This window comes from Artibeus jamaicensis, unplaced genomic scaffold (assembly GCF_021234435.1).
Source record: "Artibeus jamaicensis isolate MK-2021 breed Jamaican fruit bat unplaced genomic scaffold, CSHL_Jam_final contig_354, whole genome shotgun sequence".
In the NCBI taxonomy this organism is placed as follows: domain Eukaryota; kingdom Metazoa; phylum Chordata; class Mammalia; order Chiroptera; family Phyllostomidae; genus Artibeus; species Artibeus jamaicensis.
The window spans coordinates 35,666,054-36,238,038 of NW_026521803.1; the positions used below are offsets into that span (position 1 = coordinate 35,666,054).

Here is a 571,985-nt window from a genome sequence, read left to right on the forward strand (position 1 = left end):
ACTTTCTTGGTCCCTGGGAAGAGACTCTCAGAGCATGTCAGCTGAAGCTGCTGATAAAGGAAGTAACTCACCAGGAAGTCCTGACCCTTGTCCTCTCTGAAAGACCTGTGCCAAACGTCAGGCTGCCCGGTCAGGTCACTCACTGGAAGTATCTCTCGCACGCAACCAAGACTGACGTGAAATGTGTCGCACATGAGTCACCTGAGGGATGGCTGCTTGGTCCGGGCAGCGGCCCTGACCCCACCAGCCCTGCGATACTTTGCACTCCCAGGTGGGACTGTCCTGGTCTTGTTTAAAGCCCCCCCCCCCAAACCCCCATGCATTAATCAACACCTTTACCTTGCAAGCTGCTGCGGGAAATAATTACATTTAACAGAAACAGTCATTTCAAAAAGGGTGACAATGCTTTCCAGCTTTTGTAGTTTATCATTTCCTCTGTGTGTTGTCTGTCTGTCTGTCTGTCTGCCTGTTTTTGCTTTTCATGTTCCCAGCAACACTCCTGTGCATTTCCACAATATGGGTAGAAAGTCTGGGGTGGTTGCCAAGAAAATTAGCCCCATTTTACTGAAAATTCATTTCCTCAAATTTGCTACAAGAGCTAAGGAATACAAGATATGTTTGGAGGGAGGTGATACGGCCTGTATTCAGTTCTTTGCTGAAGCCAGTGGTCATTTAAGCTAAAGCATTTAATGCCAGTGGAAAGGCAGTCATGCCTGGGCGTTATCGTAGCCCCTGCTTGGCACTCAAGATCAACTCAGTTGGAAGGTGAGTTCTTCTCAGCCATTGTCTAGAGCAGCTCCAGAATTTTAAACATGATAGGAAGGTGCCTCTTACATGAGCCCGTCTTTGCAATACCTTAGAAGCTTCGACTGCTTTGCCCCACTTTCTTTTAAGTGGCATTTAAACTAGATACAGATGCTATAGTCCGTGTCCGCACAAATAATTTTCCAAATTCCTTCTGACTTACTACATGCTTTCCACTTCCTTTACTATTTGGTAACTTCTTTTTTTCTGACCAACACTTCAAACTTAAAAATTGGGTCTCAAGGAACATTAAAATATCAAATAACCAAGTATCTCAACTATTTTGGCTTAACATGCATGAGAAGGAAGGGGAGGTATTACTCCTGGGCACGTGATTAAAATTCACTTCTCTTCCTTTCATGTTCATGAATAGGTAATGCACAGGACTAGCCTACAGTTTTTCTTCTCTACAAGAAAGAGAGCTTAATACCCTACTATTTGTCTCTATGGAAATGTAATGGACATTACATTGAATTTGCATGAATAATATAACACCAGTTAAACCTAATTTATGTAATTAACTTAGGTATTTAATGAGTACATTTCCAAAATATCTTGTGGTCATTGTTAGTATACATACCCATATTTTCATGTAGCGGTAAGAAGTTTTTATACAGTATCTTATGCTCTATTTTCAACTCTTCTAACTTTTAGGGAAATCTTGATTTACTGCATTTTGATTGGTTACCTGTCTTCTTCCTCGATGCACTGCCAGCTCTTCGGGGCCCAAGGTGGGCCTCTTCTGCTCTGGCACCCAAAGCGCCTGCGAATTCTTCTCTTTTTTTAATCTTTGTACATTCTTTTTTTAAAAAAAATTATTGATTATGCCATTACAGTTGTTCTATTCCCCCCTTCATTTCCCTCCACCCTGCACACCCCTCCTCCCCCACCATTTCCCCCCTTTAGTTTATGACCACGTGTCTCAAGTTCTTTAGATTCTATATTTCCCTACTATTCTTGCCCCCCATCTATTTTCTACCATCTATGCTACTTATTTTCTGTACCTTCTCCCCCTTTCTCCTCCTCCCACTCCCCTGTTGCTAAGTCTCCATGAGATCTTCATTTCTATGGTTCTGCTCCTGATCTAGCTGTCCTCTTAGTTTGCTTTTGTTTTAGGTGTGGTTGTTAATACCCATGAGTTTGCTGTCCTTTCGCTGTTCATCTTTTTTATCTTCTTTTTCTTAGATAAGTCCCTTTAACATTTCATATAATAAGGGCTTGGTGATGATGAACTCCTTGAATTTGATATTATCTGAGAAGCACTTTATCTATCCTTCCATTCTAAATGAATGCTTTGCTGGATAGAGCAGTCTTGGTTGTAGGTCTTTGGATTTCATGACTTGGAATATTTCTTTCCAGCCCCTTTTCCCCTGTAAGGTCTCTTTTGAGAAATCTGCTGAAAGTCTGATGGGAACTCCTTTGTAGGTGACTGTCCCCTTATCTCTTGCTGCTTCTAGGATTCTCTCCTTCATTTTAATCTTGGCTAATATAATGATGATGTACCTTGGTGTGTTCCTTCTGGGGTCCAACTTCTTTGGGAGTCTCTGAGCTTCCTGGATTTCCTGGAAGTCTATTTCCTTTGCCAGATTGGGGAAGTTCTCCTTTATTATTTGTTCAAATAAGTTTTCCACTTGCTCTTTCCCTTCCCCTTACAGTACCCCTATAATTCTGATGTTGGAGCGTTTAAAGATGTCCTGGAGGTTCCTAAGCCTCTCCTCATTTTTCTGAATTTTTGTTTCTTCATATTTTTCTGTTTGGTCATTTTTTTCTTCCTTCTGGTCCACTCCCTTGATTTGAGTCCCAGTTTCCTTTCCATCACTATTGGTTTCCTGTGCATTTCCCTTCATTTTAATTAGTTTAGCCTTCATATGTTCCTCTAATTTGTGACTAAAATCAACTAGTTGTGTGAGCATCCTGATCACCAGTGTTTTAAACTGTGCATCTGAAAGTTTGGCTATTTCTTGGTTGCTTAGAGTTATGGGCTCTGGGGCTTTGAGTTCTTCTTGAGCCATGTTTTGGTCTGTTCACACCTGTTATGTATGAGTAAGGGAGCCTTAGGTGTTCACCAGGGCGGGGCTGCCCAGCTCGCTGGGTTGTGATGCTGTACGTGTGGGCAGGGTCAGATTAGGGCAATGGCGGTCCCCTCTGCTGCAGAATGGATGGTCGGCACCATCATACAAGGGGGGGACCCAAAACCCCAGCATTATCTTCTTGAGAGTGGGCCTTTTGTAGTACAGGCTTCCCCTGCTAGGTGAGTATTCTAGGAACTCATTTCTATCAGTGTACCATCTGGTGTTATTGTGAGAGGCTGCATTTGGCTTCAATGAAAAATTTTTTTGAAGACTCAGCACATTTGCCTATTTCATGATGGGTGATTTATGAGCGCACCTGCCCATGTGGTGCCGAGGATTCAGTAGTTTTTGACCAAAGAACAGCATGACCCCCATGCCCTACTCTCTCTGTTCACCTGATCTGGCCCCAAGCAACTTCTTCTTGTTCCCTGAGAAGAAAAAAGTCCTCAAAAGGAAACGTTCTGCTGATGTGAAAGAGGTGAAACAAAAAATGGCAGAAGCACTAAAAGACATCAAAATTGACAAATTCAAAAACTATTTTGAGCATGGAAGAAAACATCTCGATAGGTGTGCTGCATCAAATGGAAAATGCTCAGAAGGTGACTGATGTTTAAACATGTAAGAATAAATACACAATCTTTTATAAATAAATTGTAGGTTTTTTGGGGTCCCCCCTCATATTCTCAACAGTTACATGTTTTTTTTTTCTGCTATTGATTTACTTAACCATTTGCTATTGTTGAATACTTACCTATTGTTTACCTTGGTTTCCAGAAATATCTGATCAGTCACAATCCACCATTATTTCAAGGGCTTTTAAACATTTTATTTCTTTCTGATTCCTTTTATTTTGTGGGTGGCGATTCAGCCTGCTTTGCTTCCTCCTAGAACCAGTGTGCCTCCTGTGCAAGAGAAGTTTTTGCCTTCCTAGAACTAGACGTGTGTCCAGCTTCTTTGCTCCTACTGGACCAGTGGAAAAAAGTGGTGTCTGAATTCCTCCATTAAGTCACAGCAGCCTATGCTGTGGACAAGAACTATCTTTGTTTATTTTCCTAAACTGCCTAAAGAGTATGTGTATATAAACAAAATGTATGTGTGTGTGATGTTTATAGCATGTCTCTATCTGTGTAACATATAAATAATATGTGTGCATGTTAAAGTGTTTATATACTATGGATAGAGAGATGTTGAGCATAAGTAGTGTTTCCCAATTACAGAAAAGCAAGTTAAATGCAGAGAGAGAGATTTTTTCACTGATTGTCAAAGAAAAAATTCTGGTGTTACACTTCAATGACAGTGTTTAAATGCATTAGAGATATTACAGGCATTCGTTTGCTGTCGGTGAGTGTGCAAATTGTACAACTTCTTTGAGAGAAAATTTAGAAACACATAGCAAAATTTAAAAAATATGCCCCTTACACTCCTAAAATTCATGTCTAAGAATCTATCCTAGAGATGTACTTGACCACTCACACAAAGGTGAAGGTGCACAGATGTCCAGTGAAGCCTGTTTTTCACGACTGAAAACCAGAGGTAGCCTTGAAGTCCATTAACAGAGGCTACATCTATACAATCGGATAATAATCAGCCATTAAAACGGTTTATAGAGATCTCATTATGTTGTTGTTTGGAACATCTCCAAGACATGTTATTATAGAAAAATGCAAAATACAGAAGAGTGTGTTTGTGTAAATAAAATGTGTGTAGTGTTTATAGGTTGCTTCCCTTTGTGTAACATATAAATAATAAATATGTGTGGCATACTTATGAGATACATAAATAGATAAACTGGAAAGATACACAAGAAGCTGGAAAAAATCTATATCTCTATGGAGGGAGACTAATATTTAACAAACACTTTCGTATAGCTGAAATTTTTTTTACTGTGTTCTCTATAGGTTTTTAATTTCATTCCTTATATTGGTCAAAGTCCTACATATAGATAGTTTAAAAGCTCAAGTAGGTCTACAAAGTTTCTATCCACCACTTCTCACATTTTGTTCCCTAGAGACAATCATTTTTTAACTTTTAGTTAGTCCTTGTCTTATTTTTTCATATCATCAGTAACATGTTTGTGTTGCCATTTGTTGATGTTTTGCTGTCTTGGAGATTATCTAGCGACCTCCCGTTATGACTGAAGACTATTTAACTCCTCTGCACCCACACTCTCCCTGTGCGCTCCCGTCAGAGTTAGATTTCTGTGTACAGCGAAATCATATTCGGTGAGTACATTATTCTGACTATGGAAATATGGTTTGCAGCTGAGCTGTGTGGTCAGCAATGATTCCATTTCCTTGCTCAGAAAGTTTGTGGTTTGGAGTTAGTAACTGCCTTTTTTCCCCACATGTACCATGTTCCTACCATTCATTCAGTCCCCAGATTTCTCATGAAACCACAAAGCCCTCAGGATAGTCAAACACTTAATTTACCAGTTTAGCTTCCCCCCTTTTCAGGACACGCTTCCCTTCATCATCCTGAGAATTCCTTTTGTGCTGCTGCCCAATTACCAGCAATGGCTCTCCTGGCTCCGTGGCTCTGTGGCGAAGCTCCCACTCCTTGTCAGGACAGGACTTGTGCTCTTGGGGTGGCACTGTGTCCTCTCACAGTCCCTTTGGAACAGGGTTGACTAGTCCCGTGTAGTTGAAAGCTGAAGTGACAGAAAGATCATCTCTCCAATGGTTCCCGCTCACCTGCTGTCCTGTAGTTCTACACATTCCTCCAATGAATGATGTCAGGCAGTCCCCAGGAGCCAGCTTGGGGGGTCTCACTCACAGGCTCATCTGCCAAAGAGCCGGGACTGAGCACCTCTTCCCTTCCCACCCCCTAAGTACTTCCCTGATGTCACCACTGGCACCAAATAGGCCTCATCTGTCAAGAAGCACTGTCTGCTGTCAGGCACTGCCACCCCCAGGCCGCTGGAGTTTCAGAGCAATGAAACTGTCCTGGGGCTGTGGGTGATGAAAGAGAAATGTAATTACAAAAAGAGGAAAGAGTCTTGTTATTTTCCCAGTAGAGTCCAGAGCACCGACATGCGGACTCCAATAGCTTACAGCATTTTTCTAATCAAAGGACATTCCACAAGGACCAGGGGTGGAGCCAATGGGCAAGACCCCCCTGACACCCAGGACAGTGCCGTGCCCCAGACTATAGAGACTCCACAGGGCTTGTTGCTCCAATCTCCCTCGTCCCTCAGGAGGAGGACAGTCCCTTCCTTCCCAAGGTGCTTCTCACATCCCTGCGCATTGTACATTCTGACTGACTCCTTCCCCATCCACTAGCAGAAATACATGCCAGTGTTTTAAACACACTCCAAAAAATGTTTGGTTTTTTAAGGTATGATTCATTTGAAAGCCATTTTTATATCCACTTGTAATGTATTAAAAGCTAAAGAATCAACAACCCCTGATTTTGTGGCCGCTGGTCAGGAATGACTCAAATGCCTGCTGTGCTTCCCTGAGTTGCCGCATGTAAGCCCGGTTCAAGCACACGTCCGTGACTCACTGAAAATCACTTACTACCTGAAATCACTTACTACCTGAAAAGCACTACCAGTTAAATACTGTCAGGTGATTAGCCATGCCGGCTATATTAAGGAACGCTGAGTGACAGCAGGTGCGGAGCAGTGATTTACAAACTTTTTTGCAAAGCGTTTTTTTTTTTTTTAATTGAAATGCGTTAAAGCAGGAGTATCAGGTGTGAAACGCTGGCTGGAGGAGCTAATCTGTTTTGCATCAATGGTGGGACCCCCGTGGCAGGTTTATCATGAAAGGAGAGACTTTGAGGCCCTCTGCCTAATTTTGTATTTTTAATTTTGTAGTTGTTTTTATTTAAAGAGCTGGCCCTTCCACCAACTGTAGAAACTTCAAGCCCCCCAAAACCTGGCCCCACCCCTGGTAGAACCCCAGAGCTCCCTGCCCCCTTATCTCCAGGGGACCCTAGTTATCTGCAAAACAAATAAACATGTACTTGTGACGTGGTACGATTTGTGGACTATGAATCATGACACAGGCTCTGAGGCCACTAGCCATTTCTGTGCCTCATTTGGGCCATTCGACCTTTCTCAGACTTTGTTTCATTATCTGTAAAATGGGTGTGTGTGAGCAGATCACTGCGGTTCCTTTCAAAACCAATGATCTCAATCCGCAGTCCACTGGGGCCAAGTCCTCTATCCTCTCACAGACATGCCCAGACTCCCCCGCCCCCCACCCAACCAGGTGCTGGGAAACCAAGTGCTGCCCTTTTTACATCAGGGCCACGCCCAGCTCCGCCCAGGTCCACCTTCGGTAAGCAAAGACTTCAGTGGGACCGATGGGCCAGCTCTCTCTTCTCCCCACAATTCAATATGTCCCTCTGGAGGTCAGTTGAAAGAGGGAAATGAATGGCTGTAACTATATGTGTTAACTCTTCCGAGAGTATCTTCATTTTAAATACACATTAGTGTTTTGTCTCTGGTGGTGAAAATTTGAGGCAGTGGCCACAGTCAGGTCTGAGAGGAGATGCTCCTTGAGTTCTTGAAGCAGACATTTTTCTTCCAGAACCCCTCAGGGGTCACTGCCCATGGTTCTGGAGGCAAACCCAGGTTGAAGGGCACAGGAGCTGAGTCAACTTGGGTGCAGAGGAACCTTATCACACTTGGAATGTTGTTTGCACTAAAGCAATGGTTTAGGTTCATTGAAACTGTTCATTTTTGTTTGGCTCTGCCACGGCCTCCCCTGGGGCCTCTAACATCCCAGCCCAACATCCGTTCTCCACTTCCTCACTGGTTCCAGACCCAGGCATTGTCTGGGGGCAGCAACGTTCCCAGGGAAGGGACCACACAGCCCGATTCCCCGCAGCTGGAAGTGGCCGTGGGACTAAGTTCTGGACCAGGTGTAGGCACGGTGTTGGATGGGAGGTCCAGGAAGGCTCTAAAAGCCAGTCAGCGTGCTCTTCACCTTAATCTTCTCGTCGGTAAGGTGGTCCTAATGGCTGCTGAGCTGGACACCACCTTTGACCTGAGGGGACTTGGGAAATGGAAGCCATTGTGGGTGAGGATAGACCAGAAAAGTACAAGGAGCCTGTGTCCCTGATGACAGCATGGTGCGACCCCACCAGCCAAGACCGCCTCCCCCTGGATTTAATTTGTCTGAAAAAATGAAGTTTTGTGTGTTTAAGCCACTCTGGTTCAGTTCTCTCACTCAGAGCTGGATGCAGTTCTTCACTGTGGCTAAGGTGGGACTAAATGGTAAGGCTCCACCTTTTAAAGAATGAAGTCAGCAGGTAAAATATAATGTATTTTATGAGAGTAAAAAACAACCTCGAGACTCTCACCCAACCATTTATTTTACAGGAGAAACTGAGGCCTCCAGGACAGGGTGGGGCAGAGCCAAGCAAAGGGACAGTTTCAATGGCTGGGCACAGCCCAATGTCCCCTTTTAAAATACAAGTAGGTTCCGAGATCAGACGAGATCGGGCGTGTTCAGGGAAAGGGGGGAGAAGGTACACAAAATAAGTAGCATAGAGAGTAGATAGAAAATAGATAGGGGGAGGGTAAGAAGAGTATGGGAAATACAGAATCTAAAGAATTTGAGACACGTGTTCATGAACTAAAGGGGGAAATGGCGGGGGAGGGGTATGCAGGGTGGAGGGGGGAATAGAACAAATGTAATGGCATAATCAATAAAAAAGTTTTTTTTTTAAATATTTTTTTTATTTTCTTTAATTTCAGGGAAGGGAAGAGAAAAAGGGCAATAAAAAAGTTTTAAAAAAGTATAAAAAAATAAAATAAAATACAAGTAGGTGCACCTCGTTCCAATTAAATGCTTTTTAGCTACGGATAAAGTGCCGAATGACACTTTGCCACAGGTAGTGGGTAATTTGAATCCTTGTGGCTTTAAGGAAGCCAAAGTAGGTTAGTATACATCCACTTTCCTCGATAATGTTTTATGGCGATCTCAAGGAGACATTCACTGAAACCCTGAATCCCAGAAATTCAGACTGTGTATCCAAAGGAAGAAGGGAGAAGGGGGAAGCACCTTTTGAACCGCAAGGGTAGCTATTGCCCCTCCCCCGCAGGGCAGAGGAGGAACAGGTCGGTCACTTAGCACCCGCGGTACAACCTAGAGTTGTTTTGGAAGGAAGCAAGAGTCTCAAAGCTTGAGCAACGAGAACCTGAGTCCTGCTTTGGGGAAGCATGAGGTCATCTGTACGGGATGATTCACGTTCTCTTTGCTTCCAAAGGATCTGGCTCCCGAGTCCCTCCCTCAGGCCGATTTCTGTTTCGGCTGCGGTGCCTGTGCGCAATCGTTCCTGGTCTGAGACGTCACGAGCCATCTTTGGAAAGCTGGGCTCTCCCCTTCTTTGTGAAGGGGCAGGGCTGCGCCGGTTTCATCTGCGCGCGGAAGACTCCTTGAGCATGGTCTGTGTGCAAGCCCCTAGAGTAGAGCTGGGGACGCAGCAGCAATTGTTGCCGATAGGGCCAGTGCCCCCAGGGGGAGGCACATACTGTGGGAGCACCCCCTCCCCTCCCCCCACTCCTTCTTCGTAGTCACAGGAGGCTTCTTGGAGCAGGTGACCTCTGAATAGAGACCTGGAGGATGAGTAGGAGTTTCTGTCCTCTTAGTCACTAATGTCATGTGACATTTCTTTACTCCAGTTTCATAGAGTGAGGTAGGTAGCAAAGGTATTTAAAAAAATCAAATGCTGCCCTGACTGGTGTGGCTCAGCGGGTTGGGCATCATTCTGCAACGGAAAGTTCGCCGCTTCCTTTCAGGGTCAGGGCACGAACCTGGTTTGCGGGCAGGGTCCCTGGTTGGGGGCCGGTGAGACACTGCTGATTGAGGTTACCCTTGCACCTCAGCGTTTCTCTCCCTCCCTTCACCTCTTTCTAAAAAAATAAATAAATCAAATATTTAAAAAGAAAAACAAATCAAGTGCTTCTTTCTTTCTTTCCTTGAAGTTTGCAGACAGTACCATCTCGTCGGCTCTGGAAGAAGCCAGAGGCCAGGGTCCAGAGTCGGCCACGAACGTTTTCCTCCGCCAAGGATGCTGGGTCAGGAGGTGCCACCCGCGCACCTTGGCGTTCATGTCCACTGGACTGCTCTGGCAACTGTGTTCATGACCACGGGCTGTATATGTCTTTACTGAGATGTAATTTAAAAACGTAAAATTCACCCATTTAAAGTGTACAATGTAACAGTTTTTAGTATATTCATGGAGTTGTTCAGCCGTCTCCACATTCCATTTTAGAACATTTTCATCACCTCAGAAAGAAGTCCCATACCCCTCAGCTGTCACCTGCAGTTCCCCCACTGGGCTCCACCCCGGCTCCCTCTAATCTCCTTGGTCTCTCTCACTCTTCCCTATTCTGAACATTTCACGTACAAGGACTCATGTACTGGATGGTCCTCTGCGACCGGCTTCTCCACCTAGCAGAATGTTTCCCACGTTCATCCCTCTGGATTGAAGCTCACTGAGGGTGGGCCATCGTGTGGCTTTGTCCCCGGGTGGACCCCTCTACCTAACAGTGTCTGTGTCATAAATACAGAAAGCATGTGGGTCAAACATCTATGGAATGTCCTGTATAAGCAGACACTTAGAAACACTAGCTCATGCAGTCCCTAGAATAGTCCTGTGTGGAAGGTATGGTCAATTTCATTTTACCAATGAGATCAGTGAAGCTGAGACAATATAAAAATGGTAGGATTTGAAGACAGGGAAAAAGCTGGCAAGTGGAAGAGGAGGATTTTACCCTGGGCCTATTGAATTCCCAGTTCTAAGATCTTTCCACGAATACCGGGCTGCTTCTGGAATCAAGAGCACCAATCTCTTCCACTCAAGAGTTGCTAGAAAAGGCCCTGTTCACAAATGCCGGTTAAACACAGAAAAAGGGCAACAAAGCAAAAGTCTGCACTCCAAGGAAAACCTAAATCGAGAGTCGCTGAGATCCCAGCAGGACTGCGTCAGCACTGGGCCTTCCTGATCTGCGAGGCTCCTAAGAAGAACCTCCCCACTCTATCAGGTTCATTCTTATCAGCTGGCTCCAAATAAGGTCTCACAGCTCTAAACAGAGACAGAGTGTTTCCTTTGGAATTTCCTTACATTGTTTTGTTCTTGGGTGTTACCCTTTTCATTTCAGCCCAGCAAAGAACTCCACTGTCCGCTTCCTTTGGGGGAATTTCTTTTCTTTTTTTAGGAAGGCTGTAACACTACCAGGAAAAACGGGTTACCAGAACAGTGCCCGGAGGTTGGCTGCTTTTGCAGGGTTGTCCTGAAGCATTTCCACCTGAAGTTCCTCTGTCCCTTTGAGGTGGCCCCAGACCACGTGAGCTGTGAGTTGAGGCTTGTGGGTGATCTCAGGCTCTGGCCCTGGGCCAGCAGCTGCAAGTTCTGTCATCACAGTGAGGGTGGCTGACTTCTTCTTCTTCTGTTTAAATATTTTATTTATTTATTTTAGAGAGGGGAAAGGAGGGAGAAAGAGAGGGAGAGAAATATCAATGTGTGGTTGCCTCTCATGTACTTCCTACTGGGGGGGGGGGCCTGGCTCATAACCCAGGCATGTGCCCTGACTGGGAATTGAACCAGCAACCCTTTGGTTCACAGGCTAGTGGTCAATACACTGAGCCACACCAGCCAGGGTTGGAGGCTGACTTCTTGCTAACATAGGGTGTTACTAATTCTTTTTCAAACCAGGAATTCCCCAGTTTCATGTTACATGGGAAAAGGATGGTTGGTCAGGATGCCTGGCAGTAAGACACTGTCATTACTGCCCATTTAGGGGAGTGACCTCTGACTAACCAAATGGATTCCTTCTGCTACGGAGCATCCTGAGTATGTTCTGCAATCAAAACTGCTGGTCCCTGTCTGCTTCCTACAGAGATAAATTTACTAAAAAAATAATGTCCCTCTACAAAAAGCAGAGTATTATTCAGCCTTAACGAGGAAGGAGATTCTGACACATGCTTCAAAATGAGTGAATGGACCTCGAGGACAGGATGCTAAGTGAAATAAGCCAGGCACCAATGGGTGAATATTGTATGATACCACTTACAGACAGGCCCAGAGCGGTCAAATTCATGGGGACAGAGAATAGAATGGCGATTGCCAGGGGCTGGGGGAGAAGAGGCAATGAGAAGTTAGTGTTTAATAGGTGCAGAGTCTCAGTGTGGGAAGATAAGAACGTTCTGGGGATGGATGGTGCTGGTAGTTGCAAAAACAATGTGAATGCACTTAATGCCACTGAACTGCACACCTACAGTAAGGTGATAAATTTTAGGTTCTGTATATTTTACTACAATAACAAATAACGTATCTGAAGATCTTTTAAAAAATAAGTCTTGCCTATTTTTCTTCTAATTGTCCATTAGTTGCAGGCTACTAATGAACAATTATGTAGCAGGCTACCTGCTGTCTTCAGCCTTGTCACCCAGAGAGGTCCCTGGAGCAGCGACATCAGTGCCACCGAGAAGCCTGTTAGAATCATGGGCTCCCAGGCTCACCCCTCCCCTCCTGAACTGGAATCCTCTCCCAACCACTAAAGCACCAGAAGACCATCCTCTGGGGTCTGGAATCGTCACTTTTGTTCTCGAGAACATTTCAGGCAAAAATAGGAGTCTTTTTTCCTGTCCTCAAGTTGTATGGTTTGGCTGATGTGATTGATATCGTCAAGAAGGTCGGTTCTCGCTGCTGCCCTCTCATAATTCTGGTGTATTAAAAATAGATGGGACTCCTCAGTGTATTACGTGAATGTGAATGAAGGTGTGATGGACTGAAAGTGGTGTGATTGAAGATGTAAGCTCTTGAAAACATGGAGGGCAATGTAGACACTGATGGAATGACTGAAAATAGTTTGTGTCTAAATACAGTTGTATCCTTCTATAGAGAAACCCATAGACCAAAACAAACACACAAACAAATGAACAAAACCCCTCCAACAACCCAACAACAACAGTCAAATCCCCGGGAGTTACTAAACAAGTAAATCAAGGGATTTTGTTTCAGTAAACTATTCAATTTATGCATCATTTAAAGAGTACATACTTTTTGGGTATTTTAAACATAATTGCACAAGTTAAAAAGTTGCTTCATTCAGATCTCTTCAGGGACCTTCGGCTGCATGGGGAAAGGGGGTCTCTGTCACCACCATTTGGCCCAAGGTGTCCCTGGGAGTTGCTTCTTTCACCAGGGTAAGTGATAAAGAAAAAAGTTGGCTCGTGCTTTATCACCTACGTCTAGGGAGGAGCATCTTGGAGTGTCTGAGACAGCAAAGGAAGGAGCTGTACCTTTCCCCTCCACAAGTCCCAGAAAAAAAAAGCCTCCTTGAGACAAATCTAAATCTCGAAAGCAGGGGCATTTCTCATATTGACCCTGTCCCCCATTTTCTCCTTTGTCGAAAAATGTCTTATACACTCAATGATGCCTCACTTATCTTAGAAATGCTTATGTGAATTCCCTTGAGCATGTATTAAAATTTCAATTTTCTCCCATTAATCTGCTGTATGTTGTTTGGATCACTCGACCAGCCAGTAGAACTAAGAGGTGAGGGGACCATCTCTCTAAGCCCAGCAGTCACACCCTGAGGCTCTGGGTGAACATGAATCTGGGGGGTATCTTTTTCTATCATTTTACACTGGCAAAATAGAAATACTAAGAAAACAGAAGCCTGAGTCAAGTCTATCAAGTTAGATAAATGGTTGAATCAGATTAAAATATTGGGTTGGCCCAAAAGTGTGTTTAGTTTTTTCCATAAAGTAAAAGACATTTTTTTATTTTCACCAATAACTTTATTGATTTGGATATGTTGAGTATGTCAGCTATCTCCCACATGGTATAACACTGACTATTCTCAATTGATGTCTCAATTTGATCATGGTCAACTTCAACTGGTCTGCCCGACTGTGGAGCATCATCCAGCGAGAAATCTCCAGCACAAAGCTTCACAAACCACTTTTGCACATTCTATCAGTCACAGCACCTTCTCCATACATTGCACAAATCTTTTTTGTGTGTGTGTTTCAATTGTGTTTTGACCTTTCTTGAAATCATACAGCATAATTTGCCAAAAAAGTTTGTACATTTTCTTCTATATTCAGTATTAAAGTGGCTGTACAAAAATTCAGAAATTGTGATGTTTCCTTTAAATGCATGCTGATAAGATAGCTGTCACAGTACAGTATAACAAAATCATTTTGAATGATGTTAAAGACAACTAAGTACTACTGTCACAGGTGGGCACAGGTAACCAGGTTCTTGGTGATCAGGACAAAGAATTGAACCAAGCACCCAGAGTTTATAGCAGAGAACATGGGAGCAGGCCAACTCCAAGCAGAGATTGATCTCATGGGCTGGAGGGACTCTATTCTTATAGGGCAGATCCTTCTTGGCTAGTTTCAGCAGGCTTTTACTGTGACAAGTACAAGTAGTTGTATTACTTTAAAGGTATTGAACATGTGGTCTCCCATGGTTTTCCTGTGTTGGCCTGTTGGGAACCACTCTGCCTGGTTTCAGGAATTGTAACTGCCTCCCATGGCTAAGACTGAATGAGTGAGCGACCTTCAGAATGCAAGCCACTTAGGAGACAAAGTTTGTCTCTGCTTCATCCCCTGCCCCCAGTGCTTGGCTGGTTAGTCTATATCGGGTACAACCCTTCAGAGGAGGGGCAACCTAAGCCAGACATGATCACTTGGGAGGCCATCATGGAAGGACGGGGGGAGGGGGGCTGCGACAAAGAGGGAGCGATGGACCCTTGTATCCTGGTTATTCTGACATAGCCTGAGTCCTCTGTCCTCTCTTGTCCTCTGGGAGAAGTGCTTTCTGGCTCTAATCCACTAAGCCTAAAAAACTATAATGGGGAAGGTGGTGTAGCTCTGTGCTGGAAGGGGCAGGTTCCCTGGGTGATCAGGCCTAAGAAAGAATATGTAAAATCTTGTGAAACCTGCTTTGTTTAGAATGCTCTCATTTAAATGATAAGGGTCCAAGCAAGAAGTTTGTTCCTCAAACTTTTATGGCTCCTTAGCTATCTGACCCTGACTGAGAATAAGCCCTCATAGTTCTTTGAATGCTATCTATTGTTTGATCCTTACCTGTGTTCTTGTGCAAATGAACCCAATAAAAGCCCCTTGAGGAAGGGGCTCTTGGCCCTTCCCCTTTGAGGGATTGGCCACCTCTCCTTCCCAAGCAGACCATGTCTTGGTAGTGTTTACTTTCATCCATGGCAGATGGGGGGACTTTGCAGGCAAAGTTGCCTTCACATTGGCCACCAGGGAAGGGGGTCCCACAGTGTTACCTAGTTGACCCCCCCTTCTCCTGGGGTCCCCCTGTACTAGGTTTTCTTTTCCCTTTGCCACAGAATTATAGCTCTCCATGTTAGATTGGTGAAAAGGAAAGGATTTATTCAAATTATACAGACTTAAGAGTAATGACTTAATATCTTCATCAAAATCCCAAAGTCCCTTAAAACATCCACAAGCACACACAGTCCTTCTTCCCCCCTTTGCCCAGTCTGAGGTACTATATCTCAGGGAAAGAAATATAAAGCAGCGTGGTGGTTCTCTGCTAAAGCCAAATGGTGATTCTTCCTCCCACTCCAGCCAAAGCTGTGTGGTTTTCTTTGTTAAAGCTACATGGTGATTCTCTCTCACAGGGCTGTGAGAGTCCCCATTCTGGCCAAAAGCACATGGTTCCTTCTTCAATGGCTGCTGTGTCTGCATTTAAATCCCCATGCCAATCTTCCTCTGCAGCCCCATTTCCAACTCCTCCGACAATTGGCTACACTTGCCAGGACTCCCATATCCTTCCAGCTTTACTGGGCTGCCATAGTGAGTCTGGGCAGGCATGGCCCCATGGTGTGGAGCCAATCATCTCCAAGCTCTCATGCAGGTGCTGTAATGGGGACTGGGATTTGCCTCCCAGTTACATCTTGGGTGGAAGTCACTCCCTTCTCCCTGGCTCAAAGCTTGGCCACAGCTATTTAACATATCTATGAAACCAGTTAAAGGTTATAGATATGTTAAATGATCATTCAAGAGATTATCTGTGAAACTGTTGCTGTGCAAAACAACTCAATGGCCCTGCTCCATGTATCCCATCCCCCTGGTCAAACTTGTGGGGGTCAGGATATCCCATATTTTTAATATTTTCTGGAAACCCTGAGTTCTGGACCCCATTACAAATCCTTCTTTGGGGGGCGACCTGGATGCACCCTCCTAAACTACTAGAGCCATCTTATGGGGAAAAAACAAACGCACTTCTGGGCCAACCCAATAGTGGCAAGCAAGTGGTGATATGGCTAAAAGTCACATTTCAAACACAGCAGCAGACAAACCAGCATGGCCTTGTGGTGGGGTACACCAGGTCTGGAGTCTCGGGCTGGGGTTAGAATCCTGCCTCCCCACCAGTTCCCTTTGCGGGAGCGGCCTGAATGTTCTAAGCACAGGATGAAAACTATTGTTAGTTAAGATCTCAGCAGAATGTAACCCGCCAACTGGCTGGCAGTGAATCCTTTGGGGGAGGGCTTGATGTTTACACTGCTGTCCTCTCTTACTAGGGCCCCAGGGGGGACTATGGGCAGAGACTCTTTTGAAGCCTTGCCTGTTCCCTCCTGAAGCACAGGGTCTAGAACAGTCCATGGATGAGACTGTGTTGAGGTGTGACTTCAGGTGTTTTGTATGATGAAGCAAGTCCAGTTGAGTTGAGATTCACAAAAGGTACCCCCAAAATGAGGATGGAGTCTGGAGTTGGGGTGGGGAGCAAGAGGTCAGAGCAATGTGGTGGAAGCCTTGTGGCCTTTGGAGAAAAGCCCTCCTGGGTGTGAAGATGGCCATGAGACTTTCAGGACCTTAAAGTGAGGGCTGTCCATGGCTCAATATTGGGCCGTTTGCCTGTGGAGCTCTCATAAATATACCCCAGCAGGAAGGCCACTGCTTGCTCAATTTCTGGTAACAATTCTAACACCTGTATATTGTGTAATATTGGCGCAGGTGGGGTGGGGGGATGGAGGAAAAGATGTTCTGACCTGGGGAGTCATGGGGGAGCCACCAAAGGATCAATTCAACTGGACTGCAGATTGCAAGCAGAGTTGCAGGAATAGCTGCACAGTCACATCACCCCACCCTTAGTTCCAGCTAATTTCATTTGCATCTTCAAGTGTCGGGTAGCTGACTTCTCTTTTGCATGTGTGAGGAGCCCAGCACACTACCTGCAGCAAGAGTCCTTACATTCTGATTTCCAGCCTGTTTGTCATAGGTGTAGGCCTCCCAGGACTTCTATTTTGATGTAAGGAGTTATTCAAATATATATATATATATATATATATATATATATATATATATATATATATATATATATATACTGTGTACTTGCTCATTTGCAAATCAGTCTTATTCAAAGGCATTTCTTCAATGCCATTGTTTTTGCTTTTCTTTCACTCTCTCCCCTGGTTGGCTTGCTTATATTTCCAGTGATTTACCATTCTCTTCCATCCTGCCCTCAAATTTAGCCTCTCATTTCAAAGGTTTAAAAAGTGTCCATAAGTTCTTTCAATACAGGGTGCAGAGTAATCCTTCTACACACTTTACAGCGATCCAGCAGTATCTTTCAACCTCTACCAATCACCCCTGCCTCCTTACTGCTCTGCATACAATGCCCAGCCTAGTTCCTTTCTTATTTGTTAGGTAATGTAAAATCGTCAACAAGCGCTACTTTGAAATGCTTCCCTTCCCGCAGGCTGGTTGGAGCTACTGTCACCTGCCAGGTTACTGCAGACTGAGTAAATGGTGAAGGAGCAAACTAGAAGGCCAGCAAGACTGGAGACAGCAGCAAAGATGAAGTGCCAGGGAGGGGGTGTGAAGGAAGGGAAGGAAGAGAGAGAAACTGCCTAGAGTTCTTATACCCAATACCAAAATACTCAGTTGGCTGCCTTGGGACCCAGTTTCTTCATAATAAATCTCCCTTTACATGAGCTAGCAAGAACTGGTTTTAGTTAATCATACCAAATCATCCTTGAATCTGACTCTCAGAATGGGTCTTCAACAACAACAAAAAAGATTACAAATCTATTGACCATATTAAGAACTAATGTCATTCATTTTTCTCATTATTTTCTTCTCTTTAAAACAAGATGTGCACCCTGGCCGGTGTGGTTCAGTTGGTTGGAGTGTTGTCCCCTCCCGTACACCGAAAAGTTGGGGGTTTGATTCCAGATCAGGACACGTACCCAGGTTGTGGGTTCAAACCCAGTCGGGGCATATATGGGAGGCAACCAATCAATGTTTCCCTCTCATACCAATGTGTGTGTCTCTCTCTCTCTCTTTCTATCCCTTCTTCTCTCTAAAATCAATAAACATTTTTTTAAAAACATAATGTGAAATATACTGTTCTTACAAAAAATGCATAATTTATATGTTTAATGCAACCTCCGGTTACAACCACACATGTCTGTTTTATGCACTCTTCTGAGCCACATAGTAAATACTTTTGTCTCTGCAAAGCACGCGCTTCTGTTGGAACTACTTCCGCCTGCTGTTGGTGGCACTAACGCAGCTACCCGTGACTCATAATTCGTGAAGGCGGCTATGCTCTGTGGGGGCTAAAAAAATACTTTCCCTCCCACCATCTAAGTTCTTCTTGCTGGGTTAATTAATAATCAAATGAACAGTGACCGATTAAGGAGGCAATGGACAAAGTTGATTACAGATGTACATGCCAGGGGTGTTGGAAGATGGAAGACCCCCCAAAATTGGGCGGTTGTGGTTTATATGCATTGTGGGCAGAGGAGAAAGGGGGCAGATTTAGAAGACAGACAATTCACAGGTGGCTCAGGAAGAGGGAAATACAAGTGGTAGGCAAATTCTTGCGGGGCAGCCCAGAAACAGTGGGACACAGTGGGGTGGAGGGTGTGCGGAGCAACCGGACTCTGCCTGGAGCCTTCCTATTCAATACTTAGGTGAATATGTCCAGATTCCGTCCCTGGAGCATCTGTTAGGCAGGAAAGGGGGAGGGGCAAATGTTCTCTCTGAGTTTTTTTGTTTCTTAATAACCAATTTAAAATCAATAATTTAAAAAGCACAGTTTTGGCAAGGCAAAATTTTGGTCCCCTTCAGTTCCAATAAAACTTTCTTTATAACAATCAAGAGCCACTGGGCTGAATTTGGCCCATAGATCAGTTTGCCCATCCCTGATTTAAAAAAGAGTTTAAAACAAAGGTTTTCCTTGATTTGATATGGGCATCCACAAAAAGCCTACAATTAAACAGCAGCATTAAGAATGAAGTATTGAAGTTTTTTTTTTTCTTCTTATTTTGGCAATAATAAGGCAAGCGTGTTGGTTAACCTCTGAAAAGCAGAGATGGATCTAGAAGTGCAATATATTTCTTGGAGGCAATCCTTGTGAAAAATCAAGGGAGGGAACCAGACTGGGCAGAGAAAGCCACAAGCCTCAGTGTGGATCTGACTCCCAAGAAAGGAGGGAGAGCCCCAGCGCGGCACAGATCTGAGAACACCTGACCAGCCCCGTGCAGAACTCAGGCTCAGACATTTCCCCTAAAGGAGTCCCAGGCCAGCTGAGTAAGGGGAGTCCTCTGCCACCACTCTGCTCGCTCATTGGCTGGAGGAGTCCTCTACCACCACTTCACTCATTGACTGGAGGAGTCCCCTACCACTGCCCTGCTCACTCATTGGCTGGAGGAGTCCTCTACCACCGCCATGCTCACTTTTTGGCTAGGGGCTGGTCTCTAAAGCACACGGGCTCAGCTCACAACTGAAGATCTGAAGGCACCTGCAATTAGAAGCTGAGAGCTAGACACACTCGCCAAGTCCGGTTCCTTTTTGAAGGGACATCTGAGAGGCACGCCTGTATGACTGCCACAAGGAGATCCATATGGCCAGGTCTATGCACCATTGTACTGGTCTTCGTCGGGGCATAAAGAATTGGAAAATATGAAAAAATTTAGAAAAGAAGAAAGAATACTGACATTATTTGAAGGTTATACAAATATGTACATATAAAATACTGAAGTAATATAAAATAGAATTTAGAATAAGTTAAGCAAGTTTGTTGCATATGATGTCTGTTTATAAAGTTAATTGTATTCCTACTTACCATGACTTATGAAAATCAATTATGTACAAATACTATTAACTAATGATATGCAAATTAACAAATGATGTTCTCTTTATACAGAGAACTATAATACATTATTGAAAGAAACACACATGCACACAGGAAGACCTAAACATATGGAGAGTAAACGATGTTTGCAGATCCTGATAATAAATACTGTGAAAATGTCACTTCTCTCTAAAAACTCCCAGTTTTTCCCTCTATTTATTAATGAACTAATTTTAAATTTTATATAGTAATATAGAGAACCAAAAATAGCCAAGGTATTATCAAAGAGTAAGGTGGGAGAAAATACTTTATAAATTATTACCGTGTATCAAAACAATGGGAATTAGGTAGCATAATATTGGTGCAACAATAGATAATGAGATGGGGGAAGAGATTGGAGACTCCAGAAATAAACCCTGGGAATAGACATTTGATTTATCTCAAGGATGGCGCTTCAGAGGAGGAAATAATCTTTACAATAAATAGTGCTGGGAAATTGGACATTCATATAAAGAAAATAAAACTTGACCTTACTTCATACATAAACTTAATTATAGGCCCCTCATAGCTGATAGTATACATAATACCCTCATGTTTGGGGATAGGAAAAGATTACTTAAGCAGGACGTATAATGCATTAAACATCAAGAGAGTTAACCACAAAGTGGAAGAAAATATGTGTAATAATTTATAATACACATAATGAGAAAGACTTCTATTTGGAACATACAGAGAACTTCTACAACTCAATAGGAAAAAGACAATAAAGAGAAAAAATAAACAAGAGATTGGAATGTACACTTTACAAAAATTTATATCTAAATAGCTAAGAAACATGAAAATGAGTACAACTCATTAATCATAAAAGAAATGCCAATTAAAACTACATGAAAGGATGAGCCATGTGCCAGAAAGACAAAAGTTAAAATGACTAAAAAGAACACAGGTCCATTTATGCACTATTCTCTAGTTTTTGTACAACCTGAAATTAATAATGAGCAAACATTAGATAAATGCAAATTGGGAGACATTCTACAACATAATTCTTACTCTTCAAAAATGCTAATATCATGAAGGATGAACAAAAGCCAAGGAACCACCAGTTTAAAGAAAATTAAAGAGGTCAACTAAATTCATTGAATGATTCTGGATTCCATTCCAGGAAACTAAAAATTGCTATACAGGACATTTTTGAGACAATTGGTAAAATCTGAATAAGGTCCTCAAACAAGATAATGGTATTGTTTCAATATTAAAATTTGATTTTGATAATTGTTCTATGATTACATAAATGAGTGCCCTTGTTCTTAGGAAATAAACACAATCTTTTAAGATTAAAGAGCTCATGCAACTTAGTTTTAAATCTTCAAGAAAAAATATAAAACATGTAATATATACTATATGGCATGATAAAGATAGATACATAGTAAAATAAATGAGGCAAATGCTTTTCATAGACTAGATTGATCAAAGATATGGGACAAGCCATTGAAAATGTAACCTATAAATTAACATCAATTTATGCAAAACAATGCTGTGAAATTCTGTTCAGTTAAACTGGTGTCCTCAGATATATTGAGAGGAAGACAGTAGACGGTCATTCCTTCCTTAGTCAATGCCCAGATGTCTCTTCTATGGCCGGTTACCAATTGCCTTTTTAGACATTCCAGACATCCAGGAATCCCTCCCAACTCTGCCGTCTCCCTGGGGACGGCAGACAGCTCATTACCGAGGGTCCTCGAACTTTGGCTGGTGGCAGTGACATTTGTAAGCAATAAAAGAAGGTTGCTTGATCAGTTCATTATCGAGAGTATATCTGATAGCACTGTCGTGCTTTGCAAATCTGGTGTCTAGATTAAGGCTGATCATTTATCATCGTTTATCATTTATCCTACGATTAGGAGAGGCCATAGTCCACAGGAAGTTAAGTGTTAATAGTCTCTGTGCTTGGGAACTGCGACTTTTCAGCACTGACACAACCAGGTTCCCATGTTATAATACCTTCACAGTCGCACACGCCCATTCTCCCCACTTGAAGCACAAAGAATCATAGCTCAGAGTCGTGTCTGAAACTAACAGCATGTCTATTGGTGCCTGGCCCAGCACTGGTCAGTAGGCTGGCTTGTCTCTACTACTGCTAGAGATTCAAACCATATAAGGCTCACTGTAATAATTTTTTACACCCAAAGACAAGGGAAAAAACCCTGGAAGATCACTTCAAGTAGATATGGTGTTTTTAAAATGACCCACAGCTTAAAATATATATGGCCTCATAAACACCTGTATTTACCTAAAGAGATTCTGGAAGGCTGTACCTGCAATGGGTAGAAGTCATCTGTGACCTGTGAGGGCTCAGAGATGACCACTGCACAGGCAGGAGACCCCCAAAAGTTTCCGCTGGAAATCATTTCATATTTTTACATTCAGGACCTATGTGAGTTATTGAGAAAAAAGAAGAAAAATCCACAGGTATCTGGGGGGACTCAACAGAATGCATTCTTAAGGCCTGGCTTGTGTGGCTCAGTTGGCTGGAGCTTCATCCTGAGGACTGAAGGGTTTTGGGTTTGATCCCTGGTCCGGGAGCCTAGGAGGGACAACCAATCTCTCTCTCTCTCTCCTTCCTCCCTTTATAAAAGCAATGAAAAAATGTCCTCCAGTGAGGATTTAAGAAAATGCAACCTTGACTTTGGAATTGTGTAACTACAGTTTCCTGCCCCTGAATGCCTCTTTTGTTGTGCCCAGTCCATCGTACAGGTGATGTTGATAACAGGTGGCAAACAGTAAGTTGAAGTTTATGAGGTTAAGTGCAAATAAAGGACACCTGCCCTCTTTGGCAATCTTCTACCCAAAGATAAACTTAGTACACTGGAAATGAAGTTTGCGGCACCGCTCCAGAGAGTCAGGGCCAAATGCAATCTTCTCGGTGCCAAATGGAATTTTTCACCTTTAATGATTTAAAAAAATCACATGAAAGGAAACCCCAGAGTCTCTCTCTTCTTTATAAAAAATACTTATATTACTTTTCTGATTGCAAAACTGAAATATGTTGTTTAATAGAAACCCTGGAATACACAAAAATTAAAGATGAAAGTTTACAAATAAGTAAGTCAGGGTTTAGCAGAGGAGGAGTTCCACGTCTAGAACACATTTACTAGGCAGGGGATGTGTTTCCACTGTGCTGTGATAGGGTTTTGTTCTCATACGGGATGTGAAATAGCAATCTGCGTGTTGGCAGGAACCACAGACCTCTTTCAAACTGGAAATCAGTTGGTCCAGTTTATAGACATGTTGTAATCCACAATCCACGTGGAATTTTATTTGTAGTGAAAAACACGATTTTCCCAAAGAACAATATAAAAATGATGGCAAGGGTCTGAGACAGAACACAGACATCCCTGTGACCCAGAGCAACCCAGAGAATCAACAGAGCTATATATTACATGGGAAGCAAGGAGGGCAGACCTTCCCTTTGACTCAAAAGAAAAGTTCATACAAAAAATATGTTGTTGCACCGATATGATAAATCTATAGGTAATAAACTTTTATTGATAATTGACCGGAATAATTTTATTCCTTCTTATCTGTTCCATTACTGTTGGTTTTATAGGTTTTCCCTCACCTTTTCACAATTTTCATCTTGCCTTCACCATTTTTAATGTTTTCCCCATTTTTATTGTCTTTATTATTGTTAATCCTGACTTCGAATGCAAACAAGCCACCTTTAAGTCCAGTTGTTGGAATTTGAAGATTAAGAAAATCTGTCTGAGACTACATCCAATTAAAAAGCTTCTGAAAGTTATCAGAAAGTTATCACCAAATGAAAAGGCAACCTACTGAATCGGAGGAAATATTTGCAAATCATATATCTGATGGGGGGGATAACATCCAAAATATAGGAAGAATTCATACAACTCAATAGCAACACAAACAAAAACTCTGATTAAAAAATGGGCGGAGTCTGAACAGACATTTTTCCCAAGAAGAGAGGCAAGTGGTCAACAGGTGCGTGAAAAGGTGGCCGGGATCACTCGTCATCCGGGAGATGCAAATGGAAACCACGATAAGGCATCACCTCACACCTGTTAGAATGACCATTAGAAAAAGACAAGAAATAACTTCTGGGAAGAATGTGGAGAAAAGGGAACCTTAGGCACAGTTGGTGAGAATGTAAATTGGTGCAGCCACAGTGGAAAATAACATGTAGGTTGCTCAGATATTAAAAATCAAAGTACCACGGGATCCAGCAACTTCGCTTCTGGGTATTTAGCCTCAAAAAATGAAAATACAGAGATATACCCACCCCCGTTGCCTGCAGCATTATTTACATGGCCGAGGCATCACAACACCCTGAGTGTCTGCCTACAAATACATGGTGAGGAGCATGTGGCGTGTATACACAGTGGGCTATGATTTGGCCACAGAAAGACAGAAATCCTGGCACTGTGACACGTGGGTGGGCCTTGAGGGTATTATTAAGCTAAGAGAAAGACAAATACTGTGTGATCTCATTTGTAGGTAGAATGTCAAAAACAAAACAGAACAAAACAAAAAACCCAAACCCAAAAAAACTGCTCATGGATAGAACAGATTGCCAGAGCTGGGGGGAGGGGGTGGGCAAAATGAGTAGAGGGAGGGGGTCAAAAGATACAAACTTCTGGTTACAAAGTAAGTAAGTTCTCGAGGTGTGATGTAAGGCACGGTGACTGTAGTTAATAACACTGTATTGCATATTTAAAAGTTGCTAAGAGAGTAAATCTTAAAAGTTCTTATCATAAGAAACAATTTTGTAACTACATATGGTAACAGGTATTAAATAGACTTACTGTGGTTATTTCACAATGCATACAAATACTGAATCATTATGTTGTGCACCTGCAACTAATAGAATGCACAGGCAATCACACCTTAATTAAAGATCCTGGGTGTGGAGAACATCATAGGTTCTTTGCGTTTGTTTGCAGGTCTCTGAACCTTCTGGGTCTGGTGTGGTGTGAGCGGTCTCTCCTCTCAACCATGAACAGCAAATCAACAGTGTGAGCACCATGGACAAAAACAATAATAAAAATGACTGCACCGCTTACAGCTCACTGCCTCTGTTCCAGGCTCTCTGTGTAAAAGGAAAAAAAATTTTTTTTGTCTAGACCATGAGAATCACTCTCCTCAAAACAAAATCAGGGCCAACACCCACCTTAGGTAATGTACGACTTTGCTGGAGCTGCCGTACAAATGATCACAGGTGGGCAGGCTTAACATTTATTTCTCACAGCTGTGGAGGCCAGCAGGCTGGCTTCAGGGTGTGCGCAGGTGTGCGTTCTCCTGGGGCCACCCTCCTTGGCTTGCAGATGACCTCCTTTTGCCTGCACCCATCCTTGGTCTTTCTTCCTCTTTTCAAGGACACCAATCCTATTGGATGAGAGTCCCACCCAGATGACCTCCATTAACCTTATTTAGCTCCTTAAAGGCCCTTCTTTAAGTACAGCCCTATTTGGAGTTAGGGTTCAACACATAAGTGTGTGTGTTTGTGTATGCCCATTCGCAGAGGTGGCGGAACAGGTAACATAACCCTGCACCTACCTTCATCCCCACATGTCCCCACCCGAGCTGATTCAACGCCTAGCTTGGGCTGGCTCCCCTGGGAGTTTGGAACTGGGCAGAGATGCTGGCTATCTCTGCTGACTGCTTCCTAGCATGGAAGGAAAACTGGCTTGGGGCAGGCATGATTGGCAGGGACAGACAGGGTCCTTCTACCTCCCCCTCTCTGGCAATGATCACCTTTTTCTCTTTGATCCCCTACTTCCTCTGCAAGCGCATTTCGCCCTGGGAAGGGCAGGAACCAGTCTTACTGTAAGCTCCCACCTCTACAGTGCAGGGGTGCTCTGGGAGAGGAAGGGTCAGTGAGCTCCGGACTGGCAGTGGAGGGACCTGGGCTCCCTTCCCAGGGCTCCTGCCAGGGCTCCTCGCACAGGTCCCTACAACTCTCCTAGGCCATTCTTTCCTGCTTGGTAAAGCCGGATGCTAAGTTAAGATTATATAACCTGTAAAGTCGATTTCCGACCAGCATTTACAGAAAAGAAAGTCATTTCAGAAGCTGTGTTTACTCTGGGGGTTGATAAAAGAACATAAAAGGCTCTGATTGGCACTACTTAAATATTTGTTCCAGGGCTGATATTTGCATTTAGGGTGAAATGAATTGATGCGCATTGTTTATGATTAACTCTGTAGCTCAGAGGAAGGGGAACAATAAATACACTGAGTGAGACCACAGCTGATCCTGAGTAAAATAAAGCCCTTGCTCGCAGCCCTTCCTCCTATTCACTCACTATCTCTGTCTTGCTTGTATTGTACATTTTCACATGGCTTTAAAAACCTATTCTCAATGCTTGCAAAGGTTGTACAGCCCATGGGGAAAATGCATGCAGCTGAAATAGATAATAATCAGTAAACGCCAACTGCCCCCCCCGAAAGCTTTAAGAATAATCTGTAACAGATTCAATTTTGCAGCTAATATTTTCCCACTAACAGTCAATTCATTGTCAGCAGTAAGGTTCAAGGCAAATGACCTACACTCCTTTAAAGAACAAAGAATGTGATAAATGAAGTGCAAATTGCTCCTTTCTCTGTAAGCAGCAACTCTCCCAGAGTGAAATTTCAAATTGCCAATGGCTGAGACATTGGACAAGTGGGGATTTTCCTACTGAAGGACCAGAGAAGGTGACAAAGGACAAGGGCTTTTAAAAAGAAAAGGTTGGCAGCTAGGGAAATTAAACCCTTAGATCTGAGGCATGATTGTAGCTATGAAAATAGTTAGGATCTGAAAACTGTCCAGTCGTTTCTGGGTTAGCCTGGGAAGAAGTCCTCTGAATGCTTATTGCTTGTTTTAATGGGATATTGAGACCAGAATCAGATATGCTACTGGAACCAAAAATCCTGGATAAATTTAACAAAATCCACCAATCTTCCAGGGAAAGACATAAAAATCACCCCCCTTTTTTGGGCACTTTGATCTTATGAGTACTTCTGAAATGCCACCTGATTAATGATGCTAAATAACACAAACTAATTTAGTGATGTGTGCATTGAATAAATCCTATATCAAAAGGAATCCTTTAAAAAGGAGTAACTGGAATGGGAAAAGCAAAGTATCATGGAAACATTATGGAGCTAGAAACAACTGTGAGGTCCCTTTGGAACAGAGGAACCAAAATCCAGCCTTTGATCTGCAATTTCCCTTTTATTTTCTTCTGACTCATTAATTTCCTCCTTCCTACTGAATTGGTTTTTTTTGGTCATAGATTAAAAAAAAGTTGTTCTTTTCCCCCACATCCTACTCCACCTGTTTCATTTTTCTACTCTCCTTTACATCAAAACTTTGCCGAAGACCTGTGTGGGGGTTCAGAAGGAGCCACCCCAAGATGTACCTCTATGGTGTGTGGATTATTTTGAGCTGAAGACAATTTCAGCTTCAGCCTCAATCAACTTTTTCTCCACCTTTTAACTCCCTGGAAAAACTTGCCCATGAAAGAGATGATCACAATCTCTTTCTGACCCAACTATTAGGCAGGGCAAACTTTTACTTACGAGGTACCTGCTGTTACCGTCCTGCAATGACCCCGGGAAGCCCCCAAGGGACATCACCTCCTCCCTAGCTCAGGGCATCCTATACACCTCAGTCCCCTTTCTGTCTCAGAACCTCTTTTCTAGGCAGGGTCTCTGGCTGTCTCTTGCATGTGGGGTTTCCACACACATTACATTAAATTTCATTTTCTCTTGTCAACCTGTACCCTGTTGATTTGATTGTTCAGCCAGCCAAAAGCACCCAAGAGGAAATGGGAATTTCCCCCCTTCCCCACACTTGTCACACTTCTGGTCTTGCCTCCCTGACCTCCCACTCTCCCTTGTACCTACTCCATTTGGCGTCTGACTCCACCACTCTCCCCAGACGGATCTCATCAAACCCTCACCTTAGTGGCAAATCAGGAGCATTTCAACTAGTTCGCTGTCTCCTTCCTGAACCTTGCTGCAGTCTGGTTTGGTAAGGGCCAGCTTAGGTAGAGCCTTATAGACAGGCCGTAATAAAGGATTCTAGACTTTATTTGTTATATGACGAAAAAACCAGTGGTGTTTTTCACAGGACATCGACATGCTCCGACTTATGATTTCAGAAGGTTGCCATGGCTGCTTTCAGAACAGGATGGGAAGGGGGATATGAGCAAGGAGATGAATAAAAAGGCTCTTGTAAAAGTTCAGAAAAAAGATGATGGTCCAGTGAGTGAGGGAAGAAAGGAAGGCATGTGTCCAGGAGGGGAGGGGATAAGGTTCCCTCAATGTTTCAACCAACATCTGACATTCAAAAACTTGCAAATTATTTTCTTAAACCAGTAGAGCTGACACACAGGAAGCGATTCTGAGAAAAATGCTGATGAGCAACTGGGGGCTTGATGTCAGCACCCCGCTTTTTAGTGAGGAAAGAAAGTTGTAGCTGGTGCTGGTCCCAGCACTATGCTGCACAGAATGTAGGTGTCACGGGACTGTCCCTGCAGGGCCAACCAGAATGTGGTGGAATTATTTTAGGTGATTTCTGTTGGCATACAAGCCAACGGAAAGTTTAACCAAGAGTTTGTTATATAATTCCTATAATCCAAGCAATACTTAACAAAAACTTTAAAGATAAAAATTCCCTATATCTCTGTCATCCAAGCCAACCACGTGTACATTTGTATTTCTGTCCTTTAAACGTGCTATCTTTATGAGGTTGTATTTATTTTATGTGGTTGCTGTCACGTGTTATTTTCAAATTTATATCCTGCTTTAAAGAAACCAGTATAACTGAAGCAATTTCCCACATGAATTCAAATTCTTCGTTAGTATTCTTTTCAATGGTTATATCATGTTTCACTGAGTTGATTTGCCATAGTTTACTTAACCATTCTTTTTTTATGTATATTTTTTACTTAATCATTCTTTTCTTCAGATGTTCTGTATTTTTCTATATCAGGAGTAATGGCGGAATAACCATCTTTGTTCACAGAGGATTTCTTCCCAAAATATTTTAGATTATTTCCTTAGGATAGAGTCCCAGAATTATCAGGTAGAAATGCATAGATGTTTCTAAGGCGTTTCACCACATCTCTGCATGAAGGAGTGAAACACTAGATTTCGATATTTGTAAGATGGCTGTTACTAACTTATTTGAAGAGGTGTAAATTACTTCCAAGACAGCCATTGCTTGTGGATAAACTAGAATGGAAGATAAATCTTTTTCAACTGGGGGCAGAGTATTTTCAGAAACCGTCAGGCTCTCTGTCATCAAAAGAATTTAAGCCCTCTCCCCGTCTTCTGGGGCTCCTGACTGCGTGAGAAGTGACCTTTCTCCCTGGTGGAAGGGTGAGCTTTGTAAGTGCTTTCCAAAGCAGCATGCTCATCAGAACCTTTTAAAGAGCTTTGGAAAGGTTCAAACCGTAGATGAACTGTAGGTGGACTGTAGATGCTGGGGCTGCACCCCAACCCTGTCTACTTAGATCCCAACACTGGCTCTTACCATTCAGCGTGATAAAGGGACGTGAAGCTGTGGAAAGCCTTTGTGTTGGGCAATACCAGTGTAAGTCAAAAATAATTTAAATGATCTAATTGTTGTTCTAAAAGTGGTTTCAATAATACATACTTAAACAAAGGAAAATGGTAGAACCAGGGGTCCCCCACCCCTTACCCCTATACAGTGTGTGGGGAGAGATTGAGTAGTGTACATTCCTGTTACTCATTAACTGAGATTGGAGCCCAGGGCTATCAGTGCCATTTGAAGAAAAAGTTTTATGAAACACAAAAATGTCTATTACTAATCTCTTTTCTTAAAGTAGAATTTTGCGAATTCTGGGGCCATGTTTTCAATATTACCCTATTAATATTCTTTAAAAACTGTCAAATAAAATTTGTATTGATTATAGAGGGAAAATAGATGCTCTTAAAATGCAGACTTAAGATTTTTATTAGCAGAGAGTCAAGGATTTATCAAAGTTTATTCGGGAAGAGTTTGCATCTTCTTCCATTCTCAGGGTTCCTAGTTTTGAAAAAACCAGAGTTGTTTTGAAACAGGATGGGAATTAAGCAGGAAGACACCTTCTTTATAAGTTTACTTGATAGATTTTTTGTTCTCAGAATTAAGGAAAGCCCATGACTTAGTATTTGTTGAGTGAATGAAGAACTATATGGAATGAGTATGTGAATATGCATGGTGAACATATGGAAATATATGAAAAGCTTCTATGGAAATGTACTTATTCAGTGTCTGGCAGGCCTTTATGAACTTTGTGATCATTGGCAAAACGTTCACTTTTTCCTAATCTCACTTTTCACCTATGAAATGGAGATGATGGAGTGTAACCCAGAGGGCTGATATGCAGTTCAAATAAAAGTGCCTGGAACAGTGTGTAACAGGCCGGCTAAGATTAGAGGAACCAAAACCACCCCTTTGGCTTCCCATTCTATATTTTTATGGGAGAGCGGGGGGTCTAAGCTTCTATTTGTCTTTCACCAACTCTGTCACATCAACTTCTACAGCTATTGGCATGGCTGATATTTTGGTAGGAATTCTTTTTAATTCTATAATTAATGAAAATCTCATAGTAGTGCAGAACTCTTTATTATTATTATTATTATTATTTTAAAAGATTTTATTTATTTTTAGAGAGAGAGAGGAAGGAGGCAGAAAGAGAGAGAAAGATTAGTATGTGGTTGCCTCTTACATGTCCCCTAGTGGGGACCTGGCCCACAACCCAGGCATGTGTTCTGACTGGGAATTGAACTGGTAACCCTTTGGTTTGCAGGCTGGCACTCAATCCACTGAGCCACACCAGCCAGGGCTCAGAACTCTGTCTTTCTTATAGGCCTGATAAATGCTAAACACTTGATTATCTTGAGTCATGGGAGAAAGAATTGCTCCAGAATTGTGCCTCACTTTCTGTGTTGAATCAAAATTTGGGGGGTTGGGAGGAGAAGCTTGTGATTTTTTTCATAGTTCTCTGGAATTCAGAAACAGAGCTGTACTTGTAAACTCCTTGACCAGCTTTTCATTTTGCAGACAAAGACCTGGAAAGACTTCTTCAAAGATGGTCAAGGTGGAGAGCAGTTCCTTACTGATCTTTGGTCTACCAGATTCACTAGATCATTCATCCAGTTTATCATTTCAATCAAAATTTTAACCCTGTTTCTTCCAACTGAGCTACCTGACCAGGACCTTGTACTTTCTTGTGATTTTGTCCCCAAAGCTGTTGTTGACAGTCTCTGCCCAGGAGGAGAGACAATCCTCCTAGAGCTGAGGGCAGCCAGTGGTGCTGGCAAGGAGCTGGTCTCCGGGCTATATAAATTCGGCTGCTGGCTCCAGGCCCATAGTTAAATTCTATGAAAACATGTCTTCCTCTGCACATGGGCAGAGGAAGCTGGGCAAGGCCCCTCTCTCTGCCCATTCAAACAGGTGACTTTAACACTCCTGCGCCTTGGACCAACCATAGGCACTGTGACAGCTGCTGAAGACAAGGTGGCCCAGGGCTCTGGAGCCCTCACTGACTCTCCGTGTCACCTGGGGCGAGTTTTCTCCTCTATAAAATGGTGACAACTGTATCACCCACCTCTTAGGATCAAGTGGGCTAATGTTTATAATGGAGCCAGAGCAGTGCCTGCCATTTAGTAAATGGGAGGGAAGCGCTTTATTAAATCCTTTTCAAAGCACTTTCTGCCCATCTGGACAGCGTCCCTGGTGACTCTTAGAAGGACAGGGGATTAAACCCTATCAAAGCATACGCTGTTTTGAAATGTGACTTTCTTTATTGGGTCACTAAATGGTCTGCTGCTCTTCTACCCACTGAACTCCTCTCTGCCCACAGCCAAGGGGCTGCTGGTCTTCCTCTGGTGAGACAACATGGACTCAGCTTTCTTTGAGGACCCCCTAGACTGTTTAATAGACCACACCCTCCCCTTTTCGGCAGCCAGCATATAGCAAACCCTGCCTAGACTTAGAGAAACTTGACCTTTGAGTTCCTTCCTTCAACAGAGATTTTTCATATCTAACCCTTGGGTCAAGATGGCAAGAGGTGGCAATGAAGCTCACATTTTCTGTGAGTCACTCTCACTGAGTAAAGTCCTCAGTCCACAGAGAAAAGGGTCTAACTCAGGCTCTACCTCTGGAGCTAGAAAATTAATGTTTAATCAGCCCAATGCACCATTAGTTATTACATCTGACCCCTCAACTGCCATAAAGCAGTGACGACAGTAGTCATGGGGAAATGGAAATCTTAAATCATTTTTTTTACTAACTTATTACTTTAGAAAATAGTGACCACTATTCTGAAATTTGTGTTAATCATTCTCTTGCTCTTCACGATAGCTTATCATATGATATATACTGAAATATATTTTTAGTTGTCTGCATGTTTTTGAATCCTACAGATTGTTCCTGCTGCCCTTGAGTTAATGTAATAACTCTAATTTTTATGAAGACCATAGAATCCAACAAGTGACTGCACCTACCTTTCTTCCTTTGGACGTCAAATACCTCGGCATGGGGACTCTTCTTCCACTGAGGATGCTGAAAGCTGGGAAGAGCGTTGCTCTCACCCTAACAAGAAGAGAAAGCTGGGTGGGTGACAGCATCCTCACTCTTTTTGAGCACGTCACACAGCTCATGTTGCCAGACAATGAAGTAGCTGGAATTCCAAGGAGGAAAAATTTTCCCCTTCCCCCCAGGTAAAGATGGGATGCTTATTAGACACAAAAGTGGCAATGTCAGGTGGACAGTTTGATGTGAGCCTGACACTTGAGGGAAGGGGGTCTATGAGTTGGACAACAGTCAGTTTAATTTATGTATTTGTGTGTATGAAGCCCCAGGGCTAGAGGAGATGACTTAGAGAGGGAGTATAGATACAGAGAAGGAAAGCGGTGAAGACAAAAGTCCATGTAACATCAGTACTTGCAGCTGGGGAGCTGAGGGGGAACCAGTATAGGAGGAGGGGTCAGTGCAGTGGGAAGAGACCCAGGGCCTAGAAGTATTTTGAGACAAAGGAGAAGTCAACTGTGTCAACTGCTGCTGAATGATCTAGTCAGATGGAGATTGAGGACTGACTATTGCCCTTGATGTATGACATAATGATGACCTTGAGCAGTGCCATTTCACTGGAGTGGCAGACACTGAGGAAATCTAGTTGGGGCAAGTTCAAGAGCTAATATGAGCTGGGAAAGGCAGCATGCAAGAAAAGGCATAGTTGGAATGGGACTTGGAATCCAGAGAGAATATTTTCTGAAACACACAGGCTACCCCGTCATGTTTATTTGCCAGTGGGAATGATCTGGTAGAGGCTTAGATCCTTGTGGTTTGAGAGAAGGGGATGGATCATCGCAAGAGCAGAGTCCTTGGGAGCAGAAAGGCTTTAAAATCCACAACCCAGGTGGAGGGGTGGCAGGAAGGATGAGCAGGAAGCCTTCTTCATCTCTAATAGGAGTGAAGGTGAAGTTTACAGGTACAAACACAGGTCAGGTGAGAGACTTGAGGGGAGAAATGAAGCTGTTCCTTTCTGACTTGCTGCTACCTTTCTGCAAAGTACAGGGCAGGTACCACTGAAGTGGGATGAGGGAGGATGAGGCTGATCTGAAGAAGGAGGAGAGAGTATGATATGAGCACCCCAGAGGGCAGAAGGGAAGCTGTTAGGGCATTGGAGGTCAGTTGACAGGCATTCCTGGGTGCCACATGAGGGTGAGGGTCTTCACTTGTTTTAATTTATTTATTTTTAGAGAGAGAGGATGGAGAAAGAACGAAAAGGAGAGAAACATCAACTAGTTGCCTCCTGCATGCCCCCAACTGGGGACCTGGCCTGCCACCCAGGCATGGGCCCTGACTGGGAATCGAACCAGCAACCTCTCGGTTCTCAGGCCAAAGCTCAATCCACTGAGCTAACCGCCAGCAAGGCCTAAGAAAAAGCATTAAAAAGCGACACGAACCAGAGGAGAAAAAACCCCACAAAAAAAGAAGGGCCAAAGGCTTGTATTGAATCTCTCAAACAGGAACGGTGTGGGGCCTGGCAATCTCCGCCTTAACAAGTCTTTCAGGTGACTATGCCACCAGTGTGAGGGCCACGGGCTTGGGGTCGTGTGGTGAGTACCACCGACAAAATGAGGGCTCTGTTGGGAAGCAGGGAGTGGGAGAGAGGCACCTCCTGCTGTCTGCTAGACCGGAGGAGCACCTCAGAGTGCGAGTGGGCCAGCAGAGTCGGGGGTGTTTGCACAGGAGGGTGTCTAGGGGTGGGCCCTGGAGTCTCGGTCGTGTGAGAAGGGGAAGGAGGGCACAAAGGAAGGAGCGGGCGGTGCGAAAGGGAAGCCAACAAACTGAACATCTCAACGAGGCTGGAGAACTGAAATGAGCTGGTGGGTTAGACAGAGCTGTCGCCATGAGAAGTACTCAGAGACCTCCGTCCAGCTACAGGGCGTGTCGCTGAGCGAGGACTCCGCACTAACACCACGTTTACCAAGGGCTGCTCCTGGCCAAGTGACGAGTGTGGCAGAGACGGCAAGGTCGGCGCACACTTCTTAGACGGCTGACTTTGGCTCAAGGACCCTTCCCCCGCACAGCTTGGATGAACAGTCCTTAGGCAGCCTGGCAATCCCACGCTCACCCACCCAACCTTCTCTCCCCCTCTCCTCTCTCATCCGAGCCTTGGACCATGGCCTGCAGCTCTCCCGGCCTCACCAACTCCCTCCCTGTTTCTTCTCCAGTGGACACTTCCCCTCTTAGCCCCTCACTCACTCCACCCCATCTTGGCACCTGCGTCTTGGAGGACTGGACGAGTCCAGAGGGGGATGGTCCTCGGGTGGAGTTTGAAACAGATTACGCATCAGGCGTTGTGCTCTGCTTTGTCTAGGAAGTAAATGGCATGGTGCTGGGCCTGCACTGAGCCAGTGAGATCAAGATGCGTGGCTGATCCTTGCAGGCCAGCGTGGGAAGGGAGGTGCTAGGGACACCCCGGGCAGCCGCAGCCACCCTGGAATTGACTGGGGCATCCTTAGGGGTGGTGGGAAGATGGTGACACTTCCAATAGGCTGGATATGCCACCAGCTGAAAACATACCCCTCTGTTTAGTGACAGGCGTGGTGTCCAGTTGCTGGCCTCTTAGGTGTCCCCACAAACGCCTGAGTAAGTGTAGCTCAGCTCCCCACCGAATGAGCATGTTACGATCACCTGCCCTTGTTTCCCTCCAAGGTGGCCACCAGCAGATGGCTTTGTTGGCATAGAGAAGAGGGGCACATATTTAATAAAGATTTGTTAACAATCACAACAAAGTCCATATTGTCTCTCTGCTTTTCTCTAATATTTCCCTTGTGGCTGTCACCCTGCACTGGGTGCTTCTGTCCTCAGTGATCTCCCAGGTGGCTGTGAGGTTCTCAGGATAATGCTTGTGGGCTGCTCGGAAAATGGCGAGCTGCTGGAACATGTGGTGTTGACTACAGCTCCGTCTCACTTTGGCTACATGCACCTGGGGAAAGACTGAGCTTCGTTCTCAATGGGCTCCACACTCCCAGACCGAAGGCAACGCTGGCCCCTTTTGGATTCTTAACCTGAAATCCAGGGCCCATGACTGGACATTAGAGAGGTGGGCTCTCCTGGAGTTGTGTGTGCAGGTTTGCATGTGTGTGCAGTGGGGGGCATAGAAAGGGTTTGGGTCTATAGCTTTCTGTATTTCTCAAGAGTTGGTGACATCTTGCCCTAGTTGGTTGTGGTTCAGTGGGTTGAGTGCTGGCCTGGGAACCAAAGGGTCGCAGGTTCCATTCCCAGTTGGGGCACATGCCTGGGTTTTGGACCAGCCCCCCCACCCCTGCCCATAGGGGGCGTATGAGAGGCAACCACACATAGATGTTTCTCTCCCTTTCTCATTCCCTTCCCTTCTCTCTTAAATAAATAAATGAAATCTTTCTTAAGAGAAAAGGCATTACTTTTTTAAAAAGGAGTTAGACATCAAAAATATTAAGGGTGAGCAACTTCTTTTCGGATAATATTCAGGCCAAACCTTACAGGAGAAGGGTCTGGGCTGCGAGAAGCAGGCAGAAAAGTAAAGTACCTTTACAAGCAGTAAAGTACCTTTAAAGGTACTGCCTTTAAAGCAGACCTCCTGCTGGGGTTACCCACTTGTGGTTTAGAAGGAAGGCCGCTTTCACCCGTGGTAATGCAACAGACATTGTGGAACTCTGTAGGAGGATAATGAAAGGGGGTGGCTTATGGAGCAAACGGGAGTTGACTTTGCTCCTTCAAACATCCTGTACCACAAGACCACAAAACACCATCTTGGGAAACAGAACTAAAAGAAGCATCATAGCTTTTCTTTTCTTTCTTTTTTGTAGGCGGTAAATTTAAGTAGTCCTAGATGTTTTCATACTGACATGTGAAAGTTTTCATCAGCATTTATAGGTGCAAAGGATGGCTGTTGGAAATTGCGTGAAAAACTGCACTGTGTTAACAAAACAATGCCAACTATAGTAAGGGAAGTTTTCAAAGCCTGTTTGTCTGCTCTTTCCTCCCCCGCCCAACACTAGAGGGAGCTACACACCACAGAGACGGCTCCCTTCAACTGTCTGAACCCACTGTTGCAATGCTGGGCTCTCTTGTGGATATTTTGCGTTATGCCCGGAGATGAGGAAAAAAAAGAAAGAGGAGTACCTTGTTCCATCTGTGTATTTGTCATATGGGGCCCGGCAGACCCTTCCAGGTGTCTGGTCAGGTGAGGAGGCTGTTGCGGACCCCAGAGGGAGCTTTTCAGCACGCAGGGTAGGGCAGCCCGCAGGCCCTTCACCAACTGTTCTTTTTTGGAATGAAAAGCCAACCTCTCCTTTCCTTGGCAGGCGCCAGAGCTGATAGATTAATAGATAAACAAATGGAACAGTGAACATGCTAAGGAATTAATGAGCTCAATTATGATCTTATTGATAAGAGGAGGGTAATGATGTTGATGGGAGATTGACAGCAGGCTCATTCACTTCTTTTTGTTCACAAATCTCCATCACCTGCTCCAACTACAGACTGAGTGCTGATGCCGGAAGTACATCGACTTTGACGGTGGCCGCGGGGCAGTCCTTAAAGTTGGCCATCGGGCTCTTTTTTTTTTAACTTGTGGTAAAATATAAATAACAAGAGTTACCATTTTAATTACTATCACGGGCACTCAACATATTTACACGGTCGTGCAACCCTCAGCACCCTTCCAGAACTTTCTCATCCTCCCAAACTGAAGCTCCATATCTGTTTGCTCAACAACAATTCTCCCTTCCCTACTCCCCACCCCCCAACCCCAGGCCCTGGGTCACCTCTATTCTGCTTTCTGTCTGTTTGAATCTGCCCACTCCAGGGACCCCATGTAAGTGGAATCAGAATGTCCTTCATTTTTAAGGCTGAAAAATATTCCCTTTTGCCCATTTTGTGTATCCCTTTACCCACTGATGGATATTTGGGTTGTTTCCATGTTTTGGCTGTTGTGAGTAATGCTGCTGTGGACGTGGTTGTACAAATAATCCGTGTGAGTCCCTGCTTTCAGTTCCTGTGGGTACATTACCAGGAGCCGAATTGCTGGGTCACATGGTAGTTCTATGGTCACCTTTTCTGAGGAGCTGCTAGACGGTTTGTCACTGCAGGGGGGCCACTCTGCATTCCCACCAATAGTATACAAGGCTTCCATTCCACACCCTCACCAGCACCTTTTGTTTTCTGTTTTTGTCTTTTTAATCAGAGCCATCCTAATGGGTGTGAGGTGGTATCTCAATACCATGAGGTGGTTTTGACAAGCTCAGTTTATTCAGTTTTATCAGTGATTTAGAGGGAAGAAAGAAAGGGTACTTATCTGACTTGTTCATCATCAGAAGGTGGAGAGCATAGCTGATGTGTTAAATAATGGAATTGGGAACCGAAATAAAATTGATCACTCCTACCAGGGGCTGGCAAACAACAGCCCATAGGCCAGTCTGGCTTGCTGCCTGTTTTTGTAAATAAAGCTTAATTAGAGCTCAGTTGTGTCAGGTGTTTACACATTGTCTGTGGCTGCTTTGGGGCTACAGTGGCAGAGTTGATTTGTGGCCCCAGAGACTGGATGGGTTGCAAAGCCTGAAATATTTACTTTCTGGCCCCTCACAGAAATGTTGGCTGTCCTTTGGGTTATACAAAAGGGACAAATTGAACCAGAAAAGATTCCATCTGTACAAAATATTTGTACTTGATCTATTAAAAAATCAAATACACAATAAAGAATTGGGGATCCATGGCTTCAGAAAAAAAGATGTTTTTTCTCAACAGCACATTAACTGTGACTCAATATTGTGGTGACCGAGACTAGCAAAAAGTGATGGTGATATTAGGCCACATTAATAGAAACAAGCAGCTGATGGAACAGTGTCTCTTCATATTGTCAGCACCTTGGCATCACCTGGAAGCTTGCAAAATACATCGATGTCAAATTCAGAGAGAATCTGATGTTAACAGCTTGGGGTGTGGCCTGGGCAGCAGGATTGTAAAAGCTTCCCAAGCAATTCCAACGCACAGGCCAGGTTGGAGCCCCAAGACGTCCCTGTTCTGCGGGGCTCGGGCCCAGTCACACCTCCGGTTCATTCTAGCTGCCCCGTTTAAGGGAGGTAAAGACAAGCTGGTTCCTCCGCAAGGAGCAGTCAGAGTTGGGAAAGAACAATTGAGAACTTACAAACCTACAGATTCTGGAGCGATGGTAGGGAGTCTGAACTTGGTGGTCAGCGTTTGAGAGGTGTCTCCTGGAAGAGACTTCTTTTTATAGCAGGCTCCAAAAAAAGAAGCTGGGAATAGAGAATAGGAGTCACTAGCTATGGTTCTTTTGTATAAAGTAAAAAATTAAAAAAACAGCACTGCCCAAAGAGGGAGGCAAGGAGTCCCCTTTTGAGGGGCAAGCCAAGGGGTCCCCTCCACCAGATCACTGGCAGAGATGTCGCAGAGCAGATCCGGAGGGGAGGGGGGCCAGCCCTAGTCAGAGTGAAGCATCCCAGCAGGGAGCACGGACAGGTGCTTCCTGGTCCCAGGCGTTGTGCTAGGACCTGGGGCTTGTTCAGTGTGACGTGCGACCCACCAGCACCCTCATGGGTGGTCTTCCAGCCTGGGCTTCCCTGATTCTAGAACATACAGTGCGTCAACAACCAGACATAGAAGGCTAAGTTTTAGCAATAATGAGACTGTATTTAAACAAACCCTCGGGCCCTGGTTGGTGTGGCTCAGCAGATAGAGCACCTGCCTGAGAACAAAAGAGTCCCCAATTCCCAGGGTATGTCCCCGGGTTGCAGGCCAGGTCCCAGGCCAGGTCCCCAGCAGGGGGCATGTAAGAGGCAACCATACACTGATATTTCTCTCCCTCTCTTTCTCCTTCCCTCCCCTCTTCTTTAAAAATAAATTTTTAAAAAAACTTAACAAAAAATAAACAAACCATCAGGCACTGACCTAAGAAGATGAGAGGTAGTATTCATTTCATTTAGAATCCCAAATGTCAGAGCCTCAAGGAAGGTGAGAGGTGACCTAATTCCCCTTCTCCCTCCTCGATTTCAGATGAGGAAACTGAGGCCCAGACAGAGTCCCAAGGCTGGTCCTGGGTTATCCATCTAACACTCAGATCTTCTGACACCCAGAACAGCTTTCTTGCTCCATTGCCAATCAAATAGTCCCACCCTTTCTCAAAACACCGGGGCTCCCCTCCCCCCGAGGAGCTGCTTTCAGAGCCAGTGAAGTGGGCACACAGGAGGATCCGTCTCTGTATTGATACATTTTGACTGTGATTCAGAACAGCCTGACAGAGCCTATTCTTTATGCTCCAGACTTGACTCCGAATGACTCAAGACTAATTTGCAAGAATTAAATCAGCCCACAAAGAATGCATATTGCCATGACTGAAGATTTACAACGAAGGAGCTTTTGTTCCTAAATTGCTTTAAAAGTAACTTCCAGAGAAGGGCTGCCAAAGATATGCACAGCCGTGTCCGAGTTCCTGACCTGCGGCACAGCTGCTGGGAGAAGCCCTGCTGCAGAGCTGGGCAGTCCACACCACCCCCACCCCCGCCCCCAGTGCATTCTGGCAAACTGGCCACAGGTCGGCCACGCTGGCTGCCACCCACGAGACAGGCAGGCTGCGCTTTGGGAGGAGGCTGACGAGCTAGGGTGACACACTGCTGCACCCCACCTCTATACCCACCCCAGACCAGGCATCACGTCACCAATGTGAGTGTCCCTTCTGGGCAGAGGTGACTAGCAGAAAGGCATGCCTCCTCTACTCTGGCTCCTTCTCCAGCAGGCAGCTGAGCATAAATTACTCCCATGCCCCAGGGGAGGGTAGAGGCACAGGAGGGAAAGAACCTGGGTCAGAACCAGTTTGACACTTTATGCAAACAGCAAATAAACTTCTGCCCATTAAACCATTAAAATATGGAGATTCATCTGTTATAGCAGTGAGCCTGACCCTAATACAGCCACCAAACTCCCATTTCACTGAAATGTCAACATAAACCCAGAGCCTATCACAGTGCCTGGCACATCCTAGGCACTTGGTGAATGTGTACGGGGTGAAGGAATAAATGAACCTAAGGTATATGGTGAACGGTACATTTTGCCAAGAGGAAGTCAGGGAATACAATGAAGTAACTAAATGCAAAAGGCGTTTTAATGCCTGCTGAGCACAAGTTCTCGAGCTGCACATGGGAGAAGGTGAGGGGAATAGGGTGCAGTTGGCCCAGAGAAGGAGCCGGCCACATGTGGAAGGGATTTCCAAGTCAAATGAGGTTATTTTCACACACAGAGAGCTCTGCACACGGACTAGGAGCCTTTTCTCTCTAGTGAACTGAGGGTTCTTGGCTGCCTCACGGGTGTGACGTAGAGCCTCGTGTGGACACAGTGTCACCACCTAGAAATGTTGCCTCCTGGAACTGCAGAGATGGAGGTGATGAGCAGCTGGACTGTCCTTTACTTCACAGGCAAGGAAGCCACTGCCCAAGGAGGTGGACAGCTCACCCAGGGTCCCTTGGTCATCAACAGGCCTGCAACCCAAAACTGGATAGCACAGATTAGGGTTGGGCATCATAGAAGCCAACGGCCCGAATTTGACTCTTGACCCTGCTGCTTGCAAATTTCTTAACTTCCTCATGCTTCTGTTTCCTCATGTTGAGAATGGGGATAATTAGAAGAGTACCTACTGCATGGGGTCGTTATGGAGATTGGTGGGTTAATATGTTCTAAGTACTCAGGGACATGGAGCACAGTAGGTACACTAGGGAAGGGTTCCTGGTTGTTATATTATTACCGTTGAATTCAGAGCACCATCTGTCTCCGTTGTCAGTGTTCCCAGATGTTCAGAAAGAAGACATTCAAACCATGGAGAACGGAGAACCACAATCAAGCAGAGGATGCCAGATGAACACAGAGCCCAAGAAAGCAAACTCTTGTAGAATAAACAAAATGGACTGATATTTGGCACATGTGGAGTACTTCATTAAAGAAGTGGAGAAGTCAGGCCTCCTCCATGTCTCAGGAATGTGCTAAAGAGAGAGTAAATATGATTATTCTTCGGTGTGTAGAGGAAAACAAGACATAATGAGTATAAAATTAATCCTAACACAGAGAGAACGTAATATAAAAAGCAGCCCAGGAAATAAACATGGTCAAATACTACTTTTCTTTGGTTTTAATGGTGTTTTCCGAAGACATCGACTGTTATGGATGTAATATTGCAAATCATAGCATGATTTACACAGCTGCCTGAACTGGGTTAGTTCTTCATTGAACAAAGCACATTGTCTCTCAACAACCTTCATTCCAGGACGGAATTCCTTAACACATCCATGGCAGATGGTCGCCAGCTTCTGGTTGGGCGTTCAGTGATGGGAGCCCCGGGGTGGGGGGCAGCCCGTTATTCCTACCTTTATCTTCTGGTGCAAAACATAGCCAGTCTCACTGCTTTCTCCCTCTTGATGGTGGTAGAATGGAGTTAGACCTTACTAGGGAGAATGCTGGCCTTGACATTGACTTAGCTAGTAGACCTCAAATAAGTTGCTTAAGCTCTCCTTGCCTTGGTTTTTGTATCTTTAAAGGCATGCATTGACTTTCCAGAAGGTTCTTGTGAAGGTTAAAGTGAAGAAGTTTTCATGATGCTACACAAAGAGAGTGTAATGGTTTGGACAGTGGCCCCCAAAGGCTATAGCCCCGTCCTAATCCTTGGAGGTTGTGGGTATGACCTTGTTTGGAAAAAGGGTCGTGGCAGATGTAGATGAGTTAAGGGTCCTGAGGTGAGATCATCCTGGATTACCCAGGTGGTCCTTCAATGCAATGACAAGTGTTCTATGGGGGATGGGCAGAGGGCGATCTGAGACAGAAAATGTGGTGTAAAGACAGAGGTAGAGACAGGCAGGGACCCAAGGAAGCACAAGGCCTGCTGGGAGCCACAGGAGGCTAGAGGGCACAGGAAGGCTTCTCCCCTGGGACTTGCAGAGGACATGTGGCCCTGATGACACCTCGAGTCAGACTTCTGAGCTGTAGAACTGTGAGGGAAAGCGTTTGTTTTGTTTCCAGCTACCACGTGGGTGACAATTTGTTAGAGTAGCAACAGGGAACTGATACAGAAAGCACTTCCTGCCCTGGGGACTCCCTCCATTCAGAGCCCCGGGGGTCTCCACTGGGGAAGTGAACGCCTTGCAGCAATCTGACATTTCATAACCACGCTGAACGGGAGGGGAGGCTTGATGGGAAGTGAAAAAACTCAAACAGGTGCTTAAGGATTTACTCTGTCACAAGGTGCATGATGACATCTAAGTGAGCAAGAGGCATCCTGAGTTCATAACCATCATGGAGGCCGGACAGGCTCTGGGGAGCTACTGACGGGTCTGGCCTGAGGGGAGGAAATACTGCCTGAGGGACTGGCGTGGCCACCTCGGGCCCAGGGAAGAGGAAGGTGGGCAGCCGGCTGGCGTTCCCACAGGAGCAGGCGTCGTCCTGCCGCTGGCTGGGACTTTCCTGTCTGCTGGGACGAAGCATTTATCTTCTCTGGCCCTCAGCTTCCTAAAATGGGAAAAAAAACAATAATGTTCTAGCTCTAAGAATATTGCTGCGAGCTAATTTATTCATGGCGGTGACACATGCAACATTATTTTTTAAAAAATGATGTCCCTGGTGTGTTTTTAATAGGGCCAAAAATATGCACAGACAGCTCGGAGGAGCTGTCGCTCTGAGTCTGCATGTGATTGCTCCCCTGTGTCAGGATAGTCTGGGGGTGCTGCAATGACAGACAGCCCCCCAATCTCAGCAGCTTCAAACAATAGAGGTTGGTATGGGCTGGATTTTGTCACCCCCCAAAAAGAAACATTTCATATGTTGAAGTTCTAACTCTCAGGACCTCAGAATATGGCCGTATTTGGATACCAGATAGGTAAGAGGTAATTAAATTAAAATGAGGTCATCAGGATGGGCTCTACTCCGATACCACAGGTGTCCCTTACAAGAAGGGGAAATCTAGACATAGAGGGAAGACAGTAGGAAGCTCAGAGTGAAGACGGTCATCTGTGAGCCATGGACAGAGGGTCGACACAGGCTCTTCCCCCAGTGCCCTGAGCAAGAGCTGGGGCTGCTGGTGTTCGCTCCAGAACTGGGAGGAAACAATTTCTGTTGGTTAGGCCATCCACTCTGAGGTACTTTGTTATAATATTCCCAGCACACTAATCCAAAGGTTTATTTCCCACTCACATTAAGCATCCATTGGGGACTGGCGAGAAGGCTTTGCAAATGGTGGTCACTCAGGAACCCTGGCTGACTGGGCAGCCACTGTGTTGAATGTCACCGGTTGTGCCAGAAAGATAGAGAGCTAGGAGGGTATTGCACCAATCGGTAAATGCTCTGGCTCAGGAAGGCATGCGTCACTTCTGCTCTTGGCTCCTAGCCCAGAATGAGTCACGTGACCCCCGTTCAACCGCAGTCCTACCCGTGCTGGGCATATGAAGTCCCAAGTCCTGGTCCAAATGTGCAAACATGTGTCTCGTGTGCACAGACCTACCCCGAGCCCCCAGAGCCCCTGCAGGTGCTCAGCTCACCACTTCCGCCCGAGGAACAGGAACACTCTCCTTTGCTCTGCCACTGAAAGTTGCTAAAATCCTCAAAGCCTGCCTTTCTCATAAATAACTCCTAAAATGTTTCTCAAACTGGAATCCGAGTCTCCAGAGTTCTCTAGGAGAAAATATGTGTCCTCATCTTGATGATTGTCTATAAAAAATAACACGAACGCGATTTATTTCATCTGGGTTTCAAGCCATCAAACTTGGTGTGCGAAGGGCCAGACAGTAAATATTTTAGGCTTTTTGGGGCCATGTGGTTTCTATTGCAATTGCATAACTCAGCTCTGCCGTGCAAACGCAGCCGCAGACTGTAACGTAAATGACGGATGAATGGGTGAGGCTGTGCTCATAATCAAACCGTGCTTACAAAATCAGGCAGCAGGCAGGATTTGGGACTTGGGCCACAGCCCCTGGATCCCTGATCTGTGTGATTTCAGTGCCAGAATGTGCAACTGCATTTTTAATTTACTCTAGCCCAATGGGAGCTGAATGACATAAAGCTTTGATGGGTGAACGAATGTTCACTCTGTTCCAAGAGCCTAAAGTAGTGGAGGAATGGAGTCATGACAGGGCGCCCAGGATAACCCTGGCTCCGGATGATAAAGACGACATGTTGCGACAGCTGGCACCACTTTTTGACAGCAGTGTCATTGGGGGATTTGGATGGGTGGCTCTGGAGCCAGACCTGGGTGGGTTCAAATCCTAGCTCTCTCACTTCCTCTGGTCTGGCCTTGGGCCAGTTACCTACTGAACCTTCCTGTGTCTCAGCTTCCCCTCCTCAGTAAGTGAGACCAGCAGCACAGTCCCTGTTTGGAAGGGCTGTTGGGAGCTTGGTTGAGCTGATGTGCAGGAAGCACTTGGAACAGCTCCTGGTACTTATTAAGTACTAATAACAGTCCTAATCACAGGTGACATGCTTCTGCTTCGCTATGCATGCCACTCATCGAAAGAGTTCATTAGGAACAACTGTGATAGTGATGAGACAAACAAAATCCTTCTGTTCTTAGGACCGGCAGCACATGGGATAGCCAGCTACCTATTCAGTGCTGAGTTTCATGATCCAAGCTGGGCGGCCCTACGTTCGAACAAACCAGCCAATTTCACAGAGTGACCAGGAGGCTCGTGACAACAACCAGCATTTGGAATCTGCTTGTAAGGAGACTTGGTCCATGTATGTGGTCTTATATTCAAAACTAGCAGAGTCTTGGATGTACTTATACAATTCTTTATAATACATTTAAAATTTTAACAGTAGTGAGGATCAAACAGAAAAAAATTAAATGCATAGAACAGACCCCAACCTGTATTTTCTACAATGAAACCCAAAGAAAGCAATTTAATTTTAGAACACAATCATTTGTCCCATGAAGTTGTGCTGCCAATTTGAATTTGATCAATGCTATAGCTTTTCGAAAATCTGCAAATGCATTTTGGGTTTGGAGCTTGCACGCAGTTTAGATAAGAGCTAAAAGCAAACGGAGATACAGGTCACATATAAATATGTGTTTGTACATATTCAAGTTTATCTCCAACTAGAATGGAGGCTAGAGATTTCTGTCTTTTTTTGACCACTGCCTTCTCTAAGATTCCTAGAACAACATTATGTTTAGATGATTAGAAGAAATATTGGATAAATTATATTGAATTAGCATTATAATACAAATGATTAAGGTTAACTTCAGATATCTGTGATTCAGTAGTTTGTTCAAAATAATGCCTTCACATACCGTCTCTGCAGTAGTAATTCCTGGAGTGGGTGTGGCCCGCTGAACTGTGTCCTTGAGCATTGCTGGAGCTGCCTGAGGCTGTGTGCCCTGCCTGCTCTCTCGTCCTGTAGCAGGTAATCTACGCTCACCTGGAGTTTTTGAGATGTTAAGTAACAAAAGCTAAACTGAATCCAGATTAGAGAAAGGAAGGATTTTATTTTTTAAGGACTTGAACAACCAAGTCATAATAAAGGGAGGGGGTTCCTTCCAGGCCTCAGAAACGCCTACAACCAGGTGTCTGAATGCCCCAGGCACAAGCTCTCTCTCTCTCTCTTATTTCTATCTGTGCTTCCTTTTTTTTCACAACAACTTCCTTCTCTCTCTCCTACTTTCTCCTACTGCAGACTGGCTTCCTGCACACGCTGGGGCAGCCTGACTGTTGGATCTTTCTCTTAGCTCCAATTTGGAAACCCTGGAGAAACATTTTGATTGGTCCATTTTGGGGTGGGCCTCCCAGGTTGACCTGATCAACCCAGATGGCACGTGCTAGCGCAACTCCATCCCCATTAGCTGTGGTTCTGCAAGCTGGGCTCAGGGGGACAGGGCTGTACAGCGCAGGTGTGGCCATGGACAGGGAGATGAGGATCCCACCACAATTTATGTTCACACGCAGACCTTTGATTCCCTGGTCACCCATCACAGCCTAATCTCAGTAATTAACCTTGCTGTGCCTTCTGTGGATTGCTGTCAAGAAATCTCCTAAATTCCCAGAAGTGCCTGACCTGAATCCAAATCAAGTGCCTACCATAAGCTAGGCATGGTGCAGGATTGGCAAGTCCAGGGTTGGGAGAAGAGCCGTGCCATAGGCTGGCACTCAGGCCTCATACACAGTATTTAATACAAGGGTCAGAACAAGAGCCATGGGCAAGCCCCTGGGCAGGGCTGGTCCCAGGGTTCCCACATCTTCAGGTGGTCAGCCCCTGTATCTCCCTCAGGAACTTTCTCACCCTTTTCATTTGGTGCACTTATTGTGGTTGAACTCTGCAGAGCATGAGTGCATCTGTCCCCTCCCGCCTCCCGCTCGGCGCCATGAGCTCCATGAGGTTGGGTATTCTTCTTTTCTCCCTGCACGCCGGGCATCTGGCAGGTTGCCTGGCTTGGGTTAGCTACTCGGGAGAATAGCATAAATGCATGGGTGGGGGGATAAGGGCCTGGGCGAGTGAAACAGAGGAACCTACTCTAGACTCTGGGCAGGGAAGACGTCCTGGGCGCAACGCTGTGAGGCCTGGATCCGATGCTCAGGTGAGAGCAGTCTGGTAGAAAGGTGAGGACCAAAGCCCCACCTGGGGTAAGTCCTGTGGGCAGAGAAGTCACATGATGAATTAGTGCCAGAGCCAGGCCTAGAATTTGCCCCTGCGCTCCCCGGGACAGCCGGGAGAGCCCTTGGGTTTGGTTCTGTTCTGGCAGGATTATAGTAGGTCACTACATTTTTAGACCCAACATGATTAGAATAATTATCCAAACACTTGTATCGAATCAGAGGGCTCTTAATATTTAATATTCCAGTGGATCTCAAGAGGAACCTGTAATTGCCTATTAGTCATAATGCAGCTGGCACCAAATTATGAGGCACAGACAGGACACTCAACGCATGTGTGTGTGTGAGACAGAGAGACAGAGAGGAGAAGTGCATAATAAGAAAATGCAAAATAGTTCAGAAGGATTCAGAAAATAAATAAGTACAAAAGATTAGGAAAGGGGGAAAAGCATGGAGTCATTTATTTAAATTTTTTGATTGACCAGGAATGGAGTTAAAACCACAAATGGATCGAGATGATGCTCTTAAAACCCAAAGAAAACCCTTTTGCCATCTATGTTTGTTTAGAAGAGTTTGCTGCTAATCCAAACACAGTGTGAAGCTGCCTAAAACAAGTTTCAGGGCGCTTAGTGAAGCTCATGTCAGAAAGGAATAAAAAAAAATCCACCATCCACCCAAAGTTCAAGATGCTTTGCATGGCCGAAACCCTTCTTACCTGAGTGGAAACACCGACGCATTAACAAATATTTAATGGGGACTTAACGACAGGCAGGGTGCTTACAGAGATATCTCCAAAAATAGCAGCCCATTTCTGTGGCTGTCCTGGAAGATCTCTTCACGTCGAACAATTGCACCTTGGGTCCATTTGTCAATTGCAACATCACAGGGCCGGGGATTCTCCATCAAGAATTCACATCTCATCTCTCATTATTTGTCTTTCTCTTCCAACAGCCTCGAATTGAAGCATGAGCTCATGTTCTCTCTGCTTCTTTTTCCATTCCTTTCTCTTTTCTCACACCATGAGGGGTGGGTTGTGTAGGAGCTATGGCTACAGACTGTCCAGCTGTGCTGGACTCCTTCAAGAGTTGTCCTGTGACCTAGAAAATTATCCGCCTATATACAAAACTACCCCGCGGACAACAGGACCCTCTTGCCATTATAAAATGACATGCCTGGCATGCAGCAGTACTTGATGACTGAGTTCCTCTTTCTCTTCAACCCCGATGAGCTCTCCTCCTTTCTCCCCATTTTCTACACTGTGGTTCGGCCCTTAACAACAACATACTTAAGAGTGGACTGACCACTCGCTTGTAGTGATAGCGTTCAGGATGCACTACTCTAACATATGGCACCTTGGTATATGCAATATTTTAAGCTGAAGGAACTTGAAAAACAAGGGTAGGAAGGACTCTCTGATCTTCCCCCAAAGCAGGTCATCAGACCCTCACAGGAGAGGTGCCCTCCTTATGCTGGGAGGAAAGGGAAATCCTGTCTCTAAGAGTGAGAGATGCTGGAGGAATCGGGATGAACGAGCAAGCCTCCCACGCTTCCCCAGATCACCACACTGACCCTTGTTCTTCCCTATTCCCCCACGTCTGTCCACATATGTTATGTATGTAGCATAACAACACTCTGGTTTAGCCATTTCTTTGGGTCTTCCTTTCCTTACAAAAACTGTCATGTCATGTAAAACATTTAAAAAATGTGTGTGCTTTTCTCCTGTTGATCTGTCCCTATCAGTTTAATTTTCAGACCCAGCAACGAACCTAAGAGGGTCGAGGAGAATCTCTTTCTTCCCTACCTTAGTGTCATCATTCGTGGAGGCCAATATTTCAAATTGTCCTTTTGTTTGTTGCCTGGGGTGTTTTTAACTGCCCTGGGCAATGTGAGACTCTGGGTGGGCAGGCGGTGTGGCTTCGTTTGGTGCAGTGGGTGGGGGACAGTGAAGGAGCAGGTGGGAGAGGGCCCCTTGCACACACCCTGGGGCAGCCTTCCTCACTCCTGCTCTGGGCCCCCTCCCCCACTGAGAGTCAGGTCATGTTGGTCCTTCAGAAAGCAGATGCCGAGATGGAATGAGACGTGAAGAGACGTTTTGGGAACACATCCGTGAACGATAAAGAGGACAAGGAGCAGGAGTAGGTGGGAACGGCTTTCAGAGCAGGACCCTGATGGGGCAGCTGGGAGAAGACACAGGGGACGGAAGGGCTGGGCAGGGGGAGGGGCAGCCGGCAGACGGGGAACCCATGCCAAGGAACTGAAGCTAGGAGAGCCAAATTGAGAAGCTCCACGTGGCTTTTACTCTGATGGAAGACCCTGGGGCCCTCCCTCAGAACAACACACCCACTCTTACTTTAGAAACAGTCCTTCCAAGCCTGGGGGTCGGGGTTCTCAGCCCACGGCAAGGACGAGAAGGAAGATACACTTTCAGAAGCGGATTCACCAACAGCAGCAAGAAGGACAGATGTGACTGCCTAAGAGCAGAGTAAGAAATATAAACCCTCCACGGCAGGAGACAGAACTCCCAGGAGAGTGGTGTGGGCCATTTAATACCAGGGCAAACTGACCGTGGAGCCCAGTTTCCCTGAAGGCGTCATTGTATTAGAACAGCCTGGTAATTGATGTTCATAACACGCTGAGTCATCCCCCGGAGGTGAATTCTGAGCCGAGTGCACCCAAGCTGTTTCCCAGGGCAGAGTACCGGGGAGAGCTGGGCTTGCCCCACTTCAGGGTAAAAGGGGGCTGCTCCGACCAGAACCTCAATCTGTGTTTGAAAGCCTTGATGGGTTTAGTGGCTCGTAAAAGCATCGCTTTAAACCTAGAAGCGGTTTCCACTTCCTGTGAGGTGGATATTAAATTTCTCATGGGGGCAGGCTGTCCCTGTGTCAGAGACAGCCCCTCGCTGAGGGTACAGCAAGCACCGAGCTGGTGGAACACAGACTTCTTCGGGGACAAAGCCTGGACTGGCCCAATTACAGATTTCTCAGACTGAGAAGTCAAGCCTTTCTTGCCTTTGTAAATAAAGCATCTTTTTTAAAGCAGAGATATGTTCTTTTAGTAGAAGAGATTTTATATTCCTCAGCGGGGAGCGGATTGCTCTCTGTCTGTAAGATATTGCCTGTTCTTAGTTGTATATGTTCTGGAACAAGCCAGAGACCCAGATCTGAGTTTCTGGGGGAACAGGCTCTGCAGACTTATATCCGGCCTCACACAAGAGCAAAGGCTGTGCAGAGGTAGAGTGCAGGGCCACCCAAGTCTGAATACCCCAGAACACAGAGAGGCTGGGTTACCACTTCCCAGTGTGATTTCATTGGTCCCACTCTTGTGGGGGAAGAGGGACTTCCCTAGGCGGTGTGGCCACTCTCCCTGTCAATCCTCCTGGCCTGAGGCTGGGCCAAGAAATGAGAATTGGAAAGGTGAACTTCAGACAAAGGGAGGAGGAAAGTCTCTTTGTTTCTCTGCATATTTATGTTAGTTTTTCTAGACCTCTTGTACAGCAGGGCAGGAGCTGGCACTTACGTTTGGAAGTAGGTGGAGAACCAAGTGTGGTTAGGGACTCGGAGGCTAAGCCTAGGCTGGGAGCTCAGCCTGTAGCCACATCTGCTTGAAGGCATCAGTTGTTCTTTGGGCTGCATTTTGTTTCTGTCTCCTGAACAGCACTTGAGTAAAGTCTGGTTGAAAGTGATCACCTGGCCCCCGAGATGCTTTGGGGAGAATAGGGATGGGGTGGGTCCCACAGAGAAATGAAGCAGCAAAGGTGGCCACAGCAGTGCTATGATGGGGGGCCGCCAGCAGGGGGAAGAAGTGTGCAATGGAGCAGTGAGCTCTCCAAGGTGGTGACAGGCAACGGCAGTCATGGGGTGACACCCTGAGACAGAGTGGAGGCTTGGGGGACCTGCACTTGGGCAGGTGGGAAGCAGCGGCAGGACCCTCCCAGAATTCTCTGGGGGACACATTGACAGGAGTGGAGCCAGTACGACTTGAGTATTTGGTGGAAACCGTCTCTAATTAGGAACTGTTGGGCTTAAGCATTTGGGGGATGCTTGGAATCAGAAGGCCTGTGTTCAAAACCATACCCGCCTCTCACTGGCTATGTGACCAACGTCAGGCCACACACCCAAAGCCACCTGCTCTCAGTTTCCTTACAGGACAAGAGAGCACCTAATATTCATCTTCTGGGCCTCTGAAGGCATTTTGATGGATCAGAAGAGGTGGAGCTCAAATACATTTTGTAAATGGTAGAATGCTATGCAGACATAAAGTATTATTTTATCTTTGAAAGTTTTCCAGTTAAAAGTGCTGAAATATTAAAAAATTTTGCTCGTACTGATAACCTTGGTCTCTAACAAGCACTCTGGAGGATTCTATCTGGCAGGTGTGGGAAATACAGGTGGCCTCTGTTCCTGATTATTAGTTCCAGTGTCCCCTGACTCTGGGACTATCCTTAGGAGGGACATGGAGGGACAGGGAAGGAGACCGAGATGGCATACCCATTGCTGACTAACAGGAAAAATAGAATCTGCCTCTAAAGCAGATAAAGAAAATGCAGAAAAAGCAGCTCAGTGAACCATGTGCAGAAAAAAATATTTTTTTAAGTCACGAAGTGACAGTTTAAAAGGATAGTAACATTTGGCGTAAAAAGTCCTGAGGTGATGGATCCATCCATGAGGTCTTGTTTCATTAGCCTCAGGTCGATCAGCAGCCCTGACATGGCAGGGCACCATGTCAGTTCTGGGCCAAACAGATGCCCACCTCCCTCCTAGCACGCCTCTTCCCCTCCCACCTTTCCTCAGTCCTTCAATCTAGATAGGAGGCAGAAACTCTTCACCTGAGTGACATCTCAATCTGATTCCAGTCAAGATCTAAATCACATGTCCGTTCTTTATCCCTGCAGTTTCCCAGCTTCAGAGAACAACAGAAAACACGTACCTAACCACAGCCGGTTTCCCATGTTTCAAGTGCCCCGGGCCAGGGGGACTCTGCCACTACCGAGTGTCCTGTGCACAGTTAGAGACCCCTCCTCCTTAGCTACCTGGTGTGGCTGGTGGACTAATTAGAGGGAAGCCAGCCACTTTAGAATCTTTTAAGCCTCTGATGATATGTACCACGTGGTTGTTTCTTTACCACGCCTCTAACAGTGCCCGACACAGACTATGTGTCCAACAAATAGTTGTGTTGATGAGTTAGAAACCTTGTGTCTTTAGGAAAACTCAAATCCAGCCACACGAAAGCATTGAGGCTATACAGTGTTTTCATTTTTAAATGGTTAGTGATGAAAAGTTAGCCTTTTGGAGATTTGGATTTTATTCTGAAAATTGATTGATTGATTCTAACCATTTGATTTTATTTTAAAATTTTGCTTAGGCCAGAAATGACGAAGCCCCTATGTGCTGGTCGCCACGGTCCCTCCTTTCGGGCAGACCTGCTCACCCTGCAGTTCACTTGTCACCCCATCTTTCCCTAGGCGCGTCCCTGGGGCCGAGAGCTGTCTGAGTTCTCACCTCTCGGACACAAAGCCGCATGGAGAAGGGCACTGGCAACATCAGGCGTGCTCACCGCAGCAGCTCTACAAATGCCTGCAAACAGAAAACATGGAGTCCGGGGGCACTGAGGGGCCGGGTGTTCAAACACAAAACTCCCCTCCTCTTACACATTTACATCACTTTAGTCTTACACATTGGTCTTTCCAGTGTAATGGGGGGAATGAGAAAGGCTTTGAATGACTGACCCAATGAGTTTCACACAAGAATTTTTTAAAATTTTGAAACTGTAGATTTCGAACACCTTATTTTTTTGGTCAATTTACTGGCCATTCATGCATCTTTTGTGAAGCATCTGTCCCAGTCTTCTGCCATTTTTAACTGGGTTGTCTTTTTATTAACTATTAAGCATTTGCTATGTAATCTGGATACAAGTTCTTTGTCAGGTATATGTAATATGAGCGTTTCTTCACAGTCCATGGTTTGTCCATTTTCTTGATGGTATCTTTTCAAGGACTGAAATGTAAAGTAAGATGACATCTCTCTTATTATTTTTTAGTGGTTACATAGTGCTTTTTACTTTCTGTCCAAGGACTCTCTGCCCGTGCCAAGGTCATGAATTTATCGTCCTTCACTGTAGCAGTTTTGTGCCTGTGTGTCTTACATCTGGGTCTATGATCCATGTGGAATGAGCTTTTGTATATGGGGTGAGACAGGGATTGAGGATCATTTCTGCCCCACACATTTATCAGTTGTTCTGGCAATATGGTTAAAAATACTTACCTTTCCCCTTTGAATTAGAGCTAACAATTAGAAACAATCCAAATGTCATTGACAGATAGGTGAATAAATAAGTGGTGGTACATTCATACAATGGGATACGGCTCAGCAATTTAAAAAACCCAGCAAAGTGTGAAACATGCAACGACCTGAAGGAATTATTAAAAAACATTAGGCTGAACAAAAGAAGCTCAACACAAAAAGGTTCTTACTGTCCAATTCTACTGACATGACTTCTAGAACAGACAAAACAAATTCTGTGGTGACAGACAGCAAATCAGGGGTTGCCTGGCTGGGGACAGGAATGGTCTCTGTCTTGTTTGGGCTGTTGGTTCCAAGTGCATAGGCAATTGTCAAAATTCATCCATCTGAATACTGAAGGACTGTGCATTTCATTATGTTAATTATATTTCAATTTAAAACACGTTGAAGAAAAGGGAAGAATTAGAATGTGAACCTTCCATGGACTGTGGCCAAGCAACAGCAAATGTCCTCCCTCCTCAAAGACGGCTTGCTGGTGAGTGGGGGGGGGGGGGGGGGAAGCGAGCAGCCTGCAGCACACTTTATCTCTCTGTGGTCCTGAGACTGTGGGATGGATTTGTCAAAACACTGGCTTGGGCATTTGTGAAAACCAGCTGAATAAACAATGGGACTTTGGTGAGCTGTTTTTTCCCTCTTTGTGTTTGGAAATTTGAGCCTGGTGTATCTTTCTCGATCACATTTCATTTAGAAGATAATTTACACTTGCACAAAATCACGACTACAGCCCATCTGCTCAACAGTTATGTAAGATTCCACACTCGTTAGAAAGTGAAAGGCATTGATCTTGGTGAGCATTAGAACTTGAGCGTTTGGGATTCAAGTTCTTCTGAAATAATCTCCAGCTACATCCAGCTACTGGGGCCTGTCATTTGGAACATCACAGTTTACATTCAGTTTTGGGCAGTGGAATCATTGGTAGGGAATCATTGGTAGGGCTGTTTCAATTCCCACTTTCTACACCAGATTTTCTACTGTGGTTAAGTGAGATTGTGTGACCAGGGGTACAGGAGTACGAGCCAGAAGGAGCGTTGTTTGGTTTTCTATACCTGATGGTTTCATCACCAGAGATGATTTGTGAGTGAAACAGCTGGAACCGAAACACGATTCATGTCAATGTGTGTATGTAAATGGGTTAGGAATGGTGTTAACATACCTCCTGTGCTCTGGGTTTCGCTCAGAGTCAAGATGACTGGTTTATTTACAGCCTGCAGAGTGCACAGCCAGGCAGCGAGGCTGCTGCTTAGACAGTGGGCAGGGGAGGCCACATGCTGCAGACCAGCGGGTGAATGCTTACGTCACAGTGCAGCTCTTCAAAGCGGCCAGTGCTGAAGGAGCAGGCAGATGACAACGAAGCCTCCTTTTGTCTGCTAGTGTCCTTAGCCCTTCCATTCAGTCCCTTTGCTCTTATTTCACCTGCCAGAGCTTAGGAGAGGAGAGGATGGAGAGACATGGTGACGATGCAGGACCAAGGTTGCCAAGTCAGAGCCTTGTGGGAGGCAGAGACCTGGGAGGAGGCAGCCACCAGATGTGGGGCATTAGCGGGAAGCAGGAGCTGAGACCCAGTGGGAAAGTGGCCTCTGAGGTGCCTGAGCCATAGGACCAGCCAGGAGAATGGTCCACGCACGTGAGAGAATGTGAAAGCTGGCATGGGGTCAGGGAGAAGGCATGGGAAGCACCCTGCCCTCAGAGCAGAAATGATGCCAGGGAGACAGGAAGTGCCACCAATACTGAGAGGCAGTCTTGGGCCCTGGGAAAGAACAGAACTCAGTGGCAGCTCTGAGAGGCCTGTGGGGGCCACTGAGTGCCCGGCCAGCAAGCAGGCCTGGGGAGTCTTCTGTGTTTACCCCTATGTCTTCCACTCCAGTTCACCTCCCCAGGCCAAGTTCACATCCACCACTGGGGAGGCAAACCCCATGCTACCCAAGGAAAAAAGTTCCTATTGATCCCAGCCCAAGTCTGTTTCTCAGTTGTGTGTGTGTGTGTGTGTGTGTGTGTGTGTGTGTGTGTGTGCGTGTTCTGGGGAAAAGTGAGTGGCAGGAAGATGCCGGAAGTCAGAAGGATTACAGAGACACTGTCTCTGTGTGGAAGAATGCTTCCCTGAGCATCTTAGGCTGAGTCTGAAAATTAAAGTGACAATGACTGATTGACAGGAGAATAGCATGCAGATTCATTTCATGTAAATTCTACATAATGGAGGGCCCTTCATAAAAAGTGAGGACCCAAAGAAATGGTTAACTGTGAGTGGTTAACCTGAGCATACAGTCGTGGAGGAGTAGGAAAGGGCAAAGGGAATGAGGTGAGTCGTGAACTGGGGAAAATGAATGAGGCCTGTTTGGATTCCTCTCTGTGTCCCTCTGTCTTAGGAGATAAGGATGCTCCTTTTCTCATGCTACAGAAGAGCCACCTTTTGTATGAGGGTCTTATCAGAGAGGCCTCTCCAACCTGTCATTTCTCTAATTCTTTCAGCTTGTAACATTCAATATGCCAAAGCGTCACACTTTGGGGGGAGCATGTCCTGAGCCCCATCATCTCCTGTCACATGGAAACATGAAGCAAAAAGGAAAGTTTGGCTCCTTCCACTAGTGGGGTCTCAACATATGTATTTGAAGGCATGCATATTTAATTTAGATGCACTTAGTAGTAGGTTTTTAGTCTCCAAAAGGGCATCTTTGTAGCTATATGGTTCATAAATATTCATAATCTCTGTTTCTTGGGATGGGAACCATTGAGTCCTCCCTCTGAGCGATCTTGAAATGCATAAGCTTTCACCTCTTTCACAGAGTCTTGCATTTGTTTTTCATTTTTATTATCTAAGGAAGTTAACTGAATTGGAAACAGGGAGGTCTTGAAAACAAATGGTTCTTCCTACCAGTCAAATGTGAGGACAGAGGCCCTGGCTGGATTCTGAGTCTAAAGAGGTAGCTTGGGGCAGAGCCTTGGCACCCAGCACTCAGCATAGACGACTTCAGAAATGGCCTCAGTATCATGTCGGTGTTGCTTCCTTTCTCTGGCCTCCAAGTTCTGGGAGGAGCGCCTGGCCTAACCATTCCCAAGGTCCCTGCCTCGGGCGGTGACGGAGCACATTCGAGCGTGCGGCTGCTCTCTTCTCAAAGTATTTCAGTATCATTGATGCATTCCTATGACAATGTCCATTTACTGAGCATCCACTGGGTGCTGTTGGCTACAACACTGTGGGCTTTACCAATATAACCTTGTTTAGTGCTCATGCAGACCCTAGAAGCATCATCCCCATTTTCAGAGGCAGAAACTGAGACTCAGAAAGTAAGAAGCTTGCTGGAGATCAGAGTTGAAATTCATATCTAAGACCACACTATTCCAAACCCTGTTATTTTTCCTGCACACTATTCAGATTTCTCTGTCATAAAAGCTTTTTAGTTCTCAATAGTTTCCTATTAAAATTAAGTGCCCTGGAACAGTATGAACCCCTAAGAGCTAATGTCTTAGTCATGCCAACTGAAATACAGCTTGGAAGCAAATGGAGAATGAGTCTAGACAATCATCAGGGGACAGCCGAGGGACAAGTAAGTAATAATTGAGAGAGAGAAAGGAGAGAAACTGTGAATACGATTGTTTTGTTCTAATCTGCAGAAGTTCCGGAAAAGTCACAAAATAAATATGATGCTGTGGGAGTCACTTATGATTCTCCCCTGACGGTTTAGCGGCTGACCCCTCTTCTCGTCTTCTGGGTTCCTCACTTATGAGTTTGTTGGCCCAGCTTCCATCATGAAAGATATTGATATTTACTTCCCAGCCTGCCTTGCAGCTGACATTCACACGTGGCCTAGGACCTTCTGGTCAGATCAGACACTCCACCCAAAAGTTTCAACTGGGACCACTCTGAAGTGGCAGAGGTTTTGCCTTCCTGGTCCAAAGGTGGCAGTGGTCTCAAGGTACCGCTACATGCAACCTCTAGGACAGGGTGGCCAGGACAAGGTGGCCTTGATAGACCAATTCTGCAGCGAGTCCTACAGCCCTGTTCCTAAGTCTTTCACACTGAGCATGAGTCTTCAGCCCCTCCAGTAATTCTGTGAACCACCCATTTCTCTCTCTCTCTTTTTAAAATAACAACTACTACACTGAGCTAACTTTATATGCCATAAAATTCATCCTTTTAAGGTATACAGTTTGGTAATCTTTAACACAGGGGTGTGCAAAACTAGGTTTACAGTTGGTTGTGAGTACATGAAACACAGAGTTAATAAAGTTATTGTAATAATCATAATCCATACATCTTTTTCACACAAACAGCTGTGAACATGTTTTGCCCATGCCTGAATATTCTGAGTTGTGTGACCATCAAACCTATCTAATTATGGGTTTTAATAATCTCCCCCCAAATATATACCCATTAGGAGTTACTCCCCAATCCTTCCTTCCACAACCTTTGACAACCACTTCGTCTTTATGAATTTACATGTTCTGGACATTTTATATAAATGGAATCACACAATATGAGGCTTCTTATGTCTGGCTTTTTTTTAGCTAGCATGCTGTTTTCAAGGTTCATGCATGTGGTCATATGGAAATATCATGTGCAAGTTTTTGTGTGAACGTACATTTTCAGTTCTCTTGGGTATATACTTAGGAGTGGAATTGAAGAATCATGTAGTCACTCCTTAAGTTTTTGAGGAGCTGTCAGACTGTTTAACTGAGGCTGCACCATTTTGCTTTCCTATCAGCGATGCACAAGGGTTTTGGTTTGTCTACATACTTGCCAACACTTTTTATTTTCTGTCTTTTTTATTTTAGCCATCCTAGTGAGTGTGAAATTGTGGGTCTGATTTGCATTTCCCTAATAACTAATGATGCTGGGCATCTTTTCATGTACTTATTGACCATATGTATATGTTCTTTGGAAAAATGTCTGTTTAAATCCTTTGCCCATTTTTATTTTTTTAAATGTTATTGTAAGGTTTTATTAAATTTTTATCGTTCAGTTGTAAACTTTCTTTGTATTTTCTTAATACAGGTCTCTTATCAGATTTGTGTTTTGGAAATACTTATTTCCACTTTGCAGATTGTCTTTTTTTTTTTTTTTTTTACTTTCTTGATTGTATCCTTTGAAGTACAGACATTTTCTTCTTTAATTTTGATAAAGCCCAATCCATCAATTTTTTTCTTTGGTTGCTTGTGCTTTAAGGTGTCATATCTAAGAAACCATTGCTTAATCTGAGGTCACAAAGATACTATGCTTTATTCTAAACATTTTATAGTTTTATTTTTTTTTACGTTTAGGTCTATGATGTATTTTTAGTTAACTTTTGTATATGGTATGGGGGTAGTTGTCAAAATTCATTCTTTTGCTGTGGGTATCTAGTTTTCCTAGCACCATTTGTTGAAAAGCTTATTTTTTCTCCATTGACTTGTCTTTGTAACCTTTCCCAAAATCAATGAACTGTAAACATAAGGGCTTGTTTCTAGACTGTCAGTGCTATTGCTCTGATCTATGAATATATGTTTTTCTTTATTCCAGTGTCTCCCACCAAGAGTACAACAAAGTCAAGAGTCAAGCAAACAGCGGCAGAGGAATTCTTAGCAATGGGAGAACTTCATGAGTCCACCAGGAACCCCATGGAGTATCAGAAAGCATGCAAGCTTCCCATGATACCATTTCTAGACCCTAGCAGGTGCTAAAGAATTTCTGATGCATTAGTGGAAGAGGTTGGGAGACTTGGAGGGTAACAGACCGGACTTTTTTTTGTACTCCCTATTACACACCAACAAAGGGGGCAAGCAAGCATTTGTGCTCTGTGGTTAACTTGGATACATTCTTTGTGCTCCAAACAATATAGAGAGAGGTACTCTAGTTCTATACAGGATGTGTATAGAATCTGATTACAGTTTTGCTTTGACTTTGGCCACCGAATACTTCTCTGGAGATGTCCTACTCTTTATGTGCTCATTCCCTCTTTTCCCAAAAGGTCTCAGATGCTCAGTCCCAGTCTCTTCCAGGCTCCATGTTGTGCTGGAGTCCACAATGTCACTCTGCCAATAGGTGAGGGCTAATTCTTCTTGTGCCTCGGGCCCTCTCTCAGTCACCTTCAGTCTGGTATTCCCAAGTGTGTTAGTTTCCTATTGGTGCTGTAAGAAATTACCACAAACTTGGTGGCTTAAAACAACTCAGAATGATTCCCCTATAATTCTGGAGGTCAGAGGTCCAAAATCAGTTTCACTGGACTAAAGTTAAAATGTGGGTAGGGCTAGTTCCTTTGGAAGAGAATCTGTTTTCTTGCCTTTTCCACTTCTAGATGCTGCCTACATCCCTTGGCTCACATTTCCTTCCTCCGTCTTCAAAGTCAGCACCCTCTCTTCCATGGTCAAATCTCCCTCTTCTTCCCTCTTAATCATGACACTTGTGATTACATTTCGGGCCCACCCAGATGATCCAACATAATCTATCTGAAAATTCTTACCTTAGTCACATCTGGAAAATTCCTTTTACTATTGGTTAACATTTGTAGGTTCTGGGGGTAAGAATGTGGATGTCTTCAGGACACTGTTATTCCACCTACCACATCAGGTGTGACTTCTATGGGCTGCGCTGGCTGATTGGAGCTGGAGTCTGTGGCTAGTGGGGTGTCTGCCAATTGTCTATATTTGGACTATATTTTGACTCAGGCCAGTTGTCAAATATTCCAAATAGTGTCCTGTTATCAGCCCTCTTTGTTGGGGTTGATGCATAAATACGAATTGGTGGGAGGCTGAAATACACAGCTAGCAAGCTCAAAAATGTGTGGAACCGACTGGGGCCCAGCTGTAAAAAAATCAAGTGGGAGTCAAGAAAAGGAAAAGCTTCCACAAGAACATTCTAGAAACAGATCAGTGATATTAGCCTGAAATAGCAGAGACAGTTAAGAAAAAAGCCACTGGAAAATAAAGGGCAAAGTGCCTTAACCTGCTGAGCAGATAATAAACAACCTGACAGAAGGCTTTCTGGAGTTTCAACCTGACCTGGATCCCATGTAGATGGACATCCTGGGGACCCAACCATAAGGGCTTGTTTCTGTGCAAGAAAGAGGAAAATGGGGCCGACAGAAGCAACCCGAAACTGAGCATGTGGACATGGACCACTTGTTTCCCACACAGGTCCCTGAACCGGAACTGAGAGCCCTGGCCTGCTCCCATGGCAGTGGGGTGCTTCCTGGAGAGCAATCACCTGAGTAACCAGCTGCATCAGAGTCTTTGGAAAAATACTGGATCTAAACCTCTTCCCTTAATAATCAGAATTTTGGGGGACACGATCCTAAAATCTGCATTTATTTTTTTTATTTTTAAGATTTTATTTATTTATCTTTAGAGGGGAACGGAAGGAGAGAGGGAGAGAAACATCAATGTATGGTTGCCTTTCATGCGTCCCCTGCTGGGAACTGGCCTGCAGGGAACCTGCCTGCAACCCCAGTATGTGCCCTGACTGGGATCGAACCGCGATTGGTTCGCAGGCCCGCGCTCAATCCACTGAGCTACACCAGCCAGGGCCTGCATTTATTTATTAAAAAATTTTTAATTGATTTTAGAAAGGGAGAGACAGACAGGTTTGTTGTTTCACTTATTTACATATTCATTTGTTGCTTCTTGTATGTGCCTTGGCTTGGATTGAACCTGCAAATTGGTGTTTTGGGATGATGCTCTAACCAACTGGGCTATCTGGTCAGGGCTAAAATCTACGTTCTAGAAGATTCTAGAAGAGAATTAAGAAGAGATAATTCTTCAGTACTGAAGTCCCCAGGCAGGAGTATTGTGACTGGCATATTTGTTGAGGCTCAAAAATACTGTATTTTCATAGGATTTTGTACAAATTGTTTGAGTCGCCCATGAGTGTGGGATAATCATGACTTGTCATCATGGGAAAAGCCACCAGAATCATGGAAGACTAAAAGGACACATACGTTTCTACTCACTAACCAACTGGGATTGATTGGTAGTGGCTGCCTAGATCATGGTATTGAGATAAATTACATGTCCTTGCCTGGGCTTAGGGGGTGAGAAGACAACAATGATTCATTAGCAATGTCTGCCATGGCCACAGGCTGGAAGGGTTTTGAATGTGTGTCTACTACTTACCATTTTCTCCTAGAAAGATCTAGCTATCCTTTCTCATTTTATGATGAGGCCTAGTATACATACATGCAAAGATTGGATGGAAACATAGATGCACATTTTAAGGAACAAAAATAAAACACATCCTTTTAAACATTTCTCTAGATAGCAGCTTCCCAAATCTCCATGAGTAGCACGTGGCATTGTCTCACAACTTTTTAAATGTCTCATTTCAATAAATCCCTTTTGGCACAATTTAAATCCAGTCCCTTTCAGTCTACTCGCAGAAAAACAGAACAGCTGCTCCTGCTCTCCTATTCAATATGCTTCCCTATTTTTAAGAAGTCAGTCCTCCAGAAAAAAAAAATCATGAGACCCTTCTATTTTAATGAGTTACTTGTTCGGTGGATTGGCATTTTTCCTCCCCCAAACTCAAAATTCTTGGTTACACAGATGAATTAAAGTAGAACACTGAGAACAGAAGGAATTCAGATATCACCCTACTCTCACTTCTCACAGATGGCGCAAGCAGCCCAGAAAAAGGGAGGACCTGGCTTGCCCACGCAGCAGGATCACAAGTATTCTATAGCTGAGTTCAGAGTGACTTGATACGATCATTCATTCTTACCACGACAATACAATGACTGGCATGTTCTGAATTGATAGAATAATCCCAGGACTAAACATGGGTTTGAGTTCATTTTCCATACTTATCAATGGCTTTATATCCCCATTGATATAGACCCAGTGCCTGGGTCTTTTGGCTAGAGGGCTTCAGAGCCATACCTGGGGTAGACCAGAAAAACTGGAGGGTCGAATCCCCAGGAGAAAAACTTAACCACTCAGGGAAGGGGATGGGGGGTTAAATATCCTTGATTCCCCAATCCTTGCTTGAAGGGACAATTCTGAGGCATTTGTTCCCAGCATGACCAAGTACCACTTGCCCCACCAGTGACCCTCCCATTGACTTCCCCTTGCCCTCTCTCACTTTCCTACTCCCTCCTTGTGCAGTCTTCCATCCTCATACACCCAAATTCTTATCTCAAGATCTTCTTTGGGGGGAAATTTAACAAAGACATGTTTCAAGGAAATATAGTCGAGAATATTATAACAATGCATGGTGTCATGTGGGTACTAGAAATATTGGGGGGAACACTTTGTAAAGTATATGAGTGCCTAACCACTATGTGCATACCCAAAACTAATACAAAATAATACTGAATGTAAACTGTCATTTAAAAAACTCAGGACTTCCTGCCAAGATGAAGGTATAGGTAGGTATACTTTGCATCCTCACACAACCAAAAAGAAGGATAACAACAAACTTAAAAACTAAAACTAACCAGAACTGTCAGAAAATTGAACTGTATAGAAGTCTGACAACCTAGGAGTCAAAGAAGGAACATTCATCCAGACTGGTAGGAGGGGTGCCACAACGCAGTGAAGTGGATTGCCCCACCCTAGTGAACACCTAAGACTTTGCAATGTAACAGGTGCACTGAGACAAAAAATATGGCCAAAATGAAAGACTGATCAAAGCTCCAAATATAGAATTAAGTGATGAAGAGATCAAAACACTGGTAATCTGGATGCTCACAGAAATGATTGAATATGGTCGCAAAATAGAGGAAAAAATGAAGGCTATGAAAAGTGAAATAAAGAAAAATATACAGGGAACCAACAGTGATGGGAAGGAAACTGGGACTCAAATCAATGATTTGGAGCAGAAGGAAGAAATAACATTCAACCAGAACAGAATGAAGAAACAGGAATTCAAAAAAATTAGGAGAGGCTTGGGAACCTCCAAGATAACTGTCAACATTCTAACATATGAATCATGGGTGTGCCAGAAGTAGAAGAAGAAGAACAAGTAATGGAAAATTTATCTGAAAAAGTAATGAAGGAGAAGTTCCCCAATCTGGCAAAGGAAATAGACTTCCACAAAGTCCAGGAAGCTCAGATAGTCTCAAAGAAGTTGGACTCAAGGAGGAACACACCAAGGCCCATCATAATTACATTACCCCAAATGAAAGATGAGGAGAGAATATTAAAAGTAGCAAGAGAAAAGGAGATGGTTACCTGCACAGGGGGTTTCATTAGGCTATCGGCTGATTTCTTAAAAGAAAACTTGCAGGCAAGAAGGGGCTGGAAAGAAGTATTCAAAGTCATAAAAGCCAAGGACCTACATCCAAGATTACTCTATCTAGCAAAGCTATCATTTAGAATGGAAGAGCAGATAAAGTGTTTCCCAGATAAGGTCAAGTTAAAGGAGTTCATCATCACCAAACGCTTATTATATGAAATGTTAAAGGGACTTATCTAAGAAGAAGAAGATGATCAAAATCGAACATCTTCTTTATGAACAGTAAAATGACGACAAATAACAATCAACAACCGAGCCTTTAAAAAAAAAACTAAGCAAGAACTAAGGGGGGTGGAAATGGGAGGGAGGTGGGGAGCAAGGGGCAGGGGAGGCCGGGATGGGAGAAATAGACAAAAAAACTGTACTTGAAAAATAACTAAATAATAGTAATTAAAAAAACACTAAGCAAACCACTAGAACAAGAACAGAATCACAGAAATGGAGATCACATGGAGGGTTATCAGAGGTGAGAGGGAGGGGAAGAATGGGTGGAAGATACAAGGAATAAGAAGCATAAATGGCAGGTACGAAACAGACAGGGGGAGGTTAAGAACAGTATAGGAAATGGAGAAGTCAAAGAACTTATGTGTACAACCCATGCACATGAACTAAGGGGGGGAATGCTGGTAGGAGGGGTGTGGAGAGGAATAAAGGGTAGAAAAATGTGGGACAACTGTAATAGCATAATCAATAAAATATGTTTAAAAATAAAAGTTAAAAACGAATTAAACCGTACATTTTAAATAGGTGAGTGTATTGTATGTAAATTATATCTCAACAGAAATGACTTTAAAAGTTTACGAATGCTATTCTATTCTGCTTCATATTCTGCTATTCTGATCCAGCTATTCTGCTTCAGGGATCTGTTGTACAGAAACATGTGCACAACTGTGCAAGGAAGTGGGAAGTGAGGAGTTGTCAGAGCTTTATTTTAATAGCCTCTCCTTCTGCATCAAGTTTCACTAGGATCAGAGCCTTAGATAACGCCAAGCCCTTTATTTTATTCTTGTTATCTGGACTTATTTCCAGTATCTCGAGTCTCTGCACGGAGCCCCAGAGAACTGACTGCCGTGGGGTTTTCAGACTTAATTCATGGGCCTGTGAGGGCACTGGGGATGGTCTCCTTGGCCCAGGTAACCCAGGAACTGGCTGAGGTTTCGTACCAGATGTTGTCTGGAACACAAAACAAAACGCCTGTGCCACCAAACAGACCGGAGGCCTGGACAAACAGAACAAACTGACCTTTCCACCACACAAACAACATGCGGGGGAGGGGGAGGGGGTGGAGCAGAATTCATCTGGTCTCTGGACCATTCGCATTTTACATTTGTTTGAAAGGATTCTACTAGCTCAGAACCATTTAGTTTTTACAGAGTATGTATGAACCATCTTAGAACTCATCCTAGGGGCATCTGGAACAACCGTAATGAGAGAGATGGCTGTAGATAAAACTCCACATCCCCACCCCCTAAATCTAGAATTTTGCAGAGAATTTGAAAGACTGGAAGAATAAAAAGTGTCGCTGATTTTTATCTGATTTTAATAATGGAATTAAGGTGAATGAAACCTCAAATGTGTGAAAAACTCTGTAAAGATTCATTTAGTCTGGAGAATAGAGTTTCCAAAAGGCAATTCTTATAGCAATTCATTAAGAAAATTGGCCTGGTTGTAAATATTACTTATTGAATCCTTCTTCCTGTAACTCTGTTATTCACACAAAGAGTGCATTCATATTCAGAAGCTGAAGAGGAAAACAACATATGGTTGACGAAAAGCACGTACCCAGAGCAAGCTTTTTCAGAGAGCTGTTCCTCACGTCGCAAAAGCAGTTGCGAAAGCCTCACACGATAGGCGCTATCCAGGCCAGGGTCGGCAAGCCGCAGCCAGGCGCTGCACCTGCCCAGGTGCTGCAGGGTCTGGGGCCATGGACTTCTTTCCCACGTGCTCTGAAGTCTCCTCTTTCCTCCTCTGGCTCAGTTCCACTCGGGCCCCACTGACATGTCTCAAATAAGTCACTGACTATTGATCGATGCTCACGAGGGAAAAACTTCTAGCATTTGTGGTTGGAGGGGGAAGTGAATAAACCAGCAGGTGAGTGAACCTACTGAGCACATGCTAAAAATCAAGATTTTTCTGACCTCTTCTCCCATTTCCCTGCAAGGGTATGTGAAGGCGCGCGTCTAAACACAACACAGGTGTACGTACATGCGCAGAAGCGGGCCTGGAGTCAGCAGAATGCAATCTTGCTGCTTCGCTGCCACGAACTATATGATTTTGAACACCTCCACATAGCGAGACCTCGGCGTTCTCTTTTTATAAACAGAGGGCGGGCAATCAGATGCCCGCCGGGTGACCAGGATGCACCGCCCACCATCGAGAGCATAATTCCTCCAGGGGGTTGGAAACAGCCTGAACTCGGGGAGGGCCTCTGCCGTGGGGGCACCGCCAGCGCCGGTTCGGAATTCTAACCGCCCCGTGGGTGGCCTGTCACGCACCCCCCCCCCCCGCCCCATCAGAGGCCAGCCACGCGGGGAAATCGCTGTCACATTTCGCATGGCCCCTTCCTCTGCAGAGCACCTTCCCGCACTCATTCACGTGCCTGTGATTAATGGTGGAGTCGTTAGCAGATAATCACTGGCAAGGAAGGCATAGACGCAGCGCTGGAGAATGTCTTAAGGGCTGATTTAAGAGGCTGAGGCCTGCGAAGATTAGAATTATTCTCCCCGAAACTCCCCAGTCAGGGAGCCCAGGTGCCTTCCAGAGCCTTCCTGCGTGTTCTCTAGATGCCGAAAGGCAGCTCCCCGAGGAAGGAAGCCCCGCCACTTTCCCACCCAAATAAAGAGCAGCTTGGATAAAAAACAAACAAACAAACAAAAACCAAAAAAAACCCCAGGTTCCAGATAACCACTGCTGCACAATGAACTGACCCAACATGTGCTGGCTTAAAACGGGAACCATTTTATTATATTTCCCAATTACGTGGTTTCGGGATTCGGGCAGGGCATTCAAGGTTGTGTAATTCTTCCATTACAGGTGTTGTCCATGCAGGTCATTTAGTAATTGCTTCCCCGGGCTGGCGTTGAAGGGGTTCCAATGTGGCTTCTCGCTTGTCTGTTGCCTTGGCAATGATGGCTGGAGGCGGGGCTCTGCTGGGACTGGAGCACCTGTTTGAGACCTGGTGGGCACAGCCGTTTCCTTTCCGGGTAGTTAACTTCTTACTCAGCTGCTGCGGGCTCCCTCAGAGCGTTCCAGCAGGCCAGCTAGAAAGTGAGACATCTCATGAATGGGCCTCAGAGGCTCCAGAATGTCCCTTCCTCCGAGTTCTAGTAAAGGAGGAAGTCACTAAAGCCAACCCAGCTTCCTGGGGTGATGGACGCAAGCCCACCTCTCAGCAGGCAGAGCAGCAAAACATTTCAGCAGCCGTTTGAACCTACCACACTCACCCCACCCCTAAGAAGAATGTTACCTGTAGCAGGTCCAGTGGGTGTCCAGCCACCTTACAGGACTGACCGCCTCAGAGTTCACGGGCCCGGTCAAGGACACAGGGCTTTCACCTCCATGCCCACAGCGCTTAATCCAAATGATGGCGACTGAACTCTAATGGCCAAGTCCTGTGGTCTATTTCCACTCTGCTGCTCTTCCTTCTTCTCAGCATTCTTCTTCTACTTTGTGTATTAATAATAAATGTATCTGTCTTTGCCTGTTTGAGCTGCTCCAACAAATATACTAGAGACTGGGTGGCTTAAACAACAAACATTTATTTCTCAGTTTCAGAGGTTGAGAAGATCAAGATCCAAGATCAAGGCACCGGCAGACCCAGTGTTTGGTGAGGGTCTGCTTCCTACTTGTTTGTCGGCAGCTGCCTCCCTGCTGTGTCTTCAGGTGGCCGAGAGAAAGACGTCATCAAATCCCTTCTTTCAAGGGCACTCAGCCTATTCAAGGGGGCTCCACCCTCATCGCCCAATTACCTGTCAAGGCTCCACCTCCAAACACCATCACATTGGGGGTTAGGCTTCAAACATAAGAATTGGGGGGGGACCCAAGCATTTAGTCCACAGCAGCATTCTTTTAAATCACAGAGCAACACATGTTCATTGTAGAAAACATCACAATGTCACGATCTGGAGATAAGTCCAGGTAACACATCCTTCTATTCTCTCTGCTGTGCGTACATATTTATACTTGTAGTTTACGTGATTGGGATCACATTACATATAATTCATAGCTTTAAAAAAATCTTCACTTGAGGACACGTTTATTGATTTTAGAGAGAGAGGAAGAAGGGAAGAGAGAAATACTGATCAGTTGCCTCCCACCTGCATACCAACTGGGGATTGAACTAGCAACCTAGGTATGGACCCTGAACAGGGATTGAACCCACGACCTTTTGGAGCATGGGATGAGGCTCCAACCCATTGATCCACCCAGCCACAGCCATTGGTTGATTCTTGTAGGTGCCCTGACCAGGGATCTAACCCACGACATTTGGCATATTGGGACATAACCAACTGAGCTACCCAGCCAGGGCCCTCGCATCTGTTTTAATGCTCATATATGATTCTGTTACATGGAGTGCCATAATTTAGTTACAATGTCCTAATTGTAGTTTATTAGGTTATTTTTTATTTCAGTTTTGGTAAGTAATACTCTGAACGTGTTCACACACCAAACATTGTCCACATTTTTTATTTGTTTAAGGGAGATTCTGGGGAGTAGAATTCATGAATGGAACCCCCTCACCAAGAAACTCTCCCTTCCCTGGGCTTCTGCACCACTTTTCCCTTCGGGATTCCATTATCTCTAAGACAAATGGTTCTTTACATCAACCTTCATCTTTTCTTCTGGCTGTGAAAGCTATACAGAGTTTAAAATCCTAGGAAAAGAAATTAAAAGATTATTTTCAATTGGCAAAAAATAGATTCCTAATTAACCCAAAGAAGTAAATGCAAACATTAGTAAAGTTTATTCAAAAGTTCAATAAAATGTCTAGTGATAAGAAACATTTCCAAATTTTAGTGCTATGTACACAAAGAAAATATAATTAAAATAGCATAATGTTCATAAAAACAGACTAAAATATAAAATGTTCAAGAATCAGCCTGGCTGGCGTAGGTCAGTGGATTGAGCATGGGCCTGCGAAACCAAGGATTGCAGTTTGATTCCCAGTCAGGGCACATGCCTGGGTTGCAGGCCAGTTCCCAGCAGGGGACGCACGAGAGGCAACCACACATTGATATTTCTCTCCCTCTCCTTCCCTTCCCCTCTAAAGATAAATAAAATCTTTAAAAAATAAAATGTTCAAGAATCATATAATGCAATTAAAGTAAAAAATCACTATGTACCTTAAAGGAGAGAGGAAATATGATAAAAACAATAATTCTCTCCCATTGTAAATCAGACTTTTAATGCTATTCTGATTAAAATTCTAATTGCATGCTTTATAGAACAATATTTATTTGGGAAAAAAAACTAAAATTTATTTAGAAAAATAAAGAGAATATTGATAAAAGGACAGTGATAGACAATGAGTTTTACCTGAAATTTTATTTTATTAAAATAAAACAAAATTTTATTTATTAAAATACCAGTTAAAATGGTATTTGGGGGGATTTTCTCTAATACATAGACCCACAGAACAAAACAGAAATGGATTAAGTTCTACTGTATGTATACTTTTTATTTTATTTTATTGATTGATTTTTAGGGAGAGAAGAAGGAAGAGAGAGAGAGAACATCGGTCTGTTTTTCCACTTATTTATGCATTCAGTGGTTGCTTCCTGTATGTGCCCTGACCAGGGATCAAACCTGCAACCTTGGTGCATCAAGACGACACTTTGACCAACTGAGCTACCTGGCCAGGGCCTGTATAAATTTTAATATGTAAGAAATCAAACAAAACGAATTAACAGATAGTAGATCATTATTGTTCAATGGTAGCTAGATATCACTAAATAGGAAATTTAATTAAAACTGCACACTTCTCACCAGGAATATTAAAGGATTAAAAAAAAGTTAATTGTGAAGACTTACAAAAATAGGATACAGAAAGAGACTACTAAAGAAAGGGACTAATAAGTATTTTTTCAAGCAATAAAAGTACTTGCTCTCAAAGAGGACATTTTAAACAAACTCTTAGAAGAGCAAGGGAGAAGTCTATTCTATCTGTGACTTTTAAATGAGAGAATTTTTTATTTCATGATCTGGAGAGTTCTGGAAATTTTCACACCTCTAGGTCCTGGGGGTCCAGAGATGCTTACTTTCAGGGAAATGGGGGGTACACAGAAGAGTGAATTCTGCCTGTAGACCTTCCTACTGGTGGCAGGAAACCTTCGCAGCTTCAGGCAACAGCATCTGAAACAGTTTCAGTGACCAGCTTGGTGTGCAAAGCTTTCAATTCCACGATAAAGCGACTACTAGCCCAGGCAGACACCAGCGTTTCTAAGGAGCTCAGGGAGGCGGAGAGCAAGGGAGGGCTGTGTTGGTGGGTCACAGGGAGGGCTTTGGGGGAAATTTTTGGAGCTGGAATACAGGTTCAGAATGTTTCTACGTCATGCTTCGTATGGGATTCCAGCTGTGACCCTGAACCTCGGGGAGCTCTGTGGAAGAGCTCGTGATGGGAAGAGAAGTGAATTCCCACCAACTGGTACTGGCAAGGATGCTGCATGTGGTCCACTGGTTGTTATCCGGGAGAGTTTGAGGGGCGGGCAGTGCCAGCTGCACTGAGAACCAGGCTGGGTCATGTCCAAGTTGACCCCAGCAACAATTCTGTGCCAACTGGGGGGCAGAGCACTGATCTATTTCCTTTATTGTTTTGAAAAGGGAGAGAAAAGTGAAAACATATACCCTGTATCATTTCCAATCCCAATAGACATCTTTAAAAAATGTAACAGCTTCGCCTATAAAGAACAACACATATTTCAGGAATCCTATCTCTCTTTATGTATCAAATATATCAGATACAGTCTTAGCACCATGAGTTATAAGAGAGGGTGCTATTTTAAATGCACATAGGGGAGTTGACTATATAAGGGAAGCCCATGGTGAAACCATTTGTGAAGCAAATAATCACTCCCTGAAAAATCTGTCTCTAAATCTGGATTTTCATATTCTATATCAGATTTGCCTGAACGAAGTGCTCTCTACAAATTTATCTTGTGTTCAAATTAGAATTCATCTGCATCCCTGCAACCTTTAAAATATCACTTCTATAGCAAGTCACCAAGTGGATATTTTAACAGTCCGGCACCATCCACACGACTGTAGCTCATTTTTTTTTGCCTTTATCCATACATCAGAAAATATACCTATCTTGTTGAACAGAGGCATGTTCTGTTTCTTTGTAAAAATCTCAGGGCTTAATCAACAAAAGAAAGGTACAGATGGCCCTTCATATTAAGTCTCACTGTAATCAGAGAGATGTAAATGAATGTCCCCTGGACACCAGTCTCTTCCGGGTTGAAGTTCTGGGCTAGGTGACAAGTTTGAGAAGAGGGACCTCAGGGCACCCCATGCCCTTTCTTTAAAGCAGAACCATGCATAAGGACCTTAGAGGCAGACTGGAGACAGGCTCTGTCAGAACAAATGCTAAGTAGTTTTAATGTGTGAAAAGGAAATGTTATTTAGAAAAATAAAGTTCCTAGTGCTCTGAGCTATTTTTTCACAGTGGTAGGGATCAGAGTGCTGGAGAGAGCACTTTGAGGTCACAAGTCCAGCCACGTTATTAGTAATTCATTTGCTTTAGCACATGGGGGAGATAATGCATTCCCTGGCCCTGTGGTCCAGGTGGTCAGCTCCGCCAGCCATGATTTGGAAAGGCTGCTGAGCCAGAGAGCCACGTGGGCTGCTGCTGGGTGGGAGGAGGCCGCCCTCTGCAGCTGCTGGAGCAGCTGGGATGGAGGCTTCTCCTTTTGTCTGGTTGAAGCAAATTTCCAGCTTTAGCTGACAGTCGTGTATTCTGTAGCCCAGACCCACTGAATCCATATGGGAATGCTCTCAGGTGCCCCGAGAGCCCTTCTTGGTGCAAGAATACATTTTAATTTTCAACATAAGACCTGATTGAGCTCGCTTCTCATTTTAAGGTGATGTTCATGGTATCACCTAGTTCCCCAGGCACATGGTCACGGGGCCATAGGGTGTGTGTGTGTGTGTGTGTGTGTGTGTGTGTGTGGTGGGGGGAGGCCACAAGAGTCACATTTTAAAATCTAAAGAGGATACCTGTGCACTGTTAGCATATTCTGTGCCAGGTTATGAAAATGAACTCTCCACAATGGAAGACAAGAGAGCTTAGCAAATTCCCGTGAAGCGAGAATCTCACTTACCAGTCTAACTTAGATTAACTGGGTAATCTGTCCATCATCAACATTTACTCAATGTCTCTTCAATTGTCAGTCATAATGGAGGAGAGCAATGCTATGATCTACCTATTTTGGACACATAGATGTCTGCTAAATACTTTTCATTGATTAATTATTATACAAATTAGTGACTGATCCAAAAAATCACCCACTAGTCATCTGCAGAGTTGATTGTATGAAATGATGTTCGCTTGCTTTGGTGTGTCCTCCTTTTAATTATTTTACTCAGGCAGGTGCTGAAATGAGCTTGCATTTTCCAGAATGCACCAGTCAATACTACAGAGAAGCAGCCAGGGAGTGTGCCTGTGAGGAGTTGAATTTGGGACTAGATTTGTACCTTTCCTCGGGGAAGGCAGAAGCAGCTGGTTTGTGTCCCATGAAGGAATCCGCTTTGCCCACATGATGGCTGCACTTTGATTCCAACACGCAAAAAAGTCTCTCCTGCCTTCCTTTCTATCAGTTCCTCTAACAGGCAAGTGAAGCCTTTTACGTGGTTACCAATTAATGGACAAGTCAGAGACCAGTGCAATCACCCATATGGGAGGGCAGGATTTAAATCACTCTAGTCCAATTTCTAGCCAGAGGAGAGGAGAGAAGAGTCCAGAATCTTGATACGTCTACTCAGAATTCCCCAGAACCACAGTAAGTCCAAGCTCTTCCCCAGGTCATCCCTCCTCTCTGCTGCCCCCTTCTCTGCTCTCTCACCAGTACATCTTCTCTGCAACATACCAGCTGCTTTGCATCCCCTCACTGTTTGTCTTCACTCATTCATTCAGTAGCGGGCTACCCCTTGGATTGGATGGTCAGGCCTGAAAAGCAGTGATTCTGGTCTGACACCTCAAAGGTGAATGTTGCCAGTTGGGTTCCTTGAGGAACAGACTCCGGGATGGAGACTGGCACATGCAGTGCTGATTAAGAGTACACTCGGGCCCAACATCCATGAGGTGGAAAGGACGAGTAGCACTGGGCAGAAAAAGAAGTTGAGTTGGGTGCAGTCCCAACAAAGGCCCCAGTGAGCCCAAGTGAACCCCACGGGGGACTCTGTTGCTGAGATGTCCTTTCAGAGTTGCCCCAAATTAGGACAGCGGTGGCAGGCATTGAGGCCTCTGCAATAATCAGTCATTACATGGGGGCTGCTCCTAAACTGAACCATGACCTTGGGAGAGGCAGCTCTCTTTGGGGCTGACAGCTGGGGGCTGTCTGCTGACAACACTCTCAGCGGTGGGGGGAGAAACGCCTTCATTCCTGAAGAGGAATCTCAGTGGCGTGATACAACATCCACAACAATGAACACAAACATATGGGGGAAGAGCATTCCAGGTAGAAGAAACAGCAAATACAAAAGTCTTCAGGCATCAGTGTGCTGGGTGTGTGCAATCAGTGGGAAGGAGGAATAGAAATGCATTAAAGAGAATGAGGTAGAAGATGGAGTGGGAGGCAGACAGGAGCTTATGGGGCATGAGTCTTATATTTATTCCGGCAGCATTGGGAGCCATTGGAGGGTTGTGAACAGGAGAGAACTTTTAAAGGTCACTCCGGCTTCCTGGCGGAAGTGGGCTGCAGGCCTGAGTGATAGCAGGGCACAGTTAGGAACCGCTGCCTCAGGTGGGGCCACATGACAGTAAACTGGGCTGATGTCACAGCAGTGAACCTGGGGGAAGGGGTCCAATATGGGATTTGTCTTGGGCATAGAGTCAATGGGCCTTGATGCCAGAGAGGTGAGTACCTAGTGGGGTCTCAAGCCCCGAGCCAAGAGGATTCTTTGTTTGCTCAGGAAAGAGTTTAAGACATGAGTCAGACAAGAGGTTAAAGTGGAAAAGCAGGTTTTACTGAGCGGAGATAAGAAGCAGGAAAATCCACTGCGTGGACAGAGGTGGCTGACCCCCCCTTCAAGGAGAGGGAAGAGGGGCCCCAACCATGTTTAGAGATTGAGCTTAGATCTATTTGTAGTTTCTATGGGAAATAGCTGGTGTGGAGAAACAAAGTTTGGGATTAACTTTAACCTTTACAAGGTATATTTTGTGGCCTTGTTCTCCTCTTATGGTATGAGTAAATGGCAAGGCATGAATGAGTAGCTATTAATCAATCTTTGCAGGAATTTTCTTTGTCCCAGAGTCTTTTCCTGGTCTGCTGGCATCTCTAGTCAGCAGAGTTCCGTGCCAGGCAGCACGTAGCAGGATGTGACTTAACTTTTTAAAAAAAATTTTATTTGTTGATTTTTAGAGCAAGAAAAACAGGGGGAGGAGAAAAAGTGGGAGGGGGAGAGAGAGATTAATATGTATTCATTTGTTGATTCTTGCATGGGATCGGGGATTGAACTCAAAACCTTGGAGTATCGGCTGATGCTGTAAACAACTGAGCTACCTGGCCAAGGCTTAGCTTCATTTGACCTTAGTTTATTTATATAGTTCTTGTGCCCCTTTCCTGCATTAGGTCTTGCTGATCAGTGGAACATAGGATGTGAGGGGAAAAAGAGAACTAAAAGTGATGCCTAGGTTAGTAGCTTACCCAAGTGGGGAGAGTTGGAACATCAGACAGGGGAAGACAGAAATGGTTTGGGTGTGAGTTTGTGTGCATGGAAATCAGAGGGCCACAGGGGAGTTAAGAATTCTCCTGCACATGTTGAGTTTGAGATTCCTGTCTTTGCCCTGGTTTCCAAGAAACAAATTCTGAGAGAAGAATTTGAGTGTTGATCTATTCAGGAGATAAACCAAGGAAATACAAGTGGGGAGGTGCAGAAGTGAGGTAGAGAAGAGAAGGCAGCGAATAGGGTGCAATTCATCAAGCTAGCTAACTGGTCTTTCACAAAGGAAGAGGAGTATCACTGGGGAACACTGGAAAACAGTGTTGTTTTGGGGTCAGCTGCTTTGTCCTGTCAGCTTGACACAGTCTTTCCTTGGGTCCTTTGCGTGTGTTTGGTTTAACTTCACTCTTGAAAATTGTTGACAATGCTGCCCAGATAAACTCCATCCTTTTGATTCTCATTAACTCCCAGTTGGGGTCTTCAAACCGGAAGTTCATTGAGCCCTAGAAATTCATAGGGCTAAGAATTTATAGATTCGGTTTCAAGGGTTCGATGGACCATTTGAAATTACTCAAAACTTCATGTTTCTCTGCATTTAAATTTTCCAAGGTAAAGATCTTTTTACAGCTTCCCAAAGAAATAGATGACCTAAAGCAAGGCTAAAAATCACTTTTTTTCCTATTTATATTTTTAAAATAAGATTTCAAACAAAAAAAATCCTTTGTTTAATATTTTCCCCCTTAATATTAGCTCTTCAGTGTATCAGCCAGGCAGGCTATTCCCTTTCACTGAATTGTCCCAAATATTCCTTTGTCATTTGTACCTGATAGAAGGGGGAGGTAGGAATAGTCAACAGAGTATGGAATGGTGCTCCCTCACTTAGTCAACAGAAAAAGGCAGACAAAAATCACAATAACCTATCATTTCATACTTTTCAAAACTTTGATTTTGTTCTAATATCCATTTTCTCCCCCTGTCTCAGGAAATCGTGGTTTAAGGCAATCACAGTCAACAAACCATGAGGTAATGTCTGCTCTGTGTGCTGGGAAAGCTTCTTTGCTCTAAAAAAAAAAGTAATACATGAAAGTAGCAGCCCTGGAAATGTTGGGATCTCTCAGTGATGCCTGGTGCTAGGGCAGCCATCGTAGGGGTGAGTGTAGCGTGACCCTGAAGTGAAGACACTGAAGATGACAGTGACCTTGAATTGAAGATACTGAAGATGACAGAGGAGAAAGATGGAAAAAAGTCTGGTCCTTAATGACATTGTGGAGCTGATGAATTAACCAACCACAGAATGGTCGAGCCAGGTTCTGTGGAGAGACAGAGAGAAAAGAAATGGCCTCATCCCTGAACACACTTTGAGTTGGGTTTTCTGATATTTGCAGCTCACGTCACCAGCCCACGTCTCTGACACTGACCAGCAAACTACTCGAGAAAAAGATGTGTCCTGGTCATGTTTATCCTCTGCACTTAAAACACTGCTAAGCAGTTCAAAATTATTTATTGAATCAACGAGAGACTAACTAATCAGGATGGCTCTAGACACAATGGAAAAGTGAATGAATTTTTAAAACTATCTTTCTTGGTCCCCTCTTCTCTGTCATCACTCTGTACACACGTTTCCACAGTGCCTGCGAGGATTCCGCCCCCCACCCAAGTTCTTTTCATGCGAAATGGCAGGGAATAAAGTTTTTCTCTCCTTCCCCAGGCCTCTTCTCTCCATGCCTCTTAACACCCCTCTCATAGCCTCATTCCCTCCCACCCTGGAGTCCCACTCACTCCAAAGGTTAATATTCTTTACCCGTTGCAAAATGATTACTACCTTAATTCAGTGTCCTGCCCCAATCATGTGTTCATTTTTAGAGCTTTCTGCAAAACCTTTAACCAAAGAAGAAGTCAATGGCAAGAAGATGGAGCCCAAAGTGACTCAGATACTGGGAGGCAGTCAGGTATTTTCCCAGCACCTTTTAGCGCCCACCATGCGGACCATGGATAATTTTACACTGATTCCGTAGTACTCCTTGCTCAATTTTGTCAGATAACCTAATAATGTCCTTTATAGCATTTCCCCCTTCTACTACGGGGTCCAGTCTAGGGTCAGTTATTCCATCTCGTTTTTACGGTCTCTTCAGCCTCCTTTAGTGTAGAGCATTTGCGTTTTGTCTTTTATAGCATTAACATTAAAAACACACACACAGTGCCCCCCTGCCCTCCCCCACCTCTTTTTAATGGGACAGTCCTCATTTCGAGTCTGTCTGATGTCTCTTTGGAAGTGGACTGAGGTCAGACACCCTTGCCCATAACACTGCACTGACAACGTGTGTCCTCCGAGTGTCCTGTTTGGAGCTACACTGTGCCCACCTGGTCCTCATCAGTGACAGTAATTTTGATCACTCGGTCTAGGTGTTACCTGATGTTTCTGGTGTGTAATAACTTCTTGTTTCCTCCCTTGTAACACTGTCTCTGGGGAAGCAATTTAAGAGCACACAAATACTCTGCTCCTCATCAAAATGTCCCCTTAGGTTTACCATTCATTCCTAATTCTTGCCTGTTCCAGTTTTCACCAAGCTGTTTCCAAAATGATGATTTTTGGAAGATATGTTCAATTCCAACAGTCCCTTCACACTGGTCAGTTGTCCTGAGCCCTGGTAAACAAGAGAGCCTGCCCCCTTCTCTTCTGTCTGTCTGTCTATGCCTATCTATCTACTATTAGTTGTATGGATTCATGAATTCCTATTTTTTCCCAGTGGTCTATGAACTGTTATTGTGCTTACCCATTTTGTGCCAGACTGTGCCGACTTTGGCCCATAGGAGCCCCTTCAGGCTGACTCCAGTGTCCTTGTGCCGTGCCTGACACTGTTTGGAACACTTCCTAATTTTCTGGTATAAAAGAGGGTTAGCAACAGGGGAGTGGGAGGAGAAGAGGGAGAAGGTACAGAGAATAAGTAGCATAGACAGTAGGTAGAAAATAGATAGGGGGGAGGGCAAGAATAGCATGGGAAATACAGAATCTAAAGAACTTGAGACACGTGGTCATAAACTAAAAGGGGGGTAATGGGGGGGATGGGGGGTAGGGTGGAGGGGAATGAAGGGGGGAATAGAACAACTGTAATGGCGTAATCAATAAAAAAAAATAAAATTAAATTAAACAAAAATGTTTCAGGGCGGCAGCACCCGTGGACCCCAGCAAGCCCTGGGCTAGTGCCCCATGAGGCCATGTGCTGCCCTCCCGGAACTTTTCTAAGTCCTCCTCTGGCTCCTGGGATCTGCCTGAGGCCAGCAGGATCACGGGCAGGACACCGTATCTCATTTCTTCCCTTTGAGGCACTTTCCTGACCTCAGTCTCCCCTCCTCTTATTTCCTTAATGGGATCACTCAAGGTCGGGCTGCCCAGCATGGTGCTGACGTGTTGATTTGGGCTGACTCACTCTCATTCGGACACAGGATGAACTAAGAGGTCCAGGTCCACAGATGCCCTTGGACTGTAGCCCCATGTGGGCCAGAGTGTCAGCTCCCACCCACCCGTGTTCTGACCCACAGCACACAGGCCTTGCCTCTCCCTGCTGAGTGTGGTTGTGCCCTGGCACTGCAACCAGAGTCAGCCACACTGCAAGGGCTGAGGGAATAGTCCCCACCAACTACCAGTATGGAAGGTTCCCTCAGGTTTGATACTTCACCAGAAGGGCTCATAATATGCACTGAAAACTCTCATATCCGTGGTTACAGTTTATTACAGGGAAAAGAACCATGTTAAAGTCAGTGAAGGGAAGAGCATGCAGGACAGGGCCCAGGAGGGGCTCACATGCAGCGCTCTGGGGGTTCGCTCCCTGTGGAGTCACCGTCAGCAGGGCCTCCATCCAGCCATGACCTGTGACAAGGTATCTGGAGATTGCCAGCCAGGCACGCACACCTGAGCCTTTGCTGTCCAGAATTTTTATAGGAACACAATCAAATACTGTCCACATGAACGACTTTTAGTCTCTAGTCCTTCCCAGAAGTTGGGCTAATACCTCTCCTCTCTAGTTCAGTGATAGGGTGGTGTGGCTGGAAGCCTCCTTCATAGATCACATTGTTAGGCTGTCTGAGGTCAAGACTCACAGGCAAACAAAGACCCTGCCTCCAGGCAGAACATTCCAGAGGCTGGGAGGTCACCTTTCAGCAGCTGAGGGTAAAGGCTGGGCCCCCGCCTGGGTAAGTCATTTCCTCACTCCACACTCTGCTGTGTCAAGGAGCCAGTCCTTTCTACGCCACTTCTTACCTTCAGGCTGAGTCTTAACCTGTGCTCCAGGCAGGACGGACAGTTCTTGCATAAATGGTACTAACTCTTCTCACTCCTTGCATGAGGCCCTCATGTATCCTCCCTCCTGCTGGTGGTGTGTGGAGGGCAGGGGTGTGGTCAACAGAGAGCAAATTCCAGAAATGCAGCAATTAAGGATCTAAGGCGCTGAAGAGATGACATAGGTGGAAGAAATATTATTCCACATTTAGACCATAAAACTTAGAATATGAAATTTAACATATCTAGTAAACAACAAACAGGTTATATTTTCCTGCACACCTTAGGCATTGTGAGTATCATCAACAGAGCACAGTAGCAATCGCCCATTGAGTCATTGGAAATCAGCATTCATGGTCTGCTCAGTGGATGTTGCAGCATGAGAAAATGGCATTAGACAACTGCAGAGGCAAGAAAATCTGTATTCCCTGTCTGGGTAGTTGGTGAGAGCATCGTCCAGATACACCAAGGTTGTGGATCTGATCCCCAGTCAGGGCACATACAAGAATCAACTAATAAATGCACGAATAAGTGGAACAACAAATCAATGTCTCTGTCTCTCTCAAACCAATTTTTTTAAAAAAGGAAACTCTAGATTATTTCAACAAGAACAGGTTCTGAAGAGCTACCTTTTATCTCATAGTAAGAAATACAGATTTAGCCGAGGATAGGGCTTTTGACGATGAAGAACAGGAAAGATGATGCCTGGATGCCGGGAACCGCCTTCATGTATATTGTTTGAACAATTAACACGTATATAACAACCTCTTCTCTGTCAGTTTGTCTGCATGTTCATGGATCAGCCCTGTACCTTACACGGTCTCATGAATTTTGTAATACATTTTCTAATAAAAAAATTAAAACAGAGAGCTCGTGGAAGTGATTTGCCGGGTGTCCCACAGACCTAGGAGCAGCCCTGGTCCTCGCCTGTCTTGTACTTATCTTGCTGTAGCCTTGGAGTCGGTTTTTTCTTCATGGAGACAGTTTTGTGGTATCAGAGATCAAGATCTAGGTCCTAGTTAGGTGACCTCAATAAATACACAACTTTGAACTTGGGAGTTATGGTTAACAGTTTTGGTCTTTTATCAGACCCACCCTCTGTAGTGGACAATTGTCATTTTGGGAAGTCCAGCATCATTCCACCCTCTCTTCCTTCTAATAGTAACTCACCTTCCATGGGGTGTCTCTGTTGTATATAATTGATGGGTGCTGGTTACTTTATCTCTATGGAAACAAAAGGAGCAATGTGCTCCTCCTTATTCTAACAGAGCCACATGATTGCCTTCAGCCAAGGATAGCCAACCTTGATTTTGTTTCTGGAAACAATGAATACAGTCTGAATCAGTATACTATTTATTTCTGGCTCTTTTGTTGTTGTTTAGTATCAAGAAAAGTCAAATTCAGTTAAGTTCTTGCAAATAGTAATAACTGAACAGCTTGTCTTGACTCTCAGGATATACTTAAATAAAGTCCTCCAGAAGCTTGAGAGTAAAGTTATAGGAAATTTCCATTTCAAAGACAAAGCATGTAGAATATCTAAGGACAGCTCATAATCCTTAATTGGTGATTGTTTAATTTTGAAAGTGTGCATGAACAGCTTTCTTGAACATTTACAATTTTTGCCCTTCATAGAAAATACTTGCCAAATATATCTTATCACATTATGAAATATGTTCAGTGATATAAATAAGAGAACCTTAAAAACTTCATACTCATTCCTGATATGTATTTACTCAAAGTTTCAAAATGACCAAAATCATTTTGTCAACACGAGAAATGTTTAAACCTGTAAAGTATTTTTATGCATTTATTTGAGCCGAATCCTAAAAAACAAAAACAAACAAACAAACAAAGAACCCCCCACACACACACACACACATACGAACCCTGATGGAAACCTCAGCTCTGCCAGGAATTCTCTCCTCTCCTGTTTCATTTGGATTTCCCTGGGGGTCCTGCCTTCTTGAACATGAGGATGCGCCCTCCTCCGGGTACAGGGAGGGCACGCTCATCTGATGGTACCAGGACCTGCTTCAGGAGAAGGACACAGAGTCTGTCCTGCAACTGCCAGTTCTCAAATTCCTTCAGCTTAAAATATTCAGGATGCCAGCTGCCATATTTCGGTGTAGCATGTTCTGACCTCTGTTACTACAAAGCTAATGTGCTCAGCACCCTAGGAACGTGGGTGTGCTTCAGCAAAAAGCAAGCCTCTGGAGCTCTTATGCTAGACCAGCTTGAGTGACGGGGGATTTTAGCCACTTCTGCCATTATGGGAAATGAGAGTCCAGGCTTTTATTCCTGACTCTTGTGTTATGATCTCTGTTGGAGAAGCCATCTAGAAAGAGCAGAGAGTATAATTTTATCTGAGTAAGATCTGTCCCTGTGCAGCAGTAAGTTCAAGTCCATCTGCGAAATGAGGCTGTCATTCTCTGATGTTTCCTGCCATCCTAGGCTTTCCGATAAATTAGAGCTTTTAAAAACACTGGTTTGAGTTATATGTACTTTCTCTCTGCCAAAACAAAAATAAAAACAAAACAAAAAAACTTTATAGCCCTGGCCAGTGTGGCTCAGTTGATTGAAGTGTTGTCCTGTTATCAAAAGGTTGCAGGTTGGACTCCCAGTAGGAGCACATACCTGGGCTAGGGGTTCAATCGCTGGTCCAGGCACGTACAGTTCCCGATCCAGGTGCGTATGGGAGGCAACTAACTGATGCTTCTCTCTCACATTGATGTTCCTCCCTCTCCCTTCCACTATCTCTAAAAGAAATTTTAAAAGTGTTCTCAGATGAGGATAAGATAATAATAATAAAATTTATATACATATATATAGATATAGATATATATATCCTTATTCATTCAGACTAGAACTGTGTAACTGGGTAGAAATTAATCAACTCGTCTACACAGGCAGGCTGTGCTAAGGAAGCTAATTGGGTAAACAGTGCAGGGGAGGGAAGGTGGAAGAGGAGAACAGGGATTTTTAACTACTAAACAGAAGCAAACTGAAATCGTTCTCTTGAAGGCCGCCAACAACCTCTAAGGATCAAAATCAGTCCCTGTCCCACTTTGCCTGTTCACCATGACTTCCTCACCTGCCTTTTCAAAGACAGCAGGTGTTGCCTTGTGTTTCACTTTTATCTTTAGAAATTCGGCACAGATTCTGGTTGTTGTGAAGAAAATGAAAAATAGCACACAGAAAGACAATATTATCAAAAGGAAGGATTCTTGCTGGGCAGCAAAGTCAACAAATGTTCTGAACCCCCACATCTGACCAAAAAGGCAAGACTCTACGCTTCCACGTAGCACTCAGCCTTAGCTCTTATTCGTATAAGTTTGATTCAGTTTCTCCCCACCTCAGGAGTCTACACTTCAGTGACATCTGCGATGTCGCAGTAAATGGTAAAGCACACCTAGGGAAGCACCTGTGGGCAGGATGGTGCAGAGAGAGCAGGAAGTCCCGGTAGAGTTCTACCAGCGAGGATCCCAGTGAGCTGGTAACCGAACCAGTCCTCTTTCTACCATGCACCTGGTGAAATAGCTGTGTTCTCAATAAACTTGGTAGGAGTTGGCAATGGCCGCAGCAGACACCCCCAGAGCCAGGGCAAGCCAACCTGCCAGGATTCTTACAGTCAGATGGGAAAGTGGACACCAGAGCATCAGTACAGCCACAGGAGGTGGAAAGGGGTGGTGAGCTGGTCTTGGCACGGGCATCTCGGCATTCTGATGGGTGATAGTGGCAGGGCTGAGCACATGTTTGCACGAATCTTCATTGAAGAATCGTATAGGCCGGAAGCATTGGTCCTTCGCAGCTCCATACCAAATGCTAAAAATAAAGTCTTAGTTTTGAGTCGGTGCCAACAGTTTGCTGCACTGGTATGCGGGAACTTTCCCTCAGGGTGAATGTTTGCATGGAGTTTTCAGCACCACCTCATAGGGGCTGTACCAAGCATCCACTTAGTGGGTGTTTAAAGATAACAGTGTGCCCACACTCTGTCCTTTCTTTAGTGTTCACGGGTAGGAGCAAGCTGTATGGCTTCTTAAATAATACAGCAGCCTTTTATGACCTCCCCCTTCTCAGTCAGCTCTTGACACCAACTCAATTATTAACTTAGAGCTGCAAGGAACATTTCAGACATTACTGAAGTATTCATCATCCACCCCACCCCCACGAATTATATAAAAGGGAAATAACCAGACACTTAAATAATTACAATTAAAAAAACCCATAAAGTAGAACAGACAGTTTTATTTTAGACTGTAAGTGAAAGTGGATTAACGTTCTGCTCAGAAAATGTCTGTTTAAGAACTTTAGATCAGTTCCTGCTCGGCCGCCTGGTATGGGATCCTGCTTAGTTCAAACCTGTCTCTGCAGATTTACCCCTTCTTCTCCCATCACAGCCACTGCCGTGGGTCCCACCCTGTGTGTCTGTTTGCTGGACTAGATAACAAACGTCCCCAGGGAAAGTGTGAACTAGGAAACTTTAAACATCTTGCTGTCCCTCAACCATGACCATGACCGTCATGTCTGCCATGGCTGCCCCACACCATACCCATCCTGCAACACCCCACAGCTTCCCAGACTGGCCCCCCTCCATGGTCAGCCCCTGGGACTGCCCTCCATCTCTCTTCCTGTCTTTCCCATTGCCTGGGTCTTCCTTGCCAAGGTTAGTGCCAAAGATTTTGACTTCCTCAGGTGCACCTACCTCTTAAAAGTAGGATTCTTATCCAGAGGAGCAAAAGGCAACAATCCAGAAATGCATTGAATGAGAAAAGTAAAGAATCAATATGAAAACAAAAGTTAAAATGCTGAAAAGGCTCAGGAGGAAAAAGAAAACATCATCCTCCCTGCACCCGTGCCCCCTCACCCCTCCTCGGGAGGGCGACTTTTGACCACCTGCTCTTGTACCTCTCCGTAACTCTAGATATGATGTGCTCCTATTTCTTGACTTATCTATTTTTCTGACTTATCACTTTACATAGTATCTCTTGACTCTCACCGTGAAGGTGAGAAATGTACTTTGTCTTCTCCCCTTTCACCAGATTTTTATTGTATTTTTATCTTTTCATCCTTCTTTGAGTCACTGTGGAAATAAATGAAGACCAACCAAATGAGAAAAGCAAAGGCTATTTATTCTGAGCTTGCTACAGAAGGGGAGTCAGCACCATCACTTGCATTTTGGCAGGAGCTCAAAGGCAGACGGAGGAGTCGGAAAGCTTTATAGTGGAAAAAGGGAAGGCTTTGATGTGCTCTGATTGGGAGCTGTTGGCCTGGGAAGCTGCAGGGAGGCCAACTAGAAGCAGGCATCCTATGCATCTGGCTGAGGGTTTTATGTGATTGGGTAAGCATTTGGCTTACTTTTGGTCGATCTTGAGTTGGAAGTAGGGACAGACATTAGGTAAGCTGTGTGTCATTAAATCAAGCCCTGGCCTTTTGGGGCTGCTTGTGGCAGAATTTATTGTGTAGCATCCTGGATTATTACTGGAGATAACAGTCTGGCTTCCTGCAAGTCTGGCTCATAGCAGCCTGGCTTTCTGGGTTGTTTATTGTAGATAAGAGATTGGTTTCCTGGGCAGGTTGCTGTAGGTTCTCGGTCAACTGTTTCTTCTGTGGTTTGGCCGTTGTTCATTTGTATATTTAGTCACTCAGAACTTAATTACTTTCGGTAATGGAATTAAACCTCTATGTGTTCATCTTTCAACTGGAAACGGCATCTCTCCCCATTTTGTAGCTACTCCTACCATCTCCTATAGATGAATAAACCAAACATTTCAGTGCCATTGATTTATTTAAAAAATATTTTCCCGTTGCTTTGACGCGTCACATCTGTCACTTCTGTGTCAGTTTCTGTGCTTTTGATTCTGTCCCCTTGGTCCGTTTGCCTGTGCCTGCCAACATCACTCCATTGATCACTTTGGCTTGTAAACGTCTTCATTACCAGATAGGGCAGAGTATTCCATCTTGTTCTCTAGATTTGTCTCTTTCCCCCTTTTTTTTTTGGCCCTTTGCTCTTTCAAGTAAATGTTAGAGTTTGCTTGTCAGGTTCCAGACAGGACACTGATCTCTGTTGGGATTTTAAGATTAATTTGGGGAAATTGACTGAGCGACTGATTACCCTGACTGGCCGTTGCCATCCTAATATAAGTACACGTCTCCCTGTCTCGGGTAAGCTGGCTCAGGTCTTTCTACTCAGTTCCTGGGCTCCTCCTACCCAGGTGAATGGTTTCCTGCCCCAGACCATGAGGCTGGGTCATTCTTTCTGTGTAAGTGTTTTGCTTTGTTACTGAGCTTAACATATCTCGATTCCGTAATGATGGACTTGTTTCCCTTTTTCTGTCATGGCAAACCTCTGACATAAGTTGTTTAGAATGTGTTGCCATAACAACTATGCAACTCAGATTTTTCCAAGTTAACACACATACTTGCTATTCTCATTATACCAAGAGCAGCTCTGGTGAGGTCAGAATTATTAACATTATAATACCTAGGATTACGTGAAGTTTAAGTCCCAAGAGGTGTGGGAAACCTTTAGTTGTGGTATCCAACATTTTATTCACAAGTCTCAATACTTAAGAAATCTAAGTGTCCCAGTTCTACAATTTATAAACCTTACCTCACACGTCAAACTAATCTATTTATTGGTGAATAGGAGTTTCCCCCAGTATGGACTGATATGGAATGAATTCATGGCACTCTAACAATGTAGAGTAATAAATAACCCACACAATGGTTCACATTTTTTTGACTACTGAATAAATCTGGGTACTCAGTGTGCAGCCTATCTACATTATTGAATCAGGGAAAGCAGATAGGCAAGTGCTTTGTGAAACCCAGTGGCCATGAAAAGACAGTAGGAGCAACAGGCTGTTCCTCCTGATTCTCCCCAGGAAAGATCTGTCGGGAAAACCTCTTTAAGGTCCTTGAAACGCCAGTTGTCTCCTCCCTGCGCCCCTGTGTAATTTTGTTGAGCTGTTCTCCTAGTTTCCAATGCCTCTCTGTCTCCTCTGCTCTCAGCCAAATCCAACAAATTCCTTCTTGATGTCAAGTTCAAGTTTCTTCTCTTCTATGAAGTCTTCCAAGCCAATACTAGTGGGTTGGCCAAAAAGTCTGTTTAGCTTTGTCCGTCAAATGAAAGACATGTTTTTCATTTTTACCAATAACTTCATGGATTTGGATATTTTAAGTATGTTGGGTATCTCCTGTGTGGTATAATGTTGATTGTTCTCAGTTTGATCGCTGTCAACTTCAACTGGTCTACCGACTGTGGAGCATTGTCCAGCGAGAAATCTCCAGCATGAAATTGCACAAACCACTTTTGACACATTTGATCACTCACAGCACTTCCCCCATACACCACAAAAATCTTCTTTTGCATTTCAGTTGCATCTTGAAATAATAAAGCATAAAATGCCAAAAATGTTGCACATTTTCTTCCATCTTCAATATTAAAATGGCTATGCCGAAATTCAATGATTTTGGTTAAGTATTTTTTATGCTCATTAATATGACAGCTGTTCCAATGCAATCTAACAAAATCATTTTGAATGAAGTTAAAGACAAGTAAGCACTATTAGGGCCATCTTATGGAAAAAAAAAGATTTTTGGCCAACCCAATATTTTCTTTCCAATCACAGCATTTATAATTGGGGCCATATTTTTCAGTACTAGGTAAGTCCTTACAGGGCAAAGGGCTTATCATATAGGTCTTTAACTTTCATATCACAACAATAACAGATACATTCACTCAACAAATGAAGCCTCTATAGCCTGAGTTAGACACAGAATTACAAAGGTGCTGACCCAGAGGAGCTCATGGTCTGCTGGGGCAACTAGACATTGAAACAGGTAAACATGTTACAATAAATGCACAAAAGAGGGAAGGCTGCCTGTGTAGGTCTGTCTCCATCCAGCCTGCGCTCTGAGATGGGGTCTGTAGATCAAAGTGGGAACAGCATCCAGGATGTGGGCACACTGGGAAGTCGCCGGACTCGTAGCCAAGGTCTGGAAGCTAAAAGGCAAGAATGTGGTGGTTACTCAATACCAAGAGGCTAGAAGCCACAATCAGCAGGTATAGCAGGTCAGGGGAACATACCAGAAAAGGTAGGGGAAGGTAAGTGGGAGTCAGTCTGGGAAACTGCTTCTACCTGTTCTGGTTACTATGGATGTATTAAAAAATGGCCCCCGAATTTGGTGGGTTTAAACAACAGTTTTTAATTTTGTTCATGAATCTAGTTTGGATATGGCTTAACGGGGACAGCTTGTCTGTGCTCAACTCAGCATCATCTGAGAGGGCTCAAAGTGTGGGCGCTGGAATCATCTGAGGGCCCCCTTACATACCTGGTGGTTGACGCTGGCTGACACTCAAAGGGCGGGGGCAGGGGTAGCGAGGGCTCCTTGGGCTGTGTCTCTTGCTCTCTGTGGCCTTTCTGTGGGATCTCTCCAGCACAGTGACTTCAGTGTACCCAGGTGCGTTGTTACCTGTTGCGGCACAGCAGAGTACCTCAAAGTTAGTGACTTAAGCAGCATACATTAGTCTCAGGTCCTGCTGGTCAGGAGTCTGGACACGACTTCACTGGGTCCTCCACTTGAGGTCTCACAAGGCTGCAATTAAAGTGTTGGCTGGGCTGTACGCACTCTCATTTGGCAGCTCAGCTTGGGGGAAATAAGCCTGTAAACTCAGTCAAGTACTTGGCAGAATTCACGCGCTTGCGCTGTAAGACTGACAGGCGGGGCTTCTGGCAGACTGTCAGCTGGAGGCCAATGTCAGCTCCTGCCTAGGTTCAGGGGGAAGAATGCCAAGCCCGCTCCTCAGAGGAAGGAGTAGTGGTCACGTTACGAGAAAAGCATGCGGGTATGCATAGCTGTTGGGCGGCTGTCTTTATAAGATACAGTCTGTTGTTTGCCCTCTGGCCACAACAATTCCCACGCCTCCCACGTGCAAAATACACTTATTTCCTCTCCCTTTGTCTACAATTTGCTTACCAGGATATGGCATCAAGGAGGGCTGCTACACATTAAGAGCCAAATGGAAAAAAATTATGAACATAATCTGGGAAAAAATTTTTCCAACGGGACTTTTCACTGGAGCTGAATTTGGAAGTTGGACTCCGTTAGCGCTGCGTAGGAGCTTGTTAAATGAATGATATTCCCCTTAGTTTTCCATGTGTCTGTTTTATCTCGCTGACAGGACTATAAACTTTTAGTGAACAGAGACATTGCATTTCATGTCTGCTCTATTCCTTGAGTAGTGCTTGTCCCAAGGGAGGGACTTGGCTCATTCGTACAAAATGCATGAATTCCTCAGCTCTCCCAAGGACCCTGTGTATAAGCTACTGCCAATTGTAGGAAAGTCCACCCTGGAAAGGTGTCTGTGTATCAACCTAACGATCACAACCATCTTTTGCATCAGGAAACAGAGTGATTCTAAGAAGGCGGCCGGATGCCTGATAAATTTCTTCCTGGTAGGACTGTCTCCCCAGGAGTGGGAGGAAAATGGAAAGAGAGACAGGCTGCGGGGGGCAGGGGGGGAGTTGGCTGTGCTCACAGATTCGCTAGCTCTGTGGAAGGTTCGGCTTTGTAAAGTGTCTCCCGGGGTCTCCCTCCCCCCTCCCAGTCCCCAGGGGAAGCCGGTTCTAGTTGAACTGGTGAGGTGGCTTAAAGAGCATTTCTATTTCCTCCTTGTTGGGAAACACCTCTAAAAGGATGTTTTCATTCTGAGCTTTTCAAAAATTTTTTTAAATCAAAGCTAATCTTTAACAAAGCGGTAATAAAGAGGTTTTCCCCGATGCATTCCACCTTCCCATCTGTGCAGTTTTTTTCTAAACGTATCTCTCACCAGAACCATTACAAAATACTCACCTGTATTTAACCACAGGTTCTGCTTCTTCCTCTTAAATAAATACAGTCGATGGTAAGAAAATAAATTGAAATCTATCCACATGAATGTGTGAACGACTGATAATTGTTCAAAGCTAGACTCTCATACCTGACAGTGTCTACGAATCCCCCAGGCAGCTGGGTAAGTGGCAGGTCCCTGGCGCCCCCCAGGCCCCTGAATGAGAACACGTGCCCGAGGGCCCGGCATTGGCATCACTCGCTGCGGGTGCAAATTTCCTCTTCCTTTCTCCACAAACAGTGGGTGGGACAGAGGATCTTTCCTGCTCTAACCCCTATGATGCTGTTAATTATATCTGCCCACAATTCCCAAATGTTCATAGCCTCCCTGCAAGATTGAATTTTTCTCTTGAAACCAAGCTTGGCAGCCACATGTGTTCTAATTTCACAGGTTTGGTTCCCTGTGAAAACACTTCTGATTAAACCTAACTCCCAATTCAAATTAAAATTAGGGATTGAAATAAATACTAATGAGGATCCCAAATTTGCTAATTTTTCCCCCTCTTGGAGCCCTTAACATTATAGCAGCATTACTAATAGCACCCTTTCCTGCCTCATCTTGCATCCAAAGTAACACTTTGAGAGTCCATGACCTGGCCCTGGCCAGATAGCTCAGCTGGTTGGAGCATCAGCCCGATATGCCAAGGTTGCAGGTTTGATCCTGGGTCAGGAAGGCATAAAAAGATGGAACAACAAATCAATGTTTTTCTCTCTCTAAGATTAATAAATTAAAAAAACTTTAAAAAAAAAGAGTTCAGGGACCCAAACTGCCTTTTACTGCCTCTCCGGTCAACAGCTCCTGTGCCATCCCCTGGAGTCCTGACTCACAGCTCCTGAAGATTCTCGAAGACAGCACTGACCTCAGTGCGTTGTCCTGTGGTAGCAATCATCCATTTGTCCAGTCATTCATGTATTTTCATTCATTCACTGCACCAACTATTCAAAGGAGAGTGGAGGGAAGGGAAGAGGAAAAGACACGTTCTTCAGGAGTTTATATTTGTTCCATCCAGAGAGAGAGAGGGTGTGATCAGGAACCCGCTTCCTTCATAACGGGTAAAGGTGAAATTTTGCAATGGTTTCCATTTATGATATGGATTAGCACCAAAATGGACTGAGAATGCTGATCCCATCATTCTGCAGACCATGCCGCCGAGACTCAGAGAGGTGAAGTAACTTGTCCGATATCACACAGCCTGTCTCTTGTCTCCTAATCCACAATTCTTTCTGCTATAGCAACAAGCAAGCTGAGAGAAGCCACTACTCGGTTTATATAGCCAGTCCTTTTGGTCAAAATCTTCCTGTTATACAAATGGAAGGTTGGCTATTTCCTTGGTAAAAATTTCCATCATATTTTTTTGGCAAGCAATCTAGAAAAAAAATGCTATTCCTCACCAGCCAACCAACCATAAAACTTTAGAACTTTTGGGACCTTCCGGATTGACCACTCCCTTTCAAAATCTGGCTACAGGGGAGAGGCAGAGAACACTGGAATCCAGGAGTTTTTGAGTCCAAGTTCACAACCACTTCCGCTCTGCTGCCTCTCTAGAAAACTCATCTCAGTGTTGACCCAGAACATATTTAAGACTTTTGTCCCTCAATGTTGTGCTTACACCAGGACAGTGTTCTGCCTTCAGCTGCTGCATTTTGGTCCTTAGCTCTGGTACATGGTGACATGTCTCAACAGTGGGCAGGAATGATACTAGAGGAGAAATTCCCTAAAGTTGCTTTAAAAATCTCCCTAAGAGGCTATTCTATAAATGAATCTCTTAAAGATTATCGCAGAACACAAGCATGCAGCAGGTTCAACACTTGATATAATACTACAACTAGTTCAAAATCCATACCTGAGGAGCTAGAAAAAGGCGCTGCCTATGATGACGATAATGCGCTGGGGACGGCAGTGTACAGACCACACGACCATCTACAGCCTGAGAACTCATCGTGGTCACACACAACAGCTCGGCACCTCCACGAGCTTGTCAGAAATGCGAATCTCGATCTACCCCAGCCTTGCTGAATCGAATCTTCATTTTCACGAGACCCCCCAGGGACATGCAGGCAGGTGCAGTTTGAGAAGCAGCAGTCTGCAGTCCTTCATTCGTGAGCTCAGCAGCGGGCAGCAGCCAGGGCTACACGGTGGGTGGACCAGCTGGGAGGTCTTGCAGCTCAGTGCTCTATTGTTGCATGTGTGGCCTTCGCAAAAAACCTAACCTTTCTGAGGATCAGCTTCCTCTGGTATAAACCGAGGCTTTGGTTGTCATGAGCTTCTGGCAGAAAACTTCTTTTTTCCATCTAAATTTGGAAGGATAGTTTGAGTGAAGAGATTTGAGTGACACGCATGTCACACATTTGGTGTGCTCAGTGGATGCTATTAATAAAAACGCAGATCACACATCTTACTCCCTTTTACTCCTCATCTCTGGGAAGAAATTGTCTGCACTGCACAGTTCATTGACTGGAGCCGCCGAAGTCTCCTCCTCCTGAAAAAATCCTGAGAGGCAGGCCCGTATGGGCTTCGCCAGGAATCCTGAGTCAGGTTTCCAAAGCCAAAGTGTTGCCCTTGGACGTCAAGCATGTGACTTTACCATTTCCTCGCTGCATTCCTCCAGCTCCTCCCCGTCCAAAGCCTCTTTAACCTGCAGGCTTCCAGCTCCGCCTTGGCAGTTTTGACACATCGTGGATCCCAGAGTAAACACTGCCTGGGATGGTGGCAAAGTTAACATGTTCTTTGAAAGGTGACTAATCTGGGAGTTGAATGAAGTCAGAAATCAGCACCATACACACTGTGTTAACAATTCTATTATATAATAATTCTGAGAAGAATCCCTGTCTCCAGGTAGTAACTACATTATATCAGTTATTCTGGATGAGGAACGGAATCAGTGTTTGGCCAGGACCAAGGAATATTTGACTCCATCAATCAATAACTATCCTCAAACTACTATTGACCTCTGATCAGCAAATCTGATGGCAGGGAGGGGTTATGGCAACTGCATTGCTGCTAAAATGCAAACCTGCTGGTTAAACATTTGCTGGAAACCCTGCCAGTGACCTCTGATGAAAGTGAACCTAATTCGTGTTCTTGCAGAGTGTTCTGGGACATCAGGAGGAAAATAACCGGCTGACCCAACACATCCCAGCCCCTGGGGCCAGAGGTTTCTCTGGACCGAACCGACTGGCAGTGGGCACACCTCCCTCAGTTCTTCTCCCTCACTGCTGGGCCTGGATGGTGGGGTCTCTGTTAGGAGATTTTACATAGTGACAGTCATGGCTGTTACCCCTTCTGAAGACCCTCAACCTTTTTTTCTTCCCAAGTTTGCTCCCACCTCCACCCAGAGAAAGGGTACGAGCATTTTTTGTTTCTTATTCCTCAATGCCTAACATAGTGTTTTGTTAGGCACTGGATTTGTTAGGCGCCTCACTGGATACAGTGCATACTTAATAAACTTCTAAAAATTCAATTTAAAAAACTGTTGAGAGCGGTTTTAGGTTCATGGCAAAATTGAGAGGAAGGTCCAGAGATTTTCCATATACCCCTCCCCACAAACACACAGACTCCAACACTCGCCAGTGTCCCCCACCAAAGTGGAACATGTGTTATGGCCTGTGAACCTGCAGTGACACACGTTTGTAAACCGAAGTCCAGTTTACATGAGGTTCACTCTTGGTGTTGTACTTTCTATGGGTTTGGACAAGTTTATGACAACACGAATCCACTTTTATATTATCCCACTGAGTAGTTTTACTGCTCTAAAAACGCTCTGTGCTCTGCCTGTTCATCCCTCCCTCCCCACAAAACCCTGGGAAGCACTCATCTGTGTCCCGCCTCCCTGGTCTCGCCTTTTCTAGAGTGTCGTGTGTTTGGAGTCTCACAGTATGTGGCCTTTTCAGATTGGCTTCTTTCACCTAGTACTACGCATGTAAGTTTCCTCCAGGTCTTTTCAAAGCTTCGTAGCTTGCTTCTTTTTAGTGCTGCATAACATCCCATTGAACGTACCCCTTTTTATCCATTCCCCTACTGAAGGGACCTCTTGGTTCCAAATTTCGGCAAATAGGAATAAAGCTGCTATAAATATCTGTGTGCAAGTAAATACTTTAAAAGTGAATGAATTACTCTTTCCACTGTGCTCCATCTATACATTACATGATCATCTGTTTGAAATGTACCATGTTGAATTATGGGGCTTATTTGTGTCTATTTCCCTTTCAGAGCTGTAGCTCTTAAAAGAACAAGTCTGTGTCTTGCTCAGCATTTTTTCTCTGTCACTTGTAACAGGACCCAATAGTTGTAGGTTCAGCTTATCCTTCTGTTGTTTTTGGGGAAGTGGAGTGACCGATGGGGACAGATGAACCTACTTACAAATATCTTAGCGATGGATTTAACCAGCTTTTCTTTAAAAACATAAATACAATGAAACTCCAGCTATAAGAATAAGGGTCAGGATTTCCCCATAAATGGGAGATTAGGAGGTTAAGCACTTTCAGCTACATAGTAAGAGGAGAATTGGATTCCAAAATTTAAAGTGATTCCGTAGAAGCCTTGATTAATATTTTCTGTGTTCAGAGAGAGAAAACAAGCAGCTGAGACATTTGAAATAAGAAAATACCAATGATGCATTACACATCTTTAATTAGTACTAATGGGTGCTGTGTAATTAATTCAATTCACCATCCCTTTTTCATTTGAAACATCTCTCTTCCCTGCAGTTCCCAGAAGAAGCTATAAATTTCTCCTGATTTGCTGTAAATAAGATTTTTTTCTTTCCTGACATGCAAATGCTTGCAGTCTTTTCGATCTTATGATCAGATGTCCCCCGCCACCCCCGCCCCAGATTTTTCCCAGGAGCGTGGCCTGGATGATTTGGATGCTCGGGGTAGTGTGGGTTCTCTCGGGTTGGCCTAGCTCAGCAGGCGTTTCTCTGACTCCTTCTCCAAGACCCAGGACTTCGCAGGTTTAATGCCATTCCTGCTGACTTACCATCCAACTCCTTACCTGGATCTCAGCTTCTCTCTCCTGATAGACAGCAGAACGAACTTCAACTTCCTGCTGTACTTTCCTTCCATACGATCAGCAACACATTAATGTCTTTATTTCCTACCACTGATTCCTCCTGTAAGGGTTATAAACTACCTCCACCCCAATAGTTCCTCTTTCGTCATATGTCAGGTTGAGCCATTAACCACCATCTCTCATTCAGCAAAACACATGGAATATGATGTGTGAGCTGATGAAATACCAAACTGCTCTTTCAGCAGGAATTTCAGGGAACACACAGGGTCAGGGACAGTGATGATCTTTTGGATATCGTAGTCAGAGACAACAGGTTACACGCTTCAGAGTGCAAAGCAAGGCCCATATTGCCTTACATACTCCAGCAAGATGCCCGAGAAGATGAAGTTCCCTTTCCCACTCCAAAGTGTATACAGGTGGGGTGAGAAGAGAACGCAGACAGCTGAGAAAGAAGACAATTGCAGAACTCTGCATAAGGCAGAGTCTGATTAAGGACAAAAGTGGGTTTTAATCAATTTCACACGAAACAAATAATATGGCTGTGTGCTAATTATTTCTTAATAATGTGACCTTTGGCCACGTAAGGAGAAGAAAAGTCTGGAAACCTGACCTCTGCAGAAATGATGGGAAAACTGATCTGGTACCACTTTTCTTTGAGGAAGCCATTTTCTCCAAGAGAAAAGCCAGACACCCACTGTGTCACAGCCGGGCAGGGTCTCTGTGGGAATCAGAGAAATGCTCCCCTTTCCTTGGGCAGTAGCAGTGCCTCCCTGGGCACGTGTCCTCGTGAATAGAACAGCAGCTACATTTCAGCTCCTTTGCCCCTGAAATTGAGCAATGAATAAGCATCACGTTTCCTAACAACCTTACTCAATGCTCTACTTAAAGTTTTTCAGTGGTTTCTTATTGCTCTCAAGATAAGATCAAGCTTCCGTATTGTAGCCCCAGTCTCACTCTCCACTCCTGACACTCCGTGAGACCTGTTAACTCTGTCTTCTGTATCTTTTCATTTCTCATTTCTATTTCCCATCTCTCTCTGTGCTAATTTCTGCCTACTTTCTCCAGATTTGTCTTCCAGTTCACTAATTCTCTCTTTAGACATGCCTAATGTAATGATTAAGGGTCCATTGAGTTTTTATTGCAATCGTTGAATTTTTTATTTATGTAAGTTTTAGCTTTAAAATCTTTTATGTTAATTTTTCCCACCACCAGAGGAAATTATAAAATTTATGTGACTATTGTGTTAGATAGCACAACAGCAATCGTATTGCAACGTAAATGCATTAAATCAATGTGCCGTGCACCTTAATGTTATATGTTATATGTCAAGTATATCTCACTTTTTAAAACATCTGTAATTCAGCTTTTGGTATTGTTTTCTGTTCCTTGACAATATACTCAAGTGTGTCTATTTGGTTTTGATGTAGTAAGTTTGGTACTTTTAAAAATAACTTTTTGGGGGTAATTTTAACATCTGAAATTTTATAGGCCTGTTCTCCCCTCTGTTTTCACTGTTGGTTCTTGTTCATGGTATCTAGTTTACTTGAATGTACAATTCATTCATTCATTCATTCATTCATTACCGTCTAAGTCATGCATTTTCCTTAGGCATTTATTTAAAGGGATGATTTGGTACCCAGGATGGAAGTCTGATTCTCTGAGATTTATATCAGCTCCTGTCAGATTCCTGAAGACATTAACAGCCTAGGAAAATGTTAAGGTGAAGTCATAGCTTGAGCTTTACTGGTCTACCAGATAATGAGAATTTGGGCCACAAATCCATGGGAAGACTTGTTTTCTATTACAGCTTCTCTGGCCAGAGGTTTAATTCCTCCTGATATGCTGTGGTCCAAGAAGAATTTCCCTGGGGATGAGGGTAGGAGGATTAGGTTATTTCTGGTTCATTATTAGACATTAAGGGTCCCAAGGTTATTCATGGAAGGTCTTCTACTAGACTCCTGGGCTTTGTTCTTTGTGGCTCTTTATCCAAGAGGCCTCAACAACTAAAGTTCAAACTCAGAAAGCATCCTCAGTGAAAGAGCACCCTCCGTGTTCTGCTTATTTATCTGGGTTTCTGCCTTTACTTAGATTTTAGCCTGTTAGTTCTTCATCATCATGTCAACTGTTAAGTGTTTTCAAGAAGTTTTTAAAATATATACATTTATTTAGGTTGTTTTTAGGTGTTTTCTCTGGGAAAGCCAGTCAGAACCCCTCGTTAGCCTTAGCACTAGCAGGGCAAGTCTCATCTTCGTGCACAGCTTTGGGCAGGTTACTTGACCTATCTGTGCTCAGTTTGCTCCTTTGCAAATGGAGACAACAGTAGCACCTGGCTCAAAGACTGCAGTGGAACATACATAAAGTAGCAAACATATGAGGTCTGTCCAGAAAACATCCAGCCACTGTCAATGTAATGAGAATGGTTTGCACAACATCGATGTAACCTGGCAGCCATGGAGAGAGACTGGAGTGCGCATGTTTGAACACTGATGACTTCGCTGTACTAGTCAGTGGGGGTGGCAGATGCCATTGAGTGAGCACGTGTACTCTGTGGCCATTGTGTTCAAAATGACTGAGGAGAGCAACAGCTCTGTCAAATTTTGCATTAGGCTTGAACATTCCTCCATGGAAACTATTCTGATGATTCAGAAGGCCGCAGCGATGGGCAACTGGTGACCGGCAGTTCATCACCACAACCTGTCCTCTCATGCATCACATTTTGTACAGAGTTTTTGGTGAAACATCAAATCACCCAGGTGACTCAGCCCCTCTACGGCCCAGATTTGGAGCCCTGGGATGTCTGCCTTTTCTGAAAATTAAAGTCATCTTTGAAAGGGAAGAGATTTCAGACCATCAATGAGATTCAGGAAAATATGACAGGGCAGCTGATGGCAACTGGGAGAACTGTGTGAGGACCCAAAGTGCCTACTTGGAAGGGGTCTGAGGCATCACTGTCCTATGTACAGTGTCTTTTGTATCTTGTATCTTCTTCAATAAATGTCACTGTTTTTCATATGACATGGCTGAGTACCTTCTGGACAGACCTCGTATACACAGTGCTTAGAACGATGCCTGGCCTTTGGTAAGCATTCAATGCAAAGTTGACCCAGCTCTCCCAACCCCTCATAAGCCCCACCCCCATGCCCGCTACTCTCACTTCTCACTCTATATACCTTCTTGGCTTTTTGTCCCAGTTGAACTTCAGTAGTGATTTCTGCATCTATTATGTAACATCTGTCTCCCAGTTAGATGAATCTCTAGGAATCAAGGCCCATGTCTGTTTCACTCCACAGCCCTAGTTTCTTGCACATGTATGACATGACATGCATTGGGCACTTGCCAAACATTTGTGGAATGATGGGTATGTATTTCTACATTTTTAAGAGAGCACAAACAAAATGTGGACTCTCTCTAAGTGGAGAGGACTTAATGGATAATTTCTATTTCTGATTAAGCACATAAGCTCTAGAATCGAGCCAGGTATGAAGATCTTCACCTTTTGCGTTTTTCACTTTTCTTTGAAATGGGAATAACTATAGCACCTACCTTGTAGGTTACATAAAGCACTTAGTAGTGTTACAGAACAAACACAGGACTCCCCCCCCCCGCTGTGTTTGTATACTACTCCCCAAGGATGGTATACTAATATAGTCTGGACCCCCTACTGGGCTCGATTGTCCGCTGCCAATCAGAAAGGCATCTCTCAATGCCAGAGATTTGTGAAAAGGAAAGGAAATGTTTATTTAATGCTATACAGACTTAAAGTAGTGACCTAACATCTTCATTAAAATATTAGAGTCCTTTAGGATATCCACCTACGCACACAGTGCTCCCTTCTCCCCCTGCCCTTATTCAGGGTACCATAACTCAGGAAACAAAGCAAAAGTCCGGGATCCAGGCTCCTGCCACTGTCCATTGTGTCCCTGTCCAGGCAGGATCTCTAATTAATCCAAAGTCATGTGACACCTTTTCACAGTCTACTGGCAAGAGTTCTTTGTACCTATTTTCCAGGCAGAGTCTCTCCTGCTTCCCAGGCCATGTGGCCAAAGGGAGCACCCCAAAGCCACATGGTCCTCTTCTACCAGAGCTGTAGGGGTCTGCACTCTGGCCAAACCATGTGGATCTCTTTTCCTGGCCAAGCCAGAGCCAAGAGAGGGTCTTCACTCTGGCAAAGCCTCGGGGTTCTCCTACAAGAGCTGCCATGTCTGGGTTTAAATCTCCATGCCAATCCTCCTCTGTACCCCCATTTCTGACTCCTCCTACAATCAGTTACACCTGCCAGTATTCCTGTATTATTCCAAGTTTACTGGGCTGCCATCATGAATCTGGTCAGGTATGGCCCCATGGCATGGAGCCAGTTGTCTCCAAGCTCCCACGCAGGCGCAGGTGCTGTAACTTGGGGACCTGCCATCCAGTTACATCTTGGGGGGGAGTGACTTCCATCCCCAGGGCTCCAAGCATGGCCACAGCTATTTAAGCTTATATCCAAGTGACCAGCCAAAGGCTATAGATATGTTAAATGACCATGCCATGGATTAGCTGCAAGGCTGTGGCTGTACAAAACAGCCCAGCATGTTCCTGCTCCATGTGTCCCTTCCCCCAACTCACACCTGTGGGGGGAAGGGGTGAGGACATATTACTATTTCCTGGACACCTTGAGTTCCGGACCCTATTCCAAATTCCTTTTTGGGGCCCCCCTCTTGGCTGCACCCTGTATCGGTAGGAGCCCAGCACATGGTAAGAACCCCATAAATGCTAGCTATAATGATTTCTGCTGTCCTTAATTTGGGGGTGGGGGAAGGGGTATCACTCGTGAAAACAGTTCACATTCAGAAAGCCTAAACTATAAAAATGGGGCCCAGGACCATCCAGAAGGGTCGAGTACAGTGATGTTTTAGCTTCTCTTGTTTCTGAAAATGTGTGTGACACAGTGTTTTGATGAAAAGCAGAAAAGGGCTTCTCACCGTGGCTGTGCTGTTATTCTTCTCACTCTCGGGGGTGTGACTTCAGCACTTAACCAGAGAAAATGTACACACATTTACAGGAAGAGCTCAGGGCTCCTCGTACCCCATCCGCGTCCACCGCTTGATTTACATCCAGTGAAATTGAGTATAAATGTTTATAAAAGTCACCAGAGCGAAGACACAGGCATGTCCCGGGGAACCGTGGGAGGGGATCCATAGCTTAGGTTAGGAATACGTGCCTCCCGGGCCCACAGGGAAATGAAATGCAAACCCCTAGTGCAAGCTGGAAACTGATCGTTTGTGTATACGCCTTCAGACAGGTCTTATAGGCCGCCGGGGCTCGGTTTGCGTTGATTTTGGTCTGTGTGAACCTTGCCCACCACCGCTTTCAATGTTGCCATCATTATACTTGTATATTTCCACTTTGCGGTTTACATGTCACAGGGTCTGCTTCCGGGATGTTATGGAAGTGAGTTTGGTCCTTAGGTATACTGCACATCAGCTTTTCTTATCTCATGGTCTAAAGGGAAAAAAAGGAGAAATAATGTCATAAAATGGGTAATATTCTCCTAGTTTGATGCTGCAGTGCAGTGGCTATTTGAGTTGAAATAAGCTGTAACAAAGCCAAAGAAAATTGATGAAAACATGTTTTGTTCCTGCTGGAATAATGCCCCTTTCTTTGCACTGTGTCAGCCGCCTGAGGCCGAGATCCTAACTGCCAGCTGCTGTCACTCACTGCCCCAAGGAAGGCACAGCACCCTTGTGGTTATTTGCATAACTTCTTTAAAAATTTCAAATTAAGCAGCAGTATGGTCATATCCAAACTAAATGACAAGGACCTGTCCTTAAAATTAACTGGCAGTGCTGCTTCTCACCTTAGCTGTGCATCAGAATCAGCCAGGGCGTTTTTATGTTTCAATGTCCAGCCCCACCAATGATGGAATTAATTCCACATTCTGGAGGTTGGGCCTCGAGGCTGGTACTTTTTAAGTCTCCCTAGGTTATCATGACTGGCTGCCAGGGCTGAGAGCTGCTGAGCTAGTCTCCATTTATCGTGCAGTAAATCCTAATAACACTTATGCCTGACAGGTATTTTCCCAGCTGGTGGTAGGAGAGATGTTATTATCCCCAATTTACAGAGGGGGAAACCAAGGTCCGAATTATTTAAAGGTTTATTCAAAGTTTAGCTTAACCACTGCTCAAGTATCCGAACACCGTAAATGCCTTTCAGGAGAACACGCCTCCTTAACTTTTCCTTGGCCTTAAACAGAGGACCCTTGAATCGTACATTTTCAGAAGAGGGGCAGACTTCCTGTGAAGTGAGGAAAACTGGAAACCAGAGAAGGAGCACTTATCTCATGCATCTTTATGCTCCCTGTACTCCCTAGCACCAGGCACTGAACAAACATTTGATAAATTAGTTGAAACGAGGTGACCACGGTCACGCGGCCTCACACCTGGCCTGTGATCACTGGGTGAGCTTCCCCAGCTGAAGGCCGCACATCCCTGGACTCCAGGGACCATACCTCCTGCACTGTGTGGGTGAGACCAGCTCTTGAATGGTTTCTGTCCTTCTACCCAAAGTACACTTGTTTGATTTTCAAGCGTGTAATGATGTTTTTTATTTCAAAACGTGTAGTAGCTATTCACAGAACAGAAACATTTCTTACTAAGTTGTGGTTCCCCATCAGCTTCCATAATGTTACTTTTTGGGTGTGTAGGAAAAATACCTGAGGGACTTTCTCAGGCACAGGTATTTTTGTGCTTCTCTCCAGCTTTCCACACTTTCCTCCTTTCTCCCCGCCCTGTGTGTGGGCAGCAAGCCCTCATTCACACCCTTTTCTGGGCTCAAACATGGTTTCAGGCACACCTGTCGTTGCACCTAGTTTGTCCCCCAGGACGGGCGACTTGGAGGGTGGTGGGAGACTCAATGGGCCCGGGCTTTGTGACAGCACTAACCTGGGGGTCTCTGGTCTTCGGGCTGTGCAGAGGTGGAGGCTGAGAGGCGAGGTGCTGCCTGGGGTTTGGGAATGCAACACGGGGGGCTGGAACGTTCCGTGGTTGGTACTGAGTATAGGACCTTCGAGTGATGATACCACAACCAATTAGAGAAGAACCTAAAGGAAAGGAGTCACATCCCAGGTTGACAAACCCAGTCTCAGCTGGAGACCACTCGACACTAAGATGCCATTCACGGGGCTGTGTAGTGTGTCTCTCATTCTTCACCACAAAATCCCTGAGGGCAGGTGTGGGATTCGAAGGGAGAGAAGCCCAGTGAGTTATGGGGGAGGTGGGCATCTCTGAATGTAGTCACTCTACTGTGCAGACCTGGAGGCAGAACCTGCGTGGCACAGGCCGCGTAGAGGTGGTACTGGGTCAGACTTGCCTAAGTTCTCTTCCTGGCCTGACCTTGAATCAGCTCCTTAATTTCCCTGGGTCTCGGTTTCCTTTTCTGTAAAATACTACCAACTGTATACGATTGTTGTTGTTACTATTATTTTACTTAAAAACCACTCATTAAATTCCCCAGGTACAGAATTTTTAAATTTGTTACTGAGATAAATAAAAGAGACATATAAAGCAGAACAAAGTGAACTTCCTTTTCTACGTGTCCTGTTATCTGGAAGTCCATAATAGCATGGGAAGATAATTAACATTAATTATGACTCCTGAGAGTACCTTTGGATTATTGTAATAAAGGGCAATGCTATATTTAGTATAGTTTATAACTTGTTATAGTCTTCCTGAATTCTCACTTCTGGAAAATGAATAATCCGAGTATGTTCCATGATGTCTTTCTGCTTATTTGAATATTGAACTAATCTGAAAGTCAAATTTAGGAACTGTGCTGAAGACTTCATAATCTCAAATATGGCCGCACGTTCTAACTCAGCGAAAAATGAGAGTAGAAGCAAGAAATGGACTCGCAGCAGGGACACTGGTCATCTCCAAGGAGGGTCAGGAACTTGTGTGCTGTGACTCTGCGACCGACTGCGTGTGTCTGTGTGTGTTCCTTAAACCAGGATTCAGGAGACACTAATAAAATTACTTCGGAATCACTTTAGAGCCACCAAAAAAAATTTTTTTTACAAATGAGAGCTACAGTCCATAAAGGGTAGGCACAGTGGGTCAAAGTACATTTCATTTTATTTATGTGTATTATAAAACTGATAATGACATTATAAAACTTTATAATAGTTTTTATTTTATTATTTCAAAATGCACTTTACCATCATGAGCTAATTAATCTTAAAACTACCCCAACATGGCATTACATGGCATTACTAATATTATAATCAGTATTTCCTGCTGGGAGAATGGAAGATAAAGTATGAGTAAATTGTATATTTAATTGGGAACCAAGAATCTTGGATATTAATCTTCAATTATAACTAATCACTGGAACATTATTTAGGTAAAAAAAAAAACAAACCAAAACTCTTGAATAGCCTTTTTGATCAATTATTTATTTTAGAACATTCTGGCCACAAAAAAGAATGCTAGCATTTTCTTGTCTTAATAAAAAACTGTTGTCATGAAAATATTTCAGTTCTCTATGTTCTCCAATTGCCTGCATCTGAACAGGGCATGAACAGGCAGAGAGCCAACAAAGTCTTTTACGGTGGAAGTAAGGCTGGTAACAGGCCCATTCCGAGGCTTTCTGAAGTCCATTTCCAGGTTGGGGGTGAATACAAGAACCCTCCCAGGCTCAGCTGTGTGCTATTACCCTGGCTTCTTATCCTAAATGGCTTAGATCACTCCCTCCTCCTAGACCCAATACATCACATCTGTTACTGATTCCCACGCAGAAGTCTCACTTTATTTTGGTCGACTAATACAAATGAAGTTCTGTTTCCTAGAAATGCTGCAGCATCTCTCAGAGACCACCTCCCCCCAACAATGGGAATCAGTGCTGTTTTCCAGGTAGCTCAGGGAACTGCCTGCTTTTTCAATCAAACGGTTTCATTAACTGATGTGGTCATTCATTTCATTTCGACTGGGATACCTACCAGGGTCTGATTTTATATTCACAACAAAAACATTCTCCCCGTTTATCTCGATATAGAAGCTATGCATCACGTTCCGCAGATTTGTTTAAACCCAGTACAGCAAGAGCAATGGTAAGATTCATCTCAGAGTAGGAAAGCCTTATATCCATAATGAGAAAGAAGAGGGAGATGGAGGGTGTTGTCAGAATCCATGCCTGGACCGGCGCTTCGGTAACACGTCCCTCCATGTTCTTTGGACACAGCGCTCCTCCTGGCCCCTGAGCTCTAGTCGCCATGAATCTTTGTGCAAAACCAGAGAAAACAAGACATAAATTTTGTTTTGAGATTTTCGCAGCCACCGTAGAACTGGATGCTGTTCAGTGGGGTAAGCAGACTTGGCTGTTGAGGCCATGAATCTAGGACATAATCAGGCTGCTACTTACATGGTCATAGAACTTGTGTGGGAAGGAAAGATTTATTTACCTGTAGGAACACATGTACATGGGTTTACACACAGCCAGCTTAGAGGGCCTGGAGCAAAATATGGGGAGGTTATGTTTATTCTTCAAGAGAAGGACAGGGATGACTTGTCTAAACTTGCAGCATTCATAACTTACATGCTAAATTCTTCATTTAATGAGCTTTGCAATGCTCAAGTTGAAGGTCAAGAATAAATAGGTCATTATCGTGCTAGGTCACACTGGTAACAGTGGCATGTGGGGGCCATGTTGTGGGACATTGTCATTGACCTCATGGTGTAAACATCAAAAGTTCAAATGGCCAAGTGAGGTCCCCAACAGGTGGTGGCACTCAGTAAGTGTTAGCTATGATGATACAAGACCTCTCTAAATCAGTTGTCCACTGACTTGGCTAAACTGTGTCTTGAGTTTACTTTCATTCTAAGTCTTCATCACTTCTGGGTTTAAGTTTCATGTGCTTACTACCCGTGGTATAAGGTCTGAAATGACCTCTTGAAAGCTTCAGAGGGTGTTCTATAACTTGGGCATTCTGGAATTTTATGAACAGACTGAGCTCATCTCTCCTGTGTGTTCATGATTTTATAGATTTTCTTCATCTTAACCTGATCCCTCATGTTTCCAGGCCAGATGGAGACTCACCACTGTCAAGGCTTCATCTCATGTGGACGCGAAGCTATGCTGAGCTTTTACCCAAAGTCGTTATCACACTGGGGGAATGTGGTTGGACGTGTATTATAATAATCACATCCTCAAGTCTACTGAGTATTCAGAATTTATAAATACAGTTCAGTCTTCATAAATAGCATCAAATTTATTCCCAAAACCTCATTCGGGGTCAGGAAAGGGTAGGCTTATATCTATCGAAGTAGTTGCTTAAAGTCTTTTACTTCACTTTTCTCTTCCATTTCCCAACACGCCCGCCCTTCATAAGGTCCCTTAGAGCCCCTAGATCCAGCTTCCGCACTCAGCCTTCCAGGTCTCCGCTCACGCTACTTGTTCTGTCTGGAGTTTATTTTGGGAGTGGGTAAGCGGGAGGGAGGTGATAGGTTCAACTCAGGACACACTGAATTCGAGACAACCAGGGGTGGTTATGTGGTCAGTTGAGTATATACATACTCTGAGGTTTATAGCTCAGAAGAGAGGCCTGGGGCAGAGACGGAGATTTCAGAGCCTCTGGGGAAGAGACTGTAATTAAAAGCAGAGGAGAAAAGAAGACAAAATAAAAGGCAAGATAAAAAAAGACCCAGCAGTGAGGTCCTGGGAGCTCACTGGACAGATGAGAAACAGCTCGTGATAGAAAGTGAAGAGGAGAAGCCAAAAAGGTGGAAGGGAACAAGGTGACTGCGGTTTCAGTGAGCCCAGGACACGCGACGGAACATTTCCAGGGACAAAAAGAGACCTCTGTGGGGAATGCCAGGAAGAGAACAGATGCCGTCTAAAAGGCATCTGCTGGCTTAAGTGGCAAGAAGGCTCTCGCGGATGTTGATGAAAGACCTTTCAGTGGGCGTGGTGAGGGTGAGGACTAGCCTGGAGGAGTGGGGAAATGAAACTGGGAGCAGGTGCAGACATTTAACGTGAAGGGAAGTAGCACGATAAGGAGGTAATTGGGAGGACATATGAAGCCCAGAGAAGGCTTGTTCTTTATTATTATTATTATTATTATTATTATTATTATTATTATTATTATTATTATTATTTTAAGGTTGGGAGAGAATTTAAATGCTGATGGAAAGAATCCTGTGGGCAAAAGAGGGGATTACTGGGAGGCAATGGGGCCCGGGGCCTCTTGGGATGACTAATGCATAACAGGAGAATGGCCAAGGAAGGTGGAGCAGGAGGAGGGTGTGGATGAGATGTTTCTTGGTGTGCTGGTGGTGGGAGGCCTCTTTGATGGCTCCTGTTTTCTCCTAGAACCAGAATGCAAAGCCATTCATGGAGAGTGAGGGAGGAGAATGGGTGTCGGCAGCATGAGAGCACCGTTGAGGTCGGCAACTGAGTCCGCAGGGGCTGGGAACTCCTGCACTTCTTTATTTTCTTTGATGATTCTCAGTTGCCCAGATTCAGGCTGGGATAAAGCCAAAGCAGCATGGACTAGAGGGAGACATAGTCTGAGAGTAATTGCAAGAGGTGGACTGAAATGAGAGACTGGAATTTAAGCTAAACCTGCAGGAGGGTGATATTAAGATCAAGAAGTCTTGGAATTAGAAGGAAGCGGAGAGGATAATGGTCTTGATGATGTCAAAGAACATGGTATGAGATTTTAAATTGGGGTATGAGGACTTTGTGACCAGAGGGTTGGTGTTTAAATACTGATTTTTGAGGTGGAGCAGTTTGGAGATTTGAGAGAAGAGGAAAAGGCCGTTAGAAAGGAGGAGGCTGAGAACCAGGGAACCCAGGAGGGTGGATGGGACGGGTTTGCATGTGTGCATTCTAGCCCAGGAGTTGAGGTGGATGGATAATGGTGTCAGGCACCAGTCTTCACTCAGTGTAGGTATGTGGAGGGAGGGAGGAGCTGTGGGTGGCAGTAACAAGAAAAGGGGAGTCCTGGTCAGGTAGCTCAGTTGGTTAGAATGTTGTCTTGATATACCAAGGTTGCAGGTTCAAGGCCCAGGCAGGGCACATACAGGAATCACCCAATGAACGCATCCATAAGTGGTCAACAAATAGGTCTCTCTCTCTTTCTCTTCCTCTCTTCCTTTTTGTCTAAAATCAATAAGTAAAAATTTTAAAAAGAAGAAAAGGGGAATAATGACACAGACCCCAAAGAGGTCTTTTACAGCATTAAACTTAAACGTCCATGATAAATGAAAAAAATGTAGTGGGATCTATTTTTAACATGCTGTGGTTTTAACATGGGGTGGTCAATGCTATAAGACATTTCTGATTCTTTATAATGACAGTGAGTTTACATGATTATGAGAAATTTCTGTTATTAAAAAAGCATAGGAGTGTTGTTTGTTTTATGTTAATTGAAGTGGAGGCTTCACCGAGCAGATGCTGGGGACCATGCCAAGTGAGTGGCCATTAGCTCACAGGGCTTGCTGGAATTATCTATCAAAAGGTAACAAGGCCATTTCCCCAGGCTCAGTTCCAACCATGGGAAGCAGAAGATTTCTTAAGCCATGGCACAAAGACGTTTAACTTTAGGAGAACAAATAAGAGAGGAGAAATTGTTTTTTTTTGTAAAAATTTGTAAGAGTAAGAATGGCCTTTGAAGTCTCCCTGATGAAATAGGTGGGGAGGTTCAGATCACTGGGGCTTCTTAGCCATCACGGCCTTTGGATGCCCAGAAATCTTGCTTTCACGTGGATGCTTTGCCCATCTCTGCAAATGCTCAGACTGGGCAGGCAGCCTGGGTGTGCATGGCTCATGGAAGCTCTCTGCTTGCCCCAAAGTGCTTCTGAGGTCATTAGTCTCCTTCCAATAAGCAACACACACCCTTTCCTCTCAGATCTCCAGTAAGGCCGGCCCCAGAGAATTCCAGAGGCATCCAAACGGCCGCCTGGAAACAAAGGAAGAGTTCTCTGGGTGTGGAACAAAACACCAAAAGCTGACCTGGTGTTCTCATTTCATTGTTACAGCTCAGAATTCACTCTCTAAACTCATGCTTTGTTTCCAGGTAACAGGCTGCGGGTTCCCTGAACAATCTAGTAGTGAAGTGGACAAACTGGTGGACTAGAAGAGAATTACAGTGCAGTTCCAACATTAATTCAATAAATTGCTATGAGTTCCTGGATACGAAGTTTTAAGAGATGCTTACAGTTGCTTCCATCTGGTATCCCCAGAGGAGGCAGCTCACCGTGCCTTCTAGCTCATGTGCTTCATGAAATTTTGAAACCCGGACAGACTTTGAGATCATCTCTTCCCATCCTCTCATTCTTAGAGGTCTGAGCCTACCCAGGGCATCTTTTGTCCCTATGTGTTTAGCGGCGCATTTCATGTAGAGACTGTCCCCCCCTTCATGCCATACAGTCCTGGTGGGGCTGTCTGCTACCCCACTCTGTCTTCTCTCCCTCCTTGCTCAGGTTTAGACCTGTGAGCCAGGCTGGGCCTTCCTTGGTTTGTCAGAATAGCTGGGGCTGCAAGCAGTTGTCTCATTTGTGGTATGGAAAGTGGCACTGGACGGATTTCACAACACAAGCCCGGGTGACTTTGAGAGTATGTTTATTAAAGCTGTGGACAGTGAGACAAAGGAAGGCCTTAGGGGAGAAGAGGCCAGATCACAGCAACAGGACTGAGCCGAGGCAGAGCTGCCTTTGCCCTTTAGAAAGAAAGTCACCGAGGCAGAGAAGTGAGCCAGCTGGGCTGTGCGGACTGAGGAAACAAATTACAGAGGCAAAGGAGGCCCTCGGAGACAGGTTTAGGGGGTGAGCCCGGGATGAGCTGCTGCTGCCCACTGCTTCCCTGGTTGCAAGTCTCCTGGGAACCTTTAGAGCAGGGCTGTCAAACTCGTTTTCACCAGAGGCCACACCAGCCTCAAGGTTGCCTGCAGAGGGCTGAATGTAATTTTATGACTGCATAAATGTAACTACTCCTTAACTAGGGGCAAGGAGGTTGGCGCTGCTGGTGGGTAGAAACAAGGTGCCAGGAGGGATAAAACAAGGTGGAGGGCAGGATTCGGCCCACAGGCCTGGTGTTTGCCACCTGTGCTTTAGAACTGATGAGAAAGATGCACACCTGAGGACAGGGGGTGGGGAAGGCACTAGGGAGAACATGCACTGGGTCCTTTGTCTTAAGGGTTATCTGTTTTCTAAAGGTGAGAATTTTAGGGGAGGCCTCAGGGGAGGAGCACAATAGAATATTTATCAGCTTTCCAGGTGTGTCCTTTAATATACTGATTCATCAAAATAAGCATATAAGGTCAGGGTCATCCTCTGGCCAGTTTCCCCTTCGAAGAATGGCACTTGAAGAGGAACCGGGGCCTAGGTGAGTCTGCCATAGCAAGGTCTGGAATGTGTAAAGCATTTGTTCCTAATCGTCCTTGGTTGGGGAAGGTAAGACCTTGCAATTCATTAGCCTCGTTTAGCTATCTGTCTCTTGTTTCCCCATTCCACCTGCCAAGGAATTTTCCTACTGTTTTACTATCCTGCCTCAAAAGGACCAGATTGCAGAATAAAGCCAAGCTCAGATTAGCAGAGCCAAGAGACAGAGCCCAGATGATATTATCTGTACTTCTGGACTCAGGCGTGTTTTCCTGTTTGCATATAAATGGTAGCCCAGGATAAACATGGTTCTGCAATTTTTTATTTTAGTTGAACGATATATCCTTGAGATTACTCCACATAGAGAGTGTCCTCAGTTTTACAGCTACCTAGTACTTCATTGTGTGAATTTATTAATAGTCGATTTAACCTCTTCTCTGTTGATGAACATCTGAGGTCATTTCCAATCTTTTGATATTTATAACATGTTACTTCATATTTTGCCAATGCTGTTGTTTAAGAAGTGGAATTACTGGGTTACTCTACCAGTCTAATTTTTGCTAGACCTGGACAAATCCTTCCCCATAGGCGTCATTTTGCACTCACCCCGGCAAGGTGTAAAAGTCTTGTTTCTCCACTATCTCGCCAATGAAATATGACGTCAAACTGTGGGCTTTTTCCTTTCCTGTATTTGAGTCTTGTTCTCTCAAGTCTTGCCCTCCTTGGAACAGCAGGGCAGCTGCTAATCCTCATCCATAGCATCAACTTGATTAGTCTCTGGGGCATTCGCTGGGGTGATGGTCTTGAGATGCTGGTGAGCAGAATCAGTAGTAAGTGGAGACACCTGTTTGGGGGCTCAAATACTGACATGACCTGTAAGACTGAAAGGACAGCTCCTGACACTGGAAAGAGGTAGTTGTGGGGGTTGGGGGCAGGGGCGGCAGTGATCACAGTGGGGGTTCCATCTGAAGGTGAGAGACTTGTGTAGAGAAAAAACATAGATGTCTGTTCCCTGCTGTGGCTGTGAGTTTGTTTGGTTTCCTCCAAGTGCTTAACTCATAAAATGTGAAGCCTCTGGTAATTGAGGAGGATTTCCAGGATGCAAAACCACTGTTCCCTTTTCCAACCTTGTGGGAACCAGATCTTTTGGAAACTAAATAAATGAAGTAGAGATTTTTGGGGTCACCTAGATGATTATTATTTTTAAACAATCACTGAACTTGTCAAAATCATTAATTAAAGCAGGTGTTTTAACTACTACCGTAGAGTTGAAGGACATACATATTTTGCTTTTGGCAAATGAAAACGTAATGTAAGGAGGAAAAAACCAATAATTCCCCTTTCTACCAAAAAATTGGACTCAAACAATTGAGCATTGGTGACACCCGGAAAGTATGGACGGACGTTTGCCAGTGCACTGCTTGTGGTTGGCTGGAGAATGGCCTGTAAGATACCCAGGTCTCAATCACTGGAACCTGTGAACGTTACCCTAAATGGCAAGAGGTTCTTGCAAGTCGATAAACTAAGGCTGTTGAGATGGGGAGATTATCCTGGATTATCTGGGTGGGCTCTAAATGTAATTACAAGGGTCTTCCTCAGAGGGAAGCAGGGGGAGATTTTACTGCAGCTAGAAAGAAAGAAGGTGATTGGAGGGCTTCTACAAAGCGATGGAGGGAGAGGTCCCCAGTGGAGGAATGCAAGGAATGCCGCCCTGGATGCGGGCGTCCACTCTGCCCTGCAGCCTGCGGCGCGGCCTTGGAGGGAGGCACCTTGGTTTCAGCCGGGCGATGCCAACTTCAGACTTCTGGCCTCTGGAACTGTAAAGGGAGGACATTCCTGTCATTTTATGCTTCCTAGTATGTGGTGATTCGTTAGTGTCTATAGGAAGCTAATGAGTGCACTTGCCAATTTCAAGGAAATAAGAATTTGGTGTTTGATTTTTAAACTAAATGAGTTAATGGGAATTAATAAGAATCTAAAGGCATTATTTAAAAGAACACAACTGCCTCTTTTAGGGAAAAAAAAAACCCCAAAACAAAAAACAAAACTGCATTAAATTTCAAGTGCTTTCTTTGTAAATAAGGTCCACAGAGCTTTCTCTGCTAGCAAGTGGTGGTCTGGCTACTTGGGCCTCCTTGTTAAAAACTATCACAACTTTCTAAATGTATTACTAGGCCTGCAATGGAAATCAACCCCCAGAGGTCCCATGTAGTCAGCTGTGGCTGTAAAGTGCAGCCTGAATCTCAAAACCTCAGTGGCTACAACAATGAGTATTTATCTCTGGTTCACACGGCAGGTTGGCAACTGTAAGTCAGCTGATCCTGTTCCAGGTTGTAGGTCAAGTTCAGCTGTTTCTTGTTATGTCATTATGGGACCTAGGGTGTAATGTTCTCTTAGCAGAAAGCAGGAGCAGAAAAGAGGAGGCAAAGACTTGCAAAGCCTCTTAGGATCTCTGTTTTGAACTGGCCACACTGCCTCTTGTGCTTGTACAACATTGGACAATGTCACACCACATCACTGGGGCAGGAACATTCATTCCTCCTGGAGGTGAGGCAGTATTTGCTGAGTAATAAGACAATGGAGCATACCCCCCCATACCCCTCCGGTTTCAGCTTTTTCAGGACCATACACTGAAAAAGCTGAAACCAGAGAACAAAGCAATAAGCAGCAAGTAAATGCTGTATCAGCATTAAAATTGAGGGGAGACTAATTTTGGGGCTAGTGATGAACTTGAGACTTCTGTATCAAAGACAGGAAAGAATGAAGAGAGGGAATATATAAAATTGAGACATTTTAACCAAGCTGCTAAAATTATATGAAAGTTGAAGCATGAGGAGAGGCTCTATTCTTGTTCTAACTAGGCTAGAAATAAACTTTTTGAGATTTGCAGTCCTGTGTCAATGCCTGGATATATCTCGGACATCTACCAGCCCTCCAGATGACTCTCTGGTCACACCCCTACCCCCACTCCCCCAAGGACTCATGTATCCAGACCACCTGCCATTCACCACCTAGACTGCTGACATCTGACCCATAACTACCTTAGATCAGTCCTGGGGCTAAGAATGCGGGACTAAAACTTCTTAGGAATGTCCTTTGTGTACTGTAAGAACTCTCGACTTCTCTTTCTTCTTCGGAACTCTTCCAGGGTTTTGTCTAGCTGTGTTCTCAGTTTGAAAACTCTAAGACCCTTGAATAAATTTTTTATCATCTATTTCTAGCCAAAGCTATCAGACTCTTTAGTTAATTTGCCAAAACCCAGACTCTCAAATAGGGCTGACATGGTCCCTGGGTGGTAGTGGCTCATTCTTAGCTGAAGCAAACATGAATCCACTTGGGATTTTCCCAAGGCTAAGATGAACCAAATTAAATCACAACCAACGGAATTCACAACAAACACACATGGAATGAAGTCCCTATGCACAAGACTCAGCAGAAACAATGGAAGACACATCCCAAACTTTTAGACATAAGAATTAGCAAACTATAAAATTGTTAGTTATAAGATGCTTAAAGAAAAAAAAAATGGAAACACAAAATAAGAAACTAGCAGGGATGATAAGGCTGGATGCAGAGAATAAACCAATGATTGCCAGATGGGCAGGGTGAAAAAGGAATCAAGAAGTAGTTGTGAATGGGGAGTTACAAAGTAGCCACAGGGATGTAAAGCACAGGGAACACAGTCAATAGTATTGTAACACCTATGTGTGGTGCCAGGTGGGCACCAGACTTACTTTGTACATCATATAAATGACCAATCACTATATTATATGTCTGAAGTTATTATAATATTGAATGTCCACTGTAATCAACTATAATTAAAAAAAACAGGATGAGGCTGATTTGAAAAAAGTTAAATGGAATTTTTAGATATGAAACATATTGTTGAATAAAAAACTCAATTGATGGCTTATGTGGATGATTAGACGCAATGAAACAGAGTCTAACCAGAGCAGAAGACAGCTCAGAAGAGATTACTCAGAATGTAGCACAGACAGACAAGGAGGCAGAGTATGGTAAAGAGGTTGAGAGATACTGATAATAGAAGAAGTCTCCACATGATTAATATGTAAATATAGGGAATGGAGAAAGGGCAGTTTTTAAAGAGATGAGAGCTGAACATTTTTCAGAAATAATAAAAGATTAAAATCCACATGTAGAGAAAGCACAAAGTACATTAGACAGGATAAGTAAAAAGAAAGCCACATATAGAAAAATCGTAGAAAGTTTAGAATATCCAGAACAAAACACAACTAGAGGGAAGGCAAATGAGCTTCAAAGGAGCACTCCTCAAAGACCACCCATTTATCATCCACAAGAGCAGCCGGAAACCAGAGGTGTAGCATCTTCAAAGTGCTGAGAACAAGGCAGCCATTGTATCTTAGATAAGACTATTGTGTAGTTTTTCCTAAGGGTTGTCTTGTCCCCCTAAATCCCCCAAATAAATTGACTTTACAAAGCTAAGACTTTGGATGGCAAGGGTGGGGAAAAATCAGTGACACTACTCACATTAAGAACATTTATTTACGTCTTTCCACATTCCACAACAGATCTCAGTCTGCCTCTAATATATAGTTTTCACCCTCTTGCATGGATGAGGGTAGAAATCTCCTGATAAACAAACTCGGAGAGTGTCTCACCAACAGGCCTTTACTAGAGGAATTTTCAAGGGGCTGTCCCCCAGACAGCAGAAACGTGATCCCAAAGGAATGCCTGAGAAGCAACAAGGAGTCCTTAGAAACAAGACCACAAATCATAATGGTAAAGCTAAAAAAGAAAATTGTATAATATAAAAGTAGTATCTAATTTGGTGGTTTAAAAAAGGACAGAATGAAATTAGAATGTTATGGAAGTAATACCGTGGAAATAGTCAATCAGAAACTGTTTTAAATCTCCTGTACTGTTCAGATGCGGGGATTAAGATACTAACTTTTGGTCTGTTTAGTTTGGCATACATGTAGAATATCAAAGGTAAACAGTAAAAGAAGAGAAATTCAGTGATGAGCACCCCAACCAGGAGAGGGGAACAAATTCAGCAATATGAAAATAAAGAACAACAACAGAACAACTGAATAAAAAGAAAAAATATATATACAGTAAACACGTGAGAGCAAATCCAGGTGTTTTAGAAATATTAATGATTTTTTTTAAAGAAGTAGATAGCTAAAAAGACAGGCAATTTGTCATATTGGAACAAAGAAAAGAACCATGGCCGTGACTGGTGTGGCTCAGTTGGTTGGGCGTCTCCCCACAGAGCAAAAGTCACCAGTGCGATTCCTGGTCAGGGTGCATGCTGGGGTTGCAGGTTCAGTCCCCCAGTTGGGGTACCCCCCAGAAGCAACTGATCAATGTGTCTCTTTCACATTGATGTTTCTCTTACTCTCTTTCTCCCAACCTTCTCCTCTCTCTAAAAAATGAATAAATAAAAACAAAAAATATAGGAACTATGTACCTCCCTCTCAGACAATATCATCTTTAGAGTGTGCTACAATGACATTTGTGTTCCAAATGTGCTTCTTCAGGAGCATAGCTATTTTAATACAAAAAGATGAGCCATTTACAAGTCGTTCTTTGCTACCCACCTCTCTGCTTGTCAGAAGTTTGAAGCATGGTTTATTTCCTTATATAATCACAAATGCCTTCAATTTGTGAGATTTCTCTACATGCCAGTGGACACTGCTAAGTGCCAAGGTGACACCAGTTTTAACAGATACGTGGCCATCTTGGAAATGTCTGCTTCTCAAGCTTTTTTTTCAAATCAGGAGTCTCCAGCCTCTGGGCCTCAGATTGGTACTGGTCCGTGGCCTGTTCAGAACCGGGCTGTACAATGGGAGGTGAGCTGGAATGTAATGCACTTGAATTATTCCAAAATCATCCCCCCTCACCCCCTACCCCCATCCGTGGAAAAATGATCTTCCATGAAACCAGTCCCTGGTGCCAAAAAGGTTGGGGACCGGTTTTAAAAGGACACAAATTACTGAAAATTGAAGAGAAAAATCAAGTGTTATTTATGTGAAACAGGCAAATATGTGACACTCTGTATTACCAAGCTTTGGGTACTTCTCTGGCTTGACTAAGATATGGGTTGCTAAGCCAACTCAATCATTTGCAAAGAGGCTTAGCATTGAAATGTTCCCCATTTGTGATTACCCCTTGTACTTTAAAATTGTTCTTGCTAATTTTTCATTTCTGATGATGCAAGTGAAGAGCATTTACCAAACACCCACAGTATCAAATCTAATGTTAAAAGCAGCCTCCAAAGGGAACAAACAGAATAAATTCTAGAGAACAATCTACAAGTTATGTTCTCCATAATTGTTGGGTAGATGCGAAACTGATTGGAGGACAGACCGACTTCGCTTTGGATAAGGCCTCCGAATAGTTCTCCAAAGGGCTGTCCTTACTGTCCTCCTCCAAGAGACTGGACCACAGATCTGAGACTGGGAGGGAGAGGGCGGGTAGAGCTGCCCCAGGGTCATGGTCACATTAAGAATATTTGTTTACATCCCACCTCATTCCACAAAGGATTTGAGTATGCTTATCCTAGGTAACTTCCTCTAAGTTAAACACATTAAAAGAAAATCAGGAACATGGAAAATATGTAAAGAATAAGAATATAAGTCTAGGCCAGTGACACCCCCCCCCCAATTTTGCTATGCATTAGAATTACCTGCAGAGCTTGTAAAACTCCTGATGCCCGCGTGGAACCCTTGTGCCAATTAAAGCAGAGTGTATGGGGGGTGGCAGGCAGAGAGCAGCCGTTGTAAAGATCCCCAAGCACTTTGGGAATCGCTGGCCAAGGCTGCTATTCTCAGCCTCACATGCATGTTAGCATCACTGGGGAAGCTACTGAATTTCTGATGCTCGCGTCCCGACCCCGAACCAATGAAATCGTAGTCTCTGAGGCTGGCAACCAGGCCCTTAGTCATTTTAAAGCTTCCCACATGATCACAATGTGCATCCAGGGTAGAGAGCATTGCACTAGGAGGAAGCTGGCATGTAATTCCACATGGGATTTGTGTGTGTGTGTGTGGGGGGGGAGGTTCTGTATGTTTTAAGGCCATAAAATTGGTCCCGAGTTTCCTGGGCCAGAATAAACCAAGAAACACGATCAGTTGAAATAATTTTTGTCATTCATACACAAAAAGCTTATCAGTTCCTTGGAAGAAGGCAAGCTTTTCTCACAGGTCTGAGATACATGTCTTAGTTTGAGTCTTCTTAACAGGGGCCTTTGAATCATGTCATGGGTCACAAAATATACGATAAATGAGAGGTGGCAAGTTTCATAGTGTTGTTTCTCATTATCATCCGCCGGGGAAAACCCAAGACATGTCCCCCTGAGTGCAGGCCCTCACAGCCTGATGTGGTGGGGGTGTGGGGGCTGTAGTGATGTGGGGGGAGGGACAGAGGACCTCTCACAGGCCTCTCCAGTGCCCAGGTCACAGGGCCTTCCCCAAAGGTAAAGCCTGGAGCTGTGCCCCTCCAGGTGTGGGAGCTGCATCCTGTGTAAAGAGAAACTCTAATTTTCTTTTAGAAAAATTGAAAGAGCAATTGCTTTCTCCCCACATTATAGGTTGTGCAAAACTTGACAAAGGCCTGGCTGGGGAGGGCATAGAAGCAGTGATTTCTTTTGGGCCAGGAAGAATGAACACAGGCCAGTCTTTTGAAATGCTCTCAGTAAAGATCTTTTTTTCCCCTTCCATGGGGCTTTTGCGGCATGTAAGTACTGTTGATTTACCGGCTCATGATTTGTAGGTTTCTGAGTGGGGTGTTGACTGCAGGGGACTGAGTCTTGAAAGGAAACCTCTTCTATGGCACATGTTTTAAACCGCAGTAATGTCCTAGGAAAGCCAAGCAGAGCTTAAATTAGGAAGGGCGTGCCCCTTTTCTTTTGCAAACAATCTATGAGGGCATATGGCTGATCTCATGTAAAGTAGCTGGGGTCCGCCATGAGGATTCTTTAGATCACGTGAGTGCTCTTTTCTTAAGAAACTGACTTCAGTGAAAATCCTAAACGCTTCCTGTTAATACCCAAGTAGGCAACTTCGATGTGTTCGTCTCCAAGTCAAACAGCATGCTCGGCTTGTTTTCTTCTTGTACTCACAACTGCACTTCACATCTCAATTTAGGAAAGACTTCCTGAAACAGTCGAGTGCCGAATTTGTTTCACTTATTCGAAGGCGTCTCTGGCATCCCTGTAAATCTTCAGGATTAAATGAACTAACTGCTCCCTAGACAAACGCGAGTTGGGATGCGGAATGAAGCCTATGGTGGCAAATAAGATGTCTTGACGGTTTGCAATCTGCGGAGATTAACCTTAAACTTGTTACTTCACGTTGCGGCTCACAGATACACTGCCTCTTATTCAAACAACCACGCGCAGCCAGTTTTCGAGTGGGTGGGTGTGCACTCCGCACAGGCGCAGCCGCGTTGGTTTTGTTCCCGGGAAGGTGGGCACGGGCAGTGGCGACTCGCGGCCACAGTGGGGCAGCCTCGTCTCGGCTGGAGGCCGGGCCAGGCGGACCGACTCCGGGGAGCCGACGGTGCTGCCAAGTCCCGCTCGCTGAGGTTGCCCGGAATTTAAAGGGGTCTAGAAATAGCCACCTTTCCCCCTGAACAGTTACAGCGAGCTCAAGGCTCCCGATGAAAAGGCCACGCGGAAGAGGTGTTGACCGAGCGTTGCGTGTTTCTTGTGGAAAATGCCTTCAGTGTCCCCAAATGCACAACCAGCCCCCTGCCCAAAGCAGAGAGCAAGCGGGAGAAGAGGGTGGGTCAGCTGGGAGGTCCGGGCACGCGCGGACACTGCTTGGTGGACCCGCCCCTCTGCCCGGTGAGCCCGCTGAGCCCAGGGGAACCGACTCCGGAGGACTGGGGGGTGGGGTGGGCGTGGGGGCAGAACTCCTCCGTCTCCGAGCTAGTGGCCTGCCGCCCAGCCCGGCCGTGATTGGCTTGGGGGGCGCGTGTGCCCGCCCCGGAGAGGCGGGGAGGGTCCCTTCTGGGCGCCGGGTGGGCGGAGGCGGAGGAGGGGGCGGGGAGAGCAGGGCCGGGAGATAGCGAGCGAGGGGGCGGGCAGGCCGGGTTCCCGGGAGCTGAGAGCAGGCTCCGCACTGGGCGGAGAGCGGCTGCGAGCCGGGAGCGAGGGAGGCGCGGGCCGCGGAGAGGGAAAGCCGGGCAGGCTCAGCTCCACCGCCGCTGTCCGCCGCACCGGGCGCTTCGGACCTCCAGTCCGCACCGCAGCCTTCCGGGAGGAAGCAGCGCCCGCAGCCGCCGGGGCGCCAGATCGGGCTTCCTCACCTGCCTGGGGCGCGCGCAGGGCCGGGTGCGGGGCGGCCAGACCCGGAGGAGGGGCGCAGACTCGGCCGCTCGCGCCGCAGCCCAGCTGCCGGGGAGTGCCTCGACCCGAGCGGGGTGCCGGCTCCATGGCGACCGGGCTCGGGGAGCCCGTCTACGGACTTTCGGAAGACGAGGTTAGCGGCTCTCCTTTCCCTCCCAGGACTCCCTGGGGAGTTCCTGCCTGGCGCCCGTCAAGGGGTGGGGACTAGGGCGACCCCGGGGGTGTGCGTTCCCTGTGCCTGCAAGGGAACCCCCGAACACGGGCGCTTCCCCAAGCGAGTCCAGTGTGTGTGTGTTGGGGGGGGGGTGCTCGGGCCTTTGGCCCAGCGCCTGCGCCCCCTCCCCCCGCCAAGCGCATTGTTTGTAAATAAAGCAGTGCGACGCCCTTGGAGCCCGGGTTCACTCGCCGCTTTCCACCTTTAGGTGAGAGGAGGCGCGTGCGCCTCTGCCTGCGAGTTCCTGCTCTCGGAGCCGCGTCTCCCGGGCCGTTGGGCAACTTTCCGCCTTTCGCCCCTGCAGCCTGGGAGTCCATGATGTGGGCCACGTCGGGGTGGGGGCTGCAAGCCGGCAGCCCGGAGGAAACTGAATTGTCCCTCCCTTGAACTTTCTTTACAACAATTATCTCAGTGTCAGCAAGTGCTCCGATGCATGTGTGTGTGCTTGTCTCGGTGGGAGTGGGTGAGCGCGTGGAGCTGTCCTCTCTTGCAGGGTCTAAAGCCTGGAGAGTGGATTTTGGGGTCTTCTCTGTGGAGGAAGGAGGTCTAGAATGGTGGCAGGTGCTCCTGGAAACTTGGAGGAAGCTTGCAAGCCCCCCCCCCCCCCCCAAGGATGAAAGCCTCACACCTTTGGGATGGTGGAGAGACGAAAGCTCAATCAATCTCTTTTTATTAATAAAACAAATTAAATAAGCCACGCCCCGAAGGATGTCGGTTTCCCTGGAAAGGGCTTTGTTTTTACCCTTACCCTCTCCTCGCTGTTTCCCACTCCTCTTTTTTTGGTCGGTTCCTGCTAAATCACTGCTTAGCCCTCTCTCGCTCAGCCTCGCTCGGCTCTCATTGGTGTGCTGCTCTGCCAAAACGGGGGGGTGGGAGGCCTGTCGCTGGCTCGGCATGACAGGCAGGCTGGATGGAGCAGGTAGGAGGGGTTTGCCATCTGGCGGGGTACGCGCTCAGGTCTGGCGCCCCTTTCGAGAGGTGAATTTACAACCCACGAAGCATTACTCAGCGGGGAGGTATTTCCTATCCTAGCTGTGCATTTCGTGAAGAGCCGATGCCTGGAAATTCAAGGATTTCTGGATCTCTCTCTCTTCCTCTCCGCTGTTTCTTTTCTGAGGTCCCCCCCTTTCTCTGGCGATGGGGGCGGGGTTAATGAAGAGGCCATTATCTGGGACATAACCCACGTTATGGCTTCTCTCGCTCACCACCAGCTTTTGTAGTCTGGTACGGTTTGTGTGTGTGTGTGCCGTGGGGAAGTGTGTAATGGAATAGGTGACTTGGAGGGGGAGGGTGTGCCCCCCCCCATGGTACTAGGGAAAGCCTGCTGTGGTATTTTATCAAAGAATGATCACAATGCAGATAATGTGTGATTTACATTTTTTGATTATTTGGTCCATGCTGTGCTGGTTTAAAATAATTTACCGTGTTTGTGCAGGTGCCTGGGGATTGGCGGGAAGTACAGCATTGTTTCAGTGGCCCAGGCGCTTCTGTCCCTGGGTCCTTTGAGTTGCTTTCTCTTTCACTCTATACTTCTCCATTTAATCAGGAGCAGTAGAGGACAGGCGCTGAGTTTTTCGAAAGGTGCTGCGGTGCAGGCATCCCTAAACCAAGAGCGTGACATATTAGTGGAGGATGAAGAGAGTTGCATTTCATCTTAGGTCTTCCTAAAAAATTACGTGATTATTTTTGACAGTTCCCTGGAAAACAAATTTACCAGTGTTTTGGGAAATGCAACTGGATAAATGAATCACATGCCCATCACTGTTGCTGGGGCTTCGCTTACTTGTGCAGCCAGGGTCAGAGCCTGCCCAGAGTGCATCAGGCCACTTTTGTGTACATGAGTTAATACCGAAGAGCTGGTGTCTAGTGTGAAAGTGCAGGATGTGGAATAGAAGGAGAATCTGTGTGTGTGTGTGTGTGTGTGTGTGCGCACGTGCGTGCAAATGGCTGGGTTCACTGCACATTGCTGGAGGGTTATTTGGGGCTGGATGGGGAATAACAAGAAACGGTGAAGACCTTTTATTACTTGGTGACCGTGTGGCTGGCCCTTCTGTAGCTCACACACATCGTATTACTAAAGACAAGTCGCATCCGTCCTCCTTTTTCAGCTTCTCCCAGTCAAAAATCAGGCAGGGCTGTTTTGATGATTTCACATTTCTGTGGTGTTTGCTTTTTATGGGAGGTTTCAGGCTGTTAGGTTGCCCTTCGGAAAAATCAGGGAATGCCTGCCTTTGTAGAATATTAACAACAAATTGTTGAGTTTCGTATTTTGTTTCGTCTCCCCGAATTTGCCTGTGAGAGAAAACAAGTGGAAGATTTGAACAGGCCCGTAGAGCAGACTGCCCGATAGAATAGACAGGCAGGGTTGTTTTTCTAAAGCATGTGAAATGTGGGTGCACGTCGTCAGCTCACGCCCTGGGTGTGCTGCAGACTGTCACACCCGAAGACACTTGATTGCTCTGGAGAAGACTCACCTTACAAACCTCTTAGCAAAGTGGACATCCATACCTAGCAAGTTCTGTGTTTTCACTGGAGGTTGATGAAAAGCCCTGTGTGTTTGGAGTGCACTTAGTGAAACCCCACTCAGGCAGACTCTAGCTCTCAGCGCTACTGGTGGTGAAGCATTGCATTAACCCAGGAAGTAAGGGATGCTGAGACAGCGGGCATTCATTGTTGCTAGGTCCGTCCAGCTTTTAGGGTGAAAGGGATCACACGCGGTCTTTCCTCGTGAGTGCATGGGCTGTTTAGTTCTTGTGGCGCCTTTCTGGACAACGTTCCTCTGGCGAGGTATCGTTTGTCTTCACCCTGATTTAAGTCAGGTCAGTCCGGGTAACCAAATTTGAAATCTCCATCAGATGAAGTATTTTTGGTGCTGGAGGGGTTAGCAGATTAGTAAAACTTCTGATTCAGGGCCTACGATCAGATTTGGGTTGAGCTCAACGGTCTGGACTGGTTTCTGCATCTGGCTTGGTTCCTTGGTGGTTTTTTGTTTGGGTTTTTGTTTTTATGCATTTTTTGTTGGCAGTCTGTAGCACATTTTGGCCCCGTTTACTCATGAATGTTACTGTTAACCTCCTGAAAGGTATTATTGCAACATCTGAGGTTATCCTTTATTGAAAAGATTTTCTGATAGGTGAAAGTTTAAATGACAGCTTCCTTATTAGGTGTGGCATTTCAACATTTTTTAGTGGTTAGAATGGGGCAAATGGCATAGAAGCGAAGGCCAGGCTGACTGGGGTGGTACTTTGCCACTCCCTCCTTATTTTATACAAGTAAGGATAGCCAGCTAATGTTTTGTATGCTTTTTCTGCTCCCAGCACTGCATTAAGCCTTTATCCACTTGCTATCTCATTTAATTCTCATAAGAAGCCTGGGAGGTATGCTCTTATTTACAGATGAGCGCTCAGAGACGTTAAGTGATGCCCATAAGGACACACAGCAAGTAAGTCACGGAGTCAGGATTTGAACCCAGTTCTGTTGATTGTGCAGCCCTAGTTTTTAACATGCTCCCTCCCTTCCAAGTATCATGAAAGGTCTTCACGGCTAGATTAATAAGGTGTAGATATTTATCTATGTCAGGAGCTGTAAACGGAGGGCTTCTAGGCCAGAATTAATCAGGAGCCCTCCTTTGTAGTATGGTCTCCACAGTGTTTTACTGCTTGGACATTTTCCTGGAAAGCGGTAAGAGTCTGACGTCACTGGGGCTTGTCCCACTGGCAGCAGTTAGTGGTGGGTCTGAGCTGGGGCCCCTGAGGCCTGGCAGCTGGGCCTCGGTTGTCCCGACCCACTGCTCCCTGTCGTCTTAGAGGGCCTCTGCTGACGTGCCTGTAGCAAGCACTCGGCCACCAACATCCAAGGTTCACCTCCGACATTGTATCATATTTTCTTTACTTTAAGGTGCTGTCAGTTTTAAGATGCACCGTGATGTACAAAAAAAAAAGTGCTACCAAGCTATGATATACTGTTGATTGCATGCAGCATCTTTATTTCAGAGGCATTAAAATACGAAAACAAGGTTGTTTTGGAACTCATGAATTGCTCTGATCAGAACCCCGGGCTAACCCTGGGCCTTCAGTCTCCATGCCTCCAATCAGGCAACACGTTTCCGTCACCTGCGAGTCAGATGTCCGCTTCGCTGTCTGAGAAGATGCCTGGAATAAGGGCAGTGCTCCTAAGTGGGCATTCGCAGAGAAGAACAGGGCGTCTGGGTAGGTTGTTAACGTATGGAAAGCGGTTCGTGTGTGTGTTTTTGAGAGACTGCTGGAGAAACCCTGTGCGCCCTCTTCACTGCTGTGGGAAATGGCTGCAGGATCGCTTTCAGAAATTACAGTGTGGCTGCTGTTTGGATCTAAAGGTGGATGCGGAGAGTCAGGTTTCTGGAAGAAGGTGAGACCTGCCCATTCACTGCAGTTCCAAAGGCCCCAAGTCAGGCCTCACAGAGCTGTTTAGTGAGCTACCTACTCAGCCCGGGGGGGACCCCGTTACAGTCCCGGCCATGATCACTTACATTCGAGAACTAAACATTAAAAGGGCCCGGGTTTTAACTGTGGCACTTAAAAGCAAGTTTTAACATCAGCAGATAGGATGTATTGTCTTTTATGTTCTACTTTCTTTAGATTTTTATTTCCTTAAAGGATTCTGTGGAATTTGTAGAAACGGGCATTTTAATCTCTCCTGCTTATTAGAATGCTTGGATTATCTCACTACTGAGAAGTAGTTTCCTTAATTTAAGGAATAGAAATAATTTTGCTCAAAGGGGTGGGAACAGTGGCGAAGTGGGACTCCTCGGGTGACGGCAGCGTCGTGGCCAAGCAGGAAATGAAGGGGCGCCAGCGAAAGGCACTTGGCGTCTCCTCAGTGAGCTGAGGGCCCACGGCCCCAGGAAACTTCCCAAGTTGGAAAGTTGTTTTTGGATGCTGGGCACATCAGTATACTTGCTGTATATTCAGGGTAAATAGGAATCATCTCAAAGAAGAAAGGCTTTTAAAGTGTGGCATCATCACAGTGCTTGAGAGTTCCCGCTAAATTGTTTTCACATCCACTGTGAGGGGAAGAACCTTTCTGCTCATTGCTAATTTAATAACCTTTCTGAAATGTCCAGGTATTTAAATAATGTCATAAAAACGTGGTATGAGGGACTGGTGGGAGAAGCTAATTTCTCTTTGATAGACTGAGACAATGTTAACATTTTTATTTTCAGTGAAAAGATCTATTTAGATAGATTTTATTGCTGCCTTTGAATTTTGGGTCCTAGACAAGCCGTAAGAATAAAAAGAGACATTAGGTAACAGTAAAAAAAAAAATACAAAACTTTAAGAGTTTTTAAGCTTTTTGACAATATAGGTCTTTGAATAAGTGTTTTCGTCTTATTGAGCTAGTTGTTACTTGGTCATAAAGCAAACTACATATTGATCTTTTGTCAATCCATATTAAAGAGAATTAAAATAACATAACAAGTAACTATTGATAAGTATTAGGGTGATAGGATTAATGGCAGGTGTGAGAAGTGCGACAAAATGTTACTTTCTGTTTTTACATTGTTTCTCTTCCAGGTCACAGTATAAACAGATGCATTTCATTTTCTGACTATAGGTGGCAATGTTTGTACTGTTTACTGTTCCACGATGTTACTGTTGGCTGGGGAGTGGCTTACTGGTGGAATATGGAAATGAGAGCATCATTTAGAGGCAAGGGTAAAGCAACTAGGCTTAGAAAACAGTATTTTCCCACAAACTAAAAAAGAATCATTTATTTAATAAAAACCTCTAAAGTAATATTTCTCACTGTGGGCAATATCAGAAATCATCATGTTTGCCATGTCTTTTAAGGTTCTCCTTATCCAGGGCTTCTTAACATTTGGAAGAAGGAGAGGTGTTTGGATCTGGGAGAAGCCCCCACCACATAAAAACGCATAAAGTCCTTAAGAACCGCTGTCATAGCCCTTCTTGTTGGGTGGACATGGACTTGTGAATGATTCTGGTACTGCTAGTACATGCCATGCCATGATTGCTGCCATTGACTTTGAGAAGGAAGTAACAATTATCGCTGCACTCAGGTTTTCGACTGCTGGAGAGATCCTTGATTCCTCAGGTGAGACCACGGCTCAGGCTCCAGCAGAGAGAAAAGTGTGACCATGTGGGACCTCATTTCGTGAATACATGGGATCGCCTTATAGTTGCAATGTTTGGTTCTGAGCCCGAGTGGCCTGGATGCCAGCTATGACTGCAATAGGAGGTGACAAAAGCCATATTACATAAGTGTGTCTGCAGTAACCAGCTTAAATGGACACTTGAGGCGACTTTTTGTCCCTGACTCCAGAGTCCTGTGTTGAGAACTGGCCAAGTTCAATGGCGAGAGGGTATCAGATTTCCTTGCTGTCATCTACTCAGTGTCTGGTGACTTCTTGTCAGGCAAGCATCCACCAAGAGATTTCGTATTCTTTTTATACCTCCTGTTCATGAAGGGGAGAAAAGGCCACTCAAGAGTGGGTTGTTTTTTAGTGTAAAATGCTGCGATGTGAGATCCTCCCAGTGAAGATGGGACTTGGAAAAACTTGTAGGGACGGTGGCCCCGTAAAGGAGATGAACAAGCCCAAGAACTGCCCCATCGCTGGTCAGGGCGGCTTCCCAAGCGTCTGAAGTTCCGATGGATCCCTCGCGGGGCTCAGGCACGCAGCCACCTCTTGTCTTCCAGGCAGAGACTCTGTGCCCTTCTGTTTGTGACTGGGCAGCTCCAGATGAGGGAGTGGCCACCATGCTGCAGTGACAAGGGTTTGTGTTGTGCCTGCACTTCCTGGTCTTGCCTTTCACACAGTTTTCATCCTATTTCTCATTTTCAGCCTCACTCAAGGCCTGGATTTTCTTGGTCTCCCTGGATACGGTTCTGGATCATGTTTTGCGATGTGTTGTCTAGAACCTTTTGTGACGCCGGACTTCTCTTGTGGGCGCTCTGCGGTCCTGTGCAGAGGCAGAGCCATGGTTGGGAAGAGGGCCAGTGCGTTCGCACCTGGTGGGGGGCCACACTGTTTCCGTGGGGCTGAACAGCTGCATAAATGTTTGAAAGTACAAGGTGAAACCGTCTTTGTTCAGGGATCTAGATTTAAAGTTTTCTGTGTACGTTCTGGCGCCTGTGCTAGATGCCCCAACTTGAGGACGCCAGTGCGGACAGGCTTCCCAGACAACAGAGAAGGCGAGGGTTCTCTGCTGATTCTTCCTGTTGTTTAACTAAAGGTGTTTGTGTGAAATGGATTTTCTTTAACTAGGTGCTGGAAAGTCACTTTTTCAGGAAATGGAAGCAAGCCTCTGCTATTTAGAGAATCGCTTTATTTAGTAAGCACTCAGCATTAACTATTAATGAAGAAAAAAGTCGTCTGTTTATTCCTCTGTATTGAAAGCTCCCTGCACTCACAGGTCTTCCAAATACCTTCAGATTCTGAAGGATGATCTAGATCAGGATTTTTTCTTTAAAAGACTTTCAATTGCAGTTGACATTCAGTATTATTTTCTATTAGTTTCAGCTGTACAGCACAGTGGTTAGACATGTGTCTGTTCCCTGTGCTGTACTTTACATCCTGGTGACTGGGTGACTTGAGTTTTCTTTCCCAAGTTTGCACTGTTTTCTCTCTCAGCTAATAATTGATGCATCTTTGGGTGTCATCATAGTGCTGACTTCCTCTTTACCAGCTTGGTTTGGAAAGGGGAAAGAGTGTAAGGTTTCAAGGAAAAACAAAACTGAAAATCAGTTCGCTTCCTTTTATTGTTTCTTGTGCCTTTTATGTTTCATGTATTGTGGGTGATCATTGGACGCAACCAAAGGACCACGGAACAGTAAGTTAGTTTTTAAGCTTTGAACTGGCCGTATTGCTCCCTGCTTGTGAATGCCAGAGAGTACATGTGTGCGGCACTTGAACCAGGCTGTGTCTGGAGGGAAGTGAACTCTGTGTGTTGACTTTGAGCTCTCAAGTATGGTAGTTGAGAAGTCAGTCTGGGCCATGCTGCCGCCTGTCTTGGGAATGGCTGTCTTAGTTTTCAGGGAGTGTTATTAGGGAGAGAGAACACTTGAAAGTGGGGGAAGAGCTTCCTGCTTTCCTTTGAGAAAGTGAGGTAGCAAAGAGTGTTGTGCAGCCCTGGGAATGGTGGGTTGGGTGGGGAGATACTGAAGAATATTTAATAGCATGGAGACGTCAGTTACATAATATTCAGTGGAAAATGTAGGTTCGAAACAGTGAGTGTGCACTATTTCTACAAAATGGTAAAATCCTTTTGTGGTTAAAAGTGTCCACATACACACACACACACACACACACACACAAATGACTAGGAATATATCCTAGGATATTAATGGTAGTTCTGTTTGAATAGAGGGATTACAGGTAATTTTCATTATCTTTTTTGTTTACTTAGATTATCTATATTTCTATGGTGAGCTTTTTTTTCCCCTTAAGATAAAAATTTAAAAGTGAGGCAGAAGAAACCTCCCAAATGCGTGTATTTCGAGCTTCATCAGGTAAAACTTAGAGCAGTTGTTCAGTACAAATATTAATAGAGTTTATTTAGTTGAATGCATGTTTCTTGCAGGCCTGCTTTGTGCTCTGTGTCTAGCGAGGATGCCAAGGTCATTGCATTGTCACTGTTGCCTTTTAGGAGCTCACCATCTAGGTGGGAAATGGGGGGAAGGGTCAAGGGGCGAATATTTTTCAGAACAAGTGGCTGGTGAGCTGGATTCTTTTTTTTCCAGCTCAAATGATACATGTTTCATTTTCTCCACTGAAAATTTGTATTTTCACCCTTCTCTGCACTACAGTTGCATCAAAGTAATTTAAATCTTTAGTAGTGTTTCAAAATTTTTTTGGTGCATACTCTGAAAATTAGGGCGTGTGATTGCACCTAAACCTGCTTCTGTTTTTTCTTGGCTTTTGAGTTCGAGGTCGTGTTACTACCCAATTCTGGCATTGAATAGTTTTAGATGTCAAAATGACAGCCATGCATAGCTATAGTCTTTGGTACAGATACCCAAGCGAGCAGAAGCAATTCTTTGTTTTGCCTTCCGGATGACCCGTAATGTCCATCCAAGTGTCCGTTTCCTTCCCAAACAGGAGAGAGAGATAGCAAACACCATGTTATGTCTAATCTGAGACTTGTCTTTATCTGCCCCCCCAGCCTTTAAAACTTTCTTATTTTTTAATTACAGTTTACATTCAATAGTACTTTGTATTAGTTTCAGGTGTGCAGTATACTGAGTATACTGGTAGACAGCCGTATCCTTTACCAAGTAGCTCTCTCGCCCACGTGGCACGTGGATGGCTGTTACAGTGTTACCGACTGTATTCCCAATGCTGTGCTTTACATCCCTGAGACTGTTTGGTAACCACTAACTTGTACTTCTTAGTCCCTTCGCCTTTTTCACCAAGCTCCCCAATCCCCCTTCTCTCTGTCAGCCAGGAGTCTTTTCCTCTGTGTCCACGAGTCTGTCCTATTTTGTGTATTTTGTTCTTTAGTTGCCACATGTAAGTGAAATCACATGGTCTTTGTCTTTCTCTCTCTGAGGCATTTCATCTAAGTGTACTACTCCAGGTCCATTCGTGCCATCGCAAATAATAAGACTTTATTTAATTAATATATATATTTTTTGTCTGAGTAGCCTCCCGTTGTGTACATGCACCAGAGCTTTTGGATCCATCTGTCTGATGAGGAGCACTCCGGGCGCTTCCTTTGGGGTACACCCATTCTTCCGAATTAGTGTTTTGGGTTTCTTCAGGTATTTTCCCAGCGGTGGATGCGCTGGGTCATAAATCAGTTCCACTTTTAGTTTTTTGAAGAACCTCCACTTTGTTTTCCTTGGTGTTGCACCGACCTGCGTTCGGTCGACTCCCAGAGCCTTTTACTATTTCTGAAACAAGGACATGTCTTACCATTGAAACGTGTGTTTGATGCGGTGGTAGGTTCCTTGTGCTCACACCGCAGTCCCTGACTTCCCCCGTCCCTCCAAAGTTACAGATCACAGGTGACGGGAATCTGAACATTGTGGCATTTGAGTGGCCAATATCAATGTGCATGTCATGCCCTCCGTGTTGGTGGTAGATTATTGATAGTTGTCACGGAGATTCTTCCCTTATCTATTTTGTTCACTTATGATGCGTCTCTCAAGCGCCCACAGGACAGTGAGGACCTGTGCCAGCTCAGTGATGTCATCAAGGAATCCAGTTCCTTGTCTTCTCTGCCAGCAGCTGTCTGGCCCATCTCAGGGCCCTGATTGGTCTCCACGTGGCTGTCAGGGGTGGTCGGGGCTATGTTCTTTCTTTCCACTTGCAGAGGAAAGAGAATGGCTCCCCGTGGCTTTCTCTTAAGTTAAAGGAAATCTCATTCCCAGAATCATGCAGGAGACGTCTTGTCCTGTCTCCTTGGCCCACAGAGGCTCAGAACTGCCTTCCCTCCAGCAGCCAGTGAGGAGGGGGTGGAATGACCTTTTGAGCCTTAACAGTCCACCCCTAGAGCTGGGCTGAAGTCCACAGTGGCCCTCAGCCCACCCCCTGCATAATCCACTCTCAGATCTCTACTCAGATCTCCCAGACTTCAGGAAGGCACGTGGTCCCCACCCGCACCCCCCCACCCAGGCCCCGAGTATTCGTCTAAGCATTGCAAACATCTCTGGGGGTACACTGTTCCTTCTCTTACACCTGAAAGGAGGTTTTTCAAAAAATTGTTTTAGAGTTTTGGTGACTCACAGCTAAAAAGGTTATGCCCGCCGCCCTCCAAAACATCCAGTCTACAAAGGTGAAGAGGGAACAGGATGTTGCAACAAACCTCCCATTTGGGGGAGAGGGAAGAAAACTCGGGGAGGGAGCTGGCACCACGGGAATAGCCGCAGTCCTTGCCTGGCTCAACCAGTCTGGCAGCCTCCAGCTGCACTGGACTGAGTCCAGCGTGGGACTCTCCCTGGTCCCTGTCCTCTGCAGCCGCACCTGGATGGGACAGGGACTGGCAGAGTGCCTCTGGTTGGTCCTGCTTGGGGCTCAGGGTTGTTTGTCTGGGGTTGAACAGGCAAAGGCTGCAGTACCCTGAGCGGAGTGTTTGGCAGCACTGTGCCCATGCAAACTTGGGATCTGTGTTGGTTTGCTTCCAGTCAATTCCAGGGGCTGGTGCTCATATCTAGATGAAGTCTCTGCTAATGGGACGTTCTGTGTCTTAGCCACACGGCTCTCTACCCTGCTCATTCCCATTGCTTCTGCCTCAAATGAAGAGGCACACAGTTTGGGTCCGAGAGACAGCAGGGATACCCAAGCCCATGCTGCCTTTGCTCTGCTTTTTGGAAACTGGAAAAGTCAGTGTTTGTGCTTCCTGTCACCACCAGAACCAGTGAGGGACCAGTGTGCAGACAGGGACTGAATCTCTATGGGCACTTTCCTCATATGGCCAGCGATCTGAGAAGACAGGGGGTTATGTACCCTCACAGACTGTCTTACATTCCATTTTAAACCAACCCTTTTTATAAAAAGAAGAGAAGTGTAGGTAAGGGGTTTGGAATTCAGGAAAGAGATTAATCAGATAAAAGCAGCATTCCAGCCGTTTACCTAATAGCCTTTCATCAGTTGCCTGGGGCTTCTCTTTATCCGTGTCCTGGGTGGAGGACTGTCTCTCCCTGGAACACAATGGTTCTGATACCACCTTGATGGTCCCTTCTGGGGCACAAAGGTCAATGGCTTGTGGTCTCCTAGAATCAGGGTGGGCTTTACCTGCAGTTCCTGAAACAATAGCTTTTTTTTTTAGATTTTATTTATTCGTTTTTAGTCAGAGGGGAAGAGAAGGAAAAAGAGAGGGAGAGATAACTGTGCGGTCACCTCTCAAGTGCCCCCTACTGGGGCACGTGCCCTGACTGGGAACTGAACTGACCACCCTTTGGTTCTCAGCCCTCGCTTAATCTGCTGAGCTATACCAGTCAGGGCCTGAAATGATAGATTTTTAAATGCATTAACTACTAAGCTTATTAACTGTTGAGTCCCCCGTCATTTTCAGACTAGGACTGTGGTGGACTCACAAGACCCCCTCCCCCCCGTTGCTGCCCTCCAGCTCAGCCACTGCAGTTTTATTGACAGCACTTTTTGGGGGTACAAAATTGGTGATAGTTAGGGCTACTTGATTGCAAACCACAGTGACGGTTTCTGCCAAACTGAAGCAGAAAGGGAGTTAATGAAGGTGTTCTGCGTAGCACAGAAGGTCCTACGAAGCTGGAGAGCGAGGCCTGGACAGCAGACAGGCAGACCGGGAACCAGAGAAATGGCGGGAATCATCCAGTGAGGGCCCTCGGGGCCCCCAAACACTGCCCACCCAACCCGAGGCTGTGGGGTGCTGTTCCTGCTGCTGGAGCTGTATCAGCCCCCATCGTCCATCTGTGCGGTGATGGGGGGGGGGGCAACCCCGCTTACATACAGTGGCTCCATAGAAGGGCTCATAGAGCCAGAACGTGTTGTTTGCCCAGCCATGTTTATTACAGAGAAAGGAAAAGAGAGTAAATCAGCAAGAGCAAAAGTGAATTAGGAGGAAACCAGGCTCAAGTTTCCAAAAGTCCTTCCCAGAGGCATCTCACAGGGCACACTGACCTCCTCTAGTGACGGTCGTGACAGCGCGGATGAAATGTTGTCTAGGGGGAATCTCATTAGCGTCTCAGCGCCCAAGGCTGCTGTTATGTAGCCTCGTGAGTGTGAAAATTCCAGACTCCCAGAAGGAAAGCAGGTGTTCAGTAGCAGCCACATGGTTCACACACAGTCTGGGCACGCTTGTCACTTAGAAGAATGTTTTACAATATATATCAGCGCAGGGAGCTGTTTACCATTCAGGTTTTCAGAAGCCAGCCACAGAGTCAACTCAGCAAGCAAGCCTGTCTAAGGCTGGCAGTCGCCGGCCTGCTATGCAAATTCTTGCAAATTCTTCCACATTCTTTCCTGCCCTCTTCCTCTCTGAGTCCCTGGTGGGAAGGCTCAGGCAGGAGCCTCTGATTGGCCAACCACAATCATGTGCTCACAGCCCTGGCTGCTGGGGGAGGGGTGTGAGGGGCTCGCTTCCTCTCTGTTTAAACTTTTGGTTTCTGTGGTGGGAGGTGGGCCCAGCCTCCCATCCAAATGCTTGCTGTGGGGTACCCCCAAACATAGGAAGTGGTTTCCCACGCTAGGCAGCACAGCATCCCTCTCCCCCCAAGAAAACCCCTCTAAGCGTGAATCAGGCCCAACATAAATGGGGAGCGAATGGTTGTGGTGAGTGTTGGGGGGGGTGTGTTTTGACATCTGCCATCCCTGAGTCGGGGAGAGGCTGTGACGTGTGTTTACAAATTTTGTGTCCTGGCTGGGGGTGAGGCAGCGTGCACCCTGGGTGCTGGGAGGTGCAGAGGCTGTCTAGGAACCTGCAGTGTGATGGGTACAGCAGTTCAGTGGAGGCCGCGTGAGGTGTTGCCAGCTGCTCCAGGCCTGGGGACAGAACATTCCCGAGAGGAACAGCAACACAGAGGCCCTGAGACAGGAACACGCTTGAGGAGCAGGAAGAAAACTGACCTGGCTGGAGCGTGGTGGGTAGAGACAGGGACCCCACAGGCAGTGACAGAAACAGGACAGATCTCGAGGACCTTAACCGCCACCGTGGAGGGTTGGGGCTTTCTCAGCGCATGGGAAAAACCTTGGAGGGCTTCAAGCAGAGGAGTAACAGGACCTGATGTGTGACTTGAAGTGACTCTTGTGGAAAAAGGATTGTTGGGGGAAGGACCAGAATGAAAATGCAGACCAGTCAAGAAACTCTAGCTGGAGTTGGTCAGGAGGTGGGGGTCAGCTGAGATTCCAGGAGGGGCACAGTGGAGCGGATTTGGCATATTTGTTGGAGGAATCGCCCGGGACTTGCTAGAATGGATGTGGAGATGACGTGTAGGATTCTGGCGTGAACAGTTAGGGGCAGTGTCATTTGCTGGGGGGAGGACTGCAGGAGGAACTGGACTGGGTGGGGGAATGGGGAAGTCAGAAGGTCTGTTAGGTTAGGTTAAGAGCAGTATACTTACTAAGCATCCACGGGTTGGCAGCAGGCAGAGATACAAGCGTCTGGGACCCTGTAGAGCGGTCGGGGCCAGGGATGGAGCATTGGGATGCTTGGCCTGTGGTTGGCCCTGAGGCCTTGAATGAGGCCAGGGGAAATGATGACTAGGGAGAGGGCAGGGGCAGGACCTGGGCCTGCCCACCTCTCGGGGGTTGGACCACTGAGGTAGGCTGTTCTCTAGCCTCTGGTCCGGTGTGGTCTCAGGAAAGGGGACAAGGGAGTGGAACTGCCGAGATGCCTCTGGGTTGTGGGGGAGAGGGAGCGTGCTTGGGTTTGGCCAAGTGGACGCCTTGGTGATCTGGGTGAAAGGAGGGTGGGAAGGCGAGCCCTGTGGGGCGGGGGAGGAAAGAAATGGGAGACACACAGGTGACCCTTCAAAGGGGTTTTGCTGTGAATGGGAACAGAGAAGTGTGGCTTCAGCTAAGCAGGGACATGGGTCCTGGAGGAAGGATTTTCTCAAGTTGGGAGCCCCCTGAGTGTGTGTGTGTGTGTGTGTGTGTGTGGCAGAGAGGGAGAGATTGGTGTCGAAAGGGGATCTGCTCATGCCGGCAGGGTGGTGCAGATGCCGGTGACCGGCTCCTGGGTGGTTTGACATCATCTCTGATTGCGTTGGTATAAGTGGTCCTCCAGTGGGGTCATGCTAAGGAGACGAGGCAAAATGGACTTAATTCGGCAACGCTGTCCTCCACCCAGAGAAGGCAGAGAATGGAGCTGATGTCAGAACTTGACCACGGTGGTGTCACTGTACTGACCCCAGGGGACCGGCTGGGTGGCAGCCAGTGCCATGGGGGTGGAGACCCAGCTTTACGTTTCTGTAAGTGAAGTTACCGAAATATTTACGTCAGCACGGAGACTTGGGAGAATTGTTTCCCCTCTTAAACAGAATGTTCTACCTTGAGAAAAGCTGTTCTAGTTAGATGTTCCGAACCATAGTTCACTGTCTGGTGTCATCTGACCTCAGTTCTCCCACTGAAACCCTCTTAGAGTCTTACAGTTCATCAATTCTCTCGAGCAACTTCAGTCTTGTTAGGTGCGGAGGTGTCAGACTCATTTTCCCCTGGGGCCACGTCGCGGTTGCCTTCAAAGGGCTGAATGTCATTTTAAGACTGTATAAATGTAACTGCTCCTTAACAGTTAAGCGAGAGTTCGGCACTGCCGCCGGGTAGAAACAAGGTGTAGGGCTGGATTCGGCCTGCGGGCCCTGCGTTTGCTGCCTGTGTGTTGGAGCGAGGCTGGTCTTAACAGACAAAAATAAAGAAGGGAATAATTGCAGGAAGGGACAGCAGTGCCCCAGGAACGTGCAATTTTATGGATAGGATGGTGGTGGGTTGGCAAGTCCCAAGTTTCCTGATGTCCCTGTCGCTCAGGGAGGAGTAACTTCTCAGTTTGCCAGCTTGGTGGTGAATTTTAACACCTCGGTGACAGGGACTTTGTCCTTCTTCGCCAGGTGGCCTTGCCCCTGGAGTCTGCATTGGGACGGTTTCCAGCCGATGCCTGGGATAGGCAGTGGCTGTTTTCTTGCTCTTTTAAGAAACTGGAAGTCACAGGAGGAAGTGGCTGTCTGTGAACAGCCAGGTGGACCTTGGCAAGGAACCGGGACGTTTTCCTCTGAGGCCCTTTGAGATCGATCGGTGCTACTCCAATGCTCACTGTGCAGTGGGGGGAGAATGGGTGCGAGGCGGACCACGGGAGGCGGTCCCACAGCCGGCCAGGCAGAGGTGATGGCTGGTTGCAGGGGATGAGTTCAGGAGGTACGTAGGAGGCAGTGGACACTGGATTTGGTCTCTGGTTGATTAGGCGAGGAGAAGGGAGGAGTCTAGAATAAATCCCCAGGTTTCTTGTTTCAGAGAAATGGGTGGGAGGAAACATACATTTAAACATACATTTATTAAATACCTACTGCTTTGGTTCTAAACTGATGGCTCTTTTCACTCCCACCCCCACCCCCACGTTTGCAAGTGCCTGGAGACATTTTTGGTATTTTCACTGTGATGTATTTTAAGGTACAATTTCTAAATGCTGGTCAGAATGGGACTGCCCCCCTGAGAGTGACATGGGTGCTTTTGTGGGTGTGATGTCTCTGTTTTTTGGTCAAGTCTTATTTTGTTTTGCTGGCCACACTGGGCTTCCGCTGGTGCTTGGTTTTCTGGGAATGTCCGGCAAATGTGAAGTTTCCAGTACTTCCCCCATCCGACCGTCATCCTGAGAGCGTTGGACTCTGGAGTCCCTCCCAGCAGGACCTCTGCAGGAATCCTATTGGCTGCACCTTCCAATCTGATGCCAACTCTGCTAGAAAGTAGAAGCTTAGGGGAGGCTACCAAAGGGGTTCCTGTTGCGGAGTTCGATAAGCAAACGGTGGGGCCTTTCTGTTGGGTGAAGTGATGCTTTTATGTGGCACAGATTAATACAGAATCGGAGGGAAATGGGCAGAAAGGAAGACCCAGTACTTCACTGTCTGCTGCTCTCCCCTGCACGTGATGGGCATTAGCCTGGATTAGAGAACACACGTCGAACTCTATTGGGCACCCTCTTTTCAGTTCTGGGTTAGAGCCACGTGTGTGACCTGAAAGTAGCAGCAGAAGTTTTGACAGAGAAATCGAAGGGGTGGTATCAGTTACAGGAACGCCTCTAAATTCAGCCCAGTGTTGAAGAGTAAACTTAAAAATGACAATCGTTCTATTCACTGTATTAGTGCTAATATTACTCAGCACTTAACTGATTTGGCTCAGCTTTTTTTCTTTTCTTTTCCAAGATTCCCCAGTGAGGAATAACCGTATTCTAATATAGCCTGCCTTAGAAAGAACAAGTAGTCATGTGTTTTCTACAGTGGGAAGATAGCGGGCAACATAATACAATACGATGTTTTTGAAGCTTCATAAAATAGATCTCGCCTTGGCTGCTGTAGCTCACTGGGTTGAGCGCGGGCCTGCGAATCAAAGGATTGCAGTTCGATTCCCAGTCAGGGCACATGCTTGGGTTGCAGGCCAGTTCCCTAAAGGGGATGCACTAGAGGCAACCACACAGTTGATGTTTCTCTCCCTCTCTCCTTCCCTTCCCCTCTAGAGATAAATAAATAAAATCTTAAAAAAAAAAGCAGATCTCTTTAGAGAGAGCCCATCAGTGAACACTCCGCATGTTGCCTTATGTTATTTTTATTATAATGTTTTTTAAAATATATGCAAGCATAAGAGATAAACACATTTATAGTGCATATATCACCACAACGGCACTGCAAATTGATTAAAAATCTAATTTCTAACGTAATGTAATTCAAATTCACTGTATGATTTCAACGTGGCCAGTGATGCTGTTCGGTTACACTGTATTTATCTCCTGTGCTCAGGAAGTATGAGTTTTCCTTCCCTGACCTACCACGTGGCCCGGTGCTGGCCACTTACTCTGTTCCCCGTTATTTCCATCATCCAGACATCTGTTGTGTGGGGTGCTGGAGCACAAAGACATCACTGACTCAAAGTCGTGGTGGCTGGAGACACCGTAGAGCTCCTGCTGCCATCTTGGTCATGACACGAGGGCTGGTGGAAGCTCCAGAAATCCTGGGGAGTACACAGTTTTGTAAGGTGGCCACGTAGACAAGGAGAACGTGCTTCTATTAATATATCGAGATCATCGTAACCCGAGGCTTCCTGTGCCAGATGTGATGCATGCCCTCGAGTCACACCCAGCAGGAAGGGAATTCCCGTGGTGGGTGGCGGTGCCTCTCCGGAGAGCTGATCTGTGTTGCCTGTCGTTGCACAGCTGTGATGTGTCAGCGTACAGGTGACGCTCACCTGGCTGCAGGAGTGAGCCACGTTGAGATCATCAATTCGATGCCACATATCTGGTCGTTTGTTGCCATTTGATTCCGCACAGACCTTGACTTTGCTTTTTAATGACAGTTTGGTGTGCACATTTCCCCGGTGAAATAACACAATTCCTTTAGTTTCTCCCTTTTCACGCCGTAGCAACCCTTTTCCATTGTCCTCATCTTCAGATAACCTCACTGATTTCCAAGTGGAGTAAATGCTTTTGTTGTATTGTCTCAAGGCAAACAGAAGTCATTTCTTACTGGTTCTGGAGTCCCTGGGCCGGTGCAGCCCGTGCTGAGCTGGCACCCCAGCCTCACACCCCTGTTGCACTGGTTTGCTGTGTAGCTTTTGTTTTGTGGCCTTTAAATAGTTCCTTTCTCCTTTAGCCAGGGATGACAATAAAATACCTTTGGTCCTTTTTAATTTTTTTTTAATAGCAGATGTGCTGGATGTCACCCAGCTTAATGAGCTTTGCTTTTCACAGTGGTTTCTGAATGGAGTAACCGTGGGTCAGTGTATTTCTTGGTAATCCTTCCTTCCTCTGGCAAAACTGCCTTCCTTGTCAGGGTATGAACCGTGTTAGCCTCATTGCCTTCCAATAACATCTCATTAAAATGGTCTTAACTGTGTTGAACATTCATCTTAATCACCATCATTGGCTTTGAAGCTGTTCCTAGGAGAGAAATTTAACCCCCTGGAAAGTACATGTGCCCACCACGCAGGGTGTGGGGTATCAAGGGCTTCAGGGGCAACTGCTCCAGGCAGAGGGGCTGGGGAGGTGCTGAAGGGTGACTCACTGCTGCGGTGAGTGTTTAGGGCCATGGGGTGGGTGTAAGGGCATGCCGAGGTTCTTAGTGCCAGAGTGAAAAAGAATCTGTCGCATTTTTTTTTAAAAAACATTCCTATTTTGTAGAGTTAGCATCGAGAAAGAAACGTAGTACATTTTACTCTAACAAAAATAAAAGGGCAGAAATTACTGCTGGATTTTTTTAGGTAGTAGGAATATATACACATTTTTTCATTTCTTCATCGTCAGTTCAGTTGCCTATTTTCTGTTACATTTCATATTTGTTGAAGCCTTTTGTAAATCCTTTAAAATGTTTTATTTATTTATTTTTAATCCTCACCCAAGGATATGCTTATTGATTTTATTTTAAGGGAGCAGGAGGGATGAAGGGGGGAGGGAGAGAGAAAGAAACATTAATGTGTGAGAGAAACATGGATAGGTTGCCTCTGGTCAATGCCCTGACCATGGACCGAACCTGCAACCCTTTGGTTTACAGGATGGCGCTCCAACCCACTGAGCCACACCGGCCAGGGCTGTAAGTCCTTTTTTGAAGCCTCCATTTTCATAGACGTTAGGTGGCTTGGATTTTGACTTTTGACATTGACTTCCAGGCATTAGGGAATTAAATAACTGGCTGAGAGAAGTTTTTTCTCATCGAATGCTGCAACTTGATTGGGGGTGGGGCTTGTTTTTGTGGGGTTTATCAACTTAGATTCCCCCATACATACCTACAGTGTATTTCAGAATTTGTCATCTTTAGATATTTTTAAAAATATTCTTAATTTAAGGCCCATTCTTTGAAAGTGAACTTAAATGCATTTCAGCTTTTGTCAGGAAAGAGCAAGTGAGAATTTGGCACAATAAAACCCAGCTCCACAGAAGCCGCCTGACCAGGAGACTGATGCTCCCGCTGGTTCATGGTTTTGATCAGTGTGTCGTCCTCGTTTAAAACAAGTCTGCGTAAAAGTCCAAATTCATGGATCTGACTTGCAAGGATTTGAACCCAGTTTTGAGAATGTGAACTCGTATATGTGCCTAATACCTTGGTGACCTCAGGCTTTGAAGAGTGACAGTAAAAGGGATGGTGGAGTGTCTTAAGGCCACTGCTTAATATCAGCTCTCTGATACCCTCCTGCTGTTCTCACTGGAGGGGCTGGCAGGGAAGGATGGGACATGACATTTTCTGGTTAGAGGAATGGCTAGCGGGAGGCGGAGTGAACCATACAAGGACTTGTGGGGGCATACCTGACTTCTCTGGCACACCTAGTATACCCGACTAGGGGGGCCTGTGAGGGTACACCTGGCTTATACCTACCCACCTAGCTGGGGGGGTCTGTGAAGGCATACCTAGTTTATCTGGTTCACCTAGCACACCTGACCAGGGAGGCCTGCGAGGGCGCATACCTGGCTTTACTGGCACATATAACGTTCCCCCGGAGTAGGGTCTCCTGGCAACGAACGAAAGTCTGAGCTGGGAACTGCAGGAGTAGCTCTGTGGGGACTTCGCCACACCCCCGGTGCTTTGGTGGCTGCCCACCGGATTGTTCTTTCCGTGTATAATTAGCGTCCCAGTGGAGCTGCCGCGTAGAGGGAGCAGGAGAGAGAAATGTCTTGCAGTGTTAGGCAGATTGGAGGTGAGGTGAGGTGAGGGGAGGTGAAGTGAGGTGATCCGGGAAGCTGGCACTTCTCAGCCTGCCTGGAAACACAGGAATCCCAGATGACAGCTGGTGGCGGCCGCGGAGGAATGCAGGTGGTCGGCATCAAGGCAGGAAATTGACCTTGGGGACAGCCCCTGTGTTAACACGGAGCGGCAGACTTCCTAGGCACAGAGAACAGAACCCTCTCTGCCACCCTTCTCAGTCCTCATTTGTTGGTAGTCTCGGCAGACAGAGAAATTGTGGTTGCCTGCAAAGTCAGGTAAGAGTGGATATCATTCTGATAAGTGATAAAACACAAACGTGAGCAAATTCTTTTAATTATTGTCTTGTGCCTGGTCTTATGCATTGCCTTAGAATTACTCTTCAGGAGACCGATAGGAGACTCACAAGGGGGGACGTGTCCAAGTTCCCCGCCTTACCATTTCTTCTCCTTTTTTCCCATTACTCGTTGAGGAGACAGCCGGGGACCAGGCCTGGCCCTGCGGTGATGGGCATACTCTGTCGCAGCGGACAGAGCAGGGCGCAAGGGCACTGGGCTCTTTAATTCTCCTTTTGAAAAGGATGTGTTCCCCCGTGGCGCCTGGTTAGGAACTTTTATCTTGAATGGTTTATTAGAAAATGTGACTGTCTCCTTATGTCCTTCCTTAGCAAGCGTTAACAGCATGATGAACACGGTTGCAACATTTCCATTTCCACGGCTTTTCAAGTAACTGAGCTCCAGCAACGTTTGAGTCAAAACTGGGGCCGTCTCAGCAGCAAGCAGCTTTCACGTGTCGGTGTGCGAGGGCCTTTAGTGATGTGGGAAACTCATCATTGTTTTCTTTGGTGAGCTCGGTTTGGGGAAGCTCTAGGAATTCCCCTGGAAGAAAAGCTTGGCTGCACAGAGGGCAGCGGTTGGGAACTTTCCAATCTTCAGTGTCCCAGAACGTGATTGGGGGTGTCGCTGTGGTGATGGCTGAATGATGCAGGCATGCTAAGTCTTAAAGTAACTTCACGTAGATGACCCCACTCAAGTGTCATGTGAAAATACAGGGAAGGGCTCTAAGCTTCCAGAACAGCAAGTAAAGGCCCCTGAAGGTTTATTGCGCAGAAGCACCAAGAACACTGGGGATACCTGTCAGTGTTAATTTTTTCAAAACTTCAGAAAGTAGCTGAAGACTTGCAACAATCTGAGGAATATTTAGTCAAGAAAACAGTGTGATCTCAGTAGGAACAGTGACCCCGTGGCCTTTTAACTTGTGCTTACCCCACTCGCCTTCTTTGCCTCAACTCCACAGTTGGGCCTTGAACACTAACAGCCCTGCAAACATGGCAGCAGTGAAGCCCAGCAGTCTAGTAGCCACTGGACAGGCAGCACAGGACTAGAGCTTCCCAGAGGCCCACTGCAAAGACACATCACCATCTGACTAGTCTGATAGCTTGCTGAAAACTCCATTCACGAGGCATGTCTTCATCTGACCTCACTGGAGCTCACTTTGGTAAAGGGCTCCGCTCACTGAGCATTTGTTGAAAACAATCAGTTGCAATTGTTTAATCACGGTGGCCTGATTGGAGCCAAAATGTACTAAAAGCTAAAACTGGGGATGAAATGTCCAGCAGGGGCTTGTTTATCTCTATTGATTTTGGAGTAATTCTGAGATGGTTTTTCTTTTGGGCAATGGTGGGGGGTGGACTTGAAAAGCTCCCACACATTCCTGGGAACCTACAAGGCTCTGCACATGCCCAGGAAAGAGCTGAGAAGGCCCTGAGTTCTCACCTCCAGCTGACTTTGAGGCTTTCTGCACACAGAAGTGAAGACTGAGGTAGCATTATAAGCTGCCTGGAAAAGCAAGGTGTGCCCCCCCCCCCGCCCCCAACACACACACATAAGCCCTTTAAAAAGGCTGGAGGATATATTAGTTCAAGGCATTTAAGGCAATCTCTGTCCAATCACTAGGGAGCCACCGAGTAAACTAAGCATAGACTTCATTGGCCACATAGGACTGAAAAAAAACAAACCCAAAAAACAACAAAAAAAACTTTACAGATTTATTCCAGAATCAATAAAAACGAACAACAACAACAAACCCCAGCGTCCACAACAATGCTGGAATCTGGTTTCCAGAATTGACCCATTATTTAAAACTTCCAGTTTTCAACAGAAAACTACGAGACATTTGAAGAATCTGGAAAATATGGCCTGTGCAAAAGGAAATAAAAGCAGTCAATAGAAGTTGTCCTTGAGGAAGCCCAGGTGTTGGGTGGACTACACATTTGAAATCAACTCTGGTCGAGATGTTCAAAGACCCGTAGAGAACCCTGTCTAAAGAGTTGAAGTTTGGGATTAGGGTATATATCACCAAATAGAGAATGTGAATACAAAGGTAGGAATTATTTTTACAAGAACCGACTAAAAATTCTGGTGTTGAAAAGTATAGTAGTAACTGAAAGAAAAATTCCCTAGAGGGATTCAACAACAGATTTGAACTGACACAATGAATTCATGAACTTGAACGCATGTCAGTTAAGATTATTCAGTCTGAGGAACAAAAAAAAGAGAATAGACATATAATAGGACTTTAAGTATCTGTGGGGCATTATCAAGTATATCAACATACCTATAATGGTAGTCCCAGGGGAAAAAAAAAGATATAATGGGGAGGAAAGAAAGTATGCTATGAACAATTATATGCCAACAAATTAGATAACCTAGATGAAATGGGCAAATTTTTATAAAAACAAGTTACCATAGTTAAGAAGAATTAAAAAAATTGAATAGGCAATAAGAGATGGAATTAGTAATAAAAAATCCTCCCACAAAGAAAATCCCAGACCCAAATGGCTTTTTGAGTAGATTTGCTGGGTGAACTCTACCAAAATTTATGGAAGAATTAATTCAAATTATTGCCATAAACCCTTCAAAAAAGTACAGAAGAGGAGGTAACACTGTGAAGGGAGGCTCTCCCTGCAGAGTGCCCCTCCCACCCCGTCTATTACGGATGAGAATAAGTCTACCAAGACATGATCTGCTTGGGGAGGAAAGGCGGCCGATCTCTCAAAGGAGAAGGGCCAGGAGCCTTTTCCTCAATGTTTTTTTATTGGGTTCCTTTGCATGGGAATACAGGGTGTATATGTAAAACTCATCAGTCATTGTCAGGCAATAAGGATCAAACAATAGATAACATTCAAAGAACTCTGAGGGCTTATTTTGAGTCAGGGTCAGATAGCTAAAGGGCCATAAAATTTTGGGGAAACAAACTCATTTCAGGCTTGGACCCTTATTATTTAAATTGGGGGTACTAGCAAAGTAGGTTTCAAAGGATTTTATGCATTCTTAGGCATGATCACCCGCCCTTTCCAGCACAGGGCAGGCCCACCTCCAACATTGTTTCAGGCTTAAGTCAGGCAGGGGAAGTAAGGCAGCCAAGAGATTAAGAGACTTCTTGCAGACAGATTGAAGACCCAGGCTATGTCAAAGCTGAGGGGTAAGGGTCTATCATCCCCCTTTTCTGTAGCCCCCTAAGTCTGGAGGGCCCCTTTAGACTGTGCTTGTCTTAGGTTGTCTCTCCCTTGAGGAAGCTTACCCATCATTGGCTAACTGGTCATCAGTTCAAGGCCAAGCAGGGTGAAGTAAAGGGGGCAGAGGAGGTGGCCCTGCCAAGGAGATAAGCCCTGTCTTCTTAGTGGCTTAGGGTCTCAAGGTCTTTTTAGTCAGCCCTAGCCACAGGGGCCACAGCTTCTGAAACCAGGCAGGGCGGTTCCCAACATAATGCTTTCCAATTTATTTTATAAAGCTACTACTAACTGGTTACAAAAACCAAAGATGTAACAAGAACACTGCAGACCAATGTCCTTTATGAATATAGAAATTAATCCTCAATGTAATACTCGCAAATTGAACCCAGCAACATTTAAAAAGGATTGTACATCATGACCAAGTATAATTTTTCCCAGGAGTGAAAATCTTAGTTTACCATACAAAAATGTAATATACTACATTAATAAAATAAAAGGCAAAAACCACACAATCATCACAATAGATCCAGAAAAAATACTTGACAGAGTTCAATACCCTTTCATAAGACCAATCAACAAACTAGGAAAGAAGGAAGCTTCCATAATTTGCTGAAGGCTAGCTATGAAAAACTGTATCTAACCTCATATTTAATGGTGAAAACCAGGAAGCTTTCTTCTAAGAGCCTGAAGAAATGAGACCTTAAGATTGGAAAGGAAGAAGTAAAACTAGCTCTAGTCAAGATAACATGAATCTGTATATAGAAAACCATAAAACACCTACAAATAAAACAACTTGAACTGGCGGGTTCAGCAAGGCTTCAGAATGAAAAAGACATCCCACATGCATGGATTGGAAGACTTGTTAAGATGTCAGTACTCCCCCAACTGCAGCTATATATGTGGTATAATACCTAGGAAATCCCATCTGGTTTCCCCCCTGCAAGAATCACTTGGAAATGTAAGTGACTCGGACTACCTAAAGCAATCTTGAAAAAGAACGTATTTGGAGAACTCACAGTTCTCAATTTAAAAACTTAATGCAAAGCTACAGTACAATCATGTCAATCAGCAGACTAGAGAGTCCAAAAATAAACCCTGACATTTATCATCAGTTGTTTTTTTCAGTAAGCGTGCAAGGATGTGAATAATAACGAAATGTGGTCTCTCCATTACGATAGAAGATTACTTAGCTGTTACAGGTCAGATAAATTGTACAACACAGTTGAGTGTTGAAAACATTATAGTAGATGCATGAAGCTGGGCACAAACGGCCACCCATTCATTTGACATGTCCACTGTAGGGAAATTCTTAGACACAGAGGGCAGGTCAATGTTTGCTGAAGGCTGGTGGGAGGGAAGAAGAGGGTTTGACTTTAATGGGTATGGAGTTTCTTTTCAGGTGATGGAAATTTTCTGGGGTTATCGAATGGCGATAGGAGCACTGTCTAGTGGATATATTAAAAATCAATGAATTGTATCCCTTAAAAGGATGGACTTCATTGTATAGGAATTAAATCTCAGGAAAGCTGTGGTATAACAATAATATATGGGTAAGAGCAGTACAGACGCAACTAAGGTATTGGAAGACAGTGCAATAGGTTTCAGAGTCTGGCTTGTACAGACTTTGGGCATTTTGTTCCGCATGTAGACTTCTTAAATCTGCACTTCGTTTCCTTTATCCACTCTGCTGCCGCTGGTGGGCTTGTTTCCAGGTCACTGGACCGAAGAGCTGCAGCTCAGCTTGTGGGCCACTGGGACACTTCTGCCTAATGCTAGAGACTAAGCTGCCATCACTGCTGGACAGAACAGCGTTTCTCTCCATTCTCACTTCTTGTACCTTGTCATTTTGCTCTTCTCCTCCTAAAACCATGCTAAGAAAAAAATTTTTTTAAAAAGTAGCACAGTGAATTAAAAAGGCATAGAAATGATGTTGGGCAATTTGAGGCTCTCAGTACTCGCCTGCCTGAGGGAAGTGGTGTGAGACACCAAGGCTGTGCGAGTGCTTACAAAGTAAGCAAGGATGATTCAGTGTGAAGAGTAAAAACAGCCGCTTGTCCTGTGCTCCTTAACTTGACAGAAGAAATGGGCTGCCTGTTAAGACAAGGAAAGGAAGCCCAAATGACAAGGGAAGAGATGAGAGGTTACTCAGACATCCCACCAGTGTTGGCTGTTCACATTTCAATATGTAACATGCATAACAGATGATTGGCTCAGAGTAAGAGGATGCTGGAAAGACCAAAGGGGGAGGTGGGCAGAGAGGGAGGGAGCCCTCTCTAGGCAAAGCATTGGACTGCAGAGCAGTCGTTAAGACAAAATAATCAACCTGTTTACACTTCAAATGCTTTCTGTTATGGACTCATCTTACCTGTCCTCCCCTTGCTGGGTAGTATGCCTTGCACAGACCTGGTCTGTGGTGCGGTTTCAGGACCAGAGAGCCTTGTAGTAGCAGGGACTTCCTATCCCGGAGAGCAAAAGGGAAGCGTAAAAGATATGTGATTCCAGGGGGTAGGTTTCAGAACGTTTTCATTTTTGGAGGTAGCTGGAGATCCCGTCTTCTGTTACTGATTTTCCTCGGCCTCGCTGCACGAAGCAGTTGTTGGGTTGGCACAAGCACTGTGGAAAGTGACCGTCGCTGACATCGAGACTCCATCATGCTGTTTGATGAGCACAGTGCCCTCAGTTACTAAAGAGCATTTTCCTTGAAACATTACCTGTCCACTTTTTGTGGTCAGGATTTTTTAATAAGCCGAGAAGCCCACAAGTATGCTAGCTGAAGGTGTACTTTGGGATGAAGCCAGACTGGCAGGGTGTTAGTAATTTGAGTTGTATAAACTGCAATGTTCGGAGGCCGAGCTGGTGGCTAAGTGTCTTGTGAAAAAACCCTTAAACTTTCCTTCTTAATAGGGCACGGTCTTTTCTAAAATTAGACACAGTAAAGGATTTAAAAAAAAAGACTTTAGTAGCCTGTGAAAATAACTCTGCCCCAGTCTTGGGAGTATTAACAGGAAAAACTAAAATAAAATTAGGCAAGGTGGTACATTTTGTTTTATTTTCATGGAATAGTAGGATATAGGGCACAGGTTGCAGGGCCATGGAGGGAAAAGGGCAGAGGTCGACTTTTTGGTTTTTTTAATCCTGTTTGAGGTTTGGATTTGTTTCCTTGACTTTTCTTGAATTTCCTTGGCTTACTACGTAATGGGCAGCTGTCCCCACCCTTCAGCCAGGAGAGGAGCTGGGTCCCTTTTGTCTCGCTAGTTCTTTCAATCCTGCTGATCGTCGGAAGGGCTCTAGCATTTTATTACGAAAACTTCCAGTCTGCGGAGGCCTTGGGTGAATGTGCAGCCAACACCTGGATTGCTGCTGCCTTGATTCTGCAGTGGGCATTTATTTCACTGTTCTTGCCTTATTATTTACCGATCCCCTCCGTCCACCCAGCTTATCTCTGGATCTGTTTCAGAGTACGTGATAGACATCAGGACATTTCAGTCCTACACAGTGTGTGTGTCACTCACTATAGCCCAGCGTTTGCTTATGGATCACTGCCAGGAACTGTTTTGAAGATTAATTTCCCAGGTACCATTGTAGAGCTTCTGATTTAGAAGGGTAGGGACCGGCCAGGAACCTGCACTTCAAAAAGTCCCCAGGTGCTTCTGGTGACCCAGGCATGGGGGCCCTGGCTCCTGGGAGGGCTTCACAGTTATTCATGGCTCACTCTCACCAGACAATCCCCGGTTATTGCCGGGAGCCTGACCAGACCTTGACCTCGGTGCTCTGTCTTTGGCTTTCCGGGGCTCTTATGCTGAAAATGGTGGTTCTCCACTGGGGCCTTTTGGTTGTCACACCTGGGAGGGGGGAGTGGAGGGGTGGGGGGGGGCAGCACTGTCATTTCCTGGGCAGAGGCCAGGCAGGTTGCCATACACTCGTCTTATGCACAACAGCATCTACATTTAGGGGGTTATATGGACCAAAATGTCAGTAGTGCTGAGGTTAAGACACTGCTTTGATCCTAAAAAAGACATTAAACCACAAAATGGATTTTCATAGTTGGGTGGGACCATTAGAGATTGTATCATATTATCTCAATATCGGCCTGGTCTCTGCCAAATACAGATTTATGCTCCAGAAAATTCCTAATTTAAAATAAGCTGATTTCCAAAAGCTTGTTAAAAGGTCAGTTCTCTGAAACTTTGAGTGAATTTGACAGAAGAGGTTGTGTTGCCTGTGGCCTTTTAGTTTCTTTTTTTAAAAAATGTATTAAAGATACTTTATAGCAGAGAAAAATAGAAAACAGTGCTTTGGGGTTGCAGTAACTAATGTGAAGCAAGACTGTCCTGCAGGTGGGCAGGGATGGGGTGGGGGTGAAGGGAGGCTGGGTGCAGGGAGGGCATCTGTGTCAGAGGTTGATGGGCCTGCTGTTCTTTACCCAGTTCAACTTGACTCCACAATGAATGGGTTTCCTGGCTCATGAGAGACACATTTCTAGTATTGCCCTGACTACTTACCTGCGTCTTACTGATCTTTAAGGAAACAAAATGTTCAATGGAACAGAACGCTAGAAAAAAAAATCAGGAGGGTGGGGAATCTATTTTTTGATGTGAGAACAGTGGGAGCAGGTGGGAGATGGGGTTTGCACCCGGCCTGCAGAGCAGGAGGAAGATGAAGGGGAAGAATCAAGACTGGGTCAGATCACTTTCGGCTCGGTTGCTTCCAGGTGCCAGAGACCACGAGGTGGGAATAAAGAGATGGCTGGGTTGGCGTGGGCGAGGCTGGCCTTGGTCTCAGGATGGGTCGGTTCATTTCAGCACTTCGCATCCCCCAATGAGGATGAACAGTACATTCCGTGGCCGTTGGAAGATTCGGTGAGACTGTGCCCGGGGAGGTGTTGGTAAACCGACTGCAGTCCCCTGGGCTGGAAGGTGTTCTTGTGACTTCAGGGACATGGGGGAACAGTTGGTGCTGGGCACACAGTGTGCCAGGACTGGCGTAATGGCGAGTGTGCGTTAGGTGTACCCGCACATTGCGGGACGCAGAACTTGCCAGTTATGCTGCGGGTAATGCTGATGAAGTCATCTCCATGGGAGTCTTGGCTCAGCCCTTGGGTTTGATTATAATGTGTCCTTGGGCAAGTTGCTTAATGTCTGTCATCTTCACTTCCTTCACGATCCTAGGGGCCATTCATCTTTAGTGATCTCCTGGCATCAGGCTTCCTGGAAGCAACAGAAAGGCTTCTGGGAATGGAATGGAATGGCAGTAATAATGATAAGGATGGGGATAGAAGGCAGTGCGAACACACTTTGTCATTGAGTTCACCCCTGAGGAGCACTTCCGGGGTCCCAGGCCCTGTCCTGACTTTACAAATCAGCCGTCTTAATCTCCACGACACCCCGTAATATAGGCACTGCACTGTCGCCCCACTGCAGAATCTAGGAAACTGAGGCTCTGAGAAGTTTGGGGTACGCCCCCATCCCAGCTGGAAGGTGGCAGACCTTGGGACCAACGACGCAGGGGGTCTGCCTCTGGGACCTTCCTCACTTAGCCACCTCCCCTGCCTGAGGTCCTGGAGAAGGCTGCAGAGGGCCCCATGGGGCTGCGGAGTTGGGGCCCTGGTGAGCTTCTGGGCAGAGGGTTGGTGGGAGGAGCCATTCTGCTGTGGGTGGGGTTATGGAAGGTACTGTTTTTTTTTCTGTTTTAAACTGGCGGAGGGGTGAGTGTATAAACACTGAGAGATGTGACAGTGAAGAGGCGGGGGGGGGGCAGTGAGGGGGGCCCTGGGGAGGTGGGAGGGGTGGTATCCGTTAGATGGGGCATCCACCCGGATGCCGGGCTGTAGCCTGTGCGCGGCCGTTTCACGTTCTCCACTCCTGCTTCTGAGTCCTGGTAAAAGCTTCGGGTTTCACACGTGACCCTCGAGGTTTCTGCTTTTTGCTACGTTGGATGAACTGAAGCTTAAGGGTTTGATGTGGAGAGTAATCTGGGGTTATTTCTGTTAGCTATCCCTATTCCCCTAGAGACATTTTGGTCTAGAAAGGTGAGAAGCTATGTACTCATTCGTTTAACCCACCTCATGGATAATTTGTGGGAGAAAAACCCATTACGGGGTGACCACTTGTCCCAGAGCCACTGCCTATTTGGAAAGTGGCCCCATGGACTGATAGGAGGGGCCACACTTGGTTGCTATAAATAGAGAGGATTAAAAAGATTGTTTGTGTGTTTGTTTTTTTGAAACACCAAGTATAAAGTAAGAAAAGGAAAAAGAAAAACAGCCATTCCCTAAGGGATGGAGTGAGCATTGGAGCTTGGAGCCGCCCTGGGCTGGCTAACCCGTGTTCTGCTGGTGGCCGGCCGGCCAACCGGCCCTGTGGGTGGAGGCCAGAGGCAACCGTGTTTTCCCTGCCCCTGCCCTACTCTGCCAGGAAGAGAGAGTAACAGTCCCACAGAAGAGTCACCCGAGTTTTTAAAGAAAATAAAAAGTGTCTTGGAGGTGGGGGCGCCCTCGTCAGACGAAGGTGAGCAACCAAACTCCTCAGTGTCAGGACTCCAGGAGTGAAAAGCTGTCTGGGCCTTTACAGCTCGGGGTGAGAATCGGTGTCACCGGGGCACGTTCCCAGCTGCTCTGTGAGTGAAAACCTCGTGGGGCTTCGGCTATGCAGTGAGTTAAACAGGCGGCTGTGGACCAGCTTTGGAAAGTCTCGTGTCTGCGAGTAACTAGAGGCCAACTTTCAGATAACTCGCTCACAGAGGAAATATGGGAACACAACTCATGTTTTTAAGCAGGGGATTTATTGTTATTCGTACAAAAGGATGTGTGAGCATGTGTGGAAACCTGGATGCTGGAATGAACTAAGTCAAAAGAAAAACAAAAACCGTCCTACCTTCCTCTGCTCTGAGGCGAACTACCAGCCTCGTTATTTCCATTTTCCTCTCTGACCATGGAGCCTGTGCCTACGGACAAAACCTGGTACTTGCCTCAGGGGACTCAGCTGATGTATTAGAGAAGCAGGCACCAGCTGGCCAACACCATCTGCAACGGCTGTGTCTTCCATGTAGTTTCTCCCCAGCCACCGTGTTTCGCATCGGATTCCAATCGCCTCCCCCCCCCCCATGCCATCTTCCTTCCAGTCTGCAGCAGCAGCTACCTCATCTACTAATCTGTCCCAGGGTGTGTCGGGCTGTTGAGACTTCAGAGCGAAATAGCACGCGGAGTTCATTTTCAAAAGGGATGGTTGGGAAGGTGGTCGCAGCCCAGGACTCAATATTATGCAACTTGAAATCCCCGCTGTTATCTGGGCTTTGAAGAATGGTTTTCACTTTAGCACAGGAAATCCACTGCATTCATAACTTAGTGATTTCCTTCCTTGTCTTGGCATGGCACATGCCATTGTTCGGTTTGTTCCTGGACGTTCTGCTTTTCTTACTTTTTGGGTCATGTTTTTTCTGGTACTTGGTGGCATGTCATTTGGGGGACATAGGGCTTTTCCAGGAGTTGGTAGTGTGAGCTGAGCTGTAGGTGGAAGAGGCGAGAGACACTTTGTGAAATACCTGGTGGTGTTTTCATAGAGCCTGGAACTGAGGCTCACGTCTGCAAGCCCTTAACAGTGGTGGTTATCTGTCAGAGTTTAAGAATTGGTCACCAATGTGTTATTATAGTGTACATAGTAAGTACCAATTAGGTGTATATAATAATTATTTAGTAGCAGTGTGTGCAAAGGATGTGGGAAGTGTGATGATTCTTGCCTTCAGGGAACATACCGGAGAACCTCTGGGCCGTTTTAGTGTGAAATATTGGTACTCGGAAAGTGCATGAAAAAAACCCATCTAGCTCAGTGTGCTATGGCGGCCCCTGGGCATTCTTTATCCACCCTCCCATTGATTCTTCTTTCCTAAGCTTTCAGACTTTAGTAGAAACTCCAACTCTTAAACATTCTGTTTTATGATATTCCTATTTGGTGATACACCAGTTGAATGATACTCCAGTTCCCTCACTGTTATGGTTGCCACTTGAAAGACCATGTCAACTTCATTATTGCCTTTTTGTATAAATATGGTAGAAACATTGCTTGTTCCTAAGTGTTCATTTTATAATTTCTTAGAAGTGTTTCTCCCAGAAAGTGTAAGCAAATGGTCGGTTCCCATTGTCATGCTGGAGGCGAGGAAGCTGAAAGTGAAGTTCATTCCAGGGTGGCAGTCATGGTGAGCTACCAACCTCCATATTTCTGTTCTTTTTGACCTTTTGCTATGAGGTGCTCCAACTTATTTGTGGAGATTAAAGCCAGGTACTCCTGAATGCAACAACTATTATTCGATTGTATATTTGCTGGACTCTGTCCCCTGTGCTGTGGATACAGAAGGGTGCAGAGGAGACGGCTCATACGCTAGTAATAGGAACATTAACCTTTGCTCCAGGCTGTGAAAGATTTGGCCTCAGAGAAAGCCTAATTCACGTATATTACCTTCTTGCCTATTCACGTTTTATTCCAGGATCCCATCGTTTGTTCATAGGGGGAAACAGCAGGAGAAAATGTGACTAATAGGAACCACTGGTTTGGGCACAGGGAGGGAAGGTTCCCGACCCTCTGAGTACAGCACAGTGGACAGAGCTTGGGCTTTGGGGTGTCTTCGATTCTGAGTTCATTTGCATACCTTTATCCTTAAGCAAATTATTGAACTTTCTTGGGCCTTCACTTCCTGTTGTATAGAATGAAGATGATAATGAAAGTGAAGATGGTACAGTTTGTGTCCGTTACCTGATGGGGGCAGGCGTGCGGTGGGTGCCCCGTGGAGAATGACCGACCACCAACACCTGCTCCTTTCATTGGTTGCTCATCTGTATCACTCGCTCTTGCCCAGGGCTCGACGTGAATGTGCTCATTTAATCTTTACTCAGGCCAAGAGTGCAAGTATTATTTATCCCCATTTTGCAAAAAAAGGCATTTGAGTCTCCAAGAGGTTATATAACTTGCCCATGCTCAGGTAGCTAGTAAAAAGGAGGAACCAGGGATTTCAGTTTTGGTGGAATTTAAGAATTCACAGATTAAAAGAGATTCTCTCCCTTATAACAAAGGGAAAAAATCCACATATTCTGTCTTTTGAATGCAATTTCAGTAACCTGTGGATAGACTTTTTGTTAAGGTAAATGGCCAGGTGTTTATAATAGGAGTGTCACTTAGGCAAAAGGACATTTCAGTGAAGTGGAGATGGCTGTAGGTTCCTTTAGAGCAGGGGTGTCAAACTCATGTTCACCGGGGGGCCATGTCAGCCTCGAGGTTGCCTTCAGAGGGCCGAATACAATTTCAACTCCTGAACAGTTAAGGAGTAGTTACATTTATGCAGTGCCCTCAGTAAAAATGAGTTTAACACCCCTGCTTTATAGGTTGTGAGCGCTCAGGAATGTGGATTTTGCTGAAATAGTGATTTTTTAAATTTCATTTTATCTAGCATGGTGCTTTCACATTTTTCAAGAAGTGTTCATTTCATAGTGATCTTCGATCACAGCAAGACATTCGGTGAGAAGTACATACATCATGTACTTGTTCTTACTCAGCTTTCCAATCTGTCATAGTTGGTTAATAATAACATGTCATAATTATTCTTGTCCCTTGTATTACTCAGTATTGCAGCTAAGCAGGTTTCCCCTGAAAAGCAGGAACAGCACAGTCAAGTTATCTCTAGGCTGGGAAAAAGTACCCTACCACCCCACCCAGCAGGAGGCCGGTGCCCTCAAGTCACTGTGGCGCACGCATGTCCACCTGGAGAAACGTTCTCATGTGAGAAAGTGTGACGTGATTGGTGACCCTGCCCTCCTCCAGCATGTGCTTTTGTGTTGTCTGGCACTGGAACTCAGAGACCAAACACTGCCCAACTTTTACTGAAAGAGAAATTTCCCCCTCTGCTCTCCAAACATAAAAACTTCTTTGACATATAGGAAAGAGTCTGAGTTTTATGGAAGAGTGATGATAGACAAGACCTAAAGCAGGTTAAAATTGGAGGCATCAGCCCTGGCTGGTGTAGCTCAGTGGATTGAGCACATGAGAGGCAGCCACTCGTTGATGTTTCTCTCCCTCTCTTTCTCCTTCCCTTCCTCTGTCTCTAATAAACCATAGCATCTCAGGATTCTTACTTCAATTGCAAATAAGAAAGAAAACAAAAGAGGAAGCGAATGTACGATGACTGTTTTATTCCCAAGACTTAGGACATCTCTGTGGCGTTTTATTATGATGGGAAGGAAATGAGACCATTCTAACTACTATCTGAAATAATAGTTTGGTGTCAGCCGGGCAGTAACTGCTATTTAGGCTGCAGAGATTGCCACTGATGCCTGGCCCAGGTCACAGTTTGCAGCCTGCAAAAACAGGCTGTTGTACGCAGGACCCATTCCAAGTGGGGGAAACATTCTCTTCCCACGGTAAGTAAACAGAGAATCCAAAGCAAACCATTCAGTCGAACTAGTGCATAATGCAGCCCCAAGGCCAAGTGCTCTACTTTTAATTGGTGAAGGGTGTCGGAAACAAAAGGCTGCTTCCAGCACAATAGCAGAAACCCTCAGGTCTTTATGCTCCAAATAAAGACCCGAGGTGAGGCTCAGAAGATGACGCTTCACAGTCCGCGCATTTGGAATCCTACCAAGTCATAGCTGGCAGCCTTAGTCCCCTACATGTGCAGGGGGAATGGTGACACCTTCCCCAGCCGGCAAGGTTTCCTTAGTGCCAAACCACAGTGTAAGCAGGTGTTGGGAGCAAGCTGCTGTCAGGTAGGTAACTTGTCCTCATGGTGATCGATCTCTGTTCCACTCCTCCATTGGCACATGCGCAACGGTGGAGTCAGGAGAACTTGCACATTGGGATTGTTTTGGACTCCCTGGGCCCTATTTTTGTCCAAATTCCAGAGACTTTTGACTTTATTCTGCCCCAGTAGCTCATATAAGGAGGCTTCCTCATGGCCAGCACCCGTGTGGTCTCTGTCATCTTTATGTCCCTGCTAGTGCCTAGCACAGTGCATTGCTTGTAATAGGCATTCAGCATGTGTTTTCTGAGTGCAGGTCAGAAAGGTCTTCAGGGACAGTCCAACCCAGGCAAGAATGGTCATATTCCATTTCTGTTGCATGATAAGCTGCCTGCTAATCAGAGACAATTTATAGTCAATCTCCAGGCCCAATAAAATGGGAATGATTGACAGAACCAGGAAGGAAGGGATAAAAAAACGGATTTCGGGTATCTTTGAGTCTCCTGGCAGCCGGGACAAAGAGCAGCTTGCTGGGGTGATAAATTCTCCGGGCAGGTGAAGAAAGGAAACACCCTCCTCTTCTTGCATCTGCTGTGGACTCTTGGGAGTAGACCCCGGAGTGTGTCACCAGCCTGGGATAGGGGCATCTGGCAGGGGCAGGGTGGAGAGGGGCACTTCCTTGGGCTGGCAGCACGTTAAAGCCCCCTTTGCATCCTGGTTGATTGGGAAGCTGAGGATTGTGGAGCTGACTGTTGCCTCCTGAGGCCAGAGGAGAGACTCGGGGCAGTGAAAGTGACCTAGCACCTGCGGGGAAGGGGGGGCGCGAACTGGCAGTTAAGGGACTTTCCCAAGGGGATATCTTCTGCCTTACGGGAATAGGACAGTTGCTGTGCCCTTTGCACCTCCAGCCTGCAAGCCTAACCTCAGGGTTTATGGGTTAGCCCTTCCCACAATGAGAATGTTGTCCACTAAGCGTTCTGCTCCTGAGTCCCTGCCCAGGCACGTGGCAGCTTAGCCAAAATGTTCCACAGCTCCCCACTGCAGGGGAGAGAGTTCGACTCTTGTAAACTAGATTCTTCCTGGTGGTGGGAAAAGCCTAAAATGAGAACTTTGTTTTTCCGGCTTACTTTTCTCATGGGAACCTGGGGAAAGTACTTCCCTCCTCTTCACATTGCTGATCCAGGATTTTATGGAAGTGGATGTTGGAGTATGAAGCTTCTTTGGGGTGCACCAGAGAAACTATCTGGTTTTAGATGTAGCAAGTTTAGCAGTAGCTTCCAAAACTGCCAGCAGGGAGAGCCTATCTGAATTCCTGGAGGGGAAATTCCAATTCCGACGGGACAGAGCGGACCAGGAGGGGGAACAATATTGCGGAGAAAGACAAGCGGATTGAACATCACGGTGGTGAAAGCAGCTCGTGGAGCGCAGCCCCCGAGGCCTGTCCTGGGCCATGTCCTCCTTCGGGTGTGTGCTTGGCTGGACCGAGAGCAAGGCTCCTGCCAGCTGTGCCTTCTGAATCCGGTTTTTGTTCTGTCGGCCTCATTTGCATTTGGTGTCTGGAGTGCCTGGTCCTGGGAAGAGCCGAGGCTTTGTCTGGGGCCATTGAGGGCTGGGGTTTCAGATGCTTGTCTCCCGGGTCACCCCATGTCAAGTGTCACTTGAGTCAGAAGTGACCATGTTGCTCGTCTCACGGAGGACCCGCAAGCTTCCCTTCGCCAATGAGATGTTTGTACCCCCCAGATCAGGAGATCCCAGAGTGACGTGAAGGAAGGAGAAGGCTGTTCACAAACGACGAGCCTGCCCCTCGGATGTGCAGTTCAGCTCTAGCACAGGCGCCTTTTGACTCTTCAGTGCTTGGCTCTGCCCTGGCCAGTTACTTTATAGCAGGCATCTGTGGGCAACCGAGAGAAAGGGAGGGGGTGTAGAAGACTTGTGTTCTGTTTAATCCCGTCGTCTTGGGTGCTTCTTGCAAAGTGGGCGAATTAATTATTCATGGTGAAATGAATGGGGGTATTATTTCAAATTAGTATAGAAGCCGGGTTGACGGCCCATTTACTAAGCTGCTTATGTTGCTCTGGCTTCCAGGGGGCTTCAGACTGTCAGAGCCTGCCTTTCGCGTTCCTTGGTTGGCCGGTTTTTACATATTGACTTAATTCCAAGTCTAATTTTATCCTTTTTCTCTCCCCCCCCCCCAAGATTTCAATAATTCATTTTGAAATAAGGTCTGGTATCTAGGTCCCTGTTCTCCCCTGTCACTACCAAAAGGAGAAAACCCAGCTATGGTCACAGTTGGCCTTCCCGTAATGTCCTGCTTTGTAACCCGCACGTTGAAGGCACGATCAGAACCAGAAAGTAACCAAAACTGGTCCTTGACGGAGTATATGACAGAAATTCTGTACGGTCAGTATTACCCACTTTCCTCTTACAAAAGTCTTACGCAGGGTCCTGCCGTGGGGCCAATTTGACATCATTTTGTTTTTCCTTCTAAAAATGTGCGATGTTGCCCTGGCCAGGTGGCTCAGTGGGTTGCAGCGTTGTCCTACACCCTGGAAAAGGTTGTGGGTTCGATTTCCGGTCCGGGCATGTACCTACGTTGTGGGTTCAATCCCCAGTTGGGGTGCATATGGAAGGCGGCTGATCACCAATCAATGTTTCTCTCTCTCCCCCCACCAAAAAAAAAAAAATCAATAAACATATAATTGGGTAAGGATTAAAAAAATAAATAGAAACCAAAATAATATATACATAAAAAAATAAAACTGTACTGTAAAATAGAATATGTCACATGCAGCCATGATATTGAAAGCTTGATCCTTTCCTTACGGCAGTTGGTGTCCCAGGCTGCTCTTCCTCGTCTCATGCTCAGAAGCAGCTGGTGATTGGCTGCTCTTCTTCGTCCAAATACTCAGAACAGCTGGTGATTGGCCGGCTAAGGTCCTAGCGAGTGAGAGGCTGAGGCTGGTCCCAGTGAGGGTGGGGCTGGGCTTTCACACAGTGGACACAGGGGGCGCTCGAGAACCAGAGTGCCAGCCGAATCAGGGAGCAGTGGAGCTGATGGAGGCAGACTCTGGTCTAGGTCAAGGGGATTTTTGTTTTCAGATGTGGTTTCCAGAGGAGTCAGCTGTGGGGAAAAGGCAAGAGAGAAAAGGGCTTTTTGTGTGGTGGGAAGAGCGTCGTCAGCATGCCACAACCTAGGATGAGCAGATCCATCCGGGGAGCAGCTGGCCATTTGTTTGGTTAGAGCTTGGGTGAAGTAGAAGAAGTGCTGAGTACTGGGTGATGCATGTTAGCCTTGATAGGCACTGGAGTCGTTTACTGAGCAGATGTTGACGGAGCACCTAATGTACGAGGCACCGATTGCAGCATAGTGTCAGGGAGAGAGAATCTGGGTCTCACTCAAGATCCCCCAAAAGTAGCTTCTGACTACAGAATTGGTGTGGTCACAGAGAAGCAGATTATGTAAATTTTCTCAAGTTAAATTTTTTAAGTCTGCCTTAATTTTATCACTACCAAATGTTACTCTGTTTATCACCAAACTGTGGAGAAGTAAAGATGGAATTTAGAAGCGATGCTGTCTGGGTTTCAATGTTGGCCTTGTTACTTTTTAGCCCTTTCAGACTCATCACACGGCATGAATTAGCAGAGCCTCAGTTTTCTCAGCCCTGCAAAGGGGGTGATCACTCATGTCTCCTCAGGGTGGCAGAGAGTTTGCGTGTGGTAACGTATGCTTCTTGGATTCTATCAGGAGTGCTCGCCATAGGGAAGACACAGAGCCAGACTCCAAGAAGGTGGGGTGTTGAAAGATGATATAGTTAGGCAAATTAGCGGCCTTTTAAAAATATTTAAAAAAAAAATAAAGGCAAAGAAATTAGCAACGACCTTTGGATTCGTCCTTTCATTGAAGAACAACAAAAGAGAACCAGCCAGTGGTAGATCACTAGAGATTATCCAGACAAGACCCCTGGGCTCCACAAGAGGCCGTGTGGGGAAGACCAGGAGGGAGGGGGTGATGCATGCTGGCCACCAGGTGTGCTCATGTTGCCAGGCAGGTGTGGGTGAGGGCTGCTTTAGGAGAGGGGCTTTGGGCAGGAAGAATTTCACAGGGGAGCCACCTCTTGTATTAAAATCTGAGTTCTTGGGGGAGAGTCTTCGCCCAGAGAAGCGTGGAAAAGTTGTTTCAGACGGGTGTAACTGCAGGCGCAGAAGTCTAGCAGAATTGGAGGGGGCATGGCATGTTGGAAAATAGCAGTTTGGGGATCAGTATAACATGGGGGGGATGGTGAGTGGAAAAAGACGAGACTAGGCATGAAAGGGGGCGGCTCACATAGCAATGAGGAGCTGCCATGAGATTTGAAGTTGGGAAGTGACATGATGATAGTTGCATCTGAGGATGACTAGATCAGTAGTGGCATGGAGGAGGATTTGGAGATGGGCAGAGTAGAGACGAGGAAGAGTTTTAGATTGATTTTGGGATGATCCCGATGAGCCTGAGGTCCTGGACTTGGCCTTGCAGGAGCCTGGAGAGGAGGACGGACGGATCGCAGAACTGTCGATGGTGCTTTGTGTCAGGGTGGATGTGGCTGTGGTGAGGAGGATGCCGAGTGTCTGGCTTGACTCTGGTGGATAATGGAGTCATTCATACAGAGGCTGGGGGAGGGGGTGGAGGCCAGCAGATGCTGTGATCTTAGATCGGTTGTGTCTGGGGATAGTACACGTCCTTCTGAAAGGACAGTAAATGCAAAGCATCTCTCTCTCTTAGGGGCTTGGCCCTGAGCATCCTAGAGCTCTCGATTTGGTTCTGGGGTAGTAGTTCCAATTGCTCACAAATGTTTGGACCTTTCTTCTAAAGGATAGATATTGGAATTAGTTCACCCTGTGCCACTGAGCTCAGGGGCGTTCATGTGACCACCTGTGATTAATTAGAAAGTGAAGCAACAAGGCTCCTTTTGATTCTGAGCCAACGTGAGACATCATCTGAGCACGCTCAGCCACGATGCCTGAGTATGTTCCAGAGGCAGCTCAGCTGTGCTGTGGGCCTGGGTCCCCGAGTGAGCGCAGTGCCCACATGGACCAGGCCCAGTGAACCCGCAATGCACCTGCACCGAGAGAGAAGCCTTTGTTTTTTGGCTTTTGCAGTGATGTCAAGATGTAGTGGCAGTGTTCCATCGTCGTTTTGCCCCTCCTGACCGAAGTTATCCTTTAAGAGGCCGAACCTCGCTAGTTTTCCCTTTCTAGACCACACGCCAGTTCTAATTTTCCTTTTCTAAACTACAAGTCAGTTTTGAGCTACTTTTTACCCAGGCATGTGGGTGAGTACATGCACAGGTAGATGAACATAGCTGCAACTGAAAACACACCTCTCGTCACTGTTATCCTTTCCTCACAGGTATTTTTAAGTTAATTAAATGCCAGAAACTCACGTGCTTTCTTTTTTAAAACAACTTTATGGGGATATAATTGCCATACCATACACGTCACCAATTTAAAATATACAACTCGGTGGCTGTTAGTACATCTGTAGATTTGCACGGCCACCATCACGATTCACCACCACAAAACATGTCATTACCCCCGAAAGAAACCCTGCTCCCCAGTCCTGCCCCATACCCGCTCTCTAGCCACAGGCAACTTCTGATCTACTTCCTGTGTCTGATCCACTTCCTGTGTCTGATCCACTTCCTGCGTCTGATCCACTTCCTGCGTCTCTTCTGGGCAGTTTGTCTCAATTGACCCTGCAGCATGCGGCCCTTTGGGACTGGTGTCGGGCCCACCGAGCACAGTGTTTGTGGGGCTGTTTGTGCTGTCACACGTGTCAGCACCTAGTTCTGTTTGCTCACTAACATCCCATCGTACGAACACAGTGTATTCCGTGTGGTTCCTAAAGTAAAACCATGCGATTTTCAAAGATGGAAGCAGGGCTCACCCTGCAGAATCGCGTGTTCGTCATCAGTCGATGGGTGTTGGGTTGTCTCCACTTTTTTGACTGTCCTGAATCACGCGGCTGCAAACATCCATGTACCTTCCTGCGCAGTCTTGTGCAAGTTATTCTGTGAACACGATTCATTTCTCTTTATATCTAGGAGTGGAATTGCTGGGTCATCTAATTCCGTGTTTAACTGTTTGAAGGTCTGCCAGATTCTTAGGCACAGCAGCCATACCATTTTCCACTCTTACCAGCAGCATGTGTGCTTTCCAAATTCTCCATGTGCCAACACTTGTTATTGTCTGTCTTTGATTATAGCCATGCCAGTAGGTGATACATGTTACCTTACGTCATTTAACACAGAACTTAGATCTCACAGCTCTGCTTTCCTGTCTTTGTGCATGAGCCTCGTTTCACTTGCAGCTCATGCTTTTATTGCTTTGTATTGACTCACTCGTGGCTGCTCACAAGGAATGGTCTGTGTCGACATGTGTATTTTGCAGGGAGGTGCTTACCTTCCATTACCAGACCCACATTTTAAAGTGTGATAATTTGTTCAGTGTTAGCTTCTTCAGCTTTATCAACTGGCAGGTCCTGTGGCTTTTGTTTGAAAAAACTTTGGAGCTTAAACTGAAATGAGAGTTAATCGTGTTTTAGCACAAAAATCACATCCTATTGCTTCACTTAACTGAGGAACGTTGGTGGGGGTTCCCATTTGTCTTTATTCTTCCTTCAGTTTGCAGTGGGTGAAGTCCGATGCATCACTAGTGTGTAGGCTTGCATATTCACGTTGGAAAGCCACATGGTCTCTAAAGATGGGTGCGATTCCAAAGACGGGCACCCTATGGAGTTCGTGTAGTCAGTCAACAGTCCTCACAGAGGGACCAGTCTGTGTTTGGTGTTCAACCGGGTCCCTGCTTGGGGGACAGACCTTAAAGGAACAAAGGCATATGGAGTTACAAGCTGTAACAGGGCTGTGGACATCACAGGTTCTTTCCTGGGAAGGATCGGGGCTCCCAAGTTTTACTTCCTTTTGGTGGAGGGATGTGTCAGGAAAGGCCTCTGTGAGAAAGTGATACTTCAGCTGAGACCCAATGGAAGGGGAAGGGCTTGCTGGGGAGGTGGAGGGACACTGTGTTGGTGGGACAGGGTTTCTGAGGGAAGGAAGCTCTGGCAGGTTAGAGGAACTGAAGTAAGTCAGTGTGGTTGGAGTGTGGGGACTCTGGGAGGACTGGAGGCCAAGGTCAAGGCCAGACTGGGCAGGGCCTTGTGGACATGCTAGTATTGGGTTGGCCAGTTTCTTTTCTTCTTTTTTTTTCTGTAAGATGGTTCTAGTAGCGCTTAGTTGTCTTTAACTTCATTCAAAACAATTTTTTAGATTGTATTGTGACAGCTGTCATATCCACGTGCATTCAAAAAAACTTATCAAAGTTGGTGAGTTTTTGTGTAGCCATTTTAATATTGAAGATGGAAGAAAATATGCAACTTTTTTGGCATATTACACTTTATTATTTCAAGAAAGGCAGAAACACAACTGTAATGTCAGAAAAGACATGTGCAGTGTATGGAGAAGGTGCTGTGACTGATCGAATGTGTCAAAAGTGGTTTGCGAAGTTTTGTGCTGGAGATTTCTCACTGGACGATGCTCCACAGTTGGGTAGAACCACAGAAGTCAATCGTGATCAAGTTGAGACTTCAATCAGTGTAATACCATGTGGCAGATAGCTGACATACTCAAAATCTCCAAATCAATGAAGTTATGGGTGAAAACGAGAAACCTGTCCTTTATTTTATGGAGAAAAAAAAACCCATATGGACTTTTCAGCCAACCCAGTACTTTGAACGTATTCAGGATGTGGTGAGAGACTGTACGAGATAACAGATGTTAACTCTGTTGTTTCGTGGTGGTCACTTCACAGTGTGTAACGTGTGAAGTCATTATGTTGTGTACCTGATACTAACCTGTGTCCATTACTTCTCAATAAAAAAGTACAAATTAATCATCAAAAAGATGCTGATTGAAGAGTTGTTTTTTTCTTCTTCTTTTAGAGAGAGGGCAAGGGAGGGAGGGGCAGAGGCAGAGCAACATCAGTGTGAGAGAGAAACACGAATCAGTTGCCTCTTGCACGCACCCAACCGGGGATCACGCCTGCAACACAGGCATGAGCCCAGAGTGGGAATCGAACCAGCGACCTTTCACTTTGCGGGACAACACCCAGCCAGCTGAGCCAGGCTGGTCAGAGCAATAGATGGTCTGAAAGCCGTCATAGGGGGATGGAATTCATTACCTGCTTAGGTGCAGCATTTTCGTGAAGGCTAGTTTATTTAGGAAGTGTAAAGGGTTACCTTGTGTTTTTTCTCATTGATGTGGGACATTAAAATTCCACAGAGGTAGTCCAGGAACTTTCTTAAGATTAGTTTAAAGGTTTGTCGCAGTTTGGGCAGTTCTTGAGAAACAATCGGACTCTAATTTCCAGTGCTTGGGTCGGGGAGGGGCTCCCACACAGTCGTAATGGAGGAAGCAGGACCAGCATTTAAGACGTCTGGAAGAACCACGGACGCCTCCACTGTTGTTTCTGCGTAGCAGCTCCCTGAGTGGAGGGTGTGTGTCCTGGACACGGCGTGTCACTCGGCAGTGGTGGCGGTGGGGACATGAGTCAAACACCGATAAATGGGAGCATGGCCATGACTGTTACTAGTACTGAGCTAGTAAGTTTTGCTTTAACTTCACCTTTCGTGCTGGGACGTTACAGACCCTGGAAGAGGACTCCTTGTCCCCCGCTGTGAGGGTAGCAGTGCCACTGCAGGGTGTCTGTGTGGCAGGCCCCGGGCAGCAGCTGCATTTGTTGCCTTCCCTCCGGTGAGGTTGGGGACTGGCGTTGCTGCCAAACCTGGCACGTGTTGAGACCTGGTGAGTTTTAGGTAGCTCGATCGCACCCAGCACTGCCAAGTGTTCGCCCAGTCCGCCGTGTCCCTCTGGTCTCCGTGCGTGTGTGGGGACAGCACCCTCCGGAATGTGCTGCTCTTGGCTGTGGGTGACTCAGGCTTGGAGCGGAATCCCGCCCTCCACCTGGTTTTATGCTGCCCAGCACCTTGTCTCTACCCCGCTGCAGCGCTGACCTCTTTGCCCCTAGTTAAGGAGTAGTTACATTTACATTGTCCTAAAATTACATTCGGTCCTTTGAAGACAACCTAGAGGCTGACATGGCCCCCTGTGAAAATGAATTTGACACCCCTGCTCTAGAAGGAAGTTCCAGGGGCAAGAAGGAGGCACTGTCCAGCCCCCAGTGCCTACGAGAGGTCAAGTGCCTAGTTAATAGGCACTTGAGGAATGAACAAAGAATTAAAATACTTAGATTTTTCTAGTCCCAGATGTTTGCAGAACTGCCTCGTCCTTCCTTGAGTGCCGTGTTTTTTCCCAGATACATTCACGGTCATGGGTTTAGATGCTAATTTAAATCAGCACATATATTAGTATTAGGGATGGAGGAATATATTGAGGCCCATTTTGCTTTTGAGCAGGAGAAACAGTTTATGTTTATTACCATCTAGAATAAATGGTGTTCAAGATAATGTGTAATCAGTTTATTTTTTATCACGGTCCAATTTGATTTATGTACAGTTTTGAGTTTGGATGTTCGTCTTTATTTACGGGGAGGCGGTCAGCCATTTTTCGCTCTTTGCTTGGGGAGCCATGTCGGAGTGGAGACGCTGAAATTGTAAGCTAATGAGACGGGTCTGTAAGTACGAAAGATCGTTCTTGTTGCTTTACAGTTAGCTGTGCACGTGTTTGAAACGATGCCATCGTGGTTCCAGTTGCCCTAACGCCCTCGCCTGTGACATGCACAGAATGTCCCCGCTCTCTTTCGTTGCTGCTCTCAGTAGCAGCCTTTCCTCTCCAACCTGTGGAGGAAGGCTGCCTCTCCTGCACTCAGGTCTTTTTCTCTTAGTTTGTTATTATTTTTTTAGAGCAGCTGCTGCAAACTTGGAAACCGTGAAGGACGGCCCAGCAGAACACTGCCCTTGGTGCTCGAGGGTGCGCGAACCTGCTCCCCTTTGTACCTTGGCCCAGTCACTCATGAAATATTCCCCGATGCCCGTCAGGATTACAGAAAGTTCCAGTAAACCTGAATCTTGATAACGATTCATCATTCACATCTGCTCCGCTAGTGGACACAGATTTGTTCGTGAACATCCTGTCTCCGGTGTGCACGTCCCTTTTGCACTGGACGCCGCAGGGGGTTCACCGGGTTTCCAGGTGCCGCCGTCCGAGAAGTGATGTGCAGCTTAGACCGAGTGAGCGAAGCCACCGTGGGGCTCTCCTTGCTTTCACATCCCGTCTACTGCTATAATAGGAAGTTCTGCCTCGTCAGTGATCGTGTTAAAACAGTTTATAATTAGAAAGTGGCTTTTTCTTTTTTTTTTAATAATTTTTTAAAAAATATTTTATTTATTTATTTTTCGAGAGAGGGGAGGGGAAGGAGAAAGAGTGGGAGAGACATATCAATGTATGGTTGCTTCTCATTCATCCCCTGCTGGGAACTGGACCCTGCTGGGAACTGGCCTGCAACCCAGGCATGTGCCCTGACTGGGAATCAAACCGCGATACTCTGGTTCGCAGGCCCGCGCTCAATCCACTGAGCTATGCCAGCCAGGGCAGAAAGTGGCTTTTTCTTGTTATGACAGACTAATTTTAAGTCTTCTCACCCTTCGATTAAAAAACCAAAAACAAGGACGGTCCTCTCCAGGCTTGTTTACCATTCCGGCAACTTGTGTGTCTTCTTCTGTTTTGTTATGTCATTGTTTCTTGGCCAAACAATCTCTTGCACCAAATCCTTCCAGGTGTCCTGAAGTACTTCTGAGCGGTTTGCGCCGTTAGGGCTGGTCGGGGGGCCTCTCTGGTTTCCTCATTTCCCAGACGAGGAAGCCGCTGCTGGGTCCACCTGGTGGGACTGTCACCCCCGGGTGGGGCTCTCTCTCGAGCTCCGGTGAAGCTTCCTCCGCCCACGCTCAGCACACTGAGTTTCTTGTTTTCCTGTGCTGGTTGTAGATCAGCCCCAAGACTGAGCTGGGGTTTCTTTAGAAGATCCTGACCTTGGCTGAGCCCACCCGATACCCAGTCTCTCAGGTCCACAGTCTGTACCCCTCCCTCCGCTCCATCCTTTACCATGCTCCCATGGCCCTGTGGATGGGTGTTTAATACACTGTCCTCATAATTCCTCATGGAAATAAATCCAACAGTACGCATTTCCCTTCAGTCCAAGCCACCCCCTCCACTGAAAATGTTTTTGCTTTACCCCCAAGCTCTTTACTTTTGGGGCGTTGCGTCTCTGTGCGTCACCCTTCAGCCTTCCACGCCGCCTCTGCCAGTGGTCTCAGTGGGGCAGGGGTGCCAGAAACCCTGGGAGGCCCGCCCAAGTACCAGAATAATGGGGGATGCAGAGGGACAGCGTGTTGCTCATATGCTTCCATGCGGTGACAGGTATCCAGGCCACTCTGACGCTCCTGCCGGCCTCCGGCCTGGCTCCTCCATCAGCTGCTGTATTCTGACCTTACTCACCTCCGTGTTCACCCTGGACTCCTTTATCAGCTTCTGCCTTTGTGCCCACTGTACACTCTCCTACCCCTGACCCACTGACCTGCTGTGTTGTTCTCTGTGCTCCTGGCTGCAGAAAACTTCTGCTCAGTGTCCCTATGCTGAGGCGTGTGGCTTTGTATCGAGTGCACGCTGCCAGCTTCAGCTGGGCGATTCCCCCAAGAGTTTGTGGTCCTGCCCCCTGTGCCTTGTGACTGCCTGATTTCAGTCCTTCTGGCTCTTGGTCTGCCCAGTGGTTCTCTATTCTGGCCGCACAGTAGCGTCGCCTGGGGGAGGTTTGACACTCGACGAATGCCCAGGGGCCATGCCCAGACCTCCTGATTGCACTGGTCTGGGGCAGGCAGGCCTGGACATTGGTGGGAGTGTTTCTAAGCTGCACAGGTTATTGGAAGCAGCAGCCAGATTGGGGAACCAAGGTCTGTTCTCCCCAGTCAGCCCTCAGTCTCAGCATCTACTATTGCTTCACGGAACTGGGCATCTGGTCATCCTTCTTAAGCACCTTTGCAGGACTTCTCTACCTACTAATTGTCTGGGGAAGAGAGACTCTTCTTGCCAAGATGCAACCCCCTCTTACTTCTGGGTCACTCCCTCACCTGCTGTCTTTGGCATCTGGGCCCCTGATCCATCTCTCTGATGTTTGGCTGCAATGGAAAACCCAAATGAAAGTGTCAGAATCTTGTGTAAGGCAGACAGCAGGGCAGAGAGGGGCAGGCGATGGGATGAGGTGCCGCCAATGCCGCGAAGTATCATCTGACCTGCGTGCCAGGGGCTGTGGTTGGAGAAGGTGTGGGGTGGGGGTAGACCGCTGCTCTGCCACTCCCAGGCCAGCTGGGCTTCCCTTCCACAAGGAAGTTCATCAGTTACTGTGGCCGATCTTGTGAGGGTGGCGTCCGTGACAGCCTCGACTGCTGTTAGCACAATGCCCAGCCTGGCGGGCGTGCTCAGCAAGTGTTTGCCCCTTAGAAAGGACCTTGTGGTCTTCAAATTCAGGGAAATTTTCCGTGGTCCAACAGATGCAATATTTTGGCCCCTGCTGAGTCCGTTGTACTTGGGTATTGCGCTTATGCTGTCTTAATAAACTGCAGGTATTGGGTGGGCCAAAGAGTCCATTCAGTTTTTTCCGTAAAATAAGACACATTTTTCATTTCCATCAATAACTTTATTGATTTGGATATTTTATGTTGGCTGTCTGCCGCATGGTATAACATTGATTCTTCTCAATTAATGTCTAATTTTGATCCCTATCAGCTTCAATTGGATTACCCAACTGCGGCGCATCATCCATTGAGAAATATCCAGCATGAAGCTTCGCAAACCCCTTTTGACACAATTTGCACGGTCACAGCACCTTGTCCATACACGGCACAAATCATTTTTTGCGTTTCACTTGTGTTTTTACCTGTCTTGAAATAACGAAGCATAATATGCTGAAAATGTCGCATGTTTCCTTCCGTCTTCAATATTAAAATGGCTGCACAAAACTTCATTAATTTCAGTAAGTTTTGTTTTTAAATGCATGCTGATATGACAGCTGTTATAATACAGTCCAACAAAAACTGTTTCAAACAAAGTTGACTACTACCCATGTTATAGAAAAAAATCAAATGAACTTTTTGGCCAACCCAACAATCTGAAGATGAGGAACTAGGTAGGTTTTTAGTGTCCCTAGTCTCCGATGGAATGGTTCTGATCTTTTCCTTCAAGTAGTGGAGATACCAACCAATATTTCTTTTTTTTATCCTCATCCAAGGACATTTTTTTTTTTTGCTTTCAGTGAGAGAGGAAGGTGGTAGGGAGAGAGAAAGAAAGATAGAAAGAGAGAGAGAGAAAAAAACATCAATTGCTTGCCTTCTCATAAGTGCTCTCCCAACCCCCAACCAGGGATCAAACCTGTAACCTCGGTATGTGCCTTGACTGGGAATTGAACCCACAACCTTTTGGTCTATGGGATGATATTCCAATCCACTGAGCCACATCAGCCAGGGCTCAACCAATATTTTTAAAAGTTAAATTTAATCACCTGAAAACATGCGATTTCAGGTACACAATCTCTCAGTTTTTCTTTTTTGAGGGGGATCCGTTAGGGTGTGGAGAGAACGGAGGTGAGACTGATTGCTACTGGAAAAGATAACGGAGAACTGATAACGGAACTGATAATGGAACACTAAATGCTGGTGTTTTAAGAGGACGGAACCAAAGACTTCGTGTATATATTAGGGTTCCGGGAGACAGGTGGGTGTCATTTTAAGTTTTTCCCTGTTACTTGAGCACATGACTGAACCTTCTGTGGCCTCATTTCCTTTCAAGACAAAGCACAGACTTCGGTGAGGTGAGTTCAGGTCCCGCCTGAACGGTCTGTCCAGAGTCGATCCCAGTGAGTAGTGTCTTGTGTGAGTTTGTCCCTTGGTGAAGTTTCGTTCCCCGCAACACGTTTTCTGTCTGTCATCTTCTCTGTCTGTTCATGCACTTTAAAGTTGTGCAGACGACATGTGGGTGCAGCATCCTGGAGGAATAATGCTCAACCGCAGGCAGAGCGGAAATTGAAACTGAGCCGCCTGGCGTGTTGCCCGACCCCTTTCCATCTTAACCTTTGCCAGAGTTGAGTCTGCGTTAACCAGACCGTTTTGTCATAACCATACGCGTGGCTTTTCTGTATTTTTTGTAACATTCCACCTTCAGAAATGAACCAAGTGAACTTTGAATTTGAGAGACATTCCAACCAGGGTCAGCTCCTGTTGGAGCTTTGTTTTATTAGATTAGTGCCTGGCGGTTGCAGAAGCCTTGGGGCTGTGTCGCCCTCTAGTGGTGGCTGGCTTTGCTTTTTAGTGCCGCGGTCCCGCTGTAGGGCCGGCGTCCTCCTGATGGTGGGAACCGAAAGCTGATGGGCAGGGCTGAGTGTATTCAGTTGGAAAGTGTCTAAAACATCCTTGAGTGAGCTCTGGAGTTGATGTCGCCCTCATACCTCCAGCTTGCCCTTTCTTAGAGACACAAAATTTGCGGTAGCTTTTCCAGTGAGGCATGCGTGGCCTCATTTTGAGGAACTCCTCATTCATGAGTAATTAAGCTATACCTGAATGATTGATTGTTTACCACCAAACCAACTTGAAAGCGGTGGCCATCCATGACAGTGACCCGAACATGGGCGGCACCATTCTTTCCCCTATTCCCTCGGGGTCCTCTGCCTGTCACCAGCCTGTCCTCTGTCTCTAGAATATCCCATTGCCTCTTTGCTCTCACAAAACCCGACAGGCTGTCCCCAGAGGGCACCACTTTCCTTCCAGGCTCCTCAAAGGTTAGTTTTTCCCTAGTGCCGTTTTCTCCTAACCTGTCTCTGCCTCCGCTGAAGCTTATGCCCTCAGTGGCAGCTACCCTTCACCCCGTTGCTCTGTCATCACCTCTGGTCACTGGCCTGCAGCCACAGATGACTTCCGCCCTGGCCCCCAGCCTCTGCTCACCATTGGTGGAAACTCAACGTTCACATGGGTGATCTACCCACTGAGCATCCTGGACCCCCAGTTCTTGACCTCCCCCACTCCAACTGCGTCTCTCCCCCTCATCTGAGCGACCCCCTCTTCAGACCTTGTCCTGATCAATCTCCAGGCTCCCAAGGAGGCCACCTCACTCTGTGGTCTTTCCTTCCCATCTCTCCTGCTTGAGACGGGCTCTTCAAAACTGAGTCTGCAGACCTGCGGACCCCGCCACCGCCTCACCACCCATCACTCTCCTTGTGCCCTGAGGTGACATCTCTCTGCAGTCTCGACTTCTCGGTTCCTTCTGGTGAACAGCCAGCCTGCCTTGCTCCATCTGATGAAGCTCCAGCCGATCTCCATTAGACCCTCCACCTGGTTACACTTGTCTTTCCAGCTATTCCAAACCTGCGCACCTGTGCCCGACAGCTGTGCCCACCTGCCTCAGATGGGCATCCCTCAGACATATCATCGCACGATTTGAGTAATTTCACCAGTTGCAAGAAAACTATTCTGTACCCTCTGACTTCATCAACTGTCCTGAACCTCCCTCCCCTTTTCTTAGCTGATGATTTTGCTTCTTGTTTCACTGAGAAAAAGGAGCCATTTGACCACATGGCCTCTTCTTATCATCACTTCTGTCTCTTTACCTCTGCCCGTGCCCTGCAGCAGCCGAAGCACCGGCTGGTTCTTGGGCATGACCAGGCCTCCCTCTCCGAGGAACCTTCTCCCACCTTCTGCAGGCAGTGCTGGTTTATTACACACAGGTATGCGGCTGCATCTTCTCCATTGACTCATCAATTCATTTCAACAAGCCTGTGTAAAAATTCTCCTTATCCTAGGAGACTTCACAGGTGAAAGACCCTCTCTCTGCAGTGGTTTAACATGGGGGTGAACAGGAGTTGATTTGCCCAGTGGCCTCTGAGTAAATAACCCTGACAAGGTCTCAGCATCCTGAAGTTTTGAGCCCCGAAACGATAGATTCCATAATATCAACAGCAAAGTGCCACCTAAACCACGTTCTGTCTCCCCGGCCCCTTGGACACCCCTAGCTTCGTTCTCTCCAGTGACCACTGGCCCACAGATTGCTGCAGGAGACCTGCTGTGCCCTGCCTAGGTTTTTAAGGCAGGTGTGTGTGGACGGTACTTGCTGTGAACCTTATGTGATGTTGGGTTTCAGCGAATTAAACTCTTCCCTGCTCCACACACTGTGAGTGAACAGCCCGTTGAAATGCCTGGAGCGTGGGGATGTCGGGGGCGGGGGATGCTCTTGTTTTTCTTGGCTGAGTGTGGCCTTTGGATTACTGAGAGCGGTGTCACTGTACTCAGTTAACGATTTCCCACCTACAGTAACCTGCCTTGCTGCGTGCATTCAACGTCATGCAGTTAGTTCCAAGCTATGAAGCACCTGTCATGCGTGTTCAAGATTTCTCTTATTAAAAGAGTGGGCTTGGCAGGGGGCTACGGTTTCTAGCATTTGGTTTCAAAACAGTAAAGAAAAACAAACCCAAACCTAGATTATACATGTGAGATTTTAAAAAAGAAAATAGCTTCGTGCTTTATCATTTCCTCGAACATGCACACAGGCCGTTGGTTCGGCCCAGATTGCTGATAGAGAATGGCCCAGAAAGTGCACTGGCCGGTCGCTTGTGCTTCTTTCTTGACACAAAGTCCAGCCAAGGGGATCGGGATCAGCCTTGGCTGCCCTGCCTTCTCGGGTGTTGTCCTGTCTCGGTTCTCAACAGAAATAGTGGGACAGAATGGTCCATTCAGAAAGAACAACGAAGTCATCTCCACTGGGCTTCACTACATGTGCTTCTCTGAAATTTGAGGACAGCCTCCTGCACGGTGTCCGGGGACCAGGCGAAGGAACAGAAGCACATAGTGGGTGCACCTAGCTCACTCTTCTGCTGGGCCCTCTTCTCCTCTGTTCTGGAAGCTTCTCCACTAAAATAGAGCACCCCACTTAGTGCCTACGTTCTTTCTGGCCCATCTGAGTTGGAGGCATTAAATGTCATAGTTTTAAAACTGTTGCGACCAGTGGGACTGAGGATCAACGAATGGTTTCATTAAAACTGTATGGGGCCCCAATTGGTGTGGCTCAGTTGGTTGGAGCGCCGTCCCATGAACTGAAGAGTCACAGGTTCGATTCTTGGTCAGGACACATGCCCTAGGTTGTAGATTTGGAACCTGGTTGGGGTGCATGCAGAAGGCAACCAATTAATTTTCTCACTCCCCCTCCTCCCTCCTCTCTCTCTCCCTTTCTCTCTCTGGAATAAAAACAGACAGACCTGCGTATGTGTGTTGTTAATATAACTCTTGGAAAATTTGCCACAGACAGACCCAGATAGGGGTCTTGCAACCCCAATACCCCCAGATTCACCTGTGCACCTTTACTGCATTTCAGTTGGTTGGTTGGTTGGTTGGTGGGGAGTGGAACTGTGGAGAGCGCCCAGCGTATCTGATGCTTTTCACCATCTGTGCTCCATGGACCCTTGTTTCGGGTCATTTTACATCCAGATGCTTCTTGGGCTCTGGTGTTGCCGTGCCCTCAGGAAGTTGTGGGAAGAGCGGTTTAGAAGTTGATCCTGTTTCTCAAGAACCTTGATTATCATTTGAGTTGTTCTTCTGTAAATCTAGTCTGAAACAGTGGGAGAAAACAGCCACTTTCTGTCCTAAAACAGGCCTCCGTCCTTCTTCCCTCTGCCAGCAGGACCCTGCCTCCGCGCTGGCTGGGCCTGGTTCCAGCTTCCTCCCCTCATTTCTGGGGCAGAGGAACGGAGCACCAGGTTGCCCCGCGGAGCTGGAGACCCCAGAGCCATGGCTGATCCACTCGGTCCCCATATTCTGTTCTCTCCCCTACTGGGTGTTCTAAAGCCTTTTAACTGCATCCTGGCTGGCATTATCTTACCCCTTAAAATGTTTTTGTTCTGTTCTTTTCTTTTGCCATCCACTGGCAAGGGATCAGAGAGGAAGCCCTGTGGAGCGGGTGAATTACATGTGGGGTGGCCACCTAGGACGACGGGCCCGAGGGTGCTGTCGTTACGTGGTTATTTTGCAGCTGTGCATTAGCTCTAGTGCATGGCACTGCCACAGAGTGACCCTTTCTCTGTTGGGTTCCGGTGCTACAGAGGGCACTTCTGTAATTTAGGGGCTTTGCTTTTGAACCCTCCACTGTCGCAGGAAGGTTACCCTGTTGCAAAATGCTTGATCAAGGTCATTAATCAGTCAGGTTCTCCAGTTTGCTCATCTGCAAGATGGCAAAGCAGTACGGCTTAGAGCTGTCAGAAGTTCAAGGGCAAGTGAGTGCACCGCGGTTGCTGAGAGCAGGGGCTGCCGCTGACCCCAGGCGCCTTTCTGAGCCCAGAGGGCCAAGCCGTCAGCATCCTTCTGTCTTTCCTTTTTTTCTTTGCTGTGGTTGTTTGTTTTTAAAATTTTGTTTTGATTTGATTTGTTCCTTGACCGTGATTACAGCATCTGTGACTCGAACTCATGAGAACTAAAACTTTTGTGAAAATGTCGAGGTCGACAGGCAGTCCCCGAGAAGGGATTTTAATGGCTGTGGTAGCCGTTAAACTGAAGCAGCAAGTGTGAGCTCATGTTTGGGAGGTCAGTATTGGCTTTAAAAACCACAGTGTGCGCCCTGGCTGGGAGGCTGAGTGAGTGGAAGCGTTGTCCCCCTGCACCAAAAGGCCGCAGGTTTCATCCCCAGTCCGGGCACGTATCTAGGTTGCAGGTTCGATCCCCAGCTGGGGTGCATGCAGGAGGCAACCTGTAGATGTTTCTCCCTCTCCTCCCCTCCTTCCTCTCTCTCTCTTTCTCTCTCAAACCAAATCAATAAGCATATCCTTCTGTGAGGATTTAAAAAAATTGTAGCGCGCCTTCCGAAACCAGACGGAGCGTCTGCTTTTCCGCTGCAAACCTTGGTTGTACGTGGTCGTGAACTGTGGCTTCCTTCCCTTATGTGTCTGGTACGGAACCTGAGTGGCAGCTGAGAGTTGGGTGTCTTTTCTGATTTGTTTGGGAGGCCCTGTGCTTTTGACCCTAATGGAATTCTTAGGTTTTATGTGCTTACAGGTTACTGTTAGCATTTTGAAGCTTCAGGGGAAGGGGTAATTAGCAGAACAAGGCCCTACAATTTCTGTGCCTGTAATTTTCCCTTCTCTGTGCTTGCCCAGCTCCAGGGTTTACCAAGGGTCTCCTAAAGTCCCCCTTGGATCTTGCCTTGGGGAGAAAGATGTCACCACCCTTTGGTAGGTGGCAGCTGGGCTCAGAGGAATCTGAAGAAGCTTTTTCACAGCCGTTGTGCCAGGTCAAGGGGCTGGGCCACGACTTGAACTCAAATCTTTTCACTTTAGATCATGTGCTTTTAGCATTAATGAGTGTGTGTGTATGTATTGCACGGGGGGGGGGGAGAGTGTATATATTTAAATGAGAAGCTAAACTCCTGAACAGTGAGTTGATTTTTTTCTTGATACACTACTCATACGAAGCAAAAGTCACATTTTTTCCCAGTGTTTCATGTGTGTTAATCGTGCCGATGATTAAAAACCGGTGCACTAAACTCTGTGCCCTTCCATGTTCTAAGTACTCTTTACAAGCAGAGTATGAGCTCATTTGACAGGAGATAGGGATTGGCCGTATCCTGGTTTTGGGGATGAGGTTGTAAGGTACGGAGAATTAAGCTTGATAGTCTTTCTTCCTTTTTTTCAAGCTTCCTATTCTTAATTTCATTGTTATGTGTCACCCAAATCAACCAAGGCCACTTCATTTCTCAGGTGAAATTCCAGAATGGCCTTTCCTTTCGGAACGAGGGCTGCTGTGACGGGGCCTCGTGCTTCCTGCCCTCACACGGGGCCTCCGTGCTTTATCTCCTCTCCTCGCAGGCAGTGGCCAGCCTTAGCCGTAGTCATTTAATAGGAGCCCTGGCCCTGACCTCTGCGCAGCGGGAGCCTCAGACCGTCATGATGAATGAATGCAGGGAAGTGAGTGAATGAATGAGTGAGGGACGAAGGCAGTGTGGAGCCTTCTGGAAGGAGGAGGGGCGGGATGCTGATGGGAGGTGAGGGCCACCCAGCACCTGAGCACTGCAGGGAGTCTGGCCCCAGGCTGCGTCTACTGACCTTCTCTCTGATGCCCGCGGGGTCTTTTTCCACCTGCAGAGCCTCCTCCTTGGGACGTCAGGTGTCTTCCCAGAGAGCCGGGGTCAGCGGTGCTTGGTGGCGCTTTCTTTTTCGTTTGCCCTTCTATCCGACTGTCGATTAACATTGAGAGGGAGGCCATCCGACCTTGACGTGAGAGATAAAAATCGCTTTCTTCTCTTCCAGAAGCTGTGTTAGTGCAGACTGGGGCATTCCGAGCTCTGGTCTCCGGCATCCTGCAGAAACTGACCTTTGGCCCACTTGGCGGCAGCCGGCCTCTTTCTAGTAAATTTCCCACTGGCTCTTGGCTTTTCTTGTGGAGTGAGCACATTGACAAAGTTTTCTTCGTTGGTATTCCTGGTGCACGGCCTCGAATGTCCTTCCTCTCTTGATGTGTGGGTTTGTTCTGTTGTCTCTGGGTCTCACTTAATGGGAGAGAAGCCAGCTCGAGTGTGGGAAGGATGGAAGCCCAATTTGTGTAGGGAGATCCCATGTTATTCAGACAGTGGTTGCCCAAGTTTCTTGAAGAAAACTTGCGATTTTCATTTTGTGCATTGACGTGAATACCCCTAGAATAGTTGGCTGGGTCCCTGAACGCTTGTTCCCTCCTGCGACCAAACCCAGGGGTCACTTACGCACTCACTGGGAAACCAGTCAAAGGGGGATAAAAATGCAAACTCAGTTTGAAACTTTGTGTCTTTGCAGTAAAGCAAGTAAATGGTGAAGCAAATTGTTCACCTGCCGAGGGTGTTTCATGTGTTTTTATTGTGGAGTTAGTAACAATTTTGGCTCTCTGTGGGAAGCGGTTTCCTATGTTTAATCAGTTGGCAAAGAAAGTACTTCAGGGATGTGTGTTCTGCGTGAGTAGAGAAAGTGGGGTTTCACTAAGAACCTTACCCCATGTTGTTAAACAAGAATTTTAACTTCCGTGCTGAAAGTCTTTTTAAAAGAATAAAAGAAAGCGTTTGTTATGCTCTTGCTGGTGAGAGAGAGAGAGGGAAAAGAAGTCTAGATTCGGGGCATGGAGTCTGAGTCACCAGGTGGGAAAGGCAGCAAGCTCATGGTCTTGGAGGCTGTAAGCGTTTTCATACATAAAGTAGAGGGGGTCGGGGGGAAAGATGTAAATCATCAGAAAGAATTGACGTGAGCGACAGACAAAGGGTGCCCCTGGCCACCCTGGGAATAGGTGCATAGTCCCCAAACCCAGCGTCCGCTCCTGTGGAGTGGCCCCGGGCAGCTGCTGGGGGAGCCCGCATGTAACCAGAAGCAGAGGCTGCTGGAGTCCCGTGGTGCCCGGCTGAAATAATCTGCGGAAATAGCCACCTGGAAATGGATCCGAACTTCCAACAGACGTAGAAGGCAAGTGAGCAGTCTTGTAGCTGACCCACAGCCGGTAACAGACTGACTGACGTGCCTCTTTCCCTCTCTCTCCCGGCACTGTAACTTAATGTAGAATATTCTCCTCATCCGTCTCCTGCTGTGGGCACAGCTCAGCTCTTCCTGGCTAAGCACCTGAAAAAGTGGTTCGAACAACGAATTGTCTGTTTGTTGGCGGCCTGGCCCAAACTTCTTTTTTTACTAAGCACCCTCTCTCCGCACAGTTAAGATGGATTTGGGGGGAGGCAAGGATGTCTTTGGGCCAGTTATGTTAGCAGGAGAAGGAATGGGTGGGAACCTGGGAGCTCCTGACGGTGAGTACAATGGACTTTCACAGAAGGGGGTGTTAGTGTGTTTTTAAGAGGTAAAGGAAAGGTTTATGGAATATAGGAGCATTAAGTAAACTTTTCAGGTTTAAGGTAGATGGAAAGTACAGGATCAAGAACATTCCAGAAGGACCCAGAAAAGCCAAGGGAATAAGACAGTGATATGTTGGGGCTGTGGGAAGAGCTCCTTCCAGATCCTGCGCCATTCTGGTATTTTCCTTTGAACCCGTTTTTAAGTTCCATTGGCTTCCTCAAAGTGTACGTCCCCGAACTGAACACGTTTCTCCCCACACAGTCCAGCCAATGCCATGGGCACTGGGGGACAGATTTGGCCACTGAACTAGAACCATAGCCCGATTTTCTTAATTCACAGAGGGGAAAAGAGAAAAATCAAGAAATGATGAGATTAAAAAAATAAAAAAGTTTCTCCTGTGTCCTTTTCTGAAATGTTTGATATTCACGATTGTATATTTGCATTGAGTTGAAGGATCTGGCAGAAACGTCATTATTTTGAGTGTGATCGGAAAACACTTAGTGTTTTCGGAAGAGCAGAGAGACCCCGTGACAGTTCCCTCAGGCCGGGCTCTGGGCTCATGCTGTTGACAGCAGTGCATCTCATATGGTTTATGGGTCGTCTTGTGCATATTTAATGCTTATTTGTTACAAAAAATCAAATTTAAAAACAGTAGAAAGTGGAAAACCCCTAAATCTGGTGGTGGCTAGGAACAGATTAAGTGTCCGCGATGTCTTCCGAGCGTATTACTTGGTAATCGGTGCAGTCACTCTCCACTCTGGCAGAGCTCTGTGGACCTGGCCGCGTCTCACAGCCGGGTCCACACAGCCGCCTCCTTGCTGACCTCCAGTGGGGGAATCCTATGAAACAACTCCAGAGCCCCCCTCCCCACCAGAGTAGAGTGAGGGGCGGGAGGAGAGGAGAGAGGGCTGAGGTTGGCCCGTTATGCAGGTGGGGGTCGGGGCTCTGTAGCTGGTTCTGGCCCTTGCAGCAGGAGTTTCCCGTGGGTGTTGATGGCAGGTTTTTACTTTGGTTCCATTGCCCTGGTTCGGTCTTTATTGTACTGACAGAGGTCAAGAGCAGAGGCCCAGACACACATTAGGAGCTGTCCGGGGCATCTGGGTGAGAGATGTTGGTGGCTTGGACCAGGATGGAAGCACCCAGAGGTGGGTGGAGTGCCCGGTGCTGCAGACACCTGGTCTCAGAGGGCCGTGGCGAGTAAAGGACGGGAGTGTAGATAGCCGGCGGCGACCGCCCAGATGAAGTGTGGAGGGCAACAGAGAGGTTCGGTTGCAGAGGCGAAGGAGTGTCTCAAGTTTCCGTCCGTGAATTTTTTTACTTGATTAAAATCATAGTACCCAAAGCTAATAAAAGCCCACTGTTTGCCCCACAAAGGGCCACCAGGATGAGGAAATAGACAGTGTGTTCCCTTGTCATGTTACAAAAATGTAGATTGGTGCTTTGTGCTCTAAAAATTCCAATCAGATTGGCTTCTTTGTATAGTAATCAATGGATTCTTTTGTCCGTTTCTGAGCAAAGACTTCCTGTCCAATTTTGGTGGGGTATTTTAAGTGTCATTCTCAGAGGCATGCCTTCCTTCGTAACCCGTCCATTCCCCTTTTCGCAGCAAAGTTCTGCCCGTGAATGAACCTTTTGTGCAACCCGAGCCCCTCGAACGTCTGCACTGGACACAGAGCAGGTGGAGATGCCTTTGCTCTGAGTCCCTCGTTTACTTTCCTGAGATCAGGGGAAGCCTCAGGAGTGTTGAGGATGTCACCGTGCTCCCGATGACCACCAGCCTGGCGATGCCTGGTTCTGGTGGGAGCACCGTGGGGGAAGAACGTGGGCTTTGTGGACTCTCTGGCCCAGGCCCCCTTCTCCACCCTGAGCTGACCTTGGGCTTCTGGCTTCTTTCCTTCAGGCCTGTTTCCTCCTGTGTGGGAGGGGAACAATGAGACTTTCCTGATTGGCCGTCTGGGGAGATGGCTTTGGCCGGGCGTGTCTCATCACGGGTGTCCGGGTGCTCTGGTTAGTGTTCATCAGCACCAGGAAGGGCCGTCAGCAGATTCGGGATTTCCTCTCTCTCCTGCTGGGGACGTCGACAGGGCAGCGTGTTTTAAAAGCACTTTTGATGGTCTCTCCACCATAAAGCTATGGGAGAGAACACCATACATTATTCAGGTTAGAGAAAATGTGAACTTGTGTACAGTACTATCACAGAGAGACAAGTATGGTTTGCCAGGATGGCTTGAAATAAGTAATTTTGAGTTACATGGTAAAAATAAAATAAATTTTCTCTAATGCATCAGGTGTGGGATAGAAATGAGGCAAAACATTGCCTCTTTATTTGAAAGAATTGAGCTACAGTGTATTATTTCTTTTTCTTTTTTTGTTTACCTTTAAGTGCTAGTGCCCTCCTTTGATGATAGTTTTTACTCTGGTTCCGTGACTGTGTGTGCCAGTCACTGTGGTTCATATGAAGAAGTTCTGTTTTCCCCTCTGTCTGGACTAGTGTCATAAATGTGTCATGCTGCCAGAGTTAATACATATGTGTTTATGTATATATTCATTTGTTTAGATTGAGTGTAGCTCATAGGAGTGCTGGAAAAATTTCCCTCACCTGTTCCTGACTTTCAATGTCAAACAAAATAAAAATTAAAAACAGAGCAAAACAAGACTGAAATAATCTTAGAACCCGGGCCTGCGGTCAGTAACCTGGTGGGGGTCTTGCATAGCGGGCCACCCTCTGACTGAGCGCGCAGGGGCCGGGGAAACAGCACTGCCCCGTTTTGTGAAAGCAAGTCTGAAGTCTTGGTCATGGCCGATTTCAGGTAAGTAAGACACTAGCAGGAAGCCGTGTCATCGTCTCTGCCCTCCACCCGATTCCTAATTGAGTTTGAACCACCCTCCCAGTACATTCTGGTGCTAATTTCATGTCTGCCGTTTTGTCCCCTTTTCAGAAGGAATATTTCCTGTCTCCTGGTGGGGTGTCTGGGGAGCCAATGTGGACCGGCTCCCCTGCCCGACAGGTGGCAGCCTGGCCAAGGGGCTCAGACGCGTCGCACACCTGGGAGGGTGTCCGAGTGGCAGAGTTTACAGCTCATGCTCAGTTAAAGGAGTTGTGGGAGTCAGACCTCGTACTCCATTTTGTAGAAACACCCGCATTTAATGTAGTTCTCATTACTGGCGTGACCAAGCCTGGGTGCTCGGGGAAAAGATTTTCCCACTTACCATCTTAATGCCAGACCTCTAAGGAACGTTGAGACCTGGATAATGGAGACTCTGGAAATGAGAATTTAATTTCACGTCTCCTGTGCAGCAGGAAAGCAGCTTGAAATGACAAACCTCACCTTTCATTATTTGTTTCTAATTATTTTATCTCTATTTAAGAAGACCCTTGCCCTGGCTGGTGTGGCTCAGTGGATTGAGCGTGGGCCTGTGAACCAAACAGCCACGGTTCGATTCCCAGTCAGGGCACATACCCGGGTTGCAGGCCAGTTCCCAGCAGGGGGCGCATGAGAGTCAGCCATACGTTGCTATTTCTCTCTCTTTCTACTTCCCTTCCCCTCTAAAGATAAATAAATAAAATCTTAAAAAAAAAGACCCTTAATCTCAGGTGTTTATTGATTATCAATAGACTGATAGGATTGGATCAGGGCCCACCGCTACAGCCTCATTTTAACTTAATCGCCCCTTCGCTGACCTTGTCTCCAAAGATACTGTATCCACCCTCTGCTGCGAACAGGCTCACGGCCCACACAGATGCATGGGAGGTGGGTAGGGTTGGCACACAGTCCAGCCCCTAACACCGAGCTGATTTTGTGCCTTTTGTGAGAACAGGTGAACTCTGCGCTCGGTTTCTGGATCTTTCTTGGAAGAAAGGTCAATCCATATTTTTGGTGTTTTCAGATTTCATTATTTGTTGCCAGAGGGGAGAGGGGTGTGGGGAGACTGGGCGGAAAAGGTGAAGGGATGAAGAAGTACAGGTCGGCTGATATACAGTAGTCCCGGGGATGTGAAGTACAGGGTGGGGAGTGTGGCCGGCTGTACCGTGTTGTGTGTGGTGCCAGGTGGGCCCTGGAAATACCCGGTGGGGGCGGGATGCTCCGTGAAGTGCGTGCTTATCTAACCGCCATGCAGTCCGCCCGAAACAAACACAGCGTCATCTCGAATGTAAACTGTAATTAAAAAAGTTAAAACGGATTTCGTTACTGGATTGCTATAAGAAGCTGTTGAGAATTCAAATGTCTCTGGACAAAAAGGTACTCTATAAATGGCCTGGCAGATCCAAGCTTCGTGTATTTGTTTTGATTCAGTGAAATGGCGCAAATTCTTTCTGAGAAACCTTACCACCAGCTGTAGAATTGCATCAACTGAAAGTGGCGGAAGAGGAAGTATTCGCTCAAGGACAAGCTGAACTATTGAAAGGGCCCCTTGAACCCAGGGTGCACCTGTAAACATTTACCGAGGGCGGAGGGACGCTGACAACGAGGTGACCTCAGGGGGAGTTTTCTGGGCCTCCCGCACTCCCTTTCCCCAAGAGGCGCCTGCAGGGCTCCCGGGAACCTGGCGGTGAGGTCCAGGTGGCCGGCTCCTTAGGCACCTGTGGGTAAAGTCAGCTGAGAGAACACCTGAGTCCCACTGTGCTGGGAGTGCAGGTAAGGTGCTCACCTTTCCCCTCCTCACCTGCCAGTGGAAAGTTACCACTGGTGGCTGCCAGGACTTCCGCGTGCTTTCCAGAAATGCCCCTGGGTTTTCCATCTTTATCTCCCTTTCACGGGTAGTGTATACTGCCCCAAACGACGCCTTGCAGCTAAGGAGTTAATGCCACTTGATAAGACTTTTCTTGGTGGGGGGGGGGGAGGAGGTTTTACTTTCCTGGGGCATTTAAAAACTCTGCTAATTCATCTGTAGTTGTTTTACTAATTCACCTTGAGCTAGTAATTCCTCTCTAACATAGTTGACCTTCTTTCTGGAAGGATTAAGCTCAAACCTCTGGGTTGTGAACTTTTATTTAGAAGCGAGTCTGTATGAACCTGATTGGTTGTCTTCAGTGAAGGTGTTGCTTTGGGGGCGGTGGGGGGAGGGGGGAGTGAATGGTAAAAAAGACATGAATGCTCTGAAAGCTGTGAATTTGTTTTCTCAAAGGAAAAATAAATGACATCTGTGACTGTTTTTCTTAAATTGCATAGTGAGAAAGGAAGCTTCACTGGAGAAGTAATTTATTTCTATGCAGCTTACCTGAGTCGGGCTTTTCCTCTGTGTTAAATATTGAGTAGAATCGCTAGCTTATGTTTTGGAAGAAAGGTGGACTTTTTTTAGGTTTCACATTGTCCCACCGTTTGCCTGTCTGAGGAGTTTGGTGACGACTTGCATGTCGACAGCTGAGGGACCCCTGGCCCGTGGCTCGGACCTGCATGGTTCCGATGTGTTCCGACTGCTGGTTCGAAACCTTTGTTGCTAGTGCTGAAAGGGAGAAAATGAAAAGCACCACCAATTATTCAGGCCAACAAAATGCATTTTGGACCCTTGGTTCCTAGGTTGCCTTGAAACTTTTTAAGGAGCAGAGGGAAAGGGCGTGGACAGCACTTTTTCTGAGAAGGGGGTGGGTGTTCCTGCAGGGAAGTGGCCCCTTGGTGAGCAGGCCTGCCGTGCCCGCTTGCTGTCACTGTGTGGTGGCTGGAGCTGGCTGCAGGAGGCCAGGGCCCTGGTTTCCAGACGGGGGGCCTTGGTGCAGTGGTGGCGGGGAGGGTGGCCCCAGGGATCTTGCTCACTCCCCTCCTCTGCCCCAGGTAAGTCAGTGTCCATCCCCTTGCCTCCGGTTACAAAAGAACTTTGACCTTGGTTAGAGATTCAAGCCCCACCCCACCCAGGCAGGGAGAGTGGAATCTCACCTACTCTTTAAAACCCTCCACAGGGGATTTCGTAACTTGCCTGAGTGTCATTTTTCTGGTGACTAACAACGTTGACTTTTTGAAGTCTTTCCTTTGAAGGATCATTTTAGGAGAGCACAGGAGAGATGCCAGACGTGCCAAATGCTCTCTCTTGGGGTGATTCTGCAAGTTAGGCCCAAACGCACAGACCCCAGGGCAGGGGGACAGAAATGACTGCTTCTGCTCCAAAGGAATGAGCAGGGGGAGAAACTGAGGCCTGCCCTCCAGGGTTGGGGTCGGCCTCGCCCAGCTTGTTTTCTCCTGTTGCTTTCTCCTGGGAGGTTGTGCAGGCCCCCGAACTTCTACTCCTTATCACTTGATGTTTCCTGCCTCCTGGTTTGCTTCCAAAGTTCAGGGGTGAGTTTTGGTAATTCAGCATTTAGATTCCTGGTGCGTGGTCAGCGTGCAAGTGAGGGTTGCTAAACGACAACCCAGACACAGCAGAAAATTATATTCAAAGCAGAGCTATTCCCTGCTCCACTAGTGTGTGTCTGCCCCATAAGGTGGCCCCTGGTAGGAGTGACTGGGAAACCGTGAGGCTCCGGAGCAGAGGGACTGAGATGAACACTAAGGTCTATGCAGGTTTCGGTGTGTGATCTACCCCCTGGTCCTGGAGGAGGGGGTAAGGGGGGTTTGTGGAGAGAGAGATTGAAACTCAGGGCTGGGACCTCCACAGGAAGGGTGTTAGGGTTGCAGTTGCAGACCTGGGGTCCCCTGCAGGTGAAAATGTTGTGGTTGTTCCTCATACTTTTCCATCCAGGTGTTCCCTGGGGAGAGGGCACTGAGGTGGTCTCTGCAGATGAGTCTGGAGCAGCCTGGCTGTAAGTGGGAAGTCTTAAAACACTGGTGCAAACGGCCAGCCAGTTTACTCTTCGATACTCTCGTTTGTTGTAGTGAAACATTGTTTCTCATGCTTTATTGTGATACTCCCTTGTCTACTGTTACATTGTTCCTCAAACTTCGGGGTGCTTCAGAATCACCTGCAACCTTGTAGACACAACTCTCTGGACCACTACCCCAGAAAGTCTGATTCCGGGGGGGTCTGGACAGGACCTGAGAATTAGCCTTTCTTCCAAGTTGCTAGATGCTGCAGGTGCTCATGGTCAGGGCCTCATTCTTGGAGAGCCACTGTCTCATCAAGACTTCCAGAAACAGTGCTCCAAGATGCTCCATGCCGGTCCTGTGGCTTCTTAGCACATCTTCCTGCACAGAATCTTGCAGAAAACTGGCACCTGTCCAGGGTGGGTGGGAAATGCGTGGACTGCAGGACAGGTAGCAACGTTCCATGACTGGGAACGGCCAGTTGGGGGGCAGGGGCTGAAATGAGCAGATCTAGGTTGTGGAAGACGTCTGTCCAGCCCCCCTTGGGGTCGGATGGTGATCTCATGAGCTTCATCATCCTGTGGATGAATCCTTGGTTCCCATCTTTCTGTAATCTCTCATTTGATAAGAATTTTTTTAAACATTATTCTCATAAAGGTAATAGGCTCTTTATAGATGGGCCTGCAGAATAACAGAGGTTTTATGAAAGGTACAGAGTGTCCCAGGGCCTGTAACTGAGGAGATTTCAGTGGGAAGGGGGCAGAGTTTGACATCAGTGCCTCCTAGGACTCATGTTGGGAGAGCCAAAGGAAGAGCAAGTCACTACACCTGGCTACACATCAACCGTCAAAACCAAGTGCAAAGTGCTTGACATTGAAGTCAAGCAGAATTTGAAGTTATAGAAAGAAGTAGCATTCAATAGAGGTTGATCAATAAAAGAAAAACAAATAGTCTACAAAAACCTCTTTACAATAAAGTAAAAAATGGACATGGGATGTGGGCCTTAAAAATGGCTGTGAGTCTAAGAAAAAGTTCCCAGAAATGGACACCATGCGTACGCAGCCCTGTTCTGTACGGTTCTGTGCTACCTGGGCGTGGGTCCATGCAACGTGGGACTGCCTGTCTGTGTCCTGGATGGCCTGGAGCCTTCTGCGGCTCTGGGTTTCAGACGGGGAGCTGTGTGGAGGCGCAGAGTGAGGTGGCAGTCACAGCCTGGGGTGACACTGCTCAGTCCTAACCCCCCGCATCTGGAAGCTGCAGGTGGTTTCTCCCAACTGCCCACAGGCTGCTGTCTGGGCAGGGTCGGTGAAGCCCAAATATTACTCACAGTATCCAGTTATTCATCTGATATTTATGAGGGCCCCCGATGTTTCAGATGCGCTCGGGGTCTGTGAAAACTGTGCAGGTGTTGGTAGAAAAACAAAAGCCGTTCTGACGGTTTCCTTTGTTATGGAATCTCTCCCGCCCATATGACGTGACTCTATAGTATGGCAATTCAAAAATAATCTTACTGGGAAGGGAATAGTGACAAGTGTATCCCCCGAGGTCTTCCAGGGAACTAGCGTATTGATACTATAGCATCCTGCACCCGTCTTAAAAAAGAATGAATGCCCTAACATTCTCCTTTCTTGTTCCTCCCCCTCCAAAAATATTCCATTGGAAGGAACACACCATGTGTGATTTTACTTCTGATACTATTTAGTTATAAATATCTTTTGAAGCCGAGCACACCCACATAATAAGATTATTTTGTCGTTTCCAAAAAAGCTAGAAAACTTGATTTGATAGTTTTAAATAAAAAAAAAATTAAACCCTGTATTTGTGTGTCTGTCTTCAACGAAGAGGCTGAAAAGTAATTTAACCAATTTCCATTTTGCTTTTTTAAGGAACTCACACAAAACCCAAGGCAAAATTCCAATAAGCCAGGAAACCAAGTGTTCCAGAGTTGCTGTCTTGTTAATGAGTTGTTGATGAGTTATGGCTTTGTAATGAAATGGTGTTGCCGGGTAATGGGGCTCAGCCGAAGTGTTGACGCTGGTAAAGCACATTTGCACATTTTAAGGAAGTAAAGCTATAGGAGCAGCGATTCGGTCCAAGATCAACGCATCTAGCACGCTTAGCTCCTTTCCAGTGTGGAGCCGGTGACCGTGACCATGATCTGCCCTGACACTTGGCAGATGAGTTAGAAGTGGACACCCCTCACACTTTGCCACCGGCACGGAGCCAGAGAAGACGAGAGGGGAGGGAGGAATTGGGAAGAGGTTCTGAGGAAGAGGCTGTTGCTCTGTGGGCCCCCGGCCATGAGTGGGTGTCCCGGTCTCATTATCCTCGTCTCCCCGAAGACCTGCTGTCCGGGGGTTGATGTTGGCTGCTTTCCCAGGTTTGTGGCACTGGGTGCTGTGGCTTCTTGAAGGTTCTGTTCTGTTTGCCATTGTTCCCTTGGGGAGGTTTGCCTTCATTCTTTGGTTCCAGCTGGCGGTTTTGCTTGTCTTTGATTCAGCTGAGTGTGCAGCACGCAAGCCGTAACTGCAGCCCCTCCTTGAACCAGCGACCACTTGCACTTCCTCATGTAATCCTTCCCTTGTGCTGTTCCTTACAGTGATTCTAAGGACCAGCCCATCGTAGAGGAAGTGCTACTATTCTTCACAAGAGGGAGTTGAAGCATCTCAGATGGAGCCAGTTAGTGACCATAAATCCTTTATGGAATAAGATGTGGGATAAGAATAATAACAAACAGACTCCCCCCCAGTACTGTTTATAAATGCTTTTTATTTCATTTCTCTTGGTTATTTCATTCATGATGTTTAAAACTGGCTGCAAATAAGGAAGCATTCTGACTTGTGAATAGTCTTTTGTGCTTCACGGAGAGGTAAACAGGGATTGTAATTTTTACTCCTGGGTTTTGTCTTAGAGAAGTCACATGATAGACATGATGAGGGAGTGTGATCTTATACAGATCATCCTAGACTGAGTTCTTGGCTCCACCGGTGCAGCATCATCTAAAATCACAGCATCTCCGAATTGGGAAGGACATCAGGGACCATCTGGTTCGTTTTCCTGCCCCTGGTGAGATCCCTGGCAGGTGGCAGGCTCTTGCTGTCACTCCAGTTCTAACCGGCAGCTCTCTCTCTCTGCCTCAGGAGGCCGCCTGCTTTGTGTTCAGCCGGCATTGACAACTGGAACTTTCTTCCCCTCAGGAAGGCCCTTCTGCCTCCCTGGGGCTTTCACTCCTTGGGTCCAGCCTTGCCCTCTGCAGCCTCAGGCCAGAAGATGGCTTCGCTTCAGCTGCCCCGCCGCCCCTCCTGCAGAAGGCATCTGGCCTCCTTTGTTGTTGTTTTAAACACAAACCAGGTCAAACATGCCGAAGTCTCCAAGTGATGTCAGTTTGTCTATTAACTATCCTGTTACTTAAAAACAAGTGTTTTGAGTTAATACATTTCAGTGGTTTTACATTAAAAGCCCAAAGAAGGCTGTGCAGTGTGGCATCTCAGTGAGTGTGTGTGTGTGTGTGTGTGTGTGTGTGTCTGCCTGTCTCTCTCACACCTCCGACCCAAGCCCACTAGTCCCTGTCCCCAGTCAGCCACCGATCCGGTTTCCTTTACACACATGCAAACAAATATTTTTCTGTGGCCACACACACATCTCCTTCCTTGTCCTTTGTGTACAGAGGATGGTGACGTACCCTGAGGGACATTCTCCACCAAGCCTCCTCACATGATTGTACACCTTGGATTTTCAAACCTGTACTGAGAGAGAACATCCTCATTTTTTTGGATGGTTGCTTGGTGTTCTGTTGTTTGGATTTTGTCCTATTGGCTTACAAAACAGAGCAAAACAGCCACCTCCGTCCTAAGTCATGCCACTTGGGTTGGAACACAGTGCCAGGCCAGGGCACCGTGTGATGTCACCCCTGCCCTGGATGCTGAATGGGGCTGCTGGTTGAATGTGTTGAGTCATATTGAGCTTGAGAGAAATTACAAGCCCAAAGGCCCTCCCCTGCCTTTTCATGCTTCCCCATCCGGCTCTTATGCACGGGCTCCAGCAGCTGAGGGTGCGTCCCCCCCCAGGAAAGCCCATCTTGTGAGATTTGGCCCATCACCCATTACGAGGAAATCTTTTTGATTCTGTTTCAGTCCTGTGACATTTTTATCCAGTCGAGTGCATTAATGACCAACTGGACTCTTAGCCTGCCATCCGCATCCCCACCCAAGTGTTCCTGGCTCACTCTGCTGCCCTGGACGGAGCTAGCCGCAGAGCCCCCTGGCCTGCACAGCCCCCCGAAACCTCCCTGGAGGTTACACTTCAGAGCCGGCAAGTGGGTACCACTGTGTCCTGCCGAATTTTAGTGTCAGTTCACCCCCATGTCATTGCTTTGTCTAGAGCAGTGATTTTCAACCCGTGCACCACAAAAATTTGTAAAACATGCAACACCTGACTCTTCAGTCAGGGGCACTGACCTCTTTCCCCTTAGATTGCCAAATTAAAAAATGACAACAGCCAACACAACAATAGCCATTCCAGTGTGAATGAATCAAAATCATACCTATTTTTTTGTCAGGTTGGCAAAAATACGTTTTTTGGTGTGCTGCGGAATTGTCGTAATTAGCTTAGGTGTGCCACAAGATGAAGAAGGTTGAGCGCCACTGGTCTGGAAGAACAAACCGTGGTTTGGCCAAGCTACGTGCGCTCCTGTGTGGCGCGCCCTGGAGTTCTCAGAGAAGGAAGCCAGCTTACCCGCCTCGCTCTGCGGCAGACCTCAGCTGCAGAGCGTTCTCCATTTCTAAACGCTCACAAAGTGTTTCGTGATTCACTCTCAAGTGTCGCCTTGCATTGATGTCATTTAGGCACTCAGACCTGCACTCCCCCACGATGTTTGAGTGCCCTGCGTTTGCTAGAGGCTGGGGAAATGGCACTGGGTCTGGGAGAGATTGCTCTGTGGTTCTCAGCCTGGAGCAGTTGCATGGGGCTTTTAATCTTTTTTTAAAATATATTTTATTGATTATGCTATTACAGTTGTCCCATTTCTCCCCTTCACCCTGCACACCCTCTCCTACCCACATCCCCCTCTTTAGTTCATGTCCACGTGTCATAAGTTCTTTAGCTTCTACATTTCCCACACTATTCTAGCCCTCCCCCTGTCTATTTTCTACCCACTGTCTATGCTACTTATGGGACCATTAATCTTGTCACCGCCTGGGATCCGTCTGGTCCCTGTCCTCTGACAGCTTCCTCCGGGGGCCCTGGAGTCAAGGTGAAAAGCAGCAGTACAGGGCAGGTGGAGAAATACAGGGTACTGTGGGGGCTGAGTGCAGGGGGAAGTGACTAGTCTGGGAGGCCTGGAAAGGTGTCTTTAGAAAACGCAATGTTTAAGTTTAACCCCTAAAGGACAAGTAGGAGATTTGAGCAAGAAAATTGAGCCGACTGGTTTTGGTAGAAGGAAAAATTGCCATTAGCCCGATCTGCATGCTTTATGTGATGATGTGCAACTTCTTTTCTTTCAGAGTTGGGACATTTTTCCATCTGGGGCATCTTCAGTCCCTCTGAGTTCTCTGGCAGGGGCTCTGAGCCACTGAGGGGTGGGATTTGGTCGAACAAGTTGCGGAGCCTGGCTGTCCCCGGCTGCGTCCCCGCACCTGTGTTTCTGGGCTGGGTTCTCATTGTCTTCACCCTCCAGAGACTTGTGCACTCGAGTGTAGTCGGTGGTGCCGGAAGGTGCAGAGCCGTGGCCCACGAGTGGACAGTCATTTCACATGCTCTTCAGACCTATACAGGAATTGGCGATAGTTACCTTCGGAGAAGGAAGTCAGTAGCGAACAGGGGGTTCGTGGGAGCACACCAGGAAATCATCTGCAGCTGGGTGGCTGAAGAGTTCCAGAACATGCCCAGGTCCAGTGCGGGGGACTTGGGGGCGATGTTCAAGAGGCAGGGTTGGGATTCATTCGGGTGCAGTCTGTGAAAGGAAACCTGTCGGCTGTGGTGCACTGTTAGGTCAGAGCTCGGGAATGGAGGGGGATCGGGCAGTCTGGACTGCGGGGAATAGACTCCGGGCGAGGTTTCTGTGTGGTGCTTGCTGTTCCTTGAACTTGGGAAGCAGTGATAGGAGTCATCCTGTTGCGGAGATGAGCACAGCCCTTGCTCAAAGGATCAAACCAAGCCCCTGCTCCGAGTGCTCGCTCACCAGGCAGCCTTCCCACTGATGATAATTTGCGCGCATTCAACTTGCCCGTGGAGGAAAGGTGCCGGTTTTTGATCCTGAGCCTTGGGGCCACGTACAAGCCATTTTCTCATCCCCAAAAGCTAAAGCTTCACAGGGAATCAGTTACCGGCTTTGCTCCCATATGCCTTCTCTAAGGTGCTGGGAGCCCTTGAAAGGCCCCCTCAGGTGAGCCGAGCTTCTGGTCCCACTTGGTGAAGTTCAGAGTCGGGACCCCAGATCTAGGCCCCCAGATCCAGGCGCCCAGGGAACACCTTCCTGAGGGCCCTTGGCCTCCGCTGGCTCCTGAAACTCAGTTCTCCTCCAGCTCCTTCTAGTCAGATGATGTTGCATTTGACCCAGAAACCCAGGCTTGAGTTTATTGTAAGAGGTCAACGTTAGGAGTGCCATGAAAAATATAAAATTTTAGATCTTGCGCTATGATTTTTGGCTTCCAACAAAGTGCCATTGTTTGCTACGATCATTTTTAGAACTATGAATGCAGGGTAATTCCTGTCTTAGTGATCATGGAGGAATTTAAAAATGTTCCCTGTCTTATGATTAAAGGTTTGAAACAAAGGGACCATTGATAAATGGATTCTTTGAAGACCTTTTACATGGAGTTTTACCAACTCTCCTGGTAAAAAGAGAGTTTTTAATTAATGGAAGAGAGTGACCGTGTCCCCTGAGCTGGGGCTCTTGCCAGCGCATCCATTCCATGGACGCCATTCAATGGCACTTCCCCCTCCCCCTGGCCCCTCTGTAGTCACGGAATGACTGTGCATTCCTGGCATTCGAAGATTTAACAGTTTTAATTGAGAGCCACTCTAAAAAATCTATCTACACGGGGAAGAATCTGCATTCTTGCGTGTTAGGTGTGAGGCCAGTGGGGTTCTCATGTCACATGGCACGTGACTGACTGTAGACCCCACTGGCACCCCCGTTCCTCCTTCAGAGGTAGACTTTCCAGGTGAAATAACATGGAATGGCGGTGACACCTGCAAAGTGCTCAGAACGGCCACCTGGGATGCCATGACTCTCCTTTATTCAGACTCAGCAGCAAACACCTCTCACGTGCCAATGAAAGAAAGAAATGTACAACTAACTCTTGGAAGGCGTGGTCCAAATAGTATGTCATCTTAGGGGTGGGGCGGAGGGTGCGGCAGACACTCGCACGGTTCCCCGCCAGCCACTCGGATTGGGCGCCCACATCCTCCCTGAAGTCATTGCAGGTTCCTGAAACTGCCGTGTAATGAAAGCTCACACAGCCAGTGTGTCCGCAGGCTAACTGATGGAGCCGCAGGCTAACTGATGGAGCCGAGAGCTGGGTTCCTAGCACTTGCCTCCACCGTTCCAGTGAACGGTCTCATTCGAGGACCTGCTGTGTTAGAACCCCCAGGGGCTTGGCTGCCATCCTGTTGGCGTTCACTGAACGTGCAGCAGCCTCGCCGTTCTGCAGCAGGGAAAGGTAGCTGTGGCTGGTCTGCCCCAGTGTCATGGTCAGAAGAGCTTCCTCAAGTTGGCTTTCAGTCGTCCTTTGGGCCTGGCCTGTCTTCGCGGGGGGCCCCCACTAGGTAGATTTCCAGATGGCTGGCCACTCCCATTTCTCAACTGTTCTCGCTTCTCCGAGTTTAGTTTCCTTCCCTGCCAGCCCTTTCCCTCCAGGTGGTATTCTGTTTTGTCAGTAATTCTTTCAAAGGGATGGAAAACAAACCGGATCGGGAATGTAGTTCTTTTCTTGCCTCCTGAATACTTTTTCTGTGAACACTGTGCAGGATTCGGTGACCTGGTCACGCTGTTGGCCCGAGCTGGGCTTCGCTAACACGCCCTGGTCTTTGCCCTCTCTGCGCAGCCGCCATCACCGCTCTTGTTCCCCTTTCTGTGTGATGCGTTTTAAAATGTCTCAGAGCAGGAAGACTGTACTACTCCGGACAGTGCGTGCTTAATTCAATTTTACGGCTATCACTGTATTTTGCCGTGTATAATGTGCACTCATGTTTTTGGTCCAAACTTTCAAAGGAAAAAATTTTTTTGTTTTCAGTTTTTAAATCAATTATTTATTTACATGTAGAAACAAAACTGATTACCATATTTCAGGGTATTATTTTGCATGTGGATATTGTCATTGCTTTCAAGAGTTACACTTCTGACACATAAAGATGAAGAAGTAAAAACATTTATGTAGATACAGAATCAGTACTACCCATGTATAACGTGCATCCTTGTTTTTCCCTCAAAAATTCGGGCAAAAAAGTACATATTATACACAGCAAACTATGGATTTATAGGCACTTCATTTGCACGCCTGCCAGTCTTTGATATTTCAGAGGAAACCTTGACTCCGGAACCTGTGGTTACAGTAAAACCGCTCTCATTGCCAGGTAGCTGACTTTCGAAATTGAACTCTTCTAAGTTCTCGCTGGGTCAAGAACAGGAGTCCTGTCCTTCCTCCCCCCATTCCTTTCACAGGAGGTGATTCAAATTTGGCTGCATTCTTACATCAAGTTAGTGGCCTTGGACCAGCATGCTCCAGTAGAACTTTCTGGAAATGTCCTCTGTCTGCACTGACCTATACAGTAGCCACCGGACACAGGTGGCTGTGGAACACCGGAATGTGGCTAGTTTCTCAGGAACCGAGTTCCTGACTTTAAACATTTAAATTAAATTTAACTTAGCCTTGTGTAGCTATAGGCTACCCCATCGGACAGGGCAGGCATCAAGTTCAGTTTGCGAATGTTAAGACTTCCCTACAAGGAAGGAAGGCTGCGGTGATTTACCACTTGAGTGCCTGAGTAACGGTCGGTCTGAAGGAAGGCCCAAAGGAAGGCGCCGGGCCTCCTGCGCTGGGCGCCCATCTCTGACCTCCGCACCGAGCTCTGGTTTCTGACGTCCAGCTGCCCTTGGGCATCTCTCCCCGCACAGGGGGAAAATAACCTCTGATCGAGAAAGCCAGGCTCTTGGATCTCCCTCTGCCTCAGACCCACTCTCCTTCCTGTATTTTCCATTGTCTGCTGGCATCAGCCCCCACTGACACCGAAACCAGAAACTGGAGTTGATGTCTTCTTCTCTGTGCCTTGCAGAGCAGGGCCTGTCTGTCACCGCGCCATGCTGTCCCCCAGCAATGGCTTTGGAACCAGGCCCATGGCCTCCATCTACCAGACGGGGAGCAGACCATGTAATCAATGTCCCTGCCCTCCTCTGTCTGGACTTGACCCCCTTCAGCCTCCTCTCTGCACTTGTCATGCAGGGAGCCTGTTGCTCACCTGCTTAAGCGTGTTTGCCCTGCGCAGCACAGGATGAGGCCAGGCCTGGGTGACTCGTCCCCTTCCCCGCCTCCTAGCTCCCTGACCGGGTCCCCTGTGCCACGCGCTCCCATGCTTCTTCCTTCGTCTTAAAGGCTGTTCCTCCCTTTTCCTCCTTTTTCCAGGCCGGGTGCAAATGCTTACTCATCTGGTGCTTTCCTCAACCCTCTGGCCTAGTTCCCCTCTCCACATGCCCCTTGCAGGTACATTAATGTCTTCCTCGTCTGAGTTCCTGCAGAGTCCACCCATTGATTGCTGTTATCAACCCGTGTGTGTGTGTGTGTGTGCACGTGTGCGCATGAGTGTGCGCACGCACTTTCTCCCGGGACACAGAAAGGAACTTCCTATGGCACTGTACTGCGTGGACCGGAGCGGCCCATCGGCCTGAATAGGTGCTGGACGGGAAAGTACAGGGAAGAGGGGACTTGAGTCGTCGTGAAGAGCACAGGTGGTTGGGAATGAAGCAGGTCGTGGTGAACCATCAGTGCCAGGCCAAGGAGCTTCAGTCTGATCCACTGGTCCACGGGGAGGTCCCACTGGAGCAGTGGAGAAGAGACGCTTGGGAAGGTTGGACAGGTGAGGTGGCAGGAGAAGGAGGAGGAAGAGAAGCTGCCACCCACAAATGGCAGCTACGTGGCGGGCTGCAGGACAGGTGCTCAGGGGCTTCTGAAGGAAGGAGCAGTGGAGGCCACGCTCAGCAGTGTCGGGCTGTCCCACCGTTAGTGGGAGCGTGCGTGAGGCCGGGAAGGAAGGAGGGGTGAATTAGGGTTGCTTCAAGGGAAATGTGGGTTTCACAGCTACTCTCTAATGTTATCATCATTGTTTCTGGAGTTTAAAAACTTAGACTTAAGGTCATTTACCCTAAATTTGCTGGAGTTGCTTCATTTTCAAATGCTGACTGTACTTAAACATCATGAGATGCCAAATTTCTTAAAAACAATACAGCCCCTGCACTTATATCAAGCAGGTTACCATGTTCTGTTAGTTCTGCCTGTAAAACGCCGTGCTTCTTACATGATGTGACTCACCGGTGTCTTTTCCTCACAGTGAACCATGGTCCCTAACACCTAGGGACGTCTCAACTTGGCAAAGAGCGAAGGCAGATTACAGCTCCTGCCTTGGGTCTTGCATGTGCGTTAGTTAGCCACTGCTGTAAGTAAATGATTGCCACACGTAGTGGCCTAAAACAGCAAACATGCATTATCGCAAAAATGGCTCAGCCGGGCGGCCCTGACACCTGCCTTGCATTGTTCCGGGAAGACAGCAGGGTGGGTCTCTCAGGAGGTTACAGTCACGACACGAGCCATCAAGGGCCACCATCATCCCAGGCCTGACTGGGTGTAGAGGACCCACTCCCAAGAGGATTTGCTCACATGGCTATTGGTGAGAGGCCTCAGTTCCTCCCAACATTGACCTCTCTTCTCACAGAGCTGCTTAAGAATCCTCACTACAAGGTAGCAGCTGGCGTACCCCAGAGGGAGAGATTGAAAAGAGAGTGAGCACATACGGGAGCAAGAGAGAGAACCAGAAGGCCTTTTATGACCCAATCTTCAAAGTCCCACCCCCTCACCTCCTCCACATTCTGTTTATTAGAAAGATGTTCCTAAGTCCCAGGTGAGGGGGGAAAGTTAAGCTCCACCTTTCGAAGAGAGGAGTGTCCATTGTAGACATATCTTCAAACCACACAATAAAATTTCTGAAACTGAGTCCCCTCGACCGTGTAAAATATGATTCTGTTCTCAGGGGTCACCTTTTACTTCTTCCCATTTGCTAACTTTTCCATTTGGTACAGTCATAGCCATGATCTAGTCAGGGTAGGGAAGCGTAGGTTGTGTAGAATCCTATGTTCCCAGGACTGCTTCTGGAATGAGCATCTTTGGGACTTCCTTGCTGGGGGCGTGCGCTGGGCTGGCAGGTGGTGAGCAGCCGCCGTGGAGGGTTCTGTGGACCAGGCTGTTTGCTGTCACCGGTATTAGCTGAGCCTGAGCCCGGCGTGTTTTCCGTCCTGTGCCCTTTGTTCTCAGCACACACATCTACGTCCCTGTCCCACCTCTGTGCGGTAGGTGTATTTTAGGTATGTGGAGGCCCCTCAGGGGCAGAGAAGAATGTGCCCTGTTGAGTTTGGTGCCCCTCCTTTCTGCAGGCAGTGTCTTGAATGTCATAGTCACTCAGCACATTTTTGTTGAATGTGTAATTAGAAGGCCAGGAGTACTAAGAGAGAGAGAAAGTGGGAGAGGGGTCAGCAGGGTAGAGTTGGGGAACCCATCAGGAGAGTGAAGAGGGGTGAGGTTCTGGCAGGGGTGCCACATGGTGGCCCACAGGCCACATGCAACCCAGGATGGCTAGGAATATGGCCCAATGCCAAATTGTAAATTTACTTAAAATTTTGAGATTTTCTTGTCTTCATTAGTGTTTGTGTATTTAATGTGTGGCCCAAGACAACTCTTTTTCTTCTAGTGTGGCCCAGAGGTGCCAAACGGTTGGGCATCCCAGAGTGCAGGAATTGGGGTGGAAAGGCAGAAGGTGAAGAGGACAGGATGCCACAAGAGTTGGCACCCTGACTGGTGCGGCTTAGTGGGTTGGGCATCGTCCTGCAAACCAAAGGGTCACAGGTTGGATTCTGGGCCTGAGTTGCGAGCCAGGTCTCCATTTGGGGGCATAGGAGAGGCAACCGATAGATTGATGTTTCTCTCCTCCTCTTGGTCCCTCCCTTCTTTCCCTTCTTCTCTCTCTAAAAATAAATAAATACAATTGTTAAAAAGAAGAGTTGGCAATGATTAGAATGTGGGTAGAGGTTGGGAAGGGGTTAGGATAGTGGGGGAGATTTTTTTAATGTATTTATATAATAGGATCTTCTCTCCAAATCGGGGTAAGAGCAGGTAGGAACGGGAAGATTAATGTCTTACTTGTAGCAGGCACAGTGCAAACACTTCCCATATAGGTGACCTTGTTTTCCAAAGCAACTGAAGTCAGTCAGTGTATATGTAACTCAGATATTTCAGTGGTATAAGACATAGTGATCACCTCTTTAAACCCGGGGAGTGTTTCCTGAGAGCCTGCAAGTGTTGTGGGTCATAGCTAGAAGTATAAATATGAGGTGGAACATGGAAAGTAAACACATAAATTGATTTAGGGGGAGAATGAGCAAGATGTGCAAGTCCCTGGCTCAGGACTTCCTTGTCCACATGGACAGCTGGTGTCTGTGACACCTGGGGTCACAGTGGATCCCTGCGTGGAGAGAACACTACCTCCCAGCTCAGATGCACCTTTTCTAGGGGGTGGGGAGATCAGCTGCCATAGTGAAGAATAAGGGATCAGATATAAAAGCTGCCTTCTCAAGGCAGATCCATTGGAGAAAAGGTAAATTCTAGTATCTTGTTTTGCATTGGAACTTGAGGTTTATTTTCCCGTAGGAATGAGTTTGATAGATTACATAATAGGCTTCGTGGGTGGGCATGGGAGTTTGGTAACCACTTATACGGCATTCGTATTACATGAGCAGGCCGTTACAAATGAGCCTTCAGAATACCACCTATTGATACGTTGGGGCTTCCTCTGTGCCCCTCATTTATGGCTTGGCCACCTTGCCTTGTTCTGTGTCTTGATGAAGAATTGGAAAACTCAGTGGGAAAGAAAAACACATGTCAGGCAACATAGGATTGTCGCTGTTCCTCGGTGACAATGCAGAGCAGATGAAGAGGGGCAGGAGGAGAGAGCACCCGTGGCTCTCCGGCCTCACCTCTCGGGTGCCTTGTGCTTTCTCTCCATTGCACACTCTCTCTGAACAAAGTTTTCACTGCCATAAGCCACCTTAGTTAAATATTTAATTTTCCTGGAGTCATAACCAGGGACCAAAATGTCATGCATCCATTTTATGAAAGCAATAAAATCCTTCACAAAGTACAGTTGCTCATCTTGGGGCGCATACCAATCAGACACACACCTGGTCATGTGTCCCCTTACAGAGTGACGGTGACCGCTTATCTGTGTGCAAGGTCGTTATTTGGAGGAAACAAAGATAAGTTTTTGCTGTATGTTCAAACTCCATCTGTAAAGACCATTTTTATAGAGTAACATTCTCTTTCCTGCTCCTGGCCCCTGACTTCATGGAGAGGTAGATTTCCTGCCACAGCTGCTTGTACACAGTAAGTGCTCAACAAAGCCTCTGTCTCCCACTCATCTCCCAGCTATTGCCTACGTATTATGTAAGAGAATCTTTGTCACGTCTTCCAAATATACAGCTGTCTACCTTTGTGAGTTGGCTGTTATGTAACTCGTAGGTGTGTTTTTTCTTATGACAAGTCGTATTCGTGTTAGAAACACAGAAGCCTGAATTTCTAAATATGTGATCATAAAGTTTTCTTTGTTTTCTCCTGTATTTTCTGAAGTTTCTACAAAAATATAGTTTCCAAACAGAAAGAATGTTTCAAAGGGAAAAGAGCAGATAAGCAAAAAGAAGTTATCTATAATCCACAGGTAGTCACTATTAACATCCTTTCTATATCTTTTCCTGTGCGTATGACTGGTATTTATTTAAAAATGAGATAACGTTATATATGATAAGCTTCAGCGTTCAGTGGGAATAGACAGGACGAGTCTATTTCCGGCTCACTGTCTGGGCAGGGTCAGTAGGTGATGGTGGGGAGGGCGGGGAATGGGTGGGGTAAAGCTCTGTGCCACTGGCTCCTTTCTTGGAGTCTCCCCCTTCCTGGCCTTCAGGGTCTTCTTCATTGAACAGGAGGGTGGGGAGAGAATCCAGGCTGGTGAGTGGAAGGGTGGATGGGCCCCCATCTGGGAAATGCTGACATCATTTCTGCCCCTGTTCCATTGGCCAGAACCTGGTCACATGACTGTACCTGGTCACGTGGCAAGGAATGCTGTGGATTGTAGTCTAGTTGTGGGTCCAGGTTGAAAAGAGACATGTTGAAAAACTTGTTCATCCCTAACTCATTTGTATAAACCATTTGAAACCTTTGTTTTAACCAGATAGCTTACTTCAGTCATCTTTTGTGTCCTAAATCTGGTCTCCTCCCCACTTCTATCCTGTGCAAAGCCACACCACCTCTTGCTAGGTCTTCTGATTGGTCTCCATCCTCTGTTCTTGTTTGTGAAGATTCTCCTTCAAAACCAAAGTGGTCTTTTAAAAACTTAGGTCAGTTTTTGTCTCCTCTGCTTGAAACTTTCCAAAGGAGTTTAGAGTAATGCCCACCCTCTATTATGGGAGGCTGGCCTCGCAGGTCTCTGGCCCCACTGTGCCTCACTGGCCTCTCCCTGTAATGCCAGGCTTTTGTCCCCCCAGCCCTTGGGACTTGGCTATCACCCCTGCAGGACCTGCCATCCCCCGTCACCACCCTCTGTCTCCTTCGGATTTCAGCTCAAATGTCTCCTCTCCAGAGAGGCCTTTCCCGAACACCAGTCATAAATATCCTCCCCTTTCCCTCTCCTTGTATTTAACCGTCGTCTTGTCATCAAAACCCTTAACTGCCCTCAGAAGTCATCGAGCTTGCTCGTTCACATGGTGTATTTATAGTCTACCTTTCTTCTGGACTGTGGGTTCCTTGAGGCTGGAGTTCACTCCCATCCGTAGCCCCGGATCCTGCACCTGGCACATGGTGGTGGGAACCTACCACGTACTTGTGGAATGAACGAAGATCGTTGCAGATTCACGCATTTTTAATGGCCACATTGTAGCCCATTGCGCAGAATGGCTATAAACATTTAGCTGTGTACTTTTGAGGAACTTTTAGATTTCTTTCAATGAAAAAAAATGCTTTGGGGACTGTCCTTTTAGCTAGTTGTTTTGGTTTGATTTGTGTACCACAAATGATTATTTTCTTAGGACTGATTCTTAAGTAAAAATTTGTTTAGTGAGAGGGTGTGTGTACAAAAGGTAAAGTGCCCGATAAAGCACTTAAAATCATTGCCATCACGCATTTCCATTTGCCCTGCAGACGCTCCTGATTTGTTCGCCCGTCTAACTGGAGCTCTTACGTAATGCACTCCCAGTAACAGTGGAACAGGACCGGCAGGGTGGGGTGGGCAGTTTCCTCTGCGTCCTTGCAGCCCCGGATCCTAGAACAGGAATAAATCAATTTCCATACAAATTTTAGTTGTCCCTTTACAGAAGTTTATTTTTATTCATTTATTCATATAAAGGTTTACTGACTTTAAACTGCATGCCTTTGGAAAGTAGGTCCATCCACCTAATGGAAGAACATTCACTCAACGTTTGTCTAAATCTGCGGGAGCGAGGCATTAGCTGGGCTTTTCCTCTGATTCCAGGCGAGGTTCCGTGGTGTCCCCGTCAAGTTGGTGGGAAGCGAAGGACACTGCCCGGGATTTCTGAGAATTCCAGGGGCTACAAGACAGGGGAATCTTGTTTTCTGCCGTGACCGATGACTGTGTCTTGGTTTCCATCCCACACACGCTCCCTCTTTTATCTGCCCCAAACCAGGCCCAAGTGCAAGGCTAGGTGTGGAAGTAGACTCCCCGTTCTGCCTGCGTCCGATATCCGAGGAGTTGCGGCTTGGCAGGGAGATGTCCTCCTTGTCTTCTCCGAGTGCCTCCTCACTGCATCTCAAGTAGTGTCTTTAACCCGTATCCTGGCGGGCACGGGTTTTGTTTTAACCCATTGTTGTCAGTCTGTGTGCTCTGGCAGTAGCGGACTGTCAGCTCTGCCCAGGTGCACGTGGAACTACACGGGCGGGTTGCCACGCTGTGACCGATGTGTAACAAATACTTTCACTGTGACATTCCTTGAGCTGACTTGGCCCTGGGAGATGTCAAATGATGACATTGAGGGACAGCCTGCTGTGAGAGACAGAACAGAGCCTTAACTTAGATGACAGCTGCGCTGAGGAAAACCCTTGGCAAGGGCCTGTGAGGTGAGTGTCAGAGAAAGGCCAGGACAGTCAACTGCGCACTTACAGGCCCTTCCCAATGGAAGGGCCCAGAACCTGGCACTTTGCTGAGCTCTCGGGCTCACTATTAGGCGTAGTAGTTAACTCCTGACTTGTCTTAACCTTCCCATGAACTTGAGTTCAGGCCCCGTTTGAGAGTGATGGTAAGTCCACACAAGTTGAGAGGCCTCTTCATAACCACACTGTGTTCGTGTGTGAGTGGCCTCGTGTCAGGGCTGGGTGGCTGGACCGACGGCTGGGTGGGTGGGAGAGCCCTGGAAGGGGAATGACCTCAGGCGTGGGCTCCGATCCTCCGCTGTTTGGCTGGTCACTCCGTGGCTCGTGGGCAAAGCTTCAGCACCCAGGTCTGTCTGTGCTTGATGTCTCCCTGCCTTTATCTCCCTCGACATGACACAATCTACATGACATTTTAGCCTTTCTTTCCCTCACCTAGGTTTTGACTAAACGTGGGGTGGAAGAGGTGCATAGTGCATCTCTCTCCCTCCTCAGGGCCCGTGTCCCGAGGGCTTCATCCCTGCCCGGTGCTCCCTTTTCTCTCCTTTTGGATGACTCTCCAAAGGAGTTAATGACCTCTGGTTGTAACTACTGACTCTGCATGGCTAACTCCCAAGTCTAACCCGGACTAGACAGCTCTCTCATTTATCAATTTAACCATTCATTTTTTTCCACCTGGTTGTTTCGTAGGCTCCTCGGATTGAAATTCAGTTTAATTCTCTATTTTATGTTAATACTTAGTGACCCAAACTGTCAGCCAGACAGTGATCCTGGGCTTCTGCCTGCCATCTCCCCTGAGCCGTCTGATCCACCCTGAAAGTCTTATTAGCCTCAGGTACTTCTCCAACCCTTTGGCATGGCGCCCTCACGGGTTCCTGTGCTGTCGGTCTGCTTGTCGCTCTGAGCAGACCACAAGCATATTCATGTCTGTGCTGCAGGGTCTAGCTCCATGCCCACTGTGCAGGAGCTGCTTAGACAATATTGGGATGAATGAATGAATCAGTTAGTGAGCCGATGAATGAATGAGTGAGCCGGTGAATGAACGAATGATTTCTGGGGCGATTTGGGATGATTTCCATTCAGTGTGGCTATTTTAGTTCTTTTTACTGGAACTGAGGAACTGTGTTTGGTGGTCAGCACTGACATTGAAAGCACAGAGTTGAAGAAATATTTTCCCGCGTGGAGTCCCTGTCTGTCTGTCTGTCTATCTCAGGGCTCCTCGTTGCACTTGGGCCTTTATGCAGGTGTGTGGTTGTGTTCTTGGCACAGCCGGGGAATGTTTCCTATCAGCAGCAGAGATAATTGATCTGCACAACCTAATTTGAGTTAACTTTGTGCTCAGTTCACCGGGAAGCTCTGAATTTCTAGGGCCAATGTCATTTTGAGCCGGAATGCAGTTTTTTGAACTTGGGTCTAGGCACTGTTATCTGCGCTTGAATTATTTTGTTCTGTAGGTTCGTTCTGGCCCCCAAGAGAAATCACTGCCTCTGCCTATTGGGTGAAAGTGGGAGCCATCGAAGGTCCGTTTTTAAAATAACTTTTTTTCCCCCTCCAACAGGGAGAGTCCCGTATTCTGAGAGTGAAGGTTGTTTCCGGAATTGATCTCGCCAAAAAAGACATCTTTGGAGCCAGGTAAGTTTTTACCTCTTTCCATAGTCTTTTGTGGGTTACCGTAGGCCCGCCAAACTCAAGCACTGTTCCGGTGGAGGCCTTCTCGGAGCAGGGATGGCTGGGCCCCTCCCCAGTTTCTGACCGAGATGGCGATGCTGAAGCGGCCGGTCTGCGGACACACTTTGCGCCAGGGCCTAGACCTTGTACCGCAGCCGTGGTCAGCAGGCCGGTCCTTCCTGGGGGTTGGTTTCCTGAGGAAATCGGTTCCGATGCTTCCGTTTTCTCCAGGGGGAAGATATAGTTCGGGCAGTAAGTCTGTGCTCATTTTAGTGTATTTCTTTTTTCAAATTCCCAGTTTAGAGAAGGATAAATGTGTCATTTTGTTCCTAAGAAAACTTCTTATTCCTTGGCATATACAATCTGAATTAAGAGATTTGGTAGTTTGGACGCATGGGGTGATTTCGAGCAAGAGAGCTCGAAGTGTTTTAGCTTTTCTATTTTGGGTATTGTACCCGATATTCAAGCAGCGCCTTCAGCTCCGCCCTCTCGTTCCCGTTCACTCTCCGCAATGTGCGGGGTCGCCACGTGGGGTCGCCACGTGCCGGACCGGCAGCAGAGCGAGGGCAGAGCCACTGGGAACAGAATTCGAACCAGATTTTGAATGAGGACCTTTTGAACGTCAGACATGCGGTCGACACGGCATAAAGTCCAGAAAGGATACGGCTCGCCCAGGTCACACACGCCGGTGGTGCCAGAACTGTGACTGTAACAGGCCTCCTGTCCCCTGCCCAGGGTCCTTGCCACGTTGGGTGTGTTGTGGGGTTTAACCACAAGGGCCATGGTGGCTGCTACTGGAGTCACCTCATCATGACCCTGGGTCATCCCGCGAGTCCCCTGCAATGTCCCTTGTAGTGACCCCCTGGTGTCAGGGCCTCAGCCTGACGCAGGAGACCCTCAGTCACGAGGCCTCCTTCTGTCTAGCTGACCTCTTCTTTCTGGGAACCCAGAAGAACCTCATTATTATCTGTCCTCCGGTCGCACAGAGTTTCAGTTTCGTCCATCAAAAAAATCGGTGGGTTTTCTTACCGATACTCCAATAGCACCTAGAAAGATGACCACAAAGAGAAAAAACGGATGTGAGTTAAATATCGGTGACATCTTTTAAAAAATTTCCATACTTACGTGTGGCCCAAGTGTCTGTCAGAAGGTTAGCTGTCCAACTTGTGTCACAGCAAACCTCACGCACCGACGTCGTGAGCTGCTGGTGACGGGCGAGGAGAGCATCCCACTGGCAGGTCCTTCCCCATTTGACCGTGAAGTTACCCCGGCTGGTCGACCATGTGCCTGGGCTGCTTCGCTGACATTTCCCTGGTCTCTCACCGGATCAGAAATTCATTCAGCCCAGGGACTGTGCGGTTTGGTCTTGCTTGTTTGGTCTTTCTCGTACGGAGTACCGAGGACAAGACTGGGCAAATCAGGTTTTTAATTTTTTAATTGAGACGTTTGCATGCTGACTGGTAGCCGTGCTCTTACGTCAAAAATGCCTGTTTCTTACCCTTACTCTTCTCAGTACATTTTATAGTTTTGCAGGAAGAAATGATTTAGAAAATTTCTGTAATTTAAAAATTTTTAATTTTGATTGTTTTTCTTCCAACTCCTTCTATTAAAAAAAAAAAGAAATGGATTCAGGTTGTATTTATGGTCAGAAGGTGGGAGGTTGAAATTGGTAGTGGAATTAGGATCCAAATTTTAGGAGACAAGCAGATTGGAGCCTTGAATTTTACTGTTTTTATGAAAAGAGGCAGGGTCATTTCTGAAGGACAGGGTAGAAAGGATTATAGATAAGGCTTCAAGGTGATAATTAGAAAGATAAATAGTGTGTCTTAATGGAGCAAGTACCAGATAATTAGCTCTAAATCTCAGTTCTGCCCTAAATTTTCTTAGTTTGGAAGATACTGACAAAACTGTAACCTGCCGGCCTGCCTCCTCCCCTTCCTCTCCACCTCTCAGATGCCAGCTTGCTCAGAAGTGCCTTTGTTCTGTGAGGACCCGTTTGCCAGTGAGCGAGCCAAACTAGGAGGGGTGGGGGATGGTGCTGGTTCAGGCCCTGTGGGCAAGTCCCTCTAGGGTCGCATCATTTACCACCTGGATCTTTTGCCCAGTGACCTGCATTCTCCTCCATGTAATCATGGCAAATCCCTTCAAGTCACCTGGTCACTGGCGTGTTGGGATCAGAAGACAGCCTGGCCGCCTGGCAGGTCTCACGTGTGTTCGAGGGAGCAGTTCCCACATGGGAGGTTTGGGGGTGTGTGCTCTCTGCTCTCCGAAGGAGTGGGACCCTCTCCTCTGTGTGCTTCAGACCCCGGGCCAGCAAGCACCCCGTCTCCCCGGCCTGTCCCTGTGTATTTCCTCCACCTCTGTCCTTCATCCTCCCTTCACAGGAAAAGGGCTGAGCGGGATCCGGGCCAGGGGAAGGGCATGGACGGAGAAGGGAGGCCACTCTTCTCGTGAGAGCTTGCCTGCAGCTTCCAAGGGGCAGAAATCATGCCGAACAGACTTGGATGTGTTGACAGACAGGATTTAGAGTCTCTGGGGCTCCTCTCCTTTGTCTCCAGGGAGGTTGCCTGGGGTTGCTTGGCCTGAGGTGGGACAGGGTCGCAGGGGGGGAGGGGAAGGAGAGGCGGGATGTGCTGGTTGGCCCAGGGGCGGTGGCGATGGGGGAAGGAGCACAGCACTCCCTGTCGCCCCGTGGGCCCCTTGCCCCAGGAGGCTGCATAAGGCTGCCAGTGAGAGGACTGGAGTCTGTGGGCCCGGCCTCCGAGCTGGGTGGGGGTGGCGCTGACCTCCCAGCGGCCTGCACCCGAAATGCCCTTCTCCTCTTCCGCTGCCTGCGCCCTGGCCGGCTCTGACAACACCAGCTCGAGTTCCAGCCTCCTCCCAGCAGAGGCTGGCGTCGTTAAGGGAGCCTTTGTTGAAAGAAGATTTGATAGTGGCGCTGCTGCTCTGCCTGTGCACTCGGGCGGTTGGTCTGTGTGGACACGGCAGCCGAAGAGAAAGACGCTTTCTCTCGGACCGTGCTTTCAGGTTGCAGGAGGGCGGTCATACAACCTGCCGTCTGAACAGGGATGCTTTTGTCTGGGACCAGTGCTAAACCATATGGGATGTCAGGACCTAGGACATAAGTGCAGACTGGCCACCCCCGGTCAGGGACATCTGAGCCTTGTGGTCCATACTTTGAAAAAAAATGCTTTGTGATGACTTTAAAAAGTTGCTTTTTTTAAGAAGCCAAGCAAAAAGAAAATCTCTTTCTAACAGTAAATCGTGTGTAAAATGCCAATAAAACATCAAAACGGGAGTAAAACCGTGTTGAAACACTACGTATATTGGGTGCCCACTTCCTTTTTGGAAATGGGTGCCTCTTCTTAGTGAGCTAAGGCCTGGTGTGGGGGTGAGGCTAGGAGACCACCTTTACCTGGGACGTTCTCTTATACCTGAGGGTGCTCCTTCTTCGCCCCAGCCCCCTCTCAGTGTGTGGGGGTGGCTTGTCGTCACTTAGCCTCCTAAAGTGGTGCACCAGCATCCCCACCCCTCACTCTCCGCCCCACCACCGTGGTTTTGCTAAGACCTGGTGCACGCACATGCTGCCCCCCCCACCACGCCCACCAGCTACTTCGTCCTGCGTCGGCCTGTGGAGCACATCCTGGCCTCCCGGTGAGGCGCAGGGTCTCAGTCCCTGTGGCCCTAGGTAAGCTGAGCCGCCCCTCCCCCCCCCCGCCCCCATCCTGTCCTCCATGTGCCCCCTGCTGCAGCCTGCCTCTCCAGGGCGGCTGGTGCTCCTCTCCCCTGCACAAGCACACCCTCCTTTTCCTCTGTCTGGACTCCTGCAGCCCCCTCCCTGCAGAATGCATCCCCCCCCCCACCAAAATCCGGGCGATTCCTGCCCCTCCTTGAACACTCAGCCAGCTTAGTTGTCATCTCCTCTGGCACCCAGGGCCACCTCTCAGTAGCTCGGCAGATCGCTTCCTGTCTTCTGTGTACCCTGACACCTGGAAATACTATATATAGCTCTATCGTCAGAACTGTTTCTCCCAAAATACATTTTGAGCTTCTGATGGCTAGCATTCTGTTCTGCAGGCCAAGCACATAACAGGTTCTCAGTGTTTGTTGGTAAAGTGACTGGGTTGGGTTCTGATCCAGCTCATCTGTCCCTCCTCCCATCCTCTCCCTGAGCCTTCCCCAGAAACTAGCTGGTCCTTAACTGGGCCAGGACATGTGCAGGTTCCTGCCTTTGCCTATGTGTTTCCCTCGGTGCGGCATCTGCTCACCTTTTTTCTGTCTCTACTCACCCCTGGTCCAGCCCCGGTGGCAGGCAGCACCTGTCCCGAGCTCCCCACCCCGGTTCCCCATCCACCCCAGCCCAAGAGGACAAAACAGCTCTTGTCCCTGGGCTGCGGTGGCTCCGTGAGCTTCCTCCCCACTCCAGCCCCCACCCCAGCAGAGCTGGTGGTCAGTTTAGAGGCTGTAGCCTGTCTTATCTCTGTGTGTGAGCCCAGAGATCTTGGCACCTGGCGGTTGCCCAGGAAGTGAGTCAAACTCAGTAAGCAGAATCTAATTACCGTGCACCGTGGCCCCGGGTAGCCTGCTGGAGGGAAGGCCGCTGTTCTCTAATCCTCACAGGGGTGCCATTCCTTCATCAGGCTTCTCCCTTGTGCCCACCTGGCCACCCCAGGCAGGTACTTTCTGTAAGTCTCACAAAGGCTCCTTGTAGTCCAGGGAAGGAGGCCTGCCTAGGACTCTAATAAAGGTGTCCTAGCATGGAAGAGAGGAGGTTACTGCTTCAGACCCCACCGAATGAGTGCGCTCTCTCATGTTGGTGGAATCAGGAGCTTCACCTTGGGGTCCTAGCTGTGGCCACAGGGGGAGGTCAAGACCACTGTCAGCTTGGCTGTCATTGTACACAGGAGATTGGGGAGGCATCGGCTCAGGGGCCTCACCAGCCACATGGGTGGGGATCAGCGGGACAACCGTGGACTTAGGAGGGAGCCTTTCAGGCACTTTCTGATGGGGCTGAGTCCTGGGGTTTGGCCACCGAGAGGTGTACAGTTAGAGATAAGTGAATCATACTTTTTCCTTTTACAACTTTCAGTTACAATTGGCATACAATATTATACCAGTTTCAGATATATAACATAGTGATAAGACATTCATGTACCTTACAGAGCGACCACTCCAGTCAGTCCAGTGCCCACCTGGCACCATAAACAGTTATGACAATGTTATTGACTGTACTTCATGTGCTGGACTCGACACCCCTGTGACCACATTGTAACTGTCAGTGTGTGCGTCCCAGTCTCTGCACCTGTTTTCACCCAGCTCCCCTCTGGCAGCCATCAATTTGTTTTCTATATCTATGAGTTATTTTGTTCTTTAGACTCCACATATACATGAAATCATATGGTAGTTGTCTGTGTCTGCCTGTTAGCATAATACCCTCTAGGTCTATCCATGTTGTTGCAGATGACAAGATTTCATTGTTTTTTATGGCCAAATAATATTCCATTGTGTACATGTACCAGATATTCTTTACCCATTTATCTTTCCATCAATACTTGGGTGGCATCCGTATCTTGGTTACCATAAATAATGCTGCAATAAACATAGGGGCACGTGTATCTTTTCAAATTAATGTTTTGGATTTTTTTTTTCGGATAAACACCCAGAGGTGGAATTGCTGGGTCATCAGGTAGTTCTATGTTTAATTTTTTAAGGAAACTCTATACCGTTTCCCATAGCATATGCTTTCTTAAAATGGGGCGTAAGGAAGGAGAGCAGAGAATCCCGGCCGCCTGTGTTTATCACGCGTGTCTCTGTGCCAAGAGCGGTTTGCCACTGCCGCTCCTTCGACTCTCCCGGCCGTTTCATGCAGCAGGCACCACCGTTCACTCCGTTTCGCCCGTAAGGAAACTGGGGTGCGAAAGGCGACATCAGTAGTGAAGTCTGTACCTCTAGTAAGTTACAGAGCTGTGAACCTTGCGGGGCATTCCTGTTATTTGGGGACTGCTTTGGGGGCTCACAGGAGAGTCGGCCCAGTGAGGGAATGCGGCTCACAGTGAGGGATCAGATTCGAGCAGGTTTTACAAAGGGAATCCTCACCTCCATTTTTTAGGTGGGAATATTGAGGTTTGGGGCGATAGTCATCAGCCCAAGAAGAGACAACTCCGTAGTGAGTGCTGGAACCAGAAGAGTCCAGATTTATCTTGCTTCAGGGCTCTTTCCAGTGGTAGGTGAACACCCTTCTTCAGTGACCAGGTCCAGCCGCTGGGTGGGCCACGGGACTCCGCGACTCTGAGGGTCCTAAAAACCAGAGATTGGATGGCTAGGTATCTTTTTAAAAGCAGATTTAAAGAACTGGCTATTGTATTTGATGGCAGCTGACCAAGTTCTTAGCATTTTATCATCAAGTGTTACATTTAGAATAGATATTCTTTGCTAAGCGAGATTTGAAAGTTTTTTAAAAACTTGAGTGATTTTTCACGTTTCAAACTGTACTCTTTTTTAGTTATGCTTGTGCCTCAAGACACTTGACCTCTCGTCACAGGTTAAAGGAGTTGACTGAGTAGGGCCACTTGAATACAAGTCTCCGATCTGACTTCCCTGGGTCCCTCGGTTGCGACCCGTGTTCATCCGAGGTCACGAAGACCGCGTTTGGGGCCGGGAAGCTGCGCGCCGACTCTGGCTGAGGCAGACCAACCTGGAATTTCCCGCTCTCCTGCACCAGGTTTCCGGGCACTCACCTCACAGTTCCTTCTTTATTTCGTACGTGGGGTTATTAGCATCAGATTATACCTGCTGGGTTGCTATCATTTTTTCTTTTGGCAGCTGGTGATTTGAAATTTAAAACACACGCAGGCTCAAGGGCACTGGAGGGACGTGGCAAGAAACGCTCCTGTAGTAAGTGGCCGAGCCGATGGGGACTGGAGGCCGTGTGAGGCTGGCCCCGTGGCACCAGCTCACCTCCGCCTGTCCTTTGGATTTCGGTTGTTAACGTTTTGCTGCATCTGCTTCGTCCATTTTTTGTTTTTTTGCTGAAGTATTAAATGCATTACAGACAGTAGGGTATCTAGCCTCTAAATACTTCAGCCTGCCCCTCTGAGAAAACAAGAACATATTTCTATATAACCAGGTTACAGTTTTCACTAAGTGAACGATAATTGCCTGATGGACTCTATTACCCTACTCCATTATCTGAGTTCCCCCAGCTGTCCCTAAAATGCCTTTTATAAATGGGCTGTTTAAATCCGAATTCAATTGAGATCTTGTGCTGCATTTCGTTGGTGGGCCTCTCAAGCCTCTGTTGACCTAGAACAGTTCTCCCCGCCCCCCCTTTAAATGACAACGAAGTATCGGTAGGTTTCCCACTTATCACCTCCGATTGTTTCCTGCGGTATCATGTAATGTGCCCTTGTTTCTCCTGGGTTTCCTGTACGTTACAAGTTGGCTGTACAGCCTTGACCAACTTCAGTTGACACACTGGGGGCAGGAACGGGGATGCTGTCTGCTCAGGGGGGACTCAGCGTCTGGCCACAGGTCCGTACGGCTCCCCGATGTCTCGTCAGCCCCCCAGTCAGAATCTCCTCCTTCGCCTGGACTCTGTCTGATACATGGACATGCAGGTATCACCCAAGGGGCATTTGCTTGCCAATGGTTTGTTTGACATGGAGCAAAGGAAAAGGGTGGGACATCCTGCCCTCCTTTTTGTCCTTCTGGAATGGGGCACTGGTCCCCGGAGTCTGTAGGGCCAAGAACCTGATGCGTGTTAGGAAGAGGAGGATGGCCCCGCACGTAACAGATGCTTGATATGTTTTCTTCATCTGGTCGGGGAGGAGCCGGAGAAAACTGAAAAATCAGAAAGCAGCCGAGGGCCGTGAGCAGCCATTCAATCTTTTGTTACACTCTGGTCACCGACGGGGACAGAAATCTCAACACAGTGCTGGGGATCGATGCAGTCTGGGTCATCTGCCTGACATCAGGCGTGTCCTGGCCCCAAGCTGTTTTCTCGGCCTCCTCCAGCCCCCGCCCGCTGATGCCTCTTCTTACTCCTTCTGTCCTTCATGCCTCCACTGGAGGTCTTGGTGTGTCCTCACCCCTCAGCCCGATAGCTTTACTCTTGCTTTACCAGCAAGCTCTCGGTATTTGTCTCACGGCTTTCCTCTCTGAGGGGAGGGAGGAAAGAGTCTAAAGAAGGGAATGTTGCCAACTTGAGAGAAGCCAGAGATGGTACCATTTCCGAACGTGTAAGACAGTGAGGGAAATATTTATTTTACAGGAATCGAGCTAACCGCCAAGCCTTCAGACACAGCCGGTGGGTACTACACAGAGGTCCAGCGTTCAGACGCGGGGACCGCGGCCCGTGTTTCGTCACCAGGGAGGGAGGGAGACTGTTCTCTCTCTCTGTTCATGGTTCCCTGTGCTTTAGGCTGAGGGCGCCTCGCCTGCCTGTTCTCAGCCCTTGGGCCCCAGGGAGGCCTTGAGAACGATTCTCCCCAGGCTGCCTCTGCATCCGCGTGGACAATGCCCTTATTGAAGGTGAAAGTATTCTCCCACCTGAAAGTAATGCTCTGGAAAAGGCAGGATCCAGACCCAGTCTGGGCACCCATCTCTGGAACCCCCCAGTAGTCTGTTGCTCAGATCCACATTTCATTTGTTGAATTATTTCATCATCTAAGAAAAATTATCATAGATCTCCCAAACTCCTTTCTAGTTAATGTTTATATTTGGGGGAAGGGCCTAGAAAAGGAGGTTTTTTTAAGACTGCTGATAGGGTTGACCGAGCTGGCAGGCTCTTAAATGGTAAATACAACTCTTCCGAAGTGTGCAGGTACTTACCTAAACGGGGCCAGCAGCCTTGTCCTGGAAAGGGCAGGAGGGTAAGTAACTGAGGCTTTGCAGGACTTACCACGGTCTCTGCGATGGTGCAGAAGCAGCCAGGACAGGGTAAAAACAGCGGGTGCGGCACCCGGGCCGTCGTGTGCCACCCCCAAGAGTATGAGCTACTGATTGTCTACCATATGTATTTAAAACTGGGAGTGCCGGTATCACTTGGCCATGATCTCCAGATTAAACTGTTTCATTGAGCTGCTGGTTGGTTAGTGGCAGACAGGAATTCGGCCAATATTGACTTTTTGGGTGGGGGTAGGGAATGGCTTCCTAGATATTACAGCCCCTTTTAATTTTTTTCTTTTCTCTTCAAGGGCAGTGTGGTTAAAATATAGCTTATGACACTTTTTAGAGGGGCACTGCCTATTAAAGTCTACAGATAAATACGATGGTACAATGTTTCCGTCTTGGAGAAAATGATTCTCACTGCTTTGTACATAAACACATGAGTAAATAAAATGGAGCATATAGGCATACAACTGGGTGCAGACAGTACTTTATAGGGGTATGTTACAGTGAAAATATTGCCTCTTTTCTCTACTATTTCTTAGGCTCATGACCTTAGTGCAAGTAATGTTTAATAAGGAATCTGCAAAGTGTGACTCCTCAGTAAATTATTGAAAGGACTGGCATTCCTGTTCTATTATATCAACACAAGTGATATGTAGCATACACCCTGTCTCTGAACGAGTGTGTTAGCCTTCCTCCAACATACAGCGAGGAATGGCTGGTCAGTGTGCTTCGGGGGGTTTGCATTTCTCTCCCCCTGCTTGTTGTAGGTTCGCCATTGTCCTTCCTTTATTGAGGAACTGACTATTGTTTCAAGTCACTGCTACGCCAAGAATTAGGCGTCCGTGGTGGGAAAGTAGAGAAGCACCTGAAAGAAACACCATATTTCAAGGTTGGGGGTAACTGGTTGAAAAATCAAAGTGGGAGAATCTTATTATGTTGTAGGTTTCCCCCCCTTTTTGCTATAGAAAAGAGTGGTGGTGGTGGTGTGTTGTCCTCTCTGTCTTGCCCTCACTCTGACTTGTGAACTCTTGGGAGTTCATTGCCACCAGTGGCGCTTAGTTTCGTTCAATTGATTTTACATGTCATCTAGCTCAGGGCTTGTCAAACTCATTTTCACCGGGGGCCACATCAGCCTCGCGGTTGCCTTCAAAGGGCCAAAGGTAGTAATTTCAGCTCCTTAACAGTTAAGGAGTAGTTACACTTATACAGTCCTAAAATGATTTCAGCCCTTGGAAGGCAACGGTGAGACTGACGTGGCCCCAGTTGAAAATGAACTTGACGCCCCTGATCTAATAGTTGGACAGTCGAAGGGAAACGTGCGGGCTCCTTTCTGCCAGCGTGGGCTGCCGGCTCCCTGCAGTGCGAGTGGGTTTTCTCTATGCTGTGAAGTACATGGTCAACCGTCACGGCCTGGAAGGCAGATTTGCCTGCTCTTCTGCAGTTTCTGGCCCAGAATGTCAGAGTCTTTGAAACCGTTCTTTCTCTGGAATGACCCACCCCAGCTGGTGGCTCCACCATCTATGCAGGCATCCTTGCCTGGCCTGTCCCTCCGGCCCCCAGCCTGGGCTCAGTGGCTCTGTAGAGGACTTCACGCTGTTTGCATCTGGCCCTCTGCGTGTCTGCACGGAAGTGTCTCTCCCAAACATAGACTGCATTCAGCACCATTCAGCCAGCACTCCCCGCCACAGGTCAAGGTCCTGGCCCCTTAAGGGTGCCATGAGAGCTTCCCGTGCATCTCTCGGGCCTGCATTCCCCTCGGAGGTTGTACTCTTCTCCTCCGGGCCTTTGCAGGTTCCCAGAACGACCACCATCCCTCCCTCTTACACACCTGACTTGTTTTCATTTGTGAGATTGCCCCCAGGCAGGCAGCTGTCCCTGACTCTGAGCCCACCTTGCCCAGGTGCGGGGGCTTGGCTCTGTCCCTCGCTCTGTGCGTCTGTGCGCAGTTGCTCGTGCGTGGTGTTGGAGTTTTCCTCTGCTGGACCTTCTCCCCCTTCACACCCTGCCGTCACCCCACACCAGCCCAGGACCACCAAGTCCAAGTCCACGACTGCTGGTGTGCGCACATCCCCTTGACTCTCAGCTCCCTTCCTGCCACTCGGCTGAATTTATTTTCCCTGCTTTTTACTCTCCCATTGATACATGCCCACATTTTCCTTACCCTCTCATTTCATAATGGTTCATTTTATTGTTCTCTGTGTAGCTTTATGGCCCTCATTGTTTACAATACACAGGTTATAAATGTTAATAATACAAAAATTCTCTACTACGCATACCACATTATTTCTAGCTCCTTCCTACTTCCAAGTTACCACGTCTTTAACTTGAAGGAATGCCTCACCCTTAACCCCTCTGTCTGTGTAAGTTCACTCACTGGAGGAGAGAGGATTGGGAAGCATCCCTCACCTGGCAGCTTCCTGAAGGGCTCTGTTGAGTTTTATTTGGGAGAGTTATAGCTCCCTCTGGTGGTCAAATCAACAGGTGCGTTTTTGTTCTGGACTAAAAATGGTATTCAAATCTAGTAATCCTCTGGAGTTCTTTTTAAAATATATATTTTTTTAACTTTAAAAAGTTATTCACATTTTGTCTGATTTGGCAGACACTTTTAAAAACTTCTCAAACAGTGACACTTATGCAGAGAAAAGAATGATTTTACCTTAAGCAATTCCAATTTTTTTACAGAGTTGGTTTTACAGTAGACAGTACTAAAGAACTCATACAACTCAACACCAGACAACCAACCAACCCAATTAAAAAATAGGCCGAGGACCCGGACAGACAACTCTCCCAAGGAGACATACAGATGACCAACAAACATAGGAAAAGATGGTCAACCTCACTAGCTGGTAGGGAACTGCCAATCAAAACTAAAATGAGATACCACCTCGCATCTGTCAGAATGGCTTTTAGCAGCAAGACAAGTGGTAACAAGTGTTGGAGAGGTTGTGGAGGGAAAGGAACCCTCATTCACTGCTGGTGGGAATGTAGACTGGTACAGCCACTGTGGAAAACAGTGAGAGTTCCTCAAAAAATTAAGAACTGGCTTACCTTGTGACCCAGCAACCCCTCTTCTGGGTAACTCCCTGAAAAAGTCTGAAAACAGGTGTCTGCAGGTATATGCACCCCTGTGTTCATTGCAGCATTATTCACCAAGACATGGGAACAACCGCAGTGCCCCTCCATAGAGGACTGGGTAGAGATGTGGTGTGTACCACGGAGCACTGCTCAGACAGAAGGAGGGGCGAACCACTGCCATTTGTGACAGCACGGATGGACCCTGGGAGTACTCGGCTAAGTGAAATAAGTCAGAAAAGGCTGAGAACCATAGGATTTCACTCGTATGTGGCATATAGAACAAACTCATAGAGCAGAGGGAAAGGGGGTGAAAGGATAATAAAGGGTAAAAGGGGCCAAATCTGTTGTGACAGAAGATGATTTGACTTTGGGTGGTGGGCTCACAATGCAGTGTACAGATCATGTATCATAGAGATGTACGCTTGAAACCTGTATACTCTTATTAACCAATGGCACCCCAATCCATTTAATTAAAAATAAGTTAAAAAGCAAAGTACAAATAAACTAGACAATACATAGCGTGCATGTCATTTCCTTATTTTTCTTTCCCTTTATCTGCCCAGTAATTTTCTAAAACTTGTAGAATTACCTAAGTAGAATGCTGTGGACTACAAAGGAACAATGAACTGAACATTGGGAAGAAATGAAATTCTTTATTCATGCAATAGTGTGCTCCAGGGTGGTCCCAGAGACAAAATGAACGACAATGCATTTTTAGTGCCACATTTTTGCAGATAACTTCATCGCCCCTTACGTGTTCTTGAAGAAAGGAATTCCCAGACCGATATTCATAATATAGAAAAATAAATACCATAAAGAGTTGCCTAATGTCCATGCTAATTCTGGGAAACAGGCACGGCTTGTCTCAAACATGTTTGTATTGGCTTTGGAAGGACACAGAAAGCCGAACGCTTTGCATGTGATTCTGTCCCAGGCGGTGGGTGTCCTCAGTTTCCCAGAGAACTTCATGGAAGCTGTCACCACGTGAAAAACAGACCCAGGGAAGATGAGGGAGGTTCCTGCATTTTCTCCTGCCATCTTTTCCTTGTGGCGACATTCGTAATGATGGCTAAGGACAGCGTTTCTTTTCAGACTGATGACAGAGACCCTCAGAGAACAGCAGCAGCCACGCTTTAAACATTTATTTTAGGGCCAGCTTGGCTTATGTTCTCTCAGGCGGGCTTGAGGTTGTTCTGGGTAAACCTCTCGCGGGCAGGGGCAGGAGTCACGACCTTTGTGGGCAGCCTGCATCCGTGGGTGTGTCATCAAAACATCAAAGCGCTTATTTGGATGGGGGGGCAGTTCAAGCGCTGTGGAGGAGGATGGCGTGGGTCACTGACTGGCTCATTTTGCAGGGATGTCCTTCTCTCCTGTTACCACTTCTTGATGTTTGCAAATGCTGACACAAACCAAAAACAGGAGGAGAGCCGTGAATGCCTCCAGTGGGACAGAGAAAACGGAGAGGCGCTGGGGAGAAAAGCGTCCAGCGGGAGCTGTAGAACCCAGTTTGGGTTCCCACGGAAGGCAGGAGGATCCGGTCTCGGGCCGTGCTGGGACTGTTCTCGGGAGATGCTATTTCCACGTGGCAGCCCCCAGGAACGCTGTGGCACTGCGCAAGTACAGGGCTTCGTGCATTTTCTCTAGACGACTAAGTCTCCCTGAAAAAAACCCAGCCTCCACAGCACACAGGTGCATCAACAGACCGCAGACCCTGAAACTGCCTTCGCTGAGACACGCACACCATCTCCGCGTGGTGGCCCTTCCTGTCCTTCTGGGTGCAGAGTGTGCGCCAGGGGTGGGAGCCCCTCGGGGTCCACAGCGTAGATAGTGGGTGTCTCCTGTGCCTGTCCCAGGAGACAGTTCCCTCACTGTGGGCCACAGCATCGCACGGCCTTCCTCTCCCCACCCTTTGCCTTCCTCCTGCCCCATTTTGTCTCCATGGGCACGAGGGGTGACGTTGAGGCTTTGCAGAGTGCACTGGGGTATCTCTAAGAACAGTAAGGACAGCACCATGATGTCGCAGGGCCCGGTGAGGTTTCGAACAGTGAAGAAAGCAGAGCCTAAAACTGGGTTGAAGTTGTGACCGGTGTGTGAAGGAAAACAGCTGGGGAGCCGGATCAGTTCTGTTCTTCCAGAAACCCAGCAGTGCTCACGGGCAGAAGCCCAGCAGTGCTCACGGCAGTACATCAGCGGGGGTGTTCGGGTGTGATCTTCGGAAAGGCCGATGTGGGGAGTCTCTGGGTTGACTTTTAAGTTGACGTGTTCATGTGATTTATTGCGGAAATCTCCGTAGCCACGTAGGAGGTGGGAAAGACAAGCCCCTGCCACAGCTGCTCTGAGCATGGGCCCAGGTCTGGTTTCTGTGTGTCTGTGTGTGCATGCGTGTTGGGGGGTGGCGGTGGATGAGAACTGCGTGGTATCCTGTCGTTACAACTCCACGGTACTCTGTGGAGATGTTTCTGAGTTGTCACTGGTGTCTGTAGCTTTAGCCTTTGCTGTGGTCCAGCAGTTTGAGGATGCTTAGCCACTGTATGAAGGGCAGGTTCCCATCCCTGGAGGTCCAGAGCAGCCAGGACTTGGCCTGAAAATGACCTCATAGCTTGCCCGGAAATGACAGCGGTGGCTCTTTATTGCCGCATCTGGACACCTGTGGCTCGCACCTAGATTTTTCAGATTATTTTTTGAGCCCGTACAATGTTCCATGTACTGTGGAAGGCACTGGGCAGGGAGAAGTTAGACAGGGTCCATACCTGCTCCGGGCTTAAATTTGGCACCGCCTTCATCTCTTTAAGTCCTTGGCTAACTGCAGAGGAAGCCCCCTGGGCCCCCTGCTGTGAGAGACCGGGCTGGAGGAAGCTTGCTCCTGGTTTCCTGGGTTGCCACTCATTATACTTACACTCTAGACGCAGGCAGCTTGTATTGAGCGGGGCTTCCTTGGCGCAGACATTAGCCCAGAGACGTGTGCGTATGTTGGGACTTAGGGTGTCATCCGCCAGCGTGCCCTCTGATGCAGGACAAACACCGTCACCTGCACCTAGAGCCACAGCTTCTCACCCTCCGTGCAGGGCGCTCTGACTGCAGTGCCTCGTTTAGGCGGCTGAGTGCTCCCTTTGAAGCTCCGTGCTGTGCCCGAGGCCCTTATCCACAGCCGACTGCTTCCTGCCCCCGTGGGTCCCCTCTGAGACCGCTCCATCCCCCCGGAGGTACCTGAGTTCTACTCGGCTCACTCTGAGTTTGCAAAAACACTTTTCAACCTAAAATTTTTCTTAAAAAGTGTTTGCTTCTCTACCGTCTTCCCTTTTTACAGTCTCTTTTCTTTATTTCAACTTTGGATGTCAAAAGAGTCCAGGTGTATTTCTGGGGGAAAACGTGAGATGAGAAGAAATTGCCGCCCCAGGGAAGTAGTGGGCTTGTGTTCTGCACCTGGAGGGCTGACCGCGGTGGTAGAAGGGGTTTTGAGGAGGGTGGGGAGGTGTGTCGTGGAAGGGGTGGCTGTGGGGTCACCACGCTCCGAGGTGCAGCTGCAGGGTGGCACCCCATCTTGCAGGAGGAAGGTTGACCTCACGTGCAGGTGGGCCCTTCCTGCAGGGCTTTCCTGCTCTTGTTTTCCCACCAGCAGCCTCCTGGGGGCTTCGACCCTGGAGCTGAGGCCTTGCTGGTCGACCTGTCGGGAACCCTGGAGGCCTTGTTCTGCGTGCGGGAGGGTGGCTCACAGGAATTCTCTGGGGGGGCTGCGGGGGCGACTTCCAGACTTTGAAGGGTGAGGATGGTGCACTCCGGAACTGTTCTTCACGGTGTCTTGTTTTTGGGAGGACGAGAAGGTGTTTTTTTCTGAATCCTTCTCTCCAAAAAGGACCACACCCTGCCAGGGAGAGAGGGTGGCGCCAGGTTTTGTTTAGTTTAATTCACAGCAGTGATGTTGGTGAATGATGGTCCTTGGTGATGGAACTTGGTCCCGAGGCCCTCATGCTGGGTTGAGAGGGCAGCTGGGCCTGGAGCCCGCATTCGTGCTGATGCCCTGATTCAGATTCGGAGGCCTGGGCAGTGGGAGGGGGCGGGAGTTTGCATGGGTCTGCGGCCCGGATAACACTCAGTTCCCGGTGAGTTCTGCTGTGGGGCGTGTGGCTCGCCAGGGCCGCGGGGCCCAGCCTTCACGAGGAACGGCACCTTTTCCTCAACAAGCACTTTAAAACCTACAATGTTGCAAGCCTTAAGAATTTAGTTTTTTAAATAGAGGTTTATAGTCCTTTCTCAACAAGTGCAGAATGAGAAAAGGTATGAATGATCAGACTCATGTTACACGTAAAAAAAGCACGTGTGGCAAAAACACACCATAAAGTCAAGAAAAGAGCAAACTGGGGGGAATATGGCCAGTTTGTATCTTAGAGAGTGCTCACCTCCTTACTGTAGAATGATCTACAAATCAATAAAGAGCCCAATAGCCTAATTGAAAGAAATGGTCAGAGAGTGCAATAGACAGTTCAGGGAGCAGGGAATACCATTGTCAGTTAAATATACTGAGGCATTTGGCCTTACTTATGATAGAAGAGAGATCAAAACTAACGAGGTGCATTTTCAGAGGTCATACTGCTGGACACTAATGTGTTGGTGGCACAGTGTGTTCACAGGAGTGTGAAGACACTGTCGTTGGAGGCTGCGCGTCCAACCTCCCACATTTGGGAAATGCTTTTCACGATGGTTCAGGCCTGTGCCCTTAGGACCAGTGCTCCCGGTTCACCCGCCAGCTCCACAAGCCTGAGGGGAGGGAACACGCGTTCCCTGGTGGGCGCCTTCCGAAAAGAGCGGAGACAGCAGACACGTCCGTTAAAACAGCTGCAGCCGGGTTCGGCCCTCGCTGTCCCACCGGCTCTCTCCCCTCTGTGGCCTTGCTGTCTGGTTCTCTCTGCGGTTGGCAGCTCTGGCCTCACCTTCTTAGCAGAGAGGGAGGCTCTGGCCACCTTTGGGGCCTGCCTTTGATTGGGTCGCCCCTGACCTGGGAGCAGGGGCATGGAATGTCCTATGCATTGACCTACAGTGGAGTCCTCACTGTATTTTTTTTTTTTTAAAGTCCAGCCCCCTGACTCCCACGCCCTCCTGTCTTCATGTCCTCTTTCTATTCCCCATCCATGTCTCTGTCCCTTGTTCTGTCACTTACAGATGAAGCAGCAGAGTCCTCCTGTTTTTGAGACAATGTAACTATGCATCTTAATTAAATCATAGTCATCACATCAGTCGTAGGAGGAAGAAATTACTGTGTAAAGGTTATGCAACTCCTGCCTAAAGTCGCAGCAGGTGAATGGTGGAGCTGGAGTTGGAGCCAGGTGTGTTGGCAGGGACTCTGGGCGACCTCGCCCTCCCCCCCCAAAGTCTGAGGCATCCTGACTTACAGCCCCCCAGGTGGTGAGACCCAGCAGCCAGCGCTGGGAATCACTGAGTGCTGCAGTTCATCCATGACCTTGACGAGGTCAGGGGCTCAACTTCCTTGTGCTCTGCTTCCAGGCTGGGGTTCTGGGGTTCTTGTTCACATGGCCAGGCCCGTCTTCCTGAAGAAAACAAACCTCTGAAATAAGTAGTAGGTGCCTGAAAAGAATTTCGGCTGCAGCCAGTGGGGAGGACCCCTGCGTAGGAAGGACTGGGCGTAATGCCCAGTACCTTGAGGGTTCCAGAAAGAATTTGATTCCCTGTCTCTGTGGCTGGTGCTTTTTGTTGGTCATGTCAGCTTCAAATGAGGTGGCCCTGGAGGACCCTGGGGACCCAGAGGAAGGCCGGATGACTTGTTCTCTTCTGCATTCTTTCTTGGGGAAGTCGGTCAACCAGATTGGGGGGTGGGGGACAGGAACCCTGGGGAGACATGCAGGACATGGGCAGGTGGGTGCACCGGCGTGGGGGCCGGGGAAGGAGGATTGGAAAGGAAGGAGAAAAAGTCCTTTTTTAGGGTGCTTAAAAATCCAAAGAAATATAAAGAGAATTTCAGTTTAAAAAAATGACATGATTAGGGTTTGCATTCAATAAACAGCATTTCACAGAAATGAAATATTTCTGTACCTCATATTTTCTGTAGTAGACAATGGAGGACAAGTGAGACCGCTTTTGTTTTCCTTCCCACGTATTACTGAGACTTTTGTGTTCTCGTCAGTACATTTTAATATTAATTGTGAAAATCAAACTATCCGACACTGGAGATGGAAACATAATATATGTTAGTAATAGTCAAAGATGGTGACATGCGTACAGTCTGAAAGCCGATACGAAAGTCACGTTACAAGCCGGACCCCTTCCCCGCAGTGTGTTTCTGGTGGCGTTGGCCCGAGTTCAGGGTGGAGGGACGGTGGGTGGGCTGCTGCCCTGGGGCAGCCCAGCTCCTTCTGCCTGAAGAACTGGTGCACGAGCGAGGTCCGTTTTATCTCCCGTGGGAGTTTTTGCTGCTTAGGTTCCATTCAGTCCGGAGACAGCTTCATCGTAGGAACTTAAGATGCGTTTTGAGGGATAGAGCAGGGAGTCTGGACGTGAACAGAAGAAACTGTGTTCAGAATGTGAAGAGTGTGGGGTGGAACAGTCACAGAGGGCGTGTGTCGGGCCGAGTGAGGACCACGCGAGGACTGGAGGACCCAGGGACTGGCGTCTGTCCTGCAGGCCTGTCCAGGGGGTGCATTGTTTTCTGCTCTCCTCAGATAGGCCTTCACTAGCCTCCTGGGGAAGAACAGAAGTTAAAATGTACGCGTTGAACTTGAGAGCTAAAAGGGACCTTCAAGCCAGTGATCCTGGAGCCTGGCAGTGCATTGGAATCACTCGGGAGCTTAGGTGTCGGTGCCACTGTTACAGGACGGACACCGGAGCCGAGCCCCCAGCACCAAGGGCTGCAGTGGGGGAATAGTGGCTGCTTTATTATGGGCAGTGCCGTCAGGGGAAGGGAAAGCTCACGCTCAGAGCCTGACCTCCCCAGTGGCATGTAGGTTATAGACTGTTATGCAGGGCAAAGTCGCCATACTGTGGGTTAGGGGATCGGGTCGTGCTGGGAGCTGATTGGTCAGAGGTGAGGTCGGGTGGCGAGTCACGTCTTCAGGCCTTGAGGACACCTCTAGGTCCTTTCCAGCGTCCCTCTGTCTGGTCTCATGGGAAAGTAGCCAAGTGCTTGGTCCATTTTAGGGTTCAGGAGCGGTAACAAGATGTTATCTGTAGCCTGCCAGAGGTATGACCGAACTGTGTGACCCATAGTCTGGTCTCGCTACTGTCTTCTGCTGCCTTGGGGGTTGCTGATTACCCCCGGGAGTGGGGGAGGACAGGGGGAGGGGAGCTAGGTCTCTGAGAGATAGGTGTGTGTGTGTGTGTGTGTGTGTGTGCGTGCAGAAAGAGGATACCTAGAGCTAGGATTTAAAATTAAATTTAAACAAAGCCACAAGGACCCCTAGTTTGACCAAGACTCACCCAGAGATCAGTTCATTTGCCCGGAGGTGCAGGTGGAGGTGGAAGTACTTGGGCCTGCCGACTGCGGACAAGTCAGCATAGCAGCGACCCCAGGGCACGCAGAATCGAAACCCCTAGAACCTCCTCCAGCACCGTGTTGCTTGGGTCCCATCGTCTCTGCTCTTGACCGTTCCAACGATGTCATTCTTCTGGACAGGGTCTTGCTGAAGCCTACTGGGCTCCAGCATCTACTTTTGGATAATGGGAGTTAGGTAAATGCATCCTCAGGCCCGTATGGTGGAGAAGACTGTCTCTTTTCACAAGTAATCTGCATCCAGGGGTTTTGCACGTGGGTCCATCCATTCATTGTCTCTCTGATGAACATGGCGGCACAGCTTCACATCCTTCCCGTCGGTCTGTGCGGCCAGACAAACGCGGGCAGATGTTGCTCGGTCGTCCTCTCCTGCGTTGGAAGCCGGACCTTGACCTTCTTTCCCAGGCCCCTTTGTCAGGCAGCAGCAGGGCCGTGAACAAAAGACTTTTCTTTCACCTGTCCAGGGAGCCAGAGCAAAGGAAGCCCCCCACTACCTCTGATATTTACACCACACCTGCCACCTCCTGGGAATCTTTAAAATTGCTCTGGAGAGAAACCATTCTGCCTCCAGCGCCTATTTTTAGACTTTATAAAGCCCACGTTAGATTTTTGCTGTCGCTCGCTATCCACCAAGCCTGCCGTTCGGAAGGCAATGGGATCTTTTGTCTTTAAAGGTTCGACACCCTCCGGCTCAAACCCCTAAGCTCCGGACTGCTCCAGGGAACGTCTCTGCCCTCATTCTGTCCAAAACCACAGGTGACGACCTCTACACCAGAGCAGGAAAGACAGTCACTTCACAGCAATGAACCTCGAGTGAATATGAAAACAAATCAGCCTGTCTTCAAACCCTTGATCTGCCCTGGGCATAACCTGTTCCGAGAGACTGGTTGAAGCCTCAGGCTGGCCAGCAGTTGGCTGCCCAACGTCAGGCCAAGTCCGTCTGATGGTTTCTAGCTGAAGGAGTGAGGTGCTGTCAGGTTCCATAACAAATTATGTAAAGCAGGTTTAAGGCTTTGGAGTGGACCTTGGACCCCATTCATGAGTCCAGCTCCTCTCTAGCCAAAGATTTTGGCATTTCCTTTTCATGAACCCATAAGCTGTAACTAAGGGCAACTGTGTGATTTTCAAGGCGGTGATAAGGCCCAACGCCCGGGGAATCCCGGCCCCCGCAGCAGGGGGAGGGGCAGTTTTCTGTCCCCCCCCTTTCCTCCAGTTTCCACAGTCCGCCCGTCCTTGCCACACAAGAGAAGTCACGGAACTTTTATTTTGTAATTCTTATCAAATAAACATTTTGGAATTCATGTTATTAAATTTTAAGTAGGTAAGCTGATTATTTTGTAGGGACTCCCTACCACTGCCCCCAAATCGAAACTCTAGTAAAACCAAACCAAGTGTTTCTTTAGGCAAAAAGAAAATAAAAGGGAAGAAAAAGCTTATCTGGGCGTGGGGGTGGGGGAAGGAGAAAAGATATCGGACATAGAAAAGATTGGGAAGGGGGCACAATGAAGCGGGAGCACCTGATCAGAGTGGTAGGATTGTCAGCTAGTTTCGCTTTTAGTAGTTTCCAACTTTCCCTTCAGTAAGTGTGTTCTTTAATGTTATCAAATGCATAGAAAGATAAATACGAGTGCCTGATGATCCAGCTCACATCCTACGAAGGAGCTCATCCTGTGGAAATAGTGAGGAATGCATCTGTGTATCCTTCCTCACACGGCCAGAGAATTAGCTCTAAGGATGAAGAATGATGCTGATGAAAGTTCACTTAGTTTCATTATAGTATATCTTAAAGTGGAATGGTACGAATCCGTTAAAAATAGGTTGTTGATACATGTTTAATGACATGACAATATTTTATGGCAGAACGAAAAGGTGGGTCATATACTGGCTACATGGATTTGACCCCATCTTTTTATAAGAAACACTTACATATACATGAATAGTGAAAGATCTGGAAGGACATTAGTACATTTATGTGTTAATAGCGCTATCTGGGGGATTCATGGGCATCTATTTCCTTTCTTCCACTGTGCGTATATTTTCCTATAAAGAATCTTACTTTCATGGAAATTAGAAAAATTTATTTCATTTTTAGGAAGTAGTTGCCTCTTTGAGTAAGAACCTGGGATTTAAACTGTACTCGACATTTTCACCCCATTGTTTAAATTCATTTTCTTACACCTTTAAGAGAACAAAAGCAGTGATAAAAAGAACTTGAAATGACGGACTGATTGCCGGATGGGCCGTTGATCATCTCAGTGGCTGAGACCTTCAATCGCCATTTGTATCAGTGAACAGTACTCTTTTTCTCTTCTCTGGTGTGTTGGCTTTTTACAGTAGAAGCAGCAGCACTGTTGACTATGTTGAAGATTAGAAGCTTAACTTTTGTAATGGAAGCCAAACAGTGAAGCTCGTTCTAAATGGTGTTATAGTCAGGGAAGCTCTGAGCCCAAGGGCCTGGTGATGGTGACCGTTTTCAGAATCCAGAAGCTGCTTCTGTCTTTGTCTGGGTTTTGCAGCTAAGTTCCCCAGGTTGGGGCTGGCGGGAGCCTGACTCCAGGGTAATTGGTAAATCACTAGGGTATATGTTAGCCTTACTCTGTAGCAGCTTAAAACCTCAGTGGTGAGGTGGGCTCCTTACAGAACAAGTGGCATTCAGCTGGGACCTGGTGTACATGCAGAGTGTGACATTGTACACACAGATGACAAGCGTTGAAGACGTCAGATGAGTAAGGCTTGCCGGCAGTGCTCGGCAGGTCCCGGTAAGCCCCAGTGCCATCGTGGTACTTGGCACACGGAAGGAGCTGGAGAAATACTTGTCGAGTGAGGTAGCTTTTGAGTTGGCTTGTCCAGCCTGGGTTCCTAAACCCAGGAGCCTGGGTCATGAAACTGCAGGAGAGGAGCTGCACTTACTGAGTAGATTAGATGAGCGGTTCAAGGTCTCAAATGATCACTGGTTCTCAACACTACCGACTGTGTGCAGGGTGTGCCATTGATTGAATCCCAAGAAGAGAAAGTGGCGGGGCACGTTCCTGTATGATATTCCTAGGAGAGGCTTGCTGATTGCAGGAAGGTTAAGATGTCAAGTTGTCTTAACTGAAACAAGGTAGTTAATGGTATCAGCCGGTCTCCCGACACCTGGCTTATCCAGTTTAGGGACTCATTAGCCCTCCGACAGCTTATGCTTGCTTTGATGGTTATACAGTGTTGCCTCCTAGGTCTTTATGCTGTTTCCTGTCTGAGCCCAGCAGCGGTGTTCTCTGCTGGGCTGGCTGTGGGGGTGCAGCCCCCTGAGTCCTGTGTCTGTCCTTCAGTGGGGTTCAGCGTCCCTCTCGTGATGCTCAGAGATGCTGGGAGATGAAGGACATAGGCTCTTGGGCCTCCGGGAGTTTATTATCAGTTGCTGTGGAGCTTAGCCTGGTCCTTGAACATGGGCCATAGATTTCCAGAGACAAAAAAGAGGAAGACAAAGGGTCCTTTAATGTATAGAGTTGTCTTTGTGCCCGCTTACTTCATTTCTGGCTGTTTTAAAGAATTGGTATTCAGGTTGGAGGTGTCATGTTCTGCTACAACACAGCAACCTGCATGGGCCTTGGGGGTGTGCTTGTGTTTGTGCAGAGGTTTTTAAACGTAAAGTGGCTAAGAAGAAAGCAAGACCAGTGTGTATGTGGGGGGGGAGGGGTGCGGGAGTCCATGCATGGACTGCATTTCTCAGTACTAGCTATTTGATATTCTAGGAGCTATTTCTTTGCTCTATTTCATATTTGAGGGTGTACTCCCTCCCCTCTCCCCAATCAGGGGTTCTATTTCTTTCTATTTTTAAAGATTTTTTTTTTAGAGGAAGGGGAAGGGAGGGAGAAAGAGAGGAAGAGAAACACCAATGTGTGGTTGCCTCTTGCACGTCCCCTACTGGGGACCTGGCCCACAACCCAGGCATGTGACCTGACTGGGAATAGAATTGGCGACCCTTTAGTTCACAGGCCGGCACTCAATCCACAGAGCCACATCAGCCAGGGCGAGAGTATACTTTTGGCTGGAAGGCAGCACGTACTAAAATTTACCTTTTGGATTAACCTAGTATAAAATTGAAGTAAATCTCAGTCAGGCACTTAGTGGTAATTTCATAGTTGATGCGGACCCTGTGGACAGGCAGGCAGGACACTTCACACAGTGTACAGTCCTGAAAGTTCCTGTCTTCCTGTGTGACCACCAGAGGCACCTTTGGTTTTTCTTTGGGGAGATGCCGTGCGGAGGGAGGTTTGTGGGCGGTGGCCCCGCTGGTCTCCCAGGCCTTGCACAGCTAGCTGCCTAGAAAACCCGCAGGTCTCATCTTCACCCCCATCCAGCGCCACTAGTCTCATTTTACAGAGTATCCTAATGACGCCACTTAAAGACGCATCTTCCACTCCCTTCATTTCCGCTGGCAAATTTTCCCTTAGGTTGTTACCTGCTTTTGAGAGCCCTCCCGGACCTGAAGGTATTCACCGGGAATCCACGAAGTCTTCTGGGAAGTAAAGTGGTTAGAAACGTTTCTTCCAATGTCACCTGATCGGCAGCTGCTTGCTTGGGACCAGCTGCACAGAACAGCTCTCCTGGGACCCTCCCACGCCCTGCTCACTCACTGGTCTGGGCCCCGCAAAGACTGCCTGTGATACGTTGTGGACCTTCAGCTGCTAGGGGTGCCTGCCTCGTGTGTTCCACTGGAGTTGGCTCTTGGCTGTTACAGTCTGGGAACACCCTGGCTCTTTGCTTCTCTTTTCTCTGTCTGTTTTGGGAATTTTATTCTTTGTAACCAAATCACCAGATGTTGGATGATCCAAAGTCTTTGGGAAAAAAGGAAGGTTGGTTGGAAAGAAGATCTGGTGGGGAAGCCTGAGGGTTGTCCTTGAGCAGCCAAACTAGCTGTGGGAGAGTTAATGTAATGCCTCCCGGAGGAGAATGGATTGAAGATGGAGGGGTGTTCGTGACTGCAATATTCAGGAGCTACCACCAGATGGCGATCGCGGCTTCTTGGCCCTTGGGACTGGGGACTCCCTCCCTGCCTGTCAAGGTCTGTGGAAGCACAGGCTTGACCCAATACTGAATGCCACTGTCATTCATATCAAACAGCAGTATTGTAAGTAACCTGTGCACTCTGTTTTAAGAAATAATTGTCTTTTAAAAGGCAGCATTAAAGAAAAAGACCTGGCTCAATTAAAAGCCTCTTCTTTTTTTAATACTCTTAAAAGTGGCCGTGACCTTGGCCTTGAAGTGGGAAGTTACAGGAATGTGGGGCAAAACCCTCCCCTAACGTGGGCTGCCATGGGGTGTCACAGTCAGGCTTTGGGTGGAGGGGTCATGTGATCTGGCCTTGACTGCTGGAGGTCAGAATGACCCTTAAAGTGGCCTCCATCACCTGTAGGAGATGTTGGTTAACACAGGGAAGAAGAAACGTCTTTGCTGCTGGCTTGGCGTCGCATCCGCTCCTGAAAGGAGGAAGGGTGATGGGAGTGCCCGTGGTCATTTTAGGGTCCTGCTTTCAGGGCCACAAGCTCCCGGAGGGTGTGCTCCGGTGAAGGAGGGACATTGGAGACCCCACCGGGGGTCTCACTGATTCCTTACTGTTCCATGGAGGAGGTTTTGGGGCCCCCTTTCTGCAGACAAGGAGGTGAGATAGGGCAAGAAACACACCCCACGCCCTCCAGCGAGTGAGGCGGTGGAGATGGGGTCCACACCTGTGCTGTGTGATGAAAATAGCTGCTCCTACCTACATATGAGGACAATAGAGCAGTTGCTTAAACAGCAGTGTCCTGGGGCGGGGGGGGGGGCAGCCTTCATGTCCTCAAATGTCCTTCCTCTCAACACTGGCATGAGCGTTTACGAAAAGTGCTATTAATATTCTGCGAGGGACATTCTGTGAGCCTCAGGGCTCCAAAGGCCCCTGGGTCCCCCCACAGCCAGGCACGCACACTTCCTACTGTAAGTTGGCTGTTAACTTCCGTGATGTTCTGCCGCATGGACGGTGTTGTAGGATCATGATTCGGATCGCTTTTTATGTCTCTTGCATCCACAAAGTCCTCCCTGTAGTCATTGGTTCTGCTGCCTTTGATGAGCTGCATCCTGTCCTCTTCCTCACATTTTAATTTGCTCCTGATTTGAGCAAGACAAGCAGCAGCAGCAGCAGCAGCCACCGCCTCCAGCTCAGACAGGCTTCTGCTCAGGCACCAGTGGGTGCAGCCTGGGGGCGGCTGCCTCTCAGCATGGCCCTACCTGGGCGGTAGCTGCTGCAGAGCCCTCCCCTCTGAGCCTTCCACCTCCCGCTCCAGGCTGCAGATCACCTGTCAACAGGGGGACCTGCCAGAGACAGCGTTTCTCCTCACTGCTGTTGTTAGGGGAAACAGACAGCCATCTGCAGCTAGACCAGCCTCCTTCTCTCTGTCTCTGCCCTTCAAAATGAGATCTTCTGCCTGGAATCTGGTAAGTGCCACAGAGGACTTGGTTCTTTGTTTTCCTTGGTTAACATCAATAGAACGTTCTCTCACAGTGGGTTCATTAGCTTTAAATGTGCCAGAATTTGGAGAAACCAACCTACCTTCCTCCCTTCCTTCCTTCCTTCCTTCCTTCCTTCCTTCCTTCCTCCCTTCCTCCCTCCCTCCCTCCCTCCCTCCCTCCCTCCCTCCCTCCCTCCCTCTTTCTTCTTATTTTCTTTTTCACACCTGTGAAGCATTTTTTGCATGCTTCAAAAATAAAAAGAGTGAAAAATTCTAATGATGTGTTGAACCTCTGTCATCTTGTTTGAGATCATTTTTTTTAAGTGCACTGGAAAATTATTATACAGCTACTGCTCTCTGGTGCCCTCCTTCCCTTTGGTGAATAAATTTGTCACCAGTGTGTTCCTGAAATGTCAAAAATAGACACAGTGAACGGATCGGTCGTGCAGAGTTCAGAAATTTCACCCCCAGGCGAAAGGAGGAACAGAGCTTTTATTTTCGTTTACTTTTTAGACCTGGTGTGTTCAGTTCGATTGAAAGCACAGTTAATGCCTTCAGTCCGTCCATCACGGGACAGTGGACCCCTCCATTGGCTTAGATTTGCCTCCTGGGATACGGGTACCTTCCTTGTTGGTCTTATAACCTTTACAGGAGATGTTTGAGGGTGAGGCACATAGCTCTTCAGCTTTCCCTGTCTTCACACAGACGATGTGGCTCTTATAGGGACATTCAGTTATGGACTCTTAAAAATTGTAAATGAGGTGCTTCATAACTAGATTATTTTTCACCGTCTTCCCCCCACATTCCTCAGCCTCCAAACATACACTTGTATTCGCTTTAAGAGAAGATAAAACTGGCACTTAGTATTTCCTTGACTCTGAGTTAAATGTCATTAAAAATTACCTAGAAATTAATTCCAGGAGTCTGTCATCTGTTTGAGGTTAATCTCATGAGCAGGAATTAGTGTGGTTCTACTTTTGTTTTTCCTTTACTTCCACCACAAATAACGCTTTCTGGCAGATACGGAATCGGAGGAGAGTGGAATTACGTAACACTGGGATGGAAACCCAGGTCCAGGCTCGCTGTCTCTGGGGGCGTCTGCACACCCCGGACACAAGGCGAGACCGAGCGGCTCCTGCCGCCTCGAGTCCTGGAGCAGGCTGCACAGGGGAGGAAGCCTGAGCCTGTGCAGCAACTTGAAGCCATGTCAGAAAGAACACTTGTCAGAAAGCTTCAAAACCATAGCTGTTGGTCGTGCGTGACATCGGCCTTCTGACCCCCCCTTGCTCAATGGTGACATCTTGTTTGGCCTGGGCGTTGCGTGGTCCTGGGCCCCCGGATGTGGGAGAAGTGGCAGAGCAGCTTCCCGGGTAGGCAGAGGCCGCCCTTTGGGTGTGACTTGACATTGTGGAGTCTACGCCATCGCCTGCAAAGGGGCTGTTCCCTCGGACCCATGGCCAGTTGGAGACGCAGACTGCAGACCTTCCCTGCCTAGAATTCCTTGCCTGTGAGCTCGTTTGCATGCGAGGGGACAGTTACACCTCCTGGGTGATAAGGAAGACAGAAACCCAACCCCAGAGAATTAGCTGCAGCTCTGGGTGGCGAGCAGCTGGGGAGGGAAAGAACCCCCCACCCTCCAAGACACCCCTGTCGGGCTCTGCGCCCTCTGTGCCATTGCGGTGCCCTTCTCCCGGAACGACCCAGCCCGTGTTTGGCAACAAGAGGCTGCTGCTGTATCTAAATGCCTTTCTTCCCGGTGAACTCCCACCCCTTGCCAAGGGGCCTGACTGAGCACCTGGTTAATGATCTTTAATGTCAATGATTGTGTGCCCTGATTAACATTTAGCTTGGTGGGTACCAGGCAGGTTGAACTCCTCCGTCCTCCAGTGCGATTTGCTCATTACCAGCCATCTGCCCACCTGTAGGAACTGGGCACAGCCTGTTCTCTCTCTCCGTGCATGCTTGCTCTTTCCCAGGAAAGGGGCGGGGCTTGGGGAGAGCCCCAGGAGGTGGGAGCAAGGATACCGGGCAGACAGCAGCCAGACGCCGCTGCAGAGCGTCCTGCGTGGAGGGCTCCCAGGTGGGTGGCTTCCCTTAAGAATTTACTCCTCTCACTTAACTGTTGGTCACTGAAGTACGAGGCGGGGGGACTTACTTGTAAACAATTGTGTGTTTATTCTTACACGTTTAAACTTCAGTCACTTTCAAAATACTCTCCCTTTGATGCAGTACACCTATCGAGACTTTTTTCACTGCTCAAAACAGTTTTCGAACCCATCGATTTTGAGACATTCTAGTGCTTCTGCCATTTTTTGTTTCACCTCGTCCACATCGGCCAAACATTTCCCTCTGAGGATTTTTTTCATGCAGGGAAACAAAACAAAGTTGTTCAGGGTGAGATTGGGTGGATAGGGAGGGTGGGGCACAGGGGTCATGCCATTTTTTTGGTCAGAAACTACTGAGCACTCGGCATGGCATGGTCAGGTACGCGTGTAAATCGCCCATCATGAAATGGGCAAACACGTTAAGAGTCTTCAAAAAAATTCACTGAAGCTGAACACAGCCCCTGACAACAGTGCCAGCTTGTACTCTGTGATACAGATGGGTTTCTGGAACATTCGCCCAGCAGAGGAAGCCTGGCCTACAAGGGGCCTGCCCTCCACAAGATAATTCCAGTTTTGTCTGTCCCCTGTCATATTGTGTTCCACCAACCCCCAGTTTAGACAGAGTGACAAGGGGGAAACCCAAGGATGTTTGCCTAAAGCATTCACAAGGCACAGACTTCTGCCACCTCCTTCATCTTTTGTTGGCCGCCTTCTCCTCCCAGGGAATGGGGGGGTCTGTTTTGGTTGCTGGTGGCCAAGTGCCCCTTGGGCCGCGCGCCACGTCCTCTGAGGCAGAATGTGGGTGGGTCGGGCGGCACCCAGTGGCAGTGCCTCATCCGCTGTGGCCTCTTTCCCAGACCGGCTCCTGCCTTACGCTCGGTCGGTTTGGCTGGCGGCCGCAGAATCTGGTGCTTGTTTAGAGTGGTAGGTTGGGAAGGGTGAGGAGTGACTTCTAACCCCGGTTCCTCATTTCTAGGGAATTCACAAATCTGTACACTATCTTTTGTTTTTGCTTTAGAAAGTACTAACTCATAAGAGTTGAGGAGGGAAAAACCATCATTTGGCTTTTTTGGTCATCTGTAGTGATTATATTTTCTGAGTCTAATACTGGTTTATAGGGTCTAATAAAAGATTTTTTTTTTAAAGTCATTTAACCCACATTAAAATCTCACATGGCTGTTGAAATCCTATTTGTTTATACGTATCCTGAATTGCTTTACTCCTCCCAATTTTGCGCCCTCCCTCTGGGCGACACATCTGGTCACACTGGGAGACATTTTTGACTGTCCTTTAATGGGGTCAGGCCAGGGATACTGCTCAGCCTTCCGGGGTGCACAGTGTCCCTTTGGATGGTCAGTACTGCCAAGGTCGAGAAACCTTGCTTTCAGGAATGCACACAATTAGAAATGTCACAGAGAATCTGAAACCTCAGGGTAGCCTAGTCAGGAATAAAAGTTGTGTGTCTGGGTGTGTGTGCGTTTTCTAGAATTGCTCAAAGGGGCCTTGCTTAATGAATAAATCGGTGGAGTGTGTGGATTACATAACATAGTATTAAGGTGGTAAAATACATCTCTTTCAAGTTCAAATTAGTGGCAGGGTATCTTTATTTTAACAGAATTTATTTCATAGAACGTTGTTTGCGAGGTCGCTATTGTCATTGGCCTGAATGGAGGGTTTGTTTGCATCATCGGGCAGGGGAAGCTCTCTGGGGGGGGGGGGGGTCTCTGGTAGCTGGGGCAGCCCCAGCTGCGGTCACGTGGCCGAGGACAGGATGGGGTGTCCCTGCTGCTGACCTCACTGTGTCTGTCTTCTGTCACAGAAATGAGGGACTTGGGGAATTTTAGACCCAAGAGGCTACCTCCGCATGTACTCTAACACCTTCCCTTTCGAAATAAACTCCCGCCCGGAGAGGTTAACTGCCCCTTTCTAATCATTCCAACTTGGCTTCCTCCTTGCTGGAGAGCTTAGGGCAAGTGTTGCCTGTTCTGTGAAGCTCTTCCCAGGTGACCATGCGCTCGTTCGTTGTCTTGCCCTGCACTTTGAAACCTTCAAGGTTAATTTTGTAGGTGCTTACCTCTTTAATCCGATTAAACTCACTCTGGGAAGGAGACCATGGAGTAGGCACCTTTGGGTCCCGTAGGGTCCCTAGAATATTTGATGGGTTTCAGGTGCTCAAGAAGCTATCTGTTGACCTGATTTAAATGGAGCACAAGTTTAGTGTGATTGACCCAGGCTTGGCACCCGAAGCCGATTCCTAGATTGCTTGCTGTTCTTCATACTACTGCTCCTTACGTCTTTGACAAGTGTGAGTTCCCTAAGATGGTGGTTGCTGTGGCTATAGATCAAGGTTGGTCTGTTGAGAAGCTGACTCTTTTTTAAAGATTTTACTTATTTATCTTTAGAGGGGAAGGGAAGGAGAGAGGGAGAGAAACATCAATGTATGGTTGCCTTTCGTGCGTCCCCTGCTGGGAACTGGCCTGCAGGGAACCTGCGGCAACCCAGGCATATGCCCTGACTGGGAATTGAACCCCGATTGTCTGGTTCACAGGCCCGTGCTCAATCCACTGAGCTATACCAGCCAGGGCTAGAAGCTGACTCTTGATGGTGTTTCATCTAATATGTGCATTCTTCTGGGGCTTAGGATGCCTTGAGCAGTGTCGTTGTAATTCTTTATGCTTGTGTTTGCCATGTTTGCTTAAATAGCCTTCCTATGGTGAATATTAAATTCCAAGAAAGCCAAAATTAACATACTGGAACAGGAAAAGGACTTCAGGGAAAAACAGGAAGTCTGAATAAAGTATAAGCTTCAGTTAATGACAGTATATCTCGATTCATTAGTTGTGACAAATGTACCATACTAAGTAAAATGTTAATAACAGGGAAACCAATATGGGGTATACGGGAACTCTGTACTTTTTTGCAATAATTCTAGATTGCTTTACAATGATAACTTTACCTAAAATATTGCTGTCATTTCGTTCAAACGATATAGTAGTGAATTTTATTGCTTTTTTTCTTTGAAGCAGACTGCCATGAAGTTGAATTCTGTGTTCGCCTGTGAATTCTCTGCTCAGCGTAGCCACGAAGGTCCCCTTTTCAAAGTGCGCCCAACTTGGTGCGCGCAAGTTTATCCCATGTGATGTGATTTTAATTTCCCTGCCCTTGCCCTGACTCACAGCTAGGTCTGTGGTTAAAAGACTCGACGGAACTTTCAGGTTAAAAAGTTACATCAACAGAAAGTGCATTTGTAGGTGCCAGTCGAAACACTGTTGGCTGGGAGTGCCACCAGCCATGTGCCGAGTGGGACAATGGGACATGTCCCTTTTTTGCAGGGCCTCCAAAGGCATCGAGTGACAGATGTCAATGTCCCCGTAGAGACGGGTGTAATTTGATGCCTTTCAACCTGGATTAAGGAATTTTGGTTTCTGGGTTCATAAAGCCACAAAATACACATAGGGGCCTATTGTATTTGATAAGGTACTAAAAAATGTTACTTTTGTCTTTAAACAAACGTGGCTATATAACGGGAGAAATGAAAAATTAGCATGGATGTTTAGAGTTCTACTTGGAGTTGCTGGTGGGCCCCCTAGGCCCAGGGTCCCCACCCCACTTCGCCACTGGTGTGGCGGTTGGTCAGCGTGAAAGCGCTGGACTTGGAGACGGGAGAACTTGGGTTGAATCAGTCGGGGTCAGTTACCTTAGCTATAAATGGGCATACTAGTCACCCTGAAATTCTGTTGTGAAAATGGAATATGATAATAAAAAATATATAGCTTCTTAGTAACCTTTCCCCCCCTCAAACTCTGGCCTTTTCTTCCATACCTGATTTAAAGGTTGTAGCTCTTCAGGCTATAAACCGCCTTTCCTGCTCCCAAGTTTTTTAAAGCCAGAAAGAGGCCTTAGACACGGGCTTATCTTTCTCATGTTGCATGTGGACTAGAGACGCAGCTGGCCATGGTCTTTCTGTTAAACTCCTCTCCCCCGGCCCAGGCCATCCTCCAAGGCAGTGTTACTCCAGGTTGGCCCGAAGCATCACCCGGGCGCTTGGGAGGGATGCAGAATCTCGGGCCAGGCCCAGATGTACTGAATCAGAGTCTGCTTTTAATTGGACTTCCAGGAGCCTCATGCACGATCAAGTTCAAGTATGGTGGTCTAGTGCTCTCCTCCTTCAGGAGAGGACACAGCTGTGGTTTATCCACAGGGACTGAGCAGGGTCCTTTGCAACAAGTGTATACACCCCTCGCCACCCCCATTCCCCAACCTGCACCCCTCCAGTCTGCCTGTTCCAGCTTCACACCAACCTTCTCCTGTGACGGGCTTGGCCCTGATCTTTGGGGAGCGTCTTTCCTGGTTAGTGCCGCCCTCATCCTTCTGGATTTATCTCTGTTCCCGGGCCTTTATTTCAGGGCTCTGTTCATGCTCGTTTATGTGTTGTATTCAGTTCATTACGCGCTTTTCTTCGTGGATGTTCAGGGCCTTACAATGCTTACCAGTGTGTATACAACCATGTAAGCATTTTGTTGTTGTTACTGTTATTAGCCCCATTGTGTTGCTCTGCTCCTGTGCTAGGGGTGTGTGTGTGTGTGTGTGTGTGTGTGTGTGTAACCGATAGATGACATTAGGCCTCACTGCATACTTAATTAACACCAAACTGGAAATTACTCCTTAAATTGTCCAAAAATCGAATTGGCGAGCTGAAGCGACTACAAGTGGAGTGACGGTTAAGTGGTGAAGTCGTTGTCATCATAAAATCCCTTCCCATCCGATTCAGTGTTTCCTGCCCCTTGACGTTTCGGAAGGTCAGTTGTTTTGGAAAGTGGAAGTAATACTTTTTCTAGATGCAGTGCTGAGGTTTCTTACTCTGGAGTAGAGATTTTAGCTCTGATATTGTGTAGTGTTGGTACATGTACAAGAATGAAAGGTTGGGTTTTTTTTTTTAAGGTAACTTAAAAAAAAACGATGTTAGTTGCATCCAAATTAGTAAATGTTAAAATAATGATGACTGGTAAAAACATTTTTCAAATTCTTTTTGCTTTTTATGTTACTAAATAAAATGCTCCATTTGGTAGTTGATCCATCTGATACATTAAGTCCCGCCAGACTGTCTGAGACAATGACTTGTGGATCGGACCCTAAACACTTGTAGCATCCGAGCAACAAGAACTCTGCACTGCCATTTACAGGGCATCATTAAGCAAAGAGAAAAATGTTTTTAGTATTTAAATTTCTGTCCTAGCAAACCTTAGCCCTGACCTAAGCAAATCTAGTTCAAATCAGCTGCTGTGGAAAAGCCACTGTTTTTACCCACAGAAAATAACCTGTGTCAAAGAACGACTTTTAATTAAAAAAAACAAAACAAAACACAAAACCTGTTTTGAATCTGAAGGGCTGGCTGACCTTATCACTAGGTTCATCATGGTGAGCACCTACCTGCACGTCACCTTTCAGGTACTTGTGCGTTTGCGCAATAGTTACAGGTGATTCACTTCTTCACCCTGAACACCGGCGATAGCGACGGGCAGCTGCTGTCTGGACCACAAGGAGGATGGAGTGGTCGGGATGGGCAGGGTTTCATGGGGTCACCCCAGCCAAAGGAATGAGTGGGCATCTGGATAGGAGGGAATTACTCTTGTAACTTGACAGATACCTGACATTATGTTAACTGGCAAGCAGTTGTGATGTGTGGGAATTGCATGGTGTTGAGCTTCAGTTATTCTTTAAATCGGGTTTCCATCACATGTATCACCGAATGTTTGTTGCATCGAGGGTTTCATAACTATTGTACATTTTTCTGAGAGCCACTTATGTCAGAGTTTTTTAAAGAAGGAAGACGGTGCAAAAAAAGCCCTAGGGAAATGATCAGATGATTTGTGAGACAACATAAAACTCTCCAACCCTCAAAATCTGCCAAGTACATGATGAAAGAAAAGGAAAACAGATCAAAAATAGAAAGTAGGAAAGACAGGAACTCACCATTCTATCAAATAGCCAAATAGATTCTAAGCACCTCAACAGGAGACTTTGGGTTGAGAGTTAGATGAATTGAATCAATATTATTTTATGGGTAGTGAGATATTCTAAGATGATCTACCAAATATATTAAGTAATATAGAATCAATTGTAGTCTCCTCATTTATTATGACCTCTGTTTGTTTCCTGCTATTTAGATCATTAGTCCTCTTTATTAATTGCTAAGGAGCGGATGTGGATTGCACTGGCCACATAGCCTCGCTGCTGCCTAAACAGTCCCGGGCCCGAGGGAGTGAGCGCAGCCTGGCCCTGAGCCTGCGGTGCCCATCACCTCGGTCCACACACAGCGAAGGAGTAACGGAGTTCGAAGACGGATAAATAATACCAGCCACCTGGCAAAAATATTTGGCCTTTCTCAAAATCATGGAAGTTATATTTAGGAGAAATGTTTTTGGTAAAAATACTGGAAAGTTTGTTTTGTAATCATAAGTAGCATGGGTTGTTTTGACTGAGGGAGGGGCGTGGGGGGCAGCTGACAGGGACTGTGGAGTTTGTCAGCTGGGAGGGGACATGAGATGAGTTAATCAGTGCAGAATAAGAATAGAAAACACGTAGGATATAGAATCTGGAAACTTCTGGCTTTCCATTAGTCAGTAGGTGAGACCATGGACAGATGGCGGGAACCACCAGCAATTAAGGAAAGAAAGGAAATTATTGTGCAAAGGGCCCCACACCCATTTCCTGGTGTTCGGGTCCATTTAGTCCTGGGGTTTCCCAATTCCCTCTTCCTTCCTTTTCCACCGGACTTGACCGATGTTTCCCTCAAGTTGAACTGCCTCAGTTTCCTCTGCAAGTTCTGTTGTTTTTTTTCTTCTGTGCCATTCTTCATGCTATGTCTCGGGTTTTCTCTCTCTCTCCCTCTTCCTCTGCCCTGCTTACTTGGTGAGGTCAGACACCAGCTTCGGTATGAAGGCTTCCTTAATCCCTTTCAATCTCGTAATCGTGCGGTGGTTGCAGTGAAGTGACCCCGAGAGGAATCAAAGGGGCCTTCCCCAGGCACCGAGCATGGGTTGAAACTTCCAGGTTAGGTGTGGCTTACGGAGCTCAGTGAAATCAGCTTAAAGGTGACATACCAGTTGGACATAACCAGTGTGCGGGGTTTTGGGGCTGTGTTCACAGGGACACCACCTCCTGTCCCCAGACACAAGTCCATGGGGGACACACACGCCTAAGCAGCAGACATATACTCCACCTTTGCCTGTCATGGCAACTTAGGTGTAGATACCTGGCATTCGGGCTTAAGATTTGTGGGCAGAGAGAGGCCAGGTAAGAGAAGAGGCAAGAGGACGGGAGGCATTACGTGTGTGTGTTTGGGCCTTGCGGCCGCCTCTCTTTAACCTAACTAGGCGCATGCACAGCACTGACAAGCCTGCAGGAAGCAATGGCCTCCCCACCGGTGCGTCTCCGTAGGTGACAGGTCATCACAGGGCCACGGAGCTGCACCGTGATGGATTCCGGGTGATCCCCAGGTACAGTCCCCCCCGTGCACCCATCCCCTTGTCCTCCCCACCGAGAAACACTGCAGCTCTGCCATCTACCTCCTTCTCTTGGAGCTTTAGCCTGTAGTTGTTTGCAAAGAAGAGAAATGGTTGGAAATAGTTCCACCAGAAAGCGAAATTGAAGTCCTCGAAAATATGAGAATACCTGGAAATTTTAACTAGTCCAACCAGTTTATTTCTTAATGATACCAAGCAGCTGATGGCCAGTGACCTCGGAACAGAGAGATTATCCCATTTTGACCAGCGAGAAGCAGAGTGCCATGCAGGAAAAAAAAAAACAACCACCAAATATCCCAGTTGAAAGATTATTCTGGGAATTAGAAATACTGCCTGTTTATAGCCAGTGCTGAACCTTGACTATGAACTGTGACTCATAGTTCTGGGGTAGTACTTTCTTCTGCCCTGAAGAATGGGTCAAGTACGTTAGGGCTATTGGGCATACACATTAGGGGTTGGGGACACTGTCCCAGGATTGTTTTTCTGATGCAATAGGAAAATATTAAGGTACAACTGACCCTTGAGTAACTCAGGGGTTAGAGGCATGGACCCCCAAGTAGTTGAAAAACTGCTTGTAACTTCTGACTCCCCCCTAAACTTCACTGCTAATAGCTTACTAGCAGTTAAATAAAAGAAGTTTCATTTAGTTGATTAAATATGTGTTAATCAGCCGTTTATGTTATGGGTAACATCATTATGTTATGGGTAACATAAACAGCTGATTAACACATACTTTGTACGGTATGTGTATTGTATGCTGTATCCTTAAAATAACACAAGCTAGAGTAAAGGAATGTCACGCCCTGGCTGGTGCGGCTCAGTGGATTAAGTGCCAGCCTGCAAACCAAAGGGTCGCTGGTTTGATTCACAGTTAGGGCACACGCCTGGGTTGCGGGCCAGGTTCCCAGTAGGGGGTCACATGAGAGGCAACCACACACTGATGTTTCTCTCCCTTTCTTTCTCTCTCCCTTCCCCTCTGAAAATAAATAAAATCTTTAAAAAGAAAATCCTAAGGAAAATATATTCACAGTAGTTTTTGAAAAAAACTCCCCGTTGTATAAATGGGCCCACACAGTTTGAACCCCAGCTGTTCGAGGGTCAGTGGTACTCAGGTCACTAGTCTTGCACAGAACCAGCCAGTAGATTCTAGGAGACTTGACAGCTTAGGGCCCCTGAATTTAGTATCACCTTTGTAACTTCTCTTGCCACCAGCAGTGCCCACGTCCACCCCCCGGTGATGTTCTGGGGGCACAGCCACAGGTGGGACCCTGCCTTTGTTACACTGTCACGGACGCTGGTGTCTGACACCAGGCTGCCTGCCAGGCCCCATGGACTGCGCTGCAGGGTGTCCCTGTGAGGCAGAGCCGTGGTCCCTCCCTCGGAAGTGCCCGCAGCCTAACAAGAAGGGCTGTATACTTCCACACCAGTTTCAGAGACCCTTGGGAGTGTTACACGGTTTCTGCCACCAAGGAGTCCCTCTTATAATGGGGGTCTAAGAGTAATAATTTATGTACCGAGATTTACTGGGGAGAATATTTGGGAGGGAGGGGAAGAAAAAATCAAATCTAGAATGTGTTAAAAATTTCTCTTTGGTATCCGTTCTTACAGGGACTGAGGGGAGCAACCCAAATAGAAGCATTTGCTTTACCTAACAGACCGACACATTTGGTTGTTCACTTATGCGTCAGAGCTGCTAAAATTTGTCCTGTAAGTAGGTTGAGCTTCCTTCTCTGCTCGTTGTCATTGGATCTAAAAGTGGAAATGGGAGTCCGCACTCTTTCTAGATCATAAAAATAATTCTAAATTGTAGAGCATAAGTGAATGTGATTTTATTTGGGTTTCCCAGGCCACATTGGGGCCGTTTAAACCCTGTCAAGGTACCTTTGCTTCTTGCCTCACACACTTTTCTAGTTGGGTCAGAGGCACCTGCTCTGGGGTGATAAGCAGACCCTCTTAATGTGCCTTCAGCATCAGTTTTTAAGAGTGTCTGTCTGAGGCCACCACGTAGACAAGGGCGCTCCCTGCCGTGGTACATTGTCGAAATGGGGACAGTGGGTCCGGAATGAGTCGTTCTTCGGTCACCGGAGCGTCCCACGTCCACCTGTCCCGAAGCTGCATCTCAGCTGTGTTAGGTCACATTCTTGCATTAATTAGCAAGTTCCCTCTCGTGACAGAGGAGGGAAACTCGGTTGACTGAGGCTCTGTGGCGCCCCACGTTTGGAACACTGTGCTGACAACGGAAGTTCTAATACTCAGCCCAGAGGTACACTGATTGCAGCCTTTATTCTGGTGGTGACATTTTTTTAAACCTGTGTAGAAATCCAGCCACTTTTCCCAAAACGTGAAATGCAGGGTGAAAACCTTATTGTGATAAGGGAGAGGATGCCGTTGTTTTAAACGTGGCCTGTACTAAGGAAATGGTGACGGCTCTTCCTGCTTTCGCTACTGGGCGAGTCCCCTGCTCGGAGAAGGCCGGCTGGTGGATTGATTCGTTCCATTGCTTATTCGCATGGTGGCTCTTACAATGATCATCTTAGGCACTTTTCTGTCTTGTTCTTTATAGAAATTCAAAATATTGTAGAACATATTACCTAGAAAGGGAATGTTGTCTTCATTATTCAAAAGATGAAAAATCAAGGAATAGACGATGTATCGTAAGACATTAGAAAAAGAACAACTAAATAGACAAAAAAGTGAGGAAGGAGGAATTAAGAAATAAAGATAAAAGATAAAATTAGTAAAACAAAATAAAATTTAAAAGATAAATAAAACCAGTAGCTAGTTATTTGACAGGACCAATAAAATAAGCTTCCATTCTAACAGGAAAAAAAGAGCAAAAATAAATAATAGGAATAAGAAAGGAGACGTGGGGAGATTCATCAACTTTCTAGGAAAATGCCATGGCAACACATTTGAAAATGTAGGGATGACTTCTCAGTAAAATACAAATTATCGAAGTTGATCCAAGAAGCTTGGAGACCTTGAAGAGGCCAGTTGCCGTAGAAGAGGTAGGAAATGTGATGAAAAGTCACCATTGAAAACGGCCCCAGGACCCCGTGGGGTTCCAGCGGAATTTTATCTAACCTTTAAAAAACAGAAAATTTAACCTTTAAAAAACAGTGTTATTTGTACTCTTCTAGGACATAGTAAAAGATGAAGCGTTTTCTAGTTCATTTTCTAAAACTAGCAGAATTTTAATACCTGATAAATTTTAAAGAAAACTATAGACCAATTATTAATCATGAAAGTCAGTGCAAAAACTTAAAATCATTCCCCGACAGGTGTCCTCTCGAGTGCATCAAAAAGCCAGGGCACTAAAATGAATAGTTTATTCTAGTAATACGAGGATGATTCACTGTTAGGAAGTCTCATCCCCACCGGCCATTGTTCTGCCGCAGCCTACTAAAGGAGGGAAGTTTCTGATACTCCACAGAGGCTGGGTAGCCATCTGATAAAGTTAAGCAGCTAATCCTAATGCATTATAATCTAAAAACATCACCCTGACAATACACCTCCTGAAAGGCAAACCACTAAAATTATTTCAATTATAAATAGGAAGTATGCAAGGACTTCTTCTTTTATAATTATTTAACATTGTCTTAAAGGCCCTAGAGAATGCAGCAAGACAGTGAAATGTTTGTCTAGAAAAACTCAGAGCCTCTCACAAAAAAGAATCCAAAATTAATAGGAAAATTTGCCAAGGTCGCTAGATAAAAAAGAAGTCTTTAGAAATTATCATCTTTTCTTTGTTTTGACAATGAGCACTTGGAAATGGAAGTTGAATATTCCTTTTCTCAACAGCAGCAAATGTCCTAGGAGGGAAAAAATTGAACAAGTATGGGACCTGTGTCCCTCTTAGTGAAAGATACGAAATTCAAAAATATAACACATATAGGGTATTCCAAAATTAATACTTGTATTGCGATCCCATTTTAAATTTCCAAAGTAGTGGGCTTTCTCTTTGTCCCTTTGGAACTGAATAAAATCATCCTGAAGTTTATATACAAAAATAAGTGCGTAACACGCTTGAGAAGAGCCATGTGAATACGGAAAAGAAAACCAGCGAGGGCAGACCTGGCTTGCAAGTGATCAGAACATGCTAACAGAGGTGGTACTGATGAAGGATTCCACAAGCAGTTCAATAGAACAGAGCAGAGGACCCAGGGCTGTGTTTCACTAAGAGTAGCTGATAGATAATAAGATGATCAGTTCAGTACTGTTGAGAAAATACTGGCCTAACCAACTCTACAAGCAGTGGGGAGGGGGACAGAGCTCTGTCTTACGTTATAACCAGAAATAAATCCCAGAATCTTCCAGCGTGAACGAGCAATTCAAATTTGCCAGAAAGTACAAGAAACTACTTGGATACTCTTGGGGGACAGTGGCACTTTGGGGAGGGGTACTTAGAAAATGTATAATAGACAAGGTGTACATTCTATAATATTAATAATGTACAAATTGGCAAGAAAAACACAGCTCAGGGAAAACAGACAAAATATGCAACTCAACTGAGAGCAAGGGCAGACGGCCAGCAAACCTATGAAAAGTACTTCTCGTTTGCTAGGAACATGCGGATTAAAACAACAATGAAACATTATTTAAAAGCCACCAGAGTGGTAGAGCTAGAGACAAATGCATGTAGTCGAAACAGTACTCTGATAATATTGATGAAAATGTGATTTTTTTCATCACATTCTCACATTTAATTTTAATATGGCGGTGCATATTAAAATTAAAAATTAATACACCTTTTCACTAAGTAGCCTTTCTCCTGGATATCTGTCTTCGAGAAACAAAAGTGTGCCTGCAGGCAAAGTCATCTCATTTCTGTTCACCCCTGTAGTGACAAAACACTGAATGTGTAAATGCCCACCAGCTGAAAAATGGCTACGGTGTGGAATATCTGTACCGGGTCTCACTGTGGAGCCAGTGAACAGAAGGAGTCGGAGATCGGTGGGAGTGGTTTGGAGAAACCAATGCGTGGGCAGTAAGGTGCAGGAAAGTGTGTGATATCCAGTGTGAAACAAAGAGCCAGTCTCCCGGGATTTGCCTGTGTGTGTGTGTGTGTGTGTGTGTGTGTGTGTGTGTGTAGCTGGGAGCATGCAGGAAAAGATGAAAGCTCTCTCTAAATTCAGAGGGGTGGGGGTGGGGTTGACATGCATGATGGGGTGGGTGATACCTAAGCCTCCTCCTCTTCCTCCCACCCCAAATGTGAAAGCCTTCTCTGTGTTAACTCTACTCCCTGCGTCTCCTATGGAGGCAGCTTCATGGCTGTGTGGTTTGCAGTGAAAACCCCTGGCTCCTCGTCTCAGACCTCTCTGCTTCTCTCTTCCTTTCACGTGCCGGCCTGTGCTTGTTTCGATGCCCTGATAATCCTCTCAGATTTTATGGAGGTATTCATTATGCATATTTAAGATTCTTCTCTTTCCAACTCTGTTTGCACACTCCTCTTGCTGCCCATGCCCCGCCCCCATCCCCCTTCACGGCCCTGGTCTTTTCACTGTTGGCCATCCTCGGTTGCCTCCGGTCTTTCTTTTGATGTCTCCTGTTCCCCCTTTCTCTCCGGGAGAACCTGTCACTGTGCTTGTCAGGTTGCAGCCACGGGTAGGGGCTGAGCTGGGCCAGCAGTGGCCCTCCACGTGGCTCCTGCATGTCCCTCCTGGCTGCCTTTAGATGCCTGTACTTCCAGTCTTCGCACCACACTCCTGCTTTCACCTGCATGATGAAGGGAGCAGCAGGAAAAGCTAGAGGAAGGGATGTTTCCTGATTAGTCACCCTGGTTGTTGCCCCCAGGTCTCCCCAGCCCCTTGCATCGCTTGACTTGAACTTCTGGCACCTAGAGAATACTTCCACTCCTCCAGTGGTTCTCCCCTGCCCACGTGGGGGCTCTGGTTTTGTTTTTCCCTCCATCCAACCCATCCCGTGTCTGTTCACTGATGACAGTCTTTCCCACTTCCCCAGGACTTGATGGGTGTGGCGTTCAGTCTGGATGGAAGAGGCATGGTAGAAATGTGCACTCAGAGGGCCGTGTGAATATAAGCTTCTCTAAGCCTCGGCTTTCTCACCTGTAGAGCAGGGGCAGCCACAGTACCTGTCCACGGGGTTGTGGTGAAAATGATAGTAAATAATGCTCTCAGAGGGCCTAGAACAGTGGCAGCTCCGTACGGGCAGACCTCGGAGACCTTGCTGGCTCGGTGCCGGACCACCACAGTGAAGCGAGTCGGAATCATTGTGGTGCTGGAGGGTCTTGCCTTCAGTTTATAAAAACCTCAACATCTGTGAAGCTCAGTAAAGCAAAGTGCAGCGAAAATGTATTCTTGCACTAAGAAATTCATCCAGGTTAGCTTCCGCTGACTTCAAAAATGGATCATAGTAGACATACTAGATTGCAACATGGTGTTTTCCTCCTGGTTAGACACTAATGTACCTACTCTCTCTCTGCCACGATGTTTTGTAAGCACTGCAGTGTTTATGGATATATCTACATGCAGATGTTTCTGTAGATAAATTCCTACAGTTGAACTCCTGGATGAAAGAACGTCAACATATACAATGTTCGTCGATATTGGGAAGTTGCCCTCCTGAGTATAACGCCAGGTTCCGCTGCTTGAACAGCAGTTTTTCCCATGCTCTGCATTACTCCATTTTTATCAGTCTTTTAATCTTTGCCATTCTGAAAGGTAAAAATATCGTATTTTATGCCTTGAATCGGTGAGGCTGAGAATCTCTTTATACAGTTGTATTTTCTCTTTTCTGAAGTGCTAATTCACACCCTCTGCCCATTCTTCCTTTGAGTTGTGAATTTATTGATTTGTAAGACTTCTTTGTAAATAGTATTTTTCTCACTTAGCTTACTGTTCTTTTTGTATAGAAGCTTTAAATGTAAACATTGGGCTTTTAAATATGCCTCTCCTCTGGTATCTTGAAAAGCAAACAACTACTTATGGCATTATACGAGTATATTGATATTTATGTTAAATATAAGAAGGGGGTTCCCCCCTTCAATTGTGAAAGTTATACATACATAGTGTTTAAATCAGGAAAAAGCTACAAGAAAAAAGCTACCAGCAACAGAAGGAGAATCACTCTTACCATTTGGCATTTTCCTCTTAGCCGTCTTCTGGTAGGGAATGTGTATTTTTAAATAATTTGCATCATAAGTAGACTTTTATAGCCCATTTTTGCCAGTTAACAGTCTCATGTATGCTCTGCAACATTCCATTTTCTCAGTTTACAATATCTGATTTACTTGTCTTCTGTTTAAATTTCCAGTGTTTGCTATAAGAGAGCAAATGTGCAGTGACTGTGTAATTTTTTTTTAAGTTGGATTGGCCCATGCGGTTTAGTTGGTGTGAGTGTTGCCCTGTAACCGAAAAGTTGTGAGTTCGATTCCCAGTCAGTGCACATACCTGGGTTGTGGGTTCAATCCCCTATCTGTATGCATGCGGAAGGCATGCAATTGATGCTTCTCTCTCACATTGATGTTTCTCTTTCTCCCTTCCTCTCTCTCTAAAAGCCATGAGAAAACAATGTGTCCTCAGGTAAGGATTTAAAAAAAAAAGTTGGATTATGTTTTTATGATACCTGCCTGGAAATGGGATTCCTAAATTCAGCAATATTGGGATTTAAATACTTCGGGGGCATATTACCAATTGGCTTTCCTAAAGTGTGGTACCAGTTGATGTTCCCATCAGCGCGAAGGAACTTACGGCCTCGCCCTCAAGAGAGCCACCTGGAGAAGGTCTGGGAGAGATGCCTTCAGAAAAAACGCCCAGCCAGGATGGTGCCGGGATGAGGAGTTCAGAGGTTAGAGGAGGAGCCAGTGGGGTGGGGAGGGGCTTGTGATGGGAGGAGCTGTGAGGAGCAGAGCCAGCAGGAGGAGGAGCCTGGGCTGTTCGGGCTGCCTGGATGAATTTGCATTTTATGCTTCAGGCTGTAGAAAGCCAGCAGAGAGTCGCCAGAAAAGGAGTGGTTTGGTGTGACTGTTGTGGCAGGTGAGTGTCTGTCCCGGAGGCTGTTGCCCAGGTCTGGGTCAGAGAGGAGAGTTTGCACACTTGGATGGTGACATCCAGGCTGGAGAAAAGAGCAGGGTTTGTATGTTGGTTGGTTGGTTGGTTGGTCACTGAGTACTTTGGGCCTATTGATAGACTGGCTGCCTGAGGAATAGGGAGAAAAACCAGACAGAGGAAATTCCAACTTGAACAGTGGGGGTGAGCTGGGGAGCAGGTGCCGTGGCAGAATCAGAAGCTGGTCTTAGGTCTCCAAGGTCTCCAAGGTCTCCAACTGGACACGTGAAGGAGATGATGGACAATGAGGATGGACCTGAAGGGGAAAGGTCAGGCTTGGGTATGGCCAAAGGGACTGGCTGGGATCAGGAGAACTGAGGTGGTTCTTCCAAGTGACAGTGTAAGTGCCCTAAAATGACTGCAGGTCAGGAACACAGCTGTTTCAGAAATTAAGGAGCTGTCTGGGAGCTGTGAGTTTTTCATGGTTGAAGACACAGGTCACTGGGTCTTGGCTGGTATCTTGAGCAGAGTGGGTGCGTGACTGTGTTCACTGACTGATGTTTACAGATGCAAGAGACCTCCCCCCTCCTTGATGAGAAAATTTCCTTTTCAGATGTTTTGATAAAGTCACTTAATTGTGTCCACCTGTGAGGCACGTGCACCGCGCCTTGTCCTTTTCTGTGAGGCATCAGAAGAAAGGGCTAACCCATGATAGGACTTGGTGCATGACCTTGTAAGGACACTCAAGACTTTGTGCTGCGATCAGCAAGCCTCGCCTGTGTTATGTAAGGACTTGTGACCGTGTTATGTCACCTTTGTTTCGTTCAATGTGTTCCTCCCTCTCCCACTGTCCTCTTTCCTCTGTTCTTCTTCTACTGTAGCTGGTTCGAACAAAACGGAAAAACTTGGGTCCCCCTGCCATCACCGGCTTTTGAACTCTTCATTTGGTTACTCATTTTTCCCAAATAAGTGACAATACATTCTTAGTGATCTTCAAATTGCGGGGTTTTTTTCTGATGATAAAGGAATTAGACATCGGAAAAGATGAAGCAGTGATCCGCCTGTAATCCAAATAGACAGAAAAAGAGAGAGTAATGGGTTACTATGGTCCTTTGCCTACATTTATGTATGCATATGGAAATACATACATATGGAAATACATACATATGTATATATAAATAGCTTATATATTTGGGATAAGACTCTAATCTTATTTAGAATGGTGCCATTTAGCCAATACTTTATGGTGCCATTTTATGATAACTTGTGATATTTCTAGAAACATGATTTTTGAAGGCTGCAGATTATGAGTGAACTCATGATGACTTCTAAAGGAAAAAAATCTTGAGATGATCTAAGTAATCAACAAATCCTACCAAGATTAAAGACAAAAGCAAACAACATATAAATACTGATACGTTTTTGAGGTACTACTCTGAAGTTCAAATTTTGTGTTAAGACCTTAATTTGAGTAAAGTCAGCTCAGCACTTTTCTTTTTCCCTTTGCTTATGTCAACTTAAAACTTGACTACCTTTTACGTCCTTCCTCTGCCTTCCCTTGGGACGTGCTGATCTCACGTGACCCTTTGTGGCATTTCATAAAATCCCACCTTACGGGCCGTCCCAAATTTGTAAGTGGGGTAAATACTCACAAGATGGGCATTTAATGGTCAGCAATGTAGAATTAAAGAATCGCTGTGAATTTTTAGCACTATTTTGAAATTGAATTTAGGAAAAAAGTAATCCCCAGGGGATGTAAGTAAGAACAGAAGCAGCTTTTCCTCGTGTCTCGCTTCGGGCAGACCCACCCCCTGTCATTCCTAGGTGTGCCTTCCTCGGCCGCCCTCCCCGGTGAAAACCACGGGGAGTTCCAGGAAAGGCTCCCAGCCCTTCCCCTCCCTCTGCTAACTGCACTCCGCCCACATCGTGAAGCTGGCGTGTCTGCCTCCGGACACCTGTACCCTCCTGTTCATCAAAGGACGAGGCCGTATTGCTTGGAAGACTTTTCCCTTCAGCCTTTACGTAGCCCTCAGCCCTTGACACCCCGGGCTCCATGTGGCCCTCCTTTCCGCTCTGACCAGCTTTTTCTCCTGCCTTCTTCCCCAGAACTCTACCCCCATTTCCTTACATTTGCTTTTATTTTGGTAATCTCGTCATGTCTGCTCTTGCCTTGATGGAGATTAAGACTCACAAGCTCTAAAAATGTATACATCAGAAATACGTAATATTTCAAAATTGGGCTGTGTTCCATGTAGTCTTACAGTTCACAATTCTGAGCAGTGTGTTCCTGTTTTAAAATAACCCTTGAGGACATGACATGCAGATATCTGTCATTGATTGTCTCTCTGGTTGGTCATCAAGGTTGCTTACAGTTTCTTACTTTTGGTTCTGTAAGGAATGTCCTGGTTTCTATTGCTCAGCTCTGTCACTGATTGTTCCCTTGGGAAAGATTCCTTGGATGAGAATTATTAAATCAAAGGGGATGGCTGTGCTTAGACCTCTAGATTGTCTATAGACTATCTAGTTCCCTCTCAACGATACCCTTTTTAAAGCCTTTATTGCAACACATCCCCAGCAGGTTTCCTTGTTTTCGGTTTCTGTGAAGTCTAACCCCAGGGACCTTGGAAACTACAGCACATCCGTGTCTGGGGCACCCCCGTGTCTGTATCCAGCCGGCCTCCCCACCGTCCTCCTGGGCCCCCTGACTTGTGGGGGGTGCTGCAGTGTCCCGCCCGCTGCCGGTGCTCTGAGTCCGTGGCACCCTCTGCCTCCCACTTCCCTGCCGCGCAGCTTCTCTGGCTCACCCAGCTCTGCTTCCTTTTGCTCTGCAGCTGTTCTGGACTTTGATTTTCTTGACTCAGTCTCGAATCCCCGTCCCACTCTCAGCCTACGACCTTGTCTTCTAGGTCTCTGGAAGAGCAAATCAAAACAACAGTCCTCACTTGGGGCAGTATTATAAACTGCCCTTCCCTCTACCTAGTTCCTGACCCGTCTGCCACAGCAACTGACCTCTCTCCAGATGGCGTCAGAAGTGCTTCCAGCCCTTCCCCAAGGCCACCAGTGACTTCATTCCACGCCAAGTCCAGTGGGTCTCAACTGGGGCATCTTTGCCTCCCGGGGATATTTAGCAATGTCTAGAGGTAGTGTTTGGTTCTCACATCTGAGGAGAGCTACTCCCTAGGGGGTAGAGGCCAGGACGCTGCTAACCGTCCTACCGTACTGCACAGAACAGCCCCTCCCCCCCGCCCCAGCCAGGAACCAGCACCCCCCCCCCCCAGTAGAGCCCTGGTTAAGAACGCCTGTTGTACACCCACTCTCAGACCTTGGCTCTATTCCACCGGTTACCCAGTGTCTGCGCTCTCGTCCCCTGTCAGTCCAGCTGCCGGGTGGAACGGCTGTTCTTCTTCAGCCACGTTGGATCTGAGAGGTTTCAGGACACCCTCAGTTAACAGCACAGTGGGAGCAGGGAGGGAGCACTGCATCGGGCCAAGTGTCTGTGTTGAAGCTACTTCAGCCTCCGCTCCTGGATCGTGGTGCTGCTTGGGCTGGGTCCTAACTTCCTCTGGACAGAGGGACTGGAAGTAAGGCTCCTACTATTCCTGCCATCGCTAGCATCTCTTAATTCAGTGTTGAGATTGCTGTTGACTACGTTTGGTTGCATTTTAGTGGAGATGGGGCAGAAGCTGATTTCCTTGAGTTGGGGAGAAAGATGTAGTTCCCGTGGAAGCGGAGGGACACCACGTGGTCAGTAAGTCTGATTGTTAATGGTGGCAGCAAAATGGTAGTTGGAAAGGTCAAGTGTAGGCTCTTCTTCCAGAATAAGGTTTTTCTATGCACTATTCAAGGCAGAACAGTGGAGATTATGGGGGGGGTGTGCATATTAAAATGAAATGTTTGCAGAGAAATGATTATTAATCAGGAATCTGAATTCTCATCTTTATTTTTATATTAATACTTAGAATGAAATGACCTTTTAATTAGCATAGTAGTTTGCTAGGACGACCATAACAAAGTGCTGCAGATTAAGTGGCTTAAAAACCAGCAATTCATTTTCTCCCGTTTTGGAGGCTAGAATACGAGATGCAAGTGTCTGCGGGGTTGACTTCTTCTGAGGCCGCTCTCCTGGGTTTGCCCGGGCAGCCTTCTCCCTGTCTCGGCCTCCTCCGTCTCCGGGTACGTGGTCGGCCCCTGTACCCGTCTGTGTCCAACCCACTTTAGCAGCCTCGTTTTAACTCAGTTACCTCTTTAAAACCTCTGTCTCCAAGTAAAGCTGCATTTTGAAATACTAGGGTTAGGACTTCAACGTAAGAATTTTGGAGGGGCACAGTTCAGCCTCTAAAAGTTGGGTGATATTTGATGTGAAGTCTGGGTGTGTTTTATCTTTTAAGAGAACGGGAAAATTATTAAATTACGTATTCGGCCTGTTTAGATATATTTTCTGATAGTGTATTGTGGTTCTTATTTTTTTTAACCTCCAGCCGATATGTGAATGTGAAATGGCTTAATTTATAGCTTTAGATGATAGTCAAAGAAGATGGAGTTTCTGCCCTTATATTTAGATTGTTTAGCACTTGCGTGTCCTAACCTGCTGACTGCTAAAAACGCGAGGTATTTTCGTTTGGAGAGTTCCAGTGTAAATGGTTGTACCTGCCAGCCTCGGAGGACTGTCTGTCTCTGAGGGTGCATTTGGGAATGGTGGGGTTTCTAGCAGTAACCCAGTGCCGACTTCCTCCACCAAGACGTCACTGAACCTCCCAGCCACCAGAGGGCACTGGCTCCCCTGGCAGTGTCCGTCATCCCAGCACCTCTGGGAATCCCAGCCTATTGTCCAGCCTGCCCCTGGGAACTCGAAAGTCTAGTTTAGCGTTTCCCAGCTGACATGCCAGGAACACTTAATGAGCGAGCACGCCGCCACCTTGGAGTTCACGTGGAAAGTTACCTTTTTGCCGTCAGTGGGAACACTTCCTGTTTCAGCCACACCTGCTGGGGCTGTATAGTGGGGCTTGACTCACTTCAGGCAAGATCAAAGAGGCACAGGTTAGTGCCAGTCTCAAGCCAGAGGAAGAGCACACATTTAACTTGGCCCTGGGGGAATCGAGGGTGGTCAGTTCCGTAAACTGGACGCCCCCCTCACCCCCCCGGAGTGGCCCCCTGAGTGGGCCTCAGGGCCCTTGACCTATGCCTGAAGACAACCCACATCTGAGAATGGCTTTCACCTGGAGATGATGAATTTACAGGGCGCTGCCGTCTCTCCAGTGACATAAATCCCCCATCAGTTCAGTTTGGTGTTGTAGTTTGCATCCTTGTTACCATCGTCAGCCTTTTCCCCCCTCCCAGACTTTAAGCTCTTTCAGGGCCAGCAGGTCGTATTGTCCAGCCTGCCTGGTCTGGGGCCTCGAATGCAGGGACTGGAGAGAAGCCGAGTTCCTGTGACAGGTGAAGGTCGGACCCAAGTGCCTCTCTTCCTGGAAACCTCCATCCAGCTTTAAAGAAGCAAGCGGCCCAGCCCCAAGCTACAGTTACTTACAGAACCATGGGCACTCGGGTGATTGCCTGTCCTGTTAGGTCCGTCCATTTACCTTTGTACCCATCACGAGCTGTCATTTACAGAAGCCGTGCTGCAGGTTACCACGCTGCTGCAGGTGCGGCCCTTTCAGCTCCAGGCAGAGCCGGGTGGGGTTACTGAACCCTACGGTAGGGGTGGAGCTTGACTCAACTCCTTTTCCACCAACGAGCATTTCTTTCTGGCTGTCATCAAAGTGACTCATCAGTATAAACAGCCAGCCGGGTGCATTCCTCCTGAGTTGTGTTAAAACTTGCTGGTGGACCATCGGAGGGGTGTGTGGGCCTCGATTCCACACAGGAAAGGTGAAGACAGGCCGGGAGCCTGAGGGTCGTTTCCCAGCTGTGCCGGGGTGACAGTAGCCCAGTCTGACGCTTCGGGAGGGAGAGTGGCTTGTGTTCTGTGAGCCTGGAGGACACGCAGAGGTAAGAACAAAGATACCAGTGTGTGTTTATTATAGGAATGTGTAACGCCTGGTGTTGACTGGCCTGGAGCTGGAGTTTGGTGTAGTGCGGTTTTTATATCAGTGGTGTTATTCTGGCCCACACCAAGACTTTTCTTTATGAATGACTTCTGTTTGGTGTTTGCGGCTAGTTGCAATGGACCAGCTTTGCTCTCCTGTGTAAAGACGGGATGAGAGCAAAGAATGAGACTTGAAAAGAGTTGGCCTCTGAAGTCTCCTGGTTTCTCTACCCTCTGCTTCTCACTTCTCTGTCTGGACTGTTTAGAAACATGTGCACTTCTTATTCAGAAACTGAAAGCACAATGGATACTTTTGTTTTTGAAATCATGGACAATGTAGACCACTTAAGTTCCGGGAATTTTGTTCTCTGATTTAGGAATCACGGGTTTGGGAGGAAACAATTGTGTTTTTCTTCCTGTTCTGTTTGGGTCTCTCTCTCTCTCTCTCTTTTTTAAAAAATGTTTTTTTCCCTTTCACTTTTTAAAAAAGATTTTATTTATTTTTAGAGAGAAGGGAAGGGAGGGAGAAAGAGAGGGAGAGAAACATCAATGCGTGGGTTGCCTCTCGCAGAACCCCAACTGGGGACCTGGCCTGCAATCCAGGCATGTGCCCTGAGTGGGAATCGAACTGGCAACCTTTCGGTTCTCAGGCCTGCACTCAGTCACCTGAGCCACTCCATCCAGAGCTGGGTCTCTCTTTTCTCTCAGTATTTCTGACTTAGAAATCTCACTAGAGAAGAGGGGGATACCAACTTTACTTGGCCTCAAATGAATTAACATCCCAGGGTGTGAAGTTGTTTGCTTAAACCATGACTTATGGTCTATATCTGAATTTTTGGTTGGTAGTTGTAGAAATCTTTCTTCCTCTTAGTATCTGGCTCATATGACTTACTCTGAATGCCTCTGTTATTGTTGTCGTTAGTTTGAGAGGACAAAACTTAAAGCTCAGACACAGTCAGCTGAATTTTTCCTCTGGGTTTCGCTGTCATTTCCCCACCCTTACTACTCATACATGCGAATACACTATATGATTAACATGTGATTTTTCTGTTTCTTTACTGTCTAATCTGTTGCTGATTCATAGACTGTTAGTTCACCGTTTGGTATAATGTCTGTAGGTTGTGAAAGCCTCAAACAAACTGGAGTGCAGGCCACACCTTTATACTAATGCACCAAGTTTCCATTAAAAAAAGCATTCCTGATGCTAAGTGTGGTTTGAGACTGGTGGAATGTAAGGCAATAAAAATGTAGTGATGTGTGCAGCAGCAAAACCTTTAGTCAAGTGGGAGTTCTTCTTTAATAAGATACTTTATTGCACATTGACAAGGATACTGTTTACATGTGTTTGTTTGAGTTAGACTGTGCCAGTCAGAAAAAGAAAGGGAAACAAGTAACTAAACTAAAAGTGGGCCCTGGCCAGGTAGCTCCTTTGGTTAGAACATCATACAGATACTCCAAGGTTGCAGGTTCAATCCCCAGTCTGGGCACATACAAGGATCAACCAATGAACTCACAAATAAGTAGAACAACAAATGAATGTTTCTCTCTCTCTCTCAACCAAGCAATAAAAAAAACTATATTATGGAGGAATTTAAAGAACTTAAGTGGTATTGCATTTTTGTAAAAGATGTCTATGTGATGAAGACAATGTGAATTTTAATTTCCCTGGGAATTTAAGTAGGATGGTGAACTTGAGGAGATATAAACAGAAATACCTTCTATTTAATTAGTTAGGGGGAAAAGGAAGGAAATGATTCTCATGGGCATTTTTTTAATTAAAAGAAGGTTTTTTGTGGGGGGGGCTGAGTTGTCTGTTGCAAGTCTATGGTATATTTAAAACAACACATTTAGGACATTTTCTTATCACTGTGGAATATAACGGAAAGATATAAGATGAAGGCAGGCACAGGACGCTAGAGACTTGCTAGTTGGGGAGTATAGACGTTTTATTCTCACGTGGTTTGTTTGGAGTGTGCAGTGATGGTAGGAGCCTCTGTGTGCTTGTACATTGTAGAAGCAGTTAATAAAACTGAGGTTTCTGTGGTTAAGACAGCTGATTGGGGGAGGGAGAGTTGTTTTGGTTTTTTTTAGACTTCATTTGAGGCAATGTTTACTCCATCAGTATGTGAATTCCTTAGGGTATTTCCAAGTCAATTTTCAGGCGAAGTCATTTACATGTCGTTTCTTTCACCTTGGCAGAAATCTGTGCCTCCTCCTGCTTTCTCTCCTTTGCCATTTGAGTTCACCGCGATTTAGTGTGCTGGCAATGTAGAGGATTTCCCATCCTCCGGGCTGGCTTGAAGAAAGCCTGTCCATCTCTCAGCTTGGAGCCCAGAGGCTCCGGAGGCCATTCACCTGCAGGGAGACGGCAGAAGTGTGTATTCTCAGGTGTTGGTAGGATGTGTCTCAATTGTGCTGTCAGTGGCTTAGAATTCCACAGAGGGTCACCTGGCCCAGCTTCACCTATGGTAAATATTTGTGCTGTTTCCACACGAGGCCTGGTTTTCTGGGTACCGAGGTAGGCGGGCGCGCAGACAGGTAGGCAGCTTCCCCGTGTGATCCCGCCCACTGGGCCGGGCCTGTGGGCCGGGCCCGGGTGAGACCACCAGCCCTCCTGAAATCAAAGGGGGCTTTGTTTCTGACTCATTGAAAGGCCGGACATCTGGATGTTACAGGAAACCCCTCCTGCCCTGCTGTTGTCACCAAAACCGGATCAGCCAAAAGAATCACGAGATTTTGAACCATGACCACTACTCTCTCAGCTGAGACATGTGAGCTGTGTATTCATCTTGGAAGTACCGTATTTTGCTGTGTATAATGTGCACCCATGTTTTTGGCCAGAACTTCCAGGAAATGAAATCTTTCGTTTTAAGTTTTTAATTCAGTTTTTATTTGTGTATATTTATATGCTTGGTTTGTTGTATTAAAAGGAATTCGAGCATTGTTTTTAAACATATTATTGTACAAGAAATTTTATGTAAGTTACACAACACAAGAACAGATACAAGATATTTCAGACACTACCCATGTATAATGTGCACCCTTATTTTTCCCTCCACAATTTGTGCAAAAAAAAAGTGTGCATTCTACACAGCAAAATACGGTAGTTACTGGAAGAGAAGTTAAAATACCAGCTCCTGACTGACATCATCCCTGAAAACAAAGGCTTGATTTTCTTCTCTCACAGGAAGGAATTTTCGGTGGAAATTTTTGGAACTGCACGTGAGATGTGTGACATACCATCACCTCGCAAAGGTGGTTGACAGTTCACTTCAGACTAAGTGGAAACACAGAAACGATAGTTTCAAGTGGGTCATTGGACTTTAACAGGACCCATGAAACAGCACCGCTCGGTGATGTAAACGGTCACGCTCCCTTCTCTGACTCACCTGGCCGGCCACAGGTGAGAGGTCACACGCAGTTACAAACCACCTCTGACTCAGGCCAGTGACTGGAAACCCTGTCACGGAGGGTGTCTGGTCGTGTATCCTTTTTTTAAAGGATTTTATTTATTTATTTTTAGAGAGAGGGGAAAGGAGGGAGAAAAACTTCCATGTGAGAGAGAAACATGGACGGGTAGCCGCTCATCTACACCCCAACCGGAAATCGAACCCGCAACCTTTCACTGTGCGGGATGATGCCCGACCAGCTGAGCCACCCTGGTCAGGCCTGGTCATGTATGTTTGAGCAGAGGTCACATGGAGTTGTGGGGCTGTGATCTGCAGGGGCATTCGCCAGTGCAGGGGTGGAACCTTCAGCCCATTAACTGGGTCAGTGTGTTCATTTGGGCCAGGATCTGCCGTGCTGAGAAAACAAGCTTGAGACTCCGGGAAGTTTTCTTGAAAGGAAATGGCGCCACAGGCCTTAAGGCATTTTAAATTTATATGTATTCTCTCTCTCCATTTCTTCCTCGCCGTGTTGTGTGAGGTTGTTAGGGGCACAACTGTATGTAGGCTCATCAGTGACCGATCTGTCTGAGAGGTTTGTTCTTTTTGGATACTCTCCTGTCTGGTGTTACATTCATGTGACAATTTCAACATGTGGGCAAGGCAATGGAAGACACTTGTAATGCTTTGTTTATTACTTTAAAGTAACTTGTCTTCTTATTATCGCTTTAGTCCACTAATTACAAACACTTATTAAATATCTTTGTGCCAGACACCGACGGGGTATGTCTTTTTCCTGTAAGCTTGGCAGTTTTCATTAAGTTAAAACTCTCAGAAGTTTGACTGCTCCTTACCTGATTTTTTTCATTTGATTGATTAATGTAATTTTCAATATATACTTTCACGGCTCTTCAGCCCTGGGCTGAGTGAGGATGGCAAGCAAAGACAATTAAGACTTGATTGGTGAGATTAATCAGACTGGGAAAATAGGTCCCTTGATTTTGTTAGCTGGTTTTAAAAAATTAATGTTCCTCTCAATTCTTTGTTCTTTAATGGGTGGCCACACATCAGAGGTCGAGCGGTTTTCCTTGTGTGTGCGTGTGTGTGTGTGTGTGTGCGTGTGTGTGTGTAAGTGGAGCTGTTTTGGGGGAAAATGAAGAATTTAACAGGTAGGAAGATTATGGAAGCGGAGAGAGAGGTAGGCATGTCGGGAGAAGGGGGGTGAGGATGAGGAGGGCGTGGGGGTCCCATCACATCACCTGCACAGGACTGCAGGTGCCGAGAAGTCCCGCCTCATCCCGCTGCAGGGGTATCGCCATTCAGGTGTGGTTTGGAGCACCACACAGCCCAGAAAGCGCTGATGACAAAGCCAGCGTCTTAGCTGAGCAGTAGCTGGTTTGGGGATAAGACCCGCCCGCCCGAGCCGTGCAGCTGTGGGCGGCACAGCCCCCGCCCCTCCCCGGCCAGGCAGGGCCCCAGGCTCTCCACCTGTGCAGTCCTAGGTATGACCCACCTCATAATTAAATTTCCCTTTTGTTGCGCTTGTACACATCTATATTTTTCTCTCCTTTTTTTTAAAAAGGGGTGGGCAGAAAAATGTGGGCAGAGAACAAAATAGAAAGCGATTTGTGTTCCTCTAAACTGAAAGTCACCAGTTAGCATCTAAGTGACCTCCCCACCTTGGGGTGAAACTCATTTATTCAGCAGCTTTGCACGGAGCACCTCCCGGGCTCCCAGGGCTCCCGGGGAGGTCGGAAAACCACCAGTATAAACAGGAGAGGCCAAGTGCCTGCCCCTTAGTGCCCAGCGTGGGCTGCACCGCCCCACCTGCAGGGAGCGTCAGCCTGGTGGGGAAGACCAGCACCCTGGCGGGGAATAACCAAGTGAGCAGACTGTCCTTGGTGACGGTGTGAGGGGCTGTAGAGGGAGTCCCTCGGGCGACAGGAAGGGCAGTCGCGTGGGTGGGCACACGTTTTTCCTTCTGCACGGTAGCCCCTAACCCTGCAGAATGCCCATGTTTGCTGAACCTGGGAGCTGTGTCCAACTCTAGGATAGTGGTTAGAAAACTTGCTTTTAAAAAATCCCTTGTGATAACATCCTCCCAATAGAGAACTATTAATTATTATGCCCAGAAGGGTAAAATGGTCATTGGTCCCAGAGGAAAATGAAGCAATATATCCTGGAAGAAAATATTTTCGCTCTTCAAACATGTTTACGTATCATCTTATCTGGACAGTATTGGGAACTAGGAACCTGGTCAGTGGGGCGGCCCGGCGTGAACGAGTGGTTCTGCCCTGTCGGAGGCGCGGCAGCCAAGATGGAGACGCGGTCGGACTTGAACCACGACATGACATGCACTGTGTCACTGGCCAAACGGAGTCAATTCAGTTATGTGATCTCCAGTATTTGACCCCCCCCCATTGGTCTTTTTTTTCCCCAAGTCAAGATGTACCATAGCCTATGGAACCCCAGCTTGTAAACTGTTACTGTTTTACAACTCTAAGATACATATTGGGGGGTGGGGAGGGGCGAAGAATGAGAACACACGCGACAGGGCATTTCGGAGATACAGTCCTTGCAGACTTGGACCTTTTTAACCCTGCTTCACTGAGAAGGAGGCGATGTGCTCTGAGTTTCTCAGCTCACCGAGGCCCCCAGGCTGAGCGTTCGTAGGAGCAGGGGAAGCCCCGGAGGAATCGTGGTCTAATGTCCCCAGGAAGGACAGCAGCGGCTCGCCAGGTGCTAACGAAGGGAGTGTGGAGGTGCCCCCGCCTCCTTAGATGAGGTTAGCCGACAGAGATGGTGACATCTGATAATTCCCAGGTGCGGGGGCAGAACCAGAAGACACACCTGCTTGAGGCTCACTGCACGTGGGGTGCCTGCCCTCAGTTTCGTTGCTGCCTCCCTCAAAGCCACCATAAAGGAAGGAAAAAACTGGTCTTTGTCAAATGTGCAACTGTTATATTCTTGGGAGGGGTCTTTCCCCCACCCCCAGTGAATGATTTCCCATTTCTGTCAAGTTGTTCAACCTCGCTGGTTCAGAAAGGTCCCTGGACCAACCCGTTAATAAAAGTGCCTCTAGCCCCTCTGTTCAGCCCCCCACATCGGTCCTCTCTGCCCGCGGTGGGTTTTCCTGTTCGGTTTGTCCTGTTCTAACCTCTGTACTTATTGATTCTGTGTTGCTTACCACCTCTGTCCCCTTGTCAGTTCCACAGAATGGCAGTTTTCAGTGTGTCCTTCCCTGTTGTACCTCAGGTGCCCAGACCAGTGCCTGAGATGCAGTCGGTGCTCTGCTCAGTGCATGTTAGTTGCACGAAGCAGCGGAAAAGGAGACCAGACCCACCTGAGCCTCGGAGGGTCTGTGGCGGAGCCTCCTGGGGGCCTGCGCGGCCCCGACGTGGCTCTGGTGGAGGCTGAGGTTTCTCCTGCGTTGTCAGTGGTTTGCGAGGAGCGTGTGTAGGTTCCCTGGTCTCGCCTTCGTGCCGGAGCAGGATGGAGTGGGCTGGGTGGCTCTCGGCACTTGGAGACGAGAGTGGCACTGCCGGCCTTTCTTACGTATTTTCCCTGAGGTTAAAGTTGAGCTTCTGTGACACAGGGAGCCCTGTCCCCCGGAGAAAGTGGCTCTGGGGAGCTCTCCCTGCCAGCTGTCCGTCCGCCTCGCCCATGCGTGGCCCACTGTGGGTTTCCCTCCCTAATTGCCACTCTGGTTTTCAGCAGTCGACACACCGCAGTGACACGTCCTCTGTGGTTGGACTCAGCCTTAATCCTTCACTAATTGCCTCTCGTTTCATACGCCCTCGGAGCAGGTCGTCCTTCACTTTCTGCGTCTGCTTCAGTGCAGTTGGCTTGCTTTGTTTCAGCCCTGACGTGAGAAAAATAACCAAGAAATCACAAGGGAGGCTGCTTGATTTCCATCCGATTCACCCCTGGATGAGCACTGCTCTGCTTTAAAAGACGAGAGCTGGCCATGGCTCAGTGTGTCTGTCCTGTGGTAGGGACAGCGGTCTTTTCCAGTATTGGTCTGCTGCAGAGGCTGACCCCAGCCACCACTCCACGGGCCTGACCTTCCCTTGCCCCATCAGGATACCCTGCCACGCAGTCACTTGTTGCAGACCTACTGGGTGACTGGAGTGTCATACACACAGATCACCAAGGCATGGCTCTGTTGGCAAGAACCTTCCTGATTAGTAGCAGAAATGGACACTAGAGTAAATGGCCACCATACTGATAGACTGCTGCCAACAGGAGCGGGGGTTGGGAGTTGGGAAGTCTTCTCAGAGACAGTTGAGTTGGTTTTGAAGGTCATGTGCAGGCAAGATGGGGGCAGGGCATCTCCAGCAGAGGAAATAGGATGGCGTGCTCAGAGAACTGAAAGTCCCCTTTGGCTAAATGTGGAAGGCACACGGAAGGTGACATTGGAGGGGGCAGGCAGGGGCCAGAGCCAGGCAGGCTGTGTATGTCACAACAATGAGGACTGGATCTGTGAGCCTGTGAGAACCAACTCAGAGTGGGTGATACCCACTCCGAGTGGGTGGTTCCCAGGAGTCCACCTTGGGTGATAGGGTTAATATTTGGCTGCATTAACAAGATGTGGAACAGAGGAGGTTGGAGCTTGCAGCAAGATTAGTCCATTAGGCGTGTAATCACTGGGTCGGGTGTCCAGAGGTTCTTTAATTTGCCTGCCTGGTGCTCAAGCCTGAGGCCCACGAAATAACAGACTATGGACTATATAGGGCATAAATCTGATGGGCAATTGGCGAGTGGAATTGGCTGAAATGCACTGTGGTCCCCACACCTGCCATTTCTTGTCTTTCGATCGTGGGTGCCTGAGTCAAATTCACGTTCGGTTATAAGGAGGCACACAGCAGGCAGGCGTGCTCTCTGAACATTCATCGCTGAGGCCGCAGACTGCTTATTCGGGGTAGTTGCTGGATGTTATCCCTGCACAGTGGGGACGTGCACTTGCGTGTTCACCTTGCTCGGAGGCAGCCAAAGACCGTTACCCCCTAATGACCCAGTGAAGAGCGAGAGAGAGACCTCATCTCCCTTTGTGGTGCCACCTGCGACACCCACAAGTGGCATTTTTTGTGGCATGTACTTGTGATTGCTGTTTAACAGTGTCTCAGTCCTTGTCAGCTGCACAAGAACTTGTGGTTCACTACAGTGAGCGTTGTCTTAATCATCTGCTCGTCCTAAGGGCTGTTCGCTGTGTGAAAATTCCCATCTGTGTGGAGGCTCACGCACCTTTATTTTGAAAGGAAGCCTTTCCAGGGTTGGGAGGATAAATCCATAGCACACTACGAAAGCATGGAAAATAACACTGAGAATTTAGGCGTTTGGAATAAAAATGTGCAATGGTGCACCGTAAGTTAGCGACCCATTAATTGTTATGAATCCCCTTTCCAGTGTATAAGGGGTTTTCAACAGTCTAGTCAGGGTTTCCAAAATTAACTGTTTCGTTATTTTCTTCCTAAGTTCACCCTCAAATGTTAATATTTCCTGTGTCCTTTTGATTTGAACATTGTTTCTCACACGAGAGTGTGTCGGTTCCACAGGTCGGTTGTGAAAAGTCTGCCTTTACTTAATCGAAAGTGGCTTGTGGTGTTCTCAGTCTCAGATAATATTGTTGCTGAAAGGGGTTCCCTATGCAACCCCCAGTTTTGTTTTCTTTGAATCTATTTGAGCTTATACCTCAGGATCCTCTGGGGTATGACCCTTTGGCTCCCATATGGTAGAAAGGCCAGAGAGTGAAGCAAGTTTAAGAAAATATAATGAATGTGGAAAATACGTTCTGCATCGACTCAAGCTTTACCAGGTAGGAGGTAAGACTGAGAATTCTGTATTTTCACCAATTGGGCCCGACAATACTTTCAAATGTTTGACCCTGGCAAGAGGTGGCCCCATCACAGTGATGAGTAGGAAGTCAGAAAATATTTACTGAAGACTCATCCTGTGCAGGGTTCTGTGGGAAATGGTGGCCAGGGACTTGCAGCTACTTCAAGAGAATTAAGATCTACGCACTGGAAAGAAAGGGCAAATAGTGCGGAAAGACACAGGAGCCAGCGGCAAAGAAGTGGAGTAAACAGCCGTGACTGTACGAGTGCGGAGTGTGGATGGGTGGGGATTGCAGGTGGTGTGTTTGGGGCAGAGGAGCAGGACAGTGCCCTGGAGCCTAGAAGAAGGGTCTAGGATTTCATAGTCCAAGGAGAGGAAACAAAGAACCACCACCCCTAAGTGAGGACGCACCAGGGGTAAGTGGGCTGAACACTTTGAAGGGGGTGGGTTGGCGTGCGGGAACCAAACAGATGTGGCTCTCATTGACTGACAAGTGGTTTAACAGGATATGCACGTACTGTATGACAGACATTCTGAACCTCAGAGCAGCAGGAAAGCAGGGATCTGCCTGTATTCTGTTGACATGCCAGCCAGAGCTGACTGCCGCAGTCCTTATGGCAAAGGTGCATTTTATTCGACGGAAATCCTCTTTCTCTTAATCAGTCCCGTGTGCTGCCATTCTGCGGCGGACACGTTCCTCCTCAGGCTCGAAGGGACGAGGATACACACATGGATCCAGAAAGCAGAGTCACCACCAGCATGAGCCTTAATGCCCAAAGACACCGCTCCGTGAGGAGGGGGTGGTGTGGGCGGGAACAGCGCCTGCCAATAAAGAGAGCCTGCTTTGGGCTGTCTTTAGGATTCCTTTGATGTCCTTAAGGGAGGGAGCGCTTTGAAAAACCTGCACACGGGGAAAAAATCTCCAGTGTGCCTCCAGCTTTGGAGGTGTGGCTGGCTCCATTTCTTCAACGCACACTCTTTCTTTTTTGACAACATACGGGACTAGAAAAATACAGATGTGAGAGCCTGGCACACAGTGTTTCTCTGACTGGGGGGAAACCGTGTGCCCCGAGACCCTCATCGCCTTGCCAGCATCGGGTCCTGGTCCCTCCTCCTGCTGATTCTTTTTTTTTAATCTCCCTGTAAAACATAATTGTTTTCCCTCTTTTAAAAGTCAATTTAAAAAAATGCCTCATGGTGATACAGAACCCAATTCAGCAATAATGGAAGGTCAAGTGTCTGGGGGCTTGTTCGCACATTTGATCGTGAGAAAGGGTTCTTTTGTGAATTATTTTTCAGAGAGTTGAGAGCATCCTGGGTTTCCCCGAGGAAGTTTAGCATCTCACAGGCGGTCCTTCGTGTTTTCCAGAGCAGTCTCATGGTGGTCAGCAGGGCAGCATGGGGTAGAAGCATGTTTTAAGCGTTGTGCAATTTAGCGCCCGAGTCCATAACCTCTTATCTACAGTGTGAAAATGCAAACACTCTGCAACTGGAAACGTTTTTGTAGATTTGTAGGAAATGACAGCAAAGCCTGGCCCGTGCGGACCTGGGAGCAGTTCTGGTTTTGCGCGGGCCCCTTGACGCGAGTACAAGCCACAGCACCCACACTGACACTGAACGTGGGCCATGCCCCGCTGCCCTCCTGGGGGTGTTGCACAGAATTGAAATAGTCAGAACTGTCTTTCTGAGAGAAAACAGAGTCAGAGCCCTGCAACACCTCCGCCCCAGGGTTTCGGCAAGGGCTGGCCCCAGCAGAGCGTTGGTCCCCAGGCCACAGTAACGAAGAACCACACACCATGGGGGTGGGTTTGAAGCGTCGAAATGGGCGGTCTCACAGCTCTGGAGGCTGGACGTCTGACATCAGGGCGTCAGCGAGGCCATGCTCGGAGGGCTCTGGGGAAAACACCTCTCTTGCCTCTTCTTTTTTTTCTGGTGGTTACCGCAACTCTAAGCCTGCCTTCTCTGGTAGGGACGTTTGTCCTGTCCCATGGCCACTCGTCCCTCGGTCTTCACACCATCTCCCCATGAGCACATCTGTCCCGGTGTCCAAACTTCCCCTCTGATAAGGATGCAGCCATGGCGGATGGGGCCTACCCTAATGGCCTCACTTTAACTTGTGTATCTCTGTATTCGGTCATGTTCTGAGATACTAGGGGCCGGGACTTCAATCTGTCTCCTTTGGAGGGAATGATTTAGCCCATGTCACAGAGAGCGGTTCCAGGTGCACTGCTCTGCTTTCTCTCTGGGTTCAGGGCAGTGCGGTGTCCGAGACCTGCGTCTGGTGGCTCTCCCGCCCTGACAGCTGCATCACTGAAATCGGTGTCACCCTTCGGGCTGTAGAAGCGGTCACATGTCATGTTGGAACCGCACGTGAGGGAGGAGTCCCTTTCCCTTAGAGAATCTTGACCGTGAGAACACAGATTCTTGTGGTGAGAACTGGGCTGGGCCTGGGGTGAGCTCCTGAGCTACCTCTGGCACCACTGCCATTCCCACCCCCGAGAAGTCTAGAATGTTCCAACCCATGCCAAAGGAAGGATTATGCAGAAAGTGCTCAGTGCACTTCCTGGCAAGTAGTAAACACTCCAGGGCAGAGAGGTTGATGTCGTTCTTTTCTCTGCCATGTCCCCCGTCTACCCCCCGAAAATCGGCCCTGTGCCGCCCATGCTCAGCATAGTTGTGTAACCAACCCTCTGCTAGACCTCTGTCCCTGAGCACCCAGGGTTCAGCGGCCTCAGCAGGGGCCATCTCTGCAGTGTTGGGGGGCACTCATCACCTCCATGAGCCATCTTTAGTCTTCATGTCCTGGCGTGGGCAGTGACGGGCAAGGTCACATGCCAGTTATGCTCCAGGAACTGACGGCTCTGTCAGAGTTCATTAAACACACCTTCTTCTCCCTATTTAGTTAATAAAGGCTGAACTCTCTGAGTAGTTCCCTACCTTAGAATTTGCCCTGTTTCCTAGTGCAGCACAGGTCAGTGTTGATTCCACTTTGGTGTCAAGTTCAAAGTCCCTCGTGGTATTTATCTTCAATCATTAGGGCACGGGTGGGACTGGCTAGGAATGGACTTTGTGTTGCAGGCGAGTGCCGACCTTGGAAGCCATTCTGTGTCGCAGCACCTGTTTTTTAGGCAGTGAAGAAGGTACCTTTGAATTTCCGTTCTGCGAAGTTCGACTTGGGTTGACTTTTCAAACCACAAGGGGCGCAGCGAGGTGAGCAGGTGGTCAGCATCCTGCCAGAGTCGGGCCAGGACAGAGCAGCTGGCTGAGGTGCCCACGTCTCAGAACTTACCCCCTCACCTTGTTTCCTTTAGAGCTGAATTCCCAACAGGTCCTTATTAGGACAGGCTACTCGTAATGTTACTCCCACCAGACAATAGCACTTTCTCAAATAGGCAAGAACTGACTTGCCCTTACTCTCTTCCTTCCCCTTACCCCACTGAAATAAACAAGGAGTGGTACTGACAGGTGAGGTAGAGTCACAGGTAGGCCCTGGAGATTGGCCTTGCTGTGACCCAGTAAGCATGGGTAGTGTCCAGTGGCCACGGTAAGCGCACCAGGCAAGGCAAAGCCCTTGGCGTCCGGTAGAGATGAAGCTGTACTCCTGCCCCCAAGGAGTGACTGGACAGTGGGGACAGAAACACTGAATTGCATGAGCTCGTTGTGCTGGATCCTGGAAAACCAGGAGGGAAGATGGAGTCTCCATGGTTCCCAAAGGGAGGTACCCAGATGAACAAACCGCTGCAAAGACGGAGGATCAGCTCCTGCCTCAGATCCGAATGGTTGGGGCCCAGCAATCTGTGCTGTAACCTGGCCCTCCAGGTCAGTGCGATGCCCCCCCACAGTCTGAGAATCTGTGCCCTAGAAATTTCCAAGCCCCAGGCCTTCCTCCCGTGCCCCGGCCACGGTGGCGATGCCGTATGGGAGAGCTGGCATGTCTGCACCTGCTCCAGAGTCCTCTGCTCACTGCCCATGCACCGCAGAGGGCGTGTGTAGGTGTTCTAGATTGTTCTGGTTCACTATTACCATCAGCATGCAGGCACTGCCTAGACAGAGCGAGCGTGCAGCCCTCGGTGGGTATCTGTCTGGAGAAAGGTGAGGGGTAGGCTGTTCCAAGGAGGGGCCCTCCTGAGACAGGGTCGGGGCGCAGATGGGGGAATACTAGAAAGTGTCCACGATCAGCTCAGCAACTTCATAACTGTGCACAGGATTAGTATTCTCTGTGACACCAGACCGCCTCTGGGGGGATTTTGCATCTGTTCCATTTTACTTTCCAGAGTGCCTTCTCTGGAAAGTTAACAGATGCTGCAAATGTTCTTTCCCCTTCTGCTAGAGTATAAAATAGCACTTAAATAATACAGTTGGTGTGTGTGATTTTCAAAGAACTTCTTTGGGGACGATTTCGCCTTTAGGTCCCAGCATCATTTAGGATCCAAAGGACACGTAAGACTCAAGCTTCTGGTCAGCAGGGGCCGGAAGGAAAATACCAGGAGAGAACAGGGCTCCCTCCTCCGGTGGTTAAGTGGCAGAGCCGTATCCATTGCATCCTGACTTGTTAGCCACTTATACATCTGTTGTTAACACGTGTGCCCTGCCCGTAAGATTTCTGCCTGTACTGCCTCTTGGGATTCCTGTCTACTTTACTGCCCTCTGTGCGAAACAATTTGCAGAAACATTTGCCAGCTGGTGATAACTTCTGTTGGCCTGAATTAGTGCTGTGAGGCATTTGGTAAGTGCATATGCAAGTATCTTAGAGATGAGTTTCTCCCTGCAGCTATGGCCCAAATTTGGGACCCCCAAGGGACTCCCAAGGGACCATCTACAGCTGGCAGGGGGGCAGGGAAAGTTGCTCCTGACTACAGAGCTCAAGCCTTGAGTGACTGGGAAGGCTTTAGGTTAAGAGTAAATACTAGTTGCTCCAAACAGCAAAATTCTAACTGAAGTGTCCAAAAGTGTGTTTTTTAGCAGCTTTCCTAAAAAATGCTGGAGCTGAAATGTTCAATGCCTCTTTTACCGACTGGGAACAAACATAAGAGTGCATTTGTCTGTAAATTGACTGTTGCTTTGTCGTATGTGTTGAAAGATCATATGTATTTGAGAGTGAGTACCTGATTGCCAGTATTGATGACAAGTGATACGTATTTCAAAGTATACTTCAGGCCTTTCAGTACATTTCAAGGGCTGGAATGTATATGCATATTCTTTTACAAATCTTCAGTTGTCATCTATTTAAGGCAACTTTCTGGCTAGAAAAAAACACTCGAAGCCCTTTTGAGTGGGGTATTGAAGTGTAGCCCTGAAATTACAGGGTTCTGTGACCAATTGAAAAGCACATTATAGTTGAAGCATATGTGTAACTGTTACTGATATTTTAATAATTTTTTGTATTTATAAAAGCAGTACTTGCTCCACAGTAGAAAATTTAGAAAAAAATAACCACATAGAAGAAAATAAACATAGTTTATCAACGTATCGCCCAGAAAGAACTACTAACTTTAGCTGTGTTTTTCTCAATTACCTTCATATATACAAAACTAGGCACACTTTTAGACCCTGCTTATTCCTTAGTGTTATGCCACGATTATTTTTCCCACTTGAAAAATACCCATTTAACACATTATTTTAATGTTTTATGATATTTAGCCCATAATTAGACCTTCTAGACCTTCTAGATTAATTTATTTGATTAATTAAATAAGTTAAAGCATTTCTCTGCGGGTCTAGATGTTTGCTCCTAACTCTTTCTCGTCTATGATGCTGTAATGAACATCTCTGGCAGATAAATATTTGCCTGCATCTCTCTGGTTATTTCTTTGGGATTCTTAGAAATAGATTTGTTATCAAGGCATCAACACTTTGGATGTTTGTGTACCTCCTGCCACATCGCTTTCCAGAAAGCTTGTGATGATTTCTCTCGAGTAGCAGGGCATTAAAATGTCTGCCTCTCTTTAGAAAGTGTTTTTGATAATGTGAGGTGAAAACTTCAGTTTCGATGAGATTGCATATATGCATGTGTTTGGTTTTTTTTAAATATTTTATTTATTTATTTTTCGAGAGAGGGGAAGGGAAGGAGAAAGAGTGGGAGAGAAGCATCAATGTATGGTTGCTTCTCATGCATCCCCTGCTGGGAACTGGCCTGCAACCCAGGCATGTGCCCTGACTGGGAATCGAACCTCGATACTCTGGTTCGCAGGCCCACGCTCAATCCACTGAGCTATGCCAGCCAGGGCATATATGCATGTGTTTTATTTCTTCCTTCACTATCTAGGTAATTTTTCCCCTTGTGTTTTGTGTTATTTCTTTATCAGTAATTTATGTAACACTGACTATAATAGTAAAAATGGAGCCCTGGCCAGGTGGCTCATTTGCTTGGAGCATCATCTCATACACCAAAAATGTTGCTATTTCAATCCCTGGTTGGGGCAACATTCCTAGGTTGTGTGTTCGATTCCCCAGTCAGGGCATGTATGGGAGGCAACCAGTTGATGTCTCTCTCTCTTCTCCCCCTCTCTCTCTCTCTCCCCCTCTCTCTGCCCCCCTCGCTCCCTTTTTCTGCCTCCCCTCTCCCTCCCTCCTTCCCTTCCTCCCACTCTAAAATCAATAAACATATCCTTGGGTGAGGATTTAAAAATAATAATAAAAGTAGAAAAGAATGAGGAAACCCACAAAACAGGTTTTCCAGTGAAACTTTCTGGGTTAGCGAAGTCTCAGTGTATCAAATACAGTCGGGTAGTCAAAATAAATTTGATCTCTGGTGCCGTGTAACATTACGACATGCGCCCTCTGCTCTTTGTGAATAGGGAGCAAAGGCGCGGGCCTTGTGCGAGCTGTCCTGGTGGAGTGCTGAGCAACTGCACATTACAGGAAAGAATCCCTGCTTCCTTCTGGTACGGCCATGGTGCTCCCTTAGGTGGAAATCATGGGTGGAGATGAAGACCTTTCTTATTCGTCTTCTGCTATCCAAGGAAGGGGACCTGGAAGGGAACTGTAGAGCCGGCGGGCAAGGCAGTGTCACTCCAACTTGGCTGCCTCTGAATGTGATCCACCTTTAACGCTTCACACAGTGGAGGCCAATGTGCCTTCCCTCCCCTTCTCCTCCTCACTGCCCCGCCTCCTTTAAGACACGTGCATCTCAGCAAAGACAGTTGCGTCTGATGGAACTGAGTGAGCGATCACTGGCAAAGGGCTAGCCGGAACACATCCTGCTTTGTCCCGGGACACGTCAGTGAGTCAGGTGCAGAGGGTCAAGCATCGCCCCATCAGTGACATGTCAGCACCGACTGTGCTTGTTCAGTGTGTGCCACGAGGGTGAGCAGTGAGTGGGCTGATCCAGAAGGTCTTGCTTAATGGTGACGGAGGTGGAATGAGAGCCCTCCCTGAAGTCTTCAAACCTGGTTGAGATCAGTGCAACACAGTGGTCCTGGAGTTCCTGCTGGAGAAAACTGGAGAGCCCTGACTGCTGTGGCTCAGTGGGTTGGGCGTCATCTTGCAAACCTAGAGGTCACCGGTTTGATTCCCAGTCAGGGCACAGGCCTCATTTGCAAGCCAGGTCCCCATTAGGGAGCATGCGAGAGGCAGCCGATCAATGTTTCTCTCCTTCTCTTTCTGCCTCCCTCCCCCTCTCTCTAAAAGTAAATAAATAAAATCTTAGAGATTACTGGAAAGAGTGCCAGAGAAGGGAAGCAGAATCTTCAGTTCTGGGTTCCATGTTGAGAATCATTTTAAAGGTTTTTTTGTTGTTGTTCTTTTTTGTTTTTTATTTTTTTTTAAATCAGGATGGATTTTTGAGAAGTTGCCAAAGTCTTTTGGTGGCTTCTCATGAAGGAACAGGTACTTCTGGCTTTTCAGTTCAGCATCTTGGCGTCTGTTAGACTCTCTGATTTCATTCCAGGTAACAGGACCTGTCTTCTAATCACTGAGTTCATACAGTTTCTGGTGTGGCTCGTGTGTCCAAGGTCAAGTGGTGTCACTCTCCGACTTTTCCCCTCAAAAGTCAGTCTTCGTGTGCAGACGCAGCGTCTCATTTGTGAGTGAGCAGCTCGCATCTCCTGGGTATTTTTTCAGTGAAAACTACAGAGGACTCTGAGATCATTCAGGGTGTGTTTTGTGGCTTCTGCTCCCAGCCTAGACACAGAAATTTGGAGGCCAACTCTACATGTGAGACTGTGAGTTTAAATCACACAAAATCAGAGGATTCTCTGATGACAGAGCATTAGTGTTTGAAACTCCCTGCAGTCTTAGACCAATGTGTTATCCCAGACATGCAGCAAAAAATTGGGGAGCCCCATGCGTGATGGGCTGATTTGTCTAGAGAGCTCTGTAAAAGGACTTGAGTTACAAAAGCAAGGCCACAAAGCATTGCCTTGGAATTCACGGTCTCAGAATGGCCAGGGCAGCTTTGTCTGTGGTGCATCCTGCTCTCTCTTGTTTTGCTGGTCCAACAAGGGGTCAGAGCACCAGTGCCACTCTGTAGCTTGAGACTACACGCAGTTATCCAGGCCCGAGAGCTGGAGGTTGGTGAGGATGCAGCCTTTCTTCCTAAGCTGCTCACCACGCTCATTTGACTTCTTTGGAGCACACCCAGTCTTCCTTCTGGATCCTCACCACCCTGTTGAACCCCTTCTCACTTTTGGTGCAGGAGGCTTCCAGCTGGCCTCCCAGCCCACTGCTGTATTGCCTTGTAACCAGTCTGCCCATGAGTTTTCCCCGTGATGATGATGACGATGGCGGTGGCAGAGGTTAGCATTTATTGAGTGCTCACTATACGTCAGATACTGTTGCAATTTTAATCTTCCTACCAGCCTCCTTATAAAGGATGTACTGCTGTTATCCCCATTACACAGATGGTGAACTCAGGCTATGCAAGTTCCCCAGAGGCACGCAGCTGCAAACAGGGGAGCCAGGGTGGAGCCCTAGGGCAACGGCTCCCTCTTTAATTGCATGTGTGTCCCTCCTGGTTTATGCCGGGGCTCCCTCTCCATCTGCCTTTTGTCCCCAAGTCCTCCAGCCCACTCCTGGGCCTTGGCCTTGGCCTGTGCTCTTCCCCCCTCAGGAACTCTCACCCTGCACTGGGCCCTCCCACCTCGTCCTCAGAGACTTCTCTCTGTTGGGGGCCAGGGGGCGAGGGGTGTCGTCCAGGGGAGGGAAGAGGACCAGTGCACAGAAATCACCTGGAACTCTTGGTCAGTGGAGTCCCAGGTCTCAGCCCCAGGGGTTGTGATGTAGGGACAGGTGCCACAGATGTGCATGAGGTCAGGAGCCGCTGCTGGGTTGCGTTTCAGGGTCCTCTTGGTAGAGGTTCCGACCTTATTCCTTCTTGCTCCTCTATCGTTAGGAAATTCCGTGTTTACAGGGGGATGGGCAGAGCTCCAGTTCTTATGAATAATGAGAAATGAGTGTGAATTCTTGTGAGATTCAGAATATTCTCACTAAAAGAGGCCACCCAGTCTAGTGGCCTTAAAGCTTTTTTTTTTTTAAGTTCTAAAACCCTGTCAAAAAGTTTTTTACATAGAAGCCCAATATATAAAGCAGAGTGTGGTGGAACGGTGGCCCAAGGCTGCCCTGAGAGAGTTGCCCAGAACTAAGTCTCCATGGTTCGAACACCACTGACGCAGTGCAACCCCTCGGTTCCGGAGATGCAGACACAAAGGTTCCGACTGCTGAAGTGACATGTGCAAAGTCACACAGCAAGTTCTTTTGGAATGTTGAAAAGAAAATAAGATCTCAAGGTGTGGCCTTCCACAGTGGACACTTAGCTCAGGTATCTCGTTCCTCCTCCTACCCCAGCAAAGATAAAAACTGTATCATAATAGCAGTCACGTCCAAAATGTTCCCCAGCATGGCAGAGTGGTAGAAACTCCTGGCCCTAGACATTCCTTCCCGCCAGCTCTGCCGGTGGTCAGCGGCGGCGTGTGCAGCGAGGCCGTGTGGCGTGCACGCGGGGAGTGGGATTCTGGAGCCAGTATATGCCTGCATCCCTCCCTCCCCATCCTCCTACTTACTGAGTAACTTCAGGCAGGCAGCCTGATGTCTGTCTCATCTTCTCACCTGGAAAAGGTGCCAACTTCATAAGCTTGCAGTAAGGCTCAAAGGAGACATGCATGTAAGTAAGTGTCTCACATGTAACAGGCAAGGACTGGATGCCTCCTGGTGGCCGGGGGCTGGGCTGGTGGTAACAGTGATGCCGGTGGCAGGTGTGCTGACAGCTCAGGTGGAGTCGATTGCTGTTCAGGCTGCTCTGGCACCTTCCTGCTCGTGTTCCGATTCCCAATGCCCTGACCCTTCTCTCCACGGCGTGCGCCAGCTTCCACCTCGCTGAAGTGGGCAGAGGCGGTCATCCTCACTCAGCTGTTCTAGGTAGGGCCATGCACAGATGTCCACGTATGACCTGTGTCGATTTCATCCTTTTTGGCTCACCCTTTCCCCCAGCTCGCTGGCCCTGGCGTGTGCTCCTAGCAGTTGGTACTCCGTAAATATTTGTCAATGTGAATGGTACTGCTGTACCATCAGAAAGGGAGGAAGAACCTGAGACCAGCCTGGGCAGCTCCCACCAGCACCTCCCTTGAACTTACATCTTCCTGCCCTTTTACCAGCCCATCCCTTACCCTGTGTTCCCGCCCCTTGAACCTGTACCCCATTGTCCCTTCCTCAGCGCCCAGAGCTTGGCCTTTGGTTCTATCTTCACGCTGCTGAATTCTCTTTCAGGAGTTTCTTGGTTGATCTTTCCTGGAGACACCCTGGTGCCTACTTGTACCTGAATGTGCCCAGGCATGCCTGCTTTGTTACAGTTGGGACACACACATCATCCCAGACTTAGAAAAGCCACCGTCAACCCCAGCTGTGTGTGTCCCTTACTGTAAACTATTTAGGGGACACAAACTGAGGTCAATGAATGATTCGCAGAAGAGCATGGATGTTCTATTAAAAGAACACTGAGCTCTTTATTGCAGTTATCTCGTGGGCAGCAATCACGGTGGCCGAGGCCAGGAAAACAGGAGACGGCTCTGGGCAGGACATGGGGTTGCGGGTGTGTCTGCCTGTGTCTGTCCCTCCCAGGCACACTGAGAACCTGTGCTTGAGGTAATAGAGATACCGGGCCTGGGTGGTTTTTTTAGCCATAGCTTGGTGGCTAGAAATAGAATATTAGTTTCTGTAGCTAAGGAAATACTCTTTGCAAACACCTTCTAGAATACTGGTTCTCAGTGTGGTTCATGGATGAAGAGCATCATTATCCCTGGGAACCTGTCAGAAATGCCAATTCTGGGGTCCTACCCCAGACCTACTAGATCTCTGGGGGGTCTTTGGGGATGGGGCCCAGCAGCCTGTGTGTTAACTGTCCCCTCTGCCAGGCAGTTCTGCTCAAGTCCGAGAAGCACATAGCAATGGACTCTGTGTCCGGACCTTGACCCTGACTGGAAAAGGTGCTCTTGGGGCCTTTGACCCTAGACTAGGTCTGTCTCCTGGTTCATCTTCATTCTAATGCTGGAGGAGCCCAGAAAAGAAGTCGACACCTCTAAAAAAGAAGCAGGTGTTCCTTAATCTAGTCTTTTTCTAAACCAGAACATTTAGAATCTGACTGAGCAAATTCTGTTGCTGTTTTTTTTAAGAGATGTGTTATAGCTTACACTAAGATGTATTTTATGGATAATAAATACCATAATGAAGGCTATATATTTTTTTTCCACTGACTTTTCATATCTGTTTTTTGGATATTGAGTATAGTCCTATTACTGCCAAACTTTTATCTCATCTTTCTCTTTCCTTAAAAAATGGCCTATTTATTGAGGCACCAAATAAAAATCAATATAGTCTTCAGCATTCAACAACATTCTGTGTAATCTTTGGAAATGCCCTAAAAGTTGCAAAACAAATGTTAAGAGTCCAGGGGTAGCCTCTAAAGGATAATTTCTCAAAGTGGGTAGAAATCAGTCATCAGCTGTAGATAATTAGATGAATGGAAATTGGGGGATTGAATACATGGGAGCCCCTTCTGTAATTTTCAGGGCATCACATGTAAATGGAAGAACCGGCATCCCAAATTTTTGTAGAGCATAGACTGACCAGATTTGAGCTACCCCAGGTTAACAGAACAGGTGAGCGGGTTTATCAGAACTCTTAGGGGGTAGATGGTTCACATTAAGTGACCCTTCAATACACTTCTCCTTGGTAAAAGGTTTCAGTTTCCCAAGCACATAATGGGATTTGCAGTCAGGAAACCTGAAATTTATTCTAGACTTTCCTGAAATCTCTACGTTTAGGAAAATTTTCCTTGACTTCTTGGGCCTTAGTTTTTTTTGTTTTTTGAATTTTTGGTTTTTTCTGTAAGATGATAGTTGTTGGTTTAGGTGAACAATACATTTTACCTCCACTAAAAAATAATGATTTTTACGTAAATAGTGGAAACCAACATAAATAAAACATGAATTAAATTTTTTAGCTACATTTTGCTAACCTGAACAAATTTTGCATGCTTTTAAATATTTTTTTCTTGAAATCTTTTCAGATTCGGATTGTTTAGGGAAAAAAACTATACAGAGTAAATATTTTGCATTACTAGGGAAAATTGTCTTGCAAGTTAGACTTTCAGTTTCATGATGTTTTTGCTTCTAAATAGACATCACTGGCTCTTGATAGAAACTTCTCACTATGTTTACTCAGTAAGTATGTTAAAACTTCCCTGCTTCACCTGTGGACTTTACATAAGTTGGATTATTAACTGATATTTGCATTTTCGTTTAGGTTTTGGCTAATTTGTTTTCGTAATTTTTAAATGAAAAGTATAACCCTATTAAATCTGAAATATTTTCTTGCAGTGACCCGTATGTGAAACTCTCATTGTATGTAGCGGATGAGAACAGAGAACTTGCTTTGGTACAGACAAAGACAATTAAGAAGGTAGGTGCCCATTCTAATTAAATTTCATTTTAGCCGTAATTTAATCCCACTAGATTATGTATTTTGGTTCTGTCAAAGTTTATATTTTAAAATTAAGATGGTAAAACTTTTATTTAAAGCAGCTTCCACTAATTATATTTAATCTATAGATTCATGATAGACCAAATTTTCAGTGTCAACCCAAGAAGATATTGTTCCTGGCTTTTAGTTAAATGTCTGTAAAAACAGTACTCTTAAAATGGGGATTATTACAAGTAGCAAGCTTTTCCCCTGCAAAGAGTACAGCAAAGCAAGGATTTGTTATTGTTGGCTCATTACTTTTCATAAAGAGATTTAAAATAATTTAAAATATGTTGGATGAAATAGTCACCTGGGGAATTGGTAGGCACAAAGGTATGGCTTAACTTGAAACAAGTGTTTCCAAAGGAGGCAAAACGCTTGTCCACATGAAGACAAATTAAAAAATACTAATAAAACCACATTTATGTACATATAAATTCCACATGCATGATTTCACTAAAGATGTTTCCATGATTATATTTTAATTCATCTATCTCCATGTTTATATAAAATATTTACTCAATATTTGGGACATTTTTCAAAGATGCATTTAAAAAAAATCCAAAGTGCTGTTATTCTTTGTGCTTCGGTGTTGCTTATGGATGGCTACTATTTTTCCCTCCCTACCTTTGGGGAGTGAGATAGCAGTGTGGTAAGCATTTCCTGGAGAGCTTGATGGCTTGTTTTAAAAAACGGCCCCTCTCCTGCTATTGTGCAGACACCCAGCTCCGTGGCCAGGTCATTTGTGTGAGGAGCGGCAGCTGTAGCGTGTCCTCCACCTGGCATTCGGCCTGGCACTAGAAGTGTTTTGATTAGTGGAGAGGATGCCTGCGAAGGAGGGAGGCCATTGTGTGCTGTGTTAGGCGTATTAGGCGCTGTCACCGGTTCACTTCTCAGTGGAGCGGGGACCCTGCCGTGCAGTGAAGACAAGCCGGGACCTGGTCGCCTGCTGAACGCAGAGGGAGCAGAGAACCAAAGCTGCCAAAACCTGGGATTTGGGATATTAAAAAGTGTCTGCTTCCGGGGGGAGGGCCTCTTCCCTCCTCTGCACGGTAGAGGGTGCCGCGCGGCCGGGGCTGCAACTGCTCGCTCGGCAGCCAGCCTCCTGGTTAGTATTACTTACTGTGCTGGGATCGCTGGGGCTTAAGGAATGCTTCCATCCTTCTCTCCGCGTGGTCGTGCTCCTGGCCCTTCGTGCGTTTTGTGGTCTCTGGTGGTTCTCTTCCCTCACCTGCCCTCTGCTTCCTCCCCTCTGCATTTCCATGAACCTGGTCCCCAGGACGCTGCAGCCCGGACAGGCCTGGGCCTGCCATCCCTCTCCCTGGCTGCCTGGTCCCCCTCCCCTCCCCCTCCTCTCTCCCATCGCCATCCCTGCTCCATTCATAGCTAAAAGTATGCAACCTTCGTTATTTAGGGCTGGATTTACTGTCGAGTTGTGGGCGGGGAAGGTGCTGATTTTTAAAAAATGCCAATTTAGTGTTATACCAATTCTGTGGGTTTTTTTTAAAATTTATAGTTCATTGTGATGGTGGTGTTACTACTTTTATTATTTGCTTCTCCCTGCACTGGCAGATTAAAGGAAATAAGGTTAATAAAGGCAAATATTCTGACTACAGAATATCTGTAACCATTCGTGAGGTTGTGATTTTTCAGTCTGAAATTTTTACATGTAATTTTTGAGACGTGCTATTTAAGAGTATGTTGAATGTCCAAAATGCACAAGCACATATATTGCATGTATGTGCATATGTTTATGTATTCTCTTAGAGTACCTGTTTCATCCTGGTTTTGGAGGGTGTCTAAAGTCAATCTATTGTCTGTCTATGCAGAGAACAAAATATCTTTTCCATGTGCCTGTGCCATGTACACTTGGGTGGGTTGATATGCACGTGGATGAGGGAATGGATAGAGAGAAAGACCGAACGACAGGGAGAAGAGTGTTTTGGGAAAACATAATTTACTTTTGGTTTATAACTGGCAGATTTTTTTCTTGTTATTTTTAGATTTGAGTATTTATATAAAGAGTGAACACATTCACCCTCCCTCCACCTGCTTTATTTCTCTCCAAAATGGGTTTGTAGCATGTAGGTTAAGGAAAGTGAAAGAAATTTACTTCTTCCTTGATAGGATGATCATATCCATGCTAATTTCTTGAAAGATATCTGTATGTTTTCGTGGTGATGGCTCTTTGTTGTAGGTCCCCAATGTTATTCCTTCTGGTTGATATTTTGCAATTTATAGTTTCTTATCTATGAATCATCTGTTTTATAAATACATCCCATTCCCCATCTAGTTTGGTTTGTAGATGGTCTCAAATAATTGACTAAATGCTAATTTTTTTGCTATTTTGAGAATCTCATAGCTTTTTAAAAAATTTGTTAAGCAAAATATATGGACTTCATTGGACTAGAAACTGTTAGTTTCAAAGACTGTAAAAGATATTACAAGATAATTTCTCTTCCAGACGCTGAACCCAAAATGGAATGAAGAATTTTATTTTAGAGTAAGTCTTTCATTTTTTGTAACAGTTTTTATTGATAACTAAATTGATATATTCGTTATCCTAATAGATTCATATTGTGTGAAAACTTGTTAACTTTTTTTGGGTAAAATTCCTTTCACTGTGAGAAATGGCTGGGTGGCCTCCTGCGGTGTCCCAAAGTCTCAAAGACAGTGAGGAGTGGTGACCAGATCTGGACTTGTTTCATTTGGGAATGTTTTAGGGTCGTGAAAAGGAAATGATCTAAATATCATATTTTAGTTTGTTTCTCTATTCAAAACATTTTTTAACAAATAAGGTAAAATATCATTAAACCAGTAGCTAAATTACCTGTGTGAGATGTGGGTGACGAATTCTTTCAGAGGTAGCACAGTCACAAAGAAGCCTAAACATTTTACCAATTATGTTCCGATTAGGAAGGAAAATTTTTCTAATTCAGGTATTTAGTGTGAGAGTGTGTGTATATAGTATGAAACTACTTCTGGAGTTTAAATATCACTGACTTAGTTAAAATTTCCTCAACCTTTTATGTTCAATGCCTAGCTACATGCGGAAACAACCAAATTCTGTGAATTAACAGATTACTATTCAGTGAGTTTTTGTGGTGATTGCTGAGGTTTTTGTACTGAAATTTAGGAGATGTTAAACTGCTCAGGTACGTAATGGAAAGAAAAGGGTTTTTTTTTTCTCTTCAAGATTTATATATCGTCCTCACCTGAGGACATTTTTTAATTGCTTTTAGAGAAAAAGGAAGGGAGAGAGACATCAATCGGTTACCTCCCATACACGCCGTGAGCAGAGATTAAACCCACAACTTAGGCACATGCCCTGACCAGGAATCAAACCCGCAACCCTTCGGTAATGGGACAACGCTCTAACCAACTGGGCCACACTGGCCAGGCAAAATGAGTATATTTTCACTGTCTGTATAGCTGTGATATTAGAAACTACTTTGCCTTCAGAGATGTTCCAGAGGAGATCTCTTGATTCATGTAAATCCCCAAAGAACAGTAATATCACCAGGCCCATTATAATCGGTCCTGATTTCTTCTTTCAGCCACAATAGTGTTTTACGTGCTGCAAAGTCTGATCACTATATACGTTTTCTGTTCAGAGCTGACATACGGTATCACTGTGTAAATACCTAGTGAGACCCTGTGTATAAGATGTATTTAGAATTAGTCCGTGAAGGACTGAAAGGCTGACGGGGGCAGGTCGGTGTTACCGGCCCTCAGTAAACTCTCAAATAGAGCTTCTACCTCTACAGTTCCAAATTATTTACACCCCTTTCAGTTTAACACCTCGCCACACTTACGTCAGTTTTAGTGCATCCAAAATTTTTTCAGCTAATCTTGACGGTGTACATATGTAAACTCTATTTTTCTTGGCTTTTTACAAAAATACCTTCATTTTATTCATTCCACAAACCATTATACAAGCCTACTATGTGCCAGCTCCTGCCTCAACCTGTGGATGTGTTGGTCAGTAGCTCTACACCTCACGGAGCTCAGACACTAGACCCTCCGTCCATCTGCTTGCTCCGTCACCAGGCCAAGGGACAGGCCGAGGGGCCAGAGGCACACGTCATGTTCTCTGTGCCGCACATCAAATGTCATTTCATCCCATTCTCCTTCACAAAGCAGCGGGGACTCACTGACAGTAGACGAGGGTCCACTCTCAGGCTCTGCAACACACAGTCTTCATGACCCTGGAAAGTCCAGCCAAGGACTCACATTCTCTGCAGACTCCTTATTGCTCATGTAGGAGAGAGCGTGGGCACAGGGCACGGTCCAGGACTTCTGTGCGAATGTAAACAGGAGCTCCTACCACTACATCTCTCGTGTGGTTGGTTATTACGAAATGATACTTGAGTCTGAATGATGATTCCTGCCATTTGGGGGGAGGTTTTGGTAAAGAGACAAAAAGAAGCCAAAAGACATTGATTGCTCACTAGCTCTGACATTGACCCCACGGTTGCTGGAAAGTTGGGGGGCATCTTTTCTTTCTTTGTCTAATAGTTCAAAGCATGGGCCCTGGAGGCAAGCAGGCCAGACCTGCTTGGGGTTCTGGTTGCTCTGCCTGCTGGCTGTGGGCTCTTAGGCAACTGACTTCATGGTGCCAGCTCTGTCAGATTGGGGTGACAGTCACACATCCATAGGGGGCGGTCAGGATGAAACAGTATCAAGTGGTTTTTGATATTTAATAAGAAGATAGTGCCTGAAAAAATAAGCACAGTATAGTAATTAGCAGCTTTTATTATATTTTCATCTTAATTATTGCTATTATATTATTATTATTATTATTAGCCTAAGTGATATCCTCAGGTGTAGACCTTGTGCAGGTGTAACCTTGGTCTAGGGCAGCAATTTTCAGCCATGTGCTGCAAACTTTTTTTTTTTAAGATTTTATTTATTTATTTATCTTTAGAGGGGAAGGAGAGGGGGAGAGAAACGTCAATGTGTGGTTGCCTTTCGTGCATCCCCTGCTGGGAACTGGCCTGCAGGGAACCAGTCTGCAACCCAGGAATATGCCCTGACTGGGAATCGAACCGTGATCCTCTGGTTCGCAGGCCTGTGCTCAATCCACTGAGCTACACCAGCCAGGGCTTCGTGTGCTGCAAACTTTATAAAATCTGCAATACCTGACTATTTAGTCCAGGGCACTGACCTCTTGTCTCTTAGATTGTCAAACTAAAAGTGACAACAGCCAAAACAATTGCTGTCTGGTATGAATGAATCAAAATTATACGTATTTTTTGTCAGATCAACAAAAAATATATTTTTTGGTGTGCTGCAGAATTTTAGTAGTTTATATTTGCCGTGAAATGAAAAAGTTTGAACATCAACTGGTCTAGAGGCATGAACATACCTTTTGTAGAGGAGATTGCAAAACTCTTTAGAACTGTTTAGAATTATCCTTTCTCATGTTAGAAAAGCAGCTAAAAGCATTTTTTCTCTTAATAAACCTCAATATTCAGCATAGAACAATACAGAAATAAATAATAGGAAACTCGATTTAGTAGGTACAGGATGTCCAGAAGAAGTCAATTATTCAGATTACACAGTTGATATGGATGCATTATAAAGCATGCTGTTCTTTATCTTTTATTTCATCCTTTAATGATTTCTGACCGTTTTTGAAATACTCTTTGTGTCCCAATAGGTAAACCCATCTAATCACAGACTCCTGTTTGAAGTATTTGATGAAAACAGATTGGTAAGTGGCTCCCAGTTTTTGTTTTTGCTTCACTTAAAAAAAAAAAACTTAATATTTAAAGTGGCGTCTTTTAAAGCTGATTATGTTGTACTTCCGACAGTATACATCCCACGCCAGAGACTTTATTTTGGTTCCGTCACTAGCTCGTGATTCTAGCAAGTATTCCTGTATGGCTAGGACAGAACTTTTATTGGTGTATGTGTATTTTTTTGTTGCTAAATCACAGTTACAGGGAGTGATAGTCACACTGATGGTGTGTCGAACGCCATGTTTAGGTCTTCTGTTGAGAAAGCAGAGTAGTAGGCGGGCCTGTGAAGAGGAGGCCGTCCCTCATGCAGACACACCTTCCAGGGATTTTAAGTGTGAGTCTGTGGTGCCTCCTTTGGGGAAAACAAAAATCTAATTAACAGCAGATAGCAAAAAGCGAATCTATATTTAGCAGGTAAAATTAAGCTGTATTTTAAAAGTGGTACTTCCTCAAGGGAAATTAATAGAAAGTACCTTCAAAGAACCAAAGGTATGCCTGAGGCGTAAGACTGATATAAACTAGTATTTTACACAGAGATTGGCAGATAGGTACGATACCGATACCTGGCTATGTATACATTATATTTATAGACTTGGATGTAGTAAAACTAAGATTTCACTTGGGAAATGGAAGTTCAGAAGCAAACCTGGCGTGAAGCATTTTGCCAGTCCCCTGATTAAGATGTAAACATCAAGTACCCACGCGTGTCAGGTGCTCCGGCTGTGAAAACGGACTTCGTGTGCCGGCTTAAGTTACTCTCAGAAATGGTATTACAACTCAGTGCAGCCCATTGCCACTCAAATCTCCTTCCCATGAAATTGCGTGTATCATTAGGTTAAAATGAATGTTCATACGAACCTTTCTTGCTGAAGAACTCAACGGAAACTCCAAGTTGCTAAATAGCTTGAGGTTGGTAGATTCTTTGATCTGGAGGAGACTTAGAGTGCAGCTCAATCACCTAACCCCCCCTCCTTGACACTGAGAGAGGTGAGGTTTGGGGTGCTCGGTGACTTAGGCACAGCGGGTGGTCAGTGGCGATGCTTCAGTGGTCAGCAGCGATGCCTTGGAAGGAACCACGACTCTCCTAGTCTCAGGCCCGTGGCTGTGAATAGCCAGGCATTTCACACTGATTTCAGAATTTGGGAGTGTGTTTCATTTCCTCTGCTTGGTATTGTTCTCCAAATTAGAAAGCCAGCAGATTCAGGCCTACCACCAGATAGCTCTTCTGTTACAAACACTGGGGGTCCCCGTGGCTTTGCTTTGAACCCACCTGTTTTCACCTTGGGTGATACTTAGTTGTACCGCACCGCTCGCTCACATCTGCTCTGGGTACGCAGTTATTTTCTTGTTAAATCGCATGGGAAAGTCTTTCGGGGGTCCACTCTTGGCATCCCCGTCCCCACCCCCACGAAGCCAAGACTGTAAATTCGGCAGGGTTGGTGGAGTGTATTAAGTCCCGGTAGTCACTGATGCAGTCATGGCCTAATCCTCATTCTCTCCTTTACTGAGTACGGTGACATTTCTTTAAGGTGAAGGCAGGGCCAAGTGTGAGGGAAAATTCCCTCTTGCCAGATGTGCTTTAATTCATTACTTAATCTTCTCCTATTAAGAGAAATTCACTGCAGAAAATTCGTTTCCCATTCCTGTTATCCAACCCAGTGACTGTGGAGGTGCCCTTGCCACAGGCCCGGAACCACAGGAGCACGTCCAAACCCAGAAGGGGGTTGAGTGCAGGGCTCTAGGAACTCCCGTGCGAACACAGACTTCCCCTGAGAAAGGGGCCGTCTGCAGTGAACACTGCTGGTGGTGGTTTTCTCTTTGGCCATTAATCCAGCTAAGACAATGCATGACTGTAGGGGTGTTTGGCAGTTTTAGCCTTAAACAAACCAGCTTCCATTTTCCTCCCACACATCATTTTTGGCATTTAAAACACAGGCCTTTAGAAAACAGGTTTGCGTGTATGTAAACACGGTCAATTCCTCCACACCCTCAGCTCCAGAGCTGTTGACAAAGTCATGCTTTGCAAATTTTAAAATAAACTTTTTGTCCCTCTGTGCAGCTTGGTATTTTCCCCTCCTATTTTTCACTCCCTCCTAAATAAACCTCTTTGTTAAATAACCCGTGTTTCTGGGTCACAGAAAGCTGTCGCTTTAAAACACACAGAATACATCCAAGTTAACTACAAATCCGATGACACGTTTTTGAATGAGGACCTTTCCTTTTTTTCCCCCCCTTCGTTCCTCCTGGCCCTTTGCAAAACTAGCCAGATTCCATGTTTGCATCCCAGCTCTGTGAATATTGCTGAGTTCTCACTGGAAGGCAGTCACCTCCAGGCAGACTTTCCTCTGTATGGTGTTTGAATTAACTTACAACAAAAAGCACATGTACACCCTTCTGCAGTTTTTTGTGGGGAGGGGCAGTGCCTTATTGGGGTTGTTTTTTTTTTCTCTCTCTCTCTCTCTGTCTTCCTTGACATATGGGAGAAAATGTTTTCTCCAGCTGGGGTCCTTTTCTTCCCTCAGTGACAGTCACAGTCTGTCTGACATCAACTCACAGACACACGCCTTTTAAATGAAAAGTGCTGTCGCAGCAGCAGACAGACCGCTCACTGCCGGCATTATAAGTTGTCCTCCTTCCCCTTAGCTATTTTGTGACTTGTAGATCATGGTCTAATTATTCAGCGTTAAAGGGGCACTAATTCTGCAGGGCGTGCGACCATATTTATAGTACGTTTTATTCGTTCGCATTCCATCTGGGTGGTGTGGTGCGATCATAAATAACAGGACTGTAACCTCCGAGGCTCGGGAAAGGATTTTCCTAGGGCCACGGCATTTTTGCTCGTTGTCACTCAGCCGTGCGTGGAGGTGGGGAAATACCGCGTCTCACCCCGTGTGTTCTGTGCCAGCTCTCGCGTTGGTTCGAGGGCGCCCGGGCCCTGGCTCCGTGGAAAGAACTGACTTGTGAGCGCGATGCCGAGAGATTTATGGCAGCGTGGCTCGGAGCGTGTCTGCTGCCGCAGTCAGCTGCGAGAGCTCCCTGCTGGGGCCACTCCTGTCTGATGGAAAAAAGCAGCAGCTGGAAGGTGCTGTTTCAGGCTCTTGTGCTGCTTTAAAAAAAATGAGAGCGAGAGGGGGGAAAACTCCACTAAGTCCACAAGCTGGCATTGGAGGGGGGGACGGCGGTCATGTGGTCCTGGCCGCCCTACCCCCTGTCACAGTGCGGATGAGAGCTTTTTGCTCTTATCCAATCATGCCTGGAATGCCGCTTGCCACTTGGGTTATTTCTGCTATCTGTCGCTGTCGGTGCCGCAGTGCTAAAGGTTTGGCAGATGGGACGCTTTTCCTTGGAGTCTGTGTCTCCGGCTTTTGACTTCTGGCAGTGCCGGGCCGGCTGCTGCCGCTCGCCCTCTCCCTCCCTGCCCCCCTGGGCACCATGGCCCATCGGCTTCGGTTTCATTTTGGCTCCGGTCGCAGCAACACGGCCCCCGAGTCGGAGATCCTCGACCAGGAGCGAGAAGACGACTTTTTCATGGCATTCCACACCCTGCCGCGGCGGGGTGGCCCTCACCTCTTCGCCCAGCGCGCGGTGGAGGACGGCGGTGGCCTGCCGGAGGCGGTGGGCGCCCTCAAGCGCAGCTCGTCCATGTTCATCCCGCAGCTTCTGAGCCCCGTGGACGTGCGGCCCACCCGGAGCTCGTCGGTGCAGATCTCGCTGCAGCGCAAAGCCGCTGATGGCGCCCCGGATGCATGCGGGCCACCCGAGGCCCTGGACGGGGATAAGGGGTCAGTGTCTCTGGGCCACTGCCCAGAGCCCCCCGAGCCCCAGACCCCCGAGAGCTCACCTCCCAGGGCCACTAGGAGTGCAGGCCCCCTAGTCAATGGCACTTGTGGCCGCCGAATACGGGGCCCCGTCACTGCTGATGGCCGAGAAGAGGCTGAGCCTTTGGCCACCCAGGGACCTGAAGGTGGCGGGCTTCGGATCCAGCACCGAGCCTCCAGCGCCGACGTGCGCCAGGTGAGGCTGATGCCCTTCGGGGCCGACGGCCTGGGCAGCCCCTCGGCTCCCGAGCCCAGGCGCTGGTCCCTGCAGCACGTTCCAGATGCTTCTGGGAGTTCTGGGAAGAGGTGCTTTGTGTTCCAGCTGCAGCAGCCACCACCAGGCATGTCAGGTTTGGGCGGCGATTTCAACTTTGGGTTCACGGGCACGAAGGGGGACAGGTTGGTGCGGTACCCCCGTATCCGGCTGGAAAGGAGCACCTCGTACCCCACACAGCCCCGAGCAGAGCGCAGCAGCCCCACGGAGGAGCAGGGCCACCAGGGCCACCCAGAGACTCCACCTCGGGGCCGCAGGGTGGCCCCTGAAATCCGCAGGACGAACTCGATGGAAAGGACCCCGCAGGGTCAGGGCTGCACGTTTAAGATCAGGCAGGATCAAAACGCGGGTCAGCAGCATTTCAGAATCCTGGTGACTCGGGGGCCAGAGGAAGCTCTCCCGACGCCCCAGGAGAGTAACCCCACCAGCCCTGCTTCCCCCGTGGCGGGGGCCCCGGTAAGTTAGCTTGCGTTTCCGTGTGAGGGCCGGTGGGAAAGGAAAGAAAGCTTATTGTGCAGTGTAATTAAAATAGACTTCCTCCCGCCACCCTCGGGAGTTTCCCAGCCTCAGGCCAGTGGAACTTAATGGTTGGCAAAGTGGTGGGAGCTCTTCCGGAGCCCCAGTGTTTGGTGGAGCCCATGCAACTAGTTAGCATTTCAGAAAATATCTTCGCTTTAGGTCCTCGAAGTCAAACAGCTCTGTCTGTTTTGAAAATCCAAACACTCTCCCTCCTTTCCCCTCCTGCTGAATAAAAGCATCTCAACATTTTATTGCTTTAAATTAATCTTCCAGGGCCTCAACACATCGCCGCTGGAAATGCATTTAAAAGCTGCCTGCAAATATAGCCCGAGACCACGCTTCCCTTTAAAAATAGTTCTAATGCAGGCGAGAGAGTATCGCCAAAATCTCAAGAGGCGTCTCTTAATCAAGGGTATACAAAGTGTGACCAATTCTTCCTAGTGGCCTTTTTGCTGTGAAGGGTCGGCCCTTGTTATCATTTATCTTCTTTTCTGTTTTGTTTTGTTTATTTTTGTCCCATTAATCCTGAACAAGAGTGGGACAGTAAGCAGTGCATTTCTGAGGCAGACTGGCTGGTGGGCCGAGGCGAAACTGGCTGGAGCCTGGCTGCTGGTCAGACTGCGAGGCCTGCCGCTGCCTGTGTGAGAGTCCAAGCCGGGATGCTGTACACAGAGTAGTCAGTGCCCCATCTCCAGCTGCGGAAACAGATGCCTGAGGACAGATTTTGGCCCGTGTCGCTCCTGCGCACTCGCTCGCTCCCTGTCCGTGAAATGAGCGCAGAAAGACAGCTGCAGACCCCACCGGGCCAACGACGACTCTGCAGCTCGCTCAGTTTGTGGTGGGATGAAAACTTTCCTCAGTGAAGTTTCTGTTACTAGTAACCATTAGCCATTATGTGCTTTTATTAGAGAACAAACGCCTTTCAAAGAGTTGGAATTTTCCCCCCTGAATTTCATGCGATTACCGGTTTGAGGATGTGGTTATAAAATGCCTGGGGGACTTTGTGTGGGTTTTCATTGTGAACTGTAACATTTCAAAGTGGTTGGTTGGTTGGTTGGTTTTTTACTGTACAATTGTATCATCTTTTAATTCACTACTGTGTGGCGAGAGACATTTTTGGCCACTCACGTAATCTTTATCTATCGTTGTTTTTCGCCACTGTGAAGGGGTTATAAGATACTAAATGCAAATATTATTCTGGGTGTTAGGGATAACTATTTTTCTACTTATTCCTTCCATAGCACTTGCCGTTTATTATCTCGAGCGCCTTTATTAGGAAATGTCAGAGTGCTTTGTCTTGGTCTGGACTAATAGCATTTTTATACAGTGGCTCAGATTTCCATAGAATTTTGACATGATCAGAGCTTTTAACCTTCGCCCCCCCCCCCCCCCAGTGCCGTCCTCACTGTTGTGGGCAGTGCAGCTCCATGCAGGGCACAGGCCACTCCAGCAGGAAAGTGGACAAACTGAAGGCCTTTCCTAAAGTTGTGATGACTGTTTTATTACCAAAATCCTACATTATCTGTGCAGTGAGATATCAAGACAAATGGATTTATATAATTAATTAGAGTCTCATTTGGCTTGAAGTTTCTAATGTAATTAGAAAATACATAGAATATACTGAACCTTACATATTACCTTACATACAAGGGCTATTGAAACTTGCTTGCAGGGACTATTATAGTGGGAAACAAATTTCTTTAAATTTGGAAATTTAAGTTCTAGAATAAAGGGCTCTTTTTGGAGAATAAATTCTTTCAGCATACCGTAGTTTTCTTTTTCACAGGTATGTTTTTGAATCCATACATGAATTTGAAAGTGGTTGGTAAGAAGCTGGTTTTCTTTTAAGCAAAACCTTTTTCCCTTAAGAAGCAAAAACAAAGCTTTTCACTAAAACTCTCTGCTCCATTCAACACTTTGTACGTGTTTCACACGGGCATTCAGTGCCCGCAGCAGCTGCCACGGCCTTATTTATCTTGAGGGAAAACATTTCACTCCGGCGTCTGCAGTTCTGGCTGACACCGTGGTGTTTTGATGTTTCAAATATCTTCTGCTGTGGTCAGAAGCGCGTATCATTATTAGCGTACGCGAGAAATTCACCGAAACTTACTGCAGTCCGGTGTTTCAGTGAGGTCGGAAATCTCGTCTGGGAAAACCACTCAGGATTCCTTTGAACGAAAGTGCCCGTGTTGTGTAATCTAGGCCTCAGATCTTACTGCAAGGTTCATTTGTTGAGTACTTTTCTCCGTCTGTGCCTCCCGAACATCCTGCCATGAATAAATTTAAAAGGCAACGTGACTCCAAATAATGCTAACCAGCTAGATTCCTAGAAAAAAAGATGCATGGGAACAAACCCCTCGTGGTGACAGATTTCCCAGTCGGTCTGAAACCCTCAGGAAAGTGGAATTGAGTCTTACAGTCACCAGTTCTAACATTTAAGAGGTCTGCAGATGTCTCAGTTCAGCTTGTGGCATTGTTAATAGTTGGTGATTTTCCTAAAGTAGTTTTCGAGTTACTCGATCTGGTTGTGAGCGTCTGAAACCACGTTGGAGTTACTCCAAGGAAGCGGGATCACTGTTTACCAGCGTTCGAGCCGCCTCCTCCACGGTTTCCCTCACAGTCACTGGGAGGCTTCAGGAGCCACTTTAAATCCCATTAATGTTATTAAGTGTTTAAGGCCCAGTGTGTATATAACATCACACCAGGTACGTGGAGAGCTTCATAGACTTATCTGGGTTTCCTGCTGCCACAGAGATTTTATGGTGAACAGAGGGAGGAAGGCCCCTGGGAGCAGGGCGGGGGGCACAGCCTCACGTTCCCACACCCGCCACGCACACTGGCGGTGGAGGTGGTGGTCGTCTTTGCTTCCTGCGCAGGCGCTCTGAACTTCTCCCTGCACCTCTCGACGGACACGCCCTTCACAGAAGTAGTGTAGTATCTTGTGATTAAACATCCATTTTACTGAACGCAAAGGAATATCCAAACTGCTTTTTTAATTTTAGTGTGCCTCTTTTAGAAAAGGGTGGTTTTCCTATACGGAAAAAATTTGACATTAATTGGTGTCCCTTTCTTACCCTAAAAAGTAATTGTATGAATATACGTCTGAAGCACCTTCATTGAAAAACACAGCCACCATGTCATGGATAAGGAGAACAGCTAGCATTCCTTTACTGACTCGGTTTCTGATTGGATTCTGTAAAGTTTTTTCCCCCCTTGCATAGAGTAGTCATTTCTCTTACTGTGGTCATGTGTGAGAATGTTCCCGTATTATGTCCCAAAACTTCAACTGTTTTCAGGGATGCCTTGAAAAGCGTGGGCAGCGCACAGGAGCTGACACGGACGTGTGTTTTCACACCCAGACACAGGACTTGCAGTGAGAGCTCATGTTTCTGTCGCACCTCAGTGTCCGAAAAGTGCCTTCGTTTATTTCACGTAGTCTACGTTCACTCTCCAATTGCAGGGGCATCTTCTGGCTCGCCCTCCCTCCTGACGGCCATGTGACATCGAGGTCCTTTACTGTTTCAGTCCGTCATGACAACTGGTGTACTGGCATATCACTTCCTGTACCTGTCGTGGGAATTTTAAGACTGTGCACTTCTTTGCGCAATTAAAAAGTCTGTGTGGCCAAAGAAAGCACCCGAATGCTTCCTGCGACGTGACATTTCTGCTGAGAGTTTTGGTGGCAGTAACTGCAGCCGGTGCCTTGCCGCACTGGCCTGTGGGCAGGAAGAGGCACCTGTGGGGCCACAGAGCCGGGCTTGGCAGTCGCCTGTCGCGTCCTGGGGTCGCTAGTTGCCCTCTCCATGTGCACTCCCTTGTCAGTGAAAAGCGAAGGTGCAGTCGCCCTGCTCACGGGTTTGTGGTGAGGTGTCAGTGCAGACGGGCCTGATCGCTGTTTCGGTTGATGTTTTCCTGCTTAACTAAGTATCTAACTTACAGCCCTCTCTCTGAGGAAGGTCATGCAGTGTCCTGGGAACACGCAGCGTTTGATCAGCACGGCCTTAGACACAGGGCAGCAGGAATTTGAGGCATGCCCGGCAACATTTACTTTAATAACTAGCTGCGATGTCCCCCTGCTGTCATCTCATGGGTCCTGAGTGTGTGTCCCTTGGGTAATTGGCACCAAGGAACCCGAACATGCTTTTGTGATGGTGTGTAGCCGCTGAACTCTGCATTGCAGAAAAGGGCCTTTGCTGGTATTGGCTGTGTCGAGTTTCGAAACTTTGAAATGTTTAGCTGGTACTTCCCACATGTTACAATTTGACCACATCATTTTGCTATAGTGTTTCCAGGGGTTCCACTGACTTTTATTTCTTATAGGCTGAGGTGTCAGCAATCCTGTGTTACCCGTGCAAAATGCCCACACTGTGTGGTTTACACATGAGGGCAGGATTTGGGCAGAGGCTTTAGTAGGTACCTCCTGTGAGAGGATTTTCATAAATGCCCCAGCCGCTTCACTTGGCTAAGCCTGCAGGCAGAATTCCTAGGCATTGAAATAAATCTGTAATTTTATAATACATATTAATAAGTGTTATTGCTACATGAAAGTTCACAATACCAGAAGAAATTGACTCCATGTCAGGATTACCTTAAAATTTAATAAATGTTGGGTTTCTTTGTTAGAAGGTCATGGTTTAAAGCTACTTGAGGCTAATCTAAATGGTAACCTATTTGTGCACCTTGACATAACCAAGCAGATTTATTACTGCTGAGCTAGATTCCTGCCCTAAATACATTGGCCTGCTATAAAACTCTTAATGATACTTTCAAGACGTTTGCAGTAGTGAGGAAAGGGCAGGAAATTCACAGATGATGTTGAAATGGTTAATACCACAATATCTAAGTTTCCACCGTAAATGCCAAAAAGAAGCCCGGAGGACTCAATCCAGAATTGGCAGGTGAGTATCCTGTCTGTGATCATCCAGGTGCTTTGATTCACAAGAAGGAGCGTACTATTCACATCCTGCATTAGAGAGCCTACTTGATGTATACACTCAGCTCCAATGTAAAGATTTAAAAGGCCTAAAGGGATAGTGTTGGGAATATTAGCCAAAATATATATTGCAAGAGAGTCCGTGATTTTTTTTCTTCTTGGCAAATGGAGATTGCTGAACGATGTTCAGAAGTAATCTCGACTCAGTATGCACCAGGACGTATAGTGACCTCTGGGGGTTTTCCTTTCTCACTCTCTTGTTTATTATTCCGCGGTGGCTTCCTTGGGCAACCCGGGATAGAGAGGAATATTAAACAATAAATAAATAAATGAGTGAGTGAAACAGGTGGCCTGGCATCAGTGGGCCTCTGAGTACATCTCTGATGTCATGCCGGGTTTGTGCCGTCCTGAAGTGACACTTAGGTGGTCTCCAGGCATCGCCACCTTTTAACAGGAAGTCGAGCTTTCAGGATGGAGGGTGGAGTAGATTGTATTTCAAGAAGAACACTGCTTGTTATATACCCTGGTCGTTTTAGAACCGTGGACGGCTTTTGACACTGTTGAATAAAGTGCTTCAGGCGAAAGGAAAGGCCATGAAATGAAATGAAAGTATCGTAAATTGAGTTGGAAAGGGCCCTCTTTTTTCTCTAGTTTGGCTGATGTTGCTGCACTTGGTGTTCAGATACTTTGTGGCAGTTCCTTTAAGTCCCTGCCCTGACTGCCTATTCTTTTGAAGCCATTCTGTGTTTATTTTGGTCTTAAGTATTGTTCCATATACTTCTGGGTAAGCAGAAAGTAAGAAAATTCCTCCAGGGAGGAAAGGATTAGTTTCCCCTAGGAAATGGGCCTTTCCAGGTCCTTGGAGTTTACACCGACTTCATTTGTGACTTAGTGTTTATCGATCAGGGTGAGTCCAGAGGCTGTCCCTTCCCCCATATAATAACTTCGGGGAATATTCTTTCAGCCTATAATCTCTCATTAGGTTGCTTACCTCTTTCTGGGGGTCAGGGGGTACTGGGACAAGGTAGGGATCTTACCAGGCGTATTGAGTATTTGATAATTCAAATGGTTGGATAGATTTACAGTTTCTCTTCTTTACTCTCTGGAGGTCAGTCCAGAACTGATAGACTGACACTATGTGAAATGACCCACATAGGTCATAACTCTTCCATTTTCTTGAGAGACTTTTTACAGCTTCCTAATAAACCATGCTTCTTGGGAATCTTTCTCTCTTTTTATTTTATTTTTTTTTCATGTTCCCTTAAAATGCGTGTCTACACATTTCATTTTTGGAGGAGGGGAAAACGCTGCCTTGGTTCAGATTTTTTAAACGGAGTTAACTAGAAAAATGGAGGTGGAGCAGAAATAGTGAAAAGTGTGTGAACTCCTGCCAGAAAACCTAGCACCTTTTCAACAAAAAGCAGGGACTTTTCAGAACTGCCAACTCCTCAACTTTCCTGAGCTGCACTCGGCCTGCTGACGGCATGACTCTGGGGTTCGATCTGTTCTGTGTGTACTTATTGTGTTTTTCCACTTGAAAAAAAAAAGCGATACTAAGTTGAATAGAATTTCAACATCTTGATGTTTTAATATTTAAATTGATTTAGTCTCTGTTTGTGATAGAAACTATTTTTTTTTAAATCTTGAAACTGTATTCTACTTACTAGCATGTGTTACTAAGGTGCCCAGGCGACACAGCACAGGAGGAAGCAATGAACAGTTTTCTACAAGCACAGTGTGCCCTCCGGCCTGGCTGCGCCCTCGGCCGAAATTCCATTAGCAAGAGAAGCCCCTGATTCTGCAATCTGGCATTCTTCTCCCACTAACGCGTGCAGGGGTCATTTTTATATTTTAGATTTATAAACGTATTGAGCTGTGAGTTTCCATTGGAGCTAGGTAGGCCAATTCCTTTCCGTTTAAAGGTGAGGAAACTGAGAGAGCATTGTGCAAGTACAAAGAATATCCATTGTATCTCATAAGCGTAAAATAGTGATTTTTGAGTAATACCGCCTGGGAAGCGCTGCCTGTCTCGAAGTGGGACAGCTGAGATGAGACATGTGTGACAGAAGCATCCGTTCAGCACAGCGGGCACTACAAATGCACTGAGGCCCAGTGCAGGCAACGGGTGACTAGTTGCTTACACCCAGAGGGGGCAGCGTGGGCCTGGAGGGACAGGAGTGCCATCATGGAGCAGAAGGTTGGAAGCGCATCTGGAAAGATGACCAGGATTTGTCTCCGTGGGTCGGGGGGAGGGGCCTTGTTTGGAAGACGGAAGGTAGTGGTGACGGCCAGCAATGGGGTCTCGGTGTCTGCCCAGGGATGTCCTCGGTCGTGAGCAGCGAGTTTCCAAAAACGGCTTTTTAATGGGAAACACTATTGAAGAATTTTTAGTTATAGTTATTAGCATGAAGAATTCCTCTCTTTTCCATCAAATGGGGAGTTGAATGAATTTCTTCCTTACCTGCCTTCCACAGAGCTGGTCTGTGAACATCGGCCCACGCCTGGCCAGAGACAAAGAGATGCCAAGAAAGTTCCAGCTATAGAGCAGGAGTGGCAGGAATTAAACAGATACCTGTCGCCTTCCCTGTGACATTGTATTTTAGGGTCATCCCTCAAACACAGCAGAGTACACTTGCTTTCATAGGGGTTGACTGTCTCAGCCCTTCCTCTGTGCTCTGGGGACTGCATCCTGAAGGAACCGCTGAAGGCGTGAATATCTCAGTATTTCTTTGCATGTTTCTGTTTGAAATGACGTTATGTTAGAAAATCCTTGCTTTACATTATGATATTTGGAAATGTTACATTATTCATATATAGTACCTATGCTTTATAGGTTCATATACAGTGTTTCACACCACAAAACAAGATGTGGTAAAAAAAGAAATGAGTGTCAGATCTGGGACGAATGATACATCTCTAACCTTGGAAGGAGGGAAGCAACAAAGAAAAGATGGACAGATTCGGCCCTAATAGCATTAAATTTAAGAACCATGCAGAAAATTAACCCCCAAAAAAACAACAGGTGTTCTTCTTAGTGATTAATATGATTTTTTTCCCCAGTATCTTTGACTCTGTTCACATTTTTGCTAAGAGATGTACACCCATGTTACAAAAGTTTTAGTAAGCACAGGAAAGTGCTCAGGTTCCCCTTTCTCCCGACTCTCTGACCTCTACGCCAGGAAGTAAATAGCTGTTGGTGAATCACAAAAAGAGATTAACAATAAAGACAGAAGCCCCCAACCCTCAAGTTGCATCACTTTGTACCTTTTACCTTATGAAAATGGTTCAGAACTATAATGCATGCAGTTGGGAGAATTTGTGGTCGAACACAGTGTATTCCAACTGCTGGGTGGTAGTATCCATGGACTTGGCCTTAGAATGACTTCCCTCCACTTAAGTATTTAAAAATCACAAAGCAGATTTTAGGTATGGCAATTCTTGTTCTGAAATATTAGAGTTAACCCAGAAGTTGTTACAAATCTAAGCAGAAGCCTTTACAAAGAGGTTTTTATTTTCTGCTTTTCAAGTAGGTCCACTCCCCAAGCCATTACAAAGAACAGATGGATGGAGAGAAGTTCCTTTAAGATCACTGGCTACAGTTAAACCCCTTGGCGGCTGTGCAGTTAGGGCCCAGCATAAGCTGTTAGACCTTTTGGAAAAGGAATGCCCCCTTAATCCGCGTATTTGTCACCCAGAATTTAGAATTTGACATTTTCTTTTCAGCCAATATGTAAATCAAATAGGTGAATTGAGTTTTACTTTTTTTTTTCTGGCTTGTGAGAACTGCAGTTTTCCAAGAACATGCTTCCTGGAGTTCTGTAATTAAGTAGTTTAAAAAGTTTTGGTTCTAATTGTTAGGTTATTAATCCTCTGAGTTTAGATTTCCACTTGGAGCTTCATTTGTAATTTACGAGAAATTGTCCGTATTCCTTTTTAAAATCAAGTAGCCTAAAATCTTAGGAAGACTTTAAAGGAAGACCTGTGACCTTAAGAGGTAGGCACCTTAAGCGTTAAAATATAATGAGACCGTTGCCAAGGAACAGGGCCTTCAGCCTCCAGGGGGACCACACTGAACAAGTAAGTGGTGTGCCATTTCTTGGTAGAAATCTATCTGACATCACACAGAGATTTTGAACTTGGAACGGATGCCTGGAATTTGGGGGGGGTTATAGGAACTCTCTCTGTTCCCAAGGAGTTGATCCTTTTCACTGAGAAAGGAGGCATCACACCCAAAGGAAGGACAGGTGTTGGCGTCACATGAGGGTGGCCCGTTTTCTTTGGTGTTTTTCTGCTCTGGGGGCTTCTGGTCTCACACCACACCACTGAGGTCCCATGGCGTGGATGCCTCTGTGTGGTCAGAGTTTGGAGAGGACCGATGCTGGGCTGAAGGAGATGGTGGTGTGTTTCTGACTCATGGAATCATAATATTTATTTATACTTTTCTAAAACCTCCCTAGTTTTTATAGCTGGAACCTTTTTGCTGCTGGAACAAATGGGTGGAACTCCCCAGTACAGCTGCCTGGAGACCAATAAAAATCATTTGTGACGTTGCTACTGGATGAGATGATCAACATTCATTAAATGAATTTGTTAAGCACTTACTGCGTGCCAGATACCATTCTAAGTTCTAGGTGAATAGCAGTGAGCAAGAACTGAGAACCTCTGTCCTCACGCACTTACCGCTGGCCCTGGGGAGGCAGAGGAACAAGACAAGTGGGTCGAAATACCGCGCGTTAGACCACAATGCCGGAGAAGAGCAGGGAAGGTGGGGACAGAGCTCTGCCGACAGGTGGGAGCAGCCTTTCCAGAGAAAGGAAAGGAGCCGTGCGGGGGCCCTGAGGTCCAGGTGTGCCGGAGAACACCACGAACAGCGGAGGGACACGTGGCTAAAATGGGCGCCCCGACATGAGAAGCGTAGACCCGGAAGGCAGAACAGTCATGAGAATGGGCAGGGCATGGAGGGCCGCTGTGGGGCCATGGGGGCGGAAGGCCTCAGGAGGGCTTTGAGCAGAGGAGGGCCACGATCCCACTGTGTCGTCATGGACCTCGCTGGCTCCTGGGCCGAGACTGCGCAGCAGATGTGGGGACCGTTGGAGTGGTGTGTGTCACCTGAGGGATGACCAGGCCGGACTCCGCTCTGCGCCGCTGTCCCTTCCACAGGCTTATTCTCCCCAACCGGAGGGTCAGTCGTGATTTTTCTCAGGAGGGCGTCTAACCTTAGGATTGTGCTCAGGCTGTCACCCTAAGGACCGACACCTTCATTTTCATGTGGCAGTGCCTAGAAAATGAGAAGCTTTTATTCCCTCAAGTGAGTGTTCTTTCAAGATGCTTTCTGCTGCCTGCGTCGTGCCAGGACGTGGGTGAGTTATTTTTGCACTTTTGCCAGGGAGTCTGCTTCTAGTTGCAGATTGCGTTTATTATAAGGCATATTGTCCATTGATGAATAATGTGTGGGCTACAAAGCAGATACACAGCTTTGAAAATAGCTCATTTATCCTGCAAGCCTCCCCCGCAGTGAGAGGTGGGCCCTTCAAAAGTGGCGTCCAGGGGCGGGTGTTTTGCATCTGTTTTCCCCAAGTTCTGAGGCCATTGTTTTGTCCTGTGGTTCATCCTGTTTCTGTGATGGGCCAAGGACTTGAAGGAGACAGGCATGGCCTCAGGTCATGGAGACCTGAGATGAGGAGAGAATTTTTAGGTCGCTACTAAGGCAATAAGTGCTCCTTGGTCTCAGCTGCCAAAAAATGTCCCTTATATCGTGAGTTGAAATTCCAGATTTCCTGCTTCTGCACTGAAGTCCTGCAAGGCATGGTAATGTGGCCACAGCGAGTTCATCCTTGTTTCTTTGAACTGACCGGCTGAGGCTTGTGCAGAGGTTCTGCGTTTGGAGGAGTCCATGGACTCCTCCTCAGAGAGTGGCAAGTTCCAGGTGAGGGAGCATCCCTGGGAACATTTTCTCCATCTCAGCCTTGAAAGGGTCACGGGCAGGGTACGGCTCACGGTGGCTCAGAGCCGCCTCCCTGGCGGAGTCCAGCCCTGCAATCCGAGCCGTCATTGCTCCCAGAAACCTCCCTGCAGATGGCTTTTCCTTTTGAGCAGGTTTCTTATTTTGCCTTATATGTTGCAATCTTCACTCAGTGGCCAGGTGGCATGTGCTGGAATGCTGGTGTATGACGCCAAGCAAAACAGATGCAGGGAGATTTGGCTAAAGTTTGGGAGAAAAGATGGGGAGGCAGGGGAGGGTGGAGAACCAGAGGGTGGGTCCTGTCAGAGGTCTGGGTGAGATGAAACACTAGTTATCTGTAGAATGGAGGTCTGAGTTTTAATGCCATTGCTTTGCCACTCTCAGAAAAATCACCCCAGGCTCCTGAAAATGTTTCCAAGCCCATTGAATGCCTCTGTCTCATTTCCCATCTAGCATGCAGAAGGGTGCTTATACATGGTTCCATACAGCAAGAAGAATGAAGTAGTGGTAACTTTCTGCCCAGGCAAGGCACCCTGGTCATCAGATTTTCATTTTAATGTATTGCTATTTCTGCCTCTTACTCGGGTGACTTTTAATGGAATAGAATCTGCCAAGGATAGTGCAGAATGAATAAAAAGAATTCCGCTGGTTCTGATTTTCCAGCTCACTAAAAGAACCCGAGGCCAGGAAGGATTGATTGATTTCGGGGGTGGGGGAGCATGGTGCCCAGGTGGCACCCGGAGGATCCTGCTGTGACACCCATTTTAGGAGGTTAATGCTGATGACAACCTGCCTCTCGGTTTGGTCGATAACCCTTACTGTCAGTACTGATTTAGTGTATTTATTCTCTACATTCTTCCCTCATCGCCCCAAAGTACACATTTGGTTTACCCTGTGGCTTCTGCTGGAGGTGGGGCTGCTTTTTGTGGCTTAGTGGTCCACAGAAATAGATTTCCATGCAAGTGAATCCGCACAATGCCGATGCTTTCAGAACTACAGAGTTGTTCCAATTGAATATTTGCAGCATGTATGGAAAAAAGCTTGTCTCCCAAAATAGCGTAGAAATGAAAGGAATGATTTTCTGCTCAGTTTCCAGCTGCAGGGAGTACCTGAAAATGGGGTTCCGATTCTTGACGGCAAGACCAGTCTGTCCTCATACATCTTACGCACAAATAGCATCTTTCTCCAGCTAAGTGAAGTATCTTCCTTCTGTAAATATTACCTGAGTGCATTTTTGTGGCTTTTGAAAACTCTGCCGCTGGAAAGTGTTGACTGGTTGTCAAATTTCCACGCATTTTAAAGACCTGGTAATAGGTGGTTCCTTCCTGAGAGTATTAAAAACAGAACAGTAAGAATGCAAAGGACGGAAAAGGTTCCCTGAGCCAGCATCTCATTTTTTAAACAGGAAGGTGCAGTGGCTTGTTCAAGCGCGCACAGGAAGAGGTGGCAGAGCCCGGCTAGCGAGTGGCCGGACACCCAAACCTCTGTCTGTGCCAGCCCAGCCCAGCCCAGGGGAGTAGGAAACTGCAGGCTGACATTCCTCCGTGAGCTGCAGGCTCACCTCCTCGTATGTGTGCGCTGCAACAACCGTGGGTCGCAGATGTGTGGGGTTCCCCACCCCCTGACTGGAAGGCAAGACCCGCCCCTCGCTCCGCCACTAAGCAAAAGGATGACGATTCCCTTCATTGCGTTGGCCTGGAACCAACCCCGCAGTGTCTCCGTGGTGTGCCCGTGATAGCTAGTCCTTGGCCACGTGGAGTCTTGTGCACAAACTGCCCGGAGATAATTCTCACTCCTCTGTTGCTCTCTCCTGCCTTCTGAGAAGCGTAGCTCACACATTATTTTTTGACTCACTGTTATGTTACCTTCATAGCCAGGACTTGTATAATCTGGTCATTCTTTATGTAAGTGAATATTTATTAATGATGCCATCTAGGACTGATATGGTATATAATACACTTTCCTTCATCATCATGGTTCTCAGGACACCTGTGGCCTTTGAGACATTGGCTGCATGTGTTTGGCTTCTCCTTCCTCTTGCTCATCCAGTGGCCACTTCTCAAGGCTCTCCACGGAGAAGCCGACCATCCTCTTGTACTTTTGCTGCTTCTGGTCTGCTAAGGACTTGGAAGGTGTTTGGGTGGACTCACTAGGATTGTGTATAAAGTGAGAATACACAGGCTGAGAGTGAAGATTTGGACTGTTCTTTCCAGTTAAAACATGTATGATCTTTACCCCTTTGCTTATACTTTTCTTTGTCCTCTTGAAGCACGTCTGAAACCAGACAGATTATTATACGATTGAAGAATTCAGTGGGATAATATACACTGGCTGTTTAGCATGGTTCCTGGCACATATTAGTGATTAATAGATGTTAGCTCTTTTATTATCGTTCCCTCTGAAGGAGAATGTGTAAATTCTTCGCAGATGTCTAGGGATAGGATACGCAGCCAACCTGCCAGCTGAATATGTATCGGCAAACACATTTTTAGCTTCCCTTAATTTGTTATTGCTATCTGGGTTTTGTCCTTAGCCTTTTAGGGTTAATGAATTTTCTACTGTACCACATAGAAGAACCATGGAGGGAAAATCAATAAATAGTATTCTTAAAAAAGATTTTATGATTCACTAGACTACCAGGTGTCAGCAACTTTTATTTTTAGGACTTTAAAAGCTTTGGTGGTTTATTGTGTTTTATAAAGGCTAAACCAAGATCACTTTTTGAATTATCTTTTCTTTCTTTCCCTGCATGTATTTCTGAAGAAGTTCTGTTTTTAATTAAACCCAAACAGAGTTTTATAATTCAAACGTGACCCTTTAGATCTCTGTAAATTATGTAAACCAAATTATAAACAGAGATGTATGGTTGATTATACAGTAGATCAGCTAATCAACAGGGATGTAATTGCACATGTGAATTCTGTATTTTGCTTGTTGAGTAGGATATAAAAACATAGGAATTGAGTGAATAGTTTCATTAATGACCATGTTTGCTTGATAATAGTTATATTGAAATGACTATTTTTCTTTGTGTTTATTTTCTGCACTTCACGCTTAATGTGCTTCTCTCTAATCTAATCTCTGAATTTCAATTTTCTATTAATAAAGTATGTGTAAAGAATTAGTTGCTAATTTTGGATGTGCTTGAAATGTGACTGTCAGCAAATTATAACTTCAAACCTGGACTGCAGTCTGTTGTAACTGGGCATCATCTCTGGTGTGGGAGATAAATTCCAAACTCGTGAAAAAATGTAAAAACTGCATTACTTCTGTCTTTTTTCATATATTAGACTTTTCCTTATACACTTTGTAAATACTTAAAATATTATGGAAGATCATGGATAGTTTTTCTTCCCAGACTTTTTAAAATTTGCCTGAAGATTCTTATAATATTAAATTTATTAGTGATTAGAGACTGGAAAACAAATTTTTACTGATTACCTAGTAAATATAAAGAAATATTAATTCCTCAACCCCAGTCAGTAGGTATTAGCTGTAAAATAAGCTTCAGGTCAATAGCAAAACTGGCAGGAAATTTGTATTTAATTCAGCCTCTCCCCCATTTAATGAAAAGAATAAATCAGATCCAGAGAGGTTCTGTGGTTCACCTGCTGTTGCCACACGTGAAGTCAATAAGGACAAGTGACCCTTCTGAATTTCTTTTACATTTGAGTTCTGTTCTAGAGATGCAAGTATTAAACAAGAGACATGGCCACCCTCTTGGAAGGCCATGTCCCAGCTACTGTAGGTGATATGAGTAGTGAGAAGATACTAATATTTTGAGATGCGAATGTGTACATATTTTTGCAAGTATGCCAACAGAAGTAAATGGGAAGCTGAGACTGAGAAAATAATAGGGAGGCCTGCTTGAAGAAGGGCGATCAGGACACATCCCTCTCAAGAGCTGACTGTAAGCAAAGGCCTTGTGTGTGAGAGGGAACTGTGTGAGCCATGTGGGTGGAAGGGCAGTCCAGGCAGAGGGAGCCGTGCACTCAGAGGTGTGAGGGGTTGGGTGTGTTGGCGGAACTGAAACTGTGAGGCTAGAGCTTGGTGAGTAAAGGGATTAGTGTCCATGATGACTTGAAAGATGTGCAGGTGCCCCTAGATTATTCATACCGTGGAGTGTGTCCACCTAATTGTAACTAACGTGGAGGCAGCTGAGTGGGTAAACATCTTGAATTAACTCAGTCTTTGCAGCCTGGGAAAATGAAGGTAGGTATCTTAAAAAGTAGAAATCATCTGAATTTCTAAGAGGAAAAGTAAAAACTAGTGTCCAGTGTCACCTTTCAGATTTTAGAAGGGGCCTGTCCTCTCAGAAGTGGTAGGAAGGCACTTTCTGCTTCCTCTGCACAGTCTGTGCCCTGCATTTTGCCTCCAGTAGACATGACAGAGATGGCGCCAGCTGGAGTGTGTGTGAGGCTTGAAGGTTTCTGGACTTATCTTTAGACCCCACCTTCAGAACATTTGGCAGAGAAGTTTAGGCTGTTTTTGTCTGGTTCTTGTTCATTTTTCGGGCAGGACTAATTGTGTCCGGTTTGCACACACAGTGTAGTGGTTGACAACTAGGTGTTGAGTTTAAGGCTTTGTGACCACATAACACGTTGGGCAAATTACTTTTCCTTCTGGTGAGCTGTAATTTGCAAGGTGCCTTCAACATCAGACCCAAATGGGGTGCTAGTGTGGCCCTGTGGCAATAGGTAGAGTTTATACAGGCATGGGCTTCGTAGCATAAACGGGAGAAGATGGTGGCAGGTATTTTAACCCTCCCCACTATGGGGTAGAATGTAGTTCCCCGCCCCTTGCATCGGGGCCAGCCGGTGAACGCCTTGGCAGTGATGCTGAGCTAGTTCTAAGTTAGCCTTTAAGGACCCTGGCCTCTGCTTCCTGCCACATAAAGAAGCTCAGCTTAGCCACACAGAGAAAAGCTCCAGCGGCCTGGCCAGGCCGTCAAGAGCACCAGACAGGTCAGTGAAACCATTGCCACTGAAGCCCCAGTCACCATCCGATCACATCACTGTACACGGCTGCCCAGCCAAGGTACATACTCCCGAAGACAGTCAATGGCTGCTATTGTTTGAAGACCCCAAGTTTCCAAGTGGTTTGTTAGCAACAGACAACCAGAAGAGACAGGTCAGATTCCTGGGGAATGTGAACTTTGCTCCTTGTACCGAGCCACCTGCTGTAGGTACGCCCGGCCGAGTGCAGGGTGGCGGTGGGTGCAGGGACAGCTGCTGTCCCGGAAGCCGGAGAAGGCTCCCTGCTGCGCAGGGGCGGGCAGACCGAGTAACGGCCCAGGGAGCCACGTGGCTGAGACAGCTGAGACACAACTGCAGTGGCCCAAACGAGTAGAAAGAGTGGGTGTTTCAACTTTAAGGAAAAAGACCAGTCCTTTATGGGAATGTATCATATTCTCAGAAGTTGCAGAGAGAGACGCATTCTTGGGCCAGGTCTGCACCAAGATCCGGTTCTTTGTTAAAATCTGGTTTCACAGGTAAGTCGTGAAGGACTCCTTCTAAATAATAAAGAATCTTTAATATAAAATGATCGTCTTAGTTTTCTTCTCTCTCAAGTGGTAGTGAATTTCAGTCCTACTAACGTTTCATTGATTGCAGCCTGTAGGCCTTTGTAGCCACAGCATTGATGAAGTGTTTTTTTCACGTGGCAGGTGCTCCATAAGTGGGATCAATGTAGTTTGCATAGTAATCTGATTCATGCTACATATGATTTAACTAAGGTTGCTCCAAAGCAAAACCTATCAGTGTGTTTAAAATCACAACAAATAGCATCAGGCACAAATCATGCTTACATATTCCCATGGAGTTTCTCCATCATGTGATGAACCACTGACATGCAAAGCTCAGAACAAAAACAATTTGGTTTGACAGGCGAAGAATTTCCTGTCTCTTGAGTAACTGGCAGATACACAGCTCAAGTGATAACTCCTGAGCCCAAAGGTGTGTGACGTCCTCGGCAATTAGGGTGCCCTGTCTTCTTCTGGAGGGAACCGCAGTCTGTCAGCTGTGACCCTAACCCTCCTCTTGCCGTGGTCTCAGTGACTTACCTCCATGTCCTGGGGGCTGCTCATGGCACCAACCTTCCTGTGTAACTGCAGCCCCACCAACCTGGGGGCCACACCCTCACCGGTTACCTGACCCCAGGGGAAGGATGGAATGGAGGAGGGCAGGGAAGGCTGAAGAGGCAGCCACGCAGCCCTGGCTGCGCATTAGAACGCCCTGCGGGCGGCCCATGTCTGCCGCGACAGAGTTTCAGCGTGTCTGTCATCTTCCATGCTGTGTGGACGGGTGCCAGCAGGAGCAACTGGTCACTTTAAGTCTTTGGCCTCTGTTGACACTCTTTAATACTAATGTTTTGTTAAAGATTCTTTTCCAAGTCAATAGCAAGAAAAAAACTGACGCCAGCTTTGTGTTTGGGTTGCATTTGCACTTTTTAAACTAGTCTGCAGGAACGTAGTAGATAAAACACTCAATTTCAGGTTCTTTTTCTGCCACTGACAGGTTCTGCGACCCTTGGTCATTTAACTCCTCTGAATCCGTTTCCTTATTTGTAATGTGTCAGCATTTGTGCCAGTATTTCTGTAAGGAATAAATGAAATAGCTTTGAATTGTAACGTGTTTCACAAATGTGGTTGTTTATTAATAATAGTAAAATGCTGACAGAAAAAGTTAATACATAGTCCTTTTTCCCCGCTAAGACAATTTGAGGAGGATTTTAGGTGTAATCAATCAAGAAAGCCACATGGTGCAGTGAACAAAGTCTCTGATTTGAACTGACCGTGCAGCTGAGCCTGCGCATGTTGGAATGTGTTCGGTGTCCACGGTGACGATCTTGGAAACAGTGGTGCCAAGGCTTCTGGTCAAGTAGACTGTGTCCTGCTGCTGATCAAACATTTCTGTGTACAGAGACCTTGTTTCTTCCCAGGAGAGTATTTATTTTGTAGTGCCAGGCTCCAGGCTGGCGGTGCCAGACATGCAGCCAGGTCGAGATGGGGACTTACGGCAGGTGGCGGGTCTCAGTAAGAATGCCTGAGAGGGGAAGGAAAGGGGTGGGGCTAGCCTGAGCTCAGGTTGTCCTGGGGGGGGGTCCAACCCAAATACTCTTACCACGTGGGTCCCTCCTAGAAGGGGGCGGGTGGGGGGAGGAGAAGCGTTAAGAACAGGAAAGAAAAAAAATGCTTTGGTGAAAATATAAAGCAGCAAATGAGACTGAGGACGTTAAATCTGGAGCAATCCCCAAGGCATCAGAGAAAGGCAGGCTGTAGCCTGAACATCGATGGGTTGCTCAGTCTCGCCGCGGGGAGGTGGTGGCTCTGTGGTCTATTCCAGGAAATGTCAGACTTGCCAGGTTGGTTAGGGGAGCACGGTAGCTGTAAAAACAGACGTGGCTGTCCAGGCATCTGGTGGCATGGTAGACCTTGAGCTGTAACTGTGACAGTCCCTCTCCAACAGGTTGTCGCTAAGTGTGAACTACTGGCCTGGTCACTGGTGGCATTTGCACTTTTGGCCCTTTTCCCAGTGGGTATAAAGGGAGTCATTAAAACCGGGGGTTTTCAAACTTTGTTCCAAGGCTGCTTCTAAGGCTCTGCAGCCATTCACCTGAATTTCATTTTTATTATTTTTAATCTTTATCAACCAGGAAGATAGATTTCATGAATTTAAACATAAAATGTATAATGGTAAAATATGAGTGAGTGTGTTTAATTTTTGGAGATTCTGCATATGCTGTGTGAAATAATTGGCAGAGTCTGTTAGCTCATTTTTAACTATTTCCAAGTTACTGTAATAACTTGTTGGATTGGCTTGGTAGGTCACAGCCTTCAGTTCTGGTAAGCACACCACGTCACCCCAATGCAGGTACTCTACGGTCCACTTTGAGAAACCATTGTCTAAGAGATATTGAATGATGCCTCCTAAAAACCAGCAACCCCCAAAATAATTTCTCCCTAGCACATTTATTTTCAGAGGCAATGCCATTGTTTGAGAAGCATCAAAAATGCCTTCTTTTTTAGTGACACAAAGAACACTGAAGTGTGTTCATTGTACTCTCTAGCTCTTTCATAGCATTGAACCTCAGATGGGCTTGAGAAATTCAGAGAGGCTTTCTCTCCACTGGGAACCTGTATATTTCCTAAGTAACGGTGTCTAATGCAGTTTGTTCTCAAGTTCGGGGTGTGGCCTCTCAAGATGGCCAAAGCCATTTGAAGGTCATCAGCTGTGAAAGCACTTTATACTCTTTTTCTACATCCATCCGGTGGCCAAGCCCTTCCCATTCTGCCTCCTGCCCAGGCCCCTGCCCTCTGGTCCCTCCACCAATGCCTGGCCAACTTCTCACCGAGGGCGTAGTCTACATACCATGTCCAGCCCGGCTCCTGCGGTCCATTGTCCACACTGAACACAGAAGTGCGGTCTTCTGAGCCGCAGATCTTATTGCTGCATATTCTGAAACCCCAAGGCAGTGCCCTGTTCCCACCACAATAACTCTTCTCGAATGTGAGGCCTGCTGGGTCTCTGGGCTCCACCCCACTGACTCCCCCAGAAGCAGCAAACATCTCACCTTGATTCCCCACAGCCCCTCTGTTTAGGGTGCCCCCTCCCTTTCTGTCCCTTGCGAACAGGTCTCTGTTTATTCCCTCACTCCTGCCTCCACCACTGCATCCCTGTGTTTGCAGGTCTGTCTTCTCACAAACCAGGCTGAAAATTTTAAGTTTGAAGACACTGTCAGAGTGAAAAACTGCTCACACAGTGATTATTTGACTTCTCTTACTTTAAAATTTTTTTTATCAGTTAAGGTGAAGGGAGTCCATGATGCCAGCCCCTGTTCTCAGCTTACAGTCTAGGGAGGGAGACAGGACCACCAAGAGGAAGATGCATGAATGAAAGCTACGGATTCTCCCAGGGGAGGAAGCCAGAAGGCGGAGAGGAAGGAGGTGCAAATGGGGCCTTGAAGAGTGCTTGGGACTTTGACACACACGGGGGGGCATTTCTAGCAAGAATGCTCAGAGATGAGGAAACCTACTCCCCAGCCCTACCAGGTCAAATAGGCCTGCGTCGGAAATTAGGTGCCTGTTTGAGTGGAGAGGACATGGGACCGGGGGAGGGCCCATGATTCCCTTGGATGTCAGGAGGAATTTGGGGTTTGTGCAAGGGCCGGGGAACCTCTGTGCCATTTGAGGACTGGGGTTTTGCGTTGGTGACTATTTGATTGGACAAGAATTTGCTTCGTCTCTAGAATCGGGAGTCAGCAGGCTCTTCCTGTAAAGGACAGGGCAGTGAACGTGTGAGGCCTCTGGAGTCTGTTCAGAACAGACCGTATTGTTCACTGTCATGAAATGCACAGGTTTTGAGTGGAGGGGAAGCCTTTGCATTTCTTGGTCTCTGCTGTAAGCCAGGCTAAGTGTTCTTGGCAGGTTCCGCCCCCTCCACCCCTGAGTGTGCTCTGCGAACAGGGCTCCCGCTCTGATTTAGAGTCTGCAGTGTCCTGGGGGGTCTGTGGGCGTGTTTCAAAGTAGCGTGCCTCTGTGTGTACATGTACCGTCCACCTGTTCTCGCGTGTACTGGAGGGAGGCCCAGTGGGCTGGCCTGGCTGGGAAAGCTTTCTCAGTAGGGGCCGCGGGGAGGGTGCCCTGGAGAGAACAGAGGGGGGACTCCCGGGTGAGCAGTCCGATTAGAATAGACAAAGAAAGGCTCGTGGGCACCACAAAGGCAGGATGGGTGAGGGGACCCGCTGGGACAAGGGTTCAGGGGGCGCAAACAAGCGTAGGTCCAGGGTGGTTGGTAAGTTGTCCAGACACGTCGTTTGGACAGGCTGAGTCCCTGGAGCCTTTCCAGCCGCGGCCGGCGTGTAGCTGGGAAGGCACAGCGGCACAGCCGGGGGCAGAGGGGGCCGAGGGAAGTGGACATGAGGGCCGGATCTGAGAACTCGTCCTTCTCCGTCACTTGAAATACATGATTCTTCTTGTATTCAACCACAACGAATACACATTCATTTTAGGAAAGTTCAGAAGTAAGGAAACCAGAATTGGCACAGTCTCATCACCCAGAAACAATCACCGTGTAATTCCACCTGTTTGAGAGGCGGTTAAAAGACTCACCATGGAATTGGGTAAAAGAGCAATAAGAAAATGACTTACTTCGTAATTAACCGCTCTTTCCTCTGGTGTGACACTTTCCACACTCCGCTATAATTTTAGTCTAGTTTTGTTTTTTGAACCTGGAAGGAGTAGCCGGAAGAGAAGCCACGAGGCTCCGGGGGCCTGCATTCAGCAGCATCTCCACGCCGGCGGTGCAGGGCGTGCAAGCCTGCGGAGGGGCTTGGTCTCTGGTGCCGAGGCTCTGCCCGCTCAGCGCTTTGCTTTCCTCGTGTTTCGCTCTCGGCTTCTACCTCCAGGTCCCCTTCTTCATATTGTAAAGATCTCTTCCAGGTAATCGTTTATCTCCCTAGCTCTCCATGCCTGCCTACAGGTTAAAGTAAGCAGTGTTTCATAAGCAAGGTGGTCACAATTGCCCCTCACCTTTGGAAAATTGTTCTGGAGAAAAAAAAATGTCTCCCCGTCCCCTGCCTCAGTACACTGTAACCTTATCTATTGGAGCAAATCTAAAATTAAAAAGATCCAGAAATATACTGCTGTATGGCCTAGTGATTTTATTTCCAGTGATATATGAAAAGAAACCCAAAACACTTATTTGAAAGAACGTATGCACCCCTTTGTTCACTGAAGCATTTTTCAACTGTAGCGAAGATTTGGAAGCAGCCCAAGTGATGAGTGGACAAATACACCGTGGTCCATATATGCAATGGACTACTACTCAGCAGTAAACAAGAAGGAAATCTCACCTTCTGCAACAGCGTGGATGGACCTGGGAAGTATCGTGCTAAGTGAAATAAGCCAGTCAGAGAAAGGCAAATGCCATGTTTCCCTCATATGTGGAATCTAATGAACAAAATAGACTAATAAACAAAGCAGAAGCAGACTCAGAGAACAGATAACGACCATCAGACGCGGGGGCTGGGTGAAAAGATTAAGCAAAAAAAACCCCTAAACCTCAGCTCATAGACACAGCAGTTTGGTGATGACCGAGGCGGGGTGGGGCGGGGCATAGAAGAGGGTGAAGGGGATAAATGATGACAACGAGACGTGACTGGGTGGTGAACACACACTACAGCATACAGATGATGTGTTACTAGAATTGTACACCTCAAACCTATATGATTGTATTAGCCAGTGTCACCCCTACAAGTTCAGTAACATTTTTTGAAAAGAAAGATAACGTTCAGTCAAAAGGTAAAGTTGATAGAGGTCTCTATTTTACAATTCTAGCAACGTATCCAAGTGAGCAGTACATAGTCTCTGCTTATTTTTCCCTCTGTTCTTCACATCTCTGAGAACAAGAAATGTCATCTAATCTGGTGAAAAATGCTCCTCGCCCTTCGCTGGTAAATCCAGTTCTGCCACCTCAGGGAGGGGCAGGAACGCTTTCCAAAAAAAGAGGATCGAGCTACTTCTCACAATCTTATGCCTCCCATTTATTCATCTATCTGATTTTTAAATGCCACTGAAATGTAAACTCACCGGCAATTTAAATGAATGTTAGCAATTAATTGCAAGTAAAACGCTTGCAAAATATTATGTTCAATGATTGAAATTAAATAAAAGGTAAATGAGTACATTTTGAATCAATCCAGCTGATTTAAATAAAAAACACACACCCGCTGAATGGTTGAATTCAGGAGCAAATGAACTTTGCTTTGCGGTTTATCTCGCTGAGCTGACCTGGCTGGGGCTTATCTGTTTTGTTCCCTTGCGGGCTCGGATGCTTTCGCTGGGCAGGGCAAAGTGGTTTAGACTGGAATAACATTCTGTGGTTAGGCCCTTTCCTATAAGAGAGCTCACAAAATACTCCCTTTCTGGAATACCTAGTAAAAAAGAGAAGCCCAAGGGAATGTGGAGAGGAAGAATTCAAAGCAGCGAATCCCTGTCTGCACCAGGCCAAGGGGTGCCGCAGGAAGAAATGAAATCTCAGTGGACCACGCCACAAAGGTTTCTTTTCTTGCTCTGGAAACGTGTCCAGCTTTCTTAGCCAGGGAGCCGTGCCCTTTGTGGTCACGGAGAGTCCCCAGGATGACAGCTGGTCCCATCACTTCCACCTTCCCTGCCATGGGGGAAAGGAGCGTGGCAGTTGAACTTCACTCTTGAAGGCTTCTGCCTAAAAACACCCCTGCCATGTGCATTTCATCGGCCAGAACAAGCCCTGTGCCTCATTTTAGATTGGGGAAAGGCAGGTCTCTGGTTGCCAAGAAGGAGAAATGGGATGTTTGAGAACAGCCTTACCGACCACGACACTACCCCTTGATCTACCTTAGTGAGCATGAGGCTTTGGAGCAATGAACCGTTCTTCCTCTTACAAAGGTCCTGGCAGCCTGGTACCCAGCCAGCTACATGCCATATGCTTGACTTGTGAGAAATCCCTTTGGAGAAAGCAGCTCACCTGGCCGCTTCACTAGTATTGATGGCTTTGGGTTGAATTGTATCCCCCAAAAAAGGTATGTCGAAGTCCACCCCAGGAACATAAAAATGTGACCTTACTTGGACATAAGGCCTTTCTGGACATATTCGGGTTAGGATGAGGTTACTTGCATGGGCCCTAATTCAGTATGCCTGGTGTCTTTATTTTAAAAAGGAAATTTGAACCCACCCCCCACCCCCGCACCCAGGGAGAGAGCCATGTAAAGGTAAAGGCAGAGGTCAGGGTGATGCAACAGACACTCAGGAACACAGAGGTGGCCAGCCAACCACCGGAAGCCAGGGAGAGGCACAGACAGATTCTGCCTCACAGCCCTTAGAAAGGCCTGGCCCTGCAGCTCCTTGCTCATGATGTCTGGCCTCCAGGACCTTGAGACAATACACTTCTGTTGTTTAAGGCACTTTGTTATGGCAACCTTAGCAAACTAATTCACTAATCATTATACATCTTATTTTTCCTGAGCCTGGCAAGTAGACCTAGTGGGGAAATCAAAACAGGGGCTACCTTGGAAAAGTTTGTACGAATGTTAGCCAAGCTGCTGTCTGATGCTGCTTGCGGTGAGATGCCTTGTGTGAGCTTCATGCCCCCACCCCCCGAAGTGGCCTTTAGCAAATGTTTCTCATGCCGTAGCCTTGGAAGTGAAAAGCAAAGTATATTAGTGGAAAGTCAGTATTAGCAAGAAGAGGAATTCAGGGGACAATTGTAGCAATATGAATAATCTATCTTTATTATACTATTGTAGGTGGTTATCAAGGTAGAAAAGGTTTTCATGGGATAAAAAGCTTTGGGGACAGGCGTGGCTTTTTTTAATGATGGGGGGAAGGGAGAGTGTCTGGGGGCAGAAGTGCTGGTATCGTCTATCATTATCTCCATTGTCGTGGCAACATCTGGTCTTCTGGGCAGACCAATCTTGCATCATCTTGTCATTCTCTGTAAAGATGGTTTGTCAAATACTTAATTTTACTGCTCTGGAAAGCTTTTATATCATTGATTCTTACTAATTAAACTATTCTGCCAAACCATATGTCTGGCTATTTTGTGTAATTGTAAACCTACTTGCTCTCCGTTGCCATGGAGAATGATGCAGGGGATGGTGCCCAGCAACCTGTCACTGAACCTGCAGGCTACCTGCTCTCCAAGTGCTGATCAGTACTGCTGCGCGGCTGGGTACCAGGCCTCCGAGCCCTGGCGACCTGCTGTGCTTTTCCATGTGTGCATTGTCACCGGACATTTTTGTGTTTTCTCTCCCCTCTATACATACTGTATATCACATACATGCTTACTCTATCCCTTGCACACATGCTAATATATTTCAGGGTCAAGATCTACATTATTTTTAAATTTTGAGTTTAGTTGCTGTAAGTAATGGATTTCTTAATTGCTCAGTGCTGAGGAAGGTGTTAAACAATTACCAGCTAACCTTTTTCCCCAGATGACATTCTCCCCTTCCTCCTGCTTGTGAACCCCAGATTTTGTGTGTTTGCTCAACCACATGCTTCCAGGTCAGACCCACAGAACTGCAGTAAACTGGTTTGTGTCTCCAGTAAACAGATCCACTCTGAGAGGTGCTGAGAAGCCGGCTCACTGGTGAAGTGATGCACCCAGGGGAGTGTTTGGAAGTGCACAGAATCCGTGTGACTTTCACGTATTCACGATGCCCCTTTATCCACAGATTGGGGGGCTGTAAAATTTAACATTTCAAAGTGGTGGATTCTTATTCAAGCGTACAAGGGATCTAATGGTGCCTTGCTTTTTGTTTATTTTTTATTTTTGGTAAGGATTGTATTTATTTCTCTATTTTACTGGATCTTTTTTAAAAAGGCAAGTTATAGCTGACTATATTTGCATAGCCCGTCATAGTAAGTGCTTTTTAAAGTTAGTAAATTGAAGTTAGTAAACTCTGGTCTTTATTGTGTAGACATGAGTTATCCTGAGATTCTGTGCTGCCCAAACTGTTGTCGAAATATTTTATTTGTTCTAACTGAATACTTGAGACTTTCTTTGTAGCCACCAAAATAGTGAACATGAAGCACAGGTACTTTTTTTGACAAACTTTCTTAACCAGGCATGAAATAGATGCTAAAAGTTGGTTCATGGTTTGCTGAAGAGTGGCAACGGCAGACCTCGAATTTGTTGGACGAGAGCATTGCCGGCCCACACAATTGTCCTGCTTTCGAGACCCAGCTGTAAAGCATCTCCTGGTTGTAATGTTGCAAAAACTGACCTAAAGATTCAGTGTGAGATCTGAAGTGGCAAAATGATGAACTGAAAGGACCAGTGAGCCATTTCTTTGTTACTTGGGATTTTTTTTGTTGTTGTTTGTTTGTTTTTCTTGTCACTGGAATGAAAACAGATCTGCACATTGGTCTGTAGCAGGTGGGTTTCAACAGCCAAACTCAGCACAAGAACTTGGTGGGTGGGCCCTTTCTTCTTCCATCGCTGACTTAATCAGGGAGTAGTGACCGAGCCGTTTAGGCTCAGAGCAAGTGAGAAAGAAAATTTAATTTCGGGATTCTAAAGTCTGCTTTGAGAGATAAGGAACTTGCTGTCCTTATACCGTCACAGCATTTACCGGGGATATTGTACTGTTATTTGGCTCTATGGAGCTCCCTTTGCATGACGTAATGGTCACCATCAGGCATGCGTGTCTGTTGCTGTCCTGCAGAGCCGCCCTCTTTGTCCTCAGGGAGCTGGGACTGCTGCCCCGAGGGCACTGTCAGAGTCCCCAGAGCCCGTGCTCCTGCCTCACCCCTTGGAGGGTGGTTCTGTGCCTTGGGCTCTAGAGCTCTTTTGTTTGCTTTGAGTAGATGACTCCTTGGTGTTAGCACTGACTCAGGTGCCTGTTTTTCCTTCATTTGTTCCCATTATATAACCGACCCATGGAGCCACCTGCCTGCTGTTACTCGGCTGCTGTGCCCAGGTCGCCCTGTGTGCGCTCGCAGGTGAAGTTTTACTGCGGTTAATAATGGTGTGTCTTCAGGGGCGTTCTTACGTCACCCTAGATGCTTGTCCGAAGAACTGTGGTTTTTCTTTCCTCTTCTTTCTCTATAAATTCTCACTTTACTTTTATTTTGCTTAGAAATTCTCTAAATTGATCTGGATAGCAGCATAGTAATAATAAAAGCAAAATGGGAAACTTAGGCCATTGGGAAGACTGGTTTGGACACAAATGGATTCTGCCTCCGAGTGGCTCACTGCATTTTTCATACAGGAGAAGCCCTTCACGGTTCACTGCTAGGTGGCATTAGTGTTTCTAACCGTCCTTCTGTGGGTCAGTCTCTGCTAATGGCTGTGATGGGGCATTAAGCTCAATAAATGGCCTCCGCGATTGAGAGATGCACACGCCGTTTGAAAAGATAAGCATACCACGCAGTAGTTAATCTGGCTTCAGTTTTGGAATTCTGTGAAAAATAAGTCTGTGTATGTGTATACTTTTGTGTTGAAAAACAGTAAAATAAAACATACTCTGGAAGTGTTTTGGCATAATGATGAGAATAAATACTGTCTTGAAATCCAGTCTGAACCCTCTTGTTTACTTCAAACAAATGAAGAAAAAGTATTGAAAACCCAAATTGTAATAAATTGCCAAAGCTCTGTGCACAGTTGTCCTGACAGCTGGAAGCTGAGATTTTCTGAGTTTGTACCGATTACTGTTCTCCCTTTCCCATGAGCCTTCGACTGTTTCCTTACAGCCTGATCGTAACAGTTGCCCTGCAATTTGTGGTCACGCGCAGACATGTCTTCACGACACGATATCCTTGCGTGGCGGGCCCATCGATGGATTAAATTTCCACCTGTAGTTTCCTTCTCGCTCATTTCTGGTCTCATGGAAAAGTCCCAAAGCAGCCAGGACAGTTACGTGGGCCTCTGCGAGTTACTTTCTCGTTAGCTGAATGTTTACCAGCCTCCATTCTTACCTCCTCTTCATCCTGCATAACGGATTTTTCAGGTACATCAAATTGCTTTAGATTTATCTTCATTTCTTCATAATGATTCTTAATAGTGCTTCTTGTTCTTTTCCATCTAATTCTGGTCCTCCTGGCACCTCCTTGATACAGTGGTGACCACAGTCACATTTTAAGATGCGGTGGAGTCATTCCGGGGAGCTCCAGTGAACTTTCTTCCCGTTGGAGTCCTAAGCGTCGCTCTGTTTTCATTATTCTACCTCAGTTCTTGAAAGAAGTAATTTTGTACATGGAAAGGTTGTTTTGAAGCTGCCCGGTAACTCTCTTGCCTTTTCTTTCCCCCATCTTTACTCATTTGCGCAATATTACTCGGTAAGAATTATATCACTTGCCAGGTAGCATTATGTATTGAAGGTAACAGAGACAATACATACTTGCTGATCAAATGAATGAGTTAAATATGCCTGAAATACCTCATAGAAAAACTCAGCTCTATTGTCATTTCCAGGATAAAATAGCCCTTTATATTATCAAGGTTTTTTTTTATGAGTTTGTAAATTTTGCTGTCTTACAGGAGTTAATATAAGTTGTTACTTTTGTGTTCAGGAGCTTGGGTCCGTGTACCTTCTTTGCTAGACAGTGTTTGCTCTTCTGAATTGTTGGGATTGTTTGGACAGTCCTAACCTCGTTAGGACAAAACTTCACGTGGCAAATTTATGTTTTTGCCTTCTAGATTTTTCTAACATACTTTGCATACTTTTAATCAGGTCTTTTCCCAAGACCAGGCGCCAGTACAGCTCTATGGAAATAGAAGGAACTGCTAAGGGAGAGTACCTGTAAAGTCTGCAGCATGGACGGGCGGCTCTCATCCAGTCGGGCTGGATGCTTCTAGTTAGTCCAGGTGGTAAAACTGGCTTCCCCAGCTAGTCCCGGAACACAGATGTTAAAACCTGTCTTCCTGTTCCCAGTGATTCTTTCTAAGAATCCAGTACTTTAAAATCCAGCTATTTTATGAAAACAGAATGTGAAAATTAAATATTAGGTGAACTATATTTCTAGTAGGTTTCATGTTATTTCGCTTACACAATAAATACATTATTTACTAAAGTACAACCTCCTCACTTATGAAAAAAAAACTTTACTTCTTTTATAAGTAGCTGTACACAATTTCCATACCTTTTTATTATTTATGCACATTTAAGAAATATTGAAGCATTTTGCATGTACATACACACTCTTACCCATTTAATGTCACTGTTTACAGGCAGTCACTTACCACAGGTATGTTTAAATTTAGGGTAGGGAAGAACAGAAATTTGATTTACTAAAACCTTCACATAGCCAGCATGAAGTTATTTTTGCTGATTTAGTACATAGGATGGACTCTATAGACACTTATTAAGTGCGCGCCTGTGGAAGTGCTGTGTTCTATAGCACATGAGGCGGTGCTTCGCCAGTCCTCAAAGCTTCAGTGAGGTGGGTGAGCAGCACCTGCAGGAAAGGGGCCGTATTTGAGCCGTTAATTTGACACCTGCAAAAATGTGCTGTCCTTTTCTGCAAACTCAATTTTGTATAAACTATGATACTCTTCTATAAAATACTGTGTTCTTTTTAACTTGGTTGCATTTAGTTTTGCCAGAAACTTATGTTAATGGACATTGTCTTAAATATAAAGACATCCTATGAAAATAATGAATAGACTTGACAGAATTCCTACTCTTCATCCTGTTGCCAACACTGACCCCCAGCCACAGACAGACCACTGCAGCATGTGTCAGAGCGGAGCCCCGCACCCGGGGGGCTTCTCGGAGCGGAGGACAGTCCCAGCAGCTTGGGATGTCGAACCAGGTGCTGATCCCCAGCACACAGCAGCGCCCCTGGCACAGGTCGGTTTGGATAAGCCATTGAATATGACCCACCACTCGGTGCTGTGCTGGACATTGTGGCCCCCGTGGCAAAGACCGGAGCCGCTCCTCAGCTGCATCACCTGCATTGGAAACTCCGTGATTCTGAGATTTTCCCAGAAGGCCAAGCGCATATGGAACATTTCATTGTTCTGTGGCCATAATTGTACGTAACCTTTTTATTGGCCCAGAATGAGCTACCGCAGGCTCACACCAACACAATAGGAATTTAGTGTGCCGATGCTGTTTAATGTAGAGAGCTATTTTAAAACACTGCTTTGTTTAACCGTTTCACTGGGCGGTTAGCTTTGTCCTCATTTAACTTTATCCGGTACAAATGCTCTGAGCTTAAGGGAGGGTCTGTATGATCAAAAAAGCAGCCCTTGACCCAGCGTGAAACTCCAGTCTCATTTGTTTCTGTTTGTCCTCTGCCAAAGAATTCAGACAACTGTATCCTTGATTCACAGACACAGAGGACAGAGCTTCAGTCAGTGATCATGTTTAAAAAAATGGAGCTGGAAGAAGTTTATATAAAATAAACTCATAAGAAGATGGTAGAACCTGCCATGTCTCTTCTGGCCTGTGCTTCCCAGCCCACAAAGTCCCCAGAATGCAACTGTGGGAGGCGTCCTAGAGAACCGTCAGCCCACAAGGTGACATTTGTCCCCAGGACCATGAGTTCACTTCTAAACTACAAGTCATTTGGGACAAACGAAGTTCTGACTTGATAGAGCAGAACTGAAACCCCTGTTCATTGTCTTTCATGTTTTCAGGCTGTCCATAAACCTATGATATGTAAATATTTTTGCAAAATGAGATCTAGCAGAATCTTGTAATGTGAATTTCCATTTGCTTCTTTATACAACCTCAAACTTGATAGACAGCTGAGTCATTGTGTTGGGGGTTTAATTCTGGTGAGTCTCCTTTTATAAGTCTTGCACACTCCTGCCTGTGTTTTGCGAGGAAGAACCGTGAGCAAGCTAAGGGCAGAGAGCTCACTTACTCATTTTAACACGAATGGTGGAGAAAGTTCTTTTACGACCATTAAAAAAAGAGAGAGTGAGAAAAAGGCAAAAGTGACCATCATGGGCCAGTTCATACCCCAGATTCGTTGACGGCTGAGCATGAGCTCCAGTAGTACAAGGAAATAAGCTTTAAAATCAAATTACAGAAGAACTTTGCTATTTCATGCCTGACTAATTGGCCCACCCAGTAGTTCTCACTGAAATCTTGCTGTTCTCATACTGACTTTGAGAAAAATTTAATAGTAGGCTGTGAAGAAGGGTCACATTACTACTCTCATTTCAAGGTTCATGGTGAAAAATACAGCGATGTACCTTAAAGCACTATAAACAAATGAAGGGAACCCAAATCTGTCTGCCAGACCATGAAAAGAGAGAAAACATCTGTTGAATGACTGGATTCTAATATTTCTTGTTTTTAATTGTACAGTTTTTTTTAATGCATCAAATAGAAACTTGGTCATTGTGAGTAGTTTCCTACTGTCATGATCCATAATAAAATTTTAAACTGGAGATAAGTAGCAGACAATTTACATAATGCTGTGAGGCGGGCTTTAACATGATCTAGTAATAGTTCTATGGCCAAAGTTTGTTCTGTAGGGAAAAAAGAGCGAACGATTTAACTAGAAAAATAGTATTTTCTAGTTTACTGTGTTGTCTACTGAGGTCTTTGGTTTGCTGTTTGCAAAATAAGAGAAGTTTTGATTAAATATTGACTTCATTTTCAAAACCCTGTGATAGATACTGGCCAAATATATACCAACAACACTATTGAGTGTTTTTGTTTTGTTTTTTTTTTTAAATATTGAGGCCCTAGTGAAAAATGTGTTATAAACTTTGAGCATTCATTGATAACTTCCTCTGCAGTCTAGATAAATAGACAAATATTACCAACTTGCTACCAAAAAACTGAAGGGAAGTATGAGATTAACAGTGAGTTCAGCCCAGGCACCAGTATAGATTCAGCTGATCAGTACACCACCCATCCAGAGGCATGATGGGAAGCATCCAGACAGAAGTGAAGGCCCACACTTAGGCTTAAGTATAGTAATAATGTGAACTGTTTGCTGTTAATATTTTATTCTGAGAACTTAAGGTTCCTATTACAGTACCACTAAATTACTCTGCATATCTATCTAGGTTAGCTGTTTAAAAAAATGAGTGAATGACCTGCAGTGACAAGAAAGTGAGGTCAGTCGTGCATGTTTCTCCCAGGTCAATGTGGTAACCTACGAGTGTTTGCACGTGACAGCTCTGTGTATACATTAGCTTAGACTCAAGGTTTTTGCTGATAACATCACTCAGTTGCAGCTCCAAAGGCGCTGCTGAGCGAGAGTGGGAAGAACGAACCGCTTTCTGTCTCAGGCACTTGCTGATAACTCTGGATGCTCCTGGGTGCACCCTTGGTGCTGATAAGAGTGTCATGTGTCCATAGGAAAAAAGGTTGTGACCCAGTGAGCCAAAGCATTGCATTTATTGAATTTTTAATATTTCGATTACTAGAATCTGCCTTTAAGGTGATTTTTAACATACGTTTCTGAGCAGAAGTGGGCTTTGCACACAGCTCGCACAGAGCACGCCTCCGGAGGTGGAGATGAGTCAGCCACCCACACCGTTCCTCCAGGGAGCCTTCCTCCCGCTCCAGCGACTGCTGGTGGTGGTGGCAACCGGAGCAGGAGACGCCTCCAGTAGTGAGGGAGGGAGCTTCTCCTTGACACTCCACCGCTGCCAAGGGTGTACCCCATGCTTTTAGCCCAAGGCAAGAGAATGTCTTCTGTGGGTGTTACATATTTTAGGGTAACCCACTAATAAAATCCCTTTTAAAATCTCTGTGTGCTAAGCAAGCGCGAATATCTCTACAGCTCTTCACAAGTTTTCAAATTCCACCTTGAATTTACATAATCGCGTTCTTGAACCTGAGGTCTTACCTGGCTTCGTATACCACTGATGATCATTATTTTCTTTGTAAAGTTAATTGAATCGACTTCCAAGAACTTCATTGGTTAGCCCTCAAGTTCCCATGTAACAATTAAAGGGGACATATTTAACATTCATCCATTCGCACTATTAAAACAAAATTTCCACAACCACCAACTTTCTGGTGATTAAACAGATATTTTGATAAATTACTATTAACAAAACCCACAGATACACATTAGATTCTGGATGCTCTCAGCCTCTTACGTGCTTGGCGCAAAGAATGCACTAAATAAATATTTGTTGAATAAATGAAAAGCCAAACAAATGACTTAGGGACCAACCATTTATCATACGGTTTAGTAATCAGGAAGTTCAATTAGGATGTACAGTGACCAGATTTCACTTGCTAATCTTATTAGCACAAAGTACTTCTTGTAAAAATAGATCCATATACTTTGTTTGGCTGGACCATCTAAAATAGATCCAAACCCATTGTTTGCGGACCTCATCCTTGCCAGATAAAATAGATACACTTCCTGGCATCTGCATGATGCATTGCTGCCTCTGAAATCTCACTCTGGGCAAACCTGAAGCAACAACCAGCGCGAAAGCTCGGAGGTTACTTCAAATGTATACAAACAGCACCGGCCAGACTCAGAGCCTGCTAGAGCACCTAAAAATAGACAGGTAATCCCTTATCCTGTTGCATATGAATACAGTGTTTATATGAAGCAACATTATTAGAAATGACATGCAAGAAAAGAATCCCTGCCATGTCTTTTACAGTTTAGAGTAACACAGTATATGAATGCGACTTTGAAGTCCAGGATTAGTGCTGCTGGAATGTGGACCAAGATTGTAGCTGGTTTCTACCAGTGAAAAGAAAGTATTTATACAGACATGTAACATTCTGTCTCATAGAGACTCATCCTCTGCTCACAAAGTAGCACCCTGTTTGTCCCCTGGCTGCCCATTGAGAAACCCACTGGTGACGGTCATTCAAAAGAGAGCTGTTACATTAGGATACCCCGCATCTTAGTGGCTTAACCCCCCCCCAAAGCTTTATCTCTCAGAACACGTGCCAACACAGGTCAGCAGGCATTCTGATCCACGGGGTCACACAGACCAAGACCGACAGAAGGCTGTACAGGAGCTTTTCACGGCCTCAACTCGGAGGTGATGTCATTGCCACCTCTCATCACCTCTTCTCAGAACGCATTGGCCAAGACTAGTAACATGGCCACACCCAATTTTCAGTGGCCTGGAGAGTATAGTCTTCTCTGTCTCTGGGAGGAGAGAGAACTGCAATGTAGTTGGAATTTTTATATTAAAATCAGAGCGTGTAATACATCCAGCACAGCAGGTTCAGTTTTAAATGGACTGATTTGTTCTGAGCCTGTGAATAACCGAGTCTGGTTAATTTTCCCACTGGCCCTACTCACAGGCACACAGTGAATGGATTCAGGCCTGGGGCACACCCAGTCTTTGCCCAAGAAAGGCAGCACTGATTGGTGTGTTTGATCTTTTCCAATAAGCTAATCTAATAGACCGATTTTCAAAAGTGAACCATAGTTGGCTGAAACTAAGTCAGGTCCAGAAATTCACCACTAATAATTGTTAAGTGAAATGGGTATTTCCAGGGATTCTTCCACCCCCTGGGTGCAGTGAGCATTTGTCAGCAGCTGATAGTGGCCAAGAGAAAATGTATTTTCCTTCCCTCTGTCCTTCAAACCGCAACACCCTCCCCTTCATGTTCCCCCACACACCTGCCTACACATCTCTGCTTATTCAGAAAGAAGCAGCCAAGTCGCCTTCTTTTCCCTGGGATTTAACCAATTTAAGAAGCTAGATTACGTAGGTAGGCTATGCAGTCACTAGTTATCTATAACCCTCAAGGGGGAAACGTAACATGAAAGAACACAGCTCTGGGGATTCCCAAGAGGTGCTCAATTCTCATCTCTAAAAGAGAGGGAGGACCTGAACTCCTGGGTACTGATGCCTTCCAGTGCTCACAACAGGGACATTGGGACCAGTGCACTTGAACTGCAAAAGCACACAGAAAATTATACAGTATAGTCCCTCTCTGTTCCGAGTGGCTGCCAGGACTGAGACGGACTGGCCCGTATGACTGTCCCCACCCAAGCCACAGTCTTTCCTCTCCTCTCTCTAATCTACTTTGGTTTTGCTCTGCCTATAGCTCATATTTCTCTGTCTTGTGCTTATAGATATTTCTTTATATGTCTCCTTTTACATCCTTTTCTCTATGCTCTCACAGGGTGTTGAGGATTGTTTAATACTACATTTTCTCATACTCATGTAGTATAATGCTTTATATGTGATTAAATGCTCGTCAAGTATGGAATGAATGAACTTACTGTACATCACTCTTTAGCACAAATAAGTCTGTGGAATGTTGGCTCCCCCATATTAATAGTTTTAGGATGCTTGGATTACATATAGAGGACTTAGTAAATACATGCCCGTGAAATACTAGTTAGTCTAGGAAGCAAGGTCTTTCAATCCATGGAATATTTGTCTTAAAAACACACGAATTGACACCCATGTAATTTTTTACTCTTGTTTATACATTTAGCTTATTGGGAGCCCTGAATAAGCTAATATATTTATAATAATCATATATATTCATATATGAGTATATTCATATGGGTTGGAGTGTACCTGAAGTAATATTTTTTCTCGAATAATTTTGCTCAGTTTTATCGCATCCAACTGGGTGATGTTCAGGAACTGGAGACCAGTGGTTCAGAGAGTCTTGTCAAACAAGACAAGGAAGGTTGTGCTTGACCAGAGCAACACTGATTGATGCTTATGTGGTACATGCCTTGCATGGATTTTCTCTTCAGTTCGGGGGTAATTGCATCTTTGGATTCTTCATTTACCATTGGATTATGTTTTCTAATAAAATTACTCTATGAAATTGAGATAAGAAATGACTTGTTCTGTCCTTGGCAAAGTCAGTGCTGGTATAGTTAATGCACCAGCCTAGCTGGGTTTTTACTTAAAGAGCAAGTTGCCTTTCAAATAGTAATAAATCCCTCTTAGAAAGAGCAAGAAGATGTCGACTGTTTCTTATGGGATCATTATCATATGCTTCAGTGTCACTGAAAAGCACAGTAATCTTAGTAACCAGGTTGTGGCCAGCAAAGCCCTTGCTTCTTAAGAACACATCAGCCACGTGCTAAAATCGGGCAATAGTAAACTACTTTTTATTTATGTTGTTATTTAAAATTTTAACATCATTTGTTTTCATTTATTGTTGTTGTTCAAGTACAGCTGTCTCCATTTTCCTCCCACCACTCTCCCCCCACCCTCGATCCTACCCCCCTTTGTCTTTGTCCATGGTCCTTTATACTCGTTCCTTGATGACACTTCTCCCTTCTTTCCTGTGTTATCTTCTTCCCCAGTCCCCTCTGATTACTCTCAGTTTGTTCCTTATTTCAATGTCTGGTTATATTTTGCTTGGTTGTTTGTTTTGTTGATTAGGTTCCACTTATGGGTGAGATCATATGGCATTTGTCTTTCACCACCTGGCTTATTTCACTTAGCACAATGTTCTAGTTCCATCCATGCTGTCGTGAAGGGTAAGAGCTCCTTCTTTCTTTCTGCTGCATGGTGTTCCATTGTGTAAATGTACCATAGCTTTTTGATCCACTCATTTACTGATGAGCACTTAGATTGCTTCCGGCACTTGGCTGTTGTAAATTGTGCTGCTCTGAACATTGGGTGCATAGGTTCTTTTGAATTGGTGTTTCAGGATTCTTAGAGTATAATCACAGCAGTGGAATTACTGGGTCAAAAAGCAGTTCCATTTTTAGTTTTCTGAGGAAATTCCATACTGTTTTCCACAGTGGCTGCACCAGTCTGTATTCCCACCAATAGTGTACTGGGGTTCACTTTTCTCCACAACCTCACCAGCACTTATTGTTTATTGATTTGGTTGTGATGGACATTCTGATTGTGTGAAGTGGTATCTCATTATGGTTTTCATTTGCATCTCTCTGATGGCTAGTGATGCTGAGCATCCTTTCATATGTCTCTGGGCCCTCTGTATGTCCTCCTTGGAAAAGTGTCTGTTCAGATCCTTTGCCCATTTTTTTAATTGGGTTGTTTGTCTTCCTGGAGTGGAGTTGCGTGAGTTCTTTATATATTTTGCAAAACATCTCTTTGCTTTATTTTCTCACAATTCTGGAGGGCAGAACTTCAAAATCACTGACTATAGGACTGAAGTCAGGATGTCAGCAGGGCTGCACCTCCTCCGGTGGCTCTAAGAGACAATCTGTTCCTTGTGTGTGTCCTGCAGCTTCTCATGGCTGCTGGCAGGCATTAACTTGTGGCCACCTCACTCCAGACTCTACCTCCACGGTCACATTGCCTCCCCCTCTTCTGTGTGTGTCAAAGCTCCCTCTGCATTTCTCTTACAAGGACACCTGTGACTTTATTTAGGACCTACTTGGATAGTCCGGAAGACTCTTTCCATTTTCGGCTCCTTAATTTAGTCACATCTGCAAAGACTTCTTTCCATGTAAGGTGACATTTCCAGGTTCCAGGAATTAGGACCTGATATCTTTGTGGGCCATGATTCAGCAAGTCATTTTCAACACCCGGGGCCAGTTTCGGAGTGAGGCGGAGAGTCTGCATTCCGTCCTACAGGGGTCGTTTGACTCTGACATTAAATCGAGGGATTATCGCGAACTCGCTGTGTGTCCTGCTGTTGCTAAGCACTGGGAAAGATACAAAGACACAGAAACCTGTGCCTGCCCCGAGGCTGCTTGTGGGTTTGCTGGAAGAGGAGACCTGTACATGTAAAATGATTCAGAAGAAAAAGGTCGTGTTAGATCCTGAGAGCCAGAAAGTGGTACCCACAGTGATTGTCCAGGCTCTAAGCCTGCAGACTTGGGGGGGATGGCTGTGTGCTGGAATGTTACCAGAGACTTGGGAGGTGATCCCATCCCACCCACAGCTTGACCATTTCCCATCCCATTGTTTTTCTGGCTCCTTTCCCAAGAACTGCTTCCTGCAAGGGCTCCTTCCTGTGTGTCTCGCTCTTTCCCCTTCTGCTGTGATGGTGCCATTGCCCAGTCATCAGTTTCTCTTTCTTCGATAAAACAGCAGTTCAGACTCTTGGGAAACAATTCAAAGACAATGCTTCTGTGCTAACAAATATGGATGAAATTACTTCTGTAAATCAGTGATATACAATAAGAGATAAAATCAAGGAAACCATAAACTTACAGTAGAACCAATCTATTACAATATCGTGTTATGTTTCTTTGGGCAATTTGAATTTCTCCTACTGTAGTCTATCTACACGAATGTCCAGTATCCTAGTGTAAATGATGGAAATATCCCTTTAAATAGGATAATACTATTTTTCTGTATATATTCCATGGGAACCTGAATTTCTGTGAGGTACAGTGCGTGGTATTGACGAGAATCCAGGGCTGCCTGATGTTGTTTGTCCCTGGGACCCTGGTTATCCTAACTCAGTCTGCAGTGACAGCACAGGAAGGAAGGACAGGCTGGAGTAGAATCCTGGGTCTGTAACCCCCTGGAGCGTGGCCTCACTCACTGGGGGACTGGAGCAAGGCCCTTCGCTTTCCTAGACTGCACTTGTCTCATCTTCAAAATAGGGCTAACGTCGTGCCTGCCCCAGGGTTGTTCGGGTGAATAAAGGAGCTGATGCGCATCAAGTGTCCAGAACATTGCCTTGATGTTTGTCTTTTTCTTCTCTTTACCCTGTTCTTCTTTAAAAAGAAATATCTGTGGGCTGGGTGGAGTCTTCCGGCTCGGTTTAGCACACGACCCTAAGTGGTCAAACACTGCCTGTCTCGTCCCCTTCGACAAGCACATGGTGACAGAGTCAGCATCTTGGGATACCGTTTCACCTTGAATATAAACCAGGCTTCTAAACCACTTTGCATATGGCGACGTCTCCATGTGTTTTTGTCCCCTGGATTTCTTGAATTGCAGAATAGCATGTTTCTTCCAGTAAAGCTCAGAATGAAATAAATACACAGTGAGGTTGCAGACTGTAGCGAATAATGATGGTACCATGGCTAAGGATTGCGTAACCATTACATTTAATGACAGTGGTTTGTTTCTAAACATTATCTCTAATCAAATCATGTGAACATTTGCATATACGTTTGCTTAAACTATAATGTGTATGTGCATGTACATACATATACACATACATACATATACACACACCCGTGTGATAAGGTTGAAGAAAGCAGGTTGTTGAACAAGTTTGGTCTGATTTGAATAATAACTGTTCTGGCATATACGATTCTATATTATTTGGGTTCTCACTTGAGTCTCAAGAGTAAACACAAGATTCCTCTCACACAAAGCTGCTAATCGTCCAGACACTGTGTGGTCCTAAATGGTGAGTGACTGGGGAAGGTGGTGCATCGGTGTCTTTGTCCAGGTGTCATCTGTTGTCATCGGTCCCCTCTGCAAGGAGAGAGGCGTAAGTGAAGCATGCCTGAAATGAATAACTGTGACAGATTACCTGGCTGCTAGGCACCATGGTTTTTGTTTTGTTTTGTTTTTTTGACAGATTGATGCCTTAAAAATATATATAGTATGTACTAATAAATCAAAAACATTTTTCTGTTCCTTTGTGTAAGTTGCATGTATTTTGGTTCCCTCCTGAAAATTTAACTCTGAAGCCAGTCTTCATTACTATGGCATCGAAATGCCCTAAAATATTCTCCTGGGTGGGGCAGACTCCATTTGACCACACCTTGGCAGCTTTTACAGGTATAATTGGGTGATATTTTATGAATACACAGATGCGCACTCGCCTCCCACACAGTGGCTCCTCTCACAGGTGGGCTGGGGTTAGGGTCATGGAGAGTGTAGGGGGGGCTCTGGTGTCACAAGACTTTAAGGACCTTGGTTAACTCTTCACAGGTTTCCTCAAGATGCTCTCCAAAGAAGGATCGAATATGTAATTTGTTCTCAAAATGTAGTTAAATGATTCCTTTATGATCTGCCACGTGTCTCCCAACTCGTTCTTAAAGGAATGGGCAAGAATTTGCCAGTGTCTGGGTAAGATTTTTATCCAGCAAAAATAAAAGACATGAGAATGGGGGGTGGGTTGCTGTGAGTTCAGGCAGCCAAGCTTGCGTGGCTGTTCAAAGACCGTACCAGTTAGGCAGGAGTTCAGGTCTCGGTGGTGCTCCCCAGCATCTCCGTGAGCCTGGACCAGTCACTGAACCTGCCCCTGCCTCACTCAGCCTTCTCATCCACAGCGTGGTTGCCAGGGGACAGAGGGAGATCAGCGATGAGAAGCACTTAGAATGTCCTGGGCACAGAGTGAGTGTCCCATCTGTGCTAGCTGTTGTCGTTGTTGGTTTGCAGCTTCAAGTGAACCGTGTCATGCAAACCTTTAGGAGGGTTCTACCCCCAGCTTAACTGAACGTTTTAGCTGCCTTTGTACCCGTGCAAAATGTCTCCCAGTTTCATAGCACCTTCCATCTGCTCTCCCTAACGCATCCGAGGACCCTGTCCAGGTTCTTTCCGAGCAGAAGTCAGTGCTCGTCCTCACAACCACCCCTTGGTGTTGTGATTCTCATCCCCACTTTGCAGAGGAGGAAACTGAGGCTCGGAGACATTAACTTTATCAGGCCATCGCCTCAAAAGGTGCAGGGCCCTGAAGAGAAGTGAAGTCAGACAAGAGAGTCGCACTCTGCCTGTGCTGCCTTTCACGGGGGTTTGGTCCTCCGCGTCACACAGGAATGGGAAGAAAGGAATTCTGTCTGTAGGAGTCCTGCTTGCAGATTTTTTTTTTTTTCTGAACACAGTAGTCAAAACAGACCCCACTCCATTTGGCGGAGGTTTGTGGGGGGGTGCAGCTCTGCCTCAGTTTTTCTTTGAGTCTCTAAATTAAAAGTAGGTACTTACTGCTTGACTTACAGGTTATTACGGAAAATTTTAAGGTACTATATTGTCTAACATCAACACTAAGAGCAAAAGAAGCTCGTACTGCAGAAAAGTTTCTCTCATACGTTCTGAGAATGGTACCCACTTAAAGAACCCGAGAATTATTAAATCCAACCCCCCCCCCCAGTTTTACAATGGAGGGAACAAGGCACAGAAGTGATTCTCCTTGGGTTCCTGGGGTGAGATAGCACCCCAGGTCACCCCTTTAGTACTCTTTCCTTTGAACTGTGGGGGGAATGCTCAAAGAGAAAGTAGATACAAGAATGACAATTTACAACTCAGTTTAAGTGCTTACCTATATCTGCTTGTTTAACTGACAGTCCGTGAACTCCCGGGCCGTCACTGTAGACTGGCAGCCATTCGCCCACCCACCCCCAAGTTCCAGTAACAAATATGGTCATCAGAAGGTTCTCTTTAATGGAATGGGATGCTTTGACCAATGCGAAGGTTAGGAAGTCCATGGGAACAGTTTTGTCTTCGTGTGCCCCTTTCGTAGACACCTCTCTACAGTTCACAGCCGTGAACTCGCGGACCGGCCCCCGAGGACGGCCTCCAGCCTGTGCCTCTTTCTGGGGTAGTGCACTGTAGAGTGACAGTAACCTAGTGTCCTTGTCAGGCAGCTCCTTTATTCAGTGGGCTAGTTTTCACAGTCCCAGCAGCAACGCATCGGATCGAGTCCAGTTATTCTCCCCCTGGGCCTCTCAGAGCAGGTAGGGACCGACCGTGGGTCAGAGTGAGCCGGCCCCTGAGCCCTCCTGCCAGGGGCCCTGCTGGCACCGGCGCAGCCTGTACTTTCCAAGGTGCCGTCCACAGATCAAAAGGCTGAAACATGATGAATATCCTGGAATCTTAGCTTTACTAACAGATTTTTGTGGGAAAATCATAACTCCTATTAAAATCAGCCATGCGGTTGCCTTGGCTGCTTGGAGCACCATCCTGTACACCAAAAGGTCATGGGTTCTATTTTCGGGCAGGCACACACCTAGGTTGAGGGTTTGACCCCCAGTTGAGGTGCATGTGGGAGGCAGCCGGTCAGTGGCTCTCACACATTTCTCGTTCTCTCCCTCTTTCTCTCTCTCTCTCCCCCGCCCCCTTCCCATAAAAAAATCAATAAACATATCCTCAAGTGAAGATTTTTTTAAAAACTAGCCATTGGGTTGAATGCACAGTTCTCATTACCACTGAGATGACCAAGAACTTTACCCTGGCCTCAGACCCGGCTCCAGAGGCGACGCACCTCCGCTGTCAGAGTCACGGCCCCCACCCCTTGCAGTCCCTTGCACGTGAAATGCAGAAATGCCACTGATGTGCCTTCGGAGGGGTGACAGTGTGATGACGTCGACGTTCCAGGTAGTGTGGGGTAGAGTGTCATCAGGTCCCCAGTTGGTGCCCCTTCCTGTCCCAGTGACTTCGCAGATTTCACTGTTCAGTGTCCCACACCGCCAGCCTATTCATCAGTGGACTCTTATGTGTAACTTCTCGACAAGTTGACGAATAGCCTGACAACAGATCATCTTCAAAAAGAAGAAAAAGACATCATTTCTAATCTAAGACATCAGAAAAAGATATCATGTCTAAGCTTAGACCAAGTTTTTTTAGTCTTATTGAATCTTCCATCTTGGTTCTTAACAGTACATTTTTATGAATTTATTTTTTTAAGGCACCATAGCTTTATAATAGCCCTGGCTGGTGTAGCTCAGTGGATTGAGTGTGGGCCTGTGAACCAAAGGATCGCAGTTCGATTCCCAGTCGGGGCACATGCCTGGGTTGCAGGCCAGTTCCCAGCAGGGGATGCACGAGAGGCAACCATACATTGATATTTCTCTCCCTCTCTCCTTCCCTTTCCCTCTAAAGATAAAGAAAATCTTAAAAAATAATAATAAAAATAATAATAACTTTATAATAGTTCATTTTATTTTAAAGCTCTTTACATATTCAGGCCTCATCAGATAGAACAGGGATTTTCAAACTGTACCCACTGACCTCTAGGCAATGCAAGGAATGTTGTTTGATTGCGGACCAGACTGGGTGGTTGAAGCCCTGATTTCGGAAAGTAGCTGTTCGCTTTCCCAGTCCACCAGAATTGGTAGGGACCCCTGTCCCCTCTGGGTTTTCAATTCTCCAAAGAGTAGCCTAGTGACGTGCAACGGGGGCCTGCACAAGCCTCCCACATGCACTGGCCTTTGAGTGTGGAACAGTCTATGAACTAGGAAATACAGTTGGTCGTAGCCCCACTTTCCGGATGAGGAGCCTAGTCTAGGGGAAGCTTTGCCCAAGGTCCCCCAGCCACTTAGTTACTGAATCAGGACCCTCCCCGGCAGTCTGTCCCCCAGGCCTCCGAGGCTGCTTTGTCCGGCACACTGGCTTCCACGCCTGAAATCGAGACCACGTGCATCTAGACTGTGTCCTCAGTGACAGCACTGCTCTCTTCTTCAAGGCACTGGTGCAGGGCACACAGTGCAGCAGGTGTGGGTTCGGCGCCAAGGTTAAGGTGGGGTAAGGCACCAGGGCTCAGGATTTAAGTGACGCTTCTGTCGGCCTTGGCAGGCCCGCTCTCCGGGCCTTGCCGGCCTCGTCCCAGCCCCAGTGCTGGTGGGTCTCACAGGTGGCACAGATGTGCATCGGCTTCTCGCCCAGCGTGCGGGCTCTTGAGCAGTGGTCCCGCTGATTCTCAGGAACAGTCACAACTTTGTGCTCCCAGCTTTACCTTGCGTTTCAAGGCATCAGTAAGGACTTGAAGTTTGGTGCCTAGTGGGCGAGTTCTGCCTGTGGCGCTTTGATTGTTGCAGAGTTTTGAGGTGACGTGGAAGGGAGTATCGGGGCATCTTGCTCCCCTGTGATTTTCATCTAAAGGATGCTCCCACTCTGTCGCCCATGTGTCCGGGCCTCCCTGGATTGGATGCCATTCCCCATGGGGTGGCCCCGGCGACCGTCTTATCTATACAGCACGCTTCCTTGTTCTCAACGTTTTTGGCCCAGAGCTTCAGTTCCTTCCTGATAATTGGGTGGCTTTTGCTATTGATTTTGAATACAACTCAGTCCGGCAAGGAGCTCAGCCCTCAGTCCCAGCTTCCCAGGGAGTCCCCAGCAGCCAGAGCACATGCACTCGTTTTAACCATCAAGTAGGACACTGCTGGGTCCATGTAGCACAGCTTGCAGACCTCCCATTTTGTAAGGGGGGCGGAAGGGAGCCAGCTTGGTGGATAAGGACGGGGGAGCCTTCTTCAAATAAGTGAGTAAGCTGCCCCATCCTGATGCACAGAGATGAGCCCCTTGGAAATAACGGCGTTGAGAAATAAATGCATGAGAGTTAGACCCTCATTCAAGTCCTAGCTTTGCCACTTTCTAGTTATAGAAGCTAAGTTCCTCTTCCTTCTTCCCTAGTGCTTCAAGCAGTGGGAGAAAGAGAAAAAGAACACTTCTACAGAAGCACCCAAGGATGCCGTGACAGCTTACAGAGTGTGGGGGAGGGAAGTAGAATAGAACTGGACAGTGGCTTTCAACCGGAGGGATTCTGTCCCACCTGCCCCTGCCCTCCAGGCATTGGGAAACATCTGGAGACATTTTTGGTTGTCATAGTTGGGGGACAGGAGTTCCAACCCCATGTCATGAGTACAAGCCAGAGGTGCTTCTTAAAACCGTACAAATAATAGGATAGACAGCCCCTCACAATAAAGAATTTTCTAGCTTAAAATGCCTATGGTGCTGAGGTCGAGAAATCCTGAGTTAGGAACAGCATTTAACTGACTCTAACTGTCCCGTTTAATATCCAGTGACTGTGTGAGATAAAGTTGTTTTCATCCCCACTTTACAGATGAGAAGATTGACCGTTGGTGGCGATCGAGAAACTTGCCTTTGGCACTCAACTACTTGTAGATGAGACGTGGTGTTTTAAACTCGGCCTGTATGCCTCCAAAATCTACCCCCTTTCTACTGACCCAGTAGGTAGTGAGCTCCGCATCACAGGGGCGCTCAGAACCAGGCAGGGCGAGCCACCCGCCTGAGAGGGACGGATAGAGATACGCGTCAGAGATGTCTCTCCCACTGAATGGCTTTTGAGGTCCCTCGTAAGGATCACATTCTCTGATTCTATTTTGAAATGGGATTTGGTTTTTTAGCCCCTGTGTTAGAGTGGCAGGCAGATCGGCCTCAGCCATGCCCAGAGAAATCCCTGTGCTTTGTCTGTGCACCTGTGGGCCCTATTCCTATTAATATCCCAGCTCCATCAGGCCAGAGGGCTAGGGTTCCAAAGAGGGGCAGCCAAAAATGCACCCCCTCCCCCATCTCACCCACATTCCCGGGCAGTTATTTTTACCCACATGTGTAAATGGGTCCGGCTGGTTCTCCCTGGGGAGGACGGTAGAGGGACAGAGGGGGGGAGCTGGGAACGAAGTACGTTCCGCTTTCTTCTGTCCTTCCTCATACTGCTTTATCGCAGAATATTGAAGGAGGCGGACCAGTCCCATCCCCCTGCCCATCGCTAGGCCAAATGGAGCTGAAATACAAAAATGCTCGACGAACACAAGCTGGGCAAAACCCTGGGCCCTAGGGCCCCCTGACCAGTGACCCCCAATCCGCTGCTCAGACGGTCCCGGCCCCAGGGCCCGGAGTGGATGGGGGTGGGGAGGGAGGCTCAAGCCTGGGAGTAGTCTACTTTTGAGGACTTCAGGCTTCTAAGAGATTGCAGCATAATGTCAGTTTGCTCATCAGTGTGACAGAGAATCACAGTTCCTCTTTCGTGAACCGGGAAACCGGCAGGTTTACTCAGGGTCGTCAGCCATGGCCACAGATACAAGTGAGCTTTGAAAGCGCCCCTGTGTCGAGACCCCTCCCCCAGATTGAGTCATCTCAGGTGAGGCCTGGGTGTCAGTGGGTTCAGAATTTCCCAGGACAGTCTCGCCATCAGCACGCCCGAGAGTGCCAGGCCGACTCCACACCTCCGTCCTGGTCTTTCTGCTCAGGAAGAGTCGGGGGCCTGGTGACATGTTCTGTCACAAAGAGACTGGGAGGAGGAGGAGGAGGAGGTGGGCCTTGTTCCTCAGGATGTCCTTGGTAGATTTTGGGGAAGAAGAAGGCCCACACTCTGGACTTAAATTCGTACCCGCTAGAATATGAAATTAAGTCTCTCCTCATTCTTCAAACTCTTTAAGGTACATGTAATCATTTGCTTCATTGTTCTCAACACTTTGAACGTTTCTTCGCCAGACTGTTTTCCTCACCACCGTTGTTTGTAGAGAGGAAGAGTGTTTCACTGCCGCCAGCCTCGAGGAGGAAGCTCTACATCAGGGGTGTCAAAGTCATGTTCACCGGGGGCTGCCTCAGCCTTGCAGTTGCTTTCAAGAGGCTGAAATAATTTTGGGACTGTGTAAACGTTAACTACTCCTTAACTGTGAAGGAGTTGAAATTACATTCGGCCCTTTGAAGGCAACTGTGAGGCTGACGTGGCCCCCGGTGAACATGAGTTTGACACCCCTGCTCTAAATAAAAAATGAGTTTTGAGGGAAACTTTTAAGTCACAACCTAATGGCCTGACTTTATGATCGATTGTACGCTTTGCACTCCAGTCTTCAAATGTTTTTGCCCACTGAACTTCATGAAGAGTTTTAAAGAAGTCTTTCACACACATTTTTTAAGGTGACCTCTACAACTGATCTGTGAGCCAATAAGTTACTAATTCAGAAATTGCAAAATATGTCATTTCTAGTGTGTTACATATTACAAGTGTGCTTTAATTATATTTCATATTGTAGCCCGTACTTTGGATTTTTTTCCTCTTGGGATTGTTGGTGTGGCTCAATTTATGGATGATGTCATCCAGAAAATAGAATTAGCACAACCAGTTCATATTGTTAAAAATAGCCGTTTCAGGCTTACTTCCTGTCACTAAAAAGAAAAAATCTGACTTCATGTTTTACATCAAAGAAACATGGAAATCAGCCAGATGGGTGGCAAACACACAAGGCGTCATCCTTCCAGGGACCTGTTGAAAGTCAAGTGTAAATGTTTTTTTCCTGATCCCTCGCTCTCTCTCTGCTCCCTCAGGAGCTGGGCGTTTTCAAACCTCCTCCTTTTTTGGCTTCAGAGGTTTTCAGACCCAGCTAACTGCACAGGGTAAGAATCAGGAAGAGTGAGACGCATGGTTTTTGGAAAGCAGGGAAAAAGAAGGTCGTGATTTAGGCAGGGAGAGGCAGCAGAGGACAGACACTGTCCTCAAGCAGATCGGGTTTAAGGAACGTGGAGGGACCTAGAAAAGGGTTTCTTTTCTCTCCCAGCTGCCCCGGAAAGTCCTTGTATGTCCACAGGTGTGCGCATCTTTCTCTTGGAAGAGCTCTGTTGAAGTCATCGGAGGGGGAGGCAGTTAGTAAAAGAGTAAAAATTATTCAGCTCCGCTTCTTTTCTCCAACTCCACTCACTTCGTTTTTGTATTAAAATAGAGATGAGGAGCAGAGGGGCACACAGAACAGTGTGCACAGCGATCCGGGACCACGTGCCCTGCAAGTCTGCAGACTGAGGCCTGCATCCGGCAGACGTTGCCCTGCAGCAGAGCAAAGCCCGGGTTTTCCCAGGGACGGAGGGCAGCCTGTTTCTGTCTTTCTTTAAGCCCCCAGGGTTCGAGTTATGGCTCTGGGTCCTGGGGCTGAGAGCATGGGCTCTGGGGCCTGACCACCTGGGTTCACATTCCGGTCGATACTTCTTACTAACTCAGTGACTCTGGGCAGGTTTTTTTTTCAACCTGCTAATGACTGTCTGATTAATGACAGGTGAGCTATATATATCACCTTATTATCCTTTGCAGTCTTGAACTTTTCACCATGGTACGGCTAGAGGTTTTCCCCAGGCACATTTTGACAGAGTCTCTTGGCCAGAGGCATGATTTCAGCCAGAGAATGGCCATTGAGAGAGAGAGAGAGAGAGACCAGTCAGGATCTACCTGGGGTACCAAACCTCAAATCGAGGCTGTGTTCACGGAACCTTTAAGAAAAGTCAGTCAGTGTCCTTGTGCAAACCTATGTAACTCCGGTCCAGAGTCATCACACATTCAGATTCCAAGAGCAGCACCGCACTGCATTACGTCACCACGGATAGTGTTATGTGCACACCTCCAAACTACTGCCCTGACCGGGAAGCAGGTGGAATCCAGCTTCACATGCCCCGCGGTGTATGAGGAAGAGCTCATAGCAGAAACTGTGTTAATGAAATCAAACCACGCAAATGACATTGAACCCACGGTGTACTTAGATTCGCTTTTCCCCATTACCTAAACCGTACCTGGGCGCACTGAGTTGGTCACTAACGGTGTCATCGTGAGTTATTGCAGGGTAGTGGGGTCTCTTTGGCAGCAAAGTTCAGAGAGAAAGTACAGAATCTAGAAGTACCTTTACTTTCTTTTGTTCATTTATATATTTAATTTGTTATTTTAAAGAAACTTGCAGAAAATTTAATTTTAAAACTTCCCTCGAGGAGAAATGAGACACTTATCCTGAGAAAACTATCGTGAAACCTTGAAAAATTAAAACAGTTGTATAATAAAATCAGAAGCACAGAATTAAACAATATCGTGCCATTAAACAGACCCAGTGACACACCTTCCTTTTAAATGAACGTCGAAATTCAGTCTCTGCTCAGCTTCTCTGTAACAAATAGAATGTATGTGAACCTACCTTATTTTTAGCAGGCTGTATAAAATTTTAGTTTATTCAGCAAGTAGATGGAGCGTTCCTTTCCCGAGGAATGACAGTCATGCTCAGGTTTGCCTGCATTTGCACTGTTTATAAAGATAAGTCAGCCTCATCGAGACCCTGTCGATGTCATGTACGTGGGACTGTCTGTGCAACTGGGCAGCTTCGCAGCGGACACGCGAGGCCACAGTGCCAGCAGCCTGGGCCCCAGACCCCAGGGGTGGCCAGCCGTGGCCTTCTTTCTCCCGAGAGACACAGCCTGTGGATCCGTCAGTCCTCCGAGGTCTGTGTCCCTGGGCGTGCCTGGGCTCAACGGGAAGACTTGTCTTGACAGGAAAATACAGGAGATGACCATCACGGTGACACACCGTGGGGCTGGTGGCCGCTCTGCCGCAGGCAGCCCCTCTGCCTCGGGTGGGACGGCCACATCCCGGCTGCTCCTTTCCCTTCTGCGGCCTCTTCCTCCACTGTCTCCTGTGTCTGTTTTATGTCATTCTCAAGTCAGTGACATCGATGTCCTCATTGCTGCTCTGCTGGCAGCGATACTGGTTCCGAGGAGTCTGGATGGGCCCTGTGTTCAGTGAATCCTTGATCCGACTGAGTCCCTCATTGCACAGAGAGCAAACTCGCGTCCAGGAGCAGAGCACTCCTGCACAGACACAGTGCCTTCCCTTTCCCCGCCTGGTCCAGACCCTCGGGGAGCCTCATCCAAACAACTCACTGCCCCCCTGAGCACTCCTTCTCCCCCGGAGTCTCCCCTCCAGTAAACTCTCCCTCCAGCTGTGAGGGGACCTTTCTGAAGGGCAGCATTTGCTAGTCGGCTGTCCCTGGACACCCTCTCGTATCTCCTCCTTCCCCAGGATGCCGCCCTCCCACCGCAGCGAACCACACGGGGGCCCTGCAGCCGGCCTCGGCTTCTCCTCCCGCCCCCTTGCTTCCCCGAGCTGGCCTAGCTCCGGCCCCCACCTTCAGGGCCTCACAGCGCTGGCCCGATTTTCCTGCATGCCACCCGCATCTGCCCTCCGAGCAAACTCCTACTTCATGACCCTGTTGGAAGGTCGTCCTTCGCGAGGTCGTTCCCATCTGTGGCTCTTGGCAGAGTGAGTCACTACCTCCGTGGTGTTCTTGCAGCATTCTGTGCACGCCACCGCCATGGGGCAGCTCGTGTGTGGTAGGGTGAGCGTGTCTTCAGAGCCACCGGGGTGCTGGCCACCCGCAGCTGCTGAGCACTTGAAACGTGGGCAGTCCTCGTTAGAGGTGGGCTTCAATGCAAGCGAGGCGTCCAGGTCGCATTTCAAAGGCTTGATGTGACTAGAATGGAAAATGTTTTAGTAATAATCTTTATATTGGTTACACATTGAAAGAATGATATTTTAGATATACCGGGTCAACTAGAATATATCATTAGAATTAATTTCACCTGTTTGATTTTTACTTTTTACATGTGGCTTAGCAGTTTTCAAATTCTCTATGTGGCTCATGTTGTATTCCTGCTGCACAGGGACTGGTTAGCGTCTCTCCCCAGGCGATGAGGGTACCCGGTCTCAGCACCTTTAGGGTCTGACATCGTGAAGCACAGTCGGTCTATGGGCATCCTGTTAGCCAGATAATCCTAAGAGCATGCTTCTGAGCCCCCCAAAATAGGGCCCATTTCCCTGGGCTAATCAGTTCCGGTGGCCACGTGTGGGGCCACACACTTCGGGAGGGAGCGTAGCACACGGGGCCACATTCACTGGTCCAGTGATGAGCCCCGGTTATTTTTCTGGCTTCGTGTTGTGACGTTTCCCTCGATTTGTAAGATACAAACACCAAATCATACTATAGCTTTACTCTTAAATTCTTTTTCTGTAGCTTATGTCCTGGTTCCTCCAGGCCTGAGATATACAGTTCTAAATATAACTTTCTTGGAAGTCCCTCCATAATGATTTCTAGGATAAAACCCCAGGCAACTGGTAGCACTGGCTGGTTTCCCTTTGCTGCAGTTGAGTGCCTTTTAATCTTTTGGTGGCATCACCCACAAAAAATAATTTTGGAAAACAACTTGGTACACACATTCGTATATGTATGTAACTGAAATAAGTTTCTCAAAACAGTACTTGTCAACATCTCACGTGAGATGCTAATATTTCTGCCCTGTTATACTGACTTTTCAAAATGCTTCTCGTGCCCTGGCTGGTGTGGAACATCGTCCCATAGACCGAAAGTCATGGGTTCGATTCATGGTCAGGGCACGTACCCAGGTTACAGGTTCCGTCCCTGGTCGGGGTGCGTATGAGAAGGCAGCTAGTCGATGTCTCTCTCTCTCCCCACCCCCACCTTCCTTGCTCTTTAAAAGCATTGGAGAAATGTCCCTGGATGAGAAACTTTTTTTTAAATGCTTCTTGTGAACTGCTAGTGGAGTTGCCACTCGCAGTTTAAACACTGTCTTAATATAAAGCTCTAGGATTACGTGGGGGTTGTTGCACCTGGCAAGAAGTGCCACTTCTGTCTGATAACCTTTCCTAATGAGCCTTTCTGGCCCCTGCTTTCCCCCGAGCACCCCTACCTGCCTCCAGTGCTTCCCCCCACCTGGTCCCTGTGCTGTCTTTCAGCGTCCATGGGACCAGCCGGCCTCACCTCATTTGCCCATGACCTCTGTGCTCATCAGTGTGTGGTGAGATTCTCAGCACATCCTTCAAGGGCTTCCTGACCTGAAAACCAAAAGTCTTCATTGTTTTTTAATGTGTTCTTTGCAAAATCGAGTCTCTTTCACTTTTCGAGGACAGCTAAGCATGGCGTCCACTCGGTGCTGGCAACTCTGCCCAGCGTGCACACAGGAAGCCTCGGGAAGTGTCCCAGGGCCATACCAGGGTTCGTTGCCGCCATCAGAACAGTCACCAGCACTGGGGTCCAATGGCACTCACCCACGGAGCAGTGTTCCTCCACGGCTTTCTTTTTCAAAAGGGAAGAGGTATTTTAAAGGCCAGGAGGAACAGTCCAAAATATAGTTAATCATCATTTAGAGAGCAAGCTCTGAAGGAGACAGTGTCTGGTATATTAATTTCACTTTTCCTGTAATGGAATATAGATTTTTTAACCTTCTATGACACATTTCAGGGGCTCTCTTCTGCATTGTCATGACATTGGAAAAATATTTGACGGCTCATCAGAAAGGAACGTTTATAACCGGTACTAACCTGTACATTTTCAGCCTCTAGAATAGCATGACAGGTAATTGAGGTGGACTTTGAGAGCACTTACTGCTCAAAAATGAGCACGAGAAATGCCAGTGTTCATGGTATGTGTGGAGACCCACTGGGATTCTGTGATCTCTCACAGTTAGCACGAAGCTTGGTGGAAATAATTTTGTAATGGAAGTTATTAAAAATTGACTTGGTTAGCTTTGTTGCATTGCCGTGAGATGTCATTCTGTGGCACGATGACCTGAGAATACTGTCGTGGCCTCAGACGTCTCCCCAGGACCTGCAGGTGGGGACCCTAGCACACCAGCACACTGTCCCTGGCTCGTCACCATCAGACCCAGGTGTCCCTGAGACACACCTGCTTCTCAGTTTGGATAAAGGTCTTGAGTAGCCTCCCTGACCTCCTACTCGACTCTCCCATGGCATTGAAGACATGTTTTAGCGCTGGTGCAGCGTCATTAACCAACGGATTTTTCATTACCTACAATGTCTTTGGTTTGGGCAGCAGTGGGGTGTTTTGAAACCCAGTTCTCATGTGTCCCCTGCCTGATGAAACACTTGTTCCAGCCAGTTCCTTTGGACCATGTTCCATTCTAGACCGGATCCCTGTTTTACTTAAAAAAATCTTTTTTTTTCCAGTGTCCTTGGTGTAAAACAGACAGGAGAGCCTTGTGTTTACATTAATGGCGAGGTTGCTCCATCTTCGGCTGCTTTAAAGATAAATGATTATTTCATTGTAATGAGAGGGCTTGTGCAGGTACCAGGTACCAGTGAAGCTCCTGGGTCAGTGCCTCTGGGGTGTTGCTGCCTCTTTCACTGGTGGAAAGGAGCGGAGTCTAAACAGGAGGCAGTGCTAACGAGGACCCGGCACGTGGGCATTTTCCCAGGACTCCCCCTGCTTAATTCTCATCCACACCCGTGTAGAGCCACCGTCCCAATGAGGAGCCCAGAGCCGGTGCCCAGCCTCGGTGTCCTGCCTGGTACTGAGACAAGGGTAGCACGTCACTTCATGAGTAGCCCAAACTCTGGAACCCAGAGAAGAAATGAGACAGGTCACACCCCTCCTGGGTACCGGGCTCCCCACCTGGACAGCAGTCCTAATGATAGTGCCTACGTGCTCCAGTTACTGTGGAGACCAGGTGTGGCCTTGCACCTGCTTCGCCACTGCAGCCCGTGGTGGCAGGTGCCTGTCTTCTGGTGTCTGAGCAAAGCTGAATTTGTATGATCAGGTTAGAGCTCTGACATCTCCCCAGAAAAACCATGTGGGTGTGTAGACATTATGTGAATTTTGTTTCAGTGCCCTGAGGTTAATGGTGAACAAGTAGCCTTTTAATGCTATCAGGTGATGGGTGGAGCTTCCAGAAGGGTGTTTGGTCATCTTCTGATGGCTTCACCCAGTGTCCTTTCCTTCCACAGCGTCGGCACCAGTAGCGGGCAGGGCAGGGGGAGACAGGTGGCAAGGAGGTAGACACGGAATTTATGGTCAGTAGTCAACAGACTTCTGGTTTTCAAATTTGTTTTGTTGTAGAGGTAACTGATACTTACTCTCACTCTGTAAGGAGAACTAAATCAGCACAACTGGGAATGAGCGGTCTCCCTAACCGCTTGGACAGAGCAGGCAGCTCTGTTTGCTGAGCCTTTTGCTCACTGCTCCTTTTGTGACGATATACAGCATTTATCGGCACCTTGTAGCCTGGGGCCAGACGAGGTGTCTCCGTGGTGGGTCACAGCAGCTGTAGCTGAGAGAAGAAATGAGCCCCTGGTCACAAGGACTGGGCTTGTCTCTTGCTTCTGCACACCCCACTGGGAGGAACTTCGGTTTTTCACTGTTCTTCACGCATAGTTTAAAGGAGATGGAAGGCTTTCTAGTTAATCACATTTTTTAAATTACCTAAAAGGAAATCCTAATCCTGGAGCAAATCATGTCACTAAATAAATCTCATTCGTATTTACCTGCTGCTGCTTTTTAATACAAGAAGAGACATTTTCCCAGTACATTTGAGCGGTTTCTGTCAGTGAGGAAATTTCACACTGAACCAGTGAAGAGGGGAAATACGAGCCCGCACTAAGTCAGGAGCTCTGGACTCTCCGTCGGGCTTTTCCCGCAGCCGGCTGGAGGACTGGTCTGATCACAGCTGAAGAACTTGCCAGATTCTGGGCATTTCTGCCTGTGGCGGGCACCCCTGCCTGTTCTTTTCCGAGGGCCACAGAAGTGCTGGGTTCCAATCTGCACCGTGGGCCACGTGAAGCTCAGGGGCCATGACATGGGCAACTCCACCAGCAGGACACAGTGTACGCACAGCCTGCCAGGCCCCCAGAATCTGACCTGTGACTTCCCAGGTGACTCCCAGAGTCTGCAGGGGTGCTCAGGAGAGCATCTTCAGATGAATTTCAGCAAGGTCAATTTGAGTCAGAAAGGTTTACACCGTGTAGTAGATGCAGGGAGAAGAAGAAGCATGGTGTGTCCAAAATTGAACTAGTAACTAAGCCATGGACTTGGGTTCTGAAGCAGCGTACTTATCAGATTGAAAGTTCAAGGCCATTTTTATAAGTACTTTATAAGATTTATTGATAACTAGACTCTATACCCTTTCCCTAGACTCTCAGGGAGCTTTTTAATCCCTAGCACTTGATCAATAAATACAGGGCGGGGCAAAAGTAGGCTTACAGTTGTGAGTGCGCAAAAGCCTGGGTTTATTCTTGTATTGTTAGTCACTAATTATGGTATTATTTCCATATGAGCAGCAACTGTAAATTGCCTCACCCTGTGTTTGTTATCAATAAAATGTTCCCCCTGTACTTTCTTCTCTTTAGATTGGTTCAGCTGTGCCCCCGAGCCCTGGGTCACCCCAGGCCCCCAGAACCCTTGTCCCTTCCTTGACAACCATATGCTCTCCAGGTCCATCAGATGACCGGTTACCATTCTCTTGGGGGGTGGATGCCCAACAAAGTCTCGGGCAGCTAAAGGTCAGGTGTGTGAGGCCTGGGGTTCCTCTGTCTCCAAGGCAACAGCTGTGCGCGCCTCACCTGGACCGTCTGCCTTGACCTGTCCCCACAGCACCCCAGCGTCAGGCCCTGGACCTCTGCCTTTGTTTGTAAAGAAACGTTTTTAAGAATGCCGACACTCCATGAAATCGACGGGAACATTAACTCTTCGCTTTCTTCTCAACAGACACGAGACGACTTCCTGGGACAGGTGGACGTGCCCCTTAACCATCTCCCGGTAAGGATGGTCACCTGCCTTCTATGCCGGTTGTGAGGCGTGGCTTCTGATTGTTTGCAGCTGGGTGTGTTTTCAGAGTCATGCTTCCTCAACACAGTGCAAAGGCTGAAATACAGAGCGAGTTCTGAACCTAGTTCTTTCTAGAAAGTGCTCCGCTCAAGGGGATAAGAAAGAATCCAGTGTCTGTGTCTGCAAGGCTGCTGGTCGCTGTCACCAGCATCTTGCTCTTCTGCTGTTCAGCCTGCCTTGGTCAAATCATGCAAAACAGCCACCTTCCTCTGTCACCTCCCTCCTCTTCCCTGGGCTGTCTTGGCTTTCAAGCTCATCCTTTGGGTCTGAGCAAACATGTGCTCCCTTTGTCCTAGAATGTTTCTCCTGGGCCACATCTGTACACACTAGCGCTGCCCAGATTTTGCCACGTGGCTTTCTCGGTCAGCGCTGACGGAAGACGCTGCTGGTTCTGAGTGAACTTGTCAGCTTTAGAAATTATAGTTAGCACAGGCAGTGTCGCTGCCATTCCTCCCTGCTCAGGTGAGCAGCGCAAATTTGGAGCTGTTGACAAATAGCTGAGGCCTGAGGTGCTCCCGAGGTGATGGAGGTAGACCATGGGGACGAGACCTGAAGGGCTGGGTGAGGGGTTGCTCACCTCGCAGTCCAGCTTCAGTGTTCCGCCTTGCTCCACCCCTCCCGCTGCCCTTGGTTCCCTGGGCAACGCAAAGTGATTGAAATAGCAGCCAGGAGAGGATAAGTCAGATGTTTCTGCCTTCTTCTTATTTTGTTGTTGTTGTTAGTGCTTTGTGTGAGCAAACCCCTTAAATAGTCTGTAAACTAAGGTGACTTACACCACCTAGTGTAAGCCTACTGCTGCATTGAAATGGTGGCCATCGCAGTGTACGAAGTACCAAGAAAGACGCTGTAGCTTACCCAGGAGGCTTTGCAGGCATGTTGTGCAGGAATGTGAGAGCAAGCAATGTTCTCTCATGTGCTCAGGAGAGCTGTACAGGGAGAAAGGTCCCAAGTGCATTCCCTTCCAAAAGATGAGAAGCAGCAGTGACACTATTAAAGTATCTTTATTTCTATATAAAAACCTGAAGCTCCAAGGTGCGTGAAGAGGGTGCCCGTGTGTGTGAGAGACCGACTCCATAAGCCAGCAAAACCTGAGTGTGCCTTTCAAGCCACATTGAGAGGACATGGAGACGTCAACATCTGTGAGGGAAAACTCCTCACATGTTTCCACATCAGTGGGTCTTCTGTTCATCAGGTTGAAGCAGGAACGTCCTCAGGTTTGCAGACAAAAGGGGTCAGTTGACCAGTATTTTTTCACAGGTGTCCCCAGCCACCCTTTTTCTTAATGTCAAAATGACCTCTCAGTCATGGCAAATTATGTACTAGTATTCTCTAAGAAGTGGAAGGGAAATTTCTAAACACCTTGCCCTAACAGCACCTTGTCTGAGTAGCAGATTGGTTTTGAAAAGTTGGGTGGGACCACCCCGAGAGGAGAAGACTGTTCGTCTTCAGAGACCAAGTCCGTAGAGGGAATAGCTGGGCTTTGGGTTTGGTGGAGGCAAGAGCAAGCCTTTGAAGAAGGTGCCAAGGCTCAGGGCTAGAATAGAAAGCAGCCAATTAAAGAGAGCAGAAGGGCAGATACTACAGAGGACTCTTACACGGGCTGAGCCAGCAGAGGAACGGGACCTCCCAACTTTGCATCTGCAGAGTGATGAGCTTCCTTTGGAGTGCCATGATCTCCACGCTGAAAACGGACCGGCTTGATGGGCCAACTGCAGGCTGGGAGACGGACCCCAAAGGAAGCAGGAGAGGGGTGGGGGTGCATTCTTATCCTGCAAGTGGGGACGGAACCCCACTAGCGTATTCCGAATGGACATGGCCTTGGAGCTGCACGTGTGTGTGTGTTGCGCGTGCTTACATTTGTGGGACACTCATGGGAAAATTGCACGCTGTCATTATGTCGATTATGTTTTTTGTGGTAACCTAAGCATGGGTATGTAAAATGAGTAGTTAGCATTTGAATATATTTTGTGGAGTGCACAATGGGTGGTCTTTCTTTTCTTGATAGCTGTGTGACCCTCTTCAAGGCAGATTACATGTGGCCTGTGGATTTAATATTTGTCCAAATCACCCAATGTTAGACAAAAGAAACTAGGTAAACTATCTCAGTAGTAATGAGAGAAGATAATGGAGAGTAGTAACATGAGTCAGAGAGGCACTGCCCTGGCCTTTCTCAAGGGTTAAGGAATCTCAAACATTGGCGTTGAATCACCGGTGTTTGATCACTAGTTCATTTCATGCAGCCTCATCAGCTAATAGAGAATCTGTCTGTTCCTTCTGAAGATATTTGCTGATAGGCCTGCTCCTAATCTGAGAAAGGGTCAGAGAAGCAAGTCCCGCCCTCGGGGGTAGCTTGGCAGAGGTGCCACGGCAGCAGCCACGTGTGGTGGCCGAGCATTTGAGATGCGACCAATGTGGCGGAGGGACTGGATTTATCCTTTTATTTAAAGGCCACCTATGGCCATCAACTGCCACACTGGATGGCACGGGTTAGGATCAGAGCCGAGTGGCTTGGGTCAGAAAGGTGTGGTTCTGGCTGTTGGAAGGGACCGAATGTTCGCTCAAGTCCTTTTCAGTGTGAGACCTGAAAATAACGGGAGTCCGAGTACGAATCCACCCACAGTAGCCAGGCAGGGGGCAGGGGGGTGCTCCCCAAACCCATCAGTCTTACTGACGCCTCTTCATTGAGGTTTTTCCCTATCTGGGGCTGTTTCTCTCTAGTTCTGCATATCTGGTGTACAGAGAATATTCAACTGAGTTAATAGGAAAAGGCCCTGAAGCTTCGGATTACAGAAATTAAAATAAAGAGTGGTAATTCTTTGCTATTTTTAAAATTGGTGTTAGGAAAATTGTTAATTTTCTATGCTTCCGTGTTGACATACATATGCACTTATTTATTATAAGGCACTTTAAACTGGGAATGAGGCTTTCCCTTGTTGTCCCAAGATCGTGAACCTTTATTCTTTCAAAAAAAAAAAAGAAATTACCTGCCTTGATTTGGTCTTAGAAGCTGGCAACTTGAATGAAGATGTTTTCTAAATCAGGAACTTGATGGAAAAGATGCAGGGCAGCAGAACTGAACTTAGTCTAATCTCTCGTGACCGCTAGGAAATTATTTTTAATAATTTAAATATTCTGTTTTGTGTTTTTGAGTGTGTGATTTTGAAAAAGGAACGTTTTAAACTGAGTGGTGATGTTTGCTGCAGAATCCCCTTCCCTTGCTGGAGCCCCCCAGGCGTGCGGGGGCAGCCGCTGGTGTTTGTGGTGGAAAACCTGGCTTTTAAATCCTTCAGCTGTAAAATCCCTGACCCCAGGCAGCCTGCCAGGAAGATGAGAGGGTCGGAGCGACCCTAACCTCTCCAGGAGCAGACCCTGGGGGGATGCTATGAAGTTACAGGCACCTCGGTGTCTTGGTGCCTTGGTGCCTTGGACATGCGGGCCCTTCTCGGCTCACTGACCAGTGTGGGGTCCCTGGATTCATTCCAGGCCCTGGTGGGCTTGGTGGGCCATAGTGAGAGCCCGGGCAGGAGCTCTATCCGCGGGACGAGGAGGCGGGACGAGGAGGCGGGCAGGGAGCAAGGTGTGAGGCCAGGGTGCGCTCTGCACTGCACACTAGAGAGTCAGTACCTCAGTTACCGACCACAGTGGTCAGAGGAGGCCGTGTCCTCTGTCCTTGTCCCCTGACAGGGAAGAGTAAAGAGTGATCATGAGAAAGAAAAGAAACTTCATTTTTTCCCCCTTGCTCATTGATTCCTCAGTGCCCTGTACTTACTAAATGCTTCCAGATAAAAGGAAATAATTTTAGATTCATGATTCACTTTCATTCTTGGCCCTCAGACTCAATTCTTCCATCGATCAATTGCCTCTCTTACACCCCCCAACCAGGGACTGAACCTGCAACCCAGGCATGTATCCTGCCCGGGAACTAAACCAGCAACCTTTGGCTTTGTGGGATGACGCCCACACCAACTGAGCCACACCAGTCAAGGCAAAGAGTCTAGATCTTTGAGCTTTTCCTAAATACAGTATTTGAAAATTACTGAAATAATAACATTTATTTTTCGAATTGCTGACTGATTTGGCACAGTGTTGGTTTCTTTGACGAGTGGATGGATGTCACAGTCTCATTCACAGCTTCATGAAATGAGCATCAGCAAGAGGCAGATTCATGGGGCCACGTAGGACATTTGTCTGTTGCGGAGAGATAATCTTTCAATGATGTGAGGCTGGTGACATGACCCTTTAATGTTAAGAATCAGGTAAAACTGCCTTCCCAGATGAGATCTTCCATGTTTTCCTCTTCGCTCCATGTTCAGTTTTCTTGAGTGACAGAGACACGGAGGCACCAGCAACCACTGGTTCCCCAACGTTAATCAGTGGGAGACTGAGGGCTCCACCCTGCAGTTAGAAATTACACTTGGCCTTGACCACTATCATTTTGCCATTTGTCTAAGGCTGGGGTTGGCTCCTAAAAATGGATGTTGATAGTGACATCTAGTGGATCTTGAGCGGATGAAGTTCTGTGACCTCTACAATGTTTGACTATAATTCTCAAGGATGGTTGAGAAACTGATTCTGCCTTCACCATTCCCATCTTTTGAAATGAAAATATACTCTCTGTAATCCAATTCGGTGTATCTAAAAATACAGCCTATCAGGAGTGTTGACACTTTCTCTCCCTGTAGACAGAAGACCCAACCATGGAGCGACCCTACACGTTTAAGGACTTTCTCCTCAGACCGAGAAGGTGAGAACTTGGGGGGTTGGGAGGGGCTATCCTTTATGCCTTGGTTATTGGTGTTTTTCTGGGGAAGCTTCAACAACTTTTCTTGTTTTAGCTTTTTTCAAAAGTCATCTTATGAAAGATGTAACCAAGCCATAGACTTGACAACCAATTTTCTTCTATCGTGCAGTCATAAATCTCGAGTTAAGGGATTCTTGCGGTTGAAAATGGCCTATATGCCGAAAAACGGAGGTCAAGATGAAGAGAATGGAGAGCAGCGGGGTGATGCAGAGGTGAGCAACTGCGCCCCAGGTCTCGGTCTCTCTTCCCGGCCTAGGATTAATAAGTCGTCCACCTGAAGACTATTATTTAAGAACACAAAAGTTTTTAAATCTTAAAGTGGAAAAAACTTAAAAGTGCCCATGAATCTGTATTTGATAACCTGCCAGTGTGGGTGCTTTTAGTCAAAAAAGATGAACTTCTTATGTTACGACACTAATAATTATGGAGGTTTCTCATTACAAAATGCTAAATCCATATTTTATGAATAGCCCCAGCCCTATGTGAAATTTTCCTCCTGTATTTAATCCTCTGATTGCTTTGGACTTTCAGCTCTTTGTAAAATTCCTCTTAGCACTTGGAATTGGTTCAAAGTGGATAAAGGGATTTAGAAAATCTTTTCCAGGTTTCTGCTCATTTGGCCCGCAGGTGACAGATAGCAGGCATGGGGAAAGCTCCCTCTGGAAATGCTACTCTGGAATTGGCCGCCCCAGGGAATTCTCCTGGTTTCCCTCCTGGCCTTGCTGTCTTTAACAGTCTGGTCCCTGTACCTGTACCGTGGGTGCCATTGTACCTTCTCAGCACACCCTTCAGATGGGGTGCTATTTTGTCAGAGTCTCATCTCATCCTAAAAATGCCCATTAAACAAGGCCTGTCTGTGGCTTGTTTGCACATCTGTTTGCAGCTGTCGCATATACGTGATATGTGACTGTGTTACGGGCAAGTCCGCCCAGCCTCCCTCAGCCCAGGGGGTCGGATTTCCAGGCAGTGTTTCCTCTGTGAGGAGGAGTCAGTGAGTGGGTGGTAGAGTCATGAATGTTAAGATTTCACAAGTACATCAGCAGATTTTTATCTCAAATCCAAGGAATTTTTTTTACCCTCTTCTAGCCTTCCAACTGCAGTAACCCATGAATTACTTAATTTTCCAGAGACTTTACTAGGGGATGTGAGGAAGGAATACTTAATGCCTAAACTATGTGTTGCAAAAATGGAACTTTAACTCTGGTGCCATAATGCCGGTTTATGTGGCCCCAGCATGAAGTGGGGAGCATCTAAGTAGAAAGCCACAGTGCCCACACTTCTCATGGCCCCCATGATGGCACTGGATGCAGAGTAGGAGCTTCGTCCCCAAAGCCAGCCGTGGTGCCATCCTCCTGGGGAACAATGGACCCCTGGGCCTGCTGGCCACTTGCGCTGTGGTGTCTGTAAGAGCATGCGCAGTATGGCTTGTCTTCCCAGCTCCCTTTTCCCTTAGGGAGGTGTTGAAAAGACGGCCACCATAACGTGACCCATGTCATTGCCTTGGCTTTGTCTGGCCCCAGGAGGCCTACAGGTCAAAACATGAAATACCAAAGGAGTATGTCATGTGCCTTGGTAACACAGCAGACTGTTCACATCCCACTCTCTCTTGCTCCTTATAGTACAGTCACCCCAGAAGGCAACACAGTCTTCGTTGGCCATTGCTCAAAATGTTTTTAAGACTCCAGAATAGGTGTTATCCCCACTTTGGGGGAATTTCTTCAAATGTGGCCCATGAAGCCACTGCAAAAGCCAGAGTACAGCGGAGCCAGGATGCAGACGGCACTGTCACTGTGTCCTCCCGCACACCTGAAGGACCCGCCTCGCGACCTTCCATCTGATTTTACTCCACAGCACGGGTGGGAAGTCGTGGACTCGAATGACTCAGCTTCCCAGCACCAGGAGGAGCTTCCTCCGCCTCCTCTGCCCCCAGGCTGGGAAGAAAAAGTGGACAACTTGGGTCGGACCTACTATGTCAACCACAACAACCGGACCACGCAGTGGCACCGACCGAGCTTAATGTGAGTACCGAGCGAAGGTCAGGAGCACACGCTCGCCCGCTGCAGTTAGTGTGGACGAGGCTGGGAAAGAAGGCTCGGGTCTAGAAAAGCACATGGCTGTGTGGCGCCCCTGGGTTCCTCTTCGCTGAGTTCGGGAGCATGGCAGCTGTCAGAATTTACACGTGATGAGGAAGCTCTTGCCTCTTACCACGTTCTGCCTTCCTTCAATGGATTCATGAAATATAAAGCAGAGGTTGCAGTTCCTGGGTTTACCTTACGTGTGTTGACTCTGTCCTTTCTCCCTTCTGCGGCTTCCTCTGCTCACCAACGCGGAATGGAACTCTTTCCTAAAGATTTTGGATTTTTACTCCCTTTAATTATTTAACTTGGAAACCCTCTCAAAAATTTTGTTTTTCCTTTTGGGGAGATTTCTATATCACCCCCTTATATAATTAGGAACACATGGGAGAACACAAACTCAGAATTAGTAATTACTGTTTGTTCTGCTCCCTCCCCAGCCTCAGGGACGCGGTGCACACTGATTACTATTTTGTTTGCTTTGCAATTTTTGGTTTGATGATAGGAAATAAACACTAGTTAAACCTCAGCTACTATAAAAAAGGATTTGAAGTAGCTTGTTTTTAAATCACAGCATACAGCAGGACCTAAAACTAGTAATATGCAATAAAAGGCAAAAACAAAGTATTAAAAGAAGGAAAAGAAAAATTATTCTAGCCATCATGAGTTGCATGACTAGCCAAGCTTCTTTAGCAGCCAAGATAAGGAGGCAATTATCAATGAGTTCTATCAATTGCAATATGTACTAAAAGCCAAGTATATTGGGTGAGATAAATTTTCTCCTTTACCCAGACTCTGAAGGAAATTTGCTAATGATATTTTTGAAACAAGTGGTATTAGCAGTGTGATGGACGGTGATGCCGATAACCCTTTTCTCTTTAGAAATTTCGAAGATATTCTGCACATGATTCTGGGTGGGCAAGGGGTCTAAGGAGTTTGGTCTTGGCTTTGTTGGTTTAGAGATAGGGCTTCAGGAATCTGCAACAGCAAATGGCCAGTGGTTCCGAAGCCCCCACGTGGGTTCTTGTGAAGAGCAGCTGTTCTCGGGCAGCTCCGACTGCCCGGCTTGGCCACCATCAGCTCATCGCTCCCAGGACAGCGTGAGTGTCTGGACATTGTGTTTGTGCTGAACTCTTCTTTGTTGTGATTTTTTTCCCCATGAAAATGATTTAGCAATTTTTTTAATTTATTTTTGTTTTATTTTATTTTTTGCCATTTCCCTTTGATTAATGGCCATAGCTATTAAAAGTATTGTAAGCCATGGAGTACTCTGGCTGTTTGTAGTTAAAAAAGAAATGGACTCACCTTGGACTTGGTTATATGTCGTGATCAGAGAACTCTTGGTAACGATACTCGAAGCAAAGCACCATGATCTGCCTTTGCTAGACATCATAATAAAGTACCTTAAAACATAGCACTCCACAGGGACCAGAGGGTCATGTGACCTCTATATGACAGTGGCCACTAGCAACTGACAAAGGAAGAAATACTAATATATGGAAAATGTTCACCTTTGTTAATAATTGTCGTGTAAACTGAAGTCTCTATTTGGAGGATGGGTGGTGATCATGGCAACTTCCTCGCCTCACAGAGTTGTGAAACGATGAGGGGATTACTGAGAAAACACATTCTGTGTTTTTCTAAACATACCAGCTTTGGTGACCGTGTCCCAAAGAACGAAACCAAAACAGAAGATGGAAGTTGTGTAATGTTGGCAAATCAGTAGTCCAGAAGCAACGTGGGAAAAATGCAGTTCCTCATCCAAGTTCAGGTTCACATGTAGTTTAGGGAGGAGTCAGGGGCATGGCTGTCCCCATCAGTGAAGGCAGCCACCATGATCAAAGGAGAGGTGGGGCCAGGAAGGAGTCAGTGGAACCCTGGGCGGAACTTGCGGAGCTCGTGGAGCAGCCCCTTTCCAGCAGATGTGTCTTTGAGAAAGTGGGAGAAGAGTTAGATAAGGAGAGAGTGAGTTTCCATGGTGACCCCTCTGTCTCATCTGAACTGTTTGAGAACTTCGGGCTGTTTCTCCTTCACTTGATGTGGTTTTGCCAGGAGCCTTCCAGAATTAAAGAATAATTGCTTTTTGTTTGTTTTTCTCCCCACCTCACCCCAGCCATTGCTACCTCTTACCCTCTATCCTACCCCTCTTTGCCTTTGTCCATGTGTCCTTTATGCATGTTGCTCGACGACCCTTCTCCCTGCCCCCCCCCCATTATCTTCTTCCACCTCATCTCTGGTTACTGTCCATTTGTTCTTTATTTCAATGTCTCTGGTTATATTTTGCTTGCTTGTTTGTTTTGTTGATTAGGTTCCACTTAAAGGTGAGATCATATGGTATTTGTCTTTCACTGCCTGGCTTCACTTAGCACAATGCTCTCCAGTTCCATACATGCTGTTGTGAAGGGTAGGAGCTCCTTCTTTCTTTCTGCTGCCTAGTATTCCTTTGTATAAATGCACGATAGTTTTTTGATCCACTCATTTCCTGATGGGCACTTAGGTTGCTTCCAACTCTTGGATACTGTAAATTGTGCTGTTATGAAGATTGGGGTGCATAGGTTCTTTTGAATTGGTGTTTCAGGGTTCTTAGGGTATAATCCCAGCAGTAGAGTTGCTGGGTCAAAAGGAAGCTCCATTTATAGTTTTTTGAAGAAATTCCATTCTGTTTTCCACAGTGGTTGTATTAGTCTGCATCCCCACCAACAGTGCACTAGAGTTCCCTTTTCGTCACATCCTCTCCAACAGCTTGTTGTTTGTTGATTTGTTTACAATGGCCATTCTGAATGATGTGAAGTGGTATCTCATTGTAGTTTTAATTTGTATCTCTCTGATGGCTACTGATGCTGAGCATTCTTTCATATGTCTCTGGGCCCTCTGTATGTCCTCCTTAGAGAAGTGTTCATTTAGATCCTTTGCCCATTTTTTAATTAGGTTGTTTGTCTTCCTGGAGTGGAGTCATGTGAGTTCTTTATATATTTTGGAGATCAAACCCTTGTAGGAGGTATCATTGGGAAATACATTTTCCCATATGGTGGTTCCCTTTTCATTTTGCTAATGTTTTCTTTAGGTGTGCAGAAGCTTTTTTATTTTGATAAAGTCCCATTTGTTTATTTTTTCCTTTATGTCCCTTGCTCTAGGGGACACATCAGTAAAAATTTTCCTGGGTGGAATATTTGAGATTTTTCTTCTTACGCTCTCCTCTAGGACTTTTATAGTGTCACAACTTATACTAAGTCTTTTATCCATCTTGAGTTTATTTTTGTATAGGGTGTAAGTTGGTGGTTGAGTTTCATTTTTTTTGCATGTAGCTGTCCAGATCTCCCAACACCATTTGTTGAAGAAGGTATTTTTACTTCATTTTATGCTTCTGCCCCCTTTGTCTCATATTAATTGGCCATAGAGACTTGGGTTTATTTCTGGGCTCTGTATTCTGTTCTACTGATCTATGTATCTGTTCTTATGCTAGTACCAGACTGTTTTGATTACTGTGGCCTTGAAATACAGTTTGATGTCAGGTATTCTGATCCCTCCTGCTTTGTTTTTCTTTCTCAAAAGTGCTGAGGCTATTCAGGGTTGTTTATGGTTCCACATAAATTTTTTAAATGTTTGTTCTGTATCTGTGAAATATGTCATTGGTATTTTAATAGGGATTGCATTGAATCTACAAATTGCTTTGGGTAGTATGGACATTTTGATGATGTTAATTGTTCTAGTCCATGAACATGGTATATGCTTTCACTTATTTGTGTCTTAATTTCTGTCTTCAGTTGTGTAGTTTTCTGAGTACAGGTCTTTTACCTCCTTGGTTAGGTTTATTTTCTAAGTTCTTTCTTTTTCTTATCGCTATAGCAAATGGGATTTTTTCCCCTGATTTCTGTTTCTGATATTGTTGCTGTACAAAAATGTCTTTGATTTCTGAATATTGACTTTGTATCCTGCTGTTTTGCCCAATTTACTTATTAGGTCAAGTTGTCTTTTGGTGGAACCTATAGAGTTTTCTATGTACACTATCATGTCATCTGCAGACAATGACAGTTTTGCTTCCTCCTTTCCAATTTGTATGCCTTTTCTTTTTCTTGTCTGATGACTGTGGCTAGGACTTCCAATACTATGTTGAATAGAAGTGGTAAAAGTAGACATCTTTGTCTTGTTCCTGGTCTTAGTGGGAAAGCTCTAAGTTTTTTGCCCATTGAGTATAATGTTGGCTGTAGGCCTCTCATATCTGGCCTTCATCACATTGAGGAATCCTCCCTTTATTCCCACTTTGCTGAGTGTTTTTATCATAAATGGGTGCTGTATCTTATCAAATGCTTTTTCCACTTCTATTGATACAATCATGTGAGTTTTGTCTTTCCTTTTGTCTATGTGATATGTTTATTGATTTGTGAATATCATACCATCCTTGCATCCCTGAGATGAATCCCACTTGATCATGGTTTATGATCTTTTTAATTTATTGTTGAATGCAGTTTGCCAATATTTTGTTGAGGATTTTAGTGTCTGTGTTCACTAGCAATATTAGCCTATAGTTTTCTTTCTTGGTTGTGTTTTTATCTGGTTTGGGGATTAAAATGATGCTGGCTTCATAAAAGGAGCTTGGGAATCTTCCCTCGTCTTGGATTTTTTGGAATATTCTGTGAAGGATAGGGGTTAGCTCTTCTTTAAATGCTTTGTAGAACTCTCCTGTGAAACCATCTGGTCCAGGGCTTTTGTGTGTCAGGAGTTTTTTGATCACTGCTTCAATTTTGCCAGCTGTTATCAGTCTGTTAAAGAATTGTTTTAATTTAAAAATAATTGTTTTCATAATTCAGTTTCCACAAAATAATACTCCCATATTCTTTGGAATAATAAAGTGTCTTTATGACAAGGCTGTATCTGAGGAAGGCAGAGAGTGGTTGCCTATTATCATGTGCTAACAGAGATTCTCCTGGACACTCAGTCTCACCCAGTCTACCACAAATTTGTGCCCCGAACTTCAACCCCATGAAAAGTTTCCACCCTGAATAACCTCAGTGCCCTCAGGCTGTTCTTACAAGGTCCATCTCCAGCCTGTCTCTTCCTGACTCACCCTCCTCTCCCCCCTACACCCCGTCACGAACACGCAACGCACTAAAGTGGCATCACACAAGCCGCTTTCTCTTCCTTTCTCTTTGTGGCTCTGTGGTTTTGCTAGATCCCTCTTCCCCCACTGAAAAGCAAACAGCACTGGAACACGAGCCTTCCCTAGGCTACCGTGCCTGTTCAGTTGGGCGTTCCTCTAAAGTGCTCCTCTGTACCCCCAGTCATGGTACAGAGCACAGAGTGTTCTACTTCCCTGGGGGAGCAGGGACAGTGCCTTCTTGTTCACAGGTTCACCCTGAGCACTGGGCACAAGGTCGGAGCCCAGCTGGTGCCTTCAGCTGAAGGAATGTGTGTGAATGAGTCACTTCTGAAAGCGGTGATAGGCACATGGGTTCCTGGAGTGTCTGGGGCAGGTTTAGGCCTGGTGTACTACTTTAGAGCAGGGTGACCGTAAAAGATACCCCAGCCCCCTCGAGTCCAATGGTGGCTTTTAAAATACCCCTAATTTTAGATTTGCCCTTTTCCTATTTGCACATAAACTGTAAACTTTTTTTACTATAAGAACTATAATTTTTTAAATAGTGAAAAGTTATTACATTAAGACCACAAGTAAAGATGAACTCGTTGAACTCACTTATTTTAACTCGTTTTTTTTTGGGGGGGGGCTCTTTCTAAAACAGTTTATATATCTTCCCTGTCTTAGCAGTAATTCAGTCACATCTAGGCAACTTGGGCCATCATTATAGCCACTAACAAATGTGAATGTAAATGACATGCTGATCTTGATAAATTTGTGGTTTTTCTTGCCCATGAAAGTCACATGAAGAATACCCATGTGAATTAATGACTGAAGAAAGTTGAAATAACCACTTCTTAAATTTTTTCTTGCTCCCAATAAAAACATTTTTGATTGCATTTGCCAGATTAGAAATATTTTGACGTTTGTCTTCCCACTAGTGGCCATTTAAACTGCAGTTGGTTTCAACAACTTTCATTTCAAACCCTCTTACTCAGTTGCTTAATTAAATACAAATGCCCTACATGTTGTGAACATTTTCATTTTATCACTAAAACCCATAGAAGCCCATGTTTGGAATTTCAGAATCAGAGGTATCCTGCTTCTTTATGCTATTCAGTTGTTTCTGGTTCACACAGATTACTAATTATCTGAGCATGCTGGGTAAGGAAGATTGGCATAATTGATTTAAAATGCCCCTTTAAAAAAAACAGTCAGTTCTCTCAAAATAATGGAATTTTGTATGCTTCTGAGAGATATAAAACGCAGACATAGTAATATAAAAACCTTATTTTTTTCAGTCTCTCAGGCATCCCTGTACCAATGAGAGTATCTGTGAGACCCTGCACACAGCCCGCGTGCACACGTTAGTCACCCAGCATTGAATAAATGAAGACTGGTATTTCAAGTGACGATTTAAAAGTTCAGTGGAACTCTGAATACATAAAATATTTTTAAGTAAAGCCAGTCATTATAAAGTGATACTGCTTTTTGTCCTTAATAAAAAGCAAAACAGGATAGTATAGTTTTCTTGGCCTTCTTAGACATTACTGAAATATTTTGCATAGATTATGAAGCTCTTCTGATGTTCTGACCTAGTTTCTGTGAGTTCAATAATATCGTATATTTACTTTTTATAATTATTGTGTGCTTAAGAAATCAATGTCATAAAAATGACTGCAACCACATAAAATCACAAATAACAATGCTACATTTTCTAACATATCCGATAGTGTCATTTTTTTATCATTTTGTTTTTGTGGTTTTAGAAATTTTATTAGTATACTTGTATAGTCCTTGATTTTAATTTTTTTTCTATATGGCCATAATTGTCCATTTTTCTCAAGGTGTCTCTATCTGGTATACTATTTTTAGACTGGTAATACTTTAGTATTACTCTAAAATATGCAGGATATATATTTCCATTTGAGTTCAGAAGTTTGTGTATTGGGTGTGCAGATGCAGTAAAACTTCATTAATTCAAAATTTCATCATAAGGAATTATTCTAATATGAATTAAATAAATGCTAACCTTTATACTACCCCTTTACCAGTAAAGTTAATAGTATAAAGATGTCTGTTGGAAGTACTTCAACTATCTCAGAAACTGGCATTAGACTCACCTGTTCATTTGCATACAGGGCTGCTAGTCTTAAACTAGTCACTGTTCAGGGGCCCAGCAGGCTCTTTATTGGGATGTAGTTATTCATTAGTTTGAAATTGTATTAGAATGCTTAAAACCTATGTTTTAGGAAAACTGTAATAAGGCACCTTAATAAATACTGCATTTTAATTAGTCTGAAATAATGTTTTCAAGTATTTTGAAATATGAACTAGCAACACCATTTTTTGTGAACTGAGTATAGTGTCTTATCAGTAGTCCGTGCAAGTTTTCTCTGAAAAACATTTTGACATTTAAACTTCTCTAAAAGCCTCCAAGTAGTATTTTTCCCAGAGGGTGATGGCTTGTACTTTACTGCAAAAGTTTTCAAGATAGAATCGATGCTTTCAGATCCTGAACTAAGAGTTACTTGAATGAACAACAAAGAAAACCAGAGTATGAAGTGAAGTGTCATTATTCCTCAAACCCCAGGTGATTTGGGAGGTTAGCGCCTGATGTTTGAGTAGTTGGTCGGGGAGAAATGCGGTGTCCCACGTCTGAGATTCTGCCCAAATGGGATCCACAGGAGCTGAAAAAATGTGTGCAGCGTAAGCAGCACATCCCTCCAGATCCCAGCTTTGAATTTGCCCTGGGCACACTGTGGTTTGTTGTTAATGACCAAGAGTTGCTTCCTTTCACAGCTAGACTCCTAGAAGGGTCAGGCCTGACCCAGCTCCTTAGCGAGACCCGACATCAGCCTCTGTTGCTCCTCTTTCTTCACTACGACAGTCCATTTTGATGTGTGTGTCTGAAAGACACCCAAATGTTGTGATGGATGCATTTAAGAGCTGTATTTATGTGATGGAGATGAACCTAGAAGGATACTTTGGCCAAACTATCGTGGTCGGAGTCTCATTGTCAGTGTGGTGAACATCAGAGCACTGGCATTTTGTGTGTGTAAGGCCCCTGATGATCCTCGGGCTCTTATCCAAGGTCCACTTACTGACACCGGTCTCCTGTCTCCATCCCCTCGCCCTCAGGGACGCGTCCCCCGAGGCGGACAGCAACATCCGGCAGATCAACCAGGAGGCTGCTCACCGGCGCTTCCGCTCCCGCAGGCACATCAGCGAGGACTTGGAGCCCGAGCAGTCGGAGGGCGGAGACAATGAGGTGCCACATCCCGTCCCCCCCCACTCTGCACCTCCACCTTCCTTGTCCCCAGCTTGCTTCTGTGTTGTGATTTCTTTGCCCCATAAAAGTGATCTAGAAAATAAAGCTCACGGCCTCACAGCTAACTGACAACCATCAGGATATGAATTTAGAAAGTGCTTATAAGAGTCATGTTTGGTGAAGAAGTATCTGTATCATTATAAAAGGGAGTGACATTATTCTTTGTATGGGAATCTTAGTTTATTTCTCACTCCATAATTTTTTCCCCCAGAGTCTAACCACATCTTATTAAATGGCAACATGGTTATCCTATTAGTTCTATAACTAACTTCTTTGGGTACTAAACTATAACTTCTTTGGATACTAAACACAGGCTTTTACTGAATAATTTGACGTCACAGAAGAAATTTATTACCAAGCAAATATGAATGTGGGTGAATAGAAATATTTATAATTTTCTTCTGAAATGTTCATGGTAAATTCCTGGAGGGGAAAGTTATGAATTAAAGAACAAGTTAACAATTATAATTTCCATGCCACCTTAACAACTCTGTTTACTTAGTAGAAATCCGCAAAAGACTCTGTGTTAGGAAGAAAATCATTTGCAAAATGCTCCAGTGATCGAAATTAGAGAAATTATGGAATCAAAATGAATGATTCCATAAAAAAATTACTGAAGGGTACTTTATACCAGTGTTTAATTACAGATTATAGCATCTCCGCTGTTTTCAGTGTTAATCCTCAGCAGTTAGAGTACAAGAAAATCCATAGAAAGTGTCCGTGAGTTCCTGAGATTATTTCTGTAACCCATGCATTTAGTAACAAGTGCTAGAAGGAAGTCACAACTCAGAGAGGTGGGACTGTGACGTGATCAGGGGACAGCTCCTGGAACCAGGCTTCCTTGGTTCAAGACCTGGTCCTGCCACTTCCTAACACTGTTACCTTTGGCAGGTCACCCTCTGTGCCTCAGTTTCCTCATCTGTTCATTAGGGTAGTAGTCATATCTTTGTCATGATGTTTGAGAAGATTGTCTGCCTCCTAAGTGCTCAGTAACTGTTAATTATAGTTACGATAATGGTTACTGCTGGGGAGGGCAGGAAAGGATTCCTCATTCCTGGCATTTAACTCAGCGTCTCCTTCCCTGACAGCCTTGGGAGACCATTTCGGAAGAAATGACTATCGCCGGAGACTCCCTCGGTCTGGCGCTGCCCCCACCCCCCTCCTCCCCAGGCTCTCGGACCAGCCCTCAGGAGCTGTCCGAGGAACTGAGCAGGAGACTTCAGATCACTCCAGACTCCAATGGGGAGCAGTTTGGTTCTTTGATTGTAAGTAATCGTCCTGTTTGAGAAGTTAAGCAAATATTTTATCATTTTTTTCTTGCTTTCAGAGAGTCTTATATGCAAATAATGACCAAGGGTCTCCCAGCTCCCAGATAACTGACATTTTCCAAAGTTCCTTCTAACCTAGCAGAAGCAGGGCCATACCCAAATTAGCCCAAGTAGGTGAGCATCTTTCTTGATTTGAAAAGAATGCAAGAGGATGATAAGAGTTCCTGGCTTCTGTAATTGCCAACTTTAACCTTGTGGCATTTCTTCTCCCAGTCAAAGGCTCATATGTAGTACTTTTGTCACAAAAGGTGGCATTTTGCACTGGGACATAGGAGACGTTGGACCTCCTAATCCATCCTCTGAAGTAACGCTGTGTATCTGTCTCTCATTTCACGGATGAAGACAAGGTTAGGGTGGGAGATAAAAGACACTCCCTAAGCCCCAGAAAACTAGGTCCTTGGCAAGGGCTGTGGCATCGGAATACTTACATCAGTGGTAGCATTTGAATTTGGGTTCTCAACTATTGGGGGCACTTGAGCTCAACCCTGATGAGAAGCCAGGAAGACCTCTCTGTGTTTGACAATACAGAGCTGTACAGAAAAAGCCCATAGAAAATTCCTGCTTATGCATTAAGAACAAATGCAGCCTCAGTTCTTTGAGAAATTGAACTTCAAGATGATCTGTTGTAAAGGCGGTAGTGATGTCACTGAAAATGGCACCCTAGAAAAATAGTCACCCTAACCGTCATCTCAGATGTAAATGGACAGGGTGTAAGATGTAAAAGCAAGTGAATACTCGCACAATCGTTACTTCTTTGGTTGCGCTATTTTTATTTCAAAAGGCACCATTGGCCCATACTGTGTGAGTTGCAGTGATTACTTACTTAGTTAACATGGTTTTAGATTAAAATTCTGTGAATGTTTTTTTCAAAAAGAGAAATACCACTGAGATGAAAATTTAGTACTAAAGGGGCAGGAAGAAAAGAGTTTGCATAAATGTGACATTTGAATTGGTAAAACTGTTGCCGTGGAAACAATATAGGCAATGAAGCCATATATTTAAAACCTATAAAAGGAAGTAAGTACTACAGTAATTTTGGCAATTAGACACCTTTGGTCTACCAAGTGAAAAATCATAGTATTCTTCAGCATTAATATTAAGTTAGCATCTCTTAATTATTTGTATAAGGAGCTCCGACATTTGCTTATCAAAGCTGTATAAAATATCTTTAACGTCCAAGTGCTAGTGTCAGAACTATCTTAAGATTGTGTTGAGTCTGGTTTAACTATTACATAAGAATGCCCAAGAAAGAGGAGAATATGAGACTCTTCTCCAGTTTGGCTCAGGGATACTTTATTCCAGAACCATAGTGTGAACTCATTCTAGAGAATGAACCCTTCATGACAAATGCAGAAAACGCCAGTCGTCCCCCACCCCCATCACTGTCCCAGAGTCTTTCTTTGACCTTCTCCCATTTTAGTTATCATTGCAAAATGTCAGCAGTGAGTAAGTGCCACATGCTTGTCCCAGAGACGAACCTGTCGCTCATTAGACCCCTGGCTTTGTCTATGTGCATTGCCTGCTGTGCTCTCTGATTGGATCCATTAGGTTTCCTTTTAAAAAAAACTATGGAGATGAATGCAAACAAGTGAGAGAAACATTATACATTACACATTAGACTTCTGAGGTTAACATCACTGTTTTTCCTCATTCCTTATCTGTACAACTTCAACTCCATTAAGAAGCTAAAATTGGAAATACCCGACCCTTCAGAAGTAGCACAAGATTATATTTGGGTTTCTCTGGATATAGAGTCCAGTTGGTTCTTTGTTCGTGATAATAATAGTCAATGATTGTCTAAAAAAATAAATCAACACCGTTCCTCTACTGATCTCTCACTAGAATTTACCTAAAAGTTGCATCCCAAAGCAGATGATAAGACTTCCAACTTCTTATTTGCAGTTTTAAAGCAAGCCTGCAGTGTGATGGTGGCCTGTCGAGTCCCCTTGCATGTTTTGTCCTTGTCCTCTTACTTCTGTTACTTACAATAACTAAGGACCAACCACACCGTAGTCTGCTTAGAACACTGAGGATGAAAGTTGCAGAAATGTGACTCGGAAGGATCGCTCTCATTAGTCTGATGTTTCATTCACTTACCTTCCATTACCGCAGAGTGGTGAATAGGATTTGAGTGGTAAGCTGATGAAACTGGTTTTTCCAAGAATGTTTCCTTGATGCTCATGTCCTTTCCTCCCCTCCAGCAGAGGGAGCCCTCCTCGAGGCTGAGGTCATGCAGCGTCACCGAGGTGGTCGCAGAGCAGGCTCATCTACCACCGGTAACCCCCTCATTTCCGGCCCTCCCTTGGCTCTTTCAGCTTTTATTTAAAATCATCGGGGCTACTGAGGAAGAGTTTTTCCCATGCAAATCCATTTACTGTAAAAATGCAACATTCAAATTCCCCAGCAAATTGCTCAGGAAGAGTGGATTTCCAATACGAAGAGTTGTTTTTGCCACCAAAGTCTCTAAAATGGTTAAAACTTCATTGCTTAGTTTTTCAGCCAAATTTATGCCAATTAACATTGTGTTTACTTAACCTAAATGACTTAACTAGAAGCATGCGATCATTTTTTTTTAATTAACTTAAGCTGTGCTCCAGTGACCAATATTTTGAGAACATGGTGAATCCCTGTAAATGGGAAGAACTCTTCCGGGTGGGGAGCGACCGTGGCTTTCTCTGACCAATGGCCTAAAGTCTTAACCTCACACAGCCTCTGTACCTTCTCTTTAAAGGCAGCTCTCCTGACTAAACAATTAGCTATCATTTGTTCCCACTCTCCCATGGTTTTTATAACCAGCAGCAAATATGGAAGAGTGGTGGGTGGTTAGTAATGGACATAGAGAAGTGAATGTTCCCATTCAAAGGCAGAGCAGAACTGCCTTGAGAGGTGCTTGGTACACCCATTAAAAGTAAGAAATATTGTGTAAATTTGTTTCTTCTTTTGGGGGAGAAAAGACGTGGTTTTAGCACGTTCAGTTTGATGTGTGACCCTAAACAATATCGTTACGACTACAAATCCTCCATTATTTTTAGCACTAGTACCTTATTCTGGGTGATGGGGGGAAAAGCACACTGAAAAATTTTGAAATCACAGTGTCTTCCCTACCGTGGACTCCATTGCACTGCTCAGAAGGACATTTCGGCCTAGATTTTAGTCTTCTATGTTTACCAAATGAGGTAACGAGTACACTAGTCAAACGTGCAGTCAATAGAATAGATTCGTTCGTGCCTTCTGGTGGATGCGCTGGTTGGTGAGGGGCCTCCTTTGTGGGAGGGTTTCAGTCCAGGCTTCCCCCCAAAACAACATGAGCTCTGTCTGACTCGTGGGGCCTCCGCCTAAGGGTTCTGTGACTCCCCTTGCTGAATCAATGGTACCTTCTCTCCTTTTCAAAATCCATGTCAATTTTATTGGCCAAAAATCTCATTTTCCTAGAAACGGATGGGTCCTCCCTCTTTCCTTGAGCTCTGTGAAGCTGTAAACTCACTGATCACCGGGGACCTCTTACTAGAAGTTTGAGTTTGACCGATTAAAGAACCTGCTAATTATGTAACAGTGGGTTGCAAAACCATGCAGTTTTCCTTTTTTCTGCCCCCAAGTAAGACCTCTCACATTATTATTACTGAGGGTATCACTCATTTTGGACCCTCAGTAATGTGTACCCCTTAGGAAGGCCACCCCCACAAGGCTTCTCTGGTGGGAGGTTGTTGGGGATCCTTTTTTCCCTCCGGTCATCAGTGAGTGCTCAGCTTTCCTTGCACAGGGTGGCTTTTCAAGGGTTCTGATTCATGTCACCTGCTTACTGGCTGTGACACAGCAGTGATTTCCTGATTCGATCAGCATCTGGTGGTCTCCCTAAGTGCATTTCACTGATGTGGATTATCATTTAACAGCCAAGTGCCCCAGCTAGGAGACCACGAGCGTCAACTGTCACAGGTGGTGAAGAGTCAACGGTAATGCTACCCTTGCAGACTTTAAGGGTGAAACTGCGGGTTGGTTTTAATATTTGTACAAGGGTGAATATGCTCTTTTTTTCCTATTGCTTTTGGATGGCATCAGCTTTTCTCGTGCTGCAGAGATGCACACGGTTTTCCTTTTAAACCTCTCACTCCCACATGGTTCGAAGATGCCCGGTAAAACGGAACCAATTTTAGTCTTACAGTTTTATGGGGAACACTGCTAAGCTTTGGTCAAGTATATGTTTCCTTTGACCGTTGGGGAAATGAATTGGGTCGGAAGGGAACCAGGGGAGCCGCAGGAGCCGCATGCGACTGTATGAGTGGATTTGCGGCTGTGCGCAGGCGGAGCAGTCTCGCTGGTGTGTTCTCTCTGCCACATTTTAAACGCTGGGCTCAGTTTTCTGTATCAGGCACTTGAACCAGTGACCTTTTTCTGCTACCAGGGACTCTCCTCACAGGAACGAACAAGTGTTCACATACTTTCTGGGAGGAGGGAAGCATTTATGAAGTTTGAAAGGTCAAGGAAAAAAATGGTGTTTGTCTAAGACACGTATTTGATATTGTTATATATCTTTACCTACACAAGTGCTAATTTTCTGCAGGATGTTGATGATTTAAAGGAACGATTTAGTTATATGGTTAGAATTTAATGCTTAGCCTTGTACACAAAGTGAAATTGCCATTCAGCAAAAGCCAGCCTCATTTAAACTATTGAGCCACAGTAATTTCTGTGAAAGTCCTGTGTCGGGCGGGGCAGGCTTAGTCCCCAGCAGAAGTCACGAACTTCCACATGAACCAGCACGTTTCCGACTGCGCACTAGGAATTCCTAGGGCAGCAAAGCTGCAAGGTAGACAGATCACTTCATGAGATAATTTTAGCAGGATTCAGTGCTAATGAGCATCATCTTTCATCCACTTTTGCATTTGATTGGCCTCGGAACCGCTGTTTCCATTGGAGTGTCCTGGTAGCTGTGGTGTTCGGTAACAGGACAGGCAGGTCGTGAGAGGGCTGGGCTCCGTGGTGAGAGCGTCCTGGCAGGGCAGAGTGACCCCCTGAACACGGTCCCCGTGGCCCTCGCTCTACACTCTTCTTCTTGCCGGGACTGTCCCCTCCCCCACCAATAAATCAAAAATGAGGGTTTGGTTTCCTTTTTTATTTTTAAGGCCTGGGCCACAGGGGTAGTTCCAAAATGTTTTGCCTGCTCTCGTGCCCCCTGGGCACCTGCCCATCTTTGGGCTGCAACGAGCCGTCTTATTTTACGGCCACATTAGAAGTTTCAGTGGGTCTGAAACAGTCACGTCTGCTTGTCCTCCATAGTCACTCTCCCTTGCACCAGTGCCCTTTACTTTCTCTTTTCTGACTCCATCTCCCACCACAGTGCCTCCCTCTTCCTCCTCCTCCTGTCCCCATCTATGGCAGCCCCACGCTGGAGTGTACACTCTTACCCTGCAGCTGTGTTCTCCTCTCACAAACATGCGCACACGCGCACACACACACACACACACACACAGGAAACTAGGATCTCCTCTACATATTAGCAACTTGGTTATTTTTCACCTACGGCTATTCCTCTGGGACACATTAATCATTGCGTAATATTCAGTGATGTGAATGCACCAGTTTATATCATTTTCCCATGTAGATGGGCACCCTGCCCCCCACCCTGCTCATTTGGCCCCACACACCAGGTCCCACTCGCCATCCTGGCGCATCTCTCTGGCCTTGCAGTGCTTTTATATCTATAGCGTAACAAATGCCAGTTCTCACCTGCAGGACACAACCCTTTCATTTCCCACAAATCAGTACACTGCCCGGCTGGCTGAGCACGGGCCATGTCTGAGGTAAACAGGGAGGGGACAGCACGGTCCTCTGGCCTCTGCTGCAGAGACCTGGACACAAACCAAGGAGACAGGGATGGCAGGGTCTGAGCAAGTCTCATCACCTGTGATCGGAGCACCTGCGATCATCACCTGTCAAAGCATATGGAAACTTTATGGGGATAAAGGTAACTGAGTTCTTCATTTTTGTGAAAGAAATGGAGCCCCTATGAAGCTGAAGCAGCGGCTGTTTGGTCCTATGAAACACAAGAGTCTACTCAGATGAAAAGCTGCAAGATGTTAAATGACGCTTACTAGCAACTTTAACTTGTCTCTAATTAACTTGTGTCTGGAGGTAGGACCCTACACACGTCCTACCTTCAGACACAAATTAGAGACACACGCACGCGCGCGTACACACACACACACACACACACACACACACACACGACAGTAGGAGTCTGGCCGTGGCCCCAGAGCAGCCCCTCCCATGCCCTGTATGTGGAAGCGAATCCCTGCCCCTCCCCCTTGAGTGTGGTGGGCGGCAGTGTTTTGAGACACAAGTGGAACCATCAGTACAGGTTGTTCTCACGGTCATTTGCAGAGAAATCTATAAAGAAAGATTTTAATGATACCGTCTCACATAAAGGGAACTATATTATGGGTTACTAATTCAGTTCTCAGGAGAAGGTAAAATGAACATTTTAATCAAATCTAGCATTCTCTACTACACTCCTAATTTTCCATGATCTGATTAGTCGTATGAACTGGGCCTGTGAAAATAAACTGGTTGCTGGAATCCTGTGCTGAAAGTCATGTAGCTTTAGAACTCCATTCTGAGATTATGCACGACTCAGCCAAGCTATTTTAGTTTATCAGGCTCCTCATAAATATCCTTCCCAGGGATGCTATAACTGTAAATCTATCCTTAAGGTTTCCAGAACAGAGTTTACTAAGGGCCTATCTAATCGCCTCTCCCAAAAAATAACTTAACAAGGAGCAAGAAAAGCGGCGAATTCCATGTAGGACTTCATTTAGCTGAAGCACTTTTGGTCATCCTGTAAACAGGAGCAGGTCATCTTGCTCGCTCCTACTTTGCCCACAGACTAATGGACGCTCACTTGGAGTGCAGCCTGGTGTTAACTTGGTTCGGCAGAGTCATTTCTTGTAGTGCCCAGATAAAAGGTAGACTGGCAGTAGCTCTTTTTAGTTGGCGCCACAGCTAGAGGAGGAGGGAGGGAAGAGCTTCAGGCTGTAGACGAATTCATCTGTCTCAAATACTCATGAAAGGATCAAGTCTGCGAGCCGGTATTTCTTCTGCCCTTGTTGAATCCCTGCACCTCAATCCAGGATGCTGTGTGGTCAGAGTCTTGGAATCAACCAGTATGGGGCCTTCAGGCCCTTATCTGGAAAGATGTCAACAAAGTAGTTGCTGCACTTTTAGCAGAAGGTTCTTTTGCAAATAATCTTGGCTTGCTTGTTACACATGTTTCAGAAATAATCATTGAGGCAGCTGCCATGACCTCAGTTTTTCTCTGGAATGTGTTGTTGAGCCTCATCAACTGAAGTCCCCAAGTCACATGATAGCATCCTTGATCACACTAATCCAGAGCCCTGCAGTGGGCGAGAGACCCTTTGATTGGACCCTCTCTGCCAGGGCACATTGTTGGTAGAGAACAAGCAAGATGGGACAAGCCCAGGCAGGAACTGGGCTAAGAGAGTTATTGGTTTGGCCAAAAAGTCTGTTATGTTTTCTCCATAAAAAAAATTTCATTTTTACCAATAGCTTTATTGATTTGGATATTTTGAGTATGTTGGCTGTCTGCTGCTACCGGCTTGTAGTGGGTAGAGGCCAGGGGTGCTGCTAAACATCTTCCAATGTGTAAGACAGCCCCACAGCAAAAAATTAGTTGGCCAAAATATCAACAGTACCAAGAAACTTTGCAAACCACTTTTGACTCATTTGATCAGTCACAGCACCTTCTCCATACACTGCACAAATCTTTTTTTGCATTTCAGATGCGTTTTTACCTTCCTTGAAATACTAAAGCATAATACGTTGAATACCTATTTTCTTCCATCTTCAATATTAAAATGGCTGCACAAAAATGCACCAACTTCGATGTCTTCTTTTTAACACATGCTGATGTGACAGCTGTCACAATGCAATCTAACAAAATTATTTCAAATGAAGGTGAAGATAACTCAGTGCCACTAGAGCCATTGTGTGGAAAAAAACATTAATGGACCTTTTGGCCAACTCAGTACATCCTCAGCCGAATATCAAGAAAACAACAACTGGTAACACATCTGAGAGTGTGAAGAATCTGGCCAGGGAAGGTGGTGCCCAGAAAGAAGTGGCTTCCTTTGGACCTCACGTAATATTCAGCCTCTTGCTGCTTTTACATTCTCCTGGGAGCCTTGCTAGCCATGGTTGGCTTCTTGTTTCCTAGCCCCCCCCCCTTAGAGTGGCACCCCTTTCTGAGATACAGATGTGATATGTGGCATCCATACAATCCAGGACGTCCTCCTGAAACAGCAGTGACCTCAGATGTCTGTCCATCCCGTTGCTCCTTGAGTCCCCGAGAGGCCCTTGCTATTCCAGAGTTCTCCACCCTGACTGCTGCATACAAGCCAACGTGTCTCAGGAACCCTTTTTTGGTCTAGTTTGGACTATCTAAACATAATCACTGTATCCTGGACAGGTCTCTGACCCCAGAAGCTGCCTGTGCTTCCTTTACTCTTTAAAGAGACAGACTCCACTTGCACAGACAGGATAGATACAGCCTCAGTTCTCAGGCTTTTTGGAATTCTGACCTCACGTTGCCAGGTGGCTTCCTGAGCTGGGCCAGTTGGGATGTCCTGATCGGTCCTCTTGATTATAGGCCTCTGGTATGAATGCAGACTTCCCGTAAAAGACATAATGCAAAGGCCATAAGCTGACGAAGATTTCAGGAGTAAGCTAGGAGAGCGTCCCTGCGGCAGCTGTACTGGGGGAAGAACGTTCAGAGCACTCACTCCTTCACAGAGTGGCGTTTGACCATTTGAAACACCTTTAAGCTCGACATAGCCTGAGAGTAAAATGTAGTATCTAAAATGGATTGTACTTTTCTCATTCCTTGTCTCATGAGCAACAACCTTTATATTTAAGACTTAATGGCATTAGAACTGAGTGCTGTAAGGTTTTGGACCCTGTAGGGTTCAGGTCAGAGTACACTGGGTAGATTGGAAGGTACTAGAAATCCACTGTTGGTTTCCAGACATTCATGTTTTGGGTACCCGTAAAATGAACTTACTTTGCGTAGGGAAAAAAAAGTAGTTCTCCGGGTGTACATTACTTGATGAAACTGATCAGAAAGCAAATGCATGAAATAATGATGCTTTCTTACACAAACAGCCATCAGTGGCCTATGTACATACCACGCCGGGCCTGCCTTCAGGCTGGGAGGAGAGGAAAGATGCTAAGGGACGCACATACTATGTCAATCATAACAATCGAACCACAACCTGGACGCGGCCCATCATGCAGGTATGCAGATCGCCGGACTGCTTACACTTGCGGGCAGTCGGGGCCGACGTGTACACGGGCTCCCGGCTGCCGACGTTGATGTATTGTCCTGAGAACCCGTGTGCTAGAAATGTTTTTCCCCACAGAGAAAATGCCTTATTTTAAGTGTAGCATATGCCTAAGGAAGAATGTGATCCCCATGTCAGTCTGTTCCTAGGTATTTATTTTTAAATGTCACGTGAAAGGTGTTTTCAAAGTCAGAGCTTATGACAATGTGTAGCATCCCTCCCACCCCTCCCCCTTTTTCCCCCCCGAGGCTCATTTTCATGGGCTAGTGATTCATTTTTATTTCCCTTGAATGCTTCCTCACCCCCCTCCCCCATTATTATGCTTAATCATTTCCTCCATGCTTTTAATAGGCCAGACCTCTCATTACTGCTGGCCATGCTGTTGTTTGGGGCCACACTCCCAAGCGCCCATGCGCGCACACACACACACACACACAGAGATCCTTGTGTGAAGCTAACTTGTTTTTGCCTCCAACGTAGCTCGCAGAAGATGGCGCCTCTGGATCCACCAACAGTAACAACCACCTAATCGAGCCTCAGATCCGCCGGCCTCGTAGCCTCAGTTCGCCAACAGTAACTTTATCTGCCCCGCTGGAGGTGAGCAGGCCACTCATCCAACTGGGGCCACGTCTATCCTGTGACTTCTCATTCTCTCTTCTCTCCTCACTTGAACTTCAGTTCTGCAGCCACCTTCCTCTCTGATCATTCGATGTGTTTGTGGTGGAGGGCGTTCTCGTGCCGCGTGACTGCATGCTTCTCTGTTCCGCCCAGTTCGCAGCCCCTGGGCCCCCACCTGATTCTCATTCTCACCTGGCCTCGGCCGTGGTGGCTCATGCTGGACGTGTGGGCCCCTCTTTTCAGAGCTTCCTCCATTCATGTTGTGTTTCGCTCCTTCTTGCTCATTACTTCATTAGACATGCATAATAACTCTTTCAAGTACCAACGTTTATATTGAGTTTTAAATCATAGCTGTGGCTTTGATCATTTCTTTTCCTTTCGACTGGAGGGTCTGTCATTGCGTGGGTGCACATCTGCGTCTCTAGGTCATTGCCGGGCATCTGCGTGTGCTCTCCTGTCTGTGTGGTTTCAGTGCCATCTCTTAACATCACCATGGCAGAAACTTAGAGAAGCTGGAGCGTAAACATTCAAGTTCTAAACTTGACCGAGTCCTAGAGATAGCAGCGGGATTCTCTGTGCCCTGGGCTTGAGTTGCTGATAAAAGGGAGTGGATGCTAGCCCTCTTCCCAACTGTGACAGAAATGTCATGGGTGGTTGTCTTTGAGGATACAGGGGTTTCTTTTTGTGCTCTGCAAATTACCCACCCATTCTTCACGGGAGTGTGAGCTCATTAAGAGCAGAGGCCTGTTGTTCGCCACCCTCTGTAAAATCTGCATCCATAATCCCCAGCAGAGAACACTATTTTTATTATATATCCAGGAACTATCAAAGGATGGTGGTTTAAAGTAATTAATGTCATGTGTTAACCAGCAGAAAGAGTCTGAAGTTAGAGTGATTTAAAAGTAAGTAAGTGACAGAAACAGGTTTTCTAGCAGCTGTTCCCTTGTCCGTCTCCCAAAAGAGCATCCTCGATGCCCAGGGACATGGTGACACATCCGCCTCAGCGCCACACGAAGCGTTCTAATACTCCTTATTATTCCTCAGGGTGCCAAGGACTCTCCCATCCGCCGGGCTGTGAAAGATACCCTTTCCAATCCACAGTCCCCACAGCCATCTCCTTACAACTCCCCCAAACCACAACACAAAGTCACACAGAGCTTCCTGCCCCCCGGCTGGGAGATGAGGATTGCGCCGAACGGCCGGCCCTTCTTCATTGACCATAACACAAAGACTACGACATGGGTAAGGTTGCTGCGTCCGTCCAGCCCCCTTTCCATCCTGAGGTCAGGCCTTGACTCCTTTGTGTCCTCACTCCGTGCTCGTGGTTCTCATAGAGAAATGTCACCGACACCAAAGCTCATCTGCGGAGGGTTAGCTCAGCTTGCGTCAGGATTCTGCGCGTGTGGGCTGGTGGGAGCGGGGGACGTGCAGGCGCCGGGCAAGGGCCAGCGTGGGGCCCCGGGTTGGCTGCCTTTTCCCCGTAGCACTCCTGGAAAGCTTGCGTTTTGACAGCTTATCGTACTGGGTAGGGGAAAAAGAAGTGTTCCATATTGCTGAGATGTTGAGGTTTTGTTTCATGTCTCATGATAGTGTACTAGGAATTCCAGTCTTTTGAAAAATAATGTTTCTTTGCCAATTTCTTTTTGCATTTTTACTAACATGGCCCGTCTTTGTTTGATTTGGCCCTTCAGTTTGTACCGTTCACCTCAGATTAGTATTTCACACGTCTGTGCTGCATTTCACACCTTCAGCTGGGGAGGAGGAGATGTACTGAAAGGCTTTGCTTGGAAACTTTAGCTCTTTTTTGTGAGCGTTTTGTCAAACTTGACTTTTCTTCTCACACTGCCCTTCCCCGGGCTTCTGGGTTGTACATTAGAAAGAACCTCTGTGTCGTATTAACTTGGACGAGATGGGATTCATTAAAAGTGAATGGACCGCCCTGCCTGGTGTGGCTCAGTGGACTGAGTGCTGGCCTGCAAAGCAATGGGTCCAATTCCCAGTCAGGGCACATGCCTGGGTTGCAGGCCAGGTCCCCATTAGGGGGCATGTGAGAGGCAACCACACACTGATGTTTCTCTCCCTGTCTTTCTCCCTTCCTTCCCATCTAAAAAATAAATAAAAATCTTTTTTTTTAAGTGAATGAACGTATTTTTATATTCCCCTGTAAGTTCACTTTGTAGCTGAATCAGTGGTAGCTTATGTAATGTCGCACCTAGTTGGTTTTTTTAAAGGTCAGTGGTTCTTTCCTATAGTATCACCCACAGGCCTATGATTGAACTACAGTTGGTTCTCTCGTTTCTGGCCATTTCTGATGCTGCAGGGGGGTTGTTTTTCTTCCTGTCCCTTATGTCCTCAACCAATGGTCTGGGTACACAGTTTAACTCAGTCCTTCTAGCATCTCTGCTGCTTGCTCAGCACCGATGGGATGGGAAAGCTGGCGGAGTGCTGGCATTGCCCTTGGCCCCTAGCTCTCTGGTCTTGGACCAGCAGTGAACACATGCTTTCGACTCCCACTTCTAGCAAAGACTTGGAGTGTGTCCAGCTGACAAAACAGCAGTACGGTGTTAATGAGAGGCCTGGACCGAAACAGCCTGGGCTGTCCTTTATACTTGTCTAGGGTGTGATGCTACTCAGTTCTTTGAGACTTGGACTAGATGGCCCAGATGGCTCTCTCTCTCTCTCTCTCTCTCTCTCTCTCTCTCAAACCCTATGGATGGATCATGATATAACATGTCACCATGAGGACATTCTCGGCATTTGGGGCGGGACTGTGACCGTGCCTTATTGCAGGACACCTAACATCCTTGGTTCTCGCCACTGAATAACCACCATTTCTCAGCCTCTCCCCCCATAGTGATGATAACCAAAAATGTTATCACACATTGTCAGACACCCCGTAGTGAGAACCGATCTAAAAGTCCCTATTTTATTTTAAAGTAAAGTAATTGCCTGCCAAGAGAATTTATCATTTAGATCCTGGTGACATTCATTCAACTCATAACTACCTCTAAGGCATATAATGACACCTGGCTTCATTTGACTCACCTTTGTGAAAACAAAATGACAGGTATGTAGCCAAGATGAGAGTAAGAGGCAGGCAGCTTTGGGGAAAACATGCTGAGGGAAATTGTTTTGTTTTGTCTTGTTTTAATTCTTGCAAGAATCCTTTTAAATCAAGGATATATTCTTTTGTTGCTTTTACTGATTTTAGAGAGAAGGGGAGAGAAAGAGAGAGAGAAACATCAATTGGTTGCCCCCCAGATGCACCCCAGTCAGGGATCAAACCCACAGCCCAGGTATGTGCCCTGACTGGGAATCAAACCCATAACCTTCTGGTGTATGGGATGATGCTCCAACCAGCTGAGCCACCCAGCCAGGGCAAGATTGATTTTTAAGTCCTTTTTTCCTCATTGACGTAGAATGCGTGGCTGTCCCGCTAGAGTGCCCATTTCCACAAATCCGCAGCCAGAATGGGAGCTCCAGAAATAGGGGGTAAATAGTATCAAAGTAGATGGATTAGTGTATGGAGCCACTGTGGCTTGCCAACATAAGCTATGATTTTAGTCATTGGAACCAGCTTAGTAATCAGATTCCCCTAACCTTTCACGGCCTTCCACGCCACAACTGCAGAGTAACTGCAGCTGAACAGCACTAGTGTGCTTCATTGCCTGCACTGCAGCTGAATGAAACCCAGGTTGAATTTCCAGTTGTCCCTTTCTACCCAGATGCTTGTTATTGACTGATTTACTGATTTAAAATTGTAATTTGTTAAAACAACATTTCGTTGCTGCTGCCAGTGTTGAAAACCCTTAAGGTGACAACTGGAAATTCCCCCGGTTACTCCCCTTCTTAATCAGACTCTTAATCAGGCTGGGCCAGCTGCTGTCTCTCCTTCTACACAAAGGCCTGTATAGAATTCTTACTGTCAAAGGCAGGCTCTGAATTGCCTGTTGATTTGGACAAAAGATGGAGGGATAGAGGGAACTATAAAGATACTGTTCAGCTTAAAATCTATTTTGAGTTGGTTTGGGCTTTGTTTCATTTTTTAAAAGAGAACAAATGAGAGGCCAGCATCGCTTTTCTTCGGTTTGAGCCTTATAGTGGACGAGGAAGAAAGGCTGGTGGCAAGGAAGGGGATTAATGAAAACAGTGCTCCGTCCTCACCAGCCTGTGAGCTCTGGGCCCCGCACTAAGCCACAGCATGCAAAGAAGCAGGGCAGCGGCTCCCCTGTTTGGTTCCCCTGAAGTCCATTTCTAAAGCACGACCTGATAGGAAAGCAGCGTCCATCTGGAATAACATCGGAGACCCCGTGCCTGCCGGCGAGGGTCTGTGCACTGTGCTCTGTCCCCTAGTACCACCGGGGAGAGAACCCAGGCCTGTGAGCTACTGACAGGCCCTGTCCATGTGAAGATTCTCTGCGGCCTGACTTCCAGCAACTAGTTCATCGGTCCCCACCTGGGGCAGGCCACAGATGCCTGCTGGAGGTCACCAGGTGACAGAGGAAAGATGACAGGAGGCCTTCGGTTTGTCCATTCTGCCTGCTAAGCGTGTATGTAAGAGTATGTTTGTGTCTTCTACTGGACAAAGCTTTGGCTTGTTTTTGCAGCAAGGAAGAGTATGCCTTAGTGAAGTTTCAGGTCTGTCCTCCACCGGATCCAAACTGATGAACTCCTGGTAGCCTGGACGTGACCGTTGATCTCTCCCAGGATGGAGGGGGAAAGCTGTTTTTCTGACCAGAGAGCATTCCTGTGTTATCTACGTGTGGGTGTGTGTGGGTGTGTGTGGGTGTGTGTGGGTGTGTGGTGACTCTGCTGGGAACCCTTTTTGGTTTTTAAAAAGATGTTGCTCTTTGCATTCTGTTTAAACCTCTTTCAACTGTATAGAGGGAAGTAGTTGGGAAATATTGGAATAATTGTGAAATAGTGAGTGTTCTTAACTGTGCTAAGGAAAGGGAGAAATGGGGAAATGGGCTTCTTCATATTTTATTCATTTACAGTCACATCATTGGAGACCTCACTAGTGTTCCAACTCTTGGCATCCCTAAGGTTGGGGCCTTGGCTACCCTCCACCTGTGCCATCAGCGTGGGGGTGCCAGCTTCCTCGGTCGTTCAGGGGGGCAAGGGACTTCTGTGTGTCCCTACACTTAAACTTCAGAGACAGAGGTTGCAGCTGCTGCTATTATTTTATTTTTGTTGGTATAATAAAGTGACACGCGTCCTAGGGCCCGGTCACCCTCACATTCTGTAAATGCTGGGTTTGCATGCAAGGCCATCATAGCAGACCTGTGAAACCGGGCTTATGTTCTGCTTTAGGATCTTTTCACCCTCAGCCTCTATTCACTGCTACTTCAATTTTAGGGTCTTCTCCCCTTTTAAGTCACCAGCTGTTCACCAAAGTAGCTGGTTGTCTTTCATAGTAGCTTCTATGTGTGATTCCAAGACATGGCTGGCCTTGCCCGTGGCATCGGAAGCCCCTGTGCTCTTTCGTGTCATAGTGGCCTCGGGCTTTCCCCACACCTGCGTAGTCAGGGGCTGTGCTCCACAGCGCCCCCTGTGGTTGTGACTCCGGCCCAGCTCAGAATCTGCCGTGAGTGGGTAGCTTTTGTAGATTTCTGTGCTCGTAAATTTTTCCTCTATCACAATGAACCCATCACAAATGTTTCTCAGAATACCAGCTGTTCAAACTTTCTAAATCCTAAATCTGTTTAATACGTCTGATGACACTGTATGTGTTCCAATATACTACAGAATACTGGACCTATTTTATGCCTTATCATTTTTTAAAAGCATGTGAGTGAGGTTTAGGGTCAATATCAATCACAAACCACTAACATGATTAATTCTGCCAATTAAAAGATTGCTATAGCTAACAGAAAGCAAAAGTTAATTTTTTTGTGATTTTTAAATTTTTGCCAATTTCAAAAAATTTGTCACTTTGTTTTAAACTAGTAATACTAATGGTTTAAACTGTTGACTTGGAAAAAATAACTTCTTACAGCTTCATTGAAATATGATTCACATACCAAACAGTTCGCCAATTGAAAATAGACAATTGAATGGTTTTTGACAGTGAACAAAAATGAGCAGCCATCAATCAATCATTAATTTACAATCAATTATACAATCAATCATCAATTTTGGTGATTGATTGTATAATGGGAACCCCCTTTCCCATTAGTGGTTGCAGAGTAAATTTTATTATTTTTCAAGGTCTGTACTAATTATTTCATTTTCTGGTCAACTTGGGAAAATGCCAAGGCAGGAAATCTTTTACTCGTTTGATAGTAATAAGGGCTGTAATTGAAATAAAGGGTTATTTTTTTAAGTATTTTTTTCTTTTAGGCTTATTTGATGGACGTTTTATTATTCTGAGTTTTATCACTTGTTTTCTAACCTTTTGAGTTTAAAATGTGCACGCTCTGAGTTACCTTGCATTTCCACTGGGTCCGTATCAGTGAGAGGCAGCCCCCAAGACTGTGGGTCAGGACCTCTGGGCGAGTTCTCATTCTTCCTGAAACTCTGTTCCCTCATCTCAAGAAACCAAGATCGTGTACCCAACCCCTAACAGCAAGGTTGCAAGATCATTATGTCTGACTGTGCTTTGTCGATTAGAAAGCATGACCGCAGATGTCAGACTACATATTTCTCTTTTGTTGGTTCTCTGTGGCATCTTTAGAAGCAAATCCCTTAAGAAAAATCTTTGGCCAACTTTTAAGTATTAAGATATACATGAGAATCTAATCTGCAGAACTCGAGAATCTCAGTCAAGCTGTAAAGTAGGGATGAGACTGTGTGAAGAAGCAAACTCTCTCTGGAATGGCACGTGGCTTGCCAATCAAGCCAGACTCAGATTCTCTGCTTCTGTTCAGGAGAGAGTGGAAGGGAGGAACAAGGAACTCAAGTGCTGATGGAAAGGCTCTTCCGAACTGTTAGGCCAGCTGCCCCGCCCCAGAGCTCCAGATCCAGTGGGAGGTTTACACGCTAGGGCTTCACTCCCTCTTCTGTGGAATACAGCCTCCTCTTGGCGGGATCCCTTTATTCGGTTTCCATAGTGACAGTACTGCTAGAACCCTTTTCCTCTTCACCTTCACCAACTCGGGAAAACGATTAACCTTTTATTTAAGTAGTCTTACTCTCCTTCTTTCACCAAGGACAAGGAGTGGACCCTTTTTTGAGAGATGGTCAGCCAGGCCTCCTGTTCAAAGATGGGACCCTCCCGTCCCCCTGTACATGCAGGAGCCTGGCTCCACGCACACGCACCCTGGCTGCCTTGGAGCACGCAGCTCCCAAAGGGGAGGAGCCAGTAACAGCCCACAGTCGGTCACTCCTAACACCTTCTGCCTTTTACATTTTTCTTGCAGGAAGATCCACGCCTGAAATTTCCAGTACACATGCGATCAAAGGCACCTTTAAACCCCAATGACCTTGGCCCTCTTCCTGTGAGTACACTGGAGACACCTGGACAAGTCTGAAAATGTTCATTCATTCCTCTGCCCAGTATTGATGGAGAGGCCCTATGACAATTTCTCTAGACTTTGGGGGCCCCATCGGTCTGTAATTTCTTCATAGACGTGGGTGTATGACTGAATTTTAGTACATGCAATGCATTCAACAGCCGGTACGTATGAAGGAGGCGTCTGCATTGCCCGCTGCTGGTAGTAGGTAGGCCCTGTAACCAGGACGTGAGAGGCACTCTTTGCAGGTGACCGGTTAAGCAGCACACGCTTATTTTGTAATGTAGCAACCACTGAGTTCCCCCCACAATGCTGATTTGGTCATCAGGAACAAAAATATTAGAAATGGTGGGCGAAAAAGCATAGGTAACCACAGAAGGTTTATGTAAGTCATTCAGCCTGCCAGATATTGTCAGTTTTCCTTCCTGGTTGATGACAGCTTATTAATCTAATTTTTAAATCAATTTATTCTCTTTGGGAGCCAGAGTGGGATTGAGCTATTTACTCCAAATTGGATTTTGAATGAAATTTTCACCATACACCCTCCTCCACCTGCCCCCATTAAAAGAAAAGCATTATGGGGGAGGGGGGAAGGGAGGGGTAGAACTATAAGACTATTTTTAAGTGGACAGGCACTGGAAATTTTTGGTTGTTTTTTTCCAAGCCTAAGAACCTTTTCCGTTGCCTGGTGTGTAGTGTATTATGGCAAAATTTGAGGCTAGGAGGGTTAGGATTCCATCTTTAGTTATTAGGTTTTACAAACATCCCTTGCTCTCCAAATCTGCTTGGTTCCTGGGCTTAGAAGAAAAGAGTCCAGAACGTGTCTGGAGAGTGAGTTTTGAAAGGGAGTTAACCTGGTAGGTGTCTGAGTTTCAAACAGCAGGTAGGCACAGTTCAGATAACAAGGGCGTATCAGCCCTCTCTTGAAGAAAATTACCCAGGTCTCTTTGGTTCCCGAGTTTGAACGGGGAGCACGCACCACAGAGGAGTGCGCAGGTTTAGATTCCTCAACCCGCGATGATGCGAAGGAAGCAGCTGGCTCTGACATTTTCATGTTTTCCTCGCCCTCCCTTTGGTACTCAGAAAATATCTAATTCAGTGAGGTATTCAACCCCCAGCACAACTGTTCCATGGTATGCTGAACTTGCCCTGTGAAATAGCAACCCCTATTTCCTGTTCGCGTGGTGAATGCACCTGAGATCGTGGAACCAGTGATTCAAGTGTGTTCCCAGATGCTGTCAAGGGCTACCTTGAAATGCTTGCAGTTCATTCCTCACGTCAGAATGTACCCGACGGGGAAGAGGAAGAAAGGGGTCCTAGAGTGTCTGATTTTGCCTTTGATTTTGGCCCAGCTCACTCATTGTTTGTATTCTCTGTCTTTCTCCCTGACACCAGCCTGGTTGGGAAGAAAGAATCCACGTGGATGGCCGAACGTTTTATATTGACCACAGTAAGTAGGCGCCGGTATGGACACACAGGGATTGCAGGTAAAGGGAGGGGGGGCTGTTTCAAATGTGAGAGTGAAAGCTTTGTTGTTTACTCTTTGTCTAGGCAGCCAGGTGTTATGTGGACAGAGTGGTACCAGAGAATCAGGGCCCTCGCACGGTACTGTGCTTCCCCCCTGAGTTTGCTGTAAAATAGCCCGTTGAGCTTTCACCCAATTTGATCTTGCGACCTATTAACTTTTTAAAAAATTTAAGAACTCTTTTTTGGTTGATGACCCCCTTGACCTTTGTGCTTTTAATAAATACACTCTGGTAATAGAAAATAAGATTAGAAGTGACGACAGAGCCCAAAATCTGTGCGTGCGCAACGCTCGACGCAGCACATGGGTGTTTGAAACGCTGCCTCTGCGGGTGTCAGGGCGAGGTGCCCATTCTGACTTATTTTCTATTCATAGCATGTTTCCTTGCACCCAGCACACTAATATATATGCAGTCCTTTTCTCGAAATTGCAGTATATTTGCTGTAGACATTTGCTCCGGCACCTATGAAAAAATGTGTGGTTTCTCATTTCAACTAAAAGTTAAACTAATAAAGGTTTGCTTTTAGCCAGCGGTTTATTGTCCTTTCTGGAAGTGACACATGCTCCATATTTATATATACCTTACAACCTCTGAAAATGTATCTTGAAAAGAAGTCTTTGAATAGGTTTAAAGTTCAAATCAAATCACACGTGCAGGTTGGTCGTCTTCTGCTCTGTGTTGTTGTCCAGTCCCGGGTTTCCCCAGCCTCACGTTGTCCTGACTCATCACGTTGATCAGCTGATCACACCGATGAGCCAATTTCTGGGCAGTCCAGCCTCAAGGATGGGGCTTGTCACTCTCTCCGGCTTAGTGCCTCTGCCAGGTGTTACTAAGCAGTCAAGTGCATTGTAGACACACCTTCATTTTCTGGCATGGGGGCTGCGGGGTTATTATGAATTGAATTAAGTGAGAAGCCCAACAATTCAGAATTAAGCCAAAAGTAAAAGTGCTCAGGGTATTTAGGGGTACAGGCTACCCTTTGGTTTAAATTAGATTATGTCAAGGTACAGAGGCCTCGTTTTTGTCTTCAACCAGTAAAAGTACTGTTTACCTGCTGTACAGAATTTTACACTGAGCATAAAATTGCCACCATTGGTGCTTTAAAATAGGTGTGTTTCCTTAATGTGCTATTTATCATTTTCTTACCATAATTTGCTAAAGGAGTGGGAGGTTTCTATTTCTTTTGCCAATTAAAAACAAAAAACAGGTGTTTGTCTTTGTTTTTTTTTCCTTTTTTAGTGTTTTTGTACCTTACAATTTTGGTTTGCAAAGATAGGTACAAAGAATAACGATTTTATTAAAACAAGGTCTTACCCAGTAATGCAACCTTGACCTGCTACACCCACAGAGCATTTCACACACCACTGTGGCCGTGTCCTGGCTGGTGATCTCTGGATCAACCTGAAAAAAACTTTAGAAATGTCCCTGAGGTATTGCGAGCACCCGAAGACAAGGGCAACACTATTGCAAACAGCCATCCTAGTGTATGTTATAAATAATAAATCATAGGCTGTGTTTCTAGGGGCGTGCATAGAACTAAGACAACATGTAGTAGATGTTTTGGGAAGTGGTGACTTGAAGTGGGTTCATGGAAGGCCCGTGGTGACATTGTTAGGAAGTTCAAGTCCTTGGTCAGAAAGTGGAAAAGAATTTACCCTGAGAAACAGCAGCACCTGCAGCCTGAGAGGCAGAGAGGGCAGGTCCTTCATCCTAATGAGTCCGCCCGCCCTCCAAGCACGGTATTCCTAATTTCTCCTGCTAGAACAGAGAGTCCACGGGGCTCCTCCTTCCGAGAGTAAGACTCGCCTTTGCACACCCATACCGAAAGGTTCTCTTCACCAAACAGTATAAATTGGACCAGAAATGGTGTAAGAGAAAGATCTGAGTGTGAGAACCTCATTAGCCAGTAGCTGTTAATACAACGTGTCTGCCATTTCTCCTAATTGGTCAAGGTTTAGTCAGTGGGAGGTGATAACGGGGTACCTGTCAGTGAACTTGAGTTCAGTTCATATGTCTGTTCCCCAAAATCCAGTTTATGAAAAGTGCAGAATACCTCTCTTTTTAAGAGGTTTTTTCAGACCGATAGGGACACAGCAAAATGGGTTGAATTACCCGGTGGTGACGTTTAGGAATCTCTCCACCTTCCAAATGAACCTCCGTTTCCAAACAGTTTTCCCACATCTGATTTCTAGCAAAATTCAGCATCTCATTTTGCTGCCACAGAACAGAAACCAGGTCATCCTTCCTATGCCGTTTCACTGTGCAAGCAGTCTTCTTGAGGGTCATTCAGAGTCATCCTGTCTTCCAGCATCGCTGGGACAGGTGACTGCACTCTGAGGGACAAAGACAGCAGTGCACGTCTCTTTGAAATAATTAGGTTATTTACTTTGTAAATCCTTGAGAAGTTAGACATTTTCAAGATCAATAATTTCAACTGTCTAAAAGATATAATTTCAGAAGAGAGCATGCTCAGTACTAATCTCTTTAGGTGCCTTGATTCATTTCGTTGACATATATCAAATAGCTCGTATGTCTCAAGACTGGTACAGAAGGTTAAGGGAAGATCTTGACCTGAATTTCTCCTTCTCTGAGGAATTGTGTCATTCTTCTTAAAAACCAGATATGCCCCACAGCTGAGAATTGGCCACAGGTGTCTGGTACACGAAGCTAGGAGAGAAAATTAGTTTCCACTGATGCTGTAAATCCTGTTTTAGTCGATTCCTTACCAAACCAGTTAACAGTAGCTAAGTTGACTGATTTTCTCATTCTCTTACTTCATTCTTGTCCCTTTAGTTGAAAAATGCCTTGAAGACACAACACAAATTTAGATTACAAAATTCTAGGGGGGGTATGGGTAACTTGTCACCATACATGCATATATTGACAGTACTTAACTGCAAAATTAACTTTTATTATAACCATGCAGAAACTTGTATGGTTCTGGAAGCTCAGACAATTTTAAAGGAACTTTGTTTTTACCATCAGCTTCATCTGGTCATTAAGAAAATAACATATTAGGCTCCTGTTGCGTGCTAGAAAATGTGTTACATGCTGGAGAGGAGGAGGCTGCAGGGAGGAATGATACAGCCCCTTCCCTGAGGGGCTTGCCTTCTCTAGAGCACAGAGGACCAGGGAGTGCTGTAAGGGTTGTATTAGAGCAGAGAGCCTCTTGTTACTGTAGAAGCAGAAGAGGCAGGGTGCACCTGCTCGTGAAGTGGCTGGACGCTGGTGGTGGGCTGAGGCAGGGCAGGGGGCTGCAGGAGGACCTTATGCATTGAATGGGTTACTCTTCAGGCAGATCCCAATGATGAGTCAGACTAGTCAGGCACGTGCAGTGAAAAGTGCTTCCCTCGGGGAGAAGACACGTGCAGGTGCAGGTGGTGCCAGCATTCGGAGAGATGGGGCAGGGTTGCCCGTGGCCTGTGCGCAGATGAGGCGGGCGTGGTGCACAGGTCAGGTCAAAGGGGGTCTGCCAAGTGTGGGGACTCGAGCCCTTCTGCAGGCAGGAGGGAACCCCTGAGGGATTTCCCAGAGGAAGTGACAGGAGGTTTGTTCTTTAGAAAGGCCCTTGTGGCAGAGCTATTGTGGGAGTCCTGAGCAGGGAGGAAACCGAGGCCAGGGAAGCCTAGAGGAGGGTCCAGGGGAAAGATGAGCTCCCGGAAAGAAGCCTGGTGGGAGGGAGGCAGGGATGGCTTGGTGACCAGCAGAGGTGAATGGCGAGGGAGGAGAAAGGGTGTGTCCAGGTTCTGGATTTGAACAGTGAATGGGTTGTAACATTATTAACCAGATACAGGATGACACGAACAGTGTGGGTTTGGAGAATAGGTTCTGTTTTGGTAGAGTTGGGTTGAAGACACCTATAGGACATCCCAGTACAAATGTCCAGGGTGGAGCTTGAAGCTCCGCTCTGGACTGAAAATTTAGGATTTGTCCTATAGTGGTCATTCATTCATTTTTCACTTTGATGACAATACCCAGTCCTTACGGTTACAGTCCAAGGCAGTTTCTACTCAGCTCCATCTTTTCCATCATTTCGTTTTCTTTCCTATGGTTCTCCATCACAGTAGCAACCTGTACTTTCCCAAGTCTTCTGTTTTCAAAGTGTAAGGGACCCCAAAATGCCTTTTGCTTCCAGTAAGGTGCTCCAGAATGGTTAAAACACTTCGTGTATATTCTCTTCCAACACACACAAATCTAGAATCATTATGTGCTTTCATAACTTTATTTTAAAACTTTGCTTCTGCTGTTATTAAAATAATTACAATACCAGACTCTGAAAAATCCCTGGTATGGCCATTAAAACCAAACTTAGGAGTTATTCTTACCCATTCACTAACAGAATTTACAGGAAATAATTAGAATCAATCTCAAACAAATAGTTGCCCATGTTTTTAAGCCAACTTAGATTTCCTGAAACTCCAGAGAGAACTCATTCTCCCCACTCTGTCCCTCCCCATCGTCTTTCATGCGAGTTCACCCCTGCCTCCACCGCACACACACACACGCACACACACACACACACACACACACAGTGATCCTCTTTAATTATGCACAATCACAAATCCCATGTGATCGAGGGTAGCTGCTGGGTAGCTAGCTGTGTAGGTGGCATTGAACAATCTTGCTCATGTTGACTCTGGGAAGAAAGGAAACCACTTCTCGCCAACTCAGCCAACAGGGAGGTCTTGCTCTGGGCTCCTTTCTGGCACTCTCAAATTCTCATTTTTTGGACTGCCTTGCTGACTAGCTGCTTCAACTGTTGTGTGCCCTACCAGTGACACATGTTGTGGATTATTCATTTGTTCAGTGCAGGCTTCTTAATGGAGAGCTGTTTCTCAAGATCATGAGCACAGGCAAAAGTATTTGAAATGAGAAAAATATCATGCGTGTTCGTTAACTTTTGGTAGACTAAGACTTTTTGTGCCTTTCTTTCCAATTAAATGAAAATCAAGATCAAGTTATAAATCCTTGAAAGAACTGGGGTTTATAATCAAAATTGCAGCAGATTGCTTGCTAAAAGCAGCGTAAATAGATGGTTGTACCTTAGTTGTGCATTTTTGATGGAGTGTCTAACTAAACAGGAGGTTTGCCCTAGAGAGAACTGTTCTCTTCTAACCCTGAAATACTAAGTTACTATCTTTGAGGGCTAGGTTGGGGGACTAGACAGCTTTGGAAAACCCAGAAATAATTATTTCTAGAAGATTTTTGACAAAATAGATTTTAACTAATATGCTCATTTTCTTTTAACATTCATTTTCAGATAGCAAAATAACTCAGTGGGAAGACCCAAGATTACAGAACCCAGCTATTACCGGCCCGGTCAGTATTCTCAAGTTCTGAATGTTCAGTGTCATGTTTTGGTTGCATCAAAACACGCATTTCTTGCATATTCCTGCACAACTTGGTGTAACTGAGTAGTTTAGCATTACACCCATCTCCTCCTTATGAGAACTTACGGGTGACAAGATTCTGGGTGAGGTACAGGTGCATTTGCCTTTTTACATGGCTTTTTGGCACAAAGGAAAAGTGGTGTGATGATGGTAGCGAAACTGAACATTTTCTTTTCTCCATTATGAAAAAGCAGCATGTAAGTGTAACAATCCAATTGTCCTCTCTTCCTTTTTATATGAGGCAAAGTCGGCCCTGTATTTGCAGAATTTTGTCCTTCCTTTAGGCCAAGGGCAGGTCATGCATGCTAACAAATCTAAGCTGTATTGTGACTCTCTTCCAGCGCTGAGAATCTGTGAAAGTTTGGTTGAGGTTGTTGCTAACCTCTGGAGCAGGCAGATAAGAATCTCTGTCTCCGCCGGCCCACTCACTTTCCCATAGTCCCTTCCTGTGTGCCAGGTGGGAAAAGAACCAGTTTTGTGTTAGGTATGGCGCTGCCTTCTCAAAATGCTGCTGCACACTGTTCTTAAGAAAGAGTAAGGAAGAGTGAGAACCTCGGCTCATAGAGTTGTAACAGACACTTGGTGTCCACGCCCTGGGAGGAGTCTGTAGAATGGGGAGGGTCTCCTCTGCAGGGTGTGTGCACGAGCGCCTCCTACGGAGGTTGTAACAGTGCAGGGAGGTGATTTGGAATTACCGGAAAAGTACTGGGACCACAGATTGCAAATTTGGGATTCTTTGTCAAAACTGGAAGAGCATGAGGAAGTTAAATTTATTGTGTTGAGTGCTAAGAGGTCAATAGGTATATTTAAAATACTAATTTCGTGGCTTTAATCTGAGTGTGTTCAAACTATGTTTTGAATTATAAAGGTAAGTCCCTTTGAAAACTTAAACAATATTATAATGCAAATGCACCTTGATACCTGATGTCCCTCTAGTTATATATCTGTTGGGTCTCTTTATTCAATTTGTTCAGCTGCTTGGGTACAGTTTACCAAGTCCCTGGTAACACAGGCCGCTACTTTTTCTCTGTGTAGCTTAATAAATACCTGCCATCCTACCATGGCTTTTTTTTTTATTCACAATCACAATAAGTTGCTAGAATCACATTTTTCTCTTCTCCATCATGAAAAACAGATAAATGCAAGAAGCAAAGCTGTGTTCAACTGGCAGAAGACTTTTGACGTGATATTTCTCAGTCTTTTTCAGATCTTTTTTATGGTTTATTGATCATCTACGTTCACTCAAGCACGTAGTCTTATTACTATTTAAAATTGTTCAGCATCATAAATCCAGGGAGATTTGCCCCCACGAGAGTTCTCTATTTCTTTGTTTTCTTAAAGAACTTGTTTACTCTTATTATTAGTGTTATTTCCTTCAGTAAGAGGGTGTGTGTTCAGGTCATTGTCAACTTAGTGTGCACATCTGGTCTTTGTTGTCATTCAGTTCCACATACTTGGTAACTTCCATGTGATTTTTTTTTCTCCTTGGTTTGTAAGTTATTTACAATGTGCTTTTTAGTTTCTAAGACTATGGGAGAATTTTTGCCTGCTTCTTATTGATTTCTAATTTTATTGCATTGTGGTCAGAGGCTATCGAATATGGAATGTTGATTATCGGATATTTGAAACTTCTTTGAAGGCTTTGCCAGTTTTTGTAAATGTTCCTTGGTATTTGAAAAGAATGTGTATTCTGTCTTTCTTGGGTATAAAAGGGTTCCGTACATGTATACCATTAGATCAAGTCTTTGGTGTTTAAATTAGCCATTTCCATCTCTACGTTTTCCCTGTCTGTTGCATCTCACCCAGAGAGGCTGTGTGAGGCTCCCGCGGTGGCTGGCTTTCTGAGCATTCCATTCATTTTCTCTTCGTTGGCGTTTGCCTAGGCTCTCCTTTCCGCCTCTTGCTGTGTTGTTTTCTTTTCTACCTCCTATTAGATTGATGGAGTACTATTTATTTTCTCTCATTTTTTTATGCTTGCTTGGAAGTTGTGTTTTCTATTTCTATTCTCTTAGGGCTCACATTCAAATGGTTAACCAACGTACTTGACCTAATGTCAAAATTCATCAGTCTCTACTCTCCTCCCAGATCATTTAGCCCTTTAGGGAACATTAGTGCCATTCTTCTCACTTCTGTTTCCCGTTGTTCACTGGAAACTACCTTTAAAACCACCTTGTCTTTAAACTTCCCAAATCATCATTAGTATTTTATCTTTTAAAAAAAAAAAAAGTCAGTGCTTACCTGATTTTACTTAGATGCAAACAGATGTCTTTACCCACCACCAATTTTGCATTTTTTTCCAGGTTAAGTTTTGTTCTTAATGACATACAGCCTCTAGTTCATAGTTCATAGTTTCCCAAGCATGACTATAGATCAAGAGCATCACTATCACCCTCAAACTTGTTACAAATGCCAACGTGGGGCCCCGTCCCAGACCAACTGAGACGCAGCAGTCCGTGTTTTTTCCAGTCCCCCCAGGGCTTCTGACGGCCACTCCAGTTTGCAAACCTCCATTCTAGCAGCGGTGACAGGGGGAGCCTGCGTGGTGAACTAGCCGAGTCCGAGAGGACGCATCGGGCCTCTCTGTGAAACAGTAGTTTAGCTCATTATAGAATCCTTGGTTGATAGTCATGTTTCTTAAGTACTTTGGGGATATTCTTTGTCAAGTCTTCTGGTCTCCTTAACCGATGATGAGACGTTTGTTGGCAATCTAATTATTTTTTTTTATGGGTAACTAACTCTTTTGACTGGTGGTTTTGGATTTTTCTCTGTGTCTTCAACATCCTGCAGTTTTACTGTATCCTAAGTGTGGATGAATTTTAAAAACTTTATTCTGCTTTGGACTCATTGTGATTCTTCAAGATATTATGTTAAGATGTCTTTTCTGCAGTCTAGAAAAGTCGCAGCTGTGTCTGAGCCTTCATACGTTGTACCTTTTCCATCCTTTTGAAATGCCTGAATTAGTAACTTTTGGGTCATTGATTCACTTCCACAATTATCCTCCTTATCTCGTAGCTTTCATATTTCCATCTCTCTTTCATGGCTGTATATAGTGTGCTCAGCTCTTCCAGTTAATTTTTTCTGAAGCTTTTTATATAAGCTATCTCTATCAGTTTATTTTATGTTATTTCAGCGACTGTTTAATTGCTCAGATTTTATTTAATTTTTTTTTAATTTGCTTGGTCTTTTTAGCTATTTTCTGTCCTGTGTTTTCCTTTTTAGCTGTTTTCTGTCCTGTATATTTCCAGCTTTTTAATCATTCTTAAAATAGCCTCTTTCATAGCCTTTTTCGGATTATTAGATCTGGTCCCAGGAATATAAAATATTTCCACTTGTTGTGTCTATAGAACCTCCTCAGTTGCAGCGTGTTGCCTAGTTCAGTTGGTAATTCGTGTATGTGCTCATCTTCATTGTTTTTTCCATGGGGCTTTTGTAAGTTCTGACCTGTATTTACTGCTAACCACTGAGCTTGGGTTCACTCCCCCCCACTTAGCATAACCGTGGATTTCATACCCACTTTGGTGTAGCCTTGGAGTATGAATTTATCACAGGTCTGTTTCTTTTTCTTTTTCTTCCATTTATGGTCCTGGACAGAAGGTAAGCTTCCTTGCAACTTTCCTGGGCCAGTGGGTAGAGTTTTCTAGTCCCTCTTTCAGATGTAAGTTTTGAGCAGGGAACTCTGTTCCAGCTCCCGAGGTCACGCAGACCGATGGCCAGGTTCCGCGCATGTTTAACCGCGCGAGGATGAAAACCCAGGGCCACACGCCTGTGTCTAGGTCCAGCTCCCACTTATTTCTCCATGTTGAGTCTTTCTGCTTATCTGGCACCTAGAGTTTCTCTTTTTCCCCAGTTTTAAAAATATGTATTAGGGGCGAGGGGACCCTTTGTGTGTCAGCCCAGCGCAGCGTGGCTGTAAGTCAATATGCTGTCCATGTGACAAACGTCACCATGAAAAGCTTTTGTAAAGTGCTCCCCGTGCTTGCTGCTCTTCCGAGTACTGTCATGCTGTGTCACACTTTGTACTTGTCGAAGAACTTGCTAATCAGCTGCCTTGACATGCTGAGCAGTCCCCTCTGGAAGGGAGGGGAGACGTTATTATTCCCGATTTGTCAGAAGATCGGAAAGCCAATTTTGTCGCCAAAACTTCCAGCCAATGTCAGAATTGGGACAAGAGCCCCAGGCGTGCTCATAGCCACACCAATGTCCCCACGCCAGCCAGGAGCCCTTCTCTCCAAAGAGCTCCAGCATCAGCTGGACAGTAACGACCGGAAAACATTCAGGCCTGTCTGGCATATGCTAAGTCAGGTTTTCATTTTACACCAAAGAAAAGGCACGTGGAAGGCAGAGCAAAAGGGCTTTAAAAACAACAGACATGTAATTTTTAGGCCGATTTTACAAATTAAATTTCAAGAAAATAGGATGCCAGAATTTCAAGGGAGAATAAGTAATTCAGCCAAAAGAAGAAAAACACTACACCCGTGACTCTGTTCAGAGGCTGCGCTTATGGGTGTCTCGGTCCTGTTGCGTTGCTGGAATCTTCTCAGGAGGAGAACATACAACCTACTCTCATTCCATTACAAGAACTACGTCGAGAGGGAAGAGAGAGGTACTGGAGGAGGATCGTGATTTTTCAACATTCCTGCCTCAGTCCACAGCCGAAGAAAGGCCAAAAATATCCCGGCTTCCCATTTCCACCCACATGGAGTCAGCACCGGCCGTGTTACAAGTCAGACCGGGGAGTGGGTGTCGTGCACTGGGGGCGCATTCTGCAGTGTATCCCATGGGGAAGTCTTCGTGTAAGACTGTTGAACTTCACAAGGATGAATGTTTAAGCCCTTTTCAACATTTTCAGGGGAGAACGAAAACAAAAAGAATCGCTGGGGATCAGGTTTTTGGAAATGGCAGTGCCTTAAAGTTCATCTAGTCAAATCCATTGTGAAGAGGTTGTCCCAGAACTGGCTGGCGCGAGAGTCTGTTCTAGAAGCCAGCTTTTCCAAAGCTGGCATGGTGTGATGCCAGGAAATACATTTTTTTAGGTCCATTCCCCTCTGTCACAGTTAATCACAGCTGAGAGCATCAACCAAAGACTTGGCCCTCTCACGGCTTTGTACTCACTGTCCCTGTCAGGACATGTTCCCTCCTGTCACTAGTTCCTGCTCAGGGGTCCCTTTCTCAGAGCCACCCGCCTTCCCTTTCCTGACTAGCTCCTATAAAACAGCCCTCTGGACACTTGATCACTTGTTCCCCACTTACCACTGTTGATTCCTTTGGTTCTTGTTACCTGTTGCTCACAATAGTTTATAAGCTCCAGGAGAGAACTCTTCGGTTAGTGTGCCATTATTTCCCTTGTGCCTAAAATGTCTGGCACAAAGTAAGTGCTCAAGAAATACCTATTGAAAGAATTGGTAGATGAACCACCAAAGAATGAATACCCTAAACTAGATAGAAAAAATCTCAGTTTGTTATCGGATATAGTATGGGTAGAGCAAAAGCCATGAGAATATTCTTATTGGCTTAAGTCAGAACAGTGTCCCCTTTATCCCGGTGGTGGTTCAGATCCTGCCCAAACTTCCACCTGTTCTAGAATAGGAATTCTCTCGTGATTCCATCAGACTAAGCACTGTCCAGAATAAATATGATATGTGGTCAAATCCGAGGTACAATAGAACAGGGAATGAAGAGTGGGTTCAAAACAAGGAAAAACCCTAAGTAGTATCAATTTTCCTTAGATAGATACATACACGCCTTTATTGCTCTTGAGTTACAAAGTGAAACACTGACATGACCGTTGTTCGCTATGAGAGTGGTTGTTTCTGTGTTGGCTCAGTTATCTGTGTGATTGTTTCAAAAGCAGTATGAAGGAAGGAGGCTCATGTTTTTCATTTCTCTTTCGGCTCAGGAATGAGCCAGGTGAAGGTATGAGGTTTGGAGTCTGGAGACACTTTGCTAAGGATCAGTATATTTTGTTACCTTAGCCCAAAAAGATATCAGCAGAGCTATTCTTGCCCAAATGCACACTGTTTGCCCAAAAGCAATGAGTCATTCTGAGTATGAGGCTGCTACAGTTATATCCATGTCTATGCGAAAGCCAGTCCTTTCTGCTCCATAATATATGTATGTATATATATAAGCCTTTTCAGTACACCAAAGTCAGGGCTCTGGCTATTGTGAGCTGTTTTATAACACAGCAAGTAAAGAGTATTTAAATGACTGCACTAAAGTGTTATTACTTTGCCTAAGAGATTCCAGCACTTGTGAGGAGTGGTGGTTCGCTCAGTCCCTGAGCCCACTCCCGTGGTGCCATCACTTTGCCTCAGAGGCAAGGCATGAAGGTTAGGGATCCTCACCCACCACTGCTGGCTCACCAGTAAGGGGCAAAGCTGACCCCTGAACTGGGGCACTTCTCCAGAGGGCCGTCTACCTGGTCTTACAGTCCTTGATGAGAATACCAGTTCAGTTGCCTTTCTGCTCATTATGTTTCCTCCCAAAGATTTTTAAAAGCATGATCAGTCTTTTCAAAATGACAGCATAGGTCACTTTGGGGTTGTGTTTAAAGTATCAGAGCTGACAGCAAAAAAAAAAAAGAGAGAGAGGGTATACCCTGACTCATATTCAGCCAGAAGTTGTATTGGAAAGGGTATTTTATGTAGCATATCCCTAAATGACTTCTTGAATAGCAATTTAGTTGTTTTCAGAGCTGAAAGTCCTGAGAACTTTCAGTTCAATGCTGATTTAAATTAATCATGTCTAGAATTTTTCCATGTGCTATGCAGACATGTAAATTTCAATATAATATGGAGAATGAGAATTTTAAGGTTTATGGTTCATGAAATTTTCTAATTGTTGACTCAATTTACATAAAATTCTAAGTGTGTTGTGTACATTGTTTATATTTGTAAATTTATCTTCTAGGCGGTTCCTTACTCCAGAGAATTTAAGCAGAAATATGACTACTTTAGGAAGAAATTAAAGAAACCTGTGAGTAACATGCTTCCAAAAAATGCTGTTTTAGTCCTCTGTGAGTTACCCAAGTCACTTCAGCAAGAAAAACTTGTTCCTTTTCTTTGTGTACAAAAATATTACCTTCTTCTTTTCACTGCATTTTGATCCATCCGGATCTGCAGTCTGATTTTTTTTTTAACAGAAATGGTAAGTGAAGATTAACCAGTATTGCATATCAAATTGCCTGGAGGGCAATTTCCTATGTAATACATAAAAAGATAGAAATGATTCAATGGGAAGTAAACTAATTCAGGACCTAGACAAAAAATTTGGAGAAGCTTATGTAATTACTTATGGTTATAGTTAATAAAACCTAGATCCTAGTTAGAAAAGTGGTCTAGTCCTTTCATTTAAATTCACAAGTATAGTTTAATCATAATATCTATAACAATATAATTTATAATATAATGCAGGGCCCGGCACAAATAATGTCCTTCCTTTTATTACAAAATCATAAGCATGTAATTCTATAACATAACAATATCACACTCAAGCACACCAGGTGACATATTAGGTGAAATATTCAAATTAAAACCATAAATTATTACAGTCATATTATTACTCCGCCAACCACACTCAAGCAGGAGTTACTTCTGCTGGACCCTGTATTTGGCATATTAAGACCAAGTGTAATTGTCAGATTCGAATTCTCACTGGGAAAACCTATGAGATTTCCACAAATCTTAACCCTCTAACATTTTCCAGGCAGTGTTTTAAATTACAGTATTTTCTACTGGCTCACCCCAGATTTTACAACATTATGCCTCAGTGACTTAATGTCTCTGACATAGAAACTGACTTTATCGGGTTTCTCCTCAGTTTGCAGATTCACTGTTTGTTTGGGGCTTGGAGGGTATTTTGTGTTGGTGCTTTCCCACTGGGGGAAGGAGAGTGTCGTCCCCCAGCCTGATCTCCCAGTTTGCCTGTGCTCTGCTGCTCTCTCTCCGGCTCCGTCCCCTCCGCCGGGGCCTCACCCACTGGGCTCCACTGCGGATGGGGCGCTGCTGATGCACAGATGCACGAGAGGTGGGCCCCTCCTTGGCGGCACCCATGTCGGGTTCTGTTCTGTCTTCCAACATCCTGATTCAGATAGCTCTCGATGACTACTTTCAGAATGACTCAAATTCAAACCCATAAAGTCCCCACAGAGTTTCTTTGTGAGTCTCCTGCAAGAACCCCAGGAATAAGAGGCCCCTGTGGACTTCACCCAGTCTCGTATTCTGTGCGGCACTTGCCCTCGCTGACTCTGCAAATCTATCTGCGTGTCAAAGCTGCCCCGTCCCTCATTTTTCCAGGAGGCAGTTACAATTCTTCAAGTGCCTCTTTGTTTTCATATTGATTCCCTGTGGCCTTCGGGATGCTTTCCCACAACTTGGCATGATAATCAGGGTCCCACTCCCCACGGCAACAGAATCAGCCTGCAGGCCTCACGGACCAGTGGGAACCCCCACTAGAGTTGAGGAGCTGCCCTTCTTGGCCAGGTGGGGACTGTCGAGGTTTTGGAGGACCTGCACGGAAGTCACTTTCTCTGACAGAAGCAGTAATATAGAGGTGGCCATATTTCAGTTGCTGGTAGGTGGATGGAGCACCCACGATTATTTATAAAAGGGGGACAGGGTGACTGTGCCCTGCTCAGCGGAGTTCGGTGGGCCTTCCCACACATGTGAAGACGACCCCACAAAGGAGGGAGGCTCCGCTGGAACCAGTCGTCACTGCTCGTGCATTTGGAGACTCCCCTCCTTTCTGTTCTTTGAAGTGGAATGTGTATTTACTGTGTGATTGTGTGCTTTTTTTTTTGTCTTTGGTGTAGGCTGATATTCCAAATAGGTTTGAAATGAAACTCCACAGAAATAACATTTTTGAAGAGTCCTATCGGAGAATCATGTCTGTGAAAAGGCCAGATGTCCTAAAAGCTAGACTGTGGATTGAGTTTGAATCGGAGAAAGGCCTGGACTATGGGGGCGTGGCCAGAGAATGGTTTTTCTTACTGTCCAAAGAAATGTTCAACCCCTACTATGGTCTCTTCGAGTACTCTGCCACGTAAGTACATGGATGGAATTTGAAATGCGTCCCCACCGAAGCCCTTTTATTCTTAATTGTTCCAACTTAATGACAGACTAAGCAGCTCACCCTGTTGAAATGAACGAGCTCTGCTGATTTCAGTCTCCATCCCCCACACCCAACACACACGCCCCTTATGAGTCTAGAACAGGTTCTGCCTGCACCTGGTTAAACAGTATACACTGCACACCTAAAAATGATATTTTGCTTGTCTGTTGGGTTCTTGTCATTGAAATGGAAAATGTGCTGGGTACGTGTGGTAAGGAACAAGAGGCAGTTGTCATTGGTAATGGCATGATAATTCAGGAGACTCAGTGTCAGAATTCAGAAAGTCATCCTCTTATGGACAAAACTAGTTTCTGAAGTTACTCTAGTTAAAGCCAAATCGTGACGACTTCGAGAAGGACCCATTCTGCAGGTCCCGCAGGCCCATGGGCTGGTCCTGTCCTGTAAGAACCAGATTCCAACCCCCCCCCCCCCCGCCTCCCGGGCATTAGGATCTCAGCGTTGCCAGGCAAGGAAACAAAGACAGACACAAGCGAGTTCTCAGGAATCGAGCATCGGCTGCTTGCAAGGCCAACCACTGCTTCTCGGGCCGTGGACCCGAGTACCCTGTGGAAGAGTTGTTGACCTTGCTGGAAGGCAGCCTCGGCTCCAAGGGGACACGGGTTCTCCTGCATCTCCCACTGGTGCCTGTCTCCTGGGGGCTCTGTTGAAAGGCAGCCTCAGGATCCTTCCCAGTGGCTCCTATCACCTCGTTTGTTTGTTGTTGTTGCTTTTTGTCATCCCAGGAGAAAGCTCGCTTTGTACACTTGGTCAGAGCCATTAAAGAGGCAGGCGGTGGGGGAGGAAGAGGCAGCAGGATCCTCACCCATCACCTGCGCTCCCAGGGTCCCCTGAAAGAATCTGAGTCTGCCTATGGAGCCCAGGTTGGAAACCACTGATCCTCCAACATAGAGACCAAAGAGGGATGTGGACATGTTTTTGTGGTTTGCACCATTAAGGCAACCGTGCGCTGTTATCAGTGCCCTTGGGCCTCTCAGGCACAGCCAAGGTCAGACCCAACGAGGGGCCCATAAGAAGAGTCTTAATCTCTAAACCAAAAGCCTGTCACAGGAATGAAGCTTCTTCCTGAGAGAACCAAAAGTCCTCAAGTCATTCCCTTTGTCCCAGTCCCTTTCTTCTGTGGTGGTTCACATCTTCCCAAGGAATTGGGAAGCAAATAAAACTGACATTTTTTGTAGATCAAAAATAGTCAAATAGCAGTGCATGGTTAAACCTGACAAAGGGCATACGCACCAGCTCTCTAGGACCTCAGTCACTGGTGACAGAAAGAGGCTAACTAAATGGTCACATTCAAAAGTCACATTCTCTAGCTGACACTTTCCCCATCAGGAGCAGAGCGTCTGTGAGGAAGCATTAGCATCTTGAGAGCTAATGACAGGCAGCAGAGGAAAATGCGAATTCTTGCATTTCTTCTTGAGAAATGCGATGGGGCTTTTTCTTCCATCCCCAGGGACAACTACACCCTGCAGATCAACCCCAATTCGGGCCTGTGTAACGAAGACCATCTGTCCTACTTCACTTTTATTGGAAGAGTTGCTGGTCTGGCGGTGTTTCATGGGAAACTTTTAGACGGTAAGTTATTAAAAAGCCTTGAAGTCATAAAAACAGGACAGGGCTGTTTGCAGTCCCTCTTTAGGTGTCTGATCTTTCACATCACAGATGTCCAGCCAACGCATCACTGGTTCTGTGCAATTCAGTGAATTATGGTTACATTTCGCCCATCATGGAGGTGCTTTTCCCAGCTGTCAGTTTGAGCACTGAAAACACAGTGTCTACACACAGTTTAAAATTTTCCCACAAGAGAAACTAGTATGAAGCACAGAACGTTCTGTGATTCTGTATTTTCTGCTTTTAAGAATAACTTTTTTTAGCAAGAGCTGTATTCTGTGACAGATGGAAAAACTAATTGAAAAGTTATTCAGAATGATCTGATTCATCCAACGTCCTGCCATTGTTTCACATGTCCCCAACTGATTATTTTTATTTGAATGCGAGGAGACTGTAAATAATTTCAAAGCAATGTTATAGCTCAGCTTTGGCCTTGACCCTGGGTTCGCCGCTGCACAGATGGCACAGGCTGACCTTGTTCCTGGGTAGAGCATTTAGGCCATGGAAGAACTTCGGGGTAGGGACTCTCACAGATTTGGTCCCTTCAAAAGTGCTGCCCCTGGCGGGAAACACTACAGAAGACATCACTGAGGAAGGAGAATTGGAAATATTTTGGAAGGACTTGGGGGTGAAGTGGTTGAGGATGGAAGACAGGAAGACTTGAGGTTGACCTTGCAGTCACTGTAGAGAGAGAGAGACTGCATCTGCGGAGCTTTGGCTGGTTCAGTACATCATTGGTGCCCCTTCTCGACTCTGTCCTTCAGTGTGTTTTTAATGCTACTCGCTAGCTGATTTCAATCCTTTGATTTCAGTGTTTTATTTTTAGTTGGGAAAAGAGGCAGTTTTTTTATTAGAAAGAAACTACATTCACTCTTTCTGTATACATATGTTGTGTGAATACATTTTCATTCGCTATATCGAAGGCATGCCATAGATTATTTCAGCTGTTCCAGTTCACTTCAGCCTTTTCTTAGGTAACTCCATATATCTTCTGCCATGAGAAGACATACTTAGTGGTGCTGGGGGAATCCAGAGATGTGCTACTGACCTGTATGAACTTGTAACCTAGTGGGACAACAGACCCCAGGAGACTCCGATGTGGCTGGAGGGTCGGGGACACTCTCAGGGTTAGGCACACCTTGCCGGCGGGATAGGATTTGAGCATTTAGAAGCTGGGGCTGTTTCAGAAGAGCAAGGGCCGGCTGAGTCAAGGCTCATGGAGAGAGTCTTGGAGAAAAGCAGGAGCAGACAGGGGAACCCGGGAATTGCAGGACTGAGAGCCGGAACGCCCACAGGTGTGTGTGGTCAGCAGCATCTTGTTTCTCAAACTGCAGCCACACATCCTTGTGTCAGCTTCCTCCTCTACCTCCCCAGACACGAAGGTGTTGAGTCTGCAGCCCTGGGGCCACCTGAGCCAGTGCAAATAGGAATCTGCTGCAGGGGATTGGTGACTGCTTAAGTGGGGGTGGGGCTACCCCAGCGCCCCCCAATGAGGAGGCGCGTGGTGCTGACGTGCCTGTGGACAAGGTGGATTGGGGGGCCCTGTGTGGTGGGCAGGTTGTCCTCACTGCCATCACCTCCTACAGGCCTTCATCAGCCCTCCCCTGCCCCCCCGGGAAAGGGCACAGCCTTCTAAGTTCTCTCCCTCATGTCCTGCCCCCTTCCTGCTTTTTCTCGCCATTCCCGCCCCAGCACAATGCTGAAATGCAGGTGGAGTTGCCGACCGGCCTTCAGTGAGTCCCGTTGCCCTCACCGAGGTGGCAGCGCAAACTCTGCCGCACCCCATGCAAGCCCGCACCCCTCCAACCCCACTCAGGCTCGTCCTCCCCAGGGGTCCCTGCGCTGCCAACCCGCCTACTACTGACAGGTCCCCCTCTTGTCCCTCTGCCTGCAGTGTACCCCCTCCCCTGTTCATGTGCCTTTTCTGCACTGCAAAGGCCTGTGGGGCCTTCAGACCTATTTGTCACCCCCCCAGGAGCCTTTTTGTCCTCCCTACCACCTCTGTGAGAGGACCCGCCCTCCTAGTAACTGACCCCTGCCCCCCAAAAAAGGCAGGCCCTCATCTGCTCAGTCACAAATTACTGTCAGAGGTCTTTGCTTGTTCTGTCCTGATCTCTCATTCAAATAGAAGGTGTGTTCATCTTGCATTTCATTTCTGATGCACAGTAGCGTCAACAATTTGAAACTAACCCAGTTTTCATCGTATTTTAGGATTCTTCATTAGACCCTTTTACAAAATGATGCTGGGAAAGCAGATAACCCTGAATGACATGGAATCTGTGGTGAGTAACCGCAGACCCTCCCGTTGGACACCTGGGCCACTCACGCCTGACGGAATAGCCGCTGTGATCGCATTGCAGTCACAGCCATGTTTATCGCCGGAATAATAGGGCACCATTAAACTCTTCTCCCTTTTTTCCAACGGCCCCAGGTCCATGGGTTGGATACGCCACCCACAGCTCAGGTGCCTCTGCTTCCCCCAGGGCTGCTGTGCCCTGGAGACCTCGTGGCAGCCCTTGTTTTCCATAGAAAACTGCTAATACTGAACATTCAGAGATTCACTATTCCTCTGTTCTCTGACCTCAGAAATGGCAAGGGCACAGAACAAAACGGTAGATGAAGGGAAGAGAGTATACGTGGCAGGGGGGTGCCCACTGCATGTGGGGAGGGGTAAACGAGTTAGCAAATGCAAACTTCTGTGCCAAGGGATTCTGGTTTCCCTGCTGCGTTTGACTCCTTTTACACAGGCTGACCATTTTACAGCTGAAAGGATTTTTTGTACAAATAGAAACTGATGTGCTTTGCATAATCTACTTGTTGCTTCTGTTTTTCTTTTCATTTACCTGTACCCCCACTGCCTGCCTCCAGGCGTGGGCATTTGCCCAGGCCCCAGCACACTCACGCAGGGCCACTGAGGAGCATCGTTGTCCACTGGGGTACATGTAGCTCCGCTCTCACGTCACATCCTCTCACTTGAGTCAGGAAGCCCCTGGCCTTGCTGTGATGTGGGCTGTGTCCCTCCTGTAGTTGGGCCTGTGAGCCCGTGTTCTCACTACTGACCATCACTGGTAGCTGTTTCTGTGCAGCATCTGTGTGTGAAAGGAGGGAGGATGCTGGCTGTGACCTTGAGCCCACTCTTCTGTGGCCAGGAGACTCAGCCACAGGACCAGGCTCAAATTTCCTTCCAGCTTTCGCCTTTGCCTTGCACTTTATGCTTGATGATGGTGTAATGAGGCAGCAAGGACCACAGACATGTCTCAGAAAGTCTGAATTAATTCTATGTCACAGGTTGACAGAGGGCGTGCACATTCTGTCTGTCCTTCTCAGCCTCTTGTCCCAGCACTGAGGTCCCTGTGAGAGGGCAGGCCAGGCCCTTGCACTTGTGACCTGGTCCTTCCTGTTTGCCTACACTGACTTAAAGGAGGGTAAAGCCCAGGAAGAGTCAGAACTTACAGCCATTGATATTCAATTAGTTAGAACATTTGCCCATTCTCCCTGTTGCCCTTTGATCTCCTCACTCTTAAAAGATAGGAACTGCGTTCATCTTTTGCATGTTCAATGGTGAGATTGCAGACAGCCCTCCAGTACAAGTTGCATTCTCTACACTGCACACAGGACGGAATTCAACTGCAAACCCCTGTTGCCACTAAAACATGTGTTTGGCTTCTATTTTAAATGAAACAAGTACACTAGGTTTGGGGAGGAGTGGAAAACATTGTATTAGTGCCTGATGTAACTGTTGAGTGATGAGAATGGACTTATATTAGGACGTAACTATTGAAAGTCAAGCAAGTTTGTATTTTGAGAAGAAAAAGCTTCCTTTTAATGTCCGTGTCATTTCTGTAGGATAGTGAGTATTACAACTCCTTGAAATGGATCCTAGAAAACGATCCCACTGAACTGGACCTCATGTTCTGTATCGATGAAGAAAACTTCGGACAGGTGGGTCCGGGTGTCCCCGGAGCGCCTCTCTAGCTTCTAGGACGTCTTTGCTTTTGCACAGATTGTGCCATGCATGGCTGGTGCCTACTGAGCACTTACTGAGTGAATGCGTGGATGGATTCTGTTTTCTTTCTGGTTAATGAGAACCTGGAGTTGCTGGTTTCTGAGGCCTCCTGGGAGTGCTTTAAATACAGGACTTGAACAGCTGCCCTATGCCAAATGGGAAGAATGAACTGTGCACTATACACTTGTGTGCTCACACCCACCTACCCACCCACCCACCAGGAAGAGGCCCCTTTCAGAGCTACCATAAGTGGAAGTTCTTGTTGTGAGTTCACAAAGCAGCACCTGAGTTGGTTGTTTGGGACAGGCACTGGGGTAGGCGGGGACGGAGGGGGGAAAGCAGCCCCGTGGGGAAACCCTGCAGGACCAGGCATTATAAGCATCTTTGGTTTTTTTTAAGTTCCCGTGTTTGCCTCCTTAAAAGAAATTCCACACAGCGCTTTTTTTTTTTTTTTACTATAAAATCCAATTTTCAGAAACAAATAAACTACATTAGAATTTGGATCTCCATAATCTCGGTGGACATACCCTCTCTTTTCTGTTCACAATTAATTTCCTGATAAAGGAATAGCAGGAAAAAAACATTGTTCTTCTCCACTGTTGCTAATATGGGAAAAATAATTAAAACTCATAAATAACCATGAAATAATTTGCCTTTCGTGATAACCTCTTTAAATGGGTAGCATTTTAACAACGTAAAAACCTCATCAGACACCCTCTTATGCGTAAAGCCTGTTTCCTGGGGAATATTTCTCAACAAATTTTACTTTTGTAGAAAGACATCATTACTCAATAACAATATGCAGGGTAACTTTCTAATGGTGACTGTGGTTTTATCTCTGTAATTGCAGACGTATCAAGTGGATCTGAAGCCCAATGGGTCCGAAATCATGGTCACTAATGAAAACAAACGGGAGTATATCGAGTACGTATATGCACTTACTGGCCTTCTATCACATCGCACAGCGTGTTAGGTTGCCACTCCTGCCTTTCAAGAACAGCGCATGCGTGTTATGGGCATGTTTTCCACCCTCCAGTTCCTCTGGCACAGGCGAGCGGGAAGTTGGGTCACAGGGTGGGAAGTTTGACTTGGAACGTGACTCCAGTGAGCTGCTGTGTCAGGGGCTGGTGGAGGGCGCGGTGGACATTGTTGAGCAGTGTGACGAAACTCTCCTGGAGCGGGTGGCTCTCTAGGCTGCAGTTAGGAGAGAATGGCAGCGACCGGTGGGGTAAAATTAGGAAGGACCAAAGATAAAATACTCATCTCTCTCCTGACTTTTTCCCATAATGACAATGTAGGGAAATAGTGAGAGTGGATAGGAAAACACAGCCCATGCAGACACAATAAATTGTCTCTGATATTTGTAATGATCTGAACCCAATCTCAGTCTCGGCTCGTGGAACGATGTTGAGCCCTTTGGAAGTCCAGGTATTAAGTCACCCTGGGGCAGTTACACCAGACAGAAGGTCTTTCTCTGTTGGGTGTGTTATAATTTCCCATTTGGTACAAGTGTACAATTCAAGTACGCAATTCTGGGATTTTCCGAGGATTTCCAGGTTGCCCTTGCTAGCCCTGGAGTGGGGACGAGGTCAAGGCAGCCATATCTGGTCCCCTCCAGGCCCTGGTTTCTGCTCATCTTGCAGGTTCCAGCCTCCGCTGAGCTCCTGGTTTGCACTCAGTGCTCCTTCTCAACAAGCTGGGCCCCCTCCTCTCTTCTCAACCTGCTTGGTCCAGAGGACTTAATTGGGGGCATTGGCCCAGGGTCTTGGCACCTTTTAGCATAATCCACAGAGAAAAACCTTGGAGTCTCTGTTTAGGGACCCCGACAAAGCGTGGACCAATGCATAGGACACTCACAAGGCTAAAAGCTTACCAACAAGAAGGAAAATACTGTCCTTCTTACCTGTTCACACTAAGTGGCACACTCGTTCTGAACTCGGGCAATCTCAGCAAGCAGACAACACTCTGGCAGACACCACTGTCTTCACTCAGAAAGTACAGGCTTTGAATAGACTCTAAAGCAGTCCCTCCGGTGACCAGGGTCGAAAGTTGGAGGATTCAGACGTCAGGCTGTGTGTCGTGCGTCATTCCTCGCAGTGAACTCTGAGGTTTCAGATTCGGTGGGACTGGGGCTGGGCAGAGCCTCAGCTACCTTCGCTGAGAAAAGGGAGATAGAAACCTGCACCTGCTCCCTGACACCTGCGTCCCCTGGGGCATGCAGAGGGCCATGGCGCCGCTGGCTGCAGCTCCCTGGAAGGGCTGAGGGGTGGTGGGAGCAGGCTGGTCCTATGGGCCACAGTCACAGTGTCACCTCCTAGGTGAGAGCTGTGGACAATGTGACAAGGTCCTGGTGCTGTCTCACAACAAAACGCCTTAGCAGGTCTCTAAAGTTGCTGCGCCTGGCAGCACATCCGGCTGCAGCTGGACGTTACCAGGGGAAGATGGTTTCAGTGAATCTGTCACATAAAAGAGTCTGACCATTAATCCTCCATATGGAAGCATTAGTGTAAATCGTTTTGCTGATAAACTATATGTCATTGTTGAGATGAGGTACACTGCATCCTAGAATGACATATCATTTGATAAAATATGTGCCCTACTCCCTTTAAAAATGTATGTACATATGTATATGTAAGTGGGTGTGTATATATGTGAGTTTATGTGTATATACCTGTTCTGCACATACACCTGTGCGTTCACACCCCATGACCTCTCCCCTCTTCTTCTTGTGGTCACATTTATAAAGCGACTTAGAGAAACTGAGCCTTGCTCTAGGGAGTAGCAGGGACAAACCTAGCATTTCCTCTCAAGTCCTCTGTGAGATTTCAGTGACTCTCAAAAGAACTCACGAATCAGCAGTGTATGCTGGGGCCCCGCACCCTGTTTTCCTTTGCTGTTGTAGGGTTCCCCTCCCCTGTCTGAGGAGATGTGCTCACAGCTATGAAGAAAGAAGTGAGAACAAAGGTGCTTAAATGCTGTTCCGCTTTCTCCCGCAGCTTAGTCATCCAGTGGAGGTTTGTGAACAGGGTCCAGAAGCAAATGAACGCCTTCTTGGAGGTAAGCCGTGCCCACCAAGAAGTCTGCCTGCACCTTATTCCCAGCTGGAGAGAGGGCGGCACGGTGGGATGATCACCCACCAAAAGACGGGCGCAGGGTGGGGCACGCAGAGAGGCCAGGACGGCGCAGCCCACGCCGCCGACCAGTCTCCAGGACAGGAGTGTGCGGCACCACACAGTCCCCCTTTCATTCCATTTGCTTACAGTTCTCTTTGCTTCTCATATCCCAGTCCCTGATTTTTTAATATTCCCTGGCACATCCGTGATGCATGTATTTCGGGACGCACTGGCTCACCACACTGGGTCTTACATGAGCTTTGCGACCCGCCTGCTCACAGCAACCCGTATTTTCTTAGGGCTTGAACATTACTCAGGTACCTCGGCCTTCTAGATTCTACTTTTTCCCGACACTTTTCCATTGTGACGAGGCTGTTTTTATCAGAATTACAACTATGGCTACTATCACTGGTGTATAAATCATAGTAAAGAATTTCTCTTTCCTGGCTAAAAAAAAAAAAGATTGTTTTTTTTTCTGTAAAATTTCCCTCTTTCAAGGAAAAAGGTGTTTAGGGTGATTTTTTTTGTTTGTTTTCTTTCAGGGGTTCACAGAACTGCTTCCTATTGATTTGATTAAAATTTTTGATGAAAATGAGCTGGAGGTTTGTATTATAAAAAATTTGTATAAAGTAGATTTCTTTAAGTTTCTCATTACTTTATAAATGATTTTTTAAATTTTATTGATTTTTAGGAAGGAGGGGAAGAGAGAGAAAGAGAAACATCAATTGCTTGTTCCACCCATTTGCACATTCCTCAGTTGATTCTTGTATGCGTCCTGACCAGGGATCGAACCCTCAACTTTGGTGTATTGGGAGAGCATTCTAACCAACTGAGCTACCTGGCCAGGGCTCAATAATAGTTTAATGTCCTTTGACCCATAATGCCCTGGGCAGTCAGCTTAGGTGAATTCTGCAACATGTCTGTTAAAGGGCTTGCTTGCCAATGGGCGAGTAAGGAAATAGCAGAAGGAGTCTCGGAGTCCCCGCAGGTTCCTTGCCACAGAGAGGACAGCCTGGGACGTGGGGACAGGTAGAGGCCCGCTGAGCGGAGTGGGGCTTGTGGCCCTTTGCCCTCGGTGAGGAAAGCTGCTGCTCCCAGTAAAGTCAAGGTCGCACACCTGGTGGGCTGGCAGCGCCCGGTTCCCAGGGCCCAGCTACACCTGCTCATGTCCACCCGGCAGCCACGCGCAGCTTTGGCCAGGAGCTGGGTGTAAGCGTCTGCTGGGGCTGTCGGACAGGTGTCTCGGTGAACTTGCAGTGGTCCGTCAGGTATGGAAGGCAACAGGAAGTTTAACCTCCAGTTGTTTCCGCTGCTTTCGTTGAGGTAGACGAGAACGAGCCATTTAGAAAGCAAAGGAATCTCACACCCTTTTATGTTGCCAGCCTGTGTCTGCTCAGAAGCTGTTGGGGGGCTTCAGTTAGCCACCTGTATGAGCCACATCCAAAGAGGCATTCCGTGTAGACTGGCTTCCTGGTTTTCTATCTTAGTATGGAAAGTTCAAGTACATGATGTTGAGAAGTTACTGACCTCGCCGGTTTCCCCAGCAAGGTTTCGGCAGAGCCAGGCCTGGGGCTCCGTTTCCAGGCGTCTGGCTCAGCCCTCTTTCCTTTCACTGGAGTCCCTCTGCAGGAGGTCATGTTTGTTTGCCCACAGGAAGCCGTCCCCGTGGGAGGGTTGGGTACTAAGAGACGCAGCCCTAGGCTAACTGGGAAGGCAGATCAGCACAGGTCTGCCTCCACCAGTCTTGGACGGATGGGTGATTTGCCCTTCCCTGGGTCAGTCGGTCTGGGGGGCATGAGTCCTCACTGTCGTAATACACTAATTCTCCGTGGGTGGGGAGATTTCCAAATTTTGAGACAAATCACCTCTTGGAACTAGAAACAGCGCATAATGAGGTGATGTACATGGAGCATAAGAAAGTCGATGGGCTCTGCTCAGTGGAGGGGAGGGAGAAAGAGCCGTCTGGAGCTTTTGTCTCCACTGTGCAGTGCTGTGGTCTGTACAGGCAGTAGACTTGGGGGCCCCCTTGTCACCGACACTGTCCCTGTGGTCTGCAGTGGCAGGTGAAATTTGGAACACATTCCCCACGTTTGTTGTGAGGAGTTTGTTGCCAGCTTGCCGCTTTGCGCAGGTTGGCCTGCTGGCCCTGAGAAAGGCCACGTGTGGAGTGTGATCCCTTCAATGTTCCCTTTGTGCCCCATTCACTCACAGAGGGTCTCTCCTTTCTAGTTGCTAATGTGTGGCCTCGGCGACGTGGACGTGAATGACTGGAGACAACACACCATCTACAAGAACGGCTACTGCCCAAACCATCCTGTCATTCAGTGGTTCTGGAAGGTAAAGCAGGGCCTCCGGGCCCACACCCTGCACCTCTCCCTGGGCCGGGCTGAGGGCTATGCTGCCCTCCCCACGGTCTGGCTTTAGTCCAGCTGCAGGGAGTTGGGCGGCTGGCGGAGAGAGGGGGCAAACTGGAGAGGAAATCGTCAACTCCACGGACGGTTGTCCTTCCTTACCCTCTGGGTTAAAACAGCTTCTGTTTGAGGAACCTGTTGAGTGGGGCGATTCTGAAAGGGGGGAGGTACCTGGATTCAAGAACTGGAATGCGTCTCCCAAAGTGTGAAGAAGAATTAGGGGGCTTCTCAGGGCAAAACTGTGCTTAGGGCCTCACTTTTCCGAGATGCTATTTTCAGTTAAAAAATCATTTTCCCAATTTTTTTGTTGTTAATTCCAACATGCATTTGGATCTTTTGTTATCTTTCAGTGAAAGCTGCCTACAGAGAAATTTGATGTACTACTTAGGGTCAGTGTTTGCATTCGGTTTAGCTCAGGAGAGAAGGGAAATGATGATGAATGGGTCCAAGAGCCAGTAAACTGACTTTAAAAGAACAATTACAGGGGGGAAAAAAGCTGACCGTTTGCTTTACAGAGATAAGAAATCATTTCACTTGTGTTAATTTCTAACATCTATTTTTAATAATATTTCAAGTGCCACCAAAAACAGACCTAAAAAGAAAAGAGCAGCATCTTCAAATCCTAGTTCAAGTCTCGCTCAGGTTTTATTTGGATTTTTTTTCAGCAGTTCAAGTAACATTATCAGTAAAGCCAACCCAACTCTTGTTATAACTCAGATATGTAACATACAGGGATTATTTTCAAGGCCTATTCTTGCCTTTGTTTCTTTTTATGAAGTGTTGTTTCTTTGAGAGTCTGTCTACCGTCTGAATCCCGCCCCCTGACCTGGCTTCCCCCGGGGTGGCCGCCTTCCCACACCCCGTGTGTTTCGCATCGGCTCTCGGGGGCACTGGCGGTCTCGCACCCAGACACCTGAGCCTGGTGCCGGGCTCAAAGAGGTTGCTTTTTATGCCATTTATCTTGACTTACTGCAGGAGAACAAAGAGACACTGTGATCCCTCGCTTTCTAAGACAGAGGCCAGTACTGTGGCGGCCACTAAAAAATAAAAATAAAGAAAGGACCATTTTCAGAGTCAGCTATCTAGTTTTACGTGTAAATACGGTCAGTCCCACCCATTGGCATTCCACCAGCAGGTGCTGGGTGGCCCATGGGCGCTGATGACTCTGCTTCTGTCTACAGGCTGTGCTGCTGATGGACGCCGAGAAGCGCATCCGGTTACTGCAGTTTGTCACGGGGACGTCCCGGGTGCCGATGAATGGATTTGCTGAACTGTATGGTGAGCAGGATGCGGCCTCTCCCTCTCTCTCACTCTCTCTCTCTCTTTTTTTTTTAATTTTGTTCTTTTGGTCTACCTTTAAACACTAGATTTTGCAAAATCATCCACGTGGTTATAAACTCAATGTTTCAAGGACTCCTCACCTCCAGGAAGCAGAGCTCTTCAGTGCTTACTATAGATGTTTTGTTTTGTTTTTTAAATCACTCTGCTCTTCCTATTGAAGGTCACGTTTAATCCCCGCCCCCACCCCCAATAAGTTTTCAATCTGAACGCCCCGGGTTCGGTGGAAAGGCTGCAGCAGCCTGTACTTCCTTGTGCAATGGTGTCTGTCACACTCGGTCGGATTTCCTTACGAAGGTGACATGGCGTGTGCGTCATGAGGTTGTGCAAACCTCTCGCTTTCCCCAGTGAACTGCAGCCCTAGACAGAGTCTTAGGGTCACACACTCACCCTGAGCGCTGTGAGCATTCACGTTTCTTCTCTCTGTCTAGGTTCCAACGGTCCTCAGCTGTTTACAATAGAGCAATGGGGGAGCCCCGACAAACTGCCCAGAGCTCACACATGGTGAGTGACGCACCCCTGTCCACAAACCGTGGTTTACGTACCTACCCATGAATGCTGCTGGGCGGGAGGCCTCGGAATAATGCTGCGCTCCTGCCCGCAAACAGCACAGAGGCGGAAGTGTCAATGTGGCAGATGGAAATGTGAAGTGCGTGGCAATGCTCGCCACGCTCCAGCCACGCTCCAAATGGGTCTGGTGTAGCTGGCACACCCAGGGTTAAGCCCCGAGTGCCGTGGGGGACTCCACCTCCAAACCCCGTTCTCCCCTAATCACTCCAGGAAGCAGACATTTTATTACTAACATCCACCACTCCTGGGCATGACAGCTCCCAAACTGGAAACAGATTGGGTTTTTATTCCACCTTGAAATCAGCATTTTAGAACTTGGGATAAAATTCCCCATGGAGACATTGTTTTGAAAGGGCTTCCAAGGCCAGCAGTAACCCATGAGTCTCTGGAACTTAGCACCCATCTGATGGCGGCCAGAGGAGGGGAGGCAGCCTGAGCCAGGACCGCAGCCCGGGTATTCAGGGTGGCGGGCGGCACCTCCAGGATGCAGGGCCAGGAGGCGTCTCTGGTTTCTCTGCAGAGTTAGGTAAAACTGGCACAGGGACGAACCCGGCCGCTCTCAGGGAGCGCTTGTTAATCTGAGCAGCGACACCCCTTGCGCTGGTTTTCCCCACAGGGTTTATTTCTTGCTCCTAGGGTGTGAGTGGAAGGGGGCCCTCACGAGCACCAAGCACCCCTCGCAGGAGGGGAATGAAGTGCAGCTGGGAGAGTGTTCTCACGAACATGGATTGGTAAAAAATCAGCTGTGAGGTGTTTCTCACTTCTGTTTGAGTCCCCGGCTGGCAAGAAAGTTTTCTCCTCTGTGTACTGTACCATCCATGGGGCCGAATGGGATGCATGTATGATCCTGGCCCTTTAGCCCCTTGAAAGCAAACTGGCAGTTGGGGACTGTCAGAAGCAGCCATTGTCTGTGATTCTCTGCCCTTATTCTAGGGGGAGAATGTTTTGGTAGTCTGGAGCTTTTATTCCAGACAATGCCAGAGTCAGATGTCGTTTTCTGGGCTGTGATGGCCCTTGTCAAAAGGGCAGCGGGCACCGCGCAGCACCCAGGACTGTGCGGACTGAGGAAGAGCGCCCCAGCTCCTGGTCTGACAAGGAGAGATAGGAGCGAGAACCAGGCCACGTGGAGTGGCTCTCGTCTGCGGGCCGGTACTCGAATCTCATGGGCAGCCGTGTAGTACACGGCGAGCATCGCCACAGGCTGTGAGCAAGCTCGCCCCGGTCACACGGGTCACAGATGCCCAGGATGTGACCTCAAGTCTGCCAAAATCAGAATCTGCACCCAGCCATGACGCTCATCTATGGCACATGTCTACACAGCCCACTTTCTTTTCGTCCCCTCCAAAGACAGCCAGACAGCTGAGTGTTCGGCCTGCATCCCTCTGTGATGCCGGGGACAGACACCGCACTGCTGGGCTCTCCTGCTGTTGTGGCGTCCACGTGCTTCAGCCACTGATAAGCCCAGATCAGCACTCTGAATGTAGTGGGTCTCAACCTTGTCCGCACGTTGGAACCACCAAGAATGTTTAAATATGTAGATAGACAGGCAGACAGACAGATCGATCCCACCCCCAGAGATTCAGCAGTCGTTGGTCTGCTGGGTGGCCCGGGCCATGGGGTAGTCAGAGCCCCAGGTGGGTCCGGAGGACAGCGAGGGTTTAAGAATCCCTGCTCTCCCTCAGGAAGGACGGAGGCCTGCCCGCCCGAGAACGGCCGCCTAGCCGGCTCTTCCCAGGCCCTCTCCTCGGTGTGTCCTAGAAATAAAGCAACCAAAGAGGTTTCCCAGTGATGGTGTCCCCAGAACGCCAGAATGACTGCCACCTGACCGGGCAGAGTGCTCACCATGAGCCACCCTGGCTGGCAGGGCAGGACTCGCTCTGTTTTCCCGGCCGCGCGGCCCCGGATCCGACTGTCGCAGTGGAAACACGCTATGCCGGCTGCTCACAGCAACTGCTCCACACTCAGATTCCACCGTGTGGATGTCACTGTCTTCCGTGTTTCGTGAGAGTGTGAAACACACAGTTATGCTTCAGAGTGCAAACCTGACTCACTGGGAGGGCGAGGGCAGGGAGGTCTGGTTCTCTCTGGTACTTTCCGTAGATCCGTCAGATGTAATCATTGCATGTCCCATCTTTAAAGAGCTTCATTTCATTGTCCTGTCAAAGGTCACTGACTGGATGTTTAAAATTACACTTTACTGAGAACCGCAGACCTACCGGCTCTGGGTTGTCGACTCTCACAATAACTTTATTCGGCCCACACATCTAGACACAGAAGCCCACCGAACATAATGGGGTCATACAGTTAGGGGCAGGCCAGAGACTGACCCCTCCCCGGACCTCAGAGCTAACGATAGCTAACCGTTCTTAGGTGTGTTCCCAGCATCGTCCTATGAGTATCTATGTGTATTAACTCCTTGTGCCCCAGCAATTACAAGAAGGGGGTCAATTAGAGGGAAAAGCAGTCACGGACCCTTGAGAACCCATGTTTGTTTCCTGCTGCTGCGGACAGTCATTAGCTTTTCAAACTTGAACTCGTGAATCGGGGCCGGGAGTGCAGCACAGACGGTGCCCAGGGCTAGCTTCAGAGGCAACAAGAGGACTGTATTCCAGCATACTGTGTAGCCTTGGGCAAGTTGCCTAACCTCTCTGTGCCTCAAATAGGGTTGAAGCATTACGTGGCTTGCAGGGCGATTGCCAGGACTCCCTGAGGTAATAACCGAAAGATACATCCCCCTGCCGATGGCACATGGTGACTACTCCCTGGGCATCTGCTCTTACTAAATCATCCCAGCTGTGGCGAGGCTATGTGTCCATCTCTGTGGCAGGTGCCCATCAGCCGTCTACCCCCACAGGCAGGACTCCTGTGACTGGGGGCACTCGGGGAATGCTGGGCGCACGGTGACTGTGGCCACCATCTCGGTGCCCTTGCAGTGCACAGAGACATTTTCCGAGTGTTCTGATTTGACCCTTCCAGCACCCTGCAAGCTTTTTCACAGACGAGCAGACTCAGGGCGGTGACTTGCCCCGGCAGGTCACCTGGCAAGTGGCTGAGCCAGAATCTGAACTTTCTCGGACAAGTCTGCTTCATTTTTCTGGAAGCCTCACAACCACCAGGGCCGTTGGGGGCACCCCAGGCGAAGTCTGCGGGTCAGCCAGGGCTTTCGAATAATGCAGCTCTTCATGCAACATGTCTATCTATTACTTGCCTGACTTTAGTTGGTGGAGGGAGCTAAGCGTGGGTTCTGGGGCCACAGGCAGCCTACTTCTAGCCTTGGGTCTACGGTGCTGCCAGGGGTGAGGGCTCTGTGCAGAGCAGGGAAAGCGTGACCCACCCCAGAGGCCTGTGATGGAAACCATGAGAGTGACCAAGTAGAAAAGCAGTTGGCTGAGTGAGAGCACTAGGAAATGGCCCAGCCTCCGTTCACCCGGAGCTCCTGGTGCATAAGTTCTATAGTGTTTCTAGGGTCTGGAAATGTTGGGGTGTCTGTCACCTCCTTGCCTTCGGTGTCTCCCTCCCCAGCAGTAGCCACCACTAGCCGGAGTAGAGAGGTTCTATGGCCTATCAGAAAATTCTTTTCTCTGTGGGCTCCATAGCCTACTTGGTGTGGACAGTTTCATCACCAAAATTTATATTTTGATCATCAGAATTTAGTTAGGACCCTTCCATGCTCTTACTCCACCACCCAACGCCCCTTCCGCCAAATCTCAGAAATGCTTTTCTGACTAACGGGTAACAAACACGGCTGTTTACCTGCCCCTCTGTTGCCATTGCAGCTTTAATCGCCTTGACTTACCTCCATATGAAACCTTCGAAGATTTACGGGAGAAGCTCCTCATGGCTGTGGAGAATGCCCAAGGATTTGAGGGGGTGGATTAAGCGCCCCCGCCTCGGGGGGTGGTCCGTCGAGCAGGCCCCACCCGCACGTGTGCATCCCCCGCTTTGCAGAGACGATGGCCCAGAGCGTCGCGCCGCGCGGCTCCCGGAGCAGAGCCTTCGCCCGCGACTTGCCCAAGCTCAGACGTGGGAACCCAGGCCCACGTCCCATTTCTGCATTTTCCACCGCAAATTATCAACTGGTTGACGTGTACACTAATTACATTTCAGGACTTAACTCTATTTATGTTGTGCCTCTGTAGGGAGAGGCCTTAATAAACATTTTACATACTTTATAATGACCACGAACGGAATCAATCACTCGGCAGGTATAGTATTACAACTCATGTTTACTTTTTGAAAATGATTTAGACCGATTTTCCGATTTCATTTTACTGCAATTAAAGATGTGTCCTGTACTTGGAAAAGTGAGCTTTTTTTAAATTTGAATTTCATACCAGGTTTAATGTCTGTGACATTTTTATTTTTGAAGGACTTTGACACCCCTACCCCTCAACTTTATTAGACTTTGAAGACTGATTTTTGTCCAAAAGCCTTCTTACAGACTTTGAGAGCATTTAAAATATAACATTAGGCATAATGATAATTTTTTTCCACACTCAGAATGAAAACAAACTGGATATTAGGGTATGGGGGGTTTTCTGTACAAATTTAGCATAATAGCTACAGGCTGGGAGAATTGTACCATAGCCTGACAATTTCATGTTGACTTGAAGGGGTCGCATAGCTATTTACATGTGCTTACGTGTGCTTACGTGTGCTCCCACGCATGTGAGACAGAGCTGAACGATCATTTCTCACCAGAGAGATGTCTTAACCCTTCCTGATGCTGTACAGTCCTTCATTTATTATATTTTCCTCTTTGCTGTCTGTAGCAGAGACCTTTGTTTGAGTGGAACTCGGCGCTGCTTGATCTGCAGCTGTGGAAACCGGATCTGTCTGGTCTCCAGTTCCTACGCGTTCACTGATGGTAGCTAAGTAACCCACGTATGTCCTGACCACACCGGTGGCTGAGGCTCTTCATGTACGACATGGAGGTCACGCCTGGTTTGGCTTATGTTTTCTCTTCTCCTGGACAGTAAAGGTGACGATTATTTCTCCCCCCTGCACACATCTTTCTGGGGCAATATCTGTGCACAGGGAATCTGGCTGCAGGTACATGAAAGCTGGCTGAACGAAAGCTGTGCTAACGGACCTGTGCTCACCGATCGTTTTGCAGTTTCTGCTCCAAGATGCATTTAAGACGCACTTGATCTGTCCACTTTGTTCCCTGGGACGTGCTGCCTGCTTCCTTCGGCGCCATGTGCTGCCCAGTCATGTGTGTTCTGTGCTGGAGGGAAGCGAGTGGGGGGACTGGTCTGAGCCTCTGCACTCAGGCTGTTCCGCTGGGCAGGGGCCGGGCGTGCAGTGCAACCGCACTGCTCAGTTTTTTGCAGAATCCTGTGTTTTGAGAGATGGCCTGAGGCAGGGTAGCGGTTCAGCCCTGCTGTCCTTTTTAACCTGTGTTGTCCCAGACCCTGTTTTAGCAGTCAGGGGACACTAGAGATTTGATCTCTTGCCAGCTGTGAAAAAGACAAAAAATGGTGGTTTTAGGGCCTCCATGGGTTACGGAAGAAGGACCTCTCGGAGGAAGAAATTCCGTTCTGGGGGCTGGGGAGAAGCTGTGAGTGTTGGTGGCTGTAAACAAGTTATCTGAGGTCTGAGGCATGTGAAACAAGGTGGCTCTGCAGAGCCAAGGATGGGCTCCCTTTCCACATCAATTTTGAAGTATCAAATAGTGACCAGAATGTACAGATTCTGAGTAACTAGGAAAAAAGTGCTGTTCATCATTTTTATCTGTTGGTGGGAATGTTTTTTTTCTCCTCAGTCAATATAACAAATGTCTCAGTGGCAAAAAAAAAAAAAAATTCTGCAGCCCCTCCTAGTCCAGAGTCAGCTTTCTTTGTAAAACCCGGGCTAGAGGCTGGGCAAGCAGTCTGTGGCGTGGCGTGGCGTGGCATGGGTTCCAAGACAGATCCCGTGAGACTGGAGGGGAGAAATCCAGCAATTCTGGTGTAAGGACTGAGGCTCTTCTGTCATTTTTAAATAGTGTATTCCAAATGAGAATATTTGTTAAGTGCAAAACTGGCAAAGTATTAAAAATATGAAAGAAAAATCATTCTAAGATCATTTCTACACCTGGAAGAGAATTACCGACATATCGCCCACAGTAATACTGGAAAGGCGATGATCTCAAACAATAGCTCAGTTTACCTGCTCCTTAATATCTGGTTTCAGTAACCGCTACATAGTGCTGGGTTGAGATTCACTTTTGTTTGCTTTTAATCCCAATGAGGGTCCCTCGTTCTCAGTGATTCTTGGTGTTTCACTCATTGCTGAAATAGTCACAGGCCTTGTTTTCTCTTCATCTTGATGCCCACTCTTCATCAGACGTAATGACATAGGGCAGTAAAGAAAATTGTCATTGCACCGTGGAATGAAGGGTCTTTCCTGGGCTCTGCACCCATGCTGGTCAGCAGGCCTGCTGTCAAAGGAAGCCTTGCCTTTCCAGTTGTCCTTAGTAGTGACGCCAGTCTGCAGTCCAGGGTCTCTGCGGCCTCTGTTTTCTTAGAAATTACTTTAACTCAGGTTTGGTTTTGGTTTTCCTAGTTCCTAGAAGGCCAGTTTGCCATGAGGTTAGGAAGTAAGTTCTGGCATTTACATCCTGCACGTCGCAAGCCTTGGCCCATCCGCACTGTCCCTGTTGGCCTTGGGTGTTTTCTCTTTCTGCCTCTTGTGGCCTGCAGAGCAAGTTGGAAAGTCTGCAGGGGGACCAGCTTCAGATGGGGTGCTGCCTGCTGCCTTGGGAACAGGAAACAGGGCATCTGTCTGTTGGAAAGTTACATTCAGCTTCGGTGCCCGGATCTCTTTCTCCCCAAACATTTCCCATTATGTACCTTTCTGAAGCCAGGCCTCTACCAAATCAGAATGTACGATGGTTCTGTGATCGCTGTTCCCAGGGTGCTTTGGCAGCTGACATTAGGCACCTCCTGAGGTCAGGGGTCAGTGCTACAACAGCAGCCTGACATGGGTTATTCCTCCCACATGGGGGAGCAGGGACAGATTCTGAGAAATGGTTTGCAAAACGTTGGAAACACTTTGTACTTCTCACATCGTTAAAATAGACATGTACCGTTGCTGTTTGATCATGCCAGATCCAAATTGGCTCCCTTGAAAGCCAAGTTCATATACAGCAAATTACTCATTGTTCTAACAGTTCCTAATCGAAGAACACTTGACTAGTATTTTCCTAAGTTTGGTCTCTCACCTCTGAAATTTTTAAATCGATGAAAAAGTCTGGATTAATCAATTCTCGATCTCCTACCTACTGTGCCAAGCTGTGCTTGCTTTGCCTGTTTCCTCCTTACCCTGAGTCTGCACCCCTGTACTGATGGGGAGGAGAGGGGACATGCTGTCCGGTGTTGTTTTCTGCCTTGCCAGTAGGGGGTGCTGCTGTGCAGGGTAACCGCTTGGTGTACTCCCTTCCTGACCCCCAGGAGATCACTACCTCTGTCTCATTCAGGCTTCGGGGGCACTTCCTGATAAGTCAAAACTGCCAATTTCAAGTCTGAGAGGTGTTTTTAAAAATCCTTATAAACTACACTTTGTACTTTAGATTTTAAAGCTGGGGAGGCAATGTGATATACTTTGGACCACTTTTTTTAATTTATCTAAGCCTTAATGAACTGTGTACATACACTTGCATATACGCACCCACGCGCTCACACACCAGAGTGTTTGCAGTGTGTCAGAGAAAATGCTGTAGCATTAGGACGTGAGCTTGTGTAGTATTTTCTAGAAAAGGAAAGCTTTCCGTTTGTGTGGTCGTGTGCAGGGAACCCTCTTGTTAGACTTCTCTCCTTCGTTAAAGGTGTTACACCCAAAGCAATGCATGTTTAAAACGCTTGTCTTTCCGTCGGTTCGTCTGTGTGCAAGGAGTAACAATAGGAATCTAACGACATTGGCCACAGCCCTCTGCGAACTGCACTCTCCGCCTTGTATCGATGCATCGAAAGCCTTTCGCGTGACCATAACCCTGTGTCTGCAGATACCTGTGTTCCTGTAGAAGCCGGTCGGCAGCTCCTACTGAGACTGATTTCGCCCAGATTGTCATGGGTTCCTTCGTGTGAAAGCTAGCATAATAACCTTGTTCTTTCTTTACTACAATGTATGTAAAAAGTATATATACATCTGTACGTACATATGCTGTCCAAATATATGTGTATATATTTGTATAGCATTTTTACACCTTTCTTGAGGAATCTGGTTTCGAAAGGGAGTGAGAGCTTAGTCCCTTCTGTGTCTTCTCCAAGTTGAACCCTGAGAATTCCGACCCTCAGAGCCTGAGAGAACCCAGAAGATGGTGTTAATAGGCTGTCATTTCTTAACTCAGCATCATTTGTCAAGTGAAACATGAAAACAACACAGTGACTTTAAGGTGAAAAGAGTTTCAAGCATTCCAAATGAATTCTCAATGTTTCATGACTTTTTCTTATAAACTCACCTCCTAATACCAAGCCAAGTACTATTTGATACAGTGGTTAAAAACCAAACTACTTTGAATTTTTTTAAAGATCACCTATGGACAATGCTCATTTTTCTCGAACAGAGTAACTTTAAAATATGGTGGAATTTGATACACACAGGAAAAGTTTTGTTTGAGAACAAAATCCTTGTGGCTTTTCTGGAGAGATCTAAGGAAAAATTGTGGTTTGTTTTCCTGACAGCAAGAGTCCCGTGAAAAAGTGAAGTCATTGTAAAGAAGTGATTCGACTTGTCAAATATTTAATAAAGGATTATGGGAGCTGGCGCATTTCTACATTGCGTGTGGTGGCTCGTCTGATTTAAAGCTTCTTCGTGAATGTGTCGCCGGGTTCCAGGGGGTTCCGTGCCTGTGGATTTTATACAGCGTGTTCATTTCCTTAGTCTCCCTGAGAGTTGCACACCTTTAAAAACGTCACCACAGTCCTCCCAAGCACATGGCTTCGGCTTAATGAGATACACGCCTCCTCTCATCCACATGTTTTGAGCTCGAGAGCTGACGGCTTCCTCTAACACGTCATAATCCACACGAGTCCTTCCCTGCGAAGGCCTATTCCTAATCTCCATCCAACTGACCCTCAATTCTGGGGCATTAGCAAGACTCAGTTATGAAGCCCAAAGTGGGTCTCAGGAGAAAGAGACTACCAGGGCCCAGATTTCTTGCCTGGTCTCTGTTAAAACTCGCCGGCTCCTCACATTTTTTCTTTTTTCTTTAGTACTGATCCTCCTTGTGATGGCCTTAACCCCTCCCCTCCGGGACTGCCAGGAGGTAACATCTAGCAGGACAGTGTAGTCCTGGGTTTCTGGGACGTGTCTTTTTTCGGGTGGTGGTGATGGCACCTCTCCAGAAAGGTGTCAGCAGCCAGAACCTGAGCTCGCTGCTGCTGCTGCTGCTGTGCCAGCCTCACAGGAGCACACAGGGCTTTTCCGGCAGACACAGCTGCTCTGAACTTTTATACGTCTTCCTTAGAGACGAACACAGAAGTGAAATGCGGTAGAGGAATGAGTGATCACACCTCAGTACGGTTGGTAGGTTAACCAGCTTTTGGCCTTCTCTGGAGTCCAAGGGTAATGTAGGCACTTTGGAAACTATAAAGCCCCTCATGAACGTGGTGAGCGGGGTCTCCAGGAATTCTAGTTCCCATGGTCGGCTCTGAGGGCCACATTCAAAGTGGTTCCGGGATCTGAGAGTGCAGAAGCCACCTGCTGGTCCTTTCGGTGCTCCCTCAGCTTGGAGAGAACACTTCTCAAAAGCACACATTTCCAGGAGCACAGGCTGTGGGATCTCGAAGAAAGTATTCATGGGACTGGAACTGGGCAGGAAAGCACATGAGCTGGGAGTTTACTTAAGACCCACTACAGACTCCAAACACAGGTAGTATGACTGTCACAGCCTGGAGGCAGCTCAGGAGGGTGAGATCAAAGACCCCCTTCCTTTGTAGGGCTGACCTCAGACTAGACTGGGAGAAAGGTAAATTAGCCCCAGTCGGTCTGCCCCTCCCTGCCCAGCCCCTTTGCAGTCCCCCATCCCCTCCCCCAGGTTGGTCCTGGCTGCTAGTCCCACGTGACAGGATAAACTTGGCACTAGAGCTGAGGAGCACCTGCCTCTGCCTGTAGGCAGAGAGCCACTTCACCTCGGCTGGGCCTTCTGGGGACAAGGCCAGTCAGTGCTCCAGGGGACAGTCAGAGGCTGTCCTTGTGTCTCAGCTCGCCCAGGCCCACTCGCTGGCAGAATCCCAGAGGGCCACATGCCCTCTGTGTTCACCTGCAGGACTTTACTGTGAAGTCTGAGCTGCCTAGTCCAACTCCAGTGGCGGCCAGGCCCACACACACTTGCCCCTTCAGGGGGGCCTTTGAGCTTCCAGGGGTCACAGGCCATTGGCAGGTCTGCAGCCTGTTGTACAGGGTCTGAGCCACAGAGAGAGGAGCTCGGGGCCCAGGTGGTGGAAGGGGGAGGACCCAGGCTTTCTCCCAAAGCTTGCTGCTCACCTCACTGCGCCCCAGTGCTTGGGGAGAGGCGCTTTCCCCATGAGGGAAGGGCTAGCTTGCAGACATGTTAGCTTGGAAGGGGTGGCAGGCACTGCCATGAGCACCCCACCCAAAGGAGCAGGCAGGGAGGCACCTCCTGCTGAGATTGAAGGAAAGTTGCACAGGTGGGCAGTGTCTCAACAGTCCCCTGCCACAGGAGTTGTATGTACATGGGGCGGAATTAGGAACTACAGTTCTCCATCCCGCCTGGCACAGTTCCGGTGGAATGACAAGAGGCTCCCCGCAAGGATGTGCTCTGCCGTACGCCCCGGGCTGCCCAGGGCTCACCAGGCTTGATCCGCTGCGGAGAACGTTGGACCGAAAAGGGCAGCAGCCCTGAGAATCTGGGTCCTTGCCCTTCATCACTCGGCACTGTTGGCCTGGAAGACCAGGATTTGTCCTCACCTTACCTTAGGTGACTTCACAGGCAAGCTGCCCCTCCCCTGAAGAGAATGGCAATGACCACGGGTGCATCCCATTCCTGGGAACTGGAGGCCCACAGGGAAGGAAGGGGAGTCAGCTCCTCGCTGCCCTCTGAGACCCTGACCTCACCCCACCTTCTCCCTCCAGTGGTTAGGCTTTGAAAGAGGGGCTGCTCATCATGGAGCCAGGAGAGAAAGGAGGGACACCAGCAGCCCAGCTTGGGACAGCGACGCACACCCTCAGCCTCAATACCAACCCCAGAGACAGGCCCAGGGACAGGACCAGCAGGGTCAGACCTTTCTGCCTCCACTTCAAGCAGAAAACCCTGCAAGCCATCATCTGGTCTCATTTCCTAAACCGTGGCTTGGAGGGAGACAGCCCAGTGGTCACGGCCTCCAGGTGGGGCAGGGTGCAGGTGGGCCCTGTGTCGGGAGCCAGGGCAGGGGGTTGTGGGTACTGGTTGCCCCCGGGCTCTATGGCCCCAGGCAGCCTCTCAGCCCCTTGAAGACCTGGGGGCAGACTCAACACCAGTACAATTTAGAGAGTTTACATGGACCCAGGGGGCAGATACCTCCTGGCCCCACCTGCAGGAAATTTGGTCTCTTCCTGGGTGGGCGGGAGCCCACCAATCCCTCTGGCTTTCCCTTGTCCTCCTCAACACCCAGGAGAAGCCCTTGTGCCAGAGTAAGGGCTCCAAAAAATGCTGGTGTGAAGAGGTGATTCCTGGGAATTGGGGCTCCCCCCAGCACATGCAGGGCTCATCGGTGCTGGGTCCCCTCGATAGCACGCTGTGGGGTTTGGAGCTGGAGGAGTGGTCCCAGGTGCCTGGACAAGCCTGCAGGCAGATCACCTGAGGAGTGGGGATATGAACAAAGGGCCTCTGGCTCGGAGCCACCGTTCAGCCACCGCACTCCCCTGCCCACCCACTGTCCCTCCACCAAACCCCCTTTGTGGGAAGAGCCCATGCAGTCACTCCCACTGAGATGGCAGTGACTGATAAGACTAAACACATGACCCCTTCCAGAAGTACTTTTATTTTATCAAACTCCAAAAGTGAAGCTTAGCTTAAGTCAAACGAGATAAAGTTGGAAATTATGGTATTTAGGGACCAGCACACTGGGAAAGGAAGGGGTTTTGAGAGCCGGGGGCCTGCTTCGGGCCACAGATCCCCTGTGCATAAAGGACCACCCCCCACCCAGGTGAAAAGACAGCCTGTTCTCAGGGCCAGCCCCAGCCCAGGGCCTCACCAGGGCCAGCCCACCTCTGCTGCTGGACAGGCTTTCCACCCCTACAAGCGGGGCCTCCCGTCTCCACTTCCTTCCTGGGCTGAGCACACTCACTGCATTGCATCGGGGTCGAACAGAGTAGAACGGCCACAAGGACCATGGGCCAAGGCGGATTCTCTCTCCCAGAACTGTTCGATGCATGCTGTTGTACTCTCAAAGGATTTTAGATATTATATTTAATATTACTTGTGACAGAAAGCTTGGGTTTTGTCTTCTGATTTCTAGTTATTTAGCTTTCTTAGAAATTCTAAGACCTCTTCTGCCTGAGGGGTCTTCTCACTCCCTGTCGCCGCCCCCCTCCAGTCCTAAACCCACTCCCTGGACTTCAACACCCCACCCCCATGCCTTCTCTGCAGTCCCTGTTTACTCAGAAGATCCTTGCTGGTTCATCATTGAGATTATCAGGGGGACATGCCCTCTTCACTGTAATGAGCGTTTAAACAAAACAGGCCTTTGAACCTCGAATCCAGTTAAAAAGTAACAGGCTGGAGACTAGATCAATAGAAGACAAATATTAGCAGCGGGAACTGGAGAGGCACAGCATTGGGAAATACCTATTGCGGATGACATGAAAAGAGCAATGGTCATATCTGTCTTGGGGGCCCAGGAACCTCAGGGACCCATGACCTTGGACCAGTCACCCTCTTGCTCTACCAGTTGCATATTGGAGCCACCAGCCGCTAAGTTAGCTTCCAGAACTCCCCGGGCTGCACAGCTGCAACATCGTCCTACATCCACTTTCCTTGTCTCCCCTTCCCAGTCATCTGACACTCTCGTGCGCCTGCCCCCAGCAAAGCTCTGATCGCATCACTCCGCTATTTGCAAAATGCCCGAGACTTCCCATCGCACACCTGCCTGACACTCGCGGCCCCCTGGGGAATCTGAGCAGTAGGAGAGCCAGTCTCTGAGCAGTCACTCACATATCAGAACTCTGTCTGTCTTCACCCAGCCCCTCACTGTGCAGGGTTCAATTGGCCATTTCTTTCTTGAAACTCTGTCTTTCATTTCCATGACATTTCTCCCTCCTGGTTATGTCCTCCCTCTCACACTATTCCTACTAGTTCTTCTCCCCTAAATGTAGATGTTCCCCAATAATTTGTTCTTGATTCCCTCCCCTTCTCCCCTCTTCTCTTATCATTTAAAGCCATCACCTCCATGTAGGCAATGACCAGATCACCCCTACCCCAACCTCCCCCAAAGCCCTTGACCCTCATATCCAAAATCCTGCTGACATTGGACCAACAGAGATGGGATCACGGGATGTCCCTCAAGTCGCTCGGACTCAGAATGTCCCAATCTAAACTCACACTGCCTTCAAACGTCCCCTCCGGGTCTCTAAATTTCCTGGAGTTGTACACCCTGGTATTTTCCAGGCATTCACAGAGCAGCTTCATTTTTGACCTTTCATGTGGCTCTGCACCTCAAGTCCGAGTAAGGACAAAATCCAGTCATCTGTCACTCATTTGCTCTTCGACTCAACAAAGTTATTGTGAGTGGCTCTCACGTATCACACACTTGTAGGGGCTGGAAAAATAGCAATTAAAAACAAACAAAAACCTTTCCATCAGGAAATAGACATTCCAATGGAGGCAAACAAACAATAAGCATATAAATGAGTAAAATGTATGTTACATTAAATGTTAATGAAGCCAAGGAAAGAAAGCAAACAGAGGCAGGGTGGTGTGGGAGCGTGGGAATCTAGATAGAATGAGTCAGCGGGGAGATCTCAAGGAAGTAAGTGACCAAGTGGCTACTTGGGGAATAGCATGTGGGGACAGAGGAACAAAGGACCGAAGCAGAACTGGGAAATAAAGTCAAGGCCCTTTGACACTGAGTCATCCATTAGACATCCAAGTGAAGAGGTCAAGCAGAAATTCGAACACAGGCGTCCAGGGAAGAGTCGGGGCTGGAGACAGCAACTCAAGCACCATCAGTGTGTCAGTGGAACTGGGAGCTACGAGGTTTCCAGGGGCTGGAAGATGAGCCAATCAGGAAAGGAGGAACAGCCGGAGAGGTGGGAGGACAACCAGGAGCCAGCGGTGTTTCCGAGCCTGGGAGGGGAGAGCTTATTTATTATGAAGTCAGGGGAGACCATGTGTGTCAAATACTCCTGGAGGGTCTGCAAGATGGAGACTGAGAAGCGACCACAACTGGCAACAAGCAGGTCATTGGTGATCTCACTAGGGGATTCTTGGTGGAACTGCGGGGAGCCAGTGCCTGCTTAGTGTGGGCTCAGGGAGAAGGGGGCGGGGCGTGGACCATAGGAGCAGCCTTCCCAGCCCCGCATCCGCACCCTCATCTCCAGTCCCACCACCCCTCCACCTGTCTGCCTCAGTGACTTCCACCCAAGTTACGGTAATACCGCCTGACGGCACAGCCCGCTCTTTCCTCTCCCAAGTCCCAGTCCAGTTTGCACACAGCTTCAACTGCAGCCTGACTGGAAGTGCTGAATTCCCCTGCAGAAATCCTTAAAGGCTATCGGTGTCCACTGACGACAATCCAGACTCCCTGGCCAGGCACCATCGGCCATTCACCATCAGGGTCCCAACTCACTTCCCCTCCAAGCCTCACATCACTCAAATTGACCCTCCCACCCCCATCCCCTGCCTTGCGTTCCATCTTGCCTTGGCTCACACTGTTCTCTGTACTAGGAGTAAACATCCCACGTGTCTAAATCTACCCCCAAATCAGAGTCCATCTCCAATGTCACCTCATCCAGGAAGCCTTTCCTGGTTCTCTCCCCCCGGGTGAGGTTCCATCCTCCTCTGAACCGCTAGCACTCTGCCTCTTTCTGCCTCTTGCAGTGGGTGTTTGTATAACTGTTCCTTCCTGTACATCGCCATAGGCAGCCTGCAGGCCTAGACTCACTCCATGCTCTGCCGGGGATACTCAACGATGCTGGATTAAACAGAACGGATAGGCACGTGAGCAATGGGGTAGGAAACTGTGGCTCACGGTGAGCTTGGAGCTCATCTGTGGATTTTGGTTTTGAGGGTCCTGCCTCTGTTCTCTCCTGAATAATGATCAAACATTGGCCAGGCTGATGAGCGCCATCTGTCTCATGACCCTGCCGAGGGACCTGGTGACTGTAAGGCAATCATGTGGGGTCTCTGGCGAGAGCGTAAGAAGACAGCAAAAGACTTTTAGGTCAAATTTTTTTTATTAAAAAGTTTTAGGAAGGACAAATAAAGTTCCCGGGCCATCAAGTATGGAAACCATGAAAAACAATCTCGGTGCTTTGGCCCGAGTGTTTTGGCGCCTGCACACTCTCCTGGTTGCCTAAAAAGCAGCAAGTGAACACACTGCCTGCCACGTTTGCTCTGCTTCTCGTCCTTTCAGGCAATTTTCAGGCCTCCTAGTATCAGCAACACTTCAGTTCTCGCAAGGTGGCCATTTCCTTGGAGGCCTTGAGACACCTGAGCCGCTTGTGGCTGTCTCAGAAGAGGCACCTGGCACGTGACTTCTGGTGGCTGCTCAGTGAGGTCTGTGAGGTGCTGTCCAGGGTCCGGGGAAGAGGCCTTTGTGCTTGGAACAGGAGGTGGTCTGTGCAGGAGGTGAACCTCCTCTTGGATGGTCCCAGGTCAGAATGATGTGGAACCTTCAGGAACTTACAAGTTGACTTCCCTCAGATTATAAAGGGGGCAGGACCCAGGATGTCTGAAAACAAAAGCTGCCAAATGGTGATTGGCAGGCCATAACTTGATGGCCCAGGAACTTTATTTGGCCTTCCTATAACTTTTTAATAAGAAAATTTTACCTAAAAGTCAGGTTTCCCAATTTCTCTTGAAAATTGAGAAGACCTGGCATCAATCAACAGGAGCTGAATAGAGAATGCCCTATCAGATGAGGCAAAGACTTCCCAGCTTGCCGCACTCCCCTCCACTCCCTATTACTCACATCTGGCCCACTTCACCCATTGTCTGCCTGGCCCCTATAGGCATTTGAGTTTGTAACCTCTGCACATGGTAGTAAGCAACTCGGATTAGTACAGTATTTGATTTGAGTTATCTGATCATCCTGGGTTTCCATTTACCTACAGTGCAACTCTTCTCTCTCATTGTCACGATGCATCCCAAGAGCCTGGAGGCTCTTTAACGTGCACATCGGGAGCTCCATCTCTCACAGCTCTGTTCTGTGTCCTGTCGTGCCCTCCTCTTCTAGGAGCTCCGCTGGGTTGGGAGCTGTCCGGTGTCTTCCCCAGCTTCCTGCCCTGGAGTCCTTGCCTTTATCGAGCCTGGGAGAGGAGGGTCTGGCATTCCCATCCCCCCTGCCTTTAGATATCACATGGGCAGAGTTTTGTCTCAGGGAAAGAGAAGGGAAGGAGCATCTCAGGGGTGAAGGCTTCAACCCATCCTCCAAACTCTGGACATTCCTGTTATGGAAGACTTTCCAACACCCCTCCTTTTCAAGGGAAGAGCATTGGAAATGACCCTCTACTCACAGGAAGAGGGGAAGGATCTAGCTGTTTGAAGCATAATCTTCACGGGCCCTTCTCGCCCAGTTTGGGGGCAGCCTAGCCAATTGCAGGCCTGGTCCCAAGGGGGAGGCACCAAAGTGCACAGGAGATTCATTTTACACACCCTATGGTAGATGTCATGAAGTGTCGGGGACAGTCACAAGGGAAGAAGGACAGGTACAGTTTCCCCTATGAGAAAACATTCATCCATTCCAGAAACACAAATTGATTTCTATTTGCACCAAGCCTTGAGCTAGATGCTGAGGATGCAGAATGAAAACCAGGCCTCTGACCCTCGGATTCTCACGTAGGCAGAGGAGAGACCGATAATGGAGCAAAGTGGGCTGCAGACCCGCCGTCCGCAGCTCCCAGGGCCAGGTGTGTGTATTTTGGAATAAAGATTTTTTTGTTTGCACTTTAGAAAGTACTGTGTTACATGTCCCAAAACGTGTGTCACACTGCCAGTAGAGTCTGGGAAGCACACTGTCATCAAAACCCGTTAACATTTCCACGACGAAGCGTCTTAATATTCACACCAAGTGAATACAGAGAAACTATAAATAACATACCAGTTCAGGTTAGGTTTTTGCTGTCAGATGAGGTTTTTTGCCCCCGATGAGATTGCTTCACATTTATTAAAAAAATGGATTTGGGAATGACAGCTAAAGGTGTGTGTCCCTGCCTAGGGTCCAGGTCTAGCTAGAAGTCAGGTAAAGAATTTTTCCTGGAGGAGCCATCGCGTGAGCTGACACTCGTCGGACCAACAGGTCAGGAAGAGGGAGGATCTGCCAGCACACGAACAGATGAGCCATCAGCAAGGATTTTAGCAGCCCACGGGCAACTGGGGCCAGTCCCAGGGGAAGCGCTGCCCTGGCAGGCGCTGCAGGCACAGCAGGGGCCAGGCAGTGCTGACCCCCTGCGTCAGAGTCTCCTGGGGACCCGTGAGGAGACCCAGGAAGCCCGGGCCCTCACTGAAAGCTTCTCAGGAAATGAAGCCCTACGAGCCCCATTTAAACCAGTTCTGCGGGAGATTCTCATTCACGTTGCAGTTTGAGAAGCACTGATTCGGGGCACTGAATTCCATGCATGAGGTGGGCACGTTATTATTCCCACTTTGCAGATGGGAAAATCAAGGCACGGAAAGGATTTTAAAAACTCACCTGAAGTCACAAAGCTCGTAAGAGGTAGACCAGGTGATCTGTTTTCAGAATTGGTACCTTGAAGTCAAATGTGGCCTTTGCGTTGGGTTAGGGCCTCCCTCCCAAACTAGAGCTCCCCTCCACCTGCAGCCATGGCAAACCTGCTGCTTTGAGTACCTGGAGTGCTATGAGGGTGACCCCAAAGGTGCCCCCATCCATAGGGACCTGTACAGGGAGATTTGGTCTCTGCTCCCCCAGGGTCTGGAAGCCGCAGAAGGGAGTTGACCCATTTGTGATAAGCCCGTTGGCCTTGGGGTCCAAAGCGCATGTTGCTTTACTTTTTATCTGTGTTACTGAGATCTCTTTCAATAGCCTCTGTTTGAGGAGATGGATCTGGGACGTGGTTGGGGTCCATTGACCGGATGGTCAAGTCTGGCCGGCAGTTTGCCCTGTTCTGTGTCAATTCCAAAAGGCAGGGTTTGGAAATAAAGTCAACAGAGAGAACTGGTCTCCATCTCTACACGAACGGCCCTTCCGCGGTGTTTGGAGAGAGTTGGGCAACTCCGGGCGGAGCAGGGTCAGGGAGGAGGCAATGCTGACTCTAAGTCTCGGCAGCTGGCTTTGGTCAGCACGCCGACAGCTGTGGTGGAAAAGAAAATGCCCCTGGGCCGCACGTACCCCCTCTGCACCCCATCTACCCACTGCAGAACAGCCCTGGGCATGAGAGAATGTTGTGGAAACTTCTGCTTCTCCCCTTACCCTGGGTGTCCGTCCTTGCCACACGAACCACCAGTAAACACCCTGTTGTGGCGGCCCCAGTGTCCCTGCTGAAGGACAACCGCTCTCCAGCTGACACACGCTCTGAGCGAACGGATCACACACAAGCGAGAAAAACGGCCACGTGCCAGGGGTAGGCATAGCAACCGTCTACCCAGAGAATGTTCAAGACTGAGAGGGAACATTAGGAGAAGTACTGCTCCAAACCCCTTGCTGTCCAGATGAGGAAGCCAAGGCTCAGAGAGGGGAGGTTTCCTGCCCAGTTAGCAAACAGCGGGGGTCCCTCAGCCCACTCGCCCTGCCCCCGTTGGTTGGATTTTTCCACCCTCTTATTTGGCCTCGTAGCAATTTTCTTCAGAACTTTCCAGTTCCTCTTCCCAATCATCCCTTCAGCCTTTTATTTATTTATTTATTTTGGGAGCATCTTCTATGAGCCAGGTGACAGGCAGCAGCTGGAGGAAAACCAGTGCCAAGGACCTGTCCCTTCGTTCAAGGGGCTCCCATAAGAACCCTTCGTGGCTTCTCCCTCTCCGCTCCCGCTTCCCTTTGGAAAATGACACCGACGTTCCTTCAGCCCCAGCCAATTAAATCGGGATCTTGGGGACGGAGCTCCAGCCCTCTGCAGTTGAAAAACCTCCACAAATGAATCTAATTATGTAGCCACAGTTGAGAAGCCTGCTCAGGAACACAGCTTTTGGGGAGTCCTGGGCCCCAGTTCTTCCTGACATGGCTCCTCGGAGCCTGTCCCCTGGCTGCAGAGGGAAGAATGGAGGTGTCTGAGCACTGTCACAACTGTCGCCTTTCCTCTCCTGTCACCCGTGCAAAAGCAGGCCAGCTCCCAGCAAAAGCCTCCGGGGTCTGAGGCTGCTAAAGTAAAAAAGGGACTTCCGCCATAGGCAACTAAAGGAAAAGAAACCAATGGGCTGGGAAAGTGGCCGGAGTTTCAAACGTGCGCTGGGCAGAGCTGGCAACACCAGGTTGGTGGAAATGGCTTTCTCCTTAAAGGGACCTGAGTCGTGAGCCCACTGTGGACCAGCTGCAGTTCCGTGTCACTGACACAGGAATGTGTGACGTGCTCTTAGAAAAGGCAGCTTCCTGCAGCATCACAGAGAGACTTCACGAGCATCCAAGGTACGAAATAAATTCACGAAGGAACAGGGTTCTGAAAAGATCCTTGCTCTCCCCTGAATGCAGTCTGCCATTCCGATAACTCACACGCCTACAAGAAAGACTAAAAATACCCGAGCACGAAGTCTCGTCTGTTAGAGTCATGTTGCTGCACGTGGCGAGAAGGTGGGTTTTCTAAAGGTTCCCGGGCAGACTCTGGCGCTGAGGCTGGAGACTTAGGCTTCTGAACACACGCAAGCACGAGGGATGCTCAGGCGGGCTCGGTGGCCTCAGAGCCAAGGCAGGGCATTCGCTGGTTGACTAGCGGCAGTAAGATTCATGTATTCTGGCAGCAGGGAGGGGTGGTGGAGCCTGCCCAGCACCTGCCCAGCACCTGCCCAGCCAGCGTGGACTGGGCCTGAGATCTCTCCTCTCCCTCCCTCCTCCGATGGGGACCAGAGGAGAAGCCAGGCTGCCAGTCCTCTCATTTGCTGGCACCTCATCAGCAGCAAGGGGTCCCTGGTCTCTACTCCATGTGGGGTCCCTGGAGGTCTCTGAGCAGGTGGTGCACAAATGAGACTTTCATGGGAACAGCGGTCAGTTTCACCCCAGGTCCTCTGTCACCTGCTGCTTTACTTCCTGTTGGTGTAGACTGGGTCCAAGCCCCCAATCCCGCCTGTAGGTACTCCTCGGGCCTGTGCCTCCCACCTTTACCTTGAAGGTCAGGAAAAGGTCAGGATAAGCTCAGGTGAGTCTTCTTGGTACCTCGTGAGGCCCGAAGAACTGGGGTGGTGGGCTGTCCTCTTCTTCCCAAACATAGCGCCTACACCCCATGGGTCCTCGGCCCTCCCGACTCAAGCAAGCAGGGCCCCCCAGCCTCTGCATCCACTCACACTGCCCGAGGGCACGTCAAGCTGTCTCCTCTCCCAAGACACGTGCTTCCCCATCCATGTAGCAAAAGCCACAGAGACAATACCGAGGAGAGGGACAGCACCAAACGTGGGTGCAGGCCAAGAACAAGGGGTGCTGGGGCCAGCAAAGGGGAAACCACATGTGACTTCCATGAAAATAAATTTGCTGATCACCTGTCACTGGCTTCCTAAGAGGATGAGAGGCAGCTTGCAGTAGAAGCTGCTGGTGATTCGATATCCATAAAAACAGAGGAGGTACTGGGGGAGCGGTCATATCCCAAACTGGGGACATGGCTTTCGCTCTCACACTCACGTATGAATCACTTGGTGGTGCGCTGTCTCATGTAAACATTGCAGCCACTGAGAAAGGGGCAAAGCCCAGCCCCACTTAAAAGATGGGGCACTTGAGTCAGAAGGTGCCTGAGTTACCGCACACAGCCAGGCAGTGGTAGAAGGGCACCAACTCAGTCCTTTTCTTATCTGAGTGAGATTCTTCCTTCCATGCAGGGGCCCTGAAGGGTATAATGAAAGTACTGTCATAGCTGACTTTGCTGATGCCACCAGGTGGGCTTCACCTTCAGGAGCATTGCCTAGATCTACCCTCCGAACAACGGCTGCGCACCCCCTTCTACTAGCGCGATGTTAATAGAACTTGGGGGTTAATGTAACCCCAACTCTGGTAAGTGAGTGTAGCAAGCCTTGCCAGAGTTGCTGCCACCACGGTCAATTAGTCCATCACCTAGATTAATGAGCCACACCCTCAGCCAAGATGTTGGAACCCTAACAGGACCCCCTGGACACGAAGCATCAGCTCGGAGATCTGTTCCACCCAGAGCCCAGGGCAGCCATCTAGGAATCTCGGGGCAACCACTGTAGGCAGTTGTCCCGGCTGTCCTACCAGACAGGTAAGGACACAGTGCACTTATATCCTTTTCCTCCCCGCCTTCATTGAAATGGAAATAGGTTATACGTGTTTAGTAAAACCTGGAGAGTGTTCTCAGCTTTCTGAAAAAAGAGATCTTGGAGACTGTCTCACTGGTGTGCTAAAAAAATGTGTCCACATTATTTTAATGGCTTCAGATGTTTCCCTCATTATCCAATCAGGGCCTTTTCAATAGATTCTCAGTGTGCTTCTAATCTTTCACTATGTAAGCAACACTGTGATTGTGCACACCTCGGTTGGATAAACCCCTGAAAGTGGAACCATGTGTTGAAAGATAGGGGTGCCTGTAATTTGGGTAGGCGGTACCAAACTGCCCGTGACTGGTGCTGATCTGAACTCTGACCCGCAGATGGGAGGGCTTGTTCCTCAGCTCTTGCCAGGGCTAGGTAAAGCTACTGAATTTCGACAGGGCAAGAGAAAAGGAGCTCACCAGCACAGGGTGGCTAGGCCCTGCATGGTGTTCTGTGGGGCAGGTGGTGGCCCAGGGGAAATCAGGCAGCCATGAGGGATCCGAGCCTCAGAGACCTCTCGGCCCTGCCAGGGAAGAGCCAACAGACACGCCCCACTAACCCACGAGAAGGGGTTGCGGTTGGTGCTGAGATATCTCTGCATCTCTTCAAGGGGAAGTCAAGTTCAAGCTTGTGGCCAAATCCCAAATGCTCAAAGGCCATTGCCCAGGTGTGCTGATTCTTCTGCCAAGGTGGCCTCTTGGTTGCCCAGCACACAGTGCATGGGGGACAGTAATCCTTGGTTCCCACTCTGCTGGGAGGGATCCGGTTCCTCCAACAAGACTGCCTCTGAGAGAGGGGGGCTCCATCTTTGCCTGCCTTCCCCCTCGCTGGCCCCCGCAAAGGTGGTTTGATTAACGGAAGCCTCCAGTAACAGTCTCTAATCAACAGAAGATAAGCCCTCTTTAGCTTTCGGGGAACAAGGCTAGCTGTCACCCTTGTACAACACCAGGAAATTTTCTAACAAAGTTCACCACCCGTGTAGGGGTGTAGATACCTGTGTGAGGTGTCGGGGACCAGAAAGGCCCCCTCGCCCTTCCCTGAGTTAGGCTGTTGGCCTCCTGGGGGACATGAGGAGATAATACGCTCCGTCTTCCCTGCAGGGTTCCCCTGGCCCTGGTGCACCATGGTCTTCTCTGTGGTAACCCCTCCCTGCCCACCAGGGCTGGGATGCACAGCCACCCACGTCACTGACGTTCATGGGAGGAGAAGGGGGGAGAAGGAAGCCATGAGGCAAAGGGCCGGAAACTAAATATACATGCTAAGGATCACCTGAGTCAGAAAGCCCCACCAGAGGCCTTGGCTGGTGTAGCTCAGTGGATTGAGTGCAGGCCTGCAAATTAGAGGATCGTGGTTCCATTCCCAGCCAGGGCACATGCCTGGGTTGCAGGCCAGTTCCCAGCGGGGACACACAAGAGGCAACCACACATTGATATTTCTCTCCCTCTCTCTGTCCCTTCCCCTCTAAAGATAAATAAACAAAATCTTTTTTTAAAGAGAGAAAGCCCCACCAGAGTCAGAGCCTCAAGGGGGTTGTGCCCACCAGTCTTACTTTTCCCAGTGAGAAAACCGAGGCCAAGCACGTGGGAGGACTGTGCCTTCCAGAGCCGATCTCACTGCTCTGCAGGGCCCCATTAGGAGGCTGCATGAATTTCATGGAAATTGATCTTTCTGCCTTATGATAAATGGTTGAAACCCTGTCCTTCACCTTTAAGTTCGCCGTGACACCAACCCAGCAGGTGAACACAGGCACAGGAGGGCTGCGGGAGGTCTGGAAGCTCCTCTCATTTCCCAAACACACCCAGCTTGGCAGCGCCCCAGTCACCCTCCCTCCAGCGCACATGCATTGGCAGCGGAGTCCCCCATGGGGGGGTTGTAAGTACCTTCCAAAGTAATAATCATTAACACCGAAGTACAGTTGAAGTCAGATTGATCAGGGAGGATGCTCTTCAGACTGATCTCAATAGTTTAAAAAAATATATGGGTAGTCTAAGAAAGTAAGGACATGATCCTTGGGGGCCAGCTCTTCTGGCCTTTTCTCCATTTCTCCCTTCCTTTCCAGCCACTTTGGCCAATAACTGTTTGCACTGATAACAGCCAACCCGCCTGCTATCCCCACGCTGCATGTTTCTCCACCATCTCTGGCTGATGGCTCATCCCCACGGGCCATCTCTGGCAGGCCAGCTGGGTCCCAAATTCTTCTTCATTTTGTTATATTTTGGCTTCTTTTTCTATTGTTGGAAATATTATCATTGTACGTTCTCTGCTGTGGGTCAGGCCCAAATTTCAACAACTGGTGCTAATAGACAGCAAATCAGCCCTGACTGGGGTAGCTCAGTGGGTTGGACATGATCCTACAAACTGAAAGGATTGGTTCGACTCCTGGCACATGGCTGGGTTGCAGGCGAGACCCCCGCCTGGGGGCGTACAAGAGGCCACTGATTTATGCATCAATGTCTCTCTCCCTCTCTTTCTCCCTCCCTTTCCCTCTCTCTAAAAAAAATAAGTATTTTTTAAAATAGCCAGCAAATCATAGCATTTTTCCAGACCCAGTAAGTACTATTCTGACATTCTAATAGTATTAAGGATACAATAATTATTAGACATGCATTTTTAACTATATGAAAACAGAGTCCTTCACACCAATACAGCCTGTAAATCAGTATCAGACTTTGAAAGAGGTTAACCTACTGATGATATTGGTTTTTAACGTGCATACCGTGAATAGTATTTCATAACTTTAACAAAGGTTATTATTTGTCTTCCAATCAATCTATTTAAATAATTGTCTGCCATCTGCCCAAATATTTTCTGAAATCCCACCAGTAGAAATTCAGTTCTTTGTGTTTGTATTCACTCCTCCAGAGACGCCTCTTTCAAAATGTGTGTCTCTGAGGAAGGAGTAACATTCTGACCCCAAAACCACTTATCTGTACCTAAAATCAGCTCTTCTCCACTGTTCCAGTCATTAACTGCCTGTTTACTGGAAACCACCTCCCACCAGACGGTACCTTTCTGAGAGCAGAAGCCATGTGTATTCATTCATGAGTACCTCCAGGCCTTGGAATGGTGCCTTGCACATAGTAGGTATGCAATAGCTATTTACTGAATTAATGACACATCAGCCTCCTGTGCCAGATCCTCTGCCCTAGACTAGTAGTTCTCAAGTATAATGACCCCTTTGTAAAAAAAATCCATTAACAACCCCCTACACAGTAACAGATTAAATTTCTAAGATCTATTAAAAAATGCATCATGATCAAAACATATATTAAATTCAGAACATTGAAATCAATTTCTTTTTTAAAATTAAATTTCTACTTCATCAACCACAATAGTGTCCACATATATTCCAAGGCTTCGTGCCTGCATGGGTCCCCAGGATTGATCCTTAGCATGTATATTTAGTTTCAGAGGCACCCCTTCCCCCATATGAAGAGTACAGGGGATGAGGTTCTTAAGGCAGAAGAAAACCTCGAAAAGGCCTGGGGCCTCAGCTTCTTCTAATTCACAGCTTTTCCAAGAGATGGTCCTGTCCCAAAACATTAATGGAAAGTAAGAATGATGCCAAAAAGTGGGGGATGACAGTGTAATCGATATCTAGACAGTCAATGAATTTCCACAGAACACAGCAGTTCTTCCTCCAGTGGCCGGCCCATGTCAAAGTCTAATGCTGATGCATGGAACTAATTGACATCATGCGTTCCCCAATTCCTGGGGGCAGCAGGAGGCCCAGAGCACAGATGGGAATGGCGGCTGTGGACAGTGTCTCGTGGAGCCCGGAGCTCCTGTGACAGGTGTCCCCATCTTTCCATGTGGGATAAAGAGGAGACCCAAAGTCTTGCAGGAGAGCAGCCTGCCTATCTTGTGCCTTATCCTGCATCTTCACCCATTCTGTATCTGCTCCAAGCACAGGGGCTCGCCTTCCATTCCCTGGCTCAGCCCTTCCCACATGCTATTCCCTCTGCCTAATATGTTTGCAGCCCCATCCCTCTGCCTACCTAATTTCAACCCCTCCTGCAGACCTCAGGCCACACGCCACACCTGGATTCCTAGAGGGAACCAGGAAACCATGACTCTGCTAACAGGCAAGAACCCTTGTCATAACCACCCAGCACCCCAGACACCAGAGCTGCAAACACTCTGTGCTGTCTGTCGCCCTTCTGGCACCAAGTTAAAGCGTCCTGAATTCCAACCCTCCCTAGCCACTGGGCTGCCGAGTGTCAAAGCCCTCTGCTGTCAACTGGAGGTCACTTCTGTTGGGTCTTGCAGCTTCACAGTGAACTTCAAGGTCAAGCCAGCCTGGCTTCCTCTGTCCTTTGATGTTGCACTGTACCTCTTCTTAGCTTCCGGAGGAGAGATTGTGTCTTCCTGCATCCGTTGCCTGGCTCAGCGGCCTTGCAGCTCTGCTTCTGATCCTGCCTCTAAGCAAGGACAGGACAGCAAGGGAAAACCCCAAACATGGAGCCCCCACGGCCTCCTCTCCACCACTAGTCACTGCCCAAGGGACCACCATCCATTATGCTCTGTGTAGCCTTCAAGGATGAAAAAGAAAAGCATGCTATTATTACCAAATAAATACCTACACAAATGCACATAAGTACTTATTCATACCCTTTTTATTTATACCAAATGTATCCCTATATATTTTGGACTTAGGAGACATGAGATTAATCTTTCTTACCCCAATCTCTGGTCTTTTGGTTTTTTCTGTTTAAATGTCTGCATAATATGACATTGTATGGCTGTGTTATTTTTTAACCAGTCTACCAGACAGATGTTTAGTTTGTCTTAGTGTTTTGCTGTTACAAACTATGCTGCAATGAGTAGTTTTATATGCGCATCTTACTATACTTCGCGTGAGTTTATCTACACAGAAAATCCCGAAGTAACAGAATTAGCCATTGCACTAAGAGGGACGAACTTCCGATTTTGATAGGTATTGTCAGATATCCCCCCAAAAGCAGACCATTAACACTTCTGGAAACGGCTCGAGAGAGGCTGGTGTGCAATGCACAGTCAGTACTGGGTATGGGGCCGCGTTCTGACGTTCACCTCTCTGCTCCCTGAGAACTGATACCTCATCCACATGTCATCATCGAGAGTGAAGTGAGTCACGTTGTATGTGCTGATTGTTCTGTCAACACCATGTTTATGTCCTTTCCTGACTTTGATCTTTAATGCCTCAGTCTTGACTTACATGAATAATTTGTAAACAGGAGAAATGTGGCTGTAATAATGCTGTTTTTCCATCTCTTCTTTTCTCTGTTGTTGTTTGACTTTATTGTTTCAAGCATGTCATGTCAAATGTTCTTGATGTTAAGCTTTGTGCACAGCTTAACAATGCATTTCCTGCCCCCAAATGACTTGCATTTGCATCAGTTTTGAAGGGCTGGAAATTGCCGAGGGCTGTCCTAGCGTCTTTCTTCTCTCCTCAGTCCCCTTGGGACATCGGAGCTGTAACAGAATGCTGAGGGCTGATCTTCCTTTTGACCTCCCTGGCTGGGATTTCCCAATACTCACAGATTCAGCCAAAATAGCTAGTAGGTATGAGGTTAATTCAATGGATTTTTCCCCCTGGTTCCAAACTCTGGGTCATTGATTACTTTCAAATGCCCTCTGCGCAACCTGGACTGAATAAGACATCCCATTAACTCAGATCTAATTAAAATTGGACTGTTGAAACAGAAGAGTCTATTTGGATGCTTTTCCTAAAGCTTTCGGAGGAAAGGACTTTCCCAGTTGTGGTTGGTCTTCTCTGTACAGCACCTGCTGCTGAAACACTCTGGGGGTAGTTGGGGTCTTCCTGACAGCCTGCAACATGGCTCCATATGTGGGCGCAGGTGACTCTGAGGGGAGACCACAGCAGCACCAACTCGGGATTGCCTGTCACAGGCCAAGTAAAGCAACTGAAGGCAACTCATTTGTTCCCGAGTTGGTTACCCAGGGACAGGGCAGGCTGGGCCTGAGCTGGGAAGGAGGGCCTGGCCCAGCCTCAGACTCTCAGCTGCCCTGTCTTTCTCCGACTTGTGATCCTTCCGGACCCGGGCCCAGGCAGCTAAGCCAAATGCAGGGAGAGACTGAGAAGGCTCCACATGGTGCCTGGGACTCCTCCAATGTCCCTCTGGAGGGACAATGCAGCCATCTGAACGGCAGGAGAAGAAATGGTTGTGGAGGAGCAGGCACAAATGGGCATGGCCCTGCCACGTGACTAGCATTTTATCTGTTAACTGGAACTTGTCCTGGTCACTTACAAGACTCGGGCAGAGGGAAATTCTTGGGGCTCAGGCCAATAACCTGATCTGCCCTCTGAACCTGAGGGTCCTTCTGTCCTAGCAAAGCGAGGAAGGGATTTGCAGCGACTGGTGTCTATAGTCCCAGCCACAGAGACAGCATGCACCCTTCCGGGAGAGGTCTCTAGGCTCCCAGATGCTGAACTATGTCACATTTCCCCCAATAGCTAGTTGAGTGTCCCCCCTGTCAAATCTCCCTTTGTCATACCTGCCTGATAATAGTAATAACAGTATGTACTGAGCACTTATATGTCAGCTACTGTATGAAGTCTTCTGTATGCATCATCTCATGTAATCTTCACCTTGGCCTGGGAAGGTAATATCATTATATGTACTTTACAGACAAGGAAATGTAGGCTCAGGCACACCCAGCCAGGAAAGGGCAGAAATAGGTTTCAAACTTCAGGTTCTTTGGCTACAATCCCCTGCTCCTAACCACTGCTCAGAACAGAGTCCAGTTCTCTGCACAAAGACCCCAGCTGCTCTCTGTCCTCCACTTTCTAATCCCACTGCCTTTGTTCTACTGGGGCTCCTTGGGCCGCCTCCTCTCTCCTCTTTCTCCCAAGCAGACGAAGCGCTACCCACCTTCCTCCACTGTCTGCGGGACACTTCTCAGGGGTCCAGGTGTGACCCTGAGACCACCGATCAAAGGACTGGCCGGGGCCACTGGCTCCGTGGGTTCAGGAGCCTGTGCAGCTGGTCTAGAGGACAAACTCCCTGCTGATGCCATTTTCTGTCTATGAAGCAGCTGCAGCCAGGCCAGAAAGTAAACAAATTAAGTTCATGGAGAGAGGGGGGATCCTCAGAGGACTCTCCATCTCAGTGGGGTCTGGGAAAGACGACTCAGGGATGAGCATAAAAGCCCCGCTGCATAAGGGGACACGTTGCAGGATTTGCCCTTGAACTTCTCAGCCTAACGCTGGACCCACTGAGAGACGGAAAGATTGATACTACAGCGCACTTCCTCCCGGTTCACTTTTAACCTCCTTCTGCTCAAACCCCGCCTCGGTGGGGTCCTGCCTATCGCTCTATTTTAAGTTCTTGTCCCAGCGTCACCAGGCCCTTCTCTGCCTCCCTCATTTATATCGTTTATTGCTTGCCTCCTGCTGGACGTCAGCTTTGTGAGGGAAGGCATTTCGGTCTGGGTGGGTCGGAGGGTGGGGTTTTGTCCTTGTTCACCTGCTGGACAGAAGATCTCTGAGCACATTGTGGCCTTCAACAAATATTTTTTGAAATATTTTATCTGGTTCATCTTAGAGAGAGGGTAAGGAAAGGAGAAAGAGAAGGAGAGAAACACCAATGTGTGGTTGCCTCTTATACAACCAGCACTAGGGAGCTGGCCTGCAACCCAGGCATGTGCCCTGACTGGGAATCGAACTGCTACCCTTTGGTTCACAGGTCAGCACTCAATCCTGAGCTACACCAGCCAGGGCTCCACAAATATTTCTTGAATGAATGAATGAATTAATGAGGATTCATTGGAGATTGTTTGATATTTAAAAAAGATTTACTCAAAGAGTTTTTACTCTTCCTCAGAAGGGGGTGGGCAGCCGGGCAGAAGAGTTAAAGGGCCTGAACTCTAGGCCTTCTCTCCTTGGAAGTCCCAAGGAGAGGCCAGTCTCTGGAAACACTATGGTGGAAATACGGCATTTTGACAGAGCAATAGAAAAGCATGCGGGCTAATTTCGTCATTTGAAAAATGAGAAAAGAAAAAAAGGTAAGGCATTCATCTTGACTGGTCATAGCTCTTTTGTTTGTTTGTTTTTTGAAAGAACAAAAAAGCCCTGGCTGGTGTGGCTCAGTGGATTCAGTGCCGCGCTGTGAACCAAGGGGTTGCTGGTTCGATTCCCAGTCAGGGCACGTGCCCTGGGTTGTGGGCCAGGTCCCTGGTGGTGGGTGTGAGGGAGGCTACCACACACTGATGTTTCTCTCCTTCTCTTTCTCCTTCCCTTCCCCTTTGTCTAAAAGTAAATAAATACAATCTTTAAAAAAAAAAACACCTCTCTTTAAAAAAATTAGATAGATAGATAGAACAAAAGAAAAACAACTCTCAAAGATTTTGGAGAGAATTGAGAAATTTGAAAATGAGCTAAACATCAGATGCTCTCAGGAAACTCCTGTTATTTTAGCTCCAAAGATGGCAGGCAGGTCGAGTAGGAAACTCTCACTCTTCGGGGGGGGTGTGGGGAAGAGTTTCAGGGAAAAGTACTGCATCTGCAACTTTCTTCACCAGCCTCCATGCCAAGGTGCCCGCACATCCATGTGATGATGGCCCTCTTGTCCCCGCACTCAGGCCACTGCCCCCCATGCCAACCGGCATTTGGAGCCAATATTTCACCAGTAAGAGCAGGGATCTTTAGTGGGAGAAGGTGACTCGTGTGTGTGACTACTGTGATGAAACCAGGACTCCCTGTCAACATGCCATTTGCACTTGGCCCTGGGCCAGGACATTGGTTTGAAGGTGACTTTGACTCTCTTGAGAGCACGTCTGAAGCCTTGGCTGTTCAGCCTCCCTCTGGTCCCCCCATGCTCGGCCCCGTCCCTCACGGGCTAAATTTCACTCCCCTGGTCTCTTTCTTCACTAGGCCAATGAATAGCCGGTTAGTCAGTACAGCTCATGACCTTCGGAATTTTTCTGAGTGCGTCTTTGTTTCTCTTTGTTAATAAAAACAGCTTCATGACCTATGTCATCTAGTGTCAGAGCAAATGACAAGCAAGCATTCTCAGCTTTGCCGCAGAGAGAGGAACCTAAAAACTCAGAAGTACAAAACATTGTGTCCAAAGGCAAATATCTGAATGGTGAAGAATCTTGAACGAGACCCAGGATTCCCAGTTCTTGGAATTCTGGATCCCTCCTGGCAAAAGCTGGTCATTTTTTATTGGAACTGACCACCTTCCCCCCTTCCCCAGAAAGCCTCAGCTCAGGCAGGAAGATGAGAAAAACACAGTCAGGCACCCCCCAGGGGGCAGGGCCTGCTTCTAACTGCACCAGTGGAAAGTTACCTGGTTTTGTTTGTCTCTCTTTGCAAAGTCCAGTTTGCAGCCTGTCTGTGAGTACAAACGTTAGGGATTGAGCTGTTCCAAACTGAACTTCAACCCTGCAGGATTCAAGTCTTATCTTAAAAGAATGCAACCCTTGTGATAAAATAATAATCATAATAAAACACTTATCATTTTATTTTTTCACATTCCTTTTTTTATCCTCAGCCAAGGACGTTTCTATGGATGTTTTTAGAGAGAGAGGGCAAGAAACATCACAGAGAGAGGAACAGCGACTCGTTGCCTGCCATGCGCCCAAACCAGGGAAGCGAACCCACAACCTAGACACATGCTCTGATGAGGAGTCAGATAGACAACCCCTTCGGTGCACAAAGACGCTCCACCGGCTAAGCCGTGCAGCCTAGGCAGGAAGGATCGTTGAAAGACAGCTAAGGTAGGGGTTGGCAGGGTTATAAATAGAGTAAGACTAATCCTTTCTATGACATTCAGAATCCTGGCAAGTACAATGGCTGGGAATTTAAAGGAAGTCATCTGAAAGCTAAATGTCTGTCTTCATAATGGATTTCCAAAAGAAGGGAAAATTGTCTTGACTAAACTGAGAGGGGCTGCCGAAAGTGACCCGGATGTCCTAGCAGTGGCCGGATGTCCTAGCTGGGGGGCCTAGAAATGGGGGGGACTAGTTCTGCCCTTGAAAAGAATAGGTACCTGGTGGGGAGGGGGGTGCAGGTTCTGGGCAATCTGCTTCACTTTAAGTAGAAAAACCAACAGTAATTCTGAAGTAACCAAGAAGTAATTTAAAAAGCACAAAGGAAGGTACCCTGGACAGTGCCAGTGATATGACCTTTAAAAAATCACGTTGACACCCTGTCTCTTGAAGAATGCTGAAGACACAAAACCTGGCCATTCCCACAGGCCCACGGGAGTGTTTTTCCCATTTCTCGATGACCATTTGGGCCTTCACCACGTGAGCGTGCGGGTCTGGGGAAGGCCACATCCCTCAGCCTTCCTGGGAGCCCCGACCTTTGCTAGCAGCCAGTTTGCAGGAAGACCTCGGGAGGCCCGAGGCAGCCAGAGGTCTCCCATAGGCACGTGGGGACCCAACAGCAGCCTGACTCTGTGGGCTCCCTCCTTGAGATCGGCTCGCAGCTCCAAGGAAAAAAGAAGAAAGAGCCACAGCATGTTTTGCTTTCCACTTTCACCTGAAAAGAAATATACCTAAGAGCAAGTGCAGGGCAGAACGCTTGTACCTGCTGGTTGAGGCTGCCACTTCCTCGGGCCACCAACCAGCCCTCACTTTAGACTGTATTTACTACTAGAGGGTGACCAACAGCTTCCTTTCAAAGCTGAAGAAAGTGACAAAGTGGTCTGAGGAGGAAAAGAAATAATCAGAGACATTAAAAATAATAGCAGCTCTCAGCCTTCATCTGGGACCAATGGCCGCTGCCAGTGGTTGCTTACGTCACAGCTTTGGCGTGTAGGTGTCTTTCCTGCCAAGTGTAATCTCCGTCTGTCTCGTCACCACAGCATTTCCAGAGCTTAGCAGATAAGGAGGAGCTTAGTGATTGTCGGCAGGAACAAATAAATGGGTTGCAGTGACATCAGAAGAAACCAGTGCAAGAAGAGAATGAGATTGGCTTCCAAATATTGGTCAAGAGCTTTAAGTAGGATGAGCCAAGGATGTCTGAATTGCCTATATTTCCACGACCAGGTGACTTTCCTGGGTCTAGAATTCTGAGGAGGTGACGAGGTAACAAACCGTAGTCTTCCTGTAAGGAAAGAGTTAAAGGCGTTTGCACCTGGGCTTCTGAGGGGACGATGTGTTCATTAGGGGCACCTGCCTGGGCCACCAACCTGCAGGCCGCACTGCACCCCCACACCGCGGAGGGCGGACACTGGGCTTTCCAGCCTTGCTTAGTGTGCTTGACCAAAGGTGACAATGACTTAGGGGGCTAAGGTCGTGTCCTCCCCCCTTCCAAATCAATAATTTAATGTGACTTATCAGAAAGAGAAAAAGCTGTTTACTTTAAAGCTCTGGATTCCATAAAGGGAGAGAGACAAGGCCTAAAACCTGCAGAAGCTCAGGGCTCAGGCCCACGGCCGCTCCGTGTAACTCAGGGCGCCTGGGAGGCACCGCCCCACCGGCCAGCAGAGGGCCTGGGCTGCGAGACTCGAGCTGCCTGGAAGGTAAGTTCCTCTCTTCCCATGGACCCTCCAACTCCCGTGTGAATTATGCTGTTCTTTTTGGGGCTCACTGCCTTTCAAAGGTGGGGGTGAGCTGTGACCTAGGTGTTCAAAAAGACCCCACACAACACCTGAATAAGGTGCAGTGGTAAACACAGCATGCTTGAATTTGTCTGCTGTGACTATTCTGTTTTGTTTTGTTTTCAGAAAGCCTGAAAAAAACTTGTGACTTTTCTAGATGTTCCTCTCAATCCCGTGGAGAGAAAGGCTAAGGCTGGGGAGGAGTTGGGGCCCAGAAGTAGCGTGGACTTTTAGTTCTGCTCCTGAAGCAGTGGCCCTGAAGCCATTACCTGTTTCAGGATGGTCTGAGTTACCAACAGCTCCAAGGTCTTTGAGATCCACCAGAAGACTGGGATCTCACTGGGATTAGGAGGTTGACCTGGCCAGGAGTCCCTCCCCTCCCCAAGCTTCTGGGCAGTCGCACGGCACAGCTCGCTCTACTTTGTTCTTCAGCTGCTAAAAGGCCCACCTCGGGGCTGTGGAGGTGTCCACCTCTTATTAGTCCATCGACGGCCCTGGAAAGAGCTGGATGGCAGCTCAGAGAGGAGGCTGGTTCCTAGGAGACCTCCAACCTCAGCAATTCTCTTACAAAGGTCTGTTGTGGCCCCAGCTCAGCTGAGAATGTGCTCAGTGGTCTCTCTTAACCCCTGGTTGGTGATAAACACAGATAATGGGCACAGAAGCACCCAGAACTCCCCTTCTAAGCAAATTTCAATGAGAAAAGAAATGCATCTTTGCTCCCTATTGACAAGAACATTTTATTTTAAAATGTCCTCGTATTTTCAAAGTGACAAGACCCAGGCGTATGTTAGTGTCTTTCTTTGTCTTTGACAAATGCTAACAGCCTAAAAGAATCAAATTGATGCCTTTAGCACACGTATGTGAGGTGACAGTAAATGTGGATTTGGAATCAGGAAAAAGTATTTTCATCGATCTTTTGCTTTTTAAGAAAATGGGGGTTTTTGGTGCTGATTGATAAGGTTCTCTGCAAGGTAACACTTCTCAGTCCCCAAAGCCTCCTTTTTGCCATCTTCTGCTGTTGGCCCAACACGGTTCTCAGCCTCTGGGGATCCCAGTGTGAAGGCAAAGACCAGCTGCTGGTGCCCAGATGTGACCTAAGAAAGAACAGGGATTTCTGTGCTATTCCTGGTACTTGTGCATCGAAGGCATCTTGTAAGAAGCTGCAATGTACACAAAATACTTAAAGACTGAAGAATTTGCTAGAGGGTTAGGCTTTGTAAAGTCTTCCCCCCAATGAACCTCCATCCCCGTTAATGAAAAAAAATATCTTCATGAGATGAAAAGAAAGGCAAACCCTGTCTTGCCTGATTGTCATACCATGGGCTCAATGGGAAAGCTGCATTCTGAAATCTAGGCACCAGAAACGTCTAGACACTCAGTCCAGGTCAGAGGGCAAGGGAAGATTAGACAGGGACACCCCACGGAAACGTCATGGTAAGGGCCATTTAGAAATGCCTGACCCCCACCTCAGGAAGGAGCCAAGAGAGGTGGAGAGAACTGAATGAGGCTGAAATCAGTGGAGAGCCGCTAAACCGGACCCCTCCAGGCCTTTTCTAAGCGGCAGAAAGTTGTGCTGGCATTTGGACCCATCATCCTGATTAGTATCCAACATCTTTGCCTTAAGCGTTCATTTTTTTTTGTTCCACAGGAAATAACAGGTGTAATTGTTTCTCAACCACCTTATAAACTTTCTAGTTTTTATGAACTGGTACTATTTCAATTGCCACATTTGAAAGAACTAGAACAAAAGGGCTTTTTTACATAACTGCAGAATGAGAATGACTTTGTGAATTAAGAGAATATATATCCAGGTAGATCCTGACACTGCCACTTCTCATTTTTTTGTTAGTGACATGTTAGACGGCATTTGGAAGAAGTGGAAACACTCTGCTTGCTTCTTTAAACTGCTTTGCAGGCCGAGTTTAACTGCACCTGCAGAAGCAATCAAAGAAGTAATAAAAGGTGGTGGCCGTTAGAGCTGTGTTTAAAACGTGTGCGCAAGGCTGAGAACATCACAGGCACCCGATAAACAAGTGTTTATGGATCAATGCTGTCATACCGTAAAATTAGCATTCTGCAAAATAAAGCACTTCAGCAATCATTTGCTGAGAAATCAGCCTGAGGCCCATCTCTCAGGGCAGCACGAGCTTCCGAGCTTGTTGACAAGCAGTGTAGACAGAGGGTAAGTTCCAGCCTCCCGATTTCAGGGGAGCCTTGTGCAAGAAGGAATTTCATTAGGAATATACCCCCACATGAACCCTGCTTACAAATTATTTAAATTCTAATCGTTTTTCCCAGTACAAAAGTACTACATGATTTGTAGAAATTAATCAATGTGGAGAAGCGAAAGGAAGAAAAAAATGAAACCCCAATCTACCAGTCAAAGATAACCAGGCAATATTGGGTGTTTGGGGCCCCGGCATATATGTATTCCTCACAAAAAAGGGCTCCCAGTGTGCACATTATTTTATAAATGACTCCTCCATTCAATAACATATCTTGAATCTCTTTCCAAGTCAACCACCATTTTTTTCTACAATATCAACTTACGTGACTAGGGTGTATTATAAATATACTAACTTTCTATAATTGGACATGAAGGTTGTTTGCAATTTTTACTAATACAAACAGTGCCACCCTAGACAACCTTAGAGGTAAATCTTTCTACAAATCTGTAGGAGGAAAAATCTTTTCTCCAATTCAAGGACTCTTTCCTTGAGAGAAATTTCTTAGACCGAAGAAATAGAGGTTTATTTGGGGAAGGAGGTGGTAACATTTACCTGTTAGGTATTAACATCCTCTCTTTTTTCTTCCCTGTTGACTCTCCCTCCCTTCCAGTCTTTGGCAGACTCCTGGAAGGTTGCAGCACCCACCTGGAGAAGTGGAGGGGCTACTCACACGCTGCTCTCAGGTGCTGTAAGTGAAATGGGCGTGAGCCCTTGCCCTGTGCAGAGAGCCCTTTAAGCATGTCTTCCAGGACTGCTTTTTCCATAAATCCCAAATGAAGTAAGATATGTCCAGGGCCCCTTGTCGTGGCCAGCGATGTCCCTTGAGCAGCCAGGCAGTGGGGGTGTCTGTGCTAGGTCCCTCAGACAAAGCAGATGAGCGTGGCTGACTTGTTAGATGGAGCAGTGAGAAAGGAAGAGCCTCAAGAGTGTGTCCCTGTGGCTGCAGCCAGGGAGCTGAGGGCTGCTGGGGGCGTTTGGGGTCAGCTGGGGAGCTGCAAAATCTGTGTGTGGGGTGAGTGGTGGCGGGGGAAGAGTTCCACCTGAAGGGAGCAGGTCTCACAACACAGTGGGCTGGGCGGCAATTCCCTGCTGCCCTACAAGTGAGCGCACCCTGGTGAGGCAAGCCAGGGGCGCAGACAGACACCAAAGGGAATCAGTCACTTAATAGGAAGAGGAGCACATCGGCAGGGCCAAAAAAGGCTGGCTGGTACTCCTAGGGCAGATGCAAGGCTGTGTATCGATGACATTGCCAGAAAACCGAAAAGCAAAAGAAAGAAAGAGAAGAAAAGGCTCCAATCCTGTGGCAGCTGGGTGACTTTCACAGTCTGCTGATAACATGCAGTCTAGGGTGAAGAGGGTGATTTTGTGGTCTGCCTGTGAATAAGGGTCATTTTTACTTTTAAAAACGCAGAGTGCTCACTTTCGATTGTTAAGAACGGGCTGATTTGATGGCCCGGTAAGGCTCTGGCCCGATGTTAACAACAGGGTTCTCCTGGGGTAAAAATAGACTGGTCCCTACTCCCTCCTTTTTCAGCATGTGGGAGAAAAAAAAGGTTAGGTGAAATGTGTCATTTCTTCTCATTCTCCATTGTGGACAGAAATAAATAAAAATAAATAAATATTTATTAGAAACCATTTTTAACAGGAAACCCAAGAAACCAGGGGTGTTTATTTACAGGAGGCTCCTGATTGCTAGAAAATGAGTGTCATTCATGACAAATTGTATAGTTTCTCTCTTTGTCCATTTCCTTCCTTCCCTCCCCTTTCCTCTTGCCAACGGTGGAGAATAACATGTAAAATCTGGGTGCTGCTGTATCAGATAGGTACCAATGAAAGAAGATTATAGCCCATCTAAGTGCTACATCTCCACACAAAATAATTGTACCTTCCTTAGGCTGCAGCATTACTACACGTACTGATGATGGATAGAGATACATGGTGAGGGGAGAGTTGGGAAGGTCCAGTCATGTTATTATGGGTTATAATGTGGTGACCCACTAAGAATTTGTTTCCTAAAATCAATTCCCTCTAGGGATTCTTTCTCTCTTAGCCCTTTTAGAAAACTGACGCAAACAGATTTCTCATCTGTTTCCGAAGGAAGTTTCTCTTCCTGTTGATGGGAGGTCGTGGCGGGTGGTAACAGAACATAAGGCAGTGGCCCCTTCGGGTCCCTTTCTCAGCTTGGCTGTTTCAGGACACATAAGCCTGGCACCCGTGAGTCTTTCTCTCTTTCCAGTGTTCCAGATGCTCCCTGCCCCTGATCCTTCTTTTCTCTGCTCAGGTCACTACACACAGCTGGCGAGGCTCCCTGGTGATCCGCCACAGCAGAATGTGCAGGTGAAGTTACCACCTTCCCAGCTGCAGACGTCCCTTAGCAGAGCTGTGGAGTGTGACAATGGTGTTTGTGTCCAAGCTGTCAAACGCCATTATCACACTAAATAGCTACTGTTAGGCAATCCTTCCACTCAGTACATGCCTTGGCACCTGTTCGGTGTGGGCAAGAAGACTCGGCTTACAGCAGTGTCCCAGGCCGGTGTGACTACTGAATAAGTTCCAGTCCTTCTGTGCTCAGGCCCAGCATGTCATCTGAGCTGTGCCTCTTGCACGCTGTTGTTCAATCTTTAAACTGATGACGAGTGTTCTTCCTTTCCTGACTCGGTAAGAGGACTGCAGTGTATCCCAAAGTACCAAAGCACAAGGCGAGGTGTGTGGTAATCAATCAACCCATGCTTGCTGAGTTGAAAGGAGCAGTTCACAAATGTTAGACACAGAAAACGAAAACTGGGTTAAAGCTAAGTTTTGTAAACCACAGGTTTATAGGTGCAGTATCAAGGTATGTGTGTCTTGCCCTTTTCATCACTAAACAACTTTCTAATAAACTCACAGATGCCTTAACTGACTGTTCAGAAATTCAATAACATGTTTGATTTCTACTGATTGTAATCCATTACCAGGCTGATTACTGAATTTGTATTCTAGGCTCTTCTTCCTTGTGTTTCAGCCAGTTATCATCAGGAAATTGTAAATGAGTTATGTGTGAGTTTCCTTAGCAAATCTGAGCACGTTAAACCCAAGCAGCTTCTGGGACAATTGGAGCAGCTGGGTGGTCTCGTCTGAAACACAGTCTTTCTCTGAGAGGCATTTAAAGTAAGGATCAGGTTCTATTCGTGCAGGGCTACAGCTTCTCTGTCATGACTTGGCTAAGTGAACCAGGGCATGTTAAATCAAATGGAAAGGATCGGAGCCACCACCAGAAACAATGTGTTCGATCACCAGCCATTCATTTATCAGAAAAATATGTGTGGAGTGGCTTGAGGGATAAATTACACATGTCTGACATTTCCAGAAATGGTGCTTACTGGCTCATAATCAGTGTGGGGCCATTCTGATTGTTCACTGATGTGTATGAGCCAATCAGCAAAACTGTGTAAAACCATTCCAAGTCCCTTGCTGGGAAAGCACCCCTTGGGAGCAGTCCACATGCCTGTGATACACGGCCAACACCCAAGGTCAGAGGCTTCCATCCAAAGAAAAGAAGACCCATCCTGCCGGCCCTGCATCTCCTCCCACCTCAGCAACGTCAAGCAGAGAACCAGATCCCCTGAAATCATTCATACACCAGCATTCCCTTTTTGTGGGGTGTTTGTTTGTTTGTGAAAGCACTAATAGAACGAGCATTGGTACAGGGCTCTGCTATTCAAATCGCTCCCTCGCACACGATTTCATTTGGCCCATTCAACATGGGCAAAGATGGTATTTACAGTTTGGGCCCCTTCCCCACCCAGGCAGTGAACGGAGGCTGAGAATGGTTGTGGAGTCGTCTGGTTGTGCTACTGGGGCTCAGCCGGGGTGTCCCGACTCTGATGCCTTCTCCATGCCACTTTCCTCGGCCTGGTTATTCCACACACCCCCGGCTCCCCCGCCTAGGCCACGTCGAAGCCGGGTTCATCGTGCCGGTGTGGGATCAGTATCCTCAGCCCTGCCGTCTGCTTTGCCAATGTGTTCTGCGGCCAGCCTGCAGAATGAGAGGAGATGAGTGAGCCACATGGGACAGGCTCTCCGTGTGAGTGTTCACAACGCAGAAAAAGCCACGTGCAGGGAAGCACCAGAATGACGAAGCGGAAGGGACGAGAAGGGAAGGACGTCTCACTGGTGGCTTGGGGTTCGGAAGGGGTGACCAACTATCCGGCTATAGATTGGCCAACTCAGTGAGCCAGCCAGCTGATGTGACAATGATTAACCCAGAGCCTTTGGGTCCCAAACAGCTCCCAGGCTCAGGGACAGTGCCAAGCTGGCCTCACATATTCCTCCTCCCCACTTGCCCTGAGGTTTTGCTCAAATGGAATTAAACAGGGAGAAAAGGAAGGGCATTTCTGCATCTTTTCTGTGGCTCACCTCACACAGCGCCTAATATTATGATTCCTGCCTGGGTCAGCTCCGCATGCGAGTTGGGGGCCTGGTTCTTTGTGTAGAACTCTAAGGGCCACACACAGAGGACAAAGCGCCCGCTCCCCACTGTAGAGCCAGGGCTACACACTCCAGCTGCTCCGATCTCTGATGACAGCATCCTTCCCCAGCCCCCCTTTCACGGCTCCCACTGTCTCCCAGGACGACTCTTGCCGGTCCTCTCCCGGAAGGTATCCCTGACTCCCAGTGCCGCCTGCAGGGCGAAGGGGCCCAGTTGGAAGTGCAGTTAAACTTGCAGTGGAGCTGGGAGGCAGCAGAGAAACGAGCGGCCTCTTCCCCGGGAGACGGCCTCCCTTCACTTTGTGAGTCACATCTGCGAGGCCCTCCAAGTCCTTTCATCTGAGGACTCTGCATACCTCAAACATGACAGTTGCCACTTAGCGCCAGCCCCAGAGGAGGTCTGTGAAATAGCATAGCAGCTGTCATATACAGATGGCTCATTGCTACATTTTTCTGGACTGTTATTAAACCTGTATTTTGTACTCAGTGTAGTTCCTCAAATCAGGAGACAGTGGACTGTTAGGACGGAAAACCAGACCCCTTGTCCTGGGGAGGAAATTGCAGCCCTGAAAGGTTGAGGAGGCGGCCCAGGGTGGTTCAGTGAGTCTGCGGCCCAGCTCGACCCCACAGCCAGGCTTCCGGGCTCTGCCACTTCCTCCCTGTGGCGTCCTGTCGTTGTCACCGGCCGAGAGTAGACGCCAAGAGTAGAGGAGTCAAGCAGTACTTGCTGAAGGAGCGGCTGGATGCCATGTAAAGTCCCCTCCCTTTTCAGCCATCTGAGAACTGTTGCCTTCGGCTTTCAGAGGGATGCCCCTTCTTTGCCATTTTAGAATTCAGCGGGCAGGTCCATGTTTATGCTCCCTCTTCCCCACCCCTCGCTAGACAGACATGTTACGTGGTTACTGTGTGCCTCATATTGTACTGAGCTCTGGGGACACTCCTCAATGCAGGAGTTAGACAGTTGCCACGTGAGAGACAGCAAGACTTGAAGAAACTAGATGCCATCACCAAGCCCGAGACAGGGTGCCCGAGGGCTCTCGTTATGTCCTGCCGCTCTTTCCAGATGACGGAATACTGAGTCAGACTTGACCTCTGGTTGGTTGTTTGTGGGAAATAATTGCTCTTGTGTGTGTGGATGATTCCACGGTCAACAGGTTATGGATAAAGGACGCTGTGTCGTGCTGGGTGTCAGTGCTGAAGGCAACAATTCTGCTGCTCTTACTTCACCTGTTGCTGGCATTGTGAGCAGACAGGATCTGCGGAGAGGACTCAGTGGGGTCAGGGGACACATCCGAGCCCTCTCAGTGCCTGTGAGGAGCTTTCAGATCTCATGGAAGCTGGAGGAGGAGTGAGCTGGCTGTCTCTCATAATGCAGGCTGGGTAATGCTCCCCCCACCAGGTCATGAGCCCGGTTCCTCCGCTGCGCCCCCCTCCCGTCACAGAAAACCCATGCCAAGGCCACCAGTGGGATGCCCCTCAGTTTCCCCTCCCATGGCAGGAGCCCTGGGGCCTGTGGGAACGTGAAGGAATGAGGGACATCCACTTTCTATCCTTGGCTATCCAAGTTCCCCTCTAAGATTTCTAACAAAAGTGCAAGGTATCAAACACACACCAGGTCACCAAACTGTAAGTGGCTTCTGGACATTTCAAAGGGCCTCGGTGAGAACGCTGGGTCACCATGTGCGCTCTGAGAAAAGACTGATGTGACACAAGCTGATTGTGTGCAGAGCACATTCGAGCACTGTGCACACGATGCAAAAGGGAAGGGGACCTTCACTGGCTCGTTCAGCCAACACGCAGAGGTGTGCCGGGCATTAGGCTGGTCACGGAGCGTTCGGACAAGGGTGCCCTTTCCGGAACACAGTGCCAACAGTGCAGTGAGGACACAGACAACAAGGCATGGCCGTTTTCGATTCTTTGAAGCAGGTGTGAGGGCCCTTGGGCTGAAAGGAAGGAAACCCCACCTGTGACATAGGCATGGGCAGAGACAAGCAGCCCAGGGAAGAATCACTCTGCTGCTCAGGCAGCCTCCCAGTTAAAGAGAAAGTCGTGACCTTGGCAGGGGAAGCATAGTGATTTTCACCTTGACGGAGCTCGAACGCACTTCAGGTTTCCTAAGCATCTCCCAGCGATTTCCTGCAGAGAGGAACTGAACTGCGAGCCGGGGGTTTATTTGGTGGGGTTTTCCCTTAAAAAATGCAGCCAGACAGCCACAGAAAAAGATCCCCTTTTAAATAAAAGCAGCACATTGCACCATTTGGCCTGTGACTGGAGCAGGTGCGTGTGCTTGCCATGCACATGTGAAGAATTTTAATTTCTCAAAGGAGCTGCGTAAAATGCCTTCAAATGCTCTTTCAACGGAGACTTTTTATAGGCATTTAAAAAATCCTCACCTGAGGATATGTTTTTATTGAACTTGGAGAGCAAGAAATAGGTAGTGGTGGGGAGAGAGAGAAAGAGGGAGACAAGCACAAAGAGAGAGAAAGAGATAAAGATAGAGAAAGAAGCAGAGATAGAGAGAGAGAGAGATGGAGACAGAGATGGATATATATACAGAGAGAGACATCGATTGGTTGCCTCCCACACACGCTCTGACCAGAGATCCAATCAGCAACCCAGGTATGTGCCCTGACCAGGAATAGAACCTGCAACTTTTTGCTGTAAGGACCAACGCTGCAACCAACTGAGTCACCCAAGCAGGGCAAGAGACGTCTTTAAAAAAAACAAAAACAAAACCAGGGAAAAGCCAGGGCGGCCATCTCCCATTTCTCCTGAGACGAGCATCCTGGTAATCCAGAGCTCACTCTCTCCATGTGATACTGCCCCCACGTGGTAAACTGGGTCCCTGCACAGCAAAACCTCTGGTTCCAAAGGCTTTCCCATTTGTTTGCTACCACAGTGCTCCAAGCTGATTGCATTAAGAGGTTCCCCGACAGCAGAATTCAGCTTTAATTTCGATAAAGTTTTTGAAGTTTTGAGAGGCAGAGGGAGAGGAGGGAAGAGGTTGCCCTGCTGGGTCTCTGTTGACCCATTAAATGCACCAGACGAGAACTGATCTCGTTCTACCTAGAGAGCAAGCCCCTTCCTGTTCACTTGTCTGGCACAGCTGGCCCAGTCAGGAGCTGACTAAAGGCCTGCCCATTGTCAAGGCTGCCTGTCTTCAACCTCCTGCCTCTGGGATGTGCCAGCGACTGTATTCACAGTCCCTCTCGCTGGACACGACCCACCTGTTCCCCAAGACACAGTTCATTCCGGTCTCGCCTATGTCTCCGCACGAGCTCAGGTTATCCCAGGTCCTTGGCTCAGCAATTAGAGCTGCACACTGGGCTGAATAAACCATGGAAAGGACCTGTACAGGGGTCCAGAGGGCGTGGCTATGCATCACCACCCCCAAACGTAGGTGATGTGTTAGACAATTTTGATGGCGGGAAGCATCTTTTTCCTAGGTTATCTCAAGTAATTCGTACTTGCAGCCATATTTATAAAGCACCTAGTATGTGCAAAACACTGAACTGGGGACGGTTTTCTAGAACAGGCCCCTTGCAGGGCAGGGACAGGAACCACAGGGGAGTCCCCAAACCATCACGAGGTGAGGCCTCGTGGAACATGGTAGATAGCATTTGTGGGTGCGCCACAGATTGGGGTCACCGGTCCCTCCCAGGACCGCAGTAATAAATCAGGCCTCTATCATTGGCTCCCTTTTCTGCCCTTCCAGCTGTCGTAACTGTCACCTTCCTTGCCTACTGTTTCGGCTCACCTAGAACCACTGCTTTCTCCTGGCTTCTGGGATCTGGGCTCTCGTGGCCCCGGTTAATGGCCTTGGCTTGCCTGTCTTCCTTGGGCGTCTTTTCAGTTCCTCCACGTGCTACCAAGCGACTTCCTCCCTCCCTGGATCTCAGTTTGGACCCAAAAGCCAAAGAACTGATTGTCTCAGGTGAACTCTGTGTTCCCATTGAGGCAGAGCTCGCACTCCAAGCCGCGCCAAAGGCTGCCAATCAGCCCCTGGGGGAGGATAAAGGAAGAGGGTGTCTCTGTAGAAGGCAGTCCTGATCCCATGGTGGGTTTGCAATAAATACTTGTTGGATGGATAAATGGTTGGTAAAGCCAAGAATTTTGTGTACGTCTCCGGGCTAGGTCCCCACTCATTGGACCATATTGCTGCTAATCAGTATTTTGTTTTAGCCGATATCTGTCTTGTTACAATTATGTAGCTGACGGTCTCTGTCACCCACTGGCCTCTTTTCCTGCTAAACAGCTTTAATCACCTGACACCGGGTCTGTGGGTATCTTGTGCCAGGCGTCAGCCTGAAGTGCTGCGGCCCCTCTCACCCTCAGGATGGACACCTTACCCCGGGGCCAGGGGTGGGGCCAGGGGTGGAGCCAGGGCAATTCTTCGACTCCCGAAGCCCCAGCGGCCCTTCCTGCTGAGACGCTTTTTTCCTAGGGGAGGGTCCTCACATGCCAAGCTTTCTAGTGAGAGCTACGCCCCTGTAGGCTGCCCTCTGCTCTGCAGTGCGTCGTGATGGGTGCTTGTGTCCCCAGTGTTCAGCTGGTGTCAGTGGGATGCTCTCTTAGCCTCTCTGGAAGGTTCCTCCCTTCTGCCTCAGTCTGAGACCTTGTCAGCAAATCACCAGGCTCCTCTGTGGACAGTGGGCTCCCCAGCGGCTGCTCTGCAGGAGATTTTTTCTTGCAGGCAGTGAGCAGTGCAGGGCTGAGCACCCTCACCCCTTACCCCCATCTCCCCCACCCCACCCCACCCCCACCACTGCCCCCACAAGTCATGGAGGATCAGAGAAACTCTTCTGGGAAGAGCCCCTGCTGGGTTTTGGCAGAATAGCTTAACAGGAGCTTCTCTGTGAAGGAAAGAGCACAAGAGGCTGGAGGCAAAAAAAACACCCCAGCTACAGCTGTGGCCGCAACCAGCAGCACCATCACCACAGAGGGGCTTGTTAGAAGTGCGAATCCTCCGGCCCACGCCAGACCCATTAAAGCAGAAACGGGGGCTGCGGAGACACCCTGCGTTTTAACGAGCCCCCCAGGCGCTTCTGATGCACCACAGAGCTACCGGCCTGGTCCACTGCCGCGCTCATTAGTGCGAGATGAGAGAGCCGCTGAGAGAATCGATGAGCAATGACGCACCCTCAGCTGCACATCGGAGTCACATTAGAAGCACCCTGAGAGCTGTAAAAATCCCTCGCCAAGCCGTGCCCCAGGCCAGTTACACAGGGATCTCAGAGGGGGACCAGGCATTGACATTTGTAACAGCACACAAGGTCACTTTAATGGGCAGCTGAAACTGAGCACCACTGCAGAAAATGAAGGTATTCACAAGATGCTCGATTTTGAATGCTTGTGAGAGATTTATTTTCACATAGGAACTATTTACAAAAAATATGTATATCGAGTGGCTTAGACAAAATAAAGCTTTAATTTTCTTTCCTTAATTAAAATTGGGGAGGTGAAGAGCCAAGGGACTGGGGCAGCAGCTCTGCTTGGATCCTTCTTCAGCCACTTGCATCTTCCTTGGTGTCCAGTCTGTCCTGTCCTCATGGTCACAATATCACTACTAGAGCTCCGGCTCTCAAGTTTGTGTTCCAGGAATGAAAAACTGAAGGATGAAGGGGAAAAAAAGTAGCTGCTCTCTTACTCAATCCCATTTAAAGAACACACCTGGAAGCCCCAGCTGGAGATTCTGCTTCAATCTCATTGGTCAGAACTGGGACACAGAACTACCCTCAGGTGCAAGGGAGCCTGGGAAACGCAGTATTGTAACTAGCACCTGAAGTGGGGTCTGTTTCTAAAGCAGAAGGGGAAAAGGACATTGGGAGAGAGAATGAGTCTTACAGCATCGCAGGATACATGTTTCTCTCTTCCTCATGTGAACTGTTCTGGTCGTGGGGAGGCAGAGACGCGATGTTGTAGTAAGAATGGGAGGAAGAGCACAAAACAAGGCATAGTTTTTACGGCAACTCTCTCTCCCCCAAAAGGCTTTTCATTGTCAGAGGTAAAGCAGGGCAGAGGGCAGAGGAGGGGCACAGGGGCAGGAGCAGCAAGGAGCATGGGGGAGGGGAGGGCCACACCCTGGTCTCTGAGGCTCCCTGGTCTTCAGCCAAGATCGAGAGTGAATGGGCAGGTAGGGGAGGGAGGGGTCCCTCAGACAGCGCCTTCTGAGAAGACATCTGAAAGATGAGAAGGAGAGAGCCAAGAGAAGTAGTGTCCAGAAAAACACCCATTAAAAGGTAAAGATGGAAGGGATTATTCCAACAATTGGGAGACGTGTGCCTTATTTACCTTTTAAAGGAGCGGAGGTGGCATTTCTTCCTTATCTCCAGCCTGGCACCAGCAGGGTTTCCCGGGGAGGGTGGGGAGGTGACTGACTCAGGGTGCAAGGCCACCTCTCCTAAAAGCCCTCCGCCTAGTGCGGTGAGCGCTTGGTTTGATGTATGGGTGCAAACAATAGTAAAGACTGTATCCACCTTCAAGACCACATGGAGAACAAGATGGGTAAGTACAGGCACAAATGATGACAGAGCAGACAGCCTCTCGGGAAGCCTCAGCCGTGCCAAGTGCACCAGTTACCAAGGGCAACCTTTCCTGTGGTCTGCCGGTTCTGAGCAGTAAGCTGGGCCCCCTGCAAACAGAGGCTCTCGCTGCGGAAGTGACTCCGCAGGATGGAGACCGCAGGATTCCCCTATCTCGGCCAGGCGCTGCCCTTCCTGCCGTCCCTCACAGCCTCAGCGACCTGAGTGTTGGGGGGTTGGCCCCTGCCCTGCAGAGCCCTGGAGAAGATGCCCAGAGAGGGAAGCTTCCAGATGCTGGAATGGAACGACCTAGTGTGGTTTCTGTACAGCTTTTGCTTCTGCTTCTGCTTCCAATCTGCGGGTCACTACCCGCAGCGTGGCTTCCCGTGACTGGCTCCCGAGCCCTTCTTAGACATGGTGTCTTCCTGGTTCCCCAGCCGCTGCTCCTGCTTGCTGGCCCAGAGATGTATCCTGTGCCCTCAGCTCCTCTAACCCGCCCTGGGCAAGCACTATGCTCCCCAGGTTCCAGGTCTTGTCCACGGTTAAGCCTCTAGCCCCTTCTAAAGCCACAAAAACAAGCCTGGATCTCTGACCAGCTAGCAAAGCCCCTGCCTTTACCATGCACCCGCCTGCTCCCCGCTCCTTATGGGACGAAAGTCCTCCCACCTTGCCAGGCGAGTCTGCTTGCTGTCACCTGGAGATGGTCTGTCTTCTGCCTGCTTCCGAGGCTCGGCTCTCAACATTCTCCCTGTGAAGGGACCTTTTTTCTTCTCTCTGCTGAGCCATCATCAGCTTTAATGTCCTTCTCCAAGTTTGCCTCTTTCAGAAAGGCGGAAAATGAGAGAACCTGGAAGCTGGAAGGGCGAGCTGTCAAAGCTACACGGACCTAGATACCAGCATGAAGATAGTGTGGGCGGGACTGTCGCTCTCCTGGGCCGGCTCCGGGCTGGAGGGCCCCTTGATGCTTGAAAGAGAGAGTTTTTAAGAGACGTGTGGCCAGATTATTAAAACTTTGATAGTTTAGACTGGGAGTGGGGGTGGGGAGCTGGGGTTGACAGAGAGGGGCCCATAAAACAATGTGAAATGACTTGAAAACTGAACCCTGAAAAATACATATCACATAAATCCATCGTATGACACAATTTCTTCTCATTTTACTTTTATCTTAATATCAACAATGGGGGAAAATACAGTCCATGTAAACTTGTAGGTCATTTTAGGTGATGTTTTATTGTATTGCTTTCCCTAGTGAATAGTAAAATGATTTCTGAAACCCACCCCTCTGTTCTGAATGACATACAGATATTTATAGTAAATAGGGGTGCGCAGGGATCGATTTAATAGATATTTATTAAGCATCTACTATGTTCCAGGCACTTCTACCTGTGATACACATCGGAAATAAATGAGATCAAGGTCCCTATCCTCACAGAGCTCACCTTCTAATGGGGGAAACACTGAGCACAGTAAGTCACCCATGTAGTGCGTTAGCAGCTGGTGTGAGCACGGGGGGACCTGGGAGGGGAGGGGCACAACCTACAAGGTGGTGGTAGGATTTGAAATCGGTGGTCAGTCACAGGGGATAGTTTGCTCAGTTAGGATGTGGGGTTCACACCACGGGAGGGCTGGGCAGGGAAAAGGCAGGCCCAGGAATCTAATAAGACACGGAGAGGCCCAGGCTGGTGTGGCTCAGTGGAATGAGTGCAGGCTCAAAGCATCACCAGTTCAATTCCCAGTCAGGGCACATGGCTGGGTTGCAGGGCCATGTCCCCAGTATGGGGTGCGCTAGAGACAACCACACATTGATGTTTCACTCCCTCTCTTTCTGCCTCCCTTGCCCTCTCTGTAAAAATAAATTAAAAAAATATTTTTAAAAACAGACACTAAGAAAAGAATTGTGGGCAACTCATTGCTGGGAAGAAGCCACGGCCTTATCATTCCATGCAGAGGCAGTGGAAAAAGTGGAAGTGAGGGGAGGGAGAGGGAGGTGAGATAGCCCATCCAAATCGCTTCTAATACTTCTGGGCCCTGAAATGGAAGCACACAGACTGGCTTTTCTTGATCATATCTGATCAAGAGTGTGATTTTGTTGGGGAAGAGGGGCTGGGGGCAGGGGACGGGATCATGGGAGGCCAGGGGAGGGGGAAGCCCCTGTGACGATCTCTACCTGGAACCATTTGGGCCTCTCATGAAAAACCGAACTTAAAAAATTCTTGATCTAGTAGGGAAAATTAGAAGTATCTGCTTGTCACATCATAAAGTTGAAACCTGGCTCTGGCCAGTGTGCCTCAATTGGTTGGAGCCTCATCAGTAACACAAAGGGTCACAGGTTCAATTCCCAGTCAGGGCACATGCCTGGATTGCAGACTTGGTCCCAGTCAGGGCATGCTCAAAAGGCAGCCCATAGATGTTTCTGTTCTCTTCCTCTCTCCCCCTCCCTTCCCCTTTCTCTAAAATCAATAAACATGTCCTCAGGTGAGGATTTAAAAAAAAAGGTGAAACCTGTGCTCACCTAACCACGCAGGTGAACCTGGCATCCATCTTACCTTTCAACCTTGATATAAGTTTTGGAACAAGGAAGCTCTCCAAGGAGCTCAGAGCTGCCGAACCAGAGCTGGAATACGTCCGCTCCGTGCGGGGAGGCAGATGAGGTTTTTGTGTCTCTTCGACTTTTTCTGAACTACGTGGCATCTGCAGATCTAAATGGGGGAGAAATGCCAGGCTGGTCACTTCCGCACACGATGTCCAGCCGAGCAGAACACACTCGAGGGACACCAGCCAGACCCAGACGGTGGCAGACTCCTCCCGTCTGCAGCTAGTCAAATACATGCCCAACGTACACACTCAAAACTTCGTGCACCCGTTTAGAAAAGAGAGCACTTTATAGTTAGAAACCATTGCTACTTCTTTGGACACTCTTTTCCAGGAGAACCTCTCGCAACCCTTTGCTATCACAAGGCGCGTTGGAAGCATGGCTGGAGAGGCGCTGGCACGGTGGGGTCGCCTGAAATGTTAACTCAGGCCACGCATCCAGAATTAGACTCAGCAGAACTCAAAGCCCACTGGTGGGAGCTCACCACATCCCTGCCGTTCTCATCGGTGATAATGCTGCTGTTGAAAACTCGGGCTCTTTGTAATCACGTGTGCGTTTATTTTTGTCATCTGCCCCCCTGACCCCCAGAGCTCCGCTCTGAGTCCTTCAGGAAACGGCTCACATACGTGTATGACCAGCCTGCAGGCACCCGGTACAAAATCCCCAGCACGACCCACCAGGCTGTCCTAGCTCAGCCTGGAAGGGGCGCCCCTTGTGTTTCTAGACTCCCCACCCTGCACACTTAGCAGACCAACGGGAAAATGGATAGAAAGCAGATGTGGGCGTTTCTGAGACCCCAGCCCAGCACCTTTGGTGTGAGAGGGCTCACCACACCCTCGCTTCGGACTGCAAGGGAAACAGCAGCGCATCTCAGAACAGAAGGACAGGGTCTGGACGGCCGGCCAGATGGCCCTCGCCCCACAGAGGCCGTCCCCGGGGCCAGATCCCACTGCGGTGCCCCTGCTGTCCCTGGTGCTCCGAATGTGTTTAAACAGAGATCAGATTACGACAAACAGTAAGGGCACTCAGGGGGAAATCTAAGTGTCCATGGAAGGAGGAAGGGACAGCTCCATTGAAGAGCGGCACCCCACACCGCAGAGGAAGCTCCTTTCCCTTCGACTGTCTCTCCAAGATGGAATTCAAAGCCACTCAGAGGGAAGAGGGTACAGGCTGACTCTGACTCTTCATTTTGCCCTTCTCTAGAATTTAAAAAAAACGGTTTGTGTTGTTATTTTTATAATTACAAATTGTTACTAAAGAAAATACCCTGGTCTGTTGAAAAGACTCTGATCATTCATTCATATATACACACACACACACACACACACATACATACATACATATATATATACTGTATATTTTATATATGTGCATATACAGGGTGGGGCAAAAGTAGGTTTACAGTTGTTTATGTGGAGAATAATACAATAATTAATAATGATACAAGAATAAGCTCTGCTTTGTGTACTCGTAACTGTTAACCTACTTTTGCCCCACCCTGTTTATGCTAATTCTAATCGAAATGTGCCCTGCACCTTTTTGCTCTTGTGGAATGTTCTAGAATTCCACTGCTACAAGCATCTGTAGGAACTTTGTGGGGAAAGCAGGCTGCAGACTGCCTCGTAGGAAAATGAGCACTTTGTACTTTGCAGGCGGGGAAATCACTTCAAAAGAAAGGCTGGAGATGGCAGACTTTCTGAAAATAGATGTGACCAGCTGAAGAGTTTCCTCCTTCAATCCCTTTTCAGAACAAAACATCCCACCTATGTTCTCTCTTTTGCCAAAACACCCGGTGCCCAAGAAGTACAGTGTTTTCAGCAGAAGTCCGGAGCCCTTTGTGAAGCCCGGCCCGCCCCTCGTGAGAGGTTGGCTGTGCTATCCACGCCGAGTGCTGCGCAGGCGGGATTCACAGAGCAGAGCGGAGAGGCAGCAGGGTGCTGCCTGCAGCAGACCTGGATCTGGACCTAGGTGTGGTCACTCCCCTCGACACCTCAACACCCTGCTACCCATGGTCTTGGCACCCCCACTAAGTGTGGCCCCTGGCCACACCAGGCCAGAATCAGCAATGTCACAAGATCCAGGTGATTTATGGTCACTTTGAACTAGAGAAGCATTGATCACTGCTGCTCAGAGGAGGCCTAACCATCCTTTGAAATATGATCAGGAAGTAGCTGAAATCATCTTAAGAAACAGCCAACAATCTGCAAAGGCCCCATCCTCTGGGATTCCAAAGCAAAGCTCTGGAGACAGTGAAGGATTGGTGGTCGCCAGGGCTTCAATGGGAGGGATGACTGGGAGGAGCCTGAGGAATGATTTTGGGGCAGCGACACCGTTCTGTGTGACGCTGTTACAGAGGACACCTGCCATTATGTGTGTGTCAAAACCCAGGGAGTGTGCAGCATGGTGACCCCCAGGTGTAAACCGGGGACTTCAATTCATCAAAAAAACCCACAGATGCAAATACTTTGTGCTGCCCAAACCTTACGTGCAAATCACTAACTCACTCACCCTGGGGGATCATGGCATCGGGCACCAATTCTACAGAACCAGCGTCTGCTCATCTATGCATCTCACGCTTTTGTTTAAATATGAATTTAATGGAACAGAACATTATAACTGGGTGTGTGAATAATGATGGGAAATGGCCTCATGTCTCAAAAAGCCACCGCCAGCCACAATAGCATATTTGACACTAGTGTGGCAAATCGACCTGATAAAGGAATTCATATCTTCTGTTTATACAGCAGCTGGAAGTGTCTAGAAGTCTCGGGGTGAGGAATGGCAGTGGGGAGGATCTGGGCCGTGCACAGACCCTGCTCAGCACCACGTCCTGGACAACACAACCACGTGCCAAATACACAGATCGACACCTAAGGTGAGGTTGGTAAACATGCTACAGGCGTGTATAAAGACAGACAGTCCTCGAGGCCGGCCATGGGTGCAGTTCCTCCCTAGGTCTGGTCACAACCCTGCTCTGGGCACTGCCACAGAGACAGCCGGTGACGGCTGCAGAAGCAGCAGGGATCGAGGATTGTCACCGTCCTCTCCGGGTGTTGTCAGACGTCCACCCACGTGACAGTGCGCTGCTCGGAGGTGCCTCGCAGTCCCTGCGGGACACTAGGTCTTGTTCTCTGCCGGGACCCCAGACGCCGCCTTCCTCACTGTCGTGGAGTTCGGCTGACTTTTGCTTTTCGTGACGCTTGGCTTCCTCTGTTTCTGGGCGTTGTTTTGAAGCGATTTCAGCCCCAGCATTTTACAGTACTTGTTACACTGGTGCAGCACTTTAAACTGATCGATGAAGGTCATGGAACAGTTGCCCTTGAACCCTTTGTACCTGTGGGAGAAAACAGAATTTCTGAAAACGGGACCCTTCACCAGTTTTCAAAGAACCTTTGAAAGGAGAAACTAATGGTGTGTGAAAATACATGTATTCCCACTTCCGGCAAGAACGGCCCAGTGGTTGGCACCGGCATTGACAGAGAAAGCCGCCCCCGTGGAATTAAGCAAAGGCGAAGAGCCCTTGGTCACGATCTACGAGTGTGCAGGTGCTGGGTGCTGACCAGTGGAGACGATTGTCCTCTTCCTTTTAGTCACAGTGACTAGTGCTGGACCATCCGGATAAACATTAGATGGTCTCTTGGTGACCTGAAAGCCACCCCTTTCACCCTGAGGTTCTGAAGAGAAAATTCTAGAGCTTTGGCGCTGGACAAAATTATTTAGTTTAGACCCTTCTGTTTACCATCGAATGAATTCATTCTGTGAGGCCGTGGGACCAGCCTAAGAAAACCAGGCAAGTTGGTAGGAGAGAGAAGATTGGGATGCAGCCCCCCAAGTCTTCCTCCTGCAGCAGAGCTCTCTCCTGTGATCAAGGGGACCCCACCTTGTCCCAAGGGGCAGAGGACTCTGGGCCTTTGACTCTGGCAGGCTCTAGGAGGGACCACATGGGCCTCCTGCCTGGGAGTAGGCTGAGGGGCTGTCCCTTTTGGTTGGGACACTTAATAAACTGTAAATGACTGTGTCTTCACACCCTAATCATAGTGGATGAGTGTCCACCTTGAATGGACAAGCCCCCAAGTCTCCCACCCACCCACAGATTAACAAGATCCATCAAGAAAGCTGGCTGAAGGGTGACTGAGAGGAAGAAATGATGTCCTGGTTGGTGTGGCTCAATGGATTCAGTGCCAGCCTACAAACCAAAGGATCGCTAGTTCAGTTCCCAGTCAGGGTATATGCCTGGGTTGCAGGCCAGGTCCCCAGTAAAGGGCGCACTTGAGACGACTTCACACAGATCTCTCTCCCCCTTCCACTCTCTAAAAATAAATATTAAAAAAAAATTTTTAAAGAGCTCTACCCTTGAGAGTCCACAGTCCATTTTCTTATTTTAAAAAAATGGCTGCATTAAAAAAAGCCAAGCCCCCTTGTTGAAGGAAAGTCAGTCCAAGACAGGGGTTGAACTAGCAGGTTGATAAAATTGTGCTGCCAATGGTCATTTTTACATCTCTGCCTTCTCCTGTAGGAAGGACACCGTGAAAAAGGCTGACCCCGGGCCATCAGCCTGCCTGCATCGCCCCAGCCGGATGTGAGGCCACCTGGGCCTGAAGGGACATCTCATCCTGTCTGTCCAGAGGCCTTGCTGGTCTCCTGTCCATTCCTGAGCTTCTCAGACAAACTGGGAAGATCAGCGTCAGGTTAGTCCCTGACTAAGTGCACAGTCATCTGTCTCAGGCTGCCTTGAGGCTGTTAAGACATTCAGGCAACATCTAGCTTCTGCAGAGAAAAAGTCACTAATTCATACCATGACCACCCAGATAATTCACCCATGGCTGCTTCGGCACTGCCTGGTGGCCATTTGTGCAATGCCAGGCGACAAGTGAGTCCTTACACACCAGTTCCTGCCCTCTGGGGTGGAAAAGGCTGAGTTTGGACATAGCCCAGCAGGCTCTGTTCTCTTGAGTAGCCCCAGGAGCCCAGGCTTTTCACTATGAACTGGGCTCCTTCTTTTCTTCCACGTTCCTTCTGTCTTTGCAGTCCTCACAGAAAGCCAGAGGAAGGCCATGGGGACCAGGGACAGATGCCACCACAGAAGGCCGAGCGTGGGCATGCACAGTGTGGGAGGCCCCTTCTCGGCCCCTGGTGCCCTTTGAGCCCTGGCTCAGGTGCATTGCTAGGGAGCCCTCCTGACCTGCTCCACGCCAGCTCTTCTCTCCAGCCTCTTCCCTGCATCGCTCCTCACATCTTCCCTGCACTGACTGGTCTCCCCAGGACACTACTTCATGCCTAAGGACCTGTCCAGGGAAGGCTTTCCATAAAGGTCAAGGTAACAAATGAATGGATTCACCAGCCCCATCCTCAGAGCTACCTCACCTTGTCCCAGGGGGTCTCCAGACCACGTTTCTAAATATCACGCAACATTGGACTTTTTTTGGTTTTGATAACCAGCATCTAGAGAATTAAAAGTCTTTCTCCTTTCTCAGTTTGGTCCCTGTCTCGGCCTGGCTTCTGCTTTGACCTCTCCTCCCTCAGACTCACAGCTCTTGTCATTGCCTGGGGAGAAAATAGGGCAGCATCCTTTGCATTTCTCCATCGAGTAGCCCACAGTTGATTTGCACCAAGCTCTAGCGTGACACTGAGCAGTGGGATGTACCGGTTCCCTGGCTTGTGGCCGCTTGCCTGCCACATGAACCATCTGTCACCGGTAGGGTGGGAGGAGACCACAAATGCATAGTATCCTGACAACTCTCCAGCAGGATTCCCACTGTGGACACTGGCCACCTTGTTCCTGTTGTGTGGATGTGACAGGTTGAACAGTGTCCCCTCCAAAAGGCACGTCCTCCCTAGAACCTCGGAATGTGGCCTTCTTTGGAAATAGCATCATCGCAGATGTAATTAAGATAAAGTCATACTGGAGGAGAGTGGATCCTTAATCTAACACTGCTGTTGGCTATGTAAGAAGAGGAGAACAGCCACGAACTCATGGGGAGGATGCCACATGACGACGGAAGTGGGGATTAGAGCCATGCGCGCACCAGCCAAGGATGCCAAGGGCCGGCAGCAATGCCCGGGAGAGAAGCACGGAACACGTTTCTCCCTCACAACCCCCAGCAGGAGCTAACATGCTCACACCTTGTCGACACCTTGACGTTGGACTTCTGACTTGCAGAACCGTCAGATGATAAACTCCTGTTGTTTTAAGCCCACGGCTTGTGGTAACTTGTTATGACAGCCCTCAGAACCAATACAATGGGATAAAGAACCTTGCACTTGAGAACTCCACACATTTCCATTTTTAGAAACTTCGGCTCTGTGGGATTTTACTAACTGGATCTTTTTGTGCTTCACCTCAACCCAGCCCACTTTTCTAGCCCATCACTTTTCTGTTAATCTGCCGGTCTTCACTCACTGTCTCCGGGAGTGGAGCAATACATCTATTCCACTGAGCATCCCCCAATGGAATCTTTTCTTAACTCTCTTTTCTGTTGGGTGGGAGGGGCATGCAAATTACTCAGGGATCTTGTTAGAATGCTGGTTTGCTTGGGCAGGTCTGGGGGCGTGTATGCATTTCCAACACGCCCACATGCAGCGGCAAGGAGGCTGACCACAGTGCAAATGACCTCAGCCACCCCTCGCAGATCGGGAAACTTCTTTGTATTGAAACTGGAACACGGCTATATCTTTTCTTCTTGAAATTTGTGTAGACAACATCGTCAAATTGCACTGTAACCTTCCACGCTGGGGGGAGGGTAGGAGGCTATTTTCCGCAATCCCCCGCCCTCACTCCACACAGGTTTCTTCAATACAGGCACATCTTGCTTTACTGCACTTCTCAGGTGTTGGGTCTTTTACAGAGTGAAGGCGGGACCTTCCACCCACAAAAAGATGGTGACCGGCTGTATCACGGTGGTCCGGACTCGAATCCACAGTGTCCCCCAGGTAAGCCTGGATTCACTACGTGTTCAACCTATGCTAGGCAGGTTTCTTGCTTTAAAACCATTCCTTTTTCTTCCCTCTCATCTTGATAACAGATGAGCCTTTCCGACTCTTACAAAAATTGCCCGCTGACAGCAGGCTACCTCCTCTCTCCACTGAGCACAGCTTCCTGGGCAATTCCTACTTTCCAAACAGACCTGGAGAAATGGGGTGGGGCGGGGCGGAGGGGCGCAGAACAAGACTGCAGCAACTCCCAGCTCTGGCTTTGCTGAAGAAATCGAAGATTGTGTCTGCCTTCATAAAGGCCTCACTTAAAGAAAGATGAGGTGAGATAAGAAAAATCTATAGAGAATTCCTACATTCTCTGTAGGAAAAGCCAGAAGCTGTGTGTCACCCAAGTTTTCATTCCATACCCTTTTGAAAGAAAAGTATAATGTATGGGGAATGGCTACAGGGGCACGGAATTGAAATAAAACCCCAGTTTGGTGTGTGCATGCGTGGGAGATAAAACTAGGGCTTCACTGAATGCGGGAGTTTATTTGACTCTTTCCGCTTTCCTGGGGCTTGAAGGACTAGAGCCGGCCGTGTGGATGACGGCAGAGCCTGCCTTCTCCAGACCATTGTCCTCACCACGCATCTGTCCTGCTACTTGGGCCCTTATTACGCTCCAAGGGGAACGGGCCATTCGCGATTGTGTCCTGGGCTTCTCCCGGATTTGGTTTCCATGTGCCTTACAGCTCCTCACTCCTTCCAAAGGCAGGAAGGCCACACTGAAGGGCGTCCTTTGGGCTATTCACACCGACCCTATCCTGGTCCAGTGCTTACTGAAGAAACCTGCTCAGGGTACATCTCTTTGTTTTGCTTCAATCTGCACCATAAAATAGGCTTGGGGGTGGGCGGGGCAGACAATAGAGGGCAAAACTATTGGCTCTGATGCCCTCTGGTGGTTAAACTGCAATCTCGCCATCTCCCCAGAAACAGCTCCTGTCTAGGGAGGGGCGTGGGTTTGCCCAACCGGCTGGGACTCACTGGTCTGCAGGCGCCGGTTTACACTGGCTTTGGGTTTGGGTTAGGTTAAATTTTCAAACCTCCAGTTACAGAATTAGGCATTTTCTCCTTCTCCCTGTCGGAGAGCTCTATATGGCTGTGCAATTTCAAATCAGAAATATGCTCCACAGGTAGTGTTTTGTTGGGTCTGCCTGGGAAATGGATCGCTACACGTTGAAAGGATCCTATTTGCCAAACTTTGCAACTTGCCATTTCCATACTCAACCATGATGAAAGAGGGTACTGAGGCCCAGGGGTTGGCTCCCAGGAGAAAGAGGACACATTCTTAAGATCATACTCCCAGGTGAAGCTGCATTAAAACAAATAAATCATGACAGTTTCCTATTTTATGAGATTACAAGTAACTCTTTACCCTAAAAATAGTGGCACGCCCTCTGACTTCACTAAACAAGAGCACAAGAAGGGTGGCATTTGTGGGCATGTCTGCAGCTGAGGCTCAGATTGAGACACACGGAGTATTTCCTTTAAATGACCCAACGGCCCCTCTGCCTGCAGAAGAACCTGACATGGCTGGACAAGAAGGGTGGGCCCCAAATCTGGGAGGACATTTCCTTCCTGCTTCAACCAATTCAGAATATGGTTTATTCTTGTTGCTATTATTAGTTACTATCAGCGTAAGTCCAATTTGCCTCCTTGCTGCCTCTCCCATCCAAGCCTCAAGATCTTCCCACTGCAGTTAAAAGACCACAGGTACGTTGCCTGCACAGAGCACAACATCTGAGGACGGCGCCTCTTCCAACGTGGGTACATTGAGCACAGGGAGTGTGTTTGCTGGGAATAAAGAGCGTGAGCTTCCTCGATGCTTCGATGCTTCATTGCTTCGTCACCTGCCTTCTCTCCTGCGCTCAGGAAGCCCTCTGCAATGTTCCCCAACCTTGTCTTCCCTTCCTCGCCATTGCTTCCCCCCTGGACCTCTCTGGGCCTGTCTGCAAGCTGCCTCTGAATTGGAACCTTTCCCAAGCCTCTCCTCATGGTTTGAGCTCCCCTTTGTAGCACTGGCTCCCACTGGAGAGTTTCTGCAGTCAAATCTGGCCTCCGAACATTGAGGAGCTGCCCTCTTCCTCCCTGCGCCTTGCTTCAGGCAGCGTCTGCCTGTTAGATGCTTCCCCCTCCTGCACCCCCTGCTCCTCACTTGGGAAGTAAGAAGGTGGGACGCGGTTGCTGGTTTTCACTCCTGAGCACAGGGGTTCCCAGGGGCCTCCAAAGGGACCTGCCAACCACCCCTTGTGCTCCAATTAGAGGTTCCCCTTCTATCAGTATTTTTAACTAGGCTAAGAAACATTTCTTAGGGGGGAATTGTAACTTAAAAGGAAAAGCTTAAAGAGAAAAGTCTAAAAGGAAACAATAAACAGGATGGTCTGATATGCATCTCACAGCCCTCTGGCTCTGCAGAGGGCCTTCCTCTCCCTCCTCCTGCTCGCTGACAGCCGGGGAGGCAGGAGGCCCTAAGTGACACTTCCAGGCAACATTTTGCTCCGGGATCCTGCCAACAGCCACCCTAATGGGTCTTGGGCAGCCGTCCCAGGCCAGACACGTCACTCGAAAGCGAAGAACAAAACCAAGGCATTGGATTTCTTTTTAAATTAGGAGAAAAATGTGACCTGGGTTCCTGGAAGCTGTTAGGATGCTTTCCAAAGATGTCTTAAATAATCACGACCTTAAGCTTGTCTTAGTCTTCAAAACTTCTTGAGCGAGTCTCTGCTCTGTTTTGGTAGAAAGTTGTTCTAAATGACGGTATGAAATCTGACTATTCCGGTGTCAGGCAGAGGCATGGCAGGGAAAGGAAACTGTTATTTATCGAGTACATACTGAGCTTCAGGGGCTAGATGTAGATTAGCTGGGGAACCCTCGAGGCAGCCCCCGGGGACCCCATTCTGTCAATCAGCAGCTGCAAGAACTTAGTCACAGCTGAGTCACCGGTCAGACAAGATCCCAGCTCTCCAGCCAGGTCTGGATGACACCTGGACTCGCAGCGTCCTGCACAGAACACGGTGTCTGTCCAGGAAAGCTTTACTCGGGAAATTCTTCTGGGGTCCAGAGACATCTCTTCAGAAATTAGGGCACTGTGGAATTTTTCTAAACGGGAGAACCTGTCCAGGACAAAGGACTAACTGGAGGGGCTGCTAGGACCACATGCGGGCCACAGTGCTGTCCTGGACAACCAGGATGTCCGGTCGCCCTGCATCACTCTGGCCAGACTACTTCCGGTGCCGCAGGAAGCACCGGAGTCAGTGGCAGCACCACAATTTCTCTCTACTACCCCTCTTTCCCCTGCTGTATCACACCCGCTCCCCCCTGTGTGCCATCTGCCAAGCCCAAGGCCATGACCGAATTCCCTGACTTTCAGGACACTGGTCAGCACCAGGGATGGACAGAGTTCCAACACAAAATTTTATTATTCGGAGCAATTTTTCATAAGAAAAATATCCAAACTGCGTCTCAGTTCTAAAACCAAATCAGCCGACTCAGGCTCACTGACCTGAAGGTCAATAGAAAGAGTGGCCCTGGCCAGGTGGCTCGGTTGGAGGGCCGTCCTGTGCCCCACAAGGTCGCAGGTTTGGTCCCCAGGCGGGGCACAGGTGGGAGGCAGCCAATCGATGTCTCTCTCTCCACACCCGCCATGCGCTCTCTTTAAAATCAGTAAACATATCCTCAGGTGAGGATTAAAAAGAAAAGCATTGTCCTCACTGCACTCCTTCCCCAAATCTCTATCCTTTACTCTGTCCTTCATTAAGGTCGGAAACGAGTTTACTCATTAAAGCCCTGCTGAGGCCAATGAGCTGCAATAACCAGAAAGCTCACACAGATAAGTCGTTACCGCTCGGGAGCAAAAGCTGTATTAGCCACAGGGTTTTATTTTCTGTATTTCTGATGCGTTGGCATCTGGGGCCTCGCTGGACCTGGAGAGGCTGCCCCTCCCTGGGGGCTGGCCAATTCCTACAGAGAGTAATTGATTGGCCTCCTAGAATTCCTTTCATATGCAAGTGAACCAATCCAGAGCCCTCCACCTACTCCTAGTCTACTGGGGTTTCAAAATCAGAGCCACTCTCTCCCCGAGCAGATACCAGACAACTAGGGACAGCCCCCATACACCAGAGCCCTCTGAAAACATCCACACTAGATAGTTGCAAGCCCTTGCACCCAGCCCTTCCTGCAGAAACCAAAGTAGGGGCCTTGCCCACATTGCCCCTGACTCCTGGCCCCTGACAGAGGCCGGCTGACCTACCCCGGCTGTTGCACAGCCTGTCCCCTCCTCTTGGAAACTGTGAGTCATAATTGTCTTTTCCACAGTGAGCGGCTCCTGATCTGTTGGCCTCACCCAACCTCGACAATAACAGCACCCACATCTTCGAACAGAAGCCCTCCCTTCTGCAAGTCATTCGCCCTCTGCTTCCTCCTCCTGACAAGCGGTCTTAGTGCCTGGCAACAGCAGCCATAGGCAAGGCAACGGTGGCTCCAACCCAGCACTCGGTCCACCAGGAACCACGGGAGCCTGCCTTCTGGGCTGAGGTCACGCAAGGCAGTGAGCAAGCACGGTGTGCTAGAGACACGCCGGATAACTGCAACTGCGCCGATCAGTCTGGGCGTGCTCCGTGCGAGCACAGGGAAACAGAACCACCAGCAACAAGCGGAGGTAACTAAGCACAGCCCCGCCAGAGCCATTTGCTTCGGTAACTACCATGAAAGTCTGGGAGCTGCCTAAATAACTTGGGGGGGGGGGGGAATGGAGAGAAAATACATGGAAATATGCAAACTGAATTTACTGCATTCAACTGACATATGTATTTTTTAATATATACATATTTTATTGACACTTCTAATATTGAAAATGTTAAATATAAAAAAGTGGAACATTCATAGTTAAAAGAAATCCCAACCGTGCTGGCATTTCCCCCGTGGCGTTCCCGTTAGTAATTCATCCCGAAATGCCTTTGCAGAGTTCTAGTTGTTTCAAAGTTGGGACCCAGATGTGTTTCCCGGGGACGAGCAAGTCCACAAATGTTCTAGGCAAGTGTAGGAAGTGAACTGAATTCGCCCCAAGAACATTTGTCACCCACGGTCAGGAGAGGGAGTCTGCTTTGCCCACATCGGTGTCCGCCCAGAAGGTGTTCGGGAGCCCGAGGTGAAGGATAAGATGCACTTGATTTTTTCCTACTCACCCTTTAGCCAGCGTTGCTATGCCCACGTCCGTCAGCTTCATTCCCACACCTGCAGGAAGGGACAGCGGAGAGAAGCCGTGTCAGACAGGCCGCCTGGGAAGCACGAGATGGGGCCGTGGGGCCGTGGCAGCCCCTCCCTGCGTCAACACACACACTCTCCCCAACTCCACCGGTAGAGGCCTCTGTGTCAGCCTCACAGACCGGACCAGGGCGGGGCAGACACCGCAGTTCCGGGGAGGCCTGCCTCTGCAGGGTGGTGGCTATGGCAGAAGTTCCAAGCTGCTGGACCTCTGCTTCGGTCTCACCATCGCAACCTCGAGACAGGCCTTGGATGGCAAGGCACGGGGCCCACGGCTCAACCCCAGCCGTCTCTCCGGACCAGCCAGACACCAGGCCTGAGTCTTGCCTGCTCCTTTCTTGCCCTGACACTTGTTCTATCTGAGCCAGGCAGGAATGGCTGGACCCTCCCACCCCGGCCAGCAGGGGACCCCCTCACTGAGGGGCCTGGCAACCCAGAAACCAGTCTGGGCTGTGGACAGAGGAACCGCCATCCCTCCAAAGCCAACCCTGAGGTTTGACCTGATGGCAAACTCAAAGAGCACTGTTTTCTGAGGCTCAGAAAAGGAGTCCTAGCAAGTTAAGGCTCTGATTCGGAGGCTGGACCATGGCAGAAATACCGGGCAGGCTGCTGGTGGGCTGGCTTGGCAGTCCTGCCCTCCTGCTGTGCACCTGTGAGCTGAACTAGTTCGGCACCACTAGGGGTGACCTGGCAAGCATTTTAAAAGCCTGTTTCACAGTGGCCAAGAATCCCTCTCATTCTCTTAAAGCTGCTAATACCTAGAACATTTGTAGAAATGCTTCACATAGCTTTTATCACAGGACTGTGCTTTGAAAAAAAAAAAAAAAAACCAAACACCAAATTGCAAAAGCCCTCTTTGGACATCTCATTTTGTGGAAAGCTATAGCAGAAAAATCACAGCTCTAAGCTGCATAGAAGTCCAATGTTAAAAGTCATTTGGCAAAAGGTCCTTGAACTTGAGAATTGCTTTTTCTTGCTTCTCACAGTCACCAGCTGTCACTTACAGTTTAGAAAAATAGAATATGATTTTTAAAAGGAAATGTCTCTCTCTTGGTTTAATAATTTGCCAGCAATTCAACCAAGGTTATTGAAGTTCTCTCCAGGACAATAATTTAAATTCTAGTGTGTGACTATTAAACTGTGTGGAAGATAATAGTCCCCTGTGGGTTGGCTCTGTTGGAAAGAAAAAAGCGAGCAGCAATATGAGTTCATCCTCCAGAAAGTGAGTTCTTGGGTCTCTTGGGGGACAGCTTCTCAGCAACCCTAGGGGCATCCCCAGTAGGGGCCCGGCTTGCACCCCTCCAACCTGCAGGGCCCGCCACCATCCTATGCACATGCAACCAGGGAGGGAGTAACTTTTAATAGTCTGAGAAGGGAATGGTTGAGTTTGGGTTTGTGTGTTACTTTCATGCTAATTCCAGTCTCTCAGTCAGTTTATAAAATACGGATGCTGTTGAGAGAACGGATGTGCAATCCGGTGCCCCAGTGACGATGGTACTGAAAAGGCATCTCCCAGCAGCAGCTGCAGAGGGTAAATAAACACCACCACGAAACACCCCATTAAACCGCACACCTCATTTACGGAGAGAGGTAATATTCCACCCGGGCTGTTTACTGGTGCCTGGACATAAAACCAGCTGTGCGTGAAGCTCTGGGGTGTTGCTTTTCGGTAGGAGAACTCTATTTAATGCAGAATGAACTCTGAAGGAGAAGAGATGGGGAGCATCTGGCTGCACGGCAGAGTCTAATTAGAATAGATGGCAGTCGCTGAAACCACCTTGGCGGGAGCATGGCAGCAACGTCCCTTAAAACCCGCAGGGCGGCTGCCTGCAGTTTGCAGGGCGGGCCCCATCTGCAAGGCTGCGGTGTCGTCCGTCCCAGCTGGCTGTCGAAGAGTCCCCCACGGGAGCCTTCGACTTCAGGAGACACTTGGAAATCTCTCGCCAATTTGTGAATTTGTGATTTCGTGCAAAGAGCTTGGGATTTGGAGTCAAATCATGAGCTCGAGCCTTCGAACCTCTGCTCGTCAGCTGAGTGACCGCAGGCAGTTAAATCACTGCCTCTGGGCCTCTGCTTTGTCATCTGTAAAATGGGGGTCCTAACATCTTCTTGGCAGGGTTATTTTGAAGATTAAACAAAAGTAATAGGAGAAAATGAGTCCATACCAAAACTTGTGAAATCCAAGGCAGGTCTGTAGTCTGGCTAATCAGATAGTGTCAATGTGAGTCTCTGGGTTTTGTCTTGTTTTTGAAGATTTTGTTTATTTATTTTTAGAGAAGGAGAAGGGAGGGAGAAAGAGAGGGAGAGAAACATCCATCAGTAGTCTCTCGCATGACCCCCAAACGGGGACCTGGCCCACAACCAAGGCATGTGCCCTGACCAGGGATCGAACCGGCAACATTTTGGTTCCTAGGCTGGTGCACAATCCACCGAGCCACAGCAGCCAGGGCAAACCCCCACATTTCGTATGCACTGTAGTTCTGTGAGATGTTAGCACTGGGCTAAGCTAGAGGAAGGGTGCACAGGGACGTCTGTGCATCTTTGCAATTTCCTGTGTCTACGGTTATTTCAAAATAAACATTTTTAAAAACAGGGAACATCTGTTTCACCAAATGTGTTGCTGCCTCCTTCAGCCTTCACCATAACCCTGGGGGAGAATTGCGGAGGCGCCCAGAGAAGTCCGCAATCCGCCTGAGGCTGACCACCGCAAGCGCAGCAGCCTCGGCTGGAGCCCAGAGGCAGCCCCGCCATTGCTAGATCTGAGCATCCGTGTCTGGAGCAGTGCCTGACGTTTAGCAGTTCGGATTTTAGCTGCAGTTCCAATTTTTCTCGACTGTTTGGAAAGGAAAGGGGATAGGAAATCCTGTGGCGGAGCTCCTGGTGCCCCACCCATCGACCTCACTGGAACCATTTCTGTGCACACTCGCCCCGCCTCCGGCTGCCGCCACCAGCATTTCTTTGAGAACTTTCTCTGCTCGCAGGAGGCTGCTCTGCTCAGTTTGGCTTGCACCCATACAGGTGAAGTCTTCTACCAGTAACGAAAGGTGGGGGGTGTTCACCCCCTGGGTGCGCTGATTTGAGACGTGGGTGCTGCACAGGCCCCCAGGATTCCCAGGAGGCGTGAGCTTCAGACGCCCTCAGTGGTGGCTGGCTGCACTGGAAGGTGCCCTGCAGCTGCCTTCCCTCCCCCTGTCACATGTCCCCACGCTGCTCCCAGTGTTTACTGGGGTCCCCCTGCCCCCCAAATATTTGTCCTTGAACATGTGTTCACAGTAAAGGAAGAACCTGGACCAAATGAAGTTTCAGTCCTCGCCCAGCTCCTCAGGCTCATTTCTAAGCCCCTGGAACGTCCTGCCTGATAAGAGCAGCTTTGTCTGCCAGGGACCCTGGGCCAGGTGGTGTCAGCTTGACCTCTGGAGAGGCTAGAGACTGAGGTCAATGTCACGGGCAGCCAGTCGTGCCTACGTGATGGACGCCACTAAAAACTCTGAACACCAAGGCTCCTGTGAGCTTCCCTGGCTGGCTTCTCTATCTGTGCGTGCTGCTACATGTCGTGGGTGGAGAAGTGAGCCCCATCCCCACGTCACCACCTGGAGGGGACACCTGGGACCTCCTGCCTGGTCCCTCCCGGACTCTGCCCTACACACCTCTGCGCTTCACCGATGTGAGTCTGCATCCCTTGGCTGCAATAAAGTGTGACCACGAGTAGAACAGCTTTTCTGAGTTCTGTGAGTCCTTCCAGCAAATGAGTGAGCTGACAGGGCCCTGGGGACCCCCAGACTGTGACTTGTCTCTGACTGCTTCTGTGGGGAACCCAGTTATGACACCTCCACTACAGACGACCAACGTATTCACTGTTCTCATAACGATGTGTGTATAAACCAAGTACACGCTGCAAATTCACCAAGGGGGCCCGAAATCTGAAGTAACTGTCAGAGACCCTTTCAACCTACTAAGAATGAATGATTACATCTTAATTTAACTGTTGGCACATCCAGATTCTCATCTGTACTTCTGACCCTGCGTCTGTGGAGGGTGCAACAAGGAAGTCAATCTTTGGTTGCCTGCTGTGACCGGCATGAATTATTAACGTGCACTTCATGACTCCATTTGGCCGGTCATCTCCAGCTCCCTCGCCACACCTGGTTTCTGATGAGACATTCGTGGCACCCTCTGCTGGTGAAGGTGCGTGGAGGCAGCCAGAACACCTCCCTCCCCCCCACCCATCCCGCCACCCCTCGCCCCCTACGGTGCCCCAGGGCAGCTGCTTTCCTCACCCTGCATGTCGGTGACCAGGAGGCAGCCCCCCGTTTTCTGGTACACCCAGTGCTGGAAGGTGCAGCACTTCTGACCGGCCTCCGAGTCTCTCCTCAAGAAGTTGATCTCCTTCCCGTCCCTGATGGAATACTTCACAAATTCTCCCATCAGCTCCTCCTCCACCGTGGCATACGGGATGTTGTTCTCAGGCCGATGGATAAGAAAAATAGGAATGATCCTGTAGGGAAGAGAACATGGGCACCTGTCACTCTCTCCAAAGGGAATAAAGGTTTGGGGGTTTCCTACTCTCACATGGAGCAGCAGGGAACTGCAGAATAAACCCCCGGGTTCCATTAGATTTAGACTAACAATCCCCCCAATGATTATTCAGTGACTAAAAGGATGTGTTTCTGTTTTTTATTTGTCCCTAGAGCTGGTCAGGAACTCCTCCGGAATTGCTCATGTAGAAATGGATGTCTCTTCATAGTCACGTCTCAATGACCCCTTGGTCATGTGACTGCAGTCCTTCTGTCCGTCCATCCTATGCCCAGCCCGCCAGCCTTCCTTCTTCCCTTTCTTCCTTCCATTCAGTCCACAAATCAACAAACATTCATTCGGTGGCTTCCAGGTGTCAGACGCTCTTCCAGACTCTACGCTGGAAAATAGCGATGAAGGAAACTGGCACCGCCCGTCTGGATCTTACATTTATATGAAGGAGACAGGCAGTAAACAAGTAAGTGCATATCGCTACGTGCAATGAGAGAAAGCCATGGAGGGAAGCTGGGAGGCCTGGGGGCAGAGAAGGCCTTGCTAATAAAGGACATTTGAGCGGAGACCTGGGGGAAGTGGGGGTGGAGGGGCATCTCAGGTAGAAGGAAGACACACGAAGAGGCTCCGGGGTGTTCAAACACCGTGAGAGGCCGGTGTGGCTGCAGGGCAGTGAGCCAGGAGTGAGTGGATGAGTGGGGACAGAGGGAATGTGAAGCCAGACCCCGGGAGGGTCTGGTCGGCCATTTGAAAAACTCTGCTCTGCTTGTACTGAACTGGACGAGAAGCCATTGGAGAACGTTGGGCAGAGGAGTGGCCCAATCGAACCCCTGTGTTTCTGGGATCACTCTGCCACTGTGTGTGGACAGCTGCGCAAGGACAAGGTCAGGAGCAGGGAGGCCAGAGAGGAGGCTGTGCAGCCGTGATGGCAGCTGGAAGCGGAGAATGCCCAGATCTTAAATGCATCTTCCTGCACCAATCTGCCCTGTCCTGGAGGATTCTTTTATACCTGCTGCTCTGGCCTCTAACCGCCCCCACCTCCTCCCCAATCTCACTCTCAGCTGATGGCTTTGCCTCCCGTTCCATTGTGAGAACTCAGTAAGCACAGAACAACCAGAGCTGCCAGCCCACCTACTCCCATCTCCTGAGGTCTGCACTCACATCTTCTGCCTTTCCCCACCTCCTAGGCAGGAACCCTCTTTGCTCCTGCCTGAACCATCTCTCCCGCTGCTGCCTGGACCCCGCCCCCCTCAGAGACGTTGCTCCAGCAGAATTCCCTCTGTGGCATCATTCTCAACAGCACAGCAACACGCTGCAGTATCTCCACGGAGCACCTGGGCCCTGAGCTCACTCGAAAACGCGTATCAGTTGCAGACACACTGTCTCCAGTCCCTCCCTCCCGTTCTCTCTCAAACCCACTGAAGCGGCTTTCCCACTGAAGAGGCCTCAGTCCAGTGGCACCACCAGCAGCGTGTCGCTGAGTCTGACCGGTGGCCTCTTACCCTCATCTCACTTGCTCTCAGTGGCACTTGACTCAGTTGCTCTCACTTCTTTTTAAAACACCTTCCCATGGCTTCCAGAAACTCACTTGCTCTTCATTTACCTCCTGCTTCCCTGCTTCTTCTCCCCAGCCTTGAGACTCCAGCCTGCCCGCGTCGCTCTTGTCCCTCACCCACCACTCCCTGCAGGGGGAGCGATGTGCACTGTGGGGTGGATGAACCCTCTGCCATGAGACACGTCCAGCCCAATGTCCGTTTTCACTCAGCCCACAGGCTAAGACTGAGTTTTATAGATGAACATTTGCGATTGATTTGGAAATACTAACTCTGAGCCCCAATTAGGCAAAATGTTACTTTAAAAAATTTTTTTACTCTTCTCATTAGTAAACCTATATGTCAAAAATTATATTCAATAATTATTATTATTTTTAAAATACACCAATAAGGATCTAGTACATACAGATCTACATGATAGCCTTGATTTTTGCATCTTGAGTACAGACCCCAAATAGTTACACTCTGGCCCTTTACAGAAAGGTTTGCCAATCCCTATTGAGAGTTTTATCTTCTGTTGATTACTGTCATCTTACTCTTGATGTCCTCCATCTGCCTCAAAAGCCACAAGCATGTCCTAGTCCGTTAAAACAACCACCGCCACCTTCCTTTGTAGGGACTTGGCCCTCCGTGTACTCTCGCCAGCCACGCGCTCACAAATTCTCCCAGGGTCGGGAAGGAAAAGGGTCTCAGGTACGGAAATGTCCTAATCCAGCTTCAGCCCAATGGTATATTTACCAGGGTGCCAACATTTGCTTGAGTGAATCAAAAGTCCATGAGTGGATACAAGTAATCAGTCTAATTTATCTCAGTAGGATTCTAGGAAGTGGGTATCAAGTGTCCATAATCCCAATCACCCAATTCGCACTTTCTGGACATGGCACCAGATTTTATTTTCACCACAGGACTAATAATTCTGTAATATTCTCACGTTCTCTTATATATGCTTTTTTAAAGGTTTTATTTATTTATTTTTAGAGAGAGGGAAAGAGGAGGGAGAAAGAGAAACATCAATGTCTGGTTGCCTCTTGAGCACCCCCTACTGGGGACCTGGCCCACAACCCAGGCATGTGCCCTGACTGGGAATCAAACTGGTGACCCTTTGGTTCACAGGCTGGCACTCGATCCACCGAGCTACACCAGCCAGGGCAATATGCTTATTGTTCAGACAATGTGATATTTGTGAGAGTACATATCCTTTCTTTTCTATTTAACCTGATAGATATATTTGTCGAATCCATCCATCCATCCATCTATCCATCCACACACGCATTTATTTATAGATATTTAACGAATATCTTTCTGTAAGCCTCTGGTGATCCAATGAGGAACAGGATAGCACCCACGGGTATCCTGACAGCTTACAGAGAGACCAATCAAAATGCTTGTCCTCCTGGTCCTTCTCACCCTGCCGTCCCTCCAGCCCACGCCCCCAAGTGCCCAGCAAGTCGGAGTAGAGATGCAGGAGACGGGACACGCACTTACTCTGGCACTTCCCCGAAGCCTTCCAGAGGCTGTGCTTCGGCAGCATAGATCTTCGCATAGTACCTGGCCGTGTTTTGAACGTAGCATTCCTGTATCACCCAAACACATGGGGGATCCCGGTGATTAGAGGACATTCAGAGAGTCTTTTGGTAAAGCTAGTCAGACTCCCTAACACAGGCCAAGCTGATGGGTCCCCAACCCCTCCCCTGGCTGGGGGCACAGAAGCCACAATGATTGCAACCCAGAGCTGGCCACTTGCAGAGCAGCTCTGAGACCTGCAGGAACGACCCAGATGAAGGTCAAGTGGTCTCTGGAGCCAGGTGCCCCTGAATTATAAACTCCGTAGAACTGCATGGCTGAAGTTCTTCCCTGAACTAGGGGGGACTGTCCCCTCAGCAGGATGTCAGATCAAGCTTGGGGCTTGCTGGGTTCCCATGAGCTTCCCCATTCAGGTTGTTCTTCAAAGGTGTAATTTGAGTTGTAAATAGGGAACGCCTCGACAAGCTTGTTGACATAGGAAAAGCAAATTGGAGTCTGCTTTCCACTCTGTAAGGCATTTACAAATGGAAGTCTGGAAGTGGGGGCACGTCCATGACTGGGCCAGATGATAGTGAAGATGAAAGAAATGGTCAGTGAAAGGAAGGAGAGAGAAGGGTGGATCGGAGGAGAATGAAAAACAATTGGCAAGATCCTATCCCTACAGAAGAGGAGCTGCCTTCATGTGCACCGAGTCCCACGCGACACAGTCACATTGGGGAGACTCATGGGTGGTGAATACCTGACGGCACCCAGGATAGTCACCTGAGTCCAATCTGCTCATTCTGTGGGCAGAAATTGCAAAAGGGCACCCAGTTGGTAAAGGAGGCAGACCCGACACTCCTGAAAACTTGGCCACTTCTGGTGTCAAGAAGGAAGCACGCGGACCAAGGTGGGAGGGGGAGGCAGGGACAGAAGCCAGCGTCCCCCTCCCCTCTTGCTGCCAGAGTTCCGTGACTCTCTAGCACAGAGAGGTGGGAATGTAGCTGGAGACTAGGGGTGCTCTCCCCTCATAGCTTATGGGCTGGCATAGAACCAGACTCAGGAAAGCAAGCAAGGGGGCAAATGCTTCTGTCCTGTCCTTCTAAATATTTCCCGTTCCTTCCTCCTCCATCCAAACCGAAACACTCCGGAAACTCCTCCTGCTTTTAGCTGTCTTTGGGGATCCTGGCATCCAGTGTAGCTTACATGCCAACCCCCCTCCCCGCCCCTGAACTTGCCCTATCATCCCATGTCCAAGTAGATTCAAGCCCTCAGGGATCTCCTGGGACTTCCTAGGAGATGATCTCAGCCCAGGTCAGCCCGGGCCACCTCCAGACACAGGCTGAGCCCCGTCTGGCTGGCCAAGGCCAAGAAGAGCTCTTGGAACTGAGACATGATTCCCAGCAATCAGCCTTCACCCCAAAGGAATAAAAGCACCTGCTTAAAGCCATTCCCCTCAATGCCGAGCCTTCAATGCCGAGCCTGATTACCACAGGTCCCTCTCACTTGGCAAGTGGCACCGTCAGTGCAGGGGGGCCCACCTGGACAGCGAGTGTGTAGTTCCTCTGGACAAGCTCATCGTCGTTTCTGGTCCCGTAGGCCACGGCGTTGTGCACCTTGAGCACGCAGGCGTGGCCGGGCTGGAAGACGGGCATGAGGCCCTGCATGACTTTGCTGCGGAAGGCTTTGCGGTGGACGCCTTCTCCAAAGTGCAGCTCCTCCGTGGCAATCTGGCCTCGCAGGCGGTCCCCGAAGTACCGGTCACGGAGGAAGTCTTCTCTGAAGATAAGTTGGCTGAACTCAATCTCTTCGCATCCTGAAACATGGCCCGAGTTTAGTTGTACTCAACACCCTCCTCAGTGGCCCACCTCCCCCGTCTCGTCTTTGAGCTACGGCTCTGTTGGGAGTCAGGTGTACTTTCCCCTCTGAGGTTCTACAGGTCAACCTTGGACTCAGCAGGTGGCCCAGGGGCAGCGGGAGTGTCCTTCTGGAGCAGCTGCTAAGCTGTCGCTATAGCAGGTGCACCCCGGTGCCAAAGGAGAGCCTGTACACCCACCTGTCATTTCCATTAAGATGCAAATAAATGGGGTTGTTCTCCTGACACCTGGCTCTCTTTGGGCATCTGCTCAGCTAGTCAAAGTGAAAACTAAACTGAAGAAGCAAAACATGCCGTGTAAGTGTCAGAGGCTGAAGAAAAATCCCCCGCACACGGCCGAATGCTAGTGCGTGGGCTTCTGGGGCTTGAAGAAAACAGTGTAACCCCAACCACCCCCCACACGTTCCCAGCAACACCTACTACATGATCTCTGTCACAAATGGTGTACTTCTGGGTATCCGTAGCCTCGAGAACTTATCATATGGGCCTTATAATCAGGCTGAAATGGCTCATGAATTTTCATTCATTTCTCAGTCATTCCTAGGCTCTCTCTTCCTTGGTTAGAAGAGTCCATGGGAATATCACTTCCACCACTGACTCCAGGAGCTATTTCGTACTTTCTGATGGGCCCACCCCCTGCACCCCACTCACATTAGCTCACCTTTAATATCCTGGTGACTGGGAAGTTGTTTGAGAACTGGAAGAAGATACAGAAGAGAATGCTTTCAGATCGAAGGAACATCAGTTGGCAGGGCCAGTGTTTCTCATTTATCGGAAATGGAAGAGCTGAGGTTTACCTTCAGGGGTGAGGTTGAACTCCGCTGTCACTTCTCCGTAGCTGTTCTGGATGCGGCAGTTGTAGAGGCCCTGGTCCTTCTGGCTGGCTTGAACGATGGCCAAGGACACCATGGAGTTGTCTCCTGCACTAAAGTGGGGGATAGTAACATGTGTCCTCATTCTGAACTTGCATTTTTCTAATACGAGTAAGGAGAAAGGAAGTCATGTTTCTCAGACCTAATATTTTCAGCCAATGGGCTGGACAAGATCATGATAAGCTGTTTAAATGATATTTTTATCTGTAGGGCATGATTGGCACAATTCTGGTTGAACATTCTCACTCTCAAATGCAATGGTAACACACAGAAACATTTGGGAGGGTGGACTGTCATTAATAAAGCAAAGACGAGCATCGCAAATTCTGGAGGCTGATCAGAATTTCTGATCAGAATTCACCTCAGTTATGTCACTAGTCCAGAAGACACATGCTTGAAGAAGAATTGAAAACTTCAAAACCAACTGCAAACCCAGACCCACTGAGAGACAAGAAAAAGGGCGTCTTTGCTGTTGCTAAGTGACTCATGGAAGGACTTGTAATGGAAACCGCCAACTGGAATTAAAGGGGAAAGAAATTTGATAACATCTGAAATCCCATGGGAAATAATACAAATGATCTCTTCATATATGAAGGAATTATGACTTCCGAATATGCTCAAGTATTAGCAGAGAGAAAGCAAATCGGTGCGCCTAATCCAGACGGGGTCGCCAAGGAGAAAGAAAGCAAACGCCACCGAGACTTGAGAGGCCCCGGCCACGTGTCATCAGTAAATCGCCTGCTACTAATGCTCACGTCCTCTGGAGGGAGGTTAGGTTCTCTAAAGACACCTTGAAAGGAAAAGGAACCAGGAAGACTCAGGCGCCAATGCCAAGTTTCAAGCCAAGTGGCAGACAATGCTGGCTAATTGCACTTGGCTGACAGCTATAGAAAAAAAATTAATGAATAATTAGTACTCCTTTTTGATAAAGCTCTGGAGATAGCCTTGATTTAAAACTCAAGCCATTGCTTCTCCATTCTAATTCCTCTTAAGCCATGCGTGTGACAAGCAGGTAAGGATGACAGTTTAAGCAAAGCAGATTCACTAACACGTCGGTGACGATCCAGTGAGACTTCAGCAGTAACACTAAGGAAGCAAAACTGTGGCTCAAACCTACCACTGCTGCATTGGAGCATTAACTTTCAGACATAATCCAAGCAGACATGTTTGATTGGATTATGTAGAAAACTCCTATTTTTCTTTCTTTTTCAGTCTGCTTGTGACAAGATTAAAGGGATAGGAACACCTCCTGTGACTCAGGGAGATGAACAGGGACCCCCTTTGGCTGAAAGAGGTTTCTGAGAGTTGTCTTGGTTATGGTGGTTTCCATCAAACCAGGTAGCCTGGTTCCAGAACGATCCACACCTCCTCAGGTGTGTCGGATGAAGCTTGAGTCCCTCAGTTCTCCTGAACAAGCATTTATCCCCAGAAAGGTGCTTTAAGAAGCTATCAGTCAGATTCATCCCACATGGAACATTCTTGGCAATGACTCCCCCGCCCCTCCAATAGCCTGGTGCCCCAGAAACTCATGGCTCTTCCCCCTTAAAGGTTGCTCACCACCCTCCACAGCGGCCACTTTTCTGCAGCCACAAGGATTCTTTTCCTTTTGATTTACCTTCTTGGCTTTGTTTGGTCTTCACCAGGTTAAGGGGAACGTGTGAGACAGAAAACACAGCAAATTCACAGACACATGGAAGAGCGCCCTGACACTCTGGGGCCACAGAGCCCGGCAGAGCAGAAGGCGATTTCACGTGTTCCCCGAATAGCATGAAAACGTAATGGTTTTAAAAGTTAAAATTTAAAGCTGTGCTACCGAAGGTTTTAAATCACATGTTTATATGTAACGAAAGGTTTTGTGACTTTCTAAGGCCACAGAACCCAACGACGCAGAGCCAGGGCCAGACCCTGCCATCATTCCCCATCCAGACGCCTGGCTTCCCTCACTCACTCTTCCGGGATATTCTGGGTGGAATTGCTACTCCGCGTTTCTGTTTTACTTCCTATCATGTATTATTCTATTTTAGAACCATGTGCTGAAATAAGCAACAATTATGAAGAGTCGCCAGGGGCAAATACCGCACCTTCTCTGCACCTGTGCTATTGGTTTTGAATCTTTTGTCCACCAGATAGTAGATTCTTCATGAATTTCTGCAAACTGGCAGCTTAATCTTACATTTCCAGAGTGTTCGGGAAACATCTCGGCTTGGATCTTTTTCAGCAGTACCGGAGCTGGGGGAGAGAGATTGGCAGGTCAGCGTTCTTGTAACAGTTGCAAAGAGCTTTACAGCAGACAAAAGACTTTTCTACCTCATCTCTCCTAATTCTCACAACAATCCCAAGAGACAAGGAAAATAAATATGACCCTTGACCTATGGATGAGAAAACCAAATGTCTGAGGGGCCATGTGGCCTCAATACTAGGAAAATGAACAAATCAATCTATGTAATTACTTTTTGTTTTTTTTTTAAGGTTTTATTTATTCATTTTTAGAGAAAAGGAGGGAGAAAGAGAGGGAGAGAAACATCCATGTGTGGTTGCCTCTCCTACACCCTCAACCAGGAACCTGGGCTGCAGCCCAGGCCTGTGCCCTGACTGGGAGTTGAACAAGCAACACTTAGGTTCACAGGCCAGCACTCAGTCCACTGAGTCACACCAGCCGGGGCCGTATTACTTTTCAATACTTAAAATCCCTTGAGTAAGGTCTGTGGCACACATTGTGAAATATAACTTGAGGGACTTTTTAAAAGAAAGATGAGGGAGAAGGATTTTAGGTACCTAGATACTGCCCTTCTAGCCTGTAGGACCTGGTTCCAAAAAAGATGCTCTTTAATGATCACCAGATCGTCCAGGTCGAAATCAGAGCTGGAGATTAGAGAGTAGAATAAAATCTGGATCATCCAGGTGATTGTGGTTAAGCCCTCAGATGTAAAAGGCAGCTCAACAATAGTTTTTTGCTGAAAAGTATTCATTCATCTTTCCTCTGATTACCTTTGTCTTTTCAGAAGATTGCTGTGTGTCTGATACCAATTTCATTAGCAAAAGAGAAACATCTGCTTGAATGAAATAGGAGCGATAAGGAAATGATTTCCAGAGTTGGGAGGAGATTTTTGAATATCGCTTTTTAAGATCAGGAATGAGAGCTCCACAAGCCAGGCAAATGTGTAATTGCTCAGGGCAGCCACTGGGAGGCAGCATTGACAGCAGAACAAGACAAGGATAGAGGAGCGCGCCAGGTGGCTGGAATTCCTGCAAATGTGGTGTCTGTTGGTTAGAGCCCAAGTTCCATAACTCTGCGGCTTTGGTAATATAGAATGTCATATAACTCAGAGCCAAGACAAAAGTCATCGAAACTGATGCTCGTTTGCTGTGTCCCCTGAAATCCCACCGCTGTCAATATGTGAAAGAATCGCTGCATGAAGCCTCTCAACTCTCCCCGAGGCCAACAGACCTTGAATAACAGAATTCACATTTACAGGCTTATCTTCTTCCCAGGGAGCAATAATGGGCTGCTTGGGGAACACATTCTCAACTAGAGAGTAGCTGAAGTTACTGACAATATTATGGCAGAGAGGAAATATACCAAGTGTTTATTGATGGCAAACCCCATCTCCGTCCCCTTGGCTCCTGCGAGCTGCGCTGGGTGTCGGGGCCCAGAGTCCCGAACCCTTGGTTCAGAGTTGGCCAAGCCACCTCATCTGGGACGCATTTCCTCAAGGGCCTTTCCAGCACTATGTGATCATGGGCAGTTTGTGGAGAGGTTGCCAACCCCACCCACTGTCTGTTGTAAGTTCTGAACACAGAAAATTGGGGAGCAGAGGAAAGGGCATAAAATGAGCAGTGGCATTAAGTGAGGGTCTTTGGGAGATGCAACGCCAGCTTGGATTTGGGAGGCTTGGGGCACCGAAAAGGAGCCCCGTTTGTGTGAAACAGAGGGACCAGCTCGGACAGAGGAGCCAAGAGGAGGCCTGGCAGTGTTGCTGTACTAAGTCTCGAATGTCTGGAAAAAAAGTTACTCAGATTGTTTAACTTCTTTCAGAATCATCCAAGTCATTCCCCACCCGCAAGTCCTACCTGACCAGGTCACGGGTGCGTGACCACCTGTGCAGCATTTGGGTACCACACGTCCCCAAATGCTGCACCCTGTTCTGACTGCCCTTTGAGCTCAGGGGGGCTGTGTGGCCACTGAGACCAAGCCCCCCAACAGTGTGTGGTCATCGGCGTGTCCTTTCTCCTGTGGGCAACTTGAATAACCGTAGGCAAGCATTTTAAACAGATCCCTTCCCTCTGGGGTAAACCCACGTTAGAGATCTTCTAAAATGTCACTTCTGTCTCTTTAAATCTGCTTAAAACCATGTATACTAACAATCTGGTTGGACCCCTCCAAACTCTTCAGAAGATAGTTTTGTGTGACGGCTTCATATTTGATCCTTTCTTTCTTTTTAATATTTATTTTATTGATTATGCCATTACATTTGTTCTATTTCCCCCCTTCATTCCCCTCCACCCTGCACACCCCTCCCCCACCATCCCCCCTTTAGTTCATGAACACGTGTCTGAAGTTCTTTAGATTCTATATTTCCCCTACTATTCTCACCCTCCCCCCATCTATTTTCTATCTACTGTCTATGCTACTTATTTTCTGTACCTTCTCCCCCCTTCTCCTTCTCCCACTCCCCTGTTGCTAGTCCTCCATGTGATCTTCATTACTACGGTTCACTCCTGATCTAGCTGTCCTCTTAGTTTGCTTTTGTTTTAGGTGTGGTTCTTAGTAACTGTGAGTTTGCTGTCCTTTCACTGTTCATCTTTTTTATCTTCTTTTTCTTAGGTAAGTCCCTTTAACATTTCATATAATAAGGGCTTGGTGATGATGAACTCCTTGAATTTGATCTTATCTGGGAAGCACTTTATCTGTCCTTCCATTCTAAATGAAACCTTTGCTGGATAGAGCAATCTTGGTTGTAGATCTTTGGATTTCATGACCTGGAATACTTCTTTCCAGCCCCTTCTTGCCTATAAGGTCTCTTTTGAGAAATCAGCTGACAGTCTGATGGGAACTCCTTTGTAGGTGACTGTCCCCTTATCTCTTGCTGCTTCTAGGATTCTCTCCTTCATTTTAATCTTGGCTAATGTAATGATGATGTGCCTTGGTGTGTTTCTTCTTGGGTCCAACTTCTTTGGGACTCTCTGAGCTTCCTGGATTTCCTGGAAGTCTATTTCCTTTGCCAGAATGGGGAAGTTCTCTTTTATTATTTGTTCAAATAAGGTTTCCATTCGTGACTGTTCCTCTTCCCCTTCTGGTACTCCTATAATTCGGATGTTGGAACGTTTAAAGATGTCCTGGAGGTTCCTAAGCCTCTCTTCATTTTTTTAAATTCTTGTTTCTTCATCCTTTTCTGTTTGCTCATTTTTTCCTTCCTTCTGGTCCATTTCTTTGATTTGAGTCCCAGTTTCCTTTCCATTACTATTGGTTTCCTGTGCATTTCCATTCATTTCAATTAGTTTAGCCTTTATATGTTCCTCTAATTTGTGACTAAAATCAACCAGTTCTGTGAGCATCCTGATCACCAGTGTTTTGAACTGTGCATCTGAAAGTTTGGCTATTTCTTCATCACTTAGATTTATCGGCTCTAGGGCTCTGAGTTGTTCTTGAGCCATGTTTTGATCTGTTTGCACCTGTCACATATGAGGAGAGGCGCCTTAGGTGTTCACCAGGGCGGGGTCACCCAGGTCGCTGGGTTGTGATGCTGTATGTGGGGGCGGGGTCAGAGAGGGAACAATGGCGGTCCTCTCTGCTCACCTGGTCTGCCTCACCATTGGCCCGCGCCTGTTTATCTGAGCGCAAATGTTTGAGCCCGCTGCCCTGCGCTGGGCCTGTGCGGTCTGTCTCAATGCGCGTCGCTTCACTGGTTTATCTGCGCACAAATGCACGACCGCACACAGCCAGCCACGCCGCACCTTGTCTGGGCCCGCCCGTAGCTACCCCGCGCCTGGGATCCACACCCTCGGCTACCTGCACACGGCCCTGGTCGGGGGATCTTTTTTTGCCCGACCCACTCTGCTGCTGGCTTCACCCCTCTCACCTGTTTAGCTGAGTGGTGTGTTGTTTTCGGACTCCGTATTGTTACAATATTCTGTGGTTTGGTTGCATTTATTGCTGTTAAAACTTTGTTGTTTTTAGATTTGGTTGTTCGAGGAAGCAAAGTGTTTCCACCTACGCCTCCAACTTGTCAGAAGTCCCATATTTGATCCTTTCTGACACAGGGCTGCCGGCCTGTGGATGGGGGTGGCGAGGGACAAGCACCACCCAGAAGTCTGCAGGCTCGGTCAGGAGGGGAAAACCCTTCTCTGGGAGCTATGGGGACCACAGCGCCCGGCTCCGACACACCGAGGGCTTCGCCTGCTGCTCTGTCTCCTCTTCTGACTTCCGCCAGGTCTTACAGCAAGCGAGAGAAGAGTTCTGACACAGAAGAGGCTAAAATTCGGGTTACGAGATGGAACTGGGGGTTAAAGTGATTCCTGATGATGAGCCCTCTGGGCCTCAGGGCTCTGAAACCTGGAGCAGAGACTTGGCCCCTCCTGTAGCCTTTAGACTCAGGTAAAGTGAAGGGTGAGTGGGAAAGAAAGTTTACACCCAACTTTGAAAGGAAACCTAATGTACAATAAAGCCATTTGTAATGAAAATCAATGATTGAGGAAGAGACTCCCAAACTGTACCTAAATGTTTATTTCTGGGAAATTCTGCTCAGCTGTGGTCTACTTAATTATACTAATTAGCTATATTGATGAATGCTTCTGCTTATCATTATACAATATTTTTGAAGGATAATTAAACAAAAGAGCATCCTAATCACACTCCCTGAATTAAACACAGCTACAAGCTCTCCCCAAAGCCCACCTGGGAACTTGTTAGAAATGCAACGTCTCAGCCCACACCTGGAATCAGACACCTTGTTATTGGAGCCCAGGTCGCATTTTAACAAGCCCTCCAGGTGACTTTGAGGCCACTCAGGTTTGAGAACCAGGGGAGTCTATCTGCCAAGCCCTGTGCTCACAACCATAGCGTCAGTGCCCACCTGGTGGACACTCAACTTAATGGCAAGGGACTCAGAAGGACCAAGGAACACAACACCTACTGGTCAGCAAACCCAAGCTTTAACAGTGACGGAGAGCAATGGGGTCTCACCTTTTCCTTCTCTTTTGCAAAGCAGCTCTTTTGAGTCTTTTTGCTCACTGGTGCATAATATCGACGTCTCGAGTTTAGGAACCTTTGCAGGAAACCTTGAGTTTTTTCTGACATTCTCCCTTTCTTCCAACCTCAGCCTCAGGGCGGCCACCTTGGACAGAATCTTCTTCTTCATTCCCTCAGCTAAACGTCCACTTCCTGAGGTTTCTTGCTTCTTCTTGCCCTCCTCTGTAGCAGTCGCTGGGGGGCTGCCTGTCCGGGCTGCCATAGGCCGGGGCCTCTCCCCCCCTGACTTGCTCCCATGGCCCAGGGTGGGGCCCAGTTGACATGGGTCTTGCTGTGTTTTAGGAGCTGTCTCTGACTCATGTTCTCCTGAAGTGAATGCCAAAGCCATTGCTGGGGAGCTGGATCGGCTTGCGGTTTTGGTTTCCCCACTTTGGGGCGTCTCTTTTTCAGGTTCCTCAATTTTGTGGCTTATTGGAAAGTTTGTGATGTTTCCTTCAGGAGATGAAGTAAAAGGCAGCGGAATAAGACCACCAGAGGAGGGCGACTGTTTCCCACCTTCACCCCCCCTCTCCCCGCTTTCCTCTGAGGCAGAAAGCGTAGGCTCACAGTTGCTGGGCTCCACTAAACAGTTTGGGGGGATGTCATGAACTTGACCTGTGGTGTTCTGAATGTCAACTCCAGCAGACGCCTGAGTCATGACTGCAAGACCGCTAGAAAGAGGTAAAGTGGGGGATACAAGATCTGCTCCGCTGTTTTGACTTTGCTCAGCCTCCCCCCGCTCACTGGCTTCTTGGTTTCGGTCAGTACTTGGAATGGTTTCCCCACTTTGCTGGGGGCATGGAACTGGCGAGCTGGCAGGTCTGACTTCTGCTCTCTGGCCCAAGTGTCCGTCCTCCAGTTTCCTGTCCTCTGTGCTGAGCCCCAGGGTGGATGCAGACGGCTCCCGGGTTTCCAGCCTGGCCCACTCCACCACACCTATTTCATCAATGGGATCTACAGAGGACTCGAGGATTTTCGGGCTGGTCAGAAACGATTTCAAGAAGGCAGGGAGTGCCGCCATAAGCTGTTTTTCCTCTTGGTTTTGACTCACACTGTGAACAGTTTCCTGCCCTCCAGTTGTGGAAGCTTCAGATGGCAAATCTGTGACACACAATTCCTCTTCGACAGGGTCCACAGACGACTCCAGGAGCCGGCGCTGGCTCAGATACCGGGCAGAAAGGCAGCGCCAATAGGTGCGCCGGGCTGGCTTCTGACCTTCATGGATATCTCTGTTATCAGCAAGGGCTGAGCCAGGTTCAGCCTGAGGACCACCAGCCGATGGTGCAGGCTCAGAGGGGTCCAGTTCAGGCCCAGCAGCACCTGCCTGTCCTGTGTCACCTACGGCCCAGGCCCCAGCAGGAGTCATGGCACCAGCAGCTGACTCCTTGCACTCAGAATCTGCCGGCTGTCCTGGAGGGCAGGCCTGGAAAACAGAAGCCCCTAGAGCCATCCTCTCGGGCTTGTGGGCTGCTTCCCCGTGTCCTGGTCCACTGCCCGTAGACTCCTCCAGGGGGATATGGGAGCAAGGCAGAATGCTGCTCACAGTCTGCCTGTCATCTTCCACAGTCACTTCGTCCACCGTGGACATGCTGGTCCCTGGGCCTGAGCACGGCCTCCGTTCCTCCCTGCAGCTTGCTGACGGGTGGTCCAAAGGTGCCGGGACTGTCTCCCCTCGTGCAGCAGGCATCGGGGCCCAACTTTCCTGGACATGATCTTCAGAAGGAGAGCCCTGGCGGGGCCAGCTCTCCTGCCAGGTCCTCTGCATTGTTTCTCTTCCTTTTTCCTGGAACTGCTCTTCCAAGCTCCTATTGGCCACTCCATCCACAGTCCGGCTCCTGTCTCCACGCTGGTTATCGACCTGGAGAGAGGAGTCCTGGCCGAGCTCTCCCTCTGGGAGCAGGGGGGCACAGACACAGACTCCCGGTCCTCTAGGGGCCGTGCAAAGCTCTTCTGTGGACTCAGGGGTGGAGCCATTCAAAATATGACCCGACTGTACGTTGGAAGGATGTTGAAAGATATTTTCACCTGGCGGCTGAGGTAAGCTCTCCTTGGGGCCATCTGCACAACTGTTCTCAGCAGTTGAAATGGGGAGGTATTTGGCTGGGTGGACTTTGGTGGCAGTGGTACCAGTTGGTGCATCCCCACTCTCCCTGGTCCCCTGAAGACCCTCAAGATTAGCAGGTAATGTTGCCGGCTCCTGAGGAAACTTCGCAACCGAACTATGGCTGGTTGGTGTATCTGTGGGGCCCGGGGCGTGGGGCCCAGGGACGTCCTCACCTTCTTCATGCTGCACCAAAGAATTCTCAGAGGACAGGGACTGTCTGTCCTCAAGCCCTCCTGTGGTGCTGGGGCTCAGCCTGCCCTGCCCTGTGGCAGCCCGAGTCGGGGTGGAATTCTCCCCCCTGGCTAGCTGCTCCCCTGTGGTGCCTTCGCTGGCCTTTTGTGAAGTGTCCCAGGGGAGGGCACTGCTAAGTACAGGAAATGCCACCATGTTTCCGTCCTGGTTGCTTTGGCCTATAGACTGTGCAGGCTCTGAACCCTGTCCTTGGAAAACACCCTCCACTGTCCCTTCATCAGGAAAACACAAGCCAGACACTTTGCTTTGACCTTCCACCAGCTGCAAGTCTGTGGAGCAGAATTCTTGGGGCAAATGCTCATGAACGGGGGCTCCAGCCGGGGGGTCCATGGTGCCACCTGTCCCTTGGTCACCTGCTCTAAGATGTTCCATCAAACACTCTGCTTCTCTGCCCCTCAGCCCATGGCACACAGTTCCCAGGGTGGGGACAGTATCTGTGGGTGCAGGGGGAGAAACAGACAGAGTCTCCGGCTCCCTGGGGTCATCGCTGCCCTCTGTAGGCAGACACACCGACAGCTCACAGGGGGACAGAGTTGCATGGGTGGCTTCTGGGGGGCTCAGCCCATATCCTGGGTCTTCCCAGGAACATCCAGGTGTGTCGTCTTCTCTGCCTTGGCTTTCTTCATGCCGAGGGCCTTGAGTACAGCTTTCCCTGTCCAGGTATGAAATCAACGGTGCACCTTCATCATCGCTCCTTTCTAAGCTGGAGACAGAGTCTGCTGTGGTCCCAGGCAGTACAGACCCCTCCTGGGCAGGCTCTGAGAAAGCTGGTGTCCGGCTGGGAGAGAGTGTCTCCCCGGCTCTGTCCTGAATTTGCACCTAGGAAGATGAAAAGCAATATTAGTACGATTGTCCCTGGGAGAGCCTGCAGTAGGGCAGAACTGCGGTCACAAGAGTGGTAATACCTGAGGACTGTTGTAAGGGACAAGGAGAGCAGTGGGAATGATGGAAATCTGAATGTCAATCCCCAAACCCACTGTACAGATTAGAAACGTCTCGGAGATATGCAAATGTAAGCAACTCTGTGTTCCAGGGGACCCCTGGTCAAACTGTCCATTATAAGCAGAAAGCCTCCTGGCATCATCAGTTAATGATTTTCTCCCTTTGTCTCTCTCTCTCTCTCAGTAAAGACGAAAATAGATTGGATGTTAACTATTGTCATCAAGTAAGTCCTAGGAGCTTGTGTGTACCTTTCCAGAAAGATATATTTCACATGACCGTAATAAATGAAAAATGCAGTGTCCATAAAGTAGTAATGAGCAGTCTTTGCCCCCAAATATGACAGCTTGCTGGTTAATAATGTTACTAAAGAACAGAGAGGCCTGCTCTCTTTGAGGCCCCCCTCTCATGGAGCACTAGGGTCATGATTGGCCATCAGCACTGCCAATCATTCTTGCCCCCAGAAGGTTATAAAATATTGCAAAGTCTCCCCCATTTTAAAAGAGCTGCCCGGTGGCAGGCAACTGTATCCACAAGAAACAGAGAACCTGGGACTCACTTAGGCTTTTGTGAAGAGAAAGGAGCAGAGAGAGGGAAGAAAGAATGACTGAATGAACCTCTCTCACATCGTGAGGGGTGAACCCACCATGGTACTATTGGAACATTCTGTGATATTGGATATTGTTCAAGGAAGCAGCAAACTCTTGGGCTGAATTCTTTTCTCTTGAAGTGTTTAGCTCATCCAGTATTTCAGTGCATATCAAAATTATGCCCAGCTAAGAAGAACGGAATTGCCACTAAATTTCAGCAAGGATCCCCACCTTCGCCCCAGGACACCTGCTCTGCAGCGGCCGGTTCAAAGGTGCAGGCACCACGGCTGGGCTTAAAGAGGGAAGGAGCGGCCTCTCCAGCATCAGACAAAGTGGAGCTGAAATGTTCCAGTGCACGTGCAGCTCCATGGTCCTGAGGCTGATTTCCATCAACGCAGGTGAGAGCCACCCCTCCCTGCACACGCCGCCAGCAGGAAAGAGGACGGCAGCACAGCCACACCTCCTTCCACCCCCAGCAGGGCTGCTTGAGGACAGTGGGGACTTGCCTCTCCTTTTGTTCGCTACCCTGATGTTCACTTCACTCAGATATTATTGAAAGTGCTAACTGAACAAGAAGAAACTTAGTACAGTTTTGTGGGCTATTAACTCCATGAGTGCTGCCACCATTCACCAACTCAACAAGCATTTATCTAGCCCTCTGATGTACTAGGGAGAATCCCAAGTGATGAGGGTGCAATACGGGCAAAATACCCACCTGCAGGGTGTTCCTGTTCTGAGTCGTACACACGGCCTCTCACAGGGTTAACACTGAACAGGTGCCGCACCTTAGCACCGAGCCGGCGCTCCCTGAGCACTTGATGAAAGAAGCGGGCAGTGAATGAACCCTGCGTCAGGTGAGACAGCTCTACCCAACTGCGCCATTAACACTCTGCACTTGGAAGGTTTGGACTCATCAGCCCCTGACTCTGGGACAACTCTGTTCAAAGGAGACTTAACTGAGCAGGGGCAGATACTGGTTCACATGCCCATATTTCTAAAAAGAATGAGTTCCCTCTTTTTCTATATTCTTTTTTCCTTTCTCACTATATTAAAAGGGAAAACCAGAAAGATAACCTCGGTGAAATAGGAAGCATGGTTTTTAAAAAGTACTGAGGAGTTTAACATGCACAGTCTCGCCTCTGTCCTGATCATCCACAGCGCATGTAGGGAATGTTCTTTTTGTTTGCTACTTGGGTTCAGATTTTTTTATCATGAACTGCAATACAAATATACTGAGCTATTAAGCACAGAAAGTGTGGGTGGCTTCCTGGTCGTGATTTAGGACACTCAGGGACACTGTCAAATCACAAACGCCAAGAGCTCTCTTAAGCCCTCCTCTCCTGCCTGAATTCCCATTGTCTGTCAAGCCTTTATTTTAAGATCTTGCCATCATCACAACACTGTCGCCACCAACAGACCCTTATGGAGTGGCCGCCACGTACAGAACACTCTGCCAGGCACTGCACAGACCCTTCCAAAGGGCTCAAGTTAAAAAGCCACTGTTACTTCCCGGGACGGCACCCACTCGTTCGTGCCTGACACAACGTCAGCAGCGTTGATAGCAGAAGATACAACAAACACCCAGAGAGGGCGAAGCAGAGGGCGGGGAAGCTTGATTAGGGCCGGTTTGGCCACTGGAATACATCGTCTCAGCCACGGTGGTGTGCCGATTTACAAAGCAGTAATGTTCCTGTTGAGGTATACACACACGCCTCCTCTCTTGCATTAAAAATAAAGCCCTATTTTAAAATAGCCTGGAGAAGGGTCCCATGTAAAAAATATGGCAAACCCTTGACCATGTGAGTTCATCCACTTGAAAAACATTTACACAGTGTGTATGGTATACCAAGCTCTGTTCTAAGTACCGGGGAAGCACCAGTGAATGTAAAAAAGACTTCGGCCTTTTGGGAGATATGTTCAAGCAACAAACCGTATCATTGGTCCGCTGCTGATGGGAAATTCCATAAATTTGACTTTAAGTACCCCAAAGGGGTTTCTCAAAGCAAAGCTTTAACAGCCCAGAACATCCTTGTCAAGGGCCACAGCATCTGTAGTCTCCTTGGGGTCACGCAGAGGCTGAATCAGAGAGAAAGAGAAACCACTGTCCTGAGCCTTCCCAACAATCCAGACCGTTCTCTTAGGAGGGGCGCTCTCAGGTGAGACATCCCAACAATCCAGACCGTTCTCTTAGGAGGGGCGCTCTCAGGTGAGACATGCTGAAAGGACTCCAGCAAACGCCGCCCCTGCTGCTCAGGTGGTCTCGTGTGCCCAGATTTACGAATGGAGCGAGTGCTCAGATGGAGGGGGTTTGTTATGTAGGGAAATTGCTCTCATTCAGGTGAAAAGAAGGACGTTTTGAGGCTCTAAGAGGAAGCCCGTGCGGTGTGTGGAATGTGGACTCGGAAGACTGGTTTCCTGGGTTCAGCGCCATCCAACACTGTGTGAAAGATCTGAAGCAATCTCTTTGGCCTCTCTGGCCCTCTGTCTCCTCCTCTAGGGCTAAACACATGCACGTCAGCACCATCCTGCCAAGTGCCTGACCCTCACCGACAGTAGTTTCCCTTGTTCTCTGTGAAAAGCAAGTCGTGGCCAAGGCAAAGCCATGTGCTTTGGGCTGTGTGTGGGCTTTCTCATTTGATTGGCAAAATAAATCTGAAATGCCGATATTTTCATCTCTTCTTTCCTGGGAAGGTGAACAGCCAGGGTCCAATCGGGAGACAGAAACCACAGCCTGGGTTAACTAAGGGCAGTTGAGTAGGAAGAATTGTTAACTGCAATAAAGAGTGTCTAGAAGACACAGGGAAACCCTACGGTGCTCCAAGGGGAGGGGAAGGACCGAGGGAGGACAATGTGGCAGGGGCTGAGCCCTACTTGGAGATGCTGCCCACAGGCCACCAAACAGTGGAGATGCTCGCTGGCTTCGCCAGGCTGGAACTGGTCTGCGATTGCTGGGTGAGCACTAGACCACCCTGCATCGTGCAGGTGTGGAGAGGGTGGCCTCCAGGGCACCACTGGGGGAGAAGGCGGTGCCTTCAGAGAGGGTGCTGTATGTGCGGTGGGGGTAGAGGGAGAGAACACAGTCCTGGATGTTTGGGGCGTCGCCGTGTGTAGGTCCAGGGAAGCCAGAACACTGGTAGAGTCAGGAGGCCCTCAGAGCAGGTGGCCATGCCGAGCTCTGGTTTCTGAGCAAAGAGGGCTGCAGGAAGGTTATCTGTGGCAAGGCCAAAGCTGCAAGGTTGCAAACGGACCATGCCCTGGGTTCCATGGCTGGGACAGACTGTGTGGGACGACCACAGACCCACATCGCTGACCCCACCAATACTGACAACGACAGGACTCATCTTTCTCCTGCGGGGTCCAACCACACCCTCTACTGAGATGGCTTCAGTGAGCTGATTTTAAGAGAAATGGTTAACAGAATTCTATCACCGAGCATCACTGATGGGTGCTTTTGGGGCAGAGGGGCAGTCAATTGAAAGCAGGAGATGGCTGAAGGTCAGGGTGCGAAATCGTCCCAGGGTCCCCCAGTCAATGACAGGACTAAAACTTAAAGCCAAGTCTGTTGGCCGTGAAGCCCTTTGCAGCCCAGCTTTTCTGACACGAGGAGTTAAGAGAAACCTCACCAAAGGGCTGGGAGGAGATCCCCTAATTTAAATGCAGAACTTCTGGGCATCGGAGACACTGGGTAGAAGACTGTATGATGGTCCTCGTCACCTGGAATGTGACCTGGTGTTTGTCAGCTTCCTCACAAGCCCTAAGGGCAGGGATGCCTCACTCCCTATTTCTAGAATTTCAGAACCACGGGCATAGTAGGGGTTCAATGAGTTTTGTTGAATGAAAAGCACATGAATGGACACAAGGAGAAGAGAGGGAGAGCAGATTAGTAGCACCCGAACCTGTTGTTGAAAGCAGCGTCCAACTGGAAAGCCCATGGCGTGCTCGCCCTGCATTTCCCAGTGCCATCGCCATGCAGCACGCCTCCCGTTCTACAAACACATTGTTTCCATTTGTTGGCCTTTCCAAAACTTCTGCCTCCTCAGTGTGTCTGCCACAGGTCCCCTGGAAAGGTGCGCTGCCCTGCTATGTGCCCAACGACACTCAGGGTCAGTCTCCTTTTTGTTAATGACGGTGTCCCGGATGCCGACAAAAGCACATGCCTCTAAGTTGAGTCACTAACAATAGAAGGTTGTAGGAGATGAGATCCTGCTTCTCAAATAGCTTCTAATTCAGCTGAAGAGAGAAGAGGCACATGGACAAGATAAAGGAATAACCATCCCTGACAAGTTGTGCTGACGGCCCGATGGGCGGAGCCTGACTGACAGTTCCAGCAGAGGAAGGACGGCGCCGTGCATCCTGCTCTCCCACTGGACGGATCCGACCCTGAGGTGCAGAAACCAGAGGCTGCACTCTTCCATTGCATGCATCCATTCTTAGTGGATTCTTGGACGTGTCACTGCAGTCTCAAGAACCTTCTCCACCGAGTAGAGGGGGTGGTGGTAGGTGTGCTGGAAGCTGTGGGTTGACTGACTCAACAGCATCCCCAAGCCCCTTGTCCCTTGCTACCTCCAACTAAAGTAACTGGAGAGGCCCACTCTCACAGCCCCCTGCAGAGTGAGATGGAGCCAAGGGGTTGGTTCTGGCCAGTGAGGGGTAAGGAGAAATCCAAGGAAGGGCTCTGGGGAGGCCTGGCTTTGCTTCTGTCAGGCACGGGTGCGGTAGGCACTTTGTCTACCCCTTCCTCTTCCTGTCAGAAGGACGTGATGCCTGATGTCGCAGCTGGCATCTCCCAGTCAGGAGCAACCAGCATGAGAATGACAAGCCACCACGCCATGGCTGGTGGAGCAGAAAGAGAGAAAGGCCAGAGGAGTGTGCCAGCCTCCTTGAGCCACTGGGACAGCACTGAGACCTTCCACCTCCAGACGCCTTGTGACACGAACAACAAAGGTCCTTAGGACTGAGGCCACTCTCCAGTGGTTATTTTGTTAACTGCAGCTAAAAGCAATCCTGGCAGATGCCAGAGGACAATGCATCGCTGAAGGTGAGGGAGAAGGCATGAGGCTCACCCTGGAGCCCTTCTGGAGGCACTGGGTGAACTGAGGTAGGGATTAGTTTGAAGGGCAAAGGGCTGGTCCATATGCCAAGGGATCAAAAGGGCTTGAGGCAAGATGAACTTGGAGTCCAGTGGGGGAGGGAGAATGGGGAAATCTGAGAAGCCAGATCATCAAAGGAGAAGTACCAGCTTTAAGGCAAACACAGCCCCCCAGGGCCAGGAGGGTCAAGCATGTAGCTCCTTGCATCTGCCAGCCAGCACCCCCACATGCCTTCCCGTGGGACGAATTCTCCAAATTCTGTTTCTTTTTAAATGGTCTTTGAATGTTCTTTCCTCCTTATCTGGACTAGATAGAAATAGCACCGCGTCCCTCAGCAGTTGTCTGCACATCATCAATTTCCCCCTGTGGTTCCAGGAATCTCCAACTGGGAACTGCCCGGCTCCCCAGCCTCCCGGGCTGCTGGGGCCTCGCCCACGGCTAACCTTTCCTAACTATCTGCTGAGCCCTCACTCCAGGCTCAGGGCCATTCGTCACTGGATAGTTCAAATCCATACCACCTGGGCCTGAGAAACGGGAAACAGCCCGGTCCCCGGCCAAAGAAAGCTTGCGGGCAGCCTAGAATAGTTCAGGAACTTGCATTTTAGGGGGAGTTGCCAGGTTGCCCAGAAAGGAGCTTCAAAGCCTTAAAGGCTTTGAATGTAAAAATAACTCATAATAAAAAGGGGGGACACTTGTCTGAAGCCCCCAATCCTGAAACCAGATGCTGAGCACCCTGTCCTTTGACCGGCTCATCTTCATTCCATTCCCGCGGGGAGACAGGGGATGTCCCACCAGCTGCTGTTACAATGCTGGCAAAGTCTTAGAGTTTGCAACCTGCCGGTTTGGTCTCTTACTGGGAGTGGACAAGGTTTCCATGAGGAACACCTTTTCCCAGGGCCCGGGGCCTCTGTGCATTCAGCAGAATCTGCCCAGTGACATGGTGTGAGAGAAAGAGCCAGGAGCTTTCTGTGTTTGTGGTACATCTTGGGTGATGGACGTGAGGCAAATAGCAGAACTATCACTAATAGTAGCAATTACTGAGCCCTATGTAAGCCTTAATACATGGGAGGCACTATTCTGTTAATACAGTTAGTGTTTTAAAAATGACGTAGAAATGTATGCCTTTGGGACTTCAGGTTGTGTCATGCCAGGGAGAAATACACCGGCTACTCCAACACATAAGAGGGCCGTTTGGTGACAGACCCCCAAATGCACGGGTCAGAATAGCAGCTGACTTCCTTTTCTGCAGGCATCTTTCTTTTCTCACATCTGGGAGCCAAGAGGAAAGCCATGATTTCCATAAGGGTGCTGGGAGATAGGCAAACGTAAGAAAAATGGAGTTGGGAAGGCCAGGAATTTTTCTTGAAGTCCATCAGGCACTTCTGCATAGTCTTTGGTTTTTTGCTGAAAGAGACTTGACTTGGATGAGGCATGAAAGGAAAGAGAATCGGGGGCTGCAAAAAGGGTTGGGCCTCCGAGAAGCCAAGGCTTAGCCCTGGGTGCGCTGCGATGATGTGATGTGGGAAGCACTTTAAAGAAGCCCTCGGATCTCTCAGGCAGTGTTTCTTCCGCAGTGAAGGGAGAGGGCTGGCCCTGGCTCTCGGCCCCAGGAGCTCTGGTGCTCAGGGACCTGCTGTCACGTACACAACACAAACATTGGAACGGGGCTTCAACCTTGCCTTCCATCTGGAACTGGGTCTTCCTTCTGCTGCTAAGGCTTCTAGATCTAAGCCTGTGACTGACAGAGTTGTTAGGGAAAAGGACATAGCATGTCACCATGGGTAGACTGGTCCTAAATGGGGCACTGGGGGCCCCAGAAGGGGCCAGGGAAGAGATAGCAGCCTGGAGAACAGGCCATCACTGGGCCCCTCCCTCCTCTGTGCAGTGAGTAGACAGAGCTGTCAGCATGTGGGCCCTGGAGCCGATCCCAAAGGGTTCTGGAGGCTCACAGACTGGAGCCAAGCCAATATCATCACCACAACCCCAGAAAGGACGACCACTGTCGCCATTGGTGCCCAACATTGCTGACCCTTTTGCGGGTTGAGGAAAGTTATGCTCCTTTCCCCCAGGAACTCTTACTCTACCCACATACCTTTGTGCATAATGTCAGGGGCTTCCATACCCCCTCGAGCCCACCGATCCCAGGCCCATGGAATGAATCCCCACATCGGTCACAAGCAGGCAGGGGCTAGCTGAGTGGTGTGGGCTTGTCTCCTTCCCACAGCCCTGAACTTCTCTGCAGATTTCGGACTGCGTGACAAGGGGCAAACAAAACTCTAGGCAGGTTCTAGGACAGTGTTTTCAAATCAATATCTCTCTTCACTGTTTCTAGAATTTGTGAGCAAAATCAAAACTAAGGTAGTAGCCATTACCCTACTGAACTGACAGTAATACCTGGTACACAGTCAGTTCTTGTAAATTTTAGAAACAGGAAGTATGCGTCACAGTGACTGTGCTACAACTTCGCCTGTTCAGCATGACTTCAATACCTGCAGTGCAGATGACAGCCAGTACTTGGAAAACCTGAATAGAAACATAAATCCAGGCAGGTCACCTGTCACAGATGGTCAGACCAAAAATCAGAAGAAACTGCAGGCTTGGGGCTTGAACAGCCCCTCATCCACCACATGTCTCTTTTCTAAGCAGGAGGACAGCTACATGCCTGCAGGTTTGGCTTCTGCTTAAGCAAAACTATCCCCACGAAGTGGACAGGTCTACAGGGTACAGTTACAGAGCAGGTGGTGACTGCTGCTCGATGAGATTCAGAGACGGCTTCATTCGGCAGGAGAAACGAAAGTTGCTGGGATAGCAAGTGACCCAGGAAGCACAGGGCTAGTCTTGTCCAGGTTGGTGCAAGGCACATAGTAGGTGCTCAAAAAATAGGTCAAATGAGTGAACATCCATCCAATGTGCTCTTGGTCCGGTGTCAACATAGACAGAAAGGCTTTGCCCCTTCGGAGTCTGGTTCTCTTCTCATTCTCTGTTGATATTGACCTTCTACCTGGAAAGTTGTCCAATGGTTCTGTGCTTTAGTTAATACGTATTTTCTACTAAACTATAACTATTCTTCATCACTAATATTTTAATGCTTGGTTGGCCTCAGTGTTCTTTAGATCTAAGCTGAAGCCGTCTGTTTTCTTCTAGCAAAGAAAGAAGCAGCTCTTGCTTTAGTCATGAACAACTGAGGTTTCTGATATATACTAACCAGGAGACATGGGCAGAAATATATCCACGGGCACCAGGCCCCGAGGGTGGCGATGTCCAGTCGGCCAGGGGCACACCCTTGTACAATCACAGAGTTGCAGCTGAAGGGTTAAGTTTCACACGCCCGCACTTGAACAGTGAGAGGACCAAAGGCAGGAAGTGGGGAGGAGCACAGAACAGAGCAGACTGGAAATTCAGGGACCTCTACTGACGGGGCCATCAAAATCAGCTTTCTCCTTATAGATGGAAGGGACAAGAACGATTCACAAAGAAGTGCCTGGGAAGCTGAGTGGTGGGAGTGATGCTTAGAGAACCAAGAAAGAAAGAAAATATCTAGATGTCAAGGCAGTGATTTGAGATAGGACAGAAAATAAACGGCTGACCTGATGTTTGCATTTATGGTGGTGCGAAAGTTCACACATACTACTTCGGGTAGGCAGGAGTTCATGCAATCTCTTTATTCTTGCTCTGGAACTGACCTTGGCTTTCTCTCGAGCTCCAACCCCAGGCAGGGACTTAGAGAAGGAGTGGAGAAAAACAGTTCTCTCTCTGACTGAGCCCGTCTCCAGTATGACTCACACAGCCTTTAGGGAGTGCTGGGGCCCTCAGTTCTGCTCGCCCTGACCCTGCTTTTCTGGAAGCTGGTGTCTGAGCCGCCCACACTGGTAGATGGGGGAAGGGGACTCCTAGGCCCCGTGTCCCAAAAGGGAAGCAGAGAAAGATCTGTCCTCGCGGTCCCCCTTCGCTTACGCTAAGACGGACAGTCCCAAAGCCGGGAGAAGGGCAGTCAGGGTGCGTGTGGCCTCTGGGCCCTGCCTCCAGCTCTGTGAGCATTTCGCCCCAGTGTCCTGAGGGCTGGGCACCCTTGTCGAAACCCTCACCGTCCCACTTTCTGACTGCAAGGAGAAAACACTGGAATCTAATGTGAAGGAAGGGACTCGAAAAACTCCTCTCGCAGCAGAGCCCGACTTGAAAACTTACTGTCCCGCTGCAACAAAAATAAAAACACACACTTGTTTCCTTTCATTTGTTTGCTTCCCTCAGCAGAAGCTCACCACCATCACCACTCCCCACTCCCCCGCCCCCACCGGGGGCAGTCCCAGTCTCCCAGCTGCTTTGGAAGGGGGTTCTGGAGGCAAAAATGAAAAAACACACATTTTTTTCTGCTACGTCCCCATACACACACTGGCAACTGTGTTAGTTTGCTAGGGCGGCGGAAACGCATTACCACAAACTCAGTGACTTAACACACACTTATCTCCCAGCCCCGGAGGCCGGAAGCCTGAGATCAAGGTGTCCAGGGCCGGTCTCCTGGTCTCTCCACCTCATGTTGACTAATGACCTCATCTCACCTGATGCCATCCACAAAGACCCTAGTCCCAAACAAGGTCGCAGGCTGAGGTTCCAGATGGATGTCAGTCTAGGGACACATTACGCAACCCACTGTAGCAACCGAGTCTTTTCCCAGCAGGCCCTGCTGAGCCTCCCTCCCCAGCCTGCAGTTTGCCACCAACACTCAGCTGAAGCTCTGTCACGTCACAGGAGGCTTCAGGAGAAGAGAGAGGTTTAAAATATTCCAGCAGCAGGACAGTTCCAGGCAGACTGGTTTTCTTCTGGAAATTCTGTTAGCTCCCGTGGTTAGCAGTCTGTCTGGCGGCAGAGTGGAGTTCAGAAACTGCCCAACCCCACCCCGCCCAAGCCCTCCGCCCCCACCCCCACTCCAGAGCTGTTCCCAGTCCCTGCCCTGCTCTCAGGGAGGCTGGCATCCCGCAGCCCAGCCCTCCAGACCTGTAAGCAGCTCCGGCCACGTCAGGATGTTCTTAAGGGACCTGCCCAGGCCGGAGTTGGATGTAGTTCCCTCTGCTGAAGGGAAGGCGGTGCCTGGGGGAGTTCCTTATGTTGGTGGGCACATTCAGACCCCCAACCAGGAATCTTAAAGACGAAGGGTAAACTGTTCTGGTGATGCTTAATTTCCCACCCAACACCGTCAGTTTGATAGTAAATGTGAAAGCACTTGTTTTTAGAACATCACTTGAAAAAAATATGCCCAAAATCTCAAGGCAGTATCAAAATACCTGTGCTGACTCAGAAAGATAATTTTTCAAGCATCAGCAGAAAGGGGAGCTCAGAGAACGCGCTGTCTCCTGCCCAGGCCCCACCCCCACCTGGCTCTGCAAACACCATGGGGGCTGTCCATTGGACGGGGCAGGAGGGCACAATTTTTCGTGTTTCTGTCTTGCCAGTGTAACTCCATTTAATTCAGTTTAACAAATAATATTAATGGGCCCTGGGTCTGGTATTCACATGTGAATCAGAGCCCGTATCTGTGTCCACGGAGCTCACGGGGTAACGGCCCAGCCGGGCAAACCAGAAGCTGTAACAGACAGCAAGTGCCAGCACAGAGGGCAACCGACCTCTACCGGAGAACTCCACTCTCCTGCAGGGGGAGGAGCAGGGACAGGTGTATCAGGGGAAAATCCAGAGTCCACTGATTGGCTGCCCTCACATTTACATTTACTAATTCCTTTACTCAGCAAATCCTTGTTGCAAGCTCTCCACGTGCCAGGCCTCATCCTAGCTGCTGGGGAAAGAACCTGCCCATGAAAGACTCTGTCTTCTTGACACTTACATTCTTTGTAAGGAGGTAGACAAGGTCAAGGATGTCCTGTAAGGAGAGAAGGAGGAGGAAGCAGCATGCACAAAGGCACTGGGGCAGGCAAGTACTCAGTTATGAGAATGGCTAGGATCTGGGGGGCTTGGGAAAGGAAGCGGGAGCAGGGAGATGCCGAGGAAAGAGGCCACGGCTAATGCATTGTGCGGAGCATTCAGATCTCTTTTATTTCCTACAGTGAGAGCGTGCATCACAGTTCCACGGGGGCTGGGAAGGTATTGTCGTCTTAAATAAGGAAATGACATTCCCAGACGAAGGTTTCAGGGGGATTGTTGCAGTAGCATTTGCCCAGCATCTTAGGAGAGGCCTGGAAAGCAGCATATCACCATGGCCCAGATAAATTATGAAGCCTGAGCAACGTTGGCAACCAAGGGGTGGAGAATGTTGTCAGTTGAATCGAGTCCCCCAAAAGATATGTTCAGATCCTGCTGCCTGGCCCCCGTGCATGTGACCTTATTGAAAGTAGAGTTTTCCCGGATGTGATCGAGTTACAATGAGGCCACACTGGGCCCGAGTGGGCTCCAATCCGGCAGCTGGTATCTTTACAAGAAGAGGGAAGTCTGGACTCTGAGACACACCGGGAAGGCACCATGTGACCACAGGGGCAGAGGCCGGAGCAAGGCAGCTACCAGGGTAGCTGGCAACCACGGAAACTAGGAGAGAGAGAGGCAGACAGACAGACAGACAGACAAACAGATGTGAAGTGGCTTCTGCCTTGGAGCCTCCAGAGGAACTGGCCCTGCCGACACCTTGACTTTTGGCCTCCAGGACTTGAGAGAATCCATCTGTGTGTTGAGGGCCGATAAAGAGGGGAAGCTCCTGACTCAGGAGAGCCCCTGGAGGGAGAATAGACAGGACGCGGGGACTGGCGCGAGCAGGGCATTAGGACCCCTCTCGGGCTTCCAGCTCCGGGATCTCGCTATCAGTCCTTTGAGGGGTTGACACTTGGTACACTAGGTCGGTGCTTAATAAAGACGTGTTAGCTCGGCTGTCATCTCTGGGCTGTAACAGAGCCACTGTGTGTGGAAGACCTGTGGGGGACCTGGGGGAAAGGTGAAGGCCTTGTGCGAGGGCTGCCGGGAGAGCCACGGCGGGTTCAGAATCAGGACCAGAGATGCCTGCCATTCGTGTCTCTGATGTCAGGCACCTGGGAGGAATGCTAGACACCACGATGCAGCCGCAGCGTGATGGGGGCCAAGGTTCATCTCTCTCTCCTCGCTGTCACCACAGGCCACATCCTGAACTCTGTCCCCAAGCCCGATCACAAGGCAGATGGCAACATCCCTGAGTGCACCGAGCTGGAGGTGCTCCGACCACTCCTGGCGTGGGACCCCCTCCCTCCCTGGCAGCCTGCCGGTGCCTCCCACTGACACTTCTCTTGAGGATCCTCAGCGGGTCCTTCGGATCAATCACAGGCTGAGAGGCTTCTCTGCCCCCCCTTTTCCCACAGGTGCGGAGGCTCAGGAGGTCTGGCCGGGGGGTGGCCAAGTAGCCTGGTCCGTCCCATTGGTGGAAGGAACAGTACCAGCTCCACAGGTCGGGACTGCAGGGTGTGGCCATGAGCCTAGGACATGTCAAGAGGACAGGGACTTTGGCATGACACAGGGGACTGGAGATCTGAGCAGCTCTGCACCTTTCTGCAGAGAAGCTACCCAAACTCTAGGCAGGAGGAGGCCCCCAGCGGAGCCCGGGAGAAGCTGACTGCTGCTTTCCCTGTTTCTTGCCCCCCTCCGCCCCTCTCGGTGAAGGGGACTCAGAAGAGACACTGGGGTGCAAAGGAGCATCCAAGGGGCCACTCCTGCTGCTGTGCACAGTGGCTTTCTCTAAGTTCAAATCCACCAGTATCTACAGGCCAATCCTCTGAGATTCTGGGTCCTCTGAAAAGCGCAGCCGGGTCCCAGTCCTGAGGTCAGCATGCTCAAAACTCTCCTGCCCTCCTTCAGTCTTCGTGCTGCCTACTCCTCTCCGACCAGGGGTGAGTGTGCATTTTCTCATCTAGTGGGAGGCTGTGGACCAGCCTTGCTGAGCAGATTCCCAGAGGATGCGAAGGAGGTGGCCAAGCCCTCGAACCTTCGCCATCTCAACAGTGATGCGGCGTGTCCACTCTGGAGGAAGTTACCCGACCCTCGGCCCTGAGCACTGATCTGGTACTGGCCAGGCTGTTGGCTCATTGGTCTAACTAGGAAGGAAGGTCATGGGCTTATTTGTTTTTAAGTATTTTTTAAACGTATTTGAATAGTTAACACACACACAAACCCAGCATGGAATTCACAAGCTGCACAATGAAGGGGTAGAGAGTGACAAGGAAATGTCCCTCCTACTCCTACTCTCGGTCGCTTTCACCAGAGGCAACCACAGTTATCAGAGTTTATTTTCGTTCTAAAGAGAAGCAAGGAACTCAGACCTAAAATGGAATTGGGGAGCTAGCTCATGTCACGGTTGGGGCTCGAGAGCCCGAAGTCAGGCAGACGGTGCAGAGCCAGGCCGTCCCCGTTCTGACCCACAGCCCTGACAGCACAGGGTTTACCTCGCTGGGCTGCCGAGGTCACTGAACAAGCTTGCCCACTGAAGTCACAGCACAGCCCCTGGCACACACCTGCCCTCAATAACCGGCCGCTATTATTAGCTATTGGGCAACTGAGCGAGGTGGAGGAGCGTGGGAGGCCGGGTGGGGCGAACTGAAAACACCCTGGGAGAAGCCCTCCGCCTTTGTTGCTCACGGTGTCGTACCTGGAAATCCCTGGGAGTTGGTTAGCAATGCAGGTTCCCAGGCCCCGGCCCACACAAGCCAAACCAGACCTATTGATTTGCACGCAAGGCAGGGTTTGAGGGGCACGGCCCCGGAGGGGCCGGACGTAGACTCCTGCCTCTGGAGAGGTGGTCTTGCTGTTTTTGTTCAGATTCCTCATGAAGAACACCCATGAGGAAAACACTTTTAAGGGAAAAGCCCTCCCCTCCTTCCCTAGATTTCAAATTACATCCGATTTCCCCAGCCCAGTAACCTGTGACCTCCAAGACCACTGGAATGTGTCCTCTTTTGTCCTGTAGCTTGACAAGTAACCCGATCGATGGCTTGGGGGCAGGGTGGCATGTTGTTTTTCAAGTGACGTGAGAGACCCAGTGGAGCCTCACCCACCAGCAGCAGGGCAGCCAGGAGGCCAGCTGGGACTCCGGGGCCTGGCCTGGGGGTGGGGCGCTCTGCTGGGGCTCCTCGTCAGAAATAAGGCTGCACAGGGCGGGGGTGGGGGGCTGAAGGGGCTCCCAGGGAGACAGCGGCTGCTGTTTGCCACTGGTCCCAAACCAGCAGACCTTGGTAAGGACTCTACCACACGTGAGAAGCCGCCCTTACACACCTTACACGTGTAAATTCTCTTTCAGCCTCCTCTAAAAGAGAATTACATACCCCAATGGTGGATGCACATTTGTTGAGACCCACAGAACGTGCGCCACCAAGAGTGAGCCCAGTGTAGACCGTGGACCCAGGGTGGTGATGACGTGCAGTGCATGTTCCCTGATTCTAACATGGAGAGAGAGAATTGCATTTCGTCACTGGAACGGCTGTAGATGAGGAAAGAGAAGCCCTGAGTTGAAGGGCCAGGACAGTACGCCTTTTAAAAATCACAACTGCAGCGGAAAAGGCCAAGAGCGGGCCGTCCCCCGCTGGAAGCTGTCAGCCACATGTGGCTGGTGAGGGTATGAAGTGTGCCTGGCTCAACTCAAGGACCGAACTTTAAATTTGACCTAGGTTACTTAATTTACATGTATACTTATAAATGGACGTGTGTGCTTCAGTTAGGAAAAGGGTGAAGTAGGTTTGGAACAATTTGGGCGTGTGAATCTACTCCTTCGACTGATTCATGAGGTCACAATACAGATCAAGCATTTCCAACGCACAGTTAGACCCCGAGTTGAGATCCTCTGTAAGTGTGAAATATACAACCGATTTCTGAGGACTTCATATCAAAAGAAAAGTTATTAATAACTTTTACATAGATTACATATTGAAATATTGTGGTTATATTGACTATGTTAATAAATCATTAAAGTTTACCTGTGTCTTTAAACTATTTTAAAAATGCGGCTTCCCCAAAAGTTAGAATTATGTGTCTGGCTTGCCCTCCCACGTGCTGGTGGGACTATAAAGCGGTGCAGCTGCTTCAGTGAAACAGGCTGGTAGCTCCTCCAGAGGTCAGGGCACCCAGAAATCCCACACCCAGGTGTTTACTCACAAAAACTGAAAACACATGTCCACATAAAAACTCGTACATGAATGTTCATACACACGCCATCCATAAAAGCTACAAAGTGGGAACAGCCCAAACACCCACCAACTGAAGAATAGATTAAAATAAATGTGGTGGCTCTGGCTGGTGTGGCTCAGTGGATTGAGTGTCAGCCTGCCAACCAAAGGATCGCAGTTCGATTCCTGGTCGGGGCACATGCCTGGGTTGCAGGCCAGGTCCCCAGTAGGAGGTGTGCGAGAGGCAACCACACATGGATGTTTCTCTCACTCCCTTCCCCTCTCTTTAAAAATAAGTAAATAAAGTCTTTAAAAAAATAGATGTGGTATTTCCATATAGTGTAATATCATCCAGCCATAAAAAGGAATGAGGAATTAATAAATGCTCCAACATGTGAATGACCCTTGAAATGTTATGTTAAGTGAACAAAAGCAGACGTGAGAAAGCCACATATTATATGATTCCACTGATAGGAAATGTCCAGAATAAGCACATCGACATAAATTTGGGTTTGCCAGAGGTAGGACGAGAGGAGAAGAGCGAGTGACAGTTAATGAGTATGAGGTTTCTTTGGAAGACAGTAAAAATATTCTGGAATTAAATAGTGGTGATGGTTGTACAACTTGTGAACATTCACAAAATTACCTGTGTGGCTTACACAGAATTTCTGTGGGACAGAGCTGACCGGGGACAGAATTTAGCCCCAGCTAGTGGAGGGGACACTAGCAACAACTGGAGATAGCCCTGGTTGCCAGCTGGGGTGGGGATGAGGAGCAGAGATTGCCGCTGGCCAGGGGCGCTGCTAAACACCCCACAGCACGCAGGACGGTTGCCCGTAGCACAGAATGAACCTGCCCCAAAGGTCAGTAGTGTCGAGTTTGAGAAGCCCTGCGCCAGAGGCTGCACAGGGGTTCGTTCCCAGCTTCCTGTGCACCACCTCAGCCTCTTTGCCCTGCAGTCAGAAGGTCCGTTCTGGACATGACCTTCCCAGAAGGCTTTCTCCTGGACTCCAGCCACATTGAGGGCATTCTCAAGCCAGGAGCACCTCTGAACACAGATGATTCTGGGGACTCGGGGACACTGTAGGCAGATTGTGAAGTTCCAGCCTGGATCAGCTGTGGAGTCCATGACTGTCCCTACTCTCTGAGGCTTCCTGAGTCCCAGAATGTTACGCTTACTTTGAATTCAGCCTGTCTCATGCGGGGTGGAGTCCCAAGGAGCACGAGAAATGACTCCAGGGTGTATAGCTGGTTTGTGGCAGACCCAGGACTAACCTCAAGGATTTCTAGGCCCCCATTTGTTTTCCTTTTTTTAAAAAAATAGCTTTTTTAATTATACAGGTAATAATCAAATAGCTTCCTTTAAAAACATTACGTCACTAATCACCCCTCCAAATGCAAGATTTGTATTTCCTTCCCCCAAATTAGTCACCACTATCACTTTGGTGTGGCCCCTTCCAGATTTAAAAAACGTATGTACACATATGTGTACAAATAACATATGCTATTCTGGCTTGTGTTGGGGGCATGCATGGTACCATGTTGTATGTACCGTTCTGTAATACACCTCTCTCACACTGGACAAAATGTTTCCAGGTGTCCGTCATTTGAACACATTTTATTTAGCCATTTCCACATAAATGTTTCCTCAGATGAACAATTCTACAACACTTACTATGGTACATGTCTCCTTAGGCTTGGATACAGCCTCAATATTGAGAGTAGATATTGAGAGATGAAGCTGCTATACAATGCGGAATGTCTCTCTTTTTTTTAAGGGTATCACAGAAAGTGACAGTCTTGCTGGTAATCAGTATACCCATTTATCCACAATTGCAACACCTTGATATTATCATCCTTGTACAACTTCTCACATGTTTATTAACCATTTGTAGTCCCTCTTCTATGAGCTTCATAAATTTTACCTTTTTAAAAATTCAGTTTAAAATAACTAAATTAAATTAATTTAAAAAAATTCAGTTGGTAGGAGTATTTTTCCTATTTGGTTTTATTATGTAATTTGGAAATTCATCTTTCTCTATTACATATATTCTACCAGTTTCTCCTGGTATGTCACTTTCATGTATGTTTGTTTACAATACTTTTTGTTATATAGGCATTTTTAATTTGATGTCATCAAAATTATCAACTTTATTCTTTGTTGTTACTGTTGTTCGTTGGGTCCCAAGAAGAAATTATGGCTCTTGAGGTCATAAAAATAGTTTCCAGTATCTTCCCAGTAGTTATTATAGGTTTGCTTTTCTGTCTTTAGCTCAGAGACCCTCTGGTGTTTATTTGGGATCCATTATAAGGCACTGATTTTAGTTTTTTACTTTTCTCATAAGGATGAATAACTGTCAGCTTTGAAGATTTTGTTTCTTCTCTCAAACTTGAGAACCTATCTCTATCATAAGCCACAACCAATATATTCTTGGGCCTGATTCTGTACTCTCTACTCAGTTTGTTTATTTATCTATTGGTGCTACTACCATACCGTTTTGGTGACCACAGCTTTATCATTTGTTTTCATAGGCAGTTGGTTAGTCCCACATTTTTGTATCCCATTTCAGCAGAGCCAGTTCATTTTCAGTCAAAGCAAAAAGGAAGACCAGAAAGTCCTGTGTCTGGCCCCCAGCTCCCACCCAGGGCAGATGTTTGCTACACTGACTGGAACCCACCCAGAAGCCAAGTGGTCCTCCTCTCACCAGCCTCTCCTGCTGCCCCGAATTCCTGCCCCTGAACTCCTGCTCCTCAAAATAAAACTCAGCTGGAGATGACACACCTGTTTTGGATTAGTTACAATAAATCAGGATCTGTATTTATTTCGGTTGCCGGACAGGTGAAGAACAAGCCACATTTTTAGCAAGCCAACTAGGAAGCAGAGGAAAATGCCAATCACGGGGTTTTCTTCCTCTTAGGGCAAAGTGGTTGCACTTGACGAGCCCTAAACTTCCTGCTGTCTCCCCAGTCCTGGGCTCCTTACAGGAGCGCCTCGGGTGGTAGCGTTCTCCTAGGGCTCGGTCTCTCTAAGCCCGTGGTTTACATCCTACTGCCCGTGACAATCACCTAGAGGGCCTACTAAAAGTACAGATTCAACAAGTCTGGGGGGAGGTGTGGAGAGCTGTATTTTTAAACATGCTCCTTAGAGGGTGACTCCACTGCCAGTAAATCCAGGCCCTCACTTCTGATGTCTTGCCCCGAGGACTCGGAGCACCTGAGCAGGAGGAGACCTTCCAGCTCCGTGAGGTCTTAGCCCTCAGAGATGGGTCATCAGGGGAATGGCCCTGTGAGATTGGTTAATAAGGGAATGACGTCAGTGTAATGCAGATACTGCATTGGCTTATACGCATCGTTTCCTAGACCAAGGGGCCCTGAGTAGCTGGAGTAAATGATAGAATCTTGAGCAGGAAATGGAGAACCTTGGCTTCTACACTGGCAGCAGGTACCCTTTTGAGTCGTATCTTAATATAATTAAAATCAGACCCTGCCCAGCACCCCTGTCTTCTAAGAGGTGCGCTCCAGGCCCATGTGTCTGAGGGCAGGGGCTTCTCCTAGGCCCACCTTCCCAGCAGCCCTGCTGCCTAGAGGTCCACCTTGCCTCCGTGGTCTCAGCATTTACCAGCTTGCTCCAACTAAAGGTCAGTAGCATTGCCACTCAGTTATCTTGTGCACTTTTAATATCTGCCGTGGCAACCACTGGCCAACCTAAGTCACTGGCCTGGGTAGTCAGAGGGTGCTTCCTGGGTACATTTCTTGCTTTTGTCTCTGGTTTTAAAACGGCCTGTTTATGTATGAAGTGACCTGTGGGGAATGCTATTTTCCCCAGGGGTCCTGATATTTTAAGTGTGTGATTTTGCAGAATGCGAGGCATTTCAGGAACACATATATTGCAGTAAAGCACCTATGAGTGAATGCCTGTTGCCTCTGTTTCAAATGCAGTACTAAGTAACCTGTGCTCTGTTGCTTGGCTCACACAGGGAACCCGAGTGAGGGGTCCCTGAGGGAGTGTGTCCACGAGGTGACAACCTGTGGCTCTCTGCGACCCCTCTTGGTGGGGGGTGGAACCTGGAGCCCCCAGGCTAACTCCTGCATTCTACTCAAGGAGGGCTCTAAGGCACAAGTGCCTGAGCCCACTCTAGAACCACCTAAATCAGGACTTCTGGGGTGGCATCTGTATATTCAGGAAAGAGCACAGGTGATTTTAAAGCACAGCAAGGATTCTCAACCTGGGAGGTACAGAGAATCACCTGGGAGCTTTTACAACCCCCTATGCCCAAGCCACACCACCAACCAAATTACATCAGCATCTCCAGGGGCGGAACTCCGGGTGCGGGAATGTTTTGAAGTCGCAGGTGGTGCCATGGGTAGACAGGGCTGAGACCACACTGAGGGTCTTTTCTAACCTGAGAAAGAGCTCGTCTCTAGACCAGGGCTTCTGAAACTTCAGTGTGCATCCTCACCGAACAAGGAATCTGGTTCAAATGCAGATTCTGACTCGGCAGGACTGAGGTGGGGCCTGGGAGTCTGCATTTTGACAAGCTGCTCTGCAGATGACACTGTGAGCAGGAAGACTGGAGCTAATTAATGACTGTCCCCTGATTATAGAACACAAACTGAGTATAATACCGCAGCGAACCAGGACAGTCAGTGATCTTACGGGCCCAGGGCAGGAACGGCATTTGGCAGGAGTGGCGCTTGGGCTTTGTGATTAAAAACAAAACAGATGTTTGTACTACTCCCTGGGTCAGCCATGGAGCCGAGCTGATGGGAGATGCAACTGCCAGGTGCTGAGAGATGAGGGCTTATAAACTCTGCCCTTCCCGTGGTCGGTAGAGAGCTGGCTTATCTGCCTCCTGGTGCCAGTTTTAACAGTTGTAATTTGGGGGATGTGGGAGGGAAACACATATTATTATGCAAATGAACCCAAGATCTCAGGCTGTGCTGTCCCAGATATGAAAACGCTATTGCAAGGAGGTTTATATTATCTGCTTATATTTTTCTATGTTTAAAAAAATTTTTGCTGGAGACCTACTCTGTGCCCTGCCTGTCCCTGGGTATGTGGCCATGCAAATTTTTAGGCTGCTGTGTCTCTGTTCTTGTGCTGCCTGACTAGCGCCTAGGCTGAACTTGGAATAAACTGAAGTTTCGTACCGCAGTTATCACCAGAGATACACTGGTGATGTGTTTGCACACATTTATTGCACGTGCACACCAGTACAATTGAATCCAGGGGAATCTGAATAAGATCAGCAGATGCCACCATTGGCAGTATCTTGGAGCTATACCACGGCTTGGCACAATGTTACCATCCAGGGGAACCTGGGCAAAGTGTACAGTGAGCTCTCTGGATTATTTCTTATGTGCGCCATTATCTCCTAAACATTTCGATCAAAAAAGATATAAAGCCACTTGTAGCCAGCCCTCAATATGTCTTTAATACAGGGAGCAAGAACACATGTATTGAGAAGGTAAATAAACAAAGAGGTTAATACTTACTAAACATTAACTGCATAATAGGGACTCTGCTGAACATTTTCTATGCAAGACTTCAGTCCCCACAACACTCTATGAGGCATTATTATTTAGTATTATTACTTCTGTTTTCTATGAGGGAGCTCTCTCATTGAGAGAGCTCAAGTATCGTTTCCCAGGGTCACAGAGTCAGAAAGCAGCAGGAAAGGAACCCAACTCCCATCTGGAGCTCACTACACTATCCAAAGAACGTGGCCAGGAATGCTGGAAAGAGAAATCAGAGGTAGAGATGAGGAAAGCACTTCAAGGGAGGTGCAACCTGAAGGACGGCCCCCACGGGACCTAGGCCTTGAAGGACCGGAAGGGCTGAGCCAGCAACAAGCCCAGTGAGAGCGTTTGGAACAAGCAGGTGGAAGACACGCCACCAGTCTGAGAAAATGCTGTTTTCTAGGTAAGGAAGCCAATGGGAATGCCTGCTTTGCCTCTCGGAGATAGATGGAAGCAATACTGTGGAAGGTCTTCAATGCTCAGGAAACAGGCTCAGATCTACATTAGCATGCTCACTGACAAGTCCAAGGTTGTATGTGAATCACCAACATTCACAAGGGAACCCAAGTACCAGCTTTGGGACACTCTAACACAAACCAACTCATTCCTGGGACCAAGAGAAAGCATTTTCCTGGTGGCAGGCTGGTAGGTGAGGGGAACCACAGAGTCCACTTATGCCAGTGGAAGCCACGAAGCGGTTGGGACCCAACATCACAGGCTCATACCTGACTGTATCTGGAATTTAATCTAGGTCCATATGGCTACTTACTCAATTATTAAGTGTCTGTCATGCAGACAGCACTACTCCAAGGACTTGGGACATATCAGTGACCAAAACATAGTGGCCAAACTCCCTGCCACCATGGAGCGCCCCTTCTCTGCTTAGTGCTTATTTCTGATCAGAAAGGTTCTTAACCATCAGAACCTAAGAAGACATTTCCATACTGTATACTTGAGACCTCATGACCCCAGAGAGAAGCAAAAGTCTCTCCGGGGCGGGGCAGGGCAGCTATGCTGAAGGACAGGCGCGGCACTTCTGACCTAAGAGAGGGGATGATCTTACCCCAGTGTGGCTACAGGGAAACTTAAGATGGGCAGCTTCTCGGGTCCTGCCTCTGAGTTGGATCAGAAAAGGGAGATCAAAACCAAGGTGAAGGATTGGCTGTGTATCCTTGAAGATGATTCAAGTTAACCTTGGGTACCCTCTCTGTTTTCCACTCCCAAACTGGGATTAACTTTGGTATCTTCCATAAATGTACAAGAATTGGGGGCTCTCCAATCCTAGTCTGAGTAAGTACTATTTCAAGATAAATCTGAACAAGAATGGCCTTGCATTGGAAAAGCAGGGGAGGAAAATAGTAAGTAAGTGCAGCTGGAGACGTATGCACAGGCAGGAGATATTCTACCGTGTAGCCTGGTGCTTATAATGCAGCCTTAGAAATGAGGAGTTTTCTCCAGAATGCGAAAGCAATATGCAGACGAAGAGAAAATACCAAAAGATAAGCTGCGGGTCACTGTCTCCACAAAAGACACCTGAAGGTAAGTGAATGAGGCAGGAGTCAGGAGCGGGCAAGTTTACTAAACATGACCCCAACCAGGGATTTTTAATCATTGCAAGATTTTAAGTTCCCACAAACCTCCAAAGTCTGAGAACAAATATTTAAAATGCCTTTTGACTGAGTTATGAAAAGATTCACTAATTGTTGTTTTCTCAAACAGTATTATAAAGCGTTTGATTTATAATAGAGCGGCATTTATAATAGAGCAGCAAGAATGAGCGGCATTCTCAGTAACTCCCCACCCCCTCCTTGCAACGCCTTTTATGCCACTTTTGCAAGGATATTTAGCCATTCACTGTAGATTTGGCTCACTGCATATGTGTGTTAAGAAACACAGACATGTCCTGCAATTCAATAGTAAGTTTTTGCACGGGTCAAAGAATCTGTCCTCACTCTCCCCCTGGCAAAATGTTCTTGCTTTAGTCACGGGGAAATAAATACCACAGATACAGAGATGTGTCTGTAACTTCAAGCTGCACAGAACTGTCTTTTAATGAGCACAACTTTCATTCACATTTCTGGTCATCCCTTGAGTAAGAGGTCAAGTCAGCTCTGCGACCAGGTACGGCAAAGTGAGAAAGGGCCCTACTACCTGCAGAATGCAGGCTTCCTAAGAAGTCGTGTTCATGGTTCTGAGATAACAGTCATGCCACCAGACACTCTGGACATGGAGTGAATTGCTGGTGAGCTGGTGTGCGTTCCTGAATGTGTGAGTGTGTGAGCAAGGGTCCCATAAGAACTTCAATAGAGACAAGAATGTGCACAGGACGGGGGGCTTTGGTCCCAGAGATGGCCCATTGGATTTAGCTGCATTGCCAGTAAACAAGGGAGCTGCTGGTCACCAGACGCTCACTCTCAAAATTCAGCTCAGGGTACAAGTTGAGGATGACAGAGTGGGGGGTCTAACGCTAATGCTGTCCACAGCCCTCTCCTTCTTCACTACTTTCCACTCCCCCCAACCTCTAATAATTAACTTGCCCAGTGGAAAGCTCAGTATGGGGAACAACTGAAAAAAGGCACTTTGCTGAGTTAGGAAGAGCACTTTATGAATAGAAAAGGAAATGCTGTATTTATTGACAGGCAAAAATTAATACCGTAACTGAATTTTGCATTAGTATCTGACCCGACCACCTCCACACACTTATCTTAGGCTCTGGGGTCATTGGCACGCACTCAGCAAAGTGGCGTGTGTTCAACAGCCACAAAGGACAGACCTGGCTCTCGTGCAGAACGTGTAAGTGGGGCTTTTATATGTTAGTCTGGCCAGTGGGGCAGAACAGTTTGCTCAGTAAAAAGCCGCCTCAGCCCTGGAGATTTTTAGATTGGCTATTTTATGATGGGACCATTAGAAATCAATATATTACATTTTGACTTTTTCACGGAGAGTTTAATTTAAAGTTTGCATTTGGGAATATTTTATCTTCTCGGGAGTATGTCTAGTCTTCTATAAAAACAGTACTGGGTTCTACTACAAAGTTGGAAGAAGGGCGAACACAAGATATAGTAAAAATAATTGATAAATAACTTGTCTTGTGTATTTATTTACAAAATAGAATCTCGGCAATACACAGCCCCAAGTCAAAGCCCATTGGAACCCTCTAAAATTAAAAGTACAATAAGTTCATATACCTACCAAACACATCATTTGTGCATTAATTAGCCCCAGGAATTTAATTCCATCTCTTTAAAATATACCCCCCAAATCAGTGCCAGGAAAAAAAACAAATACAGTCCCCAGCAGTTTTTTCTTAGACTCTTTTATACTTTGTGGTCTAAGCAAAACAGAACAAAGCACACATCTGATCAAAACATCGCCCCAGCACGACAAAGCCTGCCATCTCCTCTCTCCAGCATCACCAGCTGAATTTCACAAGTCCTTCAGACACACGGAAACCTTCCATTCATACTATGGATTCGGATTAAAGCCAACACTTACCATTTTCAAAGTGCCCCCCCCAAATGACTAAAAAGAATGTTTTGCTTTTGCTTTAAGGACTAGCCCCAAAACATTTGTTTGAAAACCCTTTTGCAGAGTGGCGCTGCCCGATAAAACACACGCAGCGGGCAGGCTATCGGGTTCCTTTTTCCAGCTGTCCAGAATCCCATTAGTGCCTCTTACTTCTATCTGTCTTCTGCTATAATTAGGACGGCTTAGGGTTTATCTGGGCCTTCTTTCAAAACCAGATTTCCTTCCTAGCAGCAGCAGCTGTCATTTACAAGGGCCCTGGCGGTCCTGTGGTCCCGCAGTCAGGAACGGGAAGTGAGGGCAGACACACACACAAATACCTTTTACCTTGTAATTTTTCAAAAGAGAAATCTTACCTGAGGATGAGCACTCTGATCTGGAGCCCGGCTCGTTTCACAGAGGTTATCCACCTGCACCCTTTCTCCCTCCAAGTCTGAGCCCCCTTGCGGGGGGAGTGTGCCTGGTGGGGTTTGCAGCATTTTTGCCTCTCCATCTGCGTGGGTTAGAATAGCCGCTTCTGGACAGAACTGGGAATTCAAACTAGGAGCTTCTGCTGCGGCTCCAGAACTCTCCTTCCTCTCGCCCTGTGTCAGCGGGTGCCCAGAAGGCTCTGGGGGTTGGGGACGGTGAAGGGTGTCGTCTGTGGCACTGTCTTTCAGGTCGGGCGTCAGCTTCTTGGGTTTTCCCTTCATTCCCGGCCGCCTCGTCCTGCCCGGTTTCTCTGAGCAGCCCTTGCTCCAGGAGCCCCTTTCCCCTAGTCTCTCCTCTGCCACCATCTCCAAACACTGGTTCATCCCCGACGTTTCTAACTCACCAGACCAGCACTTCCCCTCTCTCTCTGCCACTGCTTTATCCACAGTTAGTGGCTTGTCACTGGCAAATTCCTTGCCTGCTGGGTGGCTGTCTCTGGTTTCTCCCTGAATTCCTGGATAATCATTTTCATCAGAAGCAGTGGGTCGTTTATATCTCCCCTGGTCAGTCACCGCAGACGTCCCATCCTGGTGAGATCCCAAAGTCAGAGTCATCCCTGTTTGTGGGCATGGGGGACCGTGGGTGGAGGCTCGGCGACGCCTTACCGTCACTTCTTGGGATTGTGAGTGATCACCAGAGAAGCCAGCACGGGCCTCCATCGGTCCAGTGTCATATGACACCCGAGGCCCACGACCCATTTCACTAAGCAAAGACTCATGCTCCCCTAGTCCATACTTGCTGAATTCCATCTCTTCGTCATCGCTTTCTAATAAAAAAACATGCTCAGTCCCCTCCAGGTTCCTTTGCCAAACTGCATTAGAGTAGTCCGTCATAACATCGGAACATTCCAGATACTCCAGGTCATCATCTGAAAACTCCTCAGTGTAGGTTAGGGTTATCTCTGGGCAAAGTTCATAGTCACTGTCAGAGTCGTCGCTGGAAACCTGTGAACTGATTTGTTCATTGACAGGGGCCCTGTCACCTGGGTAGGTGGATGTGGCTGCCTCCGAGAGTGGTAGGCTGACACTGATGTACTTCTGTGCTTTGGGACTTTGAGGACTGGAGTGCAAGTCTTCATCGTCGTTTAATGCACCATCCGTTAACTTTGATAATTTGGACTGCACCGTCCCGTGGCAATATACATCTTGTTTATCAGGAATATTACTCGACTTAGGAAAAAGCAACCCATCCGCAATTGCCTCTGTGCTATTCGCATCACAAGCCTGTTCCCTTTGCCTTGTTCCTTCAGCATGCAAGGGATTTTCAGAACCGGATGAGTTCATATCACTGCTGGCCAGTAACTGGCATGAGCATAAAGGGTTAAATTTGGAGGAGGAGGAATCAGCTGGTACGGGAGTCCCCAGCCAGAGACTCTCTTCTTCCTTAGAAGGAGGTTCTTGCTCCTCCACTTGATTTGTGCTTTTCTGCCCAGAGGTCTGTGGGCCCGGGTTCCAACCTGTGGTCCCATCCTCTGTCGGGCTGGGAACAAGTTGTGTGTTCTCTGGTGAGCACTCGACTTCAATGGAAGCAGAACAGCAGATCATCCCAAAACAGTTTTTAGCAGAAATCTGGTAAACAGCAGTGTCATTTTGGGTACAGCTAGGAAGAAGAGAACAGAGAGGTGAGTTTGCCACGTGTGGACACGCACGCTGACATTTCTCACATCAGGGCGCACACAGCAAACAGACTTGACATTTACTGCGCATGCAGGGACATCTGGGGTCTCCCTGGAAAGGGCTTTGCAGTCAGAAGCCACCGGCTTCTGAGTTCCGTCGGTCCCCACTCTGCTCTGCTGAGCTTCCTGGGAAGCTCAGAGTTGCCCCTTAAGACTTTCCACAATCTCTCCCCAAGCCGATGATGCTGAGAACTGCTTGGAGACATGGGAGGATGTTTTATATTATAGACTCTTCCCTCCTTTTATTTATTTATTTTTTTGCCTTTAAATCTTTTTTCTTTTTTTAAATTTAATTTCTTTTTATTGTTGTTCAAGTACAGTTTTCTGTCTTTTACTCCCAACCCAGCCCATTCTTCTTTTATTTTTAAGCCCTGTTTATGTTATGGGAATTTGAAAAAGCATTATTTTCCAGAGTGAGACTTTGTACAGGAACTGAAGTATTCTGCCTCAGAGAGTGGGAGAGCACAAGCAAGTACTCTCTGAGTCCATGCTAAGAAGGCCGGGTTCCCCCAGGAGACTGTCAGGATAAGACCATATACCAGGTTCATGTGTTTGAAGAAGAGTGTACCATTTCCTCTTTAACTTAACATGACCGTTAAATTCAAACCACAGCCAGTGGGTCCCTGTAGCTGGAAACCCCACTCCACATGCTGTCCTGATTTACGTAAGCCAAGCCGGGAGTTCAGCTTTGGCCCAGCAGGGAAGGAACTGAATCCTGGGTCATGCCCAGCCTGCTCTCCCTGCTCAAGCCAGTGCTCCTGCAGCCCCGCCCTCTACTGATGAGTCCCTTGGAGCCTTGAGCCTGACCTGCTTTGCTGACCTTTCCCACTAGAATCCTCCCCCAGGCTCTGCAGTCCCAATAAAAACATGTTACACTTGTTTTGTAATTTGCCCTCTTGTTGATCTCGTTTGACATCACGGTAATTGTAACATTGTGATCTCAATCTATCTATTGCCCAGCACAGAACTTAACAACCACATTCAGAAGGCAGGAGCTGGGAGTCTGGCTTTGACTTAGAGGCGATGCTGAGACGTTTACTGACTGATCTGTGTAAAATGCACACAAACATCTAACCCAGGAGGTTCAGTGTTAGACAAATGTGTGTCGAATTGTGTCCTATTGCCCGATGCGTTAAGAGCTGAGGAAGGGTCAAGGAGATGTGCAAGACATCCTGTCTGGCCATAAATGATGTAAAATCCACTGGGGGAGATAACATGACTTCCTTAGAGAATCTCGTAGGTCAGTTTTGTGCCAAGTTTTCTGACACAAACTGGAAAAGCCAGGGAGTCCAGAGAAGGGACTTCCGTGGTAGTTACTGAAATCGTGTGAATAGAGTTGGAGTTTAAAATCTTTGCAAGATGCTGGCAGAGTGACGTGCGAGGTCCACAGTGATTTGACAGGAATGCAAAACGAGCCAGGAAGGAATTCCCTGAACAATTAATTGAGTTCCCTCCTTAGTATCTTCCCCTTTGGCTGAGAGAAGCAGGGGCATTCCTCCAGCCTGCTGTGAAAGTCTTGTCTGAATACTCCAGGTTCCTTCCATGTTAAAGGAAAAGAGCTCCACGCAACCTAAAGGGAATGTAATGGCTTCTGAACTTGAACCTCGCGGAGTGATCTAAACCAGAGATCCTCCAATTTTTTAGCAGTAGGGCCCCTTTCCACTCTCAAAACTAACTGAGGACTCCAAAGAATGTTTGTTTATAGGTGTTATGTCTATCAATATATACCATATTAAAACTGAGAGAAGTGGAAAACATTTATTTATTCATTTAAAATAACAAATAAACTTAAAATAAATAACATATTTTTATGAAAAATACCTCTATTGTTCCAGAACAATAAAATTTCATAAGCATGGCATTGCTTCGCCGTTTTTTTATATCTTTACTATCTGGCTCAATAGAAGATGGATGGATTGTTGTATCTGCTTCCGCATTCAATGTGATGTAATACATAGTTTTGGTTGATGTATCGGAGGAAAATCTGGCCTTACACAGATGTGTAGTCAGAAAAAGAAAGAATATTTTAATAGTCTTTCCATATGATTGCCAATAACCTTCTCTGATACTATTCAAAGATTAGTTGCAGTGCAGAATTCGAAACCACGCCAATGAGCTTTTCTCATTGTATGTAAAATCCACTGGTGTATATTGCATTTTACAGGCAGCTTGCACTCATGCATGATTTTGTAACATCACGTATTGGCCACTTGGAAAAACTTGGTTCATGAGATCTTCCAAATATTAATACATTTTATTATACAATATTTTTAAAAATCACACTTGTTAATATGACTACCGCTCTTATCAGAATAATTTTGAAGTATTGGAAAGCTGCCAAATTGCTGATGAAGGATGCACATTTTCTGAATTCCCAGTTCGGTGATAATAATATCGGTTTATCGTAACAATGTAAGTCAACTCCGTATTAAGTTGTACAGTAGAAGCAGAAAGGCGAGGACATCAACGAAATAGCAGAGTCAGAACTTCCAGAAATTTTCACCTCTGTAAAAGCAACAAGAACATTGGCAACAGTTGTATGAATCAACTTTTTCAAAACTCTGAAAATTAACCAGGGGCAATGCAAGGAGCATTTATTCAAGACGGGGCCAAGCAGAGTTGGAGCGATTCCAAAGCCCCAGCCCCAGGGAGCTGTCATTATCTGGCCTGTCCAGAGGTCCCCACTCACAAGATCATCCTTCTATGATCTGACTCGGAGCCCAGCCAGTGTGAACATTTTCCTTGCGGGTGTTTGTTAGAAAACAATTCAGAGGCAATTGTTGAACACCGTGGCTGCCCGAGGCGGTGGGTAGCTGACCCAACCAATAGGCTAACCAAAAAAATTGGAAGAGAAATCTAGGCAGTGAGACGTCCAAGGGGGCACTGAAAAGCTCCGGCATATCCCGGAAGTACAGAAAACCATCCACATGCGTCAGGCTGCGTGCACGTCCAGAGCTATGCGCATGTTCAGGAAGGACCTGAGATACATGAAGTCCTCACCTCCAGCCAATCTGAAGGCCCTGTGCTAGCAGGAAGCGAAGGCTAAGGCAGAGCTGTCAACTGCCTGGCTGTGTGGAAGGAATGGGGGCCCACCACGTGCCCAGACACCCTCAGCAAAATCTAGGAGAAGTGCTGGTTCTAGGCATCTAAGGAAACCTTGTCCAATCACTAGCTGACCACTAAGCCAACTGGGCAGAGACTTTAGTGGCCACGAACAACAAAGAATACTGATTTTAAAGAATTAGTTCAGAAAAGTCATTAAACTTACAAACACCACCAAACCCTAGAAAGTGGAGAGAATCTGATTTCCAGAGTTGCTACCTTATATTGTTTAAAGTGTCCAATTTTCACAAGAAAATGATGAGCTATGCACAGAAATCCCTGTGTGGTCCATAAACACAGAGGGAAAAAAGTGGCCAATAGAAACTGTCCCCAAACTTGCTAGATAAAGATTTTAAATGAGCTATTTTAAGTATGTTCAAGGAACTGAAAGAAAACAGAGCTAAAGTATGAGAACACTATCTCAGTAAAGATGTAGAAAAAATTTTAATTTTTATTTATGTATCTTTAGAGGGGAAGGGAAGGAGAGAGAGAGAGAAATGTCGATGTATGGTTGCCTCTCATGCGTCCCCTGCCAGGAACTGGCCTGCAGCCCAGGCATGTGCCTTGACTGAGAATCGAACCATGATCTCTGGTTTGCAGGCCCACGCTCAATCCACTGAGCTACCCCAGAGATGTAGAAATTATAAATAAGAACCAAACAGAAATTTTAAAGTTGGAAAGTATAACTGAAGTGAAAACTTAAGTAGAGGGCTAAACAGCAGACTTGAGCAGACAATAAACAGTGAACTTGGAGATGACCAACTGAGATTACCCAGTCTTAGGAACAGGGAGAAAAAAGAATGGAGAAAAGTCAACAGAAAAATCTCAGAAACCTGTGAGACACCTTCAAGCTTACAACATATGCATAATTAAAGTCCCAGAAATACAGGGAAAAGGATTGCAATGCTAGCTTGAAAACTTAGATTAAAAAAGAAAATTGAGAAATAATTGTCATGTAACACTATAGTAGTTTCAGGTACACAAAGTAATGATTTAATATTTATATAGGTTGTGAAAAATGATCACCACAATAAATGTAGTTAACAAGCATTACACACATGGTTACACATTTTTGTCTCATGATGAGGACTTTTTGGGGGAGGATTTTGAGCATTTATTTTTTATAATATATTTTATTGATTATGCCATTACAGTTGTTCCATTCTCCCCCTTCATTCCCCACCATCCTCCACACCCTCTTCCACCCACATTCCCCCACTTTAGTTCATGTTCATGTGTCATAAGTTCTTTAGCTTCTGCATTTCCCACACTACTCTTGCCCTCCCCCTGTCTACTTTCTCCCCACCGTCTATGCTACTTATTCTCTGTACCTTCTACCGCCACCCCACTCCCCTGTTGCTAACCCTCCATGTGATCTCCATTTCTGTGGCCCTGCTCCTGATTTAGCTGTCTGTTCAGTTTGCTTTTGTTTTAGGTGTGGTTGTTAATAACTGTGAGTTTGCTGTCCTTTCACTGTTCATATTTTTTATCTTCTTTTTCTTAGATAAGTCCCTTTAACACTTTATATATAAGGGCTTGGTGATGATGAACTCCTTAAACTTGACCTTATCTGAGAAGTGCTTTATCTGTCCTTCCATTCTAAATGAAAACTTTGCTGGATAGATCAATCTTGGATGTAGGTCTTTGGATTTCATGACTTGGAATACTTCTTTCCAGTCCCTTCCTGCCTGAAAGGTCTCTTTTGAGAAATCTGCTGACAGTCTAATGGGAACTCCTTTGTAGGTGACTGTCCCCTTATCTCTTGCTGCTTCTAGGATTCTCTCCTTCATTTTAATCTTGGCTAATGTAATGATGATGTGCCTTGGTGTGTTCCTTCTTGGGTCCAACTTCTTTGGGACTCTCTGAGCTTCCTGGATGTCTATCTCCTTTGCCAGATTGGAGAAGTTCTCCTGTATTATTTGTTCAAATAAGTTTTCCACTGGTGACTGTTCCTCTTCCCCTTCTGGTACCCTATAATTTGGATGTTGGAACGTTTAAAGATGTCCTGGAGGTTTCTAAGCCTCTCATATTTCTGAATTCTTGTTTCTTCATTCTTTTCTGTTCAGTTGTTTCTTTCTTCCTTCTGGCCCACTCCCTTGATCTGAGTCCCAGTTTTCTTTCCATCCCTATTGGTTTCCTGTGCATTTTTCTTCATTTCACCTAGTGTAACCTTCATTTTTTCATCTAATTTGTGACCAAAATCAACCAGTTCTGTGAGCATCCTGATCACCAGTGTTTTGAACTGTGCATCTGATAGGTTGGCTATCTTTTGGTCACTTAAAAGTATTGGCTCTGGGGCTTTGATTTGTTCTTCTGTTTGAGCCATAATTTTTTGATCAGGTCATGCCTGTTACATATGAGGGGCAGAGCCTGAGGTGTTTGCCACGGTGGGGCAACCCAGATGCTGGGTTGCAACTCTGTATGTGGGGGTGGGGTCAGAGAGGGAACAATGGCACTTGCTCCACTCATATTTCAGTCCCCTCTGCCACTTCCCACAAGCAAACTGGGCCCTTCTGGTGCTGGTTCCAGGGTGGGTGGGCTTGTGCACATTTTAGGGCCCTGTGGGTCTCTCCAGCAAACTCTCCTGTGAGGCTGAGAGTCTCTCCCGGCACCTCAGCCCCCACAAGTGTTTTCTATTGGTGCTTTTAGGCTTTATTTCCCATTGCTGGGGCCCTGGGTTGCGAGGTCTATCTCACTGCCCGCTTTTGCCTGGTTTATCTGTGCACCAGTGTGTGACCTCTCTTGGCCAGCCGCCTGGCGCGCCTCACTGGGTCTGCTTGTTTCCTCCCTGCGCCCGGGTCTGTCAGCCACCACCTTTTCCTGCTGTGATCCCACTCCACCGGCTGCCAACTCCACCCCTCTTACTGGTCTGGTTGAATGGTTGTCGGACTTCCATACAGTTCAATTTTCTGTCTTTTCTGGTTGTGTTTTTGTTTCTAAATCTTTGTTGTCTCTAATTTTGGTTGTGCGAGGAGGCACAGTATTTCCACCTACACCTCCATCTTGGCCAGAAGTGCTCTTGATGAGAACTTTTAAAATGTACCCTTGTAGCATCTTTCAGAGATACAACAGAGTATGTAGTCACCGTGCTGTACCTCACATCCCCAAGACTGATTTACTTCAGAAGTTTGTACCTTCTGAAAAGCTTGGATTTTTATCACTGGCAACACAGACAGTTTTCGTTAAAGTGGCAGCTCCACATTGTTCATTTTTTGAGAAAATGTTTGCCAAATAAATACCCAAGGCCGAATGACCGTCATTTGGCCATTGTTATACCAAGTAAAAGTTACGCTCCATGAAAAAAGTAGCTAGTTTAGCTTGCAACGTAAACAACCACACAGGTGCTTTTCTGCAGGATGACCATCACCTCCAGGAGAGCCAGCACGCCTCCCATTTCATGACACAGTGCTTACAAGGGCTTTCACTGACTTGTCAAGATTTGAGAAAATTAGCTATTCTTACCTGATATATCAAGAACATTATTAAGGAAGGTTTTCTGGGTTTTGCTCCATTTTGAACTGTGACCATTAAGGAATTCTATGACACCCAGCGGAGTTGGGGACCACGAACTATAGCATGCCTGGATTGATGCTAAGACTTCAATGGTTTTGCCATCAGTGTATAAGTGAAAGAGGCCAATAATGTTTCAGTACTTCGAGACAACACTGTTGATCTTGTGGCCCCTCTGAAAGGGTTTTTGGGACCCCCTAGGTGTCTGTGGACCACGCTTTGAGAACCACCCATTAAGGCTCCTCCCCAGGGGAGGCTGTAAAGTGCTCTCCGAGTTCTCTCACGGCCTAACGCCTGGCAGAGAAGAAATGTTGGACTCGAGGTGGCACTAGCAGGGACGGCTGACAGTTGTGCTCCGCACAGTCATTGACGTGCTCCCTTGGGCAGGTGACTTAATCTCCTTGGCCCTCGATGTCCTGATTCAGAAAGAAGAAGAAGACGTATGTCTGGGTTCCACCCCAGGCATCCTGATTCGATGCTGGATGTATGAGCCGACCTGACTTAACTGCAGGCAGGAGGAGGCTGGTTCCACCAGTGCTGCGAGTGAAGAGGGCAGGGTGCTCATCCTAGAGATTCCTTGGGGTCCTGCCAGTTTGGGATGGTTTGTCATGGGAACAAGGGTCATAACTGTGGGTGAGAATGAAGAGCAGAGGGCAAATAGCCCTAGGACTAGTAACCCTATAAAACAAGAACATGAAGACAAGAGTTGGGGAACAGAGCACAAGCGCAAAAAGAAGACAGGGAATCATTTTTCTCTTCTAGTGACCAGAGCAACAGGCCTATGAAAATGGATATACTTTTTTTAAAGATTGTATTCATTTATTTTTAGAGAAATGGGAAGGGAATGAGAAAGAGAAGGAGAGAAACATCAGCGTGTGGCTGCATCCCACAGGCCCCTACTGGGGACCTGGCCAGCAACCCAGGCATGTGCCCTGACTGGGAATTGAACGAGCAACCCTTTGGTTCACAGGCCTGCGCTCAATCCACTGAGCTACACCAGCCAGGGCTGGATATACTTTTAAATCCCTACATTTTTATCATTATCATAATACCCCAAGGGTGTTGTGTTTTCACATGCATTATTTCCTATATCTATTTACTCATGATTCTACTGGCCCAAATCAAATAGAATCGGTTACTCCTGTGTGGGCTGGAAAGTGGATCCCCAGCTCATGTTGCTCGTCACCCTTTTGTCTCCTGCAGGTCCTTTGACTGCTCCCCAGAAAACTCTCCCAACAAGGTTAAAATTGCGGAGACTTGGGCTATGTGACGTGACTGGGCTCCCAGAGGACAGTTCACAGGAGAGGAAGCTGAAGCTACCGGCTGGAGGTAGGATTTGGAACCCACTCTGGGTTTCAGATATTATTCTACTCGATTATGTCTTCCACTTTCCAGTGGAAGACAGCGAGATCTGGGAGGGGATGTCTGCTGTCTTCAACAGTGGAGCCAGGAATGCAGGAGTGAAGAGGCCTCGGCATTTCCCCCCTCCCTCCCTACCCCACCCCCATGGGGCTGTGCATTCTCTGAGCCTGGCCTTCTCATGCACCAGGGAGGGGGCAAGGGCTCAGCTCACTAAATACCAATGTGATGACATCCGTGTCCTAACCACAGCCGTAGCCCCGGGTGAAGGTCAATATCCTCTTATACCAAGTGTATTTATTGCTTGCCTAACTGCTGCTATCAACTTTATTAATTGAATTATTCAGAATAACTAAAGGAACAGGAAAGGCTTAGGTTTTTCATACCTCAAAGCTTTGTTGGTTTCCCAAATGGGAGAATTCTAATGCCGGAAACAACCAGAATGTCTGGATCACATTTTCTACAAGCAGCTTAGATGCATTTCCGAATGGATGAGAAGATTCCTCGTATACCTACCAATTTCTTCAGGTGTTTAGCCAATAATAGATGTATCGATCCCCACATCTAAAGAGCTGAGAGTCCTTGCACTGTGCCACTCTGGGGCCTGTCTCACCCTTGCTGAGCCCTTCGCCTGCTCTGCTCCATATTGGAGGCGGGGGCTGACCCCTCCACACGTCTGCCCGGCTGCCAGGACCCCTGGCTTCCTGCTGCAGGGGACCAGACAGATGTAGGAGATGGGAGGGAGGGAGGAAGGGAGAAGCCAGCCTCATGTGGCGTTTCTAGCAGGCACCTCCCTCTTCAGTAGCTCGAGGTCCCGCAGGACAGGCCCACCAGGGTTCCAGCTTCTGCCCTGTGACTAGTGACCCAGAACTAGGAGTGCTGCGCTGCGTCCCTTCCTCCCTGCAGCCTGGCATGTGGTGTCTTCCTATGGATGCTAATCTCAGGGTGACCTCACTGGGGGTGGTGAGCTGAAAGGAAAGGCAATGCATTATTTACTATTGACACAGGGAGCACTAGAGAGTGAGAAGAGATGCAATTAGTTCTTACGTCAAGAGCACCCGTAGAAACTGCAGCCAGGCCAGGGAAACTGAGGCTGACCCAGGCCAATCAAGAGGCATGGTCAGTCGCCCCCTAGGAAGCGGGCAGGGCCTGGATCTTGGGAGTTTTTCTTCCCAGAGTGGGGGTTAAAGCTCACACCCCAGTTCACTGGGAAGCAGGTCAGTGCAGCCATAGCAGTGGGGGAGGGGGGACAGTGGGAGAGGGTCCCCTGGAAGATGCTCGCCACACCTGCGCACTGTACAGGGTAGCTAATGAGGCCTGTGACCTCTGCCTGAGCGGAAACACCCCAATGTCCCACACGTCCTGTGGGCCCTCCAACTGTATAAGCTCAGCACACTGTAGGGGGTGCCTAGGGACACAGGAAATACCCCCTAGGGGAGCTGCCGATTTTGCCATGGAATTCCAAAAGGCACGGTTCAGGCAGGGAGCGGTTCTGGCAGGGAAGGGGCAGGTCCCAGAGCCCTGGCTCTTCAGGGAATGAAGCCAGCAGCTTGGAACTTGAGCCCAGCAGGGAAGGATTAAACTTTGGCTGGGGAGGGAGTAAGGGAGGGCATCCTGGGCTGATGTACCAGAGCTGGAACCAGCAGGTCATGTGTACAGGACAGCAAAGAAACAAGTGGGTGCGGGCAGTCCCAGAAGGTGGAGCTGGTAGGTGAGGGTCCTGAGGACAGGGACTCTGGGCTTGGAGGCACTGAGTTCTGCTCAGGAGCGTGGCAGGTGAGCCAGCTGCAAGGGACAGTCGACTTCCTTCTTGACCCCAGTGCGATTCTGACCAGCTTGGAGAGGCAGACTGCAAGGCCAGCATGGCCTAGTTGTTAAGGGACATAGTTCACATGCTCCCCATCTGATGTGAGACACTGGACAGCTACCAAATGGCTCAGGGTAGCACAGTACCTACACCAGAGATGACGTGAGAATTCGGAGAATTAATTCCTCTGAGGTGCTCAAAGCCGGGCCTGGCACTCAGTAAGCACGAAATCAGTAGTTCTCAGCCCTGGCTGACCATGAGACTCACGTACATGCTTTGTAAAATGACCAGGGCCAGAGGGTTTTCAGGGCAGAAACTGGCCTGTACGAGACTCTACTGGAGGATGATAGCATGCAGCGTGATACACTGGCTCGGACCCACAGAGGTGCAACACCAACAGCGGACCCTGGTGCCAACCGAGGACTCCGGGTGATCATAGTGTGTCAGCGGGGGCTCGCCAACTGTAACGGATGCCCCACTCTGGCGGGCGACGTTGATAATGGGGGAGCCTCCGTGGGGGTGAGGGGACCGGAGGCTGTATGCAAGCTCTGTCCTTTCTGTTCCATTTCGTTGAGAACCCAAAACTGCTCTTAAAAATGAAGTCTATTTAAAAAAGGGGAAAATACCAGTGGGAGGGCCCCACCAAAAAATAAGCAATTAAGCAGCAGGGCGGGGTGAAGGGCTTCGCTGTGGGTGCTGTTTAAGCTTCCCGGGTGACTCCAGTGTGCAGGCAGAGCCCGCAGCATCGAGCTAAGGGGCTGTCAGCTCTTGCACGCATGTGGTGAAGGAGGTAGGGACCCCGGGCAACAAGGACAGAGGAGGGACCTGTGCCTGGGCAACTGTGGGAAGTGGTTTCCTGGCTCTGTTTCAGTACAAAGGCACTGAGCTTTTGACAGGTTTTTGAGCCCCTGGGAGCAATGCAGGCTGACCAGACGCTGTTTAAACAAGAAATGAGCGAATTGGCTTCAGAAAGGAACACGTTCGTTGGCATTACTTCTATCAGGCTTAGTTAACAGATGGCTGAACCACCAACAACCACCATCCCACCTCCCAGAAGGCCACCAAGTCAGCATAGTGTCCCAGACTGTCCCCAGGAGTCTCAAGGGACATTGTAGCCATAGAAAAGCTCCTAGATTAAATTCTATGTCCATCCGTGAGAGACAGGGCATCTTGAAAGTGGGACAGAGAAGAGTGCGCCACCGGACACTGACCCAGCAGACCTAGGGCTCTTTTGTAAAAGCAAGTTCGAAGTCCGAAGGACTAATGCACTAATTTGTCAAGCACTCGGCATGCCCAAAACCAAACTTGATTTTTCTATCCAAACCTGCTTCTCCTCTCAAAAAAATCTTTATAGCGGGGCTTCTCCTGCATTCATGCGCTCATGAGTCACCTGGGAGCTCATTAAAACTCAGAATGTGATTGGCCAGGTCAGGGCTAGGGACCAGGAGCCTGGCATTCTAACAAGCTCCCCTGGGCTGCATGTTCTAAATCAACTTCAAGTGGCAAGATCTTTGAGTCGCTTCCTGCTCTGGGACTCCAAAGGTCTACAAAGAGAGAAAGTCCCTTTGTTAAAGTCTCAGAAAAAATATCAGCTGTCACTTGACTTACTGCTCAATTTGAGCTGAGTTCCCAGTTCACCCTGCATGCGACTCTGCGGGTGTTCAAGTTAGTTTTCCTTTTTTAAAAATACTAGTTGCTGGACTCAGTCAGGGGGAACACACAGAACCAGACCCGAGGACACCTCTGTTCAAAGCCACCTGGCAGATGGGTCAAGGAAGAAACCCGCGACAATTTAATTGCTTCCCTGGGCCTGCTGCTCTGCCGCCAGAGCCTCACGCTGGCTGTGTCCCTCTTTGTCATCTTCGCTGGGCCATCTCACTCTGCCTCTGCCTTGCTGGGTGACAGGTGTAATAACCAGCAGTGTAGCAGGAAAGCAGGGAGCCAGCCCAGTACCTGGGAAAAGCAACCCCACACAGCGGGGAGTTTGGTCAGGGCTGGCAAGGAGGACAAATCTCCACCCTGCTGGAGCAGCAGGGTGGGGCATGGGGATGGCAAAGACAGAAGGGGCGGGAGGCCCTACAGTGAGTGACTGGAAGCGCAGACTGCCTGCAACCCTATGGGTGGCAGTGTGGCCTCCCCTACGGATCCTGCGGGAAGCTGTTTAACATATTTCCTGACTTTTCAACCCCCTCAAACACTGTAGCCTGTACTGTGTCACTAGGCCGACCGCTGCCGTCCACATCATTTCTCCAGGTTCAGGTGGCTGCCCATGGAATGACCCTGCAGGGGAGGAGGGAGTTCTCTTTGCCCTCTAAGGATCCCTGGCTGGGTCTGAAAATTAAATCGACAAGGACAGGTGAACGGGAGAAAAGCACACACATTTTATTGAATTTGTACATGTACAGGGGAGCTTTCACAAGGGAATGAAGACCTGAAAAGGAGAGCAGAGCCGGCAGCTTTTCAATCTTTGGGACAAAGGAACAATGAATATGTGCAGAATGGACAAGGCTACAGGGTTTGGACTAGAGGTGGTGAACGGTGAAGAAATAACTAGGAAGAGCAGGGTTGGCTTAACAGGCTTGTTTTGTGCAGATTTCCTGGCCCCAGGCTCCCCTTCCCTGGTGATAGGAATCTTCCCTCCCTGGGAGCGGGTTACAACCTGTTCCAGGGAAGAAGGCAGAGATGGTGGAATGATCTTCTTGTGTCTGCCTTTTTAAAAAAATTATCACCTGAGGATATGTTTAAGGATTTTAGAGAGAGAGGAAAGTGGGGGGAGAGAGAGGGAGCAATATTGACGTGTCAGAGAAACAGTGATCAGTTGCCTCCTGTATGCTCCCAACCGAGTATTGAACCCATAACCCAGGCATGTCCCCTAACCAGGAATCGAACTGGTGACCTTTTGGTTTGCAGGATGATGCCCAATACATTGAGCCACATGGCTAGGGCGCTTCTGCCATTTTTAAAGAATTCCTTTAACCAAAGATATTTAATATGCCAGGTGCCATATTTTGGGGTAGCGTGTCCTGAACCCCAACAGCCCTTTCCCCTCCCCTCAGAGCAAGACTCGGTGAAGAATACAACGAAAGCACCCAGTGTGTTGTGTGACTAATTCATCCCTCAAATCTGCAGTGAACACCCGCTGAGGGCCAGGCCCTGAGCTGGGCACTAGACAGACAGCAGGGAACGGACCAGACAAGTCTCTGCTTCGCTGGAACTCACATTTCAGCTGGGGGAGACTCGCAGTGAACAAAAACGCAAATGGATACACATCATGACAGGAAACAACCCAAGTGTCTGTCACAAGTGAACGGAGTAACAGAATCTCGCAGGTCCACGCAATGAAACAGTGAATTGCGATTCAGCAGCTCTGTGCACACCAAGCAACACGGATGGGTCTCAGAAAGTTACGTGGAGCAAAAGGAGCCAGACACGCAACAGCGTGTGCTCCGTGATTTCATGTATATAAACTCTAGGAAAGACTAGAAAAGACTAGACACTCGCCTCCCAGTGACTGGAAGCAGAATGGCTGTTATGTGAGGAGGGGTGGCGGCCAATGGTAGGAAAGCAGGTTTGCCAAGGGGCACTGAAAAAACCTTTTGAGGGTGACATTTATGTTCCCTGTCTTAGTGGTGGTGGTTTCTTGGGTGTGTGCATGTGTCAAAGCCTAACCAAACCGAACACTTCAAATATGTGCAGTTTGTTGTATGGCAATTATACCTACATAAATCTGTTCAATATGTGTGTATGTACATATGTACACACAGTGTCGTGTGCTATGTGAAAAATGCAGCCGGTTAAGAAGGGAAGGATATGTGGGGTCAGGTAGTGCTACTTTAAATGGCTGATCAGAGAAGGGCTCAGTGGTCAGGTGATTTTAAGCAGAAACTGGAAGGAAGGAAGAGAACTAGCTATGAACTAGCTGGGAAAGAACATTCCCCAAACAGCAGAAGGAAGAGCATGGGCAAAGGCCCTGTGGCAACATGCTACAAGGCCTGATCGACACCTTTGAGCTCTGTAATGGCTCAGAAGTGAGCAAAAGGTTCAAGATCTGTTCTAAACAATTGCCCTAGGCTTCACAGACAGTCTTGCATCTGTCCTACCTACCCAGGTAGAGTCCATGCCTTTGGCCTGAGCCTGGTTTCTCAGCACCTATAGAAGCAGCAGCCACACTACGCCAGCCCTGGAATCCGAATTCAGAGATCTGTTGGGCCCCATCTTCTCTGAAGTGGGCAAGCAGCCTGATTCCACTTTCAAACTCTCATGACCGAGAGAGACCATGTCTAACAAAACACAGGAGACCTCAGGGTAAAAAGAGTTAACGTTTACTTAGCATCAGCTGAGTGCCAGACATGGTTCAAAAAAGCCTTACATGGATTATTGTGATCCTCACCCAAACCTGACTGGTTAGATACTATCATTATTCCCAATCTATAGATACAGGACTGAGGCAGATAGAGGATAAACAACACCCCCAATTAAGAAGTAGGACCAAGACTTTGAACCTGTGCAGTACGAGTCTGAAGCCAGCCCTCTTAAGTATCCACACAGAATCTCACAGATGCTTCAAAATCTCTTGATTCTTAACCCATAGGCCCCTCTGGGCACCTTCCACATTTTAGACAATCCTGCAGACTGACTGTGTTCCCCTAACATTCATATGTTGAAGCCATAGCCCTCGATGTGATGGTGTTTGGAGATGGGAACTTTGGGAGGAATTAGGTTTAGGTGAGGTCGTGTGGGCAGGCTCCTCAAAATGGGATTCATGGCCTTTAGTAAGAATAGATACCAGAGCTTGCTGTTTGTCTGTCTCTCTCTCTCTGCCATGTGAGGACACAGCAGGAAAACAGTTATCTACAAGCCTGAGAAAGGGTCCTCACCAGAACCCCACCATGCTGGCACCCTGATCTCAGACTTCCACCCTCAAGAGCCAATTTCTATTGTTTAAGCCCCCAAATATGTGGTGTTTTTGAGCTGGCTGATAGAGGCAGGATCAGGGGCACAGGTTGAGCCCAGTCCTGGGTTCCCCTGGGGCTCAGGTGTGGTCTGCAGAAGGTCCTGGGAGGGTCCAGAGCACTAGCCCTCCCCACCCATGTACGGAGTTGATGTTCAGGAGCTGAAGGGTTGCAGGTGCTGGGACTGGCCCGACCTCACAGTTTTCAGAAAAGGGAATACCGCCTGCATTTTGGAGAGTGTGAGTAAGCCAGGTGACCGGAACGGATAGAGTCTGGAGACCAGCAGAGGAGGCATGGGCTCCAAGGTAGCTGTCAGTTCACAGAGAACTCCGAGACAGAGAACTTCGTGGGAAGACGGAGCAGGGAGGCAGGGGCAGGACAGGCTTCCGGGCAATGGCACAAAGGCGGAGGGAAGAAGTTTCTTGGGAGGTCCTCAGCCAAGTGCATGACAGAGTAAAAATGGGGCCAGCTGGTCAGGGCAAAGGCACATGTTCCTAAACCAACCCTTGCTCTCGGTCCTGGGCCCCCTGCCCCCTCCCCTCAGGGTTGGAGCAAAGCCTTTCCTGGGACTCCCGAGGCCCACTCCGGTTCCAGCCCTGACCCTAACTAACTATCCACCTTTGTCAAGTGGCTTCTTTACAACATTCACCTTTGAAGAGGGAGCCAGTCAATGGTCATCGTGCCAGCGTTGGGGTTCCTACGTCAGCGAGGCTCCCCACCTTGTCCTCAGAAATGTCAGACCCTGATGCAGTGGTTACCAAGACTGAACCCCAAGGCACCCCCAAACCAGCCTGCTCTGAGTTCCCAGGAGGTGCCAGTGGAGCAGCATTTTCACAGACAGTACGTGTCTGATTTCCAATGATCAGTTCACCTTTCTCCAGCTGTCCCAAGGCTTTGGGAGGGGCTCTCGGATCATTCTATTACCTGCCCCCAAACTAACACTGATTTGCCCTGAGAATTAGCAGCAGGTGGGAGCAACCACCCAAGTCCCATCCTCAGGAGAAGATGAGTGGCCACACAGGAAACACTGAGTGTCCCAGGGCATCTCCTAGAATCATTCACGCCTCTGGGACACTTACTATAAAATCAGAACTGGAATGTGATGATGAGGGGGGCATGGATTCCGGCACAGACCTCTTACCCCTGGAACTAAATGACAGTCTCCCGTCAGACCCTGAAGACTCATTCAAGAAACACTCCAGACTGGTCTAAGGAGTGGCCAGGATGCCACCTGCTGAGTCCATTCAGGAAAAATGACGCAGCCTGGGCTCTTTGCTGGGAATACAGAGGCCTTCTGGGTGCCGGAAAGTTCTATCAGTCACCCTTAAGACTTATTACACCTCCTTAAGCTCACAGGAACACCAAGTTCACAAAATGCTCTCCAGCCTTGGATGAAATGCCTTTTCGGTCTTAGGCAAGACACAGCAAGATTAAGTCATCTTTATTTCCACGCAGTGATTCCTTGATCAAACATGTTAATTATATTTTATCTTCCTACAGGGAACTAGGCAGGAGGGACACTGTTGCCAAATGAAGCTGCCTTCCCTACCTCCGAATTGTCCGATTTCTAATCAGTTCAGTGTGGGGGAGCAGGTTTGAAGTGCAAACAATACTATTGATGGCCTATTCTAAGCTCTCTGCACTGGTGACTTAATCCCTACACCATCCCTATAAAGCAAGTACTATCATTATCCCCATTCTGCAGATGAGGAAACTGAGATACAGAGAGGTTAAGTGACTTGCCCAAGATGATACAGAGCTAAGAGGTACATCTGGGATTTAAATCCAGACAATGTGGCTTTGGAGCCTTGCTCTCAGTGGTGGAAATAACCTTCTGTCCTTTGTAAGTGAACTTGATGGTGACAGTTCTGCGTTTAGCATGATGTGTGTGCCTGGAGGTGTTCCCTCCAGGACTGGAGGTATTTTTAACTGGTTCACCTACACTCATTTGCTCAGGCTCATTTGCCACCAGTAACTCATGTTTTTAGATGCCTGCATGACCGGGCATAGAAAGAGGCTGATGGCCCCCGCAGGGGCCAATGTCTTTGGCTCAGACAGTAAGTGCTTATGAACAATTCTCCGCCTACTAGAAACCAGAGCTGCTGCGGGAATGTAACAGAGGCTCCCAGGGTCTGTCTGTCCACCTTGACGTCACAGGTTCCGCCTTCCAAAAACCATACACATGGTTTCAGATACAGACATGTGTGACCAAACATCTTCACCACTTGTGTCTGGATTACAACTGTCCTGTAAACATCCATTTCCTTCTAGTCCTTGAAAGTGCTCCACCGATTCTGAGAGTTTTCAACGCTATTCCTGTACAGTGATTCTGACTCTAAATACGACTGGAGTGATAGGCCAGGGCAGAGTGATTCATTCCGGGAGATTCTGGGGGACAGAACGCTTTCAGGGAGCGGGCTGTAAAATGCGATTAACTGCTAACCAATAACAGCTAACATTGGTCCCAGGTTAACATGCACACTTTCCCGATCGTTTTGCATGAATAATCTCATTGAAATCACAATTTTTTTTTTTAACCTCAGGAAGAAAGTGAAACACAGAGAAGTTAATTGACTTGCTTAAGGCCACACAGCTAATAAGTAGCAGAGCATACAAAAAAAGGAAAAGTTTGGCCTTTGAGGAAGGACCTAGAGAATTTTATCATTCCCAAACACATGAGGCTGTGGGAATACAAATAATAGAAATCCAGTCCCCGCCCCCAGGAGCTGACATTCTGACAGAGAGAACATAAACGATTCAGAAGTCACTAACTTGATGCCCCAGTGTTTATTGAGCACATGCTATATGCCGGTCACTCGAGGGACTGGGGAGATAGCAGCCTCATGGAGCACCCAGTCTACTGGGGAGATAGACAGAAACTAAATAAAAGAATATTGTAAATAACAATGACGTGAGATGAGTGCCGAATTCTCTTATAGCAGGTGATTCGAGAAGGCTCCCCTGAGGCAGTAATAGCAGTGAGACAGTTAATACTTGGGGGAAAAGCCACCATTTCCAGGAGTCTGGGACTGGCCCAGGAAGCCCTGGGATCTGTGCACCTGCGCTCCAGGTGCGCTGGAGAATGGGGCGGGAGAGAAGCCCATCCGGGCAAAGGGGTTGAAGTGGGCACGCAGGGCTGGGCCTGGTGCTGGTGAGAGTGACCGGCAGCTCCACCTGACCACCACGTGGGCCGAGAGCAGGAGGGAAGGGAGAAGAGTGTGGAAGTGTACGTGTGGGGGAAACATTGGAAAAGGAAAGTCTACCATCTAATGTCTCTCATGCTTGACCTTGACCCCTCCTCTTGCTTTGTTCAGGCTCACCCTTCAGTCCCATCTCAAACTGTAGTCAGAGGGAAGTTCTCGGAGAGGCAAACTTTCCCATCCATGACCCTCTGCTGCCCCCAAACGCCTTCACGGACTGGGCACCATTTTCAGGAGGAAGGTACAGATTCCTTAACTCTGGTACCTGGGGCCCCCAGGGTCCAGCCACACCCGCCCTCCACCTCCACTCTCTCCTTCAGGCTGCTCAGCCTCCAGGAGCCCTCCCTGTACCCTGCCTGGGACTGACTGCACTGCAGGGGCAGGCATTTCTCCTGGCCTGTGTCCCCACCAGACTCTGCAGGGCCTGCCCCCGGCTCAGCCACTCCCAGGGCCAAGCTTGGGAGAGAGCCAGGGAGCAGCTTCGCCCCCTCCCTCCAACGCCGCCGGTGCTCCTGCTCCATCCACCAGCCCTCCGTTGCCCTCCCTCCTGCCCCACTTGCAATCTGTGCTCCTCTCAGTGCAGCAGACCTTTGCGGAGAGGAACATCTCTCTCTAGGTGTGGGTTCCCGGACTGATTTTTATCTGTTGCTTTGCTGCCTGTCTTTCAGTCGTGTTCACCAGAGACCACAGTTCCCCACGCGTATGCCCCTCCCACAGCCTGCTTTCCCTGAGGTACAAAACATCTGTTTGTATTTTCTTCCCTTCCTCCCAACCCCCGCAACTTTTGAAAAAAGTCTTTTTCATGCTGCATTGCAAAACATGCTGTTATTAGTGTGCCCCTTGCCTGCCATGTTTTCTCGGTATTCCATTCCTCTTGCCTGCCAAGCACCCTTGACCCGTGGAAACGTAACGGTCACGCCAGCACCAGTCAGTGTCCTGCAAGCCGTCTCATTGGCTGCAAGCACACACAGCACACATTTTCACGAGATTGGAGTGCTGTGAGGAGGGAGGGTCAGGGACCCAGAAATACAGCAGCAGGGCCCTTGGCCTCCAAGCAGAACTGTCGATTAACTGTTAAACCGGAAAATGCCCGTGGGCAAGGCAGACACAGCTTTCACATACCCAAGAACACGGATTTAGTGACCCAAAGACTAAATCCAGGTAGATAAAAGAAAATACTTTTGGGGGAGGAACCGTGAGCTAATCTGGTGGCTTATGGTGCATTCATAATGGCAAGAAAATGGGAGACTAATATTGTAACTAACACTTAAATCAATTTCTGAAAGGCATTTGCACAGAATATCATTCATTCTCCTAACCAGCATTTAACAGGCTGGTAAAAGTTGAACCACTTGGCAGATGGATGTTTAGACGTTAAGTATTTTTTTCATCCCAGGCAACAGACTGGAATCACCAGGGCTTGGACTGAATTAGGAAGGGTAGAGGCTAAGCATTAGTGGGTTTAAAAGCTCCCCAGGTGATGCCAATGGGCAGCTACAGTTCAGAACTGCTGATGTAAAAAGCCAGAACGTTCAAGGATCTTTAGTACCCAGCGTATTCACTACTACACAGAACACTCAACCTCTGAGCCCTGCCATTCTTCCTTGCATCGGGTCTGAATGCTTTTCCCAGAAGATGGGCTGCTTTTCAAAATGGCAGCCCAGGAGTTTGCAAGGAGTGCGTTCTGCCACATCACAGCTCTGATTTTACATAAGCCACTGCCCTGCTGGACTTCAGAGCAGAGAGAATGGGGACACCCCGCCCCTTCCACAGCACACGTTCCCTTCCTAAGTTTCTCGCCACCTGCCTCCGTGGCTTCGCCTTCTCCTTCCCCCACCCTTTAACCCCTGAAGTCGCTGCAATTATTTGTTTTGCCTACTTTCCTGGTCCTGTATAAACAGCAAATAACACTACTAGCAAATCTTAATTCTTAAATGGCATTCTGTCAGTAAGAGCTTCTCTTCTGGCTAAAAAGTGAGTTCATATTTTATCCTAGCGTGAGACAGAAACCGACCAATCAAAACACCTGTGTTGAATGCTCAGGCAAATTGAAAGGCAAGAGTGAAAAACAAATAGGTACAGCGCACAGATCCCCAGAGATCTTACCATCCAGGCCTTCGGGGTGACACACTAGAGCCACCCCCAGCAAAATCCGGCCCCCACCTGTTTCTGTAAATAAAGTTTTATTGGAACACAGCCATTTTATATATATATATATATATATACAGTCTATACCTGCTTCTACACAACAATGACATAACTGAGTAGTTATGAAAGAGACCATCTGGCCTCCTTAGCCAAAAAAAACCTTACAATCCAGCTTTTTACAGAAAAGGTCTGCCAATGCTGATTTAAACAAACAATGACTGTGTGTGGGAGGGGTGTGCTCACCATCCTTTGAACAAATATACGTGTGTGGCGGGCACTGTACTAGGCCCCAGGGAACGCATTAGTGTAAAACAGAGAGGATTCCTGCCTCTAGGAGGCCCACAGTCTACTGAACTGCCCACCACTCCTGAAATTAAACCAACACCGAAAAGGAGGCCTGTGGAAAGGGGAGGGAAATGCTTGAGGTTGGACAGACCCATGGGTAACTTCCATAAAATTGCCTGGGAACCATAGAGGTGGATTCTAAGTCAAAGTGGGTGAAGAGGAGAGCGGGGCAAGCCTTGGCGAAATCAGAAAGAGGAAGCAGAAAAACCCACGTCGTGGATGAAGGGAGAGCGAGTGGCAGGTGGACTGCCTCCCGGGAGGTGAAATGAGAGGGGAAGACGGCGTGATTTGTTCACCACTTGTCTTCCACGCTGGACCTGAGGATGCATGAGGGTGTGGGCAATGTTTATGTGGTTCACCTCTGTCCTTAGAATTAAGCAACATGCTTGCCATAGAGTAGCTGTGCTTGATGAACATTATTTAAAAATTAAATGTCAGATGAGTAAATGAATGTCTTGGATATAAGGTCAGATATATTATAAACCAGCTGAGCCAAGCATCTCAACCACGATCTCTGATCTTACTCCAAAACAAAAGGGTGTTTGGGGAGCTAAGAAAGCTGGTGATTATTGAAATACTGCTGCACAACCAGTCTTTTACAAGCAAGAAATGATTTCATTTTCTTAGCCCCCCTTTTATCTGGTATGTGGAAAAACTGAGATTTGAAGAGATTAAATAACCAGCCAACATCACACAGCCAGAAAATAGCAGTCAGAATCGGACCCAAGTCTTGCTTTGTTATTCTCAGATCCAAGGCTATTGGCACACACCCATGCCTACCAATCACTGTCACACCATGTCCCCCATTAAGGGCCACCGAGACCAGTTTGGTAGCAGTGGGGACCGGGAACACTGGCTCCCACCTGCTCCAAGCAGAGCAGTTCCCATTTTCTCTGCTTCACATGTGGGGCTTCCTGATCTCATCCAGCCAGTTCTCGGGGGGGACAAAAAGGAATTAGAAACCACTGTTCTGGACCATGCTACTTCCGAAAACAGCGCCATCACCCATCTGTGGCTGTGGGATCCTGGTCAGTGACTGCTTCCTTCCGTCCTTACACAAGGAAGACTGGCTGACAGTGCTGAAATCCTGCTCTGCTTCTTGATTCTCCACAGAGAAGATTAAATGAAAATCTCATTTAACGAATGAAAATAGCTGGGCCACCTTGACTGAAATTCTAGATAAACTTGTAATTCCGTCAATGGCAGCAAATAGGGGAGTGTGAATAGTTCCCAGGCTGACCCTCATTGACTTGTTGCAGGACAGCTAGGCTGATGCCCGCCAATAGCATCTAACACCAGGACTCAAAAAGCAAATAGCAGCCAATCTTTTGATCTAAGTCCTCTTGGTAGCCAGCACATGGCAGGGTTCAGGGATCTTAGCAAACAGTCCACAGGGGCTCATCCACTTACCTATAGAGATGTAACAAGTGAATATACTGGTTCTCGAAGAATTCGTAACTGGAAACAATGCCACCTTCCTCTATGGTTTGACCATTTTTATACCAAGTCACCTCTGGCTTGGGCTGACCTGATGGTACAGAAACAAGAATGTTCTTATTACATTAAGTATTTTTACCAAAAAAACTCATAAAGTTATAAATGAGAATGGGTAACAAGCAATAGGGACAAGCACAATGGAGAAGTCAGTAGGGGGACTGGAAACACCCTGTCTTATTAACAGGAATGCACCATTCAGTAAGCAGTACAGGGCATGTTCTCTCCCTCCCATGGTCCTGGGCTGGGGTGGGGATGAGGTGTACAAAATGGAAAGTGCTCTCTCCATCCTCAAGGAACTATTAAGAAAAATGATTTAAACTTGGAAATAAGGCAAAAATGTGGATAGTATCTTCTTTCAATGTCATATGGGGGCAAAGGTCCATCTAAGAATTATCTACAGGAATGTACTTAGTTTCATTCAATAGTTACTATTGATTAAAATCTCCAGAGTTAGTGAAGTTACATGTAAACTTGTAGATCTTATCCAATAAAGCTGCAAATAATCTCCATCTGGCAGAAAAGACAACCCCGTAAGTTGTAGTTTATTCCCCCCGTGGAACATTAGCCCGCATTTTACCTAACCCAGCAATCAAAACCCAGTGTTCCTTTTTTAAATGGTCTATAAATACCTAATTCCTCAAATGTTCTCTGACCAGGCCTTAACACTTTCTGGTTCCCTTTTCATTCAAAGAGTTGAAAATAAATCTTTGGAATGTTCAGTTCCTTTTTGCCCAGGAGTCATTTTATCTTTCTGAAAATTATACTTGTGCAGTGCTTAGGGGGGAGTGTAAGTTACGGTGCAAAAGAGAGAACAAAGTAGATCAGCAAGCGCCATGTCTTCCTGGGGAGGAGGGAGTCTGGTGTGCTGCTTCCCGGCTGGCAGGTGACTCAGCTCACCCCAGGAAGTGACCCCTGCTTCCTCTCTCAGAAGGGGTTCATCTTCCCTGGGGGTCATTAACCAGAGGTAATGCTAATAGGCCGGTCTGGTGAAGTCCCCGGGACGTCCATTCACACCTTGGGATTTTTTTCCCCCTGCTGATGGGGCAGGAAGGTTTCCAGTGTGTCCCAAACAGCTTTCTATCAAAACGTGTTCTATATACAGGAGGAAAGCCTGGCATTTGGGAAAATACACCTTCTCAATCCATCCTAGGAACATTCTTGTTTTCTGTCTTGCTTATTATCTCTTGATTTTCAGCAAGCAAAGCCAGAGACCCCTAAGAGAAGAGCTCCATGTTCTTCTGAGACCTGTACCGTGGAGGCCCCTGTGGACACTCAAAGCCACTTCTCTCCCTGTCCACGTCTCATCTAATCTGGGGTCTCCCAGCTAGACTTCCTCTGTGCCGACACCATGAATGTGCTGGGCGGCAGCTGCGGTGTCCCTCTTAGCCGCGGCCGCCTCCTCCTCCTCCTCCTCCTCCTCCTCCTCCTCCTCCTCCTCCTCCTCCTCCTCCTCCTTCTCGCAGGCCCTGAGCGATCAGTCCCCGGGGTGAGGCGCAGACGGGCCAGCATGTGAGGACAAGTCCCTCTCCGGCAGCTGTGTGGCTGAGACTCTTTCAGACGAATGACTAAGCCACCAAAAATGAGCTTCCCTGAAAAGCCATCGGGGAGGTTGCTAATCATAATTCATTTCTGCCTATTCTTACCAGCCTGTGTCCCCCTTGGAGTCCGTTTTATTACAGTCTTTCTTAGGGAGCACTTCACTGCTCTTTGTGTGTGGGTGTGTTTGTGACTTTTTTGAAGAAAGTATGCACAAGCTGGGCCTGGAAAATTCTGTGTGATCTGGACGCCCGTGTTTCAGACTGCTCAGGGTTTGATGCTTCTCCCAGCTTCTTCATGGCTGACTGGTTTTGTGTGTGCGTGTAAGGCACAGATCTGAATAATCAGCCAGAAATGCGACTTGCACAGGGAAGTGGTATCTGGTGCTTTGTGGGTGTTTTGGTTTTTTTCTCCTCCCTCCATTTGCTGGAAACCTTCCCCTGAAAAATCCTACCCTTGTTTATAAAGCCCACCGGCTGCAGGTGACAGGTTGAGAGGCACCTCCAACGTTTTACAGGTGTGTGGGGGTGGTAACCTCGTTTAGGGTGCACCCAAACCCTGGGGCTTCCCGGGGAGACGCGGGGGTCCTACTCTGAAGGCTCCAGAGTGGAGCTGTGTCTGTCCCTCTATCTGAATGGCTAGACACCAGGGTGTCAAATTCGTTTTCCCCGGGGGCCACATCAGCCTCGCGGTTGCCTTCAAAGGGCCGAATGTAATTTCACCTCTTTAACAGTTAAAAAGTAGTTACATTTATACAGCCCTAAAATTATTTCAGCCCTTTGAAGGCAACCGCGAGGCTGATGTGGTACCAGGGGAAATGAATTTAACACCCTGCTATAGACAAACCCCAAGAAAGGGGGGGGCTCAGCTGTGGGCCGAGAGAGGCTGAGTGCACACTCCACACTCCAGCAACCAGACCAGAGACCAGATTTTATCTCGACTTCAGCTATGGAAGCACCGCCACATCACAGGCTGGCTCTTCTCTCTGGGCTTAGAGAACCGGGTCGGGCCAAAGAGCTTTCTGTTTGCCCGGAGGAAACCCCACTGGGGCCTCCACAGCTTCAAGAATGGGGTGATGACCCCAGAAAGAAGAGAAAGCAGCACGTAAGGTACAAGATTCCACTTTCCTACCCAATTATTTTACTTCTGTCTTCTTTTGATAAATAAAGCCTTGTCACCGCTGGAGGTACAATGTCTGAGGCAGCTCTGGGTTGTTCATTGTCCAGTCCACCCCCAGCCCCTGCTGTCCGACCCCTGGGCACCTCCACCCCAGCCATAAGCTTTCGCTGCCGACTGGCACGCCAGAGGAGGGCGGGCAGGGGAACACAAATTTAGCCAGGTTTGGGATATCGGTGAAAGAACAGTGCAAGACGAGTTCAATCAAATGTCCGCAATGACATTATTCATGCCATTCCTGTGCCACAGGAAATTAAGGGTGGATTATCTAGGAAAACAACCCGTGTGGGACTCGCCCAGCCAAGAACCACACGTGAAGTGAGGCTCACGAAAATGTGTTCAGGAAGTGACTCAAAGGAATCCTTGAGAAAACAAAAATCACAGGAGGTTTACTTGCTCGGCTACTTAGAACACACTTCCCAGGTCATTTCCCCAGGTGACATTTAGTCATGCCTTCGAGAGCCCAAACAGCTGATCGGCAGGGAGAGTTCAGAGGGTGGGGAGCTAGTGATGGTTACCAGAGATTATGCAGCGAAGCACAGTGTCCGACTTCTCGGGAACTTTCTGGGAAAGCAGTGTAGATAAGAAACAAAGTGGGCGCCTCAGGGGCCCTCCTGAGTCTGTCATCCTCTCATGCCACGTGGATCTGAAAAATAAAAACCCCCAGCATTACCATTCGTTCTGGGTCTTCTTTGGCCTTCCCAGGAGTTGGAGAAATGGAGAAGGAGCGTAGGGTTGCCCCCTGGGCTCATACAAGGCAGGGGCTAGCTCTCACACCAGAGGGCAGCGTGGAAGTCCTCAAGAGCTGGGCTCAGTCTCTCTTAATTGGACGGGAGTGCTCTTCAGCTATGTTTAAGCCTCTCCTAGTGACGACGCTCCTCGTGCTCTTTCCCTGGGGCCCCAGTCTGCACCCACACCATCAATACCTGCACTAGGCAGGAACCTGGGAAGCAACGAGCTCCCTCTGCCCCTGCGTGCTAGACAGGCCCTCTGTAAACCGGTTCAGGAGGCCGCCCAGGAAGCCATGCTGTCCTCGATGTGCGCTCCCTTGATTCTTCAAGCTCCTCCCTTTCTCTACACCCTCCACCTTGGTAAACGTCTACTTTTGAATCTGTTTTGCATCCTCTCTTAATTTCTGTCTTGAGGGGGGGGTCAGGAACCCCATTCACTAGTGACACTCGGACAGGCTTTCTCAAGCACACCCCTGCCACTTTGTTGTGGGGTCTGTCCTGTGCATGGTAGCATGTGTAGCCAAATCCCTGGCATCGACCCACTAGATGCCAGTAGTGACCCCCCCCAAGTGGTGACAATCAGAAATGTCTGCAGACATTGCTAATGTCCCCGGGGGGGGGGCGTAGGGGACAGCCCTGACTGAGAACCCCCAGTCCGAGAGGATCATAGGACAGCCAGAGCCCAGAATGACAAGGAAGACAACTGCATGAGCCACAGTTGGGGCCACCCCCTCTCGTTTCTCTTTCTTCCTCTCCCCCAAGTCTTTTCATATTGGACTCAGACCACGCACACGCCAATGGGCCCCCAGAAAGAGGAGTCGATTCAATGCAAAGGAACCTCCAGGTGGGAGGTATGCGGGCCAGGTGCCTGGGGAGAGCGCTGACCAGCACTTTCATGAGCATGCATTCATTGACACTAGTCGACATGTGACATGTTGGTCACCAGGGGTGTCATTTCAGGCTGTTTCCTTTATGCTCCCTAAGTAGCTTTAATCCCCTCCGAATCTCACAGATGAGGAATGTGACGTCGTGAGGCTTACAGAGGTTCGACGCTTGTTCCCCTTCTCATAGCTCAAGTGGCTGCTGCCCTGAGCTACCCTTTGTGGCTGTGCAGGCTGACACCTTGAGTGTGCAAGGCAGCAAGTGTGCAAGGCACCCCCAGAGCTGCACCATGCACAGCTCATGCAGCTATGGGGCAGCCCTGAGAACCAGTTTTGCCTGAACCCAGAGGACGCCTGCCACCCTCCTCTGGGCACAGTGCAGGGCCGGATCTAGCCACTCTGCAGACCTAGCCTCTGTGGAGCCCCGGGCTTGGAAATAACATTCGGCTCTGTCCAGAGTCAGAACCACAGAGCTGGGGGAAAGGGAAGCCCACCCCGCAGTAGGATCCTATAGCATGAGCAGGAGACAGGCACTTAGACACTGCGAAAGGTGGCTCCAGGGAGGCTGCGGGCCCTCAAACAGAAGCCTGAGCTGAGCTCCTGGGGAAACAGGCTGGATGCCAGCTGCCACAGCCGTAGTGGAGAAGGGGCAGCCCCTCTCCACGTGGGTGTGACAGCCCCCAAACCATGCAGAACCAAACCTCCTGCTTCCCTCTCACGGTCCCAGGTTGTTCCAGATACCCCAAGAGACCAGTTGGTGGAGACAAGTTCCCAGACAGAAGTTCAAGGTTTGCCCAGCCCCTGCAACTCCTGCTGGCTGGGAAGTGAGAAGTTAGGAGGGAATCAGGATGGGAGATAAACAACATGGCCTCTGCCCTGGACTGGCTGTGTCATTTGCAGGGCCTGGTTCAAGATGAAAGTGAGGCGTTTCTTCTGCAAATATGAGTAAGATATTTAAAATGGCAATGGCAAAGCGTTAAACCGAGCCCTGGGACCCTTCCGAGTTCAGGGCCCTGTGTGAAGGCACAGACTGTGGGTGCAGGAGGCCCATCCCTGGACAGCTTCCGTGGGACATTGTGCCCACCAACGCCTGCCAGCCCTGCGCTCTGAGGCCACCCCTGCGGCTTCTGGTGTCCCCACCACATTTCCTTAATCTCCAGATGTTCCGTTTTCAGTCCTTGAAAACAGAAACACGTTCCCAAACTGCCCCGACATGAAACCCCCAAGCCCTCTGAATATCAGGATTTAAAAAAAAAAAAAATTAGCCTAGGAAAATACACTTCCCTTAACCAGGAAGAGTGTGTGCAGGATCCAAACTGTGCTTAGACTTGAGGTTTCACTAACACCCAAAAAGGGTAGAAAAAGCTGCAGATTAAAGAAGTTGCATGTTAGCATCAAATAGGAAAAAACCCACTTGGGTGTGGGACAGAGCACACGGCCGGGAGGGAAGTTTGAAGAGCCACGGGGACATGTGGGGAAGATGGAGCCAGAGAGATTAGGAAGAGGATCTTAAGGAATTGTGCTCTGTGATTATGAATTGAATTTCCAGTTATTTTTAGTTATAGGGCATTTTAAATGTGAGCCTGCTGAGGCTGGGCCACTGGGGGACCCCTGGCTAACATGTGTTATCTTTAAAAGAACCATAGGCCCCTCCCGGTGCAGACAGTAAATTAGTTGCACAGAAGAGAAAGAAAATTCATCTGCAAGTTAATAAACCTTGCAGACACCTCCCTCCCAGAGTAAGTGACAAGTACTTTTGGTGGTTGAGGAATGGGAGGGTTCTCTTTAGTTTAAAAAAGGCCAGATCTCACATACATTTGTTTCTACTTAGAAGTCATTGGAATGTCTAATGGAATAGTTGTTCTCGACTAGGTTGAAAGAAGTACCTAAAAAAAAATCAGAGGGACAATTTTTATGCTAGCCGTCTTGCACCAGACTGAAAATGTTTGAAGAAAACGCAGTGGGTGTTGTTGAATTATTGTATGAGTCAGTGACTAAGCCAGACTGAGGGTGGGTCCGACATACACAGACAACCAGAAAAGCGAATGGTGACCTGCTGTCCCCTCACTGCTGTGCATGTGCGGAAAGAAGCCTTTCCATTAATACCAACGTGCTCACTCATCCCAGGTTGGAGGTTTGAGCTGGTGATGGGAGCTGGAGCTGTGCATTGGATTTGACATAAGAAGTGGATATTTCTCTGGGTTATTGAACAAAGAACTACAGGGCTACATATGAGCGTAAGAGAGAAAGAATGGAGTCTAATTCCAATTTTAAACTTTTGATGGTATATCACAACTAGAAGTGCAAATTGTATTCACGATCTCATCTACTGTCCTTGTATCAGTATAAAATATGGGACAAGTGTTAGCAAATATATAAAAATGCAGCTTTGGAAAAAGCAAGAGAGAGACAAAGAGAGACTCTTAGATCTGGAATCATCCCCTGGATAAAGATATTCTGTGCATTTGTTGCCAGTCTGGTAAATTCCCCCAAAGATGAGGAATGTGCAGACTCCGCATCTTGTGTCCTAAGAGAGCACAGTGATTTCGACATGGCACAAAGGCAGGCTTTTCCATGCAAGGAAAGCGGCGGACCAGGAGTCAGGAGTGTGAGTCCTAACACTGCCACTTACCATTTTGAATGGCAACAGAGCACAGGAGGTTCAGAGTGGCAGAGCCAGATTCCCTGGGTTCGAGTTCCGGCCCCACCCCTTACTAGCTCAACAAACACGTCACAATCTCTGTGCCTCAGATTCCTCAACTGTAATATGGAGGGTTAATAGTTGTAGATGCTTCATAGGTTGCTGTGAACATTAAATGAATTGTTGCCTATAAAGCACTTAGTGCGGTGTCCAGCACAAAAGTGCATGCTCAGTAAATGTTAGCATTATTATTGTTGTTGTTGTTGCTGTTACTTTAGTGCAGCTTCAGGTTGGAAACACCAGCTCATCGGACTCATCATCAACTGGCAGTCGTGATGCCGGTGTCTCTGCAGCATGGCGTTTTCAACAGCTCTGAAGAGACATATCTCTAACACAATTCACCCACTTTCAAGTGTGCAATTCAGGGGCTTTCAGTATGTCCAGAGTTGTGCAACCATTACCACAAATAGTGTTAGAACATTCCCATCACCTCAGCAAGAATCCCACAGCCCTTGGTTTTCACCTCCTGTCTTCCCATCCTCCCTGCCAACACACACACAGCCCTAGACAATCACTAATCTACCTTCTGTCTCTATGGACTTGCCTAGTCTGCACATTTTGCATAAACAGAACCATATAACATGCGGTCCTTTGTGACTGGCGTCTGTCTCTTAGCATCTTTTCAGGGTCCATTCACGTCGTAGCAGGTACCAGTACTCCAGTTCTTTTTATGGCTGATCTTCCTCACTTCCCAGGAACAGCTGTTGGGGCAAAGGGCTGACGCCCTGGCTCTCCACATTCCTAGGAGACTTGCCCGGACAAGGGGGGCTCGGAGGGCAGGGAAGAGGCTTTCGTGACTGGAAAGCTCTCCTCCCCAGCACACAGCATAGGGTGTGGGCCAAAGCCAGGCTTTGTCACTCTCTAGGGACAAATCTACACCCAGCTCTGCCACATACCTGGTTGAGGTACTGAGCCTCGTTCCTCATCTGTAGAGGGAGATCATGATAATGTTCTAAAAATCAGAATAATGTGTGTCGGTGATTGCCACGATGGCAATCATTAGACTATGAAGAAAGACTTCACTTGTTTCAAGTTCCTTTTGAGCTGTGTGTTACCACAATGATGTTCTTTTCAAGTGATTGACCAATTAATGCCTAACACTCTCTCCTGGTGTTCACAGACCTCTGTACTAGTCATTTACAAGACGTGACCCCTTCCATCCCATCTCAGAGTCCAGCACTATGGATGGAGTGGGAAGACAGGACAAAGTGAGCCGTCAAGAGTTGGGTTGACATTGAGGACCTCCTGTGTCACCTGTGACTCCTCCCCAGGTGACTACTTCCTGACAGCAACGTCCCACAGGTTATAACTCTGACAAACACCCCAGTTGACTCATGTAGCTGGTTCGGTCACCAGAAGCCCAGGGCGCTGACTAGAAAGGAAAGAACAGTTAAGTCAGGCGTGTTTCATGTTTCGTGGCTCCTTTGAAGGTGAGAACCCTTGAAGACAGATTTATCATCCTCTGCTAGAGATGGACAACCAATGGTGAATTACCGGCATTAGGAGAAGGGGCCATGGTGGGTTCACAGACAACCTTGGAGAGAGAACATGTCAACTGCAAAGATGACAAGATTTGTGTGTGTTGTTTTTTAGCTGTGTGCTTTCTTTAATTTATTTTTTAATCTTTGCCCTGGCAGAGTGGCTCAGTTGGTTGGAGCATCATTCATGTACCAAAAGGTTGTGTGTTCAATTCTCAGTCAGGGCAGGTATATAAGTTGTATGTTTGATCCCTGGTCAGTGTATCTATGGGAGGCAACTGATAGATGTTTCTCACATCAATGTTTCTCTCTCTCCCTCACTCTTCCTCGCTCTCTAAAATCAATAAAACATACCCTCAAGTGAGGATTTTAAAAATTTACCTTTAATTACAGAAATTCTAAATGCATGCATTCATATTCTCTAAAAAACATGTAAAGGTAAAGTCTCCCATAAGCACGGTTCCTCACCTCTTTACTCTCCCAAGAGGAAGGACTTGCTGTCCTTTCGGGCATCTTTCCATCCATTTACATATATAATCATGAACTGTGTATGCTTACCATGCAGTTGGCTCGTGTTACTGAATAGTCAGTTCTGGCGGTCTTCCAAGGTCAAGCCAACCCATAAAGGGCTGCATCATTTTTTAAAAACTGCTCAGTGATATCAGTGCTGAGTGGCATGGCAATACCACACTCGACCCATCTGTTCTTGTGTTGATGACGTGTGTCTTGGCTGGAGTTTTTTTAGACTGACAAATGTGTCTCAGAGGACAGCGTGGTATATGCCTCCTTGGACACACAAGTGGTTCTTTAGATGAACCGCCTGGAAATGGAATTGCTGGATAAAACAGTATTCACATATTACTTTTGTTTTCATTAGTCTTTTTTTAAAAAGATTTATATTTACTTTTAGAGAGGGAAGCGAGGGAGAAAGAGAGTGAGAGAAGCATCAACATGTGGTTGCCTCTTTTACACCCCCTACTGGGGACCTGGCCTTGCAACCCAGGCATGTGCCCTGACCGGGAATCAAACCAGTGACCCTTTGGTTCGCAGGCTGGCACTCAATCCACTGAGCCACACCAGCCAGGACACACATATTACTTTTTGATAGACAACACCAAATTGGGTAGAACCCTTAACACAATAGCCGAAGGATGTAGTGAGTCAGGGCCCAGATTCCTGGGTTCAAATCTCAGCCCTGCCACTTCCTAGCTTCTCTTCTCTGCCTGTTTTCTCATCTGGAAAACTAAGAGAGGAGCAGTAACAACTACATCTGACTGTTAAGAAAATGAAGTGAGTACGTATAAAGCTCTTCTGAATGCCATCATCAGTACTATACAAGTGTTAGCTGCTATTGGGGGCTTTGGGATTAACATCAGCAAAATTTTAAAAACCGGAGGAGAATAGGGAAGAGATTACGGGAAAATTCTTTGAACATTTAAAGCTCCCGACTGAAGCCAGGTTTCATTTTGGCTAATCTGCCCCCACGCAGAAGGCAGGTGCCGTGGCTGCTGTCAGCCGAAGGGCTGGAGAAGCGCACTCAGCCGCACGCAGGTGACGGGAAGCAGCTCGTCTGGGTCAGCAGCTGTCCGAGCGTCCTCTCACTGGGGACAGGAGGGATTAGTTCTGATTACCCAGCCTAATCCAATGGCACTTGGGTTCCAAATCTGCCATGTGAGTTCCTATAGATTTGGGCGCCACACCCACTGACACTTAATACCAGTCCCCTATTAGTTAGGGAAGAAGCACCCTCCCCGAGATGGGTCGGGAAATTTTGGGGGGTGGGAAGGAAGGCGGCAGACCAGGCGGAGAGAGACAGCTGACGTGTCTTGGGTTCCAGCTCTGTGTCAGCCCCCAGGCTGGGCGCTTCGTGGACATTGTGGCATTTAATCCTCGCAGGGATGTCACAGACAGTGACTTGGAAGCTTGACGTAACTTTAATGGGTTGATATAACCAACCTAATTCCCTACTGCCCGTCAGTGCCAGGCCTGGGGGAAGGGTGCCAGGAGTGAGAGCTCAAGCACGGTGCTCTCTCTTGGGTATGATTTTAGGGCTGTGTGTGAGAAATAGAGGCAAGAAAATAAGCCCTTATAAAAATGCTCAATATCCTTAGTCCTTCTGGAAATGCAAATGAAAGCACAATAAGAGAGCATGTCACGCCCTCCAGGCTGTAATAAAATGGCCAGTGGGGGTGAGCGCGTGCAAGGAAACAACCCGCAAACATGGCCGGTGGGAATGTAAAACGGTGCAGACACTTGGGAAAACAGTTTGGCGAAAAGTTAAACATACATTTTAAAAAAAAACACAGAAATGTCTCTCTTAGGTATCGATCCAAGAGAAATGAAACCATATACCCACACAAAGATTTGCATACGAATGTCCTTAGCAGGGTTATTCATAATTACCAAAAATTGGAAATAACCTAAATGTCCATTGGAAAAGACCTAAATGTCCAACCAGTGAATAGACAGACAAAACACAGTATAGCCCTACAATGGAACACCAGGGGATAATAAAAAAAAACAAACTAGGATACATGGTCCAATGTGGACAGACCTCAAAAACATCGTCATTACTATGCTCCGTGAAAGAAGCCAGGCACAAGGGACCACCAATTACATGACCCCATTTACACAAAACGTCCAAAGAGGCTGTAGAGCCCAAAAGTAGGTGGGTGGCTGCTGGAGGTGGGGGCAGTGGAGAGAACGTGAATTAACAATAATGTACACGAGGGATCTTTTGGGGGCGATGAAAATATTCTAAAACCGACCTATGGCGATCGATGGTCACACATCTTGACCAAATTACTAAAGACGTCACCGGACACTTATTCACTATGCAACGTATGCCTCACTAAGGTTAATTTTTAAAATAAAGAAGGAGCAGACATTTAAGAAGCACCTATTATACTCCTGGCAGCAGTGCTTGTGAAAGCAAAAGATTGGAAGTCCCATAAATGCCTACCAATAGCAGTTTAAAAAATAAAATAATAGAACTCTAGTTATAGTATCTCTACACAATGGAATTTTTTACTTTTAATACCACTGGGCATTAAAAACTAAGACAGTTCCGCCCTGGCTGGGCGGGTCAGTTGATTGGAGCACCATCCCATACATCACAATGTTCTGGGTTCAGTCCTCGGCCAGGGCACAGACCTAGGCTGTGGGTTCCATCCCCCCTCAGGGCACCTGTGCGGTGGAGGTCACCCGATTGATGTTCCTTTCTCACATCACTGTCTCTCTCCCTCCCTGCTCCCCCGTCCTCTCTCTCTAAAAATCAATAAACATATCCTTGGGTGAGGATTAAACATGGTAATAATAATAAAGCAGTTCTGTATGCACTGATCTAGAATAATCTCCGAGATAAATTGATAGGTGACGTGAACAAAGTATACAAGAAAGTGTAGAGAGAGTGTAAAGTCTAGACTCGTTATATAAATAATGAGTCTAGAAATGCACATGAAACTGGCAACCTGGTGGCCCCAGGCCCCGGACCCGGAGGAAGGGAGTGATGCTAGCTGAAGACAGTGACGCTCTCTGCCTGTCATTTATAAATGTGACCCAACAGACAAACACAATTTAACGTTTAAATATCAGTAGTGAGCAACTCCACGTGCCCAGCAGTGTGCCAGGCACATAGATACAGGGAAGTGTGAGCACAGCTGTTGCTGCGATGCTGCTCTCCTGATTCGTTTTTTTACGGTGAAGTACAGACAGTCTCCCCACTGGTACTCCTCTCCTCTGCTGCTTAAAATCTGCGGCAGTTTCCAGTTCTTTAAAGAGAGCTTTAAAAACAGAACAAAACAACCAGCTCCAGGTTAAACGAAACCTGTGAGAGAGCCCCTGAGGCACAGGCAGGTTCAGCAACTTTTCCAAGGACACACAGCTTGCTAGGAGCCGAGTCCACGAGTCTCGATTCTGATTTTCAACTTACTGTGTGGACAGGACACATTCCTCTGCCTGTCTTTCACCCTTGTCCTCTTTCGGGGACGACCAAGATGCTAGAAACATTCAGCGCATGGCAGTGTTGTTAATGAGTCCAGCTGGTGTGAATTCACTGGTTAAAAATCACTGTGGTTTGAGGTTGAATGTAGTGGGCTGGGTGTTGTGGCCAATGTCAGCCTGTATCCTCAAGGGCGTCCCCAACCCTGTCTGGTTCCTCCTCACGCATCTGTCCTCCACGTTCTCCCGGGCTCCCTGCGTCCTCACGCTCCCTCCACACTCCCCCAACCCACCCCCAGCAAAAACCTGAGCCATTCATTCCTTTGGAGAGTGTGATTTCGGGCCAGCCGGTAGAGGGGAGGGCCTAGGAAAGGTCCCGTCCTCCTCTGCCTCCTCCCTGCCCTGTAGTGGGCCAGCGTGAGCCCGCCCATGCCGTGGGAACTGGGCCTGAATTTGTTATACTGAACAAACCACCTCCCAGCGAGTCTGCTTAGACAAGGGCAGCAGTGGACAGGGGACTTCAGAGTGTCAGCCTTACCTTCTACCGCCATCCTTCTACCCAGACAGCTGGAGCTCCTAGAAGGAAACTTTTTATTTTTGCCTCTATTTGCCCTGTTTTCTGAATTTTTAAAAATCATTCTTGAGCTAGTTGTCTTTAGTAGAGTGTGCCTTAGAGAGTAGGAGCCCCACAGCCGATGGTAAGGACTTGGGGAGGAAGGGAGCACCGCGTCTAAGGCTTCGTTCCGGCAGGACCATGTTAACATGCCTGGGCTGACTTCACAAGAGGACTGTCCTGAATCTTTACAGCACGAAGCTGCCGCGGTCGGCCCGATCACCAAGGGTGGAGATGGCATGACTTTAGAGGCCTTGCTCCAAAATGTCCCAAACCACCCAAAGGGGCCATTTCCCTTGTCCTGCTAACTCTGTTCCAGCCTCTCTCACTGCTCAAGCCTGGCGATGGGTGGGCTGGTCCTTGCCCTTACTGCTTTGCCAGTGCTGACTGGTCTAAACTGATCAAGTACTCTTGCTTGGTGATTGGTTTATGAATAAGTCTGAGCCAATCAGCACATGTCTTTCTCCAGAAAATAGTTCAGGGACAATCCAATCAGTGCAAAGCTTAGGTCTTTCACTCTGTCCTCTACCCTGGGAACTGAAAGCATGCAGACCCCAGGGGAGGCGATAACCATTTGAGACTGAGAGAGCCAGCCTGAGGTTGAAACCGAAGCCCAGAGAAGAGCAGAGGAGTCTCCAAAATGCGGAGAACCAGAACCAGGGAGGTAACCAAACTCCTGGACTTTTCAGTTGTGTGAGCAATAAATCCCCACTACCGTTTAGGCTAGTTTGAGCTGGTTTTTTATTGTTACTGCTAAAGCATCCATACCTTCTCCTCTCCCATGGTGCCTGAAATTCCTTCCACTGGCCCTCCTTCCCAGACCTCTATGTCAGACATGCCTTCACCAATTTATAGACGGAAGTAAAGAATTTAAGATTAGATGGCTTAATCAAAAAATGCTTTTCCAAGGAAGTTCTGAGGACCACTATAGAAAGCCTAGTCCCACCAAATGAATTTCTGATTTCCATTCACATCCTATCTCTTTCTGCCCTCCATGTTTTGTTTTAATTGTTTTTTAACAGAACAATGTGCTTTTTAGGGAACAATCACCTTCCATCTCTGTATGTTGAAATCCCCCAAGTTTTGAAACCCCAGTTCAAGTGCTAGCTCACCCTTAAAGTCTGCCCTGATAGCTTCAGCTGGATAAAATCTGGCCCCCACCCAGAAGACTGACAGCCCCCCCTCAGTGTCTCCTCCCCATGCTCAGCGTCCCCCACAGTGCGCCCCCCTGTCTGCTGCTTGCCTGCAGAATGCCCGATGGGTTTATCTTCTCCACGGCTCTAGCACAGTGTGGCTGAGGAGTGGGCAGCTTAGTGATTGGAAAGAACAAGCGTAAGCAGGTTTTCTTCAGGAAGCACAGGCCAAAGAAATGGTTACAACAGTGGTTCTCAGGAGTGTGGGCCCTGGACCACACCATCAGCATCACATGGGAACTTGTCAGAAATACAAATTCTCGGGACCTTCTGAGTCAGAAGCTCTGGGGGAGGGATCCAGTGCTTCAAACAGCTCTCTAGAGTCTGTTGCACTTTCAAGCTGGAGAACCGCTGGACAGCAGGAAGCTGTTAAACTACTGACTGAGGAGCAAATGAGCCTGGTTATCTAAGAGCGGGACTGAAGACCAAGTGAAGATCAAGGTGAGTCGACTGACCCTGGTCGTGCTGGCGGCAGCCCTAGAGGACACGGCCCTGGAAGGAGTAGGGTGCTATATTCAGAAGGGAACAATTTGAAACTATCTCTTCAACCTGTGTCCATCTTTTTGACCTGGCATCCAGAGTCTCCAGGTCATCCTGGGCGGCCCCAGATGGGAGTGTGTTGGCAGAAACCTCAACGGCGTCTCTAAACATGTTTAAATGTTCTATTCCCATCATGTAGGTCGGGCATTTACTCGTTTTCGCCCACCCTAAGATGCCATGATTGCTTTCTCCCCAGATTTTTTACATTTCTGAATTTCTAGATTTCTTTTCTTTGGCAGACTTCAACCCAGAATAACAGGGTCCCTTGTGAACCAGTCAGTAACCGTAGCAAGGAACTTATCAAGATGCTTTGGTGTGCCTGGATGAAAGCTATGGGGCATCTCGGTATGGACAACAGGGCAAGGATGCAGACACTGATAAAGCCTTCAGAGCCACTGCACGAGCTGTGATTCTTGTCTGCATCGTCCCCCTGTGCCTGACTCTCATCCTCATCCCAGAGCAAGGGAGCATCCTGTTCATCATGAACCCTCATCGCTGACCTTGAAATTCCAGCCACTGTCCCTGAGATGACCCTGAGCGACTGTCTTTGCTCAGCCACCCAACAGCTAGTCCATCTCAGAGCGTTCTCTCCCCGCTCACTCTACTGTGCCCGGGTCTGAGCAGAACGGGGGCCAGTGCAGGGACCCACTATAATCTTTGAGTAAAGGCTTGGCTGGCGCCTGTGCTTTCATAATCACAGGCAGCATCTAGTACAGAGATTTTCCTTAAACTTCTCTTCCTTTAGACTCATGGAAGCTCATTTAAATATGGTACTATTACATACTAAAAAGCGTTTCCAGGTGACATTGATAAATCTCTACCTCTCTGGATAATAAATACATCATCAACCATCTCCAGACAAAAATACTTTCTCTTATGTATTGTAGCTGCATTCTAAAATATAATCTCTTTTTGAATTTTGCTCTCAAACACTTTTTAAGTACAGAATTTCCTTGAAAACAATCTAATTTTCTGTGGCATTTTCATTATCATTACACGAGTGTCCAAAATGTGTAGTTTCTATTCCTTTGTAGTTCATATGATGAACGCTTTCTGAAATTTTAGGGGAGAGAATGTTTATAATTAGCCGAGAGGAAGAGCCATGTGGAAAAATGACGATGTGACAGATAGTTTAGTGGTATTTACTCATCTAACCAACCCTGTCAAAGTAGGTACTGTTCTCTTCCTTTCACAAGTGAAGACACAGGCTGAAAAACTGGGCCAGAGGCAGGATTTGATTCCAACTCTGACCCCCAAGCCTGGGACTGATTCCTCAGCACCACCAGCGAGCTGCTCCCACCTCCACCCCAATTAGGATACTCTCCGGCACCCTTCCTGCACGGGCTGAAGCCTACAAGTAAGTGGGCAGGAGGCTGTTAGAAATGAATTAGAGGTGGGGGATGGAGGGAAGGGAGGGAGTGATCTTTGCAGATGATGAAAATAGGAATTCAGCCATACCCAAAAATCTTCTCCAAACCATGATGGGTTTTTTTTGCAAAAACTTCAGAAGGGCAATGTAATTTGAGAGCTAAAACACATTTAGTTTGTTTTAAATCTGGATTTCCAAGATCTGAAAGTGTTTATTGACCATTAGTGATTTTTAATACAGGATTTGTCCATCCATCAGTTCAGAAATGGCCTATAACATCCTGGGTTTCGGTTCAGAAGCCTCACAGCGCAGAAGCTCATTCCATTTACTCTGAGCTGGGAGGCTGTTATAAAACGTCTCTAACCGTTCCCGGTTAATTGAACTTTAAAAAAAAACCAACAACGAAGCCTGCCTTCACTCCAGGAAAAGGTTGTGGAAGGAAATAATGAGAGCAAGAATGGCTGTAAGTGCTGTTCTTGCTTTTATCTACTTTTCACATGATCTCCAGAGCTCTGTAACAGACACCCTTCCTCAGGGGCTTTCAAGTCTGCATGCGCTCATCAAAATGTAACACTTAATTGATGACTTTTTAATCGATGACTTTTTCTGATTGACTTCTTGTGTCAAATTTAAAAATCCAGGTAACAACTTGAGTACAACATCATGCCTCTAGTTAATAATACCGCATTGCATACTTAAACTCGTGTTAAGAAGGTAAATCTCATGCTTAATCTTCTTACCGCAATTTTTTAAAAAAGAAAAGAGAAGCAGATCTATTTTAATGCCTCAACGAATGTTTACATCAGCCATTCTGAATCGCCTGATAGCTTTTCAGTAACGTGATCCCCCTGGTCAGCCAAGAGACCGCTGTGTCCACTCAAAGTGGGGGTTTTCAATCATCATGATAACCCCATAAAAGGAGTAACATGTGACCATAATACTCAAATATTTCAGGCAAAGGTATCTGGGGCCAGAGTCAGCTGGATAGTTACCTCGTTGTTTTTTTTTTTTCGTGTTACTTTGTAAAGCCTCTACACATCGCTCCTTCGAGTCTTCCGGTATTGCTTGTTTTTCTCATTGTTGAGATAGCCAGGATGTGAAAGAATCTTTTAAAATGATTATCAAACCCAAAGAAGCAGACATGAAAATAATAGTAATGTTTTTCCCAAAGGGCCCAAACTGAAAATGAGAATCTGGCCACTTTAAAAGCCTCTGTACCCTGGTATGTCCCAGAGCCCTCGCTTGTTCCATCTCATTCTGTTTTGTAAGGACACAATCTGCTTTGTTCTGTGTCATAGAAAACGCAGACAACTACATATTGAAAGCACAGCTATTACTTATGCAAAAACCAAAGTCTAAATACTCACTTTTCAATACTGTCTGTCCCAGAGACGTGATAGGAGAGCTGGCTCGGCTGTGGGCTCCCCGGGCTGCGTGGGAGGCACTGATTGGGCGTCCCTGCTCCTGGGCCTGGGGACACAGAGGACCTACAGGGCTCAGGGTCTTTTCCACAAACGGGTCAAAGCGCCGTTGGGTCTGCTCCCAGGAAAGCTCCTATCTTCCTAAGAGAGAAGATTCCGTGGCCAGGGAAGTTCGGGAAGAAGAGCATTTTTCCCTGCCCTCGAATGAACTGGGTCATTGCTGAAGCTGGAGAATATTTTTTAGCATCACTGTGATGAAACCTGAGGGCTGTGCCTGCAGTAGGTGCGACACTTGTTGTTGACGCTGGGGAGGCCCTGGCACAGGGGCCCGATGACACGCAGCCCCAGTGAGCTGATGGAACCCAGACGAGCTGTCAGTGAGGTCTCGGGAGACTGAGCAGGGGTCTGCAAAGTCTGGGCACGACTCAGGTTTAGCTGCTTGCCTCTTAGAAGAGCAAAATCTTGCTGCCTGATAAAGTGGTTCAGGCCGGAGTCACACCAGCAGTTCTACCCAGGGTACCAGGCATCTGAAGTTCACAGAGGAAACCTGTTGGTGGGGGGAGGTGGAGAGGGGAGGTACAAATAAGAGTCATAAGCTGTTCATTTAGAATTGGTGTTGCAGTCATTCTCTGAAGTTGGCTGAGCAGAGCAGAAACCACGACAAGGCAGGATCCCTCCTCCTTTTCCTCCCCTCCTCTCCCTCCCTCCTTCTCCCCCGACAGTGCTCTTCTCTCCTCCCCCCAAACACACACACACAGACACACACATTCTGTCCTTCCTATTTTAACTACAGTTAGTAAGAAGAGAATAGAGGAAAACCAGAAGAAATCTGTAGAAGAAATACCATGAGCCCTGTTCCTTCGGATCATCAGCAATTGTTCCTGGTGGTGAAGTAGATTCTGTAAAGTGGGAATTTCTTTTACTGACGTTTGTCCAAATCCAAGAAAGAACATAGAAAATCCAGAAGTACTGTTCTGTAACTACTTTGCCTCTCTGCAAAAGTATTTTAATGTATTACACCTGCAAACTAACAACTTAGAAAGAAACCTCTTATGAAACTCAAGGAGAGCGCTAAAATTAGCAGCCGGAGTGGGTGACTTTGAAAGGGACACAACCAAAAATACTCACTCTGTCCTGGGCACTACAGTCCTCAAAAGCACATCATTTTTACACAGCACAAGTCCCTGCTTTAGAGGGTCTTTCCAGATAAGAGGAGATAACTTTAAATTGAGAGTGAAGAGAGGAGGAAGGTGAGACGATAAGCAAATATTAGGGCACAGGGGCGGGAGAGGGTGAAGACAAAAAAAAAAAAAAAACAACATCCCACAGCAGGGGCAGGAGAGAGGCACGGTGCTCCAGAGCGAAGAGTTCTCCGGGCACTCCTGGAGGGAGAAGTCCCCCGGCACTACGAAACTTAATTCTGTCCTGCGCAATCTGAACGATGAACTCAACGGCTCCCAGCACACATCTCCTAGTAAAATAAAATTCAGGAGTGAGGACTTCCTACGTATATAAAATGGATTGGCCAGTGTTTTTTGTAGTGTTTGCCTCATTAGCCTGCAGCCATAGAATTTCCGTTTTAATCTCAGGTGTAGGGCAGCAGGAATGGAAGAGAATCAGAAACAGAGATGATGATGCGATTAAACTCAGTTCGGCCAGGACACCATTCTGAACTTTCTGTGATTACTCAGAGGAGAGGAGAGAAGGAGACAGAAGGAGGGGAGTTGAAGAGAAAAAGGAGACGTATTTGTGCCCCTCTGGTAGCACTGAAAAGTCATGCAAGTTTGTGATTAAAAGTAAAGATGTAGCCCTGGCTGGTGTAGCTCAGTGGATCGAGCATGGGCCTGTGAAGCAAAGGGTTGCTGGTTCGATTCCCAGTCAGGGCACATGCCTGGGTTGCAGGACAGGTCCCCGGAAGGGGACACAGGAGCGGCAACCACACATTGATGTTTCTCTCCCACTCTTTCTCCTTCCCGTCTCCTCTCTCTAAAAATAAATAAATAAAATATTTTTTAAAAAAGTAAAGACATAGTTATTAACAACCACACCTAAAACAAAAGCAAACTAAGAGGACAGCTAGATCAGGAGCAGAACCATAGAAATGAAGATCACATGAAGGGTTAGCAACAGGGGAGTGGGAGGAGGAGAAGGGGGGAGAAGGTACAGAAAATAAGTAGCATAGACAGTAAGTAGAAAATAGATAGGGGGGAGGGCAAGAATAGTATGGGAAATATAGAATCTAAAGAACTTGAGACACGTGGTCATAAACTAAGGGGGGAACAGTGGGGGAGGGGTGTGCAGGGTGGAGGGGAATGAAGGGGGGAAATGGAACCGTAATGGCATAATCAATAAAATATATTTTTAAAAAATCAAAAAAAGTAAAGACATAAAAACATTTAACATTATTCTCAGTAAACAGTATGGAATATAAGAAAATATGTTTAAGCAATCTCTTTTTCTGAAGCTATGGGAAAAGGGAAAAAAACTTCATTTGTGAGGAACTGGAAATGTATGTTTGTAGCAGATGTTTTTTCAGCCGCTTCTCCAGAAACACATTTTGGGCTTCATTTTCTTGGCCTCACGAATGAACGGACCGTTGGACTCCTCTGGGCTTGCAGAGGACTGGCACCTACGTCAGCTCCCAACTAATCTGCATATTGAAAGCAGGTTCATTAAATTCTTAAGCTGCTCTTTGCTCCCAAAACATGGGCTTGGATGGATACGTGAGGGGTTTATCTGCTCATTTAATTCTTCCTGGCATAGAAGATCCTCCAACGTTTGTGTTTAATGGTACAAGTGATAAATGCGCTGCCCAGCAGAACACATTCTTGGCTGAGGCTTGGTACCAATCACATGTCCGGTCAGATCGGATTTTCTGCCAGACTCCTGGGGCCAAGCTGGACCTGGCAGGCTTCTCCTGTGACTGGAGCAGAGAACACTTGGGGAGGGACCCCAGCATCCACTCCCTGTCCCTCTCTGAGTAGCTCATCCCCATCCAGGGTCCTGGGGTTCTGGAATTTTCTAGTCTATGTGTGGTACCTTGCTCAGTGGACATGACCTTGAATTAGGCATTTGCAACCTTCATTCAGTTCCCTGTATTTTAAGGGGCCACCAGTCACTCAGGTAGGTTGATGAAAAACATAAAACTACAGGGTAAGAAAAACAATGAAGTAAATAAGACTGTTCTTTCAAGGCGCTTTTCATCCCAGGTGACAGATTTCTATAAAATTCTTCAAGAGAACATCAAGTTTTTAAATATTTGCAAAATAACAGTTTAAAAATTCAATCTTATCAAAGGAACTTTTTCAAGTTCCTTTGAATGTTGTTTGAAATTTGGATTTCATTTCCCCCCAGAGTATCAAAACTATAAATGGTATCTAGATGAACACAGCGCCTTACAGAAGTATTTAATCCATCATGTTCCCGAAGTGCCATATTTTAGCTACTGAAACCTACAAGTATCAAAATCAGGTTAAAATTCAACTTAACCACATAGGACAGACTACATACCTCAGGGAAAAAAATCCAAACTTCCATGATAAAAATCTGACAGTTTGTGCAGTTTCATTTAAAAGTAAAACAGCCATAAAAACCAGTATTACAACTTTCAGAAGCAAAAATTCCAATTTTCACACAGGTGTATGTTCCAATTTCACAAATACTAAGTCAAATTAACTAGTTGAACAGGGTCTGGAACTTCACTTTTTTTTTAAAGATTTGCATAGGTTATATATAGTAAGTATTTTACAAAAGTTCCCTTTTTAAGGCTTTTCTTCTGATTTTAAAAGCAAGCACACTTATTACTGAAAATTGCACACTCATTACTGAAAATGTTTAATATTTTGATTTTGAAAACTTCAAATTTCCCACCACCCATAGCTAGCCACCATTTTGGTACATTTCTTTATATTTCCCCTTTGTGCATGTTCATACATACAGTTTCCTTTTGTTCTTTTTTTTTTTTTCACTTATCATAAGCCTTTCACTAAGAATTCTTCAAGAAGGTCTCCTCACTATTCTGTTGTTGGACTGCTTGATACTCTCTGTGGCCAGTGTTCTACTCTCAGGTATCTGGATTGCTTATACATATTTTTTGTTTGTTCTTATACATAATGATGTGAAACACGTTCTTGTAAATAAATCTTTGGGCACATCTCTCTCAGGACAGGATGTTAAAAGTGGCACCAGTGGGTGAAAGGTCATGAATATTTTAGGGTTTTGAAAGAGACGGCCAAACACAATTCCCGCAGGTGGACAGCGTGTGTCCACAGCAGGGAGAAGCCTGCCCATCCCCCTGAGAGCAACTTGGCACTGAGCGCTGTCACTGGAAATGCTTTTGCCAACCTCAGAAGCAAAACTGGTATTTTAATGCACAATGCTTTGATTACTAGTGAGGTGTGATATTATGTTACAAGTTCACTGCTGCTTTTTCTTTTATGAATGGTCTTTTCAATTATTTTTGGACAATTTTGCAACTTGAGTGTTTCCCTTTTGCACACATAAAAGCACTTCACATTTAATTTGCTGAAAATAGGTTCTGTCTCCCAATGTGTGGTTTGCCCTTTTATTCGTGAAGTTTTGCCATGTCAAAATTGTAAATTTTGATTTAATAAAAATGATCTTGAGGAGAGAAGGGGGAGTTGTTTAATGAGTACAGAGTTTCAGTTTTGCAAGATGAAAGGTTCGTATACACATTCACAACAACGAGTATACGAGGTCTGCCCAGAAGGGACCCAGCCATGTAATATCAAAAATAGAGACATTTATTAAAGAAGATACAAGATACAAGAAACATTGTACATAGGACAATGATGCCTCAGTCCCCTTCAAAGTAAGTACCTTGGGACCTCACACAGTTCTCCCAATAGCCATCAGCTGCCCGTTGTATTTTCCTGAATTTCATGGATGATCTGAAATCTCTTTCCTTTCAAAGGTTATTTTAGTTTTGGGAAAAGCCAGAAGTCACAAGATGCCAAATCTGGGCTGCAGGGGGGCTGAGTCACCTGAAGGATTTGACGCTTCACCAAAAAACTCTGTATACAACGTGATGCATGAGCAGATGTGTTGTCGTGATGAAGCTGTCAATCACCAGTTGCCCATAGCTGTGACCTTCTGAGTCATCTGAATAGTGTCCATGGAGAAATGTTCAAGCTTAATGCAAAATTTGATGCAGATTTGTTGCTCTACTCACTCAGTCATTTTGAATGCGACAGCCACACAGTACACATGCTCACTCAGGCATCTACCACCCTCACTAGTACAGTGAAGTGGTCACTGTTCACGCATGTGCATTCCAGTCCACTTGCCTTGGTTGCCTGGTTACACTGATGTCACATAAACCATTCTTGTTATATTAACAATGGCTCCACTTTTTCCAGACAGACCTCATATGCTTAACACTACTAAACTACACACTTAAGAATAATTAACACAGCAAATTTTATGTTAATTTTTGCCATAATGTTTTTTTTAAATGATCTTTTTCTTTTGTTTTTTTTCCTTTGTGTATAAAGCCTGCATCCCTCCATGTACTTATTCACTACCCCATACAAGGTAGAGTAAATTTGGGTTCCAGTCAAGCCCTTCTCCTCTTTTTCATGTTGCTTGGTCTATGCTAACTCACTGGATCAGTCTGTGCCTTTTCTTTAATCCAGATAGTATCTAAGATTCTCAGCTTCCTTCCTGCTTTTGGGGCGTCTACCCTTTGCAATTCAGAGATTGATATAGCTATAAAAGTTAAGATGTTGCTTTGAAGACTCTAGATTTTCCCCCATTAAAAATGGCAAGAAATGGGAGTTAGGACCTCAGCTGTGACTGAATGAGGAAGATGGAAAATCTTCTCCCCCAAAAGCAACTATGAAGATGGACAAAACATACAAACAGCCATTTTAGTGCTCTGGAAATCGACCAAAAGCATGCAGGGATTTAAGGATCATTTGTGATTGAAGAACTTTTCAACGCTGGGTACTAACAATGGGTCTGTAGGACGTTCTTGCCTGGAGCCTCTCCCACTCCCCCACCTCAACAAGCTGCCATGTCACAGAGGTTCTGCCAGGTCACGTTGTGGGCACTGGTGATTTCACTGTCATGGTTGAAGGCTCACTGGCATTTAATACAGTGAACAGCACCTCTTCCCAGTGTGTTAGCAATGGAAGTAACTCTTAGCAGCAGGTGAGTGGAAAAGGTCAACAGCTCTTCCAGCCTAAAGATAGGATTGGGGTCCAGGCAAGCATCTGCCGGCCTGAGGCTGCACACATGTGCAGACAGACCAGGGCAGACTCAGCTATCCACCCACACATTCCCAGCATGCACAGAGGAGACATGAAAGGGCCCAGCAGAAAGTAAATATCAGAGCAGACTTGCACATGGCTGTAACTTGAATGCACTCCCCTACTCACACACAGACACACTGGCAGAGGATGGAAGTTTTACTGGTTCAAGGTTATTGATCACAACCTCTGTGCAATCATTAGCTGGCCACTAGGCTATTCGGACACAGGGTGACCCCTAGGAAGCCAAACATTGAAATTTTTAAAAGAAAACTGAGCTGAAATATGTGTCCACACACTTTGGGGGAGACATATTTCACAGATTTGTCTCAGTCTAGGTTTCAAAGCAAACAGCAACAACCACCTGGTGGGGGGAGCAGATAATTGGAATTAAGAATAACCACAATAGATTATCTAAAATGTCAAGTTTTCACCAAAAAATTACAAGACATATCAGTTAACAGGACAGTGTACTCTTATGCTGAAAACAAATCAATAAACTCTCTGAGTATCCCCAGTATTACCCTGATACCAAAGCCAGACAATAACATCTCAAGAAAATAAAACTAAAGACCAGTATCTTTCATGAATATACGTGCAAAAAAGTCCTTAACAAAATATTACCAAACTAAAATTAACAACATAAGGGAAGGGTTGTACACCATGATCAACTGGGATTTATCCTAGCAATGCAAGGATGGTTTAACGACTGAAACCCAGTCAATGTAATATACCATTAATAGGAGGCAAAACCACATGATCGTCTCCATAGAGGCAAAACAAACATTTGGCAAAATACAACATCCATTCATGATAAAAACTCTCAACAAACTAGGTATAGAAGGGAATTTCCTCAACTTGATAAGGGCATCTATGAAACAAAACAAAACGACCCACAGTGAATATTCCACTTAAATGATGAAAGGCTGAATTGTTTTCTCCCTAATATTCCACTTAAATGATGAAAGGCTGAATTGTTTCCTCCCTAATATTAGAAAAAAAGCAAGGACATTGACTATTGTCAGGTGTACAGGGGCTTCTAGGCAGGATAATAAAGGAAAAAATATTAAAGCGTTCAGATTGAAAAGGAAGAAGTCCAAGTGTCTTCATTTGCAGATGATAAGATCCTGTATGTAGTAAATCCCAAGGAATCAAGAGACGAAACACCACAACTAATAAAAAACGGTTAGCAAAATCATTATATATAAATCAATATACAAAAACCAATTGTATTTCTATATACTAACAACACTTTGAAAATGCAATTAAGAGAACAATTCTACTCACAATTGCATCAATAAGAATAAAATACTTAGAAATAAATTTAGAAGAAGGTGTATGTACTGAAAACATTGAAAAGAGAAAGAAGATTAAATAAAAGGAGGGACATTCCATGTTTCCAGATTGGAAGACAGTATTGCCAAGTGGCAATTGTCCTTAAATTAACCTATACACGGTAACACAATCCCAATCACAATCCCAGCAGAGTTTTTGTAAAATAAGCCAATCCTATCATTCATATGAAAATGCAGTGGAATTAAAATAGCCAAAAAATTTTGAAAAAGGACAACAAAGTTGAAAGACTTATACTACCTGATATTAAAACTTAACAAAAAGCCACAGTAACCAAGACAATGAGATATTGACACCCTATCATATCCTGGGCTAGTCTATGTAAATGGATTAGAATTGAGAATCCAGATGTAAACCCTTAGAGTTATGTCCATTTTTACTTGAGATGTGTCAATTAATTTTTGAGAAAGTTACCAAGAGAACAGAGGAAAGAATTGTCTTTTCAACAAATTGCCAATTTTATTTGTGAGACAGTTGGATATCCATATGTAAAAAAACCCCTGAACTTTGACACCTTATACCATACACAAAAATTAACTCAAAATTGATGAAAGACCTAACTGAAGTGCTACAATAAAAAACTCCTAGAGGAAAATACAAGAGAAAATGTGACTTAAATTATTTTGGATATATATCCATATGTGGTATTGCTGGGTCACAGGGTAGTTCTATTTTTAGTTATTGAAGAAACTTCATACCATTTTCCATAGCAGCTGCATCATTTCACCTTCCCACCAAGAGTGCACAGGGGCTCCAATTTCTCCACAATTTCTTACCTTCTTTGTTGATAACAGCAACCCTAAGAAGGGGGAAGTGATATCTCACTGTGGTTTTGATTTGCATCCCCCCGATGGTTAGCAACGTTGAGCTTCTCTTCGTGTCCCTGTTGGCCTTCCGTATGTCTTCTTCAGAGAAATGTCTATTCAAGCCCTTTGCCCATTTTTAATTGGCATTTTTAATTTTTGCTATTGAGTTTTAGGAGTTCCTCATATACTTTTTAAATTAACCTCTTGTCAGATACATGGTTTGCAAATATTCCCTCCCACGGTGTAGGCTGTCTTTTCACTTGGTTGTTTCCTTTGCTGTGCAGAAGATTTTTAGCTTCATATAGTCTCATTTGTGTATGTTTGCTTTTGCTGCCTGTGCTTTTGGCGTCACTACCAAGAGATCCTTGCCCAAATCAATGTCAAGATTTTCCCCTATTTTTTCTTCTAGGAGCTTTATGGTTTCAGATCTAATGTTAACATTTAATCTGTTTTGAGTTACTTTTTGTGTGTGGTGAAAAATAAGGGGTTGTTAGGCACATGAATTTCATTCTTTTACATGTGGATATCCAGTTTTCCTAACACCATTTATTGAAGACACTATCATTTTTCCATTATGTGCTCTTGACACTCTTGTCAAAGATTGCTTGACCATATGTGCGGGTTTCTTTCTGGGCTCTCTAGTCTGTTCCACTGGGCTCTCTATTCTAGTCTATGTGGCTGTTTTTATGCCAATACCACACTGTTTTGATTATTATAGCTTTGTAATATAGTTTGAAATCAAGAAGTGTGATGCATCTAGCTTTGCCCTTCCTTCTCAAAATTTTTTGGCTATTTAGGGTCTTTTGTGGTTCCATATGAATTAGGGTTGTTTTCTGTTTCTATAAAAAAAATCTTTGGGGTTTCAGTAAGCATTACATTGAATTTGTAGATTCTTTTGGGTAGTACAGACATTTGAACATTATTAATTCTAATCCATGAACACAGAATGCCTTTCCATGTATTTGTTTCTGCTTTAATTTATTTCACCAGTGTTTTATACTTTTCAGTGTACAAACGTTTCATCTTATTGGTCAAGTTTATTCCTAAGTATTTTATTCTCTTTGGTGCTGTTGCAAATTAAGATGGTTTTCTTAATTTTCTTTTTTTAAGATTTTATTTATTCATTTTTAGAGAGAGATGAAGAAAAGGAGAATGAGAGGCAGAGGACTGCCAGTGTGTGTCTGCCCCTCGTGCGCCCTGCACCAGGGACTTGTACCAGGGACCTGGCCCGCAACCCAGGCATGTGCCCTGACTGGGAATCAAACCAGCGACCCGTTGGTTTGCAGCCGCACTCAATCCACTCAGCTACACCAGCCAGGGATGTTTTCTTAATTTTCTTTTTGGATAGTTGTTGTTGGTATATAGAAACTTAACTTTGTATGTTGATTTTGTATCCTATAACTTTACTTAGTTTATTAGTTCTAATAGTATGCGTGTATGTGTGTTCACGTGTGGTCTTGTATGTTTTCTACATCTAAGATCATGTCATCTGCAAACAGATACTTTACTTCTTCTGTTGTGATTTGGATGTCTCTGATCTGATGTTAATCTTGAGTCCTGTTAAAAAGAATAAGACCCGGTTGGTAAACCTGTGACTTCAGATGATTACTTCGGATTTCAATGCCCATGTGACCTAGTGAATAAATCCTCCTGAACATGATATTCCGTGTGACAGGTACGCAGAGAGCCAAACGTCTAAGACAGAATTATCACCAGGTACCTCGTGTGACGCTCGCTCCTTGCAGAGTGTCCTCAGGCTGCTGCTCCCTTAGGCAACCAGACAGCACATGACCCACCCCTCACAGATGTGAAGGTGGCAGGGGTGCTCTGCAAAGGCCAGGAGGCCGTGTGTCACCTGCTGCTCAGGGAGCCTTGAAGACTTTAATGCCCGAGATTCTGCATCAATAACATTAATTTTTAAAGCACAGTTAAGATTACCCGATCTTAAATCAGTATTTTTGCCAAACTACTGTGTTTCTTGTTCCCACCATCTTCTTCTCTTGTTCCATGGCCAGTGAAAAGACCAAACAATTCCACCTAATTGATAAAGTATCAGGAGAAGTGTAAGTTCTTTGCTGGAGCAAAACTAACTGACAGCCACCTGAAGCACAGGTACCCCACTACCCTCTCTCCTCTTCTTAAATTCCGAGTCCTGTCTGGATGATCTTAGGTCCCTTTTCGGTATAGAAGACCCATGTGGCTGAGTTCTGGGCTCAGTCTTGCCAGCACAGTAAACTCCCATCTTTGCTGACCACCCTCAGAGGCCTTGCGACTACACTCTTAGAACATGGCCTTTCTTTCTTGTTTCATGTCACATTCCTGTTTCTCTTAAGGTGTTCACACCTGTCTTCCTGAGGTCAAAGGCAGAACTGTATTCCAGGGTTGAAAACTATTATCCCAAACTGCAAATGGCTACTTGTGATGGTAATAATGTAACAACCCATGAACTCTGGCATGTGTTCCACGGGCACTTCCCCATATTCATTTACTGTATGGTGCGGGGGGGGGGGGTCATGTATGAATCCAGTTTTTCTGCTCCACTCCCCCCACCCCCCAGGAACAGCCTACCAACCTCCATTTTCCAGGTCCACCGCCATCACCCCCACTGCCTAACACCACAGCCACCATCAGCTGAGGCTGCCAGCCGTCAGACCAATCTTCCAGAAACACTACCATTTTTCATATCTCCCTTGCTCCTGTGATACCCCAGCATTAATGGGATAAACCCCAAACATCTCAGCCTGCCATCCCCCAGTCCTCCATGGTCCTGTGGCAAGACTCAGCCCAGAAGTAATTTCAGAGGGACACGGAGACCTCACTTCTGGGCCACTCTGCTCGCATCCTGCCTAGACCCCTCAACTTTCTCAGCAGCTTCAGCCATACCCTCACCTCAGCTGGACTGGTCATGTGACTTGTTCAGGGTTTAATCCATGACCAAGGGTGTCAGCAGCATATGACATGAGCATCTCAGAGACTCTGGCAAAAAAGGGCATGTTTTACACTGGCATTAAGCTGGACCACCCGAGAGCTCATTCCCGGGACCATAACACCTTGACCTGTAGGTAGGAAAGCTCCCCCCAAACTCGGCTCCTTCCCAGGGGCACCCCCATCCCACCTCTTCATTTTCTCCCAGATACTCCGTATTGATCTCTCCTGTGCCATCTTTGCTAACACCTGTCCTTCCTCCACCTTCATGCTGGGCTTGAGGGGCCCCTCCTCCTGGCAGCTGCTAAGCCAACATTCCTGCGTCCCCCCTCTCTCAATGCCTCCGTCATTTGCTGGGGCACGGTGACTTCCCTGAATTCTTTCTATCAGTGGTAGTGATGGTGGGAGTTTTTCAGAGAAAATGGGGCAGGAAGACCGTGCGAGGCCACGGACACCTCCTCCCTGGGAATCTGCTCTGGCCCAGAGGGGCAGGAGAAGGCGGCCTTGGCCGAGCAGACTGGTTGCCCCCTCTCTCTGCTCCATCTCTGCAGTTTGCTCAGCCCCACTCACAACATCCTGGAGGGCTCAGGGCCTGTCGTATCGTTTCTTTGTGACTCCTGGCCAGGATGACACAACACCACACCTATTATTGGTCCTTCTATGGATCTGCCTTGTGTAGAGACATCTGTCTAGACTTACCCAAGATGCTGCTGGGATTTTTTTTCCCACTCCATGTCCATGTCTAGTCTAAAGGAAGCAGAGAACCCCTCTTTCCTGGAAGAACAAGAAACTATAAGGGCTCTTCACAAGTAACCGATTCAACTTCCTCATTTGACCCATGTGACAAATTCAGTCAAGCAAAGAGGCAAACCTGGCCAAAGACCTGGGGGTGGAGGGTGGAGAATCATTTTACTACAGTCTGAAAATTGCGCCAGGGGCTGCAGAAGAACTTTCTGATAGAAGTACCAGCTTCTGCAAAGTGATGCGTGAAAGAGCTTGGCTTCTTTCAGGGAACTGCACAAATCCTTTGGCACAGCTGGAATTTAGTGAAAGGAGGGCTGGTAGGGATGGCCTTGCTGACCTACGACCCGCGAGGTCGAGGAGGGCCCCTTGTTTGGTTTAATGTTCTGCTATTGCCATCATAAAATTACTATTAATTTCTGAACAAGGGTCCCTATTCATTATGGAGCCAGTCTCAGGAGGGGAGCTGATATATGCTTCATCAGAAAAAGTGAAAGCATGGGGTTATGAGCAAGCCACTCACAGAAAGGGAAATAGAAGTATTTTTAAGAAGGGGATTAATGTAAAACTTGAGGATATCTCTTTCCAATGTTAGAACTCAGCTGGCAGCAGGTTCGGTGCCAGGGAGACCTTTTTGACCATCTGGATGTGACATCACACCAGACGTCAGCAGAGGGTGGAGGATTTCTTTTTTCTTGGCCAAAAAAGTATCAGATGTGTAACTCCTCCAATGGCGATTTTTCTCTGAAAGCCTTCTGAGTCCCCTCTCCTGCCAGAATTAATAACTGCTTTTAGAACACTCTTATGATATCCTTGTATGTCTTTCCTTATTTTTCCAGATAAATGTCTAAAAATTGAATTGCTAGGTCAAACGGTAAGTGCGTTTTTCATTTTGATAGGTGTTGTTAAGTTGTCCTTCCAAAACTTCTTTCTTTGCACTTCCCCAAGCACCTGTGCTGCCCTGTAGTATAGGAGTAGGAACTCTGTAGTTACTTGACGGATTGATAAATGCACATGGTAGGTTACGTCAGTTACCTAATTGAACCTTCACAAAACCCATCGAAGTAGACATCGTTATTATTACTGGTTTATAGATGAGGAAACCAAAGTTAAGATGCTTAAGGAATGTATGCAAGGTCACCTGTCACCTGGGCCTGACTCCAGAGTTCATACTCTTAACCATGATTCTACTTCTTTTACCTTAAAACTTGCTTTTGTTTTTTATATAAGTAATTCAGGTTTTACAATAAAAAATGAGGAACTATAGATAAACCGAAAAGGGGGTAGTTATCACCCAAATCCCAACGTGGATAACTTTCAAAAACTGCAGTTACCAGTTTGGTGTATGCTCCTACAGATTTACATATAATTATAAATATGTGTGCAATTAGAATTTATAATTACATATGAACATATTCACAATTACTTATTTATCAAAGTGAAATGATGCTCCTTATATTCTGTAATCTGCATTGTAATTTCATTTGGAGTATTTCCATTTAAGCGAATCTCTAGATGTAGGTCAATGGCATTTCACTGTATAAATGTAACAATGCACCCATTTACCATCAATGTATCCAGGCCTGTTTCCCTACCCCTCAGTCCCACGGGTCACTTTCACAACTGGATTTGGAAAAGATCCTTTTGGCTTCTGTGTGAACAGTAAGCGTACATGGGGGAGGCCCAGTGAGAAAGGCTATTTCATGAGCTCACAAAACAGTTGAGGCACCATGGACTAGAACAGCAGAAGTAGAAGTGGAAAGGAAATAGGCTCAAGTGGTACGAGGAATACAAATGGCAGGACTTGGTGATAAACATGATTTGTCAGTTTACAAGGAGGCGGTACCTGGAGCCGCCTTGGTGTTTAGTCCTGTTCTGTGAAGGCTCCAATACAGATCCATGCAAAGATGCAGGGACACTTTGGAAGTCGTCCTAAAAACCTGTCCTCTTGGGAAGAGACTTGGAGCTCTTCTGTAAAGAGATATCATGGGTCTGGACAAGATAGCCCAAAGTGAATTATCTCCTCCTGCATGCCCTGCATCAGGAAGACCAAACCAGCTTCTCAAGCATATCATAGGCCCTGAGGATGGACCCACGACCTCCAGCCTCATGGTTCTGAATGGCAATTGTGTACTCTGAGACTTTCGGTCACATCGCAGTTGGGGCCTGCTGAGCCAACTTGTGGTCAGTGAAGAAAAAATGTAACACTTCATTTTTCCTTTCTTCAGTTCCTCAAAAAGTTCCCACAACACAATTAGCATAAGATTTCACACCTAGGTACATACCCAAAAGAATGAAAAGTGGAAACGCAAAGAAATTCTTGTAGACCAATGTTCAAAGTAGCACTATTTACAACAGATGGCAACAACCCAAACGTCCACCATCAGGTGAGCGGGTGAACAAAATATGCTGCATGTGCACCATGGAACGTTGTTCCGAAGGAAATCCTACCCTTTGCAGCAGTGTGGATGGACCTGGAGAGTATCACGCTAAGTGAAAGAGACCAGTCAGTGAAAGACAAGCACCATATGATCTCATTTACATGTGGAATCGAACAAACAGAAACAGATCGTAGAGAACATACTGACAGTCGTCGAGGGGGGGGGAGGAGGGGGAGAGATTGCGGGATTGGGTAAAAAAGGTGAGGGGATTAAGCAAAAGTAAATAAAACCCTCCAAAAAAGCTGAAGGAAATTCTGACTCACACTTCAACATGGATGAACCTAGAAAGTATTCTGCTCAGTGAAATAAGCCAGTCACATAAGGATAAATAGCCTATCATTCCAGTTGTATAAGGTACCCAAAAGAGACAAATTCACAGAAACAAAAAGTAGAATAGCACTTACCAGGGGCTGGGGGAGGGGAGAGGGGAATTATTATTTAGTGCATTTGTGTTTGGGATGATGAAAAAGTTCTGGGAATAGACTTAGTGGTGATGATCGCACAGTGAGAACTTAGAGTTACTGGATTTGACACTTACAATGGTTAAAATGGACATTTTCATTATGTGTATTTTACCAAATTAAAAAAGCATATATATTTTTAAAGCCTTTTCACCAAAGAACGAATCATGACAGAGGTCCCTCCCCTCGCCCCTGAGACAGAACTTGACCTTGGGATTGTGGTCCTAAGTTGGGTTCACCCGCTAAGACCCAGGGACTACGGGGCGGGCCATGCGCTCTCTCACCCAACACAATGCAAAATATTTTGGGAAACAAACTATAGAACCTGTCTCTCCGGAAATCCCCTCCCAAGTGGCTAACCACAAAGGGAGGAAACATGCCAGGGTGAAACCAAAAGTTGACAGTCAAAACTGGAGTCCATGTTATATCATTCTGCAGCAGATAAAGGCGGTCGTCAGCGCACACGCGCATTTGGTGCATTTGATACAATGGGGGCGTTTAAGCATTCTCTGCCATAGTCTTTCTCCCCTCCATTTTTCAGGGATGCTCTTGTTCTCGAGTGTCTTTTAAAACAAATAGATCTAAGGTGTTCAAATAAACCAAAGCTACTTACAACCCACTTGACACATCACCTGAACATGAAGCCACCAGAATTGGGCAGCACCCTTTGGGGAGCTCTGACGACGGCCGGGGGTGACACTGAGCTCCTGTCAGTGAACTGATGTTACAAATGACCACTGACCTAGAAACAATCAGGCGGTCTAAACAACTTCCACCAAAAAAAAAACTGTTCCAGAGGACAGACACCCTGAGTGGAATCTGTCATAAAATGTAGGACTATCTAAATAAACAAAACCCCCATAGAGTGAATAGCAGCATGGTCTCCAGAAAAAGAAAAGCATAATTGATTAAGATTGTGCCAGTAAGTAGATTTAAATTATAGTGATAAAATTCTTTGGCGAAATGCCAAACAAAAGTGACTTTTTCTAAACGCAGGCTTCGTCTGATTAAAGGATGCGCACAGGTGTGGGAGTCGGGTCAATGGTAGGTGCCAACAAAGGGAAATGCTTCTCGAAGGAGGAGGTAATAGCCCTCCCAAGGTGTCGCTATATATGACAAAGGTGTGTGAGCTTTGAAACCTGCAAGTGTGTGGGTATCGATGAGCTTGGGACCATGACTAGTGAAGGAAGAGAAACAGGATGTTAAAATGAAATTTTCAGCTGAGGCACCTGAAATCGCCAGCACATTCTATGGAGGAGCAAGAATACTTAGCAAAGCAAAGGGAAAAATACACCTAACCGTAACCATCACCCCACACCTATCAGAACAGTCAGAATTCAGGTGCCGACCACAGCTGGCCTGGGCATGGAGCATTGGGGGTACTCACTCGTTGCTGGTGGGAATGCGAAAGGGTGCAGCCACGCTGAAAACAGTTTGGCAGTTTCTCACAAAACTAAACATGCTCCCTGGCTGGTGTAGCTCAGTGGATTGAGTGTGGGCCTGCGAACCACAGGATCGTGGTTCAATTCCCAGTCAGGGCACATGCCTGGGCTGTAGGCCAGTTCCCAGCAGGGGACCCACAAGAGGCAAGCATACACTGATATTTCTCTCCTTCCCTTCCCCTCTAAAGATAAATTAAAAAATAAAATAAAATAAACATGCTCTTCCCGTACAACCCAGCAATCACACTCCTTGACATTCACCCAAAGGAGATGAAAACATGCCCACACAAACCCCTGCACATGGAGGAGGTAGCAGCTTCATTCACAACTGCGAAAACTTGGAAGCAACCAAGGAGCCCTCCAGTGGGTGAATGGACCCCTGATAACCTGCCCAGGTGCTGAACCTAAAAGGGCAGAGGAAAACTTTTTATCCCCACCCCGACAGCAAAACAGTGGAATTTGTCGGCTCAGCCAACTGAACTCCAGGGAAGGTGGACGTGAGCCTCAGGGATGAACACAGCCAGGGACCGAGACAGCACCAACCCTTTCTCCACCTCTCATTTCTGCTTCTCTCGGTGCCCCAGTCACTTCCGCACCCCCACCCCACCAGACTGGCTTCTTCCACACAGCTGGTCGGGGCGTGGCCACCAACCAGCTCAGACTCTTCCGCCAGAGGTTTGCCACCTGAGATAGTGTGACAGCCTCTTCATCCAGGTGGAGGTCAGAAACCCCCAGGACTGGCCCAGCTTGGGGACCATGCCCACCTCCAGCCAACAACTGAGTTAAAGAAGCAGACTGGTAAGAACCTGGGGGTTCTTGTTGGACCACACATGGAGAAGCATATTTCTGAGAAGAGAGTGCCACTTTCCACAGACAGAATGTTGCCCTGCAGGGTCTGGGCTGAGCAGCTCTGTCTCAGGCCAGCCTGCAGTATGTAGGCTCTTGACGTCATGCAGGAAAAAGTTCACAGCACAAGTCCTGGTGACTTGAGAGTATGTTCACCAAGGCTGGGGACAGCGAGACAAAGGAAGGGCTTAGGGTAGAAGAAGCAGCAGGAGAGAGCTTAGGCGCTGGTCTGCTTTGGCTCCCTGGAAATGTTCTAGGACAGAAGTGAGCTAAGGCAGGGTTGCTGTTAGTCACTGGGAAGTCAGAGAAATGGGGGGCCATGGAGATAGGTTCAGGAGAGTAAGTCCAGGACGAGCTGCTACTGCCCGCTGCTCCCTTGGTTGCAAGTCATGGAGATCCTTATTGTTTAGGAAGAAGTAAAAAGTTCATGCCCTGGAAGGGGTATGGGTGTGCTCTACAGCTAGCCTGCACCCTGTCTTTGTCTTGAGGGTTTTTTAATTTTTTTTCTGCAGCTAAGAAAGAAACTTAGGAGAGGGTTTCAGCAGAATAATAGCTTTCCAGGTGCATTTTTAATATACTGATGCATCGAAATGGGCTAAGCGCTATTGGGACTATTCGTTGGTCTGCTTCACTGTTCTACTTCTGTCTCAGGTCCGTCTGGCTCTAATGGGGCTGTTGTTATTTGTTTCCCTGACTTCATCCATCCTTGGGTTTCGCTGGCACAAATGCCATTAATTGGGTCCCTGTTCTCTATTTTCCCTGACCAGGTGATTAAGCTATTTCCTCTCTGGTTGGGGAGGAGAGGTATAAACCATTTGTTCACGTGTCCTTGGTTAGGGACGATAAGGTGTTGACATTTACTGACTGGCTGTAAGTTGTTCAAGTTTTTGGCCTTGTTTAATTTTCTTGTCTCAGTCTCCCCCTGCCATTTGCCCAGGAATTTCCTAGTTTTTACTATCCTGTCACAAAAACAGTACCCATCCACCACGCAGTCCTTCCAAACAGCATTGCGAAGGCCTCAGAGACACAACCAGGACCCCTTCGCAGCTCCCTTGGCATCCTGCATCCTCATCTCTTGGGTGTCCTGCACCCCTGGATTTCTCCGCTAATGCTGACTGGAAGGAGTGGGTGGGGAGCAGCAGAATCCGGCCCTGAATCACAGGCAGACACCTGGAGCCTTTTTTGGCTTGTAGGTGCTCAGCTCCCAGAGTGCTAGACGCATCTCTAGTCCATGTTGCTGTATTCAAACCACCTCGGGAACAACTCTGGCCAATATTTGAGATTCCCATAGTCCCTACCACATATCGGCTAAGGTTTTCTCCTCACTCTGTGCTCCCTTGATTCAGTGCGAGGCATCCTAACACCCCAGACCCAAAACTAAACGGTGCCATGGCCCTCTTTAGAGTGGGCCTTGGATGTTATCAGATTCGCGAATAATAGTACTGCCTACTCTGTCTTCGTCTCCTGCTCAGGCTGAGACCCAGCCTGCTGTTACCATACAGCAGGTGAGAGAGGTGCCTCTGCTCTGTGAAGTCTGTGGGCCACGCCCTTCACAGCTCTTGGGAGATAAATTTAGACACAAAACAGGAAGTGATTCTCTGTGTGCCTGCAAGTGATCTACAAAAGTGATTGCCCCGAGATATCTCAAAGCTGCAGTGTGGGGAGCCGTTCTCCAATGGGAGCATGGACCCAATCACCTGGCGGCTTGTGATGCCCACCTGGCTGGGCTCCTCCCCAGAGCTTGCGATCCAGAAGGTGTGGGGTGGAGGCTGAGAATCCGCTTTTCCCGAAAAGCTGATGCTGTTGGTCCAGGGTGCACCTTTTGAGAGCTCTGCTATGGGAGAGGTTCCAGAAGAGATGATGAAGCTCTCTCAGCCTCAGGGATCTCATCTGAAGTTGAAGGTGTGGGCGAAGCCTGCTAAGGAGCTTCTTGGGGACAACAGGCCATGACACTGGTATTAAACAAGTGACTACCGCATGTACCTGTGTTGTGCTGTTTTTGTTATTATTAAATAATTCTTGATTATTTACTTTATTAAGATAGCATCAAAATTTCCAACAGCATCAGAACTCTGATGTATTTACAGCAGAACCTCACTGAGTAAAACTCATGAAGGTCACTTAGCAAAAAGCTTAAACTGTAGACTATTTTTTAAATATTTTTTATTTATTTATCTTTAGAGGGGAAGGGAAGGAGAGAGGGAGAGAAATATCAATGTATGGTTGCCTCTCAAGCATCCCCTGCTGGGAACTGGCCTGCAACCCAGGCCTGTGCCCTGACTGGGAATCAAACCGTAATTCTCTTGTTCAAAGGCCTGCGCTCAATCCACTGAGCTACACCAGACAGGGCCTATTTTAAATAAATGTCCTTTTGCTCATAATTTCAACTAGCCTCCTGCAAAAATGTTACAAAGTTTTCCCTGAGGTTGCTTTACAAATGAGTTTAGTTAATAATTAGCCTATAAGGACTGGCATACAACGAATGCGTTCAAAGGCCTTAAGTATAATTTAAACTGTTGGCTCAACTAGATGTGCACTTTCTTCCCCTTTCCTCTCCCTCAACTAACTAATCTTACTCACATTTTAACAGAATACTATGCCCATCCTCCTGAAATAACTCTACTTGTTCTCAACATCTAATTTTAGTATTTACTGTAACTACAGTGTTACAACTTGAACTTGTAGTCATTTGAATATTGCCCTTCTTCCCACACAAAGAATCTTATTTACATGTGACTTTGCCTAACTGGAATTCTCCACAATCCAGGACCAGCAGCCACCCTCTCCCTCTGGCTGTCCTTCTTCACCTGCCCTCCCCTCTCCGGGACCTAACGCCCTTCCTCCCAGAACTTCAGGATTGAAGGAGCCGTAAAAACTATCTAGCCCACACCCCCAACCTGACCCACCAAATGTGACCTCTGTGTACTGTGCCAAGGGATCCCCAGACTCGGAATGGACAGCCCAAGGCATCAGGACCTCGGAATCCATTCTTGGCCCCTAACGCCTTGTGAGGAGTCTGGTAAGGTCCCTCCATCAGAAACCCGGGGAAACGAGGACAGGTCATCCTTGGGAGCACGGAGCAGGGCCAGCACTAATGTGTCTGAGTATCTTAACCCCTGAGCCTGCTCACCTACAATGGTTAATGTCATCATTTACTGAGCATGGTCACGGTCCCCTCATCTTGTAAAATATTAAGTCATCTCCTTATTGCCCAGAAAAGAACCATGCCTTCCCAGGTTGATTCCTTTCACTCTCTGAGTCCGCCATTCCTGACCCTAGAAGGCTATTATTTCTCTTTGTTCTGGGCTCATCTCTAGTCCCGATGATAAAAGCCGCTAGAAAACCACCAAACCCCATGCCCCAACATACAGAAATCCTAAGGTCCAAAACCTTGCTTTGCCACTTTTTCATGTTTATATATTTCCTCAACCAGAGCCTAGGCTCCTAGGAAACACAGGTCCTGTTTTGTACTTTGTCCTCCATCAGCTGCATCTGAAGGGATAGTGAGGCCCTGGAATGCTGAGTCCGCCTGCCAGTGCCTGCTTGGTTCCTAGGGATGTATGTATCTATGGAAGAGGGATATGTTATGCAGAGGACAGTGCAGACACATGCACTCTTTACCACTGGCCAAGTCACCAGCCAAAATCCTTGTGGTAGAACTCGACCTTGATGAAGTAGCATAGACCAGCAGGGACCACTACTTGATCTGAAGGTGTAGAGCAGAGGTGGCCCCTTCTGCTCTCTCTGGACTCCCCATCTTTCAGGTGCCACCTGATCCCACATTGCCTTTCAGCTGCATGTCTAAATCCCCACCTCCCTCTTGGCCTGGTTGGCCTTGGTCCCAAGTACCCAGGGCTGGTGTCCCAAACAAGACAGCAGGATGCAGCAGGACCTCATAAGCAGACTGAGCCAGCACTTATACAGAAGAACAGAAATATGAACACCAAGGAAGATAAAAGTGACAAAAGAGTGACGAGGGTGAGTCAGGATCAATCAAAGGAGGATGTGGTGTGTGGCCACCATCTCGCCGATCTGGTGAAGGTAAATTCGCTAATTTTTGATGCCCCAGGCCTGTGGTCCTTTGATTGGGATGCTCTTAACAGCTCTGGATTGTTGGAGTCCTGGCTGAACAGGTCAGCTCTGAGCCCCTCCCAGGGAAGGGGGAGGAATTCAACAGGAGTTGAGGACAGGGTGGGGAGCGGTGCCAGCAACAGAAGCTGGTGGGAGTGGAACACCTGGAAAAAGAAAGGAGCTTTCTCCCTTAAGAGATGGATCTTCACCTCCTTCTCCTGGGCCCTGTACTGGTCTTCTTTGCCTCTCCTACTTCGAACCTTCTGACTCGGGGAAGGGAAAGAGAACCAAGTGGCCTTAGAGAACTGTACCCTTCGACCACCGTCAGAAGCGCCTTTCCCACTATGCCCCGGATCGCATCCCTGACAAACCGAAGTTCTTGTTCTCCAAAGGGGAGATGAAAGGCAGAGATGCTAAACTCTCCCACATGACACACATGTGGGAAAAAAGGTAAAAAATGGGTGCCCTAGAGCCATGGCCCTCACCTTGACCGCATAGTAACTGAATCGGACGGGGAATTAAGAAAAAATCCCAGTAACCAGGCAGCCTCCCCAAGCCAATTAAATAAGGATCATGGGTGTGACACCCAGACATCAGAGTATTTTAAAACTCCCCAAAGTATCCTAATGTACAGACAAGGCTGAGCAGCACCGTAGAATCACCCGGAGGACCTCAAAGCCTGCCGTTGCCTGTGCTCCAGCCCAGGCTGGTTAAAATCTGAGTCTCTGGGGATTGTGGCCTGGGTGTCAGTATGTTTGTAAGGGTCCTTGAGTGATTCTTTTGTATGTAGGTGGGAAACTCTACATAACATAAAATTTACCATTTTAACCATTTCTAGTATATAACTCAGTGGTATTAAGTACATTTACAGTGTTGTGCAACCATTACCCTGATTCATTTCCAGAACCCTTTCGTCGCTCCAAACAGAAACTCTACATCCATTAAACACCACCTCCCCATTCCCCTCTTCTGGTTCCCCTGGTAACCTCTGTCATCCTTTCTGTCTCCGTGAATTTTCCTCTATTAGGTAACCCATCTAAGTGGAAATCTATGCTATTTGTTCTTTTGTGACTCGTTTATTTCACTTAGCATAATGGCTTCTAGGTTTATCCATACTGGGTATTTATCTCAATTCCCAAAGAATTGAAAGCAGGGACTCAAACAGATCCTTGTACACCAATATTCACAGCAGCATTATTCTCCATGGCCAATGGTGTACCATGGCCTTGTGCACCATTATTTACTCAGCTGGCCACTAACAGCTGAGTAGAGAAGTGGAGGGTGCTGTATACACACCATGAAATATCACTCAGTCTTAGAAAGGAAATTCTGACACATGCTAAAGAAAGGGAGATGGCTGGATCATATGGTCATTCTACATTTAACTTCCTGAGGAACCATCATATCCTCATGTGATTTTTATGCGTAGCCAACCAGAAGGAACACTGCTGTGGCCAGCGTCTCTCTGACATTTTAAGAGCACTGATTGGTAGTAGTTGATAAGCATTACTGAATGAACTTCCTCATCAGTGGCATCGTAGCCCAATGCCATTGTTATTGCCACAACGTCAAACGACCGGTGGGTGGATTCATGGAGTTGGTGCCCTTTTGAAAACCCCACCAACTCAGGGCCACCGGAAATCTCACCTCAACTGTAGCTCCTCCCTTAAGTTGACACGTGTCCCCAGGGATTTGGTAGTACTGATCATTTAGGAATCAGAGTTTCTGGATGACTTGCTTTGCAGATAATAAGTTAGACCTGGTTCGGGACTCTCCCTATCATAATGCCATGTCCATCATGATATCTTGTATGATTCTATCATAACGTAGAGCTCAGCTATGTTTTCTTGAGAAGGAAAGACAGGATGTTGCACACATGAAAGTCTTCCACCTCAGAAAGCACCGCTGAACATCACTGGGAGCCCCTGGGAGTTACCCTGCCTGTGAGCAATTTGGTTTCCCTGCTGCTCCCCAGGGTACTTTTTCCTCGGTGTTTTCACACTCCTTCTTGCTGCCAACAGATTGCTCACCACTCCCATTCCTTGCCAGGAGCAGAGAGTGGAGTCAGTCCAACCTGTACTCTAAGCAGCTGAAGGAGAAATTGACAAAGACTGAAATGTATAGTTGGGTATCCCAACTAGCTCATCTGTTCAGATTAATCTATGCCCTTCACTGCCTTTGACCTGCCATTTTGCAACTTTCAGAGACAGAAGGTGTAAAAAAAAGTGATCCTAACACAAGTAATACTTAATTTTAAGTAGTAAATCCTTTCAGGGCAGGTGTAACTGACATCCCTCCCGAACTGTGGAAGAAGCCAGTTTTGCATCCATTAGGCTAATTCATTTCAGGGTCCTCCAGGGTTTGCACAGTCATCTTGTTTTTAGATCCTCCTTTGAAGTGGTCGTAACAGCTTTCTGGTTCCTTTGTTCGCTAATGTGCTAAATAAAATCTGTGACGTGTCTTAACTGTACATTTGTTGAAGTCAGGATTTTAACTTTGTTTTTAAAAAAACAACACAGCACAAAACAAAAACCCTGTCCTATTCCCAATCTGGAACACTGACACCGAATGGGGGCGGGCTAGGGGAGCAACAGCTACTCCCATTCACCGCTGGTGGGAATGCACCAGAGTACAGCTACTTCCTGGAAACATTCTAGCAGTTTCTTACAAAACTAACATACCGTGTTTTTCTGACTATAAGGAGCATCTTCAGGGAGGGGAGTGGGGAGCCCCAAATTTGGGAGGAACAATGGTTGTTAATGCTGCTGTTGAGTTCTGTTTACATTTGCATTGGTGAAATACTATGTTATTTCTGTTATTAAATATTTTACCATATTTTTTTGCTTCAGAATTTTTTTTCCTATTTTCCTTGAAAACCTAGGTCCAAAAAATACAGCGCTCTTAGTGTACAACCCAGCAATCATACTCCCTGATAGTTACCCAAACGAGTCCAAGACCTTTGCCCACACAAAAACCCGCACACACGGACGTTTGTAGTAGCTTTATTCACATTTGCCAAGCTTGGAAGCAACCAAGATGTCCTTCAGCAGGTGAATGGGTAAATTGTGCTACAACCAGACGATGGAATATTATTCAGAGCTAAAAAGAAATAAGCTATCAAGCCATAAAAAGACATGAACGAAACTTAACCACATATTACTGAGTGAAAAAAGCCAATCTGAAAGGGCTGTGTGATTCCAACTATATGACATTGAAAAAGGCAAAAATATGGAGACAGTAAAAAAGACCAGTGGTTGCAAAGGGTTGGGAAGGAGAAGGGATGAATAGATAGGGCATGGAGAATTTTTAGGACAGTGAACATACTCCGTATGATAGCATAATGAGGGATACATGTCATTATAAGTTTGTCTAAACCCATTGAATGTACAGCAGAGAACCTGGTAAATATGCATTTATGGTATTACAATGCACCAGGGTAGGGTCATCAGTTGTAACAAATGTACCATACGACTGTAATGGGAGGTGTTGATAATGGGAGAGGCTATGTGTATGCGAGGGCAGAGGATATATGGGAAGTCTCTGTACCTTCTCCTCCATTTTGCTGTGAACCTAAAACTGCTCTTTAAAAATAAAGTCTAGCCCTGGCCCATGTGGTTCAGTGGATTGAGTGCTGGCATGCAAACCAAAAGCTCGCTGGTTCAATTCACTATCAGGGCACATGCCTGGGTTGTGGGCCAGGTCCCCAGGTGGGGACATGCGAGAGGCAGGTGATGGTGGTTTCTCTCCCTCTTTCTCTTTTCCTTCCCCTCTCTCTAAAAATAAATAAAATAGATTTAAATAAATATTATTAAATAAATAAAGCCCAGCC

The 571,985-nt window shown here is 47.1% G+C and overlaps 2 protein-coding genes and 3 long non-coding RNA genes across 18 annotated transcripts; 2 read left to right on the forward strand and 3 right to left on the reverse strand.

Annotated features, from left to right (window-relative positions):
• Positions 1-83,881: 83,881 nt before the first annotated feature.
• On the reverse strand, positions 83,882-93,822 carry LOC119054139 (uncharacterized). Of its 2 annotated transcripts, none has more exons than XR_008391385.1 (3): positions 93,623-93,822; positions 87,088-87,351; positions 83,882-86,758 (listed from the first exon to the last, which is right to left on the reverse strand). It is a non-coding gene; the product is annotated as an uncharacterized LOC119054139 (long non-coding RNA). The 2 variants fall into 2 exon arrangements; XR_005083456.2 differs by having other exon boundaries at positions 93,638-93,821.
• A 23,256-nt stretch (positions 93,823-117,078) lies between these two features.
• Positions 117,079-407,067, forward strand: NEDD4L (NEDD4 like E3 ubiquitin protein ligase). Of its 11 annotated transcripts, none has more exons than XM_037151988.2 (31): positions 117,079-117,473; positions 198,654-198,727; positions 270,388-270,469; positions 272,994-273,032; positions 276,192-276,245; positions 335,074-335,124; positions 339,876-339,937; positions 340,104-340,206; positions 341,846-342,012; positions 350,285-350,414; positions 351,563-351,739; positions 354,004-354,078; positions 355,693-355,752; positions 360,974-361,105; positions 361,633-361,749; positions 362,815-363,012; positions 369,132-369,209; positions 370,620-370,674; positions 376,011-376,069; positions 383,050-383,115; positions 384,950-385,179; positions 386,717-386,838; positions 389,086-389,156; positions 390,721-390,816; positions 391,731-391,804; positions 393,877-393,937; positions 394,536-394,595; positions 396,223-396,330; positions 397,586-397,682; positions 398,174-398,246; positions 402,089-407,067. In XM_037151988.2, exons 1-31 carry the CDS (start codon positions 117,426-117,428, stop codon positions 402,189-402,191), a joined length of 2,922 nt encoding a protein of 973 aa, XP_037007883.1. In that variant the 5' UTR covers positions 117,079-117,425; the 3' UTR covers positions 402,192-407,067. The 11 variants fall into 11 exon arrangements, with proteins under 11 accessions (XP_037007883.1, XP_037007886.1, XP_037007889.1 ...); XM_037151994.2 differs by lacking the exon at positions 117,079-117,473 and adding an exon at positions 125,341-125,380; XM_037151991.2 differs by lacking the exon at positions 355,693-355,752.
• On the reverse strand, positions 243,102-247,905 carry LOC128627237 (uncharacterized). The gene is made up of 3 exons (XR_008391392.1): positions 247,860-247,905; positions 245,137-245,242; positions 243,102-243,393 (listed from the first exon to the last, which is right to left on the reverse strand). It is a non-coding gene; the product is annotated as an uncharacterized LOC128627237 (long non-coding RNA).
• A 23,617-nt stretch (positions 407,068-430,684) lies between the features above and the next one.
• On the forward strand, positions 430,685-438,956 carry LOC119054125 (uncharacterized). 3 transcript variants are annotated; one of them, XR_008391441.1, is made up of 3 exons: positions 430,685-431,345; positions 434,262-434,339; positions 435,933-438,956. It is a non-coding gene; the product is annotated as an uncharacterized LOC119054125 (long non-coding RNA). The 3 variants fall into 3 exon arrangements; XR_008391440.1 differs by having other exon boundaries at positions 430,695-431,345; positions 434,262-434,334; positions 435,933-438,955; XR_005083453.2 differs by having other exon boundaries at positions 430,697-431,345; positions 434,272-434,334; positions 435,933-438,955.
• Positions 438,957-449,814: 10,858 nt separating this feature from the next.
• ALPK2 (alpha kinase 2) lies at positions 449,815-546,884 on the reverse strand. Its single transcript, XM_037152003.2, has 13 exons — positions 546,748-546,884; positions 532,454-532,581; positions 529,137-529,254; positions 505,514-507,227; positions 476,978-480,197; positions 471,876-472,023; positions 469,720-469,847; positions 469,584-469,619; positions 468,588-468,862; positions 467,029-467,117; positions 463,744-463,961; positions 459,388-459,436; positions 449,815-450,566 (listed from the first exon to the last, which is right to left on the reverse strand). The coding sequence occupies exons 2-13, from the start codon at positions 532,560-532,562 to the stop codon at positions 450,350-450,352; spliced, it is 6,321 nt and encodes a 2,106-aa protein (XP_037007898.2). The 5' UTR covers positions 532,563-532,581; positions 546,748-546,884; the 3' UTR covers positions 449,815-450,349.
• Between the last annotated feature and the right edge of the window lie 25,101 nt (positions 546,885-571,985).

What these genes read in the sequence shown, in the direction of transcription:
- NEDD4L (XM_053664194.1), top strand. Translation starts at nt 279,706, where the DNA reads ATGGCCCATCGGCTTCGGTTTCATTTTGGCTCCGGTCGCAGCAACACG. An exon ending in TTTCTCCTCAGACCGAGAAG is followed by an intron (nt 339,938 to 340,103) that starts GTGAGAACTTGG and finishes TCTATCGTGCAG; the next exon opens with TCATAAATCTCGAGTTAAGG. An exon ending in ATGACCTTGGCCCTCTTCCT is followed by an intron (nt 369,210 to 370,619) that starts GTGAGTACACTG and finishes CCCTGACACCAG; the next exon opens with CCTGGTTGGGAAGAAAGAAT.
- ALPK2 (XM_037152003.2), bottom strand. Translation starts at nt 532,562, where the DNA reads ATGACAGACTCAGGAGGGCCCCTGAGGCGCCCACTTTGTTTCTTATCT. An exon ending in GTTCAACCTCACCCCTGAAG is followed by an intron (nt 469,620 to 469,719) that starts GTAAACCTCAGC and finishes ATCTTCTTCCAG; the next exon opens with TTCTCAAACAACTTCCCAGT. An exon ending in ACTACACACTCGCTGTCCAG is followed by an intron (nt 467,118 to 468,587) that starts GTGGGCCCCCCT and finishes TGGGTGATACAG; the next exon opens with GAATGCTACGTTCAAAACAC.